At 37.6% G+C, this 576,716-nt stretch overlaps 5 protein-coding genes, 4 long non-coding RNA genes and 3 pseudogenes across 14 annotated transcripts; 7 read left to right on the forward strand and 5 right to left on the reverse strand.

The window, feature by feature from the left end:
* The first annotated feature begins 35,281 nt into the window (after positions 1-35,281).
* On the forward strand, positions 35,282-203,278 carry LOC140526996 (utrophin-like). Of its 2 annotated transcripts, XM_072643614.1 has the most exons (22): positions 35,282-35,632; positions 36,016-36,185; positions 38,485-38,637; positions 39,573-39,673; positions 47,853-48,047; positions 55,895-56,067; positions 65,956-66,103; positions 67,264-67,442; positions 71,015-71,150; positions 72,002-72,151; positions 73,658-73,733; positions 76,995-77,188; positions 78,513-78,621; positions 80,485-80,684; positions 172,481-172,675; positions 180,525-180,697; positions 190,585-190,732; positions 191,893-192,071; positions 195,485-195,620; positions 196,472-196,621; positions 199,822-199,897; positions 203,178-203,278. In XM_072643614.1, the coding sequence occupies exons 5-22, from the start codon at positions 47,961-47,963 to the stop codon at positions 203,273-203,275; spliced, it is 2,607 nt and encodes an 868-aa protein (XP_072499715.1). In that variant the 5' UTR covers positions 35,282-35,632; positions 36,016-36,185; positions 38,485-38,637; positions 39,573-39,673; positions 47,853-47,960; the 3' UTR covers positions 203,276-203,278. The 2 variants fall into 2 exon arrangements, with proteins under 2 accessions (XP_072499715.1, XP_072499713.1); XM_072643612.1 differs by lacking the exons at positions 35,282-35,632; positions 36,016-36,185; positions 38,485-38,637; positions 39,573-39,673 and adding an exon at positions 42,081-42,274.
* On the reverse strand, positions 39,407-41,902 carry LOC140527009 (uncharacterized). Its single transcript, XR_011974637.1, has 4 exons — positions 41,812-41,902; positions 40,911-41,036; positions 40,295-40,436; positions 39,407-39,605 (listed from the first exon to the last, which is right to left on the reverse strand). It is a non-coding gene; the product is annotated as an uncharacterized lncRNA (long non-coding RNA).
* LOC140527000 (transcription initiation factor TFIID subunit 7-like) lies at positions 49,359-51,381 on the forward strand (annotated as a pseudogene).
* LOC140527018 (uncharacterized) lies at positions 78,794-79,273 on the reverse strand. Its single transcript, XR_011974646.1, has 2 exons — positions 79,167-79,273; positions 78,794-79,082 (listed from the first exon to the last, which is right to left on the reverse strand). It is a non-coding gene; the product is annotated as an uncharacterized lncRNA (long non-coding RNA).
* On the forward strand, positions 87,199-116,545 carry LOC140527007 (utrophin-like). Its single transcript, XM_072643627.1, has 4 exons — positions 87,199-87,218; positions 89,910-90,099; positions 100,539-100,705; positions 114,467-116,545. Exons 2-4 carry the CDS (start codon positions 89,974-89,976, stop codon positions 114,489-114,491), a joined length of 318 nt encoding a protein of 105 aa, XP_072499728.1. The 5' UTR covers positions 87,199-87,218; positions 89,910-89,973; the 3' UTR covers positions 114,492-116,545.
* Positions 148,483-153,953, reverse strand: LOC140527019 (uncharacterized). The gene is made up of 2 exons (XR_011974647.1): positions 153,281-153,953; positions 148,483-149,603 (listed from the first exon to the last, which is right to left on the reverse strand). It is a non-coding gene; the product is annotated as an uncharacterized lncRNA (long non-coding RNA).
* Positions 148,783-162,630, forward strand: LOC140527005 (utrophin-like). The gene is made up of 5 exons (XM_072643625.1): positions 148,783-149,077; positions 157,990-158,118; positions 158,502-158,671; positions 160,973-161,125; positions 162,061-162,630. The coding sequence occupies exons 3-5, from the start codon at positions 158,570-158,572 to the stop codon at positions 162,160-162,162; spliced, it is 357 nt and encodes a 118-aa protein (XP_072499726.1). The 5' UTR covers positions 148,783-149,077; positions 157,990-158,118; positions 158,502-158,569; the 3' UTR covers positions 162,163-162,630.
* LOC140527010 (uncharacterized) lies at positions 161,895-164,569 on the reverse strand. Its single transcript, XR_011974638.1, has 4 exons — positions 164,300-164,569; positions 163,399-163,524; positions 162,783-162,924; positions 161,895-162,093 (listed from the first exon to the last, which is right to left on the reverse strand). It is a non-coding gene; the product is annotated as an uncharacterized lncRNA (long non-coding RNA).
* On the forward strand, positions 173,985-176,007 carry LOC140527001 (transcription initiation factor TFIID subunit 7-like). Its single transcript, XM_072643620.1, has one exon. It carries the CDS (start codon positions 174,219-174,221, stop codon positions 175,296-175,298), a length of 1,080 nt encoding a protein of 359 aa, XP_072499721.1. The 5' UTR covers positions 173,985-174,218; the 3' UTR covers positions 175,299-176,007.
* Positions 197,767-199,506, reverse strand: LOC140530421 (ATP synthase subunit beta, mitochondrial pseudogene; annotated as a pseudogene).
* Positions 203,279-203,286: 8 nt separating the features above from the next.
* On the forward strand, positions 203,287-465,904 carry LOC140526994 (utrophin-like). 5 transcript variants are annotated; one of them, XM_072643607.1, is made up of 31 exons: positions 203,287-203,379; positions 204,704-204,812; positions 206,684-206,883; positions 209,772-209,926; positions 215,348-215,537; positions 287,479-287,654; positions 292,677-292,833; positions 322,184-322,277; positions 341,746-342,014; positions 347,898-348,047; positions 350,542-350,620; positions 353,374-353,434; positions 371,605-371,666; positions 379,029-379,103; positions 385,732-385,933; positions 391,540-391,625; positions 397,759-397,916; positions 400,244-400,410; positions 410,839-410,950; positions 426,119-426,252; positions 434,402-434,440; positions 434,666-434,734; positions 436,342-436,380; positions 436,606-436,668; positions 444,192-444,257; positions 449,910-450,068; positions 450,529-450,754; positions 452,404-452,488; positions 454,409-454,501; positions 462,407-462,429; positions 465,586-465,904. In XM_072643607.1, exons 1-31 carry the CDS (start codon positions 203,287-203,289, stop codon positions 465,592-465,594), a joined length of 3,600 nt encoding a protein of 1,199 aa, XP_072499708.1. In that variant the 3' UTR covers positions 465,595-465,904. The 5 variants fall into 5 exon arrangements, with proteins under 5 accessions (XP_072499708.1, XP_072499710.1, XP_072499709.1 ...); XM_072643609.1 differs by lacking the exon at positions 436,342-436,380; XM_072643608.1 differs by lacking the exon at positions 434,402-434,440.
* On the forward strand, positions 394,910-397,747 carry LOC140530422 (glycine amidinotransferase, mitochondrial-like; annotated as a pseudogene).
* Positions 465,905-576,716: the final 110,812 nt, after the last annotated feature.

Below are 576,716 nucleotides of genomic sequence, written 5' to 3' on the forward strand. Positions count from 1 at the left end.
CCACAGTGTCCTTATTCTATCTTAGTGCTTGGGCACAGAAGAAGAACATCACTGCCTATAGCATAGCGAAGAGTTAAAGTTTCAAAAGAAACATTCTAACACATTGACAGAGAGAACTCTCAATCAACTTTCTATCTTTACCTAAAATAAAAAAATTCCATTCAAGACATCAGTTTGATGTCAATATCTTCTAGAGTCTATGTGAATCTTACACATCCTACATCATATAACAGATCTATTGAGAAGTTCATACTGTGATTAAGAGATGACCACACGATGTTAGAAACACCAAGTATAAGTGTCTCACTCCATGAAAGTTGCTCCATCGTAACATGTCCTATAATCTCATGAAGTGGGTGGTGGTGAGCTGAGCGTAACCCATCAAATAATTCATGGTTTCCTCTGATTGCTCCTACTAAACTATTATCTCCCAAATCAGAAAACCCTTTAACATTGAACCAGCCACTGCCCTGCTGCCAAATGGAATCATCCTGTCAGTCCTTCAAAAGAAACCAACTCTTAACAAAAGCACAGATTTTTCAGTTCACTAAGCCTTATTCCTCCCCTTGTCACCAGATAATTAGCTCCATCTTTGTTTCTGTCTATCCTCAATTTCTAGTGGTCAATAATCAATAAACTTTTTTTAAGAATCTGCTACGAATCAGGGACCGTGCTGAGCACTGTGGATACAAAGAAAGGCAAAAGACAGTCCCCTCTTCTCAAGGAACTCTCAGTCTAGTGGGGGAGAAACCATGGAAACAAATACACTAACAACTATATATAGGATCAATTGGAGATAATCAACAAATGGAAGGCTCTAGAATTAAGAGAAGACATTAGTACAGATGTTTACAGAGGTGGAATTTTATCTGTGACTTGAAGGAAGTTAGGGAAGACAAGGGAGAATATTCCAAGCATGGTTTGTCAACCTCTAGAATATTATAAGCTCTTTATAGGACATAGATCTAGAAAGGAACTAGATCATAGAATCCCACTTTAAAGGGACCTCAGAGGCCTTCTAGTCCAACACTTACCTGAAAAAAAATGACCTCCGTGACATACCTGACAAGTAGTCTTGTAACCTTTGTTTGAATGCTTCAGGTGAGGCGGTAGTCAGAAAATTGTTCATTCAATAAATATTTATTAAGCACCTACTATGTGCCATGCGCTTATTTTAAGCCCTAAGGATGTAACGAAAGGTGAAAGATAGAGTTCAGTCAATAAATATTTATTAAGCACCTACTATGTGCCATGCACTTATTTTAAGCCCTAAGGATGTAAAGAAAGGTGAAAGATAGATTCTTCCCTTGAAGAAGTTAATGGGAAGTCTATATAAACACCTTTAACTAGTGCAAGTGCTTTGCGATCATGTCTCAACATACAGTCTAAATTTGCCTCTTTGTAACTTAACCAATTACTTCTAGCTGTGTCTTCTGGGGTTGAGCAACACAATTCTAGTCTCTGACTCATGACAGACCTTCAGATGTTCAGAGAGAATTATCATATCATTCACAAATCTTTTCTTCTCTAGGCTAAACATCTCAAGGTTCTTTAACTGATCTGTGATATGCGTTCCACAAATATCTATGAGTCCCTGCCATGGCAAAACATTAAATTAGGTAGTGAGGGAGCTACAAAAATGTACCAGCAGACACCCTGGCATGCCCTGGCCTGCTGCACAGGTTCTTCGATCTGCTTTTCTAAAAGGAAAGCAACTTTTGAGGGTTCACCAAGCTACTTAATTATAGTCACCAGAAGGGAAAATATAAGCAGAGAAATAAAAAACCAACAGACTGGGCTTCTAACTGTCTGATCATAAGCCATGCATACATTATAGATCAACCGCAAGATGCAACTATCGGACTATTTATGTATATGAAGCACCACCATCTGGGTTTTCAAAAGGGGAGGGGTGGTTACCCAGAGTCTCATCTGGCACATGAACCTTCTTCTAAGCCCCCAAAGCAAAACCTCACTTTAGAGCATATATATTTTTTTCAGAGCCCTAAGGGACCCAGTACCTCAGTAACAATTAACACTTAACAAAACAGTTGCTACACAAACAAGCCTCCCCTAATCAATCTTCCCGCAGTGGGTTCCACCTGAGACCTATTAATGGGTGGGAAGATCTTCATTAACATAAATGTCATTAACATTATAAAAGATGAGTACTTACAAGACCCTGATTTAGGAGATGGGGAATAAAGTAAGCACACAAATAGCACTTCAGAAGAGCCATGAAATTTTAATTTCTTAGGATAGGTGAGAATCTCCAAGCTAGATGTCCAAAAGAAATTATAAGGAACCTTGGATTATTGTATGTATGTATATCTACAGAGTTCCTAGAAATAATTTATTAGCAATATTGGAAATATCCTGGAAAAAGTAAAGAAATCTGATGGATTTGAATGCACTACCTTAAATGCAACTCGTTAGCCTGAGAAAATTATAATAATGAAAGCACACTGGGTTTAGAGTCAAAAGACCTGGGTTTGAATCCTTACTGAACTACAGTTATTCTGTCCACAATGTAGGGGGTTACTGGTATGACACTACCAGGATCTGGAAACTCTGTGTAAAACTTTTTGGTGCTTCCTTTGTACTAAAAAGAAATCTGATTTATGGGGAGTTGACAATACCTTATTGTAAAATTGCAGTTGGTATTCTATAATACTATGCATATATTTTAAGCAATTCTGAGTTTCTAAGCTTTTTCTGGCTTATCTGTTGGCTTTCTTGTCAGCAACTTTTGCAAAACTTCCCCTAAAAATTCCCATTTAATTTCTTATGCTGACCTACCATATATCGAAACTGTGATGGGGAAAGTTGCAATGTGGAAGGGATAACTACTGCCTAGGTGACCTTGAACAAGTCATGTCTCTCAGGGCCCCATTTATTCTATCTATACAATTAATGACACTTTTCCAGATTAAAAGCCTATGATCCTATTTTAGACCCCTACATCCCTCAATTTCCTCATTCCTAGAAAAGAAAGGAAAATAATATTCCTTTTCTCTCTGCACTGCTTCTAAAAAAGCTCAACATTTCTAGACTATGGGTCAAAAAAAAAGTGACTGATGTGATTGTCAGTGAGAGAGATAGAAAGGGAAATGTGTTTGTAAAATGAGCTCTTCCTGATCACATATTGGAGCAACTTGTAATGGTTCTCAGTTTGGTTCAATACCTAAAATGATTTCCCATCAATCCCAGACTGTCAAAATTCTTTGCAAAAAACACCTTATCATTCTTCATCAAATTACCAAAAAAGACAAGAAGATATGATAAGATTTTGGCAAACCCTTAGAATACTTCCTAGACATCAATTTAAAAAAAAATTTTTGTTTACAAAACTCACCGAATTATAAAAGCAAAGTTATCTTTCAAATTGTATAACTCCTCAAAGTCCAATATTAAATTATTAGCGCAGTAATGTTAGCCATGTTATTAAAATTACATATATTCGTACATAGCCATGCACATATTATATATTATATTCATACATATAAATAAACATTGTATTGAGAAATGGTATGATGTAGTTTTCTTTTTAAAGATCACCAGACATAGAAATAGAAAACTGGGTTAAATCTCATCTGTATCCCTTAAATTTCAGGCTTCAGTTTACTCATCAGCAAAATGTTGAATTAAATGATCAGAGATCTCTTCAAGCTCTAAATCCATGATCCTATGTTTTATAACTTATGATTTACATATAAAACGGCATAAGTGACTTCATCGGGTAAAGTAATTATCTATAAAAGGTAGTCAGGGCATGAAGGGAAAGAAAGGGATACTTGGGGGACAACTTGATTGCAGTGTAGGCTTCCTCAATATATTAAAATATCAAAGCACCCAAGGAAGGCCTCTAGCATGTTGAGTCCATTCTCTATGGAGGGTTTTCAGAAACATATAAACAAGATTTGTAAAGGGGGACCGTAATGGTAATTTGAATTGGAAAATCTTTCCTATTTATTAATAGACCTATTAAATCACCTGGAACCCTAAGTAACGTGGTTGGAGGAGCTTGCAGAACATGCAGAACAGGAAGGGCTGAGCAGAACTAGGAGGAAGTGGGTGAGCACAGTCAGGGCAGAGAGGAGAGGATACAGGCAGGTGCACAGTAAGGCTCAGTCTCCTGAGCCTTTGCTTGTGAGAAGGCCCTGACCAAGGTGGAGGGAGGCTTGGAATGGCTTTGCTCCCTGCATTGATCATGTTTATTAACTTCTTGGTCACCATGACACATTTGGCTTTCTGGTGTCTAAATAAATGTTTTCCTTCTGCCTTCTATATAGAGAGTCTTTTATACTTGGTAATTGAGAACTACCCCTGCATATTCATAGTCACCACCAGTGCTGTGAATGTTGCCTTGGCGATACAGGGACAGGACATGAAGAAGCTGCAAAGAAAATGACCATCATGAGGGTAACAAAGTCATGAGTTCCCCACCTGGGGTCCATAGATCCCAAGGGATCTGTACATAGATTTTAGGGTGTCCATGAAGTTGGAGGAAGGAAAAAGTACATCTTTATTTTCACTAACTTTAAGTTTCTTTTGTAATCCTATGCATTCTATTTTCTGAGTTTATAAATATTTTTCAGAGAAGGGTTCATAGGTTTCACCAGACTGCCAAACCAGACCATGATACAAAAAAAAGTTAAGGATCCTGATCTAAGTGGTTTATAGACTAATGTATGGGATCCCTAACCTTTGTCTGATGGAATGGTTTTTAGAATTTCTCTGAAGTCTTATGATCACTGCCAGTCTAACATTGAGGCAGTTGAAGGCATTGTTGGGGGGTGGGGGGTGAAAGATGGAATAAGAGTAGGGAAGGGAAAAAGAAAGTGAAAGGAGAGAACCATAGAAGCTGGAGAGTGAAAGTAACTAATTAGAAGGAGTCAGTCACTACACTTTCTTCCCTCCTGAAAGTCCCAAGAATTTTGGTGAGGACAGCAACTATCTTGGTTTTCTATGAAGGAAGTTCAAGACTGACCCCTGAAGACCTCAGGTGAAAGGATTATAAAATGATTAAAGAACAATGGTAGGTTAGAAATGTAAGGGGCGCTGACTGCCACACCATCTGGGACGCCACACTGACGGACATCAGGTAAACTGAGTCCGGAGCAGGGAATGGTGAAGAAGATGGCGCTGGAAGGGACGGCCCCACCCCGGGTTTGTTGTTGTCACTATAGTTCCAGCTTGTATTCATTTCTTTAGTTTCGGGTTTGTTTAGGTGTGTCACCATGGTTCACTGGGCTAGCTGGCAGAGACTATATAATCAGAGTGCTTGCTTGAATAAATCAGAGTTCCTTCTCTGACCCGCTCTCCCGCCTCATTCTCTTACTCGCCAGCTCCACAGGAGGACAAGGAGCCTGCTGGCCAGGCATAAGACTTGCTCCTCTCAGTAAGCTATGCTGTAACCATAGCAACTTGGCGCCCACCAACATGGAGCCACAAGCAGGGGGGAAGGAGGAGGAAGCTCAGCCAAGGGAAATTAGGTCCCTCAGGAATCTCAGCTGAGGCAATCAGGTCCCTCAGTCCCCCCCGAGTGAGTCAGGCTCTCCAGAAGCCTAGACAGTCTACAGGAGCTATCAGGACAGGGTCAAAGGCCGATGCCTGAGCGCGACGGGAGACAGTAGCCTGTCTGCCTCACCGAGTCCTCCAGCAAGCGGATCTGAGAAGTGGACCCAGGAGAAGACACGCACAATTCAGCTCGGTGGGAAGAGGTGTAACCCTGAGTAAGATTGAAATGGGGCAAAGCTCACAAAAGTTGAGTCAGGGTCAATACACAGCAATAACTTACAAAAAGATCAGGAAACATGGAACTACAGTAAGTTTGAGAAATATAAGGAAGTTCATAGATACCATTTGTGAAATCTGTCCTTGGGTGTCAGAACGACCTCCTATGAGTTTAGACTCTTGGGTCATTGTTGGAGAGCAGTTAACAGCTTTTGAACTCGAAAACCCAAATAAATTGGATCCTCACACTTTCTTCCTTTATGACATGCTGAAGCATGTGTTCATAGAGGAAGACGGTGGCAAGGCAGTGCAAATGAGAACATTTACCACATCTTCAGAGACGACCCCCTCTGAGTCAGGGAGTAGTACAAGGGACAGTAGCCCAGAAAGGCAGCCAGCATCCATATGTCCAGACTTAGAGTTGGAACAAGAGATATGGCGAGAGAGAGAGAAACAGTTCGGGAAGTGAGAGAGGACATGCAAGAGTTAACTGAAAAATTAAAGGGCTTGCTGAAAACTAAAAGGAGGGTTAGCTGGAAAAAGGAGTTCACTGATGGTGAGAAGGAATGAAGCACAGATAGTGAGAGAAGAGGAACAATTCTGCCACCTAGCGACAAGGTGAGAGAAGTACAAATAATTTTCAAAAAATCAGCATTACAGCAGACTCTAGAAAAGCTGAGAGAGGATGGTGATTACACTAGCTTCAGGGAGATTGGCGGGAAATGGATAAGTGTGTTCCCTGTATTGGAGGATAAAGCAGAAGACGGCTCCGTGACGAGGACTCACGGGCCCATACCAGCCTTACAGATAGAAGAATTGAAAAAGGTGGTTACAGATGATGGGATAAATGCTCCTTGTATCCTCATAAGATTAAAAGAATTGGCTAATTATGTGTTAACCCCAAATGACTGGAAATTAACCATGAGAGCCATCTTAACTCCCAGACAATATGATTGCTTTCTTCAGCTTTTGGCAGAAAAATTAAGAGCCATAGCAACATCAGGTAATGCTGGCAACACTACAGATGCCCAATGGTATTATGATATGTTATTTGGGTCCGGAGAGTATGCAGAAGACATTAAGCAAATAGGACATGATCTAGTGCTGTATGAGAGGCTAGCCCAAGGGGTGGAGCAGGCATTAATGCTGATTCCTGAGAAGGGTCCTAAGAAGGTATCTCTGCAATCACTGAAGCAAGGAAATGCAGAACCCTTCACTGATTTCTGTGCCCGAGTAACTGAGGTTGTCACCAGGACTATGGGTGAAGTGGAAGGTACTGCTGTAGTGATAAAGGACATCCTCTGATCAGGAGCTAATGCAGATTGTAGGAAGGCTCTGCTAGGATTACCCAAGAACTGTTCCATTGAAGACATGTTAAATAGGTGTGAGGAGGTAGGATCTCAGACATAGCTAGCAAGAGTACAGGCTTCCATCTTCGCAGGGGTGCTGAGAAATTATTAGGGAGCTGGAGCAAGAGTGAGATGCTTTAAGTGTGGAAAAATAGGACATTACCAGAGGGAGTGTAGAAACAATGCAGAGGGAAGAAAAGGACTTGAGAACCAAGGGAACAGAACACCATTTAAGAGTAAGCCAACCACACCCTGTCCAAAATGTAAGAAAACAGGGCATTGTGCTTCAAAGTGTAGGTCATTGTCCCCTCTCAAGGGTAGTGCTCAATATTTAAACATGCAGACGGGCATCCCTCCAGCCCAGGAGAAAAAGAGGGGCTACCGGGAGGACGCAGAGACGATCCCACAGGCCACTTTAGAATTCAGGAGGAGGTACCGGACACTCAAGTCGGCGCCATACAGTCAAAATTAATCAGAAGCCTAGGGAATTTCCTGATACCTCCATGCACAACAGTGTGGTTACCAATAGAGGAAATATGCATCAAAACAAAGTGAGAGATTATCATTTCTGCACCAGCAAATGCTTACCCAGGCTTGCAGGCCGTAGTACAGCAACCACAGATTGGTACCTTACACAAGATCCTGATGTGCAACTCTAACAATGGGGAGGTGGAGGTGGGTAGAGGGCAGCCGGTAGCACAATTGATACAAATGAATCATAACATAGAACAAACAATATATTGAACTCAACAAACTGGCAATCAGAGACCAATGCTTACCATATATATAGAAGGAATACCTAAAACAGGCCTTGTGGACACCGGTGCAGACAGAAGCATATTCCCTTTTTCACAATGGGAGTCTCAATGGCCTATAGGAGAGGAAGACAATGTATATGGCATAGGAGGCTCACAATGGGCCAGGGAGGTGGCCAGACCACTACGGTGGACTTTTGAGGACAGATCAGGAAAATTTTGGCCACAAGTATTGGAAGGGCTTCCCATAATACTATGGGGAAGAGACCTGCTTACACAATTAGGGGTAAGATTAACAACAAATTTTGGAACGGGTCCATTGATGACGATGCCGTGAGAATTCCACCACCAAAATTACCATGGATCTCGGATGAGCCCATCTGGGTGGATCAATGGACCCTAAAATATGAAAATCTCACGGCCCTGAAAGACCTTATATAAGAACAGTTAGAGTTAGGACACATTGAGGAATCCTTTAGTCCTTGGAACTCTCCTGTATTTGTCATAAAGAAGAAATCTGGAAAATGCAGAATGTTGAATGATTTGAGAAAGATCAATGACATCATGCAGCCGATGGGTGCTTTGCAGCCAGGTTTGCCATCACCCAATGTAATTCCCAGCAGTTATAAACTTTGGGTGATTGATATCAAGGATTGTTTTTACAGTATTCCTGTTTATACTGAGGATAGGGAAAGGTTTGCATTCTCTTTACCCAGTGTCAGTCTACAGAAGCCATACCTTCATTACCTATGGAAGGTACCACCCCAAGGAATGAAAAACAGTCCCAGAATTTGTCAGTGGTATGTAGACAAGACATTACACCCAGTCAGGAAGAGATTTCCCCAGGTGTTGATACTCCATTATATGGATGATATCTTAGGAGCTCATGATAACACTGAAATTTTAGAAATGACATTACAAATGACAGAGACAGAATTCCTCAGACAGGGTTTAAAAATAGCATCTGATAAGATACAGAAAGACCTGCCTATACATTACTTAGGACACACCATATTAGAACATCAAATCCATATTAAATCACCTGTAATAGATGTGTCTAAAATCAAGACTCTTAATCCTATGCAAAAGGTGATAGGAGAGCTTCAGTGGATCAGACCACAATTAGGAATACCTACAGGTGAATTACACCCATTGTATGACATGCTGAAAGGAGATCCTGACTTAAATTCACCACGACAATGGACTCCTCAAGCGCTGGAGTGCATCTCCAAAATTCAAACAAAAATCGTAGAGGCTAGCACCAGGAGATATAGACCAACAGAAAATATGTATATCTCTATCCTTTTCATTGTGGAACTTCCCACAGGATGCCTTCACCAAGAGGAAGGGTTATTAGAGTGGATACATTTGAAGAGAGTACACAGTAGGTCTTGTGTCCCTTACTGTGTACTAGTTGCACAAGTGGTTTACAAAGCAATTCAGAGAGTGAGGAAACTGATAGGAAGAGATCCTGATGCCATCTACTGTAGAGACACTAAAGAACAAGTAGAGAAATGCTGTACAGAATATCCAGAAGGGCAAGTTATTATTAATCAAAACTTCAAAACAGGGAACATAAATAAGGCTCTAAGCATATACCAGGAAACACCATGGACATGGGCTGAGAAACACTATGACACTCCGGTCATAGGAAAGAATGTCTTTACTAATGCCACAAAATTAAATAGAGCAGCCACATATGTGTATCAAGATAAATGGTTGCAGGTATATGATACTCCATTCTCATCCACCCAAAAGAACGAAATATTTGCGGTCTGGAAGGCTTTAGAAATTGATGAGCCTATCAATGTCATTACTGACAGTAGATATGTAGGCACACTTATACCAGACCTAGAGACTGCCTGCAAATCAACCCAATTAGAAATTGGACAGTTGCTCGCGGAAGTCCAAAACACCATAAGAGGACGTATGTTCCCATTCCACATTTTACATCTAAGATCACACTCCAATCTACCAGGGCCTCTAGCAGAAGGAAATGAGGTTGTGGATCGAGTAGTGTCAGGAGGTATATACCTAGAAACCACTGAGGAAGCTCAGCAGGCTCACAATAAGTTTCATACATCAGCAAAATCATTAAGACATTTATATAAACTTACTAAGAAAGAGGCCCGAAAGATTGTAAAATCACTCACAGCATGCATTCCTTTCCAGCCACCGATGCCATGCAGAGTGTACAATCCAAAGGGATCACATCCTAATGATATCTGGCAAATGGATGTGACTCACATAGCTTCATTTGGGAGGCTTAAATATGTCCATGTGTCTATAGACACTTTCTCCGGTTTCATCATGGCTGCTCTACGCACCCGAGAGGCAGTTAAGGACGTGTGTAGTCATATGCTTCAATGTTTTGCAGCCCATGGCGTCCCACGACTATTAAAGACTGATAATGGCCCAGCATACACTGCTTCGGCCTTCCAAAAAATTCTCTCAGAATTCAGAATCTCTCATGTGACTGGGATCCCCTGTAACCCCACAGGACAAGCCATAGTAGAACATGCGAACCGCACCATAAAACAATATGTCCAAAAATAAAAAGGGGGAGCTTCAGGACACAGGTCCATGGCACATGATCAATTGAAATTGGCACTTTTCACTATCAATTACTTAAAATTCGATGAGCACGGTCTTACGCCTGCCATGAAACACATGGTCAGATCAGGCAGACCACCAGATGATTTTATTTTATTTTATTTTATTTATTATTATTTTTTAATGTTTAACAATCACTGCCATACAATTGAGATTTTATCCCCCCCACACTTACCCTCCACTACCCCCCTCCCTCCCCACGACTGCATACAATTCTGTATAGGTTCTACATATACTTTCCTATTGAGTATATTTTCACTATAGTCATGCTATCTAGTCAGACTAAAATAAATGAAAGAAATCATATAACAAATCAAAACATGATACACAAACACATCCACATACACAAACATGATCTGCTACATTTTGGGAGTGACTTCCATATTTCTTTCTCTGAGTGTGGAAGGCATTTTGCCTTGAGAACCATCTTTGGGATTTTTTTTTTTTTTATAAGAAGTTCTTGCGTTATTACAAAATTCCAAGTCTACCAGAAAAAACTCTCACACACTGTGGTCGTTGCTGTGCACAAAGTTCTCCCAGTTCTGCTCCTTTCACTCAGCATCAGGTCATATAAGTCCTTCCAGGCCTCTCTGAAGTCTTCTTGTTCATCATTTCTTATGGCACAATAGTACTCCATTACATTCATAAGCCATAATTTATTCAGCCATTCCCCAATTGATGGACATCCCCTTGACTTCCAGTTTTTGGCAACTACATAGAGTGCTGCTATAAATATTTTTGTACATGTGGATTCCTTTCCCATTTTTATGATCTCTTGGGGATACAGTCCTAGTAGCGATATTGCTGGGTCAAAGGGTATGCACATTTTTGTAGCCCTTTGGGCATAGTTCCAAATTGCTCTCCAGACACCAGATGATTTTAAGAAAAAATTGGAATGGACGCCTCCGGCCACGGGACAGACAGCCATGTGGCAAGATCAGGAAGGGCAGTGGCATGGACCACATACCATAATAACTTGGGGCAAGGGTTATGCTTGTATCTTTACAGGAGACAAGGAGATTTGGGTACCAGTGAAAAGACTACGGGTCGTACAGCACCAGGAAGAAATCACAGGGATTCCGCCAGAGAAAGAAGAAGAAACTACAACGCCTGAGCCATGAAATTAGTCAGCTGCCTCTTACTCCTTCTAACAGTGAGCCAGGCCAAGGACCAGTATTGGACCTTTGGACATTAGAAGACATTTCAACTTTACAGGACTGGTGAAGGGCTATCCTTGGTGTTTGTACAAATAATGTATCAGTGGGATTTAGGGAACAATTGACCTGATATTCTAGAACCAGAGGGTAAAATAGAAATGGAAAGAATCTACCAATCACCTCCTGAAAGAGCTCCCAAAAGGAAAAGTCCCAGGGTATCTAAAAAAGAAAATTGAATGTTGAGAGGAATGTACTAGGAGAAAGAGAAAAGGAAAAGTAGTATGTAGTAACTCATCTCACATAAAAGAGGCAAGAAAGAGCTTTGACAATGGAGGGGAGGAAGGTGAAAGTGAGAGGTGAACCTTCCCAACTCCTGCTACATTTCCAGTAAAAACTTGCCCCACATGTGAACTAACTAGTAGCTAAGTCAATTCAGCAGCACCAAGTATCCAGCATTGCTGATCTTTACCTACTCCCAGGTCCTTATTTCAGCATTATCCTTGATGGCTAACTCTCCCTCACCTAAATATACCATCTGTTGTGAAATCTTGTCTTTTTCTGCCTTTACAGTATCTTTTATATGTATCCCCTTCTCTGTACTGACACTTAGGCTCTCATCACTGCTCACCTGCATTGCTTTAAGAGCTTCTCTCCTGGCCTCTCTGGCTCAAATCTGTCCTGACTCCAAACAAACTCCAATGGTTGCCTCTTCCCACTTAGATCAAAGAGAAACTCATCTTCTTGCCTTTTAAAGCACTTCACAATCTGGTCAAATCAATCCTTCCACTCTCGGTACATTACTTCCTCTCCTGTGCTTTACTGTCCAGAAAAATAAAAGCAAAAATAAAGCACTGACTTTCTTCCTGTTCTTTTACATATGGTGATCTCCCATGGCTGACATGGGTTTTCTGCTCACCTTTTCCTCCAAGAATCCTTCTCTTCCTTGAAGACGTACTTCAAGCACAACTTTCACATGAAGTCTTTCCTGACTCTCTCAACCTTGTATTGAGACCTAAATTAAATAGACCTGATGGACCTAATTAAAAGAGAGAAATGTGAAAATTACATTTTCTGGAAGGTATCACTGGCAAAGAATTAATATCAATCTCAACCATGAATACATCAAATGCATAGCATCAAAATGCTTAAAAGAAAATTTAAATGACTTACAGGGAGAAATAGACAATATAGCCAAAATAATGGAGTAACTCAATTTACCACTCCCAGACAAAGATAAATTTTACCAAAATACAAATAAAAAAGAAATGGAGAACCTCAGTAGAATTTTAGAAAAGGAATACAAGGTAGACCTCAGGATGATAGTGAATGGGAATAGAAATGAGTATATCTATTTCTCAGCTGTGCATGGCACAGTCACAAAATAGAACATGCATTATGGCACAAAAATATCATAAAGGCATAAAAGGAGAAATACTGAACACATCTTTTATGGACTATAAATACGGACTGTATTAAATGGACTATATATTACATATATATTATATGGACTATAATAAAAATTATAATTAACATAAGCCCTCTGAAATGAACATTAAAAGTAATTGAAAATGCTCACTTAATCCTGAAGAATGAGTAGTTCAAAGAACAAATCATAAAAACAATAATTTCATTAAAGATAATGACAACAATGAGACAATGTAGCAGATGTATAGGATGTATTCATAGCAGTACTCAGGGGAAAATTATATCTATAAAACTTTTCAACAATAAAAAAGAAGAAAGGCATGCAACTAAAATAGAAAGCCAACATTTTTTACAGATGAGCAAAGAGAGGCAAACAGGGTTAAGTGATTTGCTCACAGTCACAGTAATAAGAGGGGGAAATACCTATTGGGAAAACTGGAAATTCGTCTGGCAGATGCTAGGTATAGACCAGTACTCACATCATATACCATGACAGGTTGCAGATGGGTATATGATTTAGATATAAAATAGAACAAATTAGAAAAGCATGAAAGAAATTAACTGTCAGATCTATGGATAGGGAAAGAGTTCATGATTATACAAGAGACAGAAAGGTTCACGGTAAATAAAATGGACTATTTTAATTACATAAAATTTAAAAGTTTGTGTATGAGTAAAAACAATTCAGCTAAAATTAGAAGAGAAGCAAAAAGTTGGGGGGGATTTTGAAGCAAGTTTCTCTGAACAAAGTTCTAATTTCTAAGATATAGAGGAAACAAATTCAAATTTTAAGAATAAGAGGCACTTCCCAATTGATAAAGAATATGAATAGGCAATTTTCAGAGGAAGAAAACCAAGCTATCAATAGCTGTATGAAAAAAATGCTTCAAATTACTCACTTTATTTAGAGAAATAGAAGTTAGAGCCACTCTAGGGTTCCACTTGGCTATACCTTCAAATCTATTAAATTGTGTATATCCTTTGCCTCATGAAAACTGCTACTAGATCCATACCTCAAAGAGATCACAAGAGGAAAAGGATCCACATGCAATGTACGGAAATATTTATACCAGCTTTTCTTGGTGGCAAAGTACTGGAAACTGAGGAAGGTGCCATCAATTGGGGAATGACTGAAGAAGGTTTGGTATATTACGTGATGAAATACTGTCCAGCTGAAGAAATGGGAAAGGGGAGAGTTTCAGAGAAACCTGGGAACACTTGCATGAACTGATGCAAAGTGAAATCAGCAGAACAATTTAAACAATAACAGCAACTTTAGAAAGATAGATGATTTTGACAGACACAGGAACTTTTATCAACACAGTAACTAACCACAATGACATAACAATTACATAATTTATGATGAAACATGGGAGGAGGGAAGGAGAATGTAGACCACAAAATAAAACTGAACTTTAAAAAATGATTTGCAAACCATAGCTAGAGACTAGACTTATGATTCCAGTGGCATAAGGAACTCCCAAGTGATGGTATTCCCTCTACAGTTGCAGTTTGGTACCTTGTCTGAAACTTATAATCTTGCCTAGAATTCTCAGAGGTTAAGTGTCTTCCTCAGAGTCACCTAACCAGTATATGTCAGAGACAAGACTTAGTGTTTGAGGTGGCAATCAAGAATAGGTAGGATCCACTTGCAGCCTACTGCCTTTACTGGAAAGTTCCCTTGCCTCTCTTCCTCTGTACCTTAAAATCTTTCCTCTGCTCCCTGACTGGAATTACAAAGGTGGCTCTCCTCAAGGTCAAAGCTTGCTCGTCTGCAGGTGTGCAGGGTCTCATGGTCTCACTCCTTCCCATATCCGTAATGTTGATTATACCTTTTTCTTGCCTCCTCGATTTTTCTTTATCTTTTCCCCTTCCCTCAATAGAATTTAAGGTACTTATGGGCAGGAAAGGTTTCCTTTCTGTCTTTGGTATGTCCAGTTCCTAGCAAAGGTCTAGGTCCATAGTAGGTATTTTTAAAATGGTTGTTACATTTTCCTAATGACTTCTTCTAGCTCGTGTCTACACAGTCTCCCTAACCCTGAAATAAAACCTTTCCTGGAAAAAACAAAACAAAACAACTTTCCTCAGCCCTATTAATTAATAAACAATAACTAAGCACCTTCTGTACTAGGCACTCTGCTATACCCTGGGGATACAAAAGTGAAAGACAGTCTCTGCCTCAGGCAATTTACAATGCAATGAGGAATTTATAATCCATTATTAACCTTTCTCTCTTTTCCCTTTCACTAATAAAGCTGAATGAATGAAAAAGCATTAAAAAAAAAAAAGCATTTGTTAAGCACTACTAGGCTTCAAACTCTATATTAAGAACCTGGACACTAATACCAAACTGAGACATTCCTACTCTCAAGGACCTACCACTGGCCAGTTAATGTGGTCATCCTTTGGGTCCTTATTGACTCAGGGTAAAATAGCAATTGTTTCTGTTTTGACCAGAAACCCTGCAGGTTTTCCCCCTCCCAGACTGATTTTTTTTAATAGGTAAAAGAGGCCATTCTTTTGTCTCATTTCTTATAAATTAGATTCATGAACCACAGTCAATTGAAATCAAAAGGGTCAGTCATCTACTATTAAAATTCAAGAAGAATTTGCAGTTATCAAGAGATAAAAAAATAATAAAAGTTTTAAAAGTTGAGTTTCCTAACAAAAATCATTAAATGAATTGTGGCTCGGGATTAGGACAGAATTTCTAACAATTTCTGAATAGGCCCTAAACATATCTCTGCTGTTTTGTACTATGCATTTATGTGAAATGGTGTTCTCAGTCACCACTGACGATTATAAAATCAAAATATCGCTCAATTCTGAAAAAATGATGAAGATGCTCTAAGTCCTGCAGTATCAAATATGCCACCAAGATTTAAGTCTTCACGTAAAAAAAAAAAAACACACATTCATCTCACTAGTATGCAAATTTGCTTTCATCTTTAATGGTAAAAACTATATATATATACACACGTGCGCATATATATGTATACCAAAGACTTGTTTTAAAATAAATTTCTTTATCATTTATTACTGGTAAATGTTTGATTGTCTATTTTATATACTTGGAGTCACGTGAAAATTTCTTGTGTGAAAAGGGGGTACAAGTGGAAAAAGTTTAAGAAGCACTGATCTAGGGGAGAATCAGTTATCTCTAGGTCTTTCCTCATTCCACCCCTTCTCCCTCTTCTGCAAATGGGATAAGCATCTTTTATCTTAATTTAATGGCATCATCAGAAAATATAGATTCCCTAAAGCAAGGGATCAGAAAACTTCTCCTGTTAAAATGGAGCTGTCTTACTCTGTAAATAACTTATAGTTCTAGATGTATGAATTCTGAATCTAAAGAAACTAGAGTTTCTTTCTTCTAACTAGTCAGTGGAGTACAGCAAGTGCTGGCAATAGAATCACAAGATCTGGGTTCAGCTTGACTCAGCCTTGTGTTTGACCTCTCAGTTTCTTCATTTGTAAAATGATGAGCTCTGCAAACTCTTCTCAATTTACAATCCACATGCTAAATTAATATTCTCCACCTCCCTGCAACTTTTGCATTTGGACCTACTGGCTTCCTTCAGGACTCAGCTCAAATGCTACCTTCTTACATTGTCCATGGTAACATAGCTAATAAGGGTCTAGGGTAGGATTCAAACTCAGGGCTTCCTGACTCCAAGCATATCATTCTCTTCACTCTGTCACCCAATGGGGGCTCAGTGTGTTAGCCTTGCAAACTCAAACCTACAAAATGCTGGTGAAAGTTGTATCAGTTCTTGAAGACCTAGTTTAAGTTCTAGCTCCTCCTCCATGATACCTTCCCTATCTTCCCTTGACTATCCTAGGTTATAATGACTTCTCTCTTATGAACTCCTATGCCATTCGATACACCAGATACAGGTGTGTATATATATTTGGAAAAAATTTGTAAACTACTACAGTTTAAGACTATACTAAAACTTTTGGCAGTTCTCTCAGTGGATAGAGAACTGGACTTGGAATCAGGAAGATTCATCTTCCGAAGTTCCAATGTGGTCTCAGAGACTCCCTGTGTGACCTTGGGCAAGTCATTAACCCTGTTGGCCTCAGTTTCCTCATCTGTAAAATGAGCTGGAGCAGGCTATGGCAAATTATTCCAATATCTCTGCCATGCTTCAAATGGAGTCATAGAGTCAGACATGACTGGAAAAAAAAAGACTAAACAAGACTTTTGGGACACCCTATATTACCTTGTATCTCTGCTTTAATATCTCTAAGAAACCTTGATCCCATCTGTGTGAATACTCTTTCAACCATGCAGATCAAAAACCATCCACGCCTTCTCACTTTGTGCTACTTTAGTCCAAGATTCTGTAAATCTTCTATAGACTATCTACTCAATTCATGCAGTTGGGTTAGAGTAGGCCCTTTCCTCCCTGAAGAAGACTGACATGTATTGAGTTCATGAGTTCAGCCACTGATCCCAAAGAAATCCTACCAAGTCCTGTATGTAGCTTTATCTAGCCTACTCATGATTGCTGCATTGAAAAGTCCCTGAGGCCTGTGTCCTCTAAGTTAGTACATTTGAAAACCATTTAAGTTATTCTGTGCTCCTGCCTATAAAAGAGTGCTGGCCCTAACTAGAGTCTAATCAATCTGCAGCTCTGGACAATACTGGTTTTCCTGCACTGTGGCTAAATGTACCGCTTTTTGCTTTGTAGGTCCGGAACAAGGCTAAATGTTAAGTAAGGCAGTAAAGTACATGGCTTTTTAAAGTGCTTCTTATCAGCAACATCCTTTTTCGCTTGTGAATACATTCTCCAATTGAATATTCATGCTTCTTTACTTACTACTAAAAAACACTCTAGTTAGGGATTTTTTTAACTTTTTTTTTTGGTGATGTGGACACCTTTAGCAGTCTAGTCAGTGAAATCTCAGCATCTATTCTGAAAATCGTGTTTTAAAACGTTCGAAATAAATTGTCTGTGATTACAATGGAAATGAGTAATATTAAAACAGTTATCAATATATAACTGAAAAATCAAATTTGTCAACCCCTGGTTAAGAACCCCTGAATTTGAAGGTTGTATCAATCTTCTTTGAATTCCTAATTTGTACTGCAGTACACCAAAGTACTGCACATCTTCCTCTAGATCTTTTAGTATTTCATGAATGCTGGTAGTCAACACTTGAGTGGTCCCCACCCATTATCCCCTTTTTTTTGCTCTTCTCTTGCTACATTATTGGCCAGTATTCTATACTGGTCATAGAAATTCATGCTAATGATGAGGTTGAGGGGTGATGGGGGACCCCAAAATAACGACGGTCCGGGTCATGCTCGAATGAATTCGTCTCAAGCCTTCTTAAAGCCAAAGAAAACAAAGTTTATTAAGGATTCGCCTAATTGGGTTGCCTCTTAAGGAGCCTAAGCATTGGTAACGCTTGTGATCACAAATAGGCCAGAGAGAATCTCAGCTAGACAGAATCTGAGCTGGATTCAATCTGAGCACCTCTATGGAGGCAAGGTGGGACCTAAATACAGAAAAGAGTAGAGGAGGGATCTGGGAGGGGGGGGGGGGTCTGGTAGTCCAGGGTGATGGGAGGAGGGGTTTAGGAAGGGTCTTGAGGGGAGTCAACAAACATCAGACTGGGGGGCACCTAGGTGGGAAGCAGGTAGGGCAATCAAGGGATAACAGACAATGATCACAGATTTGTGTATGAAAGGCCAGATTCTGTAAGGAGATACAGGAAGAGATCAATTTGAGTATGAAAGGTCAGATTCTGAGAGGAGAAACAGAGAGCTCAATTTAAGTATGAAAAGTCAGATTCTGTGAGGAGAAGCAAAGAGAGCTCAATTTGAGTATGAAAAGTCAGGTTCTGTGAGGGGAAGCCAAGAGAGCTCAATTTGAGTATGAAAATCCAGGTAAAGTGAGGAAATTCCAGGGGAGTTCAAGGAAGTTCCCAGAGTCTGAACCCCATCATTCCCCCCTCAAACAGATTGGACCCAAATTCTTTTGGGGAAAAGGACGAAGGTCTCAGTTTCTGAAACTTCTTCCTGGGGGGCAGAGCAGAAAGACACACATACAAATAGCTCGAAACCCACAAGCCATAGAACATCTGTAAAAAGGAATTCACGGCGAATTCTGGAGCAGCAGAGGCCACAGAACAGTGGAGTGAAGGAGATTTCTGTTCTAGAGGGACCTGCAAACCTCTCACAAAAGGTCCTTCACGCCACAGACTGGGCACCACGTACTGGGAGCCGAGCACATCCCTGCCGTGGCACCGAGAGGAACAGATCCGAGCGGGCTCCAGTGGCCACCTGGGTCCCTCCACCCACAGGTGACGGGGATTGGTGAGAGGGTCTCTTTGGTGGGTCGAGAGGGGAGTGGGGTGCCCCCATAACTCAGGGCCCCTTGGGAGGCAGCAGCTGAGGCGGGAGCAGACCAGGGCTCCCCAAGCAGGCAGGAGCCTGGATCCATTGTTGAAGGTCTCTGCATAACCCCCCCACCCAGGGAACTGAGCCAGTGAGGCAGCTCTGCCCCCACCTGAGCACCTGAACTTAATCTCACACTGAATAGCAGCCCTGCCCCCCCCCCCAAAGCCCTGAGGCTGTGAAGCAGCATTTCAATCTCAGACCCCAAGGGCTGGCTGAGAGGATCTGGAGGCCAAGTGGGTGTGAAGAGAATATTCAGAAGTCAAGTCACTGGCTGGGAAAATGCCCAGAAAAGGGAAAAGAAATAAGACTATAGAAGGTTACTTTCTTGGTGAACAGGCATTTCCTCCCTTCCTTTCTGATGAGGAAGAACAATGCTTACCATCAGGGAAAGACACAGAAGTCAAGGCTTCTGTATTCCAGCTCACTCAAGGGGCTCAGGCCATGGAAGAGCTCAAAAAGAATTTTGAAAATCAAGTTAGAGAGGTGGAGGAAAAGCTGGGAAGAGCAATGAGAGACATGCAATCAAAGCATGAACAGCAGGTCAGCACCCTGCTAAAGCAGACCCAAAATAATGCTGAAGAAAATAACACCTTGAAAAATCGGCCAACTCAATTGGCAAAAGAGGTTCAAAAAGCCAATGAGGAGAATGCTTTCAAAAGCAGAATTTAGCCAAATGGAAAAGGAGCTTCAAAAGCTCACTGAAGAAAACAGTCCTTTCAAAATTAGAATGGAACAGATGCAGGCTAATGACTTTATGAGAAACCAAGAAATCACAAAACAAAACTAAAAGAATGAAAAAATGGAAGATAATGTCAAATATCTCATTGGAAAAACAACTGACCTGAAAAATAGAGCCAGGAGAGACAATTTTAAAATTATGGGCCTACCTGAAAGCCATGATCAAAAAAAGAGCCTAGACACCATTTTTCATGAAACTATCAAGGAAAACTGCCCTGAGATTCTAGAACTAGAGGGCAAAATAAGTCTTCAAGGAATCCACAGAACACCACCTGAAAGAGATTCAAAAAGAGAAACTCCTAGGAACATTGTGGCCAAATTCCACAGTTCCCAGGTCAAGGAGAAAATATTGCAAGCAGCTAGAAAGAAACAATTCAAGTATTGTCGAAATACAATCAGGATAACACAAGATCTAGCAGCTTCCACATTAAGGGATCGAAGGGCGTGGAATAGGATATTCCAGAACTCAAAGGAACTAGGACTAAAACCAAGAATTACCTACCCAGAAAAACTGAGTATAATACTTCAGGGGAAAAATTGGTCTTTCAATGAAATAGAGGACTTTCAAGCATTCTTGATGAAAAGACCAGAGCTGAAAAGAAAATTTGACGTTCAAACACAAGAATCAAGAGAAGCATGAAAAGGTGAACAGCAAAGAGAAGTCATAAGAGACTTACTAAAGTTGAACTGTTTACATTCCTACATGGAAAGACAATATTTGTAACTCCTGAAACTTTTCAGTACCTGGGTACTGCGTGGGATTACACATGCACACACACACACACACACACACACACACACAGATACAGACAGAGTGCACAGAGTGAACTGAAGAGGATGGGATCATATCTTAAAAAAATGAAATCAAGCAGTGAGAGAGAAATATATTGGGAGGAGAAAGGGAGAAATGGAATGGGGCAAATTAACTCTCGTAAAAGAGGCAAGCAAAAGACTTATTAGTGGAGGGATAAAGAGGGGAGGTGAGAGAAAAACATGAAGTTTACTCTCATCACATTCCACTAAAGGAAGGAATCAAATGCACACGCATTTTGGTATGAAAACCTATCTTACAATACAGGAAAGTGGGGGATAAGGGGATAAGCAGGGTTGGGGGGATGATGGAAGGGAGGGCATGGGGAGGAGGGAGCAATTTGAGGTCGACACTCATGGGGAGGGACAGGATCAAAAGAGAATAGAAGTAATGGGGGACAGGATAGGATGGAGGCAAATATAGTTAGTCTTATACAACACAACTATTATGGAAGTCATTTGCAAAACTACACAGATTTGGCCTATATTGAATTGCTTGCCTGTCAAAGGGAAGGGGTGGGGAGGTAGGGAGGTAAAGAAGTTGGAACTCAAAGTGTTAGGAACAACTGTCGAGTGATGTTCTTGCCACTAGGAAATAAGAAATACAGGTAAAGGGGTATAAAAAGTTATCTGGCCCTACAGGATAAAAGAGAAGATGGAGACAAGAGCATAGACAGATGATAGAAGAGAGAGCAGATTGGTGATGGGGCAATTAGAATGCTTGGTGTTTGGGGGGGGGGGGGAGGGGACAAAAGGGGAGAAAATTTGGAACCCAAAATTTTGTTAAAATGAATGCTGAAAGTTAAATAAATAAAGAAATTTTAAAAAAAGAAAGAAAGAAAGAAACTTCTTCCTGCTGGCAAGGGGCATAGAGCTGTCCCTGCCTCGATGGGTCCTGTTCAAGGGGTCCGACTTCAGAACCTGGGTGGTGCCAGGTCCAGTGGGCTGGAGACCTAGGATTCAGACAGAGGTTGGTATATAGCCTGGGCTGTCATCTGGAAGTTGATGGCTTGCACCCTGGAAAAGATAAACCTGGCCAAGAGGTTAGGCACACACACACCAAACAGGTACAAAAGGAGTATAAAGAAAAGACAATTTCCCTGGCATAAAAGATAATTTCTCTGGAGAGAATTAAAGATGACTGTGGCAAGGCCAAAACATAGAAGGGCATGTTTGAGAGGGGAGTTTTTTGCTGTCAGAGATCCCCTTTTCCAGACTGCTCCATCGGTATGTAGAGCAAGGAAAGCATATTTTGAGTAAATAAAAACATCCACTGGCCTGGGGTCAGGTCCTAAGGAATGGGTTAAGACTCCCAAAGCCTGTCCTCTCCTTTCATCAATGTACAGAGTGAAAGGTTTTCCCAGACTGGGTAGGTCTAGTGATGGGGTGGTGGTCATATTAGTTTTCAGAGTCTCAAAAACTTTAGCCTGCTCTGAGTCAATGCCCTGAGTAGGGTCATAAAGGGGTTTAGCAATAAAATCAAAATTAGGAATCCAGAGTCGACAAAATCTAAAACACTTGAACTTGTTTCTTAGTAGCTGGAACAGGGATAGACAGGATTGTCCTTTTTCTCTCAGAGGTTAAGGAGAGAGAGGTGGGTGTGAGTTCACTGCCCAGATACCTTATGGACTGGCATGCTATCTGGACTTTGTTCCAAGAGACCCTATAGCCTCGAATGCCTAAGAAATTAAGGGCTTCTGTGGCAGCAGCCAAAGAAGCCTCCTGGTTGGGGCTACAAATAAGAATATCATGCACATACTGAATTAAGCTACTGCCTGCTACTTTCAGGTGCCTTCAATCCCTTCCCAAAGCCTGGCCAAATAAATGAGGGTTATCTCGAATCCCTTGGGGCAAGACTGTCCACATTAGCTGATATGGACTTGATTCCCCAGGACAAGTACATTCAAAAGCAAAAATCAATTGTGAGTATTCTCCACTAGGCCTTTTTGTGGGAAGGGTTGCAGTGTTGCATGGAGATGGACAAGGGACAAAGATGCTATACTTAAGGAATTTTTCCATTAAAGGTTGTGGTCCTTCCCAGGTCTCAGGCTTAATCAGATACTTACTAGCTGAGATGGGGGAGCACTTTAGCGTTTGCTAAAGACTAACAGTGGCTGGGGTGGCAGAAGTAGCTCTCTCTGGAATTCCAGGGTCCCAAATATTTGGCCTGTCTCCCACACTCTCAAGCAAACCCAGGAAGATATAGTGAACAGAGGCAAAAGGGAGATGGGAGGTTTAACTAGAGAAAATTGGCTCCCCAATTTCACCATCAGGTCCCTTCCCATCAAGGGGGCAGGGTCAGAGGAGGGCATAGGGAAGGAGTGCTTAAACAACAGATCCTCAAGCAGGCTGGGGAGGGGGTATGTCTGGAGACATTCCTTAGTTTCCCTTTCAATGCCTATGACCCGAGGGGTCAAGGGACGGGTAGAGCCAGAGTGACTGGTTAAAGCAGAGAATTTAGCCATGTTAAAGTGAGTAACCTTACCTTCAGCCTTCGTTTTTGCCAAGGGCTTGAGGAGAGAGGTAGAGAAAGTGGGAGTACTACCAGCACCCAGGTTTTCCTGTTGTTCCAAGTCTTGAGAAGACTGGAGGACAGGGTACTGGGGGGGTAGCTCCACCACTTTTCCAACCTTGGGGACAATCCTTCCTCCAATGTCCCTTCTGGTCACATGGGCACGGTTTCACAGGCGTTGGTTCCTGGGGCTCCCTCTGGGGGGGGCGCCCTGGAGGGGCACTTCTTGGACCAGTGACCCTCCTTGTGGCAATGAAAGCAGGTTTCCCCACTGCCCAAGCAGCCAGCCTTCCTCCAAGGGGGTGCCCTGCAGGGGTGCTCCCTGGGTCTTTTCCTGGCCAAGGCAGCAGCCAAGAATTGAGCCTTCTCCCTGGCCCTGGCTCTTCTCCTTCGTTCTCTTTCCTGTGCTGCAATGAGGTCTCTGTTGTTAAAGACTCCAAAGGCCATCTCCAGTAACTGGGCCTGAGGTGTTTGGGGTCCCACTGCCAATTTCTGTAGTTTCCTCCGAATATCTGGGGCAGACTGATTAATAAAATACATGCTAAGGATTGCTGCCCCTTTTATTGAGTCAGGATCCAAATTTGTATGCTTTTTAATAGCTTCTACTAGCCGGTTTTCAAAAAGGGCAGGGTTTTCCTTTTATCCCTGAGTAATTCCCCTAATTTTTTGAAAATTTTTCTTGTTTTTGAAATGCAGTTTTTAGGCTTTCTAACAGGCAAATTACCATAAAGTCTCTCTTTTCCCTGTCCTCACTCTTTTGGTAGTCCCATCTGGGGTCACTCGAGGGAACAGCAGCTGTTCCTGCGGGGTATTTTATGGGATTATTGCTAGCCATATGATCCCCAAACTTTTGGGCATGTTCCCAAATTCTCCCCTTCTCCTCAACGGTACAACAGACAGAGAAAAGAATATGCAGATCCTCCCAAGGAAGTTCAAACTGTAGGGACATGTCCCTGAAACCCTCAGTGAACCTAGGGGGGTCTTCCGAGTATCTCCCCAGGTTCTCTTTAATCTGGGGGAGATCCGAAAGAGAGAACGGAACACGCATCCTGGTTGTCCCACTGGGTGGGGGAGGTACTTCTCTCAAGGGAAACAGCCCTGACGGCGCAGTGGGGACAGGGGCTTGTGGAGGAAGATAGGAAGTCCCACTTCTTGTGAGGGAGGGGCTGGGGATATGCCTGCTGAACTGGATTAGGCTGCAGAGCCAGGGGATCTGGCTGGCAAGGGGAAAGATCCGCTGGTGCCTGAGGAAGAGTAGGGATCAAAGCGGGAGATGCCCCAGAGAATGCCTCGGGAGCCGGGCCTGAGGCCTGAGTGAATATTGCCCCAGCCAGAGGGGCTGCAGAGGGAGGCACCTCAGCAAGCCCCGTGGTAGGGAAGTGAGTGGGGGTTGGGAACGGAGATAGGGGAGAAGTGAGGCCGAGACCCTAGGAGCCATAAACAGGGGGTCATCCAAAATGTCCAATTCACCCCCATTTCCCTTTTGTGGGGCGGCTCTAGCTACAAGCATCTTACAATCTGTTCTAAGAATGGGGTCCTGAGAGAGTTCGACAAAGGCCCTTACGTAAGGTATTTCTATCCATTTTCCCTTTTGGAGGCAATATAATTGTAATTTTAAAAGGATATTACATTGTAAGGTCCCAAACATGGGCCACACTTCATTGTCCTTCAGGTGATACTGAGGCCAAAGTCTGTTGCAAAAGAATACCAAGTTTTTCTTTTTAAGGTCTTTAGAGCAGTTAAATTTGTTCCAGTTTTGTACAAGACAGCCCAAAGGCGAATTCCTTGGAACTGATGGATTTTGACCCATTTTTTTTTCTGGAACTGGAAGTCCCCTTAAAGGGGGGCGTGGAAGTAAGCCTTGGGAAAAAAACAAGAGGACAAAAAATAACCGGGCTTTCCCTGATTTCCTTGCGCCCAGGAAATCCAGAGAATTGGGCACCCCCTTAACTGAGGTTTCTCTAACCTTCTAGCGCCCAGAAAGTTCAGAGAATTGTGCTTTGGAGGGTATGCCCAGGTCCACGGCCTCAAACGCAGCCAATGCACCGACAGCCTGAGTCTCTAACTCTAGCGCCCAGAAAGTTCAGAGACTTAGGCACACACAAGAAAAGTAACCGAGCTCTCCCCGATTTCCTTGCGTCCAGGAAATCCAGAGAATTCCCAGGTCCGCTGCCTAACCAATGGACCGACAACTTGAGTCTCTAACTCTCTAGCGCCCAGAAAGTTCAGAGACTTTGCTGATACTGGGACCCGAAGCCAGGTCCGAAAATCCACTTCCAAGGTGCTTGGAGAGCAAGTAGGGGATAGAGAGAGGGGGAGCCTTACGTACCTTCCAGTTTGAGCAGAAGGATTTGAGATTAGCAGCTTCTCCGGATCAGGGAACCATAAATGAAGAGGTTGAGAGGTGATGGGGGACCCCAAAATAGCGACGGTCCGGGTCGTGCTCGAATGAATTCTACTCAAGCCTTCTTAAAGCCAAAGAAAACAAAGTTTATTAAGGATTTGCCAAATTGGGTTGCCTCTGGAGGAGCCTAAGCTTTTGTAACGTTTGTATTCACAAGCGGGCCAGATAGAATCTCAGCTAATCAGAATCTGAGCCCCTTCATGGAGGCAAGGTGGGACTTAAATACAGAAAAGAGTATAGGAGGGAATCTGGGGGGGTGGGGGGGGGTGGTCCGGTAGTCCAGGGTGATGGGAGGAGGGGTTTAGGAAGGGTCTTGAGGAGAAGTCCGAGGAGGGTCAAAGGCTGGAAACAGCTGGAGGCTATCAGGAGATATCAGACACGGGAGGGTTTGGGTGGGAAACACGTGGGGCAATTCAGAGATCTTGATAGGGGCAGTATGGGAATGGGGTTTTGATGGGATCAAGGGAGGCGAGTTCAACAGAGACCTGAAATGATAATGAAAAACCCTTGGGCTTCCTGAGACTGCCGGAACAAATGGGAAGATTAGATTTGAGGAAGAAAGGCCAGATTAAGTAGGAAGATTCAAGGGGAGCTCAAGGACGCTCCCAGAGTCTGAACCTCATCACTCTCACCTTGAACTCAAACTAAGACCTCCAGCCTCTGTAAGTGCCCACAGCCAACAGAGTCCCTGCCTCACTGCTTCCGCCCTCACCCAGCGTGTGCTGGTTCCTTCTCACCCCTGCTGCACCCTGAAGGACAGCTGGGGCTGGCATTCCTTATCAGCAGAAGTTTCCTAGTTCTTCCCCAGGTCAGATGCCCAACTCCCCTTACTCTCCCAGAGTTAAAAGTTCCTGTAGGTGAGGGAAACAGCCTCCCAACTCAGTTGACCCCAGGGCTTGGGGTTTATTGTTTAAGCAGCTTGAGGCTGGTTAAAACTGACCCTAGCCCAGAGGCATTTATTCTTCTCCAGTATTTTTCTTCAGATCTTGGATTCGCCCAGGATAATCATTTCTGCCCCTACTCTCATTTGTTTTCAAGGCTCTATGTTCACTCAGAGGTGCAATTTTACCTCTTTTGTAGAGGAAAATCTTGAGAGCTTGAAATTTTCTGATCTACTTCACCATCTTCCCAGAATCCTCTTCAACAACAACAATCTCAATGTAACTCAGGTATTCCAAGTATTCATACCTTCATTAAGTCAAAAAGCATTGATTAGGTACCTATGTAATATGGCTCTTAGGGACTTACAAAGATGAAAACTTTCTGTCTGTTCCTCCCTCCCTCCCACAACTTCTCTCTCTCTCTCTCTCTCTCTCTCTCCCTCCTTGGGATAATACATTAACAATTGGCTCATATGCAGCATGAATGACAATCTGACCTGGAATCTGATGCACTGTTCTTCAAAAGAGACTGTAATTTCCATCTTAGTGGGGAGGAGAAGGAGGGCTCTAGCTGAGCCTTCTCTCACCTATCTCCCCAGAGAGGTATAGGCTAGAATTAATTCTATCTATCACATTTCAAATTTGGGCAATCTAGTGGTAAACCATTTTGACAGGGCTAGGATCAACACCAGTTTCCCTGGTTGCTTTCTGAGAGGGTCATAATATTTGGCTTACTATAACCAGATTCAGCTTCCTTTCACCAAAAGTGGCTTAATGAAAGGAACCTAATGTGTTGCGAATGGCAAGTAAACCCATAAAATCAAGCAACCAGTAAACAGAAATTGGGGGTCTTATCTAAATTACAATAGGCCCAATAATAAACAAGAGTAATGGACTCTTTGACTGAGGAGAAATCTCAGTTAAATCCAAAAAGACAGTGGAGTCCCTGAAGGGCAGCTAGTTTTCAGCTATCTCCAGGTTTAAAAGCACTGGAAATAAAGGTATATATTAGGGGGCCTGCTTTCCATGCAGTTTGTATAGCTCTTAAAGACAGCCATTAAAAAGTTCATATCTAACCTCCATGACCATCTGTCTTCACGTCCTCTAACTACCTAACGAAATCACATATTTAGGCATCATTCTCATAAGCAATCAGGAGTCCTATCAGAATATGGATGTCATGGGATTATCCCTCACAAAAACTGATGCAGACTTTGGCTAAAGTATAATTGCAATGGTAAAAACCATACAATATATATATAGATAAGTCAATATAAAGTATATTTTAAAATTGTGATTAGGAAAGACTAATATCAGGGGGCATCAGGAAAGCCTTTATGTAGGAGGCATCATTTGAGCTAAGTCTTGAAGAGGGATTGCAAGGGATGGAAGTGAAGAAAGAAAACAGGAGACAGTCTGAGCAAACACAACAGGGTAAGAGAGGAGGATATCATGTGCAAAGAGCAGCAAGCAGTCCAGTTTAAGTGTATCATGGAATATTGGAGGAGAAATAATGTGAACTAAGCCAGGAAACATTTCATCAGATGGTGAAGGGTTTTAGGAGTGAAACAGTGGAACTTCTAGCATCCTGAAAGCTATAGGGAAGCACTGAAGAGTCTTGAAATAGGGTGTGACAGACACATATGTGTGTCTGGAGGATGAATTTTATATGAGAATTAGAAGGAATTAATAGAGTACTGAAAGTAATCTGGGAGAAAGGTAATGAGAACTAGATGGTAGCCTTGTAGATAGAAAGAAGGAAGTGAATGCAAGAGATGTTCAGTCAATAAATCAACAAGCATTTATTGTACCTACTATGTGCCAAGTACTCTTGTGGGTGCTGAGAATACAAAGACAAAAATGAAACGGTCCTTGACCTTAAGGAGATTCTCTTCTATAGTGGGAGGCAGCAAACACACATGAAAGTGTGTGTGTAACAAATACAAGGTAAATTTTAGACAGAAGCAATAGTAGCTGAGGGGATCAGGAAAAACTGCATGGATATCTGAGTTGAGCTTCCAAGGAAACTAGGGGTTCTAAGAAACAAATGTGAGGAGAGAGTGCACTGGGGGACAATCTTTGCAAAGGCCTGGATATGGGAACAGTAGCAAGATTAGACCCTATAGAGGAGAGTAATGCATAATAAGGTGGAAAAAGTGGATTAAACTATACAAAGCTTTATATGACGAAGGACTTTGTGGAGTTTATATAATAAGAAAGAAATATGGTGCATCCTGTAATTCAGGGATAGATTTTTGGTAATATTATGGAAATTGGAATGGAGATGGGAGAGACTTGAAATAGAGAGAGCAAATAATAATCTATCATAGTAGTTTCGGCAAGAGCTTTTGGTGTTTTGAGATGGGCGGTAGCTATGTGAGTAGGGAAAAGGGGATGAGTCTGATAGATTCTGTAGAGGCAAAAAATTGATGAAATTTGGCAACTAATCAGGTATGGAGGTGAGGAAGAAGGTGGAATTAAAGATGACTGTGAGGTTGTAATCTTTGGAGTGACTAGAAGGATGGTGACAGAAATAGGGAAATCTGGAGTAGACATAAGCTACAATGAAAATATCAGTTCCATTTTGGACATGAAGAATTTGAGATATCTATAGAACATTCTCCACAAGGAGATACATAGTCGGTAGTTGATGATGTGAGAGTGGAGTGTAAGGAGGACATTAGTGTTAGATGTATAGATTTGGGGTTCATATCATGAAGGCAATATAGAAAGAGGAGAAGAGAGAGAGAAAAGAAAGGAGAGGGTTCAGATGTAACTTTGGGAGTTGTATAAGTTTAGTGGATGATCCATGAAAGTATTATAATTTTCATTTGACAAGTAAGGAAAATGAGCTTTAAAGAGGTACAAAGTGCTGTCCAAGGTCATATGGCAGGTCAGTAAGCCCAGTTTGCCTGACTTTAAGTTGGATGCAAACAGTCTAAACTAGTTCAACTCAGGTTCTTAAGGAGAAGAAAACAGCTCTGCACTCGATTACTTACCATGTTTTATAGTCAAATAGGCAAAGAGAACAATATACCAATCTAGGGTAAGCAGAATCCAGGCTGCCTTTGAATAAGGAAGCTAGATAAAAGTGCACATGGGTTGCTCGAATTCTTTTGGTGTTGAGGGATGCCTAGGTTTTATTATTAAGCATAAGTTCAGACCCCACAGAAAATCTGAGCCCCTGTTAATACTTTCCCAAGCCCTCTTCTAGACAAATTTTGTCAGACTGGCAAAGAAATAATTCTTTTATGTATTGCAGTTTTGTACATGCCTCTTAAGCCATTAAAGTTAAAGAGGAGATAAATCTATAAACCCATATTTACTTCAGTGTCATAAAAGTTGAATAAATGTAGTCGAGTAAAGTCATAATCTCATACATCCTCTGAATAAGCCTCATCAAACAAACTCAGTAGATAAACTAAGTCAGATTACAGATTAAACTACATTTAGAGGATATACAAACAGACTGATTGAAGGGGAAGATTTACATGTCGTCAAGGAGTCAGGGACAGTTGAGTGTTGTACATTGGAATGTCCAAGTCTTTAAGTAAATTTTCGCATCCCATGGGACAGGTTTTGGTCAACTTAGCAACCTCTCAGGTGAAATGTCCTTGGCCTTCCCTTCATGTTATTGTTCCATGAGTCAGATTTTGGTTAGGTGAGGTTAACATTAACACTCTTGTAAGTGAATCAAAATTGGCAGGAGGAATGGCCCCAAGTCCTGAATAATAAAAGACAATCCAAAATTCCCATAATAAACTGCATCATGAAATGGTGCAGAAATAAGGAACCAATATAATTAAGGAATCAAGAATCATGAATTAAGAGCCTGGTATGTTCTAGGTTCTGTACTAGGTGGTAGGCTATAAATGCAATAAATGAACAAAACCCTACTTCCAAAGTGCCAGCATTTACAATGATGAAAACAACGTAAATCTGAAGAACAATCACAGGAAACTAAATGCGGTTGGGAAAATGGACCTCCCTCTCTTTGCTGAGGTGTAGGCACTGGTACTATGCAGGTGGAGATTGTCAGACACAACTGATGTTGGTTGGTGGCTTGTCAGAATTTGTTTTTCTTTTTCATTCTTTATAGCTACAACGAGCTTCCTAGGCAGTCCAGTGGGAGGAATATATTTGGAAATAAAGATTATACAGAATGACCTGTTAATAATAGTGCTTTTTAAGGAAAAAAAGCAGAAGACCTTGACTCAGCCACATGACTAGTAAAAGTCTTCTCAAGAAGAAACTGTCCTGCTTTTTCATGTCCTCTTCTCTTCCTATTCTTGACTCTTGCTTTTGTCATTCCACTAAGAATTTTTTTTTTACTCTAGGCACCAAGCTCCCTAGAGCAAAAACAAAAGAACTCTTAGCCAGATAGACTCAAATCTCTCTCTTCAACCCAGTTCTTTGTCCAGGGACATGGATCTCTATGTTGGACTGTCTAGTTTACTTTACAAAAAGCATTCAGTATGCCTTTTGATTTTATTTTTTGAAGGTTAGATTGTACCTAGTCATTCACTTGGAGATGCTCCCCAATAATTCTTAGAGTCTCTGAGATTCCAAGGTTCTCTTGTTTCCCATCTCAAAATCATCTTGTGCTCTTCCATGTAGATGAGCTGAAAAAGACTGGGGGTGGGGAGAGGAACTGATGGACAGAGCTAATGTTGGCAATGGAGGGTGCAGGGTAAAGTCCTCTTTTCCTTTACCTGTTCTACGTAGACTTTTCTATGGATATATAGCAGCAAAGGCCCAAAAGTCTTCAAGCTTACCTTTATACTACTATGAAGTGAAAATAAAATTTTGAACATAAGATCATAAATTTAGGGTTGGAAGTCATCGTCAACCTCTTTTTTACAAATGAAGAAAATGAATTACAGGAAATCAAGTGGTTTGCTACGGTTCCACAAGGGAAGCAAGTGGTAGAGCTGGGATTTGAATATAGCTAGGTCCTCTAATTACAAAGCCAGCTCTCTTTATTGTGCATCTTGATGCATCTATAAATAATTCCCAACATTATAGATTGGATGTAAACTCCTTAAGAGTAGTTAGTGTTTTTTGCTGTCTTTGCATTGCCAGCATTTTGTTCATAATAGGCATTTAATAATGGTTTGTTGATTGATTAGCATATCCACTTTCTGCATTTGGAAGCAATTCCAAGAAAATGGGGCATTTGGTGTGAAATGTAAGGTATTAAAAATACTGGGCTCCATTCACTAGTTCCTTAAAGAATCATTCATCTTAATACTATAATGTCTTCTTTATTGTTACTTCTCAGCCATCTTCACAGCATGTTACCTGAACTGTGGTTGTCATCACTGTCTCTCCCCTGTCCACCTTTGGATTCTACCCTGGAATACTGGCCTCTCACAGGGGCACTTTTATTTAATCTTACAGGGCGTCAGACCACCATACCACTCCTTAGATGGCTCCACCAACTTGCCATTCAACTTCCCTTTACAGCTTTTCTTCCTGAATTAGAATGTGAGTTCCTTGAGTAGAGGCCTGTCTTGTTTGTGTCTATTTGTATACCAGTATTTAGTCTAGTATCTGGTACATAAGAAGTGCTTAATCAATGTTTTTATCTATCTTTATTAGTGTAGGCCTTTGTGGCTCTACTAGCTTTCAAAATGAATTGGGAAATTACATCACTGTGCATCGAGTTGTAGAAAATGTTAATAACTGGGGTTGCATTTGGGGTTCATTGACAGCCTCATTTGTTTCTCTTCTGTGTCAATTGCTTAAAGGAAAATAGTTTATGAAAATGTCAGGGGAACAAATGAGGGACAAATCTAGCCATTGTGAGGAGTTCCTAGCATGGGAATTCCCTCCATTAAGACAGATTGCAAGAGAATTTCCTGAGGTACGTAAAAAATAAGCGATTTGCCCAGGATTACAGAACTTGTAGTCCCAGAAAAAGAATGTGAATTCAGACCTTCCTAACTTCCAGCCCAATATTTTATCCATTATACCATGCTGCAAGTGATTTTTGGAAATTTAGTGTGTGTGTGTGTGTGTGTGTGTGTGTGTGTGCGTGTGCGTGTGCGCGCGCGTGTGCGTGTGCATGTGCGTGTGTATAATATAATGGATATAGGAAATTCTTGGTGTGGTCTTCTGGCACACACACTGATAATATATCAATGCAAATTGGCATTTTATGGGCAACTTACAGTCTAATAAAAGACTTAGGTTTAAAAAACTGGGAAAACTGAGAGTTTAAATGATTTTTCTAGAACCACATGGTAAGAGTCAGAGGTAGAATCTGAACCCAGATCTTACTGGCTCTCTATCCACTGTATCAAAAATGCAATGCTTTAATTTACATGATTTGTACCCTTTACGTTCAGTCTTTTACCAGTGGTGGTATATCAGAATGCCATCAAGGCAATAGAGGAGAGGTAGAAATTCTTTTATGAGCAACACTCATAAGTATACAAAATAAATTATACAATACTCATAATTACACAAACTAAAACAACACTGAACTTGACAACTCAGTTTGTTTCTTCTAGGTAACTAATTCTTAAATACTCGGAAATGCCAATTTTTTTTCTTGATCCAACTTAAGATATGTATTAGACCAGATGCCTTCTTTGAAAGACCCAAGTATGGCTAGATAATTTACCTCAATCTCACCCCTTAACCACAGCAAATTGATTCTAGGTTCCTAGAAAGACATGAAGGGCAAACTGCTTAGGGATGGCCCAAGTTTCATCTCATCAGCATTCATCTACACTAATGTAGCAAAGGGGAATTAGCCAAGAAAGATGAGCCAAAGTTCCTCAGATGAATTGTGAACTCTTCCTCTTTCTCCCTGATGACTGTCTTCAGGAAAATCTACAGTATCCTGGGTCAAGCAATTAGTACCTGGCACTTCCTGCAGTTCATTGACTTTAGCGGAAGGAAAAATTATACAAACTAAAACTACTATTGACCTAAGCAATGTCTTATTTCATGCTGTATGTCATCTTTTATTTCTAAACATTTTGTCCAAGAGTGACCACAATCCTTAAAGAGGTTAGGCGCCACCTTCTGGTAGCCTCCAGCATCCAGCCAACTCAGTTTTTTTTAAAAAGAAATCATTTGAAATTAATACTTATCTTCCTTGCAAGTATGTTTACTGTGAATTTTTCTGCCGGGGTTGGAAAGAGAGTGCCAGTTTTAGTTATGGGGCATGAGGTATTTGGTGGTGCTATACTGGTACCACCAGCACTTTTGAGAGATTTCTGGACTATTTTCCAGTATCACCTTTGTGTCACTTATTACCTGTAGGACTTTGGTCAAGTCCTTTAACATCTTTGGACCTCAGTTTCTTTATCTGTAAAATGGGGAGATTGAAAGAGATGAAATTTAAAGCCCCTTCTAGGTCTAAATCTATGTTCCTATGTTTTAGTCCCCATGTTGTTATATTACAAACAACTGGAAATTCTTTCCAAAGTTCAGGAAGTTGTATACTTAAACCCTGATTGTTATATGTGAGTAGAGGGTGCTTTGAATTTGGTGGAGACCAAGAACCCTATAGTGTGTGTGTGTGCTTGTGTGTGTGCGTGTGTGTGTATGTGCATGCATGCATGCCCTATGCCAGATATACACCTTAATATCCAGCAAGGCTAGCAGCAGCCCCCAGTAGCCTGAAGGTCCTCTAACAAGAGGTATCATGTAATGCCAGATGAGGACAGCAGCAGCAAGGGTAAGCCTGAGCCCGTAAGCAAAATCATTGCACTAGCTCTCACTTTGAAAGTGTTTGGGTACATTTTCTTATCAATTTATCTCTCTAAATTTAAAAGTAAAGTGTCTAGGTTATGGTCTGAACATGTATGCACTCTGAAAGGTTGTTAATAACAAATACACTGTCATCAGCTCTCATACTCAGATCCAGTGATACTGGCACCTCTTAACCTTGCACAAGACTCTATGTCCCGAGCTCTCAGGGCATTTTTATTGACTTTCCCCCATAACTGGAATTCTTTCACTTCTTATCACTAGTGCAGAGTTTAAAAAGTTTGAGAAATATAATTTCTGAGTAATTAATCATTTTACTAACAATGCTAGTATTTTAATAGAAGAGGTCAGTGGCACTCTCAAATGCCGAAGACCTTCAAGGGCTCATTGGGCTCAAGGTTTATATAGCCCTGGAAAAGGGGGTGTTCCAGAGTTCAACTCTGATTGTTTAACAGGTAATGGGAGAATGAATATTACAATGAGGAACTGGACCTATTCTCATCAACTTTGGTTATGTATACATACATCTGTCCGTGTTTGTGCACAAGCAGGTTTTATTATTATCATCTTTATTTTACATCATGTCAACATAATTTTTTTTTCAATTCTGTTACTTTGCTTTTTTTCTTTAAAAACTCCTTTCTCTGGTAATTTGGTATTTGAGCTTGAGTGAACTTTAGAGGTCATTTATTTCAACACACACACACACATACACATATGTAGAAACTTCTTTTCTATAGCATTCCCCAGAAATGATTATAGAGGAATTCCTTTATCAGCATCTAGAAGAGGGAAAAATACTACTCTTTGAAATAATTCTAAGTTTTAGAGACATTCTTCTTACCTAGAGCCTTCAATTCTCCTAACTAATACTCACAGGATCCAATTCTGTCTAGTCATGATCATTCAAATCTTTCTAAATGTCAATCTCATAGAATACTTAATGTGATTGTTTAAAAAGTATGTACATACGTATATATTTTCAGAACCATCAGAGCCAGCTGGAGATATTTGATGGAAATGTTGCTCATACAAGTACTTGGCTTTACCAAGCTGAAGCTCTGTTGGATGAGATTGAAAAGAAGCCTGTAAATAAAAGTGAAGAAACTGTGAAAGTAAGTATGCCTAAGATGGCATTTGTAATATATACTGTATTTCTTAGGGCTCAGAATCTTGCTTTTCATATAAACACTGTATTATTCTATTTTTTGTTTTTGAATTTTAATTTTAGTGAGAGATGCAGAGGTGATACAAGTCATCTGGGAAGGATTTGAAAAGCCTCAACCCCATAACCCAATTTTCTCCTCCCCTTCCACCTCTACTACCTCTATTTAGATTCGTTAATTCAATTAAATATACTGCCAGTGTTTTATTTAGATAGACATTTAACATATTTGTGATGTCTTCCCTTTTGAATAGTGTCAAATCCATATTTTAATTGGGTTATGCTTCACTGTTTCTTGTACTTAATGATAATTTTGTGTTTCTATGTGTTTAGCGATTAACATCTAAACTGGATGATGTTAACCTACAAGTCGAAAATGTTCTGAGCAAGCCATCATACTGATGAGGGCCCGGGGCTTGGCAAGCAGTGCGCTGGTGGAGCCTAAGTTAGCTGAATTAAATAGGAACTTTGAAAAAGTGTCACAACACATCAAAAGTGCTAAAGTGAGTACTTCATGTAAAACAGAGATATACTACCTCCTTAACCCTTCTTTTCTCTTTGTTTTCCTCTTCTTGCCAAGCTTCTTAATTAGAGCTGTCCATGTCCCTAGGTTTGTTTGGCCATATTTTCTTTACCTGTTTCAGCTCTTTGTGATCTCATCAATTTTTATAACTTCAAGTATGATGTCTGTATGGATAGCTTTCAAATTTGGTAGCACTTAAGAATTCTTTTCGTGCTCTTCTGCTATTACTCACTTTTTTAGCCCTGTACTTGGATAAGCTCTAACTGAATGTATCACAGATACCTCAAGATCATTGTTTCTAGAACTGAATGTATTATCTTTCATTTTGACCAGCTCCCCTTCTTGATTTCCTCATTTCTGGCTATGCCATCCCTATTCTTACAAATAACCTCTCTCATGATTATTTATTCATATTTGTTGAAACTCTATCCCATATCTCCTTATAGTTCATAAACCATCAAGTCATATCAATTGTCTTATGTAACAAGTCACATCATATTGCATTCTCCAAATATAGTATCTTTTCACTCAGTTCTTTATTTACCATTTCTGCTGCCTTCACCACCTGAGTTTTTACCACTGTCACCTTTTAGCCTCAATTGATTCTTGCATTATCCTCTGATTCAGTCTGTTCTTCCTAGTATCTATTCTCTCTTGGTTAACTAAAACGTCTATATTAGATGAACCTTACTAGTGCACCCATCTGATCATGTAACTCCGTAGCTTCAAAAATACTAACTGATTCCTTTTTGCCTCCTGAATAAATTCAAAGCCTGTTGTTTAAGGCTCTTCACCACTGGATTAAAATTTACCTGTCTAACTTTATATTTCATTCTGTTTGCTTTCCATTACTTCATACCCAGTCCAGGCTAAAATGCTTGGTATTTTTCCTTTAAATCTAGAGTTCTTAGCCTGGGGTTCACAAACTTGTTTTGTTAGTATCTTGATAACTTAGCCAATAAAATGGATTTATCTGTATTTTATTTTATGATGAAGACATGAATTAGAAAAGGGGTCCGTTGCATAAAAATTGTTAGGAACCCCTGCTCTTTCTTCCTCATTGTGTTTGTTTATGCTTTTAACTACTCTGGGAATACCTTCTTCCAGTTCTTGAAACACTGTAAGATACTGGTTCCCATGAGGAAGCCACAAGGAAAGAACTAATCTTGTGATGGTGACTTCATAAACTCTGTGTGTATAGGGACACATTCACTCTTCCTGCTTCTGCTGAAGTGAAGAACTTTATTGAATTTACCTTACTGAAATAAAGAACTTGATTTAATTTATATAAATAGTGTAGGCAGGCCTAACACAGAAATTTACCTTTTGTTTTTATTTTCTGTTTAACAATAGGGTCAGTGGAATCCTTTTACTAGGTAAAGGAACAGGACCCAAAAGGCAAAGAGACTGCTAGAAGGGAGTAGGGAAAAAATGTGAGATATGCCCACAGATACATTATTTCATTTATTCTTTCCTTACTAGTAGAAGAAAAGGTTTCATTTAGAGAAATATATTGAAAAAGTATGTTACCTCTCATATAATTCTTCTCTGAAGAAATACTCAGTGCTCACTTCTTATACGATACTTCAGCCATCAATTAGACATATATCTATCTTTATATATGTATATATATATATATATATAATTTTAACAATATTCTGACACACAAAAACTTCAAGTGAAGCAAAACCTTCAGAGAGATTTTAGGTAAATGGCATTTTCAGGCAAAGTCTTCTCTTTCAAAAATCCTATAGCTTCATTTACATAATCAGGAAAGTCTCAAGCTAGTGTTTTGGGGAAATAATTCCAGTCAGTTCTATTTTTAAGAAGGCTAAAAGGAATTTTTGTAACTATTAAAGATCTTGTACCAAGCATTAAAACACAGTGTTAGAGAGATTTCGTTTTTAGTATCTGACACGACTTCATGCCAAGGAGTTATTGTCTTTGCTGTCTTGTCACCCAATATATGGCTTTGTGTCACCTCTTGATGTGTAATCTCATGAAACCTGAATGGAGTTGAAGTCACTATAGCTTTGAAAAGATCTCCCAATATGCGAAAGTACAAAGAAATGATGAGGAATCTCTGCTTGACCTGATTGGCAAATTAATTTTTTTTCCTTTTCATTTCTGCCTATTTTACAGTTGTCTTGCTTATTGAAATCTGGTTTTACCTCATTTGCTTCTTTCCTCTACTGTAGTCAATGGACTTACTTGGAGTCATGTTCTGTTTTTGGTTCACCTGTCCTTAGCTATGCTTTCTTTTTTGCTCTCTTCTGTAGATGTTGATCGACCAAGAGCTTTTCTCAAAGACAATTTCTGTGAAATCACAACCTGTTGAGGCTGCTATGCATTCAGTGGACCTAGACAAACTAGAGCATGATTTAAAAACTTTGGTGAAGGCTGTAGAAAAGCCCAGTGATGAAGATGAAAAGGTATAATCCACTTCATTTTTCTGTGAATAAATGCCTTAAATATCATGCTGTGGAGCACGTGAATAGAGCACTGGCCCTGGAGTCAAGAGTATCTGAGTTCAAATCTGTCCTCACACACTTGACACTTGCTAGCTTTGTGACCCTGAGCAAATCACTTAACCCCAATAACCTTGTGCGTGTTCTCCCCTTCCCCCCATACCATGTCATTTGTGGTGGAGAATTTTAAGGTGAGAGTTTTTGACGTTGGGTTTCAATGTAGCAATTGCCAAATGATTTATATAATGCTTCTAAGAGAGTTAAAATTTCAAGGAGAATTAACTAAGAATCAGCATGGTTTAAATTGTAAGCTATTTTAACATATAATTTAGAGAGACAGTGTGATATACTGCTGATGCAGCTAAACTAGGAAGACCTAGGTTCTAGTCCTGCCTCTAACATATACTTAGATCTTTTATCCTAGGCAAGTTACTTTCCTTGTTTCACATAGCTTTTGGAAAGTAGGTGATAACCTACATTGGTAGAGGTAGTTTACTCGTTGGAGAGTCCCTGTTGAAATTGCAGGAGCTTTTTTAAAAGATCCAAGAGGATTCAAAACATTTTTGGAAACAATATAATTGTTAGAATTTTTTTCCACCTAATAGTATTTTATTTTTTCCAATTATATGTAAAGGCAGTTTGCAACATTCATTTTTTTATGATTTTTAATTCCAATTTTTCCCTCCTCCCGAAGACAGCAAGCAATCTGACAGACTATACATGTCCAAATCTATTAAATGTAAATGCTATAATTTTAATGTACTTATTTTAAATTTTTAATGGGATATTCGTTTACAGAAATTCATCATGATGGATATGTTCTTTCTAGTAAAGAAATATACATTGCTCGAGAGATATCCAAGTGAAATATTGACTTGTTTTTCTCTTTCCATTCTCAGTTGGATGAGGAGAAGGCCCAGATTGAGGAAGTTCTGCAGAGAGGAGAAGAGATGTTACAGCACCCGATGGAGGAAAACAGGAGAGAAGAGATACGCTTATAGTTAGTACTTCTGAGGACGAGACATAACAATGTCAAGGCATAATCACTGGAACACGTGTCTCCTACTTACAGCGCTTGGATGCAGAAAAAGGAAACCTCTGATGTGATCTCAGACAACTTGAGGAAGCAGAGAGTATTTTCATTACCAGAAATTGCTTCATGGGGGATAGTACTTGATTTGCTATTCACATTCACCCTAAGTTGTTGTCAAGGTTCAACCAATCCCCAGGAAAGAGAAGCGCTAGGAAATGACAGTGGGTATAAAGCCTGGTCTTCAAAAACAGATCTAGCCTGTGAAGACCTTTCAGCTGTCAAGGATACCATTTTCCGTTCTCCCAATTTCCTTTGCTTTGTGCATTGTAGCCAAAGGTAAGGGACAGAGGGAGAGAAAGGGAACAGGAAGGAGGAGAAGGAAAGGGGAAAGGAAAATGAGAGGAAAGGAAAGGAAGGGGATGAATGAAAGTAAAAAGTGAAAAGAGGAAAGGAATTTTGGAATGGAAATGAAAGAGAAAAAGGGGAACGGAAAGGGGACAGATGACAAGGAAAGAAGAAGGAAGAAGCTGCACCCCCAGATTGGAAGTGGCCAGTTGTGTCTCCACTGGGGCAGTTTGTATTACTCACAGAATGTTGTTTGTCCTTCCTTCTGGAAGAGGACTGTCACATCAGGAAGATGATGCTATGAGTTGCCAGTGAATTGGATTTCAGTGAGGGAGGGCTGTGAAAAGTCATCAGCCTTACTTTCTCCTTAGGAGCCATCTGGGCCCTATGTCAAGACATTTAGTATGACTACATAGATAAGAGATAGACAGTCAGGATGACTAGAGATGGCTTTGGATGCAGTGGGAGACCTTAGCTTTTTGAAACTAAGGTCTTTACTAGGTCTCAGCTTGACTGAGGCAAGGCCCATTGAGTGACTAAGATGAGTTGGAAATGAGCCAAGGAGTGTCCCCTTTTATCTAATTAACGCATAACAACCCCAACAATCTGAGAGGGGAAGAGGCCAGAATTTCTGGACAAGATAGAGATTGGAATGACTGGAGGTGGCCCCCATTTAAAGAGGGGTACAATACACAAAAGGAGGCAGGAAAGGGGGGTGGAGCAGGACATCAGGGAGTATAGGTAGAGGGCATTCCTTGGAACTGGAACCAGGCAGGGCATCAGATGTAAGGTGGAGTGATAGGAAAGACCAATTTCTGCCCTCTCTAAAGGAAGGAATTTTGAAGCTTTGTTGCTCCACCTTTGAACTCGCCAATTAGAGGAATTAGGAACATGGTGGTGAGTTTAGATGTGATGGACTTCTCCTGGGCACTCCATCTTGTTCTTTAGAGTTTGAAGCAGACAAGGCATCAGATTCAAGGTGCAGCTGGAAGGGACAGAGGTTCAAGATTATGGGAGCAAAGTCCTTTGCAGGAATGACTGAGGCTATACAGTTGGATTCAGTCTCAGTTACATCATTTGTAGAAGGAGTGTAATGGTAACATCTACATGATAGAATTACGGGGATCAAATGAAATAATATCTATTCAGTGCTTTGTCAACTTGAAAGCACCATATGCTATTATTAACATCTGTATCTCTGTTTTATTGTTGGCTTTTACTATCTCTTCCTAGGTCATTCAGTAATGCAACATAGTATTCAAGGTTATTTATTGATAGAATTATGAAAGGTGAAGGAATGGTATAGTCAGTCATTTAGCACAGAGGTTCCATTATGTTTGTTTTAGGAAAATGAGGGGGTTGTTTCCTCAATTAATAAATGGTTAAAGAATATAAACCAGCAGTTTTCAGAGGAAGAAATTAGAGCTACCTATAGTCATATGAAAAAATGCTCTAAATCACTATTTCTTAGAGATGTAGATTAAAAGAGCTCTGAGGTACCACATCACACTTATCAGATTGGCTAATGTGGTAAAAGAGCAAAATGATAAATGTTAAAGATGATATGGGAGAGCTGGCACACTAATTCATTGTTGGTGGAGCTGTGAGCTAATCCAACCATTCTGGAGAACAATTTGGTACTATGTTCAAAGAGCCACAGAAAAGTGCATACCCTTCGACCCAGAAATATACCCACTAGGTCTCTATCCCAAAGACATCTTCAAATTGGGGATAGAAATAGTATCTTTCCTTTTACATACCTCAGGTCAGGAACTTGGCGAAGAGGGTGATAAAGATCTATACAACAGGTGACAAGAGAAGTGATCAATGTACAGTGTAGTAGAGTGTATAAAATATCAAATATTGTTTGGTATTCAAAGCCCTTCAGAGCCTGCCTTCCTAGTTTTCATGTCTTCTTACACTTTACTCCTCTGTTTTGAAGTAAAGAAAGGTCTCTTTTTATACTATCAAAAAAACAATCTAGGAGGGACAGAACTTCAGGGTTTCTGGCCAAAACAGATACAGTTGTTTCTTACATTCATTCTGAGTGGTCCTCTGGACACAAGTTGGTGGTGATGGAGGCTTGGGTGGGGCCCAATTATTGCATCATCAAGGACAGAGTGATATAAGTGGAGAAAATCTAATCTGTTCAACACTTTCCAGGTTACTGGGATGCCAGTTTCCCTTCTCCTCATTGTCCTTGTTTTGGTATCTAACTGGAAGGTAAGGATATAAAACCCTCCGTAGAAAGAGGGAGAGGAAAGGAAGGCAAGAAAAAGGGAGGGGAACGGAAGAAAAAGGAAAAAAGAAAAAGGGAAAGGAGAAGGAAAGGAAGAGAAGGAAGGGGAAGGGGAAGGAAAGGAAAAGTCAAGGACAAATGGGAAGGACAGGGGAAGGAAAGGAAAAGGGAAAGGAGGAGGTGAGGCAGTGTGTACTAATGACAGGTTGTTGTTTGTCCTTCTTTCTGGAAGAGGACTGTCACATCAGGACAATATATAAAATGGAGGCAAGAAGAGGGATGATGGAGCAAGGAGCCCTGGGAGTATGGGTAGGAGTTTTGGTACTCCACCTTTGAACCCTCTAATTAGAGGAATTAAGAACATGGTGGTGACTTTTGATTTGATGGATTTATCCTAGGAGAGGATATGGCAGAGTTGACACATTAATTCATTGTTGGTGGAGCTGTGAGCTGATCCAACCATTCTGGAGAACAATTTGGTACTATGTTCAAAGGGCCACAGAAATGTGCATACCCTTTGACCCAGAAATATACCCACTAGGTCTCTATCCCAAAGAGATCTTCAAAATGGGGAAAGAAATAGTGTCTTTCCTTTTACATACCTCAGGACTTGAACTTGGCTAAGAGGGTGATAAAGATCTATACAGTAGGTGACAATAGAGGTGATCAATGTACAGTGGAGTAGAGTGTATAAAATATCAAATATTGTTTGGTATTCAAAGCCCTTTGCAGCCTGCCTTCCCAGTTTTCATGTTTTCCTATACTTTACTCCTCTCTTTGGAAGTAAAGAAAGGTCTCTGTTCATATTGTCAAAAAATCACTCTAGGAGGGGGAGTAGCCTCAGGGTTTCTGGCCAAAACAGATGCAGTTTTTTACATTCATTCTGAGTGGTCTTTTGGACCCAAGGGAGGACTTCGTGGGTGTAGGGCCCAATTCTTGCATCATCAAGGACAGAGTGATATAAGTATAGGAAATCTAATCTCTTAAACACTTTCGAGGTTGCTGGGATGCCAGCTTCCTTTCTCCTCATTGCACTTGTTTTGGTATCTTACTGGAAGATAAGGGTATAATACCCTGTATAGACAGAGGGAGAGGAAAGGAAGGCAAGAAAAAGGGAGGGGAAAGGAAGGAAAAGGAAAAAAGAAAATGAGAAAGGAGAAGGAAAGGAAGAGAAGAAAGGGGAAGGGGGAGGAAAGGAAAAGGCAAGGACAAATGGGAAGGAGAGGGGAAGGAAAGGAAAAGGGAAAGGAGGAGGTGGGGCAGTTTCTACTACTTACAGGTTGTTGTTTGTCCTTCTTTCTGGAGGAGGACTGCCACATCAGGACAATATACAAAATGGAGGCAAGAAGAGGGATGATGGAGCAAGGAGCCCTGGGAGTATGGGTAGGAGTTTTGGTGCTCCACCTTTGAACCCTCTAATTAGAGGAATTAGGAACAGGGTGGTGAGTTGTGATTTGAAGGACTTATCCTAGGAGACGATGTGGGACAGTGGAAACACTAATTCATTGTTGGTGGACATGTGAGCTGATCCAACCACTCTGGAGAACAATTTGATATTGTGTTTAAAGGGCCATAAAATATGCATATCCTTTGTTTGACCCAGCAATACCCCTGCTGGGTCTGTATCCCAAAGAGATCTTAAAAAAGGGAAAAGGAATCTTTTACATCTTTTTACTATCTTTTACTCTCTTTTATATCTTTTACATAGCTCTGGAGAGGAGCTTGGGGTAACAGAGTGATAAAGACCTATACAAAAGGTTGCAGTAGGAGAAGTGATGAATGTACAGTGTAGTGGAGTGTATAACATACTGTTTGGTATTTAAAGATCTTTACAACCAGCCTTCCAAGTTTTCATGTCTTCTTACACTTTGCTCCTCTCTTTTGAAGTAAAGAAAGGTCTCTTTATATATTGTCAGAAAAATCAATCTGGGAGGGGGAGGAACCTCAGGGTTTCTGGCCAAAACAGATGCAGTTTTTTACATTCATTTTGAGTGGTCTTTCCGACCCCAGGGAAGACTTTGTGGGTGTGGGGAACAATTCATGCATCATGAAGGACAGAGTGATATAAGTGTAGAAAATCTAATCTGTTAAACACTTTCCAGGTTACTGGGATGCCAGCTTCCCTTCTCCTCATTGCCCTTGTTTTGGTATCTTACTGGAAGGTAAGGGTATAATACCCTCTGTAGAAAGAGGGAGAGGAAAGGAAGACAAGAACAAGGGAGGGGAAGGGAAGGAAAAGGAAAAAAGAAAAAGAGAAAGGAGAAGGAATGGAAGAGAAGAAAGGGGAGGGGGAAGCAAAGGAAAAGGCAAGGAAAAATGGGAATGAGAAGGGAAGGAAAGGAAAAGGGAAAGGAGGAGGAGGGCAGTTTGTACTACTGACAGGTTGTTGTTTGTCCTTTTTTCTGGAAGAGGACTGTCACATCAGGACAATATATAAAATGGAGGCAAGAAGAGGGATGGTGGAGCAGGAGCCCTGGGAGTATGGGTAGGAGTTTTGGTGCTCCACCTTTGAACCCTCTAATTAGAGGAATTAGGAACATGGTGGTGAGTTTTGATTTGATGGATTTATCCTAGGAGAGGATATGGCAGAGTTGACACACTAATTAATTATTGGTGGAGCTGTGAGCTGATCCAACCATTCTGGAGAACAATTTGGTACTATGTTCAACGGGCCACAGAAAAGTTCATACCCTTTGACCCAGAAATATACCCACTAGGTCTCTATCCCAAAGAGATCTTCAAAATGGGGAAAGAAATAGTATCGTTCCTTTTACATACCTCAGGTTAGGAACTTGGCTAAGAGGGTGATAAAGATCTATACAATAGGTGACAATAGAAGTGATCAATGTACAGTGTAGTAGAGTCTATAAAATATCAAATATTGTTTGGTATTCAAAGCCCTTCAGAGCCTGCCTTCCTAGTTTTCATGTCTGCTTACATTTTACTCCTGTGTTTTGAAGTAAAGATGTGTCTCTTTTTATACTGTCAAAAAAACAATCTAGGAGGGACAGAACTTCAGGGTTCTGGTCAAAACAAATGCCGTTTTTTGCATTCATTCCAAGTGGTCTTTTGAATCCAAGGGAGGACTTGGTGGAGGCTTGGGTGGGGCCCAATTGTTACATCATCAAGGATAGAGTGATATAAGTGTAGAAAATCTAATCTGTTCAACACTTTCCAGGTTACTGGGATACCAGCTTCCCTTCTCCTCATTGCCCTTCTTTTGGTATCTTACTGGAAGGTAAGGGTATAATACCCTGTATAGCCAGAGGGAGAGGAAAGTAAGGCAAGAAAAAGGGAGGGGAAGGGAAAGAAAAGGAAAAAAGAAAAAGGGAAAGGAGAAGGAAAGGAGGAGAAGAAAGGGCAAGGGGAAGCAAAGGAAAAGGCAAGGATAAATGGGAAGAAGAGGGGAAGGAAAGGAAAAGGGAAAGGAGGAGGGGGGCAGTTTGTACTACTGAGAGGTTGTTGTTTGTCCTTCTTTCTGGAAGAGGACTGTCACATCAGGACAATATACAAAATGGAGGCCAGAAAGAGGGATGGTGGAGCAGGAGCCCTGGGAGTATGGGTAGGAGTTTTGGTACTTCACCTTTGAACCCTCTAATTAGAGGTATTAGGAACATGGGGGTGAGTTGTGATTTGATGAACTTATCCTAGGAGATGATGTGGGACAGTGGGCACACTAATTCATTGTTGGTGGAGCTGTGAGCTGATCCAACCATTCTGGAGAACAGTTTAGGACTATGTTCAAAGGGCCACAAAAATGTGCATACCCTTTGATCCAGCAGTATACCTTACTGGGTCTCTATTCCAAAGAGATCTGAAAAATGGGGAAAGAAATAGTATCTTTCCTTTTGTGTAGCTCAGGACAGGAATTTCGGCTAACAGGGTGATAAAAATCCAAACAGTAGGTCATAATAGAAGTGATCAATGTCAAGTGTGGTAGAGTGTATAAAATATCAAATACTGTTTGGTATTCAAAGCCCTTCACACCCTGCCTTCCTAGTGTTCATGTCTTCTTACACTTTACCCCTCTATTCTGAAGTAAAGAAAGGTCTCTTGTTATATTGTCAAAAAATCAAATAGGAGGGGGCGGAACCTCAGGGTTTCCAGCCAAAACAGAGAGTTGTTTTTTTTAACATTCATTCTGAGTGGACCTCTGGACAAAAGTGAGGACTAGCTGGGGGTGGGGGCTTGGGTGGGGCTCAGTGTTACATCATCAAGAATGGAATGTTGTGAGTGTAAAAAATCTAATCTGTTAAACACTTCCAGGTTTCTGTGATACCAGCTTCCTTTCTTTTGTTTTGAGTATCTTACTGCAAGGTAACGGTATAATACCCTCTAAGGACAGAGGGAGAGGAAAGGAAGGGAAGAAGAAGGATGGGAGGGGAAGGCAAGGAAAGCAAAGAACAAAGAACAAACAGAAAAGAGACAGAAATGAGGATCAAAGGATGGAGGAGAGAAAAAAAGGAAAGGGAAAGGAAAAGAAAAGAATAAAGGGGAAAGGGAAAGGAAAAGGAAAAAAGGAAAGAGAAAGGAGAATAAAATTTTTTTTCTGTTTCTCTAATTTGTTTTTTAAAATCCCTTTTTAACTCTTCTAAGAGTTCTTTTTGGACCTAAGACCAAATTACATTCTTCTTTGAGTTTTACAAGGAGTCATTTTTACACTATTGTCTTCCTCCTAGTTTGTGCTTTGATCTTCCCTGTCACTGTAGTAACTTTCTATACTTAAGTCCTTTTCTGTTTTGCTTTTTTTTTTTTTTTTTTTGGTGCCTTGCTGCTTTTATGTGAAATTTGAGCTCTGTTCCTGCACAGGTGAACTTTCCATTAACTGAAAAGCATATTTTTTAGAAGAAACACCAACCGAATAGTTTCTTCATCCTGATTATATTTGTGTGATGCTGACATCAAAGGAGGAGAGGTTGTTTGAGGGTAGAACTGTAACTAGAAAACTTCAAAATATAATTTTTACCATTCTCTATTTCCCTCTTATAGTAGTTCCTAAGGAAGTATATTTAAGAATTCAGATTAAAACATACAAAAGCCCTTTATAATTTTGTGTAGTATTAGTGGAGGGTTTGAAAAATGTTATAGCTTGTGATATAAATGAGAAATAAGGAAGAAAATTTCCTCTCCAAATGTACTTTGTTGATTGGTCATTATAATAATGTTTAGATTCTGTTTTATAGTGTATTTCAAGTCAATACTGAAATGAGATTGCTAGAAGTTTGCAGGAGTGCAGATTTTTAAATACTGTATTAGAGTATTTATATGTGCAGGTTTGCTTTACCAATAGAACTATTTCTCTAACATTTTGCTTTTGGTAAATATATTGTTTTAAAAATTCTTAATGTCTTTGGGAACGGTAGCACTTTGGTTTGATATAATGTAAGCTTCTTGAGAACATGGTTTGTTTTATTTCATTTTAAATTTTGTACATTTCCACAATGTCTACCATAGAGTAGTAACTTAGAAGTGCTTTTTTTCGTTTGATTTCAGCTTACTATAATTTGCAGTGTGTTCCCTTTATATGAGTATGTATTAACCATATTCCTTTTTTTTCTACAGGTGACCCCCATTGAGCAGAGTGTTACAGTTGATCATCCACATCTGTGTGGAAATAGATCCACTCCCCTCCCTACAGATTATCTCGAAATTAACAAAGTCTTACTCTCCATGGCGCACCTAGAAGTGTTACTCAGTTTTACCAATCTCAGCAGTGGTTTCTCCGAACAGTTCTCTGCGCAGGAAGAGTCAGTAAAGGTAATTGTCAACGTTATATTTGAAGAGGAGCAGTCAAATGACATTTTGAGATAGCAATTTGTTTAAAGTAAACCATGTATTTTTTGACCTGCAGCCAAGTGAAATGGCACCCAAAATTGGTGATATAACAATCCTGTCTCTTTCCTATCTCTTCTGGGCAAATATAATTAGGCTTCTTAAAGTTTTGTAGGTAAAATTGATTATGTACAAAAACTTTGCAAAGCTTTGCAAAGTTAGGGACATGTTATGAAACTGTTAAACAGTGTTTCAAGGTGTGTTGTGCGGCAGTCTCAAAAGAATTCACAGACTCCGACAATCTCCAACCCATGCCAAAGCATTTATTAAGGATTATACTCTCAACAAGTAGACTAGGCTCCTTAGAGGAACCAGCAGCTTCGCAAAGCAAGACAGGGCTTTTTATAGAGCAAAAGATGCAATTGTCATTACAGAATATATAAATATTAAAATATTGAATGAGGTTATTGATATGGACAGGGTTCCTAGAACTGGTGGAACTAGTCATGCGGTTACCCAGAATATATACAGAAAAGGACACTGGATGGTATTAATGGATAATATTGATATTATAACAAGCCTCTCTACATCGTAAGTTCATCTAAGAACAGCTCTTTGCTATTCCTGCGCAGCCCTCCACTGCTCAGCACCTTCTTGGTGGTGCTTTCTTAATGACTGACTATTGGGATCCTGTCTGAGACTAGATGGATGTGTTAAGTGGCTGAGGTAATGGACACACTTGCTGCGCTAGTGAGAGAATTAAGCACATGGGGAAGCTGGGAGATTGGGGGTGGGTACAGTGGCTACATTCCATCATTCTCTCCTCAAAGAGCTGGATCCCAAATTCATTTGGGAAAAGGGATGAAAGTCTCAGTTTTCTGTAGCTTCTTCTGGATGCAAAGAGGAATAGAAGCTGTCCCTGCCTCAAAGCTCTCCCAGAGCTCTCCCAGAACCGAGCATAGGCCACATTTTGGGGATCATGGGTGGGTATGGGCTGGAATCTACTGTTCACCTAAGTGTAGGTGAGCAATGGCCTGTTGTCTGGAAAACACAAATCTGGCTCTTCAGTATGTAGGGCCCAATTATAAGGAGAAACCAAGATCCCCATTAGAATCATTTGCATTTGATATACAGGATTATCTGATTTTATTAGTTTCTCAAAAATGTGCACTTTGATTCCAGTTTTCTTTAAGAGGATCAGATGCTACTGATTATCCAACCCTTTACATAAAAATGCAAGTTACAACACTTGCAGGTAGAAGCTTTCCACCCCTGAGTTAAGTAATTGTAGAAATGGATATGCTTCAGGTGCAGGGGCGGGAGCGCGGTGTTTGCGTTCTTCGTGATTCCTGCTCGTTTGAGGTGAAGACACTTAAGGGAGGCCTAGCCAGGTTGTGACTTGCCTGGGTCTACCACAAAACAGCCTCCATTGTCTCCCAAGAAAATGCCAGAGGAGTGTTTTGGGACCTAAACCCAGAGCATAGGATTTTGAGTGATAGTCATTTATTGTGGAGTAAGACGAAAGGAAATGACTGTTACAAAACAGAAAATGAGCAAGAACAAAGAAGATGCTCCCCATGAGTTGGAAAGCCAATTCATATTACGTCTGCCTCCAGATTATGCTTCCACTGTGAGAAGGGCAATACAGTCTGGAAGTGTCAACCTGAAAGATAAATTGACCATTGAACTACATGCAGATGGACATCATGGAATTGTCCATGTGGACGATGCCCCATTAGCTGCTAAGGTAGTTGACCTGCCCTGCATTACTGAATCCTTGAAAACTATAGATAAAAAAACCTTTTATAAGACAGCAGATATCTGCCAGATGCTTGTGTGCAGTGTGGATGGGGATCTTTACCCGCCTCCAGAAGAACCAGTTGCCACCACTGATCCAAAAGCAAGCAAGAAAAAAGATAAGGACCGGGAGAGGAAATTCATCTGGAACCATGGTATCACTCTGCCTCTGAAGAATGTCAGAAAGAGGAGGTTCCGTAAGACAGCCAAGAAGAAGTACATTGAATCACCAGATGTGGAAAAAGAAGTAAAGAGGCTTCTCAGTACAGATGCAGAAGCTGTCAGTACCCGATGGGAGGTGATTGCAGAAGATGAAACAAAGGAAGTGGACAACCCAGTTTCCCTAGCAGGCCTAGAAATTTCATCTCCAGGAATGAGTCATAAGCAGGGCCATGGCTCCTCAGAACATGATGAGCTTCGGGAGATATTTAATGATATTAGCAGCAGTAGTGAAGAGGAAGATGAAAGAGATCCTCATGATGATGAAGATATAAACATCATTGACACTGAGGAAGACCTAGAGAGGCAACTACAAGACAAGCTTGATGAATCTGATGAACAGCGCCAAGAAAATGAGGAAACAAATCAGATGGTCATGGGAATCAGAAGCAGACTGATATGATGAAAGGTAAACTCCAAGAAACTCAAGGAAGAGCAAAAAGACAGGAAGATCTTATCATCAAAGTAGAAAATCTGGCACTCAAGACCCATCTACAGGCTGTGCTGGTTGAGCTCAAACAGCAGGAAGAAAGAGAGAAACAACAGCTCAGTTCCTTGCAGGAACAGCTAGAATCACTCCTGGAGAAATAAGAGGTCCCTGCCTGCAAATTCACTGTTGTCCTCACATTGGTAAATGGCTCACATTCCATCCCTTGGGTTGAGGACAATATACATTGTTAATGTGGAAATTTGACTATTTTCATTTCACCGTTTTTCTGTTTCCTATTTTGACTTCATCCCATTTCTCTCTCTGTAACACTGTTTATTTTGCTAGAAACTTACACACTAATAAGTAGAAGGCGATAGGTGAGAGAAGACTGGTTGTAGAAGAGTTTTGGGATTAATAGACCAAATAGTTCATCCTCTAATTCCCACATTTATTTCAAGGTTTTCCTTCTCAAAATCAGAACTTAACTGTTACTTTGTGGTAAGAACCAATTCAACTATAAAAAGATTAGAGGACAGATGCTGTAAAGCTTGTTTTGTGTACATTTTAGTTTCTCAACTGTTCTAAATCTCTTATGTAGAGGAGCATGTTATATAGTGGTAGATAACTGTCACAGCAAATACAAGTGACAGACATTCGTGTCTGTAACAAAAGTTGTTTCCTACCAAGCATATGTCTCCATTTTTTTTTTTTACTTCATTAATGTTGATATTCAGTGGATTAATGAACAGTTATTTCTGTGATATGTTGTAGAATCTTATAAGATATAAGAAAGTGATAGACCATGTTTGGCAACTTTTAAGGCTGTATTTTGCATCTACCCTTCACAGCTGATAAAGATGGTATTCTGTTTTCTAGTGTTACATGTTACATTTTTGTTTAACTCTGACTCACCTTGGACTTACTATAAGAGTTCCAAGTTAATTCTTCATGCTGTGAAGTTTTTCCAACTACATTAAAGAGTGATTTGACTCCCTAAAAAAAAAAAAGAAAAGAAAAGAAATGAATATACTCATAAGAGGCTAACTTTTACTTCAATTATAATTAAAAAAAAAAACTTTGGAGGATTACAAAATAGTACATATCAGTAACTTTTTCATAAGGAAACATGTTCATCATAAAGTTGAGTTTTCCATTAATGTAAAACAAAATATTGCAAAATATTCCATAGGTTACCTCACTTTAAGAAAATGGGTGACACTGAAATTCTCTTTTCCAAACCAAACTAAAGATGTTTCTGATTTAGTTTTAGTAATTAATAGAATGACAGCTAGGTTCCTCAATCAACTGGACCAGTACCCAGTTATTCTCACATCATTTTGAAACATTTTACAACCTTATGTTGTCTTTGAACTGTACTGAAATCTCATTCCTGAAACAGAAACAAAAGAGGTTCCTGACTTTAAGCTCACAATTCTTGCTTAGGCCACGGAATGACTGTAAATTTAGATCAAAATAGCAAGATCTCACATACTTACATTTGCTCATATACTTTACTGACTACTCGCTTAGTTTATAGAAATTTGCTATAAAAGGAAGAAGTAGGGACCTGATCATAGCACATATCACAAGATAAAATATCCTTAGCTCTGTTTGACTTTTGGTAGGAGTCACAGTTTATCAACCGTGCAGTAACAATTCCACTGTATAGCCAGACTCGGAAATCATCACGTTGGGAAACATTCCTTTTCAAAGGAACACAGTGGGGAAACTGAGCCAGGAGGATCCCAGGCTAGGCTGTGCCAAGGTTGTCCCAGAAGCAAACCTCCCCCTGTTGTCATTTGCAGTTGAGTATATCACATCACCTCTGAGTAGCCTGTGGCATTTTTCTCAGATGGTGGAGTACTGATTTAATGCATACAACTATACCTAAATTCAAACTAAAAAAAAAAAAATCAGTTATAGGCCCAAGAGCTTTTATCTTAAATGGCAAGTTTCATCAAACTCAGCTTAGGGCTAGATGGAATTATTTTTACTCTTAATGGAGCAATAAAAATGTTACCATAACTTTCATGCATAAGAAGTTTCCCTGAACATCTTTCACCTGTTTTTCTTTCCTTCTTGAATTTACATTTATCCTGGTGTAAAGACCAATCATTAGAAATCATTTCTATATAATAGTATACATGCATGTAATATACAGATAAATATATTTGCATATAATACATAAATTTGCACATTCTCAGCAAACCAAGCTCATTGTTTAGGAACTCTGTAACCCAAACAAGCTCTTTTCCTGGGCTGATGAACTTGTCCACACAGGAAAATTTACAGAATAAGAGGAATTGACAAGAACCACAGAGAAGGGTCTGCCTGTTCACCCTATGGTAATTCTTCCTCTAGACTGAGGAAAATCCAATACTTTCTGGAACTAATACAATAGTTTACCAATTTGAAACAATATTATGTATTTGAAACTTGAAACAAACCCATTACTGATTAGGTGACTTCAGGCTTACTGAATACAATTCCAAAATACCTAACACGGAAAATTGGGCATCTCATCACCATTGGCATTGTATAGCGGTGCCATCCAATGAAGAAGCTCATAATCCTAGTTAGTACTTATAGTGTCTCCCTCTCCCACGCATTGTGTTACCTTCTTTACACTCATGTGAATTGTTTTCATGTCCTGTAAGCCAAATTTGTTCCAACTTTGCAGGATACTTGCCTAGTGGGGAGTCCTATGGGTTTGGGTTGGGTAGGGGGAAGGCACTGAATGCAAAGAAATCCTTTTTGTAGCCACCATTCACTTGATCATGTGGTGTCCCTCAGAGAGGGATAAAAGCCAGCTCAGAGCTGACTGTAAAGTTCCTCAAAGAGCTTCCTGTGTCTACAGGGAAATTGCCCATGCACACTGGGGCCCCAAGTGTCTTGTCAAGACTTCCTAGGTATTTGAGGGACCCCAGCCAAGAGAGAGGAAAGGAAAAGACTTACCTTTGATTGAAAAGTATCAGAATCAGACTCTCCTCTCCATGCTGGGTGTCAAAAACATTGTGGTGTTACAAGGCATGTTGTAAGTTTGTTTTGAAAGACTTCACAGACTCAGACCATCTCCAGCCCAAGCAAAGGCTTATTGAGGATTATGCTCTCAACAAACAGGCTAGGCTCCATAGAGGAACCAGCAGGTTAACAAAGCAAGATAGAGATTTTTATGGAGCAAAAGGTGCAACTCATCTTTACAGAATATACGAAGAGTAAATTATCAGAGGGCTGAATTGATATCGGTAGGGTTCCTAGCCTTGGTGGAAATATGTTTATCCAGAATGCATACAGAAAAGGGGTAAAGGGGATATTAATGTACACTAATGATATTATAATAACCCTCTCTACATCCTAAGTTCACCTGAGGCCAGTTCTTTGCTGTTACTGTGCATGTATCCACTTAGGTTATGATTTAGTGGTAAAAGATTCTGCTCAGCATCCTCTTGGTGCTACTTTCTTGATGGCTGCCTATTGTGGTCCTATTTAATATTAGGTGGATGTGGTATGTAGTTGAGGTAAGGGACACACCTGCTGTTCTAGTGAGGTAGTGACGCATATGAAGAAGTTGGGATATTGATGCTGGGAGCAGAGGCTAGAGTCCATCAAAACTATTTCTCTGATAAATGCATTTAGGACACCTTAAGATCTGTAAAACATTTTACATGTATCATCTAATTGGGTCACTGCAATAGCATTGTGAGGTATCCTATCCCCATTTTATAGTTGAGGAAACGGAAGCTATGAGAGATGAAGGTCAGATAGCTACTCTGGAGTATTCAGAGCTATAATGACAGCAAGGTATTTATTTATTAAACACTTGTTATGTATTGGACACTGCATTAAGGGCTGTGGAGACATAAAAATAAATGGGGCAGTTCATGCCCTCAAGCAGCTTAAAGAATAATTAATAAGAGAAGACAACATAGAAAGGGTAAGAGAAAAAATTATATGTATGTTGGGTGAGGGACATGTCTCGAAACTGAGATGTCTTCAAAATGGTATGGCGTCCTTGCACTGGGGAGATTCAAGCCAAACCTTTGCCCATCAGAGCTGGCTTTTCAGGGGATGTAATCCAAGTTTCTTTTGGAGGGATTACCGATAATAGTGGTCATAGTACAAACTGCATGGTGAAGAAATAACTGGGGAATGTATTTATGATAAAAGTAGAAACTAGAGTGAAACGTATTAGATTTTATACCGTTAGCATTCAGTAGCACATCATATGGAGAACTATAATTTCAAAGCAAGATCATCACAGGGTGTTTTAGTCATGGAGTTACAGGCTTGGAAGGAAACTTGAGAGTGTATTTAACTAGGCAGAGGCAGAGCCACATCTGGAATCCATGCCTCCCATTTTCCAATCTAGTCTTTCCTGAAATGTGGCATACTAGAGATGATTACATTACTATTTACACCAATTATAAGTCTTCTTTCTATTACAAAAATTCCTTAATCTAATTTTCTAAATTCATTGTATTAAGATGCTGAGTAGAGATTGCATATATGAACCATGCCACTGATGAAGCAAGATAGCATATTAACTTTTGCCTCAGTCAATTTTATATGTGTGTACATATAGCATATATCTAGCGTATATGAACATATATCTCAATTCCTTTGATTATTTCCCAATAATTGACCATTTACTCTATTTCCTTTCCTTGTGATTTTGTTATGTTTTTTATTTTATTCAGTTTTAAATTGGTATGTGCTACGCTTCTCTCCTACTCCCATGAATGGTAATGTCATCTATGCTTTAAAGACCAACATTGATGATTTCATATGGCTGAATATATAAAAGCATAATTCTATATGCCTGAGTAACTCATTTGGTTCCTTCCTCATGCCCCCCTCCCCCTTTTTGTCCATTCTTTTTATGCTTTGTATGTATTATGACCTTCTTTCAGAATGACTTTCAATGGGGGCCCTAAGGTTAATGACCACAGCTGCTACTATTTCTTTTAGTATCTGTACTATTTTTATGGGAGTGGGAGGAGGGAAGGGAAGAATTATGACTTTATAACTCTGAGTGAGGAAACTGACTCCACAGTGCAAATTAATACCAGCCTTGTAACTTAAAGTTTAATAAGTCTCCATGATAAAAAGTCTATATGATGTCTACGTGTAAAGGGAGAGCTATTGTAATATTCTATAATAGCCAGCGCTGCTACCGTACTTTCAAACCTGCTGTGCACTTTATGCACAGCATTTTGATATTCCAGCAGTCCTGTGAAGTAGCTACTGCAGCTATGATTCCAGTCTCATCGTTGAGGAGACTGAGGTTTGAGAGGTGAAATGACTCGCCCAAGGACATACAGCTAACATAATCATTGTTAGAGGTAGTATCCAAACCCAAGTCTCTGTTGACATTTTTTTTTTATAGCAAATCAATTCTCTCCTGGACAAAGTCGAGGAGCAGATTACAGCTCTTCGTAGGAAGGAGCCCAGAATTATACTGGATGTTTCCCATCTAGGAGCCATTCTGATTGAGAAAAGACTGAACCACTTGAATGAAAAGTGGAACAGTCTGAAAACAACCTACTATGATCATAAAAGGTAAGTCTGTTTTAGCTTATATTTACTATTAAGGATTTTAAAAAAAAAATATGAGTCTCAGCAGTCTTGAAAAGGAGTAAAAACACATACCCCCTCCCACATTAGTCAAATGATTAAATTTCTTGCCTTATTCCTAAATCTGCCTTATAGAAAATCTGAGTATCTACAACTGCTATTATCATTGTGTTTGTGTATGTATTCAATTTTTATGACCAATAGTTTTGGAAAGATCATCATAAAACCAATATAGTAACAAATTAAGGATAATACAAATTAATATTTCATATCAAATTAATGGATGAGTGATAGTTTTTTCTAAATTTTATTTTCTAAGTTTTAAAAATTTCTGTGTATGTTTTTGAAGGAAATGGGATTGACTGTGTAAGAAACTCCTTTGTATGGAGATTCTCTGTTCCAGTAGAGTTTTGCATCTGTTTTATAATTTATAATCTTAGAGAAGTTTCTGGGGTACTATCAGTTGAAGTGACTTTTCTGTGGATACATTGCTGATACATAGGAGAGAATCTTGGACCTGGGTCTTTCTGACTTTAAATTCATCTATATCCACTATACTATGGCTGCCTATCATTGATGTCTGTATTACAGCTTGGTGCTCATCACATTTCATAGTAACTTCATAGTAATAATATGCCTAGAGGTTTTTATAGATGGTACTGTGGATAGCATGGTGGACCTTGAGTCAGGAAGACCTGAGTTCAAATCTACTCTCAAACATTTGGTAGGTATGTAATGCTAGGCAAGACTCTTAACCTTTGTCTACCTCAGTTTCTTCACTTGTAAAGTGAGGATAATAATGGTCTCAACCTTCTAGGCTTGTTGTGGAGATACATTACTATTGGTAAGTCATTTTGCAAACCTTGAAGAGCTATGTGAATATTAGATGTTACACACACACACACACACACACACACACACACACACACACACACACACACACACACACACACACACACACACACACACACCCTATCTGTGAATGGAGTAAAAATGTAAAAAAATCACAGCCTAACGCTATATTTCTTAATGTGTTTTTTTTAATCTGATCTTTGGCCCAAAAAAAAAAAAAGGGTGACATACCATGAACAGCAAACTTCTTTTGTAATTGGAAAACTTTTTTGAAGCCAATGCTTTTAACTTTCTCTGTACCAAACTGAAGCTGGTGTTAAAGATATCTGCTTTGATTTTTCTTTACTATCACATATTCTAATGGGAATGATTACATTGTGAGAGAGTACAGTGATGTGCAGCAGATGGCAGGAAAAGGAAAGCAAGAGGCAAAATAATTTATATGTCAAACAATTTCAGATACTTGCTAATCAACACATGACAGGAGAAAGAAATACAACTTTGGAAACAACACTTCTATACATAAGACATCATGAGATTACAAAAGTCTTTTTTTCTGAGTAATAATTAGTTTTTGGTCAGTCATTCATTGAAGCATTTTTAATGTGCTTACTGTGTTCCAGCCACTGTGCTAAGGGCTGGACAAGCAAAAAATGGCAAAAAAGCTGTCCTTGCCCTTAAGTAGCTCCTAGTCTAATGGGGTTAGCAGCATGGAAAGGAATATAAGATAAATACAGAATGAATGGAAGGTAATCTAAGAGAGTAGGCAGCTAGATGGCACAGTGGATAGAGTGGTGGGCCTGGAATTAGGAGGACCTGATTTCAAATCCAATCTCAGACCCTTACTAGATGTGGGACACTGGGTAAGTCGCATAACCCAATTTTCCTCAGTTTCCTTGTCTGTAAAATGAACTGGAGAAGGAAATGAGGAACTACTCCAATATCTTTGGCAAGAAAAACCCTAACGGGGGTGGTCATGGAGAGTTGGACATGACAGAAATGACTCAGCAGCAGTGACAGTTCTAAGAGGGTAAGATATTAGCTGCTAAGGGGATTGTGAAAGGCTTCCTGTAGAATGTAGGATTTGATTTAATTCTTGAAGGAAGCCAGGGAAACTCAGGTGTGAAGGAACAGTGGCAGAGCATTTCAGTCATGAAGGGGAGCCACTGCAAAGATATGGATGTGAGAGATGGAGTATCATATTCCAGGAACTACAAGAAAGGTGTATGCTAGATTATTGCAATAGCCTGCTGGTAGGTTTTGGCTTGGTGCAGGTCTCCCCCAAGTCCTTTCCATCCTCCATTAAGCCACTTAAAGTGATTTTCCTAAAGCTCAGATCTGATTACATCCATCTCCCTGCTCAATGAATTCTGACGACTTCCTATACAAAATGCTTTGTTTGGCATTCAAAGTCTTTCCTGTCCTAACCCACATGTCTACCTTTCCAGTCTTAGGTTACCTTACTCCCTGACACATACTCTTTGATACTGTGCCACTGGCCGTCTGGCTGTTGCACAAACAAGACAATCCAGTTCTCAGCTCTAGCATTCTGTGGCTGTCTCCCATCCCTCAAACTCTCTTCTTCTTCCGCTGTGATTACTGACCTCCCTGAGTTCCCACTTCTCTAGGAAGTCTTCCCTAAAAAAGCCCTTGTCATTCCAATGCCTTCTCTCTGTTAATTATTTTCTACTTATCCTGTATATATCTTGCTTGGCATATAGTTGTTTGCATGTTGTCTTCCACCTTTAGTTTATAAACTCCTTGAGGGCAGGGACTATATTTTGCCTCTTTTTGTGTCCCCAGAATTTAACGTCATGCCTAGCACCTAGGAGGCACTTAATGAATGCTTGTTGATTGATGGTAGCTTTGGAGAGAGGCTAGGATTAGCTACATAGATTTGGGCATCACCTGTTTCTCGTATCGACTTTTATAATCTTTCCCCTTTTAGTGATTTAGATCATCTAATGGGATGATTGTATAATATTATTATAGTCAGCCTTAATTGTACAAATTATTACTTAAGCACTTCCTATTTCAAAACTAATAATCCATATCTATGTAGGAGGAGAGGAAGATTCTAGAGTAAGAAGACCTAGATTTTAACCCTGCTTCTTAACGCTTCCCTGTGTAACCATGCGTAAATCAATTATATCTCTGGGTTTCTGTTTTCCTATCTATGAAAAAAATTGGGTGAGATTACAGCCTATGAGAAGGTGAAGTACAGTCTGAACTGGGAGGATTATTCCTAAAGATTTTGAGTCATAGTGGATAGAAGACCTGAGTTCAGACATAGTCTCAGACACTTAGGAGTTTGTGACCCTGAGCAAGTGACTTAACCCCGTTTGCCTCATTTTCCCCATCTATAAAGTATGCTGGAGAAGAAAAAGGCAAACCACTCTAGTACCTTTTTCAAGAAAACTCAACTGGTGACACAAAGAGTCAGACATGATTGAAAGGACTGAGCAAGAACAAAAATAGCATCTTATTTCCCCAAAAATCTTATTTAGGGATCTTGTTAGAATTTCCTGTGAACATAGTCACATTATTTTGTATGAGCTGTGTGCTAGTTCAAAACCATCTGTTTATACCTAAGTTCAGTCTATAGTAAATCTCTTTAGAATGTCAGATACCACTGATAAGGACTTTGAGAAGGCTTGAAAAGTCTCAGGCCTCTTGAGTTTTTGAAGCTCATTACCTTTTTTTTTTCAATTAACAAGCATTCATTTTTTCTCCAGCAAATTGAAAAACAAGAGAAAAAAATAAAAATTCTCACAATTGCATAAAGTCATGCAAAATAACAATTTCCGTCTGAAGAATTTATGCAAGATGTTTGCCCATACAGTTGCATGTTAAAATCCAGGAAATTGGCTTCCTTTTTCTTCCTCTTGTACTTTTCACCCTTTGTCAACTGATAATGTTAATTTCTTCTGATTGCTAATGGATCCCATTTGGGAGGTTTCTGTAGTATCCCAGGGACCATGTGCTATCTGTATCATGTCATCAATATGCAAGAGTATTGGTCGAACCTAACGGTTTTGTTTTGTTTTTTTTAAACTTTTCAGATTTTGCATTGTACCCCTTCCATGACAGTTGGAAAATAGCTTCACACTGATGCATGTCTCTGTTTTATGTCTTGTTTTTGATATATGATACTCAAAGTATTCTTCAACCAAATTATCTTTATAGTTGAATCTGTCCATGGATTTTTGAATCATCTTTACATTTCCATGGGAGTCAAGATTCTTCCATGGTCAAGGCAATTGCTGTTTTAGAATTTTTTTTAAAAAACCATGTCAGGATCTTGTATTTTCTCTATTTTTCAGTCAGTTCTTACAGAAGATTTCAGCTGTCATAGAAATTGCCTACATTATTGATGGCAAACCCAAGTAGAAATGGGGACCACTAAAGTGGACATAAGGGCACTTATGGACCACATTTTGACCTTCCAAGTTATAGTAATGTTTCTTGTTTGATTTTTATTAATTTGAAAAAATAGTTCCAAGTTATGTTTTAATCTGGTTTGGTTTGCATTCTGCGGTATTGTTGGTTGCCTGCAGCACCTCTGATCTACGTGATCCTTGCCTGTCCCTCTTTTTATGAAGTATTTCCTTGATATGTCCAAAAATTTTTTATAGAAGATAAAATCAGTCTGTGAATTGGTACTTGTTCTCATTTTTCTGGGTCATTTCCTCTCTTGTCAATAGGACTATTGGTAATTGTTTCCACTCCTTTGAAATCTTCACTTCTTTTTGATACATTGAAAAATAGATTCCTGGCTTGCCTTTAAAATTCTCCATGAAAGGACATCATCTATGTGTATTTGTTAATTCCTATTCTCAGTAAAGATACATCTTATATAGATAAATAGGGGGGAAAAGAAGAATACCATAAAAGAGACATTCTGATTTTCATAATGTTAACATTACATTTTAACATAATTTTAATTTTTAACATGAGCTTTGTGCGTCTTTCTGGGCAAATCTAATTATTGAGGGAAAAAAAACTTTAATATGGTAATATCATAGTTTACTTTTTAGCATACAAAAAAGGTTAAAATACTTTGCCCTATAGTTGAACAGGATGACTCCTTTACATGTTAAATTTGAGCTCCATTCTGTCTCCCCCTTAAGTTACCTTCCCACAGTTTGAAGCTTGAAGTGTAGACTCAAGCTGCTTGGCCCCTCTGTGCTCTTACTGATAACTTACAAATGTGTACTATATATCTCTTACCTTAAAGCTTCCTCTTCGGCTTTCCTTTTCAACTTATTTATCCCCAAAGCCTTCTACTACTGTTTCTACCTTCCTTCTATTGAACAAGAAGAGGTGATTGTTCCTTTCTCAAAGCAAATTGTCCTGAATGCGTAAGTAATTCCATTGTGTCCCATCTTCTCCAACACTGCCTCCCTTCTCATCTTTACTCTCTGCTTTTCCTTCAAGGCCCTCCCTTTGCTTGTACTGGCTGCTTACCAACATTCATGTATTTCCCTCATCCTCTGAAGATCCTTACTTTATCCATCTATCCCTTTTAGCTATTGTCCCATTTCTTTCTTCCCTTTTATGTCGATCCTTCTTGATATATTGTCCATGTTAGCTGCCCCCACTTTCTTCTCTCTCTCTTCTTAACTCTTTGCAGTCTGAATCCTGACCTTGTCATTTAGCTCCCTCCAGAGTTCCTATTTCTTATCGCCAAATTGGATTACCTTTCCTCAGTCTGTATCCTTTTTGACCCCCTCACTGGGGCTTTGATCCTCTCACTGTCTTGTCCTTGATACCCACTTCTCTGTATGCTGTTGTTTTCTAGTTTTCCTCCCTTTTTTATCACTCTCATTCAGTCTCATTTGTGAGATCTTCATTTAGCTGATACCCTTAGCTGTGGTAGGTGTCCCACAGGTCTCTGCCCTGGACCTCCTTCTATTATCTTTCTGCATTGCTTCACTTGATGATCTCATCAGCTCCCGTATATTCAGTGATCATATCTATACGTATTTTTCTCCACTCTCATCTTCAGCTGCTTATTGAATATCTGGAACTAAATGTTTCATAGAGATCTTATAATCAACATGTGTAAAACTCAACTCCTTATCTTCTCCCCCACCTTTCTCACCACCATCTACTCATTCCCTGATGCTTGAAGTGTAGGATCTCTCCTTAACCCCTCACTTTCTCCTTCCCTCCTCCCGTCATAATTTGTCTCTTGCCAAGGCCTATTGATTTGACCTATGTGATATCTATGGTAAATGCCCCCTTCTCTCCTAACATTTCCCTTGCTCTGTTGCAAACCCTTACCTCATTGCAATACCCTTCCAGTTGTTCTCCCAGCCACAAATATTCCTCTCCTCCAGTCTATCATGCACTCATTTGATAGAATCAGTCTTCCTTAATGACAGGTCTGATCAGGTCACCACCTCCCTTCTCATCAAATTCAATGGCTCTTTATTACTTCTGAGGTCAAATATAAAAACCTCTGTTAGTCATTCAAACCTTTCATAATCTGTCTCACTTTTCCAGTCTTCTTATGTTTTATATTCCCCTTCCACCATGTACCTGTGATCCTGTGACATTGACCTCTTTGATGCTCTTGAACAAGAAATTGGTGTTCAACTAGGAGCTTTTCACAGGCTCTTCCCCATGCTTGAAATTTGCTCCTTTTTCCTTTCAGCCTCCTGACTTCTGCTTTCTGTTAGGTCCCCGGTAAAACCCTCTCCTCCCCAGGGTTCCTTTCCTGATTCCTCTTCATTCTAATGACTCCACTCTCTTGATTATCTTCAATTTAACTAACTTGCCTGTCTTTTTTTTTGTACAGAGTTGTTTGCATGTTTTCTCCCATGTGTTACAGTAGGATTTCTTGATTTCTAGGACTGTGTTTTGTCTTTTTTGTATCCAAAACACTTAATGTAGCATCTGGCACATAGTAGGCACATAATTCAGGTGTACTAATTTACTGAAATAATTAGGCAAAAGGTCTTTGCCCAAATTGACCTCTCCATGGCTTGTTGAGACTTAAATTAGAAGGAACTGCAGTTTGCAATTTTCTTTTCTTTCCGATGGAAAAGGAAGAAAACCCAAATCCTTTCCCATGACAGCAAGAACACAAAGATATTGTCAGTTGCTTCCTCTAAAAGTGCTACCTTGAGTTCCTGGTCAGTAGTTTCACAGTACTGCAGAAATTTGAGATTGGCTCCTCTCAGGGAGAGGGAAAAAGGGTTTTTCTCAGAATCTTTTTTAGAGGGAAGTGTTCGTATTTTATATTGCTTGGTATAATCATCTTTTGAGACTGTTGCGTGGGGAATAGAGGCCTTGTCTTGAATGTGGTTGCAACAAGGCTTGGGCTTCATGTCTGCATAATACCAATTGTGAAACAAGTTATAGCCTTATGGAATATTTCAATTACAGAACACCTCAATGTTTCAGATCACTTTCTAATCTTGCAAAACAGTCATCTTCGTGGTTAGAATTTCTTTACTGAGAATACTTTACACCAAGGAAACCAGAAGTTTATGCCAAACAATTAAACAGACAAATCCACTCTCCCCACCCTCCAACTAATAATACAATTTTTCAATAAAAATATAATTTTTTACTTAAAAATAGAAGAAACTTATAGAATCATCATATCATCACCTTCGTTAGAGACTTTGCCACTTACCAGCTGTGTGATCGTTGAGATCATTGAACAACTGACATCAACTCTCTGAGTCTCATTGTCATCCTATGTGTTGAGGGTTGTACTAAATGACCTCCAATGTGCCATCTTTGTCTCCAGTCTGTAATCTCATTTGTACTTTCTTCTTGTTTACGAAGTAATTGAAAGATTTTGCAGTTCACAGATTTTACAAATTTTATAAGGAGTTGAATTTAATAGGATGAATTAAGCAACTCAGTATACAGGATAGGGAGTACTGGTACATGTGAATCCAGAAAATAGGGATTTTAGTGGACTTTGAGCTTCTTTCTAGTTAGCATTATGGTTAGACAGGCAAAAAAAAAAAATCTTAGGTGATTTTTGACCACATTTTTGGAAGCAGAGCATTGCATATGAAGGGAAGCTTTGCTCCTTTTACCTTGGTCAGGCCACATTCTTTATATTATGTTCATTTCTGGCTGTTCACTCCAGCTGTGTAGCATTTCTAGAGGATACTGAATAAAGAGGAAAGCAGTGCCCTATGAGAAATTGGTTGAAGCACATGATGTTTAGCCTATAGTAAGGAGAAATTTAGGGAGTACATGTTTGGATTCGAAAATTCAGAGTTAACAAATGAAATGCATTTTCTTTTTCTGCTTTTGTATCTTTACATAGAAGTAGAACCAGTGGGCAGAAGTTATAGGGAGACACATTAAGGAAATACTTTCTCAGAACTGAACTATCCAAAACTAAAATTTGATTTTATTAACGGGATCGTTCAGACAGAGGTTGCCTTGACATATTTGAGATTATTCAGGTATACATTGGACAAGATTGCTTCAGAAAACCCTTCTAAAATTAAGATTCCTGAATTCTTCTTTCATCTAGGAAAACTTTTTAAAATTGATCACAGAAAACGGTCTTAGGTATTCTTTTTTTCATGCATCCCACCAATTAACGATTTTTCCTTGCCATTTAATTTGAATTTTAGTAGACTGTTAATGCTTTATTAATTATTTGTAGGTTTCCCAGCTTCATATTTTTATTTGCAAACTTGTTTGCACAATTATGGACACTGGATTCCAGATTCACAGATGTAGACCTAGGAGGGAATCTTACAGACCATCTGATCCAGGTGTCCTGCAGGCTCAGCCCCTCCTTAACCCCCCCATTTGATTGTTGAGGAAAATGAGTCTTATGAAGTTAACGTAACTTGTTTAAGGTCACACACATAGGAATGTCAGTTACTTGATTACAGCCCACATCTTGGGATTCCAGAGATAGGATTGTTTTCTTCCCCTTGTGCCTTACTTCTTCACAGTAGTCCAGTTGTCCAGAGTTCAGTAATTTAGACATGTTTTCCTTGATGATTGTGATGGTACAGATGCCCTCAATTCCAATTGGTTCTTAACTAATTCTGTATATTGTAGTCATTTAATAGTGGCTATTATAGTCTTATCTCCTCTGGGCTACCTGGTGACATTTTGCATATGTTAGAAACCTTTTATTGAGGAGGATCATTTCCACATCTTTTGGCGTTGGTGATGGGATGTTGTCATAGGATAGGTTAATAATGTGCTAGTTAACTACCTCAATAAAACTTTATAATCCTAGTCCATTAAAGCTTTTTGCCATTGTGTGTCTATATCTAGGGCTCTTTGAATATGCAAAGGACTAGCATTTTTATTCATTTCTCTTTTATATTACACGGCAATTAAAGCTAAATATGCCTTTCTCTGTGTAATGACCTAAATAACATTCCTATTCTTGCTATGTTACAAACCTTAACAGATTCATGATCATAATTAGAACGTTTTAGGTATGGGAACAATTGACATTTGTATAGAGTGTAGAATTGGGGTATTTGAGAATTGTAATCATGCCAGATACCAAACAAAACTGTTCGATTGTAAGAAAAATGTTTTAAAAGACTCAGTTGATAACTTCAGGGTGAATAAATGTTGGTTTCACCAGGAAAGGGCTCAGAAAGAGAAATCACTGTATGTCTACTATTGCTTTCAGATGGGCCAATTAACATTTTCATATATATTGGCAAATGTTTCCACAGGGTAGCCATTACCTATGCTTGCACTTTGTTTCGTGAACCAATTTCCCCACCATTTTAGCTCCTGGTAGAATTTTTTGCAAAAATAAATGAAGAAATAAAATGAGGGAGAGAACATGGTGTTAGGGTCCATGGGAGGTATTTCCCTGTGATGTTTTGCTTGCTAACATAGATTAAGCTTTGTTCTTGTTTACTTTTGTAACTAAGTTATTTGATTTTTCAAAATGAATCTAATATTACACAGTTTTAAGGGTTAATAAAATCATTGGTTCTCATAAAAAGCGATCCCATTTCCAAAATCACTTACCAGTTTTTAAAATTTATTCCCTAAAAGTTTTTTTGATAAAAGTATGAAAGATTGGAGACACTTCCAAAGTAACCTCAGTGAATTCAACCAGTGGCTGACGGAAGCTGAAAAGTTACTGACTCATGCCAATACTGAAGATGGTCTCGATCTAGAGAAAGCGAAGCAATATCAGCAGGTAGGGATTGTTTTGTCAGAACAGGATTTGCTGTTCAGATAACTTCCCTTGCGTTTAGTGGCTTTTTATGAAATACCTTAAGATTGAGGTTTTAAAAGCATGGAAGTTGTTCTTGTCTTTTTGTCAGTGACAATTTAAACTTGGAATGTGTTTAAGCTTTTTTATAGAGAGGTGTGATGGGGGAACGAATAGCATTTGAATAAAGGTTTTCTCCGCAGACTGAAATGTGGGAGCTTTTATGGTAGCTACAAGAGTCATTTTTATTTAATATATTTGTGTTTACCAAATTAATTTTCGGTAAATTTTTCCCTGTGAAATTCTTTGATAGATGGAAACATTTAAGGGCATCAGTTGTAAATTCATTAACATTTTCACTCAATATTATAAAAGAAGGTATTCTTGATTTATAGCCCTCTAATTTAAAAAGGAATACCAGCAAAATCATTCTTGAGGCAATTTTTCATAATAATGGTAACAAATTAAATTGTAATTCAGACTCTTGGTAAAAGTAAAACTTAATTTCTTAAAAGTTGTGCACATGCTTTTAATTCGAAAGGCAGTGATTACTTCACCTGCATTTTTGTTTAGTTATAAACATTTATGTTCCCTCCTCATCCTGCCTACTTCTCTCTCTTCCCTTAAGAATTTTTGTTTGAATAAGAAATTTGAACCTGGAATTAAATGAAAAACCCCCCCAGCACTTTCCTTTGTCTTTGCATTGTGATATTTATAGTTCATTGATACTATGTTATCAGTTTGATCAGAAAGTAATTCATAAAAAAGTCTCAGGGAAAACAGACATGGTTGGAGAAATAGAAGGAAGCCTTTTATTTTTAAGCTGAATGTGATTGAGTCTCCCATGTGATCATTTTTAAATGCTTCCTTTTGTAATGGAAAGTTTTCCTTGAATCTTATTTTCTTTTTAGTTAATAAAATGAAAACAATCTGAATTATCTCTAAAAGTATATTTATTCTTTCATTTGAAATTCCCTTGACTTGTTCTAAAAGAGCTAACTCATGAGGATATGTTTTCTGTGTTTATCTTCCCATTTATTGGTTTCTGCATGTAATATTAATGCCATAATACCTATGTGTGTTGAGAGTTTCAAAAACGTTTGATCTAACATTAGAATTTATCTTGGCTTTTTCATCTGTGGCAGAAACTGGAAGAGGAAGTTAACATCCACAAGTGTATGTTTTCACCACTGATTCAAACTGGGAGCAACATCATCCCCAAACTCTCCAACCCAACCGAAGCATGCCTCCTGGATGAAAAGATGGCAGAGCTCTGTGATCGCTGGGATGCAGTTTCAAGCCAAGTGTATGATAGAAAACTTAGGTATCTCAGCCATAACTGTGCAGGCTCTTCAAAATTGCATTCTATGGAAAATCCTTTAGAAAACAAGATGAAGGAGTTTGATTTTCTTATCCTCCATTGGTAGAAAATTTTCTGACACTTACTTTCTGTGTATCTGCATTTTCCCTCAGTGTCATGATAAGTTCATTTTTGCTTTTGAATTTTTTTTTACCTTAATGAACATCAATCCTCCCTTTCATCTGTACTTGCTAAAGGTAGATTGTTTAAGGAAGTCTAGCCATTCCCAGTGTCTAATTTTTATTATGCAAGTGCCATAAATGTGACACTTCCCCCAAAATATGTGAAGTTGAAAATACTAATTTTACAAATGTGACATTCTGTAATTGATTGAGAGATGAGATCCATGTTCAATTTCTTGTGAAGTTTGTTAGGAATTACAGGAACATCTCTTCAGACTGGGCAGACCCTTAAGAGATCATCTAGTTCAGAGTCTTCATTTTGTAGATGATAAAACTAAGACTGAGATTCCTCAAATCCAAGGTTCCCTTTCCCTTTCTCTGTCTCCCTCCCTCCCTCCCACCCCCCCCCCCTCTCTCTCTCTCTCTCTCTCTCTCTCTCTCTCTCTCTCTCTCTCTCTCTCTCTCTCTCTCTCTCTCTCTCACACACACACACACACTTGTGCATACATGCATGTTATTTTCTTTAGAGGGTCTAGAATTGTTTGCAAGCAGCAAGGTGTGTCATAAGGAGAGTTAGGTCGTCTCCAGACATCTCTTACTTTTATAAAATAACTTAATTCAGCTTTCATTCTATGGCAAAAGTTCTTAAGAAAGATTTTCTCTTTCAAATCTTGCTGGAGTCAGAAAAATGGGGGGGAATCACAAATTCTTTGGAGACATAGATGGTGGTGAGGGGGCTGTGCCTAAATTTCTAGCAGTTGTCTTGAAAACCAACGCCAACTTTCCAGCTGAAAAACCCTCCTCATTGGCCTAGAGTACATAGGAGCAAGTCCACTGGAAATTATCCTTATACGTATTCTCTTTTAAGGATTAATTTTTAATTAAGCTGTAGAATTTTAACTGGCAAAAGACTTTTTTGTTCAAATTCTTCCTTGTCCAAGACATGTAGCATAATAATATCGATCTTTCAGACAGTGGAAGCTTTAAAACAAGAGTCCCAATTTGAAAATCTGAGAGATGTGCATGCTTATCCATTTTAACTGTGTAGATGAAATATCAATTAATGAAACTGACTTTCATGTGCTGAGATATTTCATAATAAGTTCATCAGGATCAACTAATTAATGAGTAGTTGTCCATTTCAGTCAAATAAGTATTTTTTTAAGTTCCCTATTTACTATATATCATATAGTCTGCCAGAAGCTGGAATTAGAAAGATAAATATCAGGGGAAAACATCCTATGAAAACGTAAGTCAATTCAAGTTATACACAAAGAAAATACCAGGAAATTTGGGAGGGGTCGGAGAAGTATTAACAGCTAGGATAAACGGGAAAGGCCTCATGGAGGAGGTGACACTTGAACAATACTTTATTGACTATTAACATTCTGTCCAGATTGGATCTTTTTTCTTTGATAATTCTTTAATGAGTAATTGAAAACTCTTTGGGCCCAAGTATCCTAGACCCTGTTCTCCCATCGTAACAGAAAGATGAACAAAAGACCATACCTGGTGCATGAATTATCCAAGGAATTTAAAGAATCCATAATTTATCCAGTGTGACTATTTCCTTCACTGTTGTAGATCCCAAGCCTTTAGTACTTTAGAAAATGACTTAATGAATTTTAATTCCTCCTGCCCCATCAAGATCATCTGATGGCTAGCCTGCTTCTAATGAACTTCTTTGAATTAGCTAGTTATGTCTTGGAAAAGACAGGTGGAGTCCATCCTAGAAGTCTTTCCAACTTGAATAGTACATTGAAATATTCAGCTTCCTCCTTCCACCCCTCTATCAGCAATACAAATAAATGTTTTCCTGTTGGCAGGATCATTAACCGTTATTTGCAGAAATGCACTCTAAATTTTATTTCAAATTGCTTGCTGTGTGTCCTTTGTTCTTTAAGAGGACCATGACGTCAGGGAGATGATGCCATGACATGCAAGTGAATTGGATTTGAGTGAGGGTGGATTGTGCAAAGTCACCACTCTGTTTCACATCCAGGAGTCATCTGAGTTCAGTGTCCAGAAATAAATCAGGACAACTGAAGATGGTCCAGGAATTTCCTAGGAATTCCAATTGATAAATTTTGTAGAGTGGATATCACTGAAGTAACACTACTCATTCTTTTGCATGTCAAAATGAGAATGAATTATATACCTTTTTCTATTTTTACAAATGAAATATTTGATTTACTCAATTTGTTTTTACTTTTATGTCATGATGTCAAGATGTTAACCCATCTTAGGTTGTTTATCACTGTTTGTTATCTATGAACTTTTCTGATCCATAACAACTTTTTGATTCAACAATTAACTATTATGGAGGACTGAAAGTTAAATGCTTACACAGTTAAACACCACTTTGTTTCTTGTACAGGATTCTCAATCATCTAGATTTCTATATCTAAGCAAAGTCTGTATGCTATCTAGGTAAAATTAGATAGCATGCATTGTTTATGAATAGATATCCAATGACTGTTTATGGCTATCTTATAATGTCATTACCCAGGAAATATTAACTCCAGTTTGTTAACAAGAATTTCAAGGAGGGCAATTTGAAGTCTCATAGCAATGTAAATACACTAAAAAATTATTGATAAAATGGCTGAAAAAAAGTTCCTGCCAAATCTGTCTTTCACAGTAGGAAATATATTGTGTTTCTTTGATGTTCTTTGGGAATTTATAGGTCTATTTTGTGTATACTTATGTATATAAACTTTATAAACATTCATTATTTCCTTGCTACTAAAGGGATTATTTGTTGATGAAATTTCACATATAGACATCTATATATAGATATCTATAATATATCTACTTCTATATACATACACGTTGTGTATATTATGTATGTATATATGTGTGTATACAAATACACACACAAAACAAATGTATACACAGTGGTTAGAAAACCATTCTTAGAATCAGACCTTGGTTCAAGTTCTCCCTCTAGCAATATACCGACTCTATATCTGTCATAAGCAACTCTCTTCCTCTTTGTGCCTTGAGTATTTTTTCCTTTTTAATTAAAATTTTTAAAAAGTTCCGTTCCTTATTATTATTTATATCATTACTTTGTTCTTTAAAATTAATTTATGCATTTTGGAGGATATTATCAAATTATTAAATACTAAGTTCTACCTTTGGTTTCCCTCTATGTACCAAAAAAGCGAAATTTTCTTTTGCATGGCTCATATAACTATAGCTTTGAGAGAGAAGGTGAAAATGAGGGAAGGGCAAGATTGTATCATGCATGATACAGTATTTTAAAATACGAATTCACTAATTTTGAACCCATTTAAACAGATGTTCTATCTGTTGTTAATAAGAATGATTGACATTTTTTACCTGATCTGCATACACTATTATATCAAACTAGTTTGTTTGCTCAATATTTTTCAATAATGATTTTTCTAGTCTTGAAACAAAAAATGAGGCGATAGTGAAATACAGAAAAACGATGACTGATACTTTTCGCTGGGTATCAGAGATTGAAAATGCCTTGGAACTGACGTCCTCATCCGAAATGGAAAATAGTGTCCAAGAACTAAAGGCAAGTTATAGAATATCCTTGTTTTTGTACCTTGGGGTTTAAATGCAAAAATGGGAATAATGTTGCAGGAGAATTGGAAGTAAAAAAATCTCCTCTTTGAAGGTAAAAAAACATTAAAATAGGTTTTGAAAGGGATATTACATCGCATTTATAAGGTTAGCTCTGAGAAGGGGCAATAAGTAATACTTGAAGTCATACTTTCAGAAGATTCTGTTAGCATAAGAATTATTACTTGACACTGTCATTTCAATAGTTCAAGCAGAATCCTGATATTTTGGCATCATATAATGGTTTCATATCATAGAAAGGCTTGGTCCTTCTGTGTTAAGATCCTGCTGCCTAGTGCAACGTATTCATTCAATTGTTCACGTAGCTTATTAAATGTGTTGTAGGAGTAGCACTTCCTGGCAGTTTTTAGCCTTAAAAATCATGGCCGTGTTGCATCATTACACTTGGCTTTATTACACTTTGATTCTTAATTACTGCTTTGTAATTCTGTTCCTTAAAATATTTTCATTTGCATTGTTCCAAATTAGTCCCATGACATGTATAGAAAAAACTAGAGGCATTATTTGTTCTGTATTCTCTTTGTTAAGCGTATTTTTAGATAAATTGAAGTGTGTATTGCTGTTTTCTTAGAGATTATTTGCCACGTAAAGAACTTCATTCCACATGAAATTATTTTCAGGGATTGTTCCTATTATTTCCGGTTAGATTGTAGTATGTTTACGCATGAACATTTTAAATGCCAAATCCATGATTTAAAGACAAGGGTTTTTCATGTCATTCTACTAATGCTGGTGTGGCTGTGTGTTGCCCTTTTAACCAAAGCTCTCTTCTGCCCCCTTTAGGACTTAACCCAGCACATGGATGTACAAAGGGAAAATCTTCGGTGGTTGAACGCAAATATCCCTTCGCTACTTGCATTGGAAGACTTCAGTATGAATGAAGGAAAATTCATTTCTGCCAGTTTAAGAACTCTGAATATCAAGTGGGATAAGGTATGCCTGAAATGCTTTGCACATTGCATGTCCCAATCAATATTTGTGGATGTGATTTGATTATTATAAGAATGATATCCTTGTAATATTCTATTTTACCTTTAAAGATGCCCTCCCCCATTTTTCTTTGTGAGTGCCTCTTATGTTCATGGAATATAGTGAAATATTGATTTGCTTATCTTAAAAATAGGGAGAAATGTTTTCGGGGCATTTTGCTTAATAGATTTGGATGTTGTGAAGTCGATGAAATAATGAATATTAATGTGACTTGAGACAAACCAGACAGAACTAGCTTGAAACTGTTATTTTGGACCCAGAAAAGTATAGCTTCCTACATCAAACTTGAGTATCACATAAGAAAGAGAAACTCTACCAAGTGTTTCCCAAGTGTCTTTTTAGCATCTACTAGTAGGAGAACTCCAGTGCCACCATCCTTCAGGGCAGTCCCTTCCGATTTTGGCCACTGCAATTATGATGAGGATTTTCCTCCTTTTGAGTCACTCTTTCCTTCTGCACTTCTAACCATTGACCCTAGTTCTGACTTCTTAATAAGGGCAAAACAAATCTAATCTATCACACAGAAGTGTGATAATTCTGCTTAAGATAACTGTCATGTGGTCATTAAGAGGCAGCTAGTTGGTGTAACAGAGTTCTAGTCTGTGAGTCTGTGAGACCTGTGTGGAAATCTAGCCTCAGACACTTAGTAACTGACCATGGGCAAGTCCCTTCAGCTCTGTCTGCATCATTTTTCTCAACTATCAAATGGAGGTCATACTAACAGCTACCACTAGGGGTGTTGTGAAGCTCAAGTGAGAGAATATTTGTAAAAAACTTACCAAAGTGTGTGGCTCATATTAAGCACTTAATAAATGCTTGTTTCTTCCCTTCTCTTCCCTCTTCGCCCTCATTTTCCCTTCCATTTTCTCCTTTTCCCCTCCCCTCTTCCCCATTCCTTCCCTTCTTCCCTCGCCTTCCCTTTCCCCTTACCATCTTTCATTCCTTTCTATGACTAGGTATAGAAGAATACTATATTTGATCACTCCCATTCCTGTGTAATAATTTTCCTTTTGGTTATGCACAGACATTTCTTAGTTTTTGATAATAAAACTAAATGAAAATTATGTATTTTTTGGAAATAGGAGTTATTGTTATTTTGAATTATTTTAATTTGTAAGGTGTTTTTAAAAAGCATGATCTTCCCTTTCTGATTTAGCTAATTAAGTGAATTAAAATGCATAATGGAGAATGAAAAAGAGTCATACATAGTGAAGTATGAATCAGTTCTTTTTATATTAAAGAAGGCCCACTTCAATAAAGCCATAGATCCATGTCTACTGATGGGTTTAAGTTCTGTCTATTAAAGCAAACATAATTTTTTGATATTCTAGTTAGAATAATAGAAACATATTCATTTTGAATGAAATTTGGACTATAAAATCATCTTCATTCTGTGGGAAGTAATATTTTCTCTTACCTTTCTTTCCCTCTCTGTGTATGAAATTATAGGTGGAGAGGGATATCCCTCGCGCCCTGGAGGAGAGACCCTTGGATGTTTCCGAGCCCCATCCTTCAACAGCCTCTGGTAAATAAGGGAAAACTTGATATCTTAATTTTGTTTAATTTTATGTGGAACTTTCATCTTTCTATTATTTCTCTGTAAAGCTATTCTTCTAAGAGAGTTTTAAAAGTAATGTTTCCTCTTCATTTTTTAAAAAGTACAATTTAAATGTGTTCTTTTCTTTTGGGGTTTAACAGATAAATATCTTTTTTAAAAAATCCTACTGCTTGAGTGAATAAAGAGCATTAGAATAGAATAGTTAATACTAGCTTTATGAATATTTAAATGAGACTGGGATGATAGTTTCTCATGTTACATATTTGCCTTTTCATGTTGTAAACTGGCTCCCAGGGAAGCTCAGTCATTTGCTAAAGATTACATAGTTAATATATCAGTATTTAACCTAGGTAAAAAGTATTTTACTTTAGCACCACAACATACCACCCCACCAGACTACATTGTTTTCTCATTAGTAGGATGATTTTGAGGTGGAAAAGAATTAAAAGATATATTTATTCCACCCAAAGAGCTTATACATTTTTTGCGGTGGGGGCGGGGGGGGGGGGGAGACACACAATTCCAGCATGAATCACTTGAAATTAGGCAGTTTTCATATAAATTGTCAATTATGCCTTGTAGATTCCTTCAGTTATTAATATTTTCAGTAGACATACCTTTTCTATTTTTTTTTATATCACAAAATGTATATATTCTTGTTGTCAAAGGGTAGCTTATATTTAGGATTTGCCTCTATGATTCTATCACTTGGAGAGTTTTCCTCCACCATTTTTGAGTCAGCATGGAACAGTGGAAGGAAGACTTACTCTGAAGTGAGAACACTTGGATTCAGTTCCCTTCTCTGACCCTTGACTATCCTAGATGACCTTTCTGTCACTCAACAATCCTTGATCTTCCTTTCATCATTAGTGAAATGGGGAGATTATTTCTAAGTAGATCTATGATCCTATGAGTCAAATGGTCCACTCCTCTGTAGGTAAAACTCTTTGCTGTCTTGGCCACTGAGAGGTTCAACAGTTTGTCCATTTTCACTAGGGAGTGTCAGTGGCAACACTTGAACCCAGGGTGGTTCTAAATCCAAGCCTGGCCCCTTAATCCACTATGCAGTGTTAGAGAGCTAATGTGTTCTTTTTTACCTCCATTTTAATTTCAAAAAATCAGAGGTAGAATCTGGTAAAGGGTTTAACCGACAACATTTTTCATCAATGGGCAAGAGGTCTGACACTTTAATTAAGCACTTACTATGTGCTAGACACTAGGATCATTGCTTCATAGATATTTTAGTTTGATCTCATTTGATTGTCACAGCAGCCCTGGGAAGTAGGTCTATTATCCTCAGTGTTTTCTATAGTTAAGGCAACTGAGGCAGATAGAGAATTGGTGACTTGTTCAAGGTCACACAAGTATTAAGTGCATGAGACTAGATTTGAACTCAGATATTTCCAGTACCCTGCCCAGTGCTCTATCCACTCAGCCACCAAATGCTATGGTTATTCACCTAGTGTCAAAATACTTTATCATTCTGGCATGAGAATAAACTAATTATATCTATACATTTATAGATATCTATATATCTATAGATATATGTATGCATGCCCACATATATGTAGTTGTATGTACGTGTGGTTGGCTTTTTGTATATGAGAAAATACTACATTATTATATGTGTATCCCATTTGAAGCATTACCTTAATATGTACAAATATGGAGTTTACATGGATAAATTAGGGGTGATTGGCCCTCATTGTATATAGGTTCTTGATTATATAGGAGGATTCATGTCTACCCAGTTATACTTTAGAGTTTTTTTGGAAATACATATGACTTTATTTGAACACATCTCTGAATGACCTGTATCAGCATGAACCTAGGACCCAGGAGGTCATTTACTTCATAACCCAATCTGTTATATTCCAGTGAATGGAATATAGGGAGAAAAATTTTTTCCCCAGGTTCACAGATGGTATGCAGTTGAAAGAAATCTTTGTAAAGGCAATAATTAAGTGACATTTGCCCTTATACAGTAAAACACAGACTTCTAATGACATTCTTCTGGTCTTTCACGCTCAATGGTTCTATCCAGTTACATTTTATACACTGTGCCCTGCCTTAAAATAATTGATATATAAGGTACGTTATAAAAAAATTGTATTGGAAAACTAACTTAAATTTACATAGTGTTTTGACAGTAATAAAACACTTTCTTTAAAATTACCTGCTAGCTATGTAGCATTTCTATTATGAAACCTATTTTGCAGAAGAAACAACTTAATGCTCCCAAACATTATCTATGTTTATTAACCCACAATTATATGAGCTGGAAGAGTCGGAAGAATGTAAATTGAGGAAGATTCAAATTAGTAGAAAACCAAGAGAAGTGATATAATAAAAGCAACACTGTAAAGGCATATATATTTGCAAAACTGTGGAGCTATGATCAATAGAGTTGATATAATTCATGATTCCAGTTTACCAATGATGTACTATCCTCTGATAGAGAGGTAATGGGTTTAGGGTAAAGAATAAGTCATAAATACTTTTGTATATATCCAATGCTTGATTATGCCTATTTTACAAGAATTTTTTTTCTTTCCTTTTTTTCTTAATGACATGGAAGGTGGGAAGGGAAAAAATACACCTCTAGTAAACAAATTAAAAATAGAGAACTGGGGTGGAGGTGCTTTTACAGATGTGGAATGGCATTGGCATTCTCTTTCAAATGATTTCATCATATTGGTTTTACTTCATTTTTTTTTGTAAGAGAACTTTTTTAGAGTGGGGACAATTTGAAAATGTTTATAACATTAAAACAAAATGAATTAGTAGAATAAAAAATGTTGGACCTGAGAAAATCTGAATTTCCGAATTTCAGGTCTTCTGAATTTCTCACCAGCGATAATTCCAGAAAATCACATTGTTCCTCAAAAGTGGTATAACATTTCTATTAGAATTTATATTTTTTGCTAAATTCTTTCCTTCCAAAAAAACCCTACATCCCACATACTTCAAATATCCTTATTTTATAGATGAGTAAATATGATTTGCCCCAAGTCACAGTAGTAATAGGTACCAGAGTTGGGACTTGAACACAGATCTATAAAAGCCTTATCTCTCCAGTTCTAATGCATATTACAAAGTGAATATGAATTAATAGATGACTAGTATGTAAAATGGAGATTTTCTTTATTAAACTGCTCAGCATTTTATTTGAAAGATTAAAAGAAATCAGTAGCAAAATCTCTTCTGGATCTATTTGTATTTCTTTAGATCATCCTGCCACCTCCGAAATTACTGGTGAGACACAGTCATCTCTAGAACCAGAACTTTCCTCGCTTCCCGATCTAGAAAAAACTGCGACAGAACTAGCTGAATGGCTTATGTGCATCGAACGAATGCTGAGGTCCAGCGTTGTCAAAGTTGGAAATACGGAAGAGATCAAAGAGACAATTGAACGTATGAAAGTAAGTATGTGGTGTAAAGTTGAATGCCAGAATTATAAAAGCAGATAAGACTGACCTAAAAAGTCTCCATTTCGTTTGTGGTGCTAACTGTGGGAACGTAGAATTTACAAAGCTTTTACAACAAGGAAGAAGAAATCTTCCCACTTAAAGCAATTGAGTTTCATAAAATCCGTGTTAACCCAATTAGGTTTTCGATGCACCCATGGATTCATCTGCTGATATATGAATGGCTCAAATCAGCATTCATCTCTTAGATACTTATTTGCAAGGTGCTGCCTATCTTGAAGATATGAACGTATTCCCTACCCTCAGTATTAAAACCTAGTGTTTACTTTCTAGCAAACTACACACTAGTTGAGTCTGGAGTGTTTTCCTACCTGCGGTACACAATAGAACGTAACTGTGTGTTGAATACTACATTCAAGGTCATTGTATTTCTAGAATTTCATGAAACTTTGAATTTTCAAGATTAAATTACTTTTTACATCCTCATTCAGAGAGACTGTTTTCCTTAAGCATAAGACTTTTGTGGGTAGGCTGATATTTGAAAAATGGAAATTTTTTCTTTGGAAAATAGTTAATAGTGTATTAGTATTCTGTGTTGTAGTACCGTCTTCCTGCTCCAGCATTAGCTCAGTTCTTTTACCAGCCATTGGTAAAAACCTTACACTGTAGTCCGTATTTTGTGTTTATGATCATTATTCTTGAAACATGAATTGTTCTCTGATTTCATCCTCTTTTCTTTCAGGATTTATCACTTTTATAGAGAACAAAATCAGGACACTTAATCAGTGTTAAATGGTACAAAAGCTTCTGAAGCAGCAGTTCATCATTGATGTGTAATTAATCTACAGTTCAGAAGCTCATTGATACACTTGCACTCTTTAATCACCTTAATAATGCTTGGTCAATCTTGTTTTTTGTTCTTTCTTTAGCAGTACTGGGAGAGTCATCTTAATCACATACGTGGATCTAGACAAGTTGAAGACTGTCTTTCTGGAAAAAAGTCATGAGATTCCTTAGCATTGTTTTTATTAAACTAACATTTGTGCTATATTATAATACGTAGGGACTGTTTTAGAGTGAGTTTCATGACCTAGGAGTTTGCTGTACCAAGGAAACCACCGGTCTGGGATATTGGCACCTTCTCAGGTAGCCCTAGAGACTTGCCCAGAGCACTGCTTGACTGCCCTGGGATCCAATAGCCCAGGAGGAGTCAGAGGCAGCTGGAACTTCTGCCTTGCTGACTTTTGGGGTCAGCCCTCTCTCCATTGTTCCCTAGTGACTCTCAGTACAAAATGTAATATAATTTCTTTTTCATTAGATTACAAAGGCTGACTTAGAGCAGCGCCACTCCCAATTGGATCGTATTTTTACATTAGCCCGAAATTTGAAGAGTAAAACAGATATAAAAACAGCCATCATCGAAAAACGTAAGTCTCTTCCAGCTATCTGTCGTCGTCTGTCCTCACTTTGTAAACTGTGAATTTCCTCACTTAGTAAATCCTACTAATATGTGTGTATGTAACATATATGGATAATGTACATCTTTGTGTGTGTGTGTATACACATGTCTCTAGATATACACACATTACACATGATACATATATACAAACACATTTTTATTTGGGTTGACACATTTTGATGTATAGTACATTTCTTTATATTTTAGTTTTGTCCTTAAAATTGAGACTGTATAATAGTCTTTTTAGGAGTATTTATTTCCCTCAGTGTCAAGTACCAAATCACTTTTGCTTATGTGAATTCTGAATGTCTTTCTTTTGAGTTGTATACTGGTATGTCTCCCCAGGGCTCACTTGGATGCTTCTTCAGGTCATGGAGGTGAACCAGTGTCCTTTTCTGTTGAACTTTCTATGTTTAGCAAAGGAATCTCCTGACAACAAAGAAAAAAATTTTAAAAGTCTCCAGAATTCTTTTGACACACAGAAGCAGAAGAACCCTTATTTTCCAAACTTACAAATTTAATGTTCAGAAGGATTTCTTTTGCTCGTGTTGCATCATCAGTGTTAGGAGGTAGTAGTTGACTGGAGGCACTTGGAGCATGGCCCTGTGGATAGAATACATGTGCCTCATATAGCCCAGCTACATTGGAAGAGACTCATCACCACATTGTCTGCAACAGGATGCATTCTTCTTCTATAGCAACTCTCTTGTCTCCTCTGCATTGAGTGGTTGTGAGCTGGATCAGTGCAGAAACGATAGTGGTGTCAGTATCAATCTTTGAATATCAAAATGTACTGATTTAAAGCAGGCGTTGATTTTCACTTCATGAAGAGTACCTTGGATCATTAGAGATTATAATTATTTACACTTTAGGTTTATTTTATTCCCATTTATTTTTAAGCAACCAAGAAAATAAAGACAGGGCCACAGGAAAGTGCTGCTATAACTTAAGTATCACTCTTGAGCCTCATGTCACTGATGGGACTGAAGTCAATTGTTTTAAAGGGTCTGTTAAGATTGTGGGTTAAGGTAGCAATCATTTAATTGGCAAAGTTAATTTACCAAATAAATCCTTGTAGCCTTAAAGAATCTTTGTATCTCTCGACTTAGTTTTATCACTTACGTGGTAGATTCCGCCCATTTTCTTTTTGTTTTGTATTCCTTTGAGCTATAGAATGCTGGAACAACATCACTTTTGACTGTTCTTTAATATTGCGGCCACCCCCCACTCCCACCCCCTTCTTTACCCTGCTTGGATGTGCCTTTTTGTGACCTATCTCTACTGTTCTGCTTTGTACTTTTGTCTATCTTGTGAATCCCTCTAAAACCTCCTCCTCAGTGGTGTCATCCCATCCATTGTCATCACTTGTTTCAAGGACCAAGAATGACCTCCTTTTCTATTTTCATTTCAGTACTTCATTTATAAAATTCCTAGACCCTGCCTTCCCACATTAAGTGTAAAGCCAAGTAGGGGTATTTTTTTTTTAACAGGGATCTATCGACTTTTTAATATTCCTTGACTGGTTTAGTTTAGCTTGGAGTTGATTATTGCTTTTTCAGTGATTACCTTGCTGTGTACTGTTACCCTCTAATTTTGGATTTGTATTTTCAACAATTTGTAATGTCAACAGTTAAGATGGTGCTGTTCTGTCCTTCTCTCCCTTTAGGGACATTTCTTACAATTTACCTATATAGGCATGTTGGATTCCTCTCTTGGATCGAACTAGAAATCTTTTTGTTTTATTTGCCAGATTTCAAACATCAATCAGTTTATCACTGATGCTCAGTTCATATGAACTTTGAGGTCTAACTTTTTGCATTGCTTCCCATAGTTAATGAAGTCAAAATTCAGTGGGCCAGCACTGAATTTGCTGTGAACTCAAGGCAAGAGCGGCTGCAAAACATGCTTACGGACTCCCAACGTTGGAGAGATTTAAATAGACAAGTCCAAGAACTTGTAACCGAATACAAAGCCAAACTACTTAGTATCTCAGAAGAGGAACCACTTGTGAAGCAAATTTCTCAGAACAAAGTAGGATTTACCAGATTGTTTGCATTTCTTTTTCTTCAGTGAAGTTTCATTTTGTTTGTTTCCTATGAAGTCTTTCTGTATTTAGGGTTCTGTGAGATATATACATATTTAAATTGTGTACTGCATTTTCATTATACATCAGATACATGTGAAGATTTATTGTGTACACACATCCAAAGAGAATCCTCTTTTTAGGGCTTCTTTGGTGAGTTAATGCCAAAAAATGTTTAACGCTTAAATAAAAAAATCCATCATTTCATGCAATTTGTCATTGTGGAAAAGAGGGCTGGACTTGAAAACCAGAGAGACCTGTGTTCTATACCTGTTGCTCACACTGAATGAGTTTTTTCTATAATTATGGACCTTGTGTGTAAAAAAATTTGAGCGTAATGGGATCTTTTACATTGATCATAATTTGACTTTTAATTTATTTTTGCCTCTCATGGCAAAAGAGACAGAGTTGGATTTCCATACACATTTTTTGCATTTAGCTTATGTTGACTCCATACTGAATTATTTTACTTTTGTGATCCTTCTCTTTCCCCGTTCTCTTGAAAAGTCTCCAAAAGAATGCAATCCCTGGATAATTCATTTGTGAAATGTGATTAAAATATTAAGGCATTAGATAATAAGTATAATGAATGCAATTTAGGGTACTGCAGTCTAATCATCAGTAGAGTTGTTTTGTTTCCATTGCTTCAATTGGATACATGCATTACAATTGAAAGGAGTGAAATCTGTGATTGGTAAATGCCAGGCCTAGAGGCCTGAGGGCTACCCGAGTCTTACCTTACCTATTGCAGGTCTTCGGCTGGCCAAACCAGATAAACGTATGAGAGAAGAGACTTTCCAGAGTCGAACAAGGGTTAGGCTTTATTCAGGGTCTTGGTTACATGTGCAGGGGGAACTCTTCCTTAGGAGAGAGAGAGGAATCTCCCAAGGAGGCAAAGATCTTACAGCAAGAGAATGAAAGCAGAAGTGGAAGTGGAGAGAGAGGGGAGAGGGAAGAGCGAAGAGAGGAAAGAAGGAAGAGGGGCCTTCTGTCCTGTAAGGGCCCCTCAGTGCTAAGAGCTTTCAGGCTTTCCTGACCCTACTTAAGCTCTCCGGCCATGTAGTTTGCACCTGAATACCTTGCCTGTTAGATAACAATAGGTGTGCCCAGATCCGGGTCAGTCTTGAGGGCGGGGATGCTCCTCCCATCACGTTTCTCACGGGAAGAGGCGGAAATACACGAGATAGCTCGGTCTCACTCCTCGATTCCCTGCTGTTTTCTGGGATGCCTCATGAGAACTCTAAGATTTAGAAGTTCCCACCTTTACCCGCCCGAGACTGTCCACATGGAATTGAGCTTCCACCCGCAACAGGTAAAAGATTTTGCTTCTTTTTGTATCCCCAGTGCTTTCGTCCATTGCCTAACCCCTAGTGGGTACTTCATGAGTGTTGGTTGGTTAATTGATTTTAAAGTAGGGAAACAGAAGTCCACTTATAGTCAGTGTCTGTAGTTTATCATTAGTGTTTTACCAAATCTCAAAGCCTATTTGATGGCCACCTGTTTGCTAACTCCAGTGGTAGAAGGAAATCTATAGTGGGCTCCGAATAGATTTCGTGTTGAATTGTACATTGTCCCAAGTGTTTATTTTTTTTCTCTTTTTTAGATTTTGGAACAGAAAACCTGGGAATAATAATAATAATAATAGTAAAATTCCCATTTTCCCTGAAGAAGGCATAGGCCATTGTAAGCTAAAGTACCTTAAAATATTTATTTTCTTATACCTGTAACTTGGGAACTGAAAGGAGTCATAGGTGGACAAGATAAAATATTGAAACCAACAAAACATCTTTAACTGGCGCTGCTGTGCTTTCATGTGATTGTTAAGGCATAAAGAGTATAGCCTTGTAATGTTTTTCCTATTGTTTTTGCTTGAGCAGCATTTTTCTTTTTGTAGAGTTGATTTTTTCCAGGGTTTGTAATCCTGATGTTATCTCAGGTACCTCTTGTAAGAAAACAGTTTTAAAAAATTATTTTCTGGACACTGCAGGTAAACTGCTATGTCTTTAATTTTCTCATGTAAACTGAACTTTATTGTACCAGCATGAACTATTGGCTACCACCATTCTTTGATGATCTGTTGGAGAAAAATAGAACTGAATTATCAAACTTTTACGATATTTTAGGGAATTTTTAAATTGCTGTCGTTACTACTTTGTATATGGACTTTTTGTGTGCTTTATTTGAAAGGGAATTTTCTATAGAAGCAATTGAAGAACGTTGAGAAATCTGGTTGAATATTTAAAGCAGTGATATGCTGGTAAACATTTAACAACTGGCTCCTTGGAAAAAGAATGTTTGCCCCATATACTGTAGCATTAAATTTTTGTCTTTAACTTTCCTCATTCTAAACAAGTATCAGAACTGTCAACCATGCCCTGATTTCTAGCATTTGCTGATTTCTAATGTATAAATCCTCATACTGAAAATTTAACAATTGTGCCTCCCTGGTATGAGTTCAGGCTGCCTCTAGCACACCTGCTTTAGCATAGTCTAAATTTTCTTGTACTATTACATAATATGGCAGTTTTCAGAGTGTAGTCTGGCTCCACCAAGGATGTACAAAACCCTTTGATGGGATCAGTGAAGTCAAGGCAATTTTCATAATAGTAAGAAATTTCAATTTCAAATATGTTAACATTGACGTATGTCAATAACCCCTTAAACAAAAAAGCTCTATGTGTGTGATGGCTGTAAAGGAGCCCTCAAACTACGGGTGTAGTATAAAGAGAAATAGACTGAAAATGCCTGGTCTTGAATTGGCCACTCATCATGAGATCTTGAGCAAGTAGATTCTTCTTTCTTGGTCCCAGTTTCTATATCTGTGTAGGACCTGCCTTTCCTACTTTGAAGGACTGTGGGGTGGACCAAATGACAGAAAGAATGTAATATGCTTTTCAATTGCATAAAATTAAACACCAGCTTCTGAGTATGTATATCTAGGTGGTATATCTCTACTACTACTTCTTTGTTTTTTCTTTTTCCCAGTAGTTTCATATTGTATAAAACTTGAGAATAGATATACTGAATTAATGGTTATTTTTAATATTTTTCTGATAGAAAGCAAGAAGATTGCTGTCTTTCTTTTATTATTGGTAAACCTTTTAGTACTCTATGGTACTACTTCTTATAGTATTCTGTGTATATGTACTGTATCCATGTGTGATGTATGCATTTGCCTCTTCAGCTAAAAAACTGCAATTTAATATTAGAAGATATTTTAGATCTATTCAGAAAGTGCATGCTTATGGAAACTAAATTAATAGATAACTATTTAGATTATTTTTATTTTGCTAATATTCGTGGTATTATACAAACTATGCTAATCACTGATAGAACTCACAGTGCATTCAGGGTATGAGAAAATTAGTGTTAAGATAATTTGGATGGTCTTTTGTTATGATGTACCTTCCATCTGTGACCCCACTCATGTTATTTTTTCCCCCCAAATTGCGCTTTAGGCATTATTCCAGGATTTAAATAAAAACAAAGCTACGATAAAAATTTATGAGAATCTGTGGAAGAGATTGGCGAAGACGTATAGAACTGATGATACTAGGGCATTAAGGAAAAATGGTGATGACTTCAATGCAGCTTGGGCTAATCTCAACCAACGGTAATTTAAAGACTTTATTGGTTAATATTACACAGTCAATGTGGAATAGAATTTCGTCGTATTTTGTAAGTAAATGCATTATCCAAAGACTTAAGCTATGGTTTTCAGAGGTATATACAACCATTTTATTGTTGTTCAGTCATTCAATCATGTCTGACTCTCTGTGACCCCATTTTGGGTTTTCTTGGCAAAGATACTGCAGTGGTTTGCCATTCCTTCTTCAGCAGATTAAGGCGAACAAGAGGTTGAGTAACTTGACAGGATCAGTGTGTGAGACTGGATTTGAACTCAGGTTTTCCTTATTCTAAGCCCAGCACCCACCAAGCCATCTAGCTTGTCTCCATGCCACCATTTATTTATGACTTCTTAAGTCTTTGTCATTAACAAGCAAATCAGTAAGCATCTATTGAAGACCTACTATGTCCCAAATGCTGTGCTGGCAGTACTGGTGATAAAAATGCAGAAAGGAAGCAGCTACTGTTCTCTTGGAATGCTCATCCTATCAAGTGCTTGTCATTATTAATAACAATCATTATTGTTCTAGCTACTGGGCAAGATTAAAAAAGCAGGTTTTATACCTGTCCTCCTTAAGTTTGCCTTTTTTTTTTTTTTTCGATTCCTTTTGATAGCAAACTGGACTAATATTATGTGGTCTATATCGTATTTTTAGAGTGACTCTTGCCTTATCTTTCTCAAACAAGCATCTGCCTTGGAATTTCTCCCTAAACAATTATCAGAGTTTGTTATTCATTCCATTTTTGTTTGCTTTGGTTTCCTATTTCTCTCTGCATACTTTGTTCCAAACATTGCCCCACTGCTTTGATGCTGTGGAATGCTATATATGAGTAAATGCGTATAGCTGATCTTTATTGGGAAAGTTTCCTTTCCAGCAGTTCCCTTTAACAATGAAGTTCGATGTCTCTACCTCTCACCCTTCCCCCCGCACCCCCAAAATCAATAATCACATCTTAGTATAGAAAGCTAGATAGAAGATTTGAGTCACTATTCTGTTACTCTCTGTACGTTTGTGGGCATATCATTTTTTACTAAGTCTAAATTTACTCCTATGTCAAGAAAATGAAAACGAACACTGTAATGCACTTTTCAATAAAGCTAAGTCATTCTTGTCTTTCAGTCCTGGTAGGTCAATTTGGAGAGCATCTTATCTGTGTGGGAAATCGTTGTCTTCAGCCTCAGTGAATACTTGGGTTTCAAGAACCACAGTCTTTAACTTCTGCTTAAAATTTCTTTCTTATGCTTGTCAGTGCTCCAAAATATTTCCTTGTTTCTTGATTCTGAGAATGACTCAAAAGGTCTAAGTGCAATTAGTCTCTCCTCTTCTCAGACCTTTGGATACATGATGTGATTTACTTTGTGGTATTTTGATTTCAGCATTCTGCATTTGACTAAAGTGGATAATGTTGGACTCCTTTGCAATTCATATTCAATTCATAAAGCATAGCCAGCAATTTAGAAATGATAGTAAGTTGTTTTTCCTTTTATTTTTGCAACAATCTAGAAAACAAATTTCTGTAGCGATTCTGCAGATAGAATTGTTGTTCAGTCGTCTCTGACAGATCCCTTGGACCATAAAGTCCATGGAGTTTTCTTAGCAAAGATATTGGAATGGTTTGCCAATTCTTTCTGCAGTGGATTGTGGCAGAGAGAGGTTAAGTGCCTTGCCCAGATTCACACAACTAGTTAGTGTCTGACATCACATTCGAACTCGGGTCTTCCTGACTCCTGACCCAGCTCTTTATCTGTTGGGCCATCTAGCTACCTCCTATAACAGTGCTGTAAGGCAAATTAAAAGGTATAAATATGGTTGAAAGAGATTAGACTTTGGAAGAAAGAAATCTAGTGCAAATGCTATGTTTTGTAAGAGATTTTTAGGAGAAAAAGTATGTAATATTAAGTTCTCTGTGGCTCACTGGAGGAAGGTTCTGTTTTGATATTACATCTGTTGGATATGACAGTGGGTTTGGATGCATGAGCTATAACCCATGTCTGAGAGGAAAAGAACCGCAGGATGCCCTCGTTAGCAAAGAAAGATGCTCCTTAAATATAGGTTTCCTACATAACAGCACCATTTGAGGAGTAATATAACCAGTGAAGACATTTGCAGAGGATAAAACTTTCTAGAAAAATCGACCACTTAGGAATATAGACCTGCTTTATTTAGGACCTCTAAATCTTTTTTCCTTTGCTTTGTAAATATTTTAAGACTGCATACAGCAATAGCTGGGTTAGATAGAGTAGGCAATTAAAAATGGATTATACTCAAAGATAATACTTCCTCTCTCATAGCAGGGGAACACAACACTCACATTTTCATTCAGTTGTGATAATGCGAAAGACAACTACTCTTTCATCAACAGGATTTTCAAAACTTGAACTTATTTTTAAATGGATATATGGTAGTTTATTGGAGCATCATGCTTATTGGAGACATATATATAGTCACGTTGGTTGAAGTCTTTCAAATGGACATGACCTTCCTTCCCTCTTTCACCAATTCCTTCCTTCCTCCTCCCATCCTTCCTTCCCTACCTCCCTCCCGATCCCATCCCTCCCATTCCTTCCTTTCCTTTCTTCCTCCTTTCTTCTTCCCCCACCTCTTCCTCCCTCTTTCCCCAGTTCCTTCCTTCCTCCTCCCATCCTTCCCTCCTTCCCTCCCTCCCGATCCCATCCCTCCCATTCCTTCCTTCCTTCCTTTCCTTTCTTCCTCCTTTCTCCTTCCCCCACCTCTTCCTTGCCCCCCTCACCTCCCTTCCTAAGTTTGAAAAAAAAAATGTACATAAAGTAATATAAAATCCTCAACTATCCCAGCTGCTTGGGAAATCATTTCTGCTTATGAGATTTCTAGATAGTTGAGTATTTACCCATTTAACTGCTAAAACATTTAAAACTCTTTGGCACGGATTTTTTTCTTAAATTTATTGGATTATCCTCCTGTCTTCTTAAACAGTTTATTTATTTGATAATTAGAATGATCCACAGTTTTATTTGTAAAGTGTCTTTGTAGTTACGTTTCTCCCTGGGTCTTCTTTTTTCCCTGGGGGGGGTACTCTTTTCCATCATTTATTAGAAATCTTTAGATTCTTAGAAGTGGAAATGACCTTAAGTAAAAGAGTGTCAGAATGTTGGCTTCAGGATAGTTATACCCCACCAACTGTATAAACAGATCTTCTTTCCTCAACCCTCCCTCCTTTCCCTGGCCTCCTGGGTGATAGGTAGAGTTTCTATGTAGTTGATAGGGTTCTAATTAGATGAAATGTTACATGGAAACCAACAGCCATAAGCATTGTATAGTGGTCCCTGATATATGAAAGTGATTAAGAATTCTCAATTAAATCTTCTATCGATTACTTGTATATCTTCCACGTATTTTGTACCTTTGACAGAGTGTCACTGAAGTTGCATTTCACAGAATTTTTCATTTTAGCAACTTGGAATATTTTCTTTATGTCTTTCCTATTTTCTTCAACTTTACAGAGTGATGTAGAAGGTTCAGGATAAAGTAAAGTTATTCTGACTACTTAATGTCTAAATTAAATGATAAAATAACTTTTTAGAGCTATGTAGGTTTAGTCATCGACAACTAAGTCACACAGCAGTGGCTAGAATGCCAGGCCTCTAGGCAGGAAGACCTCATTTGAAATCTGGTCTCTGACTCTTAATTATCTATGTGACCCTGGGTAAGTCACTTAACCCCATTTGCCTTAGTTTTCTCTTCTGTAAAATGAGTTGGAGAAGGAAATGTCAGACCCCTTCAAGTGTCTTTGACAAGAAAACCCCTAATGGGATCATAAGGAGTTGGACGTAATTGAAAACTGATTCAACAACGGTAATATTTTATCTGTATACTATCATAAAATTCCCAGAATATGGTGAATTTAGGTCGTTAGTCATCAATTTAGTTGATTTGTTGCACAATGCATGTGCTCACATTTGTTTTCTGCCATATTAGTTGTTACAAGAAGTATATAAGGAAGTCACTAAGTTGCTGTTCACTGGTTTCAGTCATATTTGAATCTTTGGATTCAAATTGGGTTCAAATTTGGATTTCAAATTTTGGATTTTCTTGGTAAAGAGGAAACTGAGGCAAAGAGGGTTAAGTGACTCCAATGACATGTAGCTAGTCTAAGGCTGGATTTCAACTTGGGTTTTTCCCATTTTCAGCCCCAGCGCTCTTATCCACTGTGCACCCAGCTGCCTTCAGTAGCTAATAAGCAGTTGCATGCCATTGAATTGTTGCTAACCTTTGTCTAGTTCTTCAAATCAGAAGAAATGATGTCAGATCAGGTTTTCAGGGCCATACACACATCTTTACCATAAATCCCCATTCTGATGATTCATCCAGGCCTATATATAAGTGAGTGAATCCTCAAAGTCTATGTCAGCTGAGATTTGTCCGTCCAACCCTGTAGTTGTGAAACTTCTGGCAGCAGACTGTTTAGATTTTCCAAGAACCAGCCAATCTGAATGGAGATGGCTCACTCACTGAGTAATGAAAGTCTTTATCAAGTTCCAGAGGTTTGTCATCTGTCTTGGCACAGCTAATACCTACACTCATTGTCAAAGATCTTTTGGTTTATTAAAGTGACTTCATCTCATTTCCAAGTCATAAATACATATGTCATGAGAAGTAAGAGAGCTACAATGATCCCTTCCACATCATGGGGTTTAGGGGCACAGTGCCCCGGTGATCTGAAAAATCCGCATAAAATTCTTTGGCCCTACCAGAGATGAAGTTTGAAATATTATGGTATCAAAAGAGAAAATATGTTGATCTTGTACAATACTGTTCATATATTTTATGCATTTCTCAGTCTCTAAACTCACATTTTCTGCATCGTTTGCTGGTCTTCACATGTTGTCTATGATTTCCACAGAACTCCCAAAACATTCTCACTTAGTATCTTATGTACAACTGTAATATATCAAAAACTGCAATGGGAAAATCATGATGTCAAAGGGATAACTACATAGGAAATCCCTTATTGAATGAAGTCTCGTTTTTGAGGATGGTTCTTCATTTTCAAAATTGTTTCAATTGAGTTTCTCTTTAAGTCATTTTGTTTAGCTGGGAATATGGGGAGAGAAAATAACGCTTATGAAATGACTGAATTGAATGCCCTCTTTCCAATTTCCCATACAATAAGTGCCCTTTTGGGGTATGCACAAACATTAAATGTTATCCCCAAATAAGAATAATAACTCAGTTTTTCACAGGAGTGATTTTGTAATTTGAATTTTTTTGTACCTTCACAAATTAATATTCATATATGCAAATAGAAAATTCTTACTATTCTTGTTTGAAGGAGGAGAAAGCAAGTTTATAGAGGGCCTACTTTGTGCCAGGCACTGTACTAAGTGGTATGGAAGTATCTTGTTTGATCCTGAAGTGCACCAAACATATGAAGGGATGGGTTTCTCAGGTACTTTTGGTAATTGGTAAAAAGGAACATTCCTTTTTACATTATCTATTAACTTCATGTTGATCATGTACATAACATTGGACGTTATTTAAGGTTTGCTTGTCTGTTGTTGCTTCCAGCGCTCGAGGAAGACAAATTTGCTTAGAGGTGGACCTCAGGTCAGTGCAGGCCTCCTTCAAGATTATGGACAAATTATGGAATTGGTTGACGGAGGCAGAAACTTCAATTAATGTACTTGCCAATGCGATTGAGCAGGAGGATGCTTTGGAAGAGTGTGTTTCGTACAAGAAGCTGAACAAGCAGTTTGAGGTGAGTGATTCTGAACCCAGCACATTGATTCATGGCTGCACTTTACATTGTGTTTTCTTTTTCCAATTACTTGTAAAGATAGTTTTGAACATTCACTTTGAGAAGATTTTGAGTTCCAATTTTTCTCTCCTCCTTTCCCTCTCTCCCTTTGCCCCTCCCCAAGCTGGCAAGCAATCTGATAGGCTGTATGCACAATCATATTAAACATATTTCCATGTTAGTCATGTTGTGAAAGAAGAATTAGTACAAAAGGTGAAAACCATGAGAAAGGAAAAAAAAAATATGGTATGCTTTGATCTGTGTTCAGACTTCATAGTTCTTTCCCTGGGAGTGGATATCATTTTGCATCATGAGTCATGTGGAGATCTAAGGATCATTGCATTGCTGAGAAGAGCTAAGTCTATCAAAGCTGATCTTTGCACTGTGTTGCTATGACTGTGTACAGTGTTCTCCTGGTTCTTGTCAATGTTATTGTTCTTGTTAGGAGGTAGAAGGACCAGTAGGGAAAGGGGTGAATCTTGTCCTTGTTATGAGCCTAGGGGCACTTAAAATTGAGGCCTGATTTTGTTAATGTGGTAATCAAGATGCTTATTCCAGATGGATGTATTTTTCTAGTTTCATAACTGCTACATGCATCCCTTTTGTGGTTATCCTCATTTGACCTAAAGTTTTTTCTTCTACTGTTTAATTTATTTAGACTTCAGAATGTCTTCAGAGAACATACACATATACTTACACACATGCATATATGTGTGTGTATACAAATGTATTTGGGTGTGTGTGTATTTCCTCCAACTACCCTAATACTTAGAAAGATCTCATGAGTTACAAATGTCATTTTTCCATGTAGGAATGTAAACAGTTCAACTTTAATGAGTTGAATTAATGGCTTCTCTTTCCTGTTTACCTTTTCATGTTTCTCTTGATTCTTGTATTTCAAAGTCAGATTTTGTATTCAACTCTGGTCTTTTCAACAAGAATGCTTGGAAGTTTCATTTATTTCCACTGAAATATTCTATTCAGTTTTGCTGGGTAGGTGATTCTTGGTTTTAATCCTAGCTTCTTTGACCTCTAGAATATCATATTCCAAACCCTTCAATCCCTTAGTTTAGAAGCTGCTAAATCCTGTGCTATCCTGATTGTGTTTCCATGATACTTGAATGATTTCTTTCTGGCTGCTTGTAATGTTTTCTCTTTGAAGTGGGAACTCTGGAATTTGGTTACAATATTCCTAGGAGTTGTCTTTTGGGGATCTCTTTCAGGAGGTGATTGATGGATTCTTTCCATTTCTGTTTTACTCTCTGGTTCTAGAATATCAGGGCAGATTTCCTTGATAATTTCTTGAAAGATGATGTCTAGGCCCTTTTTTTTTAATCATGGTTTGAAAACCTTTACCTTCATCTCTTTTTCTTATGGTACAATAACATTCCATTCCATTTGTATTTCATTTTTTGTTCAGCTATTTCCCAATAAATGGAAATCTCTTTTGTTTCTGGTCATTTGCTTACCCTCAAATTACTAATTGGAATATTTTGGCTTATAGAAGACTTCCCCCTTTGTCTGTGACATTCTTGGGATTTATGTGATATTCCTGTGTAAAGCTTAGGGGCAATTTAGTTTTGTAAGCTAATTTCCTATTGCTTTTTTGGGCAGTTGGATCAATATTCAGCACAGTAAACAGTGTTATTCATGCACTTGTGTTCCCACAGTTTCTCCAGCATTCAGTATTTTCATCTTTTATCATCTTCGACAGTTTTTTAAAAAAATATATGAGATGAAACTTCAAAGTTGTTTAATTTTACAATTTCTCTCTCTTAGTGAATTAAAACATTTTTGATATTTGTTGATAGTTTGGTTTTCATTTCTTCCTTTTCAAACTCTTTGTATCCTTTGACTACTTCTCTCTTGGGAAGTGGCTCTCCTAGAGCATCTTCAAAGGACTCTTAACTATTTTTATTTATCAGATAGGCCATCTTCGTGTCGGAGGCCATGATATGTTACATTGTTGGCTCTTTGTGACAGTGTAAAGACAGTCCAGTTAACTTGACACAGCCCCAAGTAGTTGTCCAGATTGCTTTTATATGAAAATAATTTTTCCCCATTTCTTTTTAAAATCAATTTGGTGGTATATTTATAAACCAATGGTTATATGTGTGGCCATGTAGGTCCAGTATAGACTGCTCAAGGCATTTATGTGTGTGTGTGTGTGTTAACACCACCACTTTATCCCCTTTTCCCCAGAAGATCATTAGTTTCACACCATGTCGTTGTTAATTTTTGCATGTATGTGCAATGTAAAGGAGAGGAGATTTGACTGTTTGATACTGTTTCAAAGTATCTCTTATACAGTTTGTCATTTTAATATTTAGATGCACAATTTATACTTTATCATCGATGTTCAGGCAGCATGCCCTTATTATTTTTACTGTACTGAGTATATCCTTGTATTTATGTAATTTGAAAGACTTTAAAATTTGTAGCAGATTAGCCTGTATAATATTGATTAGTACTTAAAATATATTCTTGTATTCATGTCTAAAGAGAGATTTGGAAGAATATATTAGAAATAGTAATAATTTATGGATAAAACCAAACAAGTCTTTAAGAAGAATGTAAGGAACTGTTAATGTTTCCTATCTAAAGAGTTTAACCATTCCTCCTTATGTTATTACATTAGGGAACATTTTCTTACGATGACACATAGTCATTCAAAATATTTAAAGAAGAGTCTTTATTATGTAGGGAGAAATGAGAAGAGAAGTGAGAAAAAATGGAGGACTAACACGCTAATGTGAGGATTTTTTCAGAAAATGAGCTACAATATACATTTTAGACTGCAAGCAAAACAAAGCAATTCTCATTACACATAAAATTTGAGAAATATTTTGTTTCCATATGTGTTAATAACCTACAAAAGCCAAATAATCCATTTATTTCCCTTTAAGGGAAGCCTCTCAAACCCTCAATTTCAAGTATTTGTTAATTTAAAAGAAAAATTAGATTAACCAGACTTCTCCCCCAAACTAAAACCTTAGCTTTAAAGGGAAGTAAATTGAAAGCAAACTTAACATAAAAGCAATTGTTGGAGTTTGATTCTATGTACACAGTTTAAATGAAGGTGTAAGGGAACCCAGGTTATTTTGTGAAAGGGGAACGAGCCAAAGCTGACGACATTCCTTGTACACAGCTTAGAATGTGTCAGGTCTTAGGGATGGCCTGATACGTAGCCATGATAGAACCGTGAGAAGAGCAAGTAGACATTTTCCCTGTGTTCAGATGAATCTTGGAGGAAATGGAGGTAAGGTGTGCTATTGTTAGTTTGAGTTCTGGAAGGATGCTACATTTTTCTGTATCCCATGTTTTTAATGGAAAAGTATTATCTTGAGCAGCATTTATTTCATTGACCCACTCCAGGGCTGTCTCAAGTTGCTTCTAACTCAAGTAATCAATTCTCTTAGTGGTAGAATGGTAGCAGAAGCATGTGCTCTTCAAATGAATATATGTTTGACTTTAATATTTAGGAGTTAGGAATAGGTGGGTAAAGAAATAGGAACTGAATAAAGTGTACACAAATTCGAAACCAACTTTTTAGTAGGCTATTTCCCCTAATATTTTAAAACATTGCCATGTTCCTCACTAAAAAAATTCTTAGTATTTCTCAAACTAATCAGTTAATAAAGAATATTTGTTGAGCCCTTGTGCTCATAATATGTTTTGCTTTTTAAATATTTTATTGACAGATATTTTAAAATGTTCTAACTTTCTAGTTTCTCTCACGTTTTGTTCATAGAAGACTTCTTTATGAAAACTAAATACAGTTAAGTAATACAAATGAATTGTGATTGTGATTCTAAATCATGTCCCCAAATGAATGTCTCATTCTGCACCTGTGGTCCATTGCCTCTTTCAAAGAGGTGCAAAATGTTCATCCATTTTCCTACATGTCTTCCAAAACCATGATTGTACCCTGCTTTGGTCAGAGTTGTGGTCTTTCTGAATTCTATTCCTTTATATTACTGTGGTAAATTCTTCAATTTCTGCTTCCTTTCTTTGTAGAATGTTAAATATTGAAGGATGCAGAGTTGTATGAATAGTTTAGAAAATATTAGTCATTCAATCTGAGAACCTCAGTGAGATATCTAGTCCAATCTCTTCATTTATTATGTTATAAGAAGTTGAAGCCCAGAGAGCCATTTCTGCCCAATATTCAAATCAAATGAGTAGGAGAGCTGGACTAGAACCTAACTCTCCTGATTCCTGGGTCAGTGCTTTTTTTCTTCTCCCCCACCAGAAACTGAAAAATACTGGACAAGAAAATATTCCTGAAAGTTAAATAATGTAACCTTACCATAATGAGAATCTACACGATCGATAAGAGTCCATGTGACCACAGTTCAGCCAAAGGCCAAATAGGTAGAGAACATGGACTGATGTGGTTAGTTCCCTAACTTGTGGCTTCTTGTGGGAGCTGGGATGAGAGGTAGGACTCAAGGATAGTATACGATTTGAGTAGGTGAAGAAAGCAAGCTGTTCAAATGGGAAGAGGAAGGCAGTTGGGTGGTGCAGTGGATAGAGCACTGGGCCTCGCATTTGGAAGACTCATCTTCCTGAGTTCAAATCTGGCCAAGTCACTCAACCCTGTTTGCCTCAGTTTCCTCATCTGTCCAATGATCTGGAGAAGGAAATAGCAAATCACTCCATTTTCTTTGCCATGGAAATGCTACATAAGGTCACAAAAAGTCAGACACGACTAAAATTGACTGAAAAACAAAGTGAGAAATAGTGCAAACATGCTGGTTGTGATTTCATGGATAATTCCACTTGTAAAGCATGTTTCATGAAGTTCTGCCTATTTCAGTCCTTCTTTGACACTAATTGTTTTGTTCAGTGAATGTCAATGTTACCTTGGCTTGTAGAACCAAAACATGACATTGATTGCCTGATTGGTAAGGTCATGCCACAGACAAGATGTTTTCCTTGTTCAGTTGTTTAGTGTCTGACTTTTTGTGACCCCATTTGGCATTTTGTTGCTGGTTTTCCATTTCCTTCCACAGCTTATTTTACAGATGAGGAAACTAAGGTAAACAGGATGAACATGACTTGCATAGGGTCACACAGCTGGCAAGTGTCTGAGGCTGCATTTGCACTTAGGTTTTCCTGACTCCAGGCCTAGGGCTCTTTCCACCATGTCATCTAGCCTGCCCCACAGGCAAGGTAAACAACTGCAGTTTTTCTGTATTATAATTTTTATAGATACTGTATACACGTAGCAATGTATTGATATAATAATATCCATCATTAAATATGTCAATCACCAGTTTTCTGCTATTTAATTTTTAATATTAATATCCAAACTATCTTGTTGATAAAGTTATCTTTGACATTTTTTATCCTTCATTACCACCAATAAAATCCTGCTCGGTTCTTGATGGCATATTTTTAGTTTTGGTGTTCAATTGATTTTCTTTTTTTGGTGACTGAAATCTAAGGGGGAGAGGCTTTGATTTTACTAAACTCATTAGCAAGCATTTCTTGAGTGTCTACTGTGTGCCCTGTACTTTGAGGAGAGTAAGTAACTTTGTTAAAGTATCTTCACCTAATGATTCTCCAGTGTGCACTCTCCCATCATTTGGTATTTAGCTGCGTAATTGACATTCCATCCTGGCAGTTCTATAATCAATACCTTGGCATATTCATTCCAAACAGAGGGAGGCGCCATAGGCTCAGGATGTGTTCTAGTAGAGGAATGCAGAAAAGAAATGAAGGGTACACCACTGGCTGGTAACTGAGCAGAAAAAAACACTGTATTAGAGAAACACTGTTAGGTATTTGAAGCGATATTGAAGTAAATACAGAAAAGACCTGAGGAAATAGGTAAAAATGTTTTAAGATTTATGAAGATGAGGTTGTTTGTGTGCCCTTTACTGCACAGGAAGACTAAGCCTTCTTGCAGGATACCTTTTCTGATTTACTTTATAAAGGAATAATATGACAATTGCACCGTATGATGAAACTGTAATATTACATAGGTTATTAGTTTGAGCAAGATAGTGATAATGAGAAACATCTGGCTTCTATTTCTGGCTGTGATCTTTGACCAAAGCATTTAATCACTCTGTTATTTTCCTCCTCTTCAAAATGGGAATTAAATCTCAACTTACTTGCTTCAGTTTTCACTTGTGACAGTGACCCTAAGATGGTTTAGAAGGTCCCACAAGGTCTAATCATATAGTCTGCCTTCTTTTTGTGCCCACGCATCTTATTCTTTTTTAAAGTAAACTTGAGAACATAAAGCAACCTTTTGAAAAGGGAATCCTAATATTCTGGAATGACCCATAAAATAGTCTTTTATTAATGTTACTTCTTAATTAGGTAAGCCCTGACATATTCTGTTTAGTAATGGCTTTACTTCCAGGTATGGAAATGTGTGTTTGGGATAGCTCTTTGGGCAGATCTGCTTCAGTGTTAAGCAAAAACATTTGCACCTCTGCAGTTATTCTTTCGTTCATTTGGTTAGGTTTTTTTTTTTCTTAGATAATCTAGTTTTGAGTCCTGTCCTCGTGTGATTGATTAGCCCTTAACGTATGGCTTGATACCATTAGAGCCAGGTATCCCTCTGTTCTTCTCTGAAGATTTATAACAGAGCCTATTATTCACTCACTCAACAGTGCTCTGCCAGAGCTGCATTTAGTCTGGGAGTGAACACATCCTTCTCCGGAGTGAGGGAGTGAATGCCTTTCTATCTCCTAATATAAACCAGCTCCGAGGGATGAACTATTATTATCTGTTGGAGCTGTCTTCCCAAGGGGCTTCTGCTTTGTCTCAGCAGCATTCATGTTTCACTTAATGTCCTTCTTGGCTACCAACTGCGCTCCTCTACGGCAACAGACAGCACTTGGCTCAACACCTGTGCTGAGCCGAGCAAACACTGGCTTGGGGGGGAGCATCTGTCAGGGGCTTTCTGTTGGGCGTCTACGTGTGCTTTTTAGATTGAGAAGAACGTGAAGGTGTATAATCCTTCTCCTTGGGAAGCTACAGCTTGTACCTCTCCAATGTATTCCTGGAAACGAGCATGCTCAGAAGATTGGCAAATCCTTGTCCAGTGACCAGGAGGAAATGAGCATTGCTCTTAATTTATCATGCAAATTCTGAGGTGTCTTCAGAAGTGTGGCAAACTTACAATGATGGCTGTGGTGAGAACATCTCTTCAGAAAGTTGTGGTTTTGTTGCATCGTTTACAGAGGATGGCAGTTTCTTCTCCTCGGTACCAGAAGCTCTGTAAGGTAATTGTACCCTGAAAATGAACGTCTCAGGAGATTGATTATCTGACCTCTTTTTCAAGCTTTAAAAACTGTCCTGAGAGTGATGGCGTTGAGGTACTTTGCAGAATGCCACGTTACACAATTTATTTGGCTGAATTGTTTGTGTAGTTACATTTGGGCTAAGAATTGTAAATAGTATTACAGCTTCAATGAATGCTGTCTTTTCTAATAGACGAAAGGTTGTCTTGTTTATGATATTCTACTGAAGTGTTTGCAGAGAATGTAATTAGTCGGTATTTTAAAAAATACTTTTTCATTCTTCTGAAAAGCATCATCTTACTAGTGTAAGCATTTTACTGATGTAAGTGTCAGAAAAATTAAAAGTAGATCGTATAAAATATTATTTTACCCTATTTCTATAAAACCAGTCCCCCTCCCAACACATCTTTCATTCTGTCATCTCATTAATTTTTTCTGTTTCTAAAATCAGAAGCGCATTTCGAGAACCATGGAAAATTGGTCTCTTTAGAGCTTGTTGCCTCCATTTTAGAACGGTTCCTTTTTTTTTTATTTAGGAAGACTCCTTTGTCAGTAATTATATTAGATATCATAATATTGAAGTGTTAGAAGAGGATCTCAAGGGTTTTCCAGTTCCATCTCTGGCCCCGATCTCTCTCTTTTTCTCTCTGCTTTCACGGGTGGTCCTCTCTGCAAGTTTGGGCACTTCCATAGAGTGGGAAGAACTTAGAGTAAAACAAGTGTTATCTTGTAAGAAAAACTGAGCAGGAAAAGGGAAGTGATTTAAAAGTTTCGAATTTCAGTTTGTCACTCCCTAAATCGTCCATGAGTTTGTACATCAGCCTCTCTTTTGAAGTTAGCACTGTCAGTGTTATTTGTGGAGAAGCTATTATTTATAATTTAGAGATAAGTCTTATTCCTATAACTTTTTCCAATGACTTGCTGCAGAATTCCATTTTAATATTAGTGTCAAACCCGTTTTCCAAAAGTTCCTTTCAAACATGATATTCTCAAAAACTTGGATTCAATCCCTTGTCAGACACACCTGTGAGCAGAATGAAACTTGGGGCTTTTCATTTTCTCCTAATGTGGCTAATATAGAATATAAAAAATATTGAACTTTATTTGCATGGCAAGTTTGTATGGTGCTGGAGAGCGAGGTGGACAACCAAAGTATTGTCTTTCGATTCCTTTATTTTCTTTGGACTTTGGCTAAAGCAGTTTTTCCATATAGAAAGTTTTCCTTGGGAGATGTATAGCAGGTTATGATTGACTGAAGTACTGAGGCATTCTTTGCAAGAACCTTCAGAAATATTTCTTACTCACTTGATTAGCTAAGCGAGGCTTCATAGATAGGATTTAATAACAATGTCAGCTGAGATAATCTGTATCTTTCATTTCCAATGTTTGATTCAGTGTGGTGTGTTTCAGTGCATGTCAGAGAATAAATCTGATCTGCTCAAAGCATTTTTTCACGCAAATAAGACAGTGTTGTTAATAGAGAAGAAAAGCTCATTCACTCATGCTTTTTTTGTGAAAGAAATTACAAGCATGAATACATAAAGCATCCTTTTTTTGTTTGGAGCTGGGTCACTTCACTGATACATTTGTACAGACTGTACAGTCGATCATTTGTCTCCCTTCTCAGACAGCCAAATGACTCCACTAGGTACAGCCACGAAAGTTAGCACAGCCAAACATGGTCAGCTGCAATATCAGTAAAGGAAGAGGAATGCTTTAATCAGTTTGGCTAATAACATCCCAAATAAAGGATACCCCAAATTACGATAGAATTTTGTTTACCTTGACCTGTCACTGGGATTTCGTTAGAACAGAACAGCCATTTAGGGGAGGGTTACTCTTTGGGCAGATTTCTTGAGAGTTTCCTGTATTTACAACATGTGCTATCTCAGTCTGAAAATGGTATTTATGTCACTTTGTGCAGGAATTGATCCTGCCGTGTACTTTTTGTACCACTGCTCAATTACTGCTGATGCAGCTAACAGAATAAGAAATTTACAGTCCCAATATTTTCCAGCAGGTGTCAACATAAGGCAATGCTATCAAAGCTCTGGTTTAAGGAACCAAGAAACTAAAAAGGAAACTGGCATGAATATTGTAAATTAAAACGACCTAGTGGGAGATGGATGCATAACATTCATTTTGTTGAACTGAGCAAATTTATTTTCGACATTGACAACCCTGAAATCTGTATGATGTCAGTGGGGTACAATTAGATGGCTGAGAGTTGCTTGCCTGAATAGTTGCTTAGTGATCGCTACTCCTCTGAAAGATGTTTGATAGTGGTGACAGAAAACAATTCTACAGCATAGGAATATTTTTTTGTATTTTGTCATCTATAATAGAGTTTAATTGAATTCCATTTGTTATCAGTCTTCATGTATCAAATGGATAAATATCATGAATTCATGTTCTTATGGACACCAAGAATATTAGAACATTAGTACAACTTGGTCATTTTACGGATGAACAAACTAAGGACAAAAAAGCTGTGACTGACCTGAGCTCACACATCTTTCTTAGTGTACACATCACTTTTAAGTTCCCAAAGGAAGCAGTAGCTCATATTTTCATTTGAAGGGAAATCAGCAATTTTTATGTATACATTTAGAATATATATACTTCAGCAGAGATGGAACCCTCAGACATTTTTCTTTTATGCAAATGAAAACAATTTCAGAGAGAAATTAAATGCTAGGTTAACCTGAACTGAATTGAATTCCAGTGGCCAGTCATTGCTTCTCTCGTACCCTCCCACTACCCTAGTTACTGGTGCCGTCCTCGGTTTGTTAGATGTGTGGTTATAGCCCCAAAGTAGATTGCCAACTTCTTGGGATTGATTCAAACAGTTTCTCTCAGTACCTTGCATATCATGAGTACTTAATAAACGTTTGTTGCGTTGGACTGGACTGGAATTCAGAAGTTGTAGGCTTTGAAGAAATCCCTTGTTTATGTTTGAAAACATTCGACTGTTTGAAGAAGATTGGCTTTGTTATGAGGAAGATCAAAGTCGCTGGTTAAGTCCAAACATCATGGTAATTGATGATCGTAAAAACTATTGTCTTTATCTAGCAGAATAATAAATTACTATTACTTAACATTTGCATTTTTCTCTTCTTATTTTAATGGGACATACAGGCAGAAATCAACCCACACAGCGATATTTGGAAAAATATCGTTGAAAAACAACAGGAAAATATGATCAAGGCCCTTGGAAATTCCAATGCAGCAGCCACCCTCCAACATAAAATCAATGTTATGAATGAAAGATGGAGTCATTTAAAAGCCAAATTGCCTTGCATCAGGTCAGTATAAGATATATGAAAATAGGAATTTTGAGAAAAATTTCTTTGTTAATGTGGTATTGTGAGAAAAGAGGTGCAGCACTGAAAATGGCTCAGCAAGATTTTAACATTTTAAATCCAAGTGTACTTGGATCACAATTTAGAGTTGCAAATAGATTTACCAAAATCTAGTCTGTTCTTAAAATTTGCATTGTAAGTAAGGTTGGAAACTGCTTAATAATAGTGAATATTAGTTTTAAAGCAAAGGCCAGTACTGACATCCAAATCTCAGTGGAATCTTTTGAACTGGATAGTAGTCTCATTAGTAGGCTAGGTAGCCTGGCCTTGGAGTCAGGATAGCCTGGATTCATCCGATTCCTCTAAAACATATTATTGTGCTGAGTCGTTCTGTATATGTCCCTTCACTTTTCTTGCCACGGACAATTCTCTTAAGACTTTTAAATTACAGATGTCATGTTGACCTGTATTAATGAAGGAAGTTCATATACCAAGGAGCTTCGTAACCTGAGAAGATAATAGATCCACATGTGCATCAAGGCGGGGGGGCGGTGTTACAAGCCAAGGAGTTTCCTAAAGTGGGGAAATTATAGAGATCTGGTGGTGTAGAGAATATTATTAGTATTTCTCTTACTAACATTTCTCCTCTTGCCTTTCTCCCCTAATAAGATCTGTAATTTTATCTAAATTGGTAGTCTGTTTACCAGCATAGATTGAAGTCTTGCTAGGTTTGGTAAAGGAATTTCAGAAGGTACTATGGTGGCCAAGACAAATTGATCATTTTATGGCTAACCTTCTGGTAACAAGCCCTTGAACTTGAAGTCAGTTGGTTGTCAGGCATAAGACAGAGTCTATTCTCTAGCCTATGTTCCACATCTTTTTTTTTTTCCTTTGGCTGGACTTTCCAGAGCTTGTTCTTAATTGACAACTTTTAAGACCTCAGGTTCACAAGCACATCATCCAGGACTGTGGCAGAATATTATCATCATGGTCAGTAGTATCTGGGGGTAGAGAGATTGATATCAGATGCATTTCAGATGGGTGATTGAAGTCAGTCCATCACTCAACTATCATTTATTAATGTGTACTACGTGGCAGGCACTGTGGTAAGCACTGGAGATAAAAAGAAATGCAAAAACAAACTCTAGCATCAAGGCATTCATACTCTAATAGGGAAAGATAACATACAAGATATAATCAGGATCAGGTAGAAGTATTATTGGAGTAAGGAGTAACGAAAAGACTCCTTCAATATGGTTGAACATAATACGTTGTGATGGCTGTGATTACAGAATGGAAAATGTCATAGATGTGTGCCAGTTTATGTAAATCATTTTCAAGTTGGCATTTTCAAGTTGTGCTGTAAAATCCTCCATTTGAATTTTATTGGTCCTAATATGTTTGTTCACCAATTTCAATACCTTTCTCCCTTTTTCATAGCTGTATAAATGAATCAATGTCTATATCTCCACTCTTCCAGCTTGAATGGCAACTCTGTGATCAAGTCACTCTCTGTTTAATTGTTAGGAATTTAGGCCTCTCTTTTTTAAATTCATCCCAGAATGTGTTGCTCAGAAAGCCTGCAAGAGGAAAGAAAACCCAGTCTGGTGTGACTTTGAAAAATGATCAACCAATTTAGCTACCTTTTTCTCTACCAAAAGGGAAAAACAAAGGAAAAACTCCCCCATGGTGAAATTAGTTTGTGTGTAGACACAAGCTCAGTGTGATATACTGTAGTTACCTTTGCTTCTGGTTTCCTAACCATGATTTCTTTGGTGCAGCCACTTTGGTGGATCTACGATTTCATTAATTTTCTATATTGTTTCTGGTCATCCCCTTTCTGTGGTTCTTCGTACATGGTAATACTGATCCACTTTTCTCCATATATTCTTCCATATGTTGGGTGTTAGCCCAGCGTGCTCAAGGATGTTTGTGGTCGTCATTACTATCTAGCAGGAGACCCCAGGATATTACTTGAGCTATCCTTGTCATTTCTTGTGCTAGCTACTTCACTTGCCCATGCTATGATCTAGTCTGTTGGAAAAATATGTGTTAGAGAAGAGTAAAATATTTGGGATCATAATGATCATCTCCTCAATAAGTCCTTGTCTGTCTGTATCACTTATCCAAGATAAGTCTGTCTATTAATAGCTGGGCAAAGGACTGCCAGATCAAATGTAAGCCATATTTTAGGAAATATGTTTTATTTTCCCCCATCTATTTTATTTTTCCAATACAAATAGGTTGAGCAATCTTTTTCCAAGGTACTATTGTTTTCACCAAGGAAATTAGGATTTTAGAGTATCACACAATTAGTTCACTATTGATCAATAAGATCATTTAAAAATCTCACCATTGATAATGAATTCTTCTCTTTCCAAACAAGGTACATAGGGTGTTTCCTATAACACCAAGTACTTTAGGTGATCAAATGCCTTTTTGTTTCTCATCTTATGTGATGGTAACATTTAGATTGCCCTTGAATCCTAGAGTGCTTTGTCATGTTCGGTATCAGTAAGGACCCTGGCATAGACAGCTTCTTTGATCGACTTTTCTAAAAGAAAAGCAACTTTTGAGGGGTCAGCAATCTACTTTAATCAAGCACATATGTCATTCACTTAGTTCAGGGGAAAAAGTCAGCACCCTGAACTTCAGAGAAAATAAAAACAAATTACAACCAGAAAGACCAACAGACAGGGCTTCCAACTGTCTGAACATAGAGAAGACATATATCATTACCAGAGAGAGAAGCCCCAACACATCTGGGTTTTCAAAGCAGGGGGGCTTCTTAAAATGGCTGCCCAGAGTCTCATCTGGCATATAGAAACCTTCTTCCAAAAAATTAGTCCAAAGTAAAACCTCACCTCAGAGTATATATATACTTTTCAGAGCTTGAGGGCATGACTGTCATGACCCAGTATCTCATTAGAAATTAAAAAAAGGTGTTGTCAGAGGCCTATTAATGGATGGGGAAGGTTTTTAACTCTTTTTTCTCCCCCTAGCCCCCACTTACCCTCGATCATTAACCTCAGATGTCCACATGGACGGATAGGTACGATGATACCTTTTTGGGCGACCATTTAAAAAGCTATGTATGTTTTACTCTATGTCAAACATACATCTGTTGTATCTTTGATCTGCATTCAGGCTGTACTAGTTCTTTGGAGATGGACCAACATCTTTCATCATAAGCCTTACAGAATTGTCTTGGATCATTGTATTGCTGAGAAAGCTAAAGTTATTCATAGTAGTTCACCATAAAATATTGCTGTTACTGTGTAAAATGTTCTCCTGGTCCTGCTCTTTTCACTTTGCATCAGTTCGTGTAAATCTTTCCATGCTTTTCTGAGAGCATCCTGTTCATCAATAACAACTTGTTCAGTCATTCCCTAATCGATGGCCATCTCTTCAATTTCCAATTTTTTGCCACCACTAAAACAACTGCTATATTTTTGTATGCATAGGTCTTTTTCCTTTTTTAAAAAATCTTTTCGGGATATAGACCTAGTAGTGGCATTTTGCTTGGTCAAAGGGTATGCATGGTTTTATAGCCCTTTGGGGATAGTTCTAAATTATTTTCCAGAATGGTTGAATCAATATACAACTTCACTGATTGTACATTACTAGTTTGACTTTTCTCACATGCCCTCCGACATTTGTCATTTTCTTTTTCTGTCACATTAGGCAATCTGACAGGTGTGAGGTAGTAGGTCAGAGTTATTTTAATTTTCATTTCTCTCATCACTAGTGCTTTGGAGCATTTTTTTATATGACTATAGAGAACTGATTACTTTTCCTGAAAACTGCATGCTAATATCCTTTGACCATATAACAGTTGAGGAATGCCTGTTATTTCTATAAATTTCCCTCTACAGCTCCCTCGCCTGACTGGTGTTTCTGGATAATGGCCATCACCTCTCTTTGTACAAAGTTTTAGAATTTTCATGAAAAAGACTAAATGTATGCCTTTCATTTCTTTAGGTAACAAATGTTATGAGGTGATATGCATGACTGTGAGTGAATCATAGATCAAAATCTTGCAAAAAAGGGCTATTATTTCTCCTACCATTTTTGATGTTCTTGGAATCCAAAAAACTTTACTGTCACAAGCCTCATTTTAGGTTTTATATAATTTTCATCATATTCTTCACTTTCATGCTTTTTTTTAAAGGCGAGGAATTTTTAGGTAAATTGTCAATTATCTAAGAGAAAATGAAAGGGGATGTTGGGGCAATGTAGTACAGAGTAGGAAAAGGAACTGTGGACCTTGAAATTAGATAGAATTTGGTTTGATACCAGTTCATAATGGGCAGGTCATTTCACTATCATCCCTTAAATGAGGTCAACAGTGTTTGTGGAGGTAGAGTCAGAGACCTGTGGAGAGGATTGAAATTACTATTATATTATGACCTAATGACTGATGATATTTTGTGTTTGTCTTAGATTTAATATGTAGCTTTGTTCAGTGAATGGTAATTGTCTCATCTCTGTTTTAGTCCTCTCAATTATATTTAGTTTAAAGATAACTCCAGGCCCACACAATTTTTTCTAGTTTAGTATAACTAAATTTCGATTGACAACCACATCTTCTCATTTGTATATATGCTTCTGATGTATTCCCAGTGAGCCAGATGTATTTTGTGACCTTCAGAATGTTGTGTAATTCCCAAGTTAATGATTTTCTAAACCTGTATCAAAGCTAATTGTCATACTGACATATTTCCTAAATATTGTAAATATTGGTGATTATAAAAGAGGTCTAGAAGCAAGCTGTGAAAATGCCTCCCTTGCTCCCCCCCCCCCCATCAAACCAGCACTTCTTTTCATTATCTTGATATAATATTTCTGTGATTACCTTTTCTTTGTTATAAATGACGTTGGTATGATAGATGACCGAAGGAGAAGGGCATTTCCAGTCAAGGGAATTCTATTGAGGAAATGAAAAGTTGCCTGTTGTAGAAGAAATGGTATCATTAGTGGGTCTATACTGGCTTTGTAGATTGCATTGCAAAAACCGGAAGTTTGTGCACTTTCAGAAACTCTGCCTTGGCAGGGCTGGATCAGCCTTCAGCCCAGCTGAATGCTACTTTCTTCCTCCCGTGTCCACAGAAAGGTGACCTTAACAAAGTGTTTCCCTGATCGCGGTATTTGATTTCATTGAGCTATTCTTTTTCTTCATTTCGTTTGGCATCCCTGGGTATACTTTTTAATCCTCCTTCTGGGGATCTCTTCAATTTGACCCTAGCATTTAGGTTTGAAATTGAGAGGGAACACTCCACTGTGGGAGCTTCATCTGTGATATCTTCGGTGCCCTATGACTTGCAGGCACCCAATGGAGAGATTCTCCATCTGACACTTTGTATCCAACTGAACTCAGAGCAGAGTGGTCTTAGTGGAAGAAGTAACCAAGAACCTTATCCTCTATGGTGGGCCCACTTGTCTAGGTGGTTATTGGAACTTCAGAGCAATGGGGTTTGATTTCTTACCTAAAGGGCGAGGCTTTGACTTCCACTGGGCCAAATATCCCAAATATCTGTGTATGCTCACTTTTATGCAGTAAAAACTATACATGCCTGCCTTGTTTTATTGCACTTCACTCTCCTGCAAATGAAGCAGTACAAATGAAAACAAACACATGCCCAGATATTTTTAAACACTTGGGGAAAATTGGAAACTGGTCAATATTTTTCTCTACTGAGATTGCAGAACTGATGTTACTTTGCAAACCACACCTGTTTAGAAACACTATCTTTTTTTCTCTATAAACCAACCACAAAACTATACATAGTTGCATCCCTTGGCCTTTGTGATATTCTTTGGTGGTCATCACCCCAAATCTTACTAGATGTCATCTAAGGTATAAGATTTTTGAAGTGATACAAGGCATTCTCAAACTTCAGTTCAGTTCTCTTTGAACACAATATGCATCATAACACAAAAGATCTCACTTGAGGGTACTTGTATACCCTGACTGGTAGCTTTTCATGTTTTGAATAGGAAAGTGAATAATGAATATACATAGGTGATGTTTTTTTAAAACTTTTGCAGATGATTATGATTTGCTTTAAGTAATACAATAATATATAATAAAATGTACATTATATTACATATTACGATGCCACATACTTATGATCTATTGTCAATATATAATTGTGGACAATTATGATATGTTAATTGTTTGAATTTCTGGGGTATATGAGTAGGCAAAAGCAAAGGATGGTGTTCTTGGCTCCAGGAGGGGAGACAGTATGATTCCGTGCCCATACATAGCCAGCAGATGGTAGAAGGGGAAGGGCAAGAGACTTGTTTTGGCCTGCTCTAGTATCTTCTCAATGTACCTTTCTTCACTCATCAGGTAATCAGTAGTCTGTCTCTGGTTAGCACATCGAAACCAGTTATAGGATGTGCAGGCTCCACATTAAGGAACAGGGCTTTTCTAATCACTTCAAGCATCATGATTTCCCAAAGTAGAATCCTAAGTGTCTTCCACATGGGTTGCCACCAGGCAGAAGACAACATAGATACTCTGAGATTAGGACTTTATTGGCCAGGGCCCTGTTAATATGGAACTCCATTGACAAGAATTATGTAGGATAAGAAGGCTTTTGAACAGCTTGTGATTAGCAGTTTTTAGAGAAAGTATATGTCAGTAAGATCATAGATCATCAAAGAATTGAAATAATTATGTGAACATGCAAATACATGGTTTAACATTTAATTTTGCTTTGGACAGTATTTTAACAGTAGTTAAAATACTCAGTTTCCTTCCCCTATCCCCTCTGTAAGTCTAACACTGTTATTATGCAGGTTTTTGAAAAGGTAAAAGAAGCTCTAAACTTTGGTAATTATGTGTTGTGTTGCAATATTAGTGTTAGCTCATTAGAAAAGTCCATTCTTTCTCAATATTAGGAAGTAGTAGTAAGGGTGAATTCAGATTGACCTAAGTTTCTTTGAACAATGAAATGCTTATACTTTTCTATCCACCTTTGATCAAACATTCTCTACAGTTCTGAATCACATTTTTCTCTGAGACTATTTCAGTTTTAAATAACTAAATTTTATTTTGTTCTAACATTATTACATATTTGCAGAAGTTTTCTTTCATGTACTTGAGTTTTACTTTCTTTTGGCTTCATAGATGCAGCCAATTTTCCATTTCGTTCCATAAATGTATATGAAATGCCCACTGTGCACCAGTTACCAGGTTAGAGAATACAAAGGCAAAAATAAATGAAGATAAAAAATACCCTTATTCTTATTCTACTGATTTATTTAGAGTTTTGTCTTTCTCTGGTCAATTAGTTAACAAAATACTTTGCTATGAATAGTATCTTTCTTCAACGTAATGTGTTCTGAGGCAATTTATTTTTCTTAGGTGGTTCTGATGCAAAGAAACCTAGGAAAAACCACATTGAGTGGAGATACCCTGTCTTATAGTATATACCTGTGTTTCAGTACAGAATGACATACCAGTGTACATACTAGTATATCCTGCCTTGCCTCTTTGTTTAGAATGTAAGAGAACAGAAATCAGTGTTACTGGATTTTGGGGGAAGAGAAAGCAAAGAAGAATTTAAACTATAGGATTTAAGGAATCTAGAGGGGAGACCAACTTCATTGTGTTTCCTTCTGCCCATATGTTTTGAATTGCTATGTAGAAGCAATGAACAAGAGGGACCTTGGATATCAGCTAGCAGAGTGTGTTTTGGAATAGTATTCTATCCAAGGGTGGGGAACCTGTGGTCTCCAGGCCACATGTGGCCCTCTAGGCCCTCAAGTGTTGCCCTGTGACTGAATCCAAACTTCACAGAACAAATCGCCTTAATAAAAGAAAGGCAGCAACCAAGGACCTAGAAGGCCACATGTAGCCTCGAGGGTTAGATTCCCCATCCCTGGATAGGAGATACCAGAGAACCTAAACGTTGGAATCTCTGCTCACATCCACCCCTCCAAAAGCAGGGATCTCTTGTTAATCTTTTTCTTTTTTTCCCATTTGTCTTTCAGCCTCGTAATTCAACAGGAACTGTTTACTCCAGAGTTACCAATACTCTGTTTATTGCTAAATTTCTTAAACTTGTACTTTTTTGACCTGTCTCAACATTTGAAACCGTTGGCTAACCTCTCCTTCTTTGTACTTTCTTCTCTCTGACTTTCTACCTACCTCCCCTACCTCTGAGTTAATTCCCTTTGCTGTTTATCCTCCATATCGCAGTACCTAAAGGTGATTTTACCCCCTGGCTATATTGTGGGCCTTCTCTCTCAATGCTGCCTCAGCTTGATGACCTGGTCGGCTCCCATGGAAAGGACCTAAGGAACAAGACTAGATGGAAACAATGTCTTTTTCCTGTCTTGTGTTGCCAGCTGCCCATTGAACATTTCAATTAGATGTCCTGAAGGCATCTTGAACCCCTCATTTCCTTTTTTTTTCAAGTCCTAGTCTTAATAATATTTTATTTTTTCTTCAGTTGCATCTAAAGATAATTTTCTTTATCTTTAGCATTCGGTTTTCAAAAGTTTGAGTTCCAAATTCTTTCCTTCTCTCCCTTCCTGAGAGTAAGCAGTCTGATATATGTTACATATGTGTAATCATGCAAAGCATATTTCCATACTTGTCATGTTGTACAAGAAAATACAGACAAAAAGCAACACACGTGCCAATAAAATAAGTGAAAAATAGTATGTTTCAATCTGCATTTAGTTCCTTTTTCTGAAGACGCATAGCATTTTTCATCATGAGTCCTTCAGAATTGTCTTGGCTCATTGCATTGCTGAGAACAGCTAAGTCATTTACAGTTGATCAGCACACTGTATTGTTGGATCCGTGTCCAATATTAGACTCACTTCACTTTGCATCAGTTCATGTAAGTCTGTACAGATTTTTCTGGATTCATCCTGCTGATCATTTCTTAGAGCATACTAGTATTCCATCCAATCATATACCACAATTTGTTGTGTCCTAATCTTTCAATGTCCCTTCCAACACTTAGCATTTTCCTTTTCTGTCATATTAGCCAATCTGATAGGTAGATATGAGGTATTATCTCAGAGATGTTTTAATTCACATTTCTCTAATCTATAGAGACTTAGAGCATTTTTTTCGTATGGCTATAGCTTTGATTTTCTGAAAACTGCTTGTTCCTATCCTTTGACCACTTATCAATTAGGGAATGACTTGTAACCTTTAAAAAAATTGACTCAGTTCTCTACATGTTTGAGAAATTAGAACTTTATCAGAGAAACTTTCTCCAAAAGAAAAAAATTTCTCAGCTTTCTACTTTCCTTCTAATCTTGACTGCATTGGATTTGTCTGTGCAAAAACTTTTTAATTAAGTGTAGTCACAATTATCCATTCTGCATCCCATAATGCTCCCTGTCTCTTGTTTGGTCATAAATTCTTCCTTGTCCAGATATCCACATTTCCTAATCAGAACTCATTATCTTTCCTCCTACCCCCCAACTCATCTTCTGAATTTTCCTTTTCATGTTGATAACACCATAATTTATCCAGACAATTCAGCTTCCCAATGTCGGTCTATCCTTATCTTCTCTTATACCCCATACAACACATAAATTGTTTGTTGCCAAATCTGTTTTAACAGTATCTTTTATTTTTTCCCCATCTCTTTACTTACATGACCTGTTTCTGGCTATCATCTCCTTTTACCTGGACTGTTGCCTCTTCAACCAGCTTCCCACCCCAAGTATCTCCTCATCACATCCTATCCCCTCATAATTTTCCTCCCTTATTTAGCAGACAGGCCAGTGACTTTCTAGGGTCAGATCTCCTTTGTTTCACTTTGCCAACCGTTCACAACCTGCCCCCAACATTCCTTTCTAACCTCATTATGCATTAATTTTCTTCATCATTTCTTCCCGATTGGACTATCTCCTCCTGCCATTCCCCACCGGAAGTGGCAGTAGTGCTCTAGTGTTGGAATGGCCCGTTTTTCAGAAATAGCCAAGAGGTCTGAAGAAGAGAGAGAGAAAGGAAGGAGTCCTTTGGTCTAGGTTTCACATGTGGTACTTCAGACCAGTGGGTGCTGTAAACCTGATAGGCTCCCAGAGACACAGGTTTGAAGTTTTCATCAAAAGTCGTGTTGGAAACATCATCAAGGCCACCTTGATTTGCCAAGCCTGGCTAGAGAGAAGGACCTGAGGGCTAGCCCAGAAGCCACTTGCCTGAGGCCAGTAATCCTGTCCCCAGGCCCCAGGGCCTGTCTGCCCTCACATAGCTTTCTCAATTAGTTTCCTCTCTTTTCCTCTTATTAGCCCTCTATCTCCTGACTCCATCCCTTAGCATGCTTAGCATGCATTCCTTTCTCATCTCTACTTCTTAGAATTCCTTGCTTTCTTCAAATCTCAGCTCAAGTGCCATTTTCCACAAGAAGTCCTACTAGATTCTCTGCCCTTATCCCACGCCCCAGCTATTTATGTTTTCTCCCCAAACCCATTACCTTGTCTATATTTTAGAAATATTTTGCATTCTTAAAAATTCTGATTTCTGCCAGGACAGAGACTGTTTAAATTTTGTCCTTGAATCCCCAGTGCCTGGCACATATTTGAGAGGTGATAAAGGAATAGCAATTAATTAAAGCCAAGAAAAGTTGAATGTCTCCTTTACAGACATGCAAAATGTAGAATGTCTTATGTGCAATAAGGAAACTTGGATTTCCCTTCCTTTATGCAGATCTCTTAGACCTTTCAGGCTTAGACTTGAATTTCCTCATCTGGAAATAGGTAATAATTACATGACTTATCTCGCAGGCTGATGGTGATAAAAGTACATTGTAAACTTCAAAGGGCTATGGAAATATGAACTATGATTTTATTACAGAAGAAAAATAGTAGGACGTCATAAAGTGTCTCAGCATGAATCATTTGAGTCCGGTTTTCTTCTCAACTGTATTTAAAATGGGTTACTGAATAGTCGCAGATCAGCCTGATTAAATACCCTGCAACAAAGAATGGATATACTTTCTCCATACAACATTACACTGTATTGTACCACTCTGCAGAGCCAATTGAATTTGGGATTGTGCCACATGCAATAAGAGAAGATTAAGGTTGTCTTAAAATTAGCTAGTGCACTATGATCTAAGCCAATCTTGTTTAAGAAGATGGGATGAGAAATGAGGTGTTTTTCTCTTTCTCTTTTCCCCTTCATTCAGTTGTCTCAATCATTCCTTCAAGTGTATGAAGAATTTTTACTTTACTTGCCTAAATCCAATAAAGACCAGGGCCTTATAGATTGGGCATATGTTAATTTTCTTTTCTCACTATTTCATTAGAGACGTCTTCCCCCAGTTCAGTCCGGAAAGTGTTACTTCCCTGCCTCTGAAGCTTTTCAAGCAGTTGATCAGAGAAGTGGCCACTTGAATAAATGGAACAGTAAGCTCGTCTTGGTTAAATTGGTACAACTTCAAAAGCAAACAATGTATGGGGAAGACACAGAAAAAAAACCAAAACAGGGCAAGTTCAACCAAACCTAAAGCCATTCTTTAACAATATTTTTGAATACTTAAGGCCTTATCTTGTTTCTACTTTCTGTCCTGTTAATAATCTTGAAAGCAGCCAATCTAATAAAACTCCCATATTAAAGAGATGCTAGTTTCCAAAACAAATCTGGAGGCAATTATTGACACTACAAAAGGTTTCTTTGTCTTACATCTGTAGGGTTCTTTCTAAGTTTCCAGTCCCCAACATTTCAAGAATTACTTGATTATCACCAAACTGGTTGTTGTCCTTCGTTCTCGAAGAGGACCAAAATGACATTACCATGATAAAATGACATTTCTGTGTGTCCGACTGTGGCTGATCAGACCAATATGAGCTTGGAATGCTCTACCACAGATTGAGCACAGATAGTCATATGAACATTGGGGGTGGATACTCCAAATGTGCGCATCCCACATTTACTTTGTGCTGTCTTGATTCTGCCTTGCTCATAGAGTATAGCACCCTTTCTGATGTGGGCACACCATGCTGAGCGGTCCTGTGCCAGTGTCTCCCATGTCACACAACCAATTCCAAAGTTCTTGAGAGAGACCTTGAGAGTTTCCTTGCATTGCTGCTTCTGACCACCATGTGATCGCCTATGCCATGTGATTTCTCCATGAAACAGTTTTTGGCAAGCGTACAGTGCAGTGGATAGAGCCAGCAGAACAGGAGTCAGGAGGACTTGAGTTCAAATCTCACCTCCAACTTTTGACATTCACCAGCTGTGTGACCTTGGACAAGTCACCTAACCCCATTTGCCTCATCCTGGGTCATCTCCAGTCATCCTGATGAATATCTCCTCACTGGATTCAGATGATTCTGGAGGAGAAGTGAGGCTGGTGACCTGCACAGTCCTCCCTCAAAACTAAGTGCAAGTCATGTCATTATTTCTCTGATAGCATGGTCTTCTTCGTCAACAAAGGATGAACACACACACACTTTGCATTTGAACAATGTGCTTAGCCCATTGGAATTGTGCTCTCTGAAATGTAGTATGAATGCTTGGCAGTTCCACTCAAGCAAGGACCTCAGAGTCTGGTAGCTTATCCTGCCAGGTGATCCTCAGAATCCTCCCAAGACAGTTCAAATGGAGGCAATTCAGTTTCCTGGCATGGCACTGGTAGACTGTCCATATTTCACAGGCATACAACAATGAGGTCAGCACAATGGATCTGTAGACCTTCAGTTTGGTAGTCAGTCTAATACCTCTTCTCTCCCAAACTTTTCTTTGGAGCCTCCCAAACACTGAGCTAGCTTTGGCAATGCGTGCATCGACCTCATTGTCAATGTGTACATCCCTGGAAAATACACTACCAATTGTAAGTGAACTTCTCCACAGAGTTCAAAACTTCTCCATTTGTTGCAACCGATAGTTCTACATATGGATGGTGGCTGAGGGAGCACCTGTATTTTCTTGCTGTTAATTATTAGGCTACATTTAGCACAGTCAGCAGTGAATTGATCCATACTTTGTTACATTTCAGCTTCAGAGGTTGCATTGAGTACACAATCGTCTGCAAACAGAAAATCGTGCACCAACACTCCCTCCACTTTGGTCATAGCTTTGTAGCCTTTTCAAATGGACGAACTTACCATCAGTACGGTAGTTGCCCTTGAGACTGTGTTTATCCTCACTGAAAGTATCTGATAACATGGCTGAAAACATCATGCTAACAAGCATGGGAGCAAGCACACAGCCCTGTTTCACTCCATTGATGACTGGGGAGGCACAAGAGCATTGTCCACTATCCACAACCTGGGCAAACTTGCCATCGTGACGCTGGCATACAATACTGATGAACTTCTCTGGGCAATCCAATTTTGACATAATTTTCCCTAATTTGTGAGTGTCAAAGGCCTTGGTCACATCTACAAACATTGTGCACAGAATAGGAATCTGAATCTCATTTATGTTTTTTGTCTTGTAACAATCCTAAGAAAAGATTTGCGTGATGGTGTGGTGGTAGGGGTGGTGTAGGAGGAGAGAGCCAATAATTTGTATAGTTGAGAGTCTCATCTCCCTTCAATAGTTTTAGTCATTTCAGTTTGACTTGAAATCTCAAGTCTGGCACATGCTACCTGAAGGAAAGTATTACACCTTTCTTTGGTCTTCAGTATTCTCATCTCAAAAATGAGGAAGATGGACGAAATGATCGGAAAATCTCTTATAGCTGAAAACTCCACGTTCCTTATTTTTGTTTTGTGAACCTTAAAGTGCCCTATAAATAAGAGTGATTACAATTATTATTTCCCATATGTTCTTAATAGGAGGAGAAGTTCAAACAAGCTCTAAAGAGCTGCCCACATGGTGTGTATAAAGCCTCTTGGACCTGACAAGGTGTAATAAAAATAGAAGATCTGCATTATGAAATTGCTGCATCTGCATCAAACATGTTGTCTCCAGCAACTGATAGGAACCATTCGTTGTACCAATATTTGAAAGCTAAGAAAACTTTACATAACTGAGGAATTTCCTGAGCCTCCTGTGGAACCTGGAAGGCACCTATTCTATCTGTCAAGTAGGTGGTGAGTTGTTTCTCCAGCTCAGTTAGGCTTTCCTGCAAGACCTGCAACATGTGGTCAGTTTCCCTCATGGTCTGTAGTTGCTTTTCCAAAGAAATTTGTCTGAATTCTGCCTATAGAGGAGAAAAAGTATTAAGAAACTCAGCAGACACTCAGTTAGGTATAACTATCAGAATACAAGAGCATCCACACATTCTAGGTCACAAAAAGAAGAAAGAGATGCCAAAGCATCACCGCTTAGAGAGCTATGACTTGATTTAGAGAAGTAATTAACATCCAAGAACATTCATTGAAAAGATGCTATTGAGTTGTAACAAAAAAAAGATACTTGTACTTTTCTCTTAGCAAAGCATAAAAGACTACCCCTCACAACATTAGATTTCTTCTATAAACAACATTAAATAACAGCAAAGTATAAGAATAAAGATCGCAAAACACAGAGACAAAATAACTGGCTTCAAATTCTGGCTCTGTTAAGGAAAACAGAATGACTTTGGGAAGTCATTTTTATGAATGAAAGGCAGGAAAAATATGAGTTACCATTGGCCAATTTTTTCAGGTACTGTGTGATATGAAATTTCAGAGTTACCTTGACTTTCATTTTTTTAAATTATTCGATAATGGAACATTCTTTGATATAGTTCTTAAAAGTTTACAATATTAGTTATTAATAGTTAAAATTTTTCTTAAAAATTATTATTTTTTTCACTATTAGCAGATGGCTTTTGGTCTTACATATTTCTATTCATGATATGTCTTGGATATCTACCCTTATCAGAGAGATTTGATTGAAAAAAAAGTTCCCAGTTGACTGCTTCCAATTCTTAAAATGTATGCATTAAATTTGTTTGTGCAAAAGCTTTTTTATTTCACATAATCAAAATTATTCATTTTATCAGGTCAGTTTCATCTATTCCTTATGTTAAGAATTCATCTACCAACTGTAGCTATGAAAGGTATATAAGATCTCCTAATTTTGCAACATTCCATTGGTATTATCTTTCATATTCAGGTCATGTATCTATTTGGATATTATTCTGCATTATTGTACAAGATATTGTCTAAGCCTAATTTCTACCAAACTGCTTTCCAATTTTCCCAGTAACACATGAAGGTTCCTCTCCTTATGCTTTCCCCTTTTCCATACATAAGTAAGTGAGCTCCCAGTATTTCTGATTAGACCTTGTCAAGTCAACTGCATTGATACCCTTTTTCTATTTTTTGAACAGTAAAATATGATTTCACTGACAGCTGCTTTATAATGTAATATATATATTTTATATATACATATACATGTGTATATAATAGAATAACATAATAAGAAGTGCTATTCTCTCCCACTCAATTTTTTGCACTATTTACCTTGATATCTTTGGTCATCTGTTCTCCCAAGTGAACTGTTACAACTTCAATTAGATTTGATAAAGTACCCCATTGCTCATTCTTAATGATCAAATCATCAAATGAACTCTGGTAATATTATCACCTTTATTATGTTAGTATGACCGAACAATGAGCAGTGACTGCTCCAATTATATTATCTTTTGTTTCTTGAAGAAACATTTTTATTCCAAGCTACACAAATATTAGCTGTGCTTTGACAGAATAACTCCAAAATATTTTATACATTTCGTAGTTATTTTGAAATTTACTTTCTGTTTGGTCCTTCAGACTTTTTTTTTTAATTGTACAGATATACTGTTGATTGTGGTTTTAAAGTGAAGTCTGGAAATTCATTGAAGGTACTCAGTGCTTCAATTAGTTTCTTTGCTAATTCCCTGGAATATTATAAATAAATGATCACATCGCTGACAACTAAGAATAGTCATGTCTCTTCTTTGCCTCATTTTATGAATTTAATTTCTTTCTCTTGTCTTACTGTTATTGCTAACATTTCTAGAACTGTACTGAAAAATGGGTGCGTTGGTCAGGGATAATTTCTATGGTGTCACTAATGCACATTATTGTTATTTGGGGTTTTAGATACATGTTTCCAAAAGTAACAATTTTATAAACATATGTAAAAATTATGGTTTGCAAAATGGTCAAGATAGGGAAAAAATGACATAACATAATTCTATGAAGTTTTTCAGGTAAGTAAGTTTCAAGTAAGCATATATAATTCCAGTATCTTATAAACGCTTATACATGTAAAATAGTGTTTTGCTCAGTGTTTGTTTTAGATCAAGGAAATTCACATTCTGCTTTTTTCAATACATTTTATACATCGTTACTAACATCTGCTGTCAAAGTTTAAATACTTCTACGACTTAATAGTGAAATGTAGCTTTCCCGTTACTATACAACGCACAGAAGTATATAATGAAATATATCTGTACTGCTGACAGGTAAGGCACTTAATGATATATTCAGATATATCATTGATCAAGATGATTTGAACTCTGTTTTTTCTTAGGAACAAACACTATTTAACCTTAATAGCTGAATAGAAAAATGCATTTTGTCCAGTTAAGGGTATAAAATTCTATATCTGTGTTAATGAGAGTTAAAGATCTTCCTTGCCCAGTAATAGCCTTCAGGGAAGCTTGATCAGGGGATGTTTGTTGTGTAGGAAGGTCCACAGTTTTTGTTAATTTCTGATGAGGCACTGGGTCGTGAAGGTCATGATGCCCTCTGGCTCTGAAAATTGTATACATACTCTGAGGTAAGGTTTTCTTTTGGGGCTTACTATTTGAAAGAAGGTTCATGTGCCAGATGAGACTCTGGATAACTGATAAGGAGCCCCCCTAGCTTTGAAAAGCCAGACGCTGGCACTTCTCTCTCTAGTAACTATGTGTGTATCTAATGGTCAGACAGTTGGATCTGTCTGTTGATCTCTGATGTACATATTGCTTATGGTCAGACAGGTGGAAGCTTCTCTGCTTGTATTTTCTCTTTTGGTGAATGTCATTAAAGTAGAATTTTAAATTGCTTTCCTTAGAAAAGCAGATCTAAGAACATGTGCCAGCAGATCATCCTAGATGTGTGTCAGGATGCTCGCTGTTACAATATCCAAAAGCAAATGAAGAGAATGTTTAAGATAAAAATAATGTCAAAGTTCTTTTGATTGATGCAAGAAGAACCCAGTCAGGTCTACTTTATGATTTTGCGTGACTTTAGCCTGACCACTGCCTACATGGTAAAACTTTATTTTCCTTCATTGCTCTTCCTTTAAAGTGAAACAATAATTCATCATCATCATCATTTACGAGTATTATGTATTCTTACCAAGTGACTCAATTCTTCATATCGGCTATTGAAGGTCTCTAACTTCTCACTGATTATGTCATCAAGAATCCCACCATCAATTAGAGTCTGACCAAGTTCACGGATCTGAGTGCGATTATCTGCTGGATGGCGTCAAACTGATTCCAAAGACTAAATAGGAATAAAACAAAACAAAACAAAGGAGTGACTTCATTTCAAGGCTTTAAAACGCATTCCATTTCTTGTATTGCATTTTGTCACATTTCAATTTACTATTAATAGGCAATCTGTCATACAAACTACTACCAATTTGGGAAAGTTATCTTCAACTCATCTCTGACTTCCTCATCATCCTACACCACTAATCTAATCTAAATCATTTTCATCAACTGCCTGCATTACAATTGTCTTCTCTGCCAACAGCATTGGCCACCCCATCCTCAAACACTCAAAGAATAAAATAAATTGATTGATTGGCTGCAGTGTTATAATACATTTTCCCCCAAATCAGGTCATGTTAGAGATAAACTACATTATGATAAAGTCATTCTGGTACAATTGCCAAGTAACTCTACTCATCTAGGAGGTTTGAACTACACTATAGCAATTCCAAAAGACAAATCAAATGGATGTTTGTTCCAGTATAATAACTATTCTAAGGAACAATAGTTGTATTAGTTTTGTATGCTTGGTTTTTTCACCAGACCCAATTTCATCAGTACAGAGAACTCCTAATGAAAATCCTCCCACAGCAACATATATCACACCTTTTCTGCCATTCCTAGTTTAAGAGTTGAAGGGGGCAGTTCAGAAATTCAATGACTTGCTTAGGACCACACAGTCAGGATGTATTCTATGCAAGACTTAAAACCGGGTCTTTATGCCTATGTGGCCAGATGTCTAACCACTAGCTACACTGTCTCTCATAGTTCTATTAGTAATAATAAAAATTGTAGAATGGAAAGTAAAAGTCATTCAGACAACTCAGTTTTATCCTAGACTATTTTCATTTGCTTGGTAGTTTCTGACAAGTTCTTTCTTGGGCTTTGATTCACAACATCTCAAATGTGATTGTATGAATTGCTACCTGCCTCTCACACAGGGATCCTGAGATGATTAGCAGGCCAAGAGCTCTTTTCGCACACAAGTAGAAACTCCTACATCCTTCAGCAATAGTAAAAGCCAATTATGAGAATTTCAACTTTCCAAGAAACAAAACTACCCTATAAGAAAATGTCTTCTTTATTTTAGCCCAGGATGAATCTGAGAGTGGTAAGACAAGAGGAAAGTTTACTCCTGTAGCCCCTTCTTGTGATTGGTCAAAATACTTTCTCCTTTACTCCTTCAACTTTTCAGCATCCAGTATTCTCTATTTTCATTAGAATAGAAACTCCTTGAAGGCAAGAGTTACCTTTCCTTTTTCCTTCTATTTGTATTCCCAGCACTGAGTACAGTACAAGTGCTTAACCAATCTTTGTTGACTTGTTGACTGAAAAGTTCATGTGCATCTCCCATATACCTGTTTGTTTTTCATATTTAAATGTTTCCCTTGGCTTCTAGGTTTTATCCCCTAAAGGATCTTTAATTGACCAGAGCACAATTACTAAGTATTGTAAGCGAGGGAAAAAGGGAGAAGAAGGGAGTGGTGGAGAGGAGAGAGAGAGAAAGGTGGGCAGAGAGAAGAAGAAGAAGAAGAAGAAGAAGAAGAAGAAGAAGAAGAAGAAGAAGAAGAAGAAGAAGAAGAAGAAGAAGAAGAAGAAGAAGAAGAAGGAAGAAGAAGAAGAAGAAGAAGAAGAAGAAGAAGAAGAAGAAGGAGAAGAAGGAGAAGAAGAAGAAGGAGAAGAGGAAGAAGAGGAAGAAGAGGAAGAAGGAGGAGGAGGAGGAGGAGGAGGAAGGAGGGTGGGAGGGAGAAGGGAGGAAGGGAGGAAGGAAGGGAGGAAGGAAGGGAGGAAGGGAGGAAGGAAGGGAGGAAGGAAGGAAGGAAGCAAGGAAGGAAGGAAGGAAGGAAGCAAGGAAGGAAGGAGAATAAAAAAACCACTTGCCAAGAAAGATGAGAAACCAAATGACATGGTTCTGGTGGAAGAGGAAAGGGGGTCGCATGATTGTCATCTGTGGTATTTAGCATTTTCCTTTTTCTATAGTATTGAGGGATTTCCAGACCCACCCCACTCACACAATCCTGTACTCTGTCCTTCACTGCTGGACAGCAGTTGGATGGCAGTGGCATGCAGGGCATTTCAGGGTACTGAATACTTCTTTTTATTCCTGTCCATATGTAATTGTCTTCCTCCCTGGAAGGTCTATTGCCATGGATTATTTTAAGGGCACGAGATGTCCCTAGGCGTGTTAAGACAATTCTGGTTTTTTCATGTTGGTTTTCTGACTCCTGGGAATTCCCAGGAGAGAAAAAATTCTTGGCCTCCGTCAAAAAAAAGTGAATAACTTTGGGAAAATGTCTGAGACTGTCCCAGAAGAACTGTGAGAAGAAAAAGGAGTCACTGAGAAAGTGAGAGGAAGTACAGTAGGTAGAATAATTCTCCTCTGGACATTGAACCTGTCAAAGAAGCTGGAATGTGCTGTTACGTGTTTAACAACCAGCTCTCTGGTAAAGTGTATGGAAGTAGGATGCACAGTTTCATCTTCATTATGAACATTTTCTCCATTACTTTATTAAGTCTAGATAATAAACAAAACAAATCAAGCCCTGATCTGGAGCTTTTGCCAATTCCTGAGGTATAAATACTTACACTGAAAATTTAATACAATCTGACTCCAGTATAAAACCTTTACTCTCATACTTACCTGCCCTGTCAGTATGGGCAAGTTATTTCCAGGTCTCACTTTCTTCATCTGTAAAATTGGAGCGACACTTGCCCTTTATTGTTTCATTGTTGTTCACTCGTGTCTGACTCTCCATGACCCCATTTGGGGTGTCCTTGGCAAAGATACTGGAATGGTTTGCTATTTCCTTCTCCAACTCATTTTACAGATGAGGAAATTGAGGCAAACAGGATTAAATGACTTGCCCAGGGTCACATAGCCAGTAAGTGAGGCCAAATTTGAACTCAAGAAGATAGTCTTCCTGGCTTCATTGCAATGCAAGCACTTTATTCTCACTGGTCTTTTAAGGCAAAATGTCTTCCACATCCAGAGAAAGAACTATGGAATTCAGTCGCAGAATGTAGCAGATCATTTTCTTGTATATTACGGTTAGGTTTGTTATATGATTTCTCCCATTCTATATAAAGCCTTTTCTGATTCTCCCAGCTGTTAGTATTCTCTCTCTTAAACTACTTTACATTATACATACATATACACATATATAAAGCCTTTTAATTGATAATATTTAATATAAATTTTAGACTTTAATAAGGGCCAAAGTTTGAATTAAGAAGAGCCTGGACCTAATAGTCTCCTTTGTTGAGAGGATGCCTTTTGGTGGGCAAATGGGACTTCCTTATCAGACCCTCCTTCTACCATCCTAGTGTTAAGAGAAAAGCACAAATACCTTGGGGTGTGACTTCAGCTTTGTCAAACTCTGTTAAGTTAAACAACTTCAAAGGCCTGTTTAGGACAGGATGTCTGTTACCTGGGTGATGGGACTTTTTCCTTATCTTAAATCACAGAGACATGCTATGGAAAGAAGATGCCCATGGCTTGGGATCATAAAACCCAACCGATGCCACTTTGTTTCCAATGTGTTTATCTAAGAGAACTCCTTCCTCATGGTAAAATGTACTTAAGACAGTCAGTTTCTGTACTGAGTCAGCCAGTTCTGATCCTGGCTCCATAGCGCTATGTAACTGTTAGCTTGATGGGGAATTGATTAATTAATTAAATCCTAAAATGTATGCGTTTAGCCTGTTGCCTTTTCTCTCTAACCAAGTTTTCAGATCAACATATTTGTTACTATTAATGTACATATGTATCTGGATTTACTGACACCTATTCTGTTTATTTTGTATATACTTCTTATCACCCCCTTCCCCCCCTTTAAGTCAGAAGTCTCATTGTGAGCAGGGACTTTCATTTTTTTGTATTTGCATCCACAGCAGGTACCACAGTGCCTGGCACATCATAGAAACCTAACAATACTTGTTTATTGATTAAGATCTCTTACTACTTATAAAGCAGGTAGGAAAGAGCAGAGGACACGTAATATTAGACTTATTTAAGCATTCTAAATAAAACCTTTGAATCATGTAACTTTTTAAACTCCCAGTCTTTGACTTACTCCCTGAGACCTAGTTCCTCCTTTTTTGTTTTTTGTTTTTGGTAACTTCTTGACTTTCAGCCTTTGGTTTGCTCTGGGCCAAGGCAAGTTTCTGACTTCCTGGTTCCACCCCTGGAAGGCTATTCTATGGTACCAGTGAACCAGTGATTCCCTGACCCCTGCAGTATCTTGATCTCTTGACTCCTGGATATCTTTCTTATATCAGAACTTGACAGCTGCCCCATAACTACCTAGCCCCCTGCCTGACCATCCCACACAAGCTGCCACAAAGAGACTAATGAAATAATTATGCTCCAAGCCTTATATCCCCTACTAGCTAGAAGAGTCCAACTGTGATCTCTCGGCCTCAGACTATAAGTTGGGATATACTTTTAAGATGTTGTTTCTGACTTCCAAAATGAGGAACCTGGCTTTAGCTCAAGTTGAAAAATCTTTTTCATCACCTCTGTGTTTTGCCTTTACAATGACTTAAGGATCCATGTGTGGCAGGTAGAAAGGAAAGTCATGTCACATAACAGCAAAATGTGGACAAGCAGTCAAACAGTTACAGCTTTTCTTAACCCTTGAATTAACTCTAATTTTCATGAAGGCCACAGTGTCCTTATTCTATCTTAGTGCTTGGGCACAGAAGAAGAACATCACTGCCTATAGCATAGCGAAGAGTTAAAGTTTCAAAAGAAACATTCTAACACATTGACAGAGAGAACTCTCAATCAACTTTCTATCTTTACCTAAAATAAAAAAATTCCATTCAAGACATCAGTTTGATGTCAATATCTTCTAGAGTCTATGTGAATCTTACACATCCTACATCATATAACAGATCTATTGAGAAGTTCATACTGTGATTAAGAGATGACCACACGATGTTAGAAACACCAAGTATAAGTGTCTCACTCCATGAAAGTTGCTCCATCGTAACATGTCCTATAATCTCATGAAGTGGGTGGTGGTGAACTGACCGTAATCCATCAAATAATTCATGGTTTCCTCTGATTGCTCCTACTAAACTATTATCTCCCAAATCAGAAAACCCTTTAACGTTGAACCAGCCACTGCCCTGCTGCCAAATGGATTCATCCTGTCAGTCCTTCAAAAGAAACCAACTCTTAACAAAAGCACAGATTTTTCAGTTCACTAACCCTTATTCCTCCCCTTGTCACCAGATAATTAGCTCCATCTTTGTTTCTGTCTATCCTCAATTTCTAGTGGTCAATAATCAATAAACTTTTTTTAAGAACCTGCTATGTGTCAGGGACCGTGCTGAGCACTGTGGATACAAAGAAAGGCAAAAGACAGTCCCCTCTTCTCAAGGAACTCTCAGTCTAGTGGGGGAGAAACCATGGAAACAAATACACTAACAACTATATATAGGATCAATTGGAGATAATCAACAAATGGAAGGCTCTAGAATTAAGAGAAGACATTAGTACAGATGTTTACAGAGGTGGAATTTTATCTGTGACTTGAAGGAAGTTAGGGAAGACAAGGGAGAATATTCCAAGCATGGTTTGTCAACCTCTAGAATATTATAAGCTCTTTATAGGACATAGATCTAGAAAGGAACTAGATCATAGAATCCCACTTTAAAGGGACCTCAGAGGCCTTCTAGTCCAACACTTACCTGAAAAAAAATGACCTCCGTGACATACCTGACAAGTAGTCTTGTAACCTTTGTTTGAATGCTTCAGGTGAGGCGGTAGTCAGAAAATTGTTCATTCAATAAATATTTATTAAGCACCTACTATGTGCCATGCGCTTATTTTAAGCCCTAAGGATGTAACGAAAGGTGAAAGATAGAGTTCAGTCAATAAATATTTATTAAGCACCTACTATGTGCCATGCACTTATTTTAAGCCCTAAGGATGTAAAGAAAGGTGAAAGATAGATTCTTCCCTTGAAGAAGTTAATGGGAAGTCTATATAAACACCTTTAACTAGTGCAAGTGCTTTGCGATCATGTCTCAACATACAGTCTAAATTTGCCTCTTTGTAACTTAACCAATTACTTCTAGCTGTGTCTTCTGGGGTTGAGCAACACAATTCTAGTCTCTGACTCATGACAGACCTTCAGATGTTCAGAGAGAATTATCATATCATTCACAAATCTTTTCTTCTCTAGGCTAAACATCTCAAGGTTCTTTAACTGATCTGTGATATGCGTTCCACAAATATCTATGAGTCCCTGCCATGGCAAAACATTAAATTAGGTAGTGAGGGAGCTACAAAAATGTACCAGCAGACACCCTGGCATGCCCTGGCCTGCTGCACAGGTTCTTCGATCTGCTTTTCTAAAAGGAAAGCAACTTTTGAGGGTTCACCAAGCTACTTAATTATAGTCACCAGAAGGGAAAATATAAGCAGAGAAATAAAAAACCAACAGACTGGGCTTCTAACTGTCTGATCATAAGCCATGCATACATTATAGATCAACCGCAAGATGCAACTATCGGACTATTTATGTATATGAAGCACCACCATCTGGGTTTTCAAAAGGGGAGGGGTGGTTACCCAGAGTCTCATCTGGCACATGAACCTTCTTCTAAGCCCCCAAAGCAAAACCTCACTTTAGAGCATATATATTTTTTTCAGAGCCCTAAGGGACCCAGTACCTCAGTAACAATTAACACTTAACAAAACAGTTGCTACACAAACAAGCCTCCCCTAATCAATCTTCCCGCAGTGGGTTCCACCTGAGACCTATTAATGGGTGGGAAGATCTTCATTAACATAAATGTCATTAACATTATAAAAGATGAGTACTTACAAGACCCTGATTTAGGAGATGGGGAATAAAGTAAGCACACAAATAGCACTTCAGAAGAGCCATGAAATTTTAATTTCTTAGGATAGGTGAGAATCTCCAAGCTAGATGTCCAAAAGAAATTATAAGGAACCTTGGATTATTGTATGTATGTATATCTACAGAGTTCCTAGAAATAATTTATTAGCAATATTGGAAATATCCTGGAAAAAGTAAAGAAATCTGATGGATTTGAATGCACTACCTTAAATGCAACTCGTTAGCCTGAGAAAATTATAATAATGAAAGCACACTGGGTTTAGAGTCAAAAGACCTGGGTTTGAATCCTTACTGAACTACAGTTATTCTGTCCACAATGTAGGGGGTTACTGGTATGACACTACCAGGATCTGGAAACTCTGTGTAAAACTTTTTGGTGCTTCCTTTGTACTAAAAAGAAATCTGATTTATGGGGAGTTGACAATACCTTATTGTAAAATTGCAGTTGGTATTCTATAATACTATGCATATATTTTAAGCAATTCTGAGTTTCTAAGCTTTTTCTGGCTTATCTGTTGGCTTTCTTGTCAGCAACTTTTGCAAAACTTCCCCTAAAAATTCCCATTTAATTTCTTATGCTGACCTACCATATATCGAAACTGTGATGGGGAAAGTTGCAATGTGGAAGGGATAACTACTGCCTAGGTGACCTTGAACAAGTCATGTCTCTCAGGGCCCCATTTATTCTATCTATACAATTAATGACACTTTTCCAGATTAAAAGCCTATGATCCTATTTTAGACCCCTACATCCCTCAATTTCCTCATTCCTAGAAAAGAAAGGAAAATAATATTCCTTTTCTCTCTGCACTGCTTCTAAAAAAGCTCAACATTTCTAGACTATGGGTCAAAAAAAAAGTGACTGATGTGATTGTCAGTGAGAGAGATAGAAAGGGAAATGTGTTTGTAAAATGAGCTCTTCCTGATCACATATTGGAGCAACTTGTAATGGTTCTCAGTTTGGTTCAATACCTAAAATGATTTCCCATCAATCCCAGACTGTCAAAATTCTTTGCAAAAAACACCTTATCATTCTTCATCAAATTACCAAAAAAGACAAGAAGATATGATAAGATTTTGGCAAACCCTTAGAATACTTCCTAGACATCAATTTAAAAAAAAATTTTTGTTTACAAAACTCACCGAATTATAAAAGCAAAGTTATCTTTCAAATTGTATAACTCCTCAAAGTCCAATATTAAATTATTAGCGCAGTAATGTTAGCCATGTTATTAAAATTACATATATTCGTACATAGCCATGCACATATTATATATTATATTCATACATATAAATAAACATTGTATTGAGAAATGGTATGATGTAGTTTTCTTTTTAAAGATCACCAGACATAGAAATAGAAAACTGGGTTAAATCTCATCTGTATCCCTTAAATTTCAGGCTTCAGTTTACTCATCAGCAAAATGTTGAATTAAATGATCAGAGATCTCTTCAAGCTCTAAATCCATGATCCTATGTTTTATAACTTATGATTTACATATAAAACGGCATAAGTGACTTCATCGGGTAAAGTAATTATCTATAAAAGGTAGTCAGGGCATGAAGGGAAAGAAAGGGATACTTGGGGGACAACTTGATTGCAGTGTAGGCTTCCTCAATATATTAAAATATCAAAGCACCCAAGGAAGGCCTCTAGCATGTTGAGTCCATTCTCTATGGAGGGTTTTCAGAAACATATAAACAAGATTTGTAAAGGGGGACCGTAATGGTAATTTGAATTGGAAAATCTTTCCTATTTATTAATAGACCTATTAAATCACCTGGAACCCTAAGTAACGTGGTTGGAGGAGCTTGAAGAACATGCAGAACAGGAAGGGCTGAGCAGAACTAGGAGGAAGTGGGTGAGCACAGTCAGGGCAGAGAGGAGAGGATACAGGCAGGTGCACAGTAAGGCTCAGTCTCCTGAGCCTTTGCTTGTGAGAAGGCCCTGACCAAGGTGGAGGGAGGCTTGGAATGGCTTTGCTCCCTGCATTGATCATGTTTATTAACTTCTTGGTCACCATGACACATTTGGCTTTCTGGTGTCTAAATAAATGTTTTCCTTCTGCCTTCTATATAGAGAGTCTTTTATACTTGGTGATTGAGAACTACCCCTGCATATTCATAGTCACCACCAGTGCTGTGAATGTTGCCTTGGCGATACAGGGACAGGACATGAAGAAGCTGCAAAGAAAATGACCATCATGAGGGTAACAAAGTCATGAGTTCCCCACCTGGGGTCCATAGATCCCAAGGGATCTGTACATAGATTTTAGGGTGTCCATGAAGTTGGAGGAAGGAAAAAGTACATCTTTATTTTCACTAACTTTAAGTTTCTTTTGTAATCCTATGCATTCTATTTTCTGAGTTTATAAATATTTTTCAGAGAAGGGTTCATAGGTTTCACCAGACTGCCAAACCAGACCATGATACAAAAAAAAGTTAAGGATCCTGATCTAAGTGGTTTATAGACTAATGTATGGGATCCCTAACCTTTGTCTGATGGAATGGTTTTTAGAATTTCTCTGAAGTCTTATGATCACTGCCAGTCTAACATTGAGGCAGTTGAAGGCATTGTTGGGGGGTGGGGGGTGAAAGATGGAATAAGAGTAGGGAAGGGAAAAAGAAAGTGAAAGGAGAGAACCATAGAAGCTGGAGAGTGAAAGTAACTAATTAGAAGGAGTCAGTCACTACACTTTCTTCCCTCCTGAAAGTCCCAAGAATTTTGGTGAGGACAGCAACTATCTTGGTTTTCTATGAAGGAAGTTCAAGACTGACCCCTGAAGACCTCAGGTGAAAGGATTATAAAATGATTAAAGAACAATGGTAGGTTAGAAATGTAAGGGGCGCTGACTGCCACACCATCTGGGACGCCACACTGACGGACATCAGGTAAACTGAGTCCGGAGCAGGGAATGGTGAAGAAGATGGCGCTGGAAGGGACGGCCCCACCCCGGGTTTGTTGTTGTCACTATAGTTCCAGCTTGTATTCATTTCTTTAGTTTCGGGTTTGTTTAGGTGTGTCACCATGGTTCACTGGGCTAGCTGGCAGAGACTATATAATCAGAGTGCTTGCTTGAATAAATCAGAGTTCCTTCTCTGACCCGCTCTCCCGCCTCATTCTCTTACTCGCCAGCTCCACAGGAGGACAAGGAGCCTGCTGGCCAGGCATAAGACTTGCTCCTCTCAGTAAGCTATGCTGTAACCATAGCAACTTGGCGCCCACCAACATGGAGCCACAAGCAGGGGGGAAGGAGGAGGAAGCTCAGCCAAGGGAAATTAGGTCCCTCAGGAATCTCAGCTGAGGCAATCAGGTCCCTCAGTCCCCCCCGAGTGAGTCAGGCTCTCCAGAAGCCTAGACAGTCTACAGGAGCTATCAGGACAGGGTCAAAGGCCGATGCCTGAGCGCGACGGGAGACAGTAGCCTGTCTGCCTCACCGAGTCCTCCAGCAAGCGGATCTGAGAAGTGGACCCAGGAGAAGACACGCACAATTCAGCTCGGTGGGAAGAGGTGTAACCCTGAGTAAGATTGAAATGGGGCAAAGCTCACAAAAGTTGAGTCAGGGTCAATACACAGCAATAACTTACAAAAAGATCAGGAAACATGGAACTACAGTAAGTTTGAGAAATATAAGGAAGTTCATAGATACCATTTGTGAAATCTGTCCTTGGGTGTCAGAACGACCTCCTATGAGTTTAGACTCTTGGGTCATTGTTGGAGAGCAGTTAACAGCTTTTGAACTCGAAAACCCAAATAAATTGGATCCTCACACTTTCTTCCTTTATGACATGCTGAAGCATGTGTTCATAGAGGAAGACGGTGGCAAGGCAGTGCAAATGAGAACATTTACCACATCTTCAGAGACGACCCCCTCTGAGTCAGGGAGTAGTACAAGGGACAGTAGCCCAGAAAGGCAGCCAGCATCCATATGTCCAGACTTAGAGTTGGAACAAGAGATATGGCGAGAGAGAGAGAAACAGTTCGGGAAGTGAGAGAGGACATGCAAGAGTTAACTGAAAAATTAAAGGGCTTGCTGAAAACTAAAAGGAGGGTTAGCTGGAAAAAGGAGTTCACTGATGGTGAGAAGGAATGAAGCACAGATAGTGAGAGAAGAGGAACAATTCTGCCACCTAGCGACAAGGTGAGAGAAGTACAAATAATTTTCAAAAAATCAGCATTACAGCAGACTCTAGAAAAGCTGAGAGAGGATGGTGATTACACTAGCTTCAGGGAGATTGGCGGGAAATGGATAAGTGTGTTCCCTGTATTGGAGGATAAAGCAGAAGACGGCTCCGTGACGAGGACTCACGGGCCCATACCAGCCTTACAGATAGAAGAATTGAAAAAGGTGGTTACAGATGATGGGATAAATGCTCCTTGTATCCTCATAAGATTAAAAGAATTGGCTAATTATGTGTTAACCCCAAATGACTGGAAATTAACCATGAGAGCCATCTTAACTCCCAGACAATATGATTGCTTTCTTCAGCTTTTGGCAGAAAAATTAAGAGCCATAGCAACATCAGGTAATGCTGGCAACACTACAGATGCCCAATGGTATTATGATATGTTATTTGGGTCCGGAGAGTATGCAGAAGACATTAAGCAAATAGGACATGATCTAGTGCTGTATGAGAGGCTAGCCCAAGGGGTGGAGCAGGCATTAATGCTGATTCCTGAGAAGGGTCCTAAGAAGGTATCTCTGCAATCACTGAAGCAAGGAAATGCAGAACCCTTCACTGATTTCTGTGCCCGAGTAACTGAGGTTGTCACCAGGACTATGGGTGAAGTGGAAGGTACTGCTGTAGTGATAAAGGACATCCTCTGATCAGGAGCTAATGCAGATTGTAGGAAGGCTCTGCTAGGATTACCCAAGAACTGTTCCATTGAAGACATGTTAAATAGGTGTGAGGAGGTAGGATCTCAGACATAGCTAGCAAGAGTACAGGCTTCCATCTTCGCAGGGGTGCTGAGAAATTATTAGGGAGCTGGAGCAAGAGTGAGATGCTTTAAGTGTGGAAAAATAGGACATTACCAGAGGGAGTGTAGAAACAATGCAGAGGGAAGAAAAGGACTTGAGAACCAAGGGAACAGAACACCATTTAAGAGTAAGCCAACCACACCCTGTCCAAAATGTAAGAAAACAGGGCATTGTGCTTCAAAGTGTAGGTCATTGTCCCCTCTCAAGGGTAGTGCTCAATATTTAAACATGCAGACGGGCATCCCTCCAGCCCAGGAGAAAAAGAGGGGCTACCGGGAGGACGCAGAGACGATCCCACAGGCCACTTTAGAATTCAGGAGGAGGTACCGGACACTCAAGTCGGCGCCATACAGTCAAAATTAATCAGAAGCCTAGGGAATTTCCTGATACCTCCATGCACAACAGTGTGGTTACCAATAGAGGAAATATGCATCAAAACAAAGTGAGAGATTATCATTTCTGCACCAGCAAATGCTTACCCAGGCTTGCAGGCCGTAGTACAGCAACCACAGATTGGTACCTTACACAAGATCCTGATGTGCAACTCTAACAATGGGGAGGTGGAGGTGGGTAGAGGGCAGCCGGTAGCACAATTGATACAAATGAATCATAACATAGAACAAACAATATATTGAACTCAACAAACTGGCAATCAGAGACCAATGCTTACCATATATATAGAAGGAATACCTAAAACAGGCCTTGTGGACACCGGTGCAGACAGAAGCATATTCCCTTTTTCACAATGGGAGTCTCAATGGCCTATAGGAGAGGAAGACAATGTATATGGCATAGGAGGCTCACAATGGGCCAGGGAGGTGGCCAGACCACTACGGTGGACTTTTGAGGACAGATCAGGAAAATTTTGGCCACAAGTATTGGAAGGGCTTCCCATAATACTATGGGGAAGAGACCTGCTTACACAATTAGGGGTAAGATTAACAACAAATTTTGGAACGGGTCCATTGATGACGATGCCGTGAGAATTCCACCACCAAAATTACCATGGATCTCGGATGAGCCCATCTGGGTGGATCAATGGACCCTAAAATATGAAAATCTCACGGCCCTGAAAGACCTTATATAAGAACAGTTAGAGTTAGGACACATTGAGGAATCCTTTAGTCCTTGGAACTCTCCTGTATTTGTCATAAAGAAGAAATCTGGAAAATGCAGAATGTTGAATGATTTGAGAAAGATCAATGACATCATGCAGCCGATGGGTGCTTTGCAGCCAGGTTTGCCATCACCCAATGTAATTCCCAGCAGTTATAAACTTTGGGTGATTGATATCAAGGATTGTTTTTACAGTATTCCTGTTTATACTGAGGATAGGGAAAGGTTTGCATTCTCTTTACCCAGTGTCAGTCTACAGAAGCCATACCTTCATTACCTATGGAAGGTACCACCCCAAGGAATGAAAAACAGTCCCAGAATTTGTCAGTGGTATGTAGACAAGACATTACACCCAGTCAGGAAGAGATTTCCCCAGGTGTTGATACTCCATTATATGGATGATATCTTAGGAGCTCATGATAACACTGAAATTTTAGAAATGACATTACAAATGACAGAGACAGAATTCCTCAGACAGGGTTTAAAAATAGCATCTGATAAGATACAGAAAGACCTGCCTATACATTACTTAGGACACACCATATTAGAACATCAAATCCATATTAAATCACCTGTAATAGATGTGTCTAAAATCAAGACTCTTAATCCTATGCAAAAGGTGATAGGAGAGCTTCAGTGGATCAGACCACAATTAGGAATACCTACAGGTGAATTACACCCATTGTATGACATGCTGAAAGGAGATCCTGACTTAAATTCACCACGACAATGGACTCCTCAAGCGCTGGAGTGCATCTCCAAAATTCAAACAAAAATCGTAGAGGCTAGCACCAGGAGATATAGACCAACAGAAAATATGTATATCTCTATCCTTTTCATTGTGGAACTTCCCACAGGATGCCTTCACCAAGAGGAAGGGTTATTAGAGTGGATACATTTGAAGAGAGTACACAGTAGGTCTTGTGTCCCTTACTGTGTACTAGTTGCACAAGTGGTTTACAAAGCAATTCAGAGAGTGAGGAAACTGATAGGAAGAGATCCTGATGCCATCTACTGTAGAGACACTAAAGAACAAGTAGAGAAATGCTGTACAGAATATCCAGAAGGGCAAGTTATTATTAATCAAAACTTCAAAACAGGGAACATAAATAAGGCTCTAAGCATATACCAGGAAACACCATGGACATGGGCTGAGAAACACTATGACACTCCGGTCATAGGAAAGAATGTCTTTACTAATGCCACAAAATTAAATAGAGCAGCCACATATGTGTATCAAGATAAATGGTTGCAGGTATATGATACTCCATTCTCATCCACCCAAAAGAACGAAATATTTGCGGTCTGGAAGGCTTTAGAAATTGATGAGCCTATCAATGTCATTACTGACAGTAGATATGTAGGCACACTTATACCAGACCTAGAGACTGCCTGCAAATCAACCCAATTAGAAATTGGACAGTTGCTCGCGGAAGTCCAAAACACCATAAGAGGACGTATGTTCCCATTCCACATTTTACATCTAAGATCACACTCCAATCTACCAGGGCCTCTAGCAGAAGGAAATGAGGTTGTGGATCGAGTAGTGTCAGGAGGTATATACCTAGAAACCACTGAGGAAGCTCAGCAGGCTCACAATAAGTTTCATATATCAGCAAAATCATTAAGACATTTATATAAACTTACTAAGAAAGAGGCCCAAAAGATTGTAAAATCACTCACAGCATGCATTCCTTTCCAGCCACCGATGCCATGCAGAGTGTACAATCCTAAGGGATCACATCCTAATGATATCTGGCAAATGGATGTGACTCACATAGCTTCATTTGGGAGGCTTAAATATGTCCATGTGTCTATAGACACTTTCTCCGGTTTCATCATGGCTACTCTACGCACCCGAGAGGCAGTTAAGGACGTGTGTAGTCATATGCTTCAATGTTTTGCAGCCCATGGCGTCCCACGACTATTAAAGACTGATAATGGCCCAGCATACACTGCTTCGGCCTTCCAAAAAATTCTCTCAGAATTCAGAATCTCTCATGTGACTGGGATCCCCTGTAACCCCACAGGACAAGCCATAGTAGAACATGCGAACCGCACCATAAAACAATATGTCCAAAAATAAAAAGGGGGAGCTTCGGGACACAGGTCCATGGCACATGATCAATTGAAATTGGCACTTTTCACTATCAATTACTTAAAATTCGATGAGCACGGTCTTACGCCTGCCATGAAACACATGGTCAGATCAGGCAGACCACCAGATGATTTTATTTTATTTTATTTTATTTATTATTATTTTTTAATGTTTAACAATCACTGCCATACAATTGAGATTTTATCCCCCCCACACCTACCCTCCACTACCCCCCTCCCTCCCCACGACTGCATACAATTCTGTATAGGTTCCACATATACTTTCCTATTGAGTATATTTTCACTATAGTCATGCTATCTAGTCAGACTAAAATAAATGAAAGAAATCATATAACAAATCAAAACATGATACACAAACACATCCACATACACAAACATGATCTGCTACATTTTGGGAGTGACTTCCATATTTCTTTCTCTGAGTGTGGAAGGCATTTTGCCTTGAGAACCATCTTTGGGATTTTTTTTTTTTTTATAAGAAGTTCTTGCGTTATTACAAAATTCCAAGTCTACCAGAAAAAACTCTCACACACTGTGGTCGTTGCTGTGCACAAAGTTCTCCCAGTTCTGCTCCTTTCACTCAGCATCAGGTCATATAAGTCCTTCCAGGCCTCTCTGAAGTCTTCTTGTTCATCATTTCTTATGGCACAATAGTACTCCATTACATTCATAAGCCATAATTTATTCAGCCATTCCCCAATTGATGGACATCCCCTTGACTTCCAGTTTTTGGCAACTACATAGAGTGCTGCTATAAATATTTTTGTACATGTGGGATCCTTTCCCATTTTTATGATCTCTTGGGGATACAGTCCTAGTAGCGATATTGCTGGGTCAAAGGGTATGCACATTTTTGTAGCCCTTTGGGCATAGTTCCAAATTGCTCTCCAGACACCAGATGATTTTAAGAAAAAATTGGAATGGACGCCTCCGGCCACGGGACAGACAGCCATGTGGCAAGATCAGGAAGGGCAGTGGCATGGACCACATACCATAATAACTTGGGGCAAGGGTTATGCTTGTATCTTTACAGGAGACAAGGAGATTTGGGTACCAGTGAAAAGACTACGGGTCGTACAGCACCAGGAAGAAATCACAGGGATTCCACCAGAGAAAGAAGAAGAAACTACAACGCCTGAGCCATGAAATTAGTCAGCTGCCTCTTACTCCTTCTAACAGTGAGCCAGGCCAAGGACCAGTATTGGACCTTTGGACATTAGAAGACATTTCAACTTTACAGGACTGGTGAAGGGCTATCCTTGGTGTTTGTACAAATAATGTATCAGTGGGATTTAGGGAACAATTGACCTGATATTCTAGAACCAGAGGGTAAAATAGAAATGGAAAGAATCTACCAATCACCTCCTGAAAGAGCTCCCAAAAGGAAAAGTCGTAGGATATCTAAAAAAGAAAATTGAATGTTGAGAGGAATGTACTAGGAGAAAGAGAAAAGGAAAAGTAGTATGTAGTAACTCATCTCACATAAAAGACGCAAGAAAGAGCTTTGACAATGGAGGGGAGGAAGGTGAAAGTGAGAGGTGAACCTTCCCAACTCCTGCTACATTTCCAGTAAAAACTTGCCCCACATGTGAACTAACTAGTAGCTAAGTCAATTCAGCAGCACCAAGTATCCAGCATTGCTGATCTTTACCTACTCCCAGGTTCTTATTTCAGCATTATCCTTGAGGGCTAACTCTCCCTCACCTAAATATACCATCTGTTGTGAAATCTTGTCTTTTTCTGCCTTTACAGTGTCTTTTATATCCATCCCCTTCTCTGTACTGACACTTAGGCTCTCATCACTGCTCACCTGGATTGCTTTAAGAGCTTCTCTCCTGGCCTCTCTGGCTCAAATCTGTCCTGACTCCAAACAAACTCCAATGGTTGCCTCTTCCCACTTAGATCAAAGAGAAACTCATCTTCTTGCCTTTTAAAGCACTTCACAATCTGGTCAAATCAATCCTTCCACTCTCGATACATTACTTCCTCTCCTGTGCTTTACTGTCCAGAAAAATAAAAGCAAAAATAAAGCACTGACTTTCTTCCTGTTCTTTTACATATGGTGATCTCCCATGCCTGACATGGGTTTTCTGCTCACCTTTTCCTCCAAGAATCCTTCTCTTCCTTGAAGACGTACTTCAAGCACAACTTTCACATGAAGTCTTTCCTGACTCTCTCAACCTTGTATTGAGACCTAAATTAAATAGACCTGATGGACCTAATTAAAAGAGAGAAATGTGAAAATTACATTTTCTGGAAGGTATCACTGGCAAAGAATTAATATCAATCTCAACCATGAATACATCAAATGCATAGCATCAAAATGCTTAAAAGAAAATTTAAATGACTTACAGGGAGAAATAGACAATATAGCCAAAATAATGGAGTAACTCAATTTACCACTCCCAGACAAAGATAAATTTTACCAAAATACAAATAAAAAAGAAATGGAGAACCTCAGTAGAATTTTAGAAAAGGAATACAAGGTAGACCTCAGGATGATAGTGAATGGGAATAGAAATGAGTATATCTATTTCTCAGCTGTGCATGGCACAGTCACAAAATAGAACATGCATTATGGCACAAAAATATCATAAAGGCATAAAAGGAGAAATACTGAACACATCTTTTATGGACTATAAATACGGACTGTATTAAATGGACTATATATTACATATATATTATATGGACTATAATAAAAATTATAATTAACATAAGCCCTCTGAAATGAACATTAAAAGTAATTGAAAATGCTCACTTAATCCTGAAGAATGAGTAGTTCAAAGAACAAATCATAAAAACAATAATTTCATTAAAGATAATGACAACAATGAGACAATGTAGCAGATGTATAGGATGTATTCATAGCAGTACTCAGGGGAAAATTATATCTATAAAACTTTTCAACAATAAAAAAGAAGAAAGGCATGCAACTAAAATAGAAAGCCAACATTTTTTACAGATGAGCAAAGAGAGGCAAACAGGGTTAAGTGATTTGCTCACAGTCACAGTAATAAGAGGGGGAAATACCTATTGGGAAAACTGGAAATTCGTCTGGCAGATGCTAGGTATAGACCAGTACTCACATCATATACCATGACAGGTTGCAGATGGGTATATGATTTAGATATAAAATAGAACAAATTAGAAAAGCATGAAAGAAATTAACTGTCAGATCTATGGATAGGGAAAGAGTTCATGATTATACAAGAGACAGAAAGGTTCACGGTAAATAAAATGGACTATTTTAATTACATAAAATTTAAAAGTTTGTGTATGAGTAAAAACAATTCAGCTAAAATTAGAAGAGAAGCAAAAAGTTGGGGGGGATTTTGAAGCAAGTTTCTCTGAACAAAGTTCTAATTTCTAAGATATAGAGGAAACAAATTCAAATTTTAAGAATAAGAGGCACTTCCCAATTGATAAAGAATATGAATAGGCAATTTTCAGAGGAAGAAAACCAAGCTATCAATAGCTGTATGAAAAAAATGCTTCAAATTACTCACTTTATTTAGAGAAATAGAAGTTAGAGCCACTCTAGGGTTCCACTTGGCTATACCTTCAAATCTATTAAATTGTGTATATCCTTTGCCTCATGAAAACTGCTACTAGATCCATACCTCAAAGAGATCACAAGAGGAAAAGGATCCACATGCAATGTACGGAAATATTTATACCAGCTTTTCTTGGTGGCAAAGTACTGGAAACTGAGGAAGGTGCCATCAATTGGGGAATGACTGAAGAAGGTTTGGTATATTACATGATGAAATACTGTCCAGCTGAAGAAATGGGAAAGGGGAGAGTTTCAGAGAAACCTGGGAACACTTGCATGAACTGATGCAAAGTGAAATCAGCAGAACAATTTAAACAATAACAGCAACTTTAGAAAGATAGATGATTTTGACAGACACAGGAACTTTTATCAACACAGTAACTAACCACAATGACATAACAATTACATAATTTATGATGAAACATGGGAGGAGGGAAGGAGAATGTAGACCACAAAATAAAACTGAACTTTAAAAAATGATTTGCAAACCATAGCTAGAGACTAGACTTATGATTCCAGTGGCATAAGGAACTCCCAAGTGATGGTATTCCCTCTACAGTTGCAGTTTGGTACCTTGTCTGAAACTTATAATCTTGCCTAGAATTCTCAGAGGTTAAGTGTCTTCCTCAGAGTCACCTAACCAGTATATGTCAGAGACAAGACTTAGTGTTTGAGGTGGCAATCAAGAATAGGTAGGATCCACTTGCAGCCTACTGCCTTTACTGGAAAGTTCCCTTGCCTCTCTTCCTCTGTACCTTAAAATCTTTCCTCTGCTCCCTGACTGGAATTACAAAGGTGGCTCTCCTCAAGGTCAAAGCTTGCTCGTCTGCAGGTGTGCAGGGTCTCATGGTCTCACTCCTTCCCATATCCATAATGTTGATTATACCTTTTTCTTGCCTCCTCGATTTTTCTTTATCTTTTCCCCTTCCCTCAATAGAATTTAAGGTACTTATGGGCAGGAAAGGTTTCCTTTCTGTCTTTGGTATGTCCAGTTCCTAGCAAAGGTCTAGGTCCATAGTAGGTATTTTTAAAATGGTTGTTACATTTTCCTAATGACTTCTTCTAGCTCGTGTCTACACAGTCTCCCTAACCCTGAAATAAAACCTTTCCTGGAAAAAAAAAAACAAAACAACTTTCCTCAGCCCTATTAATTAATAAACAATAACTAAGCACCTTCTGTACTAGGCACTCTGCTATACCCTGGGGATACAAAAGTGAAAGACAGTCTCTGCCTCAGGCAATTTACAATGCAATGAGGAATTTATAATCCATTATTAACCTTTCTCTCTTTTCCCTTTCACTAATAAAGCTGAATGAATGAAAAAGCATTAAAAAAAAAAAAGCATTTGTTAAGCACTACTAGGCTTCAAACTCTATATTAAGAACCTGGACACTAATACCAAACTGAGACATTCCTACTCTCAAGGACCTACCACTGGCCAGTTAATGTGGTCATCCTTTGGGTCCTTATTGACTCAGGGTAAAATAGCAATTGTTTCTGTTTTGACCAGAAACCCTGCAGGTTTTCCCCCTCCCAGACTGATTTTTTTTAATAGGTAAAAGAGGCCATTCTTTTGTCTCATTTCTTATAAATTAGATTCATGAACCACAGTCAATTGAAATCAAAAGGGTCAGTCATCTACTATTAAAATTCAAGAAGAATTTGCAGTTATCAAGAGATAAAAAAATAATAAAAGTTTTAAAAGTTGAGTTTCCTAACAAAAATCATTAAATGAATTGTGGCTCGGGATTAGGACAGAATTTCTAACAATTTCTGAATAGGCCCTAAACATATCTCTGCTGTTTTGTACTATGCATTTATGTGAAATGGTGTTCTCAGTCACCACTGACGATTATAAAATCAAAATATCGCTCAATTCTGAAAAAATGATGAAGATGCTCTAAGTCCTGCAGTATCAAATATGCCACCAAGATTTAAGTCTTCACGTAAAAAAAAAAAAACACACATTCATCTCACTAGTATGCAAATTTGCTTTCATCTTTAATGGTAAAAACTATATATATACACACGTGTGCATATATATGTATACCAAAGACTTGTTTTAAAATAAATTTCTTTATCATTTATTATTGGTAAATGTTTGATTGTCTATTTTATATACTTGGAGTCACGTGAAAATTTCTTGTGTGAAAAGGGGGTACAAGTGGAAAAAGTTTAAGAAGCACTGATCTAGGGGAGAATCAGTTATCTCTAGGTCTTTCCTCATTCCACCCCTTCTCCCTCTTCTGCAAATGGGATAAGCATCTTTTATCTTAATTTAATGGCATCATCAGAAAATATAGATTCCCTAAAGGAAGGGATCAGAAAACTTCTCCTGTTAAAATGGAGCTGTCTTACTCTGTAAATAACTTATAGTTCTAGATGTATGAATTCTGAATCTAAAGAAACTAGAGTTTCTTTCTTCTAACTAGTCAGTGGAGTACAGCAAGTGCTGGCAATAGAATCACAAGATCTGGGTTCAGATTGACTCAGCCTTGTGTTTGACCTCTCAGTTTCCTCATTTGTAAAATGATGAGCTCTGCAAACTCTTCTCAATTTACAATCCACATGCTAAATTAATATTCTCCACCTCCCTGCAACTTTTGCATTTGGACCTACTGGCTTCCTTCAGGACTCAGCTCAAACGCTACCTTCTTACATTGTCCATGGTAACATAGCTAATAAGGGTCTAGGGTAGGATTCAAACTCAGGGCTTCCTGACTCCAAGCATATCATTCTCTTCACTGTCACCCAATGGGGGCTCAGTGTGTTAGCCTTGCAAACTCAAACCTATAAAATGCTGGTGAAAGTTGTATCAGTTCTTGAAGACCTAGTTTAAGTTCTAGCTCCTCCTCCATGATACCTTCCCTATCTTCCCTTGACTATCCTAGGTTATAATGACTTCTCTCTTATGAACTCCTATGCCATTCGATACACCAGATACAGGTGTGTATATATATTTGGAAAAAATTTGTAAACTACTACAGTTTAAGACCATACTAAAACTTTTGGCAGTTCTCTCAGTGGATAGAGAACTGGACTTGGAATCAGGAAGATTCATCTTCCACAGTTCCAATGTGGTCTCAGAGACTCCCTGTGTGACCTTGGGCAAGTCATTAACCCTGTTGGCCTCAGTTTCCTCATCTGTAAAATGAGCTGGAGCAGGCTATGGCAAATTATTCCAATATCTCTGCCATGCTTCAAATGGAGTCATAGAGTCAGACATGACTGGAAAAAAAAAGACTAAACAAGACTTTTGGGACACCCTATATTACCTTGTATCTCTGCTTTAATATCTGTAAGAAACCTTGATCCCATCTGTGTGAATACTCTTTCAACCATGCACATCAAAAACCATCCACGCCTTCTCACTTTGGGCTACTTTAGTCCAAGATTCTGTAAATCTTCTATAGACTATCTACTCAATTCATGCAGTTGGGTTAGAGTAGGCCCTTTCCTCCCTGAAGAAGACTGACATGTATTGAGTTCATGAGTTCAGCCGCTGCTCCCAAAGAAATCCTACCAAGTCCTGTATGTAGCTTTATCTAGCCTACTCATGATTGCTGCATTGAAAAGTCCCTGAGGCCTGTGTCCTCTAAGTAGTACATTTGAAAACCATTTAAGTTATTCTGTGCTCCTGCTTATAAAAGAGTGCTGGCCCTAACTAGAGTCTAATCAATCTGCAGCTCTGGACAATACTGGTTTTCCTGCACTGTGGCTAAATGTACCGCTTTTTGCTTTGTAGGTCCGGAACAAGGCTAAATGTTAAGTAAGGCAGTAAAGTACATGGCTTTTTAAAGTGCTTCTTATCAGCAACATCCTTTTTTGCTTGTGAATACATTCTCCAATTGAATATTCATGCTTGTTTACTTACTACTAATAAACACTCTAGTTAGGGATTTTTTTAACTTTTTTTTTTGGTGATGTGGACACCTTTGGCAGTCTAGTCAGTGAAATCTCAGCATCTATTCTGAAAATCGTGTTTTAAAATGTTCGAAATAAATTGTCTGTGATTACAATGGAAATGAGTAATATTAAAACAGTTATCAATATATAACTGAAAAATCAAATTTGTCAACCCCTGGTTAAGAACCCCTGAATTTGAAGGTTGTATCAATCTTCTTTGAATTCCTAATTTGTACTGCAGTACACCAAAGTACTGCACATCTTCCTCTAGATCTTTTAGTATTTCATGAATGCTGGTAGTCAACACTTGAGTGGTCCCCACCCATTATCCCCTTTTTTTTGCTCTTCTCTTGCTACATTATTGGCCAGTATTCTATACTGGTCATAGAAATTCATGCTAATGATGAGGTGGAGGGGTGATGGGGGACCCCAAAATAATGACGGTCCGGGTCATGCTCGAATGAATTCGTCTCAAGCCTTCTTAAAGCCAAAGAAAACAAAGTTTATTAAGGATTCGCCTAATTGGGTTGCCTCTTAAGGAGCCTAAGCATTGGTAACGCTTGTGATCACAAATAGGCCAGAGAGAATCTCAGCTAGACAGAATCTGAGCTGGATTCAATCTGAGCACCTCTATGGAGGCAAGGTGGGACCTAAATACAGAAAAGAGTAGAGGAGGGATCTGGGGGGGGGGGGGGGGGTCTGGTAGTCCAGGGTGATGGGAGGAGGGGTTTAGGAAGGGTCTTGAGGGGAGTCAACAAACATCAGACTGGGGGGCACCTAGGTGGGAAGCAGGTAGGGCAATCAAGGAATAACAGACAATGATCACAGATTTGTGTATGAAAGGCCAGATTCTGTAAGGAGATACAGGAAGAGATCAATTTGAGTATGAAAGGTCAGATTCTGGGAGGAGAAACAGAGAGCTCAATTTAAGTATGAAAAGTCAGATTCTGTGAGGAGAAGCAAAGAGAGCTCAATTTGAGTATGAAAAGTCAGGTTCTGTGAGGGGAAGCCAAGAGAGCTCAATTTGAGTATGAAAATCCAGGTAAAGTGAGGAAATTCCAGGGGAGTTCAAGGAAGTTCCCAGAGTCTGAACCCCATCATTCCCCCCTCAAACAGATTGGACCCAAATTCTTTTGGGGAAAAGGACGAAGGTCTCAGTTTCTGAAACTTCTTCCTGGGGGGCAGAGCAGAAAGACACACATACAAATAGCTCCAAACCCACAACCCATAGAACATCTGTAAAAAGGAATTCACGGTGAATTCTGGAGCAGCAGAGGCCACAGAACAGTGGAGTGAAGGAGATTTCTGTTCTAGAGGGACCTGCAAACCTCTCACAAAAGGTCCTTCACGCCACAGACTGGGCACCACGTACTGGGAGCCGAGCACAGCCCTGCCGTGGCACCGAGAGGAACAGATCCGAGCGGGCTCCAGTGGCCACCCGGGTCCCTCCACCCACAGGTGACGGGGATTGGTGAGAGGGTCTCTTTGGTGGGTCGAGAGGGGAGTGGGGTGCCCCCATAACTCAGGCCCCCTTGGGAGGCAGCAGCTGAGGCGGGAGCAGAACAGGGCTCCCCAAGCAGGCAGGAGCCTGGATCCATTGTTGAAGGTCTCTGCATAACCCCCCCACCCAGGGAACTGAGCCAGTGAGGCAGCTCTGCCCCCACCTGAGCACCTGAACTTAATCTCACACTGAATAGCAGCCCTGCCCCCCCCCCCCAAAGCCCTGAGGCTGTGAAGCAGCATTTCAATCTCAGACCCCAAGGGCTGGCTGAGAGGATCTGGAGGCCAAGTGGATGTGAAGAGAATATTCAGAAGTCAAGTCACTGGCTGGGAAAATGCCCAGAAAAGGGAAAAGAAATAAGACTATAGAAGGTTACTTTCTTGGTGAACAGGCATTTCCTCCCTTCCTTTCTGATGAGGAAGAACAATGCTTACCATCAGGGAAAGACACAGAAGTCAAGGCTTCTGTATTCCAGCTCACTCAAGGGGCTCAGGCCATGGAAGAGCTCAAAAAGAATTTTGAAAATCAAGTTAGAGAGGTGGAGGAAAAGCTGGGAAGAGCAATGAGAGACATGCAATCAAAGCATGAACAGCAGGTCAGCACCCTGCTAAAGCAGACCCAAAAAAATGCTGAAGAAAATAACACCTTGAAAAATCGGCCAACTCAATTGGCAAAAGAGGTTCAAAAAGCCAATGAGGAGAATGCTTTCAAAAGCAGAATTTAGCCAAATGGAAAAGGAGCTTCAAAAGCTCACTGAAGAAAATAGTTCTTTCAAAATTAGAATGGAACAGATGCAGGCTAATGACTTTATGAGAAACCAAGAAATCACAAAACAAAACTAAAAGAATGAAAAAATGGAAGATAATGTCAAATATCTCATTGGAAAAACAACTGACCTGAAAAATAGATCCAGGAGAGACAATTTTAAAATTATGGGCCTACCTGAAAGCCATGATCAAAAAAAGAGCCTAGACACCATTTTTCATGAAACTATCAAGGAAAACTGCCCTGAGATTCTAGAACTAGAGGGCAAAATCAGTCTTCAAGGAATCCACAGAACACCACCTGAAAGAGCTTCAAAAAGAGAAACTCCTAGGAACATTGTGGCCAAATTCCACAGTTCCCAGGTCAAGGAGAAAATATTGCAAGCAGCTAGAAAGAAACAATTCAAGTATTGTCGAAATACAATCAGGATAACACAAGATCTAGCAGCTTCCACATTAAGGGATCGAAGGGCATGGAATAGGATATTCCAGAACTCAAAGGAACTAGGACTAAAACCAAGAATTACCTACCCAGAAAAACTGAGTATAATACTTCAGGGGAAAAATTGGTCTTTCAATGAAATAGAGGACTTTCAAGCATTCTTGATGAAAAGACCAGAGCTGAAAAGAAAATTTGACGTTCAAACACAAGAATCAAGAGAAGCATGAAAAGGTGAACAGCAAAGAGAAGTCATAAGAGACTTACTAAAGTTGAACTGTTTACATTCCTACATGGAAAGACAATATTTGTAACTCCTGAAACTTTTCAGTACCTGGGTACTGCGTGGGATTACACATGCACACACACACACAGATACAGACAGAGTGCACAGAGTGAACTGAAGAGGATGGGATCATATCTTAAAAAAATGAAATCAAGCAGTGAGAGAGAAATATATTGGGAGGAGAAAGGGAGAAATGGAATGGGGCAAATTAACTCTCGTAAAAGAGGCAAGCAAAAGACTTATTAGTGGAGGGATAAAGAGGGGAGGTGAGAGAAAAACATGAAGTTTACTCTCATCACATTCCACTAAAGGAAGGAATCAAATGCACACTCATTGTGGTATGAAAACCTATCTTACAATACAGGAAAGTGGGGGATAAGGGGATAAGCAGGGTTGGGGGGATGATGGAAGGGAGGGCATGGGGAGGAGGGAGCAATTTGAGGTCGACACTCATGGGGAGGGACAGGATCAAAAGAGAATAGAAGTAATGGGGGACAGGATAGGATGGAGGCAAATATAGTTAGTCTTATACAACACAACTATTATGGAAGTCATTTGCAAAACTACACAGATTTGGCCTATATTGAATTGCTTGCCTGTCAAAGGGAAGGGGTGGGGAGGTAGGGAGGTAAAGAAGTTGGAACTCAAAGTGTTAGGAACAACTGTCGAGTGATGTTCTTGCCACTAGGAAATAAGAAATACAGGTAAAGGGGTATAAAAAGTTATCTGGCCCTACAGGATAAAAGAGAAGATGGAGACAAGAGCATAGACAGATGATAGAAGAGAGAGCAGATTGGTGATGGGGCAATTAGAATGCTTGGTGTTTGGGGGGGGGAGGGGACAAAAGGGGAGAAAATTTGGAACCCAAAATTTTGTTAAAATGAATGCTAAAAGTTAAATAAATAAAGAAATTTTAAAAAAAGAAAGAAAGAAAGAAACTTCTTCCTGCTGGTAAGGGGCATAGAGCTGTCCCTGCCTCGATGGGTCCTGTTCAAGGGGTCCAACTTCAGAACCTGGGTGGTGCCAGGTCCAGTGGGCTGGAGACCTAGGATTCAGACAGAGGTTGGTATATAGCCTGGGCTGTCATCTGGAAGTTGATGGCTTGCACCCTGGAAAAGATAAACCTGGCCAAGAGGTTAGGCACACACACACCAAACAGGGACAAAAGGAGTATAAAGAAAAGACAATTTCCCTGGCATAAAAGATAATTTCTCTGGAGAGAATTAAAGATGACTGTGGCAAGGCCAAAACATAGAAGGGCATGTTTGAGAGGGGAGTTTTTTTGCTGTCAGAGATCCCCTTTTCCAGACTGCTCCATAGGTATGTAGAGCAAGGAAAGCATATTTTGAGTAAATAAAAACATCCACTGGCCTGGGGTCAGGTCCTAAGGAAAGGGTTAAGACTCCCAAAGCCTGTCCTCTCCTTTCATCAATGTACAGAGTGAAAGGTTTTCCCAGACTGGGTAGGTCTAGTGATGGGGTGGTGGTCATATTAGTTTTCAGAGTCTCAAAAACTTTAGCCTGCTCTGAGTCAATGCCCTGAGTAGGGTCATAAAGGGGTTTAGCAATAAAATCAAAATTAGGAATCCAGAGTCGACAAAATCTAAAACACTTGAACTTGTTTCTTAGTAGCTGGAACAGGGATAGACAGGATTGTCCTTTTTCTCTCAGAGGTTAAGGAGAGAGAGGTGGGTGTGAGTTCATTGCCCAGATACCTTATGGACTGGCATGCTATCTGGACTTTGTTCCAAGAGACCCTATAGCCTCGAATGCCTAAGAAATTAAGGGCTTCTGTGGCAGCAGCCAAAGAAGCCTCCTGGTTGGGGCTACAAATAAGAATATCATGCACATACTGAATTAAGCTACTGCCTGCTACTTTCAGGTGCCTTCAATCCCTTCCCAAAGCCTGGCCAAATAAATGAGGGTTATCTCGAATCCCTTGGGGCAAGACTGTCCACATTAGCTGATATGGACTTGATTCCCCAGGACAAGTACATTCAAAAGCAAAAATCAATTGTGAGTATTCTCCACTAGGCCTTTTTGTGGGAAGGGTTGCAGTGTTGCATGGAGATGGACAAGGGACAAAGATGCTATACTTAAGGAATTTTTCCATTAAAGGTTGTGGTCCTTCCCAGGTCTCAGGCTTAATCAGATACTTACTAGCTGAGATGGGGGAGCACTTTAGCGTTTGCTAAAGACTAACAGTGGCTGGGGTGGCAGAAGTAGCTCTCTCTGGAATTCCAGGGTCCCAAATATTTGGCCTGTCTCCCACACTCTCAAGCAAACCCAGGAAGATATAGTGAACAGAGGCAAAAGGGAGATGGGAGGTTTAACTAGAGAAAATTGGCTCCCCAATTTCATCATCAGGTCCCTTCCCATCAAGGGGGCAGGGTCAGAGGAGGGCATAGGGAAGGAGTGCTTAAACAACAGATCCTCAAGCAGGCTGGGGAGGGGGTATGTCTGGAGACATTCCTTAGTTTCCCTTTCAATGCCTATGACCCGAGGGGTCAAGGGACGGGTAGAGCCAGAGTGACTGGTTAAAGCAGAGAATTTAGCCATGTTAAAGTGAGTAACCTTACCTTCAGCCTTCGTTTTTGCCAAGGGCTTGAGGAGAGAGGTAGAGAAAGTGGGAGTACTACCAGCACCCAGGTTTTCCTGTTGTTCCAAGTCTTGAGAAGACTGGAGGACAGGGTACTGGGGGGGTAGCTCCACCACTTTTCCAACCTTGGGGACAATCCTTCCTCCAATGTCCCTTCTGGTCACATGGGCACGGTTTCACAGGCGTTGGTTCCTGGGGCTCCCTCTGGGGGGGGCGCCCTGGAGGGGCACTTCTTGGACCAGTGACCCTCCTTGTGGCAATGAAAGCAGGTTTCCCCACTGCCCAAGCAGCCAGCCTTCCTCCAAGGGGGTGCCCTGCAGGGGTGCTCCCTGGGTCTTTTCCTGGCCAAGGCAGCAGCCAAGAATTGAGCCTTCTCCCTGGCCCTGGCTCTTCTCCTTCGTTCTCTTTCCTGTGCTGCAATGAGGTCTCTGTTGTTAAAGACTCCAAAGGCCATCTCCAGTAACTGGGCCTGAGGTGTTTGGGGTCCCACTGCCAATTTCTGTAGTTTCCTCCGAATATCTGGGGCAGACTGATTAATAAAATACATGCTAAGGATTGCTGCCCCTTTTATTGAGTCAGGATCCAAATTTGTATGCTTTTTAATAGCTTCTACTAGCCGGTTTTGAAAAAGGGCAGGGTTTTCCTTTTATCCCTGAGTAATTCCCCTAATTTTTTGAAAATTTTTCTTGTTTTTGAAATGCAGTTTTTAGGCCTTCTAACAGGCAAATTACCATAAAGTCTCTCTTTTCCCTGTCCTCACTCTTTTGGTAGTCCCATCTGGGGTCACTCGAGGGAACAGCAGCTGTTCCTGGGGGGTATTTTATGGGATTATTGCTAGCCATATGATCCCCAAACTTTTGGGCATGTTCCCAAATTCTCCACTTCTCCTCAACGGTACAACAGACAGAGAAAAGAATATGCAGATCCTCCCAAGGAAGTTCAAATTGTAGGGATATGTCCCTAAAACCCTCAGTGAACCTAGGGGGGTCTTCCGAGTATCTCCCCAGGTTCTCTTTAATCTGGGGGAGATCCGAAAGAGAGAACGGAACACGCATCCTGGTTGTCCCACTGGGTGGGGGAGGTACTTCTCTCAAGGGAAACAGCCCTGACGGCGCAGTGGGGACAGGGGCTTGTGGAGGAAGATAGGAAGTCCCACTTCTTGTGAGGGAGGGGCTGGGGATATGCCTGCTGAACTGGATTAGGCTGCAGAGCCAGGGGATCTGGCTGGCAAGGGGAAAGATCCGCTGGTGCCTGAGGAAGAGTAGGGATCAAAGGGGGAGATGCCCCAGAGAATGCCTCGGGAGCCGGGCCTGAGGCCTGAGTGAATATTGCCCCAGCCAGAGGGGCTGCAGAGGGAGGCACCTCAGCAAGCCCCCTGGCTGGGAACTGAGCTGGGGTTGGGAACGGAGCTAGGGGAGGAAGTGAGGCCGAGACCCTAGGAGCCATAAACAGGGGGTCATCCAAAATGTCCAATTCACCCCCATTTCCCTTTTGTGGGGCGGCTCTAGCTACAAGCATCTTACAATCTGTTCTAAGAATGGGGTCCTGAGAGAGTTCGACAAAGGCCCTTACGTAAGGTATTTCTATCCATTTTCCCTTTTGGAGGCAATATAATTGTAATTTTAAAAGGATATTACATTGTAAGGTCCCAAACATGGGCCACACTTCATTGTCCTTCAGGTGATACTGAGGCCAAAGTCTGTTGCAAAAGAATACCAAGTTTTTCTTTTTAAGGTCTTTAGAGCAGTTAAATTTGTTCCAGTTTTGTACAAGACAGCCCAAAGGCGAATTCCTTGGAACTGATGGATTTTGACCCATTTTTTTTTCTGGAACTGGAAGTCCCCTTAAAGGGGGGCGTGGAAGTAAGCCTTGGGAAAAAAACAAGAGGACAAAACATAACCGGGCTTTCCCTGATTTCCTTGCGTCCAGGAAATCCAGAGAATTCCCAGGTCCGCTGCCTAACCAATGGACCGACAACTTGAGTCTCTAACTCTCTAGCGCCCAGAAAGTTCAGAGACTTTGCTGATACTGGGACCCGAAGCCAGGTCCGAAAATCCACTTCCAAGGTGCTTGGAGAGCAAGTAGGGGATAGAGAGAGGGGGAGCCTTACGTACCTTCCAGTTTGAGCAGAAGGATTTGAGATTAGCAGCTTCTCCGGATCAGGGAACCATAAATGAAGAGGTTGAGAGGTGATGGGGGACCCCAAAATAGCGACGGTCCGGGTCGTGCTCGAATGAATTCTACTCAAGCCTTCTTAAAGCCAAAGAAAACAAAGTTTATTAAGGATTTGCCAAATTGGGTTGCCTCTGGAGGAGCCTAAGCTTTTGTAACGTTTGTATTCACAAGCGGGCCAGATAGAATCTCAGCTAATCAGAATCTGAGCCCCTTCATGGAGGCAAGGTGGGACTTAAATACAGAAAAGAGTATAGGAGGGATCTGGGGGGGTGGGGGGGGTGGTCCGGTAGTCCAGGGTGATGGGAGGAGGGGTTTAGGAAGGGTCTTGAGGAGAAGTCCAAGGAGGGTCAAAGGCTGGAAACAGCTGGAGGCTATCAGGAGATATCAGACACTGGAGGGTTTGGGTGGGAAACACGTGGGGCAATTCAGAGATCTTGATAGGGGCAGTATGGGAATGGGGTTTTGATGGGATCAAGGGAGGCGAGTTCAACAGAGACCTGAAATGATAATGAAAAGTCCATGGGCTTCCTGAGACTGCCGGAACAAATGGGAAGATTAGATTTGAGGAAGAAAGGCCAGATTAAGTAGGAAGATTCAAGGGGAGCTCAAGGACGCTCCCAGAGTCTGAACCTCATCACTCTCACCTTGAACTCAAACTAAGACCTCCAGCCTCTGTAAGTGCCCACAGCCAACAGAGTCCCTGCCTCACTGCTTCCGCCCTCACCCAGTGTGTGCTGGTTCCTTCTCACCCCTGCTGCACCCTGAAGGACAGCTGGGGCTGGCATTCCTTATCAGCAGAAGTTTCCTAGTTCTTCCCCAGGTCAGATGCCCAACTCCCCTTACTCTCCCAGAGTTAAAAGTTCCTGTAGGTGAGGGAAACAGCCTCCCACCTCAGTTGACCCCAGGGCTTGGGGTTTATTGTTTAAGCAGCTTGAGGCTGGTTAAAACTGACCCTAGCCCAGAGGCATTTATTCTTCTCCAGTATTTTTCTTCAGATCTTGGATTATCCCAGGATAATCATTTCTGCCCCTACTCTCATTTGTTTTCGAGGCTCTATGTTCACTCAGAGGTGCAATTTTACCTCTTTTGTGGAGGAAAATCTTGAGAGCTTGAAATTTTCTGATCTACTTCACCATCTTCCCAGAATCCTCTTCAACAACAACAATCTCAATGTAACTCAGGTATTCCAAGTATTCATACCTTCATTAAGTCAAAAAGCATTGATTAGGTACCTATGTAATATGGCTCTTAGGGACTTACAAAGATGAAAACTTTCTGTCTGTTCCTCCCTCCCTCCCACAACTTCTCTCTCTCTCTCTCTCTCTCTCCCTCCTTGGGATAATACATTAACAACTGGCTCATATGCAGCATGAATGACAATCTGACCTGGAATCTGATGCACTGTTCTTCAAAAGAGACTGTAATTTCCATCTTAGTGGGGAGGAGAAGGAGGGCTCTAGCTGAGCCTTCTCTCACCTATCTCCCCAGAGAGGTATAGGCTAGAATTAATTCTATCTATCACATTTCAAATTTGGGCAATCTAGTGGTAAACCATTTTGACAGGGCTAGGATCAACACCAGTTTCCCTGGTTGCTTTCTGAGAGGGTCATAATATTTGGCTTACTATAACCAGATTCAGCTTCCTTTCACCAAAAGTGGCTTAATGAAAGGAACCTAATGTGTTGCGAATGGCAAGTAAACCCATAAAATCAAGCAACCAGTAAACAGAAATTGGGGGTCTTATCTAAATTACAATAGGCCCAATAATAAACAAGAGTAATGGACTCTTTGACTGAGGAGAAATCTCAGTTAAATCCAAAAAGACAGTGGAGTCCCTGAAGGGCAGCTAGTTTTCAGCTATCTCCAGGTTTAAAAGCACTGGAAATAAAGGTATATATTAGGGGGCCTGCTTTCCATGCAGTTTGTATAGCTCTTAAAGACAGCCATTAAAAAGTTCATATCTAACCTCCATGACCATCTGTCTTCACGTCCTCTAACTACCTAACGAAATCACATATTTAGGCATCATTCTCATAAGCAATCAGGAGTCCTATCAGAATATGGATGTCATGGGATTATCCCTCACAAAAACTGATGCAGACTTTGGCTAAAGTATAATTGCAATGGTAAAAACCATACAATATATATATAGATAAGTCAATATAAAGTATATTTTAAAATTGTGATTAGGAAAGACTAATATCAGGGGGCATCAGGAAAGCCTTTATGTAGGAGGCATCATTTGAGCTAAGTCTTGAAGAGGGATTGCAAGGGATGGAAGTGAAGAAAGAAAAGAGGAGACAGTCTGAGCAAACACAACAGGGTAAGAGAGGAGGATATCATGTGCAAAGAGCAGCAAGCAGTCCAGTTTAAGTGTATCATGGAATATTGGAGGAGAAATAATGTGAACTAAGCCAGGAAACATTTCATCAGATGGTGAAGGGTTTTAGGAGTGAAACAGTGGAACTTCTAGCATCCTGAAAGCTATAGGGAAGCACTGAAGAGTCTTGAAATAGGGTGTGACAGACACATATGTGTGTCTGGAGGATGAATTTTATATGAGAATTAGAAGGAATTAATAGAGTACTGAAAGTAATCTGGGAGAAAGGTAATGAGAACTAGATGGTAGCCTTGTAGATAGAAAGAAGGAAGTGAATGCAAGAGATGTTCAGTCAATAAATCAACAAGCATTTATTATACCTACTATGTGCCAAGTACTCTTGTGGGTGCTGAGAATACAAAGACAAAAATGAAACGGTCCTTGACCTTAAGGAGATTCTCTTCTATAGTGGGAGGCAGCAAACACACATGAAAGTGTGTGTGTAACAAATACAAGGTAAATTTTAGACAGAAGCAATAGTAGCTGAGGGGATCAGGAAAAACTGCATGGATATCTGAGTTGAGCTTCCAAGGAAACTAGGGGTTCTAAGAAACAAATGTGAGGAGAGAGTGCACTGGGGGACAATCTTTGCAAAGGCCTGGATATGGGAACAGTAGCAAGATTAGACCCTATAGAGGAGAGTAATGCATAATAAGGTGGAAAAAGTGGATTAAACTATACAAAGCTTTATATGACGAAGGACTTTGTGGAGTTTATATAATAAGAAAGAAATATGGTGCATCCTGTAATTCAGGGATAGATTTTTGGTAATATTATGGAAATTGGAATGGAGATGGGAGAGACTTGAAATAGAGAGAGCAAATAATAATCTATCATAGTAGTTTCGGCAAGAGCTTTTGGTGTTTTGAGATGGGCGGTAGCTATGTGAGTAGGGAAAAGGGGATGAGTCTGATAGATTCTGTAGAGGCAAAAAATTGATGAAATTTGGCAACTAATCAGGTATGGAGGTGAGGAAGAAGGTGGAATTAAAGATGACTGTGAGGTTGTAATCTTTGGAGTGACTAGAAGGATGGTGACAGAAATAGGGAAATCTGGAGTAGACATAAGCTACAATGAAAATATCAGTTCCATTTTGGACATGAAGAATTTGAGATATCTATAGAACATTCTCCACAAGGAGATACATAGTAGGTAGTTGATGATGTGAGAGTGGAGTGTAAGGAGGACATTAGTGTTAGATGTATAGATTTGGGGTTCATATCATGAAGGCAATATAGAAAGAGGAGAAGAGAGAGAGAAAAGAAAGGAGAGGGTTCAGATGTAACTTTGGGAGTTGTATAAGTTTAGTGGATGATCCATGAAAGTATTATAATTTTCATTTGACAAGTAAGGAAAATGAGCTTTAAAGAGGTACAAAGTGCTGTCCAAGGTCATATGGCAGGTCAGTAAGCCCAGTTTGCCTGACTTTAAGTTGGATGCAAACAGTCTAAACTAGTTCAACTCAGGTTCTTAAGGAGAAGAAAACAGCTCTGCACTCGATTACTTACCATGTTTTATAGTCAAATAGGCAAAGAGAACAATATACCATTCTAGGGTAAGCAGAATCCAGGCTGCCTTTGAATAAGGAAGCTAGATAAAAGTGCACATGGGTTGCTCGAATTCTTTTGGTGTTGAGGGATGCCTAGGTTTTATTATTAAGCATAAGTTCAGACCCCACAGAAAATCTGAGCCCCTGTTAATACTTTCCCAAGCCCTCTTCTAGACAAATTTTGTCAGACTGGCAAAGAAATAATTCTTTTATGTATTGCAGTTTTGTACATGCCTCTTAAGCCATTAAAGCTAAAGAGGAGATAAATCTATAAACCCATATTTACTTCAGTGTCATAAAAGTTGAACAAATGTAGTCGAGTAAAGTCATAATCTCATACATCCTCTGAATAAGCCTCATCAAACAAACTCAGTAGGTAAACTAAGTCAGATTACAGATTAAACTACATTTAGAGGATATACAAACAGACTGATTGAAGGGGAAGATTTACATGTCGTCAAGGAGTCAGGGACAGTTGAGTGTTGTACATTGGAATGTCCAAGTCTTTAAGTAAATTTTCGCATCCCATGGGACAGGTTTTGGTCAACTTAGCAACCTCTCAGGTGAAATGTCCTTGGCCTTCCCTTCATGTTATTGTTCCATGAGTCAGATTTTGGTTAGGTGAGGTTAACATTAACACTCTTGTAAGTGAATCAAAATTGGCAGGAGGAATGGCCCCAAGTCCTGAATAATAAAAGACAATCCAAAATTCCCATAATAAACTGCATCATGAAATGGTGCAGAAATAAGGAACCAATATAATTAAGGAATCAAGAATCATGAATTAAGAGCCTGGTATGTTCTAGGTTCTGTACTAGGTGGTAGGCTATAAATGCAATAAATGAACAAAACCCTACTTCCAAAGTGCCAGCATTTACAATGATGAAAACAACGTAAATCTGAAGAACAATCACAGGAAACTAAATGCGGTTGGGAAAATGGACCTACCTCTCTTTGCTGAGGTGTAGGCACTGGTACTATGCAGGTGGAGATTGTCAGACACAACTGATGTTGGTTGGTGGCTTGTCAGAATTTGTTTTTCTTTTTCATTCTTTATAGCTACAACGAGCTTCCTAGGCAGTCCAGTGGGAGGAATATATTTGGAAATAAAGATTATACAGAATGACCTGTTAATAATAGTGCTTTTTAAGGAAAAAAAGCAGAAGACCTTGACTCAGCCACATGACTAGTAAAAGTCTTCTCAAGAAGAAACTGTCCTGCTTTTTCATGTCCTCTTCTCTTCCTATTCTTGACTCTTGCTTTTGTCATTCCACTAAGAATTTTTTTTTTACTCTAGGCACCAAGCTCCCTAGAGCAAAAACAAAAGAACTCTTAGCCAGATAGACTCAAATCTCTCTCTTCAACCCAGTTCTTTGTCCAGGGACATGGATCTCTATGTTGGACTGTCTAGTTTACTTTACAAAAAGCATTCCGTATGCCTTTTGATTTTATTTTTAGATTGTACCTAGTCATTCACTTGGAGATGCTCCCCAATAATTCTTAGAGTCTCTGAGATTCCAAGGTTCTCTTGTTTCCCATCTCAAAATCATCTTCTGCTCTTCCATGTAGATGAGCTGAAAAAGACTGGGGGTGGGGAGAGGAACTGATGGACAGAGCTAATGTTGGCAATGGAGGGTGCAGGGTAAAGTCCTCTTTTCCTTTACCTGTTCTACGTAGACTTTTATATGGATATATAGCAGCAAAGGCCCAAAAGTCTTCAAGCTTACCTTTATACTACTATGAAGTGAAAATAAAATTTTGAACATAGGATCATAAATTTAGGGTTGGAAGTCATCGTCAACCTCTTTTTTACAAATGAAGAAAATGAATTACAGCAAATCAAGTGGTTTGCTACGGTTCCACAAGGGAAGCAAGTGGTAGAGCTGGGATTTGAATATAGCTAGGTCCTCTAATAACAAAGCCAGCTCTCTTTATTGTGCATCTTGATGCATCTATAAATAATTCCCAACATTATAGATTGGATGTAAACTCCTTAAGAGTAGTTAGTGTTTTTTGCTGTCTTTGCATTGCCAGCATTTTGTTCATAATAGGCATTTAATAATGGTTTGTTGATTGATTAGCATATCCACTTTCTGCATTTGGAAGCAATTCCAAGAAAATGGGGCATTTGGTGTGAAATGTGAGGTATTAAAAATACTGGGCTCCATTCATTAGTTCCTTAAAGAATCATTCGTCTTAATACTATAATGTCTTCTTTATTGTTACTTCTCAGCCATCTTCACAGCATGTTACCTGAACTGTGGTTGTCATCACTGTCTCTCCCCTGTCCACCTTTGGATTCTACCCTGGAATACTGGCCTCTCATAGGGGCACTTTTATTTAATCTTACAGGGCGTCAGACCACCATACCACTCCTTAGATGGCTCCACCAACTTGCCATTCAACTTCCCTTTACAGCTTTTCTTCCTGAATTAGAATGTGAGTTCCTTGAGTAGAGGCCTGTCTTGTTTGTGTCTATTTGTATACCAGTATTTAGTCTAGTATCTGGTACATAAGAAGTGCTTAATCAATGTTTTTATCTATCTTTATTAGTGTAGGCCTTTGTGGCTCTACTAGCTTTCAAAATGAATTGGGAAATTACATCACTGTGCATCGAGTTGTAGAAAATGTTAATAACTGGGGTTGCATTTGGGGTTCATTGACAGCCTCATTTGTTTCTCTTCTGTGTCAATTGCTTAAAGGAAAATAGTTTATGAAAATGTCAGGGGAACAAATGAGGGACAAATCTAGCCATTGTGAGGAGTTCCTAGCATGGGAATTCCCTCCATTAAGACAGATTGCAAGAGAATTTCCTCAGGTACGTAAAAAATAAGCGATTTGCCCAGGAGTACAGAACTTGTAGTGCCAGAAGAAGGATGTGAATTCAGACCTTCCTAACTTCCAGCCCAATATTTTATCCATTATACCATGCTGCAAATGATTTTTGGAAATTTAGTGTGTGTGTGTGTGTGTGTGTCTGTGTGTGTGTGTGTGTGCGCGTGTGTGCGTGTGCGTGTGCGTGTGTATAATATAATGGATATAGGAAATTCTTGGTGTGGTCTTCTGGCACACACACTGATAATATATCAATGCAAATTGGCATTTTATGGGCAACTTACAGTCTAATAAAAGACTTAGGTTTAAAAAACTGGGAAAACTGAGAGTTTAAATGATTTTTCTAGAACCACATGGTAAGAGTCAGAGGTAGAATCTGAACCCAGATCTTACTGGCTCTCTATCCACTGTATCAAAAATGCAATGCTTTAATTTACATGATTTGTACCCTTTACATTCAGTCTTTTACCAGTGGTGGTATATCAGAATGCCATCAAGGCAATAGAGGAGAGGTAGAAATTCTTTTATGAGCAACACTCATAAGTATACAAAATAAATTATACAATACTCATAATTACACAAACTAAAACAACACTGAACTTGACAACTCAGTTTGTTTCTTCTAGGTAACTAATTCTTAAATACTCGGAAATGCCAATTTTTTTTCTTGATCCGACTTAAGATATGTATTAGACCAGATGCCTTCTTTGAAAGACCCAAGTATGGCTAGATAATTTACCTCAATCTCACCCCTTAACCACAGCAAATTGATTCTAGGTTCCTAGAAAGACATGAAGGGCAAACTGCTTAGGGATGGCCCAAGTTTCATCTCATCAGCATTCATCTACACTAATGTAGCAAAGGGGAATTAGCCAAGAAAGATGAGCCAAAGTTCCTCAGATGAATTGTGAACTCTTCCTCTTTCTCCCTGATGACTGTCTTCAGGAAAATCTACAGTATCCTGGGTCAAGCAATTAGTACCTGGCACTTCCTGCAGTTCATTGACTTTAGCGGAAGGAAAAATTATACAAACTAAAACTACTATTGACCTAAGCAATGTCTTATTTCATGCTGTATGTCATCTTTTATTTCTAAACATTTTGTCCAAGAGTGACCACAATCCTTAAAGAGGTTAGGCGCCACCTTCTGGTAGCCTCCAGCATCCAGCCAACTCAGTTTTTTTTAAAAAGAAATCATTTGAAATTAATACTTATCTTCCTTGCAAGTATGTTTACTGTGAATTTTTCTGCCGGGGTTGGAAAGAGAGTGCCAGTTTTAGTTATGGGGCATGAGGTATTTGGTGGTGCTATACTGGTACCACCAGCACTTTTGAGAGATTTCTGGACTATTTTCCAGTATCACCTTTGTGTCACTTATTACCTGTAGGACTTTGGTCAAGTCCTTTAACATCTTTGGACCTCAGTTTCTTTATCTGTAAAATGGGGAGATTGAAAGAGATGAAATTTAAAGCCCCTTCTAGGTCTAAATCTATGTTCCTATGTTTTAGGCCCCATGTTGTTATATTACAAACAACTGGAAATTCTTTCCAAAGTTCAGGAAGTTGTATACTTAAACCCTGATTGTTATATGTGAGTAGAGGGTGCTTTGAATTTGGTGGAGACCAAGAACCCTATAGTGTGTGTGTGTGCTTGTGTGTGTGCGTGTGTGTGTATGTGCATGCATGCATGCCCTATGCCAGATATACACCTTAATATCCAGCAAGGCTAGCAGCAGCCCCCAGTAGCCTGAAGGTCCTCTAACAAGAGGTATCATGTAATGCCAGATGAGGACAGCAGCAGCAAGGGTAAGCCTGAGCCCGTAAGCAAAATCATTGCACTAGCTCTCACTTTGAAAGTGTTTGGGTACATTTTCTTATCAATTTATCTCTCTAAATTTAAAAGTAAAGTGTCTAGGTTATGGTCTGAACATGTATGCACTCTGAAAGGTTGTTAATAACAAATACACTGTCATCAGCTCTCCTACTCAGATCCAGTGATACTGGCACCTCTTAACCTTGCACAAGACTCTATGTCCCGAGCTCTCAGGGCATTTTTATTGACTTTCCCCCATAACTGGAATTCTTTCACTTCTTATCACTAGTGCAGAGTTTAAAAAGTTTGAGAAATATAATTTCTGAGTAATTAATCATTTTACTAACAATGCTAGTATTTTAATAGAAGAGGTCAGTGGCACTCTCAAATGCCGAAGACCTTCAAGGGCTCATTGGGCTCAAGGTTTATATAGCCCTGGAAAAGGGGGTGTTCCAGAGTTCAACTCTGATTGTTGAACAGGTAATGGGAGAATGAATATTACAATGAGGAACTGGACCTATTCTCATCAACTTTGATTATGTATACATACATCTGTCTGTGTTTGTGCACAAGCAGGTTTTATTATTATCATCTTTATTTTACATCATGTCAACATAATTTTTTTTTCAATTCTGTTACTTTGCTTTTTTTCTTTAAAAACTCCTTTCTCTGGTAATTTGGTATTTGAGCTTGAGTGAACTTTAGAGGTCATTTATTTCAACACACACACACACATACACATATGTAGATACTTCTTTTCTATAGCATTCCCCAGAAATGATTATAGAGGAATTCCTTTATCAGCATCTAGAAGAGGGAAAAATACTACTCTTTGAAATAATTCTAAGTTTTAGAGACATTCTTCTTACCTAGAGCCTTCAATTCTCCTAACTAATACTCACAGGATCCAATTCTGTCTAGTCATGATCATTCAAATCTTTCTAAATGTCAATCTCATAGAATACTTAATGTGATTGTTTAAAAAGTATGTACATACGTATATATTTTCAGAACCATCAGAGCCAGCTGGAGATATTTGATGGAAATGTTGCTCATATAAGTACTTGGCTTTACCAAGCTGAAGCTCTGTTGGATGAGATTGAAAAGAAGCCTGTAAATAAAAGTGAAGAAACTGTGAAAGTAAGTATGCCTAAGATGGCATTTGTAATATATACTGTATTTCTTAGGGCTCAGAATCTTGCTTTTCATATAAACACTGTATTATTCTATTTTTTGTTTTTGAATTTTAATTTTAGTGAGAGATACCGAGGTGATACAAGTCATCTGGGAAGGATTTGAAAAGCCTCAACCCCATAACCCAATTTTCTCCTCCCCTTCCACCTCTACTACCTCTATTTAGATTCGTTAATTCAATTAAATATACTGCCAGTGTTTTATTTAGATAGACATTTAACATATTTGTGATGTCTTCCCTTTTGAATAGTGTCAAATCCATATTTTAATTGGGTTATGCTTCACTGTTTCTTGTACTTAATGATAATTTTGTGTTTCTATGTGTTTAGCGATTAACATCTAAACTGGATGATGTTAACCTACAAGTCGAAAATGTTCTGAGCAAGCCATCATACTAATGAGGGCCCGGGGCTTGGCAAGCAGTGAGCTGGGGGAGCCTAAGTTAGCTGAATTAAATAGGAACTTTGAAAAAGTGTCACAACACATCAAAAGTGCTAAAGTGAGTACTTCATGTAAAACAGAGATATACTACCTCCTTAACCCTTCTTTTCTCTTTGTTTTCCTCTTCTTGCCATGCTTCTTAATTAGAGCTGTCCATGTCCCTAGGTTTGTTTCGCCATATTTTCTTTACCTGTTTCAGCTCTTTGTGATCTCATCAGTTTTTATAACTTCAAGTATGATGTCTGTATGGATAGCTTTCAAATTTGGTAGCACTTAAGAATTCTTTTCGTGCTCTTCTGCTATTACTCACTTTTTTAGCCCTGTACTTGGATAAGCTCTAACTGAATGTATCACAGATACCTCAAGATCATTGTTTCTAGAACTGAATGTATTATCTTTCATTTTGACCAGCTCCCCTTCTTGATTTCCTCATTTCTGGCTATGCCATCCCTATTCTTACAAATAACCTCCCTCATGATTATTTATTCATATTTGTTGAAACTCTATCCCATATCTCCTTATAGTTCATAAACCATCAAGTCATATCAATTGTCTTATGTAACAAGTCACATCATATTGCATTCTCCAAATATAGTATCTTTTCACTCAGTTCTTTATTTACCATTTCTGCTGCCTTCACCACCTGAGTTTTTACCACTGTCACCTTTTAGCCTCAATTGATTCTTGCATTATCCTCTGATTCAGTCTGTTCTTCCTAGTATCTATTCTCTCTTGGTTAACTAAAACGTCTATATTAGATGAACCTTACTAGTGCACCCATCTGATCATGTAACTCCATAGCTTCAAAAATACTAACTGATTCCTTTTTGCCTCCTGAATAAATTCAAAGCCTGTTGTTTAAGGCTCTTCACCACTGGATTAAAATTTACCTGTCTAACTTTATATTTCATTCTGTTTGCTTTCCATTACTTCATACCCACTCCAGGCTAAAATGCTTGGCATTTTTCCTTTAAATCTAGAGTTCTTAGCCTGGGGTTCACAAACTTGTTTTGTTAGTATCTTGATAACTTAGCCAATAAAATGGATTTATCTGTATTTTATTTTATGATGAAGACCTGAATTAGAAAAGGGGTCCGTTGCATAAAAATTGTTAGGAACCCCTGCTCTTTCTTCCTCATTGTGTTTGTTTATGCTTTTAACTACTCTGGGAATACCTTCTTCCAGTTCTTGAAACACTGTAAGATACTGGTTCCCATGAGGAAGCCACAAGGAAAGAACTAATCTTGTGATGGTGACTTCATAAACTCTGTGTGTATAGGGACACATTCACTCTTCCTGCTTCTGCTGAAGTGAAGAACTTTATTGAATTTACCTTACTGAAATAAAGAACTTGATTTAATTTATATAAATAGTGTAGGCAGGCCTAACACAGAAATTTACCTTTTGTTTTTATTTTCTGTTTAACAATAGGGTCAGTGGAATCCTTTTACTAGGTAAAGGAACAGGACCCAAAAGGCAAAGAGACTGCTAGAAGGGAGTAGGGAAAAAATGTGAGATATTCCCACAGATGCATTATTTCATTTATTCTTTCCTTACTAGTAGAAGAAAAGGTTTCATTTAGAGAAATATATTGAAAAAGTATGTTACCTCTCATATAATTCTTCTCTGAAGAAATACTCAGTGCTCACTTCTTATACGATACTTCAGCCATCAATTAGACATATATCTATCTTTATATATGTATATATACATATATATATATAATTTTAACAATATTCTGACACACAAAAACTTCAAGTGAAGCAAAACCTTCAGAGAGATTTTAGGTAAATGGCATTTTCAGGCAAAGTCTTCTCTTTCAAAAATCCTATAGCTTCATTTACATAATCAGGAAAGTCTCAAGCTAGTGTTTTGGGGAAATAATTCCAGTCAGTTCTATTTTTAAGAAGGCTAAAAGGAATTTTTGTAACTATTAAAGATCTTGTACCAAGCATTAAAACACAGTGTTAGAGAGATTTCGTTTTTAGTATCTGACACGACTTCATGCCAAGGAGTTATTGTCTTTGCTGTCTTGTCACCCAATATATGGCTTTGTGTCACCTCTTGATGTGTAATCTCATGAAACCTGAATGGAGTTGAAGTCACTACAGCTTTGAAAAGATCTCCCAATATGCGAAAGTACAAAGAAATGATGAGGAATCTCTGCTTGACCTGATTGGCAAATTAATTTTTTTTCCTTTTCATTTCTGCCTATTTTACAGTTGTCTTGCTTATTGAAATCTGGTTTTACCTCATTTGCTTCTTTCCTCTACTGTAGTCAATGGACTTACTTGGAGTCATGTTCTGTTTTTGGTTCACCTGTCCTTAGCTATGCTTTCTTTTTTGCTCTCTTCTGTAGATGTTGATCGACCAAGAGCTTTTCTCAAAGACAATTTCTGTGAAATCACAACCTGTTGAGGCTGCTATGCATTCAGTGGACCTAGACAAACTAGAGCATGATTTAAAAACTTTGGTGAAGGCTGTAGAAAAGCCCAGTGATGAAGATGAAAAGGTATAATCCACTTCATTTTTCTGTGAATAAATGCCTTAAATATCATGCTGTGGAGCACGTGAATAGAGCACTGGCCCTGGAGTCAAGAGTATCTGAGTTCAAATCTGTCCTCACACACTTGACACTTGCTAGCTTTGTGACCCTGAGCAAATCACTTAACCCCAATAACCTTGTGCGTGTTCTCCCCTTCCCCCCATACCATGTCATTTGTGGTGGAGAATTTTAAGGTGAGAGTTTTTGACGTTGGGTTTCAATGTAGCAATTGCCAAATGATTTATATAATGCTTCTAAGAGAGTTAAAATTTCAAGGAGAATTAACTAAGGATCAGCATGGTTTAAATTGTAAGCTATTTTAACATATAATTTAGAGAGACAGTGTGATATACTGCTGATGCAGCTAAACTAGGAAGACCTAGGTTCTAGTCCTGCCTCTAACATATACTTAGATCTTTTATCCTAGGCAAGTTACTTTCCTTGTTTCACATAGCTTTTGGAAAGTAGGTGATAACCTACATTGGTAGAGGTAGTTTACTCGTTGGAGAGTCCCTGTTGAAATTGCAGGAGCTTTTTTAAAAGATCCAAGAGGATTCAAAACATTTTTGGAAACAATATAATTGTTAGAATTTTTTTCCACCTAATAGTATTTTATTTTTTCCAATTATATGTAAAGGCAGTTTGCAACATTCATTTTTTTATGATTTTTAATTCCAATTTTTCCCTCCTCCCGAAGACAGCAAGCAATCTGACAGACTATACATGTCCAAATCTATTAAATGTAAATGCTATAATTTTAATGTACTTATTTTAAATTTTTAATGGGATATTCGTTTACAGAAATTCATCATGATGGATATGTTCTTTCTAGTAAAGAAATATACATTGCTCGAGAGATATCCAAGTGAAATATTGACTTGTTTTTCTCTTTCCATTCTCAGTTGGATGAGGAGAAGGCCCAGATTGAGGAAGTTCTGCAGAGAGGAGAAGAGATGTTACAGCACCCGATGGAGGAAAACAGGAGAGAAGAGATACGCTTATAGTTAGTACTTCTGAGGACGAGACATAACAATGTCAAGGCATAATCACTGGAAAACGTGTCTCCTACTTACAGCGCTTGGATGCAGAAAAAGGAAACCTCTGATGTGATCTCAGACAACTTGAGGAAGCAGAGAGTATTTTCATTACCAGAAATTGCTTCATGGGGGATAGTACTTGATTTGCTATTCACATTCACCCTAAGTTGTTGTCAAGGTTCAACCAATCCCCAGGAAAGAGAAGCGCTAGGAAATGACAGTGGGTATAAAGCCTGGTCTTAAAAAACAGATCTAGCCTGTGAAGACCTTTCAGCTGTCAAGGATACCAGTTTCCGTTCTCCCAATTTCCTTTGCTTTGTGCATTGTAGCCAAAGGTAAGGGACAGAGGGAGAGAAAGGGAACAGGAAGGAGGAGAAGGAAAGGGGAAAGGAAAATGAGAGGAAAGGAAAGGAAGGGGATGAATGAAAGTAAAAAGTGAAAAGAGGAAAGGAATTTTGGAATGGAAATGAAAGAGAAAAAGGGGAACGGAAAGGGGACAGATGACAAGGAAAGAAGAAGGAAGAAGCTGCACCCCCAGATTGGAAGGGGCCAGTTGTGTCTCCACTGGGGCAGTTTGTATTACTCACAGAATGTTGTTTGTCCTTCCTTCTGGAAGAGGACTGTCACATCAGGAAGATGATGCTATGAGTTGCCAGTGAATTGGATTTCAGTGAGGGAGGGCTGTGAAAAGTCATCAGCCTTACTTTCTCCTTAGGAGCCATCTGGGCCCTGTGTCAAGACATTTAGTATGACTACATAGATAAGAGATAGACAGTCAGGATGACTAGAGATGGCTTTGGATGCAGTGGGAGACCTTAGCTTTTTGAAACTAAGGTCTTTACTAGGTCTCAGCTTGACTGAGGCAAGGCCCATTGAGTGACTAAGATGAGTTGGAAATGAGCCAAGGAGTGTCCCCTTTTATCTAATTAACGCATAACAACCCCAACAATCTGAGAGGGGAAGAGGCCAGAATTTCTGGACAAGATAGAGATTGGAATGAGTGGAGGTGGCCCCCATTTAAAGAGGGGTACAATACACAAAAGGAGGCAGGAAAGGGGGGTGGAGCAGGACATCAGGGAGTATAGGTAGAGGGCATTCCTTGGAACGGGAACCAGGCAGGGCATCAGATGTAAGGTGGAGTGATAGGAAAGACCAATTTCTGCCCTCTCTAAAGGAAGGAATTTTGAAGCTTTGTTGCTCCACCTTTGAACTCGCCAATTAGAGGAATTAGGAACATGGTGGTGAGTTTAGATGTGATGGACTTCTCCTGGGCACTCCATCTTGTTCTTTAGAGTTTGAAGCAGACAAGGCATCAGATTCAAGGTGCAGCTGGAAGGGACAGAGGTTCAAGATTATGGGAGCAAAGTCCTTTGCAGGAATGACTGAGGCTATACAGTTGGATTCAGTCTCAGTTACATCATTTGTAGAAGGAGTGTAATGGTAACATCTACATGATAGAATTACGGGGATCAAATGAAATAATATCTATTCAGTGCTTTGTCAACTTGAAAGCACCATATGCTATTATTAACATCTGTATCTCTGTTTTATTGTTGGCTTTTACTATCTCTTCCTAGGTCATTCAGTAATGCAACATAGTATTCAAGGTTATTTATTGATAGAATTATGAAAGGTGAAGGAATGGTATAGTCAGTCATTTAGCACAGAGGTTCCATTATGTTTGTTTTAGGAAAATGAGGGGGTTGTTTCCTCAATTAATAAATGGTCAAAGAATATAAACCAGCAGTTTTCAGAGGAAGAAATTAGAGCTACCTATAGTCATATGAAAAAATGCTCTAAATCACTATTTCTTAGAGATGTAGATTAAAAGAGCTCTGAGGTACCACATCACACTTATCAGATTGGCTAATGTGGTAAAAGAGCAAAATGATAAATGTTAAAGATGATATGGGAGAGCTGGCACACTAATTCATTGTTGGTGGAGCTGTGAGCTGATCCAACCATTCTGGAGAACAATTTGGTACTATGTTCAAAGGGCCACAGAAAAGTGCATACCCTTTGACGCAGAAATATACCCACTAGGTCTCTATCCCAAAGACATCTTCAAATTGGGGATAGAAATAGTATCTTTCCTTTTACATACCTCAGGTCAGGAACTTGGCGAAGAGGGTGATAAAGATCTATACAACAGGTGACAAGAGAAGTGATCAATGTACAGTGTAGTAGAGTGTATAAAATATCAAATATTGTTTGGTATTCAAAGCCCTTCAGAGCCTGCCTTCCTAGTTTTCATGTCTTCTTACACTTTACTCCTCTGTTTTGAAGTAAAGAAAGGTCTCTTTTTATACTATCAAAAAAACAATCTAGGAGGGACAGAACTTCAGGGTTTCTGGCCAAAACAGATACAGTTGTTTCTTACATTCATTCTGAGTGGTCCTCTGGACACAAGTTGGTGGTGATGGAGGCTTGGGTGGGGCCCAATTATTGCATCATCAAGGACAGAGTGATATAAGTGGAGAAAATCTAATCTGTTAAACACTTTCCAGGTTACTGGGATGCCAGTTTCCCTTCTCCTCATTGTCCTTGTTTTGGTATCTAACTGGAAGGTAAGGATATAAAACCCTCCGTAGAAAGAGGGAGAGGAAAGGAAGGCAAGAAAAAGGGAGGGGAAAGGAAGGAAAAGGAAAAAAGAAAATGAGAAAGGAGAAGGAAAGGAAGAGAAGAAAGGGGAAGGGGGAGGAAAGGAAAAGGCAAGGACAAATGGGAAGGAGAGGGGAAGGAAAGGAAAAGGGAAAGGAGGAGGTGGGGCAGTTTCTACTACTTACAGGTTGTTGTTTGTCCTTCTTTCTGGAGGAGGACTGCCACATCAGGACAATATACAAAATGGAGGCAAGAAGAGGGATGATGGAGCAAGGAGCCCTGGGAGTATGGGTAGGAGTTTTGGTGCTCCACCTTTGAACCCTCTAATTAGAGGAATTAGGAACAGGGTGGTGAGTTGTGATTTGAAGGACTTATCCTAGGAGATGATGTGGTACAGTGGAAACACTAATTCATTGTTGGTGGACCTGTGAGCTGATCCAACCACTCTGGAGAACAATTTGATATTGTGTTTAAAGGGCCATAAAATATGCATATCCTTTGTTTGACCCAGCAATACCCCTGCTGGGTCTGTATCCCAAAGAGATCTTAAAAAAGGGAAAAGGAATCTTTTACATCTTTTTACTATCTTTTACTCTCTTTTATATCTTTTACATAGCTCTGGAGAGGAGCTTGGGGTAACAGAGTGATAAAGACCTATACAAAAGGTTGCAGTAGGAGAAGTGATGAATGTACAGTGTAGTGGAGTGTATAACATACTGTTTGGTATTTAAAGATCTTTACAACCAGCCTTCCAAGTTTTCATGTCTTCTTACACTTTGCTCCTCTCTTTTGAAGTAAAGAAAGGTCTCTTTATATATTGTCAGAAAAATCAATCTGGGAGGGGGAGGAACCTCAGGGTTTCTGGCCAAAACAGATGCAGTTTTTTACATTCATTTTGAGTGGTCTTTCCGACCCCAGGGAAGACTTTGTGGGTGTGGGGAACAATTCTTGCATCATCAAGGACAGAGTGATATAAGTGTAGAAAATCTAATCTGTTAAACACTTTCCAGGTTACTGGGATGCCAGCTTCCCTTCTCCTCATTGCCCTTGTTTTGGTATCTTACTGGAAGGTAAGGGTATAATACCCTCTGTAGAAAGAGGGAGAGGAAAGGAAGGCAAGAACAAGGGAGGGGAAGGGAAGGAAAAGGAAAAAAGAAAAAGAGAAAGGAGAAGGAATGGAAGAGAAGAAAGGGGAGGGGGAAGCAAAGGAAAAGGCAAGGAAAAATGGGAATGAGAAGGGAAGGAAAGGAAAAGGGAAAGGAGGAGGAGGGCAGTTTGTACTACTGACAGGTTGTTGTTTGTCCTTTTTTCTGGAAGAGGACTGTCATATCAGGACAATATATAAAATGGAGGCAAGAAGAGGGATGGTGGAGCAGGAGCCCTGGGAGTATGGGTAGGAGTTTTGGTGCTCCACCTTTGAACCCTCTAATTAGAGGAATTAGGAACATGGTGGTGAGTTTTGATTTGATGGATTTATCCTAGGAGAGGATATGGCAGAGTTGACACACTAATTAATTATTGGTGGAGCTGTGAGCTGATCCAACCATTCTGGAGAACAATTTGGTACTATGTTCAACGGGCCACAGAAAAGTTCATACCCTTTGACCCAAAAATATACCCACTAGGTCTCTATCCCAAAGAGATCTTCAAAATGGGGAAAGAAATAGTATCGTTCCTTTTACATACCTCAGGTCAGGAACTTGGCTAAGAGGGTGATAAAGATCTATACAATAGGTGACAATAGAAGTGATCAATGTACAGTGTAGTAGAGTCTATAAAATATCAAATATTGTTTGGTATTCAAAGCCCTTCAGAGCCTGCCTTCCTAGTTTTCATGTCTGCTTACATTTTACTCCTGTGTTTTGAAGTAAAGATGTGTCTCTTTTTATACTGTCAAAAAAACAATCTAGGAGGGACAGAACTTCAGCGTTCTGGTCAAAACAAATGCCATTTTTTGCATTCATTCCAAGTGGTCTTTTGAATCCAAGGGAGGACTTGGTGGAGGCTTGGGTGGGGCCCAATTGTTACATCATCAAGGATAGAGTGATATAAGTGGAGAAAATCTAATCTGTTCAACACTTTCCAGGTTACAGGGATACCAGCTTCCCTTCTCCTCATTGCCCTTGTTTTGGTATCTTACTGGAAGGTAAGGGTATAATACCCGGTATAGACAGAGGGAGAGGAAAGGAAGGCAAGAAAAAGGGAGGGGAAAGGAAAGAAAAGGAAAAAAGAAAAAGGGAAAGGAGAAGGAAAGGAGGAGAAGAAAGGGCAAGGGGAAGCAAAGGAAAAGGCAAGGAAAAATGGGAAGAAGAGGGGAAGGAAAGGAAAAGGGAAAGGAGGAGGGGGGCAGTTTGTACTACTGAGAGGTTGTTGTTTGTCCTTCTTTCTGGAAGAGGACTGTCACATCAGGACAATATACAAAATGGAGGCCAGAAAGAGGGATGGTGGAGCAGGAGCCCTGGGAGTATGGGTAGGAGTTTTGGTACTTCACCTTTGAACCCTCTAATTAGAGGAATTAGGAACATGGTGGTGAGTTGTGATTTGATGGACTTATCCTAGGAGATGATGTGGGACAGTGGGCACACTAATTCATTGTTGGTGGAGCGGTGAGCTGATCCAACCATTCTGGGCAACAATTTGGTACTATGTTCAAAGGGCCACAAAATGTGCATAACGTTTGACCCAGAAATATACCCACTAGGTCTCTATCCCAAAGAGATCTTCAAAATGGGGAAAGAAATAGTATCTTTCCTTTAACATAGCTCAGGACAGGAACTTGGCTAAGAGGGTGATAAAGATCTATACAGTAGGTGACAATAGAGGTGATCAATGTACAGTGTAGTAGAATGTATAAAATATCAAATATTGTTAGGTATTCAAAGTCCTTTGCAGCCTGCCTTCCCAGTTTTCATGTTTTCCTACGCTTTACTCCTCTCTTTTGAAGTAAAGAAAGGTCTCTTTTCATATTGTCAAAAAAATCAGTCTAGGAGGGGGAGGAACCTCAGGGTTTCTGGCCAAAACAGATGCATTTTTTCCATTCATTCTGAGTGGTATTTGGGACCCAAGGGAGGACTTTGTGGGTGTGGGGCCCAATTGTTGCATCATCAAGGACAGAGTGATATAAGTGGAGAAAATCTAATCTGTTAAACACTTTCCAGGTTACTGGGATGCCAGCTTCCCTTCTCCTCATTGCCCTTGTTTTGGTATCTTACTGGAAGGTAAGGGTATAATACCCTCTGTAGAAAGAGGGAGAGGAAAGGAAGGCAAGAAAAAGGGAGGGGGAAGGGAAGGAAAAGGAAAAAAGAAAAAGAGAAAGGAGAAGGAATGGAAGAGAAGAAAGGGGAAGGGGAAGGAAAGGAAAAGGCATGGAAAAATGGGAAGGAGAGGGAAAGGAAAAGGGAAAGGAGGAGGTGGGGCAGTTTGTACTAATGGCAGGTTGTTGCTTGTCCTTTTTTCTGGAAGAAGACAGTCACATCAGGACAATATATAAAATGGAGGCCAGAAAGAGGGATGATGAAGCAAGGAGCCCTGGGAGTATGGGTAGGAGTTTTGGTACTCCACCTTTGAATCCTCTAATTAGAGGAATTAGGAACATGGGGGTGAGGTTTGATTTGATGGATTTATCCTAGGAGAGGATATGGCAGAGCTGACACACTAATTCATTGTTGGTGGAGCTGTGAGCTGATCCAACCATTCTAGAGAACAATTTGGTACTATGTTCAAAGGGCCACAGAAAAGTGCATACCCTTTGACGCAGAAATATACCCACTAGGTCTCTATCCCAAAGAGATCTTCAAAATGGGGACAGAAAAAGTATCTTTCCTTTTACTTACCTCAGGTCAGGAATTTGGCCAAGAGGGTGATAAAGATCTATACAGTAGGTGACAATAGAGGTGATCAATGTACAGTGTAGTAGAGTCTATAAAATATCAAATATTGTTTGGTATTCAAAGCCCTTCAGACCCTGCCTTCCTAGTTTTCATGTCTGCTTACACTTTACTTCTCTGTTTTGAAGTAAAGAAAGGTCTCTTTTTATACTGTCAAAAAAACAATCTAGGAGGGACAGAACTTCAGGGTTTCTGGTCAAAACACATGCCGTTTTTTACATTCATTCCAAGTGGTCTTTTGAATCCAAGGGAGGACTTGGTGGAGGCTTGGGTGGAGCCCAATTGTTACATCATCAAGGATAGAGTGATATAAGTGTAGAAAATCTAATCTGTTCAACACTTTCCAGGTTACTGGGATACCAGCTTCCCTTCTCCTCATTGCCCTTGTTTTGGTATCTTACTGGAAGGTAAGGGTATAATACCCGGTACAGACAGAGGGAGAGGAAAGGAAGGCAAGAAAAAGGGAGGGGAAGGGAAAGAAAAGGAAAAAAGAAAAAGGGAAAGGAGGAGAAGAAAGGGCAAGGGGAAGCAAAGGAAAAGGCAAGGAAAAATGGGAAGGAGAAGGGAAGGAAAGGAAAAGGGAAAGGAGGAGGGGGGCAGTTTGTACTACTGAGAGGTTGTTGTTTGTCCTTCTTTCTGGAAGAGGACTGTCACATCAGGACAATATACAAAATGGAGGCCAGAAAGAGGGATGGTGGAGCAGGAGCCCTGGGAGTATGGGTAGGAGTTTTGGTGCTCCACCTTTGAACCCTCTAATTAGAGGAATTAGGAACATGATGGTGAGTTGTGATTTGATGGACTTATGCTAGGAGATGATGTTGGACAGTGGGCACACTAATTCATTGTTGGTGGAGCTGTGAGCTAATCCAACCATTCTGGGGAACAATTTGGTACTATGTTCAAAGGGCCACAGAAAAGTGCATACCGTTTGACCCAGAAATATACCCACTAGGTCTCTATCCCAAAGAGATCTTCAAAATGGGGAAAGAAATAGTATCTTTCCTTTTACATACCTCAGGACAAGAACTTGGCTAAGAGGGTCATAAAGATCTATACAGTAGGTGACAATAGAAGTGATCAATGTACAGTGTAGTAGAGTCTATAAAATATCAAATATTGTTTGGTATTCAAAGCCCTTCAGAGCCTGCCTTCCTAGTTTTCATGTCTGCTTACACTTTATTCCTCTGTTTTGAAGTAAAGAAAGGTCTCTTTTTATACTGTCAAAAAAACAGTCTAGGAGGGACAGAACTTCAGGGTTTCTGGTCAAAACAAATGCCGTTTTTTGCATTCATTCCAAGTGGTCTTTTGAATCCAAGGGAGGACTTGGTGGAGGCTTGGGTGGGGCCCAATTGTTACATCATCAAGGATAGAGTGATATAAGTGGAGAAAATCTAATCTGTTCAACACTTTCCAAGTTACTGGGATACCAGCTTCCCTTCTCCTCATTGCCCTTGTTTTGGTATCTTACTGGAAGGTAAGGGTATAATACCCTGTATAGACAGAGGGAGAGGAAAGGAAGGCAAGAAAAAGGGAGGGGAAGGGAAAGAAAAGGAAAAAAGAAAAAGGGAAAGGAGAAGGAAAGGAGGAGAAGAAAGGGCAAGGGGAAGCAAAGGAAAAGGCAAGGATAAATGGGAAGAAGAGGGGAAGGAAAGGAAAAGGGAAAGGAGGAGGGGGGCAGTTTGTACTACTGAGAGGTTGTTGTTTGTCCTTCTTTCTGGAAGAGGACTGTCACATCAGGACAATATACAAAATGGAGGCCAGAAAGAGGGATGGTGGAGCAGGAGCCCTGGGAGTATGGGTAGGAGTTTTGGTACTTCACCTTTGAACCCTCTAATTAGAGGTATTAGGAACATGGGGGTGAGTTGTGATTTGATGAACTTATCCTAGGAGATGATGTGGGACAGTGGGCACACTAATTCATTGTTGGTGGAGCTGTGAGCTGATCCAACCATTCTGGAGAACAGTTTAGGACTATGTTCAAAGGGCCTCAAAAATGTGCATACCCTTTGATCCAGCAGTATACCTTACTGGGTCTCTATTCCAAAGAGATCTGAAAAATGGGGAAAGAAATAGTATCTTTCCTTTTGTGTAGCTCAGGACAGGAATTTCGGCTAACAGGGTGATAAAAATCCAAACAGTAGGTCATAATAGAAGTGATCAATGTCAAGTGTGGTAGAGTGTATAAAATATCAAATACTGTTTGGTATTCAAAGCCCTTCACACCCTGCCTTCCTAGTGTTCATGTCTTCTTACACTTTACCCCTCTATTCTGAAGTAAAGAAAGGTCTCTTGTTATATTGTCAAAAAATCAAATAGGCGGGGGCAGAACCTCAGGGTTTCTAGCCAAAACAGAGAGTTGTTTTTTTGAACATTCATTCTGAGTGGACCTCTGGACAAAAGTGAGGACTAGCTGGGGGTGGGGGCTTGGGTGGGGCTCAGTGTTACATCATCAACAATGGAATGTTGTGAGTGTAAAAAATCTAATCTGTTAAACACTTCCAGGTTTCTGTGATACCAGCTTCCTTTCTTTTGTTCTGAGTATCTTACTGCAAGGTAAGGGTATAATACCCTCTAAGGACAGAGGGAGAGGAAAGGAAGGGAAGAAGAAGGAAGGGAGGGGAAGGCAAGGAAAGCAAAGAACAAAGAACAAACAGAAAAGAGACAGAAATGAGGATGAAAGGATAGAGGAGAGAAAAAAAGGAAAGGGAAAGGAAAAGAAAAGAATAAAGGGGAAAGGGAAAGGAAAAGGAAAAAAGGAAAGAGAAAGGAGAATAAAATTTTTTTTCTGTTTCTCTAATTTGTTTTTTAAAATCCCTTTTTAACTCTTCTAAGAGTTCTTTTTGGACCTAAGACCAAATTACATTCTTCTTTGAGTTTTACAAGGAGTCATTTTTACACTATTGTCTTCCTCCTAGTTTGTGCTTTGATCTTCCCTGTCACTGTAGTAACTTTCTATACTTAAGTCCTTTTCTGTTTTGCTTCTTTTTTTTTTTTTTTTGGTGCCTTGCTGCTTTTATGTGAAATTTGAGCTCTGTTCCTGCACAGGTGAACTTTCCATTAACTGAAAAGCATATTTTTTAGAAGAAACACCAACCGAATAGTTTCTTCATCCTGATTATATTTGTGTGATGCTGACATCAAAGGAGGAGAGGTTGTTTGAGGGTAGAACTGTAACTAGAAAACTTCAAAATATAATTTTTACCATTCTCTATTTCCCTCTTATAGTAGTTCCTAAGGAAGTATATTTAAGAATTCAAGTTAAAACATACAAAAGCCCTTTATAATTTTGTGTAGTATTAGTGGAGGATTTGAAAAATGTTATAGCTTGTGATATAAATGAGAAATAAGGAAGAAAATTTCCTCTCCAAATGTACTTTGTTGATTGGTCATTATAATAATGTTTAGATTCTGTTTTATAGTGTATTTCAAGTCAATACTGAAATGAGATTGCTAGAAGTTTGCAGGAGTGCAGATTTTTAAATACTGTATTAGAGTATTTATATGTGCAGGTTTGCTTTACCAATAGAACTATTTCTCTAACATTTTGCTTTTGGTAAATATATTGTTTTAAAAATTCTTAATGTCTTTGGGAACGGTAGCACTTTGGTTTGATATAATGTAAGCTTCTTGAGAACATGGTTTGTTTTATTTCATTTTAAATTTTGTACATTTCCACAATGTCTACCATAGAGTAGTAACTTAGAAGTGCTTTTTTCGTTTGATTTCAGCTTACTATAATTTGCAGTGTGTTCCCTTTATATGAGTATGTATTAACCATATTCCTTTTTTTTCTACAGGTGACCCCCATTGAGCAGAGTGTTACAGTTGATCATCCACATCTGTGTGGAAATAGATCCACTCCCCTCCCTACAGATTATCTCGAAATTAACAAAGTCTTACTCTCCATGGCGCACCTAGAAGTGTTACTCAGTTTTACCAATCTCAGCAGTGGTTTCTCGGAACAGTTCTCTGCGCAGGAAGAGTCAGTAAAGGTAATTGTCAACGTTATATTTGAAGAGGAGCAGTCAAATGACATTTTGAGATAGCAATTTGTTTAAAGTAAACCATGTATTTTTTGACCTGCAGACAAGTGAAATGGCACCCAAAATTGGTGATATAACAATCCTGTCTCTTTCCTATCTCTTCTGGGCAAATATAATTAGGCTTCTTAAAGTTTTGTAGGTAAAATTGATTATGTACAAAAACTTTGCAAAGCTTTGCAAAGTTAGGGACATGTTATGAAACTGTTAAACAGTGTTTCAAGGTGTGTTGTGCGGCAGTCTCAAAAGAATTCACAGACTCAGACAATCTCCAACCCATGCCAAAGCATTTATTAAGGATTATACTCTCAACAAGTAGACTAGGCTCCTTAGAGGAACCAGCAGCTTCGCAAAGCAAGACAGGGCTTTTTATAGAGCAAAAGATGCAATTGTCATTACAGAATATATGAATATTAAAATATTGAATGAGGTTATTGATATGGACAGGGTTCCTAGAATTGGTGGAACTAGTCATGCGGTTACCCAGAATATATACAGAAAAGGACACTGGACGGTATTAATGGATAATATTGATATTATAACAAGCCTCTCTACATCGTAAGTTCATCTACGAACAGCTCTTTGCTATTCCTGCGCAGCCCTCCACTGCTCAGCACCTTCTTGGTGGTGCTTTCTTAATGACTGACTATTGGGAGCCTGTCTGAGACTAGATGGATGTGTTAAGTGGCTGAGGTAATGGACACACTTGCTGCGCTAGTGAGAGAATTAAGCACATGGGGAAGCTGGGAGATTAGGTGTGGGTACAGTGGCTACATTCCATCATTCTCTCCTCAAAGAGCTGGATCCCAAATTCATTTGGGAAAAGGGATGAAAGTCTCAGTTTTCTGTAGCTTCTTCTGGATGCAAAGAGGAATAGAAGCTGTCCCTGCCTCAAAGCTCTCCCAGAGCTCTCCCAGAACCGAGCATAGGCCACATTTTGGGGATCATGGGTGGGTATGGGCTGGAATCTACTGTTCACCTAAGTGTAGGTGAGCAATGGCCTGTTGTCTGGAAAACACAAATCTGGCTCTTCAGTATGTAGGGCCCAATTATAAGGAGAAACCAAGACCCCCATTAGAATCATTTGCATTTGATATACAGGATTATCTGATTTTATTAGTTTCTCAAAAATGTCCACTTTGATTCCAGTTTTCTTTAAGAGGATCAGATGCTACTGATTATCCAACCCTTTACATAAAAATGCAAGTTACAACACTTGCAGGTAGAAGCTTTCCACCCCTGAGTTAAGTAATTGTAGAAATGGATATGCTTCAGGTGCAGGGGCGGGAGCGCGGTGTTTGCGTTCTTCGTGATTCCTGCTCGTTTGAGGTGAAGACACTTAAGGGAGGCCTAGCCAGGTTGTGACTTGCCTGGGTCTACCACAAAACAGCCTCCATTGTCTCCCAAGAAAATGCCAGAGGAGTGTTTTGGGACCTAAACCCAGAGCATAGGATTTTGAGTGATAGTCATTTATTGTGGAGTAAGACGAAAGGAAATGACTGTTACAAAACAGAAAATGAGCAAGAACAAAGAAGATGCTCCCCATGAGTTGGAAAGCCAATTCATATTACGTCTGCCTCCAGATTATGCTTCCACTGTGAGAAGGGCAATACAGTCTGGAAGTGTCAACCTGAAAGATAAATTGACCATTGAACTACATGCAGATGGACATCATGGAATTGTCCATGTGGACGATGCCCCATTAGCTGCTAAGGTAGTTGACCTGCCCTGCATTACTGAATCCTTGAAAACTATAGATAAAAAAACCTTTTATAAGACAGCAGATATCTGCCAGATGCTTGTGTGCAGTGTGGATGGGGATCTTTACCCGCCTCCAGAAGAACCAGTTGCCACCACTGATCCAAAAGCAAGCAAGAAAAAAGATAAGGACCGGGAGAGGAAATTCATCTGGAACCATGGTATCACTCTGCCTCTGAAGAATGTCAGAAAGAGGAGGTTCCGTAAGACAGCCAAGAAGAAGTACATTGAATCACCAGATGTGGAAAAAGAAGTAAAGAGGCTTCTCAGTACAGATGCAGAAGCTGTCAGTACCCGATGGGAGGTGATTGCAGAAGATGAAACAAAGGAAGTGGACAACCCAGTTTCCCTAGCAGGCCTAGAAATTTCATCTCCAGGAATGAGTCATAAGCAGGGCCATGGCTCCTCAGAACATGATGAGCTTCGGGAGATATTTAATGATATTAGCAGCAGTAGTGAAGAGGAAGATGAAAGAGATCCTCATGATGATGAAGATATAAGCATCATTGACACTGAGGAAGACCTAGAGAGGCAACTACAAGACAAGCTTGATGAATCTGATGAACAGCGCCAAGAAAATGAGGAAACAAATCAGATGGTCCTGGGAATTCAGAAGCAGACTGATATGATGAAAGGTAAACTCCAAGAAACTCAAGGAAGAGCAAAAAGACAGGAAGATCTTATCATCAAAGTAGAAAATCTGGCACTCAAGACCCATCTACAGGCTGTGCTGGTTGAGCTCAAACAGCAGGAAGAAAGAGAGAAACAACAGCTCAGTTCCTTGCAGGAACAGCTAGAATCACTCCTGGAGAAATAAGAGGTCCCTGCCTGCAAATTCACTGTTGTCCTCACATTGGTAAATGGCTCACATTCCATCCTTTGGGTTGAGGACAATATACATTGTTAATGTGGAAATTTGACTATTTTCATTTCACCGTTTTTCTGTTTCCTATTTTGACTTCATCCCATTTCTCTCTCTGTAACACTGTTTATTTTGCTAGAAACTTACACACTAATAAGTAGAAGGCGATAGGTGAGAGAAGACTGGTTGTAGAAGAGTTTTGGGATTAATAGACCAAATAGTTCATCCTCTAATTCCCACATTTATTTCAAGGTTTTCCTTCTCAAAATCAGAACTTAACTGTTACTTTGTGGTAAGAACCAATTCAACTATAAAAAGATTAGAGGACAGATGCTGTAAAGCTTGTTTTGTGTACATTTTAGTTTCTCAACTGTTCTAAATCTCTTATGTAGAGGAGCATGTTATATAGTGGTAGATAACTGTCACAGCAAATACAAGTGACAGACATTCGTGTCTGTAACAAAAGTTGTTTCCTACCAAGCATATGTCTCCATTTTTTTTTTTTACTTCATTAATGTTGATATTCAGTGGATTAATGAACAGTTATTTCTGTGATATGTTGTAGAATCTTATAAGATATAAGAAAGTGATAGACCATGTTTGGCAACTTTTAAGGCTGTATTTTGCATCTACCCTTCACAGCTGATAAAGATGGTATTCTGTTTTCTAGTGTTACATGTTACATTTTTGTTTAACTCTGACTCACCTTGGACTTACTATAAGAGTTCCAAGTTAATTCTTCATGCTGTGAAGTTTTTCCAACTACATTAAAGAGTGATTTGACTCCCTAAAAAAAAAAAAGAAAAGAAAAGAAATGAATATACTCATAAGAGGCTAACTTTTACTTCAATTATAATTAAAAAAAAAAACTTTGGAGGATTACAAAATAGTACATATCAGTAACTTTTTCATAAGGAAACATGTTCATCATAAAGTTGAGTTTTCCATTAATGTAAAACAAAATATTGCAAAATATTCCATAGGTTACCTCACTTTAAGAAAATGGGTGACACTGAAATTCTCTTTTCCAAACCAAACTAAAGATGTTTCTGATTTAGTTTTAGTAATTAATAGAATGACAGCTAGGTTCCTCAATCAACTGGACCAGTACCCAGTTATTCTCACATCATTTTGAAACATTTTACAACCTTATGTTGTCTTTGAACTGTACTGAAATCTCATTCCTGAAACAGAAACAAAAGAGGTTCCTGACTTTAAGCTCACAATTCTTGCTTAGGCCACGGAATGACTGTAAATTTAGATCAAAATAGCAAGATCTCACATACTTACATTTGCTCATATACTTTACTGACTACTCGCTTAGTTTATAGAAATTTGCTATAAAAGGAAGAAGTAGGGACCTGATCATAGCACATATCACAAGATAAAATATCCTTAGCTCTGTTTGACTTTTGGTAGGAGTCACAGTTTATCAACCGTGCAGTAACAATTCCACTGTATAGCCAGACTCGGAAATCATCACGTTGGGAAACATTCCTTTTCAAAGGAACACAGTGGGGAAACTGAGCCAGGAGGATCCCAGGCTAGGCTGTGCCAAGGTTGTCCCAGAAGCAAACCTCCCCCTGTTGTCATTTGCAGTTGAGTATATCACATCACCTCTGAGTAGCCTGTGGCATTTTTCTCAGATGGTGGAGTACTGATTTAATGCATACAACTATACCTAAATTCAAACTAAAAAAAAAAAAATCAGTTATAGGCCCAAGAGCTTTTATCTTAAATGGCAAGTTTCATCAAACTCAGCTTAGGGCTAGATGGAATTATTTTTACTCTTAATGGAGCAATAAAAATGTTACCATAACTTTCATGCATAAGAAGTTTCCCTGAACATCTTTCACCTGTTTTTCTTTCCTTCTTGAATTTACATTTATCCTGGTGTAAAGACCAATCATTAGAAATCATTTCTATATAATAGTATACATGCATGTAATATACAGATAAATATATTTGTATATAATACATAAATTTGCACATTCTCAGCAAACCAAGCTCATTGTTTAGGAACTCTGTAACCCAAACAAGCTCTTTTCCTGGGCTGATGAACTTGTCCACACAGGAAAATTTACAGAATAAGAGGAATTGACAAGAACCACAGAGAAGGGTCTGCCTGTTCACCCTATGGTAATTCTTCCTCTAGACTGAGGAAAATCCAATACTTTCTGGAACTAATACAATAGTTTACCAATTTGAAACAATATTATGTATTTGAAACTTGAAACAAACCCATTACTGATTAGGTGACTTCAGGCTTACTGAATACAATTCCAAAATACCTAACACGGAAAATTGGGCATCTCATCACCATTGGCATTGTATAGCGGTGCCATCCAATGAAGAAGCTAATAATCCTAGTTAGTACTTATAGTGTCTCCCTCTCCCACGCATTGTGTTACCTTCTTTACACTCATGTGAATTGTTTTCATGTCCTGTAAGCCAAATTTGTTCCAACTTTGCAGGATACTTGCCTAGTGGGGAGTCCTATGGGTTTGGGTTGGGTAGGGGGAAGGCACTGAATGCAAAGAAATCCTTTTTGTAGCCACCATTCACTTGATCATGTGGTGTCCCTCAGAGAGGGATAAAAGCCAGCTCAGAGCTGACTGTAAAGTTCCTCAAAGAGCTTCCTGTGTCTACAGGGAAATTGCCCATGGACACTGGGGCCCCAAGTGTCTTGTCAAGACTTCCTAGGTATTTGAGGGACCCCAGCCAAGAGAGAGGAAAGGAAAAGACTTACCTTTGATTGAAAAGTATCAGAATCAGACTCTCCTCTCCATGCTGGGTGTCAAAAACGTTGTGGTGTTTCAAGGTATGTTGTAAGTTTGTTTTGAAAGACTTCACAGACTCAGACCATCTCCAGCCCAAGCAAAGGCTTATTGAGGATTATGCTCTCAACAAACAGGCTAGGCTCCATAGAGAAACCAGCAGGTTAGCCAAGCAAGGTAGAGATTTTTACAGAGCAAAAGATGCAATTCATCTTTACAGAATACATAAAGAGTAAATTATCAGAGGGCTGAATTGATATCGGTAGGGTTCCTAGCCTTGGTGGAACTATGATTATCCAGAATGCATACAGAAAAGGGGTAAAGGGGATATTAATGTACACTAATGATATTATAATAACCCTCTCTACATCCTAAGTTTACCTGAGGCCAGTTCTTTGCTGTTACTGTGCATGTATCCACTTAGGTTATGATTTAGTGGTAAAACATTCTGCTCAGTATCCTCTTGGTGCTACTCTCTTGATGGCTGGCTATTGTGGTCCTATTTAGTATTAGGTGGATGTGGTATGTAGTTGAGGTAAGGGACACACCTGCTGTTCTAGTGAGGTAGTGAGGCTTATGAAGAAGTTGGGATATTGATGCTGGGAGCAGAGGCTAGAATCCATCAAAACTATTTCTCTGATAAATGCATTTAGGACACCTTAAGATCTGTAAATCATTTTACATGTATCATCTAACTGGGTCACTACAATAGCATTGTGAGGTATCCTATCCCCATTTTATAGATGAGGAAACTGAAGCTATGAGAGATGAAGGTCAGATAGTTACTCTGGAGTATTCATAGCTATAATGACAGCAAGATATTTATTTATTAAACACTTGTTATGTATTGGGCACTGCGTTAAGGGCTGGGGAGACATAAAAATAAATGGGGCAGTTCATGCCCTCAAGCAGCTTAAAGAATAATTAATAAGAGAAGACAACATAGAAAGGGTAAGAGAAAAAATTATACGTATGTTGGGTGAGGGACATGTCTCGAAACTGAGATGTCTTCAAAATGGTATGGCGTCCTTGCACTGGGGAGATTCAAGCCAAACCTTTGCCCATCAGAGCTGGCTTTTCAGGGCATGTAATCCAAGTTTCTTTTGGAGGGATTACCGATAATAGTGGTCATAGTACAAACTGCATGGTGAAGAAATAACTGGGGAATGTATTTATGATAAAAGTAGAAACTAGAGTGAAATGTATTAGATTTTATACCGTTAGCATTCAGTAGCACATCATATGGAGAACTATAATTTCAAAGCAAGATCATCACAGGGTGTTTTAGTCATGGAGTTCCAGGCTTGGAAGGAAACTTGAGAGTGTATTTAACTAGGCAGAGGCAGAGCCACATCTGGAATCCATGCCTCCCATTTTCCAATCTAGTCTTTACTGAAATGTGGCATACTAGAGATGATTACATTACTATTTACACCAATTATAAGTCTTCTTTCTATTACAAAAATTCCTTAATCTAATTTTCTAAATTCATTGTATTAAGTTGCTGAGTAGAGATTGCATATATGAACCATGGCACTGATGAAGTAAGATAGCATATTACCTTTTGCCTCAGTCAATTTTAAATGTGTGTACATATAGCATATATCTAGCATATATGAACATATATCTCAATTCCTTTGATTATTTCCCAATAATTGACCATTTACTCTATTTCCTTTCCTTGTGAATTTGTTATGTTTTATATTTTATTCAGTTTTAAAATGGTATGTGCTACGCTTCTCTCCTACTCCCATGAACGGTAATGTCATCTATGCTTTAAAGACCAACATTGATGATTTCATATGGCTGAATATATAAAAGCATAATTCCATATGCCTGAGTAACTCATTTGGTTCCTTCCTCATACCCCCCTCCCCCTTTTTGTCCATTCTTTTTATGCTTTGTATGTATTATGACCTTCTTTCAGAATGACTTTCAATGGGGGCCCTAAGGTTAATGACCACAACTGCTACTATTTCTTTTAGTATCTGTACTATTTTTATGGGAGTGGGAGGAGGGAAGGGAAGAATTATGACTTTATAACTCTGAGTGAGGAAACTGACTCTGCAGTGCAAATTAATACCAGCCTTGTAACTTAAAGTTTAATAAGTCTCCATGATAAAAAGTCTATATGATGTCTATGTGTAAAGGGAAAGCTATTGTAATATTCTATAACAGCCAGCACTGCTACTGTACTTTCAAACCTGCTGTACACTTTATGCACAGCATTTTGATATTCCAGCAGTCCTGTGAAGTAGCTACTGCAGCTATGACTCCAGTCTCATAGTTGAGGAGACCGAGGTTTGAGAGGTGAAATGACTCGCCCAAGGACATACAGCTAATATAATCATTGTTAGAGGTACTATCCAAACCCAAGTCTCTATTGACATTTTTTTTTTTATAGCAAATCAATTCTCTCCTGGACAAAGTCGAGGAGCAGATTACAGCTCTTCGTAGGAAGGAGCCCAGAATTATACTGGATGTTTCCCATCTAGGAGCCATTCTGATTGAGAAAAGACTGAACCACTTGAACGAAAAGTGGAACAGTCTGAAAACAACCTACAATGATCATAAAAGGTAAGTCTGTTTTAGCTTATATTTACTATTAAGGACTTTTAAAAAAAAATATGAGGCTCAGCAGTCTTGAAAAGGAGTAAAAACACATACCCCCTCCCACATTAGTCAAATGATTAAATTTCTTGCCTTATTCCTAAATCTGCCTTATAGAAAATCTGAGTATCTACAACTGCTATTATAATTGTGTTTGTGTATGTATTAAATTTTTATGACCAATAGTTTTGGAAAGATCATCATAAAACCAATATAGTAACAAATTAAGGATAATACAAATTAATATTTCATATCAAGTTAATGGATGAGTGATAGCTTTTTCTAAATTTTATTTTCTAAGTTTTAAAAATTTCTGCATATTTTTTTGAAAGAAATGGGATTGACTGTATAAGAAACTCCTTTGTATGGAGATTCTCTGTTCCAATACAGTTTTGCATCTGTTTTATAATTTATAATCTTAGAGAAGTTTCTGGGGTACTATCAGTTGAAGTGACTTTTCTGTGGATACATTGCTGATACATAGGAGAGAATCTTGGACCTGGGTCTTTCTGACTTTAAATTCATCTATATCCACTATACTATGGCTGCCTATCATTGATGTCTGTATTATATTACAGCTTGGTGCTCATCGCATTTCATAGTAACTTCATAGTAATAATATGTCTAGAGGTTTTTATAGATGGTACTGTAGATAGCATGGCAGACCTTGAGTCAGGAAGACCTGAGTTCAAATCTACTCTCAAACATTTGGTAGGTATGTAATGCTAGGCAAGTCTCTTAACCTTTCTCTACCTCAGTTTCTTCACTTGTAAAATGAGGATACTAATGGTCTCAACCTTCTAGGCTTGTTGTGGAGATACATTACTATTGGTAAGTCATTTTGCAAAACTTGAAGAGCTATGTGAATATTAGATGTTACACACACACACACACACACACAAGCACACACACACACACACACACACACACACACACACACACACACACCCCCTATCTGTTAATGGAGTAAAAATGTAAAAAAATCACAGCCTAATGCTATATTTCTTAATGTGTTTTTTTAATCTGATCTTTGGCCAAAAAAAAAAAGGATGACATACCATGAACAGCAAACTTCTTTTGTAATTGGAAAACTTTTTTGAAGCCAATGCTTTTACCTTTCTCTGTACCAAACTGAAGCTGGTGTGAAAGATAGCTGCTTTGATTTTTCTTTACTATCACATTTTCTAATGGGAATGATTACATTGTGAGAGAGTGCAGTGATGTGCAGCAGATGGCAGGAAAAGGAAAGCAAGAGGCAAAATAATTTATATGTCAAACAATTTCAGATACTTGCTAATCAACACATGACAGGAGAAAGAAATACAACTTTGAAAAAACAACACTTCTATACATAAGACATCATGAGATTACAAAAGTCTTTTTTTCTGAGTAATAATTAGTTTTTGGTCAGTCATTCATTTAAGCATTTTTAATGTGCTTACTGTGTTCCAGCCACTGTGCTAAGGGCTGGACAAGCAAAAAAAGGCAAAAACGCTGTCCTTGCCCTTAAGTAGCTCCTAGTCTAATGGGGTTAGCAGCATGGAAAGGAATATAAGATAAATACAGAATGAATGGAAGGTAATTTAAGAGAGTAGGCAGCTAGATGGCACAGTGGATAGAGTGGAGGGCCTGGAATTAGGAGGACCTGATTTCAAATCCAATCTCAGACCCTTACTAGATGTGGGACACTGGGTAAGTCGCATAACCCAATTTGCCTCAGTTTCCTTGTCTGTAAAATGAACTGGAGAAGGAAATGATGAACTACTCCAATATCTTTGACAAGAAAAACCCTAACTGGGGTGGTCATGGAGAGTTGGACATGATGGAAATGACTCAGCAGCAGTGACGGTTCTAAGAGGGTAAGATATTAGCTGCTAAGGGGATTGTGAAAGTCTTCCTGTAGAATGTAGGATTTGATCTAATTCTTGAAGGAAGCCAGGGAAACTCAGGTGTGAAGGAACAGTGGCAGAGCTTTTCAGTCATGAAGGGGAGCCACTGCAAAGATATTGATGTGAGAGATGGAGTATCATATTCCAGGAACTACAAGAAAGGTGTATGCTAGATTATTGCAATAGCCTGCTGGTAGGTTTTGGCTTGGTGCAGGTCTCCCCCAAGTCCTTTCCATCCTCCATTAAGCCACTTAAAGTGATTTTCCTAAAGCTCAGATCTGATTACATCCATCTCCCTGCTCAATGAATTCTGACGACTTCCTATACAAAATGCTTAGTTTGGCATTCAAAGTCTTTCATGTCCTAACCCACATGTCTACCTTTCCAGTCTTAGGTTACTTTACTCCCTGACACATACTCTTTGATACTGTGCCACTGGCCGTCTGGCTGTTGCACAAACAAGACAATCCAGTTCTCAGCTCCAGCATTCTGTGGCTGTCTCCCATCCCTCAAACTCTCTTCTTCTTCCGCTGTGATTACTGACCTCCCTGAGTTCCCACTTCTATGGGAAGTCTTCCCTAAAAAAACTCTTGTCATTCCAATGCCTTCTCTCTGTTAATTATTTTCTACTTATCCTGTATATATCTTGCTTGGCATATAGTTGTTTGCATGTTGTCTTCCACCTTTAGTTTATAAACTCCTTGAGGGCAGGGACTATATTTTGCCTCTTTTTGTGTCCCCAGAATTTAATGTCATGCCTAGCACCTAGGAGGCACTTAATGAATGCTTGTTGATTGATGGTAGCTTTGGAGAGAGGCTAGGATTAGCTACATAGATTTGGGGATCACCTGTTTCTCGTATCGACTTTTATAATCTTTCCCCTTTCAGTGATTTAGATCATCTAATGGGATGATTGTATAATATTATTATAGTCAGCCTTAATTGTACAAATTATTACTTAAGCACTTCCTATTTCAAAACTAATAATCCATATCTATGTAGGATGAGAGGAAGATTCTAGAGTAAGAAGACCTAGATTTTAACCCTGCTTCTTAACACTTACCTGTGTAACCATGGGTAAATCAATTATATCTCTGGGTTTCTGTTTTCCTATCTATGAAAAAAATTGGGTGAGATTACAGCCTATGAGAAGGTGAAGTACAGTCTGAACTGGGAGGATTATTCCTAAAGATTTTGAGTCATAGTGGATAGAAGACCTGAGTTCAGACATAGTCTCAGACACTTAGGAGTTTGTGACCCTGAGCAAGTGACTTAATCCCGTTTGCCTCATTTTCCCCATCTATAAAGTATGCTGGAGAAGAAAAAGGCAAACCACTCTAGTACCTTTTTCAAGAAAACTCAACTGGTGACACAAAGAGTCAGACATGATTGAAAGGACTGAGCAAGAACAACAATAGCATCTTATTTCCCCAAAAATCTTATTTAGGGATTTTGTTAGAATTTCCTGTGAACATAGTCACATTATTTTGTATGAGCTGTGTGCTAGTTCAAAACCATCTGTTTATACCTAAGTTCAGTCTATAGTAAATCTCTTTAGAATGTCAGATACCACTGATAAGGACTTTGAGAAGGCTTGAAAAGTCTCAGGCCTCTTGAGATTTTGAAGCTCATAACCTTTTTTTTTTTTTCCAATTAACAAGCATTCATTTTTTCCCCTGCAAATTGAAAAACAAGAGAAAATAATAAAAATTCTCACAAATGCATAAAGTCATGCAAAATAACAATTTCTGTCTGAAGAATTTATGCAAGATGTTTGCCCATACAGTTGCATGTTAAAATCTAGGAAATTGGCTTCCTTTTTCTTCCTCTTGTACTTTTCACCCTTTCTCAACTGATAATGTTGATTTCTTCTGATTGCTAATCGATCACATTTGGGAGGTTTCTGTAGTATCCCAGGGACCATGTGCTATCTGTATCATGTCATCAATATGCAAGAGTATTGGTTGAACCTAACGGTTTTGTTTTGTTTTTTTTAAACTTTTCAGATTTTGTATTGTACCCCCTTCCATGAGAGTTGGAAAATAGCTTCACACTGATGCATGTCTCTGTTTTATGTCTTGTTTTTGATATATGATACTCAAAGTATTCTTCAACCAAATTATCTTTATAGTTGAATCTGTCCATGGATTTTTGAATCATCTTTACATTTCCATGGGAGTCAAGATTCTTCCATGGTCAAGGCAATTGCTGTTTTAGAATTTTTTTAACAAAAGCATGTCAGGATCTTGTATTTTCTCTATTTTTCAGTCAGTTGTTACAGAAGATTTCAGCTGTTGTAGAAATTGCCTACATTATTGATGGCAAACCCAAGAGAAATGGGGCCCACTAAAGTGAACATAAGGGCACTTATGGACCACATTTTGACCTTCCAAATTATAGTAATGTTTCTTGTTTTATTTTTATTAATTTGAAAAAATAGTTCCAAGTTATGTTTTAATCTGGTTTGGATTGCATTCTGCGGTATTGTTGGTTGCCTGCAGCACCTCTGATCTACGTGATCCTTGCCTGTCCCTCTTTTTATTAAGTATTTCCTTGATATGTCCAAAAATTTTTTATAGAAGATAAAATCAGTCTGTGAATTGGTACTTGTTCTCATTTTTCTGGGTCATTTCCTCTCTTGTCAATAGTACTATTGGTAATTGTTTCCACTCCTTTGTAATCTTCACTACTTTTTGATACATTGAAAAATAGATTCCTGGTTTGCCTTTAAAATTCTCCATGAGAGAACATCATCTATGTGTGTTTGTTAATTCCTATTCTCAGTAAAGATACATCTTATATAGATAAAAAGGGGGGAAAAGAAGAATACCATAAAAGAGACATTCTGATTTTCATAATGTTAACATTACATTTTAACATAATTTTGATTTTTAACATGAGCTTTGTGCATCTTTCTGGGCAAATCTAATTAATGAGGGAAAAATAACTTTAATATGGTAATATCATAGTTTACTTTTTAGCATACAAAAAAGGTTAAAATACTTTGCCCTATAGTTGAACAGGATGACTCCTTTATATGTTAAATTTGAGCTCCATTCTGTTTCCCCCTTAAGTTACCTTCCCACAGTTTGAAGCTTGAAGTGTAGACTCAAGCTTCTTGGCCCCTCTGTGCTCTTACTGATAACTTACAAATGTGTACTATATATCTCTTACCTTAAAGCTTCCTCTTCTGCTTTCCTTTTCAACTTATTTATCCCCAAAGCCTTCTACTACTGTTTCTGCCTTCCTTCTATTGAACAAGAAGAGGTGATTGTTCCATTCTCAAGGCAAATTGTCCTGAATGCGTGAGTAATTCCATTTTGTCCCATCTTCTCCAACACTGCCTCCCTTCTCATCTTTACTCTCTGCTTTTCCTTCAAGGCCCTCCCTTTGCTTGTACTGGCTGCTTACCAACATTCATGTATTTCCCTCATCCTCTGAAGATCCTTACTTTATCCATCTATCTCTTTTAGCTGTTATCCCATTTCTTTTTTCCCTTTTATGTCTATCCTTCTTGATATCTTGTCCATGTTAGCTGCCTCCACTTACTTCTCTCTCTCTTTTTAACTCTTTGCAGTCTGAATTCTGACCTTGTCATTTAGCTCCCTCCAGAGTTACTATTTCTTATCACCAAATTGGAATTCCTTTCCTCAGTCTGTGTCCTTTTTGACCCCCTCACTGGGGCTTTGATCCTCTCACTGTCTTGTCCTTGATACCCACTTCTCTGTATGCTGTTGTTGTGTACTTTTCCTCCCTGTTTTATCACTCTCATTCAGTCCCATTTGTGAAATCTTCATTTAGCTGATACCCTTAGCTGTGGTAGGTGTCCCACAGGTCTCTGCCCTGGACCTCCTTCTATTATCTTTCTGCATTGCTTCACTTGATGATCTCATCAGCTCCCGTATATTCAGTGATCATATCTATACTTATTTTTCTCCACTCTCATCTTCAGCTGCTTATTGGATATCTGGAACTAAATGTTTCATAGAGATCTTAAAATCAACATGTGTAAAACTCAACTCCTTATCTTCTCCCCCACCTTTCTCACCACCATCTTCTCATTCCCTGATGCTTGAAGTGTAGGATCTCTCCTTAACCCCTCACTTTCTCCTTCCCTCCTCCCGTCATAATTTGTCTCTTGCCAAGGCCTACTGATTTGACCTATGTGATATCTATGGTAAATGCCCCCTTCTCTCCTAACATTTCCCTTGCTCTGTTGCAAACCCTTACCTCATTGCAATACCCTTCCAGTTGGTCTCCCAGCCACAAGTATTCCTCTCCTCCAATCTATCATGCACTCATTTGATAGAATCAGTCTTCCTTAATGACAGGTCTGATCAGGTCACCACCTCCCTTCTCATCAAATTCAATGGCTCTTTATTACTTCTGAGGTCAAATATAAAAACCTCTGTTAGTCATTCAAACCTTTCATAATCTCTCTCACTTTTCCAGTCTTCTTATGTTTTATATTCCCCTCCCACCATGTACCTGTGATCCTGTGACGTTGACCTCTTTGATGCTCTTGAACAAGAAATTGGTGTTCAACTAGGAGCTTTTCACAGGCTCTTCCCCATGCTTGAAATTTGCTCCTTTTTCCTTTCAGCCTCCTGACTTCTGCTTTCTGTTAGGTCCCCGGTAAAACCCTCTCCTCCCCAGGGTTCCTTTCCTGATTCCTCTTCATTCTAATGACTTCACTTTCTTGATTATCTTCAATTTAACTAACTTGCCTGTCTTTTTTTTTGTACAGAGTTGTTTGCATGTTTTTTCCCTTGTGTTACAGTAGGATTTCTTGATTTCTAGGACTGTGTTTTGTCTTTTTTGTATCCAAAACACTTAATGTATCATCTGGCACATAGTAGGCACATAATTCAGGTTTACTAATTTACTGAAATAATTAGGCAAAAGGTCTTTGCCCAAATTTACCTCTCCATGGCTTTTTGAGACTCAGATTAGAAGGAACTGCAGTTTGCAATTTTCTTTTCTTTCCGATAGAAAAGGAAGAAAACCCAAATCCTTTCCCATGACAGCAAGAACACAAAGATATTGTCAGTTGCTTCCTCTAAAAGTGCTACCTTGAGTTCCTGGTCAGTAGTTTCACAGTACTGCAGAAATTTGAGATTGGCTCCTCTCAGGGAGAGGGAAAAAGGGTTTTTCTCAGAATATTTTTTAGAGGGAAGTGTTCGTATTTTATATTGCTTGGTATAATCATCTTTTGAGACTGTTGCATGGGGAATAGAGGCCTTGTCTTGAATGTGGTTACAACAAGGCTTGGGCTTCATGTCTGCATAATACCAATTGTGAAACAAGTTATAGCCTTATGGAATATTTCAATTACAGAACACCTCAATGTTTCAGATCACTTTCTAATCTTGCAAAACAGTCATCTTTGTGGTTAGAATTTCTTTACTGAGAATACTTTACACCAAGGAAACCAGAAGTTTATGCCAAACAATTAAACAGACAAATCCACTCTCCCCACCCTCCAACTAATAATACAATTTTTCAATAAAAATATAATTTTTTACTTAAAGATAGAAGAAACATATAGAATCATCATATCATCACCTTCGTTAGAGACTTTGCCACTTACTAGCTGTGTGATCGTTGAGATCATTGAACAACTGACATCAACTCTCTGAATCTCATTGTCATCCTATGTGTTGAGTTGTACTGAATGACCTCCAATGTGCCATCTTTGTCTCCAGTCTGTAATCTCATTTGTACTTTCTTCTTGTTTACGAAGTAATTGAAAGATTTTGCAGTTTACAGATTTTACAAATTTTATAAGGAGTTGAAGTTAAGAGGATGAATTAAGCAACTCAGTATACAGGATAGGGAGTACTGGTATATGTGAATCCAGAAAATAGGGATTTTAGTGGACTTTGAGCTTCTTTTTAGCTAGCATTATGGTTAGACAGGCAAAAAAAAAAAAATCTTAGGTGATTTTTGACCACATTTTTGGAAGCAGAGCATTGCATATGAAGGGAAGCTTTGCTCCTTTTACCTTGGTCAGGCCACATTCTTTATATTATGTTCATTTCTGGCTGTTCACTCCAGCTGTGTAGCATTTCTAGAGGATACTGAATAAAGAGGAAAGCAGTGCCCTATGAGAAATTGGTTGAAGCACAAGATGTTTAGCCTATAGTAAGAAGAAATTTAGGGAGTACATGCTTGGATTCAAATATTCAGAGTTATCAAATGAAATGCATTTTCTTTTTCTGCTTTTGTATCTTTACATAGAAGTAGAACCAGTGGGCAGAAGTTATAGGGAGACACATTAAGGAAATACTTTCTCAGAACTGAACTATCCAAAACTAAAATTTGATTTTATTAACGGGATCGTTCAGACAGAGGGTGCCTTGACATATTTGGGATTATTCAGGTATACATTGGACAAGATTGCTTCAGAAAACCCTTCTAAAATTAAGATTCCTGAATTCTTCTTTCATCTAGGAAAACTTTGTAAAATTGATCACAGAAAACGGTCTTAGGTATTCTTTTTTTCATGCATTCCACCAATTAAAGATTTTTCCTTTCCATTTAGTTTGAATTTTAGTAGACTGTTAATGCTTTATTAATTATTTGTAGGTTTCCCAGCTTCATATTTTTATTTGCAAACTTGTTTGCACAATTATGGACGCTGGATTCCTGATTCACAGATGTAGACCTAGGAGGGAATCTTACAGACCATCTGATCCAGGTGTCCTGCAGGCTCAGCCCCTCCTTAACCCCCCCATTTGATTGTTGAGGAAAATGAGTCTTATGAAGTTAACGTAACTTGTTTAAGGTCACACCAATAGGAATGTCAGTTACTTGATTACAGCCCACATCTTGGGATTCCAGAGATAGGATTGTTTTCTTCCCCTTGTGCCTTACTTCTTCACAGCAGTCCAGTTGTCCAGAGTTCAGTAATTTAGACATGTTTTCCTTGATGATTGTGATGGTACAGGTGCCCTCAATTCCAATTGGTTCTTAACTAATTCTGTATATTGTAGTCATTTAATAGTGGCTATTATGGTCTTATCTCCTCTGGGCTACCTGGTGACATTTTGCATATGTTAGAAACCTTTTATTGAGGAAGATCATTTCCACATCTTTTGGCCTTGGAGATGGGATGTTGTCATAGGATAGGTTAATAATGTGCTAGTTAACTACCTCAATAAAACTTTATAATCCTAGTCCATTAAAGCTTTTTGCCATTGTGTGTCTGTATCTAAGGCTCTTTGAATATGCCAAAGGACTAGCATTTTTATTCATTTCTCTTTTATATTACACGGCAATTAAATCTAAATATGCCTTTCTCTGTGTAATGACCTAAATAACATTCCTATTCTTGCTATGTTACAAACCTTAACAGATTCATGATCATAATTAGAACGTTTTAGGTATGGGAACAATTGACATTTGTATAGAGTGTAGAATTTGGGTATTTGAGAATTGTAATCATGCCAGATACCAAACAAAACTTTTCGATTGTAAGAAAAATGTTTTAAAAGACTCAGTTGATAACTTCAGGGTGAATAAATGTTGGTTTCACCAGGAAAGGGCTCAGAAGGAGAAATCACTGCATGTCTATTATTGCTTTCAGATGGGCCAATTAACATTTTCATATATATTGGCAAATGTTTCCACAGGGTAGCCATTACCTATGCTCGCGCTTTGTTTCGTGAACCAGTTTCCCCACCATTTTAGCTCCTGGTAGAATTTTTTGCAAAAATAAATGAAGAAATAAAATGAGGGTGAGAACATGGTGTTAGGGTCCATGGGAGGTATTTCCCTGTGATGTTTTGCTTGCTAACATAGATTAAGCTTTGTTCTTGTTTACTTTTGTAACTAAGTTATTTGATTTTTCAAAATGAATCAAATATTACACAGTTTTAAGGGTTAATAAAATCATTGGTTCTCATAAAAAGCGATCCCATTTCCAAAATCACTTACCAGTTTTTAAAATTTATTCCCTAAAAGTTTTTTTGATAAAAGTGTGAAAGACTGGAGATACTTCCAAAGTAACCTCAGTGAATTCAACCAGTGTCTGACGGAAGCTGAAACATTACTGACTCATGCCAATACTGAAGATGGTCTCGATCTAGAGAAAGCGAAGCAACATCAGCAGGTAGGGATTGTTTTGTCAGAACAGGATTTGCTGTTCAGATAACTTCCCTTGCGTTTACTGGCTTTTTATGAAATAACTTAACATTGAGGTGTTAAAAGCATGGAAGTTGTTTTGGTCTTTTTGTCAGTGACAATTTAAACTTGGAATATGTTTAAGCTTTTTTATAGAGAGGTGTGATGGGGGAACGAATAGCATTTGAATAAAGGTTTTCTCCGCATACTGAAATGTGGGAGCTTTTATGGTAGCTACCAGAGTCATTTTTATTTAATATATTTGTGTTTACCAAATTAATTTTCTGTAAATTTTTCCCTGTGAAATTCTTTGATAGATGGAAACATTTAAGAGCATCAGTTGTAAATTTATTAACATTTTCACTCAATATTATAAAAGAAGGTATTCTTGATTTATAGCCCTCTAATTTAAAAAGGAATACCAGCAAAATCATTCTTGAGGCAATTTTTATAATAATGGTAACAAATTAAATTGTAATTCAGACTATTGGTAAAAGTAAAACTCAATTTCTTAAAAGTTGTGCACATGCTTTTAATTCGAAAGGCAGTCATTACTTCACCTGCATTTTTGTTTAGTTATAAACATTTATATTCCCTCCTCATCCTGCCTACTTCTCTCTCTTCCCTTAAGAATTTTTGTATGAATAAGAAATTTGAACCTGGAATTAGATGAAAAATCCCCCAGCACTTTCCTTTGTCTTTGCATTGTGATATTTATAGTTCATTGATACTATGTTATCAGTTTGATCAGAAAGTAATTCATAAAAAAAAGTCTCATGGAAAATAGATATTGTGGGAGAAATAGAAGGAAGCCTTTTATTTTTAAGCTGAATGTGATTGAGTCTCCCATGTGATCATTTTTAAATGCTTCCTTTTGTAATGGAAAGTTTTCCTTGAATCTTATTTTCTTCTTAGTTAATAAAATGAAAACAATCTGAATTATCTCTAAAAGTACATTTATTCTTTCATTTGAAATTCCCTTGACTTGCTCTAAAAGAGCTAACTCATGAGGATATGTTTTCTGTGTTTATCTTCCCATTTATTGGTTTCTGCATGTAATATTAATGCCATAATACCTATGTGTGTTGAGAGTTTCAAAACCGTTTGATCTAACATTAGAATTTATCTTGGCTTTTTCATCTGTGGCAGAAACTGGAAGAGGAAGTTAACATCCACAAGTGTATGTTTTCACCACTGATTCAAACTGGGAGCAACATCATCCCCAAACTCTCCAACCCAACCGAAGCATGCCTCCTGGATGAAAAGATGGCAGAGCTCTGTGATCGCTGGGATGCAGTTTCAAGCCAAGTGTATGATAGAAAACTTAGGTATCTCAGCCATAACTGTGCAGGCTCTTCAAAATTGCATTCTATGGAAAATCCTTTAGAAAACAAGATGAAGGAGTTTGATTTTCTTGTCCTCCATTGGCAGAAAATTTTCTGACACTTACTTTCTGTGTATCTGCATTTTCCCTCAGTGTCATGATAAGTTCATTTTTGCTTTTGAATTTTTTTTTACCTTAATGAACATCAATCCTCCCTTTCATCTATACTTGCTAAAGGTAGATTGTTTAAGGAAGTCTAGCCATTCGCAGTGTCTAATTTTTATTATGCAAGTGCCATAAATGTGACACTTCCCCCAAAATATGTGAAGTTGAAAATACTAATTGTAAGCGGTCTCTTAGTACTTATTTTACAAATGTGATATTCTGTAATTGATTGAGAGATGAGATCCATGTTCAATTTCTTGTGAAGTTTGTTAGGAATTACAGGAACATCTCTTCAGACTGGGCAGACCCTTAAGAGATCATCTAGTTCAGACTTTTCATTTTGTAGATGATAAAACTAAGACTGAGATTCCTCAAATCCAAAGTTCCCTTTCCCTTTCCCTGTCTCCCTCCCCCCAGGGTTAGGTCATCTCCAGACATCTCTTTCTTTTAGAAAATAACTTAATTCAGCTTTCATTCTATGGCGAAAGTTCTTAAGAAAGATTTTCTCTTTCAAATCTTGCTGGAGTCAGAAAAATGGGGGGGAATCACAAATTCTTTGGAGACATAGATGGTGGTGAGGGGGCTGTGCCTAAATTTCTAGCAGTTGTCTTGAAAACCAATGCCAACTTTCCAGCTGAAAAACCCTCCTCATTGGCCTAGAGTACATAGGAGCAAGTCCACTGGAAATTATCCTTATACGTATTCTCTTTTAAGGTTTAATTTTTAATTAAGCTGTAGAATTTTAACTGGCAAAAGACTTTTTTGTTCAAATTCTTCCTTGTCCAAGACATGTAGCATAAGAATATCTATCTTTCAGACAGTGGAAGTTTTAAAACAAGAGTCCCAATTTGAAAATCTGAGAGATGTGCATGCTTATCCATTTTAACTGTGTAGATGAAATACCAATTAATGAAACTGACTTTCATGTGCTGAGATATTTCATAATAAGTTCATCAGGATCAACTAATTAATGAGTAGTTGTCCATTTCAGTCAAATAAGTATTTTTTTAAGTTCCCTATCTACTATATATCATATACTCTGCCAGAAGCTGGAATTAGAAAGATAAATATCAGGGGAAAACATCCTATGAAAACGTAAGTCAATTCAAGTTATACACAAAGAAAATACCAGGAAATTTGGGAGGGGTCGGAGAAGTATTAACAGCTAGGATAAACGGGAAAGGCCTCATGGAGGAGGTGGCACTTGAACCATACTTTATTGACTATTAACATTCTGTCCAGATTGGATCTTTTTTCTTTGATAATTCTTTAATGAGTAATTGAAAACTCTTTGGGCCCAAGTATCCTAGACCCTGTTCTCCCATCGTAACAGAAAGATGAACAAAAAACCATACCTGGTGCATGATTTATACAAGGTATTTTAAGATATTTCAGTGTGACTATTTCCTTCACTGTTGTAGATCACAAGCCTTTAGTACTTTAGAAAATGACTTAATGAATTTTAATTCCTCCTGCCCCATCAAGATCATCTGATGGCTAGCCTTTTTCTAATGAACTTCTTTGAATTAGCTAGTTATTTCTTGGAAAAGACAGATGGAGTCCATCCTAGAAGTCTTTCCAACTTAAATAGTACATTGAAATATTCAGCTTCCTCCTTCCACCCCTCTATCAGCAATACAAACAAATGTTTTCCTGTTGGCAGGATCATTAACCGTTATTTGCAGAAATGCACTCTAAATTTTATTTGAAATTGCTTGCTGGGTGTCCTTTGTTCTTTAAGAGGACCATGATGTCAGGGAGATGATGCCATGACATGCAAGTGAATTGGATTTGAGTGAGGGTGGCTTGTGCAAAGTCACCAATCCATTTCACATCCAGGAGTCATCTGAGTTCAGTGTCCAGAAATAAATTAGGACAATTGGAGATGGTCCAGGAATTTCCTAGGAATTCCAATTGATAAATTTTGTAGAGTGGATACCACTGAAGTAGCACTACTCATTCTTTTGCATGTCAAAATGATCATGAATTATATACCTTTTTCTATTTTTACAAATGAAATATTTGATTTACTCAATTTGTTTTTACTTTTATGTCATGATGTTAAGATGTTAACCCATCTTAGGTTGTTTATCACTGTTTGTTATCGATGAACTTTTCTGATGCATAACAACTTTTTGATTGAACAATTAACTATTATGGAGGACTGAAAGTTAAATGCTTACACAGTTAAACACCACTTTGTTTCTTGTACAGGATTCTCAATCATCTAGATTTCTATATCTAAGCAAAGTCTGTACGCTATCTAGGTAAAATTAGATAGCATGCATTGTTTATGAATAGATATCCAATGACTGTTTATGGCTATCTTATAATGTCATTACCCAGGAAGTGTTAACTCCAGTTTGTTAACAAGAATTTCAAGGAGGGCAATTTGAAGTCTCATAGAAATGTAAATACATTAAAAAATTATTGATAAAATAGCTAAAAATAAGTTCCTTGGCAAATCTGTCTTTCACAGTAGGAATTATATTGTGTTTCTTTGATGTTCTTTGGAAATTTATAGGTCTATTTTATGTATACTTATGTATATAAACTTTATAAATATTCAATATTTTCTTGCTACTAAAGGGATTATTTGTTGATGAAATTTCATATATAGATATCTATATGTAGATATCTATAATATATCTATTTCTATATACATACATGTTGTGTATATTATGTATATCTATGTGTGTATACACATAAACACACAAAACAAATGTATACACAGTGGTTAGAAAACCATTCTTAGAATCAGACCTTGGTTCAAGTTCTCCCCCTAGCAATATACCGACTCTGTATCTGTCATAAGCAAATCTCTTCCTCTTTGTGCCTTGACTATTTTTTCCTTTTTAATTAAAATTTTTAAAAAGTTCCATTTCTTATTATTATTTATATCATTACTTTGTTTTTTAAAATTAATTTGTGCATTTTGCAAGGATATTATCAAATTATTAAATACTAAGTTATACCTTTGGTTTCCCTCTATCTACCAAAAAAGCGAAATTTTCTTTTGCATGGCTCATATAACTATAGCTTTGAGAGAGAAGATGAAAATGAGGGAAGGGCAAGATTGTATCATGCATGATACAGTATTTTAAAATACTAATTCACTAATTTTGAACCCATTTAAACAGATGTTCTATCTGTTATTAATAAGAATGAATTGACATTTTTTACCTGATCTGCATACAGTATTATATCAAACTAGTTTGTTTGCTCAGTATTTTTCAATAATGATTTTTCTAGTCTTGAAACAAAAAATGAGGCGATAGTGAAATACAGAAAAACGATGACTGAAACTTTTCACTGGGTATCAGAGATTGAAAATGCCTTGGAATTGACGTCCTCATCTGAAATGGAAAATAGTGTCCAAGAACTAAAGGCAAGTTATAGAATATCCTTGTTTTTGTACCTTGGGGTTTAAATGCAAGAATGGGAATAATGTTGCAGGAGAATTGGGAGTAAAAAAATCTCCTCTTTGAAGGCAAAAAAACATTAAAATAGGTTTTTAAAGGGATATTACATCGCATTTATAAGGTTAGCTCTGAGAAGGGGCAATAAGTAATACTTGAAGTCATACTTTCAGAAGATTCTGTTAGCATAAGAATTATTGCTTGACACTGTCATTTCAATAGTTGAAGCGGAATCCTGATATTTTTGCATCATATAATGGTTTCATATCATATAAAGGCTTGGTCCTTCTGTGTTAAGATCCTGCTGCCTAGTGCAACGTATTCATTGAATTGTTCACGTAGCTTATTAAATGTGTTGTAGGAGTACTACTTCCTGGCAGTTTTTAGCCTTAAAAATCATGGCTGTGTTGCATCATTACACTTGGCGTTATTACACTTTGATTCTTAATTACTGCTTTGTAATTCTGTTCCTTAAAATATTTTCATTTGCATTGTTCCAAATTAGTCTCATGACATGTATAGAAAAAACTAGAGGCATTATTTGTTCTCTATTCTCTTTGTTAAGCGTATTTTTAGATAAATTGAAGTGTGTATTGCTGTTTTCTTAGAGATTATTTGCCACGTAAAGAACTTCATTCCACATGATATTATTTTCAGGGATTGTTACTATTATTTCTGGTTAGATTGTAGTATGTTTACGCATGAACATTTTAAATGCCAAATCCATGATTTAAAGACAAGGGTTTTTCATGTCATTCTACTAATGCTGGTGTGGCTGTGTATTGCCCTTTTAACCAAAGCTCTCTTCTGCCCCCTTTAGGACTTAACCCAGCACATGGATGTACAAAGGGAAAATCTTCGGTGGTTGAACGCAAATATCCTTTCGCTACTTGCATTGGAAGACTTCAGTATGAATGAAGGAAAATTCATTTCTGCCAATTTAAGAACTCTGAATATCAAGTGGGATAAGGTATGCCTGAAATGCTTTGCACATTGCATGTCCCCAATCAATATTTGTGGATGTGATTTGATTATTATAAGAATGATATCCTTCTAATATTCTATTTTACCTTTAAAGATGCCCTCCCCCATTTTTCTTTGTGAGTGCCTCTTATGTTCATGGAATATAGTGAAATATTGATTTGCTTATCTTAAAAATAGGGAGAAATGTTTTCGGGGCATTTTGCTTAATAGATTTGGATGTTGTGAAGTCGATGAAATCATGAATATTAATGTGACTTGAGACAAACCAGACAGAACTGGCTTGAAACTGTTATTTTGTACCCAGAAAAGTATAGCTTCCTACATAGAACTTGAGTATCACATAAGAAAGAGAAACTCTACCAAGTGTTTCCCAAGTGTCTTTTTAGCATCTACTGGTAGGAGAACTCCAGTGCCACCATCCTTCAGGGCAGTCCCTTCCGATTTTGGCCACTTCAATTATGATGAGGATTTTCCTCATTTTGAGTCACTCTTTCCTTCTGCACTTCTACCCATTGACCCTAGTTCTGACTTCTTAATAAGGGCAAAGCAAATCGAAGCTATCACACAGAAGTGTGATAATTCTGCTTAAGATAACTGTCTTGTGGTCATTAAGAGGCAGCTCGTTGGTGTAACAGAGTTCTAGTCTGTGAGTCTGTGAGACCTGTGTGGAAATCTAGCCTCAGACACTTAGTAACTGACCATGGGCAAGTCCCTTCAGCTCTGTCTGCATCATTTTTCTCAACTATCAAATGGAGGTCATACTAACACCTACCACTAGGGGTGTTGTGAAGCTCAAGTGAGAGAATATTTGTAAAAAATTTACCAAAGTGTGTGGCTCATATTAAGCACTTAATAAATGCTTGTTTCTTCCCTTCTCTTCCCTCTTTGCCCTCATTTTCCCTTCCATTTTCTCCTTTTCCCCTCCCCTCTTCCTGATTTCTTCCCTTCTGCCCTCGCCTTCCCAAGAATACAATATTTTATCACTCCCATTCCTGTGTAATAATTTTCATTTTGGTTATGCACAGACATTTCTTAGTTTTTGATAATAAAACTAAATGAAAATTATGTATTTTTTGGAAATAGGAGTTATTGTTATTTTGAATTATTTTAATTTGTAAGGTTTTTTTTTTCTTTTTTTTGGCTGTGAGATGTACATTTTATTCAAAAGTTTAAATATTCTTCACACAGTACACAGATTTTCCAACCAAAGTTCTTGTGTAGCATGCTCAGACAAGTAAAACTGAAGTCTGGGTGGCAGATGCAGACTCCTCACGAGTGCTCTTCAGCCAGTTTTTCAGCTTTTGTCACAGCTTCTTCAATGGGTCCGACCCTATAGAAGGTGTGCTCTGGGAGATGGTCATACTGACCTGCCAGATTTGCTGGAATCTCTTAATAGTTTATTTCAGGGGTACCAACTTCCCCAAGTGTCCTGTGAATACCTCAGCAACCTGGAATGGCTGTGACAAGAAATGCTGGATTTTCTGGGTCCGAGACACTGTCAACTTGTCTTCTTCAGACAGCTCATCCATACCAAGGATAGCAATGATATCCTGGAGGGACTTATAGTCCTGCAGAATCTTTTGCACACCTCGGGCAACATCATAGTGCTCATTGCCAACAATGTTAGGGTCCATGATCCGGGAAGTCCAGAGGATCCACTGCAGGGTAAATGCCCAGCTCTGCAATAGCCTGGGACAGCACAGTGGTAGCATCCAAGTGGGCAAAGGTGGTGGCAGGAGCAGGGTCAGTCAAGTCATCGGCAGGGACATAGATGGCTTGCACAGAGGTGATAGAACCTTTCTTAGTTGTGGTAATTCTTTCCTGCATGGTGCCCATATCAGTGGCCAAAGTGGGTTGGTAACCGACAGCAGAGGGGATTCTGCCTAGTAAAGCAGACACCTCTGAGCCAGCCTGCGTGAATCGGAAGATATTATCAATGAAGAGCAATACATGCTGACCCTCTTGATCTCTGAAGTATTCAGCCACAGTGAGGCCAGTCAAGGCTACCAGAGCTCGAGCACCAGGTGGTTCATTCATTTGGCCATATACCAACGCTACCTTGGAAGTGGTATCCTTCAGACTGATGACACCAGATTCAATCATCTCGTGGTACAAGTCATTGCCTTCTGGAGTCCGTTCATCAACACCAGCAAACACAGAATAACCACCGTGGGCCTTGGCAACATTGTTGATTAGTTCCATAATCAATACTGTCTTTCCCACACCAGCACCACCAAAGAGACCAATTTTGCCACCCTTGGCATATGGGGCCAAAAGATCCACAACTTTGATGCCAGTGACCAGGATTTCTTGCTCTACACTCATCTCTACGAATTCAGGAGCCTCAGCATGAAGAGCAGCAAAGTGTTTGGTTTTGATTGGACCCCTTTCATCGATAGGCTCTCCAATCACATTCATGATTCTTCCTAAGGTCTCAGGGCCCACAGGAATTTTGATTGGGGCTCCAGAATCCAGGACCTTCTGCCCTCTGACCAATCCTTCCGTCCCATCCATAGCAATGGTCCGGACTGTGCTCTCCCCCAGATGCTGGGCGACCTCCAGAACCAGCCTGGTCTCCCTGTCCTCCAGGGCACTGAGGATGGGAGGGAGCCCCTCATCGAACTGCGCGTCCACCACTGCCCCGATGACCGCCACGATGCGCCCGCTGGCCGCCCCGCTCTTAGGGGCGGGGGAGGTCTAGGCCGCATAGTCCCGGGCCGGCTGCATCGCGGCCGGGGCCGCCCTCAACATGGTCTGGGCTGGGGGCACGAGCGCCGAGGCGCCCAGGCCCCAAGGGCGCCCGAGGCTCAACAGCCCCGATGTGGCGGGGTCTGGGCAGAGACTGAGCCTGTAAGGTGTTTGTAAAAGCATGCTCTTCCCTTTCTGATTTAGCTAATTAAGGGAATTAAAATGCATAATGGAGAATGAAAAAGAGTCATACATAGTGAAGTATGAATCAGTTCTTTTTATATTAAAGAAGGCCCTCTTCAATAAAGCCATAGATCCATGTCTACTGATGGGTTTAAGTTCTGTCTATTAATAGCAAACATAATTTTTTGATATTCTAGTTAGAATAATAGAAACATATTCATTTTGAATGTAATTTGGACTATAAAATCATCTTCATTCTGTGGGAAGTAATATTTTCTCTTATGTTTCTTTCCCTCTCTGTGTATGAAATTATAGGTGGAGAGGGATATCCCTCGCGCCCTGGAGGAGAGACCCTTGGATGTTTGCGAGCCCCATCCTTCAACAGCCTCTGGTAAATAAGGGAAAACTTGATACCTTAATTTTGTTTAATTTTATGTGGAACTTTCATCTTTCTATTATTTCTCTGTAAAGCTATTCTTCTAAGAGAGTTTTAAAAGTAATGTTTCCTCTTCATTTTTTAAAAAGTACAATTTAAATGTGTTCTTTTCTTTTGGGGTTTAACAGATAAATATCTTTTTTAAAAAATCCTACTGCTTGAGTGAATAAAGAGCATTAGAGTAGAATAGTTAATACTAGCTTTATGAATATTTAAATGAGACTGGGATGATAGTTTCTCATGTTCAATATTTGCCTTTTCATGTTGCTAACTCAAACAACATACTCATAATTCCTTTTTTGGCTTTGTAAACTGGCTCCCAGGGAAGCTCAGTCATTTGCTAAAGATTACATAGTTAATATATCAGTATTTAACCTAGGTAAAAAGTATTTTACTTTAGCACCACAACATACCACCCCACCCAGACTGCGTTGTTTTCTCATTAGTAGGATGATTTTGAGGTGGAAAAGAATTAAAAGATATACTTATTCCACTCAAAGAGCTTATACATTTTTTTGGGGGGGGGGGAAAGACACACAATTCCAGCATGAATCACTTGAAATTAGGCACTTTTCATATAAATTGTCAATTATGCTTTGTAGATTCCTTCAGTTATTAATATTTTCAGTAGACATACCTTTTCTATTTTTTTTTATATCACAAAATGTATATATTCTTGTTGTCAAAGGGTAGCTTATATTTAGGATTTGCCTCTATGATTCTGTCACTTGGAGAGTTTTCCTCCACGATTTTTGAGTCAGCATGGTACAGTGGAGGGAAGACTTACTCTGAAGTGAGAACACTTGGATTCAGTTCCTTTCTCTGACCCTTGAGTATCCTAGATGACCTTTCTGTCACTCAACAATCCTTGATCTTCCTTTCATCATTAGTGAAATGGGGAGATTATTTCTAAGTAGATCTATGATCCTATGAGTCAAATGGTCCACTCCTCTGCAGGTAAAACTCTTTGCTGTCTTGGTCACTGAGAGGTTCAACAGTTTGTCCATTTTCACTAGTGAGTGTCAGTGGCAACACTTGAACCCAGGGTGGTTCTAAATCCAAGCCTGGCCCCTTAATCCACTATGCAGTGTTAGAGAGCTAATGTGTTCTTTTTTACCTCCATTTTAATTTCAAAAAATCAGAGGTAGAATCTGGTAAAGGGTTTAAGCGACAACATTTTTCATCAATGGGCAAGAGGTCTGACACTTTAATTAAGCATTTATTATGTGCTAGACACTAGGATCATTGCTTCATAGATATTTTAGTTTGATCTCATTTGATTGTCACAGCAGCCCTGGGAAGTAGGTCTGTTATCCTCGGTGTTTTCTATAGTTAAGGCAACTGAGGCAGATAGAGAATTGGTGACTTGTTCAAGGTCACACAAGTATTAAGTGCATGAGACTAGATTTGAACTCAGATATTTCCAGTACCCTGCCCAGTGCTCTATCCACTCAGCCACCAAATGCTATGGTTATTCACCTAGTGTCAAAATACTTTATCATTCTGGCATGAGAATAAATTAATTATATCTATATATTTATAGATATCTATATATCTATAGATATATGTATGCATGCCCACATATATGTAGTTGTATGTACGTGTGGTTGGCTTTTTGTATATGAGAAAATACTACATTACTATATGTGTATCCCATTTTAAGCATTACCTTAATATGTACAAATATGGAGTTTACATGGATAAATTAGGGGTGATTGGCCCTCATTGTATATAGGTTCTTGATTATATAGGAGGATTCATGTCTACCCAGTTATACTTTAGAGTTTTTTTGGAAATACACATGACTTTATTTGAACACATCTCTGAATGACCTGTATCAGCATGAACCTAGGACCCATGAGGTCATTCACTTCATAACCCAATCTGTTATATTCCAGTGAATGGAATATAGGGGAGAAAAATTTTTCCCCAGGTTCACAGATGGTATGCAGTTGAAAGATATCTTTGTACAGGCAATAATTAAGTGACATTTGCCCTTATATAGTAAAACACAGACTTCTAATGACATTCTTCTGGTCTTTCACACTCAATGGTTCTATCCAGTTACATTTTATACACTGTGCCCTGCCTTAAAATAATTGATATGTAAGGTACATTATAAAAAAATTGTATTGGAAAACTAACTTAAATTTACATAGTGTTTTGACAGTAATAAAACACTTTCTTTAAAATTACCTGCTAGCTATGTAGCATTTCTATTATTAAACCTATTTTGCAGAAGAAAAAACTTAATGCTCCCAAACATTATATATATTTATATACCCACAATTATATGAGCTGGAAGAGTCGGAAGAATGTAAATTGAGGAAGATTGAAATTAGTAGAAAACCAAGAGAGGTGATATAATAAAAGCAACACTGTAAAGGCATATATATTTGCAAAACTGTGGAACTATGATCAATATAGTTGATATAATTCATGATTCCAGTTTACCAATGATGTACTATCCTCTGATAGAGAGGTAATGGGTTTAGGGTAAAGAATAAGACATAAATACTTTTGTATATATCCAATGCTTGATTATGCCTATTTTACAAGAATTTTTTTTCTTTCCTCTTTTTCTTAATGACATGGAAGGTGGGAAGGAAAAAAATACACCTCTAGTAAAAAAATTAAAACTAGAGAACTGGGGTGGAGGTGCTTTTACAGATGTGGAATGGCATTCTCTTTCAAATGATATCATCATATTGGTTTTACTTCATTTTGTTTTGTAAGAGAACTTTTTTAGAGTGGGGACAATTTGCAAATGTTTATAACATTAAAACTAATAGAATAAAAAATATGTTGGAGCTGAGAAAATCTGAACTTCCGAATTTCAGGTCTTCTGAATTTCTCACCAGCAATAATTCCAGTAAATCACATTGTTCCTCAAAAGTGGTATAACATTTCTATTAGAATTTATATTTTTTGCTAAATTCTTTCCTTCCAAAAAAATCCTACATCCCACATACTTCAAATATCCTTATTTTATGGATGAGTAAATATGATTTGCCCCAAGTCACGGTAGTAATAGGTACCAGAGTTGGGACTTGAACACAGGTCTATAAAAGCCTTATCTCTCCAGTTCTAATGCATATTACAAAGTGAATATGAATTAATAGATGACTAGTATATAAAATGGAGATTTTCTTTATAAAAATTCTCAGCATTTTATTTGAAAGATTAAAAGAAATCAGTAGCAAAATCTCTTCTGAATCTATTTGTATTTCTTTAGATTATCCTGCCACCTCCGAAGTTACTGTTGAGACACAGTCATCTCTAGAACCAGAACTTTCCTCGCTTCCAGATCTAGAAAAAACTGCGCAAAACTAGGTGAATGGCTTATGTGCATCGAACTAATGCACATAACGCTGAGGTCCAGCGTTGTCACTGTTGGAAATACGGAAGAGATCAAAGCGACAATTGAACTTATGAAAGTAAGTATGTGGTGTAAAGTTGAATGCCAGAATTATAAAAGCAGATAAGACTGACCTAAAAAGTCTCCATTTCATTTGTGGTGCTAACTGTGGGAATGTAGAATTTAGAAAGCTTTTACAAGGAAGAAGAAATCTTCCCACTTAAAACAATTGAGTTTCATAAAATCCGTGTTAACCCAGTTAGGTTTTAGATGCACCCATGGATTCATCTGCTGATATATGAATGGCTCAAATCAGCATTCATCTCTTAGATACTTATTTGCAAGGTACTGCCTATCTTGAAGATATGAACGTATTCCCTACCCTCAATATTTAAACCTAGTGTTTAGTTTCTAGCAAACTACACACTAGTTGAGTCTGGAGTGTTTTCCTACCTGCGGTACACAATAGAACGTAACTGTGTGTTGAATACTACATTCAAGGTCATTGTATTTCTAGAATTTCATGAAACTGGATTGAATTTTCAAGATTAAATTACTTTTTACATCCTCATTCAGAGAGACTGTTTTACTTAAGCATAAGACTTTTGTGGGTAGGCTGATATTTGAAAAATGGAAATTTTTTCTTTGGAAAAAAGTTAATAGTGTATTAGTATTCTGTGTTGTAGTACCGTCTTCCTGCTCCGGCATTACCTCAGTTCTTTTACCAGCCATTGGTAAAAACCTTACACTGTAGTCCGTATTTTGTGTTTATGATCATTATTCTTGAAACATGAATTGTTCTCTGATTTCATCCTCTTTTCTTTCAGTATTTATCAGTTTTATAGAGAACAAAATCAGGACACTTAATCAGTGTTAAATGGTACAAAAGCTTCTGAAGCAGCAGTTCATCATCGATGTGTAATTAATCTACAATTTAGAAGCTCATTGATACACTTGCACTCTTTAATCACCTTAATAATGGTTGGTCAATCTTGTTTTTTGTTCTTTCTTTAGCAGTACTGGGAGAGTCATCTTAATCACATACGTGGATCTAGATAAGTTGAAGACTGTCTTTCTGGAAATAAGTCATTAGATTCCTTAGCATTGTTTTTATTAAACTAACCTTTGTGCTATATTATAATACGTAGGGACTGTTTTAGAGTGAGTTTCATGACCTAGGAGTTTCCTGTACCAAGGAAACCACTGGTCTGGGATATTGGCACCTTCTCAGGTAGCCCTAGAGACTTGCCCAGAGCACTGCTTGACTGCCCTGGGATCCAATAGCCCAGGAGGAGTCAGAGGCAGCTGGAACTTCTGCCTTGCTGACTTTTGGGGTCAGCCCTCTCTCCATTGTTCCCTAATGACTCTCAGTACAAAATGTAATATAATTTCTTTTTCATTAGATTACAAAGGCTGACTTAGAGCAGCGTCACTCCCAATTGGATCGTATTTTTACGTTAGTGCAAAATTTGAAGAGTAAAACAGATATAAAAACAGCCATCATCGAAAAACGTAAGTCTCTTGCAGCTATCTGTCGTCGTCTGTCCTCACTTTGTAAACTGTGAATTTCCTCACTTAGTAAATCCTACTAATATGTGTGTATGTAACATATATGGATAATGTACATCTTTGTATGTGTGTGTATACACATCTGTCTCTAGATATACACACATGCACACACATTACACATGATACACATATACAAGCACATTTTTATTTGGGTTGACACATTTTGATGTATAGTACATTTCTTTATATTTTAGTTTTGTCCTTAAAATTGAGACTGTATAATAGTCTTTTTAGGAGTATTTATTTCCCTCAGTGTCAAGTACCAAATCACTTTTGCTTATGTGAATTCTTAATGTCTTTCTTTTGAATTGTATACTGATATGTCTCCTCAAGGCTTACTTGGATGCTTCTTCAGGTCATGGAGGTGAACCAGTGTCCTTTTCTGTTGAACTTTCTATGTTGAGCAAAGGAATTTCCTGAAAACAAAGAAAAAAATGTAAAAGTCTCCAAAATTCTTTTGACACACAGAAGCAGAAGAACCCTTATTTTTCAAACTTACAAATTTAATGTTCAGAAGGATTTCTTTTGCTCGTGTTGCATCATCAGTGTTAGGAGGTCGTAGTTGACTGGAGGCACTTGGAGCCCTGTGGATAGAATACATGTGCCTTATGTAGCCCAGCTGCATTTGAAGAGACTCATCACCACAGTGTCTGCAACAGGATGCATTCTTCTTCTATAGCAACTCTCTTGTCTCCTCTGCATTGAGTGGTTGTGAGCTGGATCAGTGCAGAAACAATACTGGTGTCAGTGTCAATCTTTGAATATCAAAATGTACTGATTTAAAGCAGGCGTTGATTTTCACTTCATGAAGAGTACCTTGGATCATTAGAGATTATAATTACTTACACTTTAGGTTTATTTTATTCCCATTTATTTTTAAGCAACCAAGAAAATAAAGACAGGGCCACAGGAAAGTGCTGCTATAACTTAAGTATCACTCTTGAGCCTCATGTCACTGATGGGACTGAAGTCAAATGTTTTAAAGGGTCTGTTAAGATTGTGGGTTATGGTAGCAATCAGTTAATTGGCAAAGTTAATTTACCAAGTAAATCCTTGTAGCCTTAAAGAATCTTTCTATCTCTCGACTTAGTTTTGTCACTTACGTGGTAGATTCCGCCCATTTTCTTTTTGTTTTGTATTTCTTTGAGCTATAGAATGCTGGAACAACGTAACTTTTGAATGCTCTTTAATATTGCGGCCACCCCCTACTCCCACCCCCTTCTTTACCCTGCTTGGATGTGCCTTTTTGTGACCTATCTCTACTGTTCTGCTTTGTACTTTTGTCTATCTTGTGAATCCCTCTAAAACCTCTTCCTCAATGGTGTCATCCCATCCATTGTCATCACTTATTTTAAGAACCAAGAATGACCTCCTTTTCTATTTTCATTTCAGTACTTCATTTATAAAATTCCTAGACCCTGCCTTCGCACATTAAGTGTAAAGCCAAGTAGGGGTATTTTTTTTTTTTAACAGGGATCTATCGACTTCTTAATATTCCTTGACTGGTTTAGTTTAGCTTGGAGTTGATTATTGCTTTTTCAGTGATTACCTTGCTGTGTACTGTTACCCTCTAATTTTAAATTTGTATTTTCAACAATTTGTAATGTCGGCAGTTAAGATGATGCTGTTCTGTCCTTCTCTCCCTTTAGGGACATTTCTTAGAATTTACTTATATAGGCATGTTGGATTCCTCTCTTGGATCGAACTAGAAATCTTTTTGTTTTATTTGCCAGATTTCAAACATCAACCAGTTTATCACTGATGCTCAGTTCATATGAACTTTGAGGTCTAACTTTTTGCATTGCTTCCCATAGTTAATGAAGTCAAAATTCAGTGGGCCAGCACTGAATTTGGTGTGAACTCAAGGCAAGAGCGGCTGCAAAACATGCTTACGGACTCCCAACGTTGGAGAGATTTAAATAGACAAGTCCAAGAACTTGTAACCGAATACAAAGCCAAACTACTTAGTATCTCAGAAGAGGAACCGCTTGTGAAGCAAATTTCTCAGAACAAAGTAGGATTTACCAGATTGTTTGCATTTCTTTTTCTTCAGTGAAGTTTCATTTTGTTTGTTTCCTATGAAGTCTTTCTGTATTTAGGGTTCTGTGAGATATATACATATTTAAATTGTGTACTGCATTTTCATTATACATCAGATACATGTGAAGATTTATTGTGTACACACATCCAAAGAGAATCCTTTTTTTAGGGCTTCTTTGGTGAGTTAATGCCAAAAAATGTTTAACGCTTAAATAAAAAAATCCATCATTTCATGCAATTTGTCATTGTGGAAAAGAGGGCTAGACTTGAAAACCATAGAGACCTGTGTTCTATACCTGTTGCTCACACTGAATGAGTTTTTTCTATAATTATGGACCTTGTGTGTAAAAAAATTTGAGCATAATGGGATCTTTTACATTGATCATATTTTGACTTGTAATTTATTTTTGTCTCTCATGGCAAAGGAGACACAGATGGATTTCCATACACATTTTTTGTATTTAGCTTATGTTGACTCCATACTGAATTATTTTAGTTTTGTGATCCTTCTCTTTCCCCATTCTCTTGAAAAGTCTCCAAAAAAATGCAATCCCTGGATAATTCATTTGTGAAATGTGATTAAAATATTAAGGCATTAGATAATAAGTATAATGAATGCAATTTAGGGTACTGCAGTCTAATCATCAGTAGAGTTGTTTTGTTTCCATTGCTTTAATTGGATACATGCATTACAATTGAAAGGAGCAAAATCTGTGATGGGTAAAAGATTTTGCTTCTTTTTGTATCCCCAGTGCTTTCGTCCATTGCCTAACCCCTAGTGGGTACTTCATGAGTGTTGGTTGGTTAATTGATTTTAAAGTAGGGAAACAAAAGTCCACTTATAGTCAGTGTCTGTAGTTTATCATTAGTGTTTTACCAAATCTCAAAGCCTATTTGATGGCCACCTGTTTGCTAACTCTAGTGGTAGACGGAAATCTATAGTGGGCTCCGAATAGATTTCGTGTTGAATTGTACATTGTCCCAAGCGTTTATTTTTTTTCTCTTTTTTGGAACAGAAAACCTGGGGTAAATAATAGTAATAATAGTAAAATTCCCATTTTCCCTGAAGAAGGCATAGGCCATTGTAAGCTAAAGTACCTTAAAATATTTATTTTCTTATACCTGTAACTTGAGAACTGAAAGGAGTCATAGGTGGACAAGATAAAATATTCAAACCAACAAAACATCTTTAGCTGGCGTTGCTGTGCTTTCATGTGATTGTTAAGGCATAAAGAATATAGCCTTGTAATGTTTTTCCTATTATTTTTGCTTTGAGCAGCATTTTACTTTTTTGTAGAGTTTATTTTTTTTTAGGGTTTGTAATCCTGATGTTATCTCCGGTACCTCTTCTAAGAAAACAATTTTAAAAAATTATTTTCTGGACACTGCAGGTAAACTGCTATGTCTTTAATTTTCTCATGTAAACTGAACTTTATTGTACCAGCATGAACTGTTGGCGACCACCATTCTTTGGTGATCTGTTGGAGAAAAATAGAACTGAATTATCAAACTTTTACGATATTTTAGGGAATTTTTAAGTTGCTATCGTTATTACTTTGTATGTGTACTTTTTGTGTTCTTTATTTGAAAGGGAATTTTCTATAGAAGCAATTGAAGAATGCTGAGAAATCTGGTTGAATATTTAAAGCAGTGATATGCTGGTAAACGTTTAACAACTGGCTCCTTGGAAAAAGAATGTTTGCCCCATATACTGTAACATTAAATTTTTGTCCTTCACTTTCCTCATTCTAAACAAGTATCAAAACTGTCAACCATGCCCTGATTTCTAGCATTTGCTGATTTCTAATGTATAAATCCTCATACTGATAATTTAACAATTGTGCCTCCCTGGTATGAGTTCAAGTTGCCTCTAGCGCACCTGCTTTAGCATAGTCTAAATTTTCTTGTACTATTACATAATATGGCAGTTTTCAGAGTGTAGTCTGGCTCCACCAAGGATGTACAAAACCCTTTGATGGGATCAGTGAAGTCAAGGCAATTTTCATAATAGTAAGAAATTTCAATTTCAAATATGTTAACATTGACGTATGTCAATAACCCCTTAAACAAAAAAGCTCTATGTGTGTGATGGCTGTAAAGGAGCCCTAAAACCACGGGTGTAGTATAAAGACAAATGGACTGAAAATGCCTGGTCTTGAATTGGCCACTCATCATGAGATCTTGAGCAAGTAGATTCTTCTTTCTTGGTCCCAGTTTCTATATCTGTGTAGTACCTGCCTTTCCTACTTTGAAGGACTGTGGGGTGGACCAAATGACAGAAAGAATGTAATATGCTTTTCAGTTGCATAAAATTAAATACCAGCTTCTGAGTATGTATATCTAGGTGGTATATCTCTACTACTACCTCTTTGTTTTTTCTTTTTCCCAGTAGTATCATATTGTATAAAACTTGAGAATAGATACACTGAATTAATGGTTATTTTTAATATTTTTCTGATAGAAAGCAAGAAGATTGCTGTCTTTCTTTTATCATTGGTAAACCTTTTAGTACTCTATGGTACTACTTCTTATAGTATTCTGTGTATATGTACTGTATCCATGTGTGATGTATGCATTTGCCTCTTCAGCTCAAAAACTGCAATTTAATATTAGAAGATATTTTAGATCTATTCAGAAAGTGCATGCTTATGGAAACTAAATTAATAGATAACTATTTAGATTATTTTTATTTTGCTAATATTCGTGGTATTATACAAACTATGCTAATCACTGAGAGAACTCACAGTGCATTCAGGGTATGAGAAAATTAGTGTTAAGATAATTTGGATGGTCTTTTGTTATGATGTACCTTCCATCTGTGACCCCACTCATGTTATTTTTTTCCCCCAAATTGCGCTTTAGGCATTAATCCAGGATTTAAATAAAAACAAAGCTACGATAAAAATTTATGAGAATCTGTGGAAGAAATTGGCGAAGACGTATAGAACTGATGATACTAGGGCATTAAGGAAAAATGGTGATGACTTCAATGCAGCTTGGGCTAATCTCAACCAACGGTAATTTAAAGACTTTATTGGTTAATATTACACAGTCAATGTGGAATATAATTTCTTCGTATTTTGTAAGTTAATGCTTTATCCAAAGACTTAAGCTATGGTTTTCAGAGGTATATACAACCATTTTATTGTTGTTCAATCATTCAATCATGTCTGAATCTCTGTGACCCCATTTTGGGTTTTCTTGGCAAAGATACTGGAGTGGTTTGCCATTTCCTTCTTCAGCGGATTAAGGCGAACAAGAGGTTGAGTAACTTGACAGGATCAGTGTGTGAGACTGGATTTGAACTCAGGTTTTCCTTATTCTAAGCCCAGCACCCACCAAACCATCTAGCTTGTCTCCATGCAACCATTTATATGACTTCTTAAGTCTTTGTCATTAACAAGCAAATCAGTAAGCATCTATTGAAGACCTACTATGTCCCAAATGCTGTGCTGGCAGTACTGGTGATAAAAATGCAGAAAGGAAGCAGCTACTGTTCTCTTGGAATGCTCATCCTATCAAGTGCTTGTCATTATTAATAACAATCATTATTTTTCTAGCTACTGGGCAAGATTAAAAAAGCAGGTTTTATACCTGTCCTCCTTGAGTTTGCCATTTTTTTTTTGGATTCCTTTTGATAGCAAACTGGACTAATATTACGTGGTCTATATCGTATTTTTAGAGTGACTCTTGTCTTATCTTTCTCAAACAAGCATCTGCCTTGGAATTTCTCCCTAAACAATTATCAGAGTTTGTTATTCATTCCATTTTTGTTTGCTTTGTTTTCCTATTTCTCTCTGCATACTTTCTTCCAAACATTGCCCCACTGCTTTGATGCTGTGGAATGCTATATATGAGTAAATGCGTATCGCTGATCTTTATTGGGAAAGTTTCCTTTCCAGCAGTTCCCTTTAACAATGAAGTCCGACGTCTATACCTCTCACCCTCCCCCCCCAAAAAATCAATAATCACATCTTAGTATAGAAAGCTAGATAGAAGATTTGAATCACTATTCTGTTACTATCTGTACATTTGTGTGCATATCATTTTTTACTAAGTCTAAATTTACTCCTATGTAAAGAAAATGAAAACGAACACTGTAATGCACTTTTCAATAAAGCTAAGTCATTCTTGTCTTTCAGTCCTGGTAGGTCAATTTGGAGAGCATCTTATCTGTGTGGGAAATCTTTGTCTTCAGCCTCAGTGAATACTTGGGTTTGAAGAACCACAGTCTTTAAGTTTTGCTTAAAATTTCTTTCTTATGCTTGTCAGTGCTCCAAAATATTTACTTGTTTCTTGATTCTGAGAATGACTCCAAAGGTCTAAGTGCAATTAGTCTCTCCTCTTCTCAGACCTTTAGATACATGATGTGATTTACTTCGTGGTATTTTGATTTCAGAATTCTGCATTTGACTAAAGTAGATAATATTGGACTCCTTTGCAATTCATATTCAATTCATAAAGCATAGCCAGCAATTTAGAAATGATAGTAAGTTGTTTTTCCTTTTATTTTTGCAACAATCTATAAAACAAATTTCTGTAGCGATTCTGCAGATAGAATTGTTGTTCAGTCGTCTCTGACAGATCCCTTGGACCATAAAGTCCATGGAGTTTTCTTAGCAAAGATATTGGAATGGTTTGCCAATTCTTTCTGCAGTGGATTGTGGCAGAGAGAGGTTAAGTGCCTTGGCCAGGTTCACACAACTAGTTAGTGTCTGACGTCACATTCGAACTCAGGTCTTCCTGACTCCTGACCCAGCTCTTTATCTGTTGGGCCATCTAGCTACCTCCTATAACAGTGTTGTAAGGCAAATTAAAAGGTATGAATATAGTTGAAAGAGATTAGACTTTGGAAGAAAGAAATCTAGTGCAAATGCTATGTTTTGTAAGAGATTTTTAGGGAAAAAGTATGTAATATTAAGTTCTCTGTGGCTCACTGGAAGAAAGTCCTGTTTTGATATTACACCTGTTGGGTATGACAGTGGGTTTGAATACATGAGCTATAACCCATGACTGAGAGGAAAAGAACAGCAGGATGCCCTCGTTAGCAAAGAAAGATGCTCCTTAAATATAGGTTTCCTACATAACAGCACCATTTGAGGAGTAATCTAACCAGTGAAGACTTTTGCAGAGGATAAAACTTTCTAGAAAAATCGACCACTTAGGAATATAGACCTGCTTTATTTAGGACCTCTAAATCTTTTTTCCTTTGCTTTGTAAATATTTTAAGACTGGCTACAGCAATAGCTGGGTTAGATAGAGTAGGCAATTAAAAATGGATTATACTCAAAGATAATACTTCCTCTCTCATAGCAGGGGAACACAACACTCACATTTTCATTCAGTTGTGATAATGCGAAAGACAACTACTCTTTCATCAACAGGATTTTCAAAACTTGAACTTATTTTTAAATGGATATATGGTAGTTTATTAGAACATCATGCTTATTGGAGACATATATATAGTCACGTTGGTTGAAGTCTTTCAAATGGACATGACCTTCCTTCCCTCTTTCACCAATTCCTTCCTTCCTCCTCCCATCCGTCCTGCCCTACCTCCGTCCCGATCCCATCCCTCCCATTCCTTCCTTCCTTCCTTCCTTTCCTTTCTTCCTCCTTTCTCCTTCCCCCACCTCTTCCTTGCCCCCCTCACCTCCCTTCCTTAGTTTGAAAAAAAATGTACATAAAGTAATAGAAAATCCTCAACTATCCCAGCTGCTTGGGAAATCATTTCCGCTTATAAGAGATTTCTGGATAGTTGAATATTTACCCATTTAACTACTAAAACTTTTAAAACTCTTTGGCACGGATTTTTTTCTTAAATTTATTGGATTATCCTCCTGTCTTCTTAAACAGTTTATTTATTTGATAATTAGAATGATCCACAGTTTTATTTGAAAAGTGTCTTTGTAGTTAAGTTTCCCCCTGGGTCTTCTTTTTTCCCTGGGGGGGTACTCTTTTCCATCATTTATTAGAAATCTTTAGATTCTTAGAAGTGGAAATGACCTTAAGTAAAAGAGTGTCAGAATGTTGGCTTCAGGATAGTTATACCCCACCAACTGTATAAAAAAATCTTCTTTCCTCAACCCTCCCTCCTTTCCCTGGCCACCTGGGTGATAGGTAGAGTTTCTATATAGTTGATAGGGTTCTAATTAGATGAAATGTTACATGGAAACCGACAGCCATAAGCATTTTATAGTGGTCCCTGATATATGAAAGTGATTAAGAATTCTCAATTAAATCTTCTATCGATTACTTGTATATCTTCCACGTATTTTGTACCTTTGACAGAGTGTCACTGAAGTTGCATTTCACAAAATTTTGCATTTTAGCAACTTGGAATATTTTCTTTATGTCTTTCCTATTTTCTTCAACTTTACAGAGTGATGTAGAAGGTTCAGGATAAAATAAAGTTATTCTGACTACTTAATGTCTAAATTAAATGATAAAATAACTTTTTAGAGCTATGTAGGTTTAGTCATCGACAGCTAAGTCACACAGCAGTGGCTAGAATGCCAGGCCTCTAGGCAGGAAGACCTCATTTGAAATCTGGTCTCTGACTCTTAAGTATCTATGTGACCCTGGGTAAGTCACTTAACCCCATTTGCCTTAGTTTTCTCATCTGTAAAATGAGTTGGAGAAGGAAATGTCAGACCCCTTCAAGTGTCTTTGACAAGAAAACCCCTAATGGGATCATAAGGAGTTGAACGTAATTGAAAACTGATTCAACAACAGTAATATTTTATCTGTATACTATCATAAAATTCCCAGAATATGGTGAATTTAGGTGGTTAGTCATCAATTTAGTTCATTTGTTGCACAATGCATGTGCTCACATTTGTTTTCTGCCATATTAGTTGTTAGAAGAAGTATATAAGGAAGCCACTAAGTTGCTGTTCACTGATTTCAGTCATATTTGAATCTTTGGATTCAAATTTGGATTTCAAATTTTGGATTTTCTTGGTAAAGAGGAAACTGAGGCAAAGAGGGTTAAGTGACTCCAATGACACATAGCTAGTCTAAAGCTGGATTTCAACTTGGGTTTTCCCCAATTTCAGTCCCAGCACTCTTATCCACTGTGCCCCCAGCTGCCTTCATTAGCTAATAAGCAGTTGCATACCATTGAATTGTTGCTAACCTTTCTCTAGTTCTTCAAATCAGAAGAAATGATGTCAGATCAGGTTTTCAGTGCCATACACACATCTTTACCATAAATCCCCGTTCTGATGATTCATCCAGGCCTATATATAAGTGAGTGAATTCTCAAAGTCTATGTCAGCTGAGATTTGTCTGTCCAACCCTGTAGTTCTGAAACTTCTGGCAGCAGACTGTTTAGATTTTCCAAGAACCAGCCTATCTGAATGGAGATGGCTCACTCACTGAGTAATGAAAGTCTTTATCAAGTTCCAGAGGTTTATCATCTGTCTTGGCACAGTTAATATCTACACTCATTGTCAAAGATCTTTTGGTTTATTAAAGTGACTTCATCTCATTTCCGAGTCATAAATACATATGTCATGAGAAGTAAGAGAGCTACAATGATTCCTTCCACATCATGGGGTTTAGGGGCATAGTGCCCTAGTGATCTGAAAAATCCGTATAAAATTCTTTGGCCCTACCAGAGATGAAGTTTGAAATATTGTGGTATCAAAAGAGAAAATATGTTGATATTATACAATACTGTTCATATATTTTATGCATTTCTCAGTCTCTAAACTCACATTTTCTGCATCGTTTGCTGGTCTTCACGTGTTGTCTATGATTTCCACACAACTCCCAAAACATTCTCACTTAATTTCTTATGTACAACTGTAATATATCAAAAACTGCAATGGGGAAAATCATGATTTCAAAGGGATAAATACACAGGAAATCCCTTATTGAATGAAGTCTCATTTTTGAGGATGGTTCTTCATTTTCAAAAATCGTTTCAGTTGAGTTTTTCTTTAAGTCATTTTGTTTAGCTGGGAATATGGGGAGAGAAAATAACGCTTATGAAATGACTGAATTGAATGCCCCCTTTCCAATTTCCCATACAATAAGTGCCCTTTTGGGGTATGCACAAACATTAAATGTTATCCCCAAATAAGAATAATAACTCAATTTTTCACAGGAGTGATTTTGTAATTTGAATTTTTTTGTGCCTTCACAAATTAATATTCATATATGCAAATAGAAAATTCTTACTATTCTTGTTTGAAGGAGGAGAAAGGAAGTTTATAGAGGGCCTACTTGGTGCCAGGCATTGTACTAAGTGGTATGCAAGTATCTTGTTTGATCCCGAAGTGCACCAAACATATGAAGGGATGGGTTTCTCAGCTACTTTAGGTAATTGATAAAAAGGAACATTCCTTTTTGCATTATCTATTAATTTCATGTTGATCATGTACATAACATTGGATCTTATTTAAGGTTTGCTTGTCTGTTGTTGCTTCCAGCGCTCGAGGAAGACAAATTTGCTTAGAGGTGGACCTCAGGTCAGTGCAGGCCTCCTTCAAGATTATGGACAAATTCTGGAATTGGTTGACAGAGGCAGAAACTTCAACTAATGTACTTGCCAATGCGATTGAGCAGGAGGATGCTTTGGAAGAGTGTGTTTTGTACAAGAAGCTGAACAAGCAGTTTGAGGTGAGTGATTCTGAACCCAGCACATTGATTCATAGCTGCATTTTACATTGTGTTTTCTTTTTCCAATTACTTGTAAAGATAGTTTTGAACATTCACTTTTATAAGATTGTGAGTTCCAATTTTTTTCTCCTCCTTTCCCTCTCTCCCTTTGCCCCTCCCCAAGCTGGCAAGCAATCTGATAGGCTGTATGTACAATCATATTAAACATATTTCCATGTTAGTCATGTTGTGAAAGAAGAATTAGCGCAAAAGGTGAAAACCATGAGAAAGGAAAAAAAACAAAATATGGTATGCTTTGATCTGTGTTCAGACTTCATAGTTCTTTCCCTGGGTGTGGATATCATTTTGCATCATGAGTCATGTGGAGATCTAAGGATCATTGCTTTGCTGACAAGAGCCAAGTCTATCAAAGCTGATCTTGGCACCGTGTTGCTATTACTGTGTACAGTGTTCTCTCGGTTCTTGTCAATGTTATTGTTCTTGTTAGGAGGTAGAAGGACCAGTAGGGAAAGGGGTGAATCTTGTCCTTGTTATGAGCCTAGGGGCACTTAAAATAGAGGCCTGATTTTGTTAATGTGGTAATCAAGGTGCTTATTCCAGAGGGATGTATTTTTTAGTTTCATTACTGCTACATGCATCCCTTTTGTGGTTATCCTCATTTGACCTAAAGTTTTTTCTTCTACTGTTTAATTTATTTAGACTTCAGAATGTCTTCAGAGAACATACACATATACTTACACACATGCATATATGTGTGTGTATAGAAACGTATTTGGGTGTGTGTGTATTTCCTCCAACTACCCTAATACTTAGAAAGATCTCATGAGTTACAAATGTCATTTTTCCATGTAGGAATGTAAACAGTTCAACTTTAATGAATTGAATTAATGGCTTCTCTTTCCTGTTTACCTTTTCATGTTTCTCTTGATTCTTGTATTTCAAAGTCAGATTTTGTATTCAACTCTGGTCTTTTCAACAAGACTGCTTGGAAGTTTCATTTTTTTCCACTGAAATATTATATTCAATTTTGCTGGGTAGGTGATTCTTGGTTTTAATCCTAGCTTCTTTGACCTCTAGAATATCATATTCCAAACCCTTCAATCCCTTAGTTTAGAAGCTGCTAAATCCTGTGCTATTCTGATTGTGTTTCCGTGATACTTGAATGATTTCTTTCTGGCTGCTTGTAATGTTTTCTCTTTGAAGTGGGAACTCTGGAATTTGGTTACAATATTCCTAGGAGTTTTCTTTTGGGGATCTCTTTCAGGAGGTGATTGATGGATTCTTTCCATTTCTGTTTTACCCTCTGGTTCTAGAATATCAGGTCAGTTTTCCTTGATATTTTCTTGAAAGATGATGTCTAGGCCATTTTTTCTTTTTAATCATGGTTTGAAAACCTTTACCTTCATCTCTTTTTCTTATGGTACAATAACATTCCATTCCATTTGTGTTTCATTTTTTGTTCAGCTATTTCCCGATAAATGGAAATCTCTTTCATTTCTGGTCGTTTGCTTACCCTCAAATTACTAATTGGAATATTTTGGCATATGTAAGACTTCCCCCTTTGTCTGTGACATTCTTGGGATTTATGTGATATTCCTGTTTAAAGCTTAGGGGCAGTTTAGTTTTGTAAGCTAATTTCCTATTGCTTTTTTGGGCAGTTGGATCAATATTCAGCACTGTAAACAGTGTTATTGATGCACTTGGGTTCCCACAGTTTCTCGAGCATTCAGTATTTTCATCTTTTATAATCTTTGACAGTTTTTTAAAAAAAATTTGAGATGAAACTTCAAAGTTGTTTAATTTTACAATTTCTCTCTCTTAGTGAATTAAAACATTTTTGATATTTGTTGATAGTTTGGTTTTCATTTCTTCCTTTTCAAACTCTTTGTATCCTTTGACTACTTCTCTCTTGGGAAATGGGTATCCTAGAGCATCTTCAAAGGACTATTAACTATTTTTATTTATCATATAGGCCATCTTAGTGTCGGAGGCCATGATATGTTACACTGTTGACTCTTTGTGACAGTGTAAAGACAGTCCAGTTAACTTGACACAGCCCCAAGTAGTTGTCCAGATTGCTTTTATATGAAAATAATTTTTCCCCATTTCTTTTTAAAAACAATTTAGTGGTATATTTATAAACCAATGGTTATATGTGTGGCCATGTAGGTCCAGTATAGACTGCTCAAGGCATTTATGTGTGTGTGTGTGTGTGTGTGTGTGTGTATTAACACCACCACTTTATCCCCTTTTCCCCAGAAGATCATTAGTTTCACACCATGTCGTTGATAATTTTTCCATGTATGTGCAATGTAAAGTAAAGGAGATTTGACTATTTGATACTGTTTCAAAGTATCTCTTATACAGTTTGTCATTTTAATATTTAGATGCACAATTTATACTTTATCATCCATGTTCAGGCTGTACTGAGCATATCCTTGTATTTATGTAATTTGAAAGACTTTAAAATTTGTAGCAGATTAGCCTGTATAATATTGATTAGTACTTAACACATATTCTTATATTCATGTCTAAAGAGAGATTTGGAAGAATATGTTAGAAATAGTAATAATTTGTGGATCAAACCAAACAAGTGTTTAAGAAGAATGTAAGGAACTGTTAATGTTTTCTATCTAAAGAGTTTAACCTTTCCTCCTTATATTATTATATTAGGGAACATTTTCTTACGATGACACATGGTCATTCAAAATATTTAAAGAACTGTCTTTATTATGTAGGGAGAAATGAGAGGAGAAATGAGAAAAAATGGAGGACTAACACGCTAATGTGAAGATTTTTTTCAAAAAATGAGCTGCAATATACATTTTAGACTAATGTTTTCAAGGAAAACAAAGCAATTATCATTACACATAAAATTTTAGAAATATTTTGTTTGCATATGTGTTAATAACCTATAAAAGCCGAATAATCCATTTATTTCCCTTTAAGGTAAGCCTCTCAAACCCTCAATTTCAAGTATTTGTTAATTTAAAAGAAAAATTAGATTAACCAAACTTCTCCCCCAAACTAAAACCTTATCTTTAAAGGGAAGTAAATTGAAAGCAAACTTAACATAAAAGCAGTTGTTGGAGTTTGATTTTATGTACACAGTTTAAATGACGGTGTAAGGGAACCCAGGGTATTTTGTGAAAGGTGAACAAGCCAAAGCTGATGACATTCCTTGTACATAGCTCAAAATGTGTCAGGTCTTAGGGACGGCCTGATACGTAGCCATGATAAGAACCGTGAGAAGAGCAAGTAGACATTTTCCCTGTGTTCAGATGAATCTTGGATGAAATGGAGGTAAGGTGTGCTATTGTTAGTTTGATTTCTGGAAGGATGCTACATTTTTATGTATCCCATGTTTTTAATGGAAAAGTATTATCTTGAGCAGCATTTATTTCATTGACCCACTCCAGGGCTGTCTGAAGTTGCTTATAACTCAAGCAATCAATTCTCTTAGTGGTAGAATGGTAGCAGAAGCATGTGCTCTTCAAATGAATATATGTTTGACTTTAATATTTGATAGTTAGGAATAGGTGGGTAAAGAAATAGGAACTGAATAAAGTGTACACAAATTCGAAACTAACTTTTTAGTAGGCTATTTCCCCTAATATTTTAAAACATTGCCATGTTCCTCACTAAAAAAATTCTTAGGGGGGCGGAGCCAAGATGGCGGAGTGAAAGCAACGACTCACCTAAGCTCCTGGACAAACTCCTCTGGATATCTCTGAAAGGAGAATCTGACCAAATTTTGGAGGTGTGGAATCCAGTGGGTGACAGACTTTGACAGATTCGGAGCCCAGGTTACACTGGAAGGTCCACGGGAAGGATCTGTTCCGCGGGGGTAAGCCCCCAGCGCACAGCGCAGTGCGGTCAGCGCAGCAGGGCGGAAGGGACCTGAGAAGCCCGAGAGGGGCGGGCGAAACCAGCAGAGCAGGAGACAAGCCAAACCGAGCCGGTGAGAGCCACTGAGCGCCAGATGTCAGCGCAGCAGCCCTTGAAACCTTCAGCCTGAAGACTAAACTTCGGTAAGTCACCTACTTGAACTTCCAGGAGCTAGGATGGCGGAGTGATCAGTAAGTGCTCTCTCCTCCCCCCTGATGACCATGAAAGAACCATAAAATATTTCCCCAGATAAATCCTGGATCAGCGGGAACAGCAGAAGGGGGCAAATAGTCTCATAACACCAGAGGCTAGAAAAATAGCAAAGGGGGATTCTTCCTACTGTGGCAGAGGCGGTCTGGAAGGACAGACAACCCAGGGCAGAGAAAATTCGCACTGAGACCCAGGCAAGCCTCAGTGCCGGAAGAAGAGCCCCAGAAGGGGCGGGAACACGCATTAGCATCTAGGCATGCCCCAGCCCTCCAGGGGAAAAGGGAAGACAATAGGGAAGCTGGGATCACCATCCTCTGACCTTGCCTTTGCCTCAGGTCAGCTGAGGAGATCTCCTGAGACCAGACCACCCCTCCCACACACCTAACAAGCTAACCCCAGGGTTGATCTGGGAAACAAAAACCAAAAACCTGCTTTTAGCCTTGACACACATCAGCTCAACACAAAGATCTGTAGCTTCTGACTGAAAGAACCAGAAGCTACAACACTCAGCCAACATCATGAATCGGAAAAAGCAGACAAAAAGTGAAAAAACCATAGAATCTTTCTATGGGGATAAGGACCAAAACACAAACACCAAAGAGGTCAGAGCTGAGACTGTACTTCCATCTGAAACCTCAGAAGGGACTATGAATTTCTAGCAAGCACAACTAGATTACCTGGACCAGCTGAAGAAGGAAATAAAAGAAAAACTGCCCAATGATTTTAAAATTATAAAAAAAGAATTCACTGATGAGAACATCACTCTGAAAAGGAAAATTGAACAAATGGAAAAGGAAGTTCAAAAATTAACTGGAGAGAATAATTCCCTAAAAGGAAGAGTTAATCAAACGGAAAAGGAAACCCAAAACCTAATTGGGAAAATTGATCAAATGGAAAAGGAAACCCAAAACCTAACTGGGAAAATTGGTTGAATGGAAAAAGAAGTACAAAAATTAAATGGAGAAAATAGCTCCTTAAAGGGAAAAATTGGTCAATGGAAAAGGAGATGCAAAAGTTAACTGAAGAAAACAATACGATGAAGATTAGAATTGGGCAAGTAGAAACTAATGACTCAATGAGGCAACAAGAATCAGTCAAACAAAATCTAAAGAATGAAAAGATAGAAGAAAATGTAAAATATTTAATTGGAAAAACAACTGACCTGGAAAATAGATCCAGGAGAGAAAATTTAAGAATTATTGGCCTGCCAGAAACCCATGATGAAGAAAAGAGTCTGGACAATATCTTCCAGGAAATCATCAAGGAAAACTTCCCAGAAGTACTAGACTCAGAGGGCAAAATAATCATCGAAAGAATCCACCATTCCCCTCCTGAAAGGGATCCCAAACTCAAAACCCCAAGAAATATCATTGCCAAATTCCAGAGCTATCAAGTGAAGGAGAAAATACTACAAGCAGCCAGAAAGAAATAATTCAAATATCAAGGACATACAGTCAGGATCACACAGGACCTTGCAGCTTCTACATTAAAAGATCGAAAGACTTGGAACCCAATATTCTGTAAGGCAAAGGAGTTGGGACTTCAACCAAGGATCAACTACCCAGCAAAGATCAGCATAACATTTCAGGCAAGGAGAAAGTCATTCAACGAAATAAGGGATTTCCAGAGCTTCCTGACCAAAACACCAGAACTCAATAGACAATTTGATCTTCAAATGCAGGTCTCCAGAGAATCATAAAAAGGTGAACAGGGGGAAAAAAACAAAAACAAAAACTTGCTACTCAGTTAGGGCAAACTGTTTACCTCCCTATAAGGGAAGATGATACCTGTTAATCTTGAGAACTGTGCAGCTATTATGATAAAAGGGATATATGTAGAGGGAACGGGTATAAAGTAAATGATGTCATGTCAAAAATATGATTTAAGTATGAGAAGGGATTGTAATAGGAGGTGTGAAAAGGGGGAAGCAGAAAATGGCAAATTATATCACAGGAAGAAGTACAAAACTATAGTAGAGGGAAGGAGGGGAGGGAGATGAGCATTGTTTGAGAGGTACTCTCATCTGATTTGTTCAAAGGAGGGAACAATAATCTTAAGTAGATAATCCTAACTAGCTCTATAGGTAGTAGGAGGGGAAGGGGGAAGAAAGGGGAGGGTGGCTAAAGGGGAGAAAAAAAGCAATAAGAATAAAGGGGAGTAAAAGGGAGGGGGCTAAAAGAAGGAGGGGAAGGCTGCAGGAAGAGGGGGAGACAAGTGAATACTATTGAGGAGGGGAAGGGAGATGGGAGAGCTAAAAGCACAAATGGTGGGAAAGAGGTTGGAGGGAAATACACAGATTGTATTCATAACTGTGAATGTGAATGGAATGAACTCTCCCATAAAACGGAGATGGATAGCAGAATGGATTAAAAGCCATAATCCAACAATATGCTGCTTACAAGAAACACATCTGAAACGGGGGGGATACACATAGGATAAAGGTCAAAGGATGGAGCAGAATATATTGTGCTTCAGCTCATGTAAGAAAGGCAGGAGTAGCAATCCTAATCTCAGACAAAGCAAAAGCAGAAATAGATCTAATCAAAAGGGATAAGGATGGAAACTATATCCTGCTAAAAGGCACCATAGACAATGAAGCAATATCATTACTAAACATGTATGCTCCAAGTGGTATAGCATCCAAATTCTTAGAGGAGAGGTTGGGGGAGTTGAAGGAAGAAATTAATAGCAAAACTATACTAGTGGGGGACCTCAACCTCCCCCTCTCTGAACTCGATAAATCTAACCTCAAAATAAACAAGAAAGAGGTTAAGGAGGTAAATAAAACTCTGGGTAAGGTAGATATGATAGATCTTTGGAGAAAATTAAATGGGAATAGAAAGGAATATACCTTTTTCTCAGCGGTACATGGAACATTTACAAAAGTTGACCATGTACTAGGACATAAAAATCTCACAATCCAGTGCAGAAAGGTAGAGATAATCAATGCATCCTTTTCAGATCATAATGCATTAAAAATTACATGTAATAAAAGGCCATGGAAAGAGAAACCAAAAATCAATTGGAAACTAAATAATCTAATTCTAAAGAAGGGTTGGGTTAAAGAAGAAATCACAGAAACAATCAACAATTTCATTCAAGAGAATGACAATAGTGAGACAACATACCAAAACTTATGGAATACTGCAAAAGCAGTTATTAGGGGAAGTTTTATATCTTTGAATGCTTACGTAAATAAAATAGAGAAAGAGGAGATCAATGACTTAGGCTTGCAGTTGAAAAAGCTAGAAAAAGAACAAATTGAAAATCCCCAAGTAAATACCGAATTAGAAATACTGAAAACCAAAGGAGAGATTAATAAAATTGAAATTAAGAAAACTATTGAATTAATAAATAAAACCAATAGTTGGTTTTATGAAAAAAACTAATAAAATTGATAAACCTTTGGGCAATCTGATTAAAAAAAAGAAAGAAGAAAATCAAATTACTAATATTAAAAATGAAAGGGGTGAACTCACCTCCAATGAGGAGGAAATTAAAACAATAATTAGAAACTACTTCGCCCAACTTTATGCCCACAAATTCGATAATCTAAACGAGATGGATGAATATTTTAAAAAATACAAATTGCCCAGATTAACAGAAGAGGAAGTTGAATACTTAAACAACCCCATCTCAGAAAAAGAAATTGAACAAGCCATCAATGAACTCCCTAGAAAAAAATCTCCAGGGCCAGATGGATTCACAAGTGAATTCTATCAAACATTTAAAGAACAGTTAATTCCAATACTACATACAGTATTTTTGAAAATTGGGGAAGAAGGAGTCCTCCCAAATTCTTTCTATGATACAAATATGGTTTTGATACCCAAACCAGGAAGAGACAAAACAGAGAAAGAAAATTATAGACCAATTTCCCTAATGAATATAGATGCAAAAATTTTAAATAAGATTTTAGCAAAACGAATACAGCATCTTATCACGAGATTAATACATTATGATCAGGTAGGATTCATACCAGGATTACAGGGCTGGTTCAATATTAGGAAAACTATTAGCATTATCAATCACATCAACAACAAAGCTAACAAAAACCACATGATTATCTCAATAGATGCAGAAAAAGCTTTTGACAAAATACAACACCCATTCCTACTAAAAACACTGGAGAATGTAGGAATAAAGGGAACTTTCCATAAAATAATAAGCAGTATCTATCTAAAACCTTCAGCAAGCATTATATGCAATGGGCATAAGCTAGATGCATTCCCAATAAGATCAGGGGTGAAACAAGGTTGTCCATTATCACCACTATTATTCAATATGGTACTAGAAATGTTAGCTGTAGCAATTAGACAAGATAAAGATATTCAAGGAATAAGAATAGCCAAAGAAGAAACTAAGTTATCACTCTTTGCAGATGATATGATAATTTAGCTAGAGAATCCCAGAGATTCAAGTAAAAAATTACTTGAATTAATAAACAACTTTGGCAAAGTTGCAGGTTACAAAATAAACCCACACAAATCTTCGGCATTCCTATATATTAGCAACAAAGTCCAACAGCAAGAGATAGAAAGAGAAATCCCATTTAAAGCTAGGGTAGACAGTATAAAATACTTAGGAGTCTACCTGCCAAAACAAACCCAGGGATTATATGAACACAATTACAAGACACTTTTTGCACAAATAAAGTCAGATTTAAGTAAGTGGAAAAACATTAGTTGCTCATGGGTAGGCCGTGCTAATATAATAAAAATGACAATTCTACCTAAATTAATATACTTATTTAGTGCCATACCAATTAAACTATCAGACAATTACTTTCTAGAGCTGGATAAAATAATATCAAAATTCATTTGGAAAAACAAAAGGTCCAGAATATCAAAGGGACTAATGAAAAGAAATGCTTGGGAAGGTGGCCTAGCGCTACCAGACCTCAAACTGTACTATAAAGCAGCAATTATCAAAACCACTTGGTATTGGCTAAGAAACAGAGAGGTAGACAAGTGGAATAGACTTGGCACTCAAGATGCAGTAGGCAAGGAATATAGCAACCTTCTGTTTGATAAACCCAAGGACCCCAGCTTCTGGGATAAGAACTCATTGTTTGACAAAAATTGCTGGGAAAACTGGATAACAGTGTGGCAGAAATTAGGCATAGACCCATACCTGACACCGTACACAAGAATAAAGTCCAAATGGGTACATGATTTTGGTATAAAGATTGTTACCATGAATAAACTGGAGAAGCAAGGAATAGTGTATTTGTCAGATCTATGGAGAAGGGAAGAATTCTTTACTAAAGGAGAGATAGAAAGCATTATGAAATGCAAAATGGATAACTTTGATTACATTAAACTGAGAAGTTTTTGCACAACTAAACCCAATGCAACCAAAATCCGGAGGGATGTAGTAAATTGGAAAAGAATTTTTACAGCTAAGCTCGGGGATAAAGGCCTCATTTCTAGAATATATAGAGAACTGACTCAAATGTATAATCATACAAGTCATTCCCCAATTGATAAATGGTCAAAGGATATGAACAGGCAATTTTCAGAGGAAGAAATTAAAGCTATCTATAATCATATGAAAAAATGCTCTGAATCACTATTGATTAGAGAGATGCAAATCAAAACAACTCTGAGGTACCACATCACACCTATAAGATTGGCAAACATGACAGAACAAGAAAATGATAAATGCTGGAGAGGATGTGGGAGAGTTGAAACACTAATTCATTGTTGGTGTAGCTGCGAGCGCATCCAGCCATTCTGGAGAGCAATTTGGAACTATGCCCAAAGGGCTACAAAAATGTGCATACCCTTTGACCCAGCAATATCGCTACTAGGACTATATCCCCAAGAGATCATAAAAATGGGAAAGGGTCCCACATGTACAAAAATATTTATAGCAGCACTCTTTGTAGTTGCCAAAAACTGGAAGTCAAGGGGATGCCCATCAATTGGGGAATGGCTGAATAAATTATGGTATATGAATGTGATGGAGTACTATTCTGCCATAAGAAATGATGAACAAGAAGACTTCAGGGAGGCCTGGAAGGACTTATATGATCTGATGCTGAGTGAAAGGAGCAGAACCAGGAGAACTTTGTGCACAGCAACGACCACAGTGTGCGAGAGTTTTTTCTGGTAGACTTGGAATTTTGTAATAACACAAAAACTTCTTATAAAAAAAAAAAATCCCAAAGGTGGTTCTCAAGGCAAAATGCCTTCCACACTCAGAAAAAGAAATATGGAAGTCATTCACAAAATGTAGCAGATCATGTTTGTGTATGTGTATGTTTTTGTGTATCATGTTTTGATTTGTTATATGATTTCTTTCATTTATTTTAGTCTGACTACATAGCATGACTATGGTGAAAATATACTCAATAGGAAAGTATATGTAGAACCTATACAGAATTGTATGCAGTCGTGGAGAGGGAGGGGGGTAGTGGGGGGTAGGTCTGGGGGGGATAAAATCTCAATTGTATGGCAGTGATTTTTAAACATTAAAAAATAATAAAAAAAAAAAGAAAAAAAAAGAAAAAAGAAAAAAAAGAAAAAAATTCTTAGTATTTCTCAAACTAATCAGTTAATAAAGAATATTTGTTGAGCCCTTGTGCTCATAATATGTTTTGCTTTTTAAATATTTTATTGACAGATATTTTAAAATGTTCTAACTTTCTAGTTTCTCTCACGTTTTGTTCATAGAAGACTTCTTTATGAAAACTAAATACATTTGAGTAATACAAATGATTTGTGATTGTGATTCTAAATCATGTCCCAAAATGAATGTCTCATTCTGCACCTGTGGTCCATTGCCTCTTTCAAAGAGGTGCAAAATGTTCATCCATTTTCCTACATGTCTTCCAAAACCATGATTGTACCCTGCTTTGGTCAGAGTTGTGGTCTTTCTGAATTCTATTCCTTTATATTACTGTGGTAAATTCTTCAATTTCTGCTTCCTTTCTTTGTAGAATGTTAAATATTGAAGGATGCAGAGTTGTATGAATAGTTTAGAAAATATTAGTCATTCAATCTGAGAACCTCAGTGAGATATCTAGTCCAATCTCTTCATTTATTATGTTATAAGAAGTTGAAGCCCAGAGAGCCATTTCTGCCCAATATTCAAAGCAAATGAGTTAGGAGAGCTAGACTAGAACCTAACTCTCCTGATTCCTGGGTCAGTGCTTTTTTTTTCTCCCCCACCTTGCCAAAAATTTCCCTGTGGAGAGATAAAATATACACATGAAGATACTGAAAAATACTGGACAAGAAAATATTCCTGAAAGTTAAATAATGTAACCTTACCATAATGAGAATCTACCTGATCGATAAGACTCAATGTGACCACAGTTCAGCCAAAGGCCAAATAGGTAGAGAACATGGACTGATGTGGTTAGTTCCCTAACTTGTGGGTTCTTGTGGGAGCTGGGATGAGAGGTAGGACTCAAGGATAGTATATGATTTGAATAGGTGAAGAAAGTAAGCTGTTCAAATGGGAAGAGTAAGGCAGTTGGGTGGTGCAGTGGATAGAGCACTGGGCCTCGCATTTGGAAGACTCATCTTCCTGAGTTCAAATCTGGCCAAGTCACTCAACCCTGTTTGCCTCAGTTTCCTCATCTGTCCAATGATCTGGAGAAGGAAATAGCAAATCACTCCATTTTCTTTGCCATGGAAATGCTACATAAGGTCACAAAAAGTCAGACACGACTAAAAATGACTGAAAAACAAAGTGAGAAATAGTGCAGACATGCTGGTTGTGATTTCATGGATAATTCCACTTGTAAAGCATGTTTCATGAAGTTCTGCCTCTTTCAGTCCTTCTTTGACACTAATTGTTTTTTTCAGTGAATGTCAATGTTACCTTGGCTTGTAGAACCAAAACATGACGTTGATTGCCTGATTGGTAAAGTCATGCCACAGAGAAGATGTTTTTCTTGTTGTTCATTTGTTTAGTGTCTGACTTTTTGTGACCCCATTTGGCATTTTGTTGCTGGTTTTCCATTTCCTTCCACAGCTTATTTAACAGATGAGGAAACTAAGGTAAACAGGATTAACATGACTTGCATAGGGTCACGCAGCTGGCAAGTGTCTGAGGCTGGATTTGCACTTAGGTTTTCCTGACTCCAGGCCTAGGGCTCTTTCCACCATGTCATCTAGCCTGCCCCACAGGCAAGGTAAACAACTGCAGTTTTTCTGTATTATAATTTTTATAGATGCCGTATACATGTAGCAATGTATTGATAGAATAATATCCATCATTAAGTATGTCAATCAGCAGTTTTCTGCTATTTAATTTTTAATATTAATATCCAAACTATCTTGTTGATAAAGTTATCTTTGACATTTTTTATCCTTTATTACCACCAATAAAATCCTGCTCGGTTCTTGATGGCATATTTTTAGTTTTGGTGTTCAATTGATTTTCTTTTTTTGGTGACTGAAATCTAAGGGGGAGAGGCTTTGATTTTACTGAACTCATTAGCAAGCATTTCTTGAGTGTCTACTGTGTGCCCTGTACTTTGAGGAGAGTAAGTAACTTTGTTAAAGTATCTTCACCTCATGATTCTCCAGTGTGCACTCTCCCATCATTTGGCATTTAGCTGCGTAATTGACATTCCATCCTGGCAGTTCTATAATCAATGCCTTGGCATATTCATTCTAAACAGAGGGAGGCGCCATAGGCTCAGGATGTGTTCTAGTAGAGGAATGCAGAAAAGAAATGAATGGTACACCACTGGCTGGTAACTGAGCAGAAAAAAACACTGTATTAGAGAAACATTGTTAGGTAAGTGAAGCGATATTGAAGTAAATACAGAAAAGGCCTGAGGAAATAGGTAAAAATGTTTTAAGATTTATGAAGATGAGGTTGTTTGTGTGCCCTTTACTGCACAGGAAGACTAAGCCTTCTTGCAGGACTCCTTTTCTGATTTACTTTTTAAAGGAATAATATGACAATTGCACCGTATGATGAAACTGTAATATTACACAGGTTATTAGTTTGAGCAAGACAGTGATAATGAGAAACATCTGGCTTCTATTTCTGGCTGTGATCTTTGACCAAAGCATTTAATCACTCTGTTATTTTCCTCATCTTCAAAATGGGAATTAAATCTCAACTTACTTGCTTCAGTTTTCACTTGTGACAGTGACCCTAAGATGGTTTAGAAGGTCCCACAAGGTCTAATCATATAGTCTGGCTTCTTTTTGTGCCCACGTATCTTATTCTTCTTTAAAATAAACTTGAGAACGTAAAGCAACCTTTTGAAAAGGGAATCCTAATATTCTGGAATGACCCATAAAATAGTCTTTTATTAATGTTACTTCTTAATTAGGTAAGCCCTGACATATTCTGTTTAGTAATGGCTTTCCTTCCAGGTATGGAAATGTGTGTTTTTGATAGCTCTTTGGGCAGATCTGCTTCAGTGTTAAGCAAAAACATTTGCACCCCTGCAGTTATTCTTTCATTCATTTAGTTAGGTTTTTTTTTCTTAGATAATTTAGTTTTGAGACCTGTCCTTGTGTGATTGATCAGCCCTTAACGTATGGCTTGATACCATTAGAGCCAGGTATCCCTCTGTTCTTCTCTGAAGATTTATAACAGAGCCTATTATTCACTCACTCAACAGTGCTCTGCCAGAGCTGCATTTAGTCTGGGAGTGAACACATCCTTCTCCGGAGTGAGGGAGTGAATGCCTTTCTATCTCCTAATATAAACCAGCTCCGAGGGATGAACTATTATTATCTGTTGGAGCTGTCTTCCCAAGGGGCTTCTGCTTTGTCTCAGCAGCATTCATGTTTCACTTAATGTCCTTCTTGGCTACCAACCGCACTCCTCTACGGCAACAGACAGCACTTGGCTCAACACCCGTGCTGAGCCGAGCAAACACTGGCTTGGGGGAGCATCTGTCAGGGGCTTTCTGTTGGGCGTCTACGTGTGCTTTTTAGATTGAGAAGAACGTGAAGGTGTATAATCCTTCTCCTTGGGAAGCTACAGCTTGTACCTCTCCAATGTATTCCTGGAAACGAGCATGCTCAGAAAATTGGCAAATCCTTGTCCAGTGACCAGGAGGAAATGAGCATTGCTCTTAATTTATAATGCAAATTCTGAGGTGTCTTCAGAAGTGTGGCAAACTTAAAATGATGGCTGTGGTGAGAACATCTCTTCAGAAAGTTGTGGTTTTGTTGCATCGTTTACAGAGGATGGCAGTTTCTTCTCCTCGGTACCAGAAGCTCTGTAAGGTAATTGTACCCTGAAAATGAATGTCTCAGGAGATTGATTATCTGACCCCTTTTTTAAGCTTTAAAAACTGTCCTGAGAGTGATGGCATTGAGGTACTTTGCAAAATGCCACGTTACACAATTAATTTGGCTGAATTGTTTGTGTAGTTACATTTGGGCTAAGAATTGTAAATAATATTACAACTTCAATGAATGCTGTCTTTTCTAATAGACGAAAGGTTGTCTTTTTTATGATATTCTACTGAAGTGTTTGCAGAGAATGTAATTAGTCGGTATTTTAAAAAATACTTTGTTATTCTTCTGAAAGGCATCATCTTACTAGTGTAAGCATTTTACTGATGTAAGTGTCAGAAAAATTAAAAGTAGATCGTATAAAATATTATTTTACCCTATTTCTATAAAACCAGTCCCCCTCCCAACACATCTTTCCTTCTGTCATCTCATTAATTTTTTCTGTTTTTAAAATCAGAAGTGCATTTAGAGAACCATGGAAAATTGGTCTCTTTAGAGCTTGTTGCCTCAATTTTAGAATGGTTCCTTTTTTTTATTTGGGAAGACTCCTTTGTCAGTAATTATATTAGATAGCATAATATTGAAGTGTTAGAAGAGGATCTCAAGGGTTTTCCAGTTCCATCTCTGGCCCCGGTCTCTCTTTTTCTCTCTTCTTTGACAGGTGGTCCTCTCTGCAAGTTTGGGCACTTCCATAGAGTGGGAAGAACTGAGATTAAAACAAGTGTTATCTTGTAAGAAAAACTGAGCAGAAAAAGGGAAGTGATTTAAAAGTTTCGAATTTCAGTTTGTCACTCCCTAAATCACCCATGAGTTTGTACATCAGCCTCTCTTTTGAAGTTAGCACTGTCAGTGTTATTTGTGGAGAAGCTATTATTTATAATTTAGAGATAAGTCTTATTCCTATAACTTTTTCCAATGACTTGCTGCAGAATTCCATTTTAATATTAATGTCAAACCCCTTTTCCAAAAGTTCCTTTCAAACATGATATTCTCAAAAACTTGGATTCAATCCCTTGTCAGACACACCTGTGAGCAGAATGAAACTTGGGGCTTTTCATTTTCTCCTAATGTGGCTAATATACAATATAAAAAATATTGAACTTTATTTGCATGGCAAGTTTCTATGGTGCTGGAGAGCGAGGTGGACAACCAAAGTATTGTCTTTTGATTCCTTTATTTTCTTTGAACTTTGGCTAAAGCAATTTTTCCTTATAGAAAGTTTTCCTTGGGAGATGTGTAGCAGGTTATGATTGATTGAAGTACTGAGACATTCTTTCCAAGAACCTTCGGAAATATTTCTTACTCACTTGATTAGCTAAGCGAGGCTTCATAGATAGGATTTAATAACAATGTCAGCTAAGATAATCTGTATCTTTAATTTCAAATGTTTGATTCAGTGTGGTGTGTTTCATTGCATGTCAAAGAATAAATCTGATCTGCTCAAAGCATTTTTTCATGCAAATAAGGCAGTTTTGTTAATAGAGAAGAAAAGCTCATTCACTCATGCTTTTTTTGTGAAAGAAATTACAAGCATGAATACATAAAGCATCCTTTTTTTGTTTGGAGCTGGGTCACTTCACTGATACATTTGTACAGACTTGCACAATCAATCATTTGTCTCCCTTCTCAGACAGCCAAATGGCTCCACTAGGTACAGCCATGAAAGTTAGCTCAGCCAAACATGGTCAGCTGCAATATCAGTAAAGGAAGAGGAATGCTTTAATCAGTTTGGCTAATAACATCCTAAATAAAGGATATCCCAAATTACGATAAAATTTTGTTTACCTTGACCTGTCACTGGGATTTCGTTAGAACAGAACAGCCATTTAGGGGAGGGTTACTCTTTGGGCAGATTTCTTGAGAGTTTCCTTTATTTATAACATGAATATGTTTACAATAAATGTGATATCTCAGTCTGAAAATGGTATTTATGTCACTTTGTGCAGGAATTGATCCTGCCATGTACTTTTTGTACCACTGCTCAATTAGCTGCTGATGCAGCTAACAGAATAAGAAATTTACAGTCCCAATATTTTCCAGCAGGTGTCAACATAAGGCAATGCTATCAAAGCTCTGGTTTAAGGAACCAAAAACTAAAAAGGAAACTGGCATGAATATTGTAAATTAAAACGACCTAGTGGGAGATGGATGCATAGCATTCATTTTGTTGAATTGAGCAAATTTATTTTCGACATTGACAACCCTGAAATGTGTATGATGTCAGTGGGGTACAATTAGATGGCTGAGAGTTGCTTGCCTTAATAGTTGCTTAGTCATCGCTACTCCTCTGAAAGATGTTTGATAGTGGTGACAGAAAACAATTCTACAGCATAGGAATATTTTTTTGTATTTTGTCATCTATAATGAAGTTTAATTGAATTCCATTTGTTATCAGTCTTCATGTATCAAAGGGACAAAAATCTTAATAACTTCCATTTTTCTAAATAAACTTCTCAATAAGGTTATACTATAACTCAAACAGTAAAGCCTTTCAAACTTCTTCCATATGAAAATTATAGAAACAATTTTTTTTTCTAAATGCATTTACAGAATAACAAATAGGAAAAGAGGTTGAGGAATTAAATGTGAAAATTAACTCTTTTAATGCATTTCCATCATAGAGTAGTCTTTTTTCCAGTCTTTGTTATCTTATTTCATATTCATATTTAACCTCTAGAGTCCCTCAAGTGGCTGAATGAACTTCAGTCTTTTTCATGTCTTCTCATTAGATGCTTCAGCCTTTTGGTTGCTTGTTATAAGGACATAGTGGCTACGTTCAGTGTCATGTCAGTTGTCCATTTTAACTAGTGTATGCAATTTAAAGATTTTAATCTTATAGTTTGCTGTGTATGTGTGTGTGTGTGTGTGTGTGTGTGTGTGTGTGTGTGTGTGTGTGTGCTTATGGCATCAGCGAAGAGGGTTGTGGTGGTTAGGGAATGTACTTGTCCCTAATGACAAGTTGATTTTTATTTTTTGCCCTTGATGAACAGAAGAAAAAAGTTTTTTGAGGTTTATCACCACATGAGATGATGTGGTATGTAGCAAATAGAGCTTTGCTGATCTAGCCAGAATGACCAGGATTCCAATACCGATTCTGGCACAGTGTAGTTGTGTGGTCATGGGCAAGTCACTTGTCTATCTATCACCTGATACTCAGGCATCTTTCTAAGGTTGTAATTTATACATAAGATGCAATCTGCTTTGGTTGGAAGGAGTTTTCTGCTCTAAAAAAATCATGTAACTTTGAGTAGTTGCCATAATAAGTGAAACAGAATTTGGTCAGAAATACCCAACATAATTATCTACTTCTCTGGAGATCTGATTAAACCACATTCATAATGCCCTTAATAATGATGTCTTCCTAAAATAACCCCACATTGGCTGTTTCATTTTAGACCTTTTGTGGGAGGTGAAGTGGGGTACCTATTTGATGGCTTGTTGCTTGTCATTTTAATATATTAAGGTTTTTTTTTGTTGGAATTGTACTAAATTTAACTAAAAACTGCAAAATTTTAAAAGTACATTTTGAATTCTAACTCACTGTCAGGAGTATTGTTAGATCATGTCTGTGCATATATAAATATTTTGCTAGTAAAATATTTTACCCGAGTTGAAATCTGATTTTAATTCATCTTCAGGTTGTTTGAAAAATGCCATATTTTCATTTTGTTGTTAGGAAGTCAAATCTGATAATACAAAAAATAAGCATTTAGCATAGTGCCTGGCAAATAGTAGGTGCTATCTACATGCTTATTCCTTCCCTTTCCTCCTCCTTCCTTTTCCTTCCTTTCCCACAGTAGTAGACAGTATGGGAAGACTTGCTTCTACAAAATATCAATAAAAACAAACCAAGAAAATTCATAATTTCATGTATAAGAAGAAAATGTTAGAAATGTCCATATTAAATACCTTGTTCTTTCTATTAAATGTTCATTTCTAACCTTCGCTTGAGGAACATACATTATTTTTAACTGCAGATGTGTGTGAAATTGCTTTGGCCTTAGAGGTTTAAACTGTCATTAAAATCCTGACTCTCTGGAGATGAACTTCTTTGGACATTCTGGATTTGATAATGTCTCTGCATCTTTGAAGGGAGTTCATAACTAGAGAAAGGGAAAGTTTTCCTTTTCAGTGAGGGTGCATATTCACCCCTGAGTCCGTCTCAAAAATGAACATTAGCACAAAGAACGGAAAACTAGGAGTGTATGCACAGATATTGTGTGTTGGAGGCTTCATGGAAGGAAAAGAATATACTATTCATTTTGTAGTGACTTTGAAAAAGCAGCCTCTTTTATGTGAAAGCCAACATGTTTGAAGGGAAGAGAAACTCTAGAGATCTGAGGTCACCATGCCTGTGCCTGTGATTAGACGCAACAAAGTTAGGGGCAAGGGAGATGCAGTTATCAGCCAACACTTTAATGGTAAAAAAGAAAAGGGATAGTAATGAAGACAGAATGATTCTTTAGTTTCTCAGGTACAAATTGCCATTTAGACTTAATTAACCTCTTAGGGCATCACCAGAATCACTCTGAAGGTGCTGGTTGACTGCATTGAAGAGTAAGGAGCAGTAAGGAACAAAGAATTATACAGACCTTAGCTGCAATGACAATTAATAGATTATATTTATTCAACACTTTTTACAAAGTGTTTAAACATACCTCCTTTTATTTGGTCTTCAGAAGAGTTCGGAGAGTTAGATATGGGCAGTTTCATTAGAATATAAGGCCTTTTAAGGAAGTGGTTCCAAATGCAAAATAGGGACCAATGAACTGCATATGAGAATATCTACAGACCCCATGTTGATTTTGAAAACAACATTAACATTATCTGTGTTCTATTATAATTTTTTTTGAGTAAATATTTCCTAATTTCATTTTAATCTGATTTGACTACACTCAGAAGTGTCAAGGAGACCCTCGACCACTCTGTCTTAAAAGAACAGTTGTTCTTTTTGCTTTGTACCTTCAGCACTTGCCATTTCACACATAGTATAGCATACACTGAGAAATGCTTGATGGATGACCATTTGGCACATGAGGGAATTGAGGACACAGAAGTTAAATAACTTGCTCAGTGTCTCACATCTAGAAAAGAGAGGAAACAGGACACAGTCCCAGGTTTTGGGACTCTTCTCAATGTTGAGGACATTTTATTTTTAAGACAACTTTGCAGTTGAGGAAATATTGTTTAGTGACTGCTGTAGGGACACTATAACTGTGACATACGTAGAGATGAACAAGAAATTTGTAATTCACTGTTTGTTAAATGATGTCACTTTCTATTTCTAGGAATATAAGGGCTTTATAGACAAATTAGAAAAGTCAGTACTTTAAAGAATATACTCTTGGATTGGTTTGTTCAGGGGAATGCCCCCAAGGGGAATACTCCTGGCTTCCCTGGTGACACTTAAGGAAGTGTAGGTGTCAGGGATGGCAAGAGCATGGTGCTAGGACAGCCTGCTTTCCCCACCCAGCTCCTCCCCCTATCTCTGCCATCTCACTGGGACTTTTAGAGCATGTCATAGAATGTAGGTATAAAATATGGAATGTTGCCAAGGAGATTTGGGCATGATTGTCATCAGGCTATGGCAGGAGGTGAGAGTCCATGGTATTTTAGGTGCTTCTAGTATTTGGTACACATTATTATTCCCAGACTCTTCAGTGTTTCAGGTCAGCTTGATCATATTGGGGGAAAGTGGCTTAGCTTGGACATCATGATAGCTTCCAGAATAAGAACTGCTTGGTTATTTTATGGGGAATAGCGGGGGCCTGATTGGTTCGCAACCCTTGATGTTACATGCCTGAGGTGATGCCAGTCAGGTAGAAAACTGGGAAATTCTGTCTTTCAGCAAAACTGATCTTAACCTGGGCCCCATGAACTTGTTAAAAAATTTATCTTTGGTAATATATATTTGTCTTCCTTTGTACTATTTTATTTTATGCATTTAAAAACATTATTCTGTGAAAAAGATTTATGGACTTTATTAGACTGCCGAAGGGAGTCTTATATAAAAGAAAAGTGAAAAGCCTCTTCTGTATAATAAAGTCTAGACATAAAGATTACCAGAGAAAAGGAAAGGCAGAAAGAAAGTCTGCTGGGTAGGAAGAGAGAACATAGCAAAGGGGATAGGTAATATTTGTTGTACATATTGGTGAGAGTAGTAGGTTCAGGAGACTGGTAAAAAGATAGGCCAGAGTTGGTGAGACAGCCCTGAAGAGAAGCCCAGGTGGGCAAGTGGTAAGAAAGTAGTGGCAGGACATATGGACTGTTGTTTCTTGCATGTGGACTGTTAAAGGAAAGAGAAGAGAGTTCAAAGATAGAATGAGAAAGGCAAGGGAAGGATCTTGTTTTTAGTGTGGGGAGAACAAGTATAAGTAGATAGAGAAGTGACACACTTGATAGATTTGAAAAGTAAAATGAGAGTGGGTGGAGGCATGAGAAAGGTAGAAGGATTATTGACACTGGCAAAGAAGACCATTTCTTTTGGGACTTAAAAACTTACGTGCCAAAAATAGGCCAAGTATCAGATTATATTTTTAGTTTCTTCCTCCTTGCCTCTACCTTTATGTCATTCATTTATCCTGTGAACCAAGATGTTATTCACAATATGAAATCTTATTATTAATGAGTTCATATGAATAAATTAAACAATTGTGCATGACTTTCAAAGTCACTATAGTATTTAAAGATGCATTTTAAAATGTGTGTGCTCTTGAATCAGTTAAAAATGAAACATTAAGGAAAACCTTGAGAAAAATGAAGGTGTTTGTCATTTTTAAGAAACATTTTTAAGAAACGATAATGAATTCTTGGGCTTTGGAATTTTGGTGTAGGGTAAAATAACAGAACAAATAAATACTGCAAAAACCTAGTTCTAGTCTTGATATTAATAACTAGTTACTTAATTTTGATTATTTTGATCGGTCTCTTTTTCTTTGGGTCTCAGTTTCCTTATGTGTAAAATGAAGGAATGAGAATTCTTTAAACTCTAAGGCTCAAAACTCTAAATGCTTATTTGGTTCAGTTCAGTTCAGTAAGTTTTTGCTCGGTTCTTGCTATTTGTAGACACTGTGCCAGGCATTGGGGGTATAAAGACAAAACCCCCAAATTCCCCTCTTCTTAAAGAGTTTACCTTATGCTAGTGATACAGCATGCAAATTGTGAAGTAAACAGAAGATAATTTGAGGCGGGAAAGAATATGAATAATTAGGTGATTAGATCAACTTTTCATAGGAACTGAATTTATACCAAACCTACAAGGAAACTGTTGGTTCTTGTGAGGGAGAAGGGAGGAAGAAGTAAGAAGATAATGCACTCCAGGCATGACACTGTAGTGGGAAACAGGATGCCAATATCAGGAAACAGCAACTTGGCTAATGTAGCTGGTAGATAGACTGTGCAAAGAGGGGTAATGGGCAGTAAATTTGGAAATGCAGGCAGGAAGTCGGATTGTACAGGTCTTTAAATGCCAAACTAGATGCTTTGTATATTATCTCAGGTGCAATAGGAAGCTGCTACAGCTTTCTTGAGGTGTAGAGTGATATGTCAGACTTTTGTTTTAGGAATACAGATTTGGCTGCTTGGGTGGAACATAGATTGTTGAGGGAAGGAGCTGGGAGAACAATTAGGAGGCATAGGTTAACTGAAGTAAGAGGTGATGAGGTGTCCTGAACTAGTCTGGTGGCTACGTGAGTAGACAGATGTAGATGGATGGGAGACATACAGAGTGCCCCAAAGTCTGTGCGATTTCAAATTGCACCAAGACTTTGGGGACATCCTATGTTAGGGAAGTGGACCTTTTAAGACACAGCAGTTTGAAAGACTGACTGGCTGTTAGAGGTGAGGTCAAAAGAAGAGCCAGGATGTTCCTGAGATTGTAAACCTTAGTAAGGAGAAGGCTGACAGGTCTCCTGAACAGAAGCAGGGATATTTGCAGAAGTGGTTTTCAGGATGGAGATAGTGATTTTGTTCTGAATAGAGTGAGTTGAGATGCTTATACAACAACCTGTTGGAAATGCCTCATAGTGAACTGGTGAAGCTGAACTATACCTTGAGATGGACTTGAGGGCTCGATAAATAGACATGGGACTTAACCCATGGGAGTACTGGAGCCAGCTTGAACTGGCTTGAGCCTGTGGTTCAAATTTCAATGTAAGTAAATATTTACATCTCCAAAAATGGCAAATACTACAAATCAGGCATTGCTTAATTGTTTTAGATTTAGTGATGAAGAAAATGTCAATAATGCAGGGTAAGCTCAGACGTGAGTGTGCGTGCACGTGTTTCCTTTTTGGTGAGTCATTGGTTAAACATTTCTAAGGACACCACTGGAGTCATCTACATAGAGATTACAATTGATCCCTTGGGAAATGTTGAAGATACCCAGATGGAGGTGTTAATGTTTCCATATATAGTAAAATAATGGGGTTATTACCTATTAGGTGCATGTTGATTGATCGATAGGCGTATAATTCTGGTATGGTGTGGGATTAACAACATGTTTGCAGTAGTTTACCAGTGTGGTACAACCATAGATGGTGCTTTGGTTGCTCCCTGCCCGATTAGAACTCTTTGAGACATTATTTATTGCAGAATTCACATAAATTGGCCATTTTTGTAATTCTGTGTGATATTTTTGGGTTGGGGTGATATGGGCTCTGTGATTTTTAATTGGTCTGGTAGAACTCCATAGAGAGGAAGGAGAGAGTGCCCTCTGCTGACATGAATTGATCAGCAATTCATCCATTTATTACATTCTTACCAATTTGTCTTGCACACCAAGAAGATAGCCCACATATCTACCACGTCTTGCATGAGACCTTTCTTAATCCCATCAGTTGCCCGATTCCTCCTCCCTTGTACTTGCTTTGAAAGTATTTTTTGTCTGCTTAGATATGCACAGGTGGTTTTCCCCCAACCTTATTGATATCAGCTCCAGGATAAGGAACAGTTTTCACATAATTTTCTTTATGTTCCTAGCACCTATTAATTTATTCTATTGCTTGAAGGAGTTTAGTCTGGAAGACATGAATTCATGTTCTTATGGACAGCAAGAACATTAGAACATTAATACAACTTGGTCATTTTACGGATGAACAAACTAAGGACAAAAAAGCTGTGACTGACCTGAGCTCACACATCTTTCTTAGTTTACACATCACTTTAAAGTTCCCAAAGGAAACAGTAGCTCATATTTTCATTTTAAGGGAAATCAGCAATTTTTATGTATACATTTAGAATATATATACTTCAGCAGAGAGGGAACCCTCAGACATTTTTCTTTTATGCAAATGAAAAAAATTTCAGAAAGAAATTAAATGCTAGGTTAACCTGAACTGAATTGAATTCCAGTGGTCAGTCATTGCTTCTCTCATACCCTCCCTCTACCCTAGTTACTAGTGCCTTCCTCGGTTTGTTAGATGTGTGGTTGTCTCTTTAAATGTTGAAGCCCCAAAGTAGATTGCCAACTTCTTGGGATTGATTCAAGCAGTTTCTCTCAGTACCTTGCATATAATGAGTACTTAATAAACGTTTGTTGCGTTGGACTGGACTGAAATTCAGAAGTTCTAGGCTTGGAAGAAATCCCTTGTTTATGTTTGAAAACATTAGACTGTTTGAAGAAGATTGGCTTTGTTATGAGGAAGATCAAAGTCGCTGGTTAAGTCCAAACATCATGGTAACTGATGAACGTAAAAACTATTGTCTTTATCTAGCAGAATAATAAATTACTAGATAGAGGTATATAATATAATTTTTCATTTTAAATGAATAATTGGAAAAATAACCTTAATAATTAACGAAATGCAAATTAAAAACAACTGTGAAATACTAAATGATTTATTAGGAAAAGTAAATAAAAACAAAAAAAAATCCTGATAACTTTTAGGCTCTGTGGTAGCAAGTGAACTTGAAAAATTGCTTGTGGCAGTGCAGATTGTTGCAGTTCTCCTTCTTAAGATGGTTGACGTTATGGAGTAAAAGTTTTAAAACTGAATTTACCATTTTGCCATACTATTTGAGTGTATATAGCCCAAAGATACAGTGCAAAAGACAAACAAAAAGACCCATTGCTAAGATGTTTGTAGATGCGGCATTTACAGTAACAAAATTGGAAATAACCTAACCACACGCTAATTGAAAAGTGACCAAATAGACTAGGACATATCAATAGAGTGCCGTAAAAATGCTAAATTAGAATAATATGTGGACTATAGAAAAGCTAATGCAATAAAATAAAGACTGAATGTGGAGTGCTGTGTGCACACAAAATTGTTAAACTCACACTATATAATCCTAAGAATCAGAAGTATTTAGGTACTTAGAAGTTTCTGCTGTTGATTTATCTGTATGTTTCTTTTTATTATAATGTTGATGAAGCATATTTGAAAAGATCTCATGATAACAATTGAAATTAAAGTATTAGTAGATATATTTTTAAGATTCAGTGATTTTTGTAATCATTTTTGTAAATTTTCATATTTCTAAAACATTTTTTATCATTTTGTCATTATCATGTTTCACTGCTAAAATAATCTTTTATCATAGTGCTATAACTGACCCTCTGAAAGCTTCTGTTTCTCTCATCTTATTGTGGAAAATGCCAAACACTGCATCTCAATCTCTTTTGCAATGCAGCATAATTTTTTGTTCTTTTTCTTCAGGCATATAGCCAGTTTCCTTATTCAGGCTTATTCCCTCTCAATAAAATCTTCATAGTATTGTCATCTTAGAGATTTGGATGTTCCCTTAACAACTTAACTTGTAACCAATGCATGCTTGTCCGTCTCATTTGATTCCTTCCCCATCCCTCCCATATGTTTGCCCCTGGAAATCTACTGGACCTTTCTCCTTAGTCTTTCTCCCTGTTAGTTATCCTTTATACATATTGTGTGGCCAGCCATCTTCTCTTTCTATTCCACTTTTCTCTAATGACATAATTTACTCCTTTTTTTTGAAGTTCCTTTTTGTTTCAGTGTTATATAGCTTGCCTCCTACATCCACTAAGTACCTCTCCATTGATCTCCATGAGATTACTCATTTAACATGTTTTAGTGATTGTTTTCCATGTCTCAAACAGTATAGAGTATTTTAAAATTTTTGTCCTTTTTGGAGTGATGTGGTGGGGAAGATATTAATATTAAAGGATGGTGTTTTGTTTTTAGGAAAGGCTTAATATCATGAAAGGAGACTTGTCATTTCCTCATGTCAACACATTTCCTGTTTAGTTCTGGACTCAATTTGTCCATTTGTACTGTCTAGTGATATTGTTATATTGTGGTAATGACCCAAGTAATTTTAGTTTTATCCTTCATCTGACAGTGAGGATTTTGCACCTCATATAACAGTGAGTTTGTCTACCCTAAATTAATGATTTATTTGAGGACACTATTGTGCATTAATTATTAGCTCAAGACTCATGAGATATCATCATTATGAAGGAACTGTCTATATTGTGTGACAGTGGAGAAGGGAAAACATTTGCTCATTTTGAAGTAACTGCTGCTAATGGAATGGCATCGTACCACCTAAGTTCCCCTAGAGGTAGGAATATGTCAGTTCCAATCTTGTTTCACTCAGTTATGTGTGTGAACCATGGGCAAGTTACTTAACGTCTCTTAGCCTCAAACCCCTTTTGTCTCAGTTTTCTTATATGTAAGTCAAAGATAATAATAGCACCCACCTCCACAGTGTTGTGAGGATCGAGAGCGCTAATAGTATATGGAAAATGCTTTGCAAACTGTAAAGTGCCGTATAAATGCTTCTTTTATTACAGAAATCACCCAGCATCAACTCTATGGAACAGTGGGGTATTGGAGTAGAACTTCAATGAGCATTTATTAAGCTCTCTTACTATATGCCATGAACTATGGTAACACTGAGGATACAATGAGATTCTATACCTTATTTATTCATAGAGGCTTTGAACTTGATTTAAAGGAAATGTTTAAGGTAGGGGCAGTGGCCTTTGGAGTAGAATCATTGGTTTCAGATAGATGAGAAGTTCTAAAGAATGAATTCCTTCCAAAATTAGGGTAGTCTTGTATTTTTTTTTTAAAGCTTGCTATCTCTAGGTTCTGGTACATATATGTAAGGCAGAAGAGAAAAAAGAATATTTATTAAATTAATTACATTCACAGTCATAGAGTTGGCAGGCATGCCTTGATTTTGGGTGATTGTACAAATGTTCACAAGTTCAGGATCAGTAGAGTTAAGTTCAGATAATCCTACTTTCAAATAAAAATCAAAGGCCCCGATATAAAACTACCTAATTCTGCTAATGGTGCAAGAAAAGATCTAGGTTTGTCAATAAGTCACATAATGAACAAGAGTTTCCTTAATGTCATTATGTAAAAAATGACAGATAAGGAGGAAAATAATCTGGGAAGCATATATTAATTATCTCATAATCCTCTAAATTGAGTCTACTAAAACCAAATCAAATTAACCTGAGGGATATGAAGAGTTTTGAGAGAATTATTACAAAATTATTAAAGGATGTAAAAATAGTATCAGGAAATATTAAAAAAATAAAAAGAAAAGAGAAAACTGATCAGCTTGGAGAATTAACTTGATAATTGAATTTAATATTAGGAAAGTTGTTATGCCCAAAGTATGTTTATTAGTAAAATTCTGTTTCCTAGCAGTATGATTTAGGATAATTAGGTTGGCCCAATGGTGGTGTTGTGTACTAAAATTGATTGCTGCAGTGTAAGGCCGCCAAGAATGTAATCCTTGCATAGTTGGTTGATTTCTATGATGTCCTGTCCTAAAGGTAAGGGAAATAGATTAAATAACTCCTGAGCATCTTCCCCCCAAAATCTTTCTTCTAATTGTTTCTTTTCAGGAATTATATGTGAACCAAAGTCATCAGCAGTATTGAGCATTCTAATATAATCACATGCTTAAAGTTAAGCTTCTTGAGCTGTCCATCCATGCCAAAGGATGGTTTAGAAGTGAAATATATTTTTAAGAAAGAGAAAACCTTTTAAATGACACCTTTTACTAATATATATATACATATATACGTATGTTATGTACATATTAGAATTTATTAATTATATTGTATTTGGAGAATTCAGTGTCCCTAGAAATTTTTGGTTCTACATTTTAATTTCGTTTAATATAGTTTAATTTCTTTCAAATAGGAAAATACTGTAAACTTATATTTGGTATAGTTAAGTAGAAATTCAGTGACTGAGCTATGTTTTTTTTCTTTAAAATTTAAACTTAACCTAAAGTCGTTAAAATATTTGTATGTCCTTCCTTTTGGCTAGGGTTTCATACTACTTCATTTTATCTTTTTAAAATGATTTCTCTGACTTCCTACCCTGCTACTGATTTATTGTTATGACTGCTAACATTAAACCAAATAATGCATATATTTGGTCTATATGCAAAGCATATGCATGCTCTTGTTTCTGAGAGGGCTTAGAATACATAATTCATTTTTCTTTAGTATTTATGGTTATATGAAGGCAGTGCTATTAAAAAAAGGAAAGGAAAGATAGTAATATGTCTTATGAATTATAGGACATCCTCCTAGAATAGTCAAAGGAGATTTTAGGTTTGAACTATTCCTAATTTATAAATTTGAAAAATCATCTTATGGTCTTTTTGCCACAGTCTAGTCACGTGTGGCCTTTGCCTTCATGGTTAGAGGATATCATAAAGACCATACTTTGTGTTCTTCCTTCAACTAGCATACTAAGGTCATCATGTACATTTATTTTCTCAACATGAAAATGTGTATTATTGAAAGAGCTAATCCCTTTGCTATAGAAAGTGTAATGGCTTCACCATGATAACTGGTGATGAGTCAGAGTATTGATGTAGCATCATAGAGTGATTATATTGAAAATCATGTACTTCTGGCAAAAATGGTTTGAAAGTTTAGATTGGTTTTTTTCAAGTGTGGCCCAAGGCGGGAATGATAATAAAGAATTATTAAACATTTTATATGTACTTTGTTCCAGTTTCCTTTTAACAATTAGCTGATGTAGATGGAGTAACAAAGTGCCTTGATTTACCTTTGCACAAACATTTCCTGGGCTCGTCTATAAGTCATGACCATCTTTTAGCAATCAATTTTCCTTTTAGAAAACCCATGCAGTCACACCAGAAACATTTATGGTATTATTTTGTGAGACTAAATAATAGTGTTCGTTCTTTTCTTCATTGTTTTATTTTTTGTAGTTTCACTGGTGAGGAAACCTCCATCAATGCAAAGCCACGCCTGTTATTCAGCTTCTAATCCCTGAGAGGATAAGTGCCTTGAAGTGATCTGCCCAGAATCCCACAGACATGTGTCAGAGTTGACCAAGTTTTATGCTTGACCAGGTTTTCCTGGCTTGGAGATCGATTTACTACATTGTCCTCTGCCCCCGTCCCCTTTATTTACTAATTTCTTCATTAATTTAAGTATAAATTTATAGAAAAAAATCATTAATAGTGAAAATATTCAGATTACAATCCCAACATTTCCCAAATTTAGGTCAGAAGTGAAGACTTTCATTTATGATGTAGACCCAGTATTAAGGCCTCATTAACACCAGGAGAATTGATCAAGGTGCACTTTGGGGCTGAAACTATGGGGGATGCCCATGTCAACACAGGGCAGCTTTTATTTAACAGAGCCAAATAAGCCTTGACACTTGAGAAATTATTTGCACATGAATGAAATATAGTAATTGCTGGAAAAGCTAAAGAGATTCTGTCCCTTTTGTAACATTTTTCTGACTTCTACCAGGGGGTGACTTGGAGCTGCTGTTTCTTAATTTAGTATTTGTCACATTTTGGATAGTTAAAGGTCATTTAAAAATTATTTGAGCAGATGGTGCTCTGAAATATCAGCTCAAATTATTTATTTTTAAGGATTTTGCCTCACACTTTACAGTTGTCACAAACTGCGATAGTCAGTATTTTTTTTCCCCTCTCCAGTGAAAAGATGTCACAAATTCTGCTTTTTTGGGGTAGAGAGAAATTTCTTCCCCCTTCTCCTTAAAGTCAAAGTCAATCACATATTTCATTACCCTTTCTGAGAAACAAAATTTGAATGTAATATGGAAGTATTAGAATTTGAAGTAAAGTTAATAAGTGTTAATGTTTGGGACATTTTTTCTTTTACATAGTGTGGTGTTTTACCCTTGATTATCTGCTCTTGAATTATCCTTTTTCCCTTGTTTGCGTCAGTAGATATGTATTAAGTGCTTCCTATGCACAAGGGACTGGCAATGGGCCTTTTGAATTGTCTCTCCTGCCAGCAGTGTTGGCGCTATGGTCCTATTGGCAGGGGAAATGGACTTATGCCTGTGAACCCACTGGGGTACTTGGGAATTTTGCCATAAGATGCATTCTGCCAGTAAAGTTCCTTGATGGGCATTTGCCGTGCTGTATTGGAGAATGAACTAGACTGGGGTGGACAGGGTTTTCGTACTCTGCACATGGAATCAAAAAGTGCTTCTTCAACAAATCAAAGAGCTTAGAGCTGGAATGGACTTTACAAAAAATCATTGAGTCCGATTCCATAACTGAGACCCAGAGAGGTTAATTATCCTGTCTAGTGTGCCATAGGTAATAAACTGCAGTATTGAGTTTTGAACCCACGTCATTGATTCCAAATCCAGTGTGCATTCCGTACTTTTTGAATCAGCATGTGAATAATGGTTGTAGGATACTTGCCATAGGCTGCTGTCTGGTAGGAGAGGACAGAACCAGGGATTAGGAGGAGATATGGTAGGACTGGAATGAGTAAAATAGACCAGGTAAACTGGAAAGCACTTTAGAGTTCTCTGAGTTGAAATGACACAGTATTATGCATAGATGCAAAGATCTTGTTTACAAGAGGGCTATTAGAATAAAGATTTCATTTTTCTTTAATATTTATGACTTCATAAAGGGGGTGCTATTGAAAATGGGGGAAAGTACTGTTATAAATTATAGGACATCATCTTAGAACAATCAAGAGTTTTTAGGTTAGAACTATGTTATCCATTTAATATCCATTTAAACTATATCCATTTAAAATTTGTGAATAACCCTATTAAATAGGATCCTTGTTTATGATTTTATTTGATAATACTAAATAACACTAACATAGTACTTTAAACTTTACAAGCCTTTTAGAAATTTATTTTATTTTAGCCTTCCAACACCCCCAGGAGGGTAGGGGCTGTTATTGCCACTGTTTTACAGATGAGGAAACTGAGGCAGCATCGCTGAAGGATTACAAAACTAGGAAGCATCCGGGGTGGGATTTGAACTCAGGCTTCTCCCAACTCCAAGTCTAGTGCTCTCTTTTCTATGCCACCTAGTTATTTTAAGTTAGCAAAATCATTCTTTACTAACATTAGGTGTTTTATGTAGCTCCTGAGACCAGTATGATGTAAAAGAAAAAACACCAGTCTGCTAAGTTTTACCGTTAAATAAACTATGCATACGTGTATGAGTCACTCAGCTTTTCTTAGATATAGGCTCTCTCTGCCATTACAGTGTGATCTCCTTGAAGGCAGAGAATTTTTTTTAGCCATCATCATTTTAGCAGAGTGCTTAGTGATGCCAATTTATTAATAAATGCTTATTGATTGATAATATTATTGGACTAGACATAAGAACAAATGAGATACTTTCAAAGTGGCAAAGTATGTAGTTTTGAGATGTATGCAGTTTTGTTATTTTTAGTCATTTTATTTCTTTTGGGGGATTTAAGGGGAGAGGAGGAAGATCTATTTTAAAAAATCCTCTTCCACTTAAAAATCTTGTTAAAGACTAATTTATACTTTCTACATTATCACCTTATACTCCGACAATGCAAACTATTTTAATAGCTTATATTAATTGTAAATGTAGCAAGACCCTCTGATATTTAAAAAATCCTCATGTAACACATTTCATGAATGACTGGTGAAAGGGGCGCCCATACCACTTCTCAACTCCATTAACTTGTCAAAAGCTGAGCGTATGTCAGAATTGATACATCTGATTCGTTGTATGCTTCATAGGTTGCAGGAATGTCTTGAATTGTTTTTGCCCTAGGATCAAAGATTTTTGCTTTTAAGGACTTAGGTCAAAGCACATTTTGGCTTCACTGGCCTGAGAAACATTAGTGTTACTCAGTTCCAAATCAGCTGTGTGTATCAGCACGAAATTGATTTCATTGGTGTTAGTTGTATAATTTCCCAATCAATGTCTTCTTTCTTTTTTGCCTTAAAAATATTTTGTTAATCTCCAGAATCACCAAGTGGGTCCTTTAATCATAATTTTCAGAATAATAAGTATCTTTGTGGAGAGATATGACATATGCATTCTTTACATTCTTCATGGATTACTAACTTTGTTGAAAGGTGGGGTGGCAAGAGTTAGGGTCTAGAGTCTAGATCCTACCTTTGGTAGAAGGAGAGAGGAGGAGCACTGTCAAAGCAGGGAATGGCTAAGTGGATTTGAGAATTGGTCTTAGGAAATCTTTATTTGTATTTCTTGCTTATAACCTAATATATGTGTAGCTTTATTCCCCACTGATTATCATTTATTCAAAAGCAAATTTAACCCTGTAGCCATGTGTACTTAAAAACTGGACAGCCAGCATAAAAAAAAAGTGTTTAGTAAGTAATGTTGGTGTATATTAGTCCCATTTTTATAAAGGATCTGTTTATAAAGGGTTGCTATGGCGGGGGTGGGGGGAGATATGGGGGAAAAGGGAACGAGGGGGAGAGAGAGAGTACATTTATTAAGCGCGCCAGGTACCGTGTAATGCCGTGGGTTTACAAATATAAACAAGGAAGATAGTATTGTCTTCATGGAGCTTTATTTGGGGAAGATAACATATAGAATGGACTGTGGGAATAGAGTTGTACCAGGTAATAGTGGAGGCCATGTCTGGGAAAAATAAGCTAAAAGCTCATATATCAGAGTTCCTGAATGGTTCCCAGGTGGAGTCCCAGGTTTATGGTGGGGAGAAAGGATGTAGTGAAAAAAGGCTTGCTTTAGAGGTGGTGGCTAAAATAGGGCTTTATCTCTATGGAGACCTTATTTTTTCTGAGTATAATGAAGAATAATACTGTGAGGTAAATTCTGTTTAACAAGTATGTACTAAATGCCTAATATATGCAAGGCATCAGACTAGGCACCTGGCATAGAAAAATAAAAGTAAAACAGAGTCCTCCTGCCCAAAAACGAAGGGAAAGAAATCAGCATTTATTTATAAGGCACTGTGCTACGGTTGTTTTTTAATAAATATTTTAAAATAAAATTTTAAAATAAAAATTTTAAATATTTTTTATTTTGATTCCTAAAACAGTCCTGAAAGTTGGCACTGTTATTATCTCCATTTTGCATTTGAGGAAATTGAAGCAAAAAAAGGTTAAATTACTTGTCCAGCATAACACAGCTGGTAAATATTGAAAGCTAGATTTGAAATCAGGTCTTCTCAGCTCTTCAGCCCAGTGCTCTAGCCACTGCACCGACCAAGGGCCTCAAAGGAACTTAGCTTGTCTTCTGCCTTTTCTTGGCTAATCCAGTTGCAAGTACTAGGAGTCTGAAATGAACTCGTGTTTTGTTTTGTTTTTTTTCATCTTCAGAGCATAAACCTATTTAACATTAAATGGGTAGAAATATGTGGCAGAAATATTTCTCTATACTGTATGTGATTTTGTTAGATTTTATTAGTTTTTATAGGGTTTGTCAGACCTGAAAAAAAATGACCAAAGAGCCACAGAAGTTATGCATCATCTATTAACACTGAAAATACCAAAGAACTCACGGTGGTTATACACAAACTAATAACTATGAAAAATGAAATAAAAACAAAAGAGCCACAATGAATATTACACCAACTCTCAACTCTGACCAAAGAGCCACAGAGATTTTCGCAAAAGCTTTTATTACACCAACTGTCATAGTCTGAAAAATAAAATAAAACCAAAGAGCTCATAGAAATTATAGGCCAAAAAAAGCCTTTTTGATTCCATTGGGGAAGGAAAACTAGTACAGGTTCAAGAGTCTGTTCTAGAAGGAGACCCAAAGCAGCAAGACCAAGCCTGGATACTTGGAGTGGTACTTGACAGAAAACTAGCAAGCCAGGGGTGTCGATGGCAACAAGGGGTAATAGCAACAGAGGCAAGTTTGCCTAGTGACAAAGAGTGTCTTCGTAGTAGGGCTAAGTGACCAGAATGTGATTCCTGCAGGTGTTTGGCTGAGATCAGGGACTCCAAGAGTCCTCCTTAACTTGATTGTATTGGGCTGTTAGGGATATGATTTGTGCTATTTGTAACAAAAGTACCCAAGACTATGGGTGGATATGGCAAAATAATAGAATATGGAGTCCCCTAGGATGAGTAGGTCTAGATAGACTGTGGGCGGTGGGGTGAGGAGAAGTGTTTTAGTCTTGTTGACTATCTCCTTCCCCCTGTTGAGCTATATAGCTGATGATTTTCTCCAGGCTTTGCTAGGTTGGTTATTGGATCAGTGATCTCCAGTCCATCCATGGGTCTATAGAAGAAGATTTTTCATCTTAATGGGAACTGGTAGCACTTAGTTTCTCTGGCAGGAGCAATGGGAACCTCAACACCCCAATGAAACTTTTGATTGGGACTTCAGTGGAGACCCCTCTGAAGGTCACTTTGAGCTCTTACATATATGTATATATGTACATATTTCTCACATGGTCTGCTTTCTGGAATCTGTGTGGAGGCAAGAAAAGGACAGAGGACAGTGTGGAACTGAATTATTAAGCTATTTGAATGACAGTGACAATTTCTACAATTACTGTGAATGCAATAATAGAAAATAATCATTAAAATATTCCATTTCTATTTTTAAATGCATTTCAGTGTTTGAAATATTGAGCATTCTCCTCCAGATTTGCCTTTTCTGTCCCAACAAATAATATACAAGATATACAGTGTAGTTTCCAAAATATGTTCTCGTTATTTTCCCCTGAAACTAAATTGGTGATAAATACTAGGAGATGAAATGGAGAATTAGTTTCTAATGATTTCCAGTGTATCTGGAGGGAAAATGCTGATTTCCCTTAGTTATTTTTGTTTCCATTCTTTTCCTTAGAACTCTTCTTTTCTGGTTTTTCTTGGTCTTCAACCTCAGATTTATTCATAATACTTTAAGTATATGAGATGAGTCAAGCTAAGTTAATTATAATATCAACTTATAATGCAATGTAAAAATTGTTTTAAAGGTTAAATCTGTCAGTGGAATTAATATTTGTATAATGTGCTGAAGTAAAGGATAATGCAATTCTTATCTTTTTAGGTGCTTAACGTAAATGTTGAAATAGGAAACTGGATGTTTAGGAGTCAGTGCTGTATTTTGATCAGCTGAGGATTTCTGCTGCTGTTTCCTTAGGTTTTGGCTTTAAGGATCTATGTACTCAGAGTTGACAACAATGAAAATGCCATGACTTTGTATTTCCCTATGGATTTACATGACACTGAGTAAATCACATGACTTCATAGTATGACCATAGAATTCTAGTGCCTGAAGGAGACCTCAAGGTCATTCTCTTTCAGGTAAATTCCTTGTCATCCCAATTAGTCATTAGTCCATTCTTTTCTTTTTGTGTGTGTTCTGGTTTTAACTCTTTCCAGGAAGGTGAATACCACTTCATTGTGAAGATTTATTTTTTCCCTTTCAAATTTTCTTCTTGAAATTAATTTTGTTATCTTTAGTATATTCATATTGAAATGCAACTCATGAACAGAATGAGGCACCTACCTCTACTTATTCTATATAGCTGATAGGTGATCAGTTAAGTTATTTTTTGAATGAACTTCATAATCATAGAGAATAATTCTCTTTTGTGCAGAGTGAATTGTGGATACTGAAATCAGTCATAGACCTTTAATAAGGGTTAGATATTTTATGACTGAGCTAGAATTTCTCTAAACATTCAGAATAGTAGGTCCTTTCTCTTGAGTTGTGCCTATGCATCTAATCATAAACTCATCAAAGCTTAAATAATAATTTCTTCTCAAGTGAGCTTCCTTATTTTACTGTTTCAATTAGAGAGGCAGTGATCATGGTCAGAATTTTCAGCTGAGTGAATTGTAGTTTTACTTTTTCATTTTTTTGGTAGTCTTAATTTTTAAAGTTGTGATTATTAAAATGTGACTTAAATGGATTGAAAGAAAACTTTTCAAAATTTAAATGTAGTTCTCTGATAGAATATGTTGGTTAAGGGAGTCCTGAAAACAAATTCCTTTTCAAAAGCATATTAAAATCACGGAGTCTAATTCTGTTGTCACCTGAGTCAAGCTATCTTTTCTTATTATTTTAGAGACTGTTTTCTGGTAAATGATTGAGAGGAGTTTGCTTTTCTGAGTAGAGTAGGGACTCTTTCTATGGTTTCTTTTTAACCAGACAGTGCTCTTCATAGATGGTTCTACCTTATGGCTGCCCCTTATAATAAGTTGCCCTGTCATGAGAAAGTTCTACACCAAGGCTTTGAACCAATTGAACATCTGGTTTTTTAGTTTAAGAATTATTTATATAATTGTAAAATGAATAATTGATTTAACTATCTTTTACTTAGACCAAAATCACATTGAAAGAAATTAAATTTTCTTTTAGCTAATAAAAAAAATGTCAACCTTTGTATGGATAAATATCACTAAAGATATTGCCAGGTCTGTAATAATAAGATAAGATAACACATTGAATTAAAATATACACTACACTACACACACACACACACACACACACATGCACACACACACATACACACGCACACACTTCATGGCCCTTCCCTCACATGCTGGTTCCATGACACTTCACTGGTTTACTTCTACTCCAAATTATAGTCCACAAACCCTATTAATATGCCCATTGTTTTTACTAGGTCAATGAGGAAATCACTTTTCTCTGTGTTCCAAATGACCTTTTCCCTGTTCTCCACCAGTAGTACTCTGTCTCTTTACCTTTGTCCTGTTTCTCTTCCATGACTAGAATATACTCTCTTATCACTTCCACATCATATATTTCCTTTCTTCCTTTTAAGACACCATTCAAACATCATATGATATTAAATCATTTAGTATTTATTTGTACTTATTCTTTTACTGATTTTATATAAAGTTATATATACACCTCTCCCTCCTATTAGAATGTTAGCTCCTCTTGAGCAAGAATTGTTTCATTCTAATAGCTAATAGGAATTTAATAAATTCTCATTGATCGATTGATTAAATCAAAACAAAAAGATGTTAATCAGCACAACACAATAAGTGATGAGAAAGACACCCCTGTGCCTTCTTCACTCAGATATGGAGTGTACATTTCCATAGGTTGTCTCATGATCAGATTGAAAGGGCCACCTATAAAGCATATTTTTGACCAATGACATGCACATAGAAGTACACATGTAGAGAACACTTGATTAAAGAGCACAAAAGGAACAGGTATGGCAACCCACACTTCTGCCTTCACAACTTCTGATACCAAAGCAAGGATGTTTGGTAGAAATGGATTACTGCCATTCTGGCAACTAAGCAAAATGGGAAAGAGTTCATCAAAGAAAATATAGACTTGCCTGTAGACAGTATTTCTTCCTGCAACTAAAGTCAAGCAATAATTCATCATGTAGGGCATTGTGTCAAGGACATTGAGAAATAAAGTGTACAGTGTTTTCAGCTCTAGCTTTGGAAAAGATACAAACATCTTTCAATGATCTGTTCTTGTATGAACCCTTTGTAAGTGACTGAAAGCATAACATTAAATCATAATCAAAAAAAGGCATTTTTGTGTGGAGCTGAAGTGATGTATCCTAGGAACTTTGCCTTGGTTGATCCAATAAAGACATAATTTGGGAGACTTTAGGAGAATGTGTAATTAAAATATCCATTCGGCTGACTTTCAAATATTAGATATCTTAACTGATTCTTTGGCTGATTCCACAGAATTGTTAATTCTTGATTGAATTTTCTAATAATACCTATATAGCTATTCAGTGATGTTAGATATTCAAAGTTAGTGAACAAAAAACTATTATAAAAATTTAACATATGTATTTGTATTGTTTTTGTGTATTTATCCATGGTGACCTTTGGTGCCCACTCTCATTTGACACTGTTATCCAAGTCTCTGAAGAACACAGGAAATGACAAGAATACAAGTCATTCCTCAATTGATAAATGGTCAAAGGATATGAACAGGCAATTTTCAGAGGAAGAAATTAAAGCTATCTATAGTCATATGAAAAAATGCTCTAAATCACTATTGATTAGAGATACAAATCAAACCAACTCTGAGATACCACATCACACCTATGAGGTTGGCTAACATGACAAAACAGGAAGATGATAAATGTTGAAGATGTGGGAAAGTTGGAACACTAATTTGTTGTTGGTGGAGCTGTGAGCTGATCCAACCATTCTGGAGAGCCATTTGGAACCATGCCCAAAGGGCTACAAAAATGTGCATACCCTTTGATCCAGCAATACCCCAGCAATACCCCTTCTAGGGCAATTGTTGCTTCTTGCTTGTGGTTTTAGGAATAACAGAGTTTGGGGGGTGGAGCCAAGATGGCTGACTAGAGAGGCACACTTTCTCAGGGTCCTCCCCACAGCCCATAAAATATCTGTAGAGAGGGACTCTCAACAAATTTTGGAGCAGCAGAAGTGGAGAACAACAGAGTAGGGGAGATTTCCAGCCCACGGTGACCTGAAAGGTTGATGGAAATGTCGGTTACACTGGACACAGAGCCGAGCTTAGAGCCCAGCCCCGCCTTGGCTGAGACTCGGGGAGGAGGACACCTTGGGGGCAGAATCATGCAGTAGTGGGTCCTCAGATCCCTTGACCCACAGTCCCCAAAGGTGAGTGATGGGGTTTAATCAGCAGGCCAGGAAGGGAGAAGGGCTTTCCCATAGCTCCAGCTGCAGGCAGAGGCCACAGAGCCTGCACAGCAGCCCATATGGACGCTCCATTGTTGGAGCGTAAAAACCCCTGGGGACATTGAAGAGCTGAGTCTTGCCTCCGCCCTGGGTGGAGGCCCTGGCCTAGCTGGTCTTTGTCTCACACTGAATGGTGGCCCTGCCCATCCAGCTTATCTGAAAATCAGCCCCCAGTGCTGACTTGGGAACTGGAGGCCAATTAGTTGTGGAGAGGTATCTGCTAAGATTCTGGGCACAAAAATCCCTCTCTGTATCCACACCAGTACACGCTTGATTGTGCCACCTTGGAGGAACTGAGATCTCACAGATTCCCAGAGTATACCCTACTCTTGACAAAGGACTCAAAAGTCAAAAAACTGGTTGTGAAAATGCCCCCAAAAGGGAAAAAAAGTAAGACCATAGAAGGCTTTCTTGGTGAACAGATATCTCCTCCCATCCTTTCAGATGAGGAAGAACAATGCTTACTATCAGGGAAAGACATAAAAGTCAAGGCTTCTTTATCCCAAACACCCAAAATAAATATTCAGTGGGCTCAGGCCATGGAAGAGCTCAAAAAGGATTTTGAAAATCAAGCTAGAGAGGTGGAGGAAAAACTGGGAAGAGAAATGAGAGAGATGCAAGAAAAGCATGAAAAACAGGTCAACACCTTGCTAAAGGAGACCCAAAAAATGCGGAAGAAAATAACACCTTGAAAAATAGGCTAACTCAATTGGCAAAAGAGGCTCAAAAAGCCAATGAGGAGAAGAATGCTTTCAAAAGCAGAATTAGCCAAATGGAAAAGGAGGTCCAAAAGCTCACTGAAGAAAATAGTTCTTTCAAAATTAGAATGGAACAGATGGAGGCTAATGACTTTATGAGAAACCAAGAAATCACAAAAGAAAACGAAAAGGATGAAAAAATGGAAGATAATGTGAAATATCTCACTGGAAAAATAACTGACCTGGAAAATAGATCCAGGAGAGACAATTTTAAAATTATGGGACTACCTGAAAGCCATGATCAAAAAAAGAGCCTAGACATCACCTTTCATGAAATTATCAAGGAAAACTGCCCTGATATTCTAGAACCAGAGGGCAAAATAAATATTGAAAGAATCCACCAATCGCCTCCTGAAAGAGATCCAAAAAGAGAAACTCCTAGGAACATTGTAGCCAAATTCCCGAGTTCCCTGGTCAAGGAGAAAATATTGCAAGCAGCTAGAAAGAAACAATTCCAGAAGTCAAAGGAACTAGGACTAAAACCAAGAATCACCTACCCAGCAAAACTGAGTATAATACTTCAGGGGAAAAAAATGGTCTTTCAATGAAATTAAGGACTTTCAAGTATTCTTGATGAAAAGACCAGAGCTGAAAAGAAAATTTGAACTTCAAACACAAGAATGAAGAGAAGCATGAAAAGGTAAACAGCAAAAAGTTATTTAGTAAAGTTGAACTGTTTACATTCCTACATGGAAAGACAATATTTGTAACTCTTGAAACTTTTCAGCATCTGGGTAATTGGTGGGATTACACACACACACACACACACACACACACACACACACAGAGCACAGAGTGAGTTGAATAGGATGGGATCATATCTTAAAAAAATGAAATTAAGCAGTGAGAGAGAAATATATTGGGAGGAGAAAGGGAGAAATGGAATGGGGCAAATTATCTCTCAAAAAGAGGCAAACAAAAGACTTTTCAGTGGAGGGAAAAAGGGGAGGTGAGAGAAAAACATGAAGCTTACTCTCATCACATTCGACTAAAGGAAGGAATAAAATGCACAATCATTTTGGTATGAAAACCTATCTTACAATACAGGAAAGTGGGGGATAAGGGGACAAGCAAGGTGGGGGGGAGGATGGAAGGGAGGGCAGTGGGAGGAGGGAGCAATTTGAGGTCAACACTCTTGGGGAGGTACAGGATCTCAAGAGAGAATAGAAGCAATGGGGGGCAGGATAGGATGGAGGGAAATATAGTTAATCTTACACAACACAACTATTATGGAAGTCATTTGCAAAACTACAGAGATATGGCCTATATTGAATTGCTTCTTCCCAAAGGGAATGGGTGGGGAGGGAGGGATGAAGAGAAGTTGAAAGTCAAAGTTTTAGGAACAACTGTCGAGTATTGTTCTTACTACTAGGCAATAAGAAATACAGGTAATGGGGTGTAGAAAGTTATCTGGCCCTACAGGACAAAAGAGAAGATGGGGACAAGGGAAGGGAGGGATGTTAGAAGAGAGGGCAGATCAGTGATAGAGGCAATTAGAATGCTTGGCATTTTGGGGAGGAGGGAGGAGAGAAATGGGGAGAAAATTTGGAACCCAAAATTTTGTGAAAATGAATGTTAAAAGTTAAATAAATAAATTTAAAAAAAATTAAAAAATTAAAAAAAAAAAAAGGAATAACAGAGTTTGCTTAGAAGTCTTCCCTGGTATGCTTCACCTTGATCATTAGCTATTCAAGTTTACCATCATGCAGTGGTTAGAACAGTTGAAACTGCTTTCTCCAAACCAGCAGCAAACACAGGCAGTGGAAATAATCACACAGGTGTTCACAGGTCCCTGAGATGAAGAGCTCAAGCTTAGAGTGTATTTGTGCTGACCTCATGAGTGCCACAGGGCTACTATGTCCTGTTTACTGGAAGTCCTTTTCTCCTTTATTGGCGCACTCATGAAGTTCCCTTAGATGGTATTTTTGGCTTTATCCCAAAGTCATTGCCTTTAGAGAGTCCTGAACCTATCTTGGTCTTTTAAATTTGATCTTATTGTTTCTTTCCTCTTCCTCTTGGATACGTTGTCTCCACTATTTCATTCTCTCTGAAATGGTCTTTGATAGGGATAGTTGGTCAGGGAGAGTAACACCCTTTGGGATTGCTCCTACTTGTTGCCCTTTAGGACTGGTTAGGGGACTGCCTTTTCTAGGTATTCCTGAGCCTTGAATCTCCCCAAATTTGGTTTTGCTACAGGAATTTGCATGTCTGTACTTTATTTCTGTGTTATACACAATCCCATAGAGAGTGACTGATTTTCTTCCTAACAGTTAAAAATATGAGTTGTCATCTGCTTTAATCCAATGATCAAAGGAGATTCCTTCTCCCAAATTCATTAAAGAATGGTTCAAACCTAGTTGACACCTTTGAGTGATGGATTAATCAATGGAGAAGACTGGTCCTTTTGGGTTTACACATAAAAATGGAATTAATCCTTGGGTTTACTTTTTGAAGCTTCTGTGGTACTTAGTTTTTTTGTATAACTCATGACACAATGAGTGTTGTTATGTTTCATTGTAATTCAGCAGATAGACATCTTTTTCTAACTAAATTTAAAAAATATGGGGACCATTCCAGAAAGCTTTGTGTAACCTTCTCAAAGTAATAATTAGTCATAACTTTGCATCATTGTCCCATCCTTGAGGGGGACGCAAAGTTTTTCCTTCTTTGCTGCTCTGTTTATCATAGTTCTAAGGAATTGAGCATGTGATCAGGCAAATTTCTTTGTTGTCATTATTGGTTTTTTTGGTATAGACCCACATTTTTAGTATGAAATTTGGCATTTATTTAATTCATTCTGATCTTCATCTCTGGTTTTTACAAGCTTAATATTTTTACAGTATATTTGGGCACATCAGGTAAGTTGTAACTGTAGCAAATTATATATTAAATGACTTGTAATCATAGATGTTTGTGTAACACCTTTTGAACACTGATTTTAGTAGAAACTGTGCTTTAGATTTTATTTTTCAGACTTATTTTTGCAGAAAGCCAGGCAGTACTCATGGCAATAGCATAAGTTAATAAACATTTTGAAAGGAGTGAATTAAATTTCAAATTTTATAATTCATATTTTTCTCCTAAAACCACCCCTCCTGCAAGGATTATTTCAGATTTTGTGCTTAAGACATTTCATGTACTTTATCATCAACATATTTGCATTAGGGTTATGATTTATACTCTTATCACTTAAAAATATGTGTATGAACAGCTTCTTACAAAGCATCATTAAAAAAAAAAATCTGTCCTAAATAGCTTACAATTCAATGTCCTGTTAGAACATTTGGTATATTTCTTTCTGTGTCCCCTCATTGCTATTTTTTTCAAAGGAAAATTTTTCATTAGAAAGATAGAGGGTTGGATTGACCAAGCACAATGTACCATTTATGTAAAACTCTTGCCTCTTTTTTAAAAAAAATAGAGCTATTTAGTTTTCTTGACACTTGGAAAATATCCCATTACATTGTAATATAATTGCTTCGTGCTTATGGTCAGCAAGTTTAAATGTAGAATGACTTCTGCAAGGTCACAGTAGTATACTTAAATATTTACCATTTATCTTGCTAAATATATCTAACACATTCAAAATAAATCAGTTCTAAATATTCTCTTGCTGTGTCACTTCTCTGGAAAACTTTAAGGGTACTTTCCATTATCAGAGAAGTCATTGCTTTAACTCATTCATTTGTAAGCACAACTACTTTCTGAACCATTGCAATTATACTTCTTGCTAATCTGTCAATTTATATTTTGAAAGATTCCTTCATATATTGAAAATTCTATAGGACAGTGAATTTGGACAGTTTTCAAATGTGTTCTCTTTTAGGTTGGACTGTTGCATTTGTTGAATGACACATAGCCAAATTTTAAAATCGCTTAAAACCCGAATTCAGAGAAACATAGTCTTATCCATTGAAACTGCTCCAAATTGGATGAAGAAGGTGTTACATGTCCCTACTCAGATTACCTTAGGAAAGAACGATAATGCACTATGTTAACCTTCCTCTGCTCCTGAAACTGCTCTGTAGTCTGAACCCATGTTAGGAAAACACAGAAATTAGGAATTTTTCAAAAATTGAATCATATCTTTTAAACTGCTAAACTTCCTCTGAGGCCTGCTCGGAAAAAAATGGTATGAGGGGAGACTAGCCTTCTTCAGTATAAAGCGTATACTCATACTCAAAGAAGCATAGTTTTTTCCTTCCTCGTGAGAAAAAAAAGTTTACTGAGAGAATGTAATATAATATACTTTCTGCCTATGAGTGAGAGACTCAAGAATGGATAAGACCACCAGCATTTGAGGATCATTTCTTATGGTTAGTTTAAAGCCAGGATGATGGATCTGATCACCAATCCTTCTCTCTTCCTCCCTCCATCATATGTACCGGGAAGTACAGTGTGTCCGTTTGGTTCCCCTTTTTGTATTTGCTTTACATCAAAGGCCCAATGCAGAAGTTCTGGCTTGACTTTGTTTGGTCTAGCTTGTGAATTTAATGAGACCATAATACGTTGTGATGGCTGTGATTACAGGATGGAAAAGGTCATAGATGTGTGCCAGTTTATGTAAATCATTTTCAAGTTGGCACCTGTGCTGTAAAATCCTCCATTTGAATTTTATTGGTCCTAATATGTTTGTTCACCAATTTCAATACCTTTCTCCCTTTTCATACCTGTATAAATGAATCAATGTCTATATCTCCACCTTCCAGCTTGAATTGCAACTCTGTGATAAAGTCACTATCTGTTTAATTGTTAGGAATTTAGGCCTCTCTTTTTTAAATTCATCCCAGAATGTGTTGCTCAGAAAGCCTGCAAGAGGAAAGAAAACCCAGTCTGGTGTGACTTTGAAAAATGATCAACCAATTTAGCTACCTTTTTCTCTACCAAAGGGAAAAACAAAGGAAAAACTCCCCCATGGTGAAATTAGTTTGTGTATAGACACAAGCTCAGTGTGATATACTGTAGTTACCTTTGCTTCCGGTTTCCTAACTATGATTTCTTTGGTGGAGCCACTTTGGTGGATCTACGATTTCATTAATTTTCTATATTGTTTCTGATCATCCCCTTTCCGTGGTTCTTCGTACATGGTAATACTGATCCACTTTTCTCCATATATTCTTCCATATGTTGGGTGTTAGCCCAGCGTGCTCAAGGATCTTTGTGGTCGTCATTATTATCTAGCAGGAGACACCAGGATATTACTTGAGCTATCCTTGTCATTTCTCGTGCTAGCTACTTCTTTGCCCATGCTATGATCTAGTCTATTGGAAAAATATGTGTTAGAGAAGAGTAAAAAATTTGGGATCATAATGATCATCTCCTCACTAAGTCCTTGTCTGTCTGTATCACTTATCCAAGATAAGTCTGTCTATTAATAGCTGGGCAAAAAGACTGCTGGATCAAATGTAAGCCATATTTTAGGCAATATATGTTTTATTTTCCCCCATCTATTTTATTTTTCCAATACGAATAGGTTGAGCAATCTTTTTCCAAGGTACTATTGTTTTCACCAAGGAAATTAGGATTTTAGGGTATCACACAATTAGTTCACTATTGATCAATAAGATCATTTTAAAATCTCATCATTGATAATGAATTCTTCTCTTTCCAAACAAGGTACATAGGGTGTTTCCTGTAACACCAAGTACTTTAGGTGACCAAATGCCTTTTTGTTTCTCATCTTATGTGATGGTAACATTTAGATTGCCCTTGAATCATAGAGTGCTTTGTCATGTTCTGTATCAGTAAGGACCCTGGCATAGACAGCTTCTTTGATCGACTTTTCTAAAAGAAAAGCAACTTTTGAGGGGTCAGCAATCTACTTTAATCAAGCATATATGTCATTCACTTAGTTCAGGGGAAAAAGTCAGCACCCTGAACTTCAGAGAAAATAAAAACAAATTACAACCAGAAAGACCAACAGACAGGGCTTCCAACTGTCTGACCATAGACAAGACATATATCGTTACCAGAGAGAGAAGCCCCAACACATCTGGGTTTTCAAAGCAGGGGGGCTTCTTAAAATGGCTGCCCAGAGTCTCATCTGGCATATAGAAACCTTCTTCCAAAAAATTAGTCCAAAGTAAAACCTCACCTCAGAGTATATATATACTTTTCAGAGCTCGAGGGCATGACTGTCATGACCCAGTATCTCATTACAAATTAACAGAAGGTGTTGTCAGAGGCCTATTAATGGATGGGGAAGATTTTTAACTCTTCTTTCTCCCTCCCTACCCCTCACTCCCCCTCAATCATTAACCTTACATTAACATTACATGTCCACATGGATGGATAGGTACAAAGATACCTTTTTGGGGTACCGTTTAAAAAGCTATGTATGTTTTACTCTATGTCAAACATACATATGTTGTATCTTTGATCTGCATTCAGGCTCTACTAGTTCTTTGGAGATGGACCAACATCTTTCATCATAAGCCCTACAGAATTGTCTTGGATCATTGTATTGCTGAGAAAGCTAAAGTTATTCATCATAGTTCACCATAAAATATTGCTGTTACTTTGTAAAATGTTCTCCTGGTCCTGCTCTTTTCACTTTGCATCTGTTTGTGTAAATCTTTCCATGCTTTTCTGAGAGCATCCTGTTCATCAATAACAACTTGTTCAGTCATTCCCCAATTGATGGACATCTCTTCAATTTCCAATTTTTTGCCACCACTAAAAGAACTGCTACATTTTTGTATGTAAAAGTCTTTTTCCTTTTTAAAAATCTTTTTGGGATATAGACCTAGTAGTGGCATTTTTCTTGGTCAAGGGTATGCATGGTTTTATAGCCCTTTGGGCATAGTTCTAAATTATTTTCCAGAATGGTTGAATCAATATACAACTTCATGGATTGTACATTACTAGTTTTAATTTTCTCACATCCCCTCTGACATTTGTCATTTTCCTTTTCTGTCACATTAGCCAATCTGACAGGTGTGAGGCAGTAGGTCAGAGGTATTTTAATTTTCATTTCTCTCATCACTAGTGCTTTGGAGCATTTTTTTATATAACTATAGGTAACTTTGATTACTTTTCCTGAAAACTGCATGTTAATATCCTTTGACCATATATCAGTTGAGGAATGCCTGTTATTTCTATAAATTTACCTGTGTAGCTCCCTCCCCCGACTGGTGTTTCTGTCATAATGGCCATCACCTCTATTTGTACAAAGTTTTAGAATTTTCATGAAAAAGACTAAATGTATGCCCTTCATTTCTTTAGGTAGCAAATGTTATGAGGTGATATGCATGACTGTGAGTGAATCATAGATCAAAATGTTGCAAAAAGGGGGTATTATTTCTCCTACCATTTTTGATGTTCTTGGAATCCAAAAAACTTTACTGTCAGAAGCCTCATTTTCATGTTTTATATAATTTTCATCATATTCTTCACTTTCATGCTTTTTTTAAAGGCGAGGAATTTTTAGGTAAATTGTCAATTATCTAACAGAGAATGAAAGGTAATGTTGGGGCAAGGTAGTACAGAATAGGAAAAAGAACTCTCTGGGCCTTGAAATTAGATAGAATTTGGTTTGATACCAGTTCATAATGGGCACGTCATTTCACTATCATCCCTTAAATGAGGTCAACAGTGTTTGTGGAGGTAGAGTTAGAGACCTGTGGAGAGGATTGGAATTACTATTATATTATGACCTAATGACCGATGATATTGTGTGTTTGTCTTAGATTTAATATGTAGCTTTGTTCAGTGAATGGTAATTGTCTCATCTCTGTTTTAGTCCTCTCAATTATATTTAGTTTAAAGATAACTCCAGGCCTACACAATTTATTCTAGTTTAGTATAACTAAATTTCGATTGACAACCACATTTTCTCATTTGTATATATGCTTCTGATGTATTCCCAGTGAGCCAGATGTATTTTGTGACCTTCAGAATGTTGTGTAATTCCCAAGTTAATGATTTTCTAAACCTGTATCAAAGCTAATTGTCATACTGACGTATTTCCTAAATATTGTAAATATCGGTGATTATAAAAGAGGTCTAGAAGTAAGCTGTGAAAATGCCTCCCTTGCTTCCCCCCCATAACACCAGCACTTCTTTTCATTATCTTGATACAATATTCCTGTAATTACCTTTGCTTTTTTATAAATGATGTTGGTATGATAGATGACCTAAGGAGAAGGGCATTTCCAGTCAAGGGAATTCTGTTGAGGAAATGAGAAGTTGTCTGTAGTAGAAGAAATGGTATCATTAGTGGGTCTATACTGGCTTTTTAGATTGCATTGCAAAAACCGGAAGTGTGTGCACTTTCAGAAACTCTTCCTTGGCAGGGTTGGATCAGCCTTGAGCCCAGCCGAATGCTACTTTCTTCCTCCCGTGTCCACAGAAAGGTGACCTTAACAAATTGTTTCCCTGATCACGGTATTTAATTTCATTGAGCTATTCTTTTTGTTCATTTCGCTTGGCATCCCTGGGTATACTTTTTAATCCTCCTTCTGGGGATCTCTTCAATTTGATACTAGCATTTAGGTTTGAAATTGAGAGGGAACAGTCCCCTGTGGGAGCTTCATCTGTGATATATTCGGTGCCCTATGACTTGCAGGCACCCAATGGAGAGATTCTCCATCTGACACTTTGCATCCAACTGAACTCAGAGCAGAGTGGTCTTAGTGGAAGAAGTAACCAAGAACCTTATCCTCTAGGGGGGCCCACTTGTCTAGGTGGTTATTGGAACTTCAGAGCAATGGGGTTTGATTTCTTACCTAAAGGGAGAGGCTTTGACTTCCACTGGGCCAGATATCCCAAATATCTATGTATGCTCACTTTTGTGCAGTAAAAACTACACATGCATGCCTTGTTTTATTGCACTTCACAGATTATTTAATATTTTTCTTTTTTGTTCTTTTAACAATTGAAGGTTTGTTGCAACCTTGTGTTGACCAAGTCTATTAGCCCCATTTTTCTGATAACATTTGCTTACGTAGTGTCTCTGGGTCGCATTTTAGCAATTCTTGCAAAGTTTGAAACTTTTTTTTATTATTGATCAGTGATCTTTGAGGTTATTATTGGGGCACCATGAATTGTGCCCATAGAAGACAATAAACTTAATCGATAAATGTTGTGTGAGTCCTGACTCCTTCACTGACCAGCAGTAACCCATCTCTACTTCTCCTCAGGTCTCCCTATTGCTTGAGACACAGCAATATTGAAGTTAGGCCAGTTAATAACCCTACTGACAATATCTTCAAGAGATGCCTGTATTCCACTCCTGGCAAAGGCCTGCAGTAGGATCCCTTTGGTCAGAACAGAGAGATTGTGGTTGGAGAGTAGTTAGAAGTTTCAGTAGGTAGGGTGAGAGTAGTTGATAAAACCTGGATCATCAGGGTAAGGAATTTACATTTGATTTCAGTATATTATGATAGGGAGCCATCGCAAATGTTGTTTCACTTTGTATTATATGTTTGGCAGATTAAATAAAACCTACCAGTCCTATTTAACAAAATCCTCATTAAGTGAATGGGCATTGCATTTAGAGCAACTTTAGTGAAATATTTTCCTATATGTGGCTGTTTGATTATTTTTATTAGCTTGAAAAAGGACAAAAATCCATGAAGACTTTGTAATTATATCCTTTGTTATTGTCACTGCATGACACATTTATTTCTCTAAGGGCGTAAATCCAACATAAGTAGCAAAACTCTCCTGCAAATGAAGCAGTACAAATGAAAACAAACACATGCCCAGATATTTTTAAACACTCGGGGAAAATTGGAAACTGGTCAATATTTTTCTCTACTGAGATTGCAGAACTGATGTTACTTTGCAAACCACACCTTGTTTAGAAACACTATCTTTTTTTCTCTATTAACCAACCACAAAACTATGCATAGTTGCATCCCTTGGCCTTTGTGAAATTCTTTGGTGGTCATCACCCCAAATCTTACTAGATGTCATCTAAGGTATAAGATTTTTGAAGTGATACAAGGCATTCTCAAACTTCAGTTCAGTTCTCTTTGAACACAATATGCATCATAACACAAAAGATCTGACTTTAGGGTACTTGAATACCCTGACTGGTAACTAAATACTTTGCTAATATTTTGCTATGAATAATATCTTTCTTCAACCTAATGTTTTCTGAGACAACTTATTTTTCTTAGGTGGTTTTGATGCAAAGAAACATAGGAAAAACAACATTGAGTGGAGATACCCTGTCTCGCAGTATATATTTGTGTTTCATTACAGAATGACAAACCAGTGTAGATACTAGTATATACTGCCTTGCCTCTTTGTTTAGATTGTAGGAGATCAGAAACTTCATTGTGTTTCCTTCTGCCCATATGTGTTGAATTGCTATGTAGAAGCAATGAACAAGGGGGACTTTGGATATCAGCTAGCAGAGTATGTTTTGGAATAGTATTATATCCAAGGGTGGGGAACCTGTGGTCTCCAGGCCACATGTGGCCCTCTAGGCCCTCAAGTGTTGCATCAGTTCATGTAAGTCTGTACAGATTTTTCTGGATTCATCCTGCTGATCATTTCTTATAACATACTAGTATTCCATCACAATCATATACCACAATTTGTTGTGTCCTAATTTTTCAATGTCCCTTCCAACACTTAGCATTTTCCTTTTCTGTCATATTAGCCAATCTGATAGGTAAGTATGAGATATTATCTCAGAGATGTTTTAATTCACATTTCTCTAATCTGTAGAGACTGAGAGCATTTTTTTCATATGACTATAGCTTTGATTTTCTGAAAACTGCTTGTTCTTATCCTTTTACCATTTATCAATTAGGGAGTGACATGTAACCTTTAAAAAAATTGACTCAGTTCTCTATATGTTTGAGAAATTAGACCTTTATCAGAAAAACTTTCTGCAAAAGAACAAAATTTCTCAGCTTTCTACTTTCCTTCTAATCTTGACTGCACTGGATTTGTCTGTGCAAAAACTTTTTAATTTAATGTAATCAAAATTATCCATTCTGCATCCCATAATGCTCTCTATGTCTTTTTGGTCATAAATTCTTCCTTGTCCAGATCTCCACATTTCCTAATCAGAACTCATTGTCTTTCCTCTTACCCCCCAACTCATCTTCTGAATTTTCCTTTTCATGTTGATGACACCACAATTTATCCAGACAATTCAGCTTCCCAATGTCGGTCTCTCCTTATCTTCTCTTATACCCCACACGCCACATAAATTATTTGTTGCGAAATCTGTTTTAACAGTATCTTTTATTTTTTCCTCATCTCTTTCCTTACATGACCTGTTTCTGGCTATCATCTCCTTTTACCTGGACTGTTGCCTCTTTAACCAACTTCCCACCCCAAGTATCTCCTCATCACATCCTATCCCCTCATAATTTTCCTCCCTTATTTAGCAGACAGGCCAGTGACTTTCTAGGGTCAGATCTCCTTTGTTTCACTTTGCCAGCCCTTCACAACCTGCCCCCAACATTTCTTTCCAACCTCATTATGCATTAATTTTCTTCATCATTTCTTCCCGATTGGACTATCTCCTGCTGCCATTCCCTGCCGGAAGTGGCAGTAGTGCTCTAGTATTGGAATGGCCAGTTTTTCAGAAATAGCCAAGAGGTCTGAAGAAGAGAGAGAGAAAGGAAGGAGTCCTTTGGTCTAGGTTTCACATGTGGTACTTCAGACCAGTGGGTGCTGTAAACCTGATAGGCTCCCAGAGACACAGGTTTGAAGTTTTCATCAAAAGTCATGTTGGAAACTGAGGCCAGTAATCCTGTCCCCAGGCCCCAGGGCCTGTCTGCCCTCACATAGCTTTCTCAATTAGCTTCCTCTCTTTTCCTCTTATTAGCACTCTATCTCCTGACTCCATCCCTTAGCATGCTTAGCATGCATTTCTTTCTCATCTCTACTTCTTAGAATTCCTTGCTTTCTTCAAATCTCAGCTCAAGTGCCATTTTCCACAAGAAGTCCTACTAGATTCTCTGCCCTTATCCCACGCCCCAGCTATTTATGTTTTCTCCCCAAACCCATTACCTTGTCTATATTTTAGAAATATTTTGCATTCTTAAAAATTCTGATTTCTGCCAGGACAGAGACTGTTTAAATTTTGTCCTTCAATCCCTGGTGCTTGGCACATATTTGAGAGGTGATAAAGGAATAGCAATTAATTAAAGCCAAGAAAAGTTGAATGTCTCCTTTACAGACATGCAAAATGTAGAATGTCATATGTGCAATAAGGAAACTTGGATTTCCCTTCCTTTATGCAGATCTCTTAGACCTTTCAGGCTTAGACTTGAATTTCCTCATCTGGAAATAGGTAATAATTACATGACTTATCTCGCAGGCTGATGGTGATAAAAGTACTTTGTAAACTTCAAAGTGCTATGGAAATATGAACTATTATTTTATTACGGAAGAAAAATAGTAGGACATCATGAAGTGTCTCAGCATGAATCATTTGAGTCCAGTTTTCTTCTCAACTGTATTTAAAATGGGTTACTGAATAGTCGCAGATCAGCCTGATTAAATACCCTGCAACAAAGAATGGATATACTTTCTCCATACAACATTACACTGTATTGTACCACTTTGCAGAGCCAATTGAATTTGGGATTGTGCCACATGCAATAAGAGAAGATTAAGGTTGTCTAAAAATTAGCTAGTGCACTATGATCTAAGCCAATCTTGTGTAAGAAGATGGGATGAGAAATGAGGTGTTTTTCTCTTTCTCTTTTCCCCTTCATTCAGTTGTCTCAATCATTCCTTCAAGTGTATGAGGAATTTTTACTTTACTTGCGTAAATCCAGTAACGACCAGGGCCTTATAGATTGGGCATATGTTAATTTTCTTTTCTCACTATTTAATTAGAGACTTCTTCCCCCAGTTCAGTCAGGAAAGTGTTACTTCCCTGCCTCTGAAGCTTTTCAAGTAGTTGATCAGAGAAGTAGCCACTTGAATAAATGGAACAGTAAGCTTGTCTTGGTTAAATTGGTCCAAGTTCAAAAAGAAACGATGTATGGGGAAGACACAGAAAAAAACCAAAACAGGGCAAGTTTAACCAAACCTAAAGCCATTCTTTAATAATATTTTTGAATACTTAAGGCCTTATCTTGTTTCTACTTTCTGTCCTGTTAATAATCTTGAAAGCAGCCAATCTAATAAAACTCCCATATTAAAGAGATGCTAGTTTCCAAAACAAATCTGGAGGCAATTATTGACAATACAAAACGTTTCTTTGTCTTACATCTGTAGGGTTCTTTCTAAGTTTCCAGTCCCCAACATTTCAAGAATTACTTGATTATCACCAAACTGGTTGTTGTCCTTCATTCTCGAAGAGGACCAAAATGACATTACCATGACAAAATGACATTTCTATGTGTCCGACTGTGGCTGATCAGACCAATATGAGCTTGGAATGCTCTACCACAGATTGAGCACAGATAGTCATGTGAACATTGGGGGTGGATACTCCAAATTTGCGCATCCCACATTTACTTTGTGCTGTCTTGATTCTGCTTTGCTCGTAGAGTATAGCACCCTTTCTGATGTGGGCACACCATGCTGAGAGGTCCTGTGCCAGTGTCTCCCATGTCACACAACCAATTCCAAAATTCTTGAGAGAGACCTTGAGAGTTTCCTTGTATTGCTGCTTCTGACCACCATGTGATCACCCATGCCATGTGATTTCTCCATGAAACAGTTTTTGGTAAGCATACAGTACAGTGGATAGAGCCACCAGTACAGTAGTCAGGAGGACTTGAGTTCAAATCTCACCTCCAACTTTTGACACTCACTAGCTGTGTGACCTTGGACAAGTCACCTAACCCCATTTGCCTCATCCTGGGTCATCTCCAGTCATCCTGATGAATATCTCGTCACTGGATTCAGATGATTCTGGAGGAGAAGTGAGGCTGGTGACCTGCACAGTCCTCCCTCAAAACAAAGTTTAGTGCAAGTCATGTCATTATTTCTCTGATAGCATGGTCTTCTTTGTCAACAAAGGATGAACACACACACATTTTGCATTTGAACAATATGGCTAGCCCGTTGGAGTTGTGTTCTCTGAAGAATAGTTTGAATGCTTGGCAATTCTGCTCATGCAAGGACCTCAGTGTCTGGTAGCTTATCCTGCCAGGTGATCCTCAGAATCCTCCCAAGACAGTTCAAATGGAAGCAATTCAGTTTCCTGGCATGGCACTCGTAGACTGTCCATGTTTCACAGACATACAACAATGAGGTCAGCACAATGGATCTGTAGACCTTCAGTTTGGTAGTCAGTCTAATACCTCTTCTCTCCCAAACTTTTCTTTGGAGCCTCCCAAACACTGACCTAGCTCTGGCAATGCGTGCATCGACCTCATTGTCAATGTGTACATCCCTGGAAAATACACTACCAATTATAAGTGAACTTATCCACAGAGTTCAAAAGTTCTCCATTTGTTGTAACTGATAGTTCTACATATGGATGGTGGCTGAGGGAGCACCTGTATTTTCTTGCTGTTAATTATTAGGCTACATTTAGCACAGGCAGCAGTGAATTGATCCATACTTTGTTGCATTTTAGCTTCAGAGGTTGCATTGAATACACAATCATCTGCAAACAGAAAATCATGCACCAACACTCCCTCCACTTTGGTCTTAGCTTTGTAGCCTTTTCAAATGGACGAACTTTCCATCAGTACGGTACTTGACCTTGAGACTGTGTTTATCCTCATTGAAAGTATTTGAGAACATGGCTGAAAACATCATGCTAACAAGCATGGGAGCAAGCACACAGCCCTGTTTCACTCCATTGGTGACTGGGGAGGCACAAGAGCCTTGTCTACTATCCACAACCTGGGCAAACTTGCCATCGTGACACTGGCATACAGTACTGATGAACTTCTCTGGACAATCCAATTTTGACATAATTTTCCCTAATTTGTGAGTGTCAAAGGCCTTGGTCACATCTACAAACGTTGTGTACAGAATAGGAATCTGAATCTCCTTTATATTTTTCTTCTTGTAACAATCCTAAGAAAAGATTTGCGTGACGGTGTGGTGGTAGGGGTGGTATGGGAGGAGAGAGCCAATAATTTGTATAGTTGAGAGTCTCATCTCCCTTCAATAGTTTTAGTCATTTCAGTTTGACTTTAAGTAGAGTTAAAAGTATTTGCAACACCTAGGAGAGCACAAGGATTTATTATTGAACCAGTTTTGCTTATTATAAACTAGGAATCATGAGATTTGTGGTGGGGTATACTATATTTCTTTCTGTTCAGAGGGACCTGACTGGGTTGAATGGAAATTGCTTCCTTAAGGAGCTGGTTTTTCTATTTTTTCCTGTCCTATATAATACTAATTCAGATTATGAACACTATTGCTGCTTATTCAGTGAGTGACTGATAATGAATAAAACTTTATGAACTGATAATTTTGAGTAAACTTCTTATTTTTATTTTGTGTTTTCTGTCATCAGTTCATAAGCTCCTAGAGGGCAGGGACTGTCATTTGCCTCTTTTTATTCCCCTGGCACTTAAAACAAACAGTACCTGACACATGGTATATGCTTAATAAATGTTGACTGGTCTCCTTCAATTGATTGGATGTTGGGGTGAGTGAAATGTGAAAGCAGGGAACTCGTCAAAGATAGGGATGAGCTTGGGTGACTTGGAATAAAATTGTGCAGAAATTGGGAAAAAGTGGTACCACTATAGAGCCTAGTGCTTGATTTACTTGAGCAAAATAGTTTAAATGAAAGACGTTTTGATGGAACTAGAGTACAGTTATCTGCCTTCCTTGTGGAGTATAAAGACCATGTAAAGCTGCCTTAAAATGTGGAATGTGGATTTAAATCCTCCCACTTTCCACAAATGCTTCACAGGTATAGTATGTACCAGTCTAACTTTATGGTATTTTCCTGTGGGTTTGTTGGAGCTAGTGATTGTTCCGGTGGTTATTATGGGCCCAGCAGATTTTTCTTAAGTATCTAAAAGAAAATGAATATACAACCTTTCTGCGGTCACATGGAGGATTAGAGCTGATGCTGGCTGAGTTGTGCATAATGCAAGTTGACACAAAATCCTTGTGCTATGGGAATTAGTAAAATGTTTTTCTGTAGGTTATCTTTGGAGTTTCTCTTTTCAACACTTTAAACATACTAGTACTTTAGAAATTGGTGAAAGTTTTCTTAAAACTCCAAGATTTTATAGTTACAGATATTGAAGTGAAAACGATGTTTTGTTGGCACAAAAAAAGGTGCCTCATTTTTAGAGTGCCATTCAAAGAAAGAAATGTGCCTAAGAAAATTTAGCAATTTTCTAGAGAAAACATTTAAATATATGCATTTTCATGTGCATATGAAAACGTGTGTATATCCACATTTATGTGGGAATATGCAGTTGTCACCATAACAGTAATTGCATCTCACTTCAAGGTTTCCAGCTCCAAAGGACACCGTACCCCAACCCCTTCCTGGCTTCCCCTTTTTGTGTGATTGTCCCCCATTAAAATACAAGTTTACTGGTATTTGTATGTATATTGCTTAGCATAGAACCTGGCCCATACTAAGAGCTTCATAAATGCTCTCTGTCTGTCCATCTATCGTCTGGTATCATTCTTTTCAAAATGAGGAAAATGAGATTCAGAGAAGTTTAAAGACTGCTCCAAGGTCAAACACGTGCCTGTAAATAGAAAAGTCAGGAATCACTGCACCACTGGTTCCATATAATAAAATAATACAACCCTTCCATTAATGGTCATTTTTAGATATAATAGTATCTTTATAGTATCTTTTGGTTTAAAAAGTGCTTCCCTTAAGGACCAGTGGAGAGAAGTAGGTAGAAGAGACCTTCCTGTCCTAATTTTATTTAGAAAATCAGGGAAAATATTATTTGGGTAGGAATTTATTTATCATGCTTCCAACTTTAACAGTTTCCCATGACCCCAGATGATTCTCTGATAATCCCAGTTGGAACTGCACACTCCTGTGCAAGTGCATCAGGCCTTCAATACATAACACTGTTTTTAGGTACTGTGAACTTCTGTTATAATAAGAGAATTTTAAAAAAATGATCATTTTTAAACTTCTTGGCACTCTTTCTTACTGCTTCTCAAAGGAGTAGGTTAAATTACCTTTCCCCTCAGTTCAGTTCAATTCAGCAAATATTAATTTTTTTACCATGCCAAAATACTATGCTAAGTGCTAGGGGTTTTTTTTTAAAAGAATTAAAAATAGAATCATTGACCTTGCCCTCATGGTGTTTATAGTTTGCTGGCTATAGTATGTAATAAGAAATTAATAGTAAGATCTAATAAATAATTTCAGTAGTGACTTCTCAAAAGGAATAATGTACTGTTCCTTAAAAGCCTCATGCTACTCTTTAAGATTATATGTTAAGATGTAGCCCAGATATCATTTGTAAACTAAAATATTGACCAATCCTTACAGTGTTTCTTTGACTTAATTTTTTGAAATCTATGTTTATAATAAAACTTGCCTGTGAGTAAAAGAAATAGCCACGAGTGCTGAGACTATCACGAAACCAAGTGTTATTTGACAATTTGGTTTGATGGACATTAAGCATTCCCTGTTGTTAATATCAAATTATTTGTATCCAAAAAAGAAGGAATTGCTTTGTTCTCTGCAGTTTCCCCATGGAGTAAAAACAACAAAATTTTTATACATCCAAATTAGTATTCTCTTTAAAGAGAGTCACTTTATTATACTTATTCCAGCTTTGCTGCCACTGCTTAAAATATTACTTTTAGATTCTTTATTGAGCTCCAAGAATTTAGCCCTAATTATTGGTCAATTAATGCTTTTTCATCCTCCTCACCTTTTTCCCTTCCATGGAATTTAGGCTCCAGAAAAAATTATTCCTAACCACCCAGATAACTGTTCATTCTATTGCTGAGAATCTACTTTCGTTCAGGTGGAAGTCAGTATTTGTTTTACAAATATTTGTTCATGGCATTCTCAGTCGTACAGTTAATGATACGGATAGTTCAGGTGCCTTTGAGTGGTACATATGAATATAGGTTCTTTCAACAAGGTTCTCTCCCGCTCAAGGTTTTGGAGATTTTAGTCCCAATTGGAAATCTTTCACTTAAGGCATATTACCCATTAACCCTACTTTAAAAACAAAACATTGAAGAGCTGTGGATAATAGAAGTTAAAAATAACTTATTTTACAAAGATAAGTGAACATCTGCAGTGCACACCTTGAGCATAACACTTTTTTTTCTACTCAACATGACAGAAAGGCTAGAGATATTTGTATTTTCCTGGGCCCCTGGATGGGATTGGAAGCAATCTGACCTCAAGCATTTTAAGAAGCCTGTGAGACTATCAGATAATTGTTTCTCCTTAACTCAGTGGTGTTAGAGATCATCATTATGGACACAAATGTGCAACACATTATAGATACGTACAGAAACATCTACATCTGCATCTTCAAGTTAATGGGATCCTACCAGCAGGAATTTTAACTACAAACATCTTTGCTACTTCTACAGTTTACATGTTGGTGTCTTGGCTCTGCCCAACATCAGCTGCCTTTTCCACATAAAATAATGTCCACACAGCCAGGAGAGTGTTCCAAGGACAGGCTGAGATTCAGAAGTGCAGATAAATTGAGCATAGATAGGTCAGTGTTCAGGCTGCTGGGTACTCTCTAGAGGATTTCTGCTGATTTTGTTGTATTAACTTCCCCTAGGCTGACCTAATGACCCAGCAGTCAGATTCACACTCATGTTTTTAGTCAGTGTTTATCAAATCAGAGTTCAAATTTTCACTCATGTGTAATGAACTTTAAATACAAGAACTCTGTTATATAATCTTTTAGGATTTACAAAGCTCTTTGCTCCCAACTCGGTGAGGGTGCAGGGTTGGGGAACCTAGAGCCTTGAGGTATCATATGGCCTTCTGGGTCCTTGGTTTTGCGGCCTTTTGACTGAGTCTACGTTTTACAAAAGAAATCTTTTTGTTAAGGGGATTTGTTCAGTGAAGTTTGGATTCAGTCAAAGGGCATCGACCTGGAGAGCCACATATGGCTTCAAGTCCACAGATTCCCCACCCTTAGTAGGGCAAACATTGTTTTCCTTATTTTACAAATGAGAACACTGAGATTGAGAGAGAAGTGACTTATACCCAGACTTACACCCAGCTAGTAATGATTTAATGTCAGAGAATATAATAATAATAATGATTGATAGTTTGTTAACCAGTTTAAAATGTGGAAATAATTAGCATTATTTTATTTACCCTCTGACAAAAGTCCTTGTCATAGATAAGGAAACTGAGGCACAGTGGCTTGTTAATGGTCATCCAGCTGGGGAGTGCCAGAGGCACTAGGATTTTTACCAGATCCTGAATTTCAGGTCTCTATGTCATCCATCATAATATATAAGTACTAATTTCCTCAAGAAACTCTTTATACTTTTGACTTCTGTACATGAAGGAATTCTAGGTCTTGATTGATGCTGAATTTTCATTACTAGTGATAAACATAATACTTCAATATAGTATTATTTAAGTTGAAGACTGGGCAACACAAAAACAAAAGTATATTTTTGAAAATTGAACATATCTCTACCTCGCATTGTGTGGTCTGGTCTGTTTTCCAATAACTTGAACCTTGAGTAGACATCTGGAATTCTAACACATTGGCTGCCTGAGAGTTTTTCACTCTTGTTTGATGGTGCATATTTTTCCAGAAATATATGGTTTTGAAACATTAAATTGTCCTGGTATTATCTGTAGTCACCTAATAAAGGACTCTTTAGATAATTATCTTAAGAGTTGATAGTTTTGACCTTTGCACCTGGTTGGCCAATTGAGAAGCATATCAGCTGGTATATTGGGTGTGGGTGGTGGAGAGGAAGTTCCATGTCTTCCTTCCTTCCTTCCTTCCTTCCTTCCTTCCTTCCTTCCTTCCTTCCTTTTTTCCAGTTTACTGAGATTTTTGGGCTCTATTCTTTGGAAAACTTTAAAAACACAGTAAAAAAAAACTGAAGCTGCTTTTTTTAAATCATGGTATCTTTCTCTCTTCCTCCCCCCACCCATTTCTACTGCCATCATCAAAATTATTTAAAATGTTATTAAAGGTATCAGAATTAAAATGAATTCATTATGTTTTCAAGTATGTAGCCTGGATTTCCTGTAGTAAAAGACCATTCTCCCCACCCCCATGCTCCCCACCAGGACACTACAGTCTCTATAGTTTTGTTCCATTTTTTTCTCCTTTGGGGCTGTATATTACTTTAAACAACTACCAGCTGACAGACTTGGCTGCTGACTGATGTTAGCTGGAAAGCTGTAATATAGTGAATGGGGAGAAAGGCCCCTTAATGGAACTCTGATGTTATAGTTAATAGATAATGAATTGAAATTTCACGTAATTATTAGGACCCACTTGGACCTATATTCCTTTTGAATTTGAAGTTTTGAATTAGAAAGTAGTGAGATATTGTACATATTTTCTTTCTAAGTTAAGGGGCAGTACATACAGCTCCCAAGTCACCCAATCACAGTGACTTTGCAACAAGTGAATTTTCCTACCCATGCCTGGAGCTAGACATCTTGAGTGAAACCAAGAGGTACCGATTTGCTGTAACAACCTACTGACCTCTCCATATGCTTTACTTTAGAGTCTCCCAAGAATCTCTGTTCTCTCCCTCGCTTTTTTTCCCCTTTGTTTTAAACCATTTAAATAGACACTTACTGGCTCTTGTATGGAATCTGACTCTTTGCTTCCAAAATTTTTTACTTGAATTCTTTCCCACCCCCCAACAAGAAAGATGGTTTATGAGCCAGGCTGTGTGTTAGTTTTTGTTAATTGTTTGAAGCAAAACAAAAGAAAAAAAATTCAGCCACTGCACAGGATCTACTCATTTTAAACCTCAGTATTATTGTGAGCATAAAGTGAAATAATAGTTTTAAAAATGCTTTGTAAATCTTAAAATGCTTTATAAATGCTAGATGTTATTATTTGCCAGTATTGAATAAACCAAAAATCATTGTGTTACACTGGAGGATTTATTTAATTTCTAAAGGGAATCTACTATAAATTGTGTAAAAATTATTTTTAAAAACTAAAGGATAGCTTGTTTTGAATTTACTTGATATTGAAAAGTCCTACTAAAAGTCTCTAGCCTTTTCAACTCTTTGTGACTATGGAGTATAGTTTTTATTAAGTAATTTGTGCTTTATTGATCCCACTGGTTTATTTTCATGTGCCTCTGTATCATTGTTTGACCTAGGGTTGTTCATGGTAGGTGTGTGCTTTGAGTGTGATAAATTGGCTTCTTTTGGGGGCTGTTAATTTTTGATTCTGTCCTTTTTATCAGGTTTTCTGTGTCACTTTTTGCCATGTTTAATGTGTTGATCAGTGTTTTATTTACATGAACATCAGTAACACTATCTTCTCACTCTCTAAATCCAGAGTGAATGTTAAATTATGATGCCTTGAATTATGCTAACATGTTATAATTCATGCAATTGAATAAAAAAAAACACAATACGTTACACATGAATAATACAGTAAATGCATTAGTATTTCACCTACTGTGTTGTGAATTCATTAGTAAGTTTCCTTTTCAGAAAATGATTGAAAGAATAGGATCTCTTCTCACTAAGGATGGTTTTCAGTTTGATTACTCCTTGGAAGATTAGCAAAGAGGTATTTGCATGAAAGTTTAAACTGGCAGAATGTCAACTGTTTCAGTTATGGCATTTAGTTCTTAAAGGCTTTTGGTGATGTTTTAACTATTAAAATAAATTTCTTTTCTGTTTTTTTTTTCCTTTGGAGTACTAAAGTTGAGAGTAAGTGCTTTTACTTATGGGAATAATAGAAAAATTCCATAGTGCTATGTTTTAAATCCTGTAAAGTTTGGCGCAGAATTCACCTTTTGTCTTGTCTCACACCCAGTGTGTCATTCCTTTTCACAGAGGCTTTATTTGTAGAAAATACATAAAATATTTCATTATTTAGGTTCAATTGAAAAGCTGTGGATTTTTATGAATAAATGATCTAGTGATATGCAGAAAATACTTTTAAAAAGTATACCATGAGGCAACAGTGCATATTTTTTTGTGCATTCTAAGTAACTTAAAATGAAGAGAATTGGTATGCCATTATTAAAGGTAGTTAATGATTGTTTTTACCCTAATCTTCTGAATGGTTTTGTATACTTATACTTTCTCCTACTATTTTCTCCTAAAAAAAGATTCATTTAAAATTGCCAGATATTAATATTTTTAGTTATTTTGTGAGTTTTGTCCATTATTTGGGGGGATCAGTTTAATCAAGAGTATCATAAAATTTAGATTGGAAAGGATTTAAGAATCATCTCAGTGAAGATCTGTTCTCAGCCATTTTTTAAATGAATAACATAAAATACATAGAACGACAAAGAAAAAATAGAACATAATAGAAATAGTAATATCATTTAAAAATATTCCTATGCAAGTTCACAGTGTCCTCGTTTTTGTGCAGCCCCGTTTCAGATGAGACAAATGAGGCTCTCAGAAAACTGAAGTCCAATCTAAACTCCCTGAGGGCAGAAGTGACCTCACTTTGATGAGGCCCCTCCTCCCCTCTCCAACCCCTCATTCTTCCCACCCCAGGTTCCTGCCGCAAATCAAAATGATTGAAATGGCTGAACAAACTCACTCAAGTAGAAAGTGGCAGAGACAAGATGTAAACCCAAATTCTAATACGGAGTCTGGTGCCCTCTTCACTATAGCACACCCGCTCTCTTGTTTTTGTATCCAGAGTGGGGTCTCAAAACCACAGATCATGAGATCTGTACCCTTGCTCCCAGCAGTCTTGGTGCAGGTGGTCCTCTCTAATGAGGTCAGAGTGAGGCTTTTTAGACACAGTTATTTACTTATACATTGTCATTATCCTTTTCTGCACAGTTCATCGCAGTTCTTTCTGAGCAGACAGGTTAAAATTCCTTAATCTTCCTTGTTTAACAACATTTATTTAATTCAGCCCTTTGATAGCTATGTAGGGCCTTGCAGGTAAGCACATGTCATTGATCAGACTTTAATCCAGCACTGTGGGTGGTAGGAAGCTGGAAGTTTGCCCATATGGATGTCTCCCCCCTCCCCCCCTTTAATGTGTGTATATTTGAAGGGGATGTTTGTTTACTGCAGTTCAAAGATCAGACTGTGAGCCTTTATGGAATTAGGTACAGAATGGAAAGTAGAAAAAAGTTTTATATCTCTTATGAACCCATTATGTTCATGAGCCCACTCACTGCCATTGGTGGATTTTGTGATCTTTGGAAATTCCCTCTCACTTCTGAACTGAAACCATTTTCATACGTATTTCTAGGTAGTCAATAGATTATAATAACTCTCCCTTTCCTCCTTCTTTTTCTAGATCAGGGGTTCTTTAGTGTTTTTCAGTGTGTGTACATTTGGACCCGTCCCCTTTGGACTGTCTCTTGAAGTCTTTAGTCTCCCTAGAATGTTTAATAACTTGTATTGCACATTACTGCATTTTATACAGTGCTAAGGGTATATGTCTCCTTGCTAGGTTATAAATATACCATGCTGTTAACAGAATTAGTTGTTGATAAAGATAGAATACATCTTAATTTTAGTTTTTAAGAAGAGTTGAAGATTTCATTTCTGACATGATATTTTTCATGATTTCAGATTTTTCCTCCATGCCATAAAACCAGATATGAATGTGGTTACGTGGCTCACATAAACTCATTTGATTCTTGTGACTTTGTCACTTTAAAAGCATCATAAATGTTGAATGAAATTCTGTATGCTACTGAAGAAGAAAGCTGAACTCCTTCATGACATTTCTGTCAAATTAATGCCAAAGCAAAATTATGCAATGGCTTGGTTGAGTGATATGAATAACTGTGACAATAACTAAAATAGTAGCAATAATAATTTGAAATTTAGGAGTGAACTTTTGGGGAAACTGACATTTTAGAATTTTAGGGAAAATGTTTTCCAAAGAATAAAGGAAAAAAATGCTTACAATTTAAGTAGGAGACAGCTCAGAACAATTACAGTAGAAATACTAATTTTTTCTCATTAGATTTCCTATTACATAAAAAGAAAATTCCAAAATGACAACTTAGTGCCACCCATAGTATTGAGAAGAAAGAATACCTCTATATGTATTACTATCATGTAGTTCAATTTTTTTTTTAAGCAATAAAATTAAGTGGAAAGAATGCCCCAGCGCACTTACACACCTTTTTTTGTGTGTGGTTGTTTGGAGAAATGGATCATTTGTTGTGTAGTCTCAAAGTCCCGTAGGTTTAGAAGAAGGATTTCTGTTTTCTTTATTAGAGATACTAAAACGTACAGCAGGGGAGGCCTCCAGGAAGTGGGAGGATGCCGAACTTCAGAGCAGTGTTAGGGCTGCTGATTAAAATAATAAACAACTGTTGGAAAGAGAAGTAGATGACTACACTGCTGTCAGATCAGCAGAGAGAACTGCTAAAAGGAGAGAAGGGCCTCTCCCCGCTCTGGCTTGCAGAGGTGACCAAATGATATTTGACTGGAACTGAAGGTTTCTCCGAACAGATGAAACAACTTGTAATGGGCCATAGTTCTGTTGCACTACAGCATCCCCTAGGCTAGGCAGACCCAGGGAAATGGACTGAAACTAGCTTGGAAGTTACCATAGCAACTCGAGCTGCTGGTGTCTGAGAGAGTGTGAGTGAGAAGGGGTGGCCTCTTGTCCAGCATTTTGGTGTTTCCTCAGATGAGTGCATGCTGCTGTTCTAACTCAACAAGTAACACTCTTTCAAAACTGGCTCCTTACCCAGGAACTGTGGGGGTTTTTTTCCTTCTTTTTTTTCCTTCCTTTTTACTTTTACTTTTTTTAGTTGGGTGGAAAATAGTCAGAACGGAGGAAGTTTGTAATACGTGTTTCCCCCCGCACCCCCCTCTCTTGAAAGTTTCCAGGATATAGCTTCTTTTGCTGTGTGTAATTGAGACCAAACTTTTAAGCTTGGGGCCCAGGAGAAACAGTTGGGGCCTGCAGGTCATTAGTGAGGTGAGCAGAAGGGAATCCTGGGCTTCCTAGAGAAAAAGGAGAATATGCCAGACTCGTGGAATGTATTTAACAGAAATCTTAGAACAGAGTCTACCCATTGTGAACTACTATAGTCCATGAAAACAAGGGCATATAGTAGGGTCACTAAAATGTCTCAGTCCAAGCTGCAACTTAGGGACTATAGCCCAAGGGAGATGCTTGTTCAGAATTTTACAAAGGGTTTAAAAGTATAGCCAGAAAAGATACACTTCTTAGAAGTTTGAGGCTGTTTGCTGCTGGAAATTTACCAGAAAGATGTAGGCTTCAAGGGATACTGGACGATGATTGGCCTGAACTTCAGCTTACGGGAGCTGCTGACAAAATTTGAAAAGGTATGGAGAAAGTGGACTTCATAAATGTACTGTCCTCCCTTCTTTCTCATCTCTCTCCCTTCTTATCGAACTTTTCAGGTTTTGTTCATTTTTCTTATGATCTAATTTTTATTCTTGCATTATTTGCAAAATTACCTTTTGTTTTCTTATTCTGCTCTTTATTTGCTCTTTGAAGATAAATAGCAAATTAGCAAATGCTGCCCTCCTATGATGAGCGCTCTTTGTGAGCACTGTCACTTTTAAGATTCCACTCGTCAAGAGATCTTTGGCTATAAATCCTGTTGCTAATTTAACTGAAAGTTATTTGGAAAAAGCTGTGCTATTTCAGGCCCTAGGATGACTTCATCTGGTGGGGACACTGTTTCTCGCACCCCCTTCATTTCACTTTTTTTACAACTTCAGCTAGAGGTGCCCTTCTCAGCAATTCTTCTGATGATATTTCGCAGAGGTAGAGTGCTTGGCCTTACTGTCATTAGGCAAATCTGCTCCAAAGCATTTCAGTTTTATTTGTGTGTCTTTGCTTTGGGCTTAGAGTGCTTGCTTATGCTGCTGGGCTTTTAAATTTGGTTTCTTCATTTTGCATTTAGTTCTTTTTTCCACAGGAAGGCTCTTGGCACTCCTTTGGACTGAAGCAGGGCTCAGAGGCTGCTGCTAAACACCACCTAATTTTTATAATGCTTGAAAAAATACCTAGAATCTCTAGACATCTTTAAGACCAGGGAGGGCTAGGGTCACCTCCTAATCTTTTCTCACCTTTTAGAACTTCAGAAATAATGTATGCTAATTGCTATTTAACCATGTACATAAAGGAGGCGTTTCTCATTATATGAACTCATATGATCATAAGAATGTATGGACTCTTAAAGTAATGTACTTCTCACTAACTACAATTGCCAGAGGAAAAAAATACTAACATTCCTCACTCCAAAAACCTGAAGGCTTTGCCAAACTAATTGCACCTCTTATTAATGCTTAGAACAGAAGAACATTGTGGAATTGGAAAATGTGGCTAGGGAAAGAGGTCATAGTTGCCACTCCTCCCCTATACTCTTCTCTCTAAATAAAGGTACGGTAGAAGGGGTTGTGTTTGAAATAGTCTATGGTCTTTGCCCTTTCTTTAGTATGTTGTTAAGCACTGAAATTCCAGGAAGTGAAAGATAGGTCCTATACAACATGGTCACCATTTAGAAGGAGGAGGATGGGGTTGGGGAGTTGGGGTGGGGAGCAAATGCCTTCTTCATGGCAGCTGGGAACAGCAGGTGACAAACGATGACCACAAAGGGGTTTGTTAGCTTGTCTGTGTGTCTTTTTCTGCCTTAATAGGTGTTCTTGCATGTTTTTCATGAATAATTCATTATACGCCGTCCCCCAGAGAGTCAATAAGGGTGGGCAATAGCTGGACTTTGTCCTGGAATTGCTGCCATTTCTCTTAAGAGCCTAGGTCAGATACCAGAGGTTGTAAGCTGTACCCCTCTCTCTGTCTTGGCCTTTAGGCCGTGAACCCACTGTTCAGAAGTGATATTAGTGTGTGTTTTCTTTGTAACTCCCAGGACCCTTGCACTTCTTTTCTTTTCCTTTTAAATACAATCATAAAAGAAAATCCATTGTCATGTACCTCTTCAACCTATTTTTTAAAAAATTGAGACACAAGGGCCAGAGCAGATGCTACTGCAGTCCGTCGCCTGAAGTTTACCTCTATCTTTTTGTCTCTTGTATCGGCCTCCTTTATGGAATGTAGTGGAATAATAGAACCACCTTTGCTGACTGCCATGAATGGCAGTTACAGTTATCCCCAAACCAACTCTTTAGGAAAAGTCATTCATTTTTTAAAAGCTACCTACTTTGTGCTTTATTGATTCATTGCCAGGAAGACTGGTCTTATGGAAAGGGTTTCTGCTTTATGAATGTCGCCCCTCTTCCACCTTACAAACACAAGCACCTCCCCCAGCTCTAAGTCCAGAAACCCTAATGCCATTGGAAGAAAAGACTGAGGGCTATGGTTATAATGCAGAAGCCAGATGGTAACCCCAGAAGCTGAATGACAGCCTTTGCATATGCAAAAATAGAATCCCATGACGCTTAAGTGGGTTAGTGTGTGTTCTCTTTTTTTTTTCAGTTTCAGTGATCTGGCCGCTAGAAAGATAACTCCTACTTTAATTTTCATACCTGCTTCACAAGTTTGTGCTTTGTCACACCCCATACTATAAACATTTCATAAATCTTTCTTGGTTTGAATTGTCCTACCCCAAGAAAAGTTCAAATGAGAAGTATAGTAGATAGAAAGTTCTGCTTGTAGTTGGAAAGGCATGAGTTCAAGTCCTGCCTCAGATGCCTTGCAAGGCACCTCCTCTCATTTCCCTATGACTCAGTATTCTCATCTGTAAAATTTGGCTGATAATAGGATCCAACTTTATATGGGCATTGTGAGAATCAAATGAAAAATTTATATAAAAGACTTTGCATACTTTAAATTGTGATAGAAATGTTAACTACTAAAGAGGGAACAGCATAAAATATCTGGGTAGGGCCCAGTATTCCAGGCCATTTGCCAATTCCTTAGGCTATTGCTAATTATTTTAATAAAAATTTAAAATGGGATTTGACTCTTGGCAGAATTTTGCACCAAAACATCTCTTCTAAATCCAGCTGATGAGACAATTTTATTGCCCACTCAGACTTGAAGTAATTAAATTCCCCTTGAAAATACTTTGGAAAGAAAGGTTTTGAGGACTTTAATGATAATTAATATACTGTCACATTTGAGCCATTTGAATTTGTGTATGTCTTAATCCATTTACACAGTCATCATAGTAGGTATAATGATAGGCAGTTCCATCTGAATGACATTTTCGAGTAACTTAATGTCTTATTTTAATATCTGCAGTTCCACCAGTAGTTGATTTATGATAATTGCCGTTCTCTTCAAGGGCTTCTTTGCCTAAGTAGCAGTATTCTCTTGGGGAATCCTTTTGAAATCTCCTAAAGTGACAACAGCAGAACCCCAGCCTTATAGATAAGGAAACCATGAAGAGTTCAGATTTATTTGGGGAAAAGACAGAACTCAACTAATTGAATGAACTAACACCCTGCCCCATCCCAGTTTAAAGAAATCAGTTGAAACTTTCCTGGTATAGTATTCAACTGGATATAATCTTTTAAAGGAAAAATACAGTATATGTTCTTTTCATCAATGGAACAGATTCATTTCTCATAGCAGTGTTTGCTTCAATTTAATAGGAATTGAATATGTTAAGCTTGTGACTGGCAGTTTTGATATCTCCTTTGAAATTGAATGGGGTTATGAAGTATATATGAAAAGAAGTTCCTTAAGAATCATACCTACTGGCCAGACATGGTGGAACATACTTTCTGCTTGAGTAGCTGAGGCTGGGGTATTACCTGAACTCAGGGATTTTGAGCTGTCGTAAGACTAAAGCCAGAGTGTCCACACTAAGGCTGCTGGCTCCAATGTGGTGAGCCTCCAGGAGTGGAGGACCACCAGCCTGCCTAAAAAGGGGCAAACTGACTCAGGCTGAAAAAACAGAACATGTTCAAACTTTCAAGCTGCAAAGGATGCTACTGGATTTCTAATCTGTATAAGATAGGGAAACTTGTGTATCCCTCCATATGTACCCCCCACCCCAGCTTTATAGTTTATGAGTTTTTAATTCATTGTCTCACCTGAATGCTCAAAATTTGATAAGTATGAAGACTGTTTGGAAAATTCTTAAATATAAAGTACATGAGATATATTTTTACTGTACTCAAGTAAGTTTATTTATATTCAAGTCAAATCTGCTTAGTCTAGTAAGCAGTTTGGTGTTTCAGCGGATATAGTGCTAAACTTGGAGTCAGAATGAAAAGTTCAAATTCATCCTTAGACACTTAATGACTGTGTGACCTTGAACAGGACGGTCAGTCTTGGTTTCCTCATTCGTGTTACTATAGGGATAATAATAGCATCTGCTTCTTAGAATTGTTGCAAGGATAAAATAGGATAACATTTATAAACCTCCAAGTATTATGTAAGTACTATTATTATGTTATTTTATTAGTACTACTTTAAAAGGACATTTCAAATTTTTTTCTTTTTTTGCTATACTAGATTTTATTGAATTGAAATGCCAAGTAACTGAGCTACTCTTTGGAATTTAGGAATTTATTCTGCTCTGTTGTTACTATAAGACTTCTCTTGGATTGATTATTTTTATAATGTGATTTGATGTGTAATTATTTTTTTGCTTACTCTTAAGTTTTTTAATATAATCAGATTATGTAGTTTTAAACTGATTAATTGGGAGGCCGAATAGGTATAACTCTGACCTTGTTCAGTATTTTGTTTACCCTCTTAGGACAGAGACGAGCATTAATTAGACTAATAGGAAGGAAAAAAACCTCTTAGTGAAGAAGTTTGGCTTTAAGCTTTTGTAATGGTAGTGGTTGCTGTGTTCTGCCAAGAGTTGTTGACCATAGTTGTGAAAAGTGAAATTTAAATCTGCATAATAGTGATGGAAATCAGTCAACTGATGTGTCTTCTCAATTTCATTGTCAGAGTTGACCAAATGTCATAAGCCCCAAATCAGCACTGAGAACTGTCCCATTAAGCATTTTTACTTCAGGAACTATATTGTGTCTCATAATAAGCCAAATACATTTTTTATGTCTTTTTCATATGGGTAACATTTAGATGGTCTAAAGATCATCTTCCTATATTCAGAACTAGAGAACTCTGGGGAATGTGTAAAGAATGAGTGATTCCTTGAATTTCCATAATCACTCTTAAACTGCAAATTCCTATCTGCTTTTTTGCAAAGAAATGGTAAATTTATTTTCCTCTAGTAGCTAATTTTGTTTGCTTGGGCTGGACTTTGAGATATAGCAAGGAAATTGTTTCTAAGGAGTTGACACTTCTTTGCTTTCAGCAAAAAGGTCAGGACCCCATCAGAAGAAAAATTATTGATAACACCTAGGTTTGGGTAAATATACCATACAAAAATAAACAAAATGTAAACAAAGAGGAAGAGAATGAATTAATCATTGTGCCAATTGCTTTCAAGTTCTTTTTTTTCAATTCTAAATCTTTCCATCAAAATAGGAATTATCAAATCGGTCCCACATTACATAGTTTACCTAGCATCTTTAAAAAGCACTTTGCCTTCATTGCCAAATTTTAAATTCTCTCTGTGGTCACCAAGTATTTATGAAAACATAATTATAGAGTATAGTACAAAGTTTGTATATACAAATTATCTTTGTCTAAGCTAAAGTTCAAAAGATAACGTGTAATATTTTTAAACTCATTTTTTAAAAAAAAACTTAAAACATTTTTCTTTGATTTGACAAGACGACTACAGATTGAGATTTTGATTATGTGATTATGCATTTAAGGTTGTCATTGAAATGATAAAGCTAGTGGAAAGAATCCTTTATGTCTTAAGAAGTTGAAAAATTTGTCCTATCATTAATATCACTGGCCACTTTCTTTTTGACCATTGCCATAGAACCATGGTCAGTCCAAAGTTTTTGTCAGAAGAAACTACATTTCATGCTGTTCTCTTCAATCCTATGTTGTGAACTGTTGAATATATTGGTATGGCCCCTTCAGTAAATCTCTAGACTATTTCTTTGGCTTTCTTTGTCTCTTTGATTAGATACATTATGTCATTACAGGCATACATGTATAAACTAAGTAGAAATCTCACCATTCCACCAGTCTTTGTTTTTGATTTGGCAATCATATTGATGGCTTACCTTGTCAGTCTCCCAAGAAGATATAGCAGTCTTCACAATTCCTTTATTTTTTGATATATCAGCGTGCCTGTGGATCATACCTTGTCTAAGTAGTAAAATTCAGCATATTCTTTCAGTGCTCAGTTTCTAAGGAAAATGGGAGATTGTGTTTGGTGTTACTGTGGTTTAATGGTACTTGAGGGTTTAGTTCCCCCCTCCCACAAATTATATGTCAGTATAATTTTCAGCATTCATTTTTACAAGATTTTGAGTTCCCAATTTTTCTCCTTCCCACTGTCTCCTCCCTCTTCCCAAAATGGCAGTCTGCTTGATAAAGGTTATATACATGTGCTAGCATGTAAAATGTATTTCCATATTAGTCACATTTGTGGAAGAAGAAACAGATCAAAAGGGGAAAAAATGCAAAAGAGAATAAAAGAAGTGAAAAGGTATGCACGGTCTGCATTCAGAGTCCATCAGTTCTTTATCTGGCTGTGGATACCCTTTTGTGAGAGTCTTTTGCACTTTTCTTGTATCATTGTGATACTGAGAAAAGCTGAGTCATTCATAGTTGATCATCACACAATGTTGCTGATACTGTGTACAGTGTTTTCCTGGTTCTGCTCCTTTCACTATGCATCAGTTCATATAAGTCTTTCCACACTTCTTTCACCCAAGTAAGGCTTTCTTGCCAATCTTCCAGGTTTCTTGGGCTAAATGATTGTTTCTTTTTGCTTGTTCTGCTATTCCAGAATTTGGAGGGGGCTCAAGTTTATGGTTGTGTGGAGGTGAATATGGGAAAGCTATGGCAATTTACTGCTTACTCTCTGCTATCTTGGCTTCTGAAGTTGTTTCTAGACAAGTACTGTTAAAAAAATGAATTAAAGAAAGTTCATGTAATGCTCCTCTTTGAACAACCCTAATAATTGTTTTCAGTGGAAGGAGCATTGGATTTGGATGTGAGTTCAAATCCTCATTTTGATACGACTTGTATGACCTTCATTAAGCCACCGAATTCCCTTGGGGCCTGTTTTCTTACCTGTAAAATGAATAATTTATGCTAATCTACTTCTAAATTTTTTTCAATTTGAAATACATGATCCTACTTCTTGCTCTCTTTAAGAAGCCTAATGTTAAAAGAAATCAGCTTAAATCCAAAATGGTGCATTTCTAGTCAGTTTGTTATATTTCATTTATAAAGAAAAGTTCGCATCCAAGTGTCATTGGATTCAAGTAAGTTAGTATTCTTTTAATAGAGAAAGGAGATAGGTGAAAAGTTTTCTTGACATTTCTTAGAGCTTTTTACATATCATATAGAGTCTAGCAAAAAAACTTAGGTTTGCCTAATTCTTGCTTTGTATAGCAATATAAAACTATGCAGTTTTATAGTGTCCATTGTAAGATCTTCACACATTTAAAGGAATGTGTATAAAGGAGAGAATGAATAGCTGTTCTTCTTGAGAAGAATTATTGGTTTGACTTTTGTAGCAAAATAATGCTAAATGATTTGGGGGCAGTTGTTAAAATTAGACCTTATGAAGAGTACAACATTAAAAACAACAGGAAAAAACTCCCAACTTTACATAGGACCTGCAAGCTCTGTCTTTGAAACAATCTTAAACAAGTAAAATCCAGAAATCCATTGTTTAATTTTGAAGTCCCTCTTAAACAGAGTTGAATTCTGTAATGATGTTCCAAGGAGGAAGCATTTTTAAAAAATCATTCATTGAATTTAATATGTTATAAAGGGAAATACTTTGATAAAAAAAACCAGTAAAAAATTTAGTTATGCAAAAAACCATGCAGGTGTGTGTGTGTGTGTGTATGTATCTGTGTTTATTGGTCATAGGTAACATTAACATACTATTACTTAACATTTGCGTTTTTCTCTTCTTATTTTAATAGGACATACAGGCAGAAATCGACGCACACAGTGATATTTTGAAAAATATCGATGAAAAGAAACAGCAAAACATGATCAAAGCCCTCGGGAATCCCAATGAAGCAGCCGCCCTCCAACGTAAAATCAGTGATATGAATGAAAGATGGAGTGATTTAAAAGCCAAATCGGCTTGTATCAGGTCAGTATAAGATATATGAAAATAGGAATTTTGAGAAAAATTTCTTTGTTAATGTGGTATTGTGAGAAAAGAGGCGCAGCACTGAAAATGGCTCAGCAAAATTTTAACATTTTAAATCCAAGTGTACTTGGATCACAATTTAGAGTTGCAAATAGATTTACCAAAATCTAGTCTGTTCTTAAAATTTGCATTGTAAGTAAGGTTGCAAACTGCTTAATAATAGTGAATATTAGTTTTAAAGCAAAGGCCAGTACTGACATCCAAATCTCAGTGGAATCTTTTGAACTGGGTAGTAGTCTCATTAGTAGGCTAGGTAGCCTGGCCTTGGAGTCAGGATAGCCTGGATTCATCCCCTTCCTCTAAAACATATTATTGTGCTGAGTCGTTCTGTATATGTCCCTTCACTTTTCTTGCCACGGACAATTCTCTTAAGACTTTTAAATTACAGATGTCATGTTGACCTATATTAATGAAGGAAGTTCACATACCAATGAGCTTCCTAACCCGAGAAGATAATAGATCCACATGTGCATCGGGGCGGGGGGGGGGGGGGGGGGGGGGGGGCAGGGCAGTGTTACAAGCCAAGAAGTTTCCTAAAGTGGGGAAATTATAGAGATCTGGTGGTGTAGAGAATATTATTAGTATTTCTCTTACTAACATTTCTCCTCTTGTCTTTCTCCCCTAATAAGATCTGTAATTTTATCTAAATTGTTAGTCTGTTTACCAGCATAGATTGAAGTCTTGCTAGGTTTGGTAAAGGAATTTCAGAAGGTACTATGGTAGCCAAGACAAATTGATCATTTTTTGGCTAACCTTCTGGTAACAAGCCCTTGAACTTGAAGTCAGTTGGTTGTCAGACATAAGACAGAGTCTATTCTCTAGCCTGTGTTCCAGGTCTTTTTTTTTTTCCTTTGGCTGGACTTTCCAGAGCTTGTTCTTAATTGACAACTTTTAAGACCTCAGGTTCACAAGCACATCATCCAGGACTTTGGCAGAATATTCTCATCATGATCATTAGTATCTCGGGGTAGAGAGATTGATTTCAGATGGCTGATTAAAGTCAGTCCATCATTCAACTAGCATTTATTGATGTCTGCTACATGGCAGGCACTGTGCTAAGCATTGAAGATAAAAAGAAATGCAAAAACAAACTCTAGCATCAAGGCATTCATACTCTAATAGAGATAGATAACATACAAGATATAATCAGGATCAGGTAGAAGTATTGTTGGAGTAAGGAGTAAGGAAAAGACTCCTTAAATATGGTTGAACATGAGTTGAGATTTGAAGGAAGCCAAGGAAACTAGAAGATGGAAATGGGAAAGGAAACCATTTCACTTATTGAGGAAAGTCAGTAAAAATGTTTAGTCACAGATGGAATGTTGGCTTCAAGCAACAGAAAAGAAGACAATGGCATTATATTGCAGATTATGTGGAAGGAAACGTCAGGTATAAAACTGGAAAGGTTGGAAGGGACCAAGTTATGGAAAAAAACTGAACAGAAGATTTTATATTTGATCCTGGAAGGAATACATAGAGCCACTGGAGTTATTGAATAGGGGGATCAAATGGTTAGACCTACGTTTTAGGAAAGTTAGTTCAACAGCTGAGTGCAGATGAATTGGAATGGGTAGAGCCATCAACTGGGAAGGAACTCTTGTGGGTATGATGAGATGACACAGAGATGTACAGATACTGTGATCAGTATGATACTGTGTCAGAGGACTCTACAGATGATGAGTCCTGAATGAAGGATGAAGGTAAGTTTGGTTTAGCAGGAAGGGCTATTAAGCTAAGTTCCATTCACTGCAATTTAAAGCATTATGGCATTGCTATCCCCTGTTGTGTATCACTCTAAGGCATATGGCAGAGAGATATGAATTTATCTGATTTTTAAATAAAAATAGGCATGTAAATAACATTGTTGTGAAGGCTCCCTTGCAGGTGATTCCCTATCCCTTTCCTGATAGTTCTCAAAATGAACTCCTTGGAAGGTTGTATAAATTAAGCATCACTGTATTTAATTCTCTCTAGATTTAGTTCTTTATTGGCTTCGTATAAGGAATGTATCATTGTACATAGAAGTAAGCCACATTGTTCTGTCATCTCCCTTGATGACATCCCTCATGGGTTACTCTATTGTAAAGAAACTTAAACCGTGTCTATAAGTATGTCTCCCACTCTTCCCCAAACAGCAGTCAATTAGATAATGGGCTTGTGGGCCCCTGAAGAGCTAAAGGAGGAGAAAAGGCATCTGCTTCCCTCTGCTTTGTGTGTTGACTTTGCAGTGGGCGACTTCCACTGTGTTGCTGCTTAATGTTTCCTATAGCAATAAATGAATAAATGCTATTTTGTGAAGGCTAGAGTGTAGTAAAATTCAGATACAACAAAAATGTGCTTACCGAGAGCACAGCATGAACCATGTGTTGGCTCAAAAATGTAAGAGTTTATTTGTCTAGCTGATGCTTAGGAGCTGTTATTCTGGGCTTCTATAGAGGTAACAGAAAATAGGGTTTTAAAGAATTGGAACTTAATGGCAGGTGGGTTCAAAGCTGAATCATCCTGACCGATCCCTTGGCAGAGGGACCTTCAGCTTTCATCAGTCTCTTATCTCTGTCACTGGGCTTCACTTTTTTTTTCTGGGAAGGGAGAACAGGCAAAGGGAAACCAATCAGAGTAGAGCACAATCACAGACTAAATTACAGCAAATAATCATATTATTTTGTAGAGGAGGATGGAGAGAATACAGCTATTTAATTATAGCAGAAATTGGATGTTTCAGATGATGACTATTAGTTTTTATTGTAATGAAATTGGAACTATTTAGAACACTAGTGTGAGTTAGGTATGCTTGACCATATTTCAGTAAACTAATCACTGCTAACGAGTATTTTTACAGTTCAACAGCTTGTATTTCTTTAGTTTTTTTAAGGTTACAAAGGTCAAAGTTTCAGCTACATTGAGGATTCAGGGTAGAGAAGTACACTAGTATTACTGTTCTTCACATGGAGAGAAAGTGGAGCAAAACCAGTTGGGCGTGAGGAGCGAGTGACTTCAGTCCATGTTGTTTTTAGGGACGCCTGGAGGTAGGAAAGAGACTAACATACAAGGTCTGCTAGAGAGAGAGACTAGCTATTTATTATTTGGGTGAAGAGTATAACATATGACAAAAAGAATGATGGATGTGGAAGAAGAATGAGGTTTTTTGCCTCTATGGTTTTTTTTTTTTGCTTTTTGCATGAGGCCAGATGGCAGAAGGCAGAGAGGAATTTGAGGCTGCAGGGTTAGATTTTTGTTGAAGTCCCTTTTGTCTCCCAAAGGTTTCCAGTACTGCTGCTGTGATAATATGGAATCAAATCTAGCCTTGGGTATTTGAATATTGTTAGCAGAACTTGTTCCTTTCCTCCACTTATGGAAAAGGACATTTCTATGCTGGTGCTATCACTGCTTAATTTATACTGGAGGCTACTCTAACCAGCTTGGGCACGCCACATTCTTCAATTTTTCAGTATGAGCATTCATCCAGTATGTACATGAACACTATGACTTATTGTGTGCTGATTTCTAGACTTAAGAAAGTGTTAATAATGCAGACTAAGCTTAAAAGTTTGTGCGGCTACATTTTAGTGGTGGACAGCTCACTTGTTAAACATCAGTCTGCCATTTCATTATTGACTCTATAAACATTGCTTGAGCTCAGCATGCCTTGAGTAGAGCACTTAGAAATCATCACCAGACTGGAAGGCTCTTGATTGTGGACTAAAAATGACAATAGCTAGCTTTGATTTAGAGTTTGCTAAGTTTTGCAGAGTGCTTTACATGTGGTATCACATTTGAACCTCACAAAACCCTGATCACTGGACAGCCTAATGTAGAAAGTACTACACACACACACACACACACACACACACACACACACACACACACACACACGTCCTTTCATTCTTTTTTACAACAAATAACCTTGTGAAAAGATGTAGTATAAATTGGAAATATTATAAAACCAATTTGCAAATGAATAAACTTGATATTTCTAGAGATGAAAGTATTAAGTTTACTTCCCACGGTCTCACAGAACTGCAGTCTGGGTGAGTCTTAAGAACAAATGAATGGATAAAACATTAAGTGCTTACTACGTACAAAGCACTTTGCAAAGTGCTGGGAATAAAAGTCAAGAAATAAGACAATCCTTGCTGTTAAGGAGCTCCCAGTCTAATTGGGGAAGGCAACAAACACATATGGAAGGTTTTAGCCACTTGTCAAAAAAGCCTCATGGTCTTTTGAATGTCCTTGGGAAGCAGGGGTTAATGCTTTTTAACAACATTTCCACCAATACAGTCTTGTCAGTTTCTGTCCATTTGACAATGCCAAGGACATTGGTGACAACAAGTTTCTTTTCTGGATCTTCGTTAGATGTGACTACAGCACCTGCAGGAGCAGTTTTCAGCCTGCATCTTTGTAGGAGTCCTTTCCTAAAGCAACATGGCTATTCCCAAGGTTTTGGCCTTCTGGGTCCTGGGTTGTTCCTGTCAAGGTCTGAATAAGAATAAGGTTATGGTGTGGTGGTTTGACATGCCTGGCATATGCTACCTCTTGCCGTTCCCTCAAGCTGTCCCCTATTGCTCCAACTAAGCTGACTTGCCTGTCCAACACTTCCCTGCGCCACTCCCTGTTTTTGTAGGGATTGTCATCTTTAAGGAGACTCTAAGCCCCTTGAGAACATAGACTGTCTCCTTTTTGTCTTTACATCTCTACATGTACACATAACAGATGCTTAATCAATGTTTATTGTGTTGGATGGAATTGAATTAAATGTGTCTCAGATTCCTGGTAAATTTCACATGAGTTATAACTATAGGATTGTATCTATAAAAATACTTATTTTTTCTTTCTACAGGAAGTCATTTTTCTTTGTTGTAAATTCGTGCTGATTTTTCAGAGCCATTAGGCTACCAAGAAAATTTAACTTGTTTGCAAAAGCATTTGAAACATCTCAAAGTGGTGTGCCTTCTCTCTCTTCAGAGCACATCTGGAGGCCAGCGCTGAAAAGAGAAATAGATATCTAGCTTGTTTAGAAGATCTGTCTGAATGGCTAACACTGAAAGATGATCAACTCCAAAAACAAATGCATGCTGAGGTGGATGAGACCGCTTTAAAAGGGCAGCAAAACCATTTAAAAGTAAGCCAGCTCTACTCTATTTAAATCTTTCCTCTGAAATGTAATAGTATTATAATTGTCTTTAGTAGCTTAGAGTAGGACGAAAATATCTAGAGCTAATCGTGGAAGTTGAAATAAATTTATAAGTACAGTTTATATGTACATATGTACCTGTCTTTCCTCCCCAATTCCCCTCCAATTAAAAAATACTTAGTAAAATTTATTTAGCTCTCAGCCACTGACTTGAATTTTTTCAGACAAATGTTTGTCTTACTCATTGTCCTAAAATGTTTTCAGAACTTTTAAAGTATCATTAACATAATGTTTCTAAATTATCTGTCTTGCTGGTATATTTATTTTATTTTTAAAATTTTTAATTCATTTTGAACTTAAATATGTAATGACCAAAAAAAGATGTACACAGTGCAGCATCAAAAGAGGATTCGACATGAAGCCGTGAATTGCCATTTCACGCTGAAACTGTTACAAGTGCTAAACATTCTTTTCAAAACTACTTTACTTTTTTGGGCTTCCTACTGACTTTTCTTTTCTTCTCTGCTGTGCACAATTGTTTTCTCCCTCTCTCCCTGCTCTGCCCTAGGGAAGGCTGCCATTGGACACAAATATGTGTATGTGTGTGTCTATGTGTGTATACTACATATGTGCAGTCATACTATTATGTACTCCCCTTTATCAGTTCTTTCTCCAGGGGTGGAATTATCTCTTTGTATATGTCCTTTGTAATTGATTTGCGTATTTACAGCACTCAAAAAGAGTGACTCATTCAAAGTTGTTCATAGAACAGTATTGCTGTTTGTGTATGTAGTACTCTCTTGGTTCTCCTCATTTCAGCCTTCATAATTTCATGCCAGTCTTTCCATTATTTTTTCTAAAATCAGCTAGCTCATCATTTCTTGTGGCACCAGTTGTATTCCATCACTATCATATACTACTACTTGTTTAGCCATTGCCTTCAATTTCCAATTCTTTGCCACCAGAGAGTTGCTATAAATTTTTTAGGACATGTAAATTCTTTTCCTTTTTCCCTAGTCATCTTGGAAACAGACCCATTGCTGGTATATTTAACTAACATCTTAATATTTTGAAGTGGCCGTATAATGGGGTTGGAAGAATTTTTTTTAAAAAACATACAAAATTTCTGTGATATTTTAGTTCAAAGAGTAGTCTAAAATAAAGGTGAAGCAACTAGTCACCGTGGTGAAAAACAGTCCTAGTTTAAATCTTGGAGCATATTCCCCCCTCCAAAAAAAAGCAAGAGACCTGCAGGTCTTTCTAGCTCTACCCTTGTTTAAAAAAATTATTTCATTTTCTCTTTATTGTCAAACTCTCTACTCTTTATTCTTCCCCCTACCAAAAGAAAAAAAACAAAAACAAAAAACAAACTCAAATCCCCAACACTGAAATAAGCAAATCAGTACTTCTAATCTCTGAATGTCATATTATCCTGAACAGTGATATATATTACCAGTAGAATTGAATTAACTCATTTTTTTTAGATATTTAAGTCATTTGTCATGTCTACATCATTTGATTGACCACATTCCCATCAAGTTTCTTAACCATTTAAATTTTTTTTTAACATTTGTGAGTGGTCTGCTTCTATTAACTGTAAAAGGAGATCCACACATGTATCATTATCTCAAAGAAAGGTCTTATGTTTAAAAAAAAAGTATAAAAGAACTATCTATAGGTTGTTGGAGTTTTTTTTTGGAAGTCTTATAAGGAGTATCTACACTATTCATGCTGCTAAATATTGTCTTGGTTGAAAAAAAACCTAATATAAGAGATGAGATTGGGCAAAGGACATTCATATTGTATTTTATGGTTTCAAATGTCTTCGCCTTAGAATAATATAGAAGAGTAAAGAGAAGATTTTGTGGATGAGTGGGAAAAGCAGCAGTGGAGCTTCATGACCTTTGGCTTCATTCATTATTAATTGATTATTGCAATATGCTTCACAAGTAGGGATGATGCCTCCCAAAATTGCATCACCTCTCTGCCTTAGAATAGATAATTATCTATGTAAAGCCCAAAGGAAAATGTATCCATTTGTAAACTTTCATTTTCTTAGTAGTTTGTGTGTCCTTCCCTCTGGACGGTAGATAGCTATATTAATCAAACCATGCTATCACTCAAATTCGTTATATTTACCTCAAGATATAGGAATAATACTGTCATTGGTAGGACAGATCATTCATTTGCCATGCCACTGAGCCAGTTCTCTTTGTCAGCAGTGACCTCATGGCCTATAGTAGGCCTATTCCATGGTTTGATAGTTCTGTGATCTGTTCCAGAGATGCTCATAGGAAAATCAGAGCCCTCTCTTTCTGTAGCTAGTAGCTTGGCAGTAGTATATCTTGAGAGGGGTGTGTTTTTTCTGACTCATGTAAACTGATTCACTTAAGTAGAATTCACAAGTGTTTACTTCTTGTATAGCCTGTGTTAGGAACTGGCAAACTTAGCAGGAAGAGCAATGGGATGAAACAAACCTTATGTGTTTTCCTGCCCACTCACAGAATGCCAGAGGGTAAGGCAGAATTGTTTGGTAGAGGAGGAGGCAAGGGCACTAGGACATTTTTGTTTTCTAAACTAGGGAAGCAGAGGCTTAGGAAAATTCAGTGACCCATTTGACCCCCAACTATAAATAATAGAACCAATTAAAAATAAGCTTTAAAAAGTGTAAAAGTTCTCATTCTGGCATTATATATTTCTTAAGAAAGTTGTAAGATTGCATATGTTGTTGTGGGTAAAGTTACCCTGCTAATTTGACTTGTGTTTTAGGCAAGGGTGTGAGTAGTAATCTGTTAGGTGATAGTTTATAATTTTGGGTGCTAGGAAATTAGATGAAGTCATTGATACCTTAAACAACTACTCATGGTTATTAAAAAAAAAACTCTGGACAGAATTTACCATAGCTTTGTAAGTTAATGTATACATTTAATATGCATGACCTTAAATTCTGATTTGTAGAGTGTATGCAGCGTGGAGGTGGATTTGGCATGACTTCTCTAAAGGCTTATTGGGCATGCTTATCAAATTTGCACATGACAAGAAGTTGGAATGGATAGCTTAAATGATGAAAGATAGGATTTCAGACAGACTAGGAATATGGGCCAGTTAAATAAAAACAAGTTTATAAAGGTAAACATAAAGGCCTATATTTAAGTTTGAGAATTTAACTTATAAAATGGTGAGAGGTATGACTAAGCAAGAATTCAAGTGGATAAGAGACAATGATGTTTGTCTAAAACTTAAGAGTAGGTAAAAATATGATATTATTCAGAAAATGTAAATTAGAGCTTGATTATATAGGACATTGATTGCCAGAAAAATAAGTTTATATAAGGTAAATATGCTTCATTAAGAAGGTTACTCTAGCAGTGGTATAGAAGATGGCTTAGAATAGATTTGGACAGAAAGATAGGCTTAGGCAGGAAGTTATGAGAGTCATCTAGGGGAAAGGAAAAAAGTGTTTTAAATGAGAGGGTAATGAGATTGCCAAGAAGGGACCAGATTCATCAGATATTTCAAAAGAGAAGCAGAAGTTCAGGCAAATTGTTGACTTCCTTTTCTCTCACTTCCCAGTTCAGTCTTTCATGTAACAAGCATTTATTTTTTTTTTTGATCTTCTATACTTTTTTTTTTTATTTCACTTTTAACATTCATTTTCACAGAATTTTCTCCCTCCTTGTCCCCTCCCCCCACCCCAAAACACCAAGCATTCCAATTGCCCCCATCACCACTCTGCTCTCTCCTCCATCATTCCTCTCTGCCCTTGTCTCCATCTTCTCTTTTATCCTGTAGGGCCAAATAACTTTCTATACCCCTTTACCTGTATTTCTTATTTCCTAGCGGCAAGAACAGTACTTGACAGTTATTCCTAAAACTTTGAGTTCCAACTTCTTTTCCTCCCTCCCTCCCCACCCCCTCCCTTTGGAAGGCAAGCAATTCAATATAGGCCAAATCTGTGTAGTTTTGCAAATGACTTCCATAATAGTCGTGTTGTATAAGACTAACTATATTTCCCTCCATCCTATCCTGCTTACAATTATTTCTATTCTCTCTTTTGATCCTGTCCCTCCCTGTGAGTGTTGACCTCAAATTGTACCCTCCTCCCCATGCCCTCCCTTCCATCCGTCCCCCCCACCCTGTTTATCCCCTTGTCCCCCACTTTCCTGTATTGTAAGATAGGTTTTCATACCAAAATGAGTGTGCATTTTATTCCTTCCTTTAGTGCAATGTGATGAGAGTAAACTTCATGTTTTTCTCTCACCTCCCCTCTTTTTCCCCAAACTAAAAAAGTCTTTTGCTTGCCTCTTTTATGAGAGATAATTTGCCCCATTCCATTTCTCCCTTTCTCCTCCCATATATTTCTCTCTCACTGCTTGATTTCATTTTTTTTTAAGATATGATCCCATCCTATTCAATTCACTCTGCGCACTCTGTCTCTATGAGTGTGTGTGTGTGCATGTGTGTGTGTGTGTAGTCCCACCAAGTACCCAGATACTGAATAGTTTCAAGAGTTACTAATATTGCCTTTCCATGTAGGGATGTAAACAGTTCAATTTTTGTAAGTCCCTTATGACTTCTCTTTGCTGTTCACCTTTTCATGCTTCTCTTCATTCTTGTGTTTGAAAGTCAAATTTTCTTTTTAGCTCTGGTCTTTTCATCAAGAATGCTTGAAAGTTCTCTATTTCATTGAAAGACCAATTTTTCCCCTGAAGTATTATACTCCGTTTTGCTGGGTAGGTGATTCTTGGTTTTAGTCCTAGTTCCTTTGACTTCTGGAATATCCTATTCCATGCCCTTTGATCCCTTAATGTAGAAGCTGCTAGATCTTGTGTTATCCTGATTGTATTTCCACAATACTTGAATTGTTTCTTTCTAGCTGCTTGCAATATTTTCTCCTTGACCTGGGAATTCTGGAATTTGGCCACAATATTCCTAGGAGTTTCTCTTTTTGGATCTTTTTCAGGAGGTGATCGGTGGATTCTTTCAATATTTATTTTGCCCTCTGGTTCTAGAATATCAGGTCAGTTTTCCTTGATAATTTCATGAAAGATGATGTCTAGGCTCTTTTTTTGATCATGGCTTTCAGGTAGGCCCATAATTTTTAAATTGTCTCTCCTGGATCTATTTTCCAGGTCAGTTGTTTTTCCAATGAGATATTTCACATTATCTTCCATTTTTTCATTCTTTTGGTTTTGTTTTGTGATTTCTTGGTTTCTCATAAAGTCATTAGCCTCCATCTGTTCCATTCTAATTTTGAAAGAACTATTTTCTTCAATGAGCTTTTGAATCTCCTTTTCCATTTGGCTAATTCTGCTATTGAAAGCATTCTTCTCCTCATTGGCTTCTTGAACCTCCTTTGCCAATTGAGTTAGCCTGTTTTTCAGGGTGTTATTTTCTTCAGCATTTTTTTGGGTCTCCTTTAGCAGGGTGCTGACCTGCTGTTCATGCTTTGACTGCATGTCTCTCATTGCTCTTCCCAGTTTTTCCTCCACCTCTCTAACATAATTTTGAAAATTTTTTGAGCTCTTTATGACTTTTTCCCAGAACTGATCCCATTGAGTGGGCTGGGATGTAGAAGCACTGACTTCCGTGTCTTCCCCTGATGGTGAGCACCACTCTTCCTCATCAGAAGGGAGGGGTGGAGAAACCTGCTTACCAAGAAAGTAACCCTCTATAGTCTTGGTTTTTTTCCCTTTTCTGGGCATTTTCCCAGTCAGTGACTTGACCTCTGAATATTCTCCTCACACCCACCTCGCCTCCTGATCCTCCCAGCCAGCGCTTGGGGTCTGAGACTCAAATGCTGCTTCCCAGCCTCAGGGCTTTGGGCGGGGGCAGGGCTGCTATTCAGTGTGAGATCAAGTTCAGCTGCCCGGGTTGGGGCAGGGCCGCCTCACGGGCTCAGTTCCCTCAGGGGGTTTATGCGGAGACCTTCAACGATGGATCCCAGCTCCTGCCAGCTTGGGGAGCCCCGGTCTGCTCCCGCCTCCGCTGTTGCCTCCTGAGGGGGCCTGAGTATGGGGGCACCCCACTCCCCTCTTGACCCACCAAAGAGACCTTCTCACCGACCCCCGTCACCTGTGGGTGGAGGGACCTGCCCGGCCGCTGGAGATCCCATCCCTGAAGTCTGCTCAGATCTGTTCCTCTCGTTGCCGGGGCCGGTGCAGGGCTGGGCTGGGCTCCGCGTCCATAGCGTGACGGACCTTTTGCAAGAGGTTTGCAGGTCCCTCTGGAACAGAAATCTTGTCTGCTCCGCTGTTATGTGGCTTCTCCTGTTCCCGAATTTATTGGCAGCTCTTTACTACGGATATTTCATGGGCTGTGGGTTCGGAGCTAGCGTATTTGTGTGTTTCTACTCCACCATCTTGGCTCCGCCCCTTGTAACAAGCATTTATTAAGGGACTAATATATGCCAGGCACCATGCTTGCCACTGTTGATACAAAATAAAAATAAAAACCTTTAATCTAAAGGGACTTACATTCTATCAGAGTGGACATATAATAGTGTATCCAAAACCTTAGTGCAGTTTTTAACTTTGAATAGTATATGCAATATGATTTTAATACAGTCAGGGAGACAGAGTACTAGCATGGGTGGGGAAGGACAGAGAAGGCTTCATGTTGATGTTGACATTGAGACAATACCTTGAAGGAACGGAGATATTCCTCTTTGAGTTGGAGATATGGAGAGAGTGCATTCTAGACATGGCAGATAGGCAGTTAGCAGGCACAAAGATGGGAGATGGAGTTCTGTGTGAGGACCATGGAAAAGATCAGTTTAGCTGAAACCTAAAGTATAGAAGGGAAGGAAGCAAAAGTCAAAACAGGCTAGATCGGTATGCTGGGATAGCCCAGAGGTGGGAAACCTGTGGCCCTCTAGGTCCTCAAGCATGGCTCTTTGAATCCAAACCTCCCAGGACAAATCCCCTTAATAAAAGGCTTTGTTGTGGAAAACTTGGGCTTAGTCGAAAGACTGCACCCAAGGATCAAGAAAGCCCCATGTGGCCTCAAGACCCCAGGTTCTTCACCCTTGGACTAGCTTGTGAAGGACTTTAAAAGCCAAACATTTGTATGTCATCCAAGAAGATATAAAGAACCACTGAATTGATTGAGTAGGTGGAAACATGGTTAGATCTACATTTAAGGAAAATAATATGCAGAGCTGTCAATCACATGGCTCACAACACTGCTAGTGCCACTGAAGCAGGTTAAAATGTAATTGGGAAATATTTAGCAAAATTAATAAAAAAATACAGTGAAATATAATGTTAATATGGGGTATTCTAAGTTAATATACTGCCTATGGAGATCTCTATGTACAGTTTCTATTTGCATTTGATACCACAAATATAGAGGATTGACCACTACAGTAGAGAGTGGGGAAAAACTTGAGACAGGGAAAATAAAGAAATCATTGCAATAGTCTAGCTGACCTACAGATCTGGAGCAAGATACATAGAGCTGTGAGTCATCTACTAGTAATGAGGACATCAACAAAGGGAGCAGCCAGGTGTATAGTGAGAAAGACTTGGATGCAAGAGATTGTGGTAGATGTAAAAACAGCAATTTTTTTGTGAGAGTGAGGAGTCTAAGTAATTCTATGGTAATAAACCTAAGAGAATGGAAGAATTTTAGTTTAGAAATAGGAAAGTTTGGTAGAAAGATGGATTTAGAGGTAAAGAATAATGAATTTTAAGCATGTTGAGATATGTCCTTGGGGCATCCAGTTTGATGTGGGGTGATATGGGGACTAGATCACATGACAAAGTGTTGGGCTGGATGTATGTGTTGCCAGTCATCTACAGAGATGCTTAGTGAGCCTGAAGGAGTTGAGCTTACCAAGAGAAAGAGTATATAGCAAGAACCTCTCTAGATACAGGTTCTCTGTCTCTCTAAAATAAAACCTTGGACAGCACCTTCTGCTAAGAGATATGACTAATGATCCAGCAGAGGACACAGTCACCAAGCCTTTGTTAAGAAGCTAATGTGTCAGGCATTGTGTTAAGTGATGGAAATACAAAGAAAGAATTAAAAAAAAAATAGTCCTTGCCCACAAGAAGAGACAACAGATCAACAAGTATGTACAAACAAGATATATAAAATAAACTGAAGATCCTTAAAAGAGGGAAGATACTAGCATTAAGAAGCAGCTAGTTAGTGCAGTACTGGGCTTGGCTTATCTTCCTAAATTCAAATCTGACCTCAGACACTAGCTGTGTGACCCTGGGCAAGTCTATTTGCCTCAGTTTCCTCTTTTGTAATATGAGCAGGAGAAGGAAATGGCTAAACCACTCCACTATCTTTGCCAAGAAAACCCCAAATACAGTCATGAAGAGTCAGACATGACTAAAAAAACACCTGAATAATTGTGGCTCTTTGTCAATGCTAAGATTTTAGCTGAGACTTGAAGGAAGTCAGAGATGCCAGGAAACAACTTTGAATTCCAGGTTTTGGGGGCACATAGTAAGAATATCAGAAATAAATCAGAAATAAATGAGTGTCTTTGTTAAGGAACCAAGAAGAAGCCAATGTCACTGAACCAAAAGAGTGTGTTGGTGGGAATTAAAGTATAAGAAGGTTGAAAAGGTTGGAATCTAAGAAGCAGTGGCTAGAATGCTAGAAACGGAACTAAGAACAGTGTCGTAAAAGCCACTCAGAAAAGAGTCATCAGTACATCATAGTCTTTAGTTTCAAGCTGTGGGAAGATGGTGATTTTAGCAATAAAAATAAAAAAATAGGAAATGAAAATATTTTGAGGAGGGTGATGATTGATTTTATCAATCTATTATCAATCAAATCAGTCAAATATGTATTCACTTCCTACTAGTGTCAGGCACTGTGCTAAATGCTGAGTGCTGTCCTCATCCTATTGGATGTGCTGGCACTATATTCCAATGGACCTACTCAAAAGATATTTGGAAGTTATAGAAAGGAAACTGGAGTTATAGAAAGGAAATTATAGAAAGGAATTATAGAAAATTGCAGAAAGGAGAAGTATGAGTTTTGGACAGTAGTGAAAAAGTGTCAGTAGATGACAGTACTTTCCTCTTCTGTTTCTATATTTAATCTCGTTCTTTGTCAGTCTTTTTTGATGCCCACATTTAGGGGTTAAAAAAAGCAACTAATGAAGAATGGGAAGGAAAAAAAGCCAAAGAAGGAGGCAGTATCAGCAGTTGCAAATGCTGTTGAAATGGCAAGAGAATAATGACTGAAAAGATGCCAATGAAATGAACTATTAGCAGATGATTTTTGGTGCCTTGGCACTATCAATTTCAGTAGAGTGGAAACCTGACCGCATTGTGGGCCCTGAGGATACACAAAGTAGCACACTAGCTGTATTAAATATGTGTTGATGATGAGATACAGAATCAGTTCTGGGAAAATACAGAACACTCATGGGTGCAGTCATTACTGAAATGTTCAGAGCCACTATTCTAGATGTAAACAATTCTTACATATATTTTGCTTGTAATTAAGCTACATGAGTTCCTATGTTAGTATGCGCTGAGCCCTCCATTAAGCAGGCAATCCCACTTGAAGCACATCGAAAGATTGACGACTTGGCAGAGGAGATAGTTTTCACCTGGCCTTTGCTGCTTAAAAAAAAAAATTAAACATTCACTCATTTTTCTTTAGCCACTCCTTCACACATAAGAAAAGATAACTGATTAGCATTGTAATGTTACAAAAAGGATTAACTAATGTAAGGTAGTGGAGATGGAGATTCTATACAGATCTTAGGACTGCATCATAAAGATTCAGTTTTTGTCCAAAAATTACACATCTCACTGATGCATATGCTATCCCCAAGTCCTTGGCTCCCCTGGAGCTTTTATTTAAAACTCCAATTTTCTTTTATACACTAACAGCTATGTACTCCATTTCTACATTTCTCTTTCATTATGGAAACTGATGTAGAAAAATTTGATCTCACTTTTTTTTGCCATCAGTAATTCTTTAAAAGGTTTCTGATTAGCTCATTGCCTACTTATAACCATTTATGTTTGCTTTTTTTCTTACATGTACTGAAGCCAGCTTAGTCATTTATATGTACTTGATGATTTTAGGTTGCATCATATTTCTTTTATCAATGCCCTTGCCAAGTGACTCTCTCCTTTGTTCATTGTGAGCTGTCTTCTTATTTGGCTTGGAAACTTCTGCCCCAGTGGCAGAAATATAACATTCAAGAGTAACTTCAGTATTACCATGTCCCAAGTTAGAGAAAAAAACATCCCTCCCTTCCTCTGACTCATAAAATGCTTTATCTTACTTATGTTATTTTTATTACATAACTTTTTTAATCATTTAAAAATACATCATACCAATGGATCTTCCATTAGGCAGGCAAATATCTTAAATATAGCATTAATATAGCACAGAATATCAACATGCTTTATTCTTAAATTATTTATGGTGCATAAATGGATTTTCTGTACATGTTTTGTATGCCACCATACTGGAGGTCATGATTTGAATTGCCAGACTCTCAGATTTCCCAAGCTTCTAAACAGATTTTGCAAATGGGGAAATAGTGACTCTAATATTAAATTCTTTATTCGTTTTATTCTTTGCTTTGAAATTGCCATTTTTTTGACTAACCGTGAGGAGAAAATCTTTTTAAAGTTATGATCGGCTAGCTTTTAGAGATATGATTTGCTGTTTAAAATGTTAGAGTTTCATCTTTAGTAAACTGGATTTGTTAAATACTTCACATGGACATTTTCAACATGAGTTTCTGTTCAAAAACTTGACAGTGTTAAAGATGTAGACGTAACAGACTTTGATGAGATTTCTTATAGATTTATTAGTGAACAGTTGTAATGCTCTAACTCATTTCTCTTATAATCTGTCATACTCTGAAGGTAAAATGAGATTTTTGTCTCACTTTATAAGGGCATTTGGTGAATACTTCATATTTAAATAGTTATGTTTCTTTAAGATTAATATATGAGTCAATTGGAATTATAGGTTGAGGATAATCTTGATGAATAGAGCTAATTATACTAAAGAGAATGTTGTTTTCCCAGTTGTCCATGGCCTACAAGTTGCTCCATATCGGACTTAGCCCCTTTTGTTCCTTTTTTGTTCTTTGGCAGCAAAGGGGCGGGGGGGAGGAGAGAGAATGTGTATGTGATGATTTTGTTTTAATTTACAATATTTTCTTTATTTAGGTAATCCATTTTCAGAGTAACTTGCCTCTTTAAGTGATTTACAATTGGACAACTGTTCACTATTTTTTAAATTAGATTCCTATTTAAACTTTTTAATATTTAACTCTATGCTAAATTTTATTTAGTGGCTACTATGTACATATAACTCCATTAGGTGATAAGGCTGTAAAAATGGCCTATGCCCTACTTCCAAGAAGCTTATACTCTTGTGTTTACATAGATAAGTGCAATACAATGTTCTGATAGGCAGCAAAAAATGCTTTAGGAAAACCTGAAGAGGGATGAGTAGGAGGGAGACTTTGATCCAAGCAGTGTAAAGTTTGGCTAGAAAGGTAGATTGGTGCTAGTATTTTATCCTGTTGACCATTTGGGAACCACTGAAGGCTTGTGAGCAGGGAAGCAATATGACTGGATTTGCAATTCCAGGTGATTTTGATAGTCTTGGGAAGGGTAGGTTGGGGTTAGGACAGATTAGACATAGGAATATGTCTGGATACTCTAAATAGTTTAGATGATGAACCTAAAAGGACTTCATGAAGATGAGGAAGTAAAGGCAAGGGTACTGATGAAAGAGCTGTGACGGAGGTGAATTTGCTAAGATTCCACAGCTGCTTAGATATAGGGTGTGAAGGTAGAGAGAAGGGGGGGGGGGGGTGTATGCATGTAGTGGAAGGGATTGATCAAGGACCTCTTGATGAATTGGTTTACCAGGTATAATTTGAAGAATATAAGGTGAAAGGAAGAGAAAGAGACAATAGGAGTTTAAAGACTTGAGCAGAATTATTTTCTTAATAGTCCTTGACAAGGTTTGACAGATGCCCTTATTTCATGTTGATGGACCTAGAAGGCAGCTAACCATTTGTCTAAGTGAAGATCAGCCATGCTCCTGAATAATTTAATAACTAAAAGCAAAAGGTATTTTATATAAGGAGTCATTTGAGGTAGAGGACATCTCTGAGGAGTGTGAACTTTCAGAGTAGAGGATGGAGCCAGCTAGAGAAGGAGAATCTGTTCTTTTAGAGGTTCCTTGACTCTTGGGAGGAGTACTTTCTCCTCCTCCACTTTACTTTTCCCCACACCTCTATAAGCCATGGAATATTTTATCAGTTATTATCCCCCTGGGACAGGGGTTTGTGAAAGGTTAAGGAGGATGAGACTTAAAGTTATTCTATCACATTTAACAATTAGCAATTAAAAAGTTACTGGTTCCCTTGGAGAAAACAACTTCTCAAAGGTGGGATATATGGTAGATAAGGAATGAATAGATGTTTTGTGAGGTGTGAGCTCTCAATTCTTCAGGGAAATCCTTTTTTTTTTTTTTTTCTGATTGACTCCTTTTCAGGCTTCCTATAGGAACACACCGAATTCTTTCTCCTATCTCCTCAAGCACCTACTTCTCATCTGAATCCCACTTCTCTCTCTGCAGATGATCTCTCTTAATTTGACTGGAATTACACAGTCATTCAGTTTATGAGCTCGGCCAATCCCTCCCCGTCCAAAAAAAAAAAAAAAAACCCCACAAAATCCAAACTCATAACCTAACAACAAGAAGTAAGAGAGAATGTTCATCTTAATAATTCGGGTACAGTTGGCCATAGTGATATGAAAGGTAAGTTTGCTATTTGCTTGGTTTTGCAATTCTATTTTCTTACTGTTCCCAAGCACTTCTCATAGTGTGAGTGACTTTCTCCTGTTACTGATAGACGTGCACACACTCACACATGCACACAGAGTTGAGTGGGGTTCAAAATGGGGTCTTTGTGACCCCATTTTGAATTTTCTTGACAAAGATACTAGAATAGTTTGCCATTTCCTTCTCCAGTTCATTTTACAGATGAGGAAAGTGAGACAAATAGGGTTGTGACTTACCCCGGTCACACAGCTAGGAAGTGTCTGAGGTCAGATTTGAACTCAGGAAGATGATGAGTCTTCCTGACTCTAGGCCCAGTGCTCTATCCACTGCTGATATAGTTCTTAAATACAAGCCAACTACTAAATCTGGTGCTCAACTGAAGGAAGCTGGAGGTGAAACCATTTTGGAATTATTTAGAGATAGTATTATATCTCACAAGCCTCTTTATTGCATTATACCTACATATGATTATTTAGGTTTCTAATACCCCAAACCAAGCATCTATACTAAGGAGCATGTGTTCTGTAAAGACATTTTCTGTGCCTTGTAGTGAGTCTGGCCACACTGCTCCTTCCATGTATAAGGGTCAGTGTGCTTCTGCCTCTGAACCCTACTCTAGTCTGCTATTCCTGTACCTGTCCCACAGCAGGTGTGTATATACAGGGCTCCCCTTTTATACTCCAGGGAAGAGCAGCTTGGCTGAGTTACTAGGTGGAGTATCTCCTTTTTAAGGACTAATACTAATATTGAAGTTAAAAAAAATTGGTAAGCTGACTTCCCTTACTTGAAGGATTTCAGCATGCCAGAGACTGTACACCTTGGGAGACCTGCTGTGCCTATGAATAGATCTGGGAGAGAATTACACCTTCTTTTTGGATTTTCAATCAGCCATGAAGGCTCACCTAATTTCTCTACTGGGAAAGCCCATTCCTGGATTCCTACCCTTTGCAAAGAAAAGAGAGCTTATTAATTAAAGGGGAGCTTATTCGCACCTATATGAGAATCATCTCTAGGCTGACCTAGACCTGGATTCAAACTCCAGTTCTCCTGCTCAGTGCTACACTATGTGCTTTGTTAGCATTTTGCCCTGAGTGCAAGTGTCAGACTACTGCATTCCTGTTTTGAAAACAATAGCACTTAAGAGTTTGCATCAAATTTCACTCCCATTGCATCTTCACATCAAGATTTGTATATCTGTGTTGTTGACAAATGTCCAGAATATAAAAGCACAGTTTAATTAAAGAAAACAATGTCTGGGGGTTTTTTTATGTTTACAGTTTTTAGTAACAGTTTGGGAAAAAATGTATGTCCCGTATACCTATTTAAATTAACATGTTGGGGGACTCCTAGTACAATGAATAAAACAATCCCTTCTTGCTAAGATATTTTATTTGAAGGGAGAAGACAAAAATACATATAAAAAAATAAAAACAAGGTAGTCTATTTGACCAGGATTTCCTTAGCAATTGGAGGATATGAAAATGCTACCTTAGGTTGGGCGGGATAAGCGTTTATATAGTGCCACCTGTGTGCTAAGCACTTTTCACAGGTACAGGCACATTTACAGGTATTTAACAGGTATTTTATACTTTTCCTAAATTCTGATATGAGAGATTTATTGAGGCTGAGGTGATGGCAGAAATGTATGTCAAGCTTGGAGTTTAGCCAGTCTAAAGGTAGGAAGATAAGAGAATGAAGTGTTATGTGAGAGTAACAGGCTTACCTTAGTACCCCGCATCTAGTTGGTTTGATGTTGAAAATGAAATATCCCTTGTATGTGGATGAGAACCTGTGTTTGGGCAACAACTCCCTACTTAGGTTGCAGTAACAATGAAAGTTCTGTTCTATAGTGTTATATGTTCTGATTATCATCTCAAATACATTTATCTCTCATATCACAATTTACTAATAACTTTGTTCCTTCAAATTAAGCTTAAATAATTTTAGCTTACACCTGTATGACTTACTAGAATCTTAATGAATTTCAGGATCCATGTCATAATGTGTGAGTTTTCATGGGTAGCAGCAGTTTATTTACTCCTGAGATATTCATCAAAATATCTCAAAAGTCTAAAAGCTTGTGAAAACTTTTGAGGACACAGTATGTGTATTTTATCATAATTCTTATTGAGGGTCATGAGACTTTCTTTTCTATCATTAGCCTGTGATGGGGGATAAAGAAGGAATTTTTAAAAAATAAGAGATCTATTTGGAGGAACCAGATATAGTGAACCTTCAGTTAAAAGGCATCCAGGAAATGAATGAAACTCCTTTATACAAACTCAATGATGGTGTTAAGAAAAATACAAAATAACTGTATAAGTCATGGGAAAGCAGAAATGTCTGTACTTATAGCTTCATGCCAAAAATAACTCCTTCTTTGCTTCTGTTTGTCCTGGCTCACTTGAAAATATGCAGACTGACCTTCAGGCAATATTGTGGAGTCTGTTAAATTTGTCTTCTGCCATTCAACAGCATTTTCCTCCTAGGTGGTAAATTGCCCTAGTTTCAAAATATACAACCTACCTTCCTTCCTTCCTTCCTCCTTCCTATTCAGAAGTTAAGGAAATCACCAATCTCAATTTGCCTCTGAGAAATGGAGGTGATACATAGCTCTTTTCTGAATCTGTTTGGATAATAGAATGTGAGATATGTGCTAAGTTAGGAGTGGGGAGGAGATGTTCTGATCAGTAATTCTAGTTAATGTGTGTTGATCCTCCACATTTGTCCTTTATGAATCACTGATAGCACATTAAGGGACACGTTAGGAAAATTTGCTACTCAATAGGTTTTCTTCGTGCTAAAATTCAAAAGTGTGGGAAAGTGGACATCCCTAAGGAAAGGGACTATGGTGTACTGGAAAAAGTTAGAGGACTTGGGTTCAAATTTTACTTCTAATGCCCGGAACCTTGGCAAGCCACTAGCCTATTTGGGCCTCAGTTTCATCTGGAGACTGAAGAAGGTGGAGTCGGGAGCTGCCAAAGTCACTTGTAGGTCTGCATTTATGATCCCATTATAAAAGTAAAGGCTTGTGCACAAAAGAGAATGGTACTTCAGCTTGCAATAAGTCTAAGTAAAAACACTCATTATGAGCATTTATAACATTATTCATTTGAATATAACTTCACAATTTTATCTTAGAGAACAAGACAAAAACGAAAGGCACTGCATTTATCCATTTATTTTCTGGGTTGGAAGGGAGAACAAGGACACATTTTCATAATATGCATTAGTTTCTCTTTTCAAAATCTGTGTGAGATATGTTTTACTACTACAGAGATGCTGGAGAAGAAAGGGTTCTTCCCTGGGTTTTAATGTGCATGTTCAACAATCTGACTCATGTCATTTTTGCTGTCAGAGAGGTAGAACCAAAATGAATTTATACATTAACAGTTCATTTAGGAATGTTAACCAGATGATTTTCTTTTAAAGCACTATGAAAAAGACATTTTATTGCCTTTACATGCAGTTGTAAAGTAAGCTCATGTTCTTTTTTGATGAAGCTTTATTAGTGCTATCAAAATGAATGATTCTCCTTCCTCCTTTTTTCTGTCATACAATGAATTTAGACTCATATTGCTGATTTAGTTTTGAAAGCAAAGAGAAAAAACAGTGAATTATGTTCCAACTAATTCTCTTTGCACTTAAAATATTTATTTGTTTCTTTCTGTTTGCTGTCTTTATGGAGCATCTTTTTAAACCAGTTCCAAATAAAGCCTGCTGCCCTAAGCACCATCTTGAATTAGTGAGTAGAGGTACCCACATTTATATTCTACATATCTTCTCATATTTTGACATTTTAAAGTAAGAATTGCATCTTAAATGTGTCTTATGGTGTTAGAGCCTTTGTTTGACTATGAGACAAAAATGCAAAGAAAATTCTACTATAAAGATACACAGTAAAATAAGTAGAATAAATAGTATAAATTGAATGGCTCTAGATCCAACACTTACCTTGCAAAATTCATAGTTATTTCAAAGCCCAGCTGTTTGATGTTCTCTATTTGTTGGACTTTTGCCCTTGACATAGTGATTTTTGGACTTGTAAATGGAAGTGATAATCTAGTGTCTTTGGCAGTGTGATATTCCATAGAATGTGGGAGAAAGAGCCGTTCTTATAGGTGTTCTATCATGTGGATTTTAGCCCCTTCTTGGTTACAGTTTTTATGTGTAACCTTCATCAAGTTATTTTACCTTCTCCCATTTCGGGTTTGACCCTTCTAAAATGAGAGGATTAGACTGGATAATTTCTAAATTGCTTACTATCTATAACATTCTGTGTAGAAGTCTCAAGTTCTCAACATATGATCTCTTACCTCTCAAGCTCTTGCTCTTGACCTATCATCAACGTGGCATGTGATTTGTCTTGTTCCTTAGTATTGGCAAAGCACACATACATTATGGACAGCGTATTTGATGTGGTGGACTAAGATTGGGACTGTATCTAGGAGTCCTGGGACTAGCCAAAAAAGATTCCATAAACTTGGCCTCGTTTAGCGTATCCTCCAACTGAATAAAGTTACTAGCTATAGATTATGCAGCATGTCAATAGAAATTAACCCATTAAGAGAACAAAGAAATGTATGTATTAGGTAGATTGAAGATATGTAGAAACTACTTAAAACACATTGCATCTGGACCTTTCCTCTCTAATGGCTAAAAATCTATTATATCATTAAGAAATATCTAAAACAAGATTTTTAGACTGCAGACTAGAGAAAGAAGGCATAATAATGTGTACAATCTTTTAGAGAAGATAGGAAGTATCAAATTTAGGGGACAAGAGGAGTTGACGTTGGCAAGGAGAAAGACCACGTCTTCCAAAGAGACAGAAGTCAGAGAGCAGGTGATAACCAGAGGAATGTGAGACAAGACTAAACGAATGAGAGGAAGCTCATGGCTAGGGCAAATGGCCTCTTTTTTGTGTTTTTGAAGTAAGAGATGAAGTCCTTAGCTAGAAGATTAGTGGAAGTAGTGCTGTTAGAGACCTAAAAATAAAAAGCAAGGTTAAAAACAATTATTTTGGTGTGTAAGATAGAAAATTGATTAGGGAGGATGTGGAAAGATTGCCTTGCTATAGTGAGAGCCCAATTGAGCTTTAGAATTTTTAGTAATAATAAAAGCATCCTTAAATAGCACTCTGTAAGCACTTTAGGCCAGGTAGGTGATACAGTGGATAGAGTGCTGGGCTTGGAGTCAGAAAGGCCTCTTCCTGAGTTCAAATATGACCTCAGACACTGAGTAGCTATGTGGACTCACTTAAAGTGACCAAATAGCAACACATAGCACTTTGTTGTTTGCAAAGCCCTTTCCTCAAACAAAACAAGACAGTTAGTGCATTACTATTCTCATGAACAGATTAGATCGTACTCTTGAAGGCACGCAGACTTTCTCTTATTTTAGTGCATGAAAACAGGCCTTCTGAGAGGATGTGTTGGAAGGAAGACCGTGGTATTTGGAAGGAATTACACATTAAGAGCAGAAAAATTCAAGTCGAGCTACATTGTACTCTTAAGTTGACAGAACAAACATGAAAGCCACTTGTTTTTTGACTGCAAAGCTGTTTGCTACTCTGGAGCTTTTTGTACTAAACAGCTATGCTGGAACATAATTACCTTGGCATTAGTTCTTCATCAGGTGTGAGGGAAATTCAAATTTTCTTTTATGTCACAAGTAGGTAAAATTTTGGGGTGAGTTACATAATATTTAGATGTTCTCTTAAGAGATCAACTATTTTTAGTATCACTGATATGAAAGAAAATTAATGGAAACTTAAAACTGAAGTAGGAAAAGTTCCACTGGAAGAATTCAGAAATGAGACATTTGTTTCACATTAGTGTGCTAGGATTTCACTTCTATGGAAAACTAAGTATATGGTTAGAGAACCTGCTGTATTTCTGCCTAAAAAGCCAAATTAATCATCTATAGGGAAAGTATAGTTTCAGGCATTCTAGAGTTTAAGTCATCAAGACCTTCTCTCAGAAACCTACCTCAGAGAGTTGTTATGAAGGTAAAATGAGATATTGAATATAATTTCCTTCAGAAACCTTAAGTGCTGTGAACTATTTTTATTAGAATAAGGTATCATAAATCTTTAGTAATTAAAAAAATATTCCTGGACAGTAACATCTCTAACAAATATTCAGTATCATAAAAATAGCACTTGTCCTTGAAAAGGCAAATGTTTGATTTTTATTTTGTATAATTGTCCCGCTATGAGGAACTTAAAAAATTATTGACATTTGGTATAGAGTATAACATAAGGGCATAAACAGCATAGGATTATTCACAAATAGATTGGTGTACCCTTACGATGGTTAATTTTTATTTATGTTTCATAGTTCTTAAAAAAGAAAGGTTAGTGATTACTTCACAATATATTTCAGAATAAGAAACATAATTTTGGACCTTTAGCTTAAACACCATACAGTACAGAATGATGACATATGTGTGAGAGCACAATCTGCCATAATTATTAACACCTCGCAGTTTAGCTGAAGTTAGCCAAAGGAATAAAGGGGAGACCAGATTAGCTTAAAGATTGCGTTCCCAGAAGCCTCCTGTGTCATCCAGAACCCATCAGAGTTTAAAATAAAAAGGTGGTAGGAAGGAAGAGATTTCAAAATATTGTTAATATATGTATAAATACACATATTACTGGGTTGTCTGAGCAGTCTGGCATTGATTTATAATTGGTCCAAATTAATACCAAGTATCAATTAATTAATTAAGTATTAATTACCTAAGCAATTAGCAAGAGAAAAAAGAGTGACCAGTTACCCTCCTGCTAAAGTTCTAGCCATGTGACCCTGTCTGCTTCGGTTTCCTCATCTATAAAATGAGAATAATAGTAACGACACCTACCTCCCAGCCTTGTTGAGTGGGTTAATACAAGATATTTGTAAAGCACTTTACAAACCTTGAAATATTATGTAAATGATCGGTGGTGGTGCTGTTATTTATCACTAACTTAGAAGGGTCCTCAGCTTCTAGTCCAACTCTTATCTGATCAAGAATTCCTCAGGCGACATCTCTGACACATTGTCATCTAGCCTGTATCTAGGCTTCATTGAGAGAGACCCCACTGCCTTCTGATGATGTCCTTTAGCCTTGGGATCCACTAAGTTAACATAGAGAGCACTTTGCAAAGCTTAAAGCACTGTGAAAGGCTAGCTCTTACAGTCATCATTATCATCCCCCTTACTGGAGAGCTTTAATTGTTAGGAAGCTTTTCTTCAAATGAGCCTATATTCATCTCTCCATAAAAGCATTGTCAAGAGGATGTCAAGGAGAATTAGGCAACAGAGAAAAAAAGCTTTCTAATGTTTGAGCTGTGTGGTTTCTAGGAGTCTTGTTCCACAGAGGAGAAATCTAGAGCTTTAAAGAAGTCGTGTTATTTTACCCTCCAGAGAACAATAAGGGGAGTAATTCTTAGATCTAAGCAGATGTAAGGAATCTTATTCCAGATGCCAGGCAGAAAAGATTCCTAGCAGTAATTACTTAATGAGAAGGGTGTGGAGATTGGCGTGTATAGATATGATACCAAGAGTTAGATCTTGCTCTGCAAGGATTTGCTTTTATTCCTGAAATGACATTTCTTTGGACTGAAGACAAGGAGCCCCAGAACCATATTTTGACAAGGGTAGAATTAACTTTGTTTTAGACCACTTCTCACTGACTTACCCCACTAACAACTACCCACAGATGTTGCTCTTTGGCAACAAGGTCAGCCCATGTTTTCCTTCTTGTGAAGGGGGTTATTCAAAGGGACAACACCACATCCCTCTGCAGCCTGCACTCTGGACTTTCTGTTAAAATGCAATCTCCTTAGGGGCAGGAACTGTCTTTTTTTTTATTTTCAATACTTTTCACAGTGCATAATGCATAATAAGTGATTAATTCTTATTATTGATGAGACACTAAATGATTAAATTAACAAAATGACATTTTTTGCAATAAAGCTCATTTCCATAAAACATTTAGAAATATAACTACCGAAAGTGGCTATCTCTGTGTGTGCACTTTGTGTCCAGAGAAATTTTACTCATGTGGGCTTGTTGAGGAAGCAGAATCCTGGATTTGTACTGACATTTCTACCTACTAGCTATGTGGTATTACTTAGGTCATTAATGCTTTCTTGGCCTTCATTATTTCATTGGTGAAATGAGGACGTTGGAATTACGTGTAGATTTCTATGGTCCATTCTAACTCTTAAATCCTAACTTAGAGTGTGTTCTGTTTGGAATTTTGGGAGTGATTCAAAGAGGGATCCAGCTGACTTACTTGGAAGAGTCAGCTTACTTCAGTAACACCAATGTTGTATTGTTTGTTGTTCATTTCAAACATTAAAACTTTGGCACTTTTCACTGACATTTGGATATACAGAGTATGGAAACTTACTTGTGTTTTATATTCGAGTGACCATATTTGGTGTGCTATGTATTTTGTTCTGTGTCTCCTTCATTGAATTAACTTTAAACATGTTCCCCAGTTGCCTTTCTTGGGGAGAAATATCACAGATCTAGGTCACAACCAGATAATTACTTTTAGCTCCAGTTTCTTCTATTCGGTGACAATTTGCATCTGTATAGAGATGGTGGTAATTTCTATAAATGTGTTACCCCATAACCTTGCATTCCCATTTATTGCTTGTGATTCTCTAATCCCCTGTAGCTTTAATGTTATCTGTTTAAGTCACTTATTTTTAAAGAGACTGTCAATTTGCAGTTTGAGACTGTAGCTGGATAAAAGGTACCTTCCATAAAGCTATTTGAGTGCCTTTTCGGAGGATTTTCTCAATGTGTATCTTGATAAGGATTTATTATTTTGTTTTCCTCTTTCCTCTTCTAATATTGAAACAAATTATCCTTAATAGAGAAAATTTCCATTATAAGTCTACTGTAGAATCTCATCATATTTGAGAAGTGACCCTTAGCTCTTCTGTCTGTGCTTATGCTTTAGCAGGTCCTATGAAGCAAGTTTTGTTCAGCTCAAGAGAGATTTATAAAGACTTCTCTGTGTGTAGAGTACTTTGCGAGGCTTTGAGTAATGCAGTTCAGGAATACACTTTCTGCCTTCATGGAACTTACAGCCTAATAAGGGGTTGATATCATCATAGATAACTAATATACATACTAAATGCATTAGAGAATTACAAAACAAAAAGCTATGTAAGTTTTGGAAGGGGATGTTACTCTTGGGGAAATCAAAAAAGGTTTTCTTTAGGCAGTGATATCTGAGATGGGCATGTCATCTTAGAGTCTTAGAGGAAGGAAACCACAGGGATATATAAAGGGATCAGCGATTGGTTTTTTTTTTTTTGTTTCCCATTTGGCCATATGTCAAATAATGCATGCTGCAAAGGGAGGATTGGCAATAGATTGTGGAGGGCCTTGGATATTGGGCAAAAACATTTGAACTCTACTCAGTAGATAACAGGTAGACTGCAGATTTTTGAGTAAGTGAATGTTCTGACAGGGCTGGGCATAAGGAAATGCCCCTAGAATGCTGCTATATGAATGTCATAGTAAAGGAAATGGAATGGTTATGACCACTGGTGTCAGACACATAGAAATGAATGAATCCTTGTGGGTTGTATGTTGACTGAGAAAACTTCAAATTAACATTAACTATTTTTATTGATTTTGTCAAATATTTCCCCATTCCATTTTAAACTGGTTCAGTTGTACTGAAAAGTTTTTTTGGAAGGCTGCAAGTTTGACCCCTCTGGTCTTGAGGACCTATTGTACCCTATTGGTAGGGATGGAAAGGAGGGAGAGAAAGACAGGAGATTTTTCAGAGGTGGAATCAACTGGTCTTATGGTTATGAGAAGTGAAAGAGAAGGAAAATGTGATTCGAATTTTGGATATTAGAAACAAAATGTAAAGTGTTAGTATTTTTTTTTGGTGAACTTTTTCAGAATTTTTGAAGTCAGAAGGAGCTAGGCTTTTAATAATGTTGAACATCTTGAGCGACAGGCAGAAATAGCTTATTAGCAGTTGGAAATGTGAGTCTGGAACTCAGAGGAGGCATCTGGGCTGGAGATATATACACTTAGGAGCTGTTTACCTATGGCAGTTAGAGCCAGAAGAGTGAAGGAGATTGCCAAGGGCTTGGAGCAGGGAGACAAAAGGGAAAAGAGTCAAAAACAGTATTGGGGGTTTAGGAGGTGGTGAGGAGAACTACCTTAGGGGCTGATTATTAAACAAATAGACTAGGATGTGGTGGCAAGCCAAGTGGGATCTTTGGCTGTTTTTTTTTTTTTTTTTTTTAGTGTAATAAAATGCCTCCGATTGAATCTTGCCTTTGTCAATCAAGAGTCTTTAGTAGGAGCAAAGTTCAGAAAGGAGGGTTTCTTTAACTTGAAAGGGTATATGTATTTGTTTTGCTAATGTGATTCTATTAGTGTGTTGTAATCAGCAGTACAAAACTCAGTTTGTCTGTTTTTTAATCCCTTACTTTCTACATAAGCCACACATCCTCTTTTCCTATCCTCCCTAAAGGTGAAGATATGTGTTTCATATACCTGGCATCATTGGTAAGATGTTCCAGCCTATTTCTACCCATTGCTTCTCTTCTTTTGCTCTCTGATTCTTTACAGTCATGGATGTTCTGTGAATCTTAGCAGTATGGCATCATCAGAATTTTATTGGTGTTGAAAAGATGGGTTTTTCTATGCATACCATTTGATCCAGCAATATCACTACTAGGGCTGTATCTCAAAGAGGTTTTTAAAACAGGATAAACCTATTTGAACAAAAATAGTTAGAGCAGTTCTTCATGGTGGCTAAGAATTGGAAATTGTGAGGATGTCCATTAATTGGGGAATGGCTGAACAAATTGTGGTTATATAATTGTATGGAATACTATCATGCCATAAGAAATGATGAAGAGATTGGTTTCAGAAAAACCTGGAAACAGTTACATGAACTGATACAGAGTAAAGAGTAGATCAGAACCAGGAGAACCTTGTACACAGTAATAGCAATATTGTATAATGAGCAACTGTGAATGATGACTTAACTATTCTAAGAAGATCCAAGATAGTCCCAAAAGACTCATGATGAAAACTGCTTTCTTCCTCCAGAAAAGGAACCGATGGCATCTGAATGCAGATTGAAATATAATATTTTTCCCTTTCTCTTTCTTTTCTTTACTTCTTTTTCTTTCTTCCTTTCTTTTCAACAAGGTGACTAATATGGAAATGTTTTACATGATTACATATATATAACCTAATCAAATTGCTTACCTTTTCAGGGAGGGAGAAGAAGAGGGATTAAGGGATAGAATTTGGAACTCAAAACTTACAGTGAATGTTAAAATTCTTTTTACATGTAATTGGGGGGGGAAGTAAAATATTTAATTCATACAAATACTAAAAAAAAAAAAAAGATTATACAGCTAATAAGTTTCTGAGACCTAGTGTAAGTTTGGTTTCTCTGGAAAATAAAAAGAAAAGGTGGGTTTTTGCATCCAGTTTGGCACAAGTGAAATCAATGAGGCTTCCACATGCTGTCTAGGCTCATTTCTTCCTATTCATTTTGTGTCCATCTGCAATGCCCAGTGAAGATTGATATGCTTACTTCTGGGCTAATTCATCCAGCTCCCCAAGCAACTGTATATCATCATCTACACAGTGCATTTTCTTTTTCCTTGTGTCATTTTTTTGGCTCATTTCTTCTGAGTGATTGTAGATATCACCGAGGAGGCCATAGCAGAAGAAATGTTGCAGGGTCTGATGCAGTCATGATTATATTTGCTCACATTCTTAAGAATATCTTTCCGGATTGACATCCATATTTTATGAGACTGTCAACTTCATGAGGAATTTGAACTTTATTTCTCTCCCATTTTAACATAGTGCTCCTCACAGAGGAAAAATGTGTTTGTTGTTGTGAAATAACTAAGTTTGCACTTTTGATGGTTAGAAGTAGCATTTGGTGTGTACCTTGTATTTCAGCATTATATAGGAATGTACCGTAGTCACAAGCTAAGATTAGGTGATAATTCATCAGTTGTCCTACCTGTAGGAGAAGCTGTGGTCCTCTCCTTGTCCAAAGTGGTCTGGCCCTTAAGCAGTGATCTTTTCTAGAGACATACCTTAGAGACTTTGAATTACATTTAGTAACAGATGTGTCTGTCATCAGAAGAAAGCTCACCTTTTTACATTTCACTCACTGTATTCCTCATAAATTGAAGGCCAAGGAGACAAATTTAACCCCAAATATTTCCAAAATGATGTTTTCTATGATTTACCATTTTTATCTTCCTTATGCTTTCCTAAGACAGGCCTTTAATGAATTGACTCTCACAGCAAATACCAGTACAACTGATATAGTTCATATAGCTGATGGAAAGAGAAAAAGTCCATATTGACTTCATAAAGTCATTGAATTTTAGGTTTGGAAAAAAACCCTAAAGATGATATAGGTCAAAAACTTCCTTTCATGTTTTATTAATTTTTTAAAAGTTTATGTTATTTTTATTGATGCCCTTTGTTTTTTAGAATATGTTAATTTCTGAACATATCCCTTCCTCTCTTGCCCAATGAGCCTTCCCTTCTAACAAATATTTAAAAATAATGTTCATTGGGAACCTGATACATTTCCAGTTCTTTGATGCCTTAGAAATGCCCATCCTTATTTTATTTTATTTTTATTGTGTTCAATTTTATTTTTATTTTCAGTTCTAAATTCTCTTCCTTCTTCTACTCCTCTGCCACCTTTTTGAGTAGGCAAAAAATACAATACCCATTATACATATGACATCATGCAAAACATATTACTACCTTAACCATGTTCAGAGTTGCTGAGGTGGCAAAAATAGTGGAAAACATATACTTCATTTTTCATTCTCAAGTCCATCATTTATCTGGAGATAGATAACATTTTACATCATTAGTCCTTTGAAATTGTGGTGAATCATTGTATTGCTCAGAGTTATTAAGTCTTTCATATTTAATTATTCTTGCCATATTACTGTTTAAACTACTCTTGTGCTCCTTTCATTTTACATTAGTTCATCCAAGTCTTCCCAGATTTTTATGAAACCCTAGCAACCCTCATTTTTAAAAGGTAAAAGAGCTGAGGCCCAGGGAGATGCTAAGATCTCTCCATCCACAAACATACCTAATTAAGAGTCGGACAAAAGATTTCTCAAAGTAATACTAGATATTGAGGTAGTCTTTGTGTCAGAGGTACCCTTCAAGTGTGAAAGGGCCATGAACCCTTTGAGAACATCTCCATACTCTGGCTCACTAAACCTGGAAATATTTGAAGGTATTCAGTAGTCACTCAAGGGTAGCCATTAGCTTCTTTTAAAGCCATATAGGTTTCACAAGACTTCAAAACATAGAACATATTTATTTGCACTGAGCCCATAGAATCAAGAGCTAATATTGACCCCACTACCTCATTTGTCCCCTCAAGCTCCCATCATACCAGGACATGTGTCTTCAATTTGGAAGAATAAATAAGTGAATGAAAAAGAATTTATTAGGTGCTTAGTATGTACCAGGTGCATACCAGGTGCTACATACACAGATACAAGTCAGCAACATAAATCCTGCTCTCAAGGACCTTACATTCTAAACTGGTTTGCAAATGTGTTTTCCCTGAGAACACAGACTGTTTTTTGTCATTCTTTGCCATTGCTTAGCACAGTGCTTGGAACATAGTAGACGCTTAATAGATGACAGCTGACTGGCCTGTTTCTGGCCATGATTAGGTGCAGTCTCACGTATTTGGCCCTGTGTCGCAGGGTCAGAGTCAGAGTGTCCTAGTGGGAGAAGGAGAAGAACTAGAACATTTAGGTGATGGCTGAGTTTTGGAAATGATGAGGACGTTTTGGTCTCTCATTTATGTCATCTTCTTTCATTCAGTCTTTTTTTAAGTTTCAGAGAGTCACTTCCATTCTTTTTCCATTTAGTTTTCCATCTCTTGTCTACTTACTCCTTGCATATGTCGTCAGGATTAGACAAATTATCTAGGGCCGTTTTTCCTTGTTCTCCAAAACATAGGTGGAGAAGGAGGAGGAGGGCAATCTGGCAGCTCTTTTGCTGCTCAGTGGGAAATTTGTATATGGCTGCTGTATTGACATAAAAGATTTCACCTCTTTCACCTCCCTGGAACTACTTGACTTTACTTAGCTCAGATAATGTTAAGCTACGTGAAAGTTTAATTCATGTTCTTTAAACTCTCCTATATTTTACTTAGTCACGCATATGTAGGCAGTTACATATTCTTATTAACTATCTGAGTTTTGAAATGTAGAGGACAAAAAGACTCCTGCTTGTGGAATTTTAGCTACATTTCTTAGGCAAAAAGTAGTGTTCTTTTTCTCCAGCATGACTGAACAGTCTCTTTTTAAGAAGTACTACAATACTTGATTAGGAGTTTCGCAATCTGTTTTTGTTGCGCAGAATATTAGATTGGGACCACCTTTATTAAGCACCCACCATATACTGGGCTCTTTGCTAGGCTCTTTGAGGTCAGGGGACTGTCTTTTGCCCTTCTTTTATCCCTAGCACTTAGTATCCTAGTTAATGTTTATTGACTGATAGTCAGATCTTTAATTGTGGTGATTTGGGGCAAGGAAAATGTGAATCACAGAAGATTTATTAATCTTCATATGTATAATCAATATCATATTTCTTGCCTTCTCAAGGGATGGGGGAGAAATGAGAGTGAGAGAGGGAATTTGGAACTCAAAATTTTAAAAAAAGAAATGTTAAGAACATTTTACATCTATTTGGGAAATATTTAATGGAATAAATAGAAATATTTTTAAAAGCTCCTTTAATTAAGACAATTTTTCCCAATTAAATTTTTTTTAATCAATGAAAATTTGCCTTATCTGCATCCCAGCATCTCTCCCAGCTACTCCCTAACCCACCCTCAATATAGAAAGATAGACAAAAACAAGATCTCTATCATAAGCAGGTACGATCAAGCAAAGAGAATTCCTCCTCAGGCCATATTCCCCCTTCTCCTCCCAAAAAAACAACCTAGTTTGTACTTTGAGTCCATCACCTGGTTCTCGGGAGGCATTTTCCATTGTGAGTCCTCTAGAATCATGGTTGGTTGTTCACTGTGTTGATCAGAAATTCTGAAATTTTCTAAGTTGTCAAACCTGATTTTTCAAACAGCATCTTTTCTTTCACCTCATATGAAATTTTTTTCAGAGACAGTAAAATACACTAATAAAATGGAATTCTTAACATTTTGCAGGTTGTTTTCTTAGGGCCCATCAGGTAAACAGTGAAATGACAAAAAAGCTAAGAGGACTTAGAGTATGTGCCTTTTGGGAATTAAGTCTCAAAGTGGTCAAGAGTAAGATATAGAGACAGTGAATGCTGTTGCTCAAAACCGTTAAAATTTCAGAAAGAATCCTGTGGAATCTGAACGGCTACGTAAAGAATCTGAAATGTCTCTCAGCATCCCCCACCCCACTAGTTTTTCAAAAAAGTATATTCCTTAATATCATCATAGGGAAAGTGACGATAGCAAAGCATTCCAACTCCACTTTAAAGAGAAAATATTTAAACTTAGAAGTGATCTTTTAAGGTCTTTTTCAGTCTTTTTATTCCATAAAGAACTGTTTTCTGCACTGCTAAGAAGTGCATGAAAAATTTTAAGAGGGTAGCAAAGCCTTAAAAACAATTCCACTTAGTTGATGAAAATATTCTTGTTGGGATCTTTTGCTATGGTCATTAGATAAAGATTTTAAAATTATATACAGATAACTGTGGGCTCAAAACGGTATCTAGCTTGGCCTGTGGCAGTGTAGTGACTTCATCACCAACCATTTTTATAGGTGCAGGGGTTAAAACTTAACTCTACTTTAAAGAATGAAAGTGTTAAAGACTAACTGTACTGAGAATCATAAATTTGCATTGAAAAAGCCTGGCAAGGAAAATGTTGCATTTGCCTCAATGTGAGATGGAACATATTTTAAGATAATTGGAGACTGAGTGTTTTAATGTCTTCTCTTTAATTTAGATTTTGTGTAGTTTAATTTGTTTCTACCTCTTAATTTCTTTCTTTTTTTTAATTTAATATATTCTAAAGAATGTAAAATACTTTTGGAGATCTCATTACCACTTGTGAAATTGCCTTCTTTTGTTCCATTGGATGTAATTTTTTTGTCACCCTGTATGACCAAAAAAAAAGTGTTAAAATAGGTTATTATATTTTTGCAGTCTCACAGTTCGAAATGAAGACTCTAAAAGTACATTTTATATAAGATCATGTACAGTACAATAATTTCTGTTGGGTGAATATTTTACACACATGATCATTTTTCTTATATTTGCGCATTTATGTCCTGTAAGAATCATCTTTTTAACCCAAGTTCATTTTTTTCTCATTTCTCTGATTTGTAAAATTTACATTTTTCACTTATAAACTGAATTAAATTCTAGCTATTAGTCTCTCTCTCAGCAGGTATGGGTAGAGGTGGTAAAAATGAAGAGGATGCTCCATTTTCTTCTGTACACAACATTAAGTTCTGACAAGATTCTTGTTTTACTTTGCAAAGGTATTCAATGAGGAATTGAAAGAAAAAGAACTAAGCATATTGAACGGTGTAGATGAAGCTCAAACATTCCTTTCTGACCTGCAAACTAAAATGGGTGAGTTGGGGTTTTTTCATGCTTTCTACCAAAGAGATGTTGGAAGTGTACAAAAGTAGTAGAATAAACTGAAGGGATAAAATCTAATAACTGAGTTCCTGAAAGATTTCCTTGTCCTCTTTTTTTTGAAATTAGTTTTTAATCAGATATTAATCATTCTTAAATAAACACCTGTATTTAAGATAAATTTAAAAAATGGAGGAGATGAGACCTGAGGTTGAACCTTGAAGGACAGACAAGGTTTCTACAGACAGAGGAGAAGGAAGGTAGAACATTAGTTATGTATGGTACAACTAGATAGAATATTGGACTTGGATTCAGGAAGAACTGAGTTCATGGCCTTTTTCAGGTACTCTTGGGGCCCTAGGCATGTCACTTTTCCTCTGTCTGCCTCAGTTTCTTCATCTTTAAAATAGGGATAATAATAGTACTTACCTCACAGAGTTATTTTGAGGATCAAATGACATAGCATATGTTAAGTGCTTTGCCATTCTTAAAGTGGTAAGTAAATGGGATGATGGTGATGGTGGTGGTGGTGGTGGTGGTGATATTTGTCACATAGTAAGAAGATTGGTCTGACTAGGTGAGAGAAGTATTGGGGAGGAGTGAGAAAGAAGATTTGGATAGAGTGAATGGTGCCAGAATATAGAGAAACTGAAAAAAAAGTAGAGGAATTAGTCTTTGTTATTTATATTATTTTCTAGTGTCATAAAATTTAGTGCCTACTGCAGGTTTATTTCTGTCATAATCATACTACCCTGTCTAGAAATATGACCATTACTTTTTATAGTTACTATGTATATAATAAAACTTGATATTTTCATGGAGCTGAACTTTTACTGTTAATTCCCCAAGTATGGGGTCACATATATAATGGTCCTTCATTTAAAAATATTTGCTGCTGCTGACAATAATTACAGTTTCCAAAATAACTTAGAATACATAAATACATACATACTTATATGTGTATACACACTTATAAAATCTATGCATTTTACTAGACTATGGTTATGACATTTTTAGTCATATTAGTTTATCATTATGAAGTTGTGAATATTCTTTAGCTTGATTAATTTTCATACTTTTTCATCCCCAATATAATTTTCTATCATTCTGGTTATTTTCTGTTTAAAATAAAGGGAAAATTATGATTCATTTTTTATATGTTGATTCCTTTTTTTCCATTTCTTTTTACAAGTAGAGAATGTTATACTTTAATTATGTTGTGTGATACTGTAAATGAGTCTTGAGGGTTTGAGGAGGAGGAGAGATCTAGGAAAATAGCATTTTGGTTTCTTGTCTTTTTGACTAATTCCCTTTTTCTACTCCGCAGTAGGTATGGATCTCTCAGAATGTGTATGTGTGCTGTGTAGGAGTTTGGGCAGAATCTCTATGCTAGGGATTTACAGCTAGTCAACTGGGAATGGGAAGCCATTGGAATTGGTTGAGTAGTAGAGTCAAATGATCTGATCTGAAACTAAAGAAATTACTTTGGCAGCAATATATAGAGTGGATCGGACTGATGAGAAACTTGAGGCAGGCAAACAAATTAGATGGCAGTTGCAATAATTGAAACTAGAGATAATTCAGGCTTGAAATACAGTGTTAAGTGTGTGAATGAAGAGAAGGGATTGGATGGGAGAAATAAAAGAAAATAAAAATGTTAAGATTTGACAACTGATTGCATATGTGGAGTAAGGAGGATGAGGAATAATGCAGAGATTACACATTTGAGAGTGGAAGGCTGACAGAAATAAGGAGCTTTGGATGAGGAGAGAGGGCTTTTAAAAGATAAATTGTTCAATTTTAGACTGGTTGAGTTTAAGATAATTATAGGACATTGGACTAGATTTGTAGATCTGAGAGTTAGTTAAATCTTTGGACAACTTATGAGGTTACCAAGAAAGTCTGTAGAGGAAAAAGAAGGCCCATGAGGGAAAGAATGTAGAGGGTGTTGTCTGTGATGAGCGTGGGGCATCTCCACTTCAATATCGTGTTCTGCCCATAAGCTCAGTATATCAATAACTGAACTATTATGTTTTCTTTTCTAAACCTTTTGTCCTTCCCAGCTTTCTAAAATGTGGCAACACCATTATCCAAGTCGCTCATTGAAATCACTAACTTGCTCTAAATATGTGTCGTGTTTCTCCGTCTCTGGAATTTTGTTCATAATACTTCCTTCACCCGAATTGCCTCATCAGTTTCTGTGCCTCCTTTGTGCCTACTGAGACCCTTACCCATTCTCCGGGGACCAGATTTAATTCCAGCTTCTCCATGAAGTCTTACCTAAGCCTTTTAATTGGAAATTATTTTGTTTTTGTCTTATACATATACCACATTCTGTTCTATATTTATGTGGTTTTCTTATATTCAAGATTATGGTATAAACTCCTTGCAGATATAGCCCCTATTTTATTCATCCTTTCATCACACCCAACCCTAGGCACTTGTTGGATGCTTATCGGGTACATGGACAATTGAATGAAAATGTGAAATTGTTACATTCTTCACTAGATGTAATCATTAAGATGATGTCTTAGATAATTCAGGGCTGGGACATACATCTCCATACCAAATGACGTAACATAGCATGTCAATTATTTTTCTTAGATATGATTCTCTTTTCTTCAGTGCTTTTGCTGATTGCTCTCATAAATATTCCTTGTCACAGTGTACAGGTGTACCTTTTTTCATGTGCACTTCTGTTTATTGACTTCGTTTCTTTGAAAGAAGAGAAGTAGCTACAAAGTAGATGCCTTGCCTTCTTGGCTATCTTTTCCCTACTGAAAGTACACATTTCAGTGGATCATAAGGTTATATGCTGCCATGACAATTGATGACCTTTTTCAGTTGCACTCTGGATGAAGGTTTTTTGAATGTGTTGTAATTTGAGGTTTTTATTATCATATGGAACTTAAAAAATAATTATCTGCTTTCAAACCCCTAAGGTGTAACTGCAGTGAATTGCTCTTGTGAGAAGAAAATTATAGTGCATGAAAAGCACAGTAAAGTAAAAAGCTGTTTTCTTTGCCAGGAGTTCTACCTATAGACGAACAGTATATCCTTCCTGAAATAAGGAAGCCTCTTGTTGACATAATGTAATTATCTTGTCTTCAACTCTCATGACAACCAAAAACAAGTCTTCTCAGAAAGCTACTTGACTGACTGAAACTTTCCAAAGCATTTTTTGGTTGTTTTATGAATGATATAGCATAGGTCTGTTGAAATAAGTAGATCAGCAGCCTTGATGACCAATTACTTGATAACAAAGGTTAGTTTAATGGACACATCACTTTAAATTAATTGGTCGCCATCTGTTGTTTCTTCTATAACTACAACAACTCTAGCCCCATAAATCACATTTGTCTCATAAAAAAGATGGCAGTCATTTACATGTATGTTTCTTATTGTAGTCAGCATCTGGTAGGTTACTTCCTGATCAGCTATAAAAACTAAAAGGATAATGTGCACCCTTTATGGGATGGCATGAACTCCTAAAGAATTGTATTTTTCTTCTGGACAAAGCCTGAATTTATAATAGTGAACTCTAAGGGTTTTACCATTTTTTTTTAATTTTATTTTTATTTGTTAATGTTTAACAATCACTGCCATACAATTGAGATTTTATCCCCCCCCCACCTAACCCCCACTACCCCCCTCCCTCCCCACGACTGCATACAATTCTGTATAGATTCTACATATACTTTCCTATTGAGTGTATTTTCACTATAGTCATGCTATGTAGTCAGACTAAAATAAATGAAAGAAATCGTATAACAAATCAGAACATGATACACAAACACATACACATACACAAACATGATCTGCTACATTTTGTGAGTGACTTCCATATTTCTTTCTCTGAGTGTGGAAGGCATCTTGCCTTGAGAACCACCTTTGGGATTTTTTTTTTTTTTATAAGAAGTTTTTGCGTTATTACAAAAATCCAAGTATACCAGAAAAAACTCTCACATACTGTGGTCGTTGCTGTGCACAAAGTTCTCCTGGTTCTGCTCCTTTCACTCAGCATCAGGTCATATAAGTCCTTCCAGGCCTCTCTGAAGTCTTCTTGTTCATCATTTCTTATGGCACAATAGTACTCCATTACATTCATATACCATAATTTATTCAGCCATTCCCCAATTGATGGACATCCCCTTGACTTCCAGTTTTTGGCAACTACATAGAGTGCTGCTATAAATATTTTTGTACATGTGGGACCCTTTCCCATTTTTATGATCTCTTGGGGATATAGTCCTAGTAACGATATTGCTGGGTCAAAGGGTATGCACATTTTTGTAGCCCTTTGGGCATAGTTCCAAATTGCTCTCCAGAATGGTTGGATGCGCTCGCAGCTTCACCAACAATGAATTAGTGTTTCAACTCTCCCACATCCTCTCCAGCATTTATCATTTTCTTGTTCTGTCATGTTTGCCAATCTTATAGGTGTGATGTGGTACCTCAGAGTTGTTTTGATTTGCATCTCTCTAATCAATAGTGATTTAGAGCATTTTTTCATATGATTATAGACAGCTTTAATTTCTTCCTCTGAAAATTGCCTGTTCATATCCTTTGACCATTTATCAATTGGGGAATGACTTGTATGATTATACATTTGGGTCAGTTCTCTATATATTCTAGAAATGAGGCCTTTATCCCCGAGCTTAGCTGTAAAAATTCTTTCCCAATTTACTACATCCCTCCGGATTTTGGTTGCATTGGGTTTGGTTGTGCAAAAACTTCTCAGTTTAATGTAATCAAAGTTATCCATTTTGCATTTCATAATGCTTTCTATCTCTCCTTTAGTAAAGAATTCTTCCCTTCTCCATAGCTCTGATAAATATACTATTCCTTGCTTCTCCAGTTTATTCATGGTATCAATCTTTATACCTAAATCATGTACCCATTTGGACTTTATTCTTGTGTACGGTGTCAGGTATGGGTCTATGCCTAATTTCCGCCACACTGTTATCCAGTTTTCCCAGCAATTTTTGTCAAACAATGAGTTCTTATCCCAGAAGCTGGGGTCCTTGGGTTTATCAAACAGAAGGTTGCTATATTCCTTGCCTACTGCATCTTGAGTGCCAAGTCTATTCCACTTGTCTACCTCTCTGTTTCTTAGCCAATACCAAGTGGTTTTGATAATTGCTGCTTTATAGTACAGTTTGAGGTCTGTTAGCGCTAGGCCACCTTCCCAAGCATTTCTTTTCATTAGTCCCTTTGATATTCTGGACCTTTTGTTTTTCCAAATGAATTTTGATATTATTTTATCCAGCTCTAGAAAGTAATTGTCTGATAGTTTAATTGGTATGGCACTAAATAAGTATATTAATTTAGGTAGAATTGTCATTTTTATTATATTAGCACGGCCTACCCATGAGCAACTAATGTTTTTCCACTTACTTAAATCTGACTTTATTTGTGCAAAAAGTGTCTTGTAATTGTGTTCATATAATCCCTGGGTTTGTTTTGGCAGGTAGACTCCTAAGTATTTTATACTGTCTACCCTAGCTTTAAATGGGATTTCTCTTTCTATCTCTTGCTGTTGGACTTTGTTGCTAATATATAGGAATGCCGAAGATTTGTGTGGGTTTATTTTGTAACCTGCAACTTTGCCAAAGTTGTTTATTAATTCAAGTAATTTTTTACTTGAATCTCTGGGATTCTCTAGCTAAATCATCATATCATCTGCAAAGAGTGATAACTTAGTTTCTTCTTTGGCTATTCTTATTCCTTGAATATCTTTATCTTGTCTAATTGCTACAGCTAACATTTCTAGTACCATATTGAATAAGAGTGGTGATAATGGACAACCTTGTTTCACCCCTGATCTTATTGGGAATGCATCTAGCTTATGCCCATTGCATATAATGCTTGCTGAAGGTTTTAGATAGATACTGCTTATTATTTTATGGAAAGTTCCCTTTATTCCTACATTCTCCAGTGTTTTTAGTAGGAATGGGTGTTGTATTTTGTCAAAAGCTTTTTCTGCATCTATTGAGATAATCATGTGGTTTTTGTTAGCTTTGTTGTTGATGAGATTGATAATGCTAATAGTTTTCCTAATATTGAACTAGCACTGTAATCCTGGTATGAATCCTACCTGATCATAATGTATTAATCTCGTGATAAGATGCTGTATTCGTTTTGCTAAAATCTTATTTAAAATTTTTGCATCTATATTCATTAGGGAAATTGGTCTATAATTTTCTTTCTCTGTTTTGTCTCTTCCTGGTTTGGGTATCAAAACCATATTTGTATCATAGAAAGAATTTGGGAGGACTCCTTCTTCCCCAATTTTCAAAAATAGTGTATGTAGTATTGGAATTAACTGTTCTTTAAATGTTTGATAGAATTCACTTGTGAATCCATCTGGCCCTGGAGATTTTTTTCTAGGGAGTTCATTGATGGCTTGTTCAATTTCTTTTTCTGAGATGGGGTTGTTTAAGTATTCAACTTCCTCTTCTGTTAATCTGGGCAATTTGTATTTTTTAAAATATTCATCCATCTCGTTTAGATTATCGAATTTGTGGGCATAAAGTTGGGCAAAGTAGTTTCTAATTATTGTTTTAATTTCCTCCTCATTGGAGGTGAGTTCACCCCTTTCATTTTTAATATTAGTAATTTGATTTTCTTCTTTCTTTTTTTTAATCAGATTGCCCAAAGGTTTATCAATTTTATTAGTTTTTTCATAAAACCAACTATTGGTTTTATTTATTAATTCAATAGTTTTCTTAATTTCAATTTTCTTAATCTCTCCTTTGGTTTTCAGTATTTCTAATTTGGTATTTACTTGGGGATTTTCAATTTGTTCTTTTTCTAGCTTTTTCAACTGCAAGCCTAAGTCATTGATCTCCTCTTTCTCTATTTTATTTATGTAAGCATTCAAAGATATAAAACTTCCCCTAATAACTGCTTTTGCAGTATCCCATAAGTTTTGGTATGTTGTCTCACTATTGTCATTCTGTTGAATGAAATTGTTGATTGTTTCTGTGATTTCTTCTTTAACCCAACCCTTCTTTAGAATTAGATTATTTGATTTCCAATTGATTTTTGGTTTCTCTTTCCATGGCCTTTTATTACATGTAATTTTTAATGCATTATGATCTGAAAAGGATGCATTGATTATCTCTACCTTTCTGCACTGGATTGTGAGATTTTTATGTCCTAGTACATGGTCAACTTTTGTAAATGTTCCATGTACCGCTGAGAAAAAGGTATATTCCTTTCTATTCCCATTTAATTTTCTCCAAAGATCTATCATATCTACCTTACCCAGCGTTTTATTTACCTCCTTAACCTCTTTCTTGTTTATTTTGAGGTTAGATTTATCGAGTTCAGAGAGGGGGAGGTTGAGGTCCCCCACTAGTATAGTTTTGCTATCAATTTCTTCCTTCAACTCCCCCAACCTTTCCTCTAAGAATGTGGATGCTATACCACTTGGAGTATACATGTTTAGTAATGATATTGCTTCATTGTCTGTGGTGCCTTTTAGCAGGATATAGTTTCCATCCTTATCCCTTTTGATTAGATCTATTTCTGCTTTTGCTTTGTCTGAGATTAGGATTGCTACTCCTGCCTTTCTTACATGAGCTGAAGCACAATATATTCTGCTCCATCCTTTGACCTTTATCCTATGTGTATCCCCCCGTTTCAGATGTGTTTCTTGTAAGCAGCATATTGTTGGATTATGGCTTTTAATCCATTCTGCTATCCATCTCCGTTTTATGGGAGAGTTCATTCCATTCACATTCACAGTTATGATTACAATCTGTGTATTTCCCTCTAACCTCTTTCCCACCATTTGTGCTTTTAGCTCTCCCGTCTCCCTTCCCCTCCTCAATAGTATTCACTTTTCTCCCCCTCCTCCTGCAGCCTTCCCCTCCTTCTTTTAGCCCCCCTCCCTTTCACTCCCCTTTACTCTTATTGCTTCTTTCCTCCCTTTTATCCACCCTCCCCTTTCTTCCCCCTTCCCCTCCTACTCCCTATAGAGCTAGTTAGGATTATCTACTTAAGATTATTGTTCCCTCCTTTGAACAAATCAGATGAGAGTACCTCTCAAACAATGCTCATCTCCCTCCCCTCCTTCCCTCTACTATAGTTTTGTACTTCTTCCTGTGATATAATTTGCCATTTTCTGCTTCCCCCTTTTCACACCTCTTGTTACAATCCCTTCTCATACTTAAATCATATTTTTGACATGACATCATTTACTTTGTACCCATTCCCTCTACATATATCCCTTTTATCATAATAGCTGCACAATTCTCAAGATTAACAGGTATCATCTTCCCTTATAGAGAAGTAAACAGTTTGCCCTAATTGAGTAGCAAGTTTTTATTTTTGTTTTTTCCCCTCTGTTTACCTTTTTATGATTCTCTGGAGACCTGCATTTGAAGATCAAATTGTCTATTGAGTTCTGGTGTTTTGGTCAGGAAGCTCTGGAAATCCCTTATTTCGTTGAATGACTTTCTCCTTGCCTGAAATGTTATGCTGAACTTTGCTGGGTAGTTGATCCTTGGTTGAAGTCCCAACTCCTTTGCCTATGGAATATTGGGTTCCAATTCTTTCTATCTTTTAATGTAGAAGCTGCAAGGTCCTGTGTGATCCTGACTGTGTGTCCTTGATATTTGAATTGTTTCTTTCTGGCTGTTTGTAGTATTTTCTCCTTCACTTGATAGCTCTGGAATTTGGCAACTATATTTCTTGGGGTTTTGAGTTTGGGATCCCTTTCGGGAAGGGAATGGTGGATTCTTTCGATGACTATTTTGCCCTCTGAGTCTAGTACTTCTGGGAAGTTTTCCTTGATGATTTCCTGGAAGATATTGTCCAGACTCTTTTCTTCATCATGGGTTTCTGGCAGGCCAATAATTCTTAAATTTTCTCTCCTGGATCTATTTTCCAGGTCAGTTGTTTTTCCAATTAAATATTTTACATTTTCTTCTATCTTTTCATTCTTTAGATTTTGTTTGACTGATTCTTGTTGCCTCATTGAGTCATTAGTTTCTACTTGCCCAATTCTAATCTTCATCGTATTGTTTTCTTCAGTTAGCTTTTGCATCTCCTTTTCCATCTGACCAATTTTTCCTTTTAAGGAGCTATTTTCTCCATTTAATTTTTGTACTTCTTTTTCCATTCAACCAATTTTCCCAGTTAGGTTTTGGGTTTCCTTTTCCATCTGATCAATTTTCCCAATTAGGTTTTGGGTTTCCTTTTCCATTTGATTAACTCTTCCTTTTAGGGAATTATTCTCTCCAGTTAATTTTTGAACTTCCTTTTCCATTTGTTCAATATTCCTTTTCAGAGTGATGTTCTCATCAGTGAATTCTTTTTTTATAATTTTAAAATCATTGGCCAGTTTTTCTTTTATATCCTCCTTCAGATGTTCCAGGTAATCTAGTTGTGCTTGCTAGAAATTCATAGTCCCATCTGAGGTTTCAGATGGAAGTACAGTCTCAGCTCTGACCTCTTTGGTGTTTGTGTTTTGGTCCTTATCCCCATAGAAAGATTCTATGGTTTTTTCACTTTTTGTCTGCTTTTTCCGATTCATGATGTTGGCTGAGTGTTGTAGCTTCTGGTTCTTTCAGTCAGAAGATACAGATCTTTTAAATTGAGCTGATGTGTGTCTAGGCTAAAAGCAGGCTTTTTTTTTTTGTTGTTTTTCCCAGATCAACCCTGGGGTTAGCTTGTTAGGTGTGTGGGAGGGGTGGTCTGGTCTCAGGAGATCTCCTCAGCTGACCTGAGGCAAAGGCAAGGTCAGGGGATGGTGATCCCAGCTTCCCTATTGTCTTCCCTTTTCCCCTGGAGGGCTGGGGCACGCCTAGAAGCTAATGCGTGTTCCCACCCCTCCTGGGGCTCTTCTCCCGGCGCTGAGGCTTGCCTGGGTCTCAGTGCGAATTTTCTCTGCCCTGGGTTGTCTGTCCTTCCAGACCGCCTCCGCCACAGTAGGAAGAATCCCCCTTTGCTATTTTTCTAGCCTCTGGTGTTATGAGACTATTTGCCCCCTTCTGCTGTTCCCGCTGATCCAGAATTTATCTGGGGAAGAATTTTATGGTTTTTTCACGGTCATCAGGGGGGAGGAGAGAGCATTTACTGATCACTCCGCCATCCTAGCTCCTGGAAGTTCAAGTAGTTGACTTACCGAAGTTTAGTCTTCAGGCTGAAGGTTTCAAGGGCTGCTGCGCTGATGTCTGGCTCTCAGCGGCTCTCACTGGCTCGGTTTGGCCTGTCTCCTGCTCCGCTGGTTTCGCCCACCACTCTCGGGCTTCTCAGGTCCCTTCTGCCCTGCTGCGCTCACCACGCTGCGCTGTGCGCTGGGGGCTTATCCCCGCGGAACAGATCCTTCCCGTGGACCTTCCAGTCTAACCTGGGCTCCGAATCTGTCAAAGTCTGTCACCCACTGGATTCTATACCTCCAAAGTCTGGTCAGATTCTCCTTTCAGAGATATCCAGAGGAGTTTTTCCAGGAGCTTAGGTGAGTCGTTGCTTTCACTCTGCCATCTTGGCTCCGCCCCCCGAAAATCCCATTTTTTTAATGTTCTTTTGGAATTCTAAATTCTTCTTTTCACTTAGAGTCCTCCTTTAATTACCTCACACAACATAAATCAGAAAACTGACCAATGTCTCAGAGTAGCCTAGCTTGTATAGAGGTCAGATGAATGTTGCTGTTTGAACAAACACTTTCCTCCCCCTAATGTTTAGTGGTATTGAATAAGGAGAAAGAAACAAATTTGAGAATGAGATGATCGGAACAGAGTTATCCAAGCAAGGGTAAGAGAAGTTCCTCAAACATTTCAGTGGGTAGATCTCTCTTTGGTTTTATATACATTAGATCTACTTTTGTATCTACTCACTTAAGGTTGAAATGGTGGTGTTTTCCCTGAGACACAACCATTCCCAGTTTTGGAATAAAAAAATCCTCTCTCAAAACTCTACTCCACTTCTTCTTCATGGTATGAAAGTAACGTGGGTTCTTAAAGGCAATGCCACCAGTGCAAAAACATTTTTTCTGGTTCTAGTAATGTAGGAACACTTTGAATATGTCCCTCAAAAACAAACTTGTCTGTTTTCTGAGGACCAGAGTACATAGTAAGCATTGTGAGCTGTATTTCTGAATGTGCCACTTGGTGAAGAATCTTTTGGACATAATAATTCATGCTGAAAAGGACAATATAAAGTGAACTCCCAGCCTTCTATGCTCCTTTTTGTTTATGTAATTTTACATTGGGCCATAGATAGTGAGCTGAGCCCAGAACTGAAAAGGAAACAAGAGAAGCCTAAATTGGCTTTGGGAAATTGCACAGTGCTTTTAATGACTAGAATCATCTCCTTAAAGCAAAAGTGCATCTGTGCCTGTGCCCCCAAAGTCATGAAACACTTCTTTCTCAACATAGGTAAAGTTGAAGGTCACCCAAAGGGCAGTGGAAAAATACTGTATATTACCAACCAGAAATTATATAGGAGAAGCTATGTAGAGGATGTAATCTGAGAGATATGTGAAGAGAAAAGAAAGTAGGTAGTCACATGGGTAGAGCAAAGAACCATTAAATGACCTTGTTTCTCCAAGCAGTGTCCAAAGAACTAAAGTAGATTACAAGAAAGAACAATAGTGGCTAAGAAGACTGGAAATCTAGGTTGGAAGCCAGGTGGCTGGATGGCTTTAAATATAAAGTGGAAGCACTTGTATTGTTTTTAATCCTAGAGATAGTAAGGAGCCACTAGACTTTATTGACCAGGAGAGTGACATCATCAGACACATAGTTCTCAGTAAGCTTGACATAGTGTTAAAGCTTTAAGTAATTCCAGATGCTCTTTCTTGTCATTTTCTTTTTTAATCCCAAGTCCTTGTCTTTGATCTTGACCTTAAAGGTTAAGATTTGTAAATATCTAGCTTACTTTCACTCTTCAGACCGAAGAAAGAACAGTTCCTCTTGAGCTCACTCTTGGTCTCTGGAACAGCAAGATTTTTGACCTGTCTAGGACTTTGGTCTACTTCTATTGGCTTTTTGTTAAAAGCAAAACAAAACTTCTGAGGAACAAATCTCCTTCACCACTTTCTAATATATTGGATTTTTTATCTCTTTTCCCTTATATTTACTGTCAGCTTTTGGTTCTTCCTGTAGCTTCTTCCCTCTTAATATCACTATTCTGTATTTTTCTTTGTCATATTATCTTCTCCCTGAAAAAATTTTTTATAACTGTTCTTTACTCTCTTCCCTCCTTATCATCACCCCTGACATCCCCTTCTCCCCATAAATCACAAATTATTATATCCTTAACCTTATTTATGCATTTCTAACACGAGTACTATGCCTTGTGTAATCCTGTGATCTTCCTTACAGACACATTTTAAAAGACTTCAGGATTACATTTTAAAATATCAAACTATTGTCCTTCATTTGAGTGATCTTATTTCGGTCAACAATTGCTTTTTGTTTTGGGTTTGTTTGCTTGTTTGTTTGTTTTGTACAGTCCATGAGACATCAGGGGTTACATGGGGCAGATGGCTTTTGTCCTCAAGTTTTTTTTGAGCCTATGTCTGGAAGTCTCATTTCTAAAATGGACAGTAGTATTTCTGAGTTTTAAAAAATGTATAAATAAGCCACTTGAGTCTCACTCAACAGGCATTTATTAGTGTCTGTTCTGTAATATGTAACTGGGGATACACAGAAAAGAAAATGAAACACTCTCTGTTCTTGCTTGGTTCCAATGTTCTATTGGGAGAAAAAACATGAATACCAATAAATACAAGACAACTGAAAGGAAATTCTAGGTTACTTTGGATAAGCTCTCCTCATCTCTTTTCCCATTTGAATTCTTCTTCCTCTTATCTGAGGAACCTGAACATACCTAAAATTAAAAATACAACTTGCAAGATAATAACTGTTAAACAGAATATGTTAGTTAGCTATACATCACTTCCTCCTCTTGCTCTGAACCATAGGAAGGGAATGTTATATGGAATGTTATAGATTTTCTCAACAGTAAATAGATATGTAAAAAGTGTCATTTATTTATTTCAGTAGCAACTTGACACTGGATATAGTGCTGGAATAACAAAGATCTAGATTCATATCCTGCCATTCGTATAGCAGCTGTTACCCTGGGCAAACCACTTACTTCTTAGAACCCCAGTTTTATGACACATCTCAAGGGTATTGCTGGACCCAAAGGTGATAATATATATGAAGCAATTCACCAGCCTTAAATAGCTACACAAATGCTAGTTATTAATACATAAAGATGCATGCACTGTTGGCAGAAAAAATAGAAATGCTAAAGAGTGACAGTTTTATCTTCTGAAAGGAGTGCAATGGAACTGAACTGAGAGTGAAGAGACGTAGATTATAGTCCAAAATCTGTTGCAAACTAGCTCTGTGATGTTGAGAAATCTATTTAACCTTCAGGGGTTTTAGTTTCCTCATCTATAAAATGAGAGGTTAGACAAAGTGAATTGATTCAACAAGAATTTCTGATGTTGCTAATAAATTAAGGCACTATGCTAGGCACTGGGAATACAAAAGCAAAATAAAAAAAATAGCTTTTGTTCTCAAGAAGCTTAAAATTCAATTCAGAGGAAAACACCATTCATATGTATAAAACATGCAAGATAATGTGAGGATGGAGAAAACACTAGCAATGAAAAGGATGAGGAAAAGCTTCTCTGAGGAAGTGACACCTAAGCCGAGAAGGTAAAAATATTAGACAATAGCTTTCATGGTAATTTTGGAATAAACAGAGTGTGAGGGCATGAGAGTAATATGAAGTAAGTCTAGGAAATTAAACTGGAATCAACTTGAAGAACTTTAAATTCCAAAGAGGGTTTTATTCTTTTTTTTTTTTTTTAACGCTTGAGACCATAGAGTGCCACTGAATAATTTTGAGTAGGAAAATGACACGCTTTATAAAGGTTACTTTGTCATCTTCTTGGAACTTGTATTAGAGAGGACAGAAACCAAGAACATTTAGTGCAATTGGGAAGCACTTGTGATAGTCCATTTGAAAGGTAATGCAGTAGGGTGGTAATTGAGAGAAGGTAGGGGGTGGGACATATTTTTTGGAGCAATAAATGACAAGCAAGTTAGGGAAAGTGTTTCTGATAAACTTTTGCTTAATGTAATGCAATGGTAACTGATTACACATGTGGGGAAAGGGGGCGGTTAAAGGAAAGCAAAAAGTCAAGAATGACTCTTAAGCTTGTGAAACCTGAGTAATTAGAAAGATGGTGGTTCCCACAATACAAACTGGGAAGTTTGAGAGAGGGATAGGTTAAGGGGAAGATACTGTGTTTCACTAAGCACATGCTTAATTCCTATGAGACCTCCAGCTGGAGATTTTGATCCCCTAAAGCTGGCCCTTGCTAGCAGTCATCATAAATTTGCTGATCACCCTAGACTTCACAGTTACCTCCCATGAAATTTCAGTTAGGTCTTCAGCTACTCCTGATCTTTTAGGCTCAAGTCTGGGAAGATTATTACGTTCTGAATTAATTTGCCCTTAGATCTCAATAGAAGAAGGGAACTGAACTTGGTGTCTGGGCAGAAGAAGAGAAATGTAGCCAAAAGTCAGGAATTGGATTCTCATCCCTGCTCAGGGGACTTAGAAGTGATCTAGGGATATATTGACAAAACCTTAGTTTGAGTTGTATCATTTGGAAAGATAACTCCTTTTCCCTTAAGTTTCAAATATAAAACTCTTTTATCTTTTGCTTTGTTTCTTTCATAATTAAAATTTTTTTTCATCTGTTTTTACTGCCTATCTCTAAAGTGATGTTGTTGGACTATCGGGGTAGGGAACCTATGACTTTGAGGCCACATGTTCTGTGAAGTTTCAATTCAGTGAAAGGGCCACATATGAGGACCTAAAGGGCTCCATGTAGCCTTGACTCTGTGGCTTCCCCACTCCTGGTCACTAGTTGATCTTTTAAGGTCTTTCAGCCCTTAATTTATAATCCTATTGTTCATTCTTTCTAAGTTTATATTAATGAGGTATTTCTTATATAAATTTGGAAAAGTATTTAGGAAACATTTTACCTAAATTTTTGTGTTCCGGACTAAAAGTTCCTTATCCTGATGAGGCAATAACAGCAATTCTAGTTCCATCTGTCTGTCACTTTCTCTAAATCCATTATTAGTTTTCCTTTTGTGTAGACATGGTTTAGTAAAATGTAGATTCCCTTCCCCTTTTCTGAATAGCTGCTGGAGTGGAGATAATGCAATAAACTGTATAAAAAAAAGAACCTTTTGAACAAAAAATCATATCAAGCGAAGACAAAAAGAGCAATGGCCAGTGTAGAATGTTTTGTCGCAGTACAAAGAAGCTGTGTGTTTCAATGCCAGATTACTTAATGACTGACTCATGAAAGGCGTTTCCTAATCTGAGAAAGATCATCATAATTAAGCACAGAAGTTTTACACTAGTCAAAAAAAATGAGTATGTAAAATATCTCTTAAAGAATCAGATGAATTATAAACATGCACAGGTGGCAGATGGAAACGTTATCTCCATCTCTCAGGGGCCTATTAAAAAACAGGTTTATAACTCATCTAGAATGATTTTCATCTGATAAATATCTTATAAGGAAGATAATAAGGTTTGCATTTTAGCAACACGACTTTTAACGTAAGATTGACTCTCAAAGATTGAGCTCTTGAAAGAAATGTATTTTATTTTCTTCCTTATTCTTGGTGTTCTCTACCTTGACCTTGACTCCTGCTCAGAATTTCTCCAGCATATTTATTTTCTTTTTATTTATATATGCATATTTATACCTCCATCATGGTGTTTTTCATTGAAGTTTTCAGCAGCTTTTCTGGGACTGTGATAAAGACGTAGCAGAATAGCATAATGGGTGAGACTGTTGGATTTGTGGATGAGAAGTTCTGGATTAAAGACCTGTGTGTGACACTTTGTGACTAGAAACAAAGTGTTCAAACCTTCTGAGCCTCAGTTCCCTTTTCTATAAAAAGAAAACAATGATATCTATGATATCTGCCATACTAGATTATTGTAAGACTCAAATGAGATGATGTATTTCAAATTCTCTATATTATTATCAATCATTGGTGGTATTATGGCCACATGGTATTATTGCCTTGAACAGGAATTAAGTGTGGCATGTTAGAAAGCCCAGTGACCTGGGACTCAACGGGACTTGTACCATTTACTTCCTACTTGTGTGACCTAACTCAGGACACTTAATCTTTTCAAGTCTCATGGTCGTCATGTATAAAATGGGAATGCTAACATTTCAAGAATCTGTATTTGAGAATTGCTGAGATAGTACAACGAAATCGTGTATGTGGAGCATTTTATAATTATGAAGCACAATGTAAATGCAAGAAGTTATTATCATTACTTCTATTGAAGAGATAAAGACAGGGACTCCTCCTCATGGTCATCAGTTTGTTATTTCTTACCTGGTGCCTAGGTTTTGCTGTGCCCATTTGCTACTAGGTATGACTTAGGCAATAAACATCCCTAATATGAATATGTTTAGATCTACAATTTTTTGGAAAATCCAGAATGAAGCAAAAGTTGTTTTGTTTTTACTCAAAAGATTGTAATTATAATAAGGATCTGATTTTGATAGATGCTAAGGGTATTAAAATGCCTTTAAAGCAGCAAGAATCCCATTGTGGAAGAGGGCGGCAACTATATTAACTAACCATTTACAATGAAGTTGGGTAATGACCCCAAATGACCCAGAGAGCACCTTAATAGCTAACAAAAAACCATCCTATATTGATGAAAAATTAAAATGAACATAGGAAGACTAATTTGCACAAATGGAAAGGTATGGTTTACTTAGGAAACCTATCTTTTAACTTATTGTTGTTCAAGGCTGAAAATTGGAAATGAAATGTAAATTACTAACATTTTATTCACCTGTATGCAATTATCAGTGATTATTATAATAAGGACTATGTTGTATGTGTATGTTTTTTAATTTCATCTAATTCTATAAGCAAAAGTACATAGAATAATAGTTTTAAGGTTAGAAGGACTCTGGAAGGGACCCTAAGAACATCTAATTATCCTTATTTTATAGATGAGGAAACTGAACCCTAGAAAAACTCAGCGACTTCCCCAAGGGCTTCTGGGTAACAAATGGTACTTTGGGGATCTGGATCCGTGTTGTTTGGCCGTAGACTTTTTTTTCCTAGTCTACACGTTTGGATTTTGACCCCTTTGTACTTCAGAGACCTTTAGCTATGGTGACTTTGAATTAATCCAACTATGGCAGCTCAGAACAAAAAGGGGGGTGGGATTCTGTCTGAAATTCTGGGGTAGAAAGGGGTGTCCTTGGATGACTTTTTGTTAATACCTATTATTATAGTTTAGACTCTGCCCACCCGGGGATGCCAAAAACTTTTGTGGCTTCATGATATATTGTGATGGAACTGTCTCAAAGAATTCCGAGTCAGACCACCTGTAATCCAAGTATAGGCATTTATTGAGATTGATGCCTCTCATGAAGTGGGTTAAGTTGCAAGAGGAACCAGTAATTTAAGAGAAAGCAAGATGGATTTTTATAGGGTAAAGATGCAATTACACAACGGAGATAATGAATATTAAAAAGGCAGAAAGAGTTTGTTAAGGGATTAGGCAATAGGGGAGGGGTCCCAGTCACAGTGGAACTGCGCATGCAAATACCCACAATATATACAGAAAATCCATTTGGGGGGGCATTGTATGTATAATAATGATACTATAATAAACCTCCCTATGTCATAAGTTCACTCAGGGTCAGCTCTTTACTATTACTGTGCAGGTATCTACTTAGGGAAGGTCCCTTCTGTTGTTCTGGGGTCTACATCCTACTTGGGCGTCCTGGTGGTGCTGCTTTCTGATTGGCTGAGTATTGTGGTCCTGTCTGGGACTAGATGGATGTGGTTGTGGTTGAGCGCGTGAATATACCTACTGTTTCTGTGGGAAATGTAAAGAATGGATCTAGGGGCATTGGCTAGCTGGAGGGAGTGGCTGGGATCCCATCCCATGTACACACCTGCTGTTTCTATGAGAAATGTGAGCTCATGGATGCGCACCTGTTGTTCTAGTGAGCAGTAAGACATATATGAGGAAGTTAGGACATTGAGCTGGGGGATGGGGGAGCAGTTTGTGAGAGGCTAGGTAGGAGCAGTGGCCCTGCTTTTCAGTGGGGCCTATAAGGAAGTTAGAATATTGGAACTGGGGGCAGCTTTATTAGGATTCCATCAGCTACCTTGTTTACTTCCTGCTTGGAAGACTTCTATAACATAATGGAAAGAATGATGTTTTATGGTGGACTACAGAAAATAGCCCACAATGGGTTGTTGAACTGGGGGTAGATGCCAGAAATGCCATTTAAGTTTTGGAACTCTCTCTGTAGGGAAGGAACAGATCAGAAATGATCTGGGACACAGTATCTTGAAATTTTCTGCTAAATTTTCTGAAGAAAAAATTCTCGTTTGTTTTTTTGATAGTTTCCTCCATGTTTTTCTGCCATTTTAGGAAGATAAATTTTACTTTTTTCCTTTGGTTGTTATGGGTATTAGCAATTTAAATTTAGTTTAGAAGAGGTGCCATTTTTCATGGGTTGTTCTGTGATACTTAAAAGTTTGCAGGACAGGTTTGAATTACTGAATATTGAAATATTTCCATGGGTGCCCTTGTTACATTTAAATAATTGTAATAGTAATAATAACAATTCTATAATGTGTTAATGTTTTCAAAGTGCTTCACATATTGTATCTTTTTTGATCATCACAATTTCTCTAGGAGATACAGATTAATAAAAATACAAATAAAATAACCTGAGATAGGCTTTTGAATTCATTTTCAGCATCTAAATATTTTTATTCAGGGTATTAAACCTCTGAGGTCATGGTAGACTGCCCAGAAGTTAATGATCCGAGTCGCACTGTGGTATTCTCACACTAAGGACTCTTCTTAGTTTGCTCCAGAGTTCCACTTAGAAGAAGAAGTATTAAGAAGATTCTTTTTGCATTTACCAATTGTTCCTGTCCCTCTAAGAAAGCAGGTGGCCTTTGAAGGTTGATGTCAGTCATTTCTATTTCAGCAGCTTCTTCTTAGAGATCATTTCATCTGTTCCCCTCATACTCACATGAAAGAGAAATTAGACTTGTTCTTCTTGGCTGTTGGAAGCCAATAGGTACAAGGGGCAGAAAGGCAAATTTCCATTTGATAGAAGGAAAACTTTCATTAACTGCTAAAGGTGTTCATAGATGAACTAGACTTAAGAGGCTGTGAGTTCCTCCTTGCTTGTTATGAGACAAAAGCTGAATTAGCGCTTATTGTTCCTGAGGGCTTTTGTTTTTTTAGGACTTCTTTTAAACTATCAAGGATCTCTGTTTCTCATTTCAACTCTGAGGTTCTGACTCCCAGAGCTATGTATTAGGGTAAGTCAGTCCAACCCATTAGCATTATCCCTCCCAGTGTAATTCACAACTACTCTTTCTTGTTTTAGAATCAACTCCTGACGAAAAAGCCCAAAGGACTGCGAAAATCATTCGCCAACAGATTTCAGAAGTGAAAGAGAAATGGGAGAACCTCAAAGCAGCCATTAAAGATTGGCAGACCCGAATCGACAAAGCACTCCAGGATATGAACGTTCTGCGAGGAGCCATGGATGATTTAGATGCCGCCCTCACAGATGCCGAAGGGATAAGAAACCACTGGAGACCTGTACGAGATATAAATATTGACTTTTTGACGGATGTCATGGAAAATGTCAGAGTAAGTGCCTCCGTGTACTATAGTAATCTAGATCCTATTGTCTTTCCTCACTTTTACTTCCAGTCTAATTGGGTGTGATCTTTTGACTTTATTAGAAAAAAAATTTAGGGCTATCTTTGAAAAGTTGGTGTTCGATTTGGGGTATGGAATTTCCTGTTGCCCCTGGCGTGTTGGGCAATTGGGTGGCATATTGGATATGGAGCAGTGGACTTAGAAGACTTACTAGCTGTATGATCCTGAGCAAGTCACTTAACCCTGTTTGCCTTAGTTCCCCATATGTAAAATGAACTGGAGAAGGAAATGGCAAACCGCTCCAATGTTTCTGCCAAGAAAATCCCAAATGGGGTCATGAAGAGTCAGACACAACTGAAACGACTGAACAACAACAATAACCAAGTTTCCTAGACTCTTTCCTTCTTAAAACATGCCCAGAGAATGTTCAGTGTAATCAAAAAGCAAACAGTGTACAAAAATGAATGAGAATTCTTCCTTCATTTCCTGGCAGAATAATGTCATCAGGGAATGATGTAGGCTCTAAAATCTTGGGAAAATTGTACAAATGCCAAGTAGAAATGATTTGAACCTTAATGATTTAGGACAAACATTAGGAATTCCAAGAAAATACCTAAAATAACCAATAAAAAAGGAGTGAAATTTGCAGCAGTACAGTACAAATAGTACAAAAGGGATAGAATTTAGAATGAATATGACTTTTATTTTGGAGTAAGGTCTCTACAATTAGGCTTTTTCCATTTCCACGTTCTTACTTTCATTGTGTTGAGTAGTTGAATAGAAAAGAGAAGAGAGAAGGTCTAATGACCCTGAGTGTATTTCTTCATTGGGGAGAAAAAGGTATATCTAAGGCAGCTCCTTGGGGAGCTAAACTGTTTTGGATCACTCCTCCCTAAAACAATTCAAATCATGTAATCGCAATATGTGTATGTTTGCACATTTATAGTGTGTAACAATGTGTAGCATTTATAATACTTATTTGTAGATTATATACATGTCCTGCTCTATTATGTATATTACAAAGCTTACTCAAAAATATAAATTAAAAATACATGTGAAAAAGAAAAATGAAATAATATTTGATCCTACAGTTGAGCCATTAGGTAAGCAAGAGTAAGGGTGTAACACAATCAAATCTACCTTTAGGAAAATCCCTTTGACAGCTGTGAAGAAGATGGATTAGAGTGGGGAGAGACTTGAGACAGGAATACTAATTAGAAGGTTATTGCAATAGTCTCGATTAGAGGTGATACAGACCTAAACTAAAGTGGTGGTTCTATGGGTGGGGGCAATTGTGAGAAATAGTTATAATAACTAGCATTTACGTAATGATGTAAGGTTTGCAAGCATCTTTGCAAGTATTATCTCAGTTGAATCTCACAACAATTCTGGGAAGTGGGTGCTATTATTATCTCCATTTCACAGAGGAGGTATCCTCATTTTACAGATATCACTACAGCTCCAACAGATGATAGTTAAGTGGCTTGGCCAGCTAGTATAGGTGTCTGAGGCTGGATTTGAACTCAGGTCTTCCTGACTCTGGGTCCAGAGCTCTATCTACAGTATGACCTAGGAGATAGAACTGATAAGATATTGATGTGAGTTGAAGTAAAGTGAGGAGTCAAAGTGACAGTGAGTTTGAAGAAATCTGAATAACTGGAAGGTTTGTGATTACTTCAACAGTAGTAGGAATGTTTGGTAAAAGAGTTAGATTTTGAAGGAAACATAGATCGCTGTTTTTGTGATGGTATAGTGAGCCATCTTTTGTCTCAGCTCTTACTTAGCCCTTCGTCACTGAATCGGCATGGCCTCAGACAAACTGAGACCTTGGAAAGGCCTAATTTAGAATGGCCAAGGTCACCCACTGCATACTGTGCCATGGCCATTCATCTTGACCTTTGTCTTGCCCCTGGATTTCAATGACTCTGGAGGAAAGAGTGACCTTGTACAGCTGTGCCTCACTTATATCCATTTCACGTACAAGTCAAGACATCACCCTCATGATATCATCAGAACAAAGGATGGACAACAGTGATGTAATGATATTTCTGAATAAGACTGTAAGTCATCCATTCCTACTTATCTCCTACCCTGCCACGTCCCAATGAAAAGGAGGGAGTCACTTGTTAGTGTAGTGCAGAATCCAGTTTCTAAAAGGTGCCATCAGATGATGAGAAAAGGAGAGGTAGTTAGATTGGAATTTCCTTAATGGCACCTGCAAAACTGCTTTGAGAGTAGCTAGTGGTTAGTATGGTATAGGCAGGGGTGAGGAACCTGCCGTCGCAAGGTCTTCTAGGTCCTTGGTTGTGGCCTTTTGACTGAATCTAAGTTTTATAGAACAAATCCTTTGGTTAAGGGCATTAATTCGACAAAGTTTGGGGATCAGTCAAAAAGCTGCACTTGAGGTCCTAGAGGGCCACATGTAGCCTTAAGGCTGCAAATTCCCCACTTGTGGAATATGTTATAACTTCCCAGAGGCTGACACTCAGCCTAGAGGGAAAGGTTGGAAAGTTAAGTAGCTTGTTTCCCAGAGAGAGTAGACAGAGTAATAATGTTGAGTGATAAAGACAAGTGTGACTGTTTCCACCGGCTGTCTCAGTGAAGGTGGGTATACTACCTGTTTTGCAGCCTTCTAATTGGCTAGTCATCTTTCCCCAACTCTAACCCTGAGCTGACAGGACAATTTTCCAAAAGACTATTCACTACCCCCTGTTTTTGTTTTGGAAGTTTTCTATTTTAAGGCATGCAAAAAATTCTCCTAGAGTCACTTGACATATAGTCTGCGTAGTAGGCAGTTGTGGTGTAGGGTAAGTGAGAGTGGTATGATTTAGGAGCCACCAGAAAAAGCTTCTCTGCTTTGACCCTCTAAATGGTACTTGGAATTCCTGTATTGACTGCAGATTTGATTTGTAGTATTAAGTTCACTATTAGAAGCATAAATGTTTCTTGGGAGAGAGGATGTGTACATAATTAGCCATTAATAATTTACCTCATATTAGGTTATTGGATTAGCTAAGTAGGGGCTGAAACCAAGGCTATCCAAGTTTTAATTAAGTTGAAAGAAGTCAGTAAAGGTCCAGGAGACTAACTGACAGGCCTGGAGAGATAAAACCCAGTCAGTGAGAGCATAGGAGTGGTTAATCTTCTGGTCCTGAGTATTTCCAAACTTAATGCTACACTGGTCTTGGATAACAAAAATTTGGTTCATTACTGAGCCCTAAGTTAATGCCTCATTAACTTGTTGGAACCGTCTTGAGTTTTGTTTGTCTGACACAGTCTCTGAGAAATGAGGGTTGCTTGCACTCAAAAATGAGACACTTTGAGTAGAACTTTAGTGTAGGAAATGTAGACATCTAGTGCTTTGCTTTTTCCTCTTATCATCCCTGTATGATTAGGAGGGTAAGCTTAGCTTATTTGGAAACCCTGATTCACTTTCAGAATAGTCCCATTCTCAAGGCCCAAAACACTTTCTTAGGTTGTTATGTCCAAAAATTGAAACCAGATTTAGAATTTTGACATTTTTCTAGAATTTCACCAGATCCTTAGCTTAAAAAAAAAAATACAAACTGACAACTAACTAGTTATATTTGAGGAAGTATATTTTAAGTTTGTGAGATTATTATTGCAGGAGATAGTTCTACTTTTTTTCCAAAGTTAATAAAATCCCTATTAAATTTTCTTCCATAAATGTGAACCTTTGCTAATACAAGCCATCATATATGTATATCTGTTATCCAAAGATCTTTAGAGATTTCCTTCATCTACTGTCAGAAATGCTGTGCTGGGAAAGGGAGTCTCCAGGAAGGAGGAGAGTTACTTGTTATATGGAAAAGGGAATCTTCATCTCCTTTTGAAGAGTTTTATGCTTGCTTTTGTATACCTACCTCCAAGAGCTTCTTTTTAGTGCTTGACATTTAAGCAAGTTCTAAACAAGCTGTTGGGAACAGCTCTTTGTTCTGGTATTGTGAAGCCATTTGTCATATCTTGATGGCATTTTTGTAGAGAAGAATAAAAGTCTATTAACTTTTCATTGCCATTAAACACACATGCAAGCACACACAGACGACTGGCATCCCAGGAAGTGAGTGGCAGTCTATAGGCAGACATGAAAACCAAAATGCTCCCCTAGCCAGGAGTAGTCCATTCTTCTAATGCTACTGATCACAGAGGATTTCAGGAGAAACTGGGATAATTGAATTCCCCAGAAAGACTCCATTTTTCCAGTGACTTTTGACTTATTTTAATAATATTTAGCAACAGTATGTGTCTCAACTAGCAATTGCTTTTATCTGCTTGCATTTACAGAATGGTTTGATGCATCTTTTCAATTAAAATAAAACATCTTTAATTTTTAAAGTAATGCTTTTATTGGGTTTAATTGAAATTAGGTTTCTTTAGAAATTTTAATTGAATAATTTTAATGTATGTCATGTTGATTTCCCTTGAAAATCATATGTTTGGCATGTTCTTACTTCCAGAAAAAAATGTTGAAATTTTTCTTTAACTGAGTTTTTAAACAAAATAGTTTAGGGATAAAGAAGTCATTTTTATTAAATGATCTGTCACTGACTCCCATAGACTTAAATGATCTTTAAATATATTTTTCATTTTTTCCCCAGCATTAGTCTGCCTGCAGTATACATCGATTACCATGAAACTATCAGAGCTATTAAAGTAATTCTCTTAATAATTCATTAGCTACTCATGGATGCTCCAGCAAGAATTTTGGAGCATCCATTTTGAAATATGTTTCTAGTGACAACTAGGTGAAATTGCTCTTTGCCTTTCTCCACGAAGTTCTGATACTTCTGTATTTAAAGGAGAAAATATCTATTCATGTGAAAATTTTTGTGCTGCTCATAGAATCCTGCTAGTAATCAAGCAGATAAATGTAAGATTGTTATTAATTATAAAGTATCATGTATAATGCAGGAAGTGTTCCCTACTTAAATATGGGTTACAGTCTAGAAGCTTAATTATAAGTTATTTCTTTGCAATTTAGAACACATTTTCCCGTAATAGCAATGACATCAATAATAATTGGTTTCCCATACTAAGCCACAAAAATCTATTTAACCTACCAGCTAGTTGAAGTGCTATTTGTTATCAATTCAGGTAGTAGAAAAAAGTAGAATTACAGTAATATAAATTTTGTATTTTGTTCACTGAAGCATATTCTGTCCCCCAGATGGAAACACTCTCTCATCTTCCTATAATCCAATAGCACTTATTACAGTTCTGCCTTAGGATTATTTTTATCCTTTTCTTCTATTAGATTGTAAACCTTTTGAAGACAGTAGTTCATCTTTATTCAGTCAGTAAATATTTGTTAAGCCCCTACTATGTGCTTGGCACTTTGCTAAGTGCTAAGTATATATAAAAAAGGCAAAAGGCAGTGCCCTGTCCTCAAGGAGCTCAAAATACAATACTCCATAGTGCCCTGCATGGTACTGTGTTCGTAGTTGGTATTAAGAAATATTTGACACATTAAATTAAGGATAATTGGACCTAATTAGAAAACAGTGTAGATGTAAGTAGAAGCTCTGGTGAAGTAAAACTCTTTTGAAATAGTACTCTTGTGCTTGAAAAATAAGAAGATGAATGAAGCACAGAATGGATATGATCAAGAGGTGTTCAAGATAGAATCTGATCAAAGTTTTATTTTGAATATGTTCTATAGCTTCAGTCATTGAACTAGCAGCCCCATCAACCACAGGGTTATATTGATAAGTCCTTTTTTTTCAAGTTCATCACTGCAGCATTTTTTCTCTCATAATGGTCTTTGCCCTTTTCTGAGGAAATCGAGATGGGGTATTACTTTTCATTATGTTCTTTTCAGGTGGTCTTAATCTTTTTTTCCTTTTATTCCAGAACTTTAAAGAAGAAGAGATTGAACCAATTGTCCTAAAAATTCAAACAATGAATGATTTATCCAGTCAGCTGTCTTCTCATGACTTCCGTCCATCTGCAAACCTGTATCAGGAGCAGGGAGATCTTAAAAAGCGCTGGAAATATTTACGGGTATGACTTCATTCCTTTTCCTTTTGGAGAAATATTCCTGGGATTTTTCCCCCTTCTCCCTTTTTGCTCCAAATATTTTTTTTCCTTTTTCCATTTTTTTTTTTAGCCAATTGTCCTGGTTAATAATTTCACCGTGAAATAAAATGAGAGCTCTATCAAGTTAACAAATGTTCATGAGGCCTCTGCTATTCAGTGTTAGATGCTGAGGATGCAAAGAAAGGTAGAAAAAAGTTCTTGCCCATAGGGAACTCACAATCTTTTAGGGGAAACAACATTCAAATATACATACGTAAGTTACACATGTAACACATGTGTATATTTTATAGCTATATCTAAAAATACATATACACGCATACATATACCTACATGATAAATTGTAGGTAATGTCAAAGGGAAAGTGTCAGCCTTATGGGGTCCAATAAAGGCTTCTTTTGGAATATGGGAATTTATCTGAGATTTGAGGGAAGCCAGGAGGTCATGCAGAGTCAAGGAAGTAGAGAATTCTAGACAGGGTTAACATGGTTAAAAAGCCCAGATTCAGGTGGTTGAGAACCCTATGCATAGTGTAGGAACACTCTGGAGTATGTGGAAAGGAGTAAGTATAAGACTGGAAAGGTAGGAGGGGGCCAGGTTATAAAGTGCTTTTTAGTGTCTTGAGCTGTAACCTCACATAAGTAGTTAATTTATCTTGTGTTAATAGGGCTTTAATTTTTGATGCTTAATTAACATGATATTTTAGTAAATTACAAATAAGTCAGATGACAATAATGGAAACATTTGAAAGCTGAAACGTTTCCATTATAAGAGGTCATGAAGAAATAATTTTTCCTACATTGTTCCTACCTTTTTTTTGCAGAAATAGACATTCTGCTGTCTTCACCTTGTTTTATTTCTGCCTCACCATTTGTGCATTTTGATCAAAGAACCTATTTTTCCCTAACCACCCTGATCCCATTCTTGCTCCTGGCTCTGGCCTTTCTGATTCCTTTCTTTTGATACCTCTTTTTTCAATTCTACATTGTTTTACCTTAGTAAATATTAAGGAAAAATTTCTTTATGGCTTCTTATTAAGAAAATAAATCTGTGTATACACCACAAAGCTAAAGAATGTTGCCACCCAGTATTCATTTGTGGGGTGACTGCCTCATTTCCAGTGGGTAAGAAGTAGCAGAAATAAACAAGATTTTCCAAAACCCTGCATGATGGCTCAGGTGGAGTACTGGAGGCAGGAGGATTATTTGTGTCACACTATCTCTTAAGGCTTAGAATTGTAACTAAATGAAATTTAAAAATTGGTGTTTCCAAAGAAAAATGTTTTTTGGATTTTTTGATTTGATAATATTGACAGTTAGGATGCATATGTGCAGATGTTCTTACCTAGTTGACAGTTTTTTGCAGCATATGACACTCAATTTGGACTGAAATGATTTGGCGTAGGAAGGCACAGTATGTAAGTTGCCACCTGTGCTTTCTTTGTGAATAATCACAGAAAACAAAATTTATCTTTATTTCTAATTCTTATTTGTTTTCATTGGAAGACATTCTTATAATCCAGTTTGATTTACTTCCCATTTTGTTTCTATTGCCTTTCATCTTCAAAGATAAGGAATTAGAATATGTAATTTTTGAAAGAGAATGCATATTCTGTCTCCCTTGTCTCTAATATTGGTAAACTACAGAGCTCAGGTGTTAACTGCTGGGTGGATAGTAGAGAGAAATCTGACCTGGGAGGCAAAATTGTTAATGCTACAGAAACAACCTTTTTTGTTTGTTTCTCTGATTATAATTAATAGTGTGTGAAACAATCTTTTTTCTGTGTTTGTTTCTCTTGATTATAATTAATAGTGTGTAGATGGTATCGAAACATGGTATAATTTAATTAGCCCTCGAGGATGAAGCTTGACCCATCAAAATTCAGAGAAACACATGTTCTCAGATGTTTGCCTCTTCGAAAGGCAGCTGTGAAACTGACGATCTAAATGTGACCAGCTGAGTATAGATGTAGACAAAGATAAGAAATTCTCTTGATGAGAGAATTGTTTACCTCTGACTTTTCACTTGCTTCCAGGATCTATGATGAGGTGGAAAGCACAACTGATAAACACGCAGGAGACCTGGCTTTTAAGCTTAGCTCTGTCAGTAACTAGCAGTCCACCTGCTGGTGAGTTACATAATTTCTCTAGGCTGTAGCTTCTTCATTTGTAAAAATGAGGGAGCTGAACTACATACCCTGTAAAGTCCTCTGCTGGTCCACAATCGTAGAATTACTCCAGCTTTCACTAACTTTCTTGTTTCCTTCTTTTAAGGGTCACTTATCCATTCTATTACCCATGTAAATTCAGAGACAGTGTGTAGAACCATCCAGGTTTCCTATATTGTCATGTTTAAATCTGAGATTATGATTATAGTTTGAATTCTTTTTCCTTGGAATAAAGAGAATTCTGTTTCAAAACTCAATTTGTTTTGTTTTGTTTTTTTCCATGGATTCATATAGATTTCAGCACAAGACCGCCTTGTGGAACTTATGGATGCCCAAAGAAATCTTGTGAAATATTCTCAGCGTTTTCTCGCTTGTAAGTAATAATAAAGATGCTTGAACTCATAGTTCTTATTATTAAATTTAGCTTTTTGTTTTCTTTCACTCAGAAATTCTTTTTTCTGTAGATACTTAAATCCTTAATAAAAGAGTTAATGCTTAAGGGATCCAGTATAGAACAAAATAATTAACTTGCCTTTCTTTTTCAATATTTTTCAATTATAGCCTAAATTCTACCTTTTTCTGCAGCTTACATAGTTCCCATAATTATGACTTCCTTTATTTGAATTTTCCCTAGTTTGTAGATCTTAGTAAATTATTAGTTGATCATTAGTAAATTACATTATAATACATTAAGGTTAATAATTTTCTGCTTGTATTCTTTTACCATCACCTTCTGTCATCTGCAGTTGGAGCTCATCTAGCGTATATGAGGATTATTACATTTGTTGTTCACCTGTGTACCAAGATAATTTTCTAAATTTACTCTTGTTAATCTTGGTGGAGAAAATCATATTGCTAGATTTTGTTGTAATTAGTTTGAATTTTCACTGAGTGTTTCCATAATCTCAAAGTACCCTGATATTTAAATAAAATTTAATAATATTCCAAAATTGAATGCATTTTATAATTAAAAAAATAATAGACTAACGTGTATCAGCATTGGGGTTAAGGTTCTGTTTTAGAAAATTATTTATCAACTTGAATGAGACTCTAACCTTTGATCCAGCTATCATTTGTGAAAACATAAAGCAAACCTAGATTCAGGAGGAATGAGGGAATGAGATTATGAAATTCATATTTCTTTGTGAAAATTCAGCTCATCACCTTTTAATATTTGAAAGTAGAGATACTAATGGAGACTGAGGTTAAGTCATTCAGACAAATAATTAAAGTGGAAAAAGGAGCATAAATAGGACCTTAATTAATGTACTAATTGACTTGAGTCATGGATTATGTAAAATAAATAAATAAAAACCCATTTGATTAGGCTTTAGAATTAATACTAACCTTTTAATCCTGTGCCAAAAGAAATCAGTTGACTGGCCCCATGAGTAATTTTATATACTATATGAAATATAGTATATTTTGCTTGAGTTCTGTCCCCTTTTTGGTTTATTTTTCATAGTGAGGTTAATTTCTAATGAAGGGAATTGTTACTGTGCTGATTAGAGACAAATATTTATAATATAGAGGTCAGAAAAATTTGGTGGCCATTGTAGGAGTATCATTGGTAAGAGTGTGTTTCAAGTATCAGATGGAAATTTAATAAAATGGTGTTTTCCGGACAGTATTTAACTATCACTTGTAATCTCTTTCCTCCTTAAAATTACTTGAAATACACAGGTACACAACATATTCTCAGAACCAGGCTAAGTAAAGCAATACTCAATTATATACTTCAAAAAAATCTGCCAGATTTCAGACTAATATTTTTGTTCAGTCAGTCACTCTTTGTGTTTGACTCTTCATGAGTCCATGGACTATTTTATTCTAATGGGGTTTTTCTGGCAAAGATTTTGGAATGGTTTGCCATTTCCTTCTCCAGTGGAACACCTTTTTTTTTTCCTTCAGAGCTCTTTACTGTGTCTTGGTTGGCATAGCCTGAGCCCCTCTGCCAAAACAAAGCAGTGGTCCAGGAGGAATTTTTTTAGGCAAATGGGTTTAGTGACTTACCCAGGGTTACACAGCTAGTAAGTGTCTGAGGCTGGATTTGGACTTAGGCCTTCCTGTCTCCAGGACCAGTACTCTATGTACTTTGCTACATAGCTGCCCCTCAGATGAATAAACCATAATATAAGTTGTGATGTTATAGTTTCTTGATATTTCATCTAAAACTGTTTTGCAACTTTATAGAGCTAATTAATTGCCCTAGTTTTCAATGACCACCCAGGTAATTTCTGTGTATTTTAATTTTTACTTTTCAGTTTAATATTTTAGTATTTCTAAGATCTGTAATTTCATTAGTATGAGTACTCTGATGAGTATTCAATATACCTTGCTAGAACTCAGTAAATGGTTTTCAAGAGTTTTTGTGGCCAAAAGGACCCACAAAACATCACTCTTTTGCCTGCTACCTAATGATCTTCCTTGCACTTAGTTAGACTAGTCTTCTGAGGATAGACAGAGGGCTGGCACATCACTGGGGGAATACTCAGTGCTTTGACTTGAGGTCACAGCTTACAAGCACAGCCTTGAACCCAGAGTCATCTCCCCACCATGATGGGACATTAGAGTAGGACCTTAGTGGTTTTCAGTTTTCCACATAATGGAATTAGTCAAATGCTCCCTATGCTGCATTATCCCTGATCACCTTAAGGTCATATATAGTTAAATAAACAATATAGACAGCCTGAAAAATTAGAGCACAAAAATCTGTCACTTTTTACTACCTCGATACATTTCACAAAAACATAGTTGGCTTTAATTTCCTCATTACCTTGCATATGCTGGGGAAACATGTTTCATCATAATTTCTAAAAACATACACCACCACACATTTTTTAATGGTGGAAACCAGAAATTTTTTTTCAGTCTTCTTTCAGCTAGTTATATCATGTCTGCCCCTCTGGAGGTAGCAAAGAATGAATATTTTATTTTTTTCTTTGCCTGAAATAAATCTTTGACACTGTAACATTGCATCATGGTTTAATGTAGCTGATTTTACAATTAGAGACCTGCAAGTGAATTAGAGCCCTTCATATTTGATATAAAAACCAAATTCAGTTGCTTTGAATTATGTACAGTTTTTAGGATGAATGTTTATAATGTCTTCCTTTGTTTCCACAGTTTCAGTCGAGTCTCCATGGGAGAGGTCTGTTTCACAAACCACAGCACCATACTATGTCAAGTAAGTTGCCTTTGGCTCTCATTAATGATACTGAGAAAATAGCACCACAGAACAAGTGTTGATCTGTATTTATAGAGTAAGTTCCCTCATCAGGGGTTGCCTGTGCCAATGAAATCACATCTTTGGACCATAAATGTGCAGGGAAATGGACCAGTGATGAGATGAGAGCCAGTATGGCTAAAATTAGACTTGCCTTCAAGTCAAGAAAAATTTTGTTATGCTATGCTTCTAATTCCTAATGGCTAAACCATTGAATGTAAGGGCAGGGGCTCTTTGATATTTTGGTACCTTGGACAGAGCTTTCAAGGGAGCATACCATGAGTAAAGACTTGCTGATTGATTCCTTGGGTGGTCACAGGCTAGTCATTTTACCTTTCAGTGCCTCAGGCATCTCTGTAAATCTATTGAGTTAGAGATAAGTTGTTGATTTCCATTACTGCAGAGAATTTCCCTGCACAGAAGAAATTCTATTTCTTACCTCTCTAGTGTCCCTTCTCTCCCCCAATTTTTTTTCCTAAGGTTTGTTAGGTGCTAACAATACAAACATGAGCATCATCACAGACTCCTCCCTCAAGGCACTTACAGTCTGGAGAGGGGATTGAGGGGGTCATAATATGTATGCAAATAAGGAGAATATTTCAGGCCTGTCCAAGATGCTATTTCCACCTTTCTTCCCTCCACCCTTCACTCTTATCACCTTCCATCCTGTCTGAATATATGTTCATATACATTGTTTTGCCTTCCCTTGAGAATATGAGATCCTTGAGGGCAACAGCCATTTTTTGCCCCTTTTTTGCATCCCTAGTGCCTGGCACATAGGAAATGCTTGTTGACTGACTGTTTAGAATGTGACAGGAGCAAGGGAGAAATTAAGGTAGAATGTAATTTGTACAAATGTTTTTCTTCTTCAGTCCAAGACTGAGTCTGCTGGGAGTTTGATGAAGAATGAGAAAGGGGAATGCTTTGTCTCTGATTGTCCAAATACTGTTTATTGATCAGCCAGTCAGTCATTGAGCATTTATTGAAAACTAACTATATACCAGGCATTATGCCAAACCCTAGGAATACAAAAGGTGGGGGAGGGGAATCATAATCCCTGTCCTGGAGGAGTTCCCATTCTGACCTACTCTATGTAGTCATTGTTAGCTTCCTTTATATAAAATCAGATATTTTATACCTGTAGCTCCTCCTTATTGGGATATGTTACCAGGCTCAGTCTCCTTAGGAAAATAGCAAGAGGGACTAAAAAAGTAATTCTCCCTTTAACAATCTCAGCTAACCTAAGAGTTCTGATCATAGCAAGTGGGTATTTCTCAAAAATATTCATAGTATTGATAATGCAGGCAAAGGAGTCATGCGGTTGTTATCAAAGAAGGAAGCTAACAATGGCTACATATCGCAGGTCGCAATGGAGGTTGTCGATGTCAGGCTACTGTAAATACTATTCAGATGCTAAAATGTGTAGAAATCCAATATTGGAACAGATCATCCATAACAAAATGTCATAGTACAGTGGTATGAGCACTAGTTCTGAAGCTGGAAGACTAGGTTCTACTGCCACCTTTGACACTTGCTTGCTAGCTATATGACCTTGAGTGAATTATTTAACTTTTCTGGGCCTCAGTTCCCTCATCTGTAATAAGAGATTTGACTATGTGACCTCAGAGAACCCTTCCATCTTTAAGGCAATGATCGTATGTATTGATCAGTGAAAGACAAAGTTAATTGGCCTCAGAAAGGTATTTGAGAGACTCTTTAACCCCTTCTCACCCTCCAAGTGGAGTTGCTGAATAGAATCTTTATGACTGCTCTAGCTCAATGAGGAGTGCCTGCCCGCTAGAAGTATCTACATGTATCTCATATATATCTGTATGCAGTTGTTTGTACGTTGTCTCCCCCATTAGAGGGCAAACTCCTTAAAGACTGGGATCATGTTTTGTGTTTCTTTCTATCCCCACTACTTAGCCTACTGCTTCGTGCTTGGCAAACAGTAGATGCTTAATAAATGCTTGTAGACTTTACAAACAGAGCGTGTAGTAAGAGCTTTTGGATTAGATGAAAGTGATGCACGTGAAAGGATTCAAGGATTTGGTCTTGGAACTTTGATGTGGTTTTTCTGTGAAGTGGTCTGTAAGTCTTTATTGAGAGATATTTAAAAGAGTAAACTGGACTGTAATGATGGGCAGATAGGAAAGAAATTGTCTTTTGAAAGAAGGTGAGCACTTTGGGGCCATTATGGTCATATTAGAGTGCAGCACAGATTCCAAAAATAAGCAGTCTTAGCGGACCAGTCTGGTTTGTGGGAAGCTGGGATAAGGGAACCATTTCCAATGCAGTTTCTATTTGTGAGAAATATTAAAGCCAGAAGGGCTTTAGAAACTCATCTTACCAATGAGTGATGAGACATGCCCAAGGGTATACAGGTGCCAAGTGGCAGGGTCAGAATTCAAAGCCAGATTTTCTGATTCAAAAATCTATTTTTTTCTCCAATGCGTCATACTGGCCTTGATACACTGATGCCCAAAACAGTTTAAGACATTTTGAATGTGAATTGCTTGCTTTCTTTTAAGTTAATAGCATCAGATCTATTACATCACAACTATTTCTGCTTTTAGTTGAATTGAAGACATGTCTATTAAGTACCTTCTTTGTATAAACCACTATGCTGGGCTCCAAGGATATAAAGTCAGAAAAATGTGACCTACAGGCCTCCTTCTCAAATAACTTGTAACCTAATAGGCATAAAATGGCATGTAAACAAATAATGGTACATGCCAGTGTGATGAGTAGGGGGACATAGGACCAGCCAAGCTACTATAAAAAATTAGAAGTGGAAGGGATCCCTTTCTCCTGGAGTGGTGAGAGAACGTTTCCTGGCACAGAGGGCATTCAATTTGGACTTTGAAGGAAGGGAAAGATTTTTATGAGAGTAGAGGCCAGAAACTTCATTGTAGGAACAAGGGCTGTGTGAGTAAAACCTAACTACAGTATGACATTGAACAATAATAACAACACAACATATGTGTAGCACTTGCTATCTGCCAGGCATTGTAAATATAGCACTTCTCACAAACATGGAAGATCTGTCACAGGAGAGATGAAATGTTTTTCACCTGAAAAACAGGAGAAGATAGATATTTTCAAGAGAAAAACTCTTGTTTTCCAGTTTTTAGTCAGATTCTTTATTCCAGCAATATACTGACATTTAAAAAAATCTATTGAAAGATATCCTTTTCTTGTTCAGTGAGCATATTTAAGAATGTTCTCCCTTGACAAACGTTTGCTAATTATAATGTGCCTACTAGTTTTTTTGTTGTTTTTTTTGTTGTTGGATTTTTTTTTTTTTTGGCAAATTCCAGTTCTTTGCATGTTCTGTTTGTTAGTATGTGTACCGAATACTGTCTCTTAGGAGAGACAGAGTTCATAAATGAGTGATGTAGAGATTGAAGGAGTAGGGAGGAAGACAGGTCCTGAGACTTCAGCTCAGCAGTGACAATGACCTCTTTGTATATAGGGGCAGCTTTTAATATCCTAACTCTGAAAAAGTGTCTTAGGAGGTGTTGGGAGCTAATGAGATTGAAGGGCTTTAATAAACAGAATTTATGCTTCTGTATGAGTGGTGTCTCTGTCAACTAGCCTGTTCTTATTATAGCCACAATCTTATGGTGCTTTTGATAATATTTTGTGACTTAATGTTTTCACAAATTTAATCTCATCCTATTCTCACAGCAACCCTGTACGGAAAGCCTGGGCAATTATCACCACCCCCATTGGCAGCTAGGTGTTGCAGTGGATAGAGCCTGGAGTTAGGAAGACTCATCTTCCTGAGTTTGAATATGACCTCAGACACTTAGCAGCTGTGTGACCCTGGGCAAGTCATTTACCCTATGTTTGCCTCAACTTTAAAATGGGAATAATAACAGGACCTACCTCCCAGGTTTTTTGTGAAGATCAAATATTATTTAAGTATTTAGTTAGCACAGTGTCTGACACATAGTAGGCACTATATACTCATTCATAACTCTTCCATTTGAAGATAAGGAAACTGAGGCTCAGAGAAGTCTAACAGCATACCTAAGCATACACAGCTTTAGTCTGGTAGAGCTTGTACTCACACTTTATATGCCTTTGGCATAGTTTTGTAAATGTTCCCAGTGGTAACAATTGCCCTTTGAGAGCAACTTAGATTTTTTTTTAACAATTAAAAGTCATTCACAATGAAGAAGGTGATTTAGATTCCTGAGCAAGCTGAATGTTACTATCCAGTGTCAAAGACAAGGTTGACTCTAAAGCAATGAGACCTTCTTAAGTGACTTGTAATTTGTAACTTGCTTCTGAAAGGAAATTCTTATGAGGAATTCCAGAAATATTTTGAGCCAAGTTATTGTCATTGATGTGGGTATATATGTATATATACTCCCAATCTCCTGTGAAGGAGAAAAAGTCATCTGAATAGGTAAATATCTAGTGTATTTGATGAAATCTAGTCTTGGAGCTTCACCTCAGATTTATGGATTTTGCCAAACTAAATCTCTTTTCTCCACTGAGGTGAAGGTTCCCTGTAGCAAGTGTTCTTGTCCTTCCAAATATGGCATTTGGTGATTCTTTAGCAGGTCTATTAGCTAGGCTTTTTGTAATACTTTAAGGTTTGCAAGGCACTACATGATCTCTCTTGATCTCATTCTGTTACTGAACTCACAGGGTTGTTAAAATGTGAGGTATTTTTGTCAACATATGATATGTTGGCTTTGAAGATTTTTTGTAGTAACCTGCAGCCATATTTTCAATTGGCACCTAGGCAAAGTGTAGAACTGAATGTGGGGTGGTTTGTTTCTGCCTGATAATGTGACTTGCTAACTATCCAAAGTACTTTTTTGTCTGGCTTTCAAAATCAGACCAGCTTTGGCATTATTTGTTGGTTCTTCATGTGGTGGTCTTTCTTTCCCTTAGCACAGAGAGTTGGCTGCATTCATTGGCCTGGAACGTTTCTACTCTTTGCCCTCTAACCTCAGAATATTTGATCTGACTTTTGATGAAGAATGACAATTTTTTTTATCATAGTGTTTAAGTAAATGTAAGGCCTTTTTGATCTTTGCTGTGGATGTATGCTAGCAAAAGTATATGTAACACTTTGTTGTTGTGTTTGTCTTTCGTCTCAAAGAGGACCATGACATCAAGATGATGACGTGACTTGAAGTTGACTTTGATTTGAGTGAGAGAGGGCTGTGCAAGGTCACCAATCTCACTTTCTTCACTTGAGCCACCTGCGTCCAGTGGCCTGATATTCATCAGGATGACCGGAGATGGCCCAGGATGCAATGTGAGAACTTGGCCCTTTCAGGCTAAGTTCATATCACATTCTCACTCTGAGTAAGATACATCCATTCAATGAAAAGGCTTCTTGAATTTACTCAAGGGACGGCCCCTTTATTAAAAAAAACAAATCAAACTAGGAGGGGAAGATGTAGCACTTCAAAGATCTCTAGAAAGAATATTCTCTAAGTGATCTCCCTGAGCTAAAAGTGACTCCTATAAATTTTCCAGACACTCTGATATCTCCTATGCACATAATTATTTTTCAACTCATTATTTATTTGTATGTGTTGTTTGTACACACATATAGTCCCACTCTTCAACTATGTAACCTTCTTGAGCATATGTACTATGTGTTTTTCCACCTTTGCAGCACTAGGACCTATCATGGAACCTTGAACAAAGGAGACGTTTAGTAAATACGTTTTTTTTTTTTTTGGTTGTTGTTGCTTCAGCAGAAGATTTTGCTGTGATTAAAAAAAGACTTTATTAGGAGACTTATAGAAATTCAGGTAATGATAACCTGAAGTAGAGCCATCATGTGTTTGGAGAGAAGGAGCTCTTGTGAAAGTAGACTATGTAGACACAAGACTATGCAGACATCCTGAAAGCATCACAGATGAAACATCTCATGAATCCAAGTGATTGGAAGGATGGTGGTGTCTATAACAGAAATAGGGACGTTTGGGGAAGGGATGGAATTAAAGGAGAAGATAATTAAATACATTTTGGACACAGTGATTTTGAGATGCCTAAGGGATATTGAACTGGAGAGCCATGGGTCCTTCAACAAATAACCTCTTTTGGGTAAAGTAAAATGAGAGGATTGGACTGTAAAGTCTTCACGGTCCCTTCTTTTTCTAAATCTATGGTTCTATGTCCAGCAGGCGGTGGATGAGTAGAACTTAAGAGAGATACTAATTCTGAATGGATGATCTGGAAGTCATCTGCAATTATCAAAGCTACTGAGATCTCTGGAAGGGCTTACAGGGAGAGGAAGAGAACACTGGGAATACAGCATTAGGAGGATTGGGTTAGGGGTGGTAAATCAATAATATCCCTAAAAAGGACTCTTTGGAAAGGATCATTTATATGGGAAGCAGAACCAAGAGAGTGCAATGAAGCACAAACAGAACAGAATATCTCGGAGCTCATTCCTTGAAAGAGATTAAAAGAACAGGGACTGTCCTCATCCCCATTCCTTGGTGTAGGTGAGAGGATTCCTGGGGGTTGGGGCTCTGACACTTTGAAAGAAGAATCAGTATCTGGTTTCTCCTCGGCATATCACTTTACAGTTTAGGTTCATTTTCCTCATCTGTAAGATGGAGATAAGAGGTTCTTCCTCACTGGATGGTTGTATTTTGTAAAACTTAAAACATTTTATAAATGCTGGGTATTACTATTATCGTTATTTATCATTGTATCTTATTGGTGGCCATTACGATTTACTGACACTTCAGGCCAGCTATCCCTCACTCCACAAACCCCCACATACAACCATATTAGCTACTTTGGCATAAAATAAATGCAATTTGTTTTGTTAAATTGAGTGAGGTGTAGTTGCTAGAGGTATCTTAAGATGAAATTGCCAAGTGGAATAGCATGGAGATGTTTGGTTTGCTTGCTTCCATTTGTTTTCTTCTCAGTTTTCTTATTAAAAAAAAATACTTATTGCCACCTGGTTAGAGTTAAATAGGTGTGAGTTCCAAACTGCTGAGTTTAACTGTTATTAGCAGTTCTAAAAGGTGTCAAGAGGCCTGTGGAAGGTGTTTGGGCTAAAAGCTTTCTGAGTGTGGTTTGGCTTCCCTGGAAACTTCTGGGAAGGAGTTTTTTATTATGGCATGAGAATTGGGGTTTTTTGGTGGTAATTCCCAGAGTTGAGTGGTATCTCTAAATCATTATCTTTGGTGGTTCTTAATGTGAAAATATAACACTTTTGGTCTCCATTATGATGTCACACAAAGAACTTCAGCTCTCATCCCTGCTTTCTTTTTTAATAAATCTAAAAGCATAGAAAGCAGACAGCATATTCATGACTAGACCATTACAGCTGGCTCCCTATTAAGGTGAATAATGAAACCCTTGAAGTGGTCAAATTTTTAAAATCATACCTACTATTTCTTTCCCTTTGGACTGGAACCAATTACATAATCATAACTTTGTATAGTGGGATTTCAAATGCATGTGATTCAAGTGGGTTCGATAATTAGCACTAATTGAGACCTGGCTGTGTATGAACAGACTTTTTAGTTCTTTGAGGGCAAGAATAGTTTCTTACACTTCTTTCTCATCTTCCACATCAAAGTGCTCAGTCAAGAAGTTGATTGTCAGGAACTTAGTAGATTCTCATTAAATGTATGTTGAAGTGACAGTTTTTTGATTTACCTCCACCTACCCCATCCCCAGCACCTTCCTCTCTTATTACCTTCCATTTCTTCATATGTATTACACATGTACATATATACACATACAAGTTGATATGTATATATTTATACGTATATATATTTGCTTGTATATATAAATATGAATATGCTTCATACACAGATTTTCTCCACCTTTAAAATGTAAGTTCATTGAGGGCAAGGGCTATTTTTGCTTTTTCTTTATGTCATCAGCATTTAACATATAATAAGTAGTTAATAAATGGTTGTTGATTTATTGTCTCTAAAAAAATTTGCAGTTTTATTATAACTTTTAAAAAATGTACAAAAATAAGACATTTTTCTTTTATTTTTTTTATTTTTTATTATTATTTTTTTTTCATTAAATTTATTTATTTAACTTTTAACATTCATTTTCACAAAATTTTGGGTTACAAATTTTCTCCCCTTTTATCCCCTCCCCTCCCCCAAACACCAAGCATTCTAATTGCCCCTATGACCAATCTGCTCTCTCTTCTATCATCCCTCTCTGCCCTTGTCTCCATCTTGTCTTTTATCCTGTAGGGCCAGATAACTTTCTATACCCCTTTACCTGTATTTCTTATTTCCTAGTGGCAAGAACATTACTCGACAGTTGTTCCTAACACTTTGAGTTCCAACTTCTTTACCTCCCTCCCTCTCCACCCCTTCCCTTTGGAAGGCAAGCTATTCAATATAGGCCAAATCTGTGTAGTTTTGCAAATGACTTCCATAATAGTTGTGTTGTATAAGACTAACTATATTTCCCTCCATCCTATCCTGTCCCCCATTACTTCTATTCTCTTTTGATCCTGTCCCTCCCCATGAGTGTCGACCTCAAATTGCTCCCTCCTCCCCATGCCCTCCCTTCCATCATCCCCCCAACCCTGCTTATCCCCTTATCCCCCACTTTCCTGTATTGTAAGATAGGTTTTCATAGCAAAATGAGTGTGCATTTTATTCTTTCCTTTAGTGGAATGTGATGAGAGTAAACTTCATGTTTTTCTCTCACCTCCCCTCTTTATCCCTCCACTAATGAGTCTTTTGCTTGCCTCTTTTATGAGAGATAATTTGCCCCATTCCATTTCTCCCTTTCTCCTCCCAATATATTTCTCTCTCACTGCTTGATTTCATTTTTTTTAAAGATATGAACCCATCCTCTTCAATTCACTCTGTGCACTCTGTCTGTATCTGTGTGTGTGTGTGTGTGTGTGTGTGTGCATGTGTGCATGTGTAATCCCACCCAGTACCCAGGTACTGGAAAGTTTCAAGAGTTACAAATATTGTCTTTCCATGTAGGAATGTAAACAGTTCAACTTTAGTAAGTCCCTTATGACTTCTCTTTGCTGTTCACCTTTTCATGCTTCTCTTCATTCTGGTGTTTGAAAGTCAAATTTTCTTTTCAGCTCTGGTCTTTTCATCAAGAATGCTTGAAAGTCCTCTATTTCATTGAAAGACCAATTTTTCCCCTGAAGTATTATACTCAGTTTTGCTGGGTAGGTGATTCTTGGTTTTAGTCCTAGTTCCTTTGACTTCTGGAATATCCTATTCCATGCCCTTCGATCCCTTAATGTAGAGTCTGCTAGATCTTGTGTTATCCTGATTGTATTTCCACAATACTTGAATTGTTTCTTTCTAGCTGCTTGCAATATTTTCTCCTTGACCTGGGAACTCTGGAATTTGGCCACAATGTTCCTAGGAGTTTCTCTTTTTGGATCTCTTTTAGGCGGTGTTCTGTGGATTCCTTGAATATTTATTTTGCCCTCTGGTTCTAGAATCTCAGGGCAATTTTCCTTGATAATTTCATGAAAGATGATGTCTAGGCTTTTTTTTTGATCATGGCTTTCAGGTAGTCTCATAATTTTTAAATTGTCTCTCCTGGATCTATTTTCCAGGTCATTTGTTTTTCCAATGAGATATTTCACATTATCTTCCATTTTTCCATTCTTTTGGTTTTGTTTTGTGATTTCTTGCTTTCTCATAAAGTCCTTAGCCTCCATCTGCTCCATTCTAATTTTGAAAGAACTATTTTCTTCAGTGAGCTTTTGAAGCTCCTTTTCCATTTGGCTAATTCTGCTTTTGAAAGCATTCTTCTCCTCACTGGCTTTTTGAACCTCTTTTGCCAATTGAGTTAGGCTAGTTTTCAAGGTGTTATTTTCTTCAACATTTTTTTGGGTCTCCTTTAGCAGGGAGCTGATCTGCTGTTCATGCTTTGACTTCATGTCTCTCATTTCTCTTCCCAGATTTTCCTCCACCTCTCTAACTTGATTTTCAAAATTCTTTTTGAGCTCTTCCATGGCCTGAGCCCATTGGGTGGGCTGGGACACAGAAGCCTTGACTTCTGTGTCTTTCCCTGATGGTAAGCATTGTTCTTCCTCATCAGAAAGGAAGGGAGGAAATGCCTGTTCACCAAGAAAGTAACCTTCTATAGTCTTATTTCTTTTCCCTTTTCTGGGCATTTTCCCAGCCAGTGTCTTGACCTCTGAATATTCTCCTCACACCCACCTCGCCTCCTGATCCTTCCGGCCAGCGTTTGTGGTCTGAGATTCAAATGCTGCTTCCAGCCTCAGGGCTTTTGGCGGGGGCAGGGCTGCTATTCAGTGTGAGATTAAGTTCAGATGCTCAGGTGGGGGCAGGGCCACCTCTCAGGCTCAGTTCCCTCAGGGAGTTTATGCAGAGACCTTCAGCAATGGATCCAGGCTCCTGCCTGCTTGGGGAGCCCCGGTCTGCCGCTGCCCCTCAGCTTCTGCCTCCTGAGGGGGCCCGAGCCATGGGGGCACCCCACTCACCCCTAGACCCGCCAAAGAGACTCTCTCACCGACTCCCGTCACCTGTGGGTGGAGGGACTTGTGCGGCTGCTGGAGATCCTGTCGCTGAAGCCTGCTCGGATCTGTTCCTCTTGGTGCCGCGGCCGTGGCAGGTCTGGGCTGGGCTCTGCATCTGCAGCATGACGGACCTTTTGCGAGAGGTGTGCAGGTCCCTCTGTGGGTGGAGGGACCTGCGTGGCCGTTGGAGATCCCGTCCCTGAAGACCGCTCGGATCTTTTCCTCTCGGTGACGCGGCCGTGGCAGGGCTGTACTCAGCTCCTAGTCCAAGCGCCCAGTACACAGCGTGAAGGACCTTTTGCGAGAGGTTTGCAGGTCTCTCCTGAACAGAAATCTCCCTCGCTCCAATGTTCTGTGGCCTCTGGGTGCAGAATTCGTCGTGAGTTACTTCTTTGTAGATGTTCTATGGGTTGTGGGTTCGGAGCTATGTGTATGTGCGTCTTTCTACTCCGCCATCTTGGCTCTGCCCTCGACATTTTTCTTTTAGATTCTGAACATGACAGTATCTTTAAGTAAGCTAAAAGTGGCAAAACTATAAGGAGCATGGCAAATGTTAATGAATAATAATGATCATTAAAATGTAGGAGTATGTAATTATGGGAAAAACTGATTATCAGATAATTAAATGACTGATATAACTAAAACGTGCTATTCGATTAAAGAAAATTAATGTAAAATTACTGTGCTTAATTAGATGTTTAGGGAAAGGTGAAAAAAATTGGGCAAAGGGTAGAAAAGATTCAAATCATCAAATTAAACTTAAGGCCATCTATTTTTCTCAGGGCATTGTTGCTTCCTTACATATACAAAGAAAATGTAATGAACAAGCTCCAGCTATCTCTGTTGGAAGGACATAATTTGGTCAAGCAATATTTTAAAAACTTCTCATCTCCCCTTCTAGTATATAACTTTACAAAGAATAAACATCTGTTCTTCTATGACATTTAAGTCTAGCTGAGGGACATCAATCTGTTTTTCTAAAGTCTACATCACCACTGAAAAATTAATCCACTGACTTGCAAAAAATTTTTCCTCCTGTCTTTTCATATTCACATGTTGAATGAAAGGAGAAAAAAAACATATTTCCTGTAAAACTATGCTATAAAAATTGACTTCAAATATGGAATCATGGCCACATAGGTTGGTGTAGTGATTGTTACTACTCCTAAGGAAAACATGAAATGAGAAGCTTGGTTTGAGATAAGCTCCAAAGAAGAGTATTTGGCACAGTTTCTACTGTAAGGATAGTGGGCATTTTCTGATAGATGTGTGAGGTACTTCAGGGAATAGAGAAGAAATTATTAATAAACAAAATTGGTTAAAATAATAAGTACTTCTGTAAATAATTCTTTTGCACAGAAGTTATGTAAAGTTGCATTTTAAACAAATATTAGGAAATTGCTAATTGGCATTGTTTCCCGTGCTTCACAAAGTTGTGGCCTTATACTCTGCAAAACAACTGAATTGCTCTAAAGGGAAGAGCCAGTGGGCATTTCCAGTGTTCCTTGCATTAGATTCTTGACCTGCCCCTGATCCACTGAAGTACCCCCATGCTACTGTAGGGTGTATATAAATGTTATTTCAGTGATACAGCCTAGGCATGCCTTGGTTATTCTCATTTCCAGTGTTTAATACATGTGAATTGCCCACCATATGTTAGGTGCTGTAAAGTGTTGTTTGTGTGCTTAACGGGTTTTTGGTTTGGTGTTAATTGCTGCTCTGCAAGAATTATTTATTTTTGTTTTTATTCCTTTAACTGTCTCCCTTCCTAAAACCTAGCATTGGTTCCACTTTAAATGGATTTCGTTTCCATTATTTTTTAAGTTTATCAAGCTGAATAATCCAACGTATTTCAGTTTAAGATCTTAGAAGCTGAACCTCACTATTCCTGTCCTGAAGGAAGGGGAATCATTTTAGCCAACTGAAAAAGTGGTCCACAGCTGCTCCTATAAGGCTGGTGGTTGGATTGATATTTTTCATTAAACTCCCCCTCGCCCCCCAAAATAGTCATTTACAGCCAAGAGCCTTGATTGCTTTAAAAATGTGCTATATTAAATTGCAGTTGCACTTTTGTGACTAGAGACTATTTATTTCCAGCACTGGCATTTCTGCCTAATGAATCAACTGGTGTTGAATTCACAAAGGGAAGTGCACTTTTCTCTGTTCCATCTGGTTGCCAAATGAGTATGTTCTCTCTGAGTCTGTCAGTAGTGTACTAGCTTTCAAGGACCAAGTGCTTGGTAATGACTGGAATGGACCTTGACTAGAATGTTTGACTTGTGATGTCATCCTTAGTCCTCTGCTTGCCTGGATTTTGTTTTTTTTCTTTGTTGTTGAAGGCATACAGTAGATCACCAAGAATGGAAAGGGCATTATTTTTACAGTAGCAAGACTCCAAGAGAGGCTGCTTTTTCAAGCTGTTTTTTACTTTGTCAAAAAGATAGGCCTGGCATTACATTTTAAGTTTGGGTTTGCTTCCTCATTAGTGGATATCAGTGGATAAGTATGGTACCTATGGACTGTTACACTGTATGTAGCTTGGTGGTTATGATTATAGAAAAAAAGATTGCCTGCTACTAGCTATAGGAGTTATAGTGAGAGAGGGAGTGTACTAGAATACACTGTTAATTTATGCATGGATAGTTGAGAAATCATCAATGAAGATTTATTTGCAGTCCCATGCCACTCTTACTTAGCCTGGCTCTTTGGCCCCCAAGTCAATGATATAATGTGAATCCTCTTTTCTGCCTTTCACGTTCTTTTTTTCCCTTTCCTTCCAAGCTGTGTTTCCTCTCTCATTCACCCCTGCTTTGCAATTTCTTCTATGATCCTTTGACCCATAGAATTCTGAGAAAACTTTTTTTCCCCTAAATACCAGGAGGTAATGGAGTAGAGTGCTGGAGCAGGCTCAGAGAAAGCTGAGTTCAAATTCTGACCCACATACTTATTAGCTGTGTGATCCCGTGCAAATCATTGATTCTTTCTCAACTTCTGTTTCCTCATGTGTAAATTAGGGATAAAATTAACCCCTTGTTCGAAGGGTTATTGGGAAGGATCAAATGGTGTAATGCACGTAAGCACTTTGTAAACCATATGGTGCTATAGAAATGTTGACTGCTGTTAACCTGCTTCCCACAAGAAAAGGACCAGAGAAGGAGAAAAGAAGAAGAGGTTCAGATATCTATTGGATTTTATCTATGTTTGCTACTTTTTACTTTAAGGATTACAGTTTTAGTCATACATTACTGCACATCATGATCCTTCTAATAACCCTATAAAATAACAAGGCATCAGGATCCCCAGTTTTACTAATGAGATAACTAAAGTACAGAGATATTAAATGATTTTTCCATATAATAAAGGAAAATATCAGAGGCAGGATTCAGGCCCAGGGCTCCCTGAACTCCAAGTCCACCACTCTCTTCTAGAATATCACATTTCCTTTATGGAGAGAGGAGAGAGGATAGAGGCAACAGGTAACTGTGAAGGTAAAAATGTGCAGGATTTGCAGGTGATTTGGGTATGACAGGGTGAGATTGAGGAAAGGTTCAAAAATGACTTGGAGGTTTGGAGCCTTGACAATATTGAGGATGCCAGTACTGTCAGTAAAACATAAGCATGTTAGGGACAGATTTGGAGGAAATATGGGTTTGGTTTTAGACATATGAACTTTGAAGTATCAGTAGAATATCTCTCTGAGGTCCCCAAACTTATTTGACCTACCACCCCCTTATCAAAAAAATTATTCAGTCCCCTTCCCCTTTCCCCGCCCCGGAAATCTAACCCTTCAAGATTTAATTTAACTCTTTAACACTTTAAAAAAATTGGATCATTTCTAAAAATACTGCCCCCTTGAATCATTGCAGTGTCCCCCAGGGGCTGCATTGCCCACCTTGGGAATCTATGATTCTCAGTAGAGCTATCTAGCAAGCAGTTGATGCTCAAGAGATAGCTTAAGAATGGATATGACTGGAAATGTAGCTGTAGATGTCATTTACATAAAGACAGTCATTGATGAAGCACTGATAAGATGTGAAGAGAAAATCACTGAGGATAGAACTTTAGAGGAGAAGAATGAACAAGTGAAAGGAGAGGGTTGAACTAGGAAAATATAGTGTTTAGAGGTCAAGGAAGAAGAGAATATCCAGTAGGATAGAATGGTCATCTGTGTGAAATGCTACAGAAAGGTCAATAACGAGAACTAAGAAAAGACCTTCCAAGATGGCACGCACGTCATTTGTGATCTTGAAAAGAACATTGTTATTACCATACAGTGATGGATGATAAATACCAGATTCTGATCGAGAAAGCCTCCTGTAGAAAGTGCGATAGAGGGAGGCAACCAAAGATTAATTAAAAAAAAAAAAAGATTTCCATACAGCGGTTGCCTGGTTGAAATTTTAACAACATGAATTCATAGTAGACTCAGCTTGTTTTCATTACCATGAAATGCACAAGGTGAGGGCTGAAGGTGGCTGAGTGATAGAATGGGAGCAGCGGAAACATAATGGGCAAGGTAGAGACTGCCATTTTGAAATGTCTCCACTGTAGGTTCAAGGAAGCGAAGTGATACTGGTACAGGGAGGGATCTAGGACTTGAAGGTTATAATGAAAGTTAAAAACAGGCTCAATAAGAGTGGGACAGTGGGAAAAGTTCAAGTACAGAAGATTATGATCAGAAAAAATTTCAAAACGTTGGAGTTGGATCAATTTTGGATGATGGTGCTTTTTAAAAAAAAAATTAAATGATGTGGGGCAGACGGGAAACTATAACTTTGTGTGTGAGCGTCATATCCACAATACTCCATTTATAGATGGAACTAAACAGACAAACACAAAGCCACTATCGTAATTAGAAGTTCCCAGAACAGATGGATGGAATTAAGGCTTGGGGGGGGGGGGGGAGAAAAGAGGGGTTGGAAGAAAATCTTCCTTTAAAAAAAACAGTCTTCTTCCTGTTGGGAGTCTTGTGTTACAGTGGAGGTAGACACAGCTTGGTCTTCTTCATCCCAAGAGAAATCAGAATATAGGAAGTGATTTGGGAATGTCAGAGGCTTTGCAGAAACATTGGGGAGGAGGCTGTTACTGATCCAAGAGTTCCCCGGTTTCTCCTTCAACCTATGGGTGCTTAAAGTCTTGGACAGATGGTGTTCATGGGTTGAAGTAGTTGATTAACTGGAAAACCAGAGTGTCAGAAGAGTGGGCAAGGTAAACCTTCAAGGGCAATGACTATTTTGTTCATCCTAGTGCTTAGCACATTGCCTTGCGTATAGTATATTCTTAATGTAACTTTATTAAATTGATCTAGGACCATCGCAAGGATTGAATTAAAGAGATGGAGGTTGTTAGCCAGGTTTTTAAGACATTGAAGAAAAGGAGAGATTGACCAGGAAGGTCAATGACAGAAATGAGCATCTGCATTTGGTGATCTAATTGGAGGCTGGCACTTATGAGAAAGAGAGGATGTGAAAATCCAGAAGAGACGGTGAGGAAGGAGTGAAGGGTATTTGGATTTGTCCAGGCACTGTGTATGGAGCTGAGGTAAGGAGAAGATGAGAGCAGCTTCCAACATGGAAAGAGAGTGATCAGGGCAATTTTGAAAAGAAACCATGAAAACTGACTGTGCTTGAACTTTCTTTACCTGTGAAGAAATTTCATGTTTGAATCATCTAAGAAAGAATTTGTCAGTTTGGGGATTAACTGTGACTTTTGTTTCCCCTTCCCTTTGGTAAAGTAGGCCTTTATGGTAAGTGTTACTGTCATGTATTTGAATGGAATTGAATTAGAGAGCTTATGATTGAAGAGGCCTTTTGCATTGCCATGATTTTCCACAATATACATGAAGAGACTTTTTGGCCTATTCCCAAGGAAGCAGAGTGATTTAGAAGCAAGAATTCTAGCCTGGGGCTTAGAATGAACCATCAACAAGCATTTACTAAGCTACTACTACATGCAGCTCTCTGGGCATACCAGTACAAGAAAGGAACTCTCCCTGCTCACCAGAAGACTCAGAGTCTAGCCTGTTTCTTCATCTCTAAAAAATGGATGAGGGATAGGGATAAACTACATAACTGCTGAGGGTTTAACAATTCTAAGCATTCTTCAGTTTTTATTGTTTTGGGTCTTGTGTAGGGTCCATTCCAAACTTTAAAAGGTTAAATGTTGGCTTTCCAGAAAATTCCTTCTGCTTGAGTGCTTGCCTCAGTAGTAGTCTGGTTACTTCTAGGTAAATCAACTATGGGTTCTTATCAGATTCTAACCTGTTCAACTGTTCAATCTGGCTTCCAGTACCTATAGTGATCATCAAAATTGTTTTTTCCATAGTAAACACCCAACTTGCTGCTGCTTCACCTCTTGTCTTGAATGGGACATTTCAGAATTGTCTGGTATTGATAGCTGCTCTGCTGCTAACTCATAGCTAACTCTTCTTCCTGTTACCCATTTTCCTGCTTTCCGTCTAACCTGAACACAGTTTTATACACCCCCGTAACACTCAGCATGATAAAGTGCTCATTTATTATGCCTTATAAACAAGGTATGACAGAAACAACTTACCCAAATTTCATTTAATGAGCATTCCTCGGTGATGGAAAACTAGTTACACTTCCTTAGAAACTCTGAATTCCTTTATTTTTCTATAGGTCCTTGATGCTGAGTAAGGAATTTCTTTGCCAAAGTATATTTTTATGTGGTTTTTTTTTTTTTAGGGGAGGAGGATGGACAAGAGTTGTACAGGGCAGTCAGTCTTGGGTAGCTTACAATCTGTATTGTTGATGGGAATACCCAAATTTGATGAAAACATAGATCACTGGAACTTTGGAGTACCACATGACCTTGGTGGAGGTGGAAAACTCTTTTGTTTTACAGATACAGATTCATCTAAATAAGCATATGCCAAGTGCAAGTAATAAGAGATTTAAATGGGAGTGAAAAAGAGGGGTTGAAGTTTGATGTTCTGTTTAGGAAAAAGAAAATATGAAACATTTACCTTTTATGTAAAAGCGAGGAAATGGAAAGCATTTCAATAAATGTAATACTATCAAAATTATTATCATAAAAACAGAAAGAAGCAAAAGGAGAAGGAGAGGCAAGATCAGACAAAGCAACGGAAAATGATAAAAACACAAAGGATGTAAGATAGAGAGCGAAACACATGTGGGCTGGGAACAGAAGAAAAGACTCCTGAGTTAGATATTTTAGGTCTGGCATTGTGGCCCAGATAGTTATCACTGAAATTGAAATTCACAGACCAAAAGTTTAGGTTTACATATTTTATGCTTATACTAGAAAACTGGAGTTTCTGAAGTAAATAAATTCTTCCATCCTTTGTCTCTTTCAAATGAGTCATTAATGTCCCAGATGATGCTCAGCAGTAGTTGGAGCATCAGGTTCCTTAATGACAGTGTCCTTTTGTCCAGCTTCTCAATGCCCCATTTAGTGAATTATAAATAGCAGTGAAATATCAAGCTAGGAAAAAATAAACTGGATATTTTTTCTTTTAAATTATATATCCATATTGAGAGGTTTTACTCTTTGGGAGTTTGATGCAAAGCCAGTTTGGAAATACATTTATCTTGCAACTTAATTTTGTGTAATTTTTGCATATTTTAAAAAATGTACCCATTTCTTTCAGTCACCACACCGAGTCAACACGTTGGAATCACCCTAATATGACAGAACTCTTGCAGTCCCTTGGTGAGTATTGTTTTATTGGATAATAATTAACTCATGGAATTCGTCAGAACTGTTGAGCTCTGTTATCTTCATTGAGTGAAACTTTGCTAGCATACCCCAGGTATCATGTGGTGTAGTTAAAAGGAACATACCTTGCTTTCCCAGGAAGGGTTCCATGTCAGAAAATAAATAGAAGCTGTATATTCATCATGTGTTCATTCTAAAGAACAACTTAACATCAAAAGTATCACAAGTATTCGGGTTGACCTCTTTTCTTAAGTGGCAGGCATAACTCAGAATTAAGTGAGTCAAAAAGAAATTTCAAGACATACAACTCCCCTGATTTTCCTTCTACAAGAATGTACTTTTGTTTTCTTAATTTGATTGTTGTATAAAGCACTGCCTTCTCTTCTCTTGAGTCTGCCTACGTTCAACACAAAGGACTTTTAGGTTGGCTATTCTGACTCTTATCTTTAGTCAATGCCTACCAGAAAGAGTGCTGGCCGTGGGAGTCTACAGACCCGGATTCGTATTCTTCTTATACTTTGTGTAAACTCGGGCATGATACTCTCTGAGTGTCATTCTCCTTGTGTATAAATGGGGTATGACATTGTGTATAGATGTATATAGATGTGTAGATTGTGTATAGAAGTAAAGACTTCAGAGGGTCTTTGTAAACACATAATAATCATACCTGCCATTACCTACCATTTATAGAACACGTTAAGGTTTATGAGACGTCCCTCGTCTTGTTGTACCTTAATTCCTGTGAGCATAATAATATGAAATAATATTATTTCATAATAATATGAAAGAATATGAACCGACATCTATTTAGAATTTTAGAGTAATAATGCCATTTCTAAATTACCTCAAAGGTCAGCCTTTTTATGGAGGACACCCTTAATTCTTACCCTTAGTGGTACTCTGATGCATAGCTGATGTAACATTTGTAAAACAGAAAAAGGGCTGAACTTGGAGCCAGAAATTGCTGAGTCTGAATCTTTTTCTCATACTCAATAGTTGTGTAACCATTGAGCAAGCTGCTAAATCTTTTTCAGTCTGTTTTTTCATCTGCAAAATGGAGACATTTATGCTTCTCCTACCTACTTGACAGGGTTCAAGTGAAGTCAACAAGTATTTATTAAGTATCTGGTATATGTATGCTACAGTCTGTGCAAAGTAATCTCTTAGAGAGGGGAGTATTAGTAGCTGGGACACTAGGCAAAATCCTCTTGAAGGTAGGATTTGAATTATTTTGATGAAAGCCAGGAAAATAAAGAAGGAAGGGAGGAAGAGGAAGAGCATGGAGGAAAGCAAGTGCAGAGGATTTTATATTTGATTTTGGAGGAAATAGGGAACCATGGAGACTTATTGAATTGGGATACAGGCAGACCTGTTCTTTAGGAAAGTCACTTTGTCAACTGAGTGGAAGATGGATTGGAGTGAGAAGAAACTTGAGGCAAAGAGACCTTTTAGCACGCTACTCTAGTAATCCAGGATAGAAGTGACAAAGGCAAGTACTAGGGTGTGTGTGCACACACCCCCTTTATAAAAAGAGGTTACATGAAACAGAATTTACAAGATTTGAAAACAAATTGAAATGTGTGGGATAAGTAAAAGTAAAGAATTGAGCATGATACTCAGATTTACTGACCAGCACAGTAGCAGTTAAGATGGATAGAAGAAAAGGTTTTTAAACCATCCAGTGAATACAAACCACACAATCTGTTGCCTTAAAGAAATATAAATGGAATCAGATTTAAAAATAAGAGACTAGGAAAAAAATTAAGCATTAAGTGAATAAAAAAAATCCAAAATAGAAAAATAGGAATTGTAATCATACTGTCAAACAAAGCTATAACAAATACTACAAAAATTACAAGTGATAAAGAAGAAAATTATATTATTTTGAAAAGATCCATAGAAAACAAACCAATATCAAAATTAAAATTATATGATCCAAATGCCTTTGCATTTAAAATTATAAAGAATACATTAAGTGAACTACAAGAAGACATTATAGTAATGCCATGGTGACAGAAATTTTCGTTGTTTCTTAATTTTGGACAAGTCTAACAGAGAGAGAAGTCAGAAAATACTGAAAGAACAAATTTAGGGAGAAATAGAGCTAAAACAGTAATGACATCTGTAAAATGAAACTGAAAAAGAACATACGAATTTCTCAGCAGTACATGGAATTTTTATAATATAATTTGCATAATAAGGAACAGAAATTTTGACAACAAATATAAAAGACAAAAACAGTAAGCACATCCATTTTAGATGACAATGCAATAAAAAATAGTAATCATTTCAAGAAGCACAAGCAAAAATCACAGATCAAAAATGGAGACTTAATTAAGAATGAAGTCTTAGCTATTGAATTGGGTCAGTTGGTCACTAAGCAGTTATTAAGTGCCTACTACTGCCAGACTCGGTGCTAAATATTAGAGATACAAAGAACGGCAAAAGACAGCTCTTTCTATTAATGACCTTACAATCTGATTGGTCAAAGAACAAGTCATAGAAATATAGAAATTCATAATTCTGTTAAAGAAAACTGTAATGATGAAACAACATGACAAAATTTCTAAGATGTAGAAAAAGCAGTCCCTAGGGGAAAAAGAATATCCTTACAAACATACATTAATGAAATAGAAAAAAGAGGATTAATGACATGAATATGCATTTTAAAAATTGGTAAGACAACAAATAAACCTAAGCAAGCTTAAAAGTTAGGATATTAAAAATTAGAGAAGTACATTAAGCTAGAAATCTTGAAAACCTACAAAAATGAAAATGTAAAAGCTACATCTTTGAGGAAAAAAACTAATGAAATTGATAAACCTTTAACCAACCTAATTAAAAAGAAGGCAGAAAATCAGAACAACAAAACAGGAAATGAGCTAGGTGAAGTCACAGCCAAACCAGAATAAACAAAATAATCAGAAAATATTACAAACAGTTATATGCTAATAAAACTGAGAACACAAAAGGAATAGAAGAAGGCCTTCAAAAAATAGAAAATATCCCAAGTAATTGATGACCAATGCAAAATCTTAAAGCACTTCATCTCAGAAAAGGAAGTAAATCTAATTCTAAAGGAACTATCATAGGAAGAACTCTTGGTCTGATGGATACGGGGGAGAATTCTTTTAAACTTAAAAAAATGATTAGAACCCATACTACAAAAATTATTCCCCCAAACCAAGAAAGTAAGGTCTCTACTAGATCCTTTTAATGTGACAAATATAGTCTTAATAATTGAAGCAGGGAGGTATAAAACATAAAAGGAAGCATAGACAAATATCACCAATGAATATAAATTCAAAAATTTTCAATAAAATCCTATCAAACTTACTGTACTGATTTATTTAAAAACTCACTCATCATGACCAACTTGTATTTCTATCAGGTGTGCAGTGATTGTTCAGTGTTAGGAAAAATCAACATAATGAATTATATTAAAAGCAAAAACTTTCAAAACCATATAATTGTCTCAATAAATGTTAAAAAACATCATTGGACAAAGTTTAACCCTACAAAGTATAGGTATAGAGGGAACTCTTTATATTATAAAATCTATGTAGAAATTATATGACAGTGCACTGTATAAGAAAAAGGAGTGACTGATAAAGGAATTATGATGACAGATTACAAGATTGGATGAGTAGGAAGAGAACTATATCCTCTGTGGTAATAGAAAATTTGGGAAGGGGACATAGGTAGGGGGATACTGATTTGCATATGTTGAGCTTGAGATGCCAAAGGGAAAACCAGTTTTTGATCAAATCACCAGGTGAGAAAATCAGCTTCTAAAACCCAGAACAAATATCATATACAATGGAGACACACTGGAATCTTTTCTAGTAAATAATGGATACAAAGGAAGGCCCACTCCTACCGCTATTATTTAACATAGTTCTGGAAATACTAGCTATGACAATAAGAGAAAATATTGAAGTTATAAAGAGAGGAGAAAAGGAGACAAAATGTCCCTTTTGTTGACCATATAATGGTTTACTTAGAAAATCCTAGGGAACCTGCAAAGATACTAATCAAAACAATTAGCTTGAACAGTGTTACAGGTTACAAAAAAAAACCCTCAAAATTTCTCAATAGCAATAATAAAACCCAAGAAGCCACAATAGAAAGGGAAATGCCATTCCACGTAACTCCAAGATGCATACAGCATCTGGGAGTCAATTGACTGAAGCATACAAAAGACTTATAGAGATTCAGTTACAAAATTCTCCTTAATGAAATGAAGGATACCTTAAGAAGCTATATAGAATGAACCCCAGGAGGATGTGTTACTGAGTGATCATGGTAGGAACAAAGTATGTCAGTTACATTGGGGAACAAGAACTATTCTAAGTCTAGTGAGTGAGTCATGGAGTATGAGTGTGCAAGTGCAGCTAATACTAGAATGAGTGGCCAGGGATATACTTTTTAGGAGAGAGCCAGACTTTAGTGATTACTAACTGATGGATGAAAATAGAGAAATGAAAAAGTTTTGGATGAAAGGAAGGGGTGGGGAAATCTGCAGCGAGACATTGTAGGGGTAGAGTTGAAATGAATGGGATTAAGGGAGTAAAAAAAAGAAAGAAATCGGAGTCCCAGTTTATTTCATATCCATTTTGTTGAGAAACATTTTTTCCCTAAATGCTACAGTAGATATCAAGATAGTCTATATGCATTTCCTAACCTTAGGTATCTCATAATCTTAAGAGGGATATAAGAGAAAGATATGAGGTAATATAATACAAATTAGAACCCCATTAAAAAAAGGTAATCAAATTCAACACATGCTAAAATAACTCACATTTATATAGCCCTTTAACATTTATAAATCTTCCCAACAATCTTAGTAAAGTATATATTCAAATGGTTGTCTGCATCCAAGTCTAATGGTCTTTCTACTCTACAGAGCTTGGGATGATTGAGAGGAGATAATGTACAACTTGGAATGATCAGGGATATCTTCATGGAGAAGGTAGCTTTCAAAGAAAGATTGAAAGAATGGGTAAAATTCACAGAGATTAAGATGAAAATGTTCCATTTGGTGGGGATATTATGAACCATAACACAGAGGCAAGGAATTTTGTCTAGGAAATATGACGTTTTCCTGAAACAGAAGAGGACTTATAGAATAGATGAGAATTGAGACTGAAAAGACAACGAAGACTCAGGGCATGGAGTGCTTTGATTGCTAGAAGCCTGTCAAGCTCTGATATGTCTTCCAAGCTGCTTGGACATCTCAAAATGGATTTCCCTTTGGCATCTAAAGCTCTATATATCCAAATCAGAGTTTAACATCTTTCCCTACAACCTATTCCCCCCTTTCAATGGTACAATGTATATAGTGCCAGGCCTGGAGTCAGGAAGACCTGAGTTCAAATGTGACCTCAGATAGTTACTAGCTACATTATTTTGGACAAACCTTGTTTGCCTCAGTTCCAATATCTTTGCCAAGAAATCCCCAAACGAGGTCACAGTCAGACATGACTGAACATGACAACGCAGAAGATGCAGCTACCTTCCTAGTCACCCAGTCCCGTAATCTATCAATGTCATTTCTTTACTGTCACTCAGCTTTCTCATACAGTCAACTAACATATTTCTACCTTCATCTAATCTCTTCTATTTGTCCACTTCTCCCTATTCACAGCCACCATCATAGTTTAGACCCTGGTCACCTCTCCCTTGGACTTTTTCAATAGCTTCCTAATTAATTTCTTTACCTCAAGTTTCTTCTCACTCTAATCCAGCCTTTGCTTAGGTGCCAAGAACAGGCTATTTATGTGACTAATTCCCATGTCTCCCAGCCCCCTGACCTCTTCCCCACCATCTCACTAAACTCCAGTGGCTTCCTATTATGTCTATAATCAAATGTAAAGTCTTTAACATTTAAAGGTCTTCATAACCTAGATTGGCATGGCCTTTCCAGTCTTCTGATATTTCATTACCTTCCACATGTCATACAATCCACTGACACTTGTCTTCATGCTCTTCCCTTCTTTTGCCTGTCTTTGTATCTCCAGTATTTGGTCTGGTACCTGATGCATTGCAAGTACTTAATAAACACTTGTTGTCTGATCCATGCATAGATTTAGTTCAACAGACAAAGGTAAATTAAAACAGAACATTTTGAACAAGGTAACGACATCATTAGAGAAAGGTTTCAGGAGGTTTAATTTAGCAGCACTTTGTAGAATGTCCTAGCAAGGGGAGTGATTGTCATGGATAATAATTAGACCACTTTTGGAAGAAGTTCAGAAAAGGGGTAGCAAAATTCAAAACTAAGGTAATAGCTGGCAAGCTCAGGGAAGAAAAGCAGAAAATGTTCTGTTGTCTAGGTGAGTGAACAAGGTGATTGATAGTAGATTTGACTATGCTTTGGAAAACCATCACCAGAGCAGGAAGAAGGTCTCTGGGACCCAACTGTGAACAGCAGGAAGTGAGGCTTCAAATCTGACTCCAAGTTCACTTGTCTTTCCACTTCTTTTCATCTAATGAAGAATACAAAGTACTGCATTCTTTTTCTCTCAACCCTTCCTTTTTTGGTTGGATGAAAATGATATAGTCATTATTGATAAAGAAGGTCACGTGGAACAGTGGCTAGACAGCTGGTCTTGGAATCAGGATGATAGCGGTTCAAGTGCCACCTCTGATACATACAGGCTTTGTGACACCTCCTCCCCTCTTCCCCTTCCCCCCCTCATGAAGTAGAGAACCATTCAGTATCCCAGCTGAAAGTTGGACGTTGTAGGAATGTTCCTGTCACCCATTCTCACAATGAAATTCAGGTCCGAAATAGTAATAATAATGATAGCTGAATTTAGAAGATATTCAAGGCTTCCAAAGTACTTTATGGCAATACTAAAATGTATATTGTACTTCAAAGTTTTACAAAGTTCTTCCCATTATTTCATTTGATTCCATTAATAACCTTGGATGGTAGGTGGTATTTTTATCTACATTTTGCATATGAGAAAACTCTGGCTCATGTGTCTAACTATTGTCTAGGATAGGATTTGAACCTAGGTTCTCCTGATTTCAAAGTTAGATCTTTAAACGCTTTGGTCATCTTTGAAGCTTTTGGGCATATTTCTGCTTATAAAGTTTTTTTATATAGAACAATATGATATTTCATGGCTATTTTGAATATTTTTTTTAAAGTAAGTGTTGCAAACCTAGGTCCTAATTTTATTTTTTGTTTTCCCAATGTCAGATGCATGTTACTTACTGGAAACTGGGGGTCATGTACAGTGTTTTAACTTCATCTTGGAAAGAGTCAACTGTTAAAATATATTCTTGGTACTTGTCAAATAGCAGTTTTCCCAAAACAATTTCTGTTTTTTGTTTCTGCTATTTCAGTTGATTTCAACAGTATCCGCTTCTCAGCCTACCGTACAGGCTTTAAAATCCGAAGATTACAGAAAACATTATGCCGTAAGTTATTCTTCAAAAGTTCATCATTGTTGTTCATTGGCTTTTTTTTTTTTTAATATTTGGCTAAATCTCTAAAGAAGTGAATCCATAGACTTAGGCTCACATAGCTATCTGCACATCAAAGTTTGCTTATGTCCCTGCAGTTTGTATCGTTCACCTCAAAGGAGGGCTAGCAATACCTAGCTCCAGGGTTTAGGCTGTAAGAGTTTGATGCAGAAGAGAAGGGTTCAAACTAGACAGAAGAATGATTTCAGCCAGTCTCATTGTCTGACTTCATGGGTCCATGACCCATATTCCCTCTAATTCCAATTTCATTTGGACAGCTGCCATCACCATACCATTTACATTAGCTTCCTTGGAAGCTCCATGCCAATGGACAACAAAAACATGACAAACTCAGGAATTACTTGCATTAAAGAAACCTCATGCTTTTGCCAGTGCTTAGGAATGTTGAGCCACAAGAGAATAGGAAATGGATTGCTCTGTAACATACAGAAGGAATCTTCAGGCTGTCTTCTTTGGGTTAGTATTGACAGCATTTTTTTTCAAGAGGCTCAGATGCCTGTCCAGTACACAGCTGGCAAGTTTGTAACAGTCTCCTAAGGTTTTATGAGCTATAAAATGAGAACAAACGACTCAGTCACAAAGTCTGTTTTGGCAGCAACTGCTTCACATGGTCTGAATTCACAGTCCAAGTTTCCAGTGAGGCCTCAAAATGGTGGGTGAACATAAATATTGGAAGTCTACCTTTTTCTGTATACTAATGACCATTAATGACAGGACTTATTCCTTCAAGTCACCTCTTTCAAAAATAAGACTTTTTTAAAAATGCCTCTTGTCAGGGAAGTGAAGTGAATGTAATTTTACCAGCACATTTATTTTAGAAAAAAATATATCAGGAGGTGTTTGTCTCTAGAATGTCTCTGGGATCATATAAAGCTTTAAGTACTTCATCCAGTTTCCCTCTTCTCCCTTTCCCAATTATCCCCTTTACCTCTACATTAGTATTTCATCCAGTTTTCCTCTTCTCCCTTTCCCAGTTATCCCCTTTACCTCTACATTCCTGCTTTATCCCATGCACTGGTCAAATAAACATTTATCTAAGTGAGCCTTCCTATGTGGAATACCTTCTCCATTCCTCTCCAAGAGCCCATATTCAGTGCTTAAATCCTCATCCTTTTTTCCCCCTTCATCATCTTTATCATCTGTGTAGCATTTGATGCTTATAACTCTCCATTCTTCTTTCATAGCTATCCAAATCATAACCCTTGCCTGGCTCCTCTCCTCCTTCTAATTATTGCATCTCTATCTTTGTTGACTGTGTTCTTTCTGATCTCCCAAGAGTGGTATTCCCAGCGTTCTCTCTTCCTTTTCTTTCTCAGCCTTCTCTGCTTTGGAAATCTTTTGAATGTTGGATTCAACTGTCACATCTGTGCAAATTACTCTCAGAACTGTAGTTCCCATTCTGACCTCTTTTCTGAGCTAGACTCACCCTTCCAACTAACTTCTTGAATATATACGTAGCACCTTCTCTCCACCCATACAGCTACCACCCTAGTTAAGAAAGACCCTTATCTACTCTTTCCTGGACTGTTGCCATAGACTCCTAACCAGTCTTCCTGCTTTTCAAGTCTCATCCCGTGCCAGTCCAACCCTTCACACAGCTAGCCAATTGCTGTTCTTAAAACAGAGTTCTGATCATAGTATTCCCCTGTGCAGAAATATTCAGTGGCACACAATAATAAGCCATCTGTAATATTGATCCCCCTTCCTTTCCTGTCTTCTTTATTATTGCACTGTTTCCACTGTAGTCGGACTGGCCATCTGCTAGTTATTCCCTGTGTACAAAATTCCTTCTTCTGCAGAAGAAAGTTTTTTTTCTGTCTGGAGTGCACTTACTTGTCATCCTTATCTCCTAGAATCTCAAGCTTTCTTTTGGATACCACCTCTTGAGGGAGACAGTAGAATGAAGAGAGCCCCGGAGCCTGAGAGACATGGAATCAAAACTCACCTTACACATTTACTTCTCTGTGACCTTTGTCAGGTCATTCATCCTCTCAGGGCCTCAAGTTTCCCCATCAATAACACTGCACTCATTAGCCTTCTAGTACACTTCTATCTGAATCTGTAATTACCTGTTCCTGCTTATGACCGCACTCTGTCCTTCCTGAAATTACTTTGTATATATTTGTCTTGTGTATATCTTGTATCTCTGTAGTAGAATATAATTTCATTGAGGGAAGAGACTTTTGTTTTTGTCTTTATATCTCCAACTCCTAGCATAGACATTTAATAAATATTAATTTCTTGGATGGATGGATGATCCGCTGGCATCTCAAACTCAACATTTCAAAAAGGGAGTTATTATTTTCCCACTAAACCTGTTTCCTTCCAACTTAATATTTCTCGGTTGAATAATCATTTATTTCCAGTTTAAAATTTTGGTAATAGCTTTGACCCTTCTTTTGTCCTCATCTCATATCCAGTCATTTACAGAACTCTTTGATTTCTCTCTCCCAGATCTCACCCCTCCCCCATCATATTGCTACCACCTTAATACTAACCCTCATTTTTGACAATCTTGCACTGCTCCAATAGGTCCTCCTGTCTACCACCCAGTCCATCTTTCATATGACTGCCCAATTAAGCTTCTTTATGCACAGGTTTTGTTACATCACTTTTTTGCTCAGAAGTCTATTAACCATTTAGTAGAGTTCGGATTCCTGTCCCTGGCATTCCTCCCCCTCCACAATCTGGCAGTACTTTCCCTCTCTGCAAATTGACTCCTGTCCTTTGAGGATGCCTTAGACTTACCTACTTGTGTCCTTTCACTCATTCTGTTCCCTGTGCCTCATGTGTCTTTCTTTTCCCTCTTTGTCTGCTGAAGTCCTAAACATTCTTTAAAGCCTAACTGAAAATTATAAACTCTTCCACAAAACCTTATTTGATTCCCTAATCAGTGACAGCTGTTTCCCCACTCTTGTAACAAAAGCCACTTTGTTTTACACCTCTTTGGTGTAGTTTTGGATTATTTGTAGGATTTGAGTTGTGGTAGAATGGAGTTGTGTATGTCAAATCCCCTGCTAAGCTTATGTAATCATAAATTCCACGAGGTTTGAGACCTAAACTTTTTATATTCTACAACTTGGCTCAATACTTCACATACAATAGTTACTTAACATATGCTTAATAAATTGTATTTATAAAACAGAAACTCATCTTCTCATAGAAGCTTCCCCAGGCTAAGCTCACCTTGCTCCAGTTACTGCAAAAACTCTTTTGCGAATGATACTTATTTATAACTCCTTCTGACTTTGTGCAGTCCTTATATATAAATCAGATTTGTTAAAATTTTAATGTAGGTTAGTTAGGTATCCATCATCAGTTACCTTAGCGCCGGGATTTCCTCTTGTTTAACGGGTAAGTCTCCAAAGCACCTGTAATGGTACTCAAAGATACACTTAAATGTGGAATCCTGAGTTGACCAAATACTTTCTAAATATGCTTCCTGGAATTTCTTCAGTAAAGCTTGAAGATGTAGTGGCTTCTTATGTTTGGTTACTAAAATATAGACTGATACTATCTTTAAACACTTCATTTCAGTTCTGCAAGCATTTATTTCTGCAGCTACTACATGTCAGACATTGTACTTCAAGTTGGGGATACAATGAGAAAAACAAGAGTGTCTAATAATACCTTGTGCTTATGTAAGCTTGTAAGGTTTGCAAAGGGCTCAGCATTTATTGTCTGGATAATATGCTCAAGAAGTCTCTGTACTACTTAGAAGATAAAATATGTACGCAAATAAGTACAAGATACTTCAACAGTTAAATGTAAGGTAAATTCACCACAGGGATAAACCACAGCTGGACAGTCTCCCATGGGGTGGCACTTGAAACAACTCTTAAATTGATCTCTGAGTTACTGAAGGCAGAAGTGAGAAGGGACAGCATTTCAGGCAGAGGAGATAGCCTCAGCAAAGGCATAAAGGTGGAGTATATAGATTGTCAAATATAGGGTTGAATAATAGGTAGCCCAGTCTGGCTGAAACATAGGGGATAATGGGTAATCAGTACAAAGAGGCTAGAGAGCGATAATGAAAGGCTGCAATTGTATTATATTCTTTTGGCCCTGGGACCCATAGATCTAGAGCTATAAAAATCTCAGACGCCAACTGGTATAGCTGCCTCATTTTATACTTGAGGAAACGGAGGCAAACCAAGGTTAAATGATTTACTTAGAGTCATTCATTAGGTGGTAGGTTAGGGCTGGATTTTGACCCTGGCCTTGACACTTTTCTCCATATTATTGAACACTCTGCTTGAGTAGGGATAGTGCTGCACTTTTATTAAAATCACTTTGGCAGCCACGTGGAGGAATGGTGTTCCAGGGGTTATGAGGGTCTAAACTAGGTTGGTAGCCATGTAAGCAGACAGATCTAAGAGATGATATGGAGGCAGAATTGACAAGATTTGTCAAGAAATGAAGAGTTGAATAGGACTCTATGCACTCAGTAGTCAAAGAAACAAACTGTCTTTTGATTCTTTGAATGAATGAATAGCATTTATTAAATGTGTACCGTATGCTAAGCATTATATTTCATTAACCATATACAAGTTCAAAAATGATAGTCTCTGCTCTTATGTTTTAATAGGAGACAATATATGTAGGAGGGTAGTGGCCAGGGAAGGAAGTTTTAGTCTCATAAGCTGAGCAATAGTTAACGGTGCTTGGTTCACATGTCCTTTCCAGAAGCAATTAATTGGTTTACTTGTTGTGTCCACAGGGAATACGATTAGGGAGAGGGGGTGGGCCAGCACAGTGTCAAGGAAGGAAAATGATGGTGAAGCATGTCTGAGTGCCTAGAACTGACCAAATCTGATGAATTTTTACTAGTCAGCACAGCACAGTGCCAAGATGGCCTTAGATTTCATCTTAGATAAGAGAAATATATTTTTCATGAAAATAAAAAGTTGATGATAAATTCAACCAGTAGGATGCTGCTCTTTATGGAGTCTTCCCAAACTTTTGCTATAGGGATTTCTGCTTTCTCTTCCCTTGGACAGAAACTGCGCTGGCTTGCCACCACCCCTTGTATTTTCTGAAATCCCCATGATTAGTTGTGTATTCCTCTTTAAAAAGCTTGGATCCTAGGCCTTTGAAACTTAACAGCTTGTAAATTTAATACTCCACTATGTATATGTAGATTGAAAAATATACATACATACATACATATATATATGTTGGTTAGAGAAGCCAATTCTTCTGTTTGTGTCTTTTACCATGAGGCCAAGTTGTCCTTTTTGTCTCTTGGAAAAAAAAGAAATCACACTTTTCAATGATTCCAATGTGGTCAGTTTCTGAAGGTCTCTAAATGTGATTTACTTCAGAAAAACTTTTGCCTGCTTAGGCACTAAGGCAAAGACAGTGTCAAAGGAAATCACGAGAAATCAAAGTCATCCTGGACTTTTAGATGTGGCAAATTTACTGTCACTGCTGTGTAGCTGAGAAGACCTTCTCTGGAAGAAAGGAAAGCATGACCTGATCCAAGAGACTTAGGACTTGCTGGTACTGGATAAAGCTTTGGGTCATATAGTCAGAATGTACTTTACTCTTAAAAGTAACTCTGTGTCACTGGATTAATTAACTTAAGAATTCAAATGACTTCTAGCATTTTGTTTTTATATGGCTGGTTCTTAATAATTATGGGGACATGTCATGTGGATGTTATTTCTTTAAATAGAGCATCTAAGTGGCACAGTGTATAGAGTGCCAGCCCTGGAGTCAGGAGGACCTGATTTCAAATGTGACCTCAGATACTTAGTATCGGTGTGACCCTGGCAAAGTCACTTAACCCCGTTTGCCTTATCTACAATGAGCTGGAGAAGGAAATGTCAAATCCCTCCAATGTCTTTGCCAAGGAAACCTCAAATGGGGTCACCAAGAGTCGCATGCAACTAAATGACCAATAAAAAAACACATTCTTTTAAGTGTTTTTCTGTGTGTACTGTTTTACAGAGGCAAAGTTCTTGCCTTTTAGAAGCTTCAATTAAAGACAGATTATGCTAATAGGAATAGAAATTAAGGAAAATGCAAATTCCAACTCTGATTAAACAAATTAAGATTTTTCCCTGACATCATCTGTAACACAGTGGATTATCAGCGTCTGTTAGCCTCAGTTTCCCCACAGATGAATCATACATCTCTGGGAAATACTATTTGGAGTTGTTAATTGGCTATAGAGTGCTCAATGATTACCTCGTGAAACTTTCTGTTTAAAAAAGTCCTATTTCCTGAATGTTTTATGATCACTTAAAGGTGCTGTCATTCTTATGTGAGCAATGTATTACCAGTGTGAAAACTGAGACTCAAGGCAATCAAACTCCATCCCCCTGCTCTTTATTGGAAGAGCCAGGACTCAGTTTTTGATTTGGAAGTTCTTCAGTCTTTCAACAATGCCATATTTCCCAGACCTGAAGTAAAGGAAATTGCTAAAAACACGTCTTAGCAAGAATTAGGCAAGCATAGTGAATACACAAATTTGGGAAGGTTAATACTTTGTTTTAAGCAACATTCCTTGATCTAATTTGTCAAGTCAATTTCTTTCTCTCCTTGTCCTTCTGATTAGTACATCTATTAGAAGTCGAGACGGCAAATGACATCTTACAGCACGACAGACTAAACCAGAGTGAAAGATGCATCTACGTCCCTGAGGTCATCAGATTTCTGACAAAGATTTATGAGATGCTGGAACAGTCACATCACGACGAGATCAACATTCCACTCTGTATAGATATGTGCCTTAATTGGCTACTCAACGTCTATGACGAGTAAGTTTACATGTCTTTACAATCTGTTCAGATGAGCTATGTTGATAAAAGAAAGTCACAAAACTTGATTTTTTTAAAAAAAAATAGTGTGTTTAGAACTGAATCTTTTTTGAGTGTCTGAATTATTTTCCTCACTAGGATTACTGAAATGCCACTTGAATTGCATTTAAAAATTAGCATTTGGGCGGAGTAAATTTGTTCTTGCCATTTATTTTAGGTGTTGTAATGTTGACACATGTGCATAATGCTTCTGGTAGTGAATCCAGCTATTAGAAGCATTCATGTCATTGCCGGGGATTTAATGTAGCTGCTACTGGTTACCATGAAAATCTTTGTAGCTCACAGTAACACTCATCTATAGATATTTTTATACCGTTTTGAATTTAGATAATGCATTAATAGAACAATCAGTACCAAAAACCCCTGCTCTGGGCTGACATTTTTGACACATTAGGGATTATTCATTTTTCGGGGGGGGGGGGGCGGTTAAAGTATGCAAAGATGAAATTTGATTCTTTTGGCCGTTACTTTTCCTCTCAAGCCCCCCCCAATTCTTTATTAGCTGTATGCTTATCAGCTTTCCCCCCTTACTTCTATGAGAGCTAAATAATTGAGAAATACTCAAGTTTAGAAAATAAAATTTAGATATAAAGAAATGAGGTGGTGATACCATTTGCTCTACCTACAATTTAACTGAAAACTGTCATTTTTAAGAAAATTTTTAGTTGTGAAACATCTGAGTTGAATTCATACTATTTTGGTAAATAAGTAGTAGCAGTTGTTATCTTAAATACTTTTAGTCATTGAAGTGCTTATAATAAGTAGCACTCTCAGTTACCATTATGAATTTGCTTTTTTCCCCCAAATATACTTTTGAATCATTTTTAAATTTAGTTTCAATTTCTCTTCTATAATTTGGATTTTCTTGTTGTTGATAAAGATGCTTTTAGTATCCTCTTGAAACTATTTTGCCTTTGTTTTGAAAGCCAACTACCTTTTGGAACAAAAATTCATGCTTTCAAGTTTTCAGTCTCAGTAATGTATTAGATACTTTGGCAATTTCCATGAGTACTGTGTTTATGTAATGAGTGGGAGAGAAAGAATCCTTACTTTGTGATCTGTACCTGTAGGGAACGGAGAAGAGGCAGAGGAGAAGAGCTCGTATATACTTTGTTCTATGGAAATTATCCTTGGTGCTCCTCCTCTCACAAATGTATGCTTGGGGAAAGTGTTACTCAGATATTATTTTATATCCACAAATGATGCTTTTGAAATAATCAGCCCAGTAGCCAGGACACACAGAATTTATATAATTGTCCTCTTATCACAAGAACCCAAGAAAAGCTTAATGAACCTCTCTGGTCTAATATTCTATCCTTGATCCTGTACCAAAGGAATATTTGGAGAGATCACAAATTTCCTTCTGACAGCAGCCTTCCATTTCTTCCTAATATACCCTTTCCTTTGAAAAAACAATGTATTATGAATCTATTGTGAAACTTATCTAAGTATGTCTCCACCCCTGTCAGCTTCATTCTCTTCCTCTTTATATAGTACTGGATTAAATGATCTATGAGGTTTCTTCCTGTTCAGATAGTAAGGTTGGAAGCCCTTCCAAAACTTATTTGGACTGTCATTTGGTATCACCTTTTAGCCTAATTTGTTTCATACATGGAGAATATAGATCATGTAATTTTAGACATTAAAGGGAGCCAGTCTCTTCAGATGGAGAAATCAAATCTTGAAATGAGTAAATAACTCATTTTGACTATTATAAATATCTAAATTAACTCCAAAGAATGTAAGAAGGAAGATACTATCTGCATCCAGAGAAAGAACTGATAGAAGTATGTATAGAATGATTTTTACATATATATACATACATGCATACATATATGTATGTACATACACACATATTTTGTACCTTTATGTAGCCATCTCTAGGGTCAGGAGGAAAGGAAAAAAATTACATGATAACTTTTATTATATATGTTATATATAATGCTTACATCTATTATATATAACATTTATTTTTTACATTATTATGTATTTAAGAGGAGTACCAAGTTGTACATAATAGATTTGCAGTTTCATGTCCAATAATAATGTTTCAGAAATGTTTTTTTAATTCCATAAGTTGGAGATTAAATAAATAAATTTTAAAATGAGATGGCATATGCAAAGTGCTTTCTGAACCCCCAAAGTGCTACATAACTAAAAGCTATTTACCAAAAAGCCAAGACACCTAAGTTGGAAGCAGAGTTTCTTAGCCCTCATCTCAGTTCATTGCTGTTTTACCTTGACATCTTTCTGCCTTTATTAACCTCTGTAGGAGGCAGTTCTTCCTTTGATATATTTTCAAGCCTTCAAGGAGACCTCTGAATTCTATTATTCTGAATAATCCATGAATAATATATCTAATGAATAGCCCATTTTCTCATTAAATTTCTATCCTAAGTCTATCTTCTCTAACTGAAAGTTGCTTTTTGTTTTTAAAATATGCCCTTTGGAGAATAGTCAACTGAAATGAGAACTGTTTAAATCGTTATTTAAGTGCTAGCCTGAAAAATTTAGCTTATTATTTTAACATCTAATGTTCACAACCTTAGGGGAAGATATAGTTTTAATTGTAGGAAGCATGTCTTAAATTCTTTAAAACTAATTGATAATTGTGAAAAATTACTTAAACTGATAAATCCTTGTAAAGTTAGGTAGTCAACAAAAGAATTTAAATTATTGCACTATGATACCTCCTTACTATGTTTCCTATGTCTTTTTAAAATTACTGTAGTGCTTAGAAGAATCTCAAGCACATAGATTTTAATGTGTTTTTTTGTTGTGCAGTGTTGGAGAGTTTTTTCCTTCTTTGGCAACATATTCAACCAAAATCTTTAGGGAATGGGAATGTTCAGCAATGATTGTGAGATTCATATTTTAGAAGTTATCAGGAGGTTACAGTCCATTCCTTCATGTTTTGTTTTGAGGATTTTTCCTGCTTCAATTACATTGTTGTTGATGTGGTTACATTCTCCTCACTGAGCATCCATGTTTTAAATGAGTTCAGACATCTTTTATAGTAATACAGTTCCTAATACCCAACTTTTGGGAGCTAGTTTGAAACAAGTATTTCAATATTGGTCCAGCACTTAAGAGTATACGGCTTATATTTCAAAATCAAGTCCAGATTGTAACTGCATTACTTGGGCTTTTAGTAATCCAATTTCAATACTAGAGGCAGCACAACAAGTGCTATTTGTATTTATTGACTTCAGGCTTGAAAGCTTTTTAGCCCATTTTCGTAGAAAGCTTTATGAAACTTTTTTAAACCTTTTCATTTCATTTCTTAAATTCCCAAACAAGTTTATTTTAGTTGCATAACTCTATTTCTTCACAAATATATATTGAAGACATTAAGAGTGAGGACTAGTATGTCACTGAATTCAAGTTAACAAGCATTAATCTTTTACTGTGTGCAGAGCGTGGCAAGCTCTAGACTGTCAAGTCAGACAATGTCACTTATCTCCACCCCTTCCCCCCCACTCCTGTTAAACTCCATCGGATACCTGACACTCTAGGATCTAATATAAAATCTTCTGTTTGGGAAAAGTGCTCCATAATTTGGCCTCTTCTTTCCTTTCCAGATTTCTTACACCTTACATCTGTATGTCTATAGGATCACTTCATCTCAATTTTATAAACAAATATTGAAAATTATTTTTATATGAAACTGGTGGAAAATAAAATACTTTTTTTCAAAAAGAAAATAATAAAGGAGTAGTGAAGGGACAAAAAGCCTCTTCCACACCCTTCGTAGTATATTCTGTAATCCAGTGGCTCTGGTTTACTTCCTTATCCTCATAAAGGACACCCCTTCCTGGCTGAGCATTTCCACTGCCAGTTTTCTATGCCTGTGAGACTCCCTCCTTATCTGACTCCTGGCTTCTTTTAAGCTCACATGCTCTCTCCTATGCACACCTGAACTATGAGATCCTTGAGAACGGGGGCTGGTTTTGCCTTTTTTTTTTTTTTGGTATCCTTAGCAGTTAGCTACTGTGGCTGTGTGACATGTTCTTTGTGTACTGACTGATAGAAAGATGAATAAGACACAGTTCCTGCCCTTGTAAAGATGATTCTTATTTGAACAAGTGTCTTTGACATAGTAAGTGATTACTCAGTGATGTTGAAGGTAAATGATTTTGTATCTACTCTAGTGCCATGCAAGGAGTGGTCACTCAACATTGGTTGAATGAAAAAGCTCACATGAGTATACATATTTTCAAAGAAAATTTCATACTAATAGTCAATATAAATTCCCATGTTTTGAGTTTGATTTCCCAGTTAGAATACTTAAAATTTAAGGCCTTGGAAAAATGCATTTTACATCTTCAAACAATTTATGGAATTAAATTGCATTTATGTTTAGATAACATGTTTAACATTATTAGAGAGAGGAATAAATGCTGTTTCTAAAAACTATCTCTTACTTCAGACATAGATGTAAATGTTATGCTAGCCCACTGTTTAAATGCATTTGGGATGGTATGTCATCTGCATAGTATGAAACCATTTCCCAGTGTAGATTTAGAAATGCTTTTTGTATTCAAATTTTGACAGATATCCCCTAAATAGGAATTCCATATCTGATTATCCAACATCCAGATTATATTGAAGTAGTAGCATGAATAGATTGCATTGGCAATAACAAAAAGTGAAGTCATCATGTGATTTAAGTGTTTAGAAGTCTCTTGACCTTCCCTAATCAGTCTTTGAATCTGAACTAAGTAAGTAATAAATAATTAACCAAGTAATTATTAGCCTTTTCTGGGCATTTTAAGTGTCATTATTAACAGTCTACAAAAGAGTTCCTTTAATACTCTAAATATTACATGGATCTGTAATTTCCTTGGGTTGATGTACCTTTGGTCCGCCAGTATGTCTCTGTGTGCCTTTGTAACTTGCTAGATGATCTTTGAGAGTTGCTTTGAGCAGAATTATCAAGTTCTTTCATCCTTCTAGCAACCTAGGGTTCAGCTCCAAATTTAACTAGGCCAGGTATATCTGTCTGCCTGTGACAAATATGTCATTACCCTTAGAGACGCCTTGGTAGGACCTGCCTTTCACAAATCCACAGTCACTGCTACACCACCATTAGTCATTGGCATAGGGTCTTAGCAGTGGACCTTTTCAACACAGGAAGAGCTGTCACCTTTCCCTGATACTTTTGTAAAAGAGAAATCCCTTCAATTTTTCCCATTTGAATGTTTATATTTCTGTGTACATAAACATTAAAGTACTTTAGCTTATGGGGAAAAACAACTGAAAATTTGTTTCTATTTCATGCTTCCTGCGTAATTCTGTGCACTCTTGTGTACTTGGTGAGCAAATCACATTACCAAAATCTAACATGAAGGCACAGCATTGAATTCCAGCTGTCAAGGGTTAGGATGAAATAAAAAGAAACTGTAGAAATGAGTAAAAGAGGATTTATCCTTATTGCTAGATTTTACAAATAATTATTTTTCAAGAAAATGGTTGCTTGGAGAAAAATGAGTCTGCTGTTCACTGATTTATTTATATCTAATGTTGTGTAAATCTTATGATTTTAGGGGCCGGACCGGAAAAATCAGAGCACAGTCCCTAAAGATTGGATTAATAGTTCTCTCCAGTGGTACCATTGAGAAGAAATACAGCTGTAAGTAAGATCTTGTCTTATGCCAATTTAAGTAGTTTTACCTTAGAAGGCAGTGTTTATTGATATCATAGGCAATTATTTTCTAATAGTGAAAATTTGGGGGAGAAAGTGTAAAAACATCATTTAATAAAAGAAATAAATGTACCTTAAGTATAATCAGTTTGAGATGTAAGGATGTATATATTTGGAACACTCTTGAGTTCATTGGATTTTGTGTTTTGTGTTTAGAAGAAGGGGGTTGCTTTCTTGGCTAGTTTGACAGCCAGGAGGGTCAGTGAAATGGGATTGGGCATTTGTGTGAAATGAAAAACTGATAGTACGATCAAGAGGTCAGATAACCGTGACGGAGAGAGTCAACTAAGCAATTCAGGAAAAATAACAAACCTTTTCACAAGGCTTTTGTTTTGCGGAGCATTTTTTACAGGTAAAAATTGTTTTCCGGAGTGGAATCACAAAGAGCTATCCTTACTGAAGCCCCAAAGTGCAAGTTATTACGTAGGTAGGAGAAAGGTAAATGTTGCCATCACCTCATCTCTGAGCTATCTCGGTAGCCTGCTAGGAGTCCATCTGCCCCCCAAAAGTGTCTCCCCTTGCTCAGCAAATTCCTTTGGCCCCCTGTCATCTTCAGGATCAAATAGAACAGACTCTATTTGGCAGTCAAAACCCTTGATAACCTGACCCCTTGCTACCTTTCCAGTCTTCTTACATTTTACCCTCCTCACCCTGCCCATACCCCCAAATATTCTATAGCATGGTGACACTGGATTCCTTGCTTTTTTCACACATGATACTCTCGACTCCCAGGCATTTCCACTGGCTATTTCCCATGCTTGAAAAGTTTTCCCTCCTTTCCTCCTGCTTTCTATTTCTTCAGGATGCTGCTAAAACACCACCTTCTACAGGAAACTTTTCCTTATTCTTCTGAATTCTAGTGACTTTCCTCTCTTGAGTATTTCCAATATTTCTTTTATCTGGTGTGTTTGTGTATAGAGGTTTGTGTGTTGTTTTCCCCATGAGACTGTGAGCTCCTTGAAAGTGAGAGCTACCTTTTGCCTTTCTTTGTATCCCCAGAGCTTAGCACAAAGCCTAGCACTTAGAAAGTGCTTAAAAAATGTCTATTGCCTGCTCCTCTAATCCCTATCATTCAGAATCTTTCCATGCCAGGGTGCAAATCCTTTTTTTCATACTCTGCACCATGTTTACCCCTATCTCAGCACCTGCCTCTTTTCAAGTTCTGAGGATTCTTTTCCTGCCTTTTCTACCGTGCCCTCTAGTAACCCTGTTCTCTTATTAAAAAAGTAAATAAAACAAAATTCCATTTCATCCTTTCCTCCTTCATGTCTTTCAGTCAGTTCAAAGCATTATTTGACTACCTTCATCATGCCAGAGACACTATGTTAAAACTTTGGCTATTTTCCTGAATACTCTAAATCCCTCACCAGTCTCTCCTTCTTTCACGTTCATGCTCTCCACTGCTTCTTCCAGATCCCTGCTCTACCATGTCACTCACCAGCCTCTCCTCTTTGGAAGGTTTTTTTTTTTTTTTTTATAATCAGCCTGTATTAATTTTATCGCTGCTTCTTCCATCTCTCACGTCAGTCTGCCATGTTTCTCAATGACTTCAGCACCTGACTTGCTGTTTTTCTGTGGGTTCAGATTCTGCCTTGAACATTAGCTGTATGACTATAAAAAAGTCATTTAACATCTCTGCTCTGCAGTTTTCCCATCAGCAACCAGAGACACTAATACCTGGAGCATTTATCTCAAAAGTTGTAACGTTCAAATCGGAAAGAGCAAACTTTGCAGTGCCATAGACATATCAGCTATTATTATAGGATGAAATCAAGTCTACTGAGTCTGACATTTTATACCCTACACATCATAGCTTCTGTCTAGCCATATTTCCCAAGCTGTCTGCTCCAGCCATACTGTAGACCTAGTTTCTCCAGTTCATTCTTTCCTCTCTTACTTCCCTTCATTTGTTCAGTCAGCCCTTCCTAATTATAATGCCCTCTGACCATATCTCTGTATGTTAAAATTCTTCTTCCAGTACCTGGTTTAGAGGCCCCTTCATCTGTGAATCCTTCCCTGATTCCCAGCAGGTGAAACTGATTCTCTTCTCAAACTTGTACTCTAAATCTTTTGTCTGTAATTTTTTTTTTGGCCATATGACATCTACTTTCAGATCATACTTGTTTGTGTGTTCTCTTGTTCCCTCCATTAAATTATAAGTTCCTTGAAGGGGGGCAGCAATGGTTTTTATATTTGTACAGGATTATGTTAATATTCAATATTTAAGTTACTTTACTATTTTATTTAATATTTCATTTTAAAACATTTGATCAATGTTTAACAACTAGCTCTCCAGGGGGAAATGTATACATGGCACTTTTTTTTTAAAGTTTAATCTGCATTACTATTATTTTCTTCATCTCTTTCTTAAGTCTAAATAATTGACGAAACATGAAATCAAGAACTGTTTTGTAGCATTTGCCACTTACCAGAGTTTGCAATTTGAGCTGGCTCTAGTAGCTCCACTTTATGTCTCTGGTGCCTAACATGGTACCTTGAATAAAATAAACTCTTTCTCCTTGTTGAACTGAACTGATTTGGATTGAAAGTACAATTGTTGTGAAGGGGATCATATGAAATGTGGACACCCTCATTTGTGATAAATTCAGTTGCACTCCTGGGTAAAGATATGCAAATTATTTATTGAATGCTTATTGTGTGCCAAGCACTTAGGAAGGAATCTGCTTCAGGCTCTCATCCCGTGATTCTTTAGGTCCAAATATTGGTATGGCATCTTATTCCTTTTTCTTGCTTCATTCAGAAAGTGAGATGATTTTTTTCCTTTGAAAAGATGAGACCTAAAGTGGTGAATCACATAGAGTTTCTTTTTCTTTTGATTTCTTCTAAGGTCCTTTAGAAGTTTTGGATACTATTTGACTTTATCATATAAATATGATGACTTTGTTTTCAATAAAGTCTCTTTTGTTAACATTAATATTCAAGTCATCCTGCTTTTTAAATTCAATGACAGAGCTTCAATTCAGTCAGGGTCAATTGATGTCAACCTTGGCATTGATTTCTCTAGGGTCCAACTCCATTGTCTTCACCCCCATGAAACTTCCATTGGATTTCTTGACTCAAGCCTCTTTATATCTTTCATAAAAACCTAATTATGGAGGTTTTGCCTTTAAAAGAAATCTGATCTCAAGGCGTGTCGCCTGTGTGCCTTGCGGGGAGCCCTCCGCTTGCCGCGCTGCCCCAGCAGAGACTGAGCAGAGCAGAGCAGCTTCACTCAGGGAGATGCTGCGGGTGCACTACATCAGTCTCAGCTCAGCAGAGTCTTTACAGGATGGGTGCAGCAAACTTTCCAGAGCACCCAGGCTGCAGCAGCCTCCAGAAACTCCTTTGCTGCTGAGGACAAGGCCACAGGCTTTATTCCCAAGGTCTGCCCTGTCTCCTCCTATAATGAATGGGACCCACTTGAGGAGGTGATTGTAGGCAGAGCTGAAAATGCCAGTGTTCCACCATTCACTGTGGAACTTAAAGCAAGTACATATGAAAGGTATTGCCCATTTTACCAGCAGCATGGAAGCCGGTATTTTCCCAAGGAGCATTTGAAAAGGGCTGTTGCTGAAATTGAAGAAATGTCCATTATTTTGAAAATGGAAGGAGTGATCGTTAAGAGACCCGATCCCATCGATTGGTATTTCAAGTACAAAACACCAGATTTTGAGTCTACAGGTCTGTATGCTGCAATACTCAGAGAAATTCTGATTGTAGTTGGAAATGAAATCGTTGAAGCTCCCATAGCATGGTGTGCACACTTCTTTGAGTATCGAGCATACAGATCAGTTTTCAAAGATTATTTCCATTGTGGGGCTAAGTGGACAACTGCTCGTAAGCCCACAATGGCTGATAAGCTTTATGACCAGAATTATCCAGTCTATTCTGTAGAAGACAGACACAAACTGGCTGCTCGCTGAAAATTTGTGACGACTGAGTATGAGCCATGTCTTGACGCTGCTGACTTCATTTGAGCTGGAAGAGATACTTTTGCACAGAGAAGCCAGGTAGCTAATTACCTGAGCATTGAGTGGATGCAGTAGCTTTAATTTCTTCCTTTGAAAACTGCCTGTTCGTATCCTTTGACCATTTATCAATTGAGGAATGACTTGTATTCTTGTAAGTTTGACTCAGTTCTCTATATATTTTAGAAATGAGGTTTTATCACATTTGTTTCCCAGCTTTCTGCTTCCCTTCTAATCTTGGTTGCATTGGATTTGTTTGTACAAAAAGTTTTCAATTTAATGTAATCAAAATTATCCATTTTGCATTTCATAATGTTCTCGAATCTCTTGTTTGGTCATGAATTTCTCCATTCTCCATAAATCTGACAAACTATTCCTTGCTCCCCTAATTTGTTTATAGTATCAGCCTTTATACTTGACATCTTTTTCAATCAAATGTTTCACTGATAATATTCTTTGTTTCAGTTCTACTTCTGCTTCAGAGTTCTTGATTTTATATTGCAGTTTGCTCATGCTCATCATGCAACTCTCCAGTAAAGTCTCTTAATTCTTCACTAACGTATGCAATGACTTACAGCCATACACAACTCTTCCAACTGAATACTGCTATTCAAAAGATGGGTCTTTGTGTGTGTGTGTGTGTGTGTGTGTGTGTGTGTGTGTGTGTGTGTGAAAAGTAGTGACATAAAATATTTACAAAATAGTATCAGTTTCAAAATGATATGGAAGGCATTTTTATTGTAGTAGTCTTTAAATTTAAAAAACTGTTTTAATCCAATATATTTGAACAAATGATGATGAAAATTAAATTTATCTCAATTGAATTGCCTTCCCCTGTGTATCCTTTATAATTAAAGTCATACTTCATTGTAATTACTGTGTCAATGTCCCTGTACTTGACTCAGCTACTTTAAGAGTAGAATTTTGACAATATTAGATCCATCACTAGCCTGCTTTTCATCAGGACTGATACATGTTAGACTGGTATTGAGACTAAAACAAAATGAGATTGCTTGTAACATTATTTGAGAATATTTTAAGATTATGTAAGCAAATGGATAATATCATTCTGTTCACTAAAGCTTCATATGGAGAACATTTATATTTGTATTCTCCCTCTATTTAGAAACTTGTTTCTAGAAATAATTTGTTTACTTCATTAAATGAAATTTTTTTGAAATTCCTCCCCACCAAATAAACTAACTTATTTGACTGATTTTACTATACTTATTGGAAATATAGTAAACATTTTTATACCTGAAATGTTGCATTGTAGTGAAAAGAAACTGCTGCCAAAACCAGAAGAAGAAGACTCATTATTTGTTGAGCCAAGATAATTAAAAAACCGTTAGCTTATGGTTTTTCTTTCTGTGATTAGAAAGGACTTAGAATTAAGGGTTTACACAAATTGGTAGCAATTTGTCTTTGAGATCTGTACAAATGTATTTCCTTCAATAGAGAGAATGAGAGTGACTCCTAAAACAATGCGAGAGAGAAAAGCTTAGAAAGTTAACTCAGGAAGCAAAAGTGTTTAATTATAATTCATATAGGGTATAGTATAAGTACATGTGGTGTGTTTCCAAGTGATGTATTTGGCATTGAGAATAAAAAACAGGTCTGTCAAAATTTAAATGTTTACTGTTCAGAATATCTCTCTCTGACAGGTTGTAGAAGAAAATTTGTTTTGACACACTGTCTCTGAATAGGAAGGTAAACCCATATTGAGTTCATAAAACTAGGTCACAGACATAATGTGTCACTTTGAAAGAATATATTTTTATTTAGCGATAAGCTTGTAATTATGATTGGCATACAGAGTCTAATTTTCTACAGTTAGGTGCAGTTTAGCCAATTAGCTGATGGTCAGATACCTTTCAATATTTTGGACTATGGTTATTGAAGGACTTTAGAGTTCATGAGTTCTTTCCCCTTTGAAATGTTTTTGTTTCTAGAGTTGAATTATGATCATAAAGCACAGTAAATTTTTATATTTTCATATGTTTGTGTATGTGTGTATATTTTATACATATCATATATGTAGCAAGAGGTCTCTAAGCAGGTTGATACTAAACTGATCTATTTTTCTGTTCCAGATCTCTTTAAGGTGGTAGCAGGGTCTAGGGAGATGTGTGACGAAAGGCAGCTTGCCCTTCTACTTCATGATGTAATACAGATCCCTAAACAACTTGGAGAAGTAGCAGCTTTTGGTGGCAGCAATATTGGACCTAGCGTTCGAAGCTGCTTCCAGCAGGTAAAAACATCTCAAGGAATGTCTTCAGACTGAAACATTTCTGTTGCTTTTCTGCCCCCTCATTTCTTCACTCCCAACTTCTGGAGAGACTAGTCTGTTCTGATTGTCTGTATTTCCTCATCACCTACTTCTCAGCTCCTTCTGTTCTGGCTTCTGCCTTGCCCATAGAACTGAAACCAACATATCCAGTTCCTCATTCTAGGTTCTGTCTCAAGGCTTCACTGCAACACAATATGCTCTCTTTTAGTGGACAATTATATTGAACTCGTAGGGATGTTGTGAGAGTAACAGTGGTCTACTTGAATGTAACATGCTCTGAGCTTTCCAAAGCAAAAGAATTTTGTAGATAAAAAGTAGAATTACTCTGAAAGTATCACTCTTATCTTGATGCATATTTTTTCAAAGAGCATTCTAAGTAACTGAAAGAGGATCATAGATGTAGAGCCACAAGTGACCCTAGAGGTTCTCTCTTTCAACCCCCTCAGGACACTGAGGTCCATAGAAGTGAGATGTCCCAAGGTCTCACAACAAATATGTAGAGAGCTAGGAAATCACAGCTAGTAAGTGGCACAAGTAGGATTTGGACTCAGATCCAGTACTGTGGTGACTTAAGAATACTATTGGGAAACTTTATGCTGCGAAAACATTAGGAGAGCCCTTTATGTTATATATAGTATTTCTCATGGATAATTATCATCCTAAAATGTTAGTATTACTGTTGTACCTATATTAGTATCCAAACAGTATATGTAAGGAAGGCTAAGATTTTACCAAAGGATATAAAACTGTATGACTTATTCAGCTGAGGGTGAGAGTGGGGAGAATTTTGCATAGACTTTCTTTTAGAGCTAAAACATGTTACAGTTTAATGGCAACCATTGCTCAAAAACTTTCCCTCTTTTTACAGCAATGGATTAATTTCCTTTAGGAGAGAGAGAAATTGCAAATTTGTCAATACTTGGCAATGTCCATCTTTACAAATTGTTTGTGCAAGTATAAGTCATTTTCACACACAGGAACATGGATTGCTCTCAGCTACAAGAGAATAAATTAATCAAAATTTAATCTTGTACATTTGGAAGTTCTTTCATATTAGGGACAGATTTTATAGAATTTGTTATTTTGCCCTCTGGAAGTTTTTATAAAATTAATTCACAGAAGCAGAATTTTGTGCATTCTCCAGTCTGACCTCATGCTGGTTTGGAGCATTTGGTGAAATAGCAAGAATGCTTTCCTTTAGGAAACATATGAATTTCAAATTTCATTTGACAAAAAGATAACCAAATCTAACTGAAATATTGGCCTCCAAAATTTGTTGATGATGGTGGATATTTTGGTCTTTTTAATAGACATTTAATGATCTTAGAAGATCACTCAGGTTGTGTATGGATCAAGAGATGATGAAAAGCAATAATCAGTCAGTTAATAATCGTTTATTAAGTTCTTGTTATGTATCAGGCGTTGTGCTAAGTGCTGAGGATACAGAGAAAGGTAATAGACATCTCTTGACCTTGGTGGTGGTGGTAGAGGTGGAAATAATGGGCAGATACATTTGTACAAATAAAGTAAATACAGGATGATAATTTAATTTAATAATGAAATAATTTAAAGAGGGATAGCAGTATAATTAAGACTATTAGGAAAGGCTTCCTGTATAAGGTGAGATTTAAACTAAGAATGCCATGGAGTCTAGAAAGCAAATATCAGAAATTAGAGCATTCCAAGGATGGGGGTTGAAGAGGAAGGGGGCAACCAGAGAAAGTGCCCTTATTGGATAGAGAGAGTGTTATTCTTGGAATAGCAAGGATGCCAATATCACTCTGTCAAAGAGTATATGAGATTGTGGGAGTTGGGGTAGAGGTTAGGGAGCCCAGAAGGGCTTTGAATGCCAAGCAGAATTTTTTATTTGGTGCTGGACATGATAGAAAGCCACTGTAGTTTTTTGAATATTAGGGTAACATGGTTGGACCAATGCATTAGCAATAATTTTACAGTACTTTTGAAAAGTGTAAAAAATTAATCCTAAATGATATATATTTTCTTCTTATTCTGTACAACTGTTTCTGTTCTTACTGTTATAGAAATGTGTAACAGAAGAAAAAACCTTAGTGATCATGAAACCCAGCCTCTTATCTCACCCATCAGGAAATTGAGATCAAGAAAAATTAAGTGTTTTTTTGGTCCAGGATCACTAAGCTTCCCTTTGATGTCAGCTTCAAGATCTGCAAAATTCCAAGAAAGGACTAGGAGATTGCGATGAATTTTTATATAGATATTAAATGTTCATCTCTGCTTCCATTCAAATTATTTAATTTTTTTTTTAACAGACTAACAATAAACCAGAGATAAGTGTAACCGATTTTCAGGAATGGATGCGGTTGGATCCACAGTCCATGGCATGGCTGTCAGTTTTCCACCGAGTAGCATCCGCAGAGACTGCCAAACATCAGGCAAAATGCAACCTATGTAAAGCATATCCTATGGTTGGCTTCAGGTAAGAGAAGTTTTATGGTCAGATTTTGGGTTTCATACATGGTGTGCCCCTTCCTTATTGTGATGTCACTTACCCTTCTAATCTCCCTTTGGCACTCATTCCTCAGTCGTTCTCAGACTTACAAGTTCTTGGTGTTTCTGCAGAATTGTAACATTGTGATATCAGTTTGCATTCCATGACCTTTCCACAGGTTACAAAAGCATCCGTGCATGATTCCCAGCCAAACTCCAGCACCAACAACGCTTGCTGGGATTCGGTAGGCTGTCAGAATACAGTGAAGCTGAAGTACTTCTGCATCTTTGAGACTGAGCCTTTTAGGCTTATTCCCAGTGAACAAGAAGTAACTTAGAAATGCGAACTGAGAAGTGCCAAAATTATATTTAGCTTTTTACAAATTTTCCTTTAAAGAAATGAATGACCCTACTTGTTAATTTCTTGTCTTGTGCACGTGATCATATTAAATGTAGACGGTGTGCCAGGAATCCTTGTTTTCCGATCTCCCCTCATCCCAACCCAAAAGCTGGGAGTGTCCTGGATCCAGCTTTAACTAGGGAGTGCTGGTGGTTAAGTTTTCAGTAGGCATATTTATTCCTTATAAATTGGTGATTTAAAACCATAGGTTGTTTATTGTTTTGTTGGCCGTCTTAATTTTAAGAAAGTACTAATAAGGCAACCTAACCTTAAAAGTTTGCATGTATATGTATTTCTCCTCAAGAGCTAGATAATGAAACATTTGCCAGTATGCCCCTGTACTGCTCCATAAGCATTCCTTGAGCTTAGCAGTAGTGCAGTAGAGGGGCAGAGCGGAGATCCCCTGCTGTGTCATCCTTTCTTCAGTTGGCTCTGACTCTTCATGTCCCCATGTGAGCTTCCCTTGGCAGAGATACTAGAGCAGCTTGCCATTTCTTTCCCCAGCTCATTTTAAAGATGGGGAGACTGAGGCAAACAGAGGTTAAGCAACTTGCCCAGGGTCACACAGCTAAGAAGTGTCTGGAGCTACGGTCCTCCTGACTGCAGGGTTGGCACTCTACCACTGCACAGCCCAAATGACTGTAACTAGAGTGGTATAGTTACTGTGCTACAGCCCTAATGACTGTAAGCAAAAAATTATTATTATTATTATTGTTATTACAACTGGCATTTACGTAGAGCTTTAATGTTTGAAACGTGTTTTATATCACCTTGTTTCAACCTCCCAATATCCTTGCCTAAAGCCAATTTATCTTCATCTGTCCTTGATTTGACCCTGTTATATATTACTTGCTAGCGTGGCCTTTTCTCAAGGCCCCTTCCAAGATAAACATTCATCAAAGATGTCATTGCCCAGAGAGATTGTTCTAAGAAGCTCCTTCAGGTTTTTCTATATGTCATTCAAGGAAGCTAGCAGTAAACATTTGCAAACTTAATTTGGAAATATAAAAATGGCAGTCTCAGAATTTTTAATAGCACCACTCAAAATTTTATGCGCACATCTTCAATCACCCAGGTTGGTAATCAGAAACCTCACATATATTTATAGAGATATGTAAAATAAATACAAATAAATGTAAGTTTTCCTTTCAGGTGACCAAGCTGTATCTGTTCCAAAAAAGGATCACTTTCTCTGATCCTTTTCTGGAATACTAGGTAATGGGCCTTACATCACTTTCTCTTGACAAGGCTTTTTCATTCTTGGTGGAATCCAGTGTTACTCTCATTCAACTTTGTGTCTATTTTTCTAATGTTTATCTTGTCGTTTTTATTATTTATTAAAACAGAATTGTACTGAAGATGTGGCCAAAACTATGATATTTGTTCAAACTAAACTCACGAAAGGTCCTGTGTGGGATGGCTCAGGTCCCTACATAAATCAATTACTCAGAGGCCTCTCAAAGTGGTGACAGAAAAGTGATTTATTTGATTCTGGAGAAGCCGGGCTCACCTGTAGGAGTAGGAAAGCCTAAGACAAAGAAAAGGATAGTGATTTATATAGACCCTAATGCAAATCCCTCCTCCCCCCACTGACCATTATCCTCATTAGCTGAGAATATGGTCTTACATTCTAGACACGAAATCTAACCAATCCCTTTTGAAATGAAGACATCGAGGAATTATGTAAGTTTTGTCAAATCATTGAGACCCTAATACACTACACAGTTTTATATCCTTATATGGAACTATTCTATTCTAAAAATATTGTAACCTTGAGCCTTTAGGCCTTACCTCACCCCTGGGAGAAAAATTACAATCTGAGGAGTCTTCACTAAGTCTATCCCACTCAATCCCTCCTCTTATTTATCAACCTGAAGACTTCTCACGGATGTTTCAGCCAAAGTTCTGTAACATGATCTCACACTGTCTATTAATCTCCTCATCCCAATCAGGGTCATTCCTGTCTCTTGTCTCCACAAGTGCCCAACCTTCCTTCTTTAATATCATCAATCAAATGACTCCTTCAGTCCTTTCTTCTACTCTAGCAAGTTTTAGTAAAGAATTTCTAACTATTTTAGTAATTAGTGAAATCAAACAAGGTAAACAAATAGGAAGTAATAAAATACCACTAATTGCTATAAGGCCAAACCACAGTAATCTCTTCCACCAGCTCCCCTCAAACCAGGACCACCAAGACGTATTGAAAAGGGAGTTCCAAGTTTGTACAGGAACATGAGCAACCTTCCTGATATTCTTGGTGTTCTCTTTCACTATTCTTCCATTATCATCAAGTTTTCAAGCAGCATGTGGACAAATTCAGCTTTCCACAAACTCCCCCTTCTTCTGCAAGTAAATAATCTAAGATCAACCTATGTTGCAGTACTGCTTCCCTAGTTTGCGTGGCTTGATTGGCCAATAAGTCCAAATCTTCTGCTGTTTGATTGGTAATAATTTCAGCTACTGCTTGGAGTCTGATTAATCTATTTAATAGATATATCCAGGCCTAATAGTTCCCCTTTCATGATCTCTGACTTACCCTTCCATAGTTGTTGTTTCCTCTTCCATATACAATGTTGATAATTCTCCCCAGTTCTATTGATTACACTCCAGAAAGTATCAAACATCATCCTACGTGTTCCATTCTCCCACTTCCATACCCATTCTTTATATTCTGTGTTATTCTTAGTACTATTCATATATATATATATATATAATATAACTCCACAAATAGTCATGGTCGTGACCCCGTTCGCATGGTTTTCTGGGATCAGAGGGGTTGTAAAACTTATACCCACAACTTTTGTGATGTTCCCCTTTTGCTCTCTTCATATGAAGAGGATGGGAAAAATGAATGGGTACAGGGAATCACCCTACCATCTGAACAGGTAATACCATTCTGATCCCATCTGTTTGCATACTGGGCACAATCAATACAAGCCAGGGTTTCTGGCCTTCATGTGAATGTCCATTTACAATTACTTCCTCCCAGCCATGTCTCCTGCAATTCAGGTCCTGTTTGGTTTAAACAATGTTCACCTGGAACTGATTCGGACAAAGACCATTGATGTTTCTCTTGGCTTGTCCAGAATCTTGTTCCGTCATGTACTACAGATCTATTACTTAAAATCCAGACTGGACTCAGCGGTACTGCTACCCATGGCCATTGGCTTAACTGCTGAGGTCCCCCCACAAATCCAACAGTCGGATACCTCAAAGGTGTCCGCAATGGTCTGAATTAGGGCCAGGAAACTATTTTCAAGAGTGGGGTTGATAACTGGGGCCTGGTGTCCCAGCAGTGGGAACAGGATCATGCCTAAAAGGGACATTCCCAGGGTATTACATTTTGGTTGCATTGTTCCCACAGTTTGTCAAGTCCACACAGTCTTAATAGAAGAGTCCTGTTTAGATATTGTGATTAATGGCTTAGGACAATTGCTGAACAGAGAATCCTGTTAAGAACAAACAATAATAATCCTAGTATAGTTCCCCAAATAACAAAACTTATAATGAATATATATATTTACCTCATTGGCTATCCCTTTCCAAATTCTGTGTGTTCTCACACACGCTTCAAACGGAGCTTTTGAATACTGACAAAGTGTGTCTCCAAGCATGAAGCTTGAGAGTTTAATAACTAATAGCAATAATTATAAATGACAGTAAACAACTTTAAAATTTTTAAATGCAGTAACCTTCCATAACTTTGTCTACTGGCTCCCCAATCATGCTAAACATTTTCTGAATTGGGATGGGGGGATAGATAGTTCAAGGTTCAATCTTACCCATATTCCTCCCCTCCTCTTATTTATTCCTGTTTCCACACCTAAATCCAATCAATAAATACCTCTTCACATTCTTTCCTTTATGAATCCTTCCTTTTATCTATCTTCCTATTATATGAATATGGGAAGTAAGCAAAGTTGACTGACACATTAGCAAATTACAGGGGGCAGTCCCCTTGTCGTAAGTACAGATACAGAGATTTAAATTAATGAACTGTCCATTTAGAGGTTCCATCTCATACAGCAGTCTGGGGAAAAATATCATCTTATGCAATTTTCTGATCTGGATGCTCCTTCAAACAATCTTCAGCACAGCATCTCAGCATCTTCTTCTCTTCATCTTCTTGTAGAAATCCAGATGTCCTCTCTCCTACAGAACTGAACTTAATACCATCTTAGATTACCACTCCTATCATTCTTACAAAAATCAAAATTGAAACTTTGACAAATTGTCATTTTTTAAAAAAAAAAAAAAAGAAAATTCACATTAAAATGCATCTTCTACATTTCAGAGTAAGTCATTATTCATTCCCTCATTAGGAAGATGAGATTTCACTAAGGAGTCAATACCAGGCTCCAGTACTTATATAAATACAATAAATAATCATTTTTAACACAGTGCATATCACATCATAAAACAATTCCAACTTCTGATCATGTGATGCTTCTTTTAAAGCATTTACAATATAGTCCACAAACCATTTTTCATTTAGCATTAACCAACTAGGACAAAATAATAACTATGCATGCTAGCCTCACAAGCCCTTGACCTGATTGTCTTCACACTATTACTAAGAATTAAAGGACCCTAACTTATTGTTGTTGGTCTAAAGTCCTAAACCTATTAGCTTAATTTTAGGCTTAACCTCAGATGTTCCCCTACCAACAATCTATTATTCAACAGATCTGGTATTATTACTTACAAAACTTCTGATTTTAGGAATTTGCCACTAAGAGTAGGGACATTGCAGGGAAACAACATCTCCCTCACTTCATGTCAATTCCAGGCAGGAGTAGATTGTCAACTGGCTTTCAGCCAGGCTTCAAGTCTGCCAGGTATCAGTGGGGAAATTGAGTCAGGAGAATCCTACCTGAGCTCAGGCTGAACAGCAGCTCTCCCGACCTTCCCATGAGATCACCTTTTTGCAGTTCATACCAGCATCTCACAGGCTTACTGGCATCATGGATCAGTGGCTCAGACCGCCTCTCTTGCTATCCACACCTGGAGTTAGACTCAGAAGAACAATCAGTTAATAGTCCCACAAAAATCTTAAAATAGCAAGCTCCAATAATCAGTTTCAGACATGACTAATTTCACATTGGCCAAGGAACATCCTTGAAGCAGGTCTAAGTAGCCTACATGCCTTTCTATACATGTTCTAATTCCTGATTGAATAACAATCATAAGTCATTGGTCTAGTAGATTTATATCTGTTTCCCAAACTACTTTATCCCTTTCAAACCCTGCTCAGTCTAAAAGAATGAGCTACACATGTGATCAGTTCAAACACTAACTTGAATTTTTATGTTCATGTAATGAATTCAAATCAAAACAATCATTTAACTTTCAATGCCAAATATTACCAGAGGCTACCTACCTCTAAGAAAATTAGACTGAAATTCTTTCCCCAAACTGAGGATGTCTCTGATTTAGTCTCAGTAATTAATTCAGTCAATTGTTTTAATACTAATTGCTTTTACATCATTTTGTAACATGTAAAGATCTCATTCCAAGTTGGGACCTTTGTCCATTACCCCAAAAGAGTTTTAGTCTCATTTGTCTAAAGGCCCTGGAAAACCTCACCTTGAAAACTCCTTGGTTTTGTTTTTTTTTTCCCACGTGAACCGGCTCTCCTAAGGTCCACTCTATCACTATGCCCAAGTCTATTCTACTTCCCACTCTTAATTCTATCAGTCCAAATCTCCAGTTTACTGGCCACTCCCATCAAGACCATTCCTGGAGCTCCCAGACCGCCTCCCCCCCCCCCCCTTTTTGTTTTGTAAGGGATTCCTTTCCTTGAATCCCCCTGTAAATAAAATACAGTTACAATTAACTTTAAATCCCAATTTTGTTCTGTGTAACAGTGATACAATATTTATTTATTCTCATTAGATTTAGAAAGAATGTTCCCAGGGATTTTATTTACCTCTTAGATCTTAAATTTGCCCTAAAGAGCCAATCACTGAAGATCATTTCTTGTACATTTTCAAATTCTCACCAAAGCAAGTTCTATATACAATCTTCTCAGCTGCTGGGGCTGTACTTGTTACTAGCCTGAGGACTGCTTCTTTTCCCACATATACACACAGTATACCAGCTTTAGGTTTTAGCATTAGAATTACAAACGGCAAACATAATTTTCATAAGTGATAACAAATTGTTTTATCTATGAACCCGAACAATAAATTTCAGATGACACCAATTGTATTTTCATATCCTATTAGAGAAACTAAATATTTCCCACTTTTGTAACTTACAAATACAAATTGGATAGGTAGGCCTTCCAAAAACCCATACGAAAGATTTTACAAAGTATTTCTTAATGCAGCAAATATTTCCTCTCTTACGAACAGTTTACAATTTATCACAATCCCCTTGAAACTAATTGACAGAAATCACAAGAAAAGACCTAAACCCAAAGCCTTTTCACATTTGCCCATAAACTTTCTTTTACAAAAATAACTTTAGAGTAAATGCTTGATTCATGGCAAAAACAATTTTAGCTAAAATTTCCTTTTCAACAACAGAAATAAACTTTTAACATAATACATGCTCAGATGAAACAGGCTTGAAAATCACACCTATACATATATATATATACATACACGTACATTTTTAAAGCGTTCTCATTTTCTTAATAAGAATGCTACAACAAGGAAACTCTTATAAAAAATTCATAACAGCTCTTTTTAACCAATTCATTAATTAACTTAACAATGCAATTTCTAATACAATATTTAGATGGATTACCTAAAAATTTAAACTTATTTAAGTTTACTTAAAACTTAAAAGAAGCCATTAACCTATTCAGCTCTTTTTTTATAACCAAATGTAAGTTTCAAATTATCAAATTTCTGTCACATCTTTTTAAAACCCCAGTCTATATGTAATAAATTACAAAATTTAAAACTGTGTAACAGTTACATTAGAGTAATGTTGCATCTAACAAATACCTATCCTTTTGTTAATGGATCTAACATTTTTGGCAGAAATGCTGCTGGGTGTCTCTGCCCTCCTCTTATTTGTGCCAGGATTCCCAAGGCCACCCCTTTCTGGCCCTCCCACTCTGCAAAGAAAAAGAAAAACCTAAACTTATTATCTTTTTACTTTAAATACATTGTCTGGCATCAAATATATTGATCTAATTAAACCTAAATCCAAAACTCTCAGCTCTAAGTTGCTTACTTGAGATTTTTTTACTTTCTAATCTTCTGCTTACTTCCACCAAATTTTAATAAATTCTAACCTATCTGAAACATTACATTAAGAATGACACATTTCACCTATTCACAATTCCAAATACGACCAGAATGAATTCACTTAACTTTCTGTTATTTCCCATTACACTAAAATTTTTTCGTTTGGGTGAGGCAGGAAATGGTTAATTGGTTGCTAGCATGCCTCTTAGGTCTGAGGGAAAAAAGATTTTTTTTTTCCTTTCCTTTCTCTCCCTCCTTGTCCCTCCACCCCTCTGAAACTACTCTGGAGGGGTTGAAGAAAGGGAGTAACAGGAATTTCAAGGACAGTTCAGCTCAGCCTTTCTGCTCCTGCTGGCTGGCTGGCTAAATTTACAACCTTATCAGATAAAAACAGAGACACACAGACTTTCATTCACACAGAAATACCAACACAACATATACAGACAAAACATTTAACAGAATAGAATAGTACATATAGGTTTAAATTTTTGGCAAACCCAGTCCTCGGAGGAACCATATTTGGGCCAGATTGTGCCTCCTCTTCCGATGTCTTTTCACCCCATATGAAACAACAATACTTAATCATCTTCTTCTACATTCTTTTCTCTATAATTTTGGTAATTCATGCCAATTTTGTAATCGGTTTCCCAAGGGACTATTTACCGGTATTTCTTCCTGACTCCACTCCGAAGCTCTATTCTTGGACTGCTTTTGTCCCATTTTGTTCGAGGGTTGGCGCCAACACCTCCGAGTCTGAGACTCAACGAATTGTGCTAGCTCCCTTGCTAGCTCTCCTGCTGGCTGTCCTGCTAGCTTCTTTGGTCAAGGGTTGTCACCAACACCTCCGAGTCTGAGACTCAACGAATTGTGCTAGCTCCCTTGCTAGCTCTCCTGCTAGCTCTCTTGCCAGCTCTCAGGGGAGGGTTGCCCGTCACCAGCAGTCACCCAGCAAACGTTTTTTGGGGGGGGGTCCTTCACCCTGGGGTCCCGCAGTCCACTAATTTGGTTGGGAGTCGTCACCTTCTCCCTGAGTCTATCTAAGACTCAATGAAATGACCCCCAGGTCCCCCCCCGCCCCACCCCGCGCTTACCACTGGGTCGTATACGCATACAAATTGCCTGACTGCAAACTTCAACACCAACTGGTTGGCATTTTTACATACTTCGCAGCTTTGGAGTCTTTGGAGTCCTTATCTTTTCTGTCCTCACTGAGTTCCTGTGCTTCAGGTCATTACCTTGCAGAGAGGGAGGCCTGGCAGCCCTTTTCAAGGACAATGGGGAAATCTCCCCACGGGCGCCCAGTCTTTGAACTGAGCTGTCAGCCATCTCTCAGAAAGGTCACAGATCCCAGACGAGCCCCCAAACTGTGTGGGATGGCTCAGGTCCCTACATAAATCAATTACTCAGAGGCCTCTCAAAGTGATGACAGAAAAGTGATTTATTCGATTCTCGAGAAGTGGGGCTAACCTGTAGGAGTAGGAAAGACAAAGACAAAGAAAAGGGCAGTGATTTATATAGACCCTAACGCAAGTCCCTCCTCCCCCCACTGACCATTATCCTCATTAGCTGAGAATATGGTCTTACATTCTAGACACGAAATCTAACCAATCCCTTTTGAAATGAAGACATCAAGGAATTATGTAAGTTTTGTCCAATCATTGAGACCCTAATACACTACACAGTTTTATATCCTTATATGGAACTATTCTATTCTAAAAATATTGTAACCTTGAGCCTTTAGGTCTTACCTCACCCCTGGGAGAAAAATTACAATCTGAGGAGTCTTCACTAAGTCTATCCCACTCAGTCCTTAGGAAGTAACTTTCTTTTTCAAACAATAAAAATTTAAGTTATGGCATCTTTGTCCAGTTGAAAGAGTAAGCATTGAATGTCATTTACATGCCAAAGATTTCAAAGCATTCTTTTTCTACAAGTATATTTTGGAATTAAGCCTCCTTTCAGACTTTTCTTCAGATGTATTTTTTTCTACTTTTCACAGAATTCATTCCAGTTATTTTAATTTCTAATTATGATCAATTATAAGAAAAGACTAGTCCAAATAGGTGATTTAATTTAAATATCCATATCACAGATAAAACTCTAGATCTAGAGCTTCAGTAGACCTTGAAGTCTATGTCATGAAATCCCTTCTATTTTGAGATGTGCTCATTTAGGCCTAGAGGATTAATCAAATTGTCTAAGATCAAAAGAGTACTATCAGAGGCAGAATTTGAACAACCCAGGTAGTTTCGTGAGAACTCTTTTCCCCAAAATCTAGGGGATTTTTACTATTCTAGGACCTGAAATATGTTTACCTTCAAGAATAGCCTTCATTGGGTCTGTGAGAATTGTTCTTACTGAAGGTATAACTTCTACTTTTACAGGCTCTGAGAATATGGTTAATTATTAATCTGTCTTTATTTTTGCCCAGACATTTTGTCTTCATATTCAGAATCCTACGAAATGTTAATAACATGCAGACATTCCCTGAATGTCATATTTGAACATATGGAAACTGGTGTACTATCTTGAACTTAAGTTATTTTCAACCTTTATATCCAACTATTTCCAAGAAATGGTTTCATTAATTGCTCTTGAAATATTCAGCGTTCACTTTTTTCTAATGTGTAGCGAGGTAGGTCAGTGCAAGGGTCCTACTCTTGTTGGAAATTGCCTCTGGTATTTGTCATGGTGATTTTGAGAAATGACATTTCTTGTGGTAAATTATCATAATGTGCTGAAATATGTTACCCATCAAAGGGTACAAATGAGAGGTATGTCCACCAATGAGTTTAACTTTTCTTTTCATATCCAGATACAGAAGTCTACGACACTTCAACTACGATATTTGCCAGAGTTGCTTCTTTGTGGGTCGAACCAAAACGGGTCAGAAATTTCCCTTCCCTCTGGTGGAATACTGTGTACCCGTAAGTTTTGATTCCCTGGAACCATCAGATGAGTTGTTTTAGAATTATCCAGTCTAAGTCTCTCTTACTTCAGGCTTGATAAGTCAGATTGCTTTCCTCCTCTTTGGAAAAGTAAATCAACGTTTGTACACCTATGTTTATTCACCTGCGTTTGTATACACACATATGTAGCAACCCAAACCTGACTTGTTTTAAAAATATGATTTCATTAGATATTATCTTTATTTTTGATTCTTAACCATAAGCAGTTTTCTCTGAAATAAGATGGATTCTAATAGATTTTATTGTCTGGTAGCATCTTTTTCTTAGCTCCGTTTCTAACTGTAAATAAAAATGATTCGTAGAGATATATAAACTCCTTTGATTCAGGATTAAAGGTGCACTTTCAGGCTATATAAAGTTGAACTTCCTCTGAAACTTTTGTACTTCCCATAAAACATAAATACATGCAGAATACACATTTTTCCCAAAAAATAACCATCATGAAAATTCTGGGAAGGAAAATGGAAAGGATATTTCTTTAAATTAACATTTATTAAATGCCTACAAAAGAAGGTAACGTTTACTAGCGAAAAAATCGTTTCCTTTTTCTTTACCTTTCTAGCAGTTCACATATAGTTATTTTTTCTCAGATTCCTGGAGGGAGAATTTAGGCTACATTGTCCATATAATATCTTAAAATTTCACCTAGGGATTATAAAAATCTAATGAAAAAAGTTTATAAATTAAAATCTATAAACATGCTTTTCTTCTTATAGCAAATATAACTTAAAATAGTAAAAATTGTACGCTAAATGTGTGCTTAAAGAGTTAGTTTTAGATTCTTTTTAAAGACATCATAATAATGTAGTTTTTCATTATCTTGATTAGCTATTGAAGGAGGAGTAGTACTCATCTCCTCTGGAAAGAAACACACACAGAAAAGCAGTCTGTATCTCTGTCTATATCTGTGTTTTTCTTTGCCCCTTTCTTTCCCTCTTTCCTCTCTCTCTTTCTTCTTTCCCCCTCTCTCTTTTCACTTTCCCGCCCCTTTTGCTTTCCCCCCTCTTTTTGTTCTCCCCTCCCGTCCCCATCTAGTATACCTGGCACATATTTGGTGCTTCTTAATAAAAACTGATTGGTTTATACACACATACATACCCCAAAAGAAGAGAAGCCCACACTATACAGTGCAAACTCCTTAAACTATCTGTCTCATTCAGAGAAGATGCTCTGAAGATAACTCACAGAGCCCAAGAAAACTTCCCATACTGGATTTTATAGCGGCTACATTATTGTCACATTTACATGGCAGGTGGTGCCCTCCTCCAGGCATGATTCCACTTGTGAGGTGTGCCGTTGTAAGTTTTGTGGTTAGGCTACCCAGTGGAGACTAGCAGGAGGTAGTACTGCTAGAAGTCACTGTCACCTGCTATACTTGGACTGCTATAGAAAACTGAGGACACCTCAATTCAAACCCGTAGGTTGAATTTGAAAACTTGTCCATAAATTAAGGAGCAGGCCTCTCATTTATGAATTAGCTAACTTTTATTCCTTTTGAAAGAACAGGTAAGGTATTTTTTAGATTAAAATATTATTGCCTATAGAAATAGGTCATATCAAATTCCTGAGTTTTTATTTAATATAGATTTTTAAATGAATTTTGCAAAAACTTAACCATTTTTATAGTTTTGTTTGATTTTTTCAGTGACTGAAAAACTATTCCTTTTTTTCCTATATTCTTAGAAATACTTTGAATTTTTGCGATTTTTATTTTAAATAAAATATATCTAAGGTTCATCCATCTTTTACCCAACAGTTCAATAAACTGATTTAACATCCGTCTAAGAAAATGAACACCAGTATAGGGTTTTTCAGTGTGGTGATAATAAGTCCTGAATGAATGAGTGGTGAGTTAGATTAGACTGCCAACCTGGATTCCAGTCTGGCTGTGTTATCCAACAAACCTTCATTTGTAGTTCAGAAAATGCTTCTTTCCTGTCACAGGCCTAAATTTCATTTCAGTATTGCCTTTAATGTTTTCTAATTGCTAAACCTGTCTAGTAAAGCTGCATGTTTATATTCTTCATAGCTGTGCTTTTAAATCAACTTCAGATTTGTTTTTAAAAATTATAGGAAAAGAGGTTAGGGTCAAATCTGGGGAGGTTTTTTAAAAAACTAATTGTAATTATGATTTTATGTAAATATAATTTTAATTATATTACACAAGGCATTAATATAAGTGCAGTGGATAGAGAGCAGGTCTCCTTCTTCCAAAACCTACTGCTTTGTGACCTTGACCAAGTTATTTAACCTCTTAATGTTCTAAGCAACTCTAGCGCTCTAAGTTACAGAGAAGGTGCCATTCTGTATTGGTTGAGGGAGTTTCCTCATATCAGAAAAATCTCAGTTACTTGATTAATTTACAGTTTCATTTTAGGAGTATTCTTCCAAGTTAGCAAAATGAAACAATTCCAGAATTAATAATCAGACTCCTCAAGAAGTAAATGGCAGTAATTCTTGAGACCACACCTACAGTAGTGGGTTCAGCTGTGATACCACATTTTAAGAAGGTCATTCACAGGCTGGGCAGCATCCAGAAAAAGAAAACGAGGATGCTAAGGTCAATCCCATATGAGGATGGCTTGAAAAGGAAGTGCGAACATTTAACCTGAAGAAGAAAAGAATCCAAGGACAGTCTTCAAGTATTTGAAGGGCTGTCACATTTGTTCTGATTAGTCGCAGGGGGCAGAAGTAGGTACAATGGTTGGAAGTTGCAAAAAGTAAATTGTAATCTTTACATAAAGAGTAACTTCCTAACAACTCCTGAGATGAAGCTAACCGATAGTGATAGGACTGGCTTGGGAGGAGTGGTAGTGGGTTTCTCTTCATTTGACAAGCAAAATCTAGATAGATCCTTACTCCTCCAGTTGGACTAGGTTTCCATTCTGATTTTAAGATTCTGTAAAAATTCAGACATTTACATGATTTATGCGATGTAAGATTTGACAGTGATCGTGAAGAACTTGATTAGTAACATGTTGAAACTCATTTCTCCCTTCCTGATAGTTCATGGCATAGACATGACATTCCACTCCACCTGTCACCTTTAAATGGATGAAAAAATCAGACACCTATAAAATTCTGTGATTCTATAATATGGTGGTTTATAATTATTGTAAGTGAACTTTGTTCCCTGCAAACTTAAATTGAAAATATCTCCTCTGACAAGTCTATTATAGTGGTTATGTATTTCCAAAGATGACCTAAATGTTCAAGTATTTTTTTAATATAAGTACTACTAATATTTAATTTCACAAAACAGTTAGCTGAAATTATCTTTCTCTGGAGAAGTACATAACAGGATAGGCAAAGTATAAGAAAATATTAATATGACTGAAGGTTTAACTCCCATGCAGAATGCATGTATGCATGTGAAAAGCAATGAAATTTTCAGTGGTGACTATTTTAACTTCTCTCGAGCAAGCTGTGTTCTAAAGGTTTGTTTTTACTGGTGTTTTGAGCTTGGGAGTAATTTCCTCAAGTGATCCACTCTCTTTCCATAGTTATTTCTAAACAGCAAAGTGTTAGTGGCATAGGTGATCCTGAAGATATTTTCACCAATTATTATTTGTTGATTCTTACAAAGCTGATTCTTTTTATAAAATCAGGATTGTTGTCTACCTTAATGAAAGGGGGAAGAAAGGACCACCCAGTGAAGAAAGAAGAGATTTAAACTGAGAGATGAAATTTTTATTTCATTCTTTAGAGTGATTCATTTCTTCTCTAAAAAGTCAGTCAGAAGCAACTACAAATCCATATAAGCTATCAAAATCCTTTCCTCTCTCATTATATATAATCAATGAAGTGTTATGCTTTTATCTTTTTGTCTTAAAAAATGCTGCATTTTATATGAGTTATGCTTTTGAGGCATTTTGTTGAAAAACATGCCAAATATACAAATTCTCTCAAATTGTTTGTGAAGATTTTATCTCCTTTACTTTCTTCTCTCTCTGCAGGGAAACAAAAATTAGTGCAAATAAGAAACTAATCCATGATTACATCCTTGAAGGACATTCTTCCTCTTTTAACATGATCTATATTGCTTTAGCAGCTTCATAATACCTAAGTGTCAGAATCGTATTTGTCTCATAGGGAGTGTTTGGCATCTCTGTTTTTGAGAACGATGGATAGTGCAGTTCCCCTTGTTAATTACACCCTCCACTCATGCTGTCAGGTTGGAATCTCAAGAGGGCAATGGCCCTGTGTTCTTGTGATCCTTTTGGTAAGCTGTCTTAGAGCTATAGTTCACTGTAGCCCCATCAGTGTGCTTCACTTTCTTTTCAGCCAGAGGACACAATTTGCTCAGAGCCATGGTATTTACTGAGAATGCAATCGCCCGCAACTGTGTGGGCACACCGAAAATACAGTAGCAGAGAAGCATATGCTTAGGGAGTGTAAGGCAACACATACCTCTGACTCTCAGAAGCTCCAGTGTCCTGCCCTTTCTCTTCTCATACTGATATCCCTGGTAAAGCTCACATCCCTCAAAGCTGTATCTGACCTTGGAGAGTATCTCATTTTTTCAAAGGTCACTGGGGAGCATGGCAGATACTGTGACTAGCCAATGACTACCCCTCTAAGTTCATCAAAATGGACTGAAGAACTTCTCCCTGCAAAGGAACAACAATGTACAAATACCCCTTTGCTTTTTGTTCCTTAACACCTGTTAGTCTCTGTTCAGTCCCCCTCTCTGACTTTAATTTATTTTTAAATAGTTTTTATTGCTATTTTCTATTTCTTCTATAACCATAGTTATCTTAAATGTCCCTCCCCTTAACTATGCCTAGGGAGCCATTCCATACAATAAATAGTATTTTTAGAATAAAAAAAAATCAGTAGAGCCAATCAGTTAATACATACGTACGTATTTATGTATTCATTTTAGTCTGTATTTTTTGTTTGTATCTTCCTGACACTTTTTATATTCTACAGAGTTCACCTTTCCATATTTACAGGTTCTTTATAAAGGCCAATTTATATGATCAATTTATGTAACAGTGTTGTATAAACTATGTGCTTAGATTTCTATTCAGTAATTTCTTCAAATCTATTTCTTTCAATAATCTGTTCAGAGTCATAATATGCTCATTTATCATTCTCTTAAATATGTCACTGTTTAAATGAGCAATTTTACAAATCACCAGAAATTATTACCTTAACTGTAAAAATCTTTTTGGCTGTCCGTTTTTCCTTTTAGTACTTAGATGTTACGTCATTCAGCACACACACACACACATACACACACGCACACACACGCACACACAGAATATTTATATTGTTTCATTATATATTGTGCAGCTTCACCAATGCATGTTTCTAGAGAGCGTATGTGTTCTGTAGGTACCTTATCCAAAATCATAATTGCAGTTTCTGTTTTAGGGGCTCCCAAGAATCACAATACTTTTTATTCTAGTCTCATTTAATTATATATGCTTTTGATATTTTTTATTCAGTTCTCATTTGGGGGTTTTATTGCTTTATGTCTACTACGGCCCCTCTATTTCATGATAAAAATCAGCCCATTAACATCTGATGTTATAATTATTTTTATTCTTTGACATCCTATTATATTATCCATATCTTTTATAAATAAAGCAATACTATATATCTGAATCTTGTACAAAGCAATCTTATCCCAGTTTCTTTCCCCATATATTGGTAGCATCCATAATCCTTTTCCTCTGTTAGACCCAAATTCCTGGGTCCTGACTTTTATTTTACATTCTTAATGACTGGTTACCCAGAGCTTGTTTTATTTGAAGCAGATTTATCTGAATCTTCTTTCTTATTCATCCCACTCCATGCCTGGAGACCAGGCCTTAATCTCTTGATTCTATTTTGACTGATATAATCTTTTTCCCCCTATTTCTCCTGATCAACCTATATAGGAACCATATTGGGTCAGGAGTTCTTCTTTTCTCCTTAATCTATCTATCCTTTTGTTTAAGTGACCCTTACCTATAAGTGCCTTGATATCAGGAAATACTAATTACTACATCTTCCTATCTCTTCCTTCTTCTATATTAGATAGTTGCTGTCTTATCACCCTTTTGTCAGGTCATGCTATATCTGTTCTCTCTTTCTTACATCAGTGGTCTGCAGTGGGACTTCTAAAAACTGATCATTTTGTCTCCTCCTTGCAGCATGGAAGCAGAGTCATTTCATGTCACATAGCATTGTTCACCATTATTACAGTTTTTAATGTATTTGCATTTTAAGCAGGGTTTGTTTATATCTGGTTTTCTGGAAAGGTTTGTCACTCAATTAAAGGCCCCTAATCTCTTTTCATGGGTCTTTTTTCCAATTCTCATATCTATTGGGTATGCTCTCAGTTTTTTTGTCCTCTACATTTTTGGGTTTCCATCTTGCCATTTTCTTTCTCATTGTTCATGACTTCTTGGTTCTAAGCTGTCAGTTTTGTTTCAATTTTCAATCCTTCCTTAAGAGCTTAATTTCTCTCCTTATAAAACTTTCCAAAAATATTTCATATATTTGTTATTATTAATAATATCAGACTGCTCCAAAGTCAGCGTACTTTTTTTGTCCCTGTCAATTGTGGTGAAGGTGTGGATCTTCATAAAATTTGCTCCTCTGGTCCTGAGCTATAGATGAATAATTTCTTGGCAGAATTTGGGCACAGAAAGAATCCTTTTATGTAGAAAAAGCATTTAATTAAGTTAATCTGTAGAACAGACTCAATCTTGAAACAATTTTGAGTTTTGAACATTATAATCATAACAGCAACCATAATAGGTGACATTTATATACAACCTTGCACGCATTATCTCGTTGGAGGGTCACAACAAATCTTTGAGGTAGGTACTTGAAATAAATAGCAAGTTTGTTCAGGGGCAGTGACTTACTTGAACTAAATTTTCTTAAAATTCATCAGTAAATGCAAAAATTAGCCTCAAATTCACATTTTAGGGAGCCTTTAGGAGTACTGGAAAAAATGTGTGTAACTGATTTAAAGATAGTACAAGCTTTATAATCCTCATTTTACAAATTTTGAATCACTGAAGTTAAATGTCTTACCCAGAGTTACACTTGTAACCATCAGAGTCTGCATTCAAACCCAGGTCTGCTACCTCTTAAGTGTAATGCTATATTCTTTTAAAAGAGGAGGAGGGGGGCAATTTTTAGACCGTTTTTTCTATCGAGTCTATATTTGTCGTTATAAGATACTAGCAACAAACGTTACCCCCCCCCCCCTTGACTCCCATTTTCAATGTATTTCTGTTGCTATGGAAATAGAGCATAAGAAAGTGCTTATTCATTTTTTGGAGAGGCCTAGATTGAATTAGTGCAGTTTCTTTTGGGCAGTTATGATTCTCCTGATGAGACATTGAACGTCTGCCAGTATGTTAAAAATGCAGCATCATTACTATTTTCTTTGACCTCCACGTACTGAGGCAGTTTTTCAGTTGTTACTGGCCTTACACTGTTCTTTCAATAAATTTAGTGCATTTTTAAGGTGCCGTAGTAGACCTTTGAGAAGATGCCATGTCTACCAGATCCATTTTCCTTTAGATGACTTATTACGCAACTTGTTCATCTTGCCAAAATCTGATGATATTGGCCTTTCTGTTTTGCATTTTCCCAGTAAGACTAGTGGTTTGAGATTTTTGACTGAATTCTTCTCATCTGTGGAGCTGTGTTCTCCAAAATTCATCGTGTTAGAAACAGTGACAAAACTTAGAATTGTTTTTACAACCTTTTTAACGATAAGTAACTTGAAAGGGGAGAGGTATTTAAAGTCAACGTTCAGAGGCATGCACAGGTAGTGATGTCTGTCTTTATTAAATGAGCCTGTTAATGAAGTTGGTGTTCAAACATTATTTTCATTTGGAACATATTCCAGATGAGGCCCAAATGGCTGAGTTTTATAGTTCATAGCCTTGATTTTTCCCCTTTTAGTTTAATGAATGTGTTTCAACCTGCTGAGAAAAGTTTCCTCTTAGTGACATGTTCATATTTTAACACAAAAACTTCAAATCCTTTTGCAAAATTATATGCCTAGCTAGGGGTTACTTAGTGTTTTCTTCTTTCTGTGGTAGCACTGACCCTTTAAAGGAATTATGTAAAGGTACCAAGAATATAGCACCCCAGAAAAGATATTTGGAAGATTACAAATCATTTTGTTTTTATAGAGTTCAAGAATGAGGACTTAAGGTTTTTGGTCCTATGATAAAATCCATCTGTTTAGATTATTTTGCATTATTTCAAGTTACACACTTGATTGGTAATTATCCAGGTTATCAACAAGTCTCTGAGGCTTCCTGAACTGTTCTAGGAGAGTTCTCCTGAGAGTCTACTTGCTCCTAGTAACATGGATTCTAGAACTCGAGAATATCTAGTTTCCCCATTTGTCTTTGTTACTGCTATTGCTATTTCAAACTATGGGGAAAGACCTCAGCCTTATCCAGGAGTTCATGCAATTTTTTTAAAAAAAAGGATTGATAGTTAATTATCCACAGCCATTGACATTGAAAGATAAAATATTCAGTTTTATAATAAAGTATTGTAACAGAACTAAATGAAAACTAGCTACTTTTTTATAGAGGGAATTCTTTTTATGCATGGATGGGTCACTGAGGTCCCTTTCAGTTATAAAATTCTGTATTTCTGTAATGTACTTTTATATAGTAAATATATGCATACACATCATGAATAACTTATTAATATGTGATATGACAAATCTTGGAGATTTTAAATCAGAAAAGATAATTTAATAAGTCAGTTTTTCCTTATTTCATTTTGAATAGTACAAAAATTTCTGAGGGATTAAAAAATAATACTCCTACTCTAGCCAACATTTATATGGTGCTTTAAGATTCATAAAGCCCTTTACAATGATTATCTCCTTTGCTCCTCACAGTAACTCTGGTAAATGGGTGCTACTACCACCCTTATTTGAGAGTTGAAGAAGTGGAGGCAGACAGAGGGTAAGTGAACTGTCCAGGGTCACATAGCTAGGAAATGTCTGAGGCTGGATAGGATGAAAAACCTTTCCTTCTTGGATCTTTACTGGCTTTTCTTATTGGCTTTACTCAGGACTTATTTTGGTCATTTTTTCCTTAAGGTGTCTTTTGGGATAATTCATTGACACTTTAATATGTTGTTTAATTTATTGACATTGGTGTTTCTGATGGTAACTGAGATTCAAAGATAGCCATTTAGCATGCATTTGTAAAGGTTTCCTTGGTCTTTGTCACTCTCTTGATGCTGTTAATATCCACTGTAAGTTCATAGTGTGTACTTGTTAATCTTTTCCTGGCGCATAAAAAGTAAAGCAAAGGTGATTCTTCTGAACTTTTGAAAAAAAAAAACCAAAAAAGAGTGTTTCAGTAAATTACCTAGATTTATAGCTTTTTTTTTTTTTGAGAAAAACATGAATCAAAAGATATTCATGTTGAGAAGGAAGACAGAGTTTCTCCTCTCTGTCAGAAAAAGGGTAATGAAATCATGGATCCACCAAAGTGTCAAGATAAAGAGAAATTTTGGTATCTTTTTAGAGGCATGGGAGGAAAAGTAGAACTTCCCAGCTTTCTACTCAGTCAACAAGCACTTATTAAGCATTTACTAGGTACCAAGCTCTCTGTTAAGCACTGAGTATACAAAGAATGGCAGTGACATTTTTTCTGCCCTCTGAAAATTCCCATTCTAATAAGAAAAAAGACATGTAAGTACTTTATACATACAACATATATACAGAGTAAATGGAAGTTAATCACAAAGGGAAGGCACTCTTGGTAAGGGAAACAGGGAAAGGACTCTAGCAGAAGATAGGGTTTGAGTTGAATCTTGAAGGAAGCCAGGGAAGACACTAAGGAGAGAAGAGGGGAAAACATTTCAAGTATAAAGGACCAGCCAATGCTGGTCTGGAAATGGAGCACCATGTGAAAAAATATAGCAAGCAAGGCAGTATGGGTAGGGAGTAGAATGTGATAGAATTAAAGTGTAAAAAGACTGGAAATGTAGGAAGGGGCCAGGTATGTTCTAAAGGGCTTTAAATGCCAAGCAGAGGTTTTTCTATTTGACTTGGGAAAAGACGAGGGAGAACTGGAGTTTATTGAGCAGTGTGACAATGTGGCCAAACTTGAACTTTAAAAAATAATTTTGGCAGCTGAATGGAAGGTGTTTTGGAGTGAGGAGACACTGGAGACAAAGACACCAATCAGAAAGCTACTACAGTAATACAATGGAGAGGTAATGGGTGGGAAACAGTACCAAACTGGCTTCTGTGCGAGTAGAGAGAAGGAAATATGTAGGAGAGATGTTGTGAAAGTAGAAATGACAAGATTTAACAACAGCTTAGGTATGTGGGGTGAATCCAAGATTTTTTAAAAATACAGAATTCTGTGTATTTGTATAGAGATCACACAGAAAGAAAGGGCATGTTCACATGTTCAAAAATATCCACATATCATTTTCAAGTACTGATTTCTGTATTTATGCAATGAATCATTTTCATGATGGAGATATTATTTGAAAATTATGTTACTTTTGGAACATATTCCAGATGATGATAAATAATCCTTCATAGGCTCAAAAGACTGAGTTTTTTTCTTCACACCTTTGATTTTCTCCTTGTTATTAAGTGTTTTTTTTCCTACCTGTTGGACCCAAGCAAATTATTTCTACTTATCCATTAATCAGTCACCTCTTATCTATCTCTATGCATATATTCATTTATATGTGTATGTCCCATATACATATATATTACATACAAGAATATGTATTCTGGCATGGTTCTTTGAAAAATGCTTTATAATCCCACCTCATACAAACTTGAGAAAAGAGCACAAATATTTTGTTTCAAAATAATTTAAGCTTTGTCATTTTCTCTCTCTTTTAAAAATCAAAACAGTTTATTATTTGGGGGGCAGAAAGGTGATGCAGTGGATAGAGTGCCAACCTGAAGTCAGGAAGACTTGTCTTCGTGAGTTCAGATCTGGCCTTTAGACACTTAATAATTGTGTTCCTGGCCAGGTCATTTAAACTTGTCTACCTCAGTTTCCTCATCTGTAAAATGAGCTGGAGAAGGAAATGGCAAACCACTCAAGTATCTATGCCAAGAAAACTGCAAATGGGGTCACAAAGAGTCAGACATAACTAAAATGATTAAATAACCACAGTTATCTGGGGCAGAAATATTCTAAAATCTATCAAACCCTTGTGCCTTCTTCTGCCCAATATGCTGAGAACTGTGTATTAACAATGGTGGTTCAGGTTATGAGTGGTCCTTATCACAGTCTCAAATGCAACTTGATAAAAAAGAATGAAGATGAAGTACACCAAATCATGAGGTCATTTTAAATTCTCTTCTTCCTTGCAATTCCAAATCTTGTCAAACTTTTGACAGAAGATTCTTAATATTGCTCACTACTATCACTGGGCAGAATAGTATGGAAGAAGCAGACCATTTTCATTTTTGTTACCGTACTAAACCAGTTCCCTGCTTAATACAGAAATTTAGAAGTTCTGTGTTTTGAGCATTACTATTTCTCATGATTCCTTCTGCTAGAATATGGCTGTATCCCAGTGGAATTAATTGTATGCTGCCAATGTAAATGTTACCCATAGTTTTTGTGGGATGAATTGCTTTTCACTTCTTCTAAATTGTGTGACATTCCTAGTGCTAGTGAATTTAGTGATTCTAGGAATTAGAACTTGGATGATGGCTTCTCCATTGAAAGGAAAATGACTAGGGAACAGTGGTTAAAATGTATGATTAAGTGTGTCCTCCAAAAAACGTCAAGGTTACATATAAAAATACATTGAAATTTTGCAAATTTCAAATCACAAGCTGAGGAGATTTAGATTTAGGTAGACATTTAGTAAATTTGTAACTTTTAGGTAAGCAAACAACAAATTTGTTATATATAACTTAGATGCATTTAGGTAATGGACAAAAAGCAAGGATATTCTTTTTATCAGAATACATAAATTGCATACTTCTGAATGACAAGTTATAATGGTATCATACACAAAGAGTTTCATCAGTACTCAGTGTTTTAGATTATGAGAGTAATGGATTTCTTTCATTGTAATCATAGAATTAACATCCATTTCTTGAGAAAATGCATAACATTACTGTGATATCAGTAATAGTTTCAGCCTCTTTGCAGCTTTCCTCCATTGCCCTTAGGTCTGTCCATTGTGACTAAACAGAGCAAGTCTTATCTTTCTTGTACACGAAAACCTTTCAGATAATTGAAGATGGCTACCATAAGGCACCTTGTCTTCTGTTCTCTCGGTTAACTATCCCCAATTCCTTCAAGGGACTCTTATATGACATAGACTCATTTTTCTGTTTGCCCTAGTCTGGAAATTTGCCGTCTTGTCAATGTTCTTCCTAAAATACCCATAACTAAATGCAACCGTCTTTAGGTGGTCTGATCACAGAAGAGCACCACAGGACAGTCACCTCCCTTTTCATGGAAGTTATGCCTATCTTCAGGGGGCATAGATTAGCTCTCTTTTTCCTGATTCCTCTGAAATCACTTCTCCCAAATTTCAGTGTGGATGTCATTCTATGGGTGGCTTTTTACCCCTCCTCAAAACTCTAAAGAGGGAGTGGTCAGTTCCCTCCAAAGTAGGTACTATTTCCTCCCTAGCTACCAGCAGCCCTACTAGCGATATTTAGCTGTAGGTGAAATTTATTTTTGTTGATTCTTCTGCTTTTTGAAAAGTGAAATTATTTTTTAAGATAATTCAAGAAATCATTTACTGTTCTGCTTTGGACAAAGAGATGTCCACAAATGTCCACAAATAGACAGTTCTTGCTTTATGTAAGTGGACCATTTCATAAACCTCTAAGTAAAGCTGCTTTTACATAATGTGAATTTATCCCTACCCACCTACTTCACTTAGCCTACATAGCAAAGGGATCTCTAAAAGAATACCTTTATACAGGTCATAAAAGGTACTCAAAATGTACTAAATAATAAAATAATGTAAATATAATATAAATAATATAAAATATATATAAATTTAAAAAATTAAAAGGTACTAAAATCCTGACATTAAATACTGTACCATGATAATAAACTGAATTATGAAATGAAAGATAAAATTAATGATGAAGTAGGCACAATACCATATACTACATTAAACAAAGGTATGCAGTATGGTGCCCCTTCCCCACCTACTGCACCTAGCCTTTATCACTTTACTGTAATTGGCTGCATAACTTTTTTTAATGAACTTTTGAGAGACATTTGGATAGTGGCTCTTTTTTTCTCATGTCTGATGATAGTAAGCGATGTTATCCTCAACTAAGTCTTTAAACTTTTAAAATCTTGAGGAATTTGGATCCATCTTTTCCATATAAGAAAAAAAAATTCACTCAAACGATGAAATGCTTCTGGCATCTGTTTCCTTGTGAAACTTTTTGGTTCAGTCTACAGTTCCAAAGCTTCCCCTTCTTCTACAACTTTGCACCCACCAGCTCAATCAGATACTTCTTTGACAGTTCTCCTTGAGACTCAATCAACTCCTCCACATCATTCTCAGTCACGTCTAGCTTCAATTCTTGTGCTAATTTTACAATCTTGTTATTACTCACTTTTTGGAACATTTCTTCTTTGTAAATTTTTTGGAATGCAGATTTCTTTCAGAATTCTTTACATAAAATCAAATTTCAGTGATATAGATTGTAAAGCAAGAATTGTCTCTGTTGAAGTGCATCATCTCAAATGACTGCATCACACTTGTTGTTTACTGTGATCTATTATCTAATTCCTCATCTATCTGATCAGGTGACCCGGTGTCATTCTTCCCTGGCAAAATTGTCTCTTATTCTGCCTCCATTACATTAGATGTCTTTGGGTCTTCTTGTTCTTCTTTGTATATTTACCTCAGTTGTGATTTCATCCATTCCCATAGATTCAGTTAGCACTTCTATAAAATGATTCCCCAAATCAGTATCCTAATCTTGATACCTCCCCTAAATGGCAGCCTCATATTTCCAAACAGCTGTGTTATATCCTTCCCTAACTCCTCAAACCCATGTCTAAACTAAAACCACCATCTTTATTTTAAACCCATCCCACCTTCCAACTGTCCTATTTCTATGCACTCTCCCTTTAATAATCAATGTTCACAATCTTAGTAAATTATAAGATGCTACATATAAAGTGCTTTGAAAGCACTTTAAAAAAAGTTAGTCTAATGAACATTTTTTAATGCCTCCTATATGCATGGCACTATGCTAAGTGCTGTGGATATACAAAAGGAAAAACTGGTCTCTCCCCTCAAAGAGTCTACAATCTATTGGGAAAGATAAGACACCAAAGAGGGTAAGGGAGAAGCCAACAGAAAGGCATGAGAGGAAGGATGAAGAAGTCCAATCTAGATAAGTGCAGCTATGTAGAAAATAAAGAATTGGCTGACCTGGGATCCCCTCTTTAAATGCAGGCTTTGAGAGGGGCACTTTGCTTTTCCCTCCAGGCTTCTAATCAGAGGAGCATAGGATACTAAGAGTATTGATGATGTTCAAGTACCAGAGTTGATACAGTCTCGCAGGATGATAAGGAGGGTCCTGGGGACACGATGGAATTCAGTCCAAAGGAGTTCAGACGGGTGGAAAATGAATAAACCATAATATCAATGTCAGTTATTGTTATAATTACCATTATTTATCATCATCATTATTATTATTATTATATTATCTAATAGGCTCATGAAGTACCAGAAGTCTTATGATTGATTCAGCTTCTCAAACAGAAACAGCCATTGTCAAGTTTTATCTTCATGGTTTTTTAAAAATGTGTCCTGGATCTGCAACAAGCATTTCCAAAACCGACCAGTTTTTATTGTTTTAATTTTGGTATTTCTGGATCTGTTACAAGAGTTTTAGGAAAAGTTCCAGTTGATCATTTATTTCTGAACAGAAAAAAGAAACCTACCATTTACCTAGTTAGTATATATATGATAGTCCCTGAGATCTTGGAGCTCCATGCTTTCATAACTTAAATTATGTCACATTTCAGAACCACATAACTGCTGAATTGATCTGTCCTCAGAAGTGTCCCCTTCTCATCTTCCTTCCCTCTGCTGTTACTGTAAATAGCTGTCTTTTATAATTCTAATTAGAGATTTTGGATTTACTTACCCTCATAGACAACATCCGGAGAAGATGTCCGAGACTTCACAAGGGTGTTAAGAAATAAGTTCAGATCGAAGAAGCACTTTGCCAAACCCCGGCTTGGCTACCTGCCTGTGCAGACCGTTCTGGATGGTAACAAATTAGAAAAGTGAGTTTCCATTTTTTTCTAGAACCTCAACTTAAACTTTTATTTAGTGTTACAAAAAGAATAAGTACAAAGAATTTTAATGAAAAATATTCTTTTTGATAAAATTTATCAAATCTTTATTTATAGAAAGTTTTTTTTCAACTATTTGCTTTTGGAAATAACAGCACAAAATGTAAGTTTAGCATGGTATGTTTGCCTCAGACTCATAAAATTTACGTTTATTTTCCCATCTTTTCCTGGCTAGTCTTACAAGTGAATTTTGACTTTAAATCACTGTCCATCCTTTTCATATGTTTTTCTATTCATGTTGATAATTCTATAGTTCCTATTGCATGCTTTGCATTGTATTAACTGTGTACCTTTTATAATCTCAACTATAAAACTTACCAAAGGTCACAAAATTCCAATTATCTCTAAAACTTTTGATCTTTGTGAGTTCTGTAACCATTGAAAGAATAAAGGAGTGGAACGTTATGTGAGAATAGACTAACAAAGAGAATTAATCCTTTCCCCAGAGATTATAATTGGGGAACAAAAAGAAATAGTGTTCAAAATGGTGAAATGAATTTTGGATTCCATAACCTAACGTAAAGAGATATTGCTTCAAGTTAATATCCTAAAGGACAAAAACTCTTTACAAAATAAAAATGCAAAAGATAATTTGGAAAATAAGAGACCACAGTGAATTTCAAAAATTACTGAGAAGAAATACCTAGGATTAAAGTATTTTTCCCCAAAAATTCATTTTATTTATTTTGTGTGTGTGTGTGTGTGTGTGTGTGTGTGTGTGTGTGTGTGTGTGTGTGTAATTTCATTATAGAACTAAAGGGAATAACCAACATCTTCTAGAGAATAGAATGAATAATTGTTAGACAAAAATCAAGGTAAATCTTTGCATACAGACACACCTGTATGCAAACAGCCCTGGTGAGAGAATGAAAAGAGTCTGTCAAAATGACTGTGGCAAAGCATTTCTGCAATTTTGCTGTTTGATTTAAAATGAATGAAAGGATCTCTTTTCTATTGTTTCCCAATGAAAAAACTATAATAAGAAATAATTGGTATGTCTTAACTGCGAAGTGAAGTTTTTGGCTTTCAAAAACTTACAGCTAATTCTGTTTTGCCCATGAAAGGTGTAAGTCATCTAGTGCAAATGGAAGATTCCACTACACCTTCATGAATAATTTCTCCGCAATGTTGAATCCGTTTTGGAAAATCACAGGACCTTACAGTCGGGATGCATCATGTAAAAAAAAAATGAGACTAAGTGTTTTATCATTTCATTTCCAGTAGTCTCATAGAACACTCATTTGATTTATTTTATGTGATGCACACATGTTGTAGACTGATATTCTGAATGAAGAATTTATTTCACTTTAAGTAATAAATTAAATAAAAAGGATCTACGATCAATAGAAAAAGCATTGGACTTGAAGTCAGGAGAGGAAAAGAAGGAAACATGCATTTATTAAGCACTTACTATGTGCCAGGCACTGTGCTAAATGCTTTATACATTTTATCCCCTTTGATCCTGCAACATCCCTGTGAAGTAGACGATGCTTGCCCCTCTTTGCAATTTACCAATGCAGGAAAAGGGTTTAGTGACTTACCCAAGGCCACACAGTAAGTATCTGAGGCCAGATTTGAATTCTGGTCTTCCTAACTCCAGGCCCATCCCTTGAGTAACTACTTAAAGAAGCCTATTCATTGAATGGGTGTCCCTCACTCAAAGTGAGAATGTGATAGAGGCTCACAGAAGTTAGTGTGGACACCCATCTACGTAGGCCACTGCTGCTTAGCATCTCAGTTCAGGAGATCTTCTAGTCTTAATCCACACCCAAGCATGGGATGCAAGCTTACACCACCACACTTAGCTTTTTACGTTGTTTTTAATGATCCAGGTTCAGTGAACTAAGAGTTTGTCCACAACCAGAAGTTACTCAAGGAAATTACTTTTTTTTTTTTAAAATCATAAGTAAATGAAGGGCACTTCTACACCTTCTTTTGTTGTTGTTATCCTTTACATTTTTGGACATTTATATTTCTATATCTGTCTGCCTCTCATTTCTATGTATGATATCACTTGTTTGTTTTAATATTTGATGCATCATTCTATGTTATGTGTAAGTGATTTTTCTCAGTATAATTCATTTGTCTTTGTAAATACTAGAAAGAGCACTGGTTTGCAAGTCAGGACCTTGCTTCATATATGGCTCTTTCACTATCGAGAGGCCTTTTGAAAACCATGAAACCAATCAGGCCCTTAGTTTCCTCATCTATAAAATGAGGAGGTGAGACTACATGACCTCTGAGGGCCCTTCTTACTCTCCATCTGTGATAATGTAAAACATTAACTCGGAAAGCTGCCATTTAAAGGGATAATTTGGTAGGTCTGAGCTGGACACAGTGTCACTTTGGAAAAGTTGTTAACATTTATGCCCCCAGTACCAACATTTTTCACATGATTTGCCAGGATAAATTTGACCACTTTGGGCTTTGGTATCATCTTTTGCTTTCGTGTGTCAGATTTAATGTTGTTATTAATTATCTCATTCCTTGTTAACTTGCTATCCCAGAAGTTACTGAAGAAGCAAGCAAGGTGGCAAAGATCTTCTTTGCTCTTCTGAGTAATTTGTGTTGTGTGTTGTTGGTTTTTTGGGGGCTGGGGGTGATGGTGAATATGCCTCACATTACTCACACATAGACCAGCTAACATTTGTATAAGAAAACAAAGAGGAGCTGAGTTCTGCAAAGCCTTATTAGAAGCAAAAGCTATAAATACTAACTCCAGTGGAGCAGTGTATTCAGTGCCTTGACTAATCTTATCATCCTAATATAAGTCATATTGCATAAGGTTTAGCAGCCACGTTTTTACTGTCATAGAGTAAATAGCCATTTATGTGGGTGGGTAATAGCTCATTTATTTGACTCTTGTCAAGGTGGAGTGACTGGGGAACAGCAAGGGATTGGTGAACTGGTAACTTGTTTTGTAGTTATTTCTACTGTATATTAGACATTCTAATAGGACTCATTCTATTTGCACCATGTGGCAGCCTAGCATTCAGTGGCCAGTAATTATACATGATTATGTTGGAAAGTGTAATTGGTTACTGAGATTGTTTTTTAATGAACAGTTGCCAAAATAAGGAAAGGGAAACCCATGCTAAGATGTATTTATTGAATTTTATAGCTGTTTTAGGCAGACTTTGTCTTTGTAAATAAATGAAAAGGGCAGAAGTGGTTAAAGAATGCTACCCAGTTGTTTTCCACTTCTCCCAAAGGTAAATCAAGGGCAATTGAGCTCCAAAAGTTAGTACGGGGTGAACCAGACGTTGTATTTACTTTAGAAAGGCATTTACTGACTCCCAAGAAAGTGCAGTTGATTTCCCCAAATACCTTTAATAATAAACACGTACTTTCTCCTCCAGTCTCAGGGTGGTTAGGAGACTGTGGTATGTGATGCAGGAATTCCTTTCTAGATCATGATTCTTTATGATTATTTTCATCTTAGAAAAACAATTATTTGTCTTTGTGCAATTATAAGTGGAGCCAAGAAAACAGTATGCACAATGACTACAATGATGTAGAGAAGAAAGAACTACCCCGCCTGCCCACCCTCCTTGCCCCCCACAAAATAATCAAAGTTTTGTAAAATTGTAAAGAACGAGTGTGGCCTGAAGGAAGAGAAGTGAAGAGACCCCAGTCCCACGCACCCCTTGGCAGATGTGGGAAGATCTCTAGTGTTGTACATGGCACATTTTCAGAGTATTTTGGTGCATTAATAAATTATACTGATTTGTTTCTCTTCCCTTTTTTTTTTGGCTTTAAAACATGCAATTTATTATATGAAATAGGGAGAGACAGGGCATTGAGGAAGACTATGGTAATGTAAAAAAAAAACTTTTTTTAAAGAACATTGATAATGTGATTGTATCCTGAATGGTCTATTCTACCAGTAGTTTAGGTTCTATGTTAGAATGAAATGAAATTCTCTTAGTTAATAAACATTTGTTAAGCTAAGTGCTAGAGCCTATACTAAATGCTGGGGATACAAATAAAAGAAAAAAGGAAAAAGTCCCTGCCTTCAGCTACCTCATATACTGAGAGAGGGAGATGGCAGGAAAACAACTATGTTCATATGAGATTTTATGCAAAGTAAATTGGAGGTAGTCTTAGAGGGAAAATGCTAGGATCTTATGGGACCAGGAAAGGCTCCTTGAAAGGATGGTGTTTTATCTGAGACTTGAAGGAAGTCAGGAAAGATCTGATAGGTAACAAAAAGAGATTTGATCATTCACAGCAGAGGAAGGGTATTAAACAAGGATATTGTCAAGATGCTTAAGCTGATATAGAATGAGGGCAGCTTCTCTATGTGGCAACCAATCAAAAGGGAGAAGCTTCTTGTGATTCTTTTGTCCTCAGCTGATCAGGAATTGAAGGTGAGAGCCTATGCTTTAAGTGTCTCCTAAGCCAATTTGGTCTTAAAGCTTGTTTCAGTATTTTTGAAGGAAAATAACTAGCCTAGAACACATGATGATATACTTGTGTAGATAGATATTCTTAATACCACAACTGGCCTGGGTGGTGGGAAAATGGGGGTCCTCTTAGAAAGACTATTGCTGACCAACTTGAATTTGGATAGTTCCATAACTGACTCACCAGCGTCACAAGCAAGCTGGCTTAATAATATGTACCCTATCAGTTCCTTTGACAGGTTGATGCAAATGAAGCAAATCACTTTATAATGTCAGTAGGCCTTGAAAAAAAATGAGTAATACAAAAGATTGTTATTATTATTTTATCCATCATTAATCAGTATAGTAAACTCATTGATCTTAGGTCTAAATAGGTACAGAACTCAAGTAACTGAAATTTTTTTGTAGCTTTTACATCACTTTAATAAGATAGAGGTAAAAGGAAACTTAAAATGCTGCCAAAGATTTATTAAAAATAAAACACCTTATAGCAAATTGCTTTAGGTCAGTAGAGTCTCAAGCCTATTTTCCATGCTGTCTGCATTATGACATGTGTTTATAATGAGTACCCTAAGGAATTACAATAGCCGAAAGTTTATTTTATGAGCTATAAAAAAATTAAATTATTCAGAATAATTGTATTAAGTCTCTTTTATTACATTTGAATTCACTGAAAATTAGTAATTTATGTAGGACAACTAGCATATTCCATTAGCGAGAACACTTCCTTCTTTAGATGCTCTGGTTACATGGTAACATGTTTTATTATTTAACTTGTCCTAATAAATAAGCCATTCTTTTCTAAAGGGTAGCTCCTAATTATGTGTGAAGGATTTATCCTTGGTTTATTTTTTTTCCTTCCTTTCCCTGAACCAAATGTCAATGTGTTATGATACTGTTGACATCTTTAGCTTCTGGCCTCTTTAATTTTTTTTTCCCTAGTGAAACTTAAAGGTTAGATGAAAATATTTTAAAATTTTATTTCCTTTTCTTATAATTTGCCCAAATACATGAAGATCTGTGAACATTTTTCCATTCAGCTGCCTGTCTTTGCCATTCCTAACAGTGCAAGGAGTTACTCTTTGGGCCAACTGAATTAACTTCACAAGAACCAGCCAAGCAGCCACACAAAGCCTTCCTCATTTCCATTAAGATCAAAAGTACGTTCTTTTAATCATAAAAACTTGTGAGAATGCCCTACTGCACTTGAATTTGAGACATATTTTCTCGTGTAGTTTCTGTTTGTGGAAAGTATCTAGCAAATACAAATCACTGAGCCCCAAAGTATTATGCATAGGAAATTGTTCACATAATTACTTGCTACCTATATACCCAGTTTTTAAAAGTAGTTTAAAAAAAAGAATGCAGACAACTATTATTTAACATTAAGCAGCTAACATTATATGCTGTTATACTGATTTTATGAATAGGCAGGTGTCTTGATCTTAACTCTATTAAAATTTATCCCAGTAGACAGAATATAAAAATATCTTTTTTGAAAATAGATCCAAAGAGAATTAATTTACAGTTCCTCACTTGAATTAGAAAGTTTTTGTTCTTTTTAACTTCTTGCTATATAGAGCCCAACTCTAGCTGCATAGTACTATGAAATCATTTTCCTTTGTTGCTGAATGTGTAATAGAAATGGGACTATTCGGTGTTGGTGAAATAATTCAAAGGCTTCTTTCTTTGGATTTTCTTTTGAAGCCAAAGGAGCTTTTGTTAATATGTTTTAAGTTTAATTCAGCAAATAGAGTTCATTTTTACATGTTTCGTAGTTGCACTTACATGGAAAACTAGAGTTTGAATTTGGTTAAATGATGTTCAATTCTAAGTGATTTTCAAATATTTTGAGTATGTGGAATCTTGCTTCTGTAACTGTTGTTATTTGTTTCTGGTTTTGTTCTTTCATTATTTTTATTGTGTTCTCATCACTGTCATTTCCAAGTTCTCTTTCCCTCTGCCAACTGACCATCCTCCACAATTTGCTCACTTGTAGCAAAGTGGATAGACAGACAGACAGACAGATAGATAGATAGATTTATTAAGCCTGCCCTCAAAGAACTTAGATTCTAAGGAGTGGAGGCAGAAGACAGCATATAAAAGGGAGCTGAGAAAAGGGAAAGGGTGAGGAGCAAAGTAGTCTGGAAAGTCAAGGGCTGAACAGGTGAGGCGTGAGCATGGCTGATGTGCATTCTTCCTTAAATGCAGGTTCTGAAGAAGAAACCAAAGGAAGACTGTTAAGCAAAGCAAACCTTGACACATTGATCTTATCCAGAAATTCATATACTTTGATCTCCTACCTACCCCTTTCCTGAGATAAAAGAGATGTGTTTAATTGTGTGCCCTCTAGAATCAAGATTGGTCATTCCATTGACCCAACTGGTTTTTGTGTTGTTTAACGTTACTGCCATCAGAGTATACATATTGGTTTAGCTTGGTTCTGCTTACTTCATACAAGTCTCCTGCAGTTTCTCAGCGCTGTTTTCTTCTTGGAATCTAAATCTCTGCCAAGGTGTTGTCCTAGAGAGGAACCGAAAGATAACTATGTCAACTTTTACCATGTTGCTCAGTATATAATCATTGAATGGAGATCATCTGCAGAAATATGAGGTTTTTATAGAGCACATTTTAGAAAATGTAATTAGAAAGAAATGAGTAGATGTTTAGTCCTGTTCACTTGTTGCATTCAGCTTGGGCATAATCAGCCAACAAGCCTTCCAGAATCCCAGCTCTGTGCTAAATGCTGTGGATACAAAGAAAGACAAAAGACAGTCTGCTTCTAGGGAGCTCGCTGTCTAACAGAGAGCCAACAATCGTGTTTACAAACAACAGGATAAATCTTAAATGATTAACTGGAGGAAGGCATGAGCATTAAGGGAGATTGGAAAAGTCTTCTTGTGGAAATGTGGGACATCCACTGACCTGGAGGCAGAGATAAGGGAGAGCATTTCAGGTATGGAGGATGGTCTTTGAAAATGCCCAAGAGTAGGGAATTGGATTGTCTTGTTCAAAGAATAGCTAGGAGGCTCATGTTAGTGGGTGTTAGAGTGCAAAGAAAGGAGTGAGAAATAAGAAGACTGGAATATGTAGGACAAGGCCAGGTTAAAAAGGAGTTTAAAAACCAGAATATTTTAATATTTGATCCTAGAAATAGGGAGCCATTGGAATTTATTGAGTAGAGGAGAGATGTTGTCAGATCTACTGTTTAGGAAGATCTTTTCCCTCCAGAAGAAAGCACTCGGCCTCTTATTTCCAAGTCGTAATTCCATTTCCAGTATTTTTTCCCTGACCTCTGCTCCTTAACCTTCACCTTTCTATAAATTTACTTTTCTATTTTAAAAATCAAACAAACAAAAACACCAGAAAAATGAGCCATGATGACCATCTCTTTCCAGTGTGTTTGATAAATTTTTATTTTAGTTTATTTTCAATTGTCTTTTTCAGTGATAGATTGTAAGACATTTTATTTCCTTTAAATAAGAACATTTTAATATGTTTCTTCTGTAGCTGTGCTCTGGCTTCTGTTTATTTTGATTTTCTTGTTTTAGGCCAGACTGAATCCAGGTGTGTGGGTGGGGCACGATTAAGAAGTGGTTCTTTTATCCCTAGTTATTTGGAATTACATTAAAGTATTTGTTCTGTGGTTTTTTCCCCCTTTCCCCTCCTTACAGTCCTATGACACTCATCAGTATGTGGCCAGTGCAATATGAGTGAGTATATATAGACCTTATATGCAGAAGGCTAATGTTCAGATTATTTTATTAGCATGCGGTAATTACTAAACTCTTGGCAATAAATAATACTACATCCCTGGATAACAATCCTAGTGGTCTCTTTGATTGGCAAATTTATTCCTTTAGTTGATCTAACATTTCTGTTAATGTTATGAGCCTATATTTGAACATATAACATAATGTCATGTTTTTTCTTTGCAGACTCCCTGAGACACCACCACAAGAAAAGGAAGAGGAGATACCTTCCCAAAGAAGAGAGAGAGCCTTGAGGTAAGGGACTTTAACAAGAATGCTTCCCTTAATTTACTTTTAGACATTTTGTTCTACAGAAAATATAATTCTGGAGGAATTCCAAAAGGAAAAGAATATATAGAAAATATTTCCCAAAACATTTTAGAAATTTAGAAAATATAATTTTGTATGCATATGACTTGTTTGCACTCATATATCCATATTTATGTTATGATATAATTTTAATTGTATATTTGTAAAAATAATAAATACGTTATAGTGCATATAGACTCACCATATTCTCTGTAAAGTTCTTGTACTTGTACCAAGCCAATGGAATAATTTCCTCTACTCATAGAAACTGTCTGATTATATCTCTCTATGGTTCAGTTGTGGGAACCAGAAAGTTATGAATTCTTAATTTCCATAAAGAAATTTGTTCCATGAAGTATGTTTGTGTTTTGTCTAAGCCTTTCATGGAAGACATATCCAAAATAATTAATAGAAGGAAGGCACAGCATTAAGGGAGAGTGAGAAAGGCTTTTTGTGGAAGGTGTGCTTTGGCTAAGCAGGAGGCAAAGATGGAGGAGAGCATTCCAGGCATGGAGGATGGTCTTTGGAAATGCTAAGAGTAGGGCACTGGATTGTCTTGTCCAAAGAAGAGCTAGGAGGCTCATGTTACTGGATTATATTATAGAGTCCATGGAGAGGAGTGATAAATAAGAAGACTGGAAAGATAGGAAAAGACCCAGGTTATGAAGGAGTTTAAAAGCCAGAATATTCTAATATTTGATCCTGGAGGTCGTAGGGAGCCCCTGGAATTTATAGAGTAGAGGGGAGATGCTTTTAGACTTGCTCCCCCAGAAGAAAGCAGCGAGCCTCTTATTTCCAAGTGTTAATCCCATTTCCAGTCCTCATTCCTGACTTCTACTCCATAGCCTAATTTACTCTTCCGTTTTAAAAAACAAAACAAACAAAAAAACAGGAAAAGGAGCAGTGATGACTATCTCATCCCAGTGTGTATTTATAAAATTTTAGTTTATTTAAAAATTTGTTTCTCAGATTATAAGATTTGAGATAGAGATAGATTGTGTGTGTTCATCCTTCGTTGCCATCTAGACCCTGCCATCAGAGAAATGATGACCTGACTTGCACTTGACTTTGTTTTGAGTGAGGGAGAGCTATACAGGTCACCAACCTCACTTCTCCTCCAGAGCCATCTGAATTCATGACCAGATATTCATCAGGATGACTGGAGATGACCCAGGATGAGGCAGTTGGGGTTAAGTGACTTGCCCAAGGTCACAGAGCTAGTGAGTGTCAAGTGTTTGAGGTGAAATTTGAACTCAGGTCCTCCTGACTCCTGCTCTGGTGTTCTATCCACTGTACCACCTAGCTGCCCTAAGAGACAGATTGAGAGATGGACTGTAAGACATTTTATTTTCTTTAAATAAGAACATTTTAATATGTTTCTTATGTAGCTGTACTCTGGCTTCTGTTTATTTTGGTTTTCTTGTTTTAGGCCAGACTGAATCCAGGTGTGTGGGTGGGGCACGATTAAGAAGTGTTTCTTTTATCCCTAGTTGTTTGGAATTACATTAAAGTATTTGTTCTGTGGTGTTTTCCCCCCCTTTCCCCTCCTACAGTCCTATGACACTCATCAGTATGTGGCCAGTGCAATATGAGTGAGTATATATAGACCTTATACGCAGAAGGCTAATGTGCAGATTATTTTATTAGCATGCGGTAATTACTAAACTCTTGGCAATAAATAATGCTCCATCACTGGATAACAATCCTAGTGGTCTCTTTGCATGGCAGATTTCTTTGCTTTAATAGATCTAACATTTCTGTTAATGTAATGTGCTTTTGTTTGAACATGATATATGATGTCATTTTTTTCTTTTCAGATTGTTTAAGGCCTCACAAATGCAGGATGATACCCATTCCCAAATAGAACAGTGTGCCTCCAGGTAAGGGACTTTAACAAGAATGCTTCTCTTAATTTATTTTTAGACATTTTGTTCTACAGAAAATATAATTCCAGAGGAATTCCAAAAGGAAAAGAATATGTAGAAAATATTTCCCAAAATATTTTAGAAATTTAGAAAATATAACTTTTTATGCATGTGAATGCTTATACTCATATTTCTGTATTTATATTCTGATATAATTATATTTGTAAATTAATGAATGCATTAATAGTACAAATCGACCCATCATATTCTTTAAGTTCTTGTACTTGTACCAAGACAGTGGAGTAATTTTCTCTCCTTGTAGAAATTATCTGATTTTTAACTCTATAAGGTTCAATTTGGGGAACCAGGTAGTTATGAATTCTTAATTTCCATGAAGAAATTTGCTCCATGAAGCAGAGAATTGAGTAAATCTTATGTTTCTGCTTTTTCTAAACCTTTCATGGAAGTCATATATTACTGACCACTCCCTTCCAAAATCTGCCATTCCTGTAAATGAAAATAGCAATTGAAAGTCTGATCCGAACAGTTCCAGATCTTAAGAAGGGGACTTCAGCTTAGATGTGTATAGTCTCTACACTAAGCACCTTGTTCCTCAGTTTCTCAGCCACCATGACCTGGTATTCCTTCATCCCACCTCAACTACCTACTTAGAGGGGAAGTCACAGCCTTCATCTTGCCATTGATGGACATGTAATACTTGGAAGGGAAAGGGTTCTATCTAATCAAATCTTTTCTAATTCTCCTATAGCTTAGTATTTCCTTGGACCCTCAACCCTACGTTCTCTTTCTGGTCTCAACCCCTTAGTGAAGGAATTCAAGGGAATCCCAGACTCCCTTGTCCTGTCACTGCCTACGCAGTTCCAAACTCCAACTTTGGGCTACTCTCATCATTCTTCCCCTCTATTCCTGTTTACCTGCTGCGGAAAAGAGATAGAGGAAGTTACCCAATCAGACTGGGACTGGACCTGTTAGTAATCTGATATCTAATCTTAATTGAGCTTTCACTTGAGCAAAGGAAATCTTTACTCCTCCAGGATTGATCGCCTATTCCACTAACCCCAAACTTCTGTCTTCAGGACTCTCATATAGAGCCTAGGACCTTTCATAATTGACTGTGAAAGTTGAAGCTGTTTGTTGTAAGCGTCCTAGTCTGCATCTTCTCCTTTGTCATCACGCCCTGTGATCTTCCTCTTTACTCTGTTCTGTTGAAGAGGTGACCCTTCTGCCTGTACATTTCTACTTAATCTTATCCCTGCCTGTCTTTTCTGCTCTTACTTTAATATTCATTCTTTCTGTCTCTTCCTCTGTCTCTTTCTCTTCTCCCTTCCCCTATTCCTCCCCTGATCCTTCCCTGCTGTCTATAGACACACTCAAATCTGCCCTCTTGCTAAAAAATCCTGTACAAGATCCTTCCTTATCTGCGAGCTGTCATCCTTTTATCTCTTCTTTTCTCAGCCAAACTCCTTTAAAAATCTGTCTAAACTCAGTTCTTCCATTTCTCTTCTTACTCTTTTCTAAATCCTTTACAATCTGGCTTCTAAAATCATCTTTCAACTGAAACTATTACTAATGATTTCTTGTTAAATCTGATGGCATTTTCTCAGTCATGACCCTTTTTGGCTCCTCTCTAGTATTTGATACTATTGACCAACATTCCTCTTGGATACTGGCCTCTCTCTGGGTTTTTGTGATACTGGTCACTCTTCACTAGGTGACATGGTATCTGGAGCCCTGAGCCTGGAGACAGGAAGACTTGAGTTCAAATTTGACCTCGGATACCGAATAGCTGTGTGACTTTGGACAAGTCACTTAACCTCTGACTGCCTCAGTTTCTCCAACTGTAAAATGAAGATAATAAGAGCACCTACCTTACAGGATTGTTATGAGGATCAAATGAGTTATTTGTAAAGTGCTTAGCTTCTTACAGTGCTTGACACATAGTTGGTATTACATAACTGCTTATTTCCTTCTCTTCCCTCTTAATCTCTCCTTCTTAGTCTCCTTAGACTCTCACTGACTGTCTTAGTCTCCTTAGACTCTCATTAACTGTGGCTCTTCCCCAGTGCACTTTTCTGAGCCTTCTTCCATTTCCTACATACACCCACTCACTTGGTGACCGTCATCTCCTAGGAGTTCATTTTAATCTCTATGAAATTGACTCCAACGCCCATATTGTAGTGGTAGGCTCTCTTCCCAAGTTCTGGTCCCAAATTGTCTTCTGGATATTTGAAGCTGAATGCCCTTTAGATATCTCAAACCCATGCCATCCAAATACCCAAAAGAGAACTCATGTTCACATGATTTGTTCTGAACTTCTTTACATTTATAAACGGTACCACTTATAGGTTTCTAGGTTCACAGCCTTGACACTATATCCTGTCATTACCCCATGTCCATCAGTTGTCCCATCTTGTTTCTGTCTCCTCACACCTCTTCCATAGCCACCTCCTCATCACTGGCTCATCTATTAACTACACCACAATCTCTTTCTGGATCTGTGATAATATCCTAATTGCTGTATCTGCCTCAAGTCTTTTCCACTTCACTCCATCGCCTACTCAGCTTCCATAGTTGTTTTCTTAAAGCATAGGTCTGGCCATGTCACCCCTCCTCTCAAACTGCAGTGATTCTCTTTTGCCCCTAGGATCAAATAGAAGCTAGTCTATTTGGTATTTAAAGCTTTTCACAACTTGACCACAATATTGCTTTACCATCTTTACTACTCATTCCTCTCCTCCATGCCCTCTGTGGTCTAGCTTTGATAGCCATTAAGCCATTTTGCAAACATGACACTTCATTTGTACCTCTGCCTTTGCATTGGCTGTCCCTCATGTCCAGAATTCTATTTCCTGCCCTTTGCAGGAATGTCCACTATTCTTTGTGACTCCAGTGCCACATGCTGCCTGACACCTTTCCCTTTTCCCTAGCTCCCTCACAAGGTTGCCCTGTATCTGCCTCAGTTGGATTATATACCTTCCTTTATATGTATATGGAGTCTTCTCTTTAAAATGTGGACTCCTTGAGGACATGGACTCCCACCTTCTGCTTTTTTTTGCTCATGCAGTGCCTAGCACAGCAGCACATGGTAGATGCCTAATTAATGCTTCTTCATGAATTGATGAATTAGGCAATACTAAGCTAAAATCTAGGCCAATTTTATGGTATTGCATTGATCCACCATTCAAGAAGTCCTGTCAGAAATGAAAATGAGGTTAGTCTAGCACAACCTGTTCTTGATGAAGTGATTTGGCTCTTGGTTATAATCTGTAACTGAAGTCAAGCTCACTGCTCTGTAATTTATAGACTCTACTTTCTTACTTTTTTTTTTTTTTGAAAATGGGGACATTTTCCCTCTTACAGGCCTATAGCATCTCTCCTATTTTCTATGGTCTTTTGAAAATAACCGACAATTCAGCAATTACATTTGCCAGTTCTCTCAGTCCTCTGTGAAATCATATGTCTGATCCTGATTACTTGAACTCGTTCTTATCATACCTTCCAGCATGAATAGTATTCTTCTCCATTCTTTTGACCCATTATAGCTATAAATGTCCTTCTTGTCCTTAACATTCATCTCCAGTCTCAATTAATCTGGGTTTTAACACAGTTTACAGAACATCGTCCTTTTACTGCTGTGGCTCTGCTCTCAGCGGAACCATGTATGGAGGTGAAAGGGGGATTCCTCATTTCCCCAGGAGGGCCCAATTTACATCTTCTAATCTTCCTAAATAAAAAGGTTTGAGAACCTTACCATAGAACTCTACTGCTACATGTTGGAGAAGTCTCTGGGCTAGGGGTTTTACTGCATGCTTTAGACTAACCAGTATTGAAAAGAAGGTTAAAGCTGTTATCATCAAGAATTTTTAGGGCCTCTTTATTTAATGTTGTTTAATCCCTTCAGGAGTAAGTGACCCTTGATGACCCTATTTGGGGTTTTCTTGGCAAAGATATTGGAGTGATTTGCCATTTCCTTCTCCAGCTTATTTTACTGATGAGGAAACTGAGGCAAACAGAGTTAAGTGACTTGCATAGGGTCACACAGTTAATAAATGTCTGAGGCTGGATTTGAATTTAGGTCTTCCTGACTGTGGGTATAATACTCTGTCCACTGCACCACCTACCTACCCCCTTATTGAATTACCTTGAATGATACACCCAGCAAAGAATAACGGGATTGTTTTAGTCATTACTCAAGTACCTGAGATCATTTTTATTTTCTCCAATATGATTTCCTATCCTAATTCAGTTATCCCATAAATAAATGTTGGCACATAGCAAATGTTTTATACATTATATACACATTATATACATTTATACATTATACATACAGTATAATGTATATATACATTATGCATTATATATGCAGTATGCCCCAAATGTATTAGACCATTTAAGCTATTAAACTTGAAGCATAAATTCGCACTTTGACTTTGGGGATCTTGTGCATATCTGTGTATGTGCCACATGTATCTGTACAGGTATTAAATAAGGGAAGTGTTAAAACGCGCAGAGGAGGGATTCCATGTGTCTTATTAGAAATAATACCAGTTAATACTAGCTTTCATTTATTTAACACTTTAAAATTTACAAGAGGCTTAACATAATTATCTCATTTGTTCCTTATTATAAGCCTGCCTAAGATTTAATACTATATTCCCATAACCTGTGAGTAATTATTCACCCCCAGTCAACAAACAACCTGACCTTAGAGAAATTCAGTAGTTTTTCTATAGTCCCATAAATAGTATGTATTAGAGGCAGCAGAATTGGAAGCCACATGCCATCTCACAGTACATACAGAACTTTTTCTATGATATCATACTATGATTCTGTGCTCCTTCATACAAGAAGAAGGAATTGCTCTCTAGTGAAGAGCAGACTGGTTTCTTAATATACTAACTACATAACTAAGTGTGATTCACAGAAGAACTTCCCATGAAGCTCAATGGAGGGTGCTTTAAAACATTTAGGAAACAAGGAAAATTTCAGACAGTGGGTCGGTCATACATTTTATACAATTCATTCTGCTCCGCAAGGTGGTACAGATGGAAAATGTAAGCGGCTTCAAGAAGGGTTACATACTTGGTTCCATATATTAGCCATGTAAGTGTTGATGGAATGTTAGGGTCCATAACAGGGTTGTGGAGGAGGTTGGGGATGTCAGGTCTCCATCTCTAAAATTGGGGATTATGATGATCCTTTCCTATGGAACATTCCATGGGGCTATGACTGGAAGAAAAAGCATTTATTAAGTGCTTAGTTCCAGCTGCTGTGCCAAGTCCTGGGAAAACAAAAAGCAAAAAGAGCCCTCAAGGTGCTTACATCCTAAAGAAATGTAAAAGACAACATGGATAGGGGAGCTGGAGCCAGGGAAGGGTGTGCTGATTTGGCAAGTTGAGGGATAGTGAATTGATATATCAAACACTCATTTAACATGCCTCTGCTCCAGAAACAGTGATACTTTTGCTTTGATTACTTCACTCAGAGAAAGAGAGGGGGAAGGATTGAGGGAAAGAATTTGCTCTTTCTCTGTCACCTGAGACTAGGTTCCAAATATCCCTAGGATTAGGAGTCTGTGGTCAGACTGAATCATGGGGTAAGATTTGACTATTGGGATGATTATGAACTTTGTCTATGCTCACCTAGTTCATAAGCACAGAGCTCCAGAAGGATGTGCTGTACTATATTTCATGATTAACGCTAGGCTGTAAGAATGAGAAGACCTGGGTTTTAGACCTTACCATTAATTATATATAGCCTTAGGCAAGTCGCTTGAATTCTGGGCTTCTGTTGCCTCACTGTGAAATGAAAGAGCTGGTCTGATGAGCTACAAGGCCCTTTTTGGCTCTAACAATTTATGATCCTGTAACTTTTCTTATGCTGCAAAGTAATTTAATATATAAGATATTTGAGATTTCACCTTGAGCTCAAAATTATTTGGCAAAAACCTGCCTATTATCGATTCATGGACAGCTAGGTGGCTCAATGGTTCAAGCACTAGGCTTGGAAGCAGCCCCAGACATTTACTGCCCTGTGCCCATTAACCCTATTTGCTTGTTTCCTCATCTGTAAAATGAGCTGGATAAGGAAATGGCAAAGATACTCTAGTACCTTTGGCAAGAAAACCCCAAAATAGTCATGAAGAGTCATACATGACTAAAAAAACTCAACAACAACATACATGGTCCATCTGGAAGGCTTCACGAAAATGGGTTTGCATTAAACCTTAAAGTTTAACATTTGCTACACTTGTGCTCTTTTATACTTCTCCTACAGGTAAAATCATTGGGAGTCTTGATAGCATCATCCAGTCATAGCCACCAAATTCTAAAAAAACTTTTACTCTAAAAAATTCTTCCAAATCTATAGCCTAGTGACAAACTCCCATCTTTGGGGGTCTCTGTTCTCAGGCCCTGTATCACCCACACACTGAACAGGTACCCTGAACCACTGACTGTTGTTGACTGACATCTTCAGAATGGCATCTTCCAGCTCATCTGTTAGCACCAGCAGTAATTCCTTTTGTTCCTTCTGTGTTTTTCCAAGTGCATTGAGATACCCAGGTACATTCACATTGGCAAGCATTTCATATCACCAGATAACTTTTCTGCATTTTCTGTTGAAGTAGCCGGCATATTTATAAGGCTGTGAGGTTTGCAGAGCCCTTTACAAACTTCATCTCAGTTCATCCTCAGTCACCCTGGTGAGTAGGTGCTGTTATTATCCCCATTTTACAGGTAAAAGCGTTGAATGCCCTACGAATTCCTGCGTTGTTCACTTCTACTGGCACAATTCTATTGGGAAGACGATGGCCGTCTTCTTCTTTTCTTCTGTCATGGGGATTTTAATGTAGTCACTATGTTGTTCTAAGATTTAAACTCACTGGCTGCTGAGCAGACAAACCCAAGGCATCTTGAATTCATGGGAAATTAACCACATGTTCAGAGTCAGATAATCCAAACATACCTGCAACTTTCCAGTCATCTTCCGTACCCATAGCACTGGACTTTTAGGCCATAACTATCCTGTCATCATATGGGTCCCCATGGGCTAGCTAGACTTAGGAGGTCATTACTGTTTTCCTCACATCTATAATTATCCAACTCTGTTTCTCATCCTTCCTCTAGAACTCTACTCAGCTTTTTCAGTGGTTTAACTCACGTACAACTTTGTAGTAATTTAACTCCAAAGAGTAGGAATACGTGTTGATTATGATCCCTTTTAAAAGAGTGTTAACTGACATTTATATAGAGCTTTCAGGGTTAAAAAAAAGTACTTCACATGAATTGTCTCTCTTGATCCAATACAACTCTAGGAATATCCTTAAGCATTTCAAAAATGTGTTACAGTCTTGCTATTTTAACAGCCCAGGATTAGAAATTTATTTTATGTGAATTACAAGTAATTTTGAAATTTTGCCTTTTATTGTGGGTAATAAGAACCACTCTACTCAGTGAATGTAAAAGGAGCTTAATTTTCTTAACCCCGGTTTTAATGCCCTCATTCTTACTTTTCAGACTGGCACATGCGGAAGGAGCAGTTGGCTCCGTCCTCACAGAAGACAGTTCTGTCATAAAAAATGAGTAAGTAAATCATGTAATTAGAGCTGCTGGGAAAGGCTATTTCATTTGATTATGGCTGTCTGAAGTAATCTCCATTGATTGTGGCTCTGAATTTTGATCCCAATCAAAGTAGATAAGTGGGGTTGCTAAAAAAAAAAAAAAAGTCTGCATAAATTTTATGCTTTTGAACCATAATAGGATAAATTGCCTACATTTATTTATTTGATATGCCGTTTATGCTAAATGAAATACCTTACATTTGTCAACATTTCTGCCTAAAGAAATCAGGTTACTTCAGTTAGAATAAAAGGCAGACTCATTCCACTTATCTGCTCTTTCTTATTTGGCCCCATTAATTTAAGAAATGTCATCAGGTGATTGTATGTGCATTCCTATAACAACTCAGACTTGTATTTTCTCCAAATTTCATGCCCTTTAATAACACATGTCCCACATAGGTAGTTAACTTGGACATACCTCTTCCATACTGCAAGCTTCTCTTACCCACTAAGAAATGGAAAAGCTACATTGTTGTTAGAATGAGGGATGTTTACATAAGAAAGATAATTTAAAAAATTTTCCTGCCTTCCCCATTACTTGGATTTTAGATGGTCTTTCTTTTGGTCTTTTCTCCCCCATCCCACCTACCCCCAAAACAACATCCTCATTAATTAAAGCTCTTGAACATGAGAGATGCTCAGAAAAGACCTGAATTGCAGTTATATAGTTTCCCTTCATTGGCTTGGAAGAACTTGCAACTTCAGTGCTCTTTGAGGTTGGAGCTTATAAAGAAGTCATAAAGCTGACAGCTATTCCTAAAATGTATTTTACTGACACTGAAATGTTTGACAGCAATAGAAATTGATATACACTCTGAGCCTTGAACACAACATTCCACCCAATAGCTGTTTAAATTTTTTAGAATCTCAGTGATATGACATGAAATGTCCAGAAACTCCTGACTAGCTTTTAGTCACAAGAATAATTTAAGATAGTATAACATCAATTTATGTCATGATTCATTCACCAATAACAGGTCTTTTTCTTTCTGTGAAAATATAATATAGTTAATTTTTGTTATATTCTTTGTTGCTTACCATTTCCAAAACTATCAATTCTTTTCTTTGAAAAAATTTACGTGGTGTAAAGAAAATATTGAGATTTCTCTGTAGTCTACAATGCTCTGTATTCTTTCACTCCTTTATCCTGAAGTATCTATCTGTATACAATCAGTCTACCAGCTTCTCAGAACAAACATCAGATTTAATAAAAAGCTGGAAGAAAGAATAATTGTGAGGAAAAAGATGTGGCACACAATTGAAACAATTCAGTCTTGAACAAATTAAAGAATATTGATGATGAAAACTGGGAAATTGATAGCAGAAATTATATTAATCACCAGCTCTAATAATTTTATGCAGAAATTTAACCAATCTAAGTCAATTATCTTAACTAGGAGACCTAAAAAGCATCTTAGTCAGCAAACATTTTACTTTCTTGCTAGAAAAGAAAGGTGGCAGGTAGTGATTTAGAACATAAACTTATCTTTCACATCTGATTAAGAGGAATGATGGATGATTATTGAACAATACCATGTTGTAAAGCAGAGAACATCCATGGAGGGTAAAACCAGTTTTTAATAAGTTAGATTAGAAAGTGAAGTCATCCTGAGAGTATTTAAGGATGCAAAGAAGAAGAGAGTGAAGAAGAAAAAGATAAATGGAAGAGATCCATAAACATTTTTATAGTAAACTGTTTTCATCGTGAATGACAATAGAGCCACCTCAGTTGAACTCCAATATCAAAGTCTCAGATGTACTTTTAGGGGAGGCAGAGATGGCACTTAAAGAACAATGATTGGAAAAACCACCTTACTCTGGACCAAGTATACAGAGGAAATCCATGGGAGACAACATAATTATAAGATCATTAAAGGACGGATTCATATGGTATATGAAGAAATGGAAAATGCATGGCAAAATTAGCAAACCTTAATACCTAAAAAAAGCTGATGAAAAGAACATCAAAAACTTCCAGTTTATTTTCCCATCTATACCAAATTTTCAAGAGACTCTTCTATATTCACAAATCAAGGGCATCCTTGGTGAGAGTATTAGTTAAGCAGGTGTTCACAAGTGACTAAAAGATGTAAAGAATTTGAGATTTCACAGTACTTGTTTGTTGATTGTGAAAAAACATTTGCTTCAACAGAGCAAAATATTCCTTAAAGTCTTACTCCAAACATATATCATAGGAGCTGTCTCTCATACATCATACATATAGCATTCAAGACTCCTTGAAACTATAAAGACAGAAATAATCCAGTTGAACAACCATCTGACCATAAACATTAGCTAAGCCATGCATAAAATAGGAAGAGGTATGCTTACCAAAGGTATTTGTCACTGAAATGGAGTTCCAGTGTAGCATCTACTCCCAAAAGGGATTCCCTGTAAAAAGTGAGGACCTCTAGATATACTTGTTTGCATATAACATTATGCCATTTGCATCAAGTCCTGAAAATTTCCTGCAGAAATATCTATATCCATGTACGTGACAATCAGTTCAGGAGTCGACTCTGATCATCCATATAGGATAGACCAAGTAGATGAAGAATATTTATTTTCCTGATTGACATGCAGGTGTAAGAACATCCTATAGAGCAGGGCTTCTTAAGCTTTTTCCACTCGTGACCTCTTTTTGTGTTTCGGCAGAGCTTGTTGGCAGCGCGTGGCATGCCAGTATGCTCAGTGCAACGTTCTCATGCTTTGTGCTCAGAACCAAGGCTACAGTGAAGTTGCACTGCCAGAAACACCTTGGATTCATCACGTGGTTGATTTTTAATTAATTTTTTGGTCATTGTGCGTTCAGAAACCTTTTACAGTTGCCAAACTTTTCATAACCCCATATGGGTTCGCTACCCACAGTTTAAGTAGTCCTGCAATAGAGCTTGTCTGTCAGCATATATTCCTGGGACAAGGTAATGAATTCAGCCCATAATTCAACACAGGCTAGTTGCCTTCAGGAAATTACAAAACTCCTTTAATGACTGCAAACTTGTTGTAGAAATAAAAGACCACTTTTGAAATAGCAATAGTCTATTGACAGTGGTATATGACTCTGAGATATGGAACACAACTCTTCAAAGAATTGAAAATGAATGAGTATCACAGAGAGGTCAATGAAAATGTGTCTAATGAGTATGAACATGCTGCAGCATAATACCAGTAAGAAACTTCAAAGAACAGGAGGAATGAAAGATAACATTAGAGAAATATATCACAGGAAAAGAAGATGGGTCAATCAGGTGATGACAGTCAGGAATGATCAGTGGTCAGACCTAGTGCTCTTCTAGTCTTCTCCTAAAGTTGGGAGAAAGCAAGAAAGGCCTTTAGCATGTTTTGTAAACCCTGCTATGGTGACCTTATAGGAAGACTTGGATAGCAGTTGCTCAGAATTGGTCAACGAGTAGATTCAAGGAAACATTTGAAATCTATAAAATTCCAGATCCTTTTAAATATTTGAGTACTTATACATTGAGATAGTGGAATGAATGACTTCTTATAACATACACTATACACTCTTTGGGGTTTTCAAAAATACCATTAACATTGGCATTGTTATGTGTCCAAAGAACTCCATATTCCAAATACATTCCTATCCTCTGCTGGATCTCTAGCCCCGCTGATGTACTACCTTGAACAATACAAAAAGGGATACCCACCAACATTTACTGATGTCTTCCTGTAAATTCTGCACAGGTGATCTACTTAACATCCTGAGGTGCTTCTATTTTGACACAGTGGATATTAATAAAGCATAATCTAGCAGGCTATACCTCATAGAAAACATTCTGACAAACATGCACCTATTTGCCACTATATAGAACTATATGGTCATTGTTCTTCTGAACTTTTTGGGGTTTCAGCAGCAAATGATTTTCTACAGCATAATAGCTACAGTCCTCAGGCACCATTTGATCTTAACTTTCTACCTTCTTCTCACCTTGGACCCAGTTGCAAAATCCTTTATCTTCCTTTTGAGAAAAAATTTAAAAATTAATTTGATTCATTTTATTGGCTTAACAGAGGCATATACAAGTAGTCAAGCCAAAACAAATATATTAAATGATTCTGTTGGAATTTCACCTATTCACCACTGTTGCTTTTTATTTTTTATTTATAAGTGACAGCACAATGTGCTTATCTTTCTCTTGTTTTTTTAAGTTTCATTGGTATTTTTTTTTAATTTTCCAATCTGCTACAGCCCCCATTAAATCCTTTTAATAAGAAAAAAGCAATTACCTTTGATTTTCTTTCCAAAGTAACGAGATGAAAATTTGCTCAGATCCCTTCAAGAAGAATTTCTTGTTTGCTCTAGTTATTCAAAGAAAATATTGCATGAGAGGTGGAGGAGGGGTATTTGACTTTTGTTTCAGTGTGGAATTAAGTATTATTACTTTGTACTTGGCAAATTTTTGTCTAGGTTTAATCAGTCATCTTTCCCTTCTTGTTCTCCTCTCTTCTTGCCAACTTTTCCATCCTCACTGGCAGTGTAACGCTGGGCTAGATTTGCCATCAAGCAAGCTGGGTTTCATGACATTAACTGCACCTAGGGACAAGTTGCTTAACCTCCCAAAGTCTTAATTTTTTCATCTGGAATACTTGGAACACCTACCTCCTAAAGGACTACATCAGCATTATCACCGTTATCATCATAGTGATTCCCTCTTTCTCTAAAGTCCTCTTCTTCCTCATCCGTTGATCCACCAAGGAACATACAGCCTCGTGGGGAGAGGACATAACTTAGATAGCACAGAATTGCTGCCCCTAATAAAGGTGCTTGAGCCTTTAATTGTAAATTAGAGAAGACAAAGAACTTAGAGTAATTACCTAAGAAAGATACATTAAAATTATTAACTTCCTGCGTAGCTGCTAAAGTAACCTTCCAAAAGCATAGATCTGACCATGTGAATCCTTGCTTTCAGTGATATTCAGTAGCTCCCTATGACTTCTAAGTAATTTTAACCTGTGAAGTAAAAATTGAGGCCTTCTCATAGTGAATTAAACAGTATAATTTTTTAAACTCAAATTAAAAATATAAACACATGAAATTGATAAATAGGATTATTTCTCTTCGCTTTTATTTGTGCTAAATTTTTAGTGGGAGATAACCAATTAAAATCAAAATTCCCAACCCTGTAAAAAAACCAAACCAAACCCTACAAAGCTATCATCCTCTTAAGTTTTGAAATAAAAATACTGTCTCAAAATCAACCTTTTCTCCTTTGTATTTTTATCCTCCTTTCAGAAATCATCTTTTTGTTCTTTTTACTTGTAACAGCATCCATTATCATATTGTAATTGTTTAGAACTGCATGCCCTGAAAGAGAGATTTTTTTATCTTATCTGTATGTAAGACAAATCATCTGTTCATTTTGAATTTGTAAGACATGTATCCTAGAATAAAATAAGCCAGAAAACATAGATATGTTTAGTTACATGTACACTTCCTGCTTTGTGAATTTGTTCTTAGTCCTTCAGAGGAGAACTATAGGGGAAGTTAGACTTCAAGGCAAACGTGGCCAAACTGTCAGACTGATCATCCTTGTTTAATCTTTATAGCCAACACACTTAACGTGAGCTTCTGCTTTTGTTGCTTTTGTTACCCTAGAGAGGATGAGCATGTCCTCATTAACCAGTTTTCTCAGGCTCTGAGAGAAGAGCCCTCTACAAGTCAGCTTCAGAGTCCAATGCAGATCTTGGCGTCTGTGGAAGGAAGAGAAAAGGAAGAACTGAAGCTGACCGTTGCCAGACTGGAGGAAGAACAAAGGTGGGTACACCTTGCAGAGGATAAATCTTCCCAGTGGGAAGGAGTTTAAGAAAACAAAACAAAACAATCTTTCAGTACCTTGGACTTAAATCACGAACCCGAGGCCTATTTCCTGTTCTTGTTCACTTAACACAAGAAATTAGTATTAGGCAATGAGACCGGTTTTGTAGGGAAGAGTCATATTGGGAAGTTGACTGCTGCTTATGGTGCCATTTTTAGGTGAAATTATGAAGCTGCATATAGAACAAGATGGTTTGCTCAAAACAGCACTTGTGTTCCATGGTTTTCATTTAATTGAAATATATGGTTGGAAGCCAGGCCATCTCAGCATGAGCTCTCTGGGACCCGTAGGCATATTTAATTGACAAGATTTGTAGAATTAGGAGGCAAGTAATAAGACAACTTATATACACTGGTACCAAATGAAATTCTTTTTCATCTTTCCCTGTTTCCATGTTAGAAAACTCCAAGAGCAATATGACCAGTTAAAGGAACAGCACCTTCAAGCAACACTGAGTACCCCCAATGTACCTCCTCATCCCACTGCTAAACACTCCGAGCTAATAGCAGAAGCAAAGCTCCTCAGGGAGCACAAAGGTCGACTGGAGGCCAGAATGCAGGTTTTGGAAGATCACAATAATCAGCTGGAGTGTCAGCTCTGGAGACTCCGAGAGCTGCTTGAACAGGTATGGCATGCAGCCTCCTGGCTCCCAGAAGATAGACAACCCTTGTCTGCGTAAAACAATTTTACTTTGACTTTCAAAAATGTATTTAAAATGCCTTGGAGATCCCTTTCACTAAATGAACTCATGCATAGTGTATTCAACAGAGGAAATATTGACAATTTCTATATTGTTTCTGAAAGAATAATGAGAAGGGAGTTTGTATGGATCGTTCATTTGTGGCTGGCTGGCAGATGAGGAAATTGGGTCATTCTTGAGGCAGCTAGGTGGTGCAATGGTTAGAGCAATGGACCTGGAGGGAACAAGAACTGAGCCCAAATCCTAACGCATACCCTTTACTAGCTGTGTGACCCTGGGCAAATCATTTTACCTCTGCCTCAATTGTCTTTTCTGTAAAATAAGGAAAGCAGCCATCTCCCAGGGCTGTTGCAAGCATCAAATGAAATGATAATTGTAAAATACTTAGTACAATCCCTGTGCTATAGAGATGCTCGCTGTTACTCTTATTGCTGTCATATGCAAAGTGGACATCATATTAATACCTGTTTCCCAGAGTGGTTGTGAAGAGTGAATGGGATAATGTATGCACAGTTCTTAATGCAGTTCCTGGAATGTTGTTGTTGTTGAGTCATTAAGTTGTATCCAGTTGTTTGTGACCCCATTTAAGGTTTTCTTGGCAAAAATACTGGAGTCATTTGCCATTTCCTTCTCCAACTCATTTTACAGATGAGGAAACTGAGGCAAACAGGGTTAAGTGATTTGCCCAGGGTCACACAGCAAGTAAGTTATCTGAAGCTGGATTTGAACTCAGGTCCTTCTGATTCCAGGGCTGGCCCACTTTCCACTACACCACCGAGTTGCCCAAGGCATCCATTATAGTAGGTGCTATTTGAGTGGTAACTGCAGTGATGACCACGATGATGAGGGTGGTGTTGCAGCACAAAAAGGCCTTCCAGTCCTAAATTGAAACCTGGATCTTAAGCATGCCTCCCTCACCCTCACCCCCAATCTCACAGCCCATTTTACAGATAAGAAAACTGAAGCCCCCAGAGGTGAATTGATGTACTCAAAGTCAAACAGTAAGCAGTAGAATCAGGATTTCAGTCCACATTCTCTGACTTCAAATCCAGTACTTTTTTCTCCATGGTATTGTGAGACCTGGTTTCAGTTCTGCCTGTGACGCTCCTCGTGTTACCTTGGGCAAATTCTCTTCAAACTCTTGGTCTACAAAATAATGTTTGCAGTATCTGTCTCACAGAGTTGTGAGGATAGTGCTGTATGAAAAGGAGGAGGGCTGAAGGTTCCTTACTATTGGAAGACTTTTCTACACTATAGACACCTGGGATACAAAAGAACTGTGTGGTCCTTCCCTACCCATATGCTCTTTATTTGGGGAACAAGACAATATCATGTTGAGACTAAGGAAGACTAAGATGGACTGACATAAAAAAGGCTAAGGAAAAAAACCCACGACAATTCTATGATGCTAATTATTAGGTTTTGTAGGTGAGTTTAGCACTCTCAAAATGAGTTTCAAAAATTAGGACTGAGGTTTGTAGTCATTTATTTTAAAATTTTCAGTGATGAGATTTTTAAAAAATTATATTGCTTTATTCTCTGAATCATGGGTGGTATTTTGGAATCTCTTGTAGACTGAACCATTTCCAAGGATCAATGAAGAAACCCCTCCATCATCACAAGATTCATCACTGGGCGATGACAGCTCTGTGCCAACAGGTTGGTGTTATCACAGTTCCTCCTAAAAGGGGGTTAGGGGTTGGTGCACCAGTTGATGAGTGGATAAATATGGAAAATGATGATTTAACATAGTTGGTATATATTGGCGACTTTAGGTAAGAGAATTTTTGTACATTCTAAAGTAAACGGAAATCTCATGTAACAATGCAGAAAAAAATAAGATGTTGGTTTTGACAGTCTGTTGTAGGCTTGCTTGTAGCATGTAGCCAGTTTCCTTTGAGCATCCACCCTGAATTTCTGTCAGTGTTTCAAGGTGCGTTCCCTATGTCTATGGAGACAAAATAATCGCTCTTATTTTGTCGTTTAACTTTCTGCAAGAATGGACCTTTGAGCCCTAGGCAACTGCTTGAGGGAAAAAAAACAACACGAATGTCTGAGATTGGTGGCTTAATACATGTGTGTCTCTGAGCTAGTGACTTATTAGCTCAGGCAGTAATGGATAGAGTGCCAACCTATAATAAGAAAAACCTGAATTCAGACCTGGCCTCAGATATTTACTGGCTGTATGACCTTAGGCAAGTCACTTAACCTCCATTTACCTCAGGTTCCTCAACCTCCCTGCCAGGGTTGTTGAGTGGATCAAATGAGATAGCCCAGTATCTAGCATATAGCAGTTATATCTAAGTGCTATATATACATATATGTAGCACTATTGGACTAGCTGCCTCTGAGGGCCGTTCCTGCTCTAGATGTGTAAGTAGTATAGGAAAAGTCGAGATACAGCTGTGATTTTGTCTTATACTCTGTGGTTCATGTACTCACTAGGCATTTTTCTCCATGCCTGCCTGCAGCCAGTTAGTTGGTGAACGTATAGTCAAAATACTGGCCACGTTGTAGGTTTGTTCGCTTGACAGGCCAGTTAGAACTTGCTGGAGAGCTGACCTTGAGCCATCCTAGGTCACCGTGTCAGTAGTGGGTGCAATTGATCTTGGAAGAGAGTAAGAAAGGAAGTCTGAATGACCTGTTCCCAATTTTGGAATATCTCTGTAAATCATGACTACTTGTGGGTGTTCAGGAATGTCATCTTTGTATAGAAAAAGGCAATCCCTACCTCCCAAAAGGTATCACACTTAAAGGCTATTAGAATTTAAAATGTACCCATATTCAGAGTATTACAAATAGCAGTATAATGTAGTAGGAAAGACATTAACCAGTGCTTAAAATCATCTGCTTATTTTATTGGTTTTTTCTTTACCTTAAAAGAAGAGCTAATGAAAGAACTTTATTATTTTAAATATTTACTTTTTAAAAAAGAATATTAAATACTTTACAGAATGGGCCTAAATTTTATGGAAAATATAAGCTGGGGACAAAAAGAGGTAGAAAAGTTAAGAAAAGAGATTAAGAGGTAGAATGGTCTTTGCACATGAGAAAGTATTTCAAAGTAAGTAAAATAATCAATTTGTGACTCCTAAGTGGAATCTCCTCCAGCTAATTTTCATTTTCTCCTAGTACACAGTTTCATGGAGCAAATTTCTACATTTGATGAACATTCATACAAAAATTTATACCAGATTTCTCTTGAAATCTGTAAATTCTCATTTTATCTCCCAGAACTGCCAGTTCTCAGTGAGAAATATCTTAGCAGTGAACCCTCATAGTGATCTAGTGCTTTCTACCCAAGTTGTTGGTTGGCTAGTTGGTTGGGTTGTTTTCCTTTCTTTTCGAAGAAGGCCAAAATGACGTCACGATAAAGGGAAATTTCTGTGAGTCTGACTGTGACTGAGCAGACCAATATGAGCTCGGAATGCTCTGCCACAGGTTGGGCACAGAGAGTCCGTGTGAATATTTGGGGTACCCAAGTCAGGTCAAACTGGAAGGTTGAATAGAGGTTCATTTCAGAATGTATGTTATCCCTTTTTCTCTGTATTAAATTCACTGTGTCCCTGGTTGTCATAGATGAAGATGACTCGTTGGACCCACCTCAAAGTATCAGCAGACAGGTGGCAGATGTTATGGAACAAATCCACAATACCTTTCCAGCATGTTCCTGTAAGTTGAGGATCATTGAATCTTCTTGTTTATTTTTCCTTTCTTTGTTTCCCACATCCTCCCCCTCTCTCTTTTCTTTATTAAGATAACAAAAAGCAATATTGAAAACAAGACTAAATATTATTTAGGAACAAGTCACAAACACATTATATTGACATTGGAAAGCCAAAACTTTAACCTTGATAAAATCACAGCACCAATATGGAATGACAACATAATCCTATACTTCTTGAGTTTATTTCGTACACTCTGCAGAAGGCAAAATGAAGCCAGATAGAATCGTAGATAGGTTTTTAGGGAAAAAAATGTCTTCCTTAATATATCCTATATTAAGGAAACCACAATCTTTCAAAGAGGAGCTTTTAGTAATATGGCAAAGGAAAGAACAAGATTCTAATGGAATTTTCTTTACTGTTCGGAAATTCCTGCCTTTTAGCATCCCGGGTGTAACCATCAGATGCAGCTGCAGAAAGTGTTTGTGTTTTTTAGGACTTGTCCTGTCTTGTTTTTTTTTTTTTTTTCCTATTTCTATTCCTTTTTCTCCTGTTGCACTGAAATGGAACCATTTTGGTGCAAAGCACTGATGTTGAGTATCACAAGTTTAAGTCTCATCGGAAAAAGACAGCACTTGGGCAAATGAATGACAAGAAAGAATCCAAGGGAAAAATTTTCAGTGTTTCTTATTAATTGTATTTGAAAAGTCTAGAAAGTAACTAATCAGAAATTAATTCAAATATTTAATGAAGATGATTTCTTTGAAACCAATCTCAGTTTTTTGTCTTAGTCTGCACAAGTCACTTAAAAAAAAAATCTGTTTGCCTCAGTTTCCTCACCTGTAAAATGAGGGCAGTAACAGCACCTAGCTTGCAAGGTGGTCATGAGGATCAAATGCAATAACATTGGTAAAGTGCTTAAGCCAGTGTCTGGCACAGAGCAAGCACTACATGACCATTAACTCTTATTGACTCCTCTGGACTAGACCAACATGAGATGCTGAGAAAGAGGGCTGACCTTAGAGTCAGAAGACAAGGGCTCCAAACTCTTTCTTCTTTACTTTCTGGCCCTGTCCCCCATGGACATATTCTGAAACTTAAGTTTCCTCACCATTAAAATGGGGTAATAATATTTTTTAGAAGAGGCCTAAGCCTCTGTCTCCACCCCAGAATTTCCCCTGAGGACAATTCCTGAAATTCTAGCTATTGGCTAAATATTATTTGTTGACCCTCCTTGAACTCAGAATGTCAGAAAGTTATCTGACGAAAAACCTTTACCTCTCCTAACTTCTCTTCCGGAACCATAGATTTAGAGAATTGGAGGGGCCCTCAACTGGCATCTATTCCAATGCTTATAAAAGGCATTCCCTCCTATAACATATCTGACAACCAACCACTGCTTGAATATTTCCAAAAAGGGAGAATCTACCACCTGTCATGCAGTCAGTTCTATTTTTGGACCACTCTATTTGTTAGGAAATTTTTCATAACTTCAAGCATACCTTTGGCCATTTCTCTGTACTGTTCCTGGTTCTGTCCTTTAGGGTCAAGCAAAACAATTCTAACCTTTACTTCACAGCATAGTCCTTCAGATACTTGAAAGTAGTTTTTATGTCTGCTTTGATTCTTTTCCATGCTAGATATTCTGAGTTCTTTCAGCCAATCAGGTTTCAGTCAATAAGGGTGCAGGTACCACGATCTTTGTTGATGGCCTCACAGCCCTCCTGTCACCAGGTTCAATGCCTTGGAATTCTCTGACACTTTCCTTTTTTCCCCACCCACTAGGACATATTTTGTCCTTTCTTTTTACCTTGGCAACATCCTTTCATTTACATGACCTTTGTTACTGTCCTGATTCAGGTATTTTTACCTCTTGCCTGTGCTATTCTAATAGCTTACTAACTGGTCTCTGTGCTTCACCCTTCTTCTCCAATTCATTTTTTTTTCAATACTGTCAAAACAGTCTTTTTTAATATACCAGTCACTCCCTTGGTCAGAGAGCTTCTGTATTTCTTTATTGTCTCCAAGATACTCATTTTCTCAGCATTTAAGATTGCGTTCTGACTTTAGTCTAACTTTCTAGCTGTATTTATACAGTTCATCTTTGAACACTCTACATTGTGCCCATTCTCTTGCCTTTGTACATGCTGCACCCCATAGCTGCAGTTGTACTTGCTCCCCATTTTTACCTGTTGTAATCCCATTCTTCCTTCAAGATCCACATCCTTGATGACAGAGACTGTCATTTCTTTTAATCTTTGTATCTCTAGCACCTAAATTAGTATCCTATCAGTGAGTGGTCAGTTGAACCATGGACCTTAGGGGGGTTATTGTGAGGAAAACACTATAAATTGTAAAAGTATAGAAACTTGAGTTATTATATAAAACAAAAATACCATGTTTCTCCCTTTTCTGTCTAGTAAACACACTCCTAGATTAGACAGAATACATTATCAGACATGTAAAAATCTGTCATTTCTTAGAAAAAGACAGCATAGAAGAGTGAAAATTTAATTTTGAAAGGTAAACTCACCTGTTATCTAATCATAAATGTCAAAGATTTCTTTTGTAGTACCACAAGTACAGAAACAATATGGCCATCAAAAAAGATGTATGTGATCCCTTTCACGATAGTTAGATGGAATCCTGGGATTCAGCTTTTCATACTCTACTGAACCCTATTAAAATATGCTCTTTATCTCCAACATAGCCTTTCTTTGGCTTTGAAGAAGCTTATAAAAGAAAGCATATATTTGCTAAATTAATTTCCTAATGGGGAAACACACACAAACACATACACCACATAGATAACACAGCATTTTGTTTGATTGTTTGCTAAAGAAATTAAGTTCAAGGTCATCCGCCACAACCAATTTACACTGATTTTAAAGGTTGTGTGGGTTTTTGTAGTCATTATATCAGTTACAATAGAAAATAAACCAAATTTGTTACACTAATACATTTTTAGTGCTTATGCCTTAGGAATTTGAATTATTTAATGACTGGTTGAAATTTTAGTACAATCAGTCCACTAAATGACACGATGATTTACATAAATTCATATCTCCTAATTAGGATAGATTCCATTTATGTAGTGCTTAATGTTGACAGAGCGTTTTATATGCATGATCTCAGTGAATCTTTACAACCACCATGTGAGTTAAGAAATCCGAGTGTTATTATCACCATCATTCAGATGTAGAAATTAGAGTTTCAAAGTGGAGAAGGGGGGCTTGCCCTAGTTCGCAGACCTAATACTAAAACCTCAAAGTTATAAACCTCAGTTGAGGGCTCCTTTTTACAGTACCCAAATAATATCATCTGTACCAAACAAAGTTCATAAATCTAATCCTTATAGAATATATAATGGCCATTGTGAAAAAAGTGAGTTGGCAGTGTGTATTTAATGGGAAGTCCAAGAGTGTCTAGCTTTTATGTGAATAAAAATACATAGTTAAAATTTCCATCATCATGGTAAATCAACCTCATTCTCTGGAAGTTCATCTGTAGAAATTAATAGCTAAACGATATGCTTTGACTTCTGAGTATTTTTAGCACTATAGACTTGTAACCTAATAAAGGAGATTTTCATTAAAATCCAAAATGGAACATAACCATATAATTATAAGCCTAGAAAAGATCCTGAAGGTTAAATTTGCCCAAAAAAAAGAAAAGAAAGAAAAAAATGCAATTTTCAACAGCCCTACGTTGTTCAAGTTACCCTTGGTCTGGACTCAGTATCCTGTTGACTTGTAGCACATCTTGAGAATGCCTGGAATGTATTAATGGATTTCAACTTCTGGGACTTCTCAATCTGAGGCTCACTCCTTTATACTGGCAATATGTGGAGGCATTACAGCTGCAAAATTGCAGCCCTTCAGGATTATTCCTGTACTCTATGGGTGATGTTAATCACAGACATTTACTGGTGTAAAGAGCCGAAATACAGTCTGTTTATGAGCTGCACATTCTGCAAATGTTGAAAAGTGGACAGTATTAAATGTAATTACTGAACTTCTTTTGGGGTTTATTTTTACCCTCTTGGCATATGCTTTCCTTATGTTACATTAATTAACTGGCCTTTGGGAAGGAACAATTCTTTAGCTAACTTGGTTCAGGCTTTTTTGCAGTTATTTGGGAAATAGAAAAACAAATTCATGTGGTAAAAATAAAATTCCCCTTGGAAGAAATTAACTCTAACTATAAAAATGTTCATTGATTGAGTTTTCTGATGGTATATTTCTTAACCAAAAAAGCTAAAAGAGACTATTTTAATTACTTGAAAATTAGTTTTGCATAAAATTTTGCAGCTTGTATATAGAAAAGAAAACTGTCAATTATGGCGAAAAATATTTGCATCAAATATCTATGTTAAGATTCTGATAAGCAGCATATGTAGTGACTTAATACAGATATATAACACCCCTATAGATCAGTGGTAAAAGAATATGAACAAGCAGTTCTAAAAAGAAGAAATGTTAACTATTAACAACCTTGGGTATGTTTGTAGGCAGCTGGGAGGGAAGGAATCATTAAATAAGATTATATAAGAAAACAGAAAAGGAGAGAGAGAGTGCACATATGTTAAATTCCACATTACTATTCTCTCAAATGTACTAACCTCCCAGTTTTCTCAATCCACTCACCTCCATGATTTAACTCCTCCATTCTACCTCTTCTCCACACCAAAACAGTCACAGCCTTGACCTTGCCATCACTGACAGATTTTCCATTGAAGAACTCTGAAATTCCTTTCAATGATCACCATCTCTGAAAATTTCTCCCACTTTGTACATATTTGGCATATGTATGATTGATTGCCCTATCATAATATAAGCTTCTTTAATCAGAAACTGTTTAGCTTTTGTTTTTATGTCTTTAGCCCCTAACGCAGTACCTGGCACATAGTAGGTGCTTAATAAGTATTTGCTGGCTTCATATATTTAAAGACACTTCTCTGATAGTGCTCCTATCACTGTCATCAACAGTAAACATTTATTGCTTATCCAATCTGAATAAAGTAGATTTAGTTTTCCAATGGCATTTTAAAGGAATTACATATTTCTTGAACAAGCATTTTATAAAGTCATCATTGACCTCTCTGGAAGATTTTTCCAACAAGCAAAACTGGCACTCTTCTAAAATAAGACCAGTCCCTATAGCAGCTATAACTAACAAGAGCTTGGAAACAGTATGTGACTAGTATAGCTTGAATTCATTTTTATATTCATCTTGAATTTTCGTCCCTTTTGTGAATTAAAAGTTAACAGTAGCACATGTCAGTTACTACTCTGAACTGAGCTGGAAATCTTTATTTTAAAAGTTTTCTATGTTTATAAGTTACATAAATGAGATGAATGACTACTTTGACATGAAATATTTTTGATGCACCTGCATCTGGGTACATTTACCAGTCACTGGAGCATTCTTGTCCTCTGGAAAGCTAACTCCACAGATCCTGAATATATCCTGTATCTATTGCCTTTGTAGGGTTCTTTGTGCCTTCTCAACATTTACTGTTCTTTTTATTTAGAAAATTTCATATTATATCTGTCTTATTATTTTGTTTAATAATTTCCTCATTAGGAGGATGGCATTATTATATTTTGACCACAAATATAGGTGAAAATTTTAAAAGATGTTCATACTTGTTGTATCCTATTATACTAATTCAGAGATGTTCCAATATCAGTCTTTTATTTAATAGATTTAGTACTGTACTTACAAAACTTCTTGATTGTAGAAATTTGTAAAAATACCATATCATAACAGAGGGAAAAAACTACCTTAACTCAGTTTGATTCTACACATGAGTCAAATCTGACAGCCAGTCCCATAGTCTCAGGGTGTTAAAAAACAAAAACAAAAAAAAAAACAAGGCTCAGGATTAACCAGGTGGGGAAATTTCAAGGAAATAGCACAGTGGGGAGGGAGCAGCTAGGTAGTACAGTGGATAGAGCACCAGTGCAAGAGTCAGGAGGACCTGAGTTCAAATCTCACCTCAGACACTTGACACTCACTGGTTGTGTGACCTTAGGCAAGTCACAATCCCAATTGCCTCATCATGGGTCATCTCCAGTCATCCTGATGAATATCTGGTCACTGGATTCAGATGGCTCTGGAGGAGAAGTGAGGCTGGTGACCTGCATAGCCCTCTCTCACTCAAAAGAAAGTCAAGTTCTAGTCATGTCATCATTTCTCTGATGGCATGGTCTTCTTCAGCAACGAAGGATGAACACACACACACATGCCCCATTGAATTTTAGAATGGGAATAATTTCTTCTTAGTGTTGTTGCTGGTTCACTCACTTGTGAACTTGCTTAACCTGTTTTAATGAATGGATTTTTAAAGTTAAAAATCAATTCTTGTTTTCCCTTCCCCTACTATTTTAATGAGGTAGAGCCTGAGCAATGAATGAAGCATGCTAAGTATTTTACTGGTGGATTGACAAAAAAATGCCTTTTTATTATTGTGCCTGCTGACTTGTTCTGACTGGGTCTGGATATATTTATATGTTGGTGACAGTCATCCAAAACTAAAATTCTAGTCAATTCATTCATTTCCCTCCTTCCTTTTTAAAAAATAAATTTCTATAAGCTACATACAGGTAAAGCAACCAATATATCCTACTGATTGAGAAATGATGATATAGAGCAAAATGGATTGAATTATAGATTTGGCTAATTAATATGCTTCTTTGTCACTTGTAATGAAAACATAGCTTTATCACCCAAGAAACCACATGACAATCCATTATTATGCTTCAGTACATATGCTACTACTCCCTAAGGCAGAGAAGAATTTGAGAACTGGTCTCAATCAGTAAAACCTAGGTTTAAGTCTTGCCTCAGACATATACTGATCATATGATGTCAGCATATGACATCACACTGAGTGTGACAGGGAAAATCAATCTCTTAGTGCCTCCGGATAACTCTCTTAAGACTGTAAGGAGCAAAGTGTTCATTTGAATTAGTATAGGAATCCAATGTTCAAGTCAGTCACAGATTTAGCCTCTATCATCCACCTTCATACCCTGCCCCCAAGGTGTAGTTGAGGCTTGTTTGAAAGTATACTCATTTGGGGAGGAGGGGGGTGTGTGCAAGACCACCAGAAACTAGGGGAATTGTTATTTTATTGATACAAGAACACTTAAATTAACTCCCTGGACCTGATAGAACTAGACTCATTTTGGCCTAAGAAGAGGATGGAATAAAATGTAGAGAAATTTTTAAACATCTAGGATGAATGATGAGGAGTTTGTTAAACTGCCTCAATCTCAGTAAAAGTAGAAAGACAAGTTATCTGTTGTTAAGTGGGAAAGGGTGGAATAATGCCGTAGTTGGGGGCTCAGGAAGAGAAGAGGTTATGCTGCCCACCATGTGAACAAATGGTAAGTTACAAACATTGTTGTTGGAAAGAGATGCTGAAAATAGAAGACTCACTTCCAAAAGAGTGTGCTCTGGATTTGCCCATTAAGCACATTATTTGAAATCAGCTCCGTTTTGATGTACCATCGATTTAACATGGCAGAAAGTGATGTAACTAAAATAAGAGTTTAGAGGTTCTTGCAAAGCTTTCGTACTCATCAGATGTTTTGTTATTTTTCTTATTTGAAAAGACTAGCATAATGTTCTGCATAGTTTGATGGGAAATTTGCCTCTTAAAGCAGATGGGAAAACTAACTTGAAAAAAACTTGGGATTCATTAAATCATTTAAATAAACAAAAAAATTTTCTATTCTTATCTTCAGCCTAACCGTTGGGCCATTATCTTACACACAGTGGTAAATGCTGTACATCTGCATGTCTCAAATCATGTTGTCGGCAAACCAGATGCATTTTAGACAGCCCTGACGATTCCGTATTTACGGACGTTTCTCTAATTGATTTCTCTTGTTTTCATTTCCAGCAAACTTCTTTGGCAGCAGCCAGGTAAGAAATGAGCCTCTTGAATGGATTGTTGTGGTGTTACTGAGAGAAGAGGTAGATGGGCTTCCCTGGCTTTTTCAGGGGTGTTTTTCACCATGTCCCATATGCTGTGCTGCTCACATAAAGGAGGAGATCTGTTTGACATTTAAATGCTGCTTGACTCGTTATGGTAGTTTGTCAGTGATGTGGGGGGGAAAGCTATCAAGTCAGTGCCTCAAGATGCCTTTTCATTGTAGAGAAAGCCCAGAGTGCCATGTGTTCAGTGCTCTGTGTGGTGTTAGAGAGCTCATTCATGGTGGTATGTGCTTGGGGTGCAGTCTCCCAGAACAAAAATGCAGAACTATTGTTCTACTAAGTCTTCTTCTGGAGAAGATGGCAATCCAATACAGCTGTCACAGTGGCTGACTTTAAAAAAAATATTAATCGAATGCCACAAAAGTGCTTTTTGTTCCTCAAGAAAACCAGTTTTAATTTTAAATCTTGCTTGGATATAACCCTTCAGTGGTTTTACCTTATGACTTTTCAGTATTTTTCATAAAATGGTAATATAAGAACTGCTCTATCTACATCATGGTTACAGTTTTTAATAGAAAAGTGCCACACAAAAGTGATAAGCTGGTAGAAAAGTATTTTTCTGTGTCCTTTTGCTCTCATTAAAGACATAAAAAACATTTTTTTTTTGAGTTGCCTCAAAACATTATTTTGAACCCTTGGAAACCTCAGACGTAGAGTCAGGAAGTTAGTGAGAATGACAAGAGGAACCTTGGAGATCATCTTGTTCATCTCTGCTCTTTTTATTTTTGGAGATGGAGGCCCAGAGAGGGTGGCAGCTCCCTCACCTTATCTGTCTGATTACTTGCCAAACTAGGAACTGAACCATCCAGTTTCCTGACTCCCAGTCGTGTTCTTGTCATTATATATTGCTGCCTCTCGCTTTCTCTTGTCAGTCAGTATACTTTTATTAAGGGGCTATTGGGCACCATGCTAAAACACTGGGAGTGGCTATGAAGAGAGGCTAAAGATAGTCCCTGCCCTCAAGGACCTTAGAGTCTAATGAGGGAGACAATGTGCAAATACATGTATCAAGGGCAACCTATATATAGGAGAAATAGGAAATAAATAACAAAACAATGAAACTCATCAGGTATTTCCCTTGGTGAAAATTCAAGAAATGAGTGTTTTATCACAAAATTGGCCCCTACTCCTAACTTTTCAGGTTTACAAATTCTTGTCATTATAAATTATTAAGGTTTTTGGGCTCTTACAGATAGATCTAACTCCCCAAATCTATAGTTATTAAGGACAAGAATTGGCATAGATTATTGCCCTTGTGGGTATAAACATAAGTGCTTTAAGGTTATAAAGTACTTTATTTTTACTAACAACAGTAATAGTAGCTTTCGCCTGTATAGGACTTGAAGGTTTTTAAAGCACTTTACCTATCTTCAGAAAAGCTCTGTGAACTAGGTATTACTGTTATCCCATTTGCAGATGAGAATACTGGGCCTTGTTCATAGTCACATACCTAGCAAGTGTCAGAGCCCAGATTTGAACTCAGATTTCCCGACTTCAGGTTCAGCACTCTTTCAGCTGTACCACCTAGATGCCTTATTTTTACATATACATACTCATCCTTATCATATCATTGTAAGTGCAAGTATCATTGTTCCTATTAATGAGTAAAGAAGCTGAGTCTCTGCTAGGTTAAGTGACTCTCCCTGCCTGAACAGTTAGTAAGTTTTAGGGAGATTTATAACCAAACCTCACCTGATTCCAGGTCTAACATTCTTTCCCAATATCTGTAGAAATAATTCAGAAATCTTTTAACCCCACACTATTGCCAACATGGATAACAAGTGTTAAAATTTGAAACTGATTGTTTCTCTGGGCAGTAAAAATATGAGGAAAAATGAGGGGGTGATGAGGAAATGTTCTTCCTAATCTAGATCTGGGTAATCACTTTCTGAGAAAATTGTCTCTAGTGCACATAAAACTATAAAATGTGAACAGGACGAAATGTCTCTCTTGACTTATGCCCTTTGGGGGAATATGGGCTTGCAAAAATCCTTCTCTGATTTTATGTGCGGTGCAGAATAGCTAATTGTCCATGAATAGACAGGGGATGCTAATGGAGCATGTATGTGGAACATGGAAATGCAATTTGGGGAAAAAGAAAAGGCTCTACCTTTTGTGATGAGCAGAACCATTATACTACACCATGCCTGCGCAGTGTAGGGCCTGTTTGACATCTACATTTTTCTCAGGTCACCTAAAATCTTTTGGCGGGCCCCAAGTGTATGTTGTGTAGGCCTGAGTTAGATGGTGCGTAGACAGTGACGTTGGCTGCAGGTGAGAGACCAAGTGTCTGCGGAGCTGCTTTCCCCATGTCCTAGAAGGGCCTTCATGATTTGGGATACGTACATTTTCAAAACGACACTGAGTCCTTCATCTAATCACTCATCATTGCAGCCCTAGGTCTTTCCTCATCTCTTGACCCCCATCACTCCCTACCTCATGCTTTTTTCACAGAGACATGTTAGGATTACTGTATCATGTTCCATATTTTCCAGGAATCACTTTCACCATCCCATACTGGTTTTATTCTTCCATCAGGGCAATTTGGTATGGGCCATTAAGTTTTCCAGCAGGTGGGAACACAATCTTTTGGGTAGATGGCCTAGTATCTCAAGTGCTGACCTGAAAATGACATTGACACTGACAAGCTTCAGAGTCTCAGTTGGCTTATCTATAAAATGGGGATAATAATAGCATTTACCTTACAAGATTGTTGTGGGGATCCAGTGAGATACTAATATACGTAAAGTGCTTTGCAAACCTACAGTGCACTATGAATGCTAACTACTATTATTGTCAGTTCTCATGATCTTACTTTAATCTTAGGGTCATTGTATTGATAGAAAAATAATTTTCCCTCCCAAAAAGGAGAGAACAGTTCCAAATGTTACAGTGACTGGAAGATGACTAGGTGACAATAATGTGACAAGGCTGGTGGAAAGGATGGGCATCAGACAGGACTAAAGGGTCTGACCTACTTAGAGAGAGATAGGCTGGGTCATTATTTTTTCTTTGAAGATCTGAGCTACCACTAGGGTTGTGTTTGGAAATACTGTCTTGACATTGCTGTTTTTCATCCCACAGGAAAATTAAAGCATTCGTCTGGCTGGCCAACACTTGGTAACATATAGTAAATTCTTAGCATATAGTTAATTTTTGGTAAGTTCTAATTCCAAATCCCCTTGAATAAGACTGCATGACACCTGTAACACCTTGAAGACGACATGTTTTCATTTTCCTGTAACACCTTGAAGAGACGACATGTTTTCACTCTCCTGTAATACCTTAAAGAGACTACATTTTTTCACTCTGACTATGTCTTCTACTGAAAGAGTAAAACAAGATCCAAAGATGGGGGGATGTTATGTTTTTAATAATAAAAAGTTTTTGTTTTATCCTTCCATTTCTATGCAACTGTAAATTAATAGAGGTATTTAGAAATGGTTATACATTTGTCCTTGATTTGTATAAATATACAGCATTGGGAAAGGGGATGGGGGCTTTATATTATTGTACCTTCTTTTTTGATAACCAGGAAGAGAATTGCATATAATAATTAGAAGCCAAATGTTACATTTATACATTCCTTTCTGCTCCTCACATTTATTTTGGACAATGACTTCATTATCTACTGACATTTTGACCATGCTGCTGAGTTTATTGACACACATCCGCCATTGACTGAGGTATCTGAAGAGCCTAGAATTCTTTTCCAAGACTAGCCACAATAATACGTGGCTCAGTTAATTCACTCAGATGTTATTTATTAAGAATTAGGATCTCACCACCACTGTATGCAAACTGTTTAAGTTCACTAACAATGGCACACTCCCCTCCAAAACTTTCACTACATGGCACAACATTTCTTGTGGAATAATCTTTTTTTAAGGAACTGTTCATTCTTAAAGATTCATGTCGAATTCTACTCTAGAGAGGAATAAGACTTAATTGTATAAGTGCAATCTTAAAGAACTATTTAATGGAAGTTTTCCCAAGGAGCATTTTTTTTTTTATCCAGAAACAAGGTTTTGAACATTCTTTCTAGCTTTCCAAGGTCTAGATTTTCAGCTAGGAAATACAAACCAATCCCACAACTAATTGTAATATTAAAGGAGAAGAATGTCTTCTAATTCCTTCTGAGGGTGTTTTGTACAAAAAAAGAAAAGAAAAAAAAGAAAAAATAAGTCCTTTCCAGTACTTGAAACTTTTATTTTTTTTTCCGAATGCAGTGGTCAACCATAGAGTTTGAGTCTGTGCATACATGGATCATATCACTTCTTTAGAAGTACTTTTTGAAGACTAATTAAGAGAAGATTTCCCTTCATTGATTATCGCATTGGGGAAGAGCACCTTATGGAAGATCATATGAAAATTAAATTAACACTTGGAGGATGGGTTCTGCTGCACTGAGTACATATTTAGGCTTTTGGTTCAGCATCAAGTTAATATCCCATTACATAAATATACTATATGATTACCAAACACAGAGAAAGCAAAAGCCTGCCCAAGGTAATGCTCATAGATACATAAGAAAGCCCCTAAATGGACTGAGACCCTTATCCTCAAAAACCAGAGTACATGGATTGTAGAACGTGTGCTTATGAATGCATCATCAGGACATGTTCACTTTTGTTTGTCCTCACTTGGAATGCAGCCAGGAGGAAAATAAAAGTTAGCAAAATTTGCTCTTTTCAAAGGGGTTGGGTGGGGAGGGGAGGTTGGGTTAGGGTCTATTTGCAGCATAGATATTTTGAAAAGAAAAATTGTTTTATATAAGAGGAAAGCCATGACCGCCTTTCTACCTCAAACCCATCTTCATTCATAGTATTGGAAATAGCTTTATGCTACTGTATTCTGCAAAGTCTCTAGCTTTTACCAGACCATATTGTAGCCAAGGAAAAGAAAAGCACCCCTTCTTAATTAAGGAAAAAGAAATACCCCTGAACACTGAAGTTCACAGTTGTAGATTTGGTGTCTGTCTTGTTATTACTTTGAGAGGTTATGTATTAAATTGTTTTTCTGTCTGTATTTGTATGCAAAGTATGTCCTCTACTCTGCTACTGAGTAAAAGCTGCTTAAAAGACTACATTGTAACATTCTTCCTCTGAGTAATAATAAATAAAAAAGGAATATATTGCAGCAATTATTAGAAAAAGTTACACAGTTCTTTTGAAGTCTATGGGAAAGAATGGATCATACATCACCATGTAATCTGGTTACGTACTCTTTTTCATCCGGAATAAAAGTAATTTTCAAAACAAGATTGCTCTGATATTACTCAGCTAAGAAAAGGGCTATTGTTCAGTGATAGAACTAGAGGCTTGAAAATACATTTATGGAAATAAAAATGTAGAAAGATAATGTTTCCCAATAAATCTACATATGTTCTGTGATTTCTCTCCTCTCTCACATATAAGACACGTACATTTGTGCTTTCACACACATACCAATTTGCAGTTACTTTTCAAATTTAAATTAAACAATCAGTTCCTTGGAGGGTAGAATTACAGTGATGTTGATATTACAGTACACAGCTTTTTGGCTAGTGAATAATTTTATAGAGATGTCATCACATGGATATGATTGCCGTTTCAGCTTTATTTCTTGGCACTGCATTTGTAGAATGCATATTTTGATATGATCAAACCCATGTGTATTACATAGGATAAAGATGAAAAACTGCCTATATACTTTTTAATAGAACTTTTCCAAAAAGAAAATAATATTCCTTGGGTCTACTTGGGATGAAAATTTTTTCCCCATGACAAGGTTTAAAAGACATTCAAACAATAGACTGACAAAATAAAGCGAAACATAAAGATAAATTCAAATTAATCAGCATTTTAGTGTAACTTTGCTCCAAAGCAGATTGAAGGAGCAAAAATCACCGGATTTCAGTAGCTGGGTTGGGTTAGTATTTGAATGTGGAAAGAAATGAGAACATACTTCAATGAACCTTGAAATTATTTCCTTGTACCTTGGTAATATGTATTTTTTAAAATAGTTTTCCAAAATTACCCCCCACCTCAATTTCTTAGCTCATTATAGTGTAAATGCCAACCTCCTGGCTCTCCAGTTGCTTGTTGAAATTTACTGCTGATAAACTCCCAGCTGGAAGGATCCTTCCCTGTAGATCAAAGGGCTAGTTAAGTCCCCAGGTGTGCCTCTTAGAGCAAACTGCCTAATGAATAATGAGCTTACTGTGGGATTGTAAAGGCTTGAAGGCTCTGGGCTACTTCCCTGGAGAATCCAGAGTAGCAGAAATTGGGCCACGTCACACCCTTTGGGAAAACAAAGCTCTGAACTACCACTGGAAGGCTGACTGGAAAATGAAAGGAGGAGCTGTGAGGACAGTCTACATAAGAGAGGAGTCCTCCACTTTGACTTGACCTCTACTTAATACTCGGGTGTGAAGTTAAAGGGGCAAAGAAAGGGAAAGGAAGATCTTGACCAAAGTTGCCTCAGGCTTTCCAGATTAAGTTTTCCTTTTAGAAAGAATACAAATGTTGATTATTTGCATAATCCTTGCACATGCCCTTCATTTTTAATACCTCAAGAATTCCAATTGTCACTTTTAAGGAAAGGTGCTGGAGTCCCAATTATATAATGCTTTTTAAGATTCATGCACTATTTCCCTCCACCAGTCTTTTAAGGTGGCCAGTATATGTTTATGTGATCCCCATTTTACAGATAAATTGAGACCTTGAGAGGTTCAGTGTTCATGGACACAGAGCTAATTGTTTAATAGAGACTTAGGAAGGTTCAGACTATCAGCCTCCCACAAGGAAACAGAGCTCAAAAAAAAAAAATAATAGAAAAAGGTCTACTGAGACCACAGGTGAATTGGAGCTCCAGCTGAGGGTGCGGAAGGACTGGGGCTGTCCTTTCCCTCACCAGTAAAATCTGGTGGGTTTTAATTGGGTTATTAAATCAAGTATTGAGGATAGGGAGAGAAAAGTCTGGATCTGGGAACTGGTGTTAATACATGGTAGTGGGTGGAGGGAAGGTAAGGGAGTGAATGGGCTTTTATTAAACGCTATTAGCTAGGTATTTGGGCAGCTGGGAGTCAGAGTGGATAGTGTGCCAGGCATGGAATCAGAAAGACATTTCCTTAAGTCCAAATCTAGCCTCAAACACTTAGTAGCTGTGTGACCCTGGGCAAGTCACAACCCATTCACCTCAGTTTCCTCATCTGAAAAATGAGCTGGAGAAGGAAATGACAAACCATTCTAGTATCTTTGCCAAGAAAACCCCAAATGGGGTCGTGAGGAGTCACACATCACAGAAGAAGAAAAATTAGCTAAGCATTGTGCTGAGTGCTTTACAGATATTTCATTTGCTCTTCAAAATTGCCCTGGAAGGAAAGTGCTGCTATTATCCCCATTTCACAGTTGAGGAAACTGAAGCAGAATTTTAGTGACTTGATGGCTTGAATTTGCGCCTTCTTGACTATAGACCCACCTATCTTTCCATCCAAGCTTCCTGACAACAGGAAAGGGGGTCTGAGGCTCTGACTTCTGGTTTCACTCTGACAAGGTGACATCTCTCTGTGTGAATTTTGAGCATCCCTTCGGCTTCATGTAGCAGGTCAAGACAGCTACTTTTTTTCTTATATTAGGCAGTGTCAGAGCTAATAATGAAATCCAAGTGAATCCCACCTCCAAGGCCACTGCCCCTTCCACTTATGCCAGTGGATGAAATGGGCACAGGTCCCATGAAAACTGAATGTTTTCACAAATTGGGGTGCCTGAGTTTGGCAGCATTTTCTGACCAAACAAGATGATAATTAGAAGAAAATGGAAATTATTAAATTGTAAATGTTGAATCCCCAGGGCAACCCACAGACTGTAATTTGCAATAGCACTCATTTTTCAAAGCTGCATTTTAAAAGACTGAAGTATTGTGATTCGTTAACAGGGCAATGAATAATTTCCAGTCCCATAATTTTTAGCATTCCCTACCCCTTCTTTTAATTATGAAGAAGATAAACTTTTAATATTTGTGTGCAACAAAATAGTCATGGACTGCAACAAATGGTGAGCTACTTGACATAAATGAGAACTCAAGAAACAACCTGGAAACTGGGAATAGAACTGTCTAGTCACAGAGTGCTTCTTGCCTTCTGTCCCCTGCACATCAACAGGTGAAAACCATATTGTAAGCTCCCTGGCGGCAGGGGCTGCCTTTTGTCTCTTTTTGTATCCCCAGCACTTAGCACTATGCCTGGCTTATAGTAGGTGCTTAATAAATATTTATTAAATGAATGATTGATTGAGTAACTTTGGAGTTTTGAGGAGTTGTGCTCAGATGAGTAATCATGCAGAAATCTACTAGAGCCTGCTCCAACAGACTTGTAAGGGCTGACTGTTAAAATTGTAGTGTGAGCATTTATGATTTATCTTGGAAATTGACAAACTCTACTAGTCAAGGCTTGATTTGTTGATTGTCCAAAATTAAGGACTTTATGGAAAAATTGTAAATAATGAAGATTAAGCTTAAGCGTCTTGTGTGTACTTTCCCCTCCCCCAGTTGTTGTTCAGTGATTTTTTCAGTCATGTCTAACTCTTCGTGACCCCATTTGGGATTTTCTTGGCAAAGATACTGGAATGGTTTGATTTTTCTTTCTCCAGCTTGTTTTACAAAGGAAACTGAAACAAACAGGGTTAAGTGACTTGCCCAGGGTCACATAACTAGTAAGTGTCTAAGGCTAGATTTGAACTTTTGAGTCTTCCCAACTCTATGCCTGGCACTCTATCCACTGTGCCATCTAGCTGCCCAATTACTCCCAGAGAGTCAGCCACATGCCTATGGCTCTACTCATCACTCCTGTAGCTATGCTACTTGCTACCCTATATGACTTTATGCAAGTCCCTTGTCCTCTCTGTGCCTCAGTCTATTCAGTTGTAAAATGAGAGGGTTGGAGTTAATTATTCTTAAAATCCCTTCCATGTTTAAGTCCTACAATTTTCCCCTTTTTCTGGTTTCCCCCAATACCTTTGAGTCTGCTATTGATGATGAGTATAATATGCTATCCAGCATCAAAAAGACTGCCATGAATACAGCAGAAAGAACACTTTCAAAATCAGGAGATTTGGATTTCAGTTCCAGCTCTGGAACTAACTATGATGACCAGTGCTAGGAGCTTGACTTCTTAGAACCTCTGTTTCCTCATCTGTAAAATGAGGATAATAACCATAGTACTTATCTCACAAGGGGATGAGACTGAATGAGATGATGTGTGTAAAATGCTACTTCGTTATCAGTTATTGCTAAATCAGTTAAACTCTCAGCCTTCAGTCTCTAGTCTTTGCATCTGTAAAATGGGAGAAATAATACGTGTACAACCTACTCCAAATGGTCATGAGGGGGAAGTGTTTTGTAAGACTTAAAGTAAAATATAAATGTGAGTACATGTTCTATTTTATGTTACTGTTCCATATGTGACATTTAAATGTTTTTAAAAAAATTTAATATAGAAGTGTGAAGTCTCAAAGATAAGTTGAAATCATTATTTGTGGATCAAAATTTTTTTGCATTTTGTGGTACTTTGAGGTATATATGCCAGTTTTGGGAAATGGCTAAAGGCTTATTTGGCCCTCAAAGTAAAATTTACCTTCAGAATATAGAGTTTAAGTAGAATAACCACCAGCAAAACATGGGTGGGCTAAATCATTTGTCAGGATCATTACAGATATGATGAGTATATTCTACATTGTGGTTTGAGAGAGTTTGATAATAAGATTGCAGTGCCAGAAAGCTACCATTCTAAAACGTTATTAAACTAAGTTAACGGACCTTTATTGCTAAACAGCATTGGGGTCATCTGATGTATCTGATGCATAACCTTTTGCTTAAAAAAAAAAAAAAAAAAGACCAAGACCTAAGAATTGGCATGGCTCATAAGGAGTGACGTAGACTTTCCTTTATCCCTGTTTTTCAAGTCCTTTCAGTCATGTCTGACTTTTCATAACCCTATTGGGGGTTTTCTTAGCAAAGATACTAGAGTGGTTTGCCATTTCCTTCTTTAGCTCATTTTATAGATGGGGAAACTGAGGCAAAAAGAATTAAGTAACTTGCCCAGGATCACGCAGCTAGTAAGTGTCTGAGGCCACATTTGAACTCAGGAAGACGAATCTTCCTGACTAGGGCTGGCACTCAAGCCACTCCATTTTGCCACCTAGCTACCCATTAATACTGTACTCATGGATATTTTAATACGTTAATAGCACATAAAAATGGCAGTGGTTTCCAAGGAATCCAGAAAAAGTTGGTAGGAAATTGGCCATATTTATCTAACATTATCCATGGAAAAAGAGGATTGTCTGACAGATATAACTTATTCTAGTCACTTAAAAGGTTCCCCCTATAGTGAGATAGGGATTATTCTCAAGACTTGATCACAGCCTGAGATGAACCATCCAAGAAAAGCATCTAATCCCTTTTCATGGTGAACATTGAATCACAGCAACCTTCTGACTACTAATTCAGTTTCCTACATGTCTTGATAGCAAAATGGACTAGTAGTACAGAAACTAACATTATATTCCCAGAAAAAGGATATGTCCCATTGCAAATAAATAAATTCACATTCTGATTTATAAATATGTTTTATAAATTTGCTTTTAGTGACAACTCCTCAGATTTAGCTGCCTTAAGATTTTTGAACATGAAAGACTTGAAAGCCAAGCCCTACAGGATACAGACACTCAGGAGTCCTGAAAAATAGCCATGTGTTATAACATTCATACTTCATATAGATATCTGGTTTTACTTAATTCTGAAATAAGGAAAAGAATGCTCTAGTGAGCTTTGTTCATTGAGTTGAACTATTTCAGATTTTTCAGTGTGATGCAAACATAGCATCTCCTTTATCTGCTTTATTGCCTTTCCCTTGGTTCAATGCAAAGAGAAATTGGATAGCAAGTATGCTAAAGCACCAAAACCCCACAATTCTATCAGTAAGGCCCTTGATTGGGTGAGATTGATCCTTCATTGGTAGACAGAGAAGCCCCATCCAGTGTACCCTACCTAAATAAAATGAATTCTGAAATTGTTTAGGAGGAGAAGTCCTGAGGAAGAAGACACTAATCAAGAAATTGATGACCTGAGCTAGACACAGACAATTATAGCTAAATAAAGTAGCTTATAAAGTTTAAGGTTCACACAGCACTATAAAACTTAAAAAACAAACCAAAAACACTTTACATCAATCACTCATTTGGTGGCACTATGCATATTATGCCCAGAATACAAACGAATAAACGGAGGCTCAGAGTTAAAATAGGTTCCCCCAAATCCGAAAACTGATCATGATCACAGAAAAGATTCGAAGTGACTATATCGAAGTTTCCAGTTCTGCGTTCTACACCACAGCTGCTGGCCTTGGAGGCTTGTACTGATAAGGAAGGCCTAAACTGGCCCAGGACTAGAATTGGAAGAAAAAAATTACAAGGTTATAACTAACCTATAACAGAACTACAATTTAACAAGTATTGAAACTTCAAAGATGTGTAAAAATACTTCTTTAGAATCATTGAAGCAATCCATTTTTACTTTTCAAAATCATAATATAACAGTTGAAATTTAGTCATTAGGAGTTTGCAGGAGGAGATTTTTAGCATTTTTTAAAAAATTATAGCCCTTGGAATTCAAACCTACAAAACAAATCTAATCCTATAATTGATGTTCCAGAATAGATACTAAAGTCACATCTTTTTCCAGACCATTGTTAAATGCTAGTAGAGTACAATAAGTAGACCATTTTTCCTACGTTCATTGGACCCAGGTCTCAGGAAACAGCTCCTTTTGGTTGCCAAACATGTGCCCACAGCTATCATAATTGTGAATTGAAAACAAGATATACAAACAGCTGTTTGCTTGAGCCAGTGCCTGGACAGTGATCAATGTTTACATTTCCAATTGGACAGAATGGCCTGGGAACATTATTGCCTGTCGTTGTATTAAAATACAATGAACTTTGAAACAGAAGGTTTCAAGAACATCCCTTTTGACCCTGTAAATGCTATAAAAGGTAATTTTCAAATGAATTGTCTTTTTTATTAACACTTAAGACTTTGGGTGCTGAAATTGTCCTTACGGTCAGGAGACTGACCAGAAATTTCATTTTGGGTGATGGTTGTGTTGTCTTATTTTGCTCTTTAAGTATTACAGTTTCAAATATGAAACTTTTTGCTTCTATGGGGTTTTTTGTTTGTTTTGGGGGGTGGGGGTAGGCAGGGGTATCTTTTGCTCATCAACTCTCATAAGAAGTCCTAGTTATTTCAGAAGTTAATGAGCTAAAAATGGGTGAACTAATGGTTTGGAATACCATAATCTTTATGATTGACAGGTAAATGGCACAGTGGATAGAACCCTGGGTCTGGAGTCAGAAAGACCTGAGTTCAAATATGTTCTCAGACCCTTAGTAGCTGTGCGACCCTGGGAAACTCACTTAACCCTGTTTACTTCAATTTCCTCATCTGTAAAATGAGCTGGAGAAGGAAATGGCAAACCACTCCAGTACTTTTGTCAAAAAACCCCAAATGGGGTCACAAAGAGTCAGACACAACTGAACAATAACAAAAACCTGTATAATATGACTTTACCTTGAAGGTAAAAATCAGATAATCCTTTTCAAAGCAAAACCTTCACATTCTTTTTTTTAAATTAAGTTTTTATTGATGTCTTTTATTTTTTATATTACCACAGTTTTCCCAGGGTATCTCTCTCCCTTCTACTCCCAGAGAAGCATCCCATATAATAAACAGTATTTTAAGACAAAGGGAGAGAAAAAAATCAATGCAGTCAATGCACTAAAAAAGTCTGAAAATGTGAAGTGGGCTACACCTGTGTACCTTTTACTTTGGCAAGACTGTAATATCTAAAGGGCAAACAAGACAGACAACACAACCACTATCTAAAATAAAATTGATCGTCAGTCTCCTGATCGTAAGGACAATTTCAGCACCCAGAATCTTAAGTGTTAACAGAAAAAAAGACAAATCCATTACTTCTGGGATTGGTTGGGAGTGCCCTCGTATCACTTGAGCAGTATTTGCTCTTTATAATTTTGCAATGTTCACTTTTGATTTCTCTGTGTGTTTCCCTTTACATCATTGTAATAACTATACATATGGTATTTTCTTTGCTTACTTCATTCTGCATCGGTTCATGTATATCTTTCAATGCTCTGTATTCATCGCATTCATCCTTTAAGGCAGCACAATAATATTCTACTGCATTAACATATCACAGTTTGTTTTGGTCAATCCACAATATGAACAAACACTTCTCAAAATAGTAACCACAACATAAAGTAATTTTTCCAAATATTTTCTAGAATGAGCTTTAATGTTATCACATTCATTTAGAATGTATTGTGGAATATGGTATAAGATGTTAGTCTAAGCTTAATTTCTATCCTTTTCATTTTTCCTAGAAGTTTTTAGCAAAAAGGGAATTCTTATCTAAGGAATTTATGTTTTTTGGTTTATTAAATACTGGATTATTGAGTGCCATTGTTTTGATTCTCCCTTATCTGATCTTCCACTGATCTTTCTATTTTTTAACCAAAAACCAGGACCAGTGAACATCCTTAAGAGATCTAGACAATATCTACTGACTTTAAACCACCTAGTTAGGGCAGAGGAATGCTCTGTCAGTACCTGATAGGGAATTCCAGTGATTTCAAACACCCAATCAATAACACTGAGTGAGAATTTCATCTTTTCTGCTACTTCATAAGGATACCTTTACAAAATATCAGGGACTTCTAAGGATCCATAGAATCAGAACAATCTCTTTACGTGCAGTAATCCCTTTGGCCAAGTTTTAACCCCAGAAGATATCCATTCCTTGAAGGTGGGCTTTTATTGAACATATATTTTATCTGGATTGCTAAAAGTAGAGTGGAGGAGACAGGTTTAAGACCTAGTTTTTCTTCTCCAGTCAAGGAGCTTATTATCTGGTTGAAAAGATAAAACATATACTTAAAAAGATATCTAACAATATAACATGAATCATGGAAAATCATGATCTCTCAAGAATCAAGGCTGAGTGACCCAAAGGATAACAAAGAGAGGCAGAGTGGACATAAGTAGGCTTTATCATGGCATGACTGGAGTACATGATTGGTGATAACAATGTTAGCATGAATTTGTATGACTAGTATAGAATACTGCCCAATAATGTAGCAAGAGAAGAGCAAGAAAAAGGGGATAATGGGTGGACCACTCAAGTGTTGACCACTAGCATTCATGAAATACTAAAAGATCTAGAGGAAGATGTGCAGTACTTTGGTGTACTGCAGTACAAATTAGGAATTCAAAGAAGATTGATACAACCTTCAAATTCAGGGGTTCTTAACCAGAGGTTGACAAATTTGATTTTTCAATTATATATTGATAACTGTTTTAATATTACTCATTTCCATTGTAATCACAATTTATTTCGAACGTTTTAAAACACGATTTTCAGAAGAGATGCTGAGTTTCACTGACTAGACTGCCAAAGGTGTCCACATCACCAAAAAAAAAGTTAAAAAAATCCCTAACTAGAGTTTTTATTAGTAGTAAGTAAACAAGTATGAATATTCAATTGGAGAATGTATTCACAAGCAAAAAAGGATGTTGCTGATAAGAAGCACTTTAAAAAGCCATGTACTTTACTGCCTTACTTAACATTTAGCCTTGTTCCGGACCTACAAAGCAAAAAGCGGTACATTTAGCCACAGTGCAGGAAAACCAGTATTGTCCAGAGCTGCAGATTGATTAGACTCTAGTTAGGGCCAGCACTCTTATAAGCAGGAGCACAGAATAACTTACATGGTTTTCAAATGTACTAACTTAGAGGACACAGGCCTCAGGGACTTTACAATGCAGCAATCATGAGTAGGCTAGATAAAGCTACATACAGGACTTGGTAGGATTTCTTTGGGATCAGCGGCTGAACTCATGAACTCAATACATGTCAGTCTTCTTCAGGGAGGAAAGGGCCTACTCTAACCCAACTGCATGAATTGAGTAGATAGTCTATAGAAGATTTACAGAATCTTGGACTAAAGTAGCCCAAAGTGAGAAGGCCTGGATGGTTTTTGATCTGCATGGTTGAAAGAGTATTCACACAGATGGAATCCAGGTTTCTTAGAGATATTAAAGCAGAGATACAAGGTAATATAGGGTGTCCCAAAAGTCTTGTTTAGTCTTTTTTTTTCCAGTCATGTCTGACTCTGTGACTCCATTTGAAGCATGGCAGAGATATTGGAATAATTTGCCATAGCCTGCTCCAGCTCATTTTACAGATGAGGAAACTGAGGCCAACAGGGTTAATGACTTGCCCAAGGTCACACAGGGAGTCTCTGAGACCACATTGGAACTGTGGAAGATGAATCTTCCTGATTCCAAGTCCAGTTCTCTATCCACTGAGCAAACTGCCAAAAGTTTTAGTATAGTCTTAAACTGTAGTAGTTTACAAATTTTTTCCAAATATATATACACCCTGTATATGGTGTATCGAATGGCATAGGAGTTCATAAGAGAGAAGTCATTATAACCTAGGATAGTCAAGGGAAGATAGGGAAGATATCATGGAGGAGGAGCTAGAACTTAAACTAGGTCTTCAAGAACTGATACAATTTTCACCAGCATTTTATAGGTTTGAGTTTGCAAGGCTAACACACTGAGCCCCCATTGGGTGGCAGTGAAGAGAATGATATGCTTGGAGTCAGGAAGTCCTGAGTTCAAATCCTACCCTAGACCCTTATTAGCTATGTTACCATGGACAATGTAAGAAGGTAGCATTTGAGCTGAGTCCTGAAGGAAGCCAGTAGGTCCAAATGCAAAAGTTGCAGGGAGGTGGAGAATATTAATTTAGCATGTGGATTATAAATTGAGAAGAGTTTGCAGAGCTCATCATTTTACAAATGAGGAAACTGAGAGGTCAAACACAAGGCTGAGTCAGTCTGAACCCAGATCTTGTGATTCTATTGCCAGCACTTGCTGTACTCCACTGACTAGTTAGAAGAAAGAAACTCTAGTTTCTTTAGATTCAGAATTCATACATCTAGAACTATAAGTTATTTACAGAGTAAGACAGCTCCATTTTAACAGGAGAAGTTTTCTGATCCCTTCCTTTAGGGAATCTATATTTTCTGATGATGCCATTAAATTAAGATAAAAGATGCTTATCCCATTTGCAGAAGAGGGAGAAGGGGTGGAATGAGGAAAGACCTAGAGATAACTGATTCTCCCCTAGATCAGTGCTTCTTAAACTTTTTCCACTTGTACCCCCTTTTCACACAAGAAATTTTCATGTGACTCCAGGTATATAGGTATATAAAATAGACAATCAAACATTTACCAATAATAAATCATAAAGAAATTTATTTTAAAACAAGTCTTTGGTATACATATATATGCACACGTGTGTATATATATAGTTTTTTCCATTTATTAAAGATGAAAGCAAATTTGCATACTAATGAGATGAATGTGTGTTTTTTTTTTTTACATGAAGAGTTAAATCTTGGTGGCATATTTGATACTGCAGGACGTAGAGCATCTTCATCATTTTTTCAGAATTGAGCGATATTTTGATTTTATAATCGTCAGTGGTGACTGAGAACACCATTTCACATAAATGCATAGTACAAAACAGCAGAGATATGTTTAGGGCCTATTCAGAAATTGTTAGAAATTCTGTCCTAATCCCGAGCCACAATTCATTTAATGATTTTTGTTAGGAAACTCAAGTTTTAAAACTTATTATTTTTTTATCTCTTGATAACTGCAAATTCTTCTTGAATTTTAGTAGCAGATGACTGACCCTTTTGATTTCAATTGACTGTGGTTCATGAATCTAATTTATAAGAAATGAGACAAAAGAATGGCCTCGTTTACCTATTAAAAAAAATCAGTCTGGGAGGGGGAAAACCTGCAGGGTTTCTGGTCAAAACAGAAACAATTGCTATTTTACCCTGAGTCAAGAAGGACCCAAAGGATGACCACATTAACTGGCCAGTGGTAGGTCCTTGAGAGTAGGAATGTCTCAGTTTGGTATTAGTGTCCAGGTTCTGAATAAAGAGTTTGAAGCCTAGTAGTGCTTAACAAATGCTTTTTTTTTTTTTTTATTGCTTTTTCATTCATTCAGCTTTATTAGTGAAAGGGAAAAGAGAAAGGTTAATAATGGATTATAAATTCCTCATTGCATTGTAAATTCCCTGAGGCAGAGACTGTCTTTCACTTTTGTATGCCCAGGGTATAGCAGAGTGCCTAGTACAGAAGGTGCTTAGTTATTGTTTATTAATTAATAGGGCTGAGGAAAGTTGTTTTGTTTTTTTTTTTTCCAGGAAAGGTTTTATTTTAGGGTTAGGGAGACTGTGTAGACACGAGCTAGAAGAAGTCATTAGGAAAATGTAACAAACATTTTAAAAATACCTACTATGGGACCTAGTACTTTGCTAGGAACTGGACATACCAAAGACAGAAATGAAGTCTTTCCTGCCCATAAGTACCTTAAATTCTATTGAGGGAAGGGGAAAAGATAAAGAAAAATCGAGGAGGCAAGAAAAAGGTATAATCAACATTACGGATATGGGAAGGAGTGAGACCATGAGACCCTGCACACCTGCAGACGAGCAAGCTTTGACCTTGAGGAGAGCCACCTTTGTAATTCCAGTCAGGGAGCAGAGGAAAGATTTTAAGGTACAGAGGAAGAGAGGCAAGGGAACTTTCCAGTAAAGGCAGTATGCTGCAAGTGGATCCTACGTATTCTTGATTGCCACCTCAAACACTTTGCCCTCTTGGCCTCACTTCCCTCATCTGCAAAATGGGAGTAATAGTAGCCCCCACCTCACAGAGCTGTTGCTGAAAGGATCAAAATGATGCATGCACGGAGCTTTGAAAAGACATAAAGCCTATAGAAATGCTAAACCTGTGATTTAAGAAGGTATAGTCTCGTAATGATCCCCGTGGAGGGGGAGGGTTTAGTTCAGAGCTTAAGGAGAAGGTTTGGAGTAGACCTGTGAGCCATTTAATCATATGTGATGTAGAAAAGGAATTCTGAGGAGAAGCAAGGACCCAGTAGCATAAATCTGAAATAAATGAGTTTTGTGTGGTCCTCGTGACTGTCTCCAGACTTTTTTGTTCATATGTTTAGCTTATAATAATACTAAATAGTAGATAGTTAAATCAGAAGGAGAGAGTTTGGAAAACAATATAGCACTTCCAGTCAATAGTAAGAGGGTGTAATGGTCATTTAATTGGAAAAACTTTCCTATTTATTACTAGACCCATTAAGTCACATGGAGCCTGTATTGGGAGGAGTTTGCTGAAAGGGTGGAGCAGAACTGGGAGGAAGGAAGTGTGTGAGTCCTGTTGGGTCAGAGGGAAGAGGATGCAGGCAGAGCCCCTCATGCAGGGCTCAAGCTCGTGAGGGTTTGCTTATGAGAAGGCCCTGGCTGAGGAGGGGGAGGCTTGGAATGGCTTTGCTCCCTGGGGTGATCATGTTTGTTAATTTCTTGGTCACCATGACAGATTTTACTTTCTGGTTCTGGGATCTGGCTTTCTGGTGTCTAAATAAATGTTTTTCTTCTACCTTCTATATAGAAAGTCTTTTATATTTTGTGATTGAGAACTACATTGGCATATTCATAGTCACCACCAGTGCTGTGAATATTGCCTTGGTGATACAGAAGGGTAGATTATAGTGGATGAAGAATGCCTGCTGACATAGTAAGGGCTTAATAAATGCTTGCTTGATTGGAGGGGAGATAGGACCATGTCTGAGAGAGACCCAGAAATTGGATATTGCAGGAAGGATTAATGTGATCTATCCTCCAATTGACTGGATCCATGCCCCTGTGGATCATCTTGAATACCACCTAGGGTACTGAGAGCCTTCCAGAGAGTTGTGTCTAAGAAAGACAAACAAAATTAGGCTGTATGTGCATATCATATGAATGAATGTGAGCGCAATTAAAATGAGCTGAAAGAAAGATTAGTTGAAAGAGATCATATATCCACACAATAAGGAAGGGTTCCCTCTTCCCCGCAGACTCAGGATGCCTTTGTCAGCCAAAATTATAGTTTCCATAGAACAAGAGAGTGCCCCCAGGATGTTTGGTTTCTCTTAGCCATAACAAGTAAATGGCATAAAACAATAAGATAACAAGAGAAATGTGTCTGTTCAAGGCTCCTGGTCGTCATCAGTCATAAACAGGGAATGCTCCAGTCAGATTCATCCAGTCTTGCTTGGGGTAGCTGGACACAGCAGGAGAACCTGGTATCCACAGGGGTTATGGGAATGTTAACTCAGAGCCAAAAAGTCTTTTTCTGATTGGCCAGTCCAGTTTTTGTCCTCCTTTGAGTGATGGAAGACTCAAGTGAGTCTGAGCACACCCATCCCACTTAGATCAGTGATGAAGTCGAGTTAGAGAACAGGAATAGAAAATGAAGTGGACAAGCTGGTTGCCTAGAGCTGAGAATTCAATACTTCAAGGTTTCATTGGTACAGGTACTATCTCTCACCACCTTTCCTCATCTAAGTAAATGGTCTTTGTAAATTGTGGTAGAAAAGCTCATCACTCTGACCAACTTGATGAAAGGCTAGGGATTAAAAGGGTAGAGGAAGTAAGTTCAGTGTAAACTCATACCTAGGACAGGGTTCCTGGGGCTGTGTCCCAGAGCACTGAAATTTCGAGGGTGGTGATAGCATTTGTGCTCTCAGCAGATACATGCAACTGAGTTTAGTATTCCCTGTTAGCAAGAGTAGTTAAAATAGGAAGAGTTCCCAAGACATTATGGTTCTCTCCACTACAGCACCACAGGTGATGGCCTCTCCAACCTAGCCACCCTGCCACCCTGATGGTCTCTCCCCACCAGTAGGATAGTACCCCAAGTTTTTCCCTACATAGGGCCTTGTGTCTTAAATTCGTTCTTTCTTCTTCATACTCATAATTAATTTGATCACAAAAATTTGATTTGAGAGCAGCTTTTGTTATGTTTGTCCAGAGCACCCGAGTTGCTAATTAAATATGACTCTAAGTCAAAGGAGTAGTAGCTTATAGAGCTGTGGGGAGCATAATCATTGAAATATTTGTCTGTGTGGCCATACTAGGGAGAGAGGAAGGAGAAGCCAGAGCAGAGTAATCAAGAGCTGGCTACTTCATTTTGGGGTTCCTGCTAGCTTTAGGTTCAAAGCTAGCCCCTGAATGATTCATTCTGCCTGTGAACACAGCAAGCGAAGGGTCAGTCCACTTTTTTTTTTAGTTAGCTGCCTGCACTTTCAGGTATGTAAAGGGCTACAACGGTAGATGGACCATTTGTGTCAGTAGAGCTAATATGTTGTTTTCCCAGAAGTGCCAATCTTCCTTCCTTTGCTAGCTGGTGATTTTTTTCCCTGGGAATTAAATTCCTATTCTTTCTTTAGGAATGGGGCATGAACAGTGATAGGCATCACTTTGGGCTTTGAAGAAATGGAATCCAGAAGGGTAGGGTGGGTAGAGAGGCAGGATTGTGATTGCTGTTGATGAGGCCAACTTCTCACTGTTTGTTTGTTGTTTCTCCTGGGAGGGAAACCTAGAGGTTCTAAAGTCTAGCCCTAGTTCTCTGGTATCTTCAATGATGGTAAGTTGATATGTGAGGCTGATCAGCTTTGAATGGATAGAATGAGAGAAAACTCAGCAAGAAGTATCTCGGTCCAAGTGTTTATCCCTTGACATGAATCCCTGTAGCCTTCTCTTTAATTGAATGCATGGTTCTGTTCTACTTCCTTCCAATAGGCTATAATTAGAGTTCCAATCAGTTTTCCATAAAATAGACAGATGTGAGGGAGAAAAGGGAGAGAGAAAACTTCACCGAGGAAGACAGGAGGTTGAATAAAAATGTCACTTCCTCCTCTTGTTTCCCATTCTCCTAACTATAATGAACACAATTCCCTCAGAGGCAAAGAGCCCAAGCCTAGTTGTGATAGAAATGGATATCAAGCAGTGCAAGTGCATTTCCCTATGAAGTGTGATGATTCAGTTTTAGTAGACAAGAGGCATCCAGGGACCTCTCTGGTTTTGCTGTCAATTCTTACCTCCACACTTCACTAAATTCACTTGATTGAAAATTAGAATTTGCATATTGGGTATGAGGAGGGCCTTTCCCCTCCTCCTCTGGAGAGAATTCCATCATTCCTTTAGTGACTGAGGCAGTTTGGGATAACATTCCTGTTTGCTGTACCTTTCAGCTTTCTGTGAGGAAGTATAAATAGGGAAGCACTTTAACCATTCTGCCTGGAATCCTCCAAATGGTGGAGGAAGTACTTTCACTTCCAGTAAATCCCTGGTGGTATTTCTACCCTGATATAGCAACCATTTAGCACATCTATCTCTCCATCTCTCCATCTCTCATCTCTCATCTCTCTCTTTCTTTCTCCCTCTCCCTCTCTTTCTCTGTCCCTCTCACTCTGTTTTCCTCTCTCTCTGTCTCTCTGTCTCTCTCTCCCTTCTTCCCTCCCTCCCTCTGTGCCTTCTGTGTCTATCTAGGCCACCATAGATGGATAAATAGATATATTTCATATCTGTATATCACTATGTACTTCCCCTATATTTAGGGATGTTTTGTTTTGGGAATCATAGGGTGGTTGGTTTACAAAGGGTAGTACTGATTTGATTAGTGTCCCTGGAGCTCTAGATACAAAAGGTTTGGGAGGAGAAGGGGAAAACGGGTACCTGTATGGTGCCATAATATGAAGATAGTCAAGAAGCAGCATGGTGGGTGTGTTTGGGGTTACAAATGGTGAATTCATGAATCTGAAGAAATGTGGGGTGTTTACGTGACATAAAGACAAAGATTTAAATGGCAGAGGGATGTCCTGAGAACACACCACTTATCACTTGGATAAATGTGTAGGGAAATAGCACTGAAGAGTCCTTAACATCAAAGTGTGGATGACACTCAAGGGGAACGGGAATCCAACAAAAGCGCTCTACTGGTGCTGCTCACTTGGAAGGTTTTGCCTGGCACTGATTGTGTTGGTGACCCAGGTGGATACTTTGCAAGGAAAAAAGTCAGACTAGCTCTCACTGGTTGGGGACTGGGGGGAGGAGAAGATGTTTGCAAATGTGCTAAATCATTTAAGCCTGTCTCTAAAATTAGTAGGTGCACGTGTCACTCTGCTTTAAGAACATGAGTTTGCAATAACCAAAGTGGATTGGGCACCGAGGCATCCTAAGCTGCCACCTGACAGAAGAAGGGTGCATCATGTCTAATGAAGCATATTGGAATCCTAACATCCTGCAAAGGGCTTCTGTTTAAAGGTTTGCATAGTGAATGTCAACTGGACAGGCTCCAAAGCACCACAAAAGAAATACAGATGGAATGTCAGAAGCAACCCAGGAGACAGAACTGTGAATGGCTGGAGAGTATGGGGAAAGAAAAGAAAAGGACGGGGCCTTTTAAGCATGGGAAGTTAGAGCTCTCCCTGATAGAAGAGAGCTGAGGGGAGCCCTAGGCCTGTGTGTGGACTGCTGTAGAGGGATGTGGAGGGGTGTCTTGCTGACTTCCTTGGGAAGCATACCATCTACAGAGAGGAATTCCCTAACTACAGCGGATGAGGAGTCTGGGTACTGGAGTGGAGCCAAAGAGGGCTGGCTCTCTTTTCTTCCTCATTCCCCTGAAACCACACTTTTAGGTTGGCCCTGGAACCAAGATCTTGTAGGACCACCTCAGAAGTCAGGGGATGAAACTAGGAATTTCCTGAACTGGGATAATGGGTAAGATCTAACTAGAGGCCTACATTTGTAACATCGGGCCACAAAAGGTTTATCTATGGAATCATCGGAAAGAGGCTACACACACACACACACACACACACACACACACACACACACACACACACACACACACACACACACACAGCCACCACCAGATGTCTTTCCCCTAGAAGTAGATCCCTGGCATCTCCTACCTGTGTGCCACCATCTTAGGTGGAATGGGCATGTGCCAAAAGCCCCTTACACTCTGATAAAAAATACAAACTTTATTTGGCATTTAGATCCCTTAACAGCCTGATTCCAGCCTACCTTTCTAGGCTTATGGCACATTATTTCCCTTCATGAATTTGTTTCTGCTAAACTGATCTGCTTGCCACTCCTCTTATAAAACATTCCACCTCCCATCTCGGCATCTTTGTACCTCCCCAGTCTGGGATGGTCTAGAATTTTTAAGCATATATTTATTATTATTTTCTCTGTGTGTTATCCCAAAGCATACTTACTTGTATGCTTACCTCCATTTCCTTAGATCCTAAGCTCCTTGAGGGCAAGGACTGTTTTGTCTTTGTATCTCCAAGAACTAATAAAGTGTCTGGACATGGTAGATGCTTAACAAAAGCCTGTAAGAATGAATGACTGGAAAAAATCCAGAGGTTCTTTAGTGGAGAAAAATGGGGAAAGCCTAATAATCTTATTGAAAGGTTATTCACCTTATCAAAGAAAACTGGAAAACCTATTAGGAACTAGTGTTCATTTGACAAAAAAAAAAATCGGTCTTAAATTCAGTAGGGGAGCTTGCAATTTCCACTCAGTTAGCATTTGCTATGCGCCTACTATGTGTACAGAACTGTGCTGCTTACAAGGATAGACAATATAGCCCTCAAAGGCTTTAAAATTCAAGTGAAAGGGAATAAGATATATATATATATACATACACACACGAATAAATTTGATCCATAGTAGTACAAAGTAAGGGAGCAGCTAGGTGCCTCAGTGGATGAGCCTGGAATCAGAAAGAACCAAGTTCAAATCCATTCTCAGACACTTAGTAGCTCTGTGACCCTGGGCAAGTCACTTTCCTCTGTTTGTCTCAGTTTCCTCATCTGTAAAATGAACTAGAGAAGGAAATGGCAAACCATTCCAGTGTCTTTACCAAGAAAACCCCAAACGAAGTCATGAAGAGTCTGATACAACTGGAACGAGGGAACAAACAATAAGTACAAACTAAGGAAGGTAATTAGAAGTGCCTGCCTGCCCTTCCTTTGCTCCAGCTCAGACTGAGTAGTACTCAAGTTTTCTAATGAATCAATAATGTTCTCTAGGCCTAGGCACCCCTTCATCTTCTCTAGATCCAAACCTCCCACTCATACTGCCTTGTGTCACCAGTCTAAAATGGCAGAAATGGGATTGATCCACCTGGGCTTTCTAGAATGAACCTTATCATTCTGAGAGCTAACTCAGTAAATAAAGGATCTCCCAAAGCAAGCTGAGTTCCAGGTGCTCCATCGGATGTCTACCATCTCATCACCCCCACAGTTCAGAATAAAAGAAACTCTCTGAGCAAAAGAAGGGATCATCCTAGATTTTCAGTTAGAAGAACCCTCGCAGGCAAACTAGTGCCTAGACTGGGAATTGGAAGACAAGAAGTTCTAAGTGACTTGCTCAAGGTCACGCAGGTAGTAAATATCCAAGCTGTAATTTGAAACTTTGAATTGATAGACAATTTAATTAATAGACAAAGGGAGAGGTATACAGAAATGAGGTAGGGATTGGAGAGTAGACAAGAAGGGAGGCAAGGAAAGAGATAAGGGCAGTGTAAAATTTTACATGTGTATAGCAAATCTATATAAACAGAAAGGGAGAAGTTGAGAGAATAAATGGGGCAGTGTTAGTTAAAATTCCAAAATGAATAGGGACAACAATTGATGACAATTATAAAGGTTTTTGAGTGCTATCAATAGGCCCTGGAAGTCAGCAGCCTTCTCTCCCTCTAAGAATAGGAGGCACGGGGAGTAATACTCAAAGACCATCCCTTTTCAGTACTACTTGCTTTAAAAAAAAATACTTTCTCCTGGAAGAAATTAGAAAATTACCCAGCATTGTTGGTAATATTGTGCATTTTTTTCATTGCCCTTTGGGAAAACCTACAATTTTAATTCTTCTGAGTCTGACTCATTTTCCATCTGTAGCTCCTGTCAAAGATACACATGCTGATGGACTAGCTCATTGAACAGCTTATACCACTGCATATAATAATCTAGGAGATATGTATCCTTTATCCAAATGGTGTATTTCTCTGTTGAAAAGGTACCAGACTGACCTCTCGTAAGCAGCTTTGCTTTTCATCACAGAGGCCCTGTAGCATTTTAGAGCCCAAGGTAGTCAATACAATGTCATCTATAGAAAAGAAGCATTTACAGAATCTCACCATCTTGAGGAAGTTTTATTCTATTTGAAATTCGAAAGATATCCTTTATGCGTGTGCTGTTTTGGGACACATGGCATAGTGGACAGGGCCTTGAACTTAGAATCAGGGAGACCTGGGTTCAAATTATGCCTCAGGCACTTATTAGCTGTGTGACCCTGGGCAAGCCATTTAACCTCTACTTACTTCATTTTCCTCAACTGCAAATAGTAGCACCCACTTCATAGGGTTGTTATGAGAATCAAACAAGATAATATTTGTAAAGCATTTATAACAGTGTCTGGCATATAGCAGGTGCTTAATAAAAGCCCATTTCTCTTCTTTCTCTCCCCCTACCCCTGCCCAGGGTTCTAGGAGTCTAGTGAGGAATTGGTTTGTTTTTTCTCTAATGCTGTCAGCTTATGGCCCTATTTCTATGTGTTCTGACTGTCATCAACCACTAATTAATGTTCCAGTTAAACTTAATGAATTAAAATAAGCTTTTACAAAGGAATATTTAAAGATATAGCAAGAAAGAAGTATAAAACTTCCTCCCAAGAGTTGGGGGACAAACTCTCTCCTCTACTACCTTGATCCTTGAGGAGAGCTGGCTAATATGCTTTCTACCTGGTGTTGGTGCCACCAAGCTATATGAGTCCTCATTAGAACTACCACTGGGCTGGATCCCTTGGGTCACTGAACAGGGTTTTTAACACTGGATTGGTTGGTTGCAAAACCCAATATGGACTCAACTCTGTCTTCCTGGTGGATTGCTCTCCTGCCCAGAGTTCCAAATTCCTTTATCTAAAAGCATGAAAGAATAGAGGTAATGGAGAAGGAAGCAAAGGCAAGACCATGAACTCTGGAGCCACATTATAGTGGTCCTGTGGAGAGATAAAGAAAAGCCTGAGGCCTGTCTCCCTACTGAGGGCTTAATTCTTTTCTCTACTGGCTAAAGTGTCTTTTAAATGTACTCGAATGGGTTGTATTATAAGCATTCTTTATTTAAAAAAGAAACTTTATTGACTCCTATTGTTTTTCTATCAATTATCTCATTTCTGGATCTAAAATGTTCCCTCTCCTCTTCACTACATTGTACCCTTTTACCCCCTTTTTTCCCTCCCCACCTGCCCCACTCATTCCAGCTTTTCATTATAACAAAGAAAAACCATTGAGCAAAGCCAGCAACAGTATATGTAAGATTTCACATAAGGCAGCTAGGTACCTCAGGGGATAGACTGCCAAACCTGTAGTCAGGAAGACTCATTTTCCTGAGTTTAAATCTGGCTTCAGACACTTATTAGCTGTGTGACCCTGGGCAAGTCACTTAACCCTGTTTGCCTCAGTTTCTTCATTTGTAAAATGAAAGAAATGGCAAATCACTCTAGTATCTTTGTCAAGAAAAGCCCAAATGGGAGTCAGATACAAGCAAAAACTGACCGAATGGCAACAGCCTTCCATGTTTCTACCAACAGCTGTGCATCTCAGTCATCTTCATGCCATCTACACTGTTACTCTACTTTCTGGACCATCAGACTATCAGAAACCATTCTCTGGTGGACTTCATACCCTCTGCTTTAGAGCTTCCATCCCAGAGTTTTAGTGGATAGGGTTCTGGGCTTTGGCCCAGAAAACCTGGATTTGGATTCTGCCTCACACCTATGAATGGTGTGATCTTGGGCAAGTTGCTTAACTACTCTGTGCCTCAATTTCCTCATCTGTAAAATGATGGTGAGAAACTCAGTGGCCTCTGAGGAGACTCTCATTTCTAACAGTTTGATCCAATGAGCCTACGATCTTGTCTTGAATGGTAAATAGGTGAACAAAAGCTTGTGTAACTTACTACATTTATTCAGCCCAAGGCCAATCAGCCTATCATCTCGTGCAGCTGTCTTTCCAGGCCATCTTTATTTTCAAAAGCTGAAAATGACTACATCTTAGCAAACAGGAATGGACCACTTAACCCCTCTTGGCCTCAGTTTCCTCATCTGTGAAATGAAGGGGTTGGACTCAACGGTCTCTAGAGTTGCTTTCTGTTCTAGCCTGTCAACTTAGTACCAGATGTGTGAGTCATTTCAGAATCAACTGTATGCAGTTAGGCTGTGGAGACACTGGTTACAGCAAAGGTAAAAAAGCTATCCAATTAAAATGAAGGATGAAGACAGCAGCACATCTACAATTACAATGACTCTAATTTTACTTTTAAAAGTTCACTGAAAAATTGATGCACGTAAACATTTTGACTGATTATTAGCTTTTCTTATAGAAGTTTGTTATATAACAGTCACCCAAAGAAGGCAAAAAAGGCACAAAAACTGCCTGAGCTAGAAAGGATGGTCTTGTTGGTAAAAGAGACATTGCAATAAAGTACAGCATTGGTTTGAGTAAAAGCTCAGCTGAGAAAGAGACTTCAAGAACAGGATGCTGGAACAATTACAAGCAGTTTTGTCTCCATATGAGTCAAATCATTCTAAGAACATTTATAGGTGACTGGAAGGAGAAAAACAAATAGGTTTGCAATGGAACAGATTTGGTGAAATTTCCATAGTAACCGTATCAAGGACTTCTGCTTTGAAAATGAGCTATATGAAGAAAGTAGAATTCACTTTAAAAAAAAACAAATTAACCCCCACAAAACAAAACAAGACAACAACAAACAAATAAACAAAAAAGTTGAGGTAAATGTCTCAGTCTTACCTGGGAAAACAGCTTCAAAGTCCAATCACAAACTTTTTGAAGACAAGAGAATTATGACTATAGAGGTTTTTTTTTAATAAAGAACAGGTCTTGTCCAAGTAATCTATTTTTGCTTCCTGAATAACCAGTCTGCTAGATTAGAGAATTTCAGTAGACTCAATTTCGTTTGATTTTTCACGAGGCTTTAGATTCGGTCCTGCTTGGCATATTTATCAGTAAACTAAGACAATGAACATATGGTCTGGCTCATACAGCTGTCAGGTGGGTGGACAATGGGCTGGAGGTTTATATCAGAAAACGTTTATTGATCAATCTGCACTAATCTGGGGCCTGGGGGAAGAACCAATGTTCTAGAGGGATTAATATTTCCATCTGTGACATGAATGATGAAAAAGCATAATCTTCAAATATTGAGAGGCAAAAAGGCAGGTGTGGTGGGCAGCACTATGAAAGATAGGATCAGACTTTCCTCTGGTATACCGGAAAAGTGACTGACACACAATCAGAGTGAAAGGAAACAGACAAGTTCAGAGAAGGACAACCAGGAGAGAAAAGCAAGCAGCATGAACAGATTATGGAGAAAGACTAGCTAAGGATGAGTATAGCTAAGGTGTTCTTTGTTTGGGGGTGGGGGAAGAGAACTGAATGAATGAAATCTCTGAACAGTAATTAGCAGTGATTAGCATTTCCTGAAGAAATGAATTTGGAAATGAGATCCATATAAGGAATCAAAGAGCATGGAGGAAGGATGAAAAGTCTGAGATTCGAGGTACAGTTTCATGGAGGAAGTGATACCTTAGCTGGACCTAGAAGAAGGAAGGAACGGCTTTAGCAGATAGACATAGAGGAGGGAGAAAAGTTTGGTGCAGGGAAAAGGAACAGTGCAATCAAAATCCCAGAGATGGGAAAGGGTAGGATAAGACCAAAGTAAGAATAGTCCAGTTTGGCTGAAATGAATGAAAGAAAGTAGTATGAAATAAGGCTAGAGAAGTAGGTTGACTTGCAGGGGACCTTGAATGCCAAGTTCAGGAGTTTAAAGGTCTGAAAGTGTTATGAAATATTAATCAGCCCAGAGGAGATAAGGCTGACAGATCGAAATTTCATAATGGCCTCAAAATGATTTTTTTTTAAAGAAGACTGATTGCACTGAGGAAAGAGAAAAACAGTGGGTTTAGCAGGAGTAGCAGATTTAGCATCAAAAGCCCAGGATTTAAATCCTGGTTCTACTATTTATTGTTAACATAATTTTGGGTAAGCCATTTAAACTTCATGCACTTCAGTTTCCTTGTCAATAAAATAATGATAACATTCACACTATATACTTTATGTGGTTGTTGGGAAGATCAGCTGAGATACTCTGAGTAAAGTACTTGGAACCTTTTTTAAAAAAAATATTTTTGTTTTGTTTTGGTCCAGATCTATGCTTTCTTTAGTATTAAGGAGCTCCCAATGAGGAAGCTCCCTCTACCAAGATAGATCATCAGGTCCTCTACATTTTATAAAGTTAGATATCAGCCTTGGTCACTGAAGGATTAAATGACTTGGACTATGGTCACACAGTTGGTATGTGTCAGAGGTAAGATTTGACCTCAGATCTTTGTGCCTCCAAAGCCAGCCTGCTATCTATAATTTAAGTTCTATAGAAACACAAACTGAGAAGAGTGCAGGAATCATTTATCTAATCATGGTGATTCTTCAGGTTTGCTAAGAATTGGAAGGATGCTTGGAAATCAGATTACCATTTTCTTTCTATAAAGGATATAGAAGACAGAAAGAAAATAATTTACCTAAGGTTAAACAACTTATTGGTGACAGGGCAACCACTAGAATCGCATCTCCTAACTCCATTTGCCAAAGAAAATTGTAGATTTCCATCTATGAAGGCTGCTCTGTGTGAGCTGGCTTATGCTTTCTCATATTGAAGGTGGCAAGATGCGGTGAATGACCTCTCCAAGGTCATGGAAGAGTCTACAGATGTATGTACATATCCCTATGGCTAGACAGGAAGATATTAAAATCTTTTCACATTGCTATGTTGTCTACCTGCTGGGCTGTGCTTGTATCCATAAGCATGTCATCTGTATTCTTCTGTCATCTGCACTGCTCTGAAAGAACATCCCTCAGGCACATAGAAATGAGTTATCCTGGAGGATGGATGCATGATGGATAGGTGACTTTTTCACTGGCACCAGTTCAGTTTGAAAATACCAACTTTTTCTACTGTTCTCTCACTATTGTTGATACACATGATTAGTGCTCTTGGGGAACATAAAAACAGCACCAGGAGTGGATAATCTACACCCCATAGGAGCTCTCTCAACAAGCTTGAGACCTCATTCCCTTTTGGGACAGGACTGGGTCACCATTTCCCACCTTCCCTCTACCTCCAACATAAAATTCAACAGCATTACAATACTGGATTAGAGAAAGTGCCCTAATTCCAAACATGTTGTTTTTAGTAGCTCAGTAAGCCCTTTCTCTTTTTCTTTGTTAGGATTTGTTCTTCCTGTTGCCTTCTGAAAGCTTTGATATTGAAAGTAGGAACGATTCATTCTAGAATGTTCCTGAGAGCATAGATCTGGAGCTGAAAAGGACCTTGGAGAGCATCAAGTCTTACCTCCTCCTTTGGCAGATGAGGAAACTGAGGCACAGAAGTGTTAAATGACCGGCCCAGAGTCACAAAGGTATTAAATGTCTCAAGGAGGATTTAAACCTAGGTCCTCCAATTTTAATCCTATTAGGATTACATTTTTAAACTTAATCCTCCAGGTCCATCCTGTTCTCATCTGTAAAATGGGGAGAATCGTCCTTGTACAATGTACTAACATGATGATGAGAAAAATACCTTGTAAAACTTGATGTGCTGGAGAAATGACAGCTGTTATTTTTTCCATTCAATTTTATTTTCTGTTTCTGATTATCTCTCTTCCCTTCCCCCACTGAGAAGGCAAGGAATACAAAACTCATTACAAATTTGAATCATGGAAAAGAAATTTTCACATGAGCCATGTTCAGGGAGGTGGGGGTGGGGTGAGGATAAGGGACGAGAGCAAAGGAAGAAAGAGGGGAAAATATGCTTCCATCTGCAGTCTGAGTCCATCAGTTCTCTCTTTGGAAGTGAAGAGTGTATTTCATCACGAGTCCTTGGGAGCTGTGGTGGGTCATTGTGTTGGTTAGTTACTAAGTCTTCATAGCTGCTTTTCTTTAGACTATTGGGATTAGAGGATAAATTGTTTCCCTGGTTGTGCTCACTTTATTTGCAGGTGTTATTTTAAAATCATTTATGTAGGATATAGTAGGGCATTTTCTCCCTGTGTCCCCACTCATAGGGTTCCTCTCTTTCTTTAAGATACAGTTTGGGCATCATCTTCAACCTGAAGCCTTTCTTGATCTTCTAACTGCCATTATCCTCTCTGCCAAACAGTATGGTATTTAACCACTTTGTGTGTGTGTGTGTGTGTGTGTGTGTGTGTGCGTGTGTGTGTTTGTGTGTGTTGGGTGTTGTGCTTCATTCTTCAAGAGGACTGAAATGACGTCATTATGCTAGAATGTGTCCACCTGTGGCTGATCAGACCAATAGGAGCTCAGAATTCTCTACCGCAAGTCTGACACAAATAGTCCGCATGAAGACTTGGGGTGGCTACTCTAAATTTGTGCAGGATGTGTTTCCTTTGAGCTGTTTCAATTCTACTTTGCTCTTAGAGCACAGCACCTTTTCTGATGTGGGTATGTCATACTGAGAAGTCCTGTGCCAGTGTCTCCCATGTCACACATTCCCAAAGTTCTTAAGAAAGACTTTGAGAATGTCCTTATATAGCTTCTTCTGACCACCATGTGAACGCTTGCCCTGTGTGAGTTTTCCATAAAAGTCTTTTTTGGCAAGTGTATGTTTTGCATTCAGACAACATAACCAGCCCATCAGAGCTGCACTCTCTGAAGCAGAGTTTGAATACTTGGCAGTTCAGTTTCAGTAAGGACCTTAGTGTCTGGTGCCTTATGCTACCAGGTGATTTTCAGAATCTTCCTAAGACAATTCAATAGAAACAATTCAGTTTCATGGCATGGCACTGGTATACTGCCCAAGTTTCACAGGTATACAACAATGAGGTCAGCACAACTGCTCTGCAGTTTGGTAGTCAGTCTAATATCTCTTCTCTACATTCCAATGGCCATGAAGGCAGTGGAAACAGGCACTGTGGAGTGCTTAGAGCATGGTTAAGATATCAAAGACACCAAGGTTATCCACTGCATCTTGGGCCATCAGCAGCAGTCTTGATTCTGTCTTGCCACTGGACTGTGATGTATCATGGATCTCTAGAGGAGTGAGTCTGATAACTTTGTGCAAACTCTGCCCCACTTAAATCCAATTTATGCATGAATCAAAAAGTGTGTATGCTTGTAGGAATGAAAGAAAATGTATGGGCATATGTGTATATACATATGTAAACAGACATATACTCACATATGTATGTGTGGTTTTATTTGTACTTACTGTCTCTCTCATTAGAACGTAAACTTATTGGGACTAAACAGTATTCCATTCTTTGTACTCATATCCCTGGGATTTGATACAGTGCCTGGCATATAATAGTCACTTAATAACTATCTGTTGATTGATTGGTAGAACCTCTATATTGCCATGTTTTTAGTTTGCAGAGAGTTTTCCAAGAATAAGTTTTTTCAGCTTACAGAATTTCAGTCCAGGCTCTATTATTTTGGTTGAGTCAAAGAAAATGAAGCAGTTTATTGAGAAGGCATAAAAAACAAGAACATGTGTAACATTAGCCAAGATGTCACCCTTGGGCCCCTGCATACCCAAACTCTGAGTTGTATAGCAGTATGCATGCTGTTGGAGCAGTCACCATTCATAACTGACTGCTCTATCTGCAGTGACCCACGGAGTTAGGGTTAGGGTTAGAATCACATTTAGGGTTAGGGGGGACCTGTTATATAACAATCAACATAAATCATACCTGCCCCCCATCCAAATCCTATGCCCAAATGTTCTTGGCACTACATAATGATCTAATGAGTCGATCAAGCATTATACCATGACAGCACTGAGTAAGCATTAAGAATTGACTAACTACAACAGCGGAGTTAGAAATCATCTAATAGGAGTTAAATAAGAAGGAACATTTGAGTTGTACAAACACAGAAAGAAACTAGAGAGTGATACAAGGAATGACAAGGCATATGGGCAGTTCTGAGTCACAAATCAGCACCAGTCTATCACAGGCAATTCCCATAGGTATCAACTAGGTCTTCTAGCCACAGGCATCAAACTCACTCCCCAAAATACTCTGAACCAGATTAAAATATAACTGATTACCCAGCAATACCATGTCTATGGCAGTATCCCAATGAGATCATAAAAATGGGAAAGGAACCCACATGTACAAAAATATTTGTAACAGCTCTTTTTGTGGTAGTCAAGAACTAGAAACTGAGAGGATGCCCATCAATTGGGGAATGGCTGAACAAGTTGTGGTATATGAATGTAATGGAGTACTACTGTTCTGTAAGACAGGCTTCAGAAAAACCTGGGAAGACTTAAATGAACTGATGCCAAGTGAAATGAGCAGAACCAGAACACTGTACACAGAAGCAACCACAATGTGATGCCTGATTTTGATAGACCTAGCCCTTCTTAGCAATGCAAAGACCTAAAAGAATTCCAAAGGACTCATGATTGAAAATGCTATCCACACCCAGAGAAAGAACTATGGAGTTGGGATACAGAACAAAGCAGACTATTTTCTTTTTTGTTTTGTTTTGTTTTTTTCTTTCTCATGGTTTCTCCCATTTATTATAATTCTTCTATACAATATGACTCCTATAAAAAAGTGTTTAATAGGAATGTATGGGTACAACTCATATCAGATTGCATGCCATTTTGGAGAAATGGGAGGGAGGGGGAGAAAATTTAAAACTTATGGAAATGAATGTTGAAAACTAAAAATAAATAAATTGAAAAAATGTAACTGATTATGAGCATTCCAGGTAAGAGTGTCTTTTGCCTCTTATTGTAGCTCCAGCATGTAGAACAATCCCTGGCATATAGCAGGCATTTAATTAATACTTATTGATTGACAAAAAAATATAACTTGGAAAATATGTAATAAAATGTACAATGCAGCATAGATAATGTTAATTTGTGGTTTTCTAAGTCAATATGTGGCTGGCAGGAATCCATTTCTGTTTGAGTTTGACATCATGGTTCTAGACCCTGAGGAGAAAACCACAGAAACCTTGAGGCATCTGCTGCCCTGCCTGCTTTTTCACTTATTGGATCAAGATACCTCTTGGTGTCCTCCCAACTCCCCATATCCTTTCCATCTTCCATTTTTTTAAAAAAATTGTTGTCTCTCTGTATTAGATTGCAAATTCCTTGAGGGCAGGTACTCTCTTTTCACTAACTCTATCCCCATTGATTAGCACAGTGCCTGGCATGTTGTAGGCACTTAATAAATGTTTATTGAATTGGATTGGATACATAGCATGATACCAGCCACTAAAAAAGGATAGAAAATTAATTGAGGGGAAGATCCCTTCTATAAAAAACAAACAAAAAAACCCCTTCCTTTATAAAAGCAGTTAGGTAATACAGTAGATGGAATATTATAACTGGAGTCAGCAATATGAAAGTTCAAATCCTGCTTTAGACACTATATAATAGAGGGCAAGTTACAGCCTTGGTTTCCTCATCTGTATCTTGGAGATAATAAGAACACTTGTCTTCCAAGGTTGTTGTCAGAATCAAATAGAATATAATTGTAAAGAACTTTACAAACCTTAAAGCACTTTGTAAATGCTATTACTATTACTACTACAATATGTAAAGTCTTTCTTGGTTTTCAGTCAAATAAAATGACCTTGTATTTCTTTTGTATACACACACTCTCACATATACACACACAGACACACACATATGGCGTACCCAAAGTTTTAGTGCACCTTTAAGCTTTGTGCGTATGTATGCATATGCACACACACAAAATGTATATACTTATATGTGTGTATGTGCATATACATGGATATTACTATATATTTATATATACATGTACACACACATATGTATGCATATACACACATTCACACACATATCTCCCCCTATACAATCTAAGCTCCTTGAAACAGGGATTATTTCGTTTTTGGCTTTGTATCCCAAGTACCTAGCACAGTGCTTGACACACAATAGCCACTTAATGCTTACTGATGGATCCCTAGTACTTAGCACATAATAAACTGCTAATTTCATTATTAGCATCCCTACTGGATAATCATCCATAATAAGAGGCAGTCATAGCTGAGCAGAGTAAAGTAAGTGAAACCTCAGTGACCCCAGAAGATATAGAGGACCGTCATCCACTAGACTTCAACCATTAGACTCGAGATGATACCTATGTTGTGTGAACAGAGTAGGGTGCCTGATTATACCTGTTATGAATGAGATCAGTGTGCCTGTGGGTAATGATTTGGAGTGAGCTTTCCATAATATCCATTGCAGTGACTTCCAAATGCTCAAGCCAAGTTAAAAAGAATCCCCAGAGATCACTCAGCCTTTTGTGTTAGTGGTGCCCCATTAGAAGAGTTCTATTTTAAAAATAAATTCTAAGGTGTATGACATTTCTGATACTGACCTGGTGGGTTATTTGTGAAACCTGTCTATATTATATTTGGCTTACAAACATGAGACACTATAGAAACCTGAGAAGTTGGCTGGTTATGTATTCCCAGTGGAAGCCATGATCTCTAATGCAAAGAAAAACTTTGAAACCTATGTGTTCAGTCTCAGATTGGGGGGTGGACTGCAGGGGAGAAACAAAATGAGTCCAACAGATGGAAAGTTCTTTTTTTATGTTTTATTGATTGATGCCTTTTGTTTATACCACAATCATTTCCCAGTATGTTATTTCCATTGAACTTCCCCTTGTAACAAAACAATCAATCAAAATCGACCAACAGAGTGACCACGTTTGACAGAATATAGTAATAACTAACATTTATGTACAATTTTAAGGCATGGGGATAGGGTGTTCTTATCAGAGACTGGAAAACCTGGGATAAGTCTTGTCTCTGACATATACTGGTTAGGTGACTCTGAGGAAGACACTTAACCTCTGAGAATTCTAGGCAAGATTATAAGTTTCAGACAAGGTACCAAACTGCAATTGTAGAGGGAATACCATCACTTGGCAGTTCCTTATACCACTGGAATCATAAGTCTCGTCTCTAGCTATGGTTTGCAATCATTTTTTAAAATTCAGTTTTATTTTGTGGTCTACATTCTCCTTCCCTCCTCCCATGTTTCATCATAAATTATGTAATGATCATGTCATTGTGGTTAGTTACTGTGTTGATAAAAGTTCCTGTGTCTGTCAAAATCATCTATCTTTATAAAATTGCTGTTATTGTTTAAATTGTTCTGCTGATTTCACTTTGCATCAGTTCATGCAAGTGTTCCCAGGTTTCTCTGAAACTCTCCCCTTTCCCATTTCTTCAGCTGGATAGTATTTCATCCTGTAATATACCAAACCTTCTTCAGTCATTCCCCAATTGATGGCACCTTCCTCAGTTTCCAATACTTTGCCACCAAGAAAAGCTGGTATAAATATTTCCATACATTGCATGTGGACCGTTTTCCTCTTGTGATCTCTTTGAGGTATGGATCTAGTAGCAGTTTTCATGAGGCAAAGGATATACACAATTTAATAGATTTGAAGGTATAATGAGGTGGAATCCCAGAGTTGCTTTCACTTGTATTTCTCTAAGTATGAGTAATTTGAAGCATTTTTTTCATACAGCTATTGATAGGCTGGTTTTCTTCCTCTGAAAATTGCCTATTCATATTCATTATCAATTGGGAAATGCCTCTTATTCTTAAAATTTGAATTTGTTTCCTCTATATCTTAGAAATTAGAACTTTCTTCAGAGAAACTTGCTTCAAAATCCCCCCCTACTTTCTGCTTCTCTTCTAATTTTAGCTGAATTGTTTTTACTCATACACAAACTTTTAAATTTTATGTAATTAAAATAGTCCATTTTATTTACTGTGAACCTTTCTGTCTCTTGTATAATCATGAACTCTTTCCCTATCCATAGATCTGACAGTTAATTTCTTTCATGCTTTTCTAATTTGTTCTATTTTATATCTAAATCGTATACCCATCTGCAACCTGTCATGGTATATGATGTGAGTACTGGTCTATACCTAGCATCTGCCAGACGAATTTCCAATTTTCCCAATAGGTTTTTCCCCCTCTTATTACTGTGACTGTGAGCAAATCACTTAACCCTGTTTGCCTCTTGTTCCTCATCGGTAAAAAATGTTGGCTTTCTATTTTAGTTGCATGCCTTTCTTCTTTTTTATTGTTGAAAAGTTTTATAGATATAATTTTCCCCTGAGTACTGCTATGAATACATCCTATACATCTGCTACATTGTCTCATTGTTGTTATTATCTTTAATGAAATTATTGTTTTTATGATTTGTTCTTTGAGGTACTGATTCTTCAGGATTAAGTTAGCATTTTCAATTACTTTTAATGTTCATTTCAGAGGGCTTATGTTAATTATAATTTTTATTATAGTCCATATAATATATAAGTAATATATAGTCCATTTAATATAGTCCATATTTATAGCCCACAAAAGATGTGTTCAGTATTTCTCCTTTTATGCCTTTATGATATTTTTGTGCCATAATGCATGTTCTATTTTGTGACTGTGCCATGCACAGCTGAGAAATAGATATACTCATTTCTATTCCCATTCACTATCATCCTGAGGTCTACCTTGTATTCCTTTTCTAAAATTCTACTGAGGTTCTCCATTTCTTTTTTATTTGTATTTTGGTAAAATTTATCTTTCTCTGGGAGTGGTAAATTGAGTTACTCCATTATTTTGGCTATATTGTCTATTTCTCCCTGTAAGTCATTTAAATTTTCTTTTAAGCATTTTGATGCTATGCATTTGATGTATTCATGGTTGAGATTGATATTAATTCTTTGCCAGTGATACCGTCCAGAAAATGTAATTTTCACATTTCTCTCTTTTAATTAGGTCCATCAGGTCTATTTAATTAAGGTCTCAATACAAGATTGAGAGAGTCAGGAAAGACTTCATGTGAAAGTTGTGCTTGAAGTACGTCTTCAAGGAAGAGAAGGATTCTTGGAGGAAAAGGTGAGCAGAAAACCCATGTCAGGCATGGGAGATCACCATATGTAAAAGAACAGGAAGAAAGTCAGTGCTTTATTTTTGCTTTTATTTTTCTTTACAGTAAAGCACAGGAGAAGAAGTAATGTATCGAGAGTGGAAGGATTGATTTGACCAGATTGTGAAGTGCTTTAAAAGGCAAGAAGATGAGTTTCTCTTTGATCTAAGTGGGAAGAGGCAACCACTGGAGTTTGTTTGGAGTCAGGACAGATTTGAGCCAGAGAGACCAGGAGAGAAGCTCTTAAAGCAATGCAGGTGAGCAGTGATGAGAGCCTAAGTGTGAGTAGAGAGAAGGGGATACATATAAAAGATACAGTAAAGGCAGAAAAAGACAAGATTTCACAACAGATGGTATATTTAGGTGAGGGAGAGTTAGCCATCAAGAATAATGCTGAAATAAGGACCTGGGAGTAGGTAAAGATCAGCAATGCTGGATACTTGGTGCTGCTGAATTGACTTAGCTACTAGTTAGTTCACATGTGGGGCAAGTTTTTACTGGAAATATAGCAGGAGTTGGGAAGGTTCACCTCTCACTTTCACCTTCCTCCCCTCCATTGTCAAAGCTCTTTCTTGCCTCTTTTATGTGAGATGAGTTACTACATACTACTTTTCCTTTTCTCTTTCTCCTAGTACATTCCTCTCAACATTCAATTTTCTTTTTTAGATATCCTAGGACTTTTCCTTTTGGGAGCTCTTTCAGGAGGTGATTGGTAGATTCTTTCCACTTCTATTTTACCCTCTGGTTCTAGAATATCAGGTCAGTTTTCCTTGCTAATTTCTTTAAAGATGATGTCTGGGCTCTTTCTTGATCATGGCTTTCAGGTAGTCCCATAATTTTTAAATTTTCTTTCCTGGATCCATGTTCTAAGTCAGTTGTTTTTCCAATGAGATACTTCACATTTTCTTCTATTTTTTCATTCTTTTGGTTTTGTTGTATAATTTCTTGATTTCTCATAAAGTCATTAGCTTCTATTTGTTCCATTCTAATTTTTAAGGAATCATTTTCTTCAGTGAGCTTTTGACCTCTTTTTCCATTTTGCCCATTCCCCTTTTTAAGACATTCTTCTCCTAATTGGCTTTATGGAGCTCTGTTGCCATTTGGGTTAGTGTAATTTGAAAGCTGTTGTTTTCTTCAACATTGTTTTGGGATTCCTTTATCAAGTTGCTGACTTGTCTTTCATGATTTTCTTGCATCACTCTCATTTCTCTTCCCAATTTTTCCTCTACTTACCTTACTTGATTTTAAAAATCCTTCTTGAGTTCTTCTATGGCCTGAGACAAATTCATATTTTTCTTGGAGGTTTTGGATGAAGGAGCTTTGGCTTTGTTGTCTTCTTCTGGTTGCATGTTTTGATCTTCCGCATCACTAATGATGTAAGAAAATACCTCTTCATTGAGAAAGTAAGAATCTATAGTCTGTTTCTTTTCCCCTCATTTGTTCATTTTCCCAGCCAATTACTTGATTTTTGAGCTCTTTATTAAGTGGAGTTCTCCAAAAACAGCTGCACCTTCAGCAATGGCTGCCATCACCTTGGAGCTGGAGCTGGAAGTGGGGCATGGGTTGAGGCCAGGGTCAGGGCTGAGATTGGGGCTGGATCATGCTCCCCTCTCAGCCAAGTGAGAGACTCTTCCTAGTGATCTTTGAAGGTGTCTTTGGAGTTTGTGGATTGAGAAGTTTGGAAACCATAGCAGCCACCAGTGATTCAGTCCCCTAAGGCCACTGCCTGATGTGATAAACACTTCAGTCTACCTTCTAGATTGTCTTGGGCTGAAAATTTACTTCCGTCTGTCATTTTATGACTTCTGCTGCTCTAGAATTTGTTTAGAGTCATTTTTTACGATTTGTTGTGGGATTTGGGGAGAGCTCTAGCAGGTCCCTGCTTCTACTCCACCATCTTGGCTCCACCCCCAACTGGTTTATCTTTCATCCAAAACTATGGTTCTGTAGAATCAGCAATCTTTACAACAATCAGGGAAGACATATGTTGCTGAAAATGTTAAGGCCCTACGTCATCTATAAATTATAGTGTTCCCCTATTACCTTCAGGATAAAATATACAGTCCTCTATGTGGCATTTAAAGCTGACCCCTTCCTATCTTTCCAATAATCTTTCATTTTACCCACCTTCAGACATTTTATAATACAGCTACACAGAAATGTTACTCTTTCTCACAAACAGGAATTCATCTCCCATCTACACTGGTTGGCCCACCTGCTTGAAGCGTCCTCCCTCCTTACCTCTGCCTATTGGTGCCTCTTCCTTCAAGACTCCACTAAAACCCACCTTCAGCAGGAGGCCATTCCTGATCCCCCAAATGCTAATGCCTTCTTCTCTGAGATTACTTTGGCCTCCTTGGCATCTATACCTGGTAATAGGATGGCTACATCAAAGGGAATGAACAGCTCATTGTCCTTGGAAAGGGTTCTTATTGTCATTAAGCTTGCAGTCAGTAGATCAATTTTTTAAAAAACGCATTTATTTAGTACATATTAATGTACCAGGCACCAGAAATACAAATACAAAAAGTGAAACTATTCCTGCTGTCAAGCTTGTATTCTACTGAGGGAGGCATCTTCTACTCTGTTTCATCTACTGTGTCTGCATGTATACATTTATACATATGCCATCTCATGTATACATATGCTGTCTCTCCCATTGGTATGTAAATTCCTTGAAGGCAGAGATGAATTTTTACCTTTTTCAGTATTCCCAGTGTTTAGCAGAGTGCCTGGAACATAGTAAGCACATTGCAAATGCTTCTTGACTGACTAATTGAAAGATTCCACTTCAGATTTTTTGCAAAGTGATATTTTTCATTGCTTTTTTGTATATTTGCTCTGCCTCAATCATAAATTGTTTCATGCTTAGAATACTGGGTATCACATGAGAAATCTTGGAGATTTCTTTTATCTTCCTCTCAAAAATGCCAGAGAAGCACGGCCTTTTCTATTTTCCTCTAGATAACATAGATTCCACTCCTTAAATGATAGGACTTATTCCCCTTACTGATAAGCTGTTATAAGATCTCAGCTTGGTAAAGGTCAAAACCCTTTATTCAGATCCAGATACAGCATAACTCATTTCCACAGGTTATTTGTAGCTTTTTCTCCTTCAGCTGCCTGAGCCTTACAACTTTAATGTCCAATGTTAAGATACCCCTGAGTGTACTGTACTGCCTCAAATGATGACCTCACTGACCCTGGTCCTGTGCAGTCTTCCTATAAGACTGAGGTTGAATTTTCTGATGTTCTCTCCCAGGCTGAATTACAAATTGTCGTAGGCTTTCACTTTGATCTTTACACCTAGTAGGATTCCCTGAGAGGTGGTTTTGTCAATGAGGACAGAGTCACAGAGGCCCAAATGATGTAAACTATCAGCGATAGGAAGAACTCTCCCTCCATTTCTCATTTATAATTATAAGGCAAAAAAGATACTGGACTTTGTAAATCCTCAAAGGCACTTTGACACAGGACAAATCAGATACTTCCTTCTGGTTTTCCCCATCATCAGTAACCATTATTCTAGGGAGTGCCAACACGTACTATTTCTTGCTATGGTTACGGCATAGCTTACCGAGAGGAGCAAGTCTTATGCCTGGCCAGCAGGCTGCTCGTCCTCCTGTGGAGCTCCAGAGTAAGACAACGAGGCAGGAGACCGGGTCAGTGAAGCAACTCTGATTTATTCAAGCAAGCACTCTGTTTATATAGTCTCTGCCAGCTAGCCCAATGAACCATGGTGACACACCTAAACAAACCCGAAACTATAGAAATAAACACAAGCTGGAACTATAGTGACAACAACAAACCAGGGGTGGGGCCGTCCCTTCCAGCGCCATCTTGTTCACCCTTCCCTGCTCCGGACTCAGTTTACCTGATGTCCGTCAGTGTGGCGTCCCAGATGGTGTGGCGGTCAGTGCCCCTTACATTTGTAACCTACCATTGGGTTCAGTAATCATTTTATAATCCTTTCACCTGAGGTCTTCAGGGGTCAGTCTTGAACTTCTGTTCAGTCTCAAAGACTTACTTCATGGAAAACCAAGATAGTTGCTGTCCTCACCAAAATTCTTGGGACTTTCAGGAGGGAAGAAAGTTTAGTGACTGACTCTTTCTAATTAGTTACTTTCACTCTCCAGCTTCTATGGTTCTCTCCTTTCACTTTATTTTCCCCTTCCCTACTCTTATTTCATCTTTCACCCCCCCCTTCCCCCATAATGCCTTCATGTGCTTCAATGTTAGACTGGCAGTGATCATAAGACTTCAGGGAAATTCTAAAAACCATCACATCAGACAAAGGTTAGGGACCCGATACATTAGTCTATAAACCACTTAGATCAGGATCCTTAACTTTTTTTTTGTATCATGGTCGGGTTTGGCAGTCTGTGAAACCTATGAACCCCTTCTCTGAATAATGTTTATGAACTCAGAAAATAGAATGCATGGGATTACAAAAGAAACTTAAAGTTAGTGAAAATAAAGATGTACTTTTTCCTTCCTCCAACTTCATGGACACCCTAAAATCTATGTACAGATCCCTTGGGATCTATGGACCCCAGGTGGGGAACTCATGACTTTGATACCCTCATGATGGTCACTTTCTTTGCAGCTTCTTCATGTCCTGTCCCTGTATCGCCAAAGCAATATTCATAGCGCTGGTGGTAACTATGAATATGCAGGGGTAGTTCTCAATCACCAAATATAAAAGACTCTCCATATAGAAGGCAGAAAGAAAACATTTATTTAGACACCAGAAATCCAAATCCCACAACCAGAAAGTCAAATCTATCATGGTGACCAAGAAGTTAATAAACATGATCACTGCAGGGAGCAAAACCATTCCAAGCCTCCCCCAACCTTGGTCAGGGCCTTCTCACAAGCAAAAGCATAGCCTTGCTGTGCTCTTGCCTGTATCCTCTCCTCTCTTCCCTGACTGTGCTCACTCACTTCCTCCTAGTTCTGCTCCGCCCTTCCTGTTCTGCCTGTTCAGCAAGCTCCTCCAACCACGTTACTTAGGGTTCCAAGTGATTTAATAGGTCTATTAATAAATAGGAAAGATTTTCCAATTCAAATAACCATTACAGTCCCTTTTTACAAATCTTGTTTATATGTTTCTGAAAACCCTCCATAGAGGATGGACTCAACATGCTAGAGGCCTTCCTTGGGTGCTTTGATACTTTAATATATTGAGGAAGCCTACACTGCAATCAAGTTGTCCCCCAAGTATCCCTTTTTTTCCCTTCATGCCCTGACTACCTCTTATAGATAATTACTTTACCTGATGATGTCACTTACGTCGTTTTATATGTAAATCATAAGTTATAAAACATAGGATCATGGATTTAGAGCTTGAAGAGATCTCTGATCATTTAATTCAACATTTTGCTGATGAGTAAACTGAAGCCTGAAATTTAAGGGATACAGATGAGATTTAACCCAGTTTTCCATTTCTATGTCTGGTGATCTTTAAAAACAAAACTTCATCATACCATTTCTCAATACAATGTTTATTTATATGTATGAATATAACATATAATATGTGCATATTTATGTATGAATATATGTAATTTTAATAACATGGCTAACATTCCTGCGCTAATAATTTAATATTGGACTTCGAGGAGTTATACAATTTGAAAGACAGCTTTGCTTTTATAATTCGGTGAGTTTTATAAACAAAAATTTTTTTTAAATTGATGTCTAGGAAGTATTCCAAGGGTTTACCAAAATCTTATCATATCTTCTTGTCTTTTCTGGTAATTTGATGAGGAATGATAAGGTGTTTTTTGCGAAAAATTTTGACAGTCTGGGATTGATAGGAAATCATTTTAGGTATTGAAACAAATTGAGAACCATTACAAGTTGCTCCAATATGTGATCTGGAAGACCTCATTTTACAGACACATTTCCCTTTCTATCTCTCTCACTGACAATCACATCAGTCACTTTTTTTTTTTGGCCCATAGTCTAGAAATGTTGAGCTTTTTTAGAAACAGTTCAGAGAGAAAAGGAATACTATTTTCCTTTCTTTTCTAGGAAGGAGGAAATTGAGGGATGTAGGGGTCTAAAATAAGATCATAGGCTTTTAATCTGGAAAAGTGTCATTAATTCTATAGATAGAAGAAATGAGGCCCTGAGAGATGTGACTTGTTCAAGGTCACCTAGGCAGTAGTTATCCCTTCCACATTGCAACTTTCCCCATCACAGTTTTCATATATGGTGGGTCAGCATAAGAAATTAAATGGGAATTTTTAGGGGAAGTTTTGCAAAAGCTACTGACAAGAAAGCCAACAGATAAGCCAGAAAAAGTTTAGAAACTCAGAATTGCTTAAAATATATGCATAGTGTTATAGAATACCAACTGCAATTTTACAATAAGGTACTGTCAACTCCCCATAAATCAGATTTCTTTTTAGTACAAAGGAAGCACCAAAAAGTTTTACACAGATTTTCCAGATCCTGGTAGTGTCATACCAGTAACCCCCTACATTGTGGACAGAATAACTGTAGTTCAGTAAGGATTCAAACCCAGGTCTTTTGACTCTAAACCCAGTGTGCTTTCATTATTATAATTTTCTGAGACTAATGATTTGCATTTAAGGTAGTGCATTCAAATCAATGAGATTTCTTTACTTTTTCCAGGATATTTCCAATATTGCTAATACATTATTTCTAGGAACTCTGTAGATATACATACATACAAAAATCCAAGATTCCTTATAATTTTTTTTGGACATCTAGCTTGGAGATTCTCAACTATCCTAAGAAATTAAAATTTCATGGCTCTTCTGAAGTGCTATTTGTGTGCTTACTTTATTCCCCATCTCCTAGATCAGGGTCTGTAAGCATCTTTTATAATGTTAATGAGATTTCTGTTAATGAAGATCTTCCCACCCGTTAATAGGTCTCAGGTGGAACCCACTGGGGGAAGATTGATTAGGGGAGGCTTGTTTGTGTAGCAACTGTTTTGTTAATTGTTAATTGTTACTGAGGTACTGGGTCCCTTAGGGCTCTGAAAAAAATATATATGCTCTAAAGTGAGGTTTTGCTTTGGGGGCTTAGAAGAAGGTTCATGTGCCAGATGAGACTCTGGGTAACCCCCCCTCCCCTTTTGAAAACCCAGATGGTGGTGCTTCATATACATAAATAGTCCGATAGTTGCATCTTTCGGTTGATCTATAATGTATGCATGGCTTATGATCAGACAGTTAGAAGCCCAGTCTGTTGGTTTTTTATTTCTCTGCTTATATTTTCCCTTCTGGTGACTATAATTAAGTAGCTTGGCGAACCCTCAAAAGTTGCTTTCCTTTTAGAAAAGCAGATCGAAGAACCTGTGCAGCAGGCCAGGGCATGCCAGGGTGTCTGCTGTTACATTTTTGTAGCTCCCTCACTACCTAATTTAATGTTTTGCCAGGGCAGGGACTCATAGATATTTGTGGAACGCATATCACAGATCAGTTAAAGAACCTTGAGATGTTTAGCCTAGAGAAGAAAAGATTTGTGAATGATGTGTTAATTCTCTCTGAACATCTGAAGGTCTGTCATGAGTCAGAGAGACTAGAATTGTGTTGCTCAACCCCAGAAGACACAGCTAGAAGTAATTGGTTAAATTACAGAGGCAAATTTAGACTGTATGTTGAGACATGATTGCAAAGCACTTGCACTAGTCAAAGGTGTTTATATAGACTTCCCATTAACTTCTTCAAGGGAAGAATCTATCTTTCACCTTTCTTTATATCCTTAGGGCTTAAAATAAGTGCATGGCACATAGTAGGTGCTTAATAAATACTTATTGACTGAACAGTTTACTGACTATCACCTCACCTGAAGCATTTAAACAAAGGTTACAAGACTACTTGTCAGGTATGTCACAGAGGCAATTTTTTTCAGGTAAGTGTTGGACTAGAAGGCCTCTGAGGTCCCTTTAAAGTGGGATTCTATGATCTAGTTCCTTTCTAGATCTATGTCCTATAAAGAGCTTATAATATTCTAGATGTTGACAGACCATGCTTGGAATATTCTCCCTTGTCTTTCCTAACTTCCTTCAAGTCACAGATAAAATTCCACCTCTGTAAACATCTTTACTAATGTCTTCTCTTAATTCTAGAGCCTTCCATTTGTTGATTATCTCCAATTGATCCTATATATAATTGTTAATGTATTTGTTTGCATGGTTTCTCCCCCATTAGATTGAGAGTTCCTTGAGTAGAGGGGACTGTCTTTTGCCTTTCTTTGTATCCACAGTGCTCAGCATGGTGCCTGATACATAGCAGGGTCTTAAAAATAGTTTATTGATTATTGACAACTAGAAATTGAGGATAGACAGAAACAAAGATGGAGCTAATTATCTGGTGACAAGGGGAGGAATAAGGGTTAGTGAACTGAAAAATCTTTGCTTTTGTTAAGAGTTGGTTTTGATAATGTTTAATATAAAATTTTGGAATAATCTCTTTGTTCTCTCTGAAGCAAACTCAGAGAATGCCTCTTCCTATGTCAACAAAGCCAGCCAAGGCTGACTCTACATTCCTTAGGAGACCTTTAACCTAAGACACTATCTTGAATAATGGGACGTTTTCCATATCTTAATATTTGCAGACATATACTATGTTATGGCATGTTAATGGTAAAGAAAACACAGACATCTTAGGTCTTAATTTCTATTGAACTTTGTTTACCCTTTCCTATGTCAGTTATCTGTTTAGGGCAGGAAGCCTGCCACTTACTAGTGGTGGGATTTCCGAGACATATGTTTACCCAGCTTGGAATCCCAAGTCCTGACCAACATTACTTTGTTAATTGTCCTGTCTTACTGAATTTATGATTTGCTCAATTAGGAGAGTTCCTTTCTCACGGCAAAATGTATAGAATCCAGAAGATTTCTGCACTGGGTAGCCAGAACATTTCTGGCTCCATAATGCATTATGTAACTGTTTTCTTTAATAGGGAATTGATTAATTAATTAATTAAATCATAAAATGTATGCATTCAGCCTGTTGCCTTTTCTCTAATTAAGTTTTAAGGTCAACACCCATAAAGCTAACAGTTACATAGCGCTATGGAGCCAGGATCAGAACTGGCTGACTCAGTACAGAAATTGACTGTCTTAAGTACATTTTACCATGAGGAAGGAGTTCTCTTAGATAAACACATTGGAAACAAAGTGGCCTCAGTTGGGTTTTATGATCCCAAGCTATGGGCATCTTCTTTCCATAGTATGTCTCTGTGATTTAAGATAAGGAAAAATTCCCATCACCCAGATAACAGATATCTTGTCCTAAACAGGCCTTTGAAGTTGTTTAACTTAACAGAGTTTGACAAAGCTGAAGTCACACCCCAAGGTATTTGTGCTTTTCTCTTAACACTAGGATGCTAGAAGAAGGGTCTGATAAGGAAGTCCCATTTGCCCACCAAAAGGCATCCTCTAAACAAAGGAGACTATTAGGTCCAGGCTCTTCTTAATTCAAACTTTGGCCCTTATTAAAGTCTAAAATTTATATTAAATATTATCAATTAAAAGGCTTTATATATGTGTATATGTATGTATAATGCAAAGTAGTTTAAGAGAGAGAATACTAACAACTGGGAGAATCAGAAAAGGCTTTATATAGAAGATGGTACTTGAGCTATATCTTTAAAAAAATAGGGAGACTTTGAGGTAAAGGAAAGGAGCCAGTGCATTCCAGATTTGAGGCCAGCCAGAGCAAAAGAATGGAAATGGGAGATGGAGCATGAGGTACACAGAGAAAGTAGTTCGTTTAGATCTTGGACTTGGGAATGAGAGTGATGTCCACTGGGGCTAGATAAACAAGTTGGAGGCAGATTGTAAAGGGCTTTAAAAGCCAGACAGAGGATTTTCTATTTTATCCTAAAAGCAGTAGAAAACTGCTGGAGTTGACTGAGAAGGAGACTCACATGGTAGATCTGTGTTTAAGGAAAATTATTTTAGTAGCAGGATGTAGAATCAATTGGAGTAGCAAGAGATTGAGACAAGGAGACCAATTATATTAGGAAATTTTCAGAATAACCTAGTGGAGAAGTGATGAGGTCCTAAATTAAGGTTGTAGCTGTGACGAGGTTGAAGGGTGATGGTGGACTCCAAAGCTGTCTGGGTCGTGCTTGAATGAATTCGACTCAAGCCTTCTTAAAGCCAAAGAAAACAAAGTTTATTAAAGATTCCCATCTTGGGTTGCCTCTTAAGCAACCTAAGCATTTGTGACACTTCTATTCACAAGCGGGCCAGATAGAATCTCAGCTAGACAGAGTCTGAGCTGGATTGCATCTGAGCGCCTTCATGGAGGCAAGATGGAGCTTAAATACAGAAAAGAGTATAGGAGGGATCTGGGGGGTGGTCTGGTAGTCCAGGGTGATGGGAGGAGGGGTTTAGGAAGGGTCTTGAGGAGAAGTCCAAGGAGGGAATCCAAGGAGGGTCAAAGGCTGGAAACAGCTGGAGGCTATCAGGAGACATCAGACTAGGGGGCACCTAAGTGGGAAGCAGGTGGGGCAATCAAGAGGTAACAGACAGTGGCCACAGATTTGAGTATGAAAAGCCAGATTCTGTTGGGAGATACAAGGAGAGCTCAATTGGAGTATGAAAAGCCCGGTTAAGTGAGGAGATTCCAGGGGACCTCAAGGAAGTTCCCAGAGTCTGAACCCAATCAGCTGCGTGATTGGAAAGGGTAAGATGTGAGAGTTGTGAGGGTAGACACACCTAGATTTGTCAACTGATTGGGTGTTGGGTGGTGAGGGAGAGAAATATTTTTGGAGTCCCCTCCTAATCACAGCACAGCTACCTTACTCCTCCTACATGTTGGATTGATTGGCTTTCCCATCAATAATAAGATTTATCACAAAGTCTGAGTGCCAGCTCAAGGTTTATAGTAAGCTAAAAGTCTAGTATTGAGAGAAAACTTCCAGACGATTGCAGATGTTTCCAGAACAAATTATATTTCTATGAAAAACTCCGTGGGTTGTTAAACTACTGAAGAATCAAATCTGAAAGGAGTTTAATAAGTTTGCTTTGTGATTTTAAAAAGAATCAGCTGGCAGAACTCCTGTTGAGAATTAGATAAAATGAGATTGTCAAAAGGGACTTCTGAAATTGATGTGATTTTTTTTTTTTTGTAGTTATTTCAAAGAATAAATATTTGCATGAACATTGTAAGAACTCAAACCTTCTCTTTATTGGAGAAACAAGGTGGTGGACTGTGGCAGATCACAGGAACACAGGAGGGGCTGAAAGGAAGTTCTAAAGAACCATTGAATTCATTATTTGTGATCATCATCAAAAACGTTAAGCAGAAGATGTTCCCATGGAGAGGAATTTGCTTTGTATAACAAATAAAACTCTAGGATGCTAGAACGTTGAGTGAGAGTTTGAAATTATCCTTAGTATTCAGTTCAATTTCAGGCTTTTTTTTTTTTTTTTTGAGTCAACTATACCATTTTCCAAGGTGTTACAGCATGGAAATAATAAAAGCTAGAAACACACAGGACAATTGAAATTCTGTATGGAGAACAAAGCTCTTATAGAGATTATCTTGAGGACATAAAAGTCCCATTTTATGGGTGAGCAAAGCACTCAATGCCAAGATCAATGAAGTGGTTCCAGGAAGTTCCCCACATGTGAGACTTACATAACTTAAAAGGACAATAGAGGCAATACCATCAAAGCCTTTCATAACCTAGGCCCCTCCTCCCTTTCCACTCTTCTTACACCTTACTCATGTACACATCCTCTTGAATCTTGTGATATTGATCTCCCGGCTGTTTTGAGAACAAGATCTTCCTCTCTCTGCTCCTGGCATTTTCTCTGACTATTCCCCATACCTGGAATGCTCTTCCTTTTCCTCTCCAACTATTGACCTTCCTGGCTTCCTTTAAGTTGCAACTAAAATTCTTCTTTCTACAAGGAGTATTCCTTAACCTTTCTTAGTTCCAGGGGCTTCCCTCTTTTAATTAATTCATTATATATTTGCATACACACATACATATATACACACATATGTGTACATATATGTACATGCGTGTGTATATTTGTTTGCATGTTGTCTCCTCCAATGAATTGTAAGCTCCCTGAGGGCAAGGACTGCTCCCTCTTTTTTTATCCCTACCACTTAACCCAGTGTCTAGCACACAGTAGGCATTTAATAAATGTTGATTGGTTGATGGATGGGGTGGGTAGTATATTTCCTTAAGAGTCCTCTGGAATTGTTTGGCTGTTGCATTTACCAGAGTTCCTAAGAATTTTGAAGTTGTAAAACTATATAAGTTTGGGCCCTGAGTGCCCTAGGGCCCAGGATCAGAGAAGTTCATTGCATGTCTGAGCTTTTCTCCTGCTCCTGAAGCTGGGGAATAGTTGGGGAACAGCATTTCCTTATGCTATTCCCCACTGACATCTGTTCTCTTCTCATTGCTGCCATCTTGATGTGGCAGTATCACTCTTCAGGAACAGTTCACTCCACTTTTATCCTGCATATTGAGATAAAGTTATCACAATTTTAACAAAAAACAAACTTATGAATATCAGGTTAAGAACTTCTACAAGAGGATTATGGATGTTCAAAGCTCTAAAATTCACATCCTAGTAAATTACTAAGGAAGTCCTCAGATTATTACCACTCCTTTTAAACTTTAAAAAATTCAGCATCTTTTCTAATTTGACTGCTGGCATCTCATAATAAAGGCAAAGGTTTATGTTCACTAGTTAGGGCTAATCCCTATTGTGAAACAGGTGAAGTTGATTTTAGAGATCATCCAGGCAGGACCATAAAGAGGAAAGAAGAGATGACCTTGATGGGATTCAGACTCTGGGAACTTCCTTGAACTCCCCTGGAATCTCCTCACTTAACCTGGCCTTTCACACTCAAATTGAGCTCCCCTTAGAACCTGACTTTTCATACTCAAATTGAGCTCCCCTTGTATCTCTCCACAGAACCTGGCTTTTCATACTCAAATCTGTGACCATTGTCTGTTATCTCTGGATTGCGCCACCTGCTTCCCACCCAAACCCTCCATTGTCTGATATCTCCTGATAGCCTCTAGCTGTTTCCAGCCTTTGACCCTCCTTGGATTCCCTCCTTGGAATTTTCCTCAAGACCCTTCCTAAACCCCTCCTCCCATCACCCTGGACTACCAGACACTCCCCCACCCCCACCCCTCCTATACTCTTTTCTGTATTTAAGTTCCATTTTGCCTCCATGAAGGTGCTCAGATGCAATCCAGCTCAGACTCTGTCTAGCTGAGGTTCTATCTGGCCCGCTTGTGAATATAAGCGTTACAAATGCTTAGGTTCCTTAAGGGGCAACCCAAGATGGCGAGTCTTTAATAAACTTTGTTTTCTTTGGCTTTAAGAAGGCTTGAGTCGAATTCATTTGAGCACGACCCGGACCGTCGGTATTTTGGGGTCCCCTATCACCCCTCAACCTCATCAACCTAATACAAGGTTCCAGGACAAATATAGTGTGATTCATCTATTTTTTTCTCACCATCTTTTATCTGAATGATGTCAAAATAAAATCAAAGGCAGCCTTGAATAATAAAGGACAACATACATTTGAATTGGGATATGTAGGATAACCATGGTAGTCTAACCCACTTAGTTTTAGGAATGGCTGAGGTGTTTATAAGCACCAGTAGAAATGAGTTTTAGGTGTTTTTCAACACAAACTGGCTGCATCACAGTTTTTCTTCTTACTGTCTGGGAAGTCAAAGTCCCAAAGCAGGCAATTTTAAGAAACTGGGTCCCTTTCCTCCTTATATGCACTCAAAGTAACATGCATATTTGGTAGAAGATGGCATTTATTTCACTCCAAAGAAAACTGCAGAAGACACAAAAGATTCTTAAGGGCCCATAACCAAGATACCAATAAAATAAAATAAAATAACTCACACTTAAGTTAGCTGATAATCTCCTTATTTGGAAGCAACTTAATTTGGAGTTGCTGTCAAGACAATACTTTGAAATTCCACTGAAATCCCTCCTTTCACTACCCAATTGTCTATAATATGAGGCCTTTCCAGTCAGACATCCCAGGATATTTGTCCCTTTTCACTATGCCCTAGATCTCTTTCTTTCATCTTTTCTGTCTTATATGATCTCTACCTCCAGGTAACCAGAATCCTTATGCTCCTTTCCCATAATTTCCCAGACCTTCCCCACAAGATATTTTCCTCCTGCCTTAATGTCACCCAATCTATTGCACCATGATCTAGACTTTCTCAAAACCCCATAAAAATTTACCTAGCAGGAATTTTCTTCTCTTGGGGAGTATGCCATTCAAATTGTTCTTTGCCTGTGAGTCAGTTTACTGCTTCAAGGGGACATATTTGCATTTTCAAAAGAGACCATCAGCATCATAATGCTTTAACTCAAAGGAAAAAGCCTAATGGTGTGAATTTCAAGCATCCTAGGATACTTCTTTAGCCATCCAGATTGAGAATTCCTGATGGTGGACTTTGCCAAGTCAAAGAATGGTGGGTGCCAGAGCAGTGGTATATCAAGACTTCCTGTAGATGTTATTGATAGAAGCTGACATGTGTGTTCATCCTTAGTTGCCGAAGAAGACCATGCCATCAGAGAAATGATGACATGACTTGCACTTGACTTTGTTTTGAGTGAGGGAGGGCTGTGCAGGTCACCAGCCTCACTTCTCCTCCAGAGCCATCTGCATCCAGTGACCAGATATTTATTCATCAGGATGACTGGTGATGACCCAGGATGAGGCAGTTGGGGTTAAGTGACTTGTCCAAGGTCACACTAGTGAGTGTCCAGTGTCTGAGGGGAGATTTGAACTCAGGTCCTCCTGACTCCTGCACTGGTGCTCTATCCACTGCCCCATCTAACATTTTCCTTTGGTTATGAATTGTATGTGTATCAATTTACATGTATCTATCTATTCCAGGAGAATTTAAACTTCTTCAAGCAGGGACTGTTTTCATTTGTCTTTGTATCCCCGCGCTAAGTATTTAGTAGGAGTTTCCTAAATGCTCAGTGGATTGGATTGGATACATTATAAAAGATGTAGTATAATATGAAAGAAAAAGCACTGATTTGGCCTTCAGAACACCTGAGTATGAGGTGTGGTTATGATGCTCGTTATATAACACTTACCAATTGGCTGACTGCAGGAAAATCACTCCTTCCTAGCCTCAGTTTCCTCATCTACAAAATGAGGCCAACCATAACTGATTTCCTACTTCACTAATATAACCTGTAAAAGGACTATTTAAATGTATGTTGATATAATTTAGGGTAAGCCTTTGTGTAATAAAATCTCTTCTGGGGTGGTCACTGCAGAGAGAGGTTCCCCAATAGGCAAGCTGGGCTCTGTGAATACTGTCTTCTTGACTTGCAGGATGTATATCTATGTTACTTGTATTACTAACAGTTTAACATTCCCTAGTGCAGGCTGACATAATGCATACAATGACTGATGGCATGACAAAAGTTGATATTTGACTATGCTGTTCTGCCACTCCCTGTATCAACTAGGTCTTTCCCCTCCTTTACTCTCCTAAAGCTCTGTTCATTTTCTTTTCTGAAACTAGCTTTTGTGTGACTTGAAAAACGTACTTTTATAAGCCTAATAGGCAATTATTTCAGGGAAAAAAGAACCCTAAATCTCAAATACAGAATGATTAAGTACATATGCTTTAGCCAAAATTATTGTATTCATAACTACTTTTCTTCAATAAAAACTTGGTCCTGCATTTTGTTTTGTGCTAAAGGTGAGTTTTTTTAGTTAGTTTTTTTAAATTGTGACAGGTTTTATTTTTCTTCTAATTCTTCCCTTTGACTGCATGACAGTAGAGCCTCAGAAGTACCAAGGCCCCTTCCAGCTCTAAATCTATCATCCAAACTTAGATCAAAACTAAACCAATTATATAATGCACATCACTGGCTTCTGACTCCAGTATTTTAACCAGGTGAGGACTAGCCGTTAGATTCCTTTAGCTTCAGCTAAAAACAGAGAGACAAGAACAGCCCTAGAAAGGCAGCCAGCTTTACTGACAAGAAATAATACAGTAGTATCATTTATATTTATCTACAATTACAATAGTAGATAAGAAATAATACAGGAATAGGAAAATGCACGCGAATGCCAATAAGCCATGGGAAGAGAAAATGTTTCAGGAAGAAGCAGATTCATCAATAACTCACTCCAGTTTTTACATACCAGAAATCACTCCTCTAAAGAAATATCTTAACTTTGCTAAGAAGTAATTAATGTCAAGTAGAAGGTAGGTGGTGTAGTCAATAGGGCACCAGCCCTGGAGTTAGTAGGACGTGAGTTCAAATTTGACCTCAGACACTTGACACTTACTAACTGTGTGAACTTGGGCAAGTCATTTAATCCCTGCCAAAAAAAAAGTAATTAATGTCGAGATAACTGCAAGCATGGGATAGCTTTTCGCAGCTACATAGGCATCTCCTATGGGAGTAGGGTGTAACTCTATTGAGATAGCATTAGCTGACATGAGAATTGCTTATAAAGTCCAACATTGTGTTTGGTGACAATCTATTGCTATGTATCTTTAGAAATGCTACGTACTAGTAGATGCCTTGAGCATATACATATATACATACATACACACACATACACATACATACACACACACATATAAAATTAGGGAAGGAGTTATCCATCCATATATATGTACATATGTACATATACACATATGTATATATGTAAGTATGTATGTATGTATGTATATATGGATGGATAACTCCTTCTCCAATTTTTTAACATTAGCCTATACCCATTTTTCTTCATTCAGCCCTCGTGCGAAACAGTTAACTGTATCTGGATCTTAGAGTCAAATTTACTTTCAGAGATGAAGCTTTCTAGTAAATCTAGGCATACTGTTTATCTGTGATATGACCCATACATTTGGGGGGAAGGAGTGCATAGTACTCAAATAAAAGCTTACCATAAATAGTGATGATAGAGAAAATTAATGAAAACTTTTATTCTGCCATATCACTTGATAAAAATCTCCCTTTCCATTAAACTTAAAAATATTAACCTTAACCTGACACTAAAATCATTATAAGGCCATTATCTTCTCCCTGCATCTCCAAATAACCTTTGCATTATTTACTAGTAAGACTATTTCACTCATGTAGTCATCCATCAAAGAGATTTGTTCTAAAAATGATGAATCCACTCTTAGTGTATTATCTATTAGGTTTTGTTTTGTCCTGTGTTTCGGAAATATAAAGATGGCTCAATATTGAAAGAACATCTAATAATCACATTAAAACATCTCAAACCACATGATTTTCTTAATCCGTGTAGAAAAAAAGCTTTTGACAAAGAATAACATACATTTATACTAGAAGCTCTACAATGTACAGGCATAGAGTGATCTTTTTTTTTCTTTCATGTATATTTTATTATTTATTTTTAGTTTTCAACATTCACTTTCATAAGGTTTTGAATTTTAAATTCTCCCCTTCCTTCCCCTCACACCTCCCCAAGACAAGGTGCAATCTGACATAGACCATGCATTGCAATCATATTAAACATTTCCATATTAGCCATGTTATAAAGAAGAATTATAGAACCAGATGAAAAACCATGAGAAAGAAAAAAAGGAGGAAAAACAGTGTGTTCTGAACTGCATTCAGACTTCATAGTTCTTTCTCTGGATGTGGATATCTTTTTCCATCATGAGTATTTTGGAATTGTCTTAGGTAGTTGCATTGCTGAGAAGAGCTAATATATCAAAGTTGGTCATCGTACAATGTTGCTGTTACTGTATACAATGTTTTCCTGGTTCCTCTCACTTCACACAACATCAGTTCATGCAAGTCTTTCTGGGTTTTTTTCTTAAATTTGTCTGCTCATCATTTCTTATGAAACAATAATATATCATTACATTCACGTACCACAGCTTGTTCAGCCATTCTCCAATTAATGGGCATCCCCTCAATTTCCAGTTCTTAGCCTAGAATGATCTTTTTGTGATATGATAAACATTTTCTATTTAAAATCCAAAGCAAGTATATGATATGAGAAAACACTAGAAGTTTTTCCAATATATACAGGAGTAAAGCAAGGATGGCTTCTTTCACCCTATTATTTGACATAGTTCTAGAAACGCTAGTAGTGGCAATAAGGTAAAAGAAATGAAGGCAAAATGCTCAGCAAAGATGAAATAGAACTATACATATTTTCTGATGACTTAGTAAATCCCAGGCAAATAAACTAATTGAAAGAATTAATAGCTTCAAGAACGTTGCAGGCTATAAAACAAATCCACAAAAATCAACAGCATTTACTAATGTTAATAATACAAGGAGCAAATAAGAAGGAAAATTCTGTTAAAAAGAAAATGCTACAAAATGCATAAAATATTTTGGAGTCAAGTTCTACCAAAGCAGTTTTCATACCTGCATACATGGGTCAACCTCATTATCAATGTGTACATCCCTGGAAAGTACACTACCAAGGTAAATGAACTTATCCACAGCATTCAAAGCTTCTCCATTTGCTGTAACCAGATGGTTCCATGTATGGCTGATGTGGTGTTGGCTGAAGAAGCACCTGTATTTTCTTGGTGTTAATTATTAGGCCAAAATTAGCACAGGCAGCAGAGAATTGATCTATACTTTCTTGCATCTCAGCTTCAGAGGCTGCATCGAGTGCACAATCATCTGCAAACAGAAAATCATGCACCAACACTCCCTCCACTTTGGTCTTGGCTTGTAGCCTTTTCAAATTGAAGAACTTACTATCAATATGGTAGTTGACTTTGATGCCATGACTTTAAGACTGATGGCAATACCTAACTGCTGGCAGGTTCTGACATTTTGATCCAATTGATGGGCACTTCCTTTGTTTACAGTTCTTTGCTAACAAAACAAAAACTGCTAAGATCATCTTGGTGTTTAATGAACATTTTTTTCCCTGAGGTCAAAGATCTTTTGTGATCTTCTAGCTTGTTATTTTGTTAAAAAATTTTTCCCTTACCATAGTTACCTGATGTGGTTAACTTCTAATTTTGTATTGATAGTATTTATTTTTTAGCGTTTCCCTACGGAAAAAAGTGCCTTTTGTTTTTGATATATGGCTCTGTAACATTACAACTGACCTTTTTACTCCTTTACTTTTTAGGATTTTTAGCATAAATGGCTGCTGTATTTTCTCTAAGGGTTTTTTTCATTGATGTAATCATGTGCCTTATTTTTGTTTTTAATGTGAGTGTTAGTGGGTTGTTTTTTTTTGTTTTTTTTTACTGTTGAACTGTCCTTACATCTCTGATGTAAATTCAACTTAATTATGATGAATACTTTTTTGACTATGTCCCCACGTTTTATTTTTCTAGGATTTTATTTAAAAATTTCCAATTAATAATCTTGAATGAATGTTGTTAGAGTTGTTCTTTGGTTTATCTATTAGGACGTATTTGTCTCATAAAAGGAGTGTGATAGAGATTTTTCTTACATAATTTAGAGAATAATTTCGGTGGATAAATGTTTTCTAGAATTTACCTGTAAATCCATCTGGATCAAAACTGACATTTAGGTACTTAGATTAAAGTTGGACACATCTAATCAGGATCCTAGAAGAACTCCTAATGGGTCGTGGGATATCTTTCTCTAATATTACCAGCTCACGCAACCTTTCCCATGTGTTTTTCTTATATTGGTTGCTAGTGATTAGTACCCCCATTTTATTTAACCAGTTAAGATCAATTAGCTGTTACAAAAAGGTATTTACTTGGAAAATGTAATAAAAAATGAAGCACAAATATTTTCCCCAAAATCCAGGGGCATACCCTGCTATATCCCAGCTTAGTCTCTGTGAGGAGCAGGCTCAGTCTTATGGTATTTGCTATCTAGCTTTCATCAACCAAATTCACCTATAAATGTGACATAATTGATGTACCATCTTTCCCTTTCTTGAGAGAAGTCGATCAATTTCCTGATTGGGTCTTAGTTTTTGAGGCTGTGGACTAGGCTTAGATGTCTGAAAACTCTGTTGTGGACTTCATTCCTGTTCTTTCAGTGGCTCTCCTAACCTTTCAAAACTCATAAGGTTAGAGTCTATGATATTTCATCTGCAATATTTCTCTAACATAAAAACAAGAAAAAAATGAAAAGAAGCAAAAAACATGGGCTACTTGTTAGCCAATGTAGGGGAGGGCCCAAAGTGTCTCTTCCTCTTCAGAGTCTTATAGCATGTTGCAGTCAAGAAAAAAAATGACTTACATTCCTGACCCTAGGATCCTTTCATATGAAGGTAGTTGTGGCTCAGCAGACAGTCAAATAAATGCTTTCTTTACTATGCAGTAAGCAGAGGAAACGGTCATAATATATCTATGTTCTAAAGTTGACACGGGGGATGCATTAAGCCAAACAAGGTTTACTTACCCAAAAGAACTGGGTTCTCATTGGTCAGTTTACCATTACCTAGAGTTACTACTTGTTTCTTTGATTTATTTTTTGCCCAATTAATTATTCAGGGGGTCATTACTGTTTCCCTTGAGGTCTGTTTATAATTTGAGCTGTAAGATACACTATATTTCCCCATATTAATCAATAATTTTGTTTTGTCTACAAAGATTATTTAGCATTTCTTCTTTTTAAAAACATTTATTTATAATTTTTCTGTGGCCTAGCTCATTGCTTATTTTTGTAAAGATTACATACAGTACTGAGAAATATCTGAATTCTGTAATGGCCCTATTCAGAGCATGCTACTAGTCTTTTAGATTTGATCTCTGCAATAATTTTCTTTTTTATTTCTGTTAGATTTATCTAATTATAGGAGACTACCAAAATGTTCTATAATCATCAGATTACTATCTATGGGTTGGTTTTTTTTTTTGTAATTTGGTAAACTTTTCCTTCATTAACTTTTTTTTTTCCTCTCCTCTCCTCTACTTTCCCAAAGCCTTAAACCTACTGCACTCCGAAGCTCAGACACCACAGAGCCCCTGCCTAAGGACTCTTCTGAACCCTCCTGGCGTAAGAGTGATTATCAGTAGTAACTGTTGCTGTTTCCCTCCCCTCCTGGAGTCTTTCTTTTTCTATGCCTCATTAAAGGGGCCATGCCCTGGCTACTTCTTAAACAGGCCTGTTCAATGAATGGTGTTACCTCATCCTAAGTGAGTGCCTGCATAGACCTTGGCCTAAAGGGGCCAAGGTCTCCCAGTGCATCTTGGGTCATCTCCAGACATCCTGAGGAATATCAGGTCTCTGAATTCAGATGGCTCTGGAGGAGAAGTGAGGCTGGTGACCTGCACAGCCCTCCCTCACTCTAAACAAAGTCAAGTGCAAGTCATGTCATCATTTCTCTGATGTCATGGTCTTCTTGGGCAGTGAAGGATGAGCACAATCCTTCATTAATTTAGATGCTATGCCTGTTGGCAAAAATTAGCCTATATCTATAGTTTATTAAGCATGATGGTACTTTCTTATATGTTTTTCTTGCTATTGTGAATTTTAATTTTTCTTTGGCTAATGCCATGATTATAATTTCTCCTCATTTGAAGTTAAGTAATGCACGATGAACTTTGTTCCAGTCTTTTGTTTTTATGATATACATGTCTTTATTTTTAGACATGTTTCTCCTTTGCAGCAGGTTTTGGGTTTAGTTTCTTTTCTTCTACTCTCCTTCTTATTGTTTGTTTAAGCTGTTTCTATTTAATATTATGATTATTAGTCTGTTTTCCTCCATTTATTTACTTCATATTGATTTTTATTCAACCTTGTCTTTCAAGTCAGTACTTTATCCTTGAAATTAATTTTGTTTGTACCATTTTGATATTAGTGTGTTCCTATTTGTTCTAATTCTTATTTGCTTACATTAAGCTGAAATCCTGAAATTTACTTAGATTGTTGATTTTTCTTTAATTTTTGATCAGTTATTTGTCCTTTTTTGACCATTTTCTTTTCCCACCTAATAAGTTTAATATACAAATGCTTTCCTTCCTGTCTAATTTTAAGTGATATTCTTTCATATGTCCCCTTCCAAGATTTTTTCCTTTGCTTTGTCTTCTTTATTTCTCTTTCTTGTTTATTCAGATTCTCTGATTTAGGTGTGATAATCTTCCCTTTTTTATCCTTTCCATTGCTCATGAATGTAGAGCTTCATTGAAGCATCCAGTTTCAATTCCCTTCTCTATTCCAATTCTTTATTGCTGTGTTTGTATCCCATTCTCCATATTTTTTTTTGCTGAAGAAATATCAGTTCATGAAGAAAAAAATGCTAATAGGAAGTAGCATCGTATGCTATGAATCATTCTATATCCTCCAAATCCTGAGACCAGGTTTTACCCTGTGTCCTTACCTTGACTGAGTATTCTCCATTACCAAAGCCAGATCCTCCTATTGTTGTTTCTATGTCTCCTCTACTGGCTGGGTACTGGCTGCCTTTGGGTAATTGTCAGTCCCCTCTCCTAGAGAGAATACCCTTCTAAGAATTATCCTTTCTTAGAGAAGATAGTCTCCAAATGAACAAATTCCTCTCACCCTGTCAATAAAATCCATTTTAAAATTTCTGGCTATTACTATGAGATATATACTATATCCTCCATGGAAATGTTCTTTAGTGACATCCTTACCTTTCACCTTCTGGGATGGTTCTTCCTTTTCACTCTCCCCAGCCTATTTACCTTTACTGCCTCCCATTGCTTTTATCAGATTCTTCTGTAGCCCCCACTGTTTTTGAGACACTAAAGACCTTATTATCCTTCTCTTGTTCATTCACACATGAAGTCACAGGGTCTAACTCATAGAGTAATTATTCAGATTTTCTTCCTTCTCCTCTATTTCTCTAAATTTTCCTTATATCTTTAGCCTGTATTTAATGCAGTGGATAGAGGATTGGGCTTGGAATTAGAAAGACTCATTTTCCTGTGTTCGGATCTGATCTCTGACACTTACTAGTTGTATGACTTTGGGTAAGTCATTTAACCCTGATTGCTTTAGTTCCTCATCTGTAAAATGAGCTGGAAAATGAAATGGCAAATCATTTTAGTATCTTTGCCAAAAAAATAACAAAATGAGCTCATGGAGGGACATGAATGAACAATAATGCTCTTTCTTTGTTCTTTTATCCCTTAATTTGTTTCTTTAAAAAAACACAATAAATTGCAAATATTAGAGTATTTATTTCTTTACTTTTAAAAAATAGTTATACTTAAAAATAATTGTACTTTAAAAACCTTTCTTATATTTTTGTTATTTGGTAATCTGTTAGTCAATTAGTCTGTTCAGTTACTTAATTTTTTTCGTGAAGGAATACATCCAATTATTCTCTTTTTGTTAAAGTTTATCATTTTTTGGTCATGACCAGGTTCAGCTTGGCAGGTTATATCACTTTGGATTGAGGCTTGAGTTCCTTTGCTTATGGAATATATCACATTCATCATTTTGATTTCACATAAGAAATGTGCAGTGTGATTCTTTATTATTTAAAGTGAGTTTTCCTTATATTTGAAGGTCTTTCTCTTGACTATTTTCAAAATTCATCATTTGTTATTGAAACTGTGAAATTTTTACCTCTATATACATTGCAGTTTATAATCCTCCTGACAACTATGGTAGACTTTCTATAGGAAATCACATCTGAGATGTGCTTTAAAGGATAGGTAGAAACTGATGCAGATAGGGAGATAAGTCATCCCAGTCATTGTAAACAGGTTGAACAGAGTACAATCCATGTTTGGAAAGCAGATTTATAAAGTTTGGTTGGAAGACAAAGTGTGTTGTGAAGAAAATATGTGATAAACCTGGAAATGTAAGATAGAGTCATGTTGTGGTGGGTCTTGAATGGCAGATAAAGTTTAAGCTTTAATTTGCAAGAGGGAGTTACTGGTTTTTTCTTTAACAGCAAAATGATATGGCCAGGTTTATGGTTAAGAAAGCTTATTTATGAAGGATTGTTCAGAGGGAAGAAACAGTGGAGGCTGCAAGACAGATAAGGAAGTTCTTGCTTCTTTAAATTATTGGTAATTGGGTCTAAAGCTTAGGTGGAGAGATACAATTGATAGGGCCCTCAATTCCCAATTCTTAGCCACTACAAAAAGAGCTGTTATAAATATTTTTGTACAAATAGGTCTTTTTTTTTGTCTTTGATCTGTTTGGAATACAGACCTGGTAGTGGTATTACTGGGTCAAAGGGCTATCAGATTGTGCATATCCTACTTCAACTGAAGCATTATACATTCCGTTTCTACCCCTTTTCTTTACTTTGTGTGTGTCTCTCTGCTTCAGATGTTTCTTATGAATTCTGGATTTTGGTTTTTATTCTGTTCTGCTACCTACTTCTTCTTATGGGTGAGTTCATCCCATTCACATTTGCAGTTTATGACGTCTGTGTATTTTCCTCCATCCTATTTTTCCCTTATTTATCCTTCTCTTATCTTTCATCCTGTCACTCCTCACATGTGTTTTACTTCTGATCACCAGCTCCCCCAATCTGCCCTCTTTCTTATCAGTCCTCCTTCTCCCCTTTACTTTTCTACAGGATAAGATAGGTTCCTTTATCCAAATGAGTATGCATGTTATTCCCTCTTTGAGCCACTTATGATAAGAATAAGGTTCAAGCATTGCCCACACCATCTCCTTGCCCTCTACCGTGATAACTCTTTTGTACCTCTTTTATGTGAGACAATTTACCCCATTCAATCTCTGCCTTCCCTCTTCTCTCAGTACCACTTTCTTTTTCATCCCTTAATTTTGTTTCAGTTTTTTTTTTTGTATATCGTCCCATCATAGTCAAGTCACACCCATACTCTCTGTCTCTGTATACTCTTTCTAATTTCCCTAATAGTAATAAATTTTTAAGAATTATAAATATCATCTTGTCATATAGGAACATAAACAGTATTGAATCTCTTATATTTTTTCTTTCCTTTTTTCCTTTATATGCCTCTTTTGCAAAGAAGTCTTATGGGCAGTTTCTAATTCAGTTCCCATAGCTATTATTGAGGGGAGAAATTAGCATCACCATCAACAACTGCAGCCCACTGCCACCAATAGACACATAGTCACAAAGCCTTGGGAGTGGCAGTGTCCCCCAGACTTTCTTTCAGCCCAACCTTCATAGCCATCTTCTGGGGAGGGTACACTTACAGAGAAAGGGTCAGCCATTCCCACCACCTGCTACACACAGAGAAGGCAAGTGTGTCTAACCGAAGCAGCAAAACACCTAGAGGAAGAGACAGGAGGCAGCAAGTGCTAGGCAAAGCAAACCGCCAACACCACCTTGACCACCATTTTCCCTCAAAGACAGCCCAGAACCCTGAGCCCACGAGTCTTGGGATTAGCAGTACCCCACAAACCACTAGATCTGCTTTCAGTTCAATACTTTTGGCCATCATTCCCAGAAGCAAAACTTATAGAGATGTAGACTGGCAACTGCTTCTGGAGGTGCTCCAGCCTCAGCTACTGAAGTCCTAGAAAGGACAGCTCTTGCCACTAAAATCCTTAGCACTGTATAGTGGTTCAATATCAGAAACTGATATGATTGTATTGGGGGAAATACTATTAAAGAAGAGGTTTTAACATCTGCTTTGCCACTGCACCCTAAGGATCATGGGACTTTTCTATCTGATTCATAGCTGAAACCTTTCCATACAGAGGCATTAATTAGGTGGCACAGAGGCAGCTGGTGGTGCAGCAGACAGAGTACTGGGCTTCAGTCAGGTAGATCTGTGTTCAAATCAGGCTTCAGACACTTACTAGCTGTTTGATCCTGGGCAAGTCACATAACCTTTGTCTGCCTCACTTTCCTTATCTGTAAAATGAGGATAATAATAGCACCTACCTCCCAGAGTTGTTGTGAGGATCAATAACATAATCATTGTGAAACACTTAGTACAGTGGCTGGGACATAATAAATACAAATTTTAGCTATTCTTATTATTACCCTTATATAATGTTATATACACTATGATAATAAACATATAATATATAGTAATATATCTATCAAGTGTATAATAATATATAGGTATATAGTAAAATATATAGTGACATATTAACAATAATAATAATTATTAGTATATGTTTTTCCACCATTAGAATGTGAGTCTTTGAGAGCAGGGACTGTCTTATTTTTCTACATATAGCTTCAACAATTAGCATAGTACTTTGCACATAATGAATGATTAATAAATGCTTTAAACATTCACTTATTCAGTTGCATATCTTTACCTGCAACTTAGAACACAGGTGAGGAAGAGATATATAAATTTGGAAATTGTCTGGGGAGTTGAAACTATGGGAATGAATTAGGTTAACAAGTGAAAAACTAGAACAGAAGTTCAGACCCTTGGGAAAAACCCACCTTCAATCATTTAAAAGAGGTTAAGGAATCAGTAAAGGAGATAGAGGATGAGTGGTCAGAGAAGTAGGAGAAGAAATAGGAGAGAGTAAACTTAAGGAAGAATTATCCTGTAATAAATGCAATCAAAAGTGTTGTAGCTCTACACCAATCATAGCCACATTTGCATACAAGCAAGCATATACACACACACACACACACATGCACAAATAAGAATATGTGTGAGCACATGGACAAAAAGACATATTTACAGACACACACGAATATTTGTTTCATTACATTAATATGCTATAAATTATTCAGCTATTTTAAAAATTGTTGTGTTGAAGAGTGGTTCAGATGTGAATGAATTCACTTAGACCTTCTCTTTAGCCAATGGGAGCTTTAATGATGCAAAAGCAGCGGGACTGAGATTTAGCAAGTAGCTAAACAAAGGTCCTTATATAGGAAAAGAACCAGATTTTAGAGAGAAAGCAATACAGCCTGCAGGATGATGATGTAATTTTTGGGTTTCTTATGGGGGTTGCAGATTTTAGGGGCAGGATAAATACAAACAAGGTGAGGAAGGTGGTTGCTTGCAAGATAAGGAAAAATTGTCATGACACAGGATGAGGAAGATGAATGACAGGATAAGGGGGACAAAAGCACTTCTTTTGTTACAAGTTGCATGGTATTTTAAAATAAGGGGGAAAAGGCATTAGGATACCCTCAAGTTACAGGATGGGCTATAGAATGAAGCTCAAACACCCTCAGAGAGCCTGAGAAAGTGACCCTTACAGCACCGTGCACCGTTCGTATCCACATCAGTTGTTTTCTTTTCCCTTCCTTCCTTCCTTCCTTCCTTCCTTCCTTCCTTCCTTCCTTCCTTCCTTCCTTCCTTCCTTCCTTCCTTCCTTCCTTCCTTCCTTCCTTCCTTCCTTCTTTCCTATTACAAATTGTGGTTATTTTTTGTACTCCATTCTTGAAGAGAATGACTTAAACATGATTTGTATTTAAGTGAGGGAGGGCTGTGCAAAGTCACCAGCCTCATTTTTTCCTCTGGAGCCATTTGAGCCCAGTGGTAAGATATAGATCAGGAAGACTGGAGTTGGTACCAGATAGAGTGGGAGACCTTGGCCTTTTTAAGAAAAGGTCTTTCTTAGGTCTCACTTTGACTGAGACCTACCTATTCAGTGATTAAGGTTAGGTAAGAAAAGAGGCAAAGAATGGTCTCTTACCTAGTTAAAAAAAATAAATCTGGGAGGGAAAGACTCTCAGGGTTTCTGACCACAACAGGAACGGTTGCTATTTACATTTACTTAGCCCAAACAATGACCAGGTGTTGGTCAATCAATGAGGACCTAAGGGATTTGTCTGGGTTTAAGGCACCATCCTTAAGAAAGAAATCTAGCCCTTAAACCCCAAGATATCTTGAGAGGTTTCTGGGATCAAAATTTACATTCCTTTGGGCAGAGCACCCTCAGATAAGGGTATTATACTCTATGTGGTCAGAGAGAGAGGAAGGAGGAAAGAAAAGGAAATGAAGGAAAGAAAAAATGGAAGGGAAAGAAAAAAGGAAGGGAAGGAAGAAAGAAAAGGAAGAAGGTTAGGAAAAAACTGTGTTGCCCAATGAGAAGTGACCAGTTGGGTCCCCAGTTGGGCCAACTTGTACTCCTCACAGGTTGTTATTTATCGTTTGTTCTCAGGGAGAACCATGACATCAGGAAGGTGATGCCATGACTTGCAAGTGAGCCATTGCAGCTAGACCTGCCGTGAATATATGTGTGTATATACTTACACACATGTAGTGTGATATTTGCAAATATGTTATTTTTATGACATATTGGAGATAAAGTTTTCACAATGGAATTGTAATGTTGGAAGGTATAATGAAGTTAGTAACGCTTACTGCATGTTGCCATATTATTCTCCAAAATATCTGCACAAATTTACAGCTTCTCAGCAGCATACTAGATTACCAATTTTCCTACAACCCCTCCCATATTAGAAGACATATATATATGTGTGTGTGTATGTATGCACATATATGTATACTTTTTTTCTTGCTGTGGCAGATAAGGTAGTAATAATGTATATTTCTCTGATTACAAAGGACTTTAAAAATCCTTTATGTAATTCATAATTTATTTCCTTAAGTTTTCTGTTTCCATCCTTTGTTACTTCAGTCAATGAATTAGCTAACATTTTTTGTTGTTGTTTAGTCATTTTTCACATTTGGCAGACTCTTCATAACCCCATTTGGGGTTTTCTTGGCAAAGGTATTGGAGTGGCTTGCTATTTCCTTCTCCAGCTCATTTTATAAATGAGGAAACTGAGGCAAACAGGGTTAAGTGACTTGTCCAGGGTCACACATCTAGTAAGTGTCTGAGGTTACATTTGAACTCAGGAAGATGAGTCTTCTGACATTAGGTTCGACACTCTATACATGGTGCCACTTACCTGCCCAACCAACGTTTATTAAATGTCTATTTTGTGCTTACACTAACAATAAAAAGAAAAAAGTGAAATATTCATTTCCTACTCTCAAGGAGCTAACATTCTACTCTTGGGTAGAAGTTACAGAAGATATATGCAAAACAAACATAAAGCGATTGGGGCAGGACACTAACAATATGGAGTATCAGAAAAGCCTCTTAAAAGAAATACCAAAAGTGAACCCTGAAAAGAGACAGAAGTTCCAAGAGGTAGAGACAAAGAAGAAGAGAGGATTCTGTGTGGATAGCTTATTTAAAAAAAAAAAAATCACAGAAGTGAGAGATGGGAACTAGTCAATTAGTAGGCCAATTTGGCCGGAATATAGAGTGTGTGGTGGGGAGTAATATGTAATCAGCCAGGAGAGATAAACTCAGACCAGATTGTGAAGGGCTTTAAATGCCAAATAGCAGAATGGATAAGAGCGAGAAAGGGTGGATGCAGGGAGACCAGTTATGTGACTGGAAGGAAGCCTAACAGGAACATTAGCGATAGTTAAGGCAAGAGTTGATGAGGGCCTGACTAAGGTCATATGGCCTTGGTGGAGAGAAAGGCACAGTCGGATATGTCATACAAGTATAATCAACAAATTTCACTGGGGAGTGTGTTTTATTATTTTTAGAAATACATAGTAGGTTAGTATAGATCCTGGACATTAGAGCTTTACTACAAATGTTTTTTTTCCCAGTCTGCTTTTCTTTCTGCAAGATCTTTTTATCTTTGTATAATCAAAGCCATTCATCATGTTTTCAACGAGTCCTTCTACTGGTTTGATTGACGAAAAATGTCCCTCTGTTTCATAGTTGAGACAAATTACTACTCCTGTGATTTTTTTCCAATTTCATAATTTAAAAGATAGTTTCAAGTACATGATGAGAAGAGTATGAGGTATGGATATAAATCCATTGCTTTTGGGGGGTGTCAAAAGGCATGTAGGCAGTCATTCAGTTTCCCTTCACTGAAGTATTTTTAACTGTTTTTGTGAGACACTAATCATTTACATGTAATGGGTTGTAATTCTGTATTTTCTATTTTAATTGACTTATTTCTCTATTATTTTTCAAAGTATCAAATAATTTCATAATTATCATTTTCCTTTTTTGTCATCTTTGCCACTGTGATGGGTATGAATCAGAACTTGTGTTTCTCTAATTAGTAGTGATTTGGAGCATTTTTTCATGTGGCTATTTAATTTTGCGTTTTCCTTTGAGAACTGTCTGTTCATATTCTTAGATCTTTTATCGACTAGAGAATGACTTTTCTATACACACACACACACACATACATACATACATACATATGTTTGTTTAGTTTTCAACATTCACTTTCATAAGATTTTGAGTTTCAAAACTTTTTCTCCCTTCCTCCCCCCTTCTCAAGATGTCATGAAATCTCATATAGGTTATACAATCATATTAAACATATTTCCACATTAGTCATGTTGTAAAAGAAGAATCAGAAGAAAAGGGAAAAACCATGAGAAAAAATGAAAAACAAGTGAAAAAAGTATATTTCAATCTACATTTTAACTCCATTGTTCTTTCTTTGGATGTGGACAGCATTTTCCATCGAGTCTCTTGGAATTGTCTTAGATTGTTGTATTGCCGTGAAGAGCCAAGTTTTTAAAGTCAATCATCACACAATCTTGCTGTTACTATGTACAGTGTCCTCCTGATTCTGTTCACTTCGCTCAGCATCAGTTCATGTAAGTCTTTTCAGGTTTTTCTGAAATTTGTCTGCTTATCATTTTTTATAGCATGACAGTATTCCATTATATTCATATACCACAACTTTTCAGATATTCCCCAGTTGATGGACATCTCTTCAGTTTCCAGTTATTTGCTACCATAAAAAGAATTGCTATATGGAATGGCTTTCTATATTATAAGTTTAAATTGGTTCATGATACATCTTGAATTCAGATTTTTCATTAATTCTTTATCAGAGAAAATTGCTAGAAGATTTTCCCAATTATTTATTTCCCTTTTAATATTGGCTTTATTAGATTTGTTTGTGCAGAAACTATTAAATTTTATTTAATAAAATTATCCATTTTGTCTTATCCTTTCAATGTCTTGTTTGGCCATGAATTTTTCTCCTGTCCATAGGTCTGATATTTTTTATTTTTCTCTAATCTTTTGATGATGTGACATTTTATATCTGGGTCAGGTATTCATTTATATCCTTGGGATAAGTGAGAGTGAAGACTAGACCGTGAGTTTGAGTGACTAGGAAGATGGTAGTCCCATTGACAGAAATAAAGAAGTTAGAAGGGAGAAGTAGGTTTAGGAGAAATAGTGGGTTCAGTTTTGGAAATGTTTAATATGAGATGTCAATGTAACATATGTGTGGAGATGTTCACCCGGCAGAGGCAGATATAGATATAGAGTTCAAAAGGAAAAGTGAGGTCTGGATATGTAGATCTGGTAGTCATTTGAATAAGGGTGATAAAGTCAGATGCTGTTGAGATCACTGAAAGAGAGGAGATAGACAAAGAGAGAGGGAGAGAAAAGGAGATAGAGATGGAGATGGAGCCTTAGGGAACACTTGCATATAGGGAAGGAACATTGATGATAATCCTGAAAATAAACTGAGACACGTTGGTCAAACAGGAATACAGGTAACCAGTACTAAGCACCTTTATGAAAATGTAGAGAAGAGAGATTGTCCTGAAGGTGGGGGAGGTCAAAGTGTCAAAGGTTGTTCTCTATTGTATATGGACGTAGAGGGTATCCACACACACTATAATATCTTACACAACCACTTGTACGGGAAGGTGAGTACCTACTAATTCTCTGGACTGGTTTGATCGTTCTAATTTGAACTCACACTGGCAGGTCTCAGTTTCCAGAGAAGAACCATCACATTGCAGTTACACTGAAATTTACTCAGGATCTTAGGGGGTAAAATTGTTGAAGGGATATTTATACACTCCTTATTCACTCACTATTTTAGCCCTTGAGCCTCTACTGGTAGACTAGCATTCATACAAACCAGCCATTCAAAATGGTGACACTTTTATGCCTTAAGCATAACCATTTACTTAGCAATAAAGCAAAATAAATAGCAATAAAATCATAGGTAATTATATATTAGAGCAGATTCAGAAATAGTAAATATGTTGCCATCTAGACATAAACCTGGGTCACATTGTTCTACAAATGCAAGTAGTACCTTTGGAAGAGAGTGAACACACGCAGGAACTTAGCAGGGAAGCACTTGAAGGAAGAAAATCTATGTACTCAGAATAACATAGATTTTAAGCTTGTGACTTTGACATCATTGGTCCATTTGGAACATTTGCACCATATGCAAAGCTATTTCTCTGCTAATCACTCATCTGTTGGTCCTCACTGCTTTCCAGCTAGGCACATCCTTTTCTCTTTTGCCCTTGAACTGGAAAAGAGTTTACAAGCTCTTTGAATTTTACCCTTTAAAGGGTATTGAAAAAGTGTAACAGTATTGAACTGCAGAACAGTTTCCTTTCAACTAGAGAACCTGAAAAAATCATCCATTTGTTCAGCTTCAGGATCCAATAAGATTTTAACCAACTGCCCACAGCAAAACAGCTCAGATTGGCTCTGAGTAAGGCAAAATAGCCCAGCCAGCTTTTTGCTCATCAAAGTATTGTGTGTATAATTGTGTGTAGTATTATACACACAAAGTATTGTGTGTATAATATCCCCAGAGAGAAAAGCAACACCAAAGCCTTTCATCTTAATGCCGTTCTCTCTCAAACTGTGTTTCTTCACAGTCACATTTTATCCAATTTGAATAAAAATAGTTCTTTCTAATCCCCTTTAAACCATCAAATATTCACCTACAAAGAAAGCCTCATCCTGTATAATTTACAAGGTGATTTGAGCTTTTATATTTATACCACAGTTCATTATCCCTCCCAAATTGCTCAAATCCCATTTGAAAACCATTTCTTTACAAACATATTTTTAGTAATTTTTGTTAAACAAGTTTTTCCCTATTCTCATCTATGAAAGATACAATATCCTACTTCTTTTGCCAATTGATTTAATTCTTTTACTTTATTCAAAAGTCTCCTTTTCTGTCTTTTTCTCCTTTAACCTACTTTATATGAAAAGGCCATGCCTTCAAAAGACAGTATTTGTAACTGAGAAAATATAGTTTAATGGGAACAACTATCCCAATGACTACATTGACAACAAAAGCAATGTTCAGTTCCTCTGGTCTTCTATGTGTGTTTCCTCATCTGTTTTCTAGAGTCGACACTGATCATCACAGCTGTCTGCATTTCAGGATTTTGATTTTTAAAAACATTATTATAGTAATTGTGCACATTATTTTCTTGGTTCTTCCCCATTTCACTCTGCTACAAATAATTTGGATCTTCCCAGCATAGACCAATTTTTTGACTTTCAAATCTTCCTAGATTTGATGTTGCCTCCTACAAATAGAATATTGGTGGATTCTGTTCTCTAATACATTCTGTGATGTTTGGAGCTTATTTCAATCTTTAATCAATTTGCACTTATTGGGATTATTTTTTCTTCACTTACCCTGAACTGATATATGCTCTTATATTTTCATAGTTTCTACTATCATGCCAAACCTCCCAGAAATGCCCTAAACAAAATTATCATCTTAAATTAGTAGCTATTTTGGTAACTTTAATTTGGACTTCCCATATATCAAAGACAGTAGCTTTGATGTAGGATTATATTCCACCCTCACCTTTCCTTCTTGGAGCCTTTCTTTATCTTCCTTCTCTGTTTATTTGAAACACCTGTCTAAAATCTTTAATGATTTACCCAATACAGTACTTTGAAGATTCTTGCAATTTGTTGGCAACTGTTTTATCACATTTAAAATATTTATCCTTTTGGCTAGGAGACTTATTTGATGTTCACGCATTCCTTGAAGTGGAAATTCCAACTTTTCAAAGTCTGTTCCCTTCTCAAATATCCATTTCTTATGATCATATGAGTATTCTGAGGTTTTTAAGTTTAGCTTAGTTTTGGTTGTGTAATTCTGGTTCCATTTTATGTGCTTCTTAATTTTACAATTTGTTTTTTCTGGCTTATGTGATTTTTTTTTTTCTGATCCTCCTGAAAAGGGAGCTATGATATTAATGTCCCTTACTAAGTAGTTTTTGTACTTCTGGGAGATTGTACTATATTTTCCACATTGTAGTCTTAGAATTCAATTTGCCTCTTCCTTGTGGATGTCCAGTGGATTCTTTATTATTATATTTCACAGGCCATTTCCCCAGTTCTATGGAATTTTCTGAAATATAGTGATCAAATTTTTCTTTTTCTAAATTCTCTGCAACTTTAGTAATCTTATTAATTGCTCTGACATAATCTTGGTTTGTCACTTGGAGTTAGGTGCTTAACACTTATTTGAATAATTCAGTGATTTTTGGGTCTATATTTCCAACTTCTTTGCCTTATTTATGATTTCGTCTTCTCTAGTGAGTTGCTGTTTGTTGTTTCTGTGATTTAAAAAAATTTTCTATTATATTCTTCCCCTTGTTATTTTTCTTCATTTTCTTCATTATTACCTGACTTTTTTTTTAGCATCTTCTAATCCTCAGTTGGTACCCTTATGTGATATTTTGCTTCATGCTCTTCTTTCACTTGGATTTGTTAATCTCTTAGCATTTATCAAGCTAATTTTTAACTTCTTTGAGTGTGCCATTTACCCATTGAAAGTCATCTCTAGGATATCTTGTGTGTTGTGATTTTGATCTCCATCATTTCTTCTTGACTGATTCATTTGCTTTATAGCATTCATGGTCTTGATGCTTTTCTTTTGGTTGATTTTAATTTTCTTATGTTGGGAAGTGTTTTTAAGCTTTTTTCTTCTTTTTTTGGTGTTTCCATGTGTTTTGCCTGTGTGTGTGTGTGTGTGTGTGTGTGTGTGTGTGTAAGAGAGAGGTGGGGGCAAGAGCAAAAGAGCTGGGGATGGGGAGGGTGGCATGGGGAGAATAGTGCTGTTTTCCATAGGGAACCCCTTTAATCCTCTTATCCTGACATCCTAGATTGGTCTCCCAGGTTTTGATTGCTAAAAGCAATCCTCTCTCTAAGACCCTTAGACTCAAGGTCAGAGATTTAAAATTCCCTGGTGTCACAGTTGCCCAGTTGTGTATAAGTCTGTTGCGTTTGATAGACAAGTGGTTCTGGTAAGAGCTCTTTTATTTGATGAAGGTAACGCTTCCTTTTTGATCATCACTTCTGTTTTTCTTTTTTTCAATTTTTTTTTTTGACAGGTGAATACAGTAAAAGAATGAGAAGAGAAGCAGATGGGGGAAATTTTAATTTTATTTATTCTCTTTTAGAAATCAGTTCTGTTTTGAGATGCTTCATAGATATCTCTTTAATAATATATTTTAGCATTTTTCTTGAAATCAAAGGCAAGCTCTTCTGTATTCAATTTACAGACTCATCTTTCTTCTCTTTTTTTAAAAAATGGGGACAACATTTGTACTTCATTAATAATATGGTGAAGCCTGTCTCATTCTCTAGGATAAGATAAAGATCACTGAGAGTGGATCAATAATCACATCCTCCAGGTTTTTCAGTACCTTGGGTACTGGGTTTAGTGGCTTGAACTCTTCTAGAACAGGTAGATGCTTTTTCACTATGGGCCTTCTTGTTTTGGATTTCAATTTCATATTGAGATTGATTGTGCATTAGCTTTACAGTTGTTTAGTTGACTGAAGGAAGTAGCAACCAAAGATCTTGCTGTTTAGTGTGTAGAACCATTTGTCTTGGTAGAGCAAAGTGCTGTCTTAAAGGACCTCTTCTAACCAGAAGTTTCTTATTCAAGTGTTAAAATCACACATGACACCTTGTATCAACCTAGGAGAGTGGCTTATTTTAAGTCTTAGGATATTTGTAAAGCTCTTAGCACAGGGGCTGGTATACAGTAGGCACCTAATAACTGCTAATTCCCTTCCTTCTTCCCTTACCCCTAAAAGAGAAGAGTTTGACCTTTCTTATACTCTCTGGCTCATTGTTCTTACCCCAGACTTTGGGGAAATTTTCTTGAAGAAAACTTAGGTATAATTCTTATGTAAGGTCTCCTCAAAAGGGATTAGGGGCTAGGGGCTTCTGAAGAGTTACTCAATATATACTATATGCTCTCCACTTTGCACCTGCTGTCCTGCCTGATTTCAACTACTGGGAAGTTGCCCTGGTGCTAGATACCACCTGGTGTCTCTCTTCCCTTTTCCTGTCTCCCCTTTGTTGTGTTGTCCCCCCATTTAGGTTGAAAGGTTGTTGAGGATAGGGACTGTCTTTATTTTAATTAATTGTATCCACAGTGCTTAGTACAATGACTGGCATGTGTAAGTGCTTATAATATTTAATGGATTGGATGGATTGGATTATACAAAGCTATTATGCATAGGATAACTGTTTTTTCCACCACAGAAGAAATGTTTAAAACACAAAAGATTTATAACCATGCATTAACAAATTCTTAAAGTAGAAAACAAAAACCGTATAGACAGATAGAGAGATAGACAGATAGATAGATAGATAGATAGATAGATAGATAGATAGATAGATAGATAGATAGATAGATAATACATAAGGAAATGATGGCCAGGGAAGGGCCCTTTGGTCCACAAAATTGTAGCAGTGGTGAATAGGGAGAGTAGAATGATACACCTCATCCATGACTGGCAAAGTTGATTTGATCGTGGTATGTGGTCCCAGAAATGGATTAAGGGAACGGGAATGAGAGGGAAAACAAAATCATGGAGGCAAGGTGGTTGCTGGAGGAGGCTTCAGTTATACCCATTACTATGTGGGTAAATGTTTGGAAACTAGCTCTTCCAAAAGGAAACACTTTTAAGTTTACTAGTCTGTGTTAACATTTTATTTATTGCTTTTTAAGTCTAGACAATCGACAAAACAATAAATTAAACCCTGTCTTGTAGCATTTGATGATTTCTGAGATGTAAATGCTCACGCTGAAAGTTTAACCATCAGCTCTACCATAAGCTGGCACCAAGGCACCTGTGATGATACATTAGTATGATCCAAGTTTTGGGGACAAGAACTCACTATTTGGCAAAAACTGCTGGGAAAACTGGAAAAGAGATATATATCAACATCTTATACTTGTATACCAAGATAAGATCAAAATGGGTATGTGATTTAAACATAAAAGGTGATACCATAAGTCAATTAGGAGATCAAAAAATGGTTTGCCTGCCAGATCAATGGAGAAGGGAAGAATTTATGACCAAACAAGAGATAGAAAGCATTGATAAGTATAAAGTGGACAATTTTGATTATATTAAGTTAAAAAGATTTTACACAAACAAACTAATGCAACCAAAGTTAGAAGGAAAGCAAGAAAACTAGGGAAAATTTTTTTATAGCAAGTATCTCTGATAAAGGTTTCATTTTTCACATATATAGAGAACTGAGTCAAATTAATAAGAATATGTTATTCTTCAGTTGATAAATGGTCAAAGGATATTAAACAAGCAAAGGATATCAGACAAAGAAACCAAAGCTATCTATAGTCATATGAAAATAAATGCACTAAATCATTATTGATTAGAGAAATGCAAAGTAAAACAACTCTGAGGTACCACCTCACACCTATCAGATTGAATAATATTACAGAAAAGGAAAATTATAAATGTTGGAGGGGATATAGGAAAATTGGGATGCTAGTGCGCTGTTGATGGAGTGGTGAACTGATCCAGCCATCCTGGAGAGCAATTTGGAACTGTTCTCAAAAGCAACTAAACTGTGCATAGCCTTCGAGCCAGTAATACTATTTCTAGGTCTATATGCTAACGATGTAAGAAATAAAGGGGGAAAGGACCTATTTGTACAAAAATATAGCAGCCTTTTTTGTAGTGGCAAAGAATTGGAAATTGAGGGGATATCTATCAATCGGAAAATGAATGAACAAGTTGTGGTATATAATTGTAATGGAATATTATTGTGCTATATATGATGAACAGGCTGATTTCAGAAAAACTTTAAAGGCTTATATGAAGTGATACAAAAAGAACAGAGCAGAAAAACCAAGAGAACATTATATAAAGTAACAGCAATACTATATGATGATCAGTTGTGAATGATAGCTGTTCTCAGCAGTACAATGATCCAAAACAATTCCAAAGAATCATGATGAAAAATGCTGTCTACCTCCAGAGAAGAACTGATGGAGTCTAAATGTAGATACAAGAATACATTTTCCACTTTCTGTATTTCTTTTCATTTTTTTCCTTTGGGTCTGTGTCTTCTTTCATGACTGTTATGGTAATATTTTTGCATGATTGAACATACATAATCTATATCAAAATGCTTGCTGTCTCAGGGAAGGAGAAAGTGCTGGGAGGGGAGAATTTAGAACTCAAAAAAAATTTTTAATGAATATTATAAATTGTCTTTACATATAGGTGGGGAAAAATAAAATATGCATATTTTTAAAACCCTATCATTGATTGTATTGCAAGACTTTTGTTCGTACTAAAAGAAGTTTGTGCATGAGGAAGCAAGTGGAAAGATGTTTTCTAGGTGCAGAAGGGTCCTATCTACCATTGAAATTACACTACATTGATAATTTCCTATTTACCTTTATGTAAAGCTAGACCTGACTTTTATTATCTGTCTGGAATGACTTTATTTTGTTGGTGAATGGGTCCAAGAATTTCCTCTCTTTGTCTCATGGAGCATGTGAAATTAACTACATTATCTTAGAGCTTAATTTATAAAATTTTCTCATTTACGTGTTTCTCAGTGTCTTAAATAGGTGTGTGTGTGTGTGTGTGTGTGTGTGTGTGTGTGTGTGTGTGGTTATGACATTAATACAGTGGCTTCCTTCTGTCTGAATTCTGAGAGTCTGTCCCAGGAAGCAGGAGATGCCACTGGAGCACTAAAGCAAGGCCTTCCCAAAGGCAAGAGGCCGCCACTCTCTCTTGCTCTTGGTTAAGGGAATTGTTCAAGTGAGTAAAATGAAATTAAGAGTGGAGCTGATGAAATTCAAAGTGTCCCTTGGCCATTCCCCATCTCACCCTCTAACTTCCTTGCTGCCGACATTCCATTCCCCAATCTTGTTTCATTTCCTTTGGCAGAGGCAGACAGGGGAGGTTTTTCCCTTCCCTCATCTCTGTGTAGGCAGTTGCACATTAACTGATGTTACCATGTCTCTGACTGCCAAAATGTAACACTAATAACACTGTGTGCTCTCCGAACATCACATTCCTACTGTAATATCTTCCCTTGACAGACGTAATTACTTGAATCATCCACGGGGGCCTCCTAATGAAACTTTCAGTGTTTATTGTGGCTTTTGTTTCATTTAATTAGCTGTCTGCATGAGTGGTGCAGGAAAGAGAATTGTGCTTCCATACAGAAAGAGGAAAATGTCAATTTGTTTCTAGGGAAATTATGAATTTGGACGTGCCTAAACTTGTGAAAGCATACTTCAATCTGATGGTCTATCCCCCTCAACGTGGAGCCTCCAAGTGATAAAGCCAGAATGGTACAGGCCTGTCCTCCCTAGGTGGATGTTGTGTGGTTAACCACAATGAATGGTACAGAGCATGCAATAGTAACTCTGCATCGATGTCAACTGTAGCACAGTCCGGATTAAACCTAGGGGAAGTCAAATCTTGAGGTCAATAGATCTGAGGTTTTTAAATTGTTCTTAAATTAGCTCTTTGTGGAGATCAGGTTAGTGTTGGTGCTCCCCAGACCTCCTCCACCATGCTTTGGATTACTTAAGAGATACTTAGAATAAATTCAGCCTTTTCAGAATAGTCAAGACCAGGAATGACCTGGAGTTTGTTTGAACCATCATACCTTAAGCTACTAATGTTAAAAACATGGTAAAAAGGAAAGAGCTATACCAGGGAGTGCTGTGAGATTTGGATGAGATAATGATGTAAAGCACCTTGCAGACCTTGAAATGGTATATAAATATCAGTTTTTATTGTTACTATTATTAGCCTCCAGTCATCTGGTCTTCAGTCTAGTGATTATTTAATTTTCTGTGCTTTCTATTGCACTCCTGCTGAGCACAAAGAATGGTTCACGGGCAATACAGGGGTGTGCAGGTAATGTTTAACAACTGGGCTCCCTGGGGAAAATATATACATGTGCACTTTTAAGTTTAATCTGCCTTATTAGCACTTGTGCGTGTATGTATGTGTCTAGACAATCAGCAAAACAATAAAGCAAGCCCTGATGTGTAGCTATTGCCAATTTCAGAGGTGTGACTGTTCCCACTGAAAATTTACCAAGTAACGCTCACTCACCAGTTTTTAACATGTCAGCTCCCTAGCTAGAGATGATTCCAGCATACTGCTGCCTGTACCAATTCATGTAGTTCACAGAAGGAGCCAGTCTAACTTCTAACCGAGTAGGACAGTTACTCAAGAGTCTAAGTTCTAACAAAAGATGTTTTCTCTGTACTTCTTCCTTCTCTCTCTTGTCTCCTTTGAGGAGCCTGTGTTATGGAAGACTATTGGTGGTCAATAAACATTTAAGCAGTTACTGCAGGCCAAGCCTTGTGCTAAGCACTTGGAAAACAAATAGGAAAAAAAGGCAATCCCTGTTCTTAAGGATCTTACAATCTAATGGGGGAGGGAAAGGTGGGGAAGGCAACACACAAAAGGAAGATGAGCAGGGAATAGGGGAAGGTACATGACTAGGGGGCAGAAGTCCCAGATGTCCAAGTAGTGCAATCAGGTTAGAAATGAGGAGATACCTGGAGCTGAGCTTCCTCCTCATTGAATGTTTTGACATTAATGGCTCCACTCTTCCATCAGGTGATCAGAGAGTGATAATGAAGTAGAGTATCATGGTTGATGTCATCTTGTAGGAAGATGAGATTTTCTCAGTAATGAGCTTCTTGATGCTTCGTGAAGAAATTAGGGATGTCACAGAGTAGTGCAGCCAGGTAACAAATGAGGAAGACTGTGCTCTAGGAGTTTTTACACGTTGGGTTGGTTTGATAGTTTGATCTTGAATTAACTTTCCTCTTCTCCAACTCTCCTTAATAATAGCTGACACATATCATACTTTAATATTTTATTTTTTCAAATTACATAGAAAAACAATTTTTTACTTTTGTTATTTAGAATTTTGAGTTCCAAATTCTCTCCCTTCCTCCCTCCCTAGCCCTCTGTCTCAGGAGATGGTAAGCAATTAGATATGTTATATATTAGTAATCATGCAAAATATATTTTCATATCAACCACATTGCAAAAGAAAACACAGATATCCCCCCAATAAAGAAAAAATAAAGAAGTTTTTTTTTTTAAAAAAAGGATGCTTCAGTCTACATTTTTATTCCATCAGTTCTTTCCCTAGAGGTGGATAGTATTTTTCATCATAAGTCCTTCAGAATTTTCTTGGATCATCATATTGTTGAGAATAGCTACGTTATTCATAGTTGATCATAGTACAATATTGTTGTTACCGTGTACAGTGTTCTCCTGGCTTTACTCACTTCATTTTGCATCTGTTCATGTCAATTTTTCAAGCTTATTCTGAAACCATTCCGCTTGTTATTTTTTGTAGCAAAATAGTATTCCATAACAATCATATACCATGACTTGTTCAGCCATTTCCCAATTGCTGTGCATTCCCTCAGTTTCCAATTCTTTGTCACCACAAAAAGAGCTGCTATAAATATTTTTGTGCACTTTTCTTTGATTTCTTTGGGATATGAGTGGTATTACTAGAACAAGGATATGAATAGTTTTTTTTAGCCAAATTACTCTCCAGAATGTTCTACCCACTATGTATTAGTGTCCTAATTTTTTAACATCCCTTCAACATTGGTCATTTTTCTTTTCTCTCATATCAGATTAGCTGATAGGTATGAGGTAGTACCTCAGAGTTGTTTTAATTTACATTTCTCTAATCATAGTGATATAGAGAATTTCCCCCTGTGGTTATTGATAGTTTTGATTACTTTATATGAAAACTACTTGTTCATATCTTTTGGGCATTTAATAATTGGGGGTTGTCTTGTATACTTATAAAATTGACTGAATTCTCTCTTTGTTTGAGAAATTGTACCTTTATTAGAGAAACTCATAAAATCCTCATCCCTACCCCAGTTTTCTTTTTTCCTTCTAATCTTGGCTACATTAATTTTATTTGTGCAAAACCGTTTGAATTTAATGTAATCAAAATGATCCATTTTATATCCTGTGATGCTCCCTATCTCTTGTTTGATCTTAAATTCTTCCCTCATCCATAGATCAAAGGTTAAGCATTCCACGCTCCCCTAATTTTACTTAAGGTATCATCCTTTATGTCTAAATTATGTATTTATTTTGATGTTCTCTTGGTGAGTGTAAGATGTGGATTTCTGCCAAGTTTCTACCAAACTGCTTTCTGGTTTTCCCAGAAATTTTTGTCAAACAGAGTTCTTGTCCCCAAAGCTTGGATCTTTGGGCTTGTCAAACACTAAATAACTATGGTCATCTACTATTATGTATTGTATAAATCTATTCTACTAATCCACCACTCTATTTCTTAGCCAGTACTAGATTGTTTTGATGATTATCACTTCATAATACACTTTGAGATCTGGTAGAGCTAGCTACCTTCCTTCACATTTAGCTTTTATTCCCTTGATATTCTTGACATTTTGTTTTCCCAGATGAATTTTGTTACTACCTTTTTCCAGCTCCATAAAATAACTTTTTGGTAGCTTAGTATGGCACTGAATAAGTAATTGTCACCTTTATTATATTGTCTTGGCCTGCCCATGAGCAGTTAATATTTTTCCAATTGTTTAGATCTGATTTTATTTTTGTGAAAAGTATTTTGTTATTGTGTTCATGTAGTTCCTGGGCTTATCTAGGCAGGTAGACTCAAGTATTTTATATTGTCTGTAATTATATTAAATGGAATTTCTTTTTCTATCTCTTGCTGCTGGGCTTTGTTGGTAATATGTAGAAATTCTGATGATTTATGTGGGTTTATTTTATATCCTGTAACTTTGATGAAGTTGTTAATTATTTCAATTAGTTTTTTAGTTGATTATCTAAGTATGCCATCATGTTGTCTGCAAAGACTAATAGTTTTGTTTCCTAACTGCCTATGCTAATTCTTTTAGTTTCTTTTTCTTCTCTTATTACTATAACTAGCTTTTCTAGAATGAAATGGAATAATAGAGGTTATCATGGACATCCCTTCTTCACCCCTGATTTTAATGGGAAAGTTCCCAGCTTAACACCATTACAGATAATGCTTGCTGATGGCTTTAGATAGATACTAAAGGAATTTAGTAGAATGCCACCTTTGCCAATTTTTCTAACTAGTTTATACAGTATTAGAATTAATTATTCTTTAAATATTTGGTAGAATTCACTTCTGAATCCATCTCATCCTGGTGATTTTTTTCTTTGGGACATCCTTTATGGCTTCTTCAGTTTCTTTGTTTAAGGGAGGATTATTTAAGATATCTATTTTCTATTCTGTTAATCTGGACAATTTGTATTTTTGTAAATATTCATCTATTTTGCTAAGATTGTTAGACTTATTGGCATATAATTAGGCAAAATAACACCTTCTAATTTCTTTACTTTCATCTTCATTAGTAGTGAATACACCCTTTTCATTTTTTTGACTGGTAATTTAATTTTCTTCTTTCCTTTAAATCAAATTATTAAATGGTTTGTCTATTTTATTGTTTTTTAAAAAAATAAAACCATCTCCTAGTTTTATTAGTTCAATGGGTTTCTTATTTTTAATTGTGTTAATCTCTCCTTTGATTTTTCAGGATTTCCAATTTGGTATTTAGTTGGGGATTTTTAATTTGTACTTCTTCTAGTTTTTTTTAGTTGCATACACAATTCATTGATTTGCTCTTGCTTTATTTTATTGATATAAGTGTTGAGAAATAGCAGTATCCCCTTAAGTATTGCTTTGGCTACATCCCCCAGATTTTAGTATGTTGTCTTATTATTGTCTTTCTTTTTAATGCAATTATTAATTATTTCTATGATTTCTTTTTTGACCCACTCATTCATTATGATCAGGTTACTTAATTTCCAATTAGTTTTTAATCTGTTTTTCCACAGCTGTCAATTTAATGTAATTTTTATTGCATTATAAAATAAAAAGGATGTTTAATATTTCTGCTTTTCTGAATTTGGTTGTGAGATTGGTATGCCCTAATACATTGTCAATTTTTGTATAGAATCATATATTGCTGAGAAAAAGGTATATTCCTTTCTATTCCCATTCAATTTTCTCCATCACTTTTAACTTTTCTAAAATTCTATTCATCTCCTTAACTTTTTTCTTGTTCATTTTGTGGTTAGATTTATCTAGTTCTGAAACAGTAATATTGAGATACCTTAGTAGTGTAGTTTTACTGTTCATTTCATCCAGTAGCTTCCTTAATTTTTCCCTTAAGAATTTGGATGGTATACCATCAGGTGCATATATATTTAATATTGATACTTTTTTATTTCCTATTGTACCTTTTAGCAAAATGTGGTTTTTCTCCTTTTTGAATTAAGACTGTTCTTGGTTTTGCTTTGCCTCAGTTCATGATCGCTATTTCAGCTTTTTTTGTCTTTCTTCAGCTGAAGCATAATAGATTTTGCTTTAGCCTCTTACCTTTAGTCTCTGCTTCAAGTCTGTTTCTCATAAACAAAAAATTGTCAGATTCTGGTTTTTAATCCACTGTGCTATCCACTTCCATTTTAAGAATGAATTTATCTCACTTACTTTCACAGTTATGATTACTAATCGTCTTTCTTTCTGTCCTATTTTTTCCCCTAGTTTATCCTTTTCCACTGGTTTATCCTCTCTCTCTTTTTTCACCCTGTCCCTCCTCAAAAGTGTTTTGCTTCTGTTCACTGACTCCCCCAATCCACCCTCCTTTCTATCATCCCCCTCCTTCTAATATCCCCTTCCCCTCCCAGTTCCCTGTAGGGCAAGATAGATTTTCATACTCAACTGAATGTCCATGTTATTTCCTCTTTGAACCAATTCTAATAAGAGTGAGGATCAAGCATTGCCCACCCCACCATCTTTCCCTCCACTGTAAAAGCTTTTCCTGTCATATTTCTTTTATGTGGGATAATTTACCCCATTCTACCTTTCCCTTTCCCCTTCTTTCAATGCATCCCTCTTTCTCATCCCTTAATTTTACTTTTTTGAATCATCCTGTCATAGTCAGCTCACTCCCATGCCCTCCATTTATACATATTCCTTCTAATAGCTCTAATAATGATAAATTTCTTAGGAGTTATAAGTTTCATCTTCCCATGTACGAATATAAACAGTTTAACCTTTTTGAATCTCTAATGGTTTCTCTTTCATGTTTACCTTTTTATGCTTCTCTTGAGTCTTGTGTTTGAAAGTCAAAATTTCTATTCAGCTCTGGTCTTTTCATCAGGAATGCTTTAAAGTCCTCTATTTCATTAAATGTCAATTCCCCCCCCCCCCCTTGAAGAATTGTACTCCATTTTGCTGGGTAGGTGATTCTTGGTTGTAATCTTACTTCTTTTTCCCTTCAGAATATAACATCCCAAGTCCTCAGATTCTTTAAGGTAGAAGCTGCTAAATCTTGTGTTATCCTGACTGTGGCTTCATGATATTAGAATTGTTTCTTTCTGGCTGCTTGCAATATTTTCTCTTTGACCCAGGAGTTCTAAAATTTGGCTATAGTATTCCTGGTAGTTTTCATTTTGGCATTTCTTTCAGCATGTTTTAAGATTTTCAAATCATTTTACACACATTAATGCAGGTGCATTAATCTTCACTACAGCCCTATGAGATAGGGGATATTATTATCCCCATTTTACAGAGTAGAAGATGACTTGCCAAGAGTTACACTGCACCTGATCAAACAGCATTGTAAGCTGTTATTTCCTATGGGCAAAATAATAATTTATATAATTCTTTTAAGCAGGAGTGTGTTGGTAAAGCTAGGAAAAACTAGCTTTCTGAAAATGCATGTCACAATTTAAAATTTATTCTTCATTGTTAACATTTTCTCTATTACTTTTTTGTCTAGACAATTAACAAAATAATGAACCAAGCCCTGAATTGTAGCATTTGCTGAATTCCAATTTGTAAATGGCCAAAGTGAAAATTTAATAACAAGCTAGCTTCAGCACACCCCTGTCTTTCAGGACTATTAAACACTTTATAATCATGCTCTCATTTTCTCTTTAAAACAACCTTCCGAAGTATATAGTACCCTCTCAAAACATCAGATATAGTACCGGTCTGAGTTATCCCAATGACCTACACTTATAGTTTGGAGTCCCCAGTGGTAGAGAACAGGAATAATAATGTTTATCCTAGGTTCAAGGTACTCTGGAGATTTGCCCTCCTAAATCTATAGTTCATGAGCCCCATCAGTGTGGTTGTCTTATCTGTAGTCAGTCATAGGATAGAATCAGCTTGAAGGAGAGAGGGAGAGGTTCTTAACCAGGTGACCATGACTTTTCTAATATCTGTGTATCTATGTATCTATCTATCTATGTATCTATCTATCTATCTATCTAGATACATATATATATTTACTAATACACATACACACACATATATATGTATATATAGTTCAATGTAATTGATTTTCTTTGTAATATAATCCTATGTATTTTATTTTATGCATTTAAAAACATTTTTCTGGGAATGAGTCCATAGACTTAACCAGAGTACCAAAGGGTTTTGATGAAGCAAAAAAGGTTAAGAATCTCTGTCTTAAAGCAAAGACATTTACTAAATTGTCACATTAAGAGCAGCAGTAACAAAACATTCCCACTCTAACCTGGGGCACATACTTCCAAAAATATATTCCATGTCTATGGGAAGAGTGCATGGCCATGGAATTTATAGATAGAGAAAGGAATAAAAAACCATGGATCCCAAAGTATGACATCATAGCTAAGGAGAAGTAACTCCCACCTTTGATGATGCAAGACCACTGCTGTCCTCTCCCTGCTCTTAACCTTGTTCTCACTGTTTCTGCTATGTGCCCATTCACTGCTTAGTTTTAGTCCTCACTGCTTCTAACTTTTGGCTTTGCCATACCTGGTCTAATACAGTAAAGTAAAACTCAAATAGAAATGGGGCCACTAAACCATGTATGCATTTCCCTACAGGCTTCATATTGATTAAGAAAAGCACATATTAACATTTTTTATGTTGTATTGTATTTTTAGAAAATTATTAAATATTTCCCAGTTACATTTCCATCTGGTTCAGGCAACATTTAGGAATGTTGCAAACCATTTGGTGGCATGTTTGACACCTCTGGCCTAAGATATGTCTATGGTTTGTTCTGGAAAGATGCAGGTTCACTAGTCATCTCCTTGGTTCTGTTCTTTTGGAATCTCAGACATTTTTGTCTCTCTCCTATAGTTAACGCACCTTGCCTCTGTTGCTGGATATGGTGTCTCCTACTGTCATCTATGTCACTGCAAGATGTAATTGCTGATTTGGGAAGGTATGTGGAAAACTCTCCACCTCTTGCTCACTACACTCTCCTTTATTGCAGTTGACTATAACTTTAGAGGTGACGGGGATGTGATTGATCCTCCATGCACCCAATCCCCAGAAGTTCCCTATGTCCCTTAGTAATCTTTCTCAAATGGCCAAAGCTCTGTAATTCTACCAAGTTTATTGAGGAACTTCTTCATACTTTGTTGTCAGATTGGAGGAAAACAAAATGATCAGAGGTTAATCAACCTCCTTTATTATCTCTGTACTGCATTATAGATGAGAAAAACGGAAGTTAAATAGTTTGGTCAGTGTCATAGCTAAGAAATGACGGATCCAGGAATCAAGCCCAGGCCTCTTGATGAAAATAATGCTGTATTCTTTTCATGATACCATGATGCCTCTTTATAGTATAAAGATGGCAGTATGACTGAATTCTTTTGCCCTATTTCTATTTCTGGAAGATGGAAGCTTCGGAGCATGTTATCACTCACCATCTGTTCACACTCCACTGAAATGACAAGAAATGATCAGAGGTAATAGGTTACCCTTGGTTTGGGCTTTTTAACTCCCTCTTCCCCTCTGTGCTCCACCTAATGATTGGCGGCAATGAGCGTCTGCAGTCATATAGGCCCAGGTGACCTCTGAGAAACTTGCGAAGGAACAGAACTGTGGGCAAACTCTTCCTAAGGGAGTCACTCCATTGGCTTAGAGTGGAAAGCCTCCCATAGATTCCAAGTGAGCCAGTTGTGATGGCAAAAATCTTTTCCTGATTATTTTTCCCATTTTCCTCTTTTTTTTTCATCCTCAAGCATTTGGGAGATATGCTCCATCTAAAGATTCTAGTCATTATTCAAATGCCTCATACCTATGGTTCATTTAATTATCTTAAACCAATTTGCAAATGTTACCTGGTGGTGAGTGGTTGTGTCCTCATTTTTCAAAGAGAGGAACCAAAGCACTGGATGCTAAATAACTTGCCAGAGGAAATGTTCTAAGTCAGTTGTGAAGATAGAAAGGAAATTCAGATACCTTTACCCAACCGTAGGCCTTGTCTCTTCCTGTCTGTGCTGCTCATGAGAAGGAAAGGAAATTTGGTTTTAAGACAAACTTTCAGAGTCTTAAGAGATCAGAGTGTTAGAGATCTTTTCTCATTTTTCTTTTAATATTTATTAAATTTTCATAAAGAAATCTAGCTCTATTCAGTGGAAAGAGCACTGGACCTGGAATCAGGAAGACCCAAGTTCAAACATGACCTCAGACACTTAGTAGCTGTGGGATCTTGGGTAAGTCACCTAACTGCGATTTTATTTTTCTTATCTGTAAAATAAGGATAATAAAAACACCTACTTCCTAGGAAGACTATGAAGAACCAAATGAGATATTTATAAAATGCTTTGCAAAACTTAAACTGCTATGCAAATATTAGCCGTTGCTAATTATTGTTACCATTTGTATACTGACAACTCCAAGCATTGATGCCTACATGACTACCCAGTGGTGCTGCCAATATAACGAGTGTTCTCTGTACCTCTCTCCTAATTCTAGTGTACAGTGCTTCATCAAAACCCTTTGGTACTCTGGTTAAGTCTATGGACTCATTCCCAGAAAAATGTTTTTAAATGCATAAAATAAAATACATAGGATTATATTACAAAGAAAATCAATTACATTGAACTATATATACATACAGAGCTGCTCTAATCTATTATGATTCTTCTTGGATTCTTCTTCTGTAATTAGCAAACTTACGTTCCCTACTATTCTCCTAATTCTAGTGATACTGAATCTCTGACTGTTTAAAAGAAAACCACCCTTTTCTCCAGGCCTCACTGCCCGTCCTCTTACCCTCATCCAACTAAACCTTATTTTGCCAATGTCCATTCCAGTTCCACTTGCCTTTTCTGCTGGAGTCTTTGGAATTTCCACTCCGTAATTCACAAAATTCTCTCCATTTTAGACCTCTTCTTCTTATGTTCCTATCATCTTTTGACATTCAAAAAGACTCATGTTCCTCTCTATAACACTACGTTCCTGGTCATGTTTTCTAGTCCTGAGGGCAAGGATCCTTACAGATGAGGACCTTGCTTGATGCTTTGCCAAGAAAATTGAGGTCGTTCTCCATAAGCTCCTTCTTCCTTGCTTTTCTGAATCTTAAAGCCTCTTTATTGTTTTGGTTGTTATGACTCTTCATAAGCCTGTGGACTATATTGTCCTTTTTTTTTTTTTTGGCAAAGGTACTAGAGTGGTTTACCATTTTTTTTCTCCAGTGAATTAAAACAGAGGTTAAATGACTTGCCCAAGGTCATGCAGTCAGTAGGCTGGATTTGAAATTGGGTCTTCCTGACTCCGGGTTCAGTGCTCTATCTACTGAACTATCTAGTTGCCTGTAATTCCCTTTTTTCTCTTCTTTCTTCCAGAGTCTGATGAAGAAACAGCAGTAGTTCCAGTGGGCAGAGATATGGGCCCCAGTAGCACTGGACAATAGATTGGCTTCCAATAATAATGGCAGCCCAGGGTTGAAGAGTGGCAAAAAAAAAAAAAAAGAGTTACTCTAGCCCTTTGCTTACTGAAATGTTGAACTGACTGCCCTCTCTACATTATAGCATCAGTAAGTATTGGATATTTCCTCTGTCGGACTAAGGCCTAGCTCAGGACACCTGGCATAATCAATCAGTGGGCAGTCCTTATTTGTACCTCCACAACACCTCTCACATTCCTTCCCCACCTCCTCCATTTTTTTTGCTACTCCTAGGCCACACCAACCTAGTTCAGGCCCTTATTACCTCTCACTTAGAACCTTGCAATGGCCTCCCTGCTCTAGTCTCTCCCATACAAACTGTGGAGTGATTTTGAAGTGATTTTACTAAATTGCGGGTCTGGCCATGTCACTCCCCTGCTCAGTAAATACCAGTGTCTGTTATCTCTCAGTTCAAGTATAAACTCCTCTATTCAGTATTTGAAGTCTTTACAACCCGGGCACAATGTCTTCTATGGTCATGCACTTTCCAGCTTTATAACACGTGTTCTCCTTCATGCAAAATGGTGTTCTTTTTCTTACCAAAAGCACTCCAGCTCACCCCTTTGTGCCATTCTATTGACTGATCATTTGCCTGGATCCATAACCTTCTCATTCTTTGAATCCCTATTTTCCTTTAAGCCTCTACTTAAGTGTCACCTTTGACATGAAGTCTTTCCTCTTCTCCAAAGCTGCTTGTGCATGGTGGGGAACCTGTGTCTTGAGGCCCTCTAGGTCCTCAAGTGTGTCCCTTTGATTAAATCCAAACTTCACAAACCAATCCCTTAATAAAAGGATTTGTTCTGTAAAACTTGGACTACGTCTAAAGGCTGCACCCAAGGACGTCGAGGACCACATATGGCCTCGGGGTTGCAGGTTACCCATCCCTATTAGCTAGTGTATTCCTCCCCAAATTCTCTTATATGCATTTTGTATATAATTCATTACATGTATAGACTTGTTGTCTCCCAACTAGAACATGAGTCTCCTAAGGAGAGGGACTGTTTTGCTTTGGTCTTTGTATCTCCCACATCTATTTGGTACCTGGAACATAGTAGGCAGTCAGTTGATAAGCATTTATAAAGTGCCTACTAAATGCCAGGCACTAGGGACAAAAAAAAAGAGGCAAAAGATAGTCCTTGTCCCCAGGAGCTTCCAATCTCAATTTTTTGTGTTTGGTCATTTCAGTTGTGTCTGACTCTTTGTGATATTATTTGGGGTTTTCTTAGCAGAGACACTGGAGTGGTTTGTCATTTCCTTCAGCTCATTTTACAGATGAGGAAACTGAGGCAAACAGCACTAAGTGACTTGTCCAGGTTCAGACAGCTAGTAAGTGTCTGAAGTCAGATTTGAAGTCCTGAAGAACAATCTTCCTGACTTCAGCCTTGGCACTCTACCCACTGTGCCACCTACCTGCTCCATGTCTAAATAACATACTTAATAACAATGAATAAATGCTTTTTTGAAATGCAATAAGCTATGTTAAAGTCTCGTTCAAAATTATAAACTTAAGGAAGAAGACATTCACAAAGTAAAATAACTTCCAGTGCAAGACAGTAGTACATGGTAAGTACTCACTGAATAGTGGGGCAGGGACAATAAACATAGGAATTCAGGAGATGATTCTGGTGGGTTTCATGGGTGAGACATTCTGTAATCTTGGAAAAAAAAGATTAGATTTGGATAAGAATACATAATTTTATTGGAAAATCTGTAACCAAGATCATTTTTGCTTCAGGGTCAATCAAGAAATTAATCCACAAATGTCTGCTAAACTCCTTTAAGTATATAACTGAATTAGGCACAGGGAGGAGATATAAACTTCAGCTAAGTTAAAATGTCTCTGCTCTCAAGGTTTTGACATTATAGTAAACAAAGGAGAGAATTACTTCCCTAGGCCCCACCTTTAAATTGGGAAAAGTCTTCTATCACTGTGGTTTATTTTTGCATTTTCATTAGAGATTGAACATTTCCTTTTCTTTCTTGTTTTTGTCCTATTGTGACCCAGTCCCAGTGGGCTAGAGTTTTTTCTCTAATGATTAAACTGTCATTCTGAAGCTGATTGTCTTCCTGTTCCTTGTTTTTCAGCCCAGAAGGCAGTTTGGTCCAGTAGTTGATAAAAGCAATGGCCCAGAGCTCTTGAAGTCTGTGAGATCTAATCCTAGTTCAGGCACAGACTCACTGGGTGACTCAGAGAAAACTACTGATTTTTTTTTTCTGTTTCTGTTCAGTCTCCTGATAGGACTGACATTTTTGGTCTCACGAAAAGCGCCAGTGTAACTAGAGATAAAAACACTCCCCAAATTAAAACTGTGGTTTGCTTACATATTGCACTGGTCTTTGCTTGCTTGAATGTTCTCCCCTTTTTTAAATAGTAGGACTCTTTTCTCTTAGGAAAAATAAAACCCCTATATCTCATTATATTCTTCTGTTACTAACTACCTGACCCTTCCTTCTTTGGCTTAGTGTGTGTTTCAAAGGACATACTTTTAGCAGCCAGGCTGGAAATAATGTTGTTTGTGATGAAGGGCAGGGTGCTTAGTGAAACATCTGAGCTCTCATCTCATTTAATTGAATGCTCTGTGCCTAATGCTCTGGCATCCACCATGAACAGGAAAAGGGTGAGCCAAACCATGTATCAACACCATGCCTCACTCGGATTTATAGTGTGCACCTGTTTGTCTGTTTTGGAAAACCATGTCATCATGGGAAGTGAAGGACAGGACTATGGGTCACTGCCTTACAGATGTTTCTCTGCTATGGGAGGAAAGATCAGACAGAAACCAGCTGGATGATAGACTGATATCTGCAGGTGAAGTCTTCATCACTGGAGGTCAGCTTTTTGGTCCTAGGCTCCCATGGAGGATCACTTATTGCAAAGCAAGAACATTCATGAGGGGAAAGGGTTAATTTTTTTTTTTTTGTTAATACTCCTGTCCACTGGCATTAGAAATAAACAAGGCAGAAGCCCAGACAAATCGCTGGGAAGAGGTATAGTAATGAAACTGTCAACCCTAATGCCACACGATTGCTTTTGCTTCCCGAATTATTGCCATGACAAATCTGTGTAGTATCAGTTGGTGATGCTTCTAATGCTCCATCATCCCCTGGCCTATCACTCTAGCTGCCTTGTATGGTCCCTGTAGGCTTGGCCATTTGACCCACAGATGTGATTAGTTGTTAGAATATCTTTATGAATACTGAGTTAACAATGGCTGATTGGAGTATGAGAAGGGGGTGGGGGAATCTGTAGGCAAAGCTGGAATCTCCGGAAGTTAGAAATTTGAAAATAACCCCACTGACAGACCAACAATGAGAGAAAGGTAGATCCAGTGTGAACTGGCTGTAAACAACATGGCAGCGTAAGGGTCTTTTCCATTTGGAAAGATGAATTTCCTTTCTTGCCCAGTATAGTACCGGTCTCCTTAACCAGTCTCCATTCTCTGGCCTTCTAGGCTGTCATTCCCCCCATCCTCACACAGGTTCTCATGGCCAGTGCTATCACACATCTCTTCTGGGTACTACATATAGCACCTTTTGCCTCTGATAGCTGCCCTGGGGACCTATGCCACATGGACATGTCTCCTAGGATTAGTGCTACCATAGATTGATGAGGAAAGAAAGGGAAACTATTGATGTTAAAGGTGATGTGAGACTTCCCTATTCCCAATAATTCAGGCCCAGCACTCTCTTATCCCTTTCAATTAAGCCCCTCCTTTCCCCTTATATGCTCTCAAATCATCTTGGCCATCCTTTATTTTTTCCTCTCATACGCCTTCCAACTTCTGATGTTCACTGAGACCTAGCTTTCTCCTGAGGCTAAAGCCACTCTGAGCACCTTCTCCAAGAGTGACTTCTTCCCTCATTTTCTCTGATACCCAGGACCAGAAAGAGGAGTTATCATACTCTTTGCTCCCCACTATCACTTTCAGACCCTCCCTTTGCCACCATCCTTTAGTGATCAATCTACCAAGGAGCAAGAACCTGAGTTCTAGGGCTGAGATAGGTGCTGGAGGTGCAAACACAAAAAATAAAACCCTCTATTCTCAAGGGTGCTATACTCTATCAATCAATTCTTCTTTAAAGTTCATGTCTTCCTGTCTAGGATTGTAACTGTCTATAGAAATTTCTTCTTCAATTAAAAATTCACTATCAGCCTCTGAGTCATTTCCACTCCCTTGAAAGATTATGACCATCTAGTTCTTTGACCTTTCCAAGGTCTAGGACCTCTACCTCCAATATACTTTAGGAGACACCATATCTTATACTACCCATTCCCCCAATATCACTTGCCTCATTTTTTTTCTTTAGTTATGGCTCTGAACAAAAGCATTTTAAATATGCATAGCTTTAAGGCCAAGGACAGGGGCCAAGTGGAATCCAACTATAGTAACTGCTGGTATAGTAACTTCCGGAAAAATACCATGTGGTATTTTTCAGCTACCTTGTATCATCTCATCTTGAAGCATGAAGGAAGCAGAAATGTGCCTGTGAACAGCCCAACCTTAAGATGCTCCCTTTAATTAGCCATGACAGGTGATACTCTGGGTTAAGGCACTCTGTAGTTGGTATTGGATCATGTTCGCAAGAGGAAGCATTCAGTGAACCAGCACATGGGAGAAAAATACTCCTGTCTTGTCAGGGCATGATAGAGCATAAACTCTAAATGTCTCCAAGCTAGATTTAAAGACCTGTGTGACCTTTGGGAGAGATTTTGCTCAACAAGTAGATTGTTTCATTTCTCTAAGTAGGAGGATGAGACAGTAAAGGAGTGTGGTTCCAAAAAAGGCAAAGCTATTGTCATTTTGAAGAAATGTAAAAAAAACAAACACTGCCAATGAGCAGCCTGGTTTTATTCTGTGGGCTAAAAAATATCTATCTTTGGGAGCAAAAGAGAGAAAGCAATCTTATTCACAGCTCATCCTCTCTTGAAACTCACTGAACTTCAAGGGGAGGATCAAGTGAATATCATAAACACTGCTGGATCAAATGTTTCTACCCACTTCCCATCTCTGTTATAGTAAAAAGTTCCATAGGTGGGTCTCACGAGCATGCCCTCCAATTTCCACCCCATTCTCATGAGGGATGGTAAACTGCTCTCTTCATGCACAGTAGGAAGAATGGTTCCTTTCTCTCTTTGCCCTTTTCCCCTCTTGCTCCAAAGCAAATTCCCAGAGCATTTCCCTTCATGGGTTAGCAGCAACCTATTCTCCTTTCCAGAGGGTCAGAGAGTCAATCAAAAAAAGCAGAGTACTTTATATAACTGATCAGTTTGAAAGACTACAAACTTTATAGGATCCTCATGACCATATTTTCCCAGCTTCTAAATCGATTTGAACTTCTTGTCCTGAAGTTAACTGCAAAAGCTTTTTCTACCTAATGTGATATATCAGAACCAGGTTTGGAGTGGTAGTGGTGGGAACAGACTAATTGGAAAAATATTTCTAGTTTCATGCTTATGAGCACAAGTTGGTCTATTTTTTCCTCCTTATTTCCCCTATGCCAAAATTAAGATTAAATCCTTTAAGGCATTTGGTCAATGAATCATCCTTCCAGTTTACATGGGAGCAAGAATGAGACCCAATGAGGAGGCAGTGGACCAATTTATTATAAAATACAACTTTTGTATCAAGTGGACTGAACATTGTAGTAGCATGGTATAGTTGAAAAACTATATACTGGATTTGATGTGGGTTGGGTTTGAATCTTGGCTCTTCTATTTCTTTCTGGGTGAGTTTAAACAATTTGTTTTACCTTTTGCTGACTTCAGTTTCTTCATCTATAAAATGAAAGACTTGAACCACATGATCCCTAAAGTCCTTTCTAACTCTAAATTCCATGATCCTAAGGGTTTCTCTTGAACCTATTAATTTAAAAGGTTAAGCCATATAACCACATTACCATTGCTACTTATTCTCAGAAAGTGGCTTAGGGTATACATGAATTTGGTTCAATCTTGGAATTTCTTTAAATACATATCTTTCTTTGACTCAGCCTTCTACCTGTAGATAAAGCTTTGGGTTTGGAGTCAGGAAGACCTGACTACACAGTCTGTGTCTGATCCATGGTGCCATTCATGTCCCTTTTCACATGGAACAATTTAGTGCTAATAAGCACAGAAAGAGTACTTATGTATAGAGAAAAAGACAAACCAAATAAGAATGACTGTAGTATATTGCCACAGTTATAAACATTTTGACGCCTAAAAGGAGCAGAGAAAGAACTTGAGTTTAATAAAAACTGCTGAAATGTGGAAACATAACCTAGGATTGTAGTGATCTTGAACAGGAAGGAACTGCAGCACACACACACACACGCTCAAATCATCTTGTACAAGATATAAAATGATGCCTCATTTATAGATGAGCAATTTGATGTTTTAAAGAAAATTTTATTTGTAAATTTTTATTTATTATTCATTGGATTACATACAAATTAGTCATCAAACTATAGTAATTATTTTTAATTTAGTCATATTTATTAAATTTTTGTTTATTATTTATTACATTTATTTACTAAAAATGGGAAAATACAAGTGCAAAGAAAGCTTCAAAGATACAAAGTGAGGTGGACGACCGTGTTTAAAATGTAAGAGTTGTAGGGAATTATGGTCAATTCACTTAACACTGACCTGTTTTACAATTACAGATGGCAAAACAAAATCAATGAACAGTCATGACTATTTGGAGACTGAGATAACTTTAAAAAAGAACTGTTGATTCCTTAGGGGAAATTTGGTAGGTAGTTACTTTTGAAGTGGCTCTAATTTAAGTCACTGAAAGTTGTAGGTGGTAGGAAAGGAGGCTGAGGTTGAAGACTAAAGAATTTGACAGAAGATGAAAGAAATAGTAGGGAGACAAAAGTGATTTGTTGGAGCTGTTTGACTGGAATCAGGGGATAAGTGTTTGACTGCTAATTTTTGATTGGCTGAATGGAGATTGCAATTTTAGCTATTGATGTGGAGAAGCAGGAAGGGGAACTATAAGTATTGTTTTTCCATTTAAGAAGAGCTGGCTAGGCTAGTTTGCCTTATCCATAGAGTCAACATTAAGCTATTGATTGGTAATTTTGTTGTAGTTGGATAAAGTAGTATCTTGGTAAGTGAAAAGCTGCCTGGTGTGGTCAGTACAGTGCAGAACCTGACTAACATCACAATTCTTTAGCTTAAATGGAACTGCTATTTAAATTAAGAGATAACACTATCTAATTGCCTTTTTAAGGGCAATTGTAAATGTTATTTCTGAGTATAGATGAGAAGATCTGTCAAACTGGAGAGCAGTGAAGACCAATAGAAAAGCCGTTTTAAGTGATCACATCAAACCTGTAGCCCAGGGTTGCCAGTTAACTCAAGTGTATGATTTTTCCTCCTTTTTATACTTCTCTATCAGATTCTTTTAACTCTGATTCCACTTTCTCCCATAGATACTTTACACTTCAGCGGCAGAGTATGATTCAGGTTTATGGCGGATCATGATATTTTTATTATTTTTAAATGTACTTCACTAATGAGTACTTATTGTTTTTTTCTTTTTTCTTATTGTTGAGTCAATGATCACAATAATGATCTAAAAGTGCAATTATTTTGACTGGTTATGTAAATAGAAACAAACCGATGGGGCTCTAGAGTGGTGAGTAGAGGGTAATTTCTCCTCAAAATGGTTATTCTTAGGAGCCTGAGAGAATTTGAATGTAAATATATGACAGTAGTCCTTTTCTGAGAACCCAGATGTGTTGTGTGAGAGAAGGTTTCAGTGAGTAAGCCAGCTCAGAGAGTTATTATGTGTTCACACAACTAAATGAGAAGTGAGAAATTCTACCATAGTGAGGGATATACCCCATTTATGGAAACTATTGTGATAATTTTGACACCCTTGCAGTTAAGCTTTTAAGATCCTTAGTTGAACATTTATTTTTCAAAGGATGAGTCTAGTGCTAAGCTCTTGACTTCATGTGCCCAGAAAATTTTCTCTAAGACTCATGAATTAGCATATGCAATTTGAATAGTGGAGACAGCAGCAATCATCACCCCTATGAGGACAGGTTTATTAAACAAAGTCGCTCCCTTTCATCTTCTCAGACATGTTTTCCTGTTCACATTAGAAGAGCCAGAGGTCATCATCAAAGACTGCCTGGAACACAAGTGGAAATGTAATGTCACTTCTTGTCTCAAACTTTGAAACTAAAGGAAGTTGTTCTCTGGTTTACTAGACCCTGGGTTGTGATAGGCTGAGGTCCAGATTATAGGACAAACTCTCAAGGATAATTCTGTTGCTTTTAGGATAGAAGATACAGTCATTGTAAGAAAAGCTTGAAAATGCCCACTGTCTTTTCTCCAACTACTGACAAGTGATGTCACATGATATTAATGGGATGTGTTCTGAGGTTTTATTTGGTAATAGTGATGATGAATTTCCCTCCACTTGAGTCCTATCTCTATCCCTCATGGTGGTATGAAGAAATTCTTGAGTTTTAAGAGGACACACCGGTGGAGATGCTTTTTGTTCTTTTTCTTTCGTTTTCAAAGAGGACCAATGACATCATGGGGTATGCATATGACTTGCATGTGAATTAGTTTTAAGTGAGACAGAGTTGCTCAAATTTGTCAACCTCTCTCTCTTCCTGAGTCATCAAAGTCAAGTGTCAGGGCAAAAGTCAAGACAACTGGAAATTAATTGCCCAGGATGCAGAGGATGGCATTGGCATCTTTGATGTCTGACCAAATTATAAATGCTCCCAAAGTACTCACTGCCTTCGTGTCCTCCAGAACACATTTTTCTCATCTTCCCATTCTGTCTGGGAAAGTCTTCATATGCTTGGGGCAGATATTCCCCTAAATCACCTATGGGTATGAAGTCTGTTAGTTACCCTAATCCTGGTTTAATCCATCTGCTGAAACAGTTTACCATGGTGTGGCCGCCATGCAAGCCATAGCTTCTTGGGGTCACAGGTGAGAATTGGGTGACTCAAGTGGACACCAAAAGTTAATGAGCAGCCCTGATAATTGTTCAACAAACCTTCACACCAGAGGTACTAGTCCTCCTGAATGAATACCCCATACTCCCCACTGGAGATGCTAGTACTTATGAGATCTTCCAAGTGGGAAAGACTTTGATTGTTGTTTTGGCAGTACGCCACTAAGTCAGAAGTATGAGGACCAGATTGGCTAGGTTTAGAGGGTCATCAGAATCAGAGATTTGATTTTTTTAACCTTAGGAACTTATGAAAATTTATTAAGACAAAGAGGGAATCATGAGATGTATTGGTAGAAGTACCGTGATGGATGAAATCATGCCTTAATGAAGTACCAAATCATAGATTTAGATTGAGAGCTGAAAGCAACCTCAGAGACCATCTAATCTAATCCTCTTGTTTTACAAATGGAGAAACTGAGGCCCAGGAAGGTTAAATAACTTGGCCAACATCACTTAATAGTGAAAATCAGAGGCAGGTTTTGAACTCAAAACTTCTGACTCCAGTTATCATTTGTTCTCCCTGTACCATGTAGTAAAGTAAGATAATGATTTTGCATCAAGACTTTTCCTCCCTGGTTCTCCAGTATTGACTGGATCCAGGTATGCTTGTATGCCTGTAAGACTGTGGAAGGAATTTTCTTCCCTGAGTAAAACTATCTGGCTTCTATGGAGAATTAACTCCAAAACTTAGGTCCATTAACACAACATTTTGATCTATCAGTAAACTTACTGAACTTTTTATCGAGGGTATTATTGAAACAAATAGTTTGGGTTCAAGGAAAGATTAGCATTTTTTATGTGCGAGTAAAGGAACAGCAGGGTTGTTGCTGAAATAAAATTGCAGGGAAAATTTAGTCCCCATATTTTGGTGCATAAACCAACCAGCATTTGGGGGCCAGTTGAAAGACTTTTCCTCTAGTCCCATTCATCAGTGTAGCACAGTAGGCAGATTTCATCATGGATTTGCTTTCATTTCTCAAGACTGTCTTGGATGGGCCCAGATACATTTTTCAGAGACATTGCGAAGGACAGACTGTCAGAATTTTGGGGAGCTGGGACTCCTGGGTGCCCAGACCATACTGTGGAAACAATGAATGATCAAATAAACCAAGATTACCAAGTTTGCCGTCCAAGACTGGTCCTAGCTCCCGTTATACACTAACAAGGAAGGTCCATGATATCATTTAACTTGGTTGCTGTCACAGATCTGGGGTTTGCCATTCTTTTTTATAGTTTCAGGGCTTAATTTCTGCTCCCAAGTCAAGTTCAGGCAACACCATGAGAACTCTCTAAGTTATAGATGGATATTTATTTCTATTTCCTTTGAGAAATGGCAGTGTTTTAAATTTTTTTAAATCTCATTTCTGTTAATAACTTTTGTTTATACATTACCTTTATTTTCTTACATATTCTGGCCCTCTTCCTTTTCTCACTGAGATATTCTTTATAACAAAGATTAGGAAAGAGAGAAAAAAGGCAGTTTAGCTAAACTAACCACAAAATCAAATGAGTCTAAAAGTACGGAAAATATCTGATATCCATTACTTCTTCACTGAAGGGAAGGAGGTGCATTTTCTCAGCTCTTCTCTGGGACCAAGTCTAGTCATTATAAAGATATAATCAGTTTCTTTTTGTTGTAATTGTTTTCTATTATGATTACTGTAATAATTGTGAGCATTGTGGGTTTGCTCGATTCACTCTGTATCACTTTGTATGCCTTCCTATGATTGTATGCATTCCTCATACTTTTCATTTCCTATGGTGCAATAATATTCCATTACACTAATGTACCACAATTTATTTAGCTTTACCAAATCCCCAGTCCTATTCCATTCCAATCCTTATAACCATCAGCTAGAGAAGCAACTCCTGTGGAGAAGGGGCCATCTGTCCCTACAAAGGCACCATGAGAGAGAGACAGGAGGCAAATCAAAACCTCCTTCACCACCCTGACCACTATCAGTCCTTAGACCTAGTAGAGTGTTTGAGCTGTCTTGTACTAGTGTATGAGAGATAATTATTAAATTTTCATCATGAGCATTTATTCCTCAATAATGACCAAATGCTACCAATCAAGGGGCTTAATTTATTGTTTTATTTATTGACTAGGCTTAAGAAAGTGATGGAGAAGATGTAAATAATACAGGTTAAACTTGAAAGTGTGTTGTGTGTACTTTTTTTTCTCCTGAGAGTCAGTTGTTATACACTTACCAGTGCATCCTTACTCAGACTTTAATTGAGATGGCCCAGAACTCTGGACTTTAGGAATAGCTGTGTCCTCCAAACCAACAGACCTGCTTCCAGACCAGCCCCCATAACCATCATTGATGTCAATGAATCATTTAGAAGAAAGGATCTATCTTCCTTATCATCATTATTAACAACTGTTGACCAGTTGCCACACAACAGATGGCAGCACCTACCGGAACACTAGTTTAATGCTAAAAATTATTTTTATGTGTAATTACAAAAAATATATTAAAAAATTGTTATTATGCCCAAAAGGTTATAAAAATGTACATACCCTTTGACCCAGCAAAATCACTTCTAAGGCTATATCCCAAATAGATCATAAAAATGGGAAAAGGATCCACATGTACAAAAATATTTGTAGCAGCTCTTTTTGTTGTGGTCAAGAACTGGAAATTGAGGGAATGCCCATCAATTGGAGAATGGCTGAACAAGTTGTAGTATATGAATGTAATGGAATACTATTGTGCTATAAAAATGACAAACAGAAAGACTTTAGAAAAACCTGGAAAGACTTATAGGAACTGATGCTGAGTGAAATGAGCAGAACCAGAAGGACACTATACCCAGTAATAGTGTGCAAGAACTGTTTCTGATAGATTTAACCCTTCACAGCAATGCAAGGACCTAAAACGTTTCCAAAGGACTCTTGAGCAAAATGCCATCCACATCCAAAGCAAGAACTATAGAATGGGAATGCAGAATGAAACAGACTATTTTCTCTTTTGTTATGATATGTTTTATTTTTCCTCATGGTTTCTCCCATTTGTTTTAATTCTTCTATGCAATATGGCTAATGTGAAAATGTGTTTAATAAGAATGTATGTGTAGAACCCATATAAGATTGCACACTGTCTTGGGGAGAGAGAGGAGAGGGAGGGGGAGAAAATTGAAAACATATGGAAATGATTGTTGAAAACTGAAAACAAATAAATTAATAAAAAATTAAGTTCTATAATATAGAGGTATACAAATTTGAATCTTGCTTTCTGCTCCTACCATGATTTTTATGGGGTACAAGTCCAAATGGGAAAGGTGTTGTCTTTATAGGAATTCTCCTTTATTTATCTGAAAGCAGTCTAATCCTTAAAGATAATATCATAAGCCTTGAGACTTGTAGAGATCTTTGAGGTAAATGGGGTCCTCCCCAGAAAGTTAAGGTTGACTTGCTAACAGAAGGATCTAAAGGAAATCCGAACACTTAGAGGAATGTCCTAACAAGCTTCTGGTAATCATCAGAATGGGGATGTGGATAGGGAGAAGTCACCTCTAGCAGCTATCCCAGCTTTGTTTCTCCCTGAAGGATGTCCAAGCGCTTAAGGGAGTACATAGCTGGCCACCTCCTGCTCAATCAGCATGTATTGATTAAGTAATTACTATGTGGCTAAAAACGTCTCAGCCCTTAAGAACCTCACATTCTAAGGAGGGGAGAAAACATGCCAACAACTATTTACATGTAAGACACATATGTAAGTGTAAGTTAACCTCAAAAGGAAGACATTAGAAGGCATGGAACAGAAAAGGCTTCTTACAGAAGGTGGGATTTGATCTGAGTCTTGAAGGAAGTCAGGCAGAGGTGAACACTCTAGAAATGGATGACAACCAGTGAAAAGTCCTAACATCAGGAGATGGAGTTTTCTGTGCAAACACAGAAAAAAGACTAGTGCTGTTGCAGTGGAGACAATCTAAAGAGGAGTAAAAGCAGGGAGGGACCATGCTGTGAAGGGCTTTCAATGCCAAACTGATGATTTTTATTTGGTTCTGGAGGCAATAGGGAACCGATGGAGTTTATTGAGTGGACCAGGGTGGGATATAGTTAGATCTTCACTTTAGGAAGTTTGTTTTGACAGCTGAGTAGAGGACGGTTTGGTGCGGGGAGAAACTTTAGACACAGAGATGAACAGAAGGCTATTGCAATAATCTTGGCATGAAGTGATGTGATGTGGGTCTGTACTAGCTTGGACACTGTGTGATGGGAGAGAGACATATGAGAGATATTCTAAAGGTAGAAATGACAAGACTTGACAACAGATTGGATTGTGAAGTGAGTTCAAGTGAAGAGATGGGGATAACATCAAGGTTGTGATCCTGAATGATTGGGAAGATGTTCTCAACAGTAATAGACAAGTTCAGAAGAAGAAAAGATTTTTTGGGGGAAAGACAATCACCTTAGTTATGGACATATTGACATTGAGATGTTCAAAAAAGCAGTTGATAATGTGAGACAGGAGCTCAGGTAAGAGTTTAAGGCTGGATAGGTAGATATGGGAATCATCTACATGGAGGTGATAATTGAAACCATGGGAATTATTGATGAGATCAAGCTGGAGAGTTTGGAAGAAGACAAGAGGTCAAGGACAGAGCTTTAGGGAATACCTCTAGTTGATGGGCATGACTTAGGTGAATATTCAGCACAGGAGACTGAGGAACGGTCAGACAGAGACCATCTGGAAGACAGACTGTATGGTTCTTGGGGTGAAAGTGGGGATTATAATGTCAGGAAGTTGTTTCTCTAGAAATAAGAAGTTCTCTTCCCTCCCCAAAAAGGAGTTCAAGTCACAGAGTGACACTATGAGTTACTCTAGAGGCATATGTAGGTTTTTAGAGAACCTATCAGGGAGAGAGAACTATGTCAATTTTTTTAATAGGATACTGTAAGTCCTTGATATCGCTTGCATTTTCTATTGGGCAGAACAAAAGCTCACTTGTCCCTGATATACATTGTTCACTTGAGTGCTTGCTCAAGAAGTGGGACCCCTTTAACTGATATCTATGGATACAAGCTGAACTCAGGGATACTGGGTGAAGGCTAAATGGGCCAAAGAAATAACATTTTAATGCTGTTTACCAAGATTGAACCCTATCTGTTTAAACTCATTCGTAGGTTATATCTGGAAGAATAATTTTTAGTTTCCTTATTATTATTTAACAATGTCAGGACACAAAACCTCTGAGATTTGTAACTCTTCCCAGTTTAGGAAGAGAGAGACTACAGAGAGCTCAGATGGGAGGACAAGGATGTAGATCAGGTATAGCTTGTAGTGGGATTTTGAGGAATGTTGGGGAGACAAAGAGGAAAAAGGTGAGAAGACAGCTGTCCGTTGGTCATGGCATGGTCGTGCCCCCCTGACCCACAGTTCTTTTCTACAGGATTATGAGAGATGACTTCAAAATGAACAATCAGAGAGATATGGGACTGATTTTTTTTTTTTTAAATCACAGACTGCCTACTCCAGTAACACAAGGGATTAGGGAAATAAACAGCCTGGCTTTTCATTTTATTCTATCTTCACCTGGTCCCTTGTTATTTCAGATCTCAGAAACTTTTTGCTTTCTTTTCTGATTCTGTCATATCTAGTGGATGTCACTCCCTCTCTGCTTTCTCAGATCCCTGGTTGATCTCTGATTTTTTCCATTGTACTTAGAGGTCTTTTGCCTCCGATCTTCTGGTACTATCAGCAGATTTGTTAACAGGTAGCTTGGTGGCACAGTGTGTGAGGCACTGGACTTAGAATCAGGAAGACTTGAGTTTGAATTGTGTCTAGTTTGAATCTTTGCCAGTTGTATGACCCTAGAGAAGTCACTTAACCTCATTTACTTCAGTTTCCTCATCTGTAAAACAGGCATAATAACAGCACCTACCTCTCAGTGTTGTTGTGGAAATAAAGTGAGATAACATATGTAAAGTGATTTGTAAACCTTTCAGAACTATTTAAGTGCTAGCTACAATCATTCTTCATATTCTAGGGAAGAGGATTTTGTGTGTGTGTGTGTGTGTGTGTGTGTGTGTGTGTGTGTGTGTGTGTGTGTGTGTGTGTACGCATGTGTGATGGACCTCTTTAGCACTCTGAAAAGATTTATGGAAGCTTTTTTGGGTACTATTTTTAAATGCATTGGATAAAATGCACAGGACCATATGGGAAACCAAGTATATTGGAACACAGTTGTCAAAATATTTTTTAAAAGTTCTGATACTCCTTGAGGCCAAGTCATCCCATCCCTAATTCCATAGAGGACAGTTGTTTTCCCATTTGTAAGGCTTTCTCTTTGATCTGAGCCAGGTGGGACAGGACAGCATTTCAATAAAACATGATAAATAGCAAGTAGGACAAAAGCTGACAGGACCAGGAGGTTGCCCTGTAAATTGCTCAAATTGTTTACAGGAGAAGCTGTACCAGGAAAATAAACTATTCAATGAGCTACTAATATCATAAAAGGTTCATAATATGTAAACCCAAATTAAATTTAGAACAATGTGTGGAGAAAAACAAGATGAATCCAGGCAAGGACTGGAAACAGTGAAAGTTTGGTTAAATTGATATTTTTTTAAAAATACCATAAAAATAATTCTCACTAATGACATTTGTTATTGATCTGTATGACTGCAAATAATATACAGCTAATCTCTTCTTGCCCAGATCATATTTCCTTGAAGTGTTCCTTTGAGCAAGGTAGTTGTTTTTCTGGTTTCCATCAGAGTGGCAGCTGAGACTGATGGAAGAAAGCAGCTCAATCATTATTACCCACATTTACTCGCCTTCCTCTTCACCCTTCCTTCCTACACATGAATATCTCCTGGCAACAGGGTGATTTTCTTAATTTGTCTTGGTGTTGAGAATCATCCCTCCAGCTATAGGCAAGAATGGAAATGGTAAGGTGGGTGTCATTCCCACAAAGTGCCAGTACTAAATGGGGACTGTGGGTCCCCAATTCTTCTACTCCCACCTTCAGCACCTTAGTTAAAAGTGAAACATCCAGGAATAGAGAGAGGCAAAATGAAAGAACACAAGGGGGGGTGAGAAGGAATCAGGTTCAGATACTGGCTCTGATACTAGTAACTTAATCTTTGAGCCTTAGCTTTCCCATTTGCAAAATGAGGATAATACCCTAGCTGTCTCCAAGGGGTGTGAGAAAAGTGCTTTGTAAGTATAGTAATAGCCATCCCATGAAACACTGAGTCTGGACACTGACCATTTCTGAGTAGTCTAATTTGCTGAGTGAGGAAGAACTTAGTGCTTTGAAATGACTCAGAATCCCTTGGTTCTCCTGAGGAGAGCATGGAGAGGTGGCTTCTTCAGAGAGGACTGACTACTAAGTCAGAATGAGCTGTCTACTCAGGAAACCTTAAAGGAAGTGATTCCACCCTCTTTCTCTTCCCATCTGTTCTGGCTACTACTTCACTTGACAGAAGACATGGATCTTCAGGAAAGCAGAGCCAAGCTGAAATGAAAGATGGAATGCCAGCTCAGCTGCCCTGACAAATGTTTTTTATTTTGATGATTTAGTATCAACCTCCTAGGAGAGTACAATAATAGTTATTTTGAAGCACCTGTAACCTTTGAGGGGTTTCTCTTTTTTGATAGTTTTTAAGCATTTTTAAGCCTTTGTTAATAGTTGCTTGTGAATCTTTCATGCTAAGCATTTGTGTGTGTGTGTGGGTATGTATAGAAAATAAATAGCTGTCCTATACTTGACCCACATAGTAGATTGAGTACCCTTCTACTACTCCTTTGTGGAGAAGCTTTGACTTGAACCAGATTTAAGCTTTAAACAATTCTACTTGGGATTCTTGGACTAGGGTGTCAAGAACCATGGGATTTAAGAAAAAGAGCTTGTTTTGGATCCCTTTCTTAGGAATGGGATTCAATTCAGTCAGCATATGGGTCCATATGAACCATATAATACCCTTTAGAGGGTATTATTATTATGGAACCCTTTAGAGAAAGAGAGCATACTCCTCAGTCCCTTGAGGCCAACAGCAGGTGTAGGTATTGTCATACAAACTTTAAAATCTCTAATAAATGTGAGTCATTATTTTCCTTCCCTGTTCTTGATCACATCTTACCCATTTGTAGCCTTGTGGTAGCTTTTCTTTGGGAGTGGCAAGAAGAGGGTGGTGCTAGAAAAGAAGAAACAAGACTCCTGTAACAACTTGATTCTCCCAAATGGTTGACATCCTCTTAGGATCCATAGGGTACAAACTCCTTGAGGGTAAGGACTGTTTTGGGTTTTTTTATGCCTTTGTCTTTTTTTTAGAGGGGGCAGGTGAGGCAATTAGGGTTAAGTGACTTGCCAACGTCATACAACTAGTAAGTGTCAAGTGTCTGAGGCCTGATTTGAACTCAGGTCCTCCTGACTCCAAGGCCTGTGCTCTATTCACTGGGCCACCTAGTTGCCCCTGTCTTTGTATTTATCCCCAGCACTTAGCATAGTACCTGACACAGTACCTGAGGAGCTTTTCTTTCCACCTCCTCTCACCTCCCCCAGGCAATGCTTAAGGCCATTTTTCCCTCCTTTTTTGTTACTTTTCAATAGCAACAGAAATTAAAATGTATCCCTGCTAAAACCAGGAAGGGATGATTCCTTACCTTGTTCTCCCAAATCCCTTACAAGAACCTATGGAACTTTGAGCTTTAATGTTTTAGGCCTTCTTGCTGGGTCCCCCTTGGAGAGGCCCAGGGTCTCTCCTCATCAGTCTTTCCCTTGAACACTTTTCCTTCTTTTTACAACATTATTATTTTCCTTCACTTACCTAGGATGTTAAAAACAGCTTGGTTGATGAACAGAACATTCTGCTTTGTTTCTCTAGAAAGACACTAAGTAAATACTGTACATTTTTAGTTTCTAATGTCTATTTTGTTCCCTCCTAGGTAGAAAAGTATAGATTTAAAAAAGTATAAAAAAATGAAAAAAAGAAGTATCCATTGAAATAATATTGAATTGAAAAAGAAGAAAACTTGGTTTTCTTTTTAAGTTACACTCAACTTCATTATAAAATTCTCCTGAGGAAGAAGAAGTCTTCCTAATGGAATAATTTTTTTCTTCAAGCTTTCCTGTGTTTGTACTCTCCCCTTTAACAAATGGATGTTATTCTGAGGCATTCTAAGTTCCCCATTAGTTTAAAGGATATGAAAATTCAGTTTCATTCTATAGCCCTATGTGATTCAGGACTTGAATTGTGTATGAGACATGCTATGCTAAAAAAGAAAAAAGGAAAGAGAGAAAATGGAGGAAAAAACCTCCAGGATAACTTGCCATTTTCTAACAAGAGACATATGGCAAGGAATGAGAAGAGTCCATCTGGTAGCTTGACTTTTGTGACATATTCCTTCCCTGTTGCTTTAGCCCTAAGTATTCACCTTGGTGAGAAGGTTTTTTTCTAAAAAGAAAATAAATCACTGCAACCTGAACTGAATTTGCACATCTACCCAAGGGAAGAGCCACATGACAGCAAAGTTGTGTAAATTCAGGTCTCCTTGAAACTTAGTGTCTTCTTTCTCCTTCCTGCAAAGGACTTTCACACAAAATTGGAGTCAGGCCAGCTGAACTGCTGTATTTCTAGAGGGAAAGAGTGGAACTGAAGTGGAAATCTGGATGATCTTCATCTCTTGGGACAGAAGAGGCTCTTGGGGCACTCAGACTGACCTGGGTGCCAACAGCAGGCAATCTTATTGAGCTGATTCAGTGGACCCTAAAACACTTCATTTTCTTTCTTTGGTCTTAAAATTCAGTATTTTTTGGCCAACAAAGGGATACATTCTTCCCCTGAATTTTGTGTGTGAGTACAGAGAATGTCTGCCACCTGAATTCCTTTTCTGATATTTACTGTCCTATTGAATCTTAATTAAATGACTCTGTTTTTGCCTTCATGTGCCTTTTCTATGGTTTGGCATATAGGCAGGTTCTGGAGCCCTGGTTTGGATAATTTATAACCAGGGGTGTGTTAGAGGCAGCTCACAGATATGTGTGAGAGCCAGTTGTTAAATTTTTCGTGTGAACATTTGCACCTTGGCTACTTTTCTTGTTGTTGATTGTCTAGAGTGACTCCAGAATTTAAAAAGTGATGTAGAAAATGTTAATAATGTAGATTAAACTTAAAAACAGGTTTTGCCTCCATAAGCCCCAACCCAACTCCAGCCAGTTTCCAAACATTTAGCAATACACCATTGCCTGCAACCCAGAATAGCAAATGAACCTGGAAAGTATAAAGAGATCCCAGGGTTGTGAGGGGAGCATGGGACTGAGGTCCACAAATAGAATTATGAGTTTGCACCTAGGTGGAATTTAGATATATATTCTAAATCCCTAATTTTGTAACTGAGGCAACTGAGGTGATCACGAACATCCTTCTGTCATGGGCATTCAAATGAATGGGAATGTGAGGGATTCTTTACACAGGACACGAAATGTTTCAGTGTTGCTGTCGGTCATACTGCTTATGTTTTGATGCTGAGCTGTAGGCACTGACTTTGTAGTTAATAAATGACATATTTAAACAATTGTTCTAATGGAAGTATGCCCTGTTCTGAGAATCGGTGGGTTAGAGAAAGGTCCACAGGTTCACTTGGCTCGCAGAAACAACAGAGCTATTAATCTATTTTGGAACTTAATTCGAATTCACTTTGCATGGGTCATCTATCCAGCACACTGCCAACAGTATTACTCTGACCCTGTTGCCTAGGCAATAGGGTGAGCCCTTGGAATCATTACCTATAATTCTTTTCCCTGTATCCCTGGGGAGAGTCTTGGCATCTAAGCCTTGGGATACAAATATCTATTTAAACACCATCCTAGTCTACCCTGGAAATTCCCCGATGAATTAAAAATTAAATGAATTAGATCATACGCAACATGCGTTACTAGCTTAATATCACACATTGAAAATATCTAGGAATTTTAATACTTGATGTGGTACTATATGGGTTCCCTTTATTTCCTTATTATTCTGATCTACCAAAAATTCCTTGTCTTGCTTTCAGGTGATTCCTTTAGCATACTGTCAATATTTAACTATAAACACTTCTGTAAACTGACTTACAAACCTCTTGATAACAGTGATAAAAAAGAACATAGGGGAATATATAGCAGAAGAGGCATATATCAATAGTATGAAAAGGTTTGCAAGTCACAGTTTACAGGCGTACTTATAGTTAAGCATATATTAAATCCTGATCCTTTACTACATGACATTTGCGTCTTTTAGCTTTCCCTCCTTCTGAGTTTGATGGTGCTGTTCAGTTGTTTCAGTTGTGTCCAGCTCTTCATGACCCCACTGAGGGTTTTCTTGGCAAAGATGTTAGAGTGGTTTGCCATTTCTTTCTCCAGGTCATTTTATACCTGAGGAAAATGAGGCAAACAGGGTTAGGTGACCTGACCAGGATTACACAGCTAGTAAATATCTGAAAGCAGATTTGAACTCAGGTTCATCTAGCTCTAGGCCCAGTGCTCTATCCACTGAGACACCTAGCCAACTCTTTGTGACCCCATTAGGGGTTTTCTTGCCCAAGATACTAGAGTGGTTTGACATGACCTTTCCAGCTCATTTTACAGATGAGAAAACTGAGGCAAACAGGATTAAGTGACTTGCCAAGGGTTGTATGGCTAGTAAGTATCTGAGACTGGATTTGAACTCAGGAAGATGAGTCTTCCTGACCCCAGGCCTGGCACTCTGTCTACTGTGCCATCTAACTGCTCACCTTCTCAGTTTCAGCCTTGGTATTAATGTAGTTTTAAATCTTTAGAATAACATCTTTCTCTTGGCATTCTTTTTTTCTCATCAGGCTATACCCCTTTGGTCTTCCTCATCTTGCCCGAAGAAATCTCTTTATCCTAGAAGGTAAGTCCAACAACTCATACCCTTGGCTCTTGGGGCTACCTCCCTCTGACTGGGATGGCTTTTCCTAGAATTTCCATTTACAGAGGATGCCCAGGCCAGCCATTTCTTCATACCAGCCCCTCCCCTTTTTATGGGTTATTTTGCTGATTAGAATGGAACCTTCTTGAGGACAGGGGCTTTCTTTCTTGTCCCTTGCATTTGTATTCCTATTGCTTAGCAGACTACGTTGCCCATGATGAGTGCTTAATAAAGGCTTATTGACTATTGCCTGACTATATGGCTGATCTTTTCAACTTTCCAGAATCTGCTTCTCCAGCCCTCACTTGAATGATGGGTCCTCTGTCAGGGCTTCTCTTCTAAATTTAATTCCTTTTTCTTGGATCCTCAAACTGTTTATCTTAGGTCTTTTTACCCTCAGCACGCAGGCTGAACAGTATCTTTACTCTTGCTTTATTTCCAATGAAAAGCAATTTTTCTGTCTCTTCCTCTATCTCCCATGGTTTCAGTTTTTGGTACTGCCTTAACCCTGCTTAACTTTAAGCTTCTCTTGGACAGGAACTATTATTAATTAATGTTTGCTAAATTAATTTGAATCTTCTTCCTTCTAAATTCTACCAGGAGTGAATGTCCCTTCCTCTCTTTGCCCAAGGGACAGGGAAGTATTAAACCACAGGATTCTTGCCATATTCATAATAGAAAGTTGACTCCTTGGTGTATTCAGTGCTGAGATTTTTTTTTCTTTTATAGAGCTGAGAGAGGGAGGTATAGGTTATTTTTTGGTCTTTCCTCCATACCTCAATTCCCCATCTCGACTGCATTACAAAAAGTTAGAAGGTTAAATGCCTTGCCCTGGCAGAAGAACTTGCGTAGCTTAATGAGGTGATGAGTTATGCCATGCAAGGTGACCCAAGATGAACATGTCACAGAGGAGAATTCTAATAAAAGGTGATGGAATTTTGCTGTTACATAAAATCCTAAAATATGATGCTGTCAAAGTGCTGCGCTCAGTATGCCAGCAAATTTGGAAAACTCAGCAGTGGCAACTGGATTGGAAAAGATCAGTTCATATCCCAATCTTAAATGAGAACAATGACAAAAAATGTTCAAATTACTGAACAATTGTGCTCATTTCACATAGGAGCAAGGTCATGCTTAAGATTCTACAAGCCTGACTTTAGCAATATGTGAACCAAGAATTACCAGAAGATAAGTCTAGTTCTCCCCAACCCTTCTTAATACTATTTTATTTTTTCCAATTACATGTAATGATAGTTTTAAACATTCCCGCTTATAAGATTTTGAGTTCTAAATTTTTTTCTTTCTTTTTTCATGTTGTAAGATGGTATGCAATCTGATACAGGCTATACATGTACAATCACATTAAACATATTTCCACATTAGTCATGTTATAAAAGAAGAATCAGAACAAAAGGGAAAAACCAAGAGAAAGAAAAATAAGATGAGAAAAAAGCATACTTTCAATCTGCTTTCAGACTCCATAGTTCTTTCTCTGGATATGGACAGCATTTTCCATCATGAGTCTTTTGAAACTGTCTTAGATCATTGAATTGCTGAGAAAAGCTAAGTCTATCAAAGTTGATCATCACACAATGTTGCAGTTACTGTGTACATTGTTCTCCTGGTTCTGCCCACTTCATTCAGCATCAGTTCAAGTGAGTCTTTCCAGATTTTTCTGAAATCCAAGAGTAGGTTGGTTTTTGAAGAGGCAGAGGAACTGGAAACCAAATTGCCAGCATTCACTGGATAATGAAGAAACCAAGAGAATTCCAGAAAAAACATCTGCTTCTACTTCATCGACTACACTAAAGCCTTTGACTGCATGGATTGCAATAAAATGTGGCAAATCTCAAAGATATGGGAGTACCAGATCATCTTATTTGTCTCCTGAGGAACCTTTTGTATGCCAAGAAGCAAAAGCAAAAACATGGAAGAACTAATTGGTTTAAGATTGGTAAAGGAGTATGACAAGTCTGTATGTTGTTGACTTATTTATTTAACATATATTCAGAATACATCATACAAAATACCAGGCTGGAGGAATCAAAAGTTGGAGTTAAGATTGCTGAGAGAAATATCACCAATCTCAGATATACAGATGATACCACTCTTATGACAGGAAGTGAAGAAGAATTAAGAAGCCTCTTGAGGGTGAAAGAGAGTGTAAAAGCTGACTTGAAATTTAACATCAAAAAAATTATGATCTTTGCAACTTGTCCTGTCACTTCTTGGCAAAGAGTGAGAAGAAATAGAAGCAATGTCAGATTTTATATTCTTGTGCTCAAAAATGACCGTAGGTGGTGATTACTGCCATGAAATTGAAAGATGTTCCTTTGAAGAAAAGCTATGCCAAACAGGACAGCATACTTAAAAGTGGAGGCATCACCCTGCTGACAAGGGTCTGTATAGTCAAAGCTATGGTTTTTCCTTTAGCAATGTATGGTTGAGAGAGTTGGACTATAAGGAATGCTGAGCCCCGCAGAATCAATGCTCTCAAATTGTGGTGCTGGAGAAGACTTCTGAGAGTCCCAGGGACAGTAAGGAGGTCAAATTAGTCAATACTTTAAGAAATTAATTCGGACTACTCATTGGAAGGACAAATTCTGAAGCTAAAGCTTAAACTCTTTGGCCACAATTGAGACGACAGGACTCATTGGAAAAGACTGACATTCCGAAATATTGAAGGCAAAAGGCGAAGCAGATGGCAGAGAATGAGATAGATAGTCTCATAGAAGCAACAAGCATGCACTTGGGCAGATTTTAGGAAATAGTGAAGTATAGAAAGGCCTGGTATACCATAATCCATGAGGACAGGAAGATTAGGACACAACTGAGTGACTGAACAACCACAACCACAGGAATCTATAGATGTTAGCTGTTAATTATGGTATCACTGAAGCATGTCTAAGGAGATTGGCTCCTAACACCTGAGCCTGTCTCTACATCTTTACTTTAGGGTTGCTTCCATCTTGAATAATTTATTCCCCCACTCCCAGGTGAGTGTATGTTAGCCATATGTTATTGACCAAACATCTCCTAAGGCCAATAGGTATTGTCCTACTCTCCCTCATTCTTAGATAGGGGTTATATCACTTTTCCATCTCTAGGAAGGTGATGAGGCACTGGGCCCCTTGGGTCCACCTCCTGGGGAGCTGATCCTAAAAACTACACTGTAATTACTATAACAAAAACTGCATAAGTAGCTTCTCTCTCTCCCTTTTCTTTTTTCTTTTTCCCAATAATTGCGCAGGAACATCACAACACATTTGACAACAAAAATTTATAGAATCATAGATTTAAAACCTTCATTTTACAGAAGAGGAAACTGAGAACCAAATGCTTAAAGTGACTTGCCTAGGGTCACAAAGGCAATAAGGAACACAGTTGGAATTTACTCTTAAGTCTCTGGTGCTATCCCAGTAGTCTTTCTCCTATACTGCCTGGATCATCTTGTCCAAATTCCTTGTTTTATAATTGAAGAAATAGAGGCCCAAACAACTGAATTAACTTGTCTAAAGTCACAAAAGTACTAAGCAGCAATTCAGGAACTCTAATTCAAATTTGCCTTTAGGTCTATAACTTTTTCAACTTTATATATAAGTAATAATGCCTAACACAGAACTCTGGAGTCAGGAGGTGGGCTGTTAACCTGATATGAAATGAATCTTCAACTTCTATGTTTTGCCTAGAATTTGTTGGCAGGTCTGTGAGAACTTCTACGGTTGTTACGTTATTGAATCTTATATATTGACTTCCTCTTTCCAGTCTTCCCTTTTTCCTCCCTCCCCGCTTCTTTTTGTCACCATAACAAAATGGGAGAGGCCAAGAATTTTAAAAGGGTTCTTTTTCCTAAGTACATAGGAGAAAATCCCTGAGGCCTCAAGACTCAAGATCAATAATGTCTTTGAAATGAATCCTTTTCAGAAGTTAGGGATCCGAATGATTTTTTTTCTCCTTTTCTTTCTTCTCCACTAGCTCATGATTGGGACTTAATAAGTATTTGTTGAATGAATGACTCCCTACTACTGACTGGATTTTAATCACTCATCCTTCAGGGAGGATGTCTAGAAAAAAACAGAAATTGTCAAAACCTGTCTTTAGCAGGACACCTTTCTTGGTCTCTAGTCTCATTTGTTCCGGCTATAATTTGTATATACCTAGTTATATATTTTCTCCCACATTAGAATATAAGATCCTCGAGGACAAGGACTTTTAATATCACCTGTATTTAGCAAGGTGCCTGGCAAGGGCTCAGTAAATGCTTGTTGAGTGATTGTTTTCCTGCCCTGCAGTCCTCAGGGCTGAGGAGAGACTCTTAACCCTATATTTTCCTCTGTATTTGAAAGTTTGTAATGGCTGGTATTTGTGACATTTCCAGTCACCTCCTCTGGTTTTCAGTCAAGCAGTGATAATTAAGAGAATGAATATTGTGGTAGAGACTTTGCTTTCCCTTTGTTGAAGGTGCTTTCGTCTCTGCCCAGCCAGTGGCTCCTACCCACTGTTATCTGAAAGACCTTCATTCCAATATTTCTTCTGGATAGTTTTTCTTCCTAGATGATCTTTTACGAGCCAAATTCAAAATCTTGTTGAAATTAAGCTTTGAAAATAGTCTTTCTTTCTTTCTTTAATTTACATCCCTCCATGTCTTTCTCCTGACTTCTTAATCCATTTCCTCTAGATCCCCTCCTTTCATAAAAATCTCTCTTCTAACAGACCCCTGCAAGAACAATGATCTCTCTTAGTCACAGGCAAATGCTTCTTCAATCTGTTTAAACAGCACTGTTAAATGCCAATACTCTCTTGTCACCTGTGCCAGAAATTTGACCAGTCCCTGGACAGAATCTATTTCCAAATGGTTAATGGAAAGGAACAAAACCATTTCCAAGCTAAGTATGTACACTTCTTGCAGGATGGGCAGCAGGGGAGAGACAGGGAGGTCCACAAGCTGTTAGTAGTCAAAGAGAAACCTGAGCAGGTGCTCTTTCCAGCAACAATGAAACTATATGGCTAGTGTTCAAGTGTACTGAATTCAATCCCAGGTTTTATGGTCCTAGTTTCCATAAAGGCAAGATGAATTCAATGCTGTTTACCTGATGTTATTCAGGGCAATGGTGTAGAACTTAAATAGAATATAGATTCCTGGGTCAGCATATTGACTTAGAAAACTACAAACTAACATTAACTATGTTTTATTGCATCTTTTTTTGCATACAATTATGTACTCAATTGAATTTTGATTTAAATTTGAATTAAAATTTGAATTTTAATTGTGTACATTACTTTTTAATCTGGTTGGTCATTTTGGTTGTTGTGTGAACCCTAGTATGGCAATTTGGTCACAGAAATGTTGCTGATGTATCTATATGACTTGATAAGATATCTTTTTATTTCTGTTAAGAAGCTCAATTTCCTTGCTCAGTTACTTCATCTGTAAATGTATGGGAATAATAATACCTATAATACTTACCTAATAGGGCTGAAAGGACTGTTATGTAAACCACTTTGTAAAATTTAAGGTCCTCTACCAAGAGTGAGGAACCTGGAGCCTTGAGGCCACATGTGAAGTTTT

This window comes from Notamacropus eugenii, chromosome 2 (genome assembly GCF_028372415.1).
Source record: "Notamacropus eugenii isolate mMacEug1 chromosome 2, mMacEug1.pri_v2, whole genome shotgun sequence".
In the NCBI taxonomy this organism is placed as follows: Eukaryota; Metazoa; Chordata; class Mammalia; order Diprotodontia; family Macropodidae; genus Notamacropus; species Notamacropus eugenii.

What these genes read in the sequence shown, in the direction of transcription:
- LOC140526996 (XM_072643612.1), top strand. Translation starts at nt 42,224, where the DNA reads ATGCCAGTTTCCCTTCTCCTCATTGTCCTTGTTTTGGTATCTAACTGG. An exon ending in GTGTATGATAGAAAACTTAG is followed by an intron (nt 67,443 to 71,014) that starts GTATCTCAGCCA and finishes TGATTTTTCTAG; the next exon opens with TCTTGAAACAAAAAATGAGG. An exon ending in AGCAAATTTCTCAGAACAAA is followed by an intron (nt 80,685 to 172,480) that starts GTAGGATTTACC and finishes TTTTTTCTACAG; the next exon opens with GTGACCCCCATTGAGCAGAG.
- LOC140527007 (XM_072643627.1), top strand. Translation starts at nt 89,974, where the DNA reads ATGGACAAATTATGGAATTGGTTGACGGAGGCAGAAACTTCAATTAAT. An exon ending in AGCTGAACAAGCAGTTTGAG is followed by an intron (nt 90,100 to 100,538) that starts GTGAGTGATTCT and finishes TGGGACATACAG; the next exon opens with GCAGAAATCAACCCACACAG. An exon ending in GCCAAATTGCCTTGCATCAG is followed by an intron (nt 100,706 to 114,466) that starts GTCAGTATAAGA and finishes TGTTCTTAATAG; the next exon opens with GAGGAGAAGTTCAAACAAGC.
- LOC140526994 (XM_072643607.1), top strand. Translation starts at nt 203,287, where the DNA reads ATGTGCATCGAACTAATGCACATAACGCTGAGGTCCAGCGTTGTCACT. An exon ending in CATTGAGAAGAAATACAGCT is followed by an intron (nt 391,626 to 397,758) that starts GTAAGTAAGATC and finishes TTTCTGTTCCAG; the next exon opens with ATCTCTTTAAGGTGGTAGCA. An exon ending in TCCGAGAGCTGCTTGAACAG is followed by an intron (nt 450,755 to 452,403) that starts GTATGGCATGCA and finishes AATCTCTTGTAG; the next exon opens with ACTGAACCATTTCCAAGGAT.
- LOC140527001 (XM_072643620.1), top strand. Translation starts at nt 174,219, where the DNA reads ATGACTGTTACAAAACAGAAAATGAGCAAGAACAAAGAAGATGCTCCC.
- LOC140527005 (XM_072643625.1), top strand. Translation starts at nt 158,570, where the DNA reads ATGAGGGCCCGGGGCTTGGCAAGCAGTGAGCTGGGGGAGCCTAAGTTA. An exon ending in AACACATCAAAAGTGCTAAA is followed by an intron (nt 158,672 to 160,972) that starts GTGAGTACTTCA and finishes TCTCTTCTGTAG; the next exon opens with ATGTTGATCGACCAAGAGCT. An exon ending in CCAGTGATGAAGATGAAAAG is followed by an intron (nt 161,126 to 162,060) that starts GTATAATCCACT and finishes TTCCATTCTCAG; the next exon opens with TTGGATGAGGAGAAGGCCCA.